The sequence below is a fragment of the Macaca mulatta genome, chromosome 4 (assembly GCF_049350105.2).
Source record: "Macaca mulatta isolate MMU2019108-1 chromosome 4, T2T-MMU8v2.0, whole genome shotgun sequence".
NCBI classification, from domain to species: domain Eukaryota; kingdom Metazoa; phylum Chordata; class Mammalia; order Primates; family Cercopithecidae; genus Macaca; species Macaca mulatta.
In genome coordinates, this window is record NC_133409.1 from 167,421,760 (window position 1) to 167,998,475 (window position 576,716).

Sequence of the window (576,716 nt, forward strand, 5' to 3'; positions counted from 1 at the left end):
AAAAAATCATTAAGACCTTTGGAAATGGGTATCTCATTGTGTCACTGACTCTCAGATGCAAATTTTTTTTTTATATTTTGACATTGTTGAAATCAGGTGCCTGTTACAGTCACTGAGACCAGGCAGCCATCACGATGTAGCTGTCATTGCCTGTGTTTGTTCATCCAAAAGTGCTAAATCGTGTCGGGAACCTGGGGAAGAATTCCAGAGACAAGAGTGGAGCACTGTTTCAAGAACATTCTTGATTTTAAAACATAGACATTGTGAGTCAATGTCAAAAAATGGTTCTGAATAGTTGGATTTGGAATGTGTAGAAGTTTTAGGAATGCTTAACCAGTTTGTTTCATTCATGTTTTACTTTTCATATGTGGGTGTATATGTATACACAAACATGATAGAGAGTAATATCTTTGCTGGCCAGGTGCAGTGGCTCACGCCTGTAATCCCAACACTTTGGGAGGCCAAGGTGGACGGATCTCGAGGTCAGGAGATCGAGACCATCCTGGTTAACATGGCGAAAACCCGTCTCTACTAAAAATACAAAAATAAAATTAGCGGGGGGCAGGGCGTGGTGGCTCACGCCTGTAATCCCAACACTTTGGGAGGCCGAGGTGGGCGGGTCACGAGGTCAGGAGATCGAGACCATCCTGGCTAACACGGTGAAACCCTGTCTCTACTGAAAATACAAAAAATTAGCCAGTCATGGTGGTTGGCACCTGTAGTCCCAGCTATTTGGGAGGCTGAGGCAGGAGAATGGCGTGAACCCAGGAGGCGGAGCTTGTAGTGAGCTGAGCTTGCGCCACCGCACTCCAGCCTGGGCAACAAAGTAAGACTCTGCCTCAAAAAAAAAAAAAAAAAAAAAAAGGCCGGGCGTGGTGGCTCAAGCCTGTAATCCCAGCACTTTGGGAGGCCGAGTCGGGTGGATCACGAGGTCAGGAGATCGAGACCATCCTGGCTAACACGGTGAAACCCCATCTCTACTAAAAAATACAAAAAACTACCCGGGCGAGGTGGCGGGCGCCTGTAGTCCCAGCTACTCGGGAGGCTGAGGCAGGAGAATGGCGTGAACCCGGGAGGGGGAGCTTGCAGTGAGCCGAGATCCGGCCACTGCACTCCAGCCTGGGCGACAGAGCGAGACTCCGTCTCAAAAAAAAAATTAGCCAGGCGTGGTGGCGGGTGCCTGTAGTCCCAGCTACTGGAGAGGCTGACACAGGAGAATGGCATGAACCTGGGAGGCAGAGCTTGTAGTGAGCCGAGATCACGCTACTGCACTCCGCGTGGGCGACGGAGCGAGAATCTGTCTCAAAAAACAAACCAAAGCAAAACAAAAACCAGAGACCCTAGATAAGACTCCATTTGGGGCTCCCCGGTTGTGAGGTGTTCTGTGCATACATCAGTTGTTCCTGATCTGGGAGAGGGCATGTCAAGCACGGCCCTTACAGAGGGAGGATAACTGGAGCTTGCACCTGGCCTTTCTAGACCCCTTGCTGTGGCACAACCCTTGGTTGTGATGCACGCCCCTATTTCAATGCTGCTGCTATATCGTATCCTTTTCCTGTAGTAAACTGTAGATCAGTCAGCACTGTCATTTGGTGTCCTGTAAGTCTTTAACAATGGAACTCTGCTCAACTGCCACCAATAAAGCAGATGCCTGTTAGACATTTGGTAGGCTGATTACAGAAATGGACTCTAAAGCTCCTCCGTCAAAGGTGAAGTAATTTCTCCACCGTTTGAACTAACCAGTGACTCTCTTTTGGTGATAGAATGTGGTGATAGGAACAGTGGCCAGTTCTGGGTGTAAGCCTTGCTAAGTGAAGCCAAATTCCACCTGGGGTTGCCTCCATACTTTGAGTCCCTATGTAACAAACTGCAATCTAACGTAGATTTAAATTAAATGAAAGCAGAACTTATGAGCAGACTTTTGTAACAAATAGCTGAGTCCCAGCCAATCACAGCAGCTGAGCGTCAGTCGGTCACAGGTGGCCAACTGATCAGACCAGGTTCAAATATGGTGTCTGCTGATTGGTTACTGAGCCGTAACCAATCAAGCTGTTTCGGTACCTCACTTCTGTTTTCTGTCTGTAAATGCTGCTTGCCTACCTTGCAAAGTAGGGCGCTCGCGCGCGCGATTTCTCTCTCTCTCTCTCTTCTTCCTTTCTCCCTCCCTCTCTCCTAGGCTATCCCGCTGGAGGATGAGACATGTGCAGCAGAGCGGAATCAGCTCAGTTGTCCCAGCTGAGGCCCCATACATTTGAGAAAGCCCGAAGAAGACTAGTCAAGCCACTCAGCAAACCCACAGCAGACAAGAGATGCAGAAACGAGCTTCTCCAAGCTCAGTTCAAATAATCTGAACTGCTCAGCTGGCCCACAGACTGTAAGCAAATATAATAGTTTGTGATTATATGCACCTAAGGTTTTGTGGTTGTGTGTTATACAACGTTATTGTGACAATAAGTAACTGACACAGATATCCAAGCACAGATGTCAAGTAGGCAGTTGGATGCATGGCTCTGAAATTCAGGTGAAAAGTCCAAGCTGGAGGAAATTTTGAGAGCAGTAAGGACTGGAGTGGACACAGTCAGCTGCTCCACCCGGACTGCCTGAAGTAACTTGTTTTCTTTTTTGAGAGCCCCACTCATGCTTTTGATTCTAACACCCAGCACCTGTGTCTCTTCGGAGCCTTGGCTTGGGCTTTTAGAGCTGCTTTGGCCCCCACAACTAGAGAACAAGATATACCTGCAAATGTACTTCTCTCTAAGACAGTGGTTCCCAGCATTTTTGCCACCGGGGACCGGTTTCATGGAAGACAGTTTTTCCATGGACCGGGTGGTGCAGAGGGATGGTTTTGAGATGATTTAAGCACATTACATTTATTGTGCACTTTATTTCTATTATTATTACATTGAAATATATAATGAAATCATAATACAACTCCCCATAATGTAGAATCAGCAGGAACCCTGAGCTTGTTTTCCTGCAACTAGATGGTCCCATCTGAGGGTGATGGGAGTCAGTGACAGATCATTAGGCACTAGATTCGCATAAGGGGCGTGCAACCTACATCCCTCGAATATGCAGTTCACAATAGGGTTCCTGCTTCTGTGAGAATCTAATGCTGCTCTGACAGGAGGTGCAGCTCAGCTTCACTCTCTTACCCGCCGCTCATCTTCTGGTGTGCAGCCCAGTTCCTAACAGGCCACGGACTGGTACTGGTCCTTGGTCGGGGGGTTGCGGACCCCTGTGTCATATGTCAGGAGGTGAGCTCAGGTGGTAATGCAAGTGGTAATAGGGAGTGACTGTAAATACAGATGAAGCTTTGCTTGCTTGCTCACCTACCACTCACCTCCTGCTGTACAGCTCAGTTCCTAACAGGCCACAGACCAGTACCGGTTCATGGCCTAGGGCCTGGGAACTCCTGTTGTAGGACAATCCTTGACCAGTGACAGACAGGCAAAGGGTGCAGAGCGGAAGGTGTGTGGAAGGCTACTTCTCTTGTCTCTGAAAATCTCTGGGCACACCTTAAGCCCCAGGGTTTCTTTACGCCCAGGATTGGGCTAAAACTACCCTCTCCAAAGACTGCCTGAGAGTATTCCTTTGCTGGGCTTCCTCTCCTCTGTTCGCATCCCCGCTCCCTCACCAGTCTGGGGAGTATTTCCTTAAGAAATCACGTGCTCACAAATCAGGCTCGGCTTCTGGGTCACCCACCCTAAGACAAACACATAAGTAATATTTTGAAGCCATGAGTCTAGATGAGCTATCTGTAAGATTATCAAGGGGCTTGGTATCCATAGTTATTCTCTATATTTAGCATTTTAAGACATTTTGATTTTTTTTTTAATTTTGCATGCCTTTTTAAGTTTTGGAACCATGGCAATTCTGAATGTTTCTAAGTATAAAGTCTGCCCTTGCGCTGATGGATTTATGTAGCAAATATTCAAGATTCTGCCAGAGTAGGATTTTCTAACCAGGTCAACATCCCCTTGATACGTATTTACTTCTGGATGCAAATGTAGAAATAAATAGAGGGATGTGAGTGCGTGAGTGTGTGTGTGTGTCTGTGTGTGCACACACTCCTGTTGAGGCAGGAATAAAGGAGTCCAGCGCATGTTATTGGCCGTCAGGCAAAGTGAGGAACAGCCCCCGTGGAGCTAGAGAATACATTCCAGATTCTGGAATGTTTTGTACAATATCTAAAAGTAATGTGGTGAAGCTCTAAAAAGGAAAAACGGCCACAAATATACATCATTCAAAAATATTTAGGTCATTTACTGTATAACTGGCACGGTGCATGTAAGGTGAACTGATCAGACATGATTCTGCCCTCTCTGTCCTTAAAAGTTTGATGGTTGATGAGGGGAGGAGAGATAGGCATTCAATAATTACTTAGATAATTATTTACTTATAATTATGTGTGTTTGAAAGAAAAAGTACCAGACATTCTTAGAATAAATAACTGAGGACTAACATTGTCTGAACCAACAAGAGAGACTTCCCTGAGTAAGTGACCTCCAAGCCTGAGGGACGAATTGAGTTAAAGGGATATCAAGGGGACACGCTCAGCATTGATATCAGGAAAACAGGTTTTCTTCAAACGATGTTACAGCTATGCTGTAGCCACAAGAGCCATTCAGCAAGATCATGCGTGCTTCGCTCCCTCAAGCCCTTTTTTCCCGTATGTGGACTTTGTCCCTGATTGAAATTCTCTCCAGATTCGGTTAATGCCACTTCCTCTTTTAAGCTTTCGCTGACTCTAAGAAAAGTTAGACACCCCTGCCCTGTGTGCTTGTGTGTTACTGGCACATCAAAGGTACTTGTTAAATATTCATTGCATGTTCAGCAAATAAGTATAACAGCACTTTATTCAGTAACACTCTTTTGCTTGTCCAACCCATCACCAGACTCTGAGCTCCCTGGAGCAGAGGCTGTGTCTTGCTCATCCTCCATCACGATGCCGGATTTGTGGCACTTTAAAAATGTTTGTTGAATGAATGCATGAGGTTAGTAATGAGGATAAGAATAAGGGCTGTGATAAAGGAGACCTATGAGATGAGGTTTCAATGTACCTTGAGGTCAGATCATGGAAGACCTTAAATATCGTTTGAAGGAGTTTGTACTTTGTCATGTGGGGCATGGGGAGCCGCTAAAAGTGTCTGAGCCAGACCGATGTGATTAGAGCTGTGCTTCATGAAGGTAATTCTGGAGAGGCTGGGGGCAGGGGCTAACTGGGAAGTTGCTTAGATTAGTGGTAGTAGAAAGGGACAGGAAGGAGGGAAAAGCTGCCAGGGGATGATCGGCTGCATCAGAACCTGAGAACTCATTTCAAGTGAGAGAATCACTCTGGGGCATTTGCCACCAGAGGCTGCAGTTCACATAAACTCTCTGTAATGTTTCCTAAGAATTCTCCAGAGACACATGAGTTTTCTAGTTAGGTAATTAAGAAATAGTTATGTTCTCAAGAGAATAGCTGAATGCCCTAGATAATTTCTTTAATTTTGATTTAGCAAATGGGTGAGATAACTATGCCATCCTTCCTTTTTGGCTGATGTCCACTTCCTTCAGACTAAATAAACATTTAATCACACTGCAGCAACATCAGTCACCTATGTCATCTTTAGAAGCTTCACTATGTCAGCTTCTGGACTTAGGCTTCCCTCTGCTAACTAGAGTTCCTGATTCATTTTTATTGTTCCATCTCCTAGTAGCTGTAATTACCAATACTGTAGATGATGCTGTGGGTTTGTTTGTTCATTAAAAGTAAGTAAGTTCAAAAGAAAAGGGAGCATACCAAAAATTTACACTGTATTGCAAATTTTATACCAGAAGTCAGGGATTAGAAAATTTACGATTCTCCAGGCACTCAAATGTTAATTTCTCTGCCCTGCATATGTTTCAAAACATGTTCCAAATCTGATCCTGAATCCAAACTAATCATCCATAATGTGGGCAGGTTAGCATTAGCATAATTTATCTTCTGATTTTTTAATTTCAAAAACAAATATTTATACATAACTATTCTGTGCACTCCTGGACATTTATGAGGACCTATTATGTGCCAAACTCTTCTGTATGTTGTATCTTCATGTACCTAAAGCTTTCATCTTCACACAACTCCTGCAAGATGCTATGTTATTATCTCTGTTTTACAGTTGAAGAAACAGGCTCAGAGTGGTTCATTGACTTGCCTGAGGTCACACAGCTCATGGGTGATGGAGCCTGTGGGAAATTCAAGTCACCTTGGCTCCAAGCCCCACTCCACCATGCTGCCTTTCTCTAAGATTGAACCAGAGCTCCACAACTCGGCAGAAAGGTTGAAAGTCTTCCCTAACATAGGTGAATAAAATTAAAGCTGTCTTTCGTGCTGTCCTGTCATCCAAGCAGAGAACAAGCCTCAGTAAGTTTACCAGTTTGAATGAGCAAAAAACCCTGATTCCCAACAGCAAACAGATATGACCACAAAGTGTATGCCCACATGAAAGTCATTTCCTCAATGGGATGATGTGTGCAGCAAACCACCACGGCACATGTTTGTTTACCTGTGTAACAAACCTGCACATCCTGTATATGTACCCCGAACTTGAAATAAAAGTTGGAAATTAAAAGAAAGTCATTTCCTCTTTTTAATGAAACTGTTTTCTCAGAAGGTTGTGGCCTGTGTCAAATGTCACTGGACAATACGATTGTAACAATACTGCAGACCTCAGTGGACTGTTGCAGAAGAAATCTCTCGGCCGGGCACAGTGACTCAAGCCTGTAATCCCTGCACTTTGGGAGGCCGAGGTGGGCAGATCACCTGAGGTCAGGAGTTCGAGATCAGTCTGACCAACAGGGTGAAACCCTGTTCTCTACTAAAAATGCAAAAATGAGCTGGGTATGGTGACGGGCACCTAATCCCAGCTACTCAGGAGGCTGAAGCAGGAGAATCGCTTGAACCCAGGAGAAGAAGGTTGCAGGGAGCCGAGATCACACCACTGCACTCCAGCCTAGGTGACAGAGTAAGACTCCGTCTCAAAAAAGAAAAAAAAAAAAGAAACCTCTCACACCTTATAAGCATTCTTTCTGTATATAATGATAAATGCTTTGTTATTACATGGAACAATTCTTCAAAGCACTTAAAGATCACTGATTGTACATTAATATTTACAACAGCCCTATAAGTACCTTCTTTTTTTTCTTTCTTTCTTTTTTTTTTTTTTTTTTTTTTTTGGAATCTTGCTTTGTTGCCCAGGCTGGAGTACGGTGGTGCAATCTTGGCTCACTGCAACCTCCGCCTCCCAAGTTCAAGGAATTCTCCTGCCTCAGCCTCCTGAGTATCTGGGATTACAGGTACATGCCACAATGCCTGGCTAATTTTTTTTGTATTTTTAGTAGAGATGTTGACCAGGCTAGTCTTGAACTCCTGACCTCAAGTGATCCGCCTGCCTCAGCCTGGGCAAAAGTGCTGGGATTACAGGCATGAGCCACCGCACCTGGCCCTACAACTACTTTCAGGCCGAATATTGCTGTTCATATTTTCTTTCCTGGGGTGACTGATGTCTGGAAAAGTCAATGAGTCCCTAACTGGACCCTGAAATTAAGTGCTGTTCTCTGGTCCTACATCTAGCGGGCTTTTGTGTGCTTGAAGAGGCTTATTTACTAGTAAATTTAAGAAAGTGATAGATATAACCCTTAAGACTGCAGGATGGAATGAATAGCCTCATCTTTCTGCTTCCGATGTTGCAGAGGAAGCAAGCTTTGGATTCTTGTCCTCCTCCTATGTTGCTGGTACCAGACACATAGCATCACCCATTGCGTCATTTGAACACTCACAATAAGCACATTTACCTCCATTTTAGAGGTAGCGAAACAGAACCTCAAAGATATTCAGGAAATGCCCAAAGTCAGTTGTCCAGTAAAAGAGAGATCCAGGGTCAACCAAAGCCCATTTTCTCTTACCGCCTCTGTACTACCTTTCTTCCTGTTATTTTTTTTAAATACTGACATCTGTCTAAAAAGCTTAGAGATGGGGTATAGGGAAAACACAAATAGCTGAGATTCACAAATAACTGCCAATTCTTATTTTAGCATTTCTCCCAAATCTTTAATTAGAAAATCAGAACTGTTATCTAGTCCGATTGGCTGGTGTGAAATTCCCTGCTACTATCTGGCCTGTGTTGCTGGAGGTGAAACTGCCAGAAGGTGACTGTGAGGACACACCAGGTATGCATTTCTGTATAATCATGATTTGCTGTTGTATATATGCTACTGTTTGAGCAGCAAATTTCAGATTTCATAATTTTATATGTTAAATAGGAAATGCATACGATCAGTTAGAAATAAAGTTGTACTTTTTTGTCATGGAAATTCAGGATGAATCTTTTTATGATAACAGACTAAGATATTGCATGTCCTTCCGCGCAGCATACCTGCATTCTGACACAAATGTGCCAGGAGAATGCTAAACAGTTTTGTTCCCTTTTAAACGGAAATAGATAGGAAACTGATGGGAAAAGGTTCGTGAGCAACTGCTGTCACCAAAAAGAGAGAAGGAATCAAAACCCAATCTTTTATTGTCAAGTCTTTTTTTAATCTAGGTTTATAATAAACAGAAGCAGCAGCTCTTATTGTTAAAAGGTATCATTCCAAGATAACCTTAGGATGTTATCTTCTTTGTAGGTGCCATCAAATGAGTTGCTTTAACACTTAATACATCATAATAGAACTGCATATGATAAAGGACGCATAACAGACTTTTAAGAAATTACGTCATCTGACATTCGTATGTGCCATTTTTTAAAACCCGCTTGTAGAAACTTAGAAAATTCAGGGAATGGCACATATAAGATTCATATAGTCCGGGCACAGGGGCTCGCATCTGTAATTTCAGTACTTTGGGAGGCCAAGGTGGGCAGATCGCTTGAGGTCAAAAGTTTGAGACCAGCCTGGCCAACATGGTGAAACCTCATCTCCACTAAAAATACAAAAACTAGCTGGGTGTTGTGGTGGGTGCCTGCAATCCCAGCTACTCAGGAGGCTGAGGCAGAAGAATCACCTTGCGCCTGGGAGGCGGAGGTTTCAATGAGCTGCACTTGGCACCACTGCACTCCAGCCTGGGCAACAGAGCAAAACTCCGTCTCAAAAAAAAAAAAAAATTCATATAAATGGGCCATTGCTGCCCCACTCACCCCTCCTCCAATGACACTGCCTTTATGCGAGATGAAGTGAGTTCAGCAATAGAAGAAAGAATGATACTGTGAACAAAGGTTATAATGTCAGGGAAGTTACTCTGGAATGGTGAAGTGGGAAATCATGGACTTTGGAGTCAACAAACCTAGGTTAAAATTACTGGCTTGGGAGGCCAAGGCAGGCGGATCACGAAGTCAGGAGATGGAGACCATCCTGGTTAACATGGTGAAACCTTGTCTCTACTAAAAAGTACAAAAAATTAGCTGGGCGTGGTGGCGGATGCCGGTAGTCCCAGCTACTCAGGAGGCTGAGGCAGGAGAATGGCGTGAACCCGGGAGGTGGAGCTTGCAGTGAGCCAAGATCGCGCCACTGCACTCCAGCCTGGGTGACAGAGCGAGACTCTGCCTCAAAAAAAAAAAAAAAAAAAAAAAATTGGCCGTACTGCGTGTTACTGTATGACCTTAAACAAGGTACTTAACCTGTCTCAACCTCAGTTTCTGAATCTGTCAAACAAGGGCAAGAAGACATGCTTCGTGATATTATTGAAAGGTTACGTGACATGATAATGCATCTAAGCCTAACTGAAGCCACAACCTGTGTAGTCCAGTCCCAGAGAAACACAGACTTTTCAGGCAACCAATCAGGGGGAAACAATTCCAGTTTTATTCAAGTTTCTCCGCACTGAAGAAAACCCAATTCATAATCAACTGCAATATTCCTCATTGCTGTTTTTTCGTCACCAAGTTCACTCATGTCAGCATGAGTTCCTTATCTACCTTACTATCAGAGAACATTCTCCACCCTTCCTTGCTTTTTCTGCCACTCCCGACCCACTCCCCATCTATCCATTCCATCTCTTTCTTGTCTTTATGACAAAGGTGATTTTTGCCTCTTTAGGGAAGTCCTTTGTCTTCAATTCTAGTCTCTGGGAGTCTGTTTTTTTATGGTCAATCTGCATCCCAAGTATACAGAAACCATTCTGAGAGAGAAAGACCAATGGTTTATTTGGGAGGATAAAGTTTGGCAGAGAAGGGAGTTTTAATTAAACTGGAAATTATGGGGTTTTCCTTGTCAATACAGGAAGGTGATGTGGTAGAAAATGTGCCAACATTTTATGTTCATCATTTTACCCCATGATATATGTAAAGAAAATAGCACCAGATCTGACACAAAGTATAGTCTCAACGTGTGTGTCTGTCTTCCATTCGACAACTGTTCCAGACATCTATTGCTGCATGACAAACTATGCCGAAACTGAATGTCTTAAAATGGCGATGATTATCTCTAGTGGTTTAATGCTTGACTGAGCTCAGCCAACCAGTTCTCACTTGGGTTCTCTCATGTGACTGCAGTAAGATGGCATCTGAGGCTAGAGTCATCTAAAAGCTCAGCTGCAATCTGCCTCAGCTGGGATGGATGGAAGAGCAGATGGTTGGCCACATAACTGTCTCTCTCTCTCTCTCTCTCTCTCTCTCTCTCTCTCGCTCTCTCTCTCTCTCCATGTGATCTTTCTATGTGACTGGTTTAGGCTTCCTCCTAGTATGGTGGTCTCAGACTTCTTCCTCAGAGTGAGCTTTTCAAGAGACTCACATAGAAGCTGCCGGGCTCCTTATAAAGTAGCTTCAGAAGTTACACAGGCATCACTTTGGCAAGTTAAAAGGCAAGCCGTAGGGCCAGCTCAGGTTCAATAGGAGGAGACTGCACCAGGGGGTGAAAACTGGGGTACACAGCTGATTGGGGGACCACCTTTGGACATCACCTATCACATAGCCAACTCAACTCACCCCAAAACATTTTCTCTTTTTTGGAAACTTAGAAATGTTTGGTTATACTTTACAGTTAATTTTGCTGAAGAATCGAGAGCCTGGGTCAAGTGGGTAATCTCCTATTGTAAGCCGACAAAGGTCAGTATGAAAACATCCGTTCCCTTCCTTCTTGGAAAAGCGGTGTAGCACTAACATCAGACTGCTTGATTTTGACTCTTGACTTCACCCTTCAGTCTTCTTGAACATGAGCTGGTTTTGTCATCTCTCTGGTTCCTCAGCTGCGAAATAGGACGGACATTATTCATAGGTCTGCTAAAGACAAAATGAGATGATTTCCATAAAAATGCAGATACTGCCTAGTACATAGTATGTGCTCAATAAATGTTACAATTTTTGAATGTAGATGCTTGGTCTACTCATCAAGAGAATTTTGCCTGTAACCGCAAAAAGATATTCCAGTCAGGAAACACCTTAACCTCACCCAGGGATTCTAGGCAGTTGACACTAGTTTCAAAATACAAAGGTAATGTAATTAGTAATGTGAATATATTGAATAAATGGCAGGCTTCTAGCAAGCATGTTTATGGACAGAGCCTAATGAAACTTGCACTTATTTAGATTTGTAGCATCTCTAAACAATTTTGTCTTCTGCTTCATTGAGAAATGATGCAAAGAAGCATTCTACTTAGCCTGAAGTTTTTCAGTTCATTTTATTACACTGTTAGGAATTCAACCAACAACAGATTTATTTGGGTGAACAAGTATAACCAAAGCTTTGCAGACAAATACAATACAATCTGCTAAGTAAATTCTGGGGAAACATGGCTGGCTAGAAATGAGTGGAATGTGGGGAGAGTGGCTCCTAAGATTGCTGGGAGGAGATGGAAGATTCCAATCTCATCATTCACAGAGAAAAGGCAAACCACACTCCACTGAGGGTCCAACAAACCTTTAGAAATCAAACAAGAAAAACACCAAAGCATTCCGAGGGCTTCCTAGGTTTGGCTTTGGGGTTGGAGTATTGAGATAGAGCTTGGGGTAGGAGTGAGGTCCCTCTGTGGAATATAAAGTATGTCTTTCTTTTTGAGATCTTGTCCCTATGTTCAAGTACAGACAGAGTAACAGAGGAAGCAGAGGACTGTATCAGTTAGTGTTATTTGTATCAAGCAATGGAAACCAATTCTGGCTAACTTCAACAAGAAGGAATTCTTTGGGAAGGACATGGGGCACAGAAGGATCAAAAAAAAAAAAAAAAAGATGGATTCAAAAAGGACAGGCCCAGGCATCTCTGGAAGTTCCCAATGGCAGGAATGACCCAACGGTCTTGTCTGGACATCCCCACTAGATTTTCAGTCTTTGCATCATTCAGTTCAAGGAAGAAAATAGCAATTACCCTAGTGGTTTGCCTGACCATTGGCTACAGAAAGAATGAGCACCATGATTGAAAATTCCACTGGAATATAATCCAATGGGAGAGAGGTAATTCCTCCAAATGAGTGCTTTGCCCTAAGAAAGTTAAAGGGTGATGGACTACTGAAAGCAACATGCATCTGTGACATAAGTTAGTATCAACATGCAAGAACACTAACCGCAGTGGTGAAATGAAGCATCCTGCCTCTGTGGCAGAAATCAGCAGGTATGTGGATGGTAGTATGCTGCTGTATTGCCTGATAAACCAGAATTGAGCTTGCTTTGCCCCAAGAAGCTAAGAGGCAGTTGAGACAGAGGCATAATTATAGTCTGAGACAACACTTGGGAATAATAGATTTATTGTTATCTTGTAGCCCATTTGAATCCTCCAAACCTCTATAGCCAGGTAATATTTCAAACACAGAAGCACCCTTTTACAAAGACCTAAGCACTTATAGAAAGGAAAAGGCTACTAGAAAATCAAATGTTAGTTTGAACTAATTAATTCTGTTTGGTTTCCTGTTGGTCTCAGTGAGGCAACAGGGTTTGAATAAGGAAATGAAGAAAGCTGATGATTTTGGAACTCTAGAGAAGTCAGGGCTGACCCAGGGGAAGTGCAAGAGCTTAGGAGAAATGAAGGTTCAGAGCCCCTGGAGTGGAGGAAAACAATTAAAGCTGACCTTGGCTGTAGTAAAGGGGAGGAGCACTTTCTTCTCAATCTCTCCAGGAAGGACATGGTCCCCAACTTCTAGGCCTAGAACTCAGGCTTCTATGGTCATTCAGCCACATTAGGGGTGAAACAGCCTTCTGTAGAAGAGGCCTTGCTCCTGAATCACCATTTATAACTTTGTTGCTTGGGGGAAAATGCATCTTGGGTCCCTAAACCCTGACAAGAAACTTGGGAGCCCCACTTTCTCATAGATTGTACACTGTGCAAAATGCATCATTTATACTCTGAGATCCTGCTAGTTGGATTGATTCTAAGCAATCTGGCTTGGGCAGTTCCATCATCAAGCCAAGATTCATCTCACACACATGTAATTTGGTTAAGCCCTTAATGATGCCCACTGGCTTTTATCATGTCTGTCTCTGTGTCTTTATTTAGTCTGACTGATTTACTAACTGACTGGCTCCAATCCCGTGTCTCCGTGGGGTACAGATAAACAAGGGTTTCACCAGGGCTCATAAACAAACTCAAGGATACCTTACCCTCTCCTGGGGGCAATGAGCAACTGGCAGCTCCTCTGAGGTATTCCTATCAGAAGGCTGTCTGCTGGTCAAGGGCACCTCAGTAACTAGAGGCTAAGGGGGTAAGAGAGGGGTCAGATTACCTAGGCCAGGAAACTGCAGATGGGAGTGAGAGAGGGAGTCACCTCGGGGCTCTCTGCAGAGGCTACCACACGCCCAGTTAGGCAAAACTTCTTTCTGTTTTCCACAGTGTGTCCTCTCCTTCCCTGCCACACTGAGAGAAGCTAAAACCAGAAGAGGGAAGAAGAACAAAAGTGAAAGCACAGGCCAGTTCTACTGTAGTCCTCCTCTCCATGGAGGGTTGAGAAAGCCTAGGTCAGGCCTGAGCCTCTGAAGGGAAGGAAACCAGGCTGGAGCTTTAAATCAAACTGGACTCCGTGTGTGCATGTGTGTGAGCACATTTGCAAAACTGTAACATGATGACTTTTCAATGTAAAAAATGGAACTGCATGTCCCCTTCCGTGAATGTATCTTATTGCTGTCTCTATTAATATAAAAAGTGAGATTATAGCCTGATGGTATTTTGATCTTAAATCATCTATATGGCTAATCATGAGGTTAAGGACTGTTAGAAAACCAAGATGACTGTTGGAATTTAAACCCAAAATTACTCCAGCTTTGCAGATTGAGTTTTTTGTTTTGTTTTGTTTTGTTTTAAATGCAGCCTCACTCTTGTCTCCCAGACTGGAATGCAATGGCGTGATCTCAGCTCACTACAACCTCTGCCTCCTGGGTTCAAGCCATTATCCTGCCTCAGCCTCCCAAGTAGCTGGGATTACAGGCGCCTGCCACCACGCCTGGCTAATTTTTGTATATTTAGTAGAGGTGAGGTTTTACCATGTTGGCCAGGTTGGCCTCGGACCCCTGACTTCAAATGATACACCCACCTCAGCCTCCCAAAGTGCTGGGATTACAAGAGTGAGCCATCGTGCCCAGCCAGATTGCGAATTTTTTAAATGTCCACTTTATGGCATTAATCTTTCTGTACCTCACTTTTCCTTATTGGCAAACAATGTAGATTTTAAAAACAGAGTAAAAATGAAGAGTTATTTTTGGCAGCTGGCATCTATGCACCCAATGTGCAGAAGCAATAGTCTCAGCTGTGAAATGAGAGGATTAATTCATCTCTACATGGCCTTCTAGCTCTGAACTCTATGAAACTTAATGCCACTAAGAAGCATGGCAGTTTCCCAAATGCCGACCTCCAGGCTAAGAGAGCAAATGTACCATGGGGTCACCATCTGGTATTATAGCGACTTACTTGAGTTTGTGTGTTGCTTAATGACTAATTGGCTACTAACAGTGGAGTTCTCTGGATTCATTTATTCTAGTCAAATGAACACAGAAGCTAAAGTTCACAACTAAGAACTGTGCCATTCATTTACCATCTGGAAATGAAAAGCTTAATTTCACTGCTGGGCAAAATAGAAGACGTAGAACTCAAGTATCAGTAGGTCACAATAAACTAAGTTTAAAAAAATCCACATTGCCATGACCCCATTAAGTTTAAATAAAAAGACGTGAATACCAATGCAGAGAATTCTATTGCAACCCACTTCTTTCTACTTCTTTAAATAATGTGTGGTGTGAATGTGTGTGTCTATGTGTTTAGATTTTGTGAGAAATGAACAAAAGACTTTGGTGTGTTATTTTAAATTGCTAGAACTTAAAGTTTCATTTCATCAGGATATATGTAGCCTAAATCATTGCAGTTTTGCATTTATATTAAGAGTTGGTAAGGCACATTGTATCGGGTTTGTTGACAGGAAGCCTATAATTTTATTTTACAAAAGATTTGTGCAAGGTCAAATTTCCAAAGGAAAATTGACCAATTTTCCAGAAATTTTTAAAGGGTAAGTAGCACTCCACTGAGGTTTTTCTATCTAGTGTTCATTAATGTGGGTGAATCCTGGTTAGGAAGACTGGGGAGGTGTCTGGACGCAGCCCCGCAGGGTGGATGTGAAGGCAAGCAGAAGGAGAGTAAGGGGAATTGACTGGCATTTACCATCAGTGGATTTCTGATACTTGAAACCACAGCTGACACTAATCCTCATTTTGATTCCCATTTCAGCCCCTAGCTATTTTTAGGGCAAAGAACTGGGGACTTTATATGAGAGGTTAAATGTAGTGATGGATGTTAAATAGGGAGTTAATGGAAACTCGCATCCCTCTCAGAATGCATCCTCAGGTTTGGGTGAAATGCATTTGCCTCAAATGCAAAAAGAACATAAAGAAATGACAGTGAGGAGGGAAAGAGGGACCAATTTGAAGGCTGGATCTCTGATCTTTAGCTGAATATCATTTGGTCTGTGGCACAAGCTCCCAGATTTGATTTGATTTAGAGCTGCAATCATGAAAATGCAATAAAGTATTACAAACATTTAGTGGCAATATTCTATATTAAAAGATGAAGACAGGATGGTTTATGGTTCCTTATGAATAGACAAGGCATTTTAAGAAGAGAAAATGGCATGACCCACACTTCCCAGACTACCCTGCTGGAGTATGAGCAAGATGGCATGGGGACAGTAACACATTTCTGACTTGCCACTCCTCCACGGCTAACCTACAAGATGCAATTTATCCTGTTTCAACAGTTGACAGACAGGCAGTGCCTTAGTCCTCTGATTTGAGGAAGTGAGGCTGGGTGAGGATTTGGTGGTGATGTCTATGACTAAATGAGAAGCAGGGTATTCAGATTGGCCAACAGGTACACAGATTTCCCAGCCAGAGCCTGTCTCCTCTTCACATTCAGAGCCAGGGCTGCTCACCCTCCACGCACCCATGTCTTTGATTCCCATGCACCCTGGGAAGCCTCTTGCTCCCATGAAAGGGAGTCCCCTGCCCACCTCCCCCTCAGTCTCCACAGCTGGATTCCAGCCAAGGGCTATGTAACCCTCTCCCAACTCTCTTCCAGGAGGCAGAGCACCTGGCTTAGTTGCCTGGCATGGGCATCGCCCACTCTTGCCTTGCTCTGGTGGACTCTTTGTCTTCTCTGTCTCCCCTTCCTCAGGGTCTTGCCAGTCTGTGAGGGAGGCGATGCCCTGGCTAACCCTCCTAAAGGCTTGAGGGGCTGAACTGGCTCAGCTGCCTTGACTTTCACATAACCAGGTGGCATTAGCTGGCTTTGGAGGCCGGCCCAGATGCCCAAACCTCACCATACCAGTTGCAGGCACCTTCCAGGAGTGTGTGCTGAGATACTTACATTTCTGAAGGCTGTCCCAGCAATGGACTCCCTTTGATGACTCTTTCTTCCAAAGCGAAGACAAGGTGAGTCACTCTTCATCTGGGCAGTCACAGACATATTTATTCATGTTTTTTGAGACAGGGTCTCGCTGTGTTGCCCAGGCTAGATCATGTGTGGCATGATCATGGCTCATTGCAGCCTTGACGTCCCTGGCTCAAGCAATTGTCCCACCTCAGCCTCCCAAGTAGCTAGAACTACAGGCACATGCCACCACACCCAGCTCGTCACAGCCATATTTAAAACACTAATCACCTTGTGGATATTGTCTCACCTCTAGATCAGAAGCTCTTCAGTACCTTATTGGTATGTGTTTTGCAGGACCTTATTTCCTAATCTGTAAAAGGGGATAAATGATATGTGCAGAGTGCTTAGAATCCTGTTTGGCACTATGGAGGTCTCAGTAAATAATAGCCATCATCATTAGTATAATAATAATTTAATACTATATTAATACCATTACTATGTCAGCATCTAGTAGAGTACCCAGCATAGGTGGGGCCTTAACTATGTGGTTTTGTTGAGTAGGTGACACTGTAGAAAACCGTAAGGAGAAAAGCCTTGCCTGACAGAGGGATGAACAATAGGAAGCAATGTGAAATCAGGAGATGGGGTGTGCGCCTGTGTTCTTCCCTTCCCTTTCCCTGTCATGCTCTGCTTAATGGCCTCGTGTTTTCTCTTCACTGCAGCCTCCAGGTGGAACAAGGGGGTAGGAGGAAGGATGAGCATCCTGCTTTTAGATACTGTTTCACCTTTGACATTTCCACTATTTTCAAAAGTTGAGGTTTTATTAAAAGTCCTCCATCGATCAGCTAATTCCCCCTCAATGCCATGCTTCCTCCCTAGGTAGCAGTGGGTGGTGAGTGGTGCTAATTTGGGTTGCACGAGGAAAGTAATCAGACTCATTTCAAGAACAGAATTCTGGTAGCAGAGGACTAGACTATCCAGTATATGCCACAAACTCCTCATTGGCATAAAAAATGGTTTATTAAGACAACAGGTACATCTGTTCACTTCTATTTGTGTATAAACAGAGATAATACATAGAAGCAACGGAACCCAATATTTCTGTACATAAGAACTACTTTACTTCCCTCCTTCCATTGTTGAGATTCTCAGCAGATCACAAAGGCAATGTTTGAAAACTTCCCATTTATTTTGTCTAAACCTCTGAATTGAAGCAACACAAGTGAAAACATTACCAGGTAATACACTGAATACATTATCTCGAATGTATAAACCTAGCCATCATAGGTTTATTCACCCCCTTGCAAGTTTGCAGAAACAGCCCCTCAGAGTCCCCTTCTAAGCGAGAAAAAAGGCCAAAAGCACTTCTTGCCCGTGTTTTGTACGGTTTGACCCTGCAACCCTGGTCACAGTAGACTTGGCCAGGGAGTGGTGCTTGGCATACAGGCAGACATGCACAGCATGAAGGGGCCTGGTACAAGGATTTTGCTTATGTGAGGCATTCTAGGGTAGAAGGGGACTGGGGAAAGCATTCAGAGCCTTCTTCTGATCGCCCAGGGAGGGGCAGAGTCAGTAGCAGTGGCAGAAACCAAGAGACTTGGAGAGAGGAGTTGTTAAGCTGAAGCTATGAGGTGGCCGATGTTATATGGGAAAGCAGAGTAGAAAGAGGAAAAAGTAGAAGCAGGGAGAGTCAGAAAGATAAATGGGACTGGAGGAGTCACTCGGAGAGGAAACAAGACAGCTTCTCTGAATGATAGCTACCAAAGCTCCTGTTAGGATACTAGAGGCTTTGTTGTTTTCCCAATGGTACAGGGGAGAAGAAATGGCTTTCCTTCCCATCTCAGGTTCATGGCTGGGGCCCCTATAACAAAAAGATGAACAAGAGCAAAGCATACAAATTTATTAAGTTTAATGTGACACGGGAGCCTTCATAAGGAAATGAAGACCCAAAGGAACAGGCAATCTTGTGTATTTTTATGCTTAGGTTTGATGAAAAATGGACAGTCATGGAGAGGTTTGCTAGGAAGACACAAAGGTATGGCTTAGTGGTAACAAACAGAGGGAAACTTAGCAAGACTTGTTTGTTCAGACTCTTCTTGGCATCTCTTGGTCTTTGGCTCTTTTCTTCCAAGTATAATGAGGGGTACTTTCACATGGGGTACTAGTGCTCATGTGACCTGCTACAGGGCAAGGACGGGAAATCCTGTCTGGGGTTTTACGACCTACTTCAGGGGAGAAAGGGACGTGTGTCAGACAAAACCTGCTTCTGTGGTTTTCTCAAATGCCCAGGTACCATATTTTGGAGTAGTATGTTCTGAACCCCATCACTGGCAACAAGAGTCTTCCATTTCCAGGAGGCCTGGCTAAGTCTCCAGGCACAGTTGGTCCTTGGATTTCCTCTCTTTGCTGAGTAGGTATTTTTGAAAAAAACCAAACCAAAACAAAACAAAAAAAACAAAGAACAAAACACAACCCCTGGGGAAGCCCGAGCACATCTCAGCTACTGCCTCGCTTATCCAGGCCTAGTTTAGCTTTCTCCTCTGCCCCTGCCTCACACTGTTGCCTTCAGAATCAGCCAGCAGAAGTGGAGGCTGCAGGGGCTTGGGTACAATGAAGTGATGGAGCTAGTGCCTGTTTCAATGAGCTGGGAAAGGTGAGGACAAACTACAGCCTGGACTCCTGAAGTTCACGGATGCTGAAGTCATTGTTGCCTTCCCCCTGCAGGGCAGCTTAAGTCTCTCTGCTTAGCTCCGTGGTTCCCAGCCCTGCCTGCACATTAGAATCACCAGGGAAGCTTTTAAACCATATGAAGGAGACTGGTCACCTCAGACCAGTTAAACCAGATGCTCTGGGGGGAGTTGAGGCCAGGCACTGGTACTTCTAAAATGCTCCCCATGTGATTTGAAGGTGCACCCAGGCTTGAGAACTATCACTTAACTGCAATTATAATCATCAATTATTTTAACCTAATAATGATCAATTATTACAGCTCCCCCACCAGCATGTATTGACCTGAGAGTTAGCTATAGGTAGTCATTGTCTCAAACCTTTTTTTTTTTTTTTGGCCACTAATTCTTACTAAAGAGTTTCAGTTTGTTATTAAGTTTTACCACACAAAGATATTTCTATGGCATAGTGGTTCAGAAGATGTGATTTCTGAAATATATTCTCTCTAGGGGAACCATCTATTTGTAAAAGTGCAGAACCTGGTTGCCTTTACTCATGGAGAGTCCCTACACTTTGATGAATGGAGTCACTTGGTTGTTTATGGATATTTTATAGACCATATAGATCCAACCACAGATTAACAAAAAATAAAAGTTTTCCTCCTCTAATGTATCTTTATAGATCATATAGATCTAAACACATATTAAAAAATAAACGTTTTCCTCCTTTAATGCAATGGTGTAGTGCCTTCTTTTTTCATCTGAGCGAAAAGACAAGGTTAGGTCCTCAGTCATTTTATGACAGTGGGATGCAATTTTGGAACACAAATAGATGCAGCTGAGATCCTTTTACTGCTCTTTCCGCTCAGCTCAGGTGAAATACTCATTTTCAACCTTGCTGTCACTCCCGACAGTGATTGCCGTCTAAATCTATTATTATAGCTTCTGTCTTCCGACCTTGATATCCTCTAACTGCCCACTTTTCTCCTGTTCTTCAGCTGCGTTCTAATCTTTGCTCTCTCGGGTTGGAATTCCCCTCCTTCACCTCCCTGATTTCTGTCTCTGCTTTTCTTTTCAAAATGCCGTGCTGATATCACCTTTCCAGCTTTGTCTAGCTTACCCCATTCTTAGAAATACTCATTGCTTCACAAGAAACATTTACAGCTCTCACGTGGATTCTTCTGTAACCATTAAACTCTTGAAAAGCAAAGATATCAAAAATATTTACATGTTGGCTTTTTTAAAAAATCACAAATGATAACAACACACTGTAAATATCTTTACAAATCTAAATCAGGTTCCTGCAAAGCAATTAACCATAGTGCCTTTCCAATTACTCTAAAAGACCTCTGCCAATGAAACGGTATGCGCTTTTCTGGGTTCTATAGCACCTTCTTTAATAGCATCTTCCTCTGTGGTTCTAATTCCACCAAACCCTCATTTATCACTTTGTGTCTAACAAGAATCTGTTGAGACAGGAAACTTCCTTTCCTCAGGGAGTAGGGCTTCGCAAATGTTAACATGAATAAAAATCACCTGGGGGGGTCTTAATAAAACTCAGATTCTGATTCAGTAGGGTCGGCTGGGGCCTACGATTCTACCTTTGCAAGCAGCTCCCAGATGATGCGGCTGCTGCTGGTCAGGGAAACACTATTTCAGGGAACTTCTTAGCAGCTTTGGTGCTCGCCCCATACGTTGTATCACCAAAGATTTCCTTAGGCTCAACTAATATGGTCTCAAAAAATCAACTCTCGGCTGGGCGTGGTGGCTCATGCCTGTAATCTCAGCATTTTGGGAGGCCGAGGCAGGCAGATCACTTGAGGTCAGGAGTTCGAGACCAGTCTGGCCAACATAGTGAAACCCTGTCTCTACTAAAAATACAAAAATTAGCCAGGCGTGGTGGCGGGAGCCTGTAATCCCAGCTACCCAGGAGGTTGAGGCAGGAGAATCGCTTGAACCCAGGAGGTGGAGGCTGCAGTGAGCCAAGATTGCACCACTGTGCTCCAGCCTGGGTGACAGAGGCAGACTCCGTCTTAAAACAAAACAAACAAACCCCAAACAAACAACAATCAACTCTCAACCAATTCCTGAATTAAGATTAGGTCAATAGCTTCCATATTGATGTTGGTTCTCAAACTGTACTTAAAAGCTTTTCTTTTTCTTTTTCTTTTTTTTTTTCATTTTGCCAATCCATCTTCCTAGTTTCTGACTGAAACTAGGTTACTTATGTAAACACGACATGTCATTTGCTTCAACTCTTGGTCCTTAATCATTCCTCCTGAGCAACTCATTTACAACAGTAGTTATTTTCTAATTTTTTTTAACATTTACTTTTTAAATCATAAATTATCTTTTTATTAGCACTTTTAAAACTTTCACTGTTTTTGAATTTAATAGACATGATGGGATTAAGAATGTTCAGAAAGCACCTCAAACACAAACATGCCACAGACTAATAAACAATGCATTGGTCAAGACAGAAATGATCAGTCACAACCAGTAAAGCTATTTTTTAGTGACAGGCAAGAGTCTTTTTGAGTGGATTTGGTGCTTTGTTGGAATGTATGAAACTTAGTAAATTGAAAGCTTATGTGTAGAGTTTAATTAAATAAAAGAAAAAATACGTTATATTTCCCAGTACTTGTGGTTTTCAAATCTATTAGATAATAACGGACCTGTCTCTGATCATTTGATCACTTGCTTTGTACCAGGCACTGTTTCTGAAAGGTAGAAGAAGGCTCAATAAACAGCACTCCTCTTTCTTATTTGTCTGAGCAAACTGAGAAATAAAACAATAGAGTCACCATAAAGAGGCCAAAACATCACTTTTATTTCTAGGAAGACTGATGGAACACATGGCTTATATTCATGGGCAAGCAGAACTTCTAGTGCCCAGTCACAAAAAGCATGGGGTTGCCCTTCAAGCCTGTCCTTAGGTAGCAGAATGAATGCTCTTTGTTGGAAGTTTTCACTCAACAAAAAGAAAGGACGATGAGACCGAGCTCCTGACTTCCTAGCTCACTAATCATCATAGTCACCTTTTCCCCACCAGGAAAGGCTGGGTACTTCTTTATGTTAGCAGAAGAGCTCCCTTCCCACGGAAGAAAACATCAAGAGTGCGGAAGAGGTAGTTCCCCAGCTACAAGCTAAGTCCTTTATCTTATTTAACTCCTGCAACAAAACAACATTTACTGGGTGTCTGTTATGTGCCATTCACTGTTTTCAATGCTGGGGATGCAAAGCTTAATAAGACAGCAGTTTACATCAGGGCCTGTACTTGTGCTACCCACCTTACTGGCCTCATCCAATCCCAGCCCTAACAGATCCTGTGCATTTAAAATTTTGATATTTTGTTCATCACAGATTTTTTTCATTAATTTTGAAGTTTTAAAATATCGTATTAAAATATTACTTATCTTGATTACTGAGCTTTTTGGCTCCTGTAAATTTTGTACCTGAGGTGAATGCCTTGTCTTGGCTTTAAAATAAATTTGTAAACAACTAAATTAATAACAAATAATTATTGAATAAATTTTCTAATGTGTACTAAGTTGAGAAACAGGCTACATGATAGGAAGTGACTGGGTGTGTAACTTGAATGGTAAGGAAAAATCTATCTAATGTGATGCTATTTAGGATGTGACTCTTATAAGGAGCCAGACAAGGGACAGTTTGGAGAAAAGTTTGTGAAAACACTACAGGTGGAAATAAACCTGGAATTTTCAAAGAACATACCAAAAAAAAAAAAAAGAGGCTATTATGTCTTAATTGTCAAGGACATGATAGGTGACTAGTAATCAATTTGGATAGAGTGCCAGAAAAGGTTCAAATTTTAGGGCTAAGGGGGTAAGGAGTTTGAATTTTATTCCAAGTGCCCGGCAGGCAATTGGAAGATTTTAAGCAGGGGAGCAACGTGATCCAATTGATCTTTTAAATAACTCTCTCGGGCTGCTGTGTCAAGGATGGATTATAGGGGTGTGCACGGCAAAACAGTAGCATCTGGAAGAATTGTCAGTGTTCCTACTGAAAAAGGATGGTGACTTCGACCAGAATAAATATAGTGAAGATATAGAAAGAGGAGCAGGTTCCAGAAATATGTCAGGAGTAGAGTTGATTGGATTTGATGGGTTAATATGGGGAATGAGGAAAAGAGGGGAACCAGAGGTGATTTCAAGTGTCTTACCTTGAGCAACTTGGTGGATGGTGGTGTCATTTCCTGAAATGGAAAATACAGGATGAGCAGATTAAAGGTGAACGTGCAATGAATGAAATTTTCAATTTTGTGTAGGTTGGTCTGAGATGCCTTTTGGATACATGTTGTATACATGCTTACATGAGCAAGCAACTGGTATGAATTGACGGAGAGGGAGGAAGTACAGGGCAGAGAATGGAGATGTGGGAGTCATCGATTCCTTGACAGAAGTTACAGCATGGTAATGGATAGACTCACCTATGGAACAACACATCTGGAAAAGAGCTGGGAGGCTGGGCATGTAGCCTTGGGAGTGGCTATTAAAATAGGAGAAGGGGTGGAGGGGAAGGGAGAGAGGAAGTATGGAGTGCTTAGCAAGAGAAGAATGTGTTTTAAGGATGGGATGATAAACTGCGTTGAGAGCCACTGAGAGGTAGAGAAAAAATCAGGACAGAGAAGTAATAAAAGGCACCAGCAACATGGAAGTCACTGGTGCCTCGCGAAAGACGATCACCTTTGGTGTGTAGAGCACAAAAGCCTGAGGGGGTAAAGAGAGAGTGGAAAGTAAGAATGTCGAGACAGCCGACTATTACTGCCATTTTATGAATGAAGAAACCGAGGCTCAATATTTGACTAACTCATCCAAGGTAAAGCCAGTGGGGTCAGATCCTGGACCTAGAATCCATGCAATGATTTGTGCACATCGCCTATGCAAGAGATAGATCCAATTCTCTTCCAAACCGTAAAAGCCAACACTTCCCTCAAAGGAGGCTTCGAGCTAAAGCATCCTTTCATGATGCCGCTTCCATTTTAAAGAAACAAAACAAAACAAAACAAAACAAAAACGAGAAGGCCTGGTGCGGGCTAGGAAGGAGCGGAGCAGGTACTGGCCCTCTCTGCCGGGGGAAGACCCGCCCCTTTTCCGCAGCCCGAGCCGGGCGCAGTCCACTGCGGCTGCGCGAGCCTGGCGCGCGCGGGGCGGGAACGCGGAAGGGGCTGGGGCTGCGGCGCGGAGGCGAGGAGCAGACCGGGGGCGGGGCCGGCAGTGGGAGTGCGGGGCGCGGGGCGGGCGGCGTGGGACCCAGGGGGGCGACAGAGGCAGCAGGAGCCCGAGGCCTGAGGAGAGGAGACCGGCGGCGGTGGCAATGCTGGAGACCCTGCGTGAGCGGCTGCTGAGCGTGCAGCAGGATTTCACCTCCGGGTGGGTATACGGTGGGCGACGAAAAGGGACCTGAGGGGGCCGGGCCGCGCCTGGGATGCCCCTGCCTCGCTGCCTTCCCCGCGCCTCGGTCCGGGCCCCGCCCCGCCCCGCCGAGGAAAGTAACGAACTTCCCGGCGTTCTTGCGTTGGGCGGCGCAAAGTAACTTAGGTCCCTGCGGGCCGCCTCTGACGCGCACCCCCAGGACCGGGAGGCGCTTGGCGGCGTAGCGGAGCTCCCGGGGGGTGTGGGACCCTGCGGTCCCCTCCTGGCAGCATCAGCCGGGCCCTGGAGGGGAGTCATGTGAGAAGCCAGCGCGCCTCACCGCTTCCGTCCCCGCGGCACAGTGACCTGCGCCCCTTGGCCCAGCTGACACCTGCTCGTGCGCACCTGGAGCTGAGCCCGCTGCCCTCCCTGGATCGGATCGCTCCGCGCAACAGCGCGCACCCTGCGGCCCGAGCCTTCCGCGCCGCGCCGCGTCTCGGCTTTCACGCTCGGCTCCGCGGCCTAACCCTTGGCAAAGCTGGCCGCCCCTCCCCGTTAGCTTTCTTTCTCTACCTTTGCCGTGAGCTCAGCGCCTCGGCGAAGGAACTCTTAAGCAGGAAAAGCAACAGAACTCTAGGAATGCTTTTAATACCCAGCGGTTCCCAAACTTTGCTTAGAATCACCTGGGAAACTTTCAGAGTTCTGATGCCCAGGTCTCACCCCATACCTGTTAACCATAGTGCCTGGAGACGGCGTTTTAAAGATCCCCAGGGGATTCCAATGGGCACCAACGCCTGGGAACCACAGACCGAGACTCCGGCGTCACATTGCCTAGGCATCCTGGCTCAACCACTAAACCAAACGTAGTTACTCAGCTGCCTTGCCTCAGTGTACTGTTTCCGCTACTGCAAAATGGGGATAATGATGGTACTTAAAAGGTTATTACAAGGATTAATGAATTAACATGTAAAACACGAAGTAAGCATTATGTCAGTAGTGTTACTTAGTGCGTAATTCGTTTTAATTTTTTCATTCCTTTAAAATGAAAAGGATCTTTGAAAAAGATCTTTCAACTTTAGCTTACAAATCCTGTTGGAGGATGCACTGAATGTGAGGCATTTTCACTCATACTGTTTTAAATTTCTATCCCCCCACCTCCCCACCCCCCCCCCTTTTTTTTGAGATGGAGCCTTGCTCTGTCTCAAAGTGCAGTGGCCTGATCTCAGCTCACTGCAACCGCTGCCTCCCGGATTCAAGCAATTCTCCTGCCTCCACCTCCCGAGTAGCTGGGACTACAGGCACCCACCCCCACGCCTGGCTAATTTTTTGTATTTTTTTAGTAGAGACGGGTTTCGCAGTGTTGGCCAGGCTGGTCTCGAACTCCTGACCTTGTGATCTGCTTGCCTCGGCCTCCCAAAGTGCTGGGATTACAGGCGTGAGCCAACGTACCCGGCCCACCCCTCCCCCCCCCTTTTTTTTTAAAGTGACAAGGTATCCCCCTGTCGCCCACGCTGGAGTGCAGTGGCGCTATCTATCATAGCTCACTGCAGCCCCCAACTCCTGGGTGCAAGCGATCCTCCCTCCTAGGCTTCCTAAAGTGGTGGGATTATAGGTATCAGTCACTGCTCCCAGCCTTGTTTGGAATTTCTAATGAGAAAGATTGTTAGCCAAAATTTTATCTTATTGGACAAGAATGTTAATACTATTTGCGTATTGGGCGTTGAATAACAGCAAACTGTCAAACGCTTGAGCACTTAACACCCGTCAATCATTTTTGTTATTTTGGTGTTTAGAAAGTTAGTTATGGATGCTCAGAGTCATTCACTGATGGGTGTGCTTGCATGCTTACATTTTGTTCTCCTATTTAGTAAAAGTACCTTCTTTTCAGAGCGTAAATTATTGTATTGAAAACCTTTTGGTGTGATGCTGAAATGGCCCATTTGTAGCATGAGAGTGACCTGTTAGTACTTCATGGAATTGCTTGATGGCATAACAGCCCATCTTGTAGTTACTATAACTCTGTAAGTCACATGGTTGCCTCAGAAGCATTCATGCTCCTGACCTTTGTAAGAAGGCATTTTACCCAGGAATGTAGATTCTGGACTGGGCTCTGGACTGCCGGGGCACAAACCATCCTGGGAGATCAGGGTAACCCTAAACGTTTAGAGTTTAGTTAGGGAGAGACAAGCCAAAGGGATCTGGTTAGAACCCCTTGGAAACTGACTTGACTTCTTCAAGATGCCGTAGTCTGGGGCCATTTTGGAGCTAGACATCCTGAGAGGGCTTCATTAGGTCCTTTGTTGGCTTTCTCCTGTACACGTCACTTTCAGCTGACAAACCACTGGACTGTCTGTGCCATTAGCCTGTCACCTGGTGGAGAAATAACTCATCTCCAAGTGATGTCAGTCTCCCAGTAGACCCGTACCTCTAGTGCCTGATGTTCACTTTCTTCAGGTCCTCGATTTCCTACACCTAATCTGTTCGATTAAACTTTTCCATATTCAGCTTGAGATTGACCTACTTTACATAACTGAATATTTTTGCCATGAGGAGAAACGATGACACTAAACACAGGATTCATGTGTTTATTATATGTTGGTAATGTGGAATTCAAAGATTAAAGAGGCATGACCTGCATCGCTAAAAAAGAAACACATGACATAAATGCAATGCTGATATCACAGCTAATAAAATTAACACTAATTCTTTTATATTATCAATTATGCAGTCCATAATCAGATTTCTTTTGTTTTTAGAAATGACTTTTTGCAGTTGGTTTGTTCAAATCCAAATCAGATAAGTTTCACACATTAATTTTGTTTAAAAACCAATTTTTGAAACAGATGACTGTTAAAGAGCCACATGGGGAAGCTTTATTGAATCTTCTAACAATTTTGTTGTCCCAGCTACTTGGGAGGCTGAGGCAGGAGGATCCCTTAAGCCCAGGAGTTCAAGACAAGCCTGGGCAACACAAAGAAACCCCATCTCTTGTCTGGGCATGGTGACTCACGCCTGTAATCTCAGCACTTTGGGAGGCCGAAGCGGGCAGATCACGAGGTCAGGCGTTCAAGACCAGCCTGGCCAATGTGGTGAAACCCCGTCTCTACTAAAAAATATAAAAATTAGCTGGCCATGGTGGCGCGCGTCTGTAATCCCAGCTACTTGGGAGGCTGAGGCAGGAGAGTGTCTTGAATCCAGGAGGCGGAGATTGCAGTGAGCTGAGATCACACCACTGCACTCCAGACTGGACGACAGAGCAAGACTCCGTCTCAAAAAAAAAAAAAAAAGAAACCCCATCTCTTAAAAAAGAAAGAAAAAAATGACAAAGACATGACCCCGGCCACCCAGAGCTATTTCATTGGACCTGGCGTTTCTGTAGAACACTTGGTGGCAGAGCAAGTGTGTGGAAACCAGAGCAGCTGCCTTCTAAAATAATTGGAAACGCCAGGTGTGCAGGTTGGCCCAGGGACTGAATGGAAGGCCTCAGGCATTTCTGGGCTCCTTCAATGTGGCCAGTGCAGCTCCAGCCGCCCGCTGTCACCCAGAGCAGCATCCTCTCTTCAGAGCTTCTCTGATCATTTTCACTTTCTGAAAACTCATATGAAGGCCCTAACTCTAGACAAACTTACTTTTTTTCATTTTTAGTAAAATAGGACGATTCCTTATCAGTCTCATAAGAGAATGTCACCTTGGTGGTGAAATCATGTCCAATGAGAATGAATTTCTACATTCCGTTCAAACTTAGAAAAAGTACAGCTTAAGGTCATTATTCTTTAAGGGCAGTGTAGAGATTACTGGTGGTTTGGGAGGAACTCTAGGTTGTCCATGGACTTATGGCCTTTTTTGTAAATTTTTATGCATAGTAACAATTATGTCAACATTGAGAACAACTAGTGATTACATCACATTCTTTCTGCCTTAATTGGGTGGTAGGCCAGCTGAAGGCTACAGACTGAAGAAGACTGGTTCTGAGCTTCACTCAAAGATCTTTTCTCCTCACCTAAAGTGAGTTGTAATTTGCTTTAACTGAGTCAGAATTCTTGGAGCTTTTTGGAGAGTTCACATAAAATATCCCTTTTTACAGAGATTGGCTTGAGCTCTCGGGGAGACTTTTGGACATACCGAAGTACATGCTTCGAAGCCACTCTGGTCTTTGACTTTTACCTTTTGAGCTGTTATGACCAAAGGCCTCAGGATTGAGGTATTTGACATGCAAACCCTTCAGGGAACTGAAAATCGGATTTACTGATGGGTTTACAGCTGGCTGTCACAGGCTGGTGTTTCCTGTTTGTGATGCACTGGGTTCCTGTGGTTAGGGATAAAAAACCTGCTACTGTTGCAACTAGACAGTGGGTGTTTCTCCCTCAAAGCCCTCACTGCCCCCGCCCCCCACCTCCGCCCCTGCCCCCCACCTCCACCCTTGCGAGGTGTCCTCATTCTCTCTTCTTCTGTCCTTGTAGTGTCTACCAAAACCTGCACAAAATGGGAGGAGCCAGTCATCTAAACCACCATGTGTTAAATGGTGAAGTGTTGCTTGAAATGTTGACTTTTCCAGGATTAACCATCTTCTTAATAAAATGAAAAGAATCTTAATATTCAACTTGATTTAATAGATTTAATAAAGATCTACTGAGTTCCTATTAAGTGCCAGTGCCAGACACTAGACTGGGCACTCAAAGTGTGCTTTTTCTTAGAAGCTAAAAAAAGATTTGAGAGCCCATATGCTCAGTTTTTCCTAGTCTTTCCTAAGCAGTGTCTATATATTGGGCCAGATCCTGCAGGTACAAAGGTGATTAAAACAGTCTCTGCCCACCAGATGCCCTAGACTGGTGCTGATGTAAAGCAAAGCAGAATGAACAGAATGTTAAATATACAAATAGTGTGGTATGTGAGTCTGAAGGAAGAGTCATTAGTTAGGATACATTTACAGAAGGCTTCAAAGAGGAGGGGGTTTCTAAAACTAGGCCTTGAAGAATGAGGAGAAATTGCAATAGATTTGGATAAGCGCATTTCAGAGATGGAAGCAGTCCTGGGAGATGAAGCTGGAAAGGAAGTTTAGTGCCTGACAATAGAGTATCTTAAATGCTTTGCTTAATTAATTTGTCAAATATTTATTGAGTGCTTACTGTGTAGCAGGCACTATTTCAGGTACTGGGGATATAGCAGAGAACAAACCAGATAGCAAGGAAGATCCTTACTCTCGTTCTAGTAGCAGAAGGTCTAGAATATCTAGAAGGCCGTAAGTTCTGTGGCTAAAAATCAGGCTGAGGAGAAGATGGCCTACCTGTAGTTCTGGAAAAATATTTCTGTATTTCTGGAAGAATAACGTGAGAGGCCTTGTGATAGGAAGATTGGGGATGGGGTAGAGGGAGATTAACGTGAGAGGCCGTGTGATGGGAAGATTGGGGATGGGGTAGAGGGAGATTATTTAGGAGGCTGTAATGAAGGTCCAGGTGAGAGGGTAAGCCAGTGCTGATAGAAGTTTAAAGGAGGGAATGGATGTGTTAGGCACTGGTCGGATTAGACAGCAGTGGGAGATGAAAAAGGTGCAGAAATTGAGAATGTGAATTTGGAGGTATCTTAGATAAATGGTATCATATGCCAACATTAAAGAATTTAAGAATAGGTTTGAGAGAGAAGGAACAGTTAACGGTGAATTTGTGGTGAGCTAAGTGCTTGACAGCTGAGAAGCAGTTGGAAATTTCAGATGCGCTCAGGTGAGAGGTGAGAACTTGAAGCCATGTATTTGGAATTTAGGATAAAGGCATTAGGATGAAGATAGTTTAAATTCATCTTTCTTTCCTGAGTCTGAGCAGCTTTTGTGTGAATTTCTTAGGCTTTGGACCTTAGGTCATTTACAGCTTTAAGTGTGATTGAGGCTTTGTCTTTTCCCCGATCTTGCTTAAGAGAGAGAAAAAATTGATGAACACTGATGTGAAAATGTAATAGATTGGATGTGCCTTATGACAAAATATGCTAATTCATATATTTCTGTGGTGCTTTAAAGCAATCGTCCTTACCTTTCCTAATAGCCAATGATGTAGACAGTTGGAAATTGAGGTACAAATAAATGAAGCGTCGTGCAGGTTCCCCACCCTGTTGGGTCACCGGCAGATCTCATCAGCCGTTGTAGTACTCAATGCATCATTCTGTTTATGTACATCTTTTTCATTTCTTTTTTGCTCCGAGACAGGGTCTCACTCTGTCACCCAGGCTGGAGTGCTGTGGTATGCTCGTGGCTCACTGCAGCCTCAACCTCCTGGGTTCAAGCAATCCTCCCACCTCAGCCTTCCAAGTAGCTGGGACTACAGGCATACACCACCACGCCTGGCTAATTTGTGTATATTTGGTAGAGACAGGATTTTACCATGTTGCCCAGGCTTATCTACATCTTTTTACACTTTTTGTCTAAGCAGTTTTGTGAATCACCCCCCTTTTTCAGTAAGAAGCCTCCATTTTAGTATTTTCTACAAAGATCAAAGACATAAATATGCTGGTGTCAAATTAAGGTGAAGTTGTTGGAGAGATCTAAAAATAAAATTATTGAACATTATGACGAATTTGAGGTTTAGTGCTTTGAACTTGAAAGTTGTCAGTAGAAAATAATTGTCAGATGGCTCACTTAGTCTCTATATTAATATGCTCACACAGCAGTTATGTGTTCGTGGGTGTATGGTACTTGGGAGAAGACCAAGAATAGGGCTGGGCAAGCCTTTTGTAGGCACATTGGGAACCTCTACTTTATTTCACCTTAGCCCAGTAATGTAGTACACTGGTTTCTCAACTTTCTTGATGGGGATCACCTTTATTATAACTTTCATTTGAAGTTAGCTCTATAGTTTCCAGAATGCCACCAACGTCACATTTGGAATGTTGTTGAATTATTTTGGCACATCTTTATGGTTGAATATAATACTACCATTTTACATTTGAGGAAACTGGAATATTCCCCCGGATCGATATTCCCTTCACAGCATGTCATGATATTGTAGGACATTAAACAGACTTTATGAGTGGGTTGTTTCCAGGACAGAATAAGTTCTCCGGAGAAACTGGAGTTAGCCCAAAATAAAAATAGTGGGCTAATTTCAGGTGAATTCTGCGTTTTGAGGATGTTATTTCAGAAAATACCTTTTTGGTTTTTTGTTACTTTCTTAAGTATATCTGATCTTTCATATTTTTCATCTCAATAGTTGGAAACAAGAAAGTTTAGCAGGCAAAAAGATGACTATTTTCAACTTTCCTATAGCTGCTTTTTTTTTTTTACTTTTTTTTTTTTTTTTAACTTTGTTTTACTTTCCTATAGCTACTTTGTTTTTTACTTTGTTTGTTTTTTAGCAGGGAAAAAGATGACTATTTCCAGCTTTCCTACGGCTACTTTGTTTTCTTCAACAGCTTCTTTTCTGCATTTTGGCACATTGGCAATTTATTTGGAGAAGATGTAGTGAGAAAAGATGAATACCTAAAAGATTGTTTTTGTTATTAAAAATGTTTTTTGGCTGGGTATGGTGGTTCATGCTTCTAATCCCAGCACTTGGGGAGGCTGAGGTGGGAGGATAGCTTGAGCCCAAGAGTTCAAGACCAGCCTGGGCAACATAGACCCCTGTCTCTACAAAGGATTTTTAAAAGCTAGCTGAGTGTGGTGGTGTGAGCCTGTAGTCCCAGCTATTCGAGAGGCTAAGGTGGGAGGATCGCTTGAGGCCAGGAGCTTGAGACTGCAGTGAGCTATGATTGCTCCATTGCACTCCAGTCTAGGTGACGCAGCAAGACCCTGTCTCAAAAAAAATTGTTTTTTACAAAGTTTCAAGCACACACAGACACATAGAATAACACAATGAACCACATATATCGGTAACTCAGATTCAATAATTTTCAGATATTCCCATGTTTGCCTTGTCTCTCGCTTTATTTGTAATGTAAATGTCAGACTTGCCTACTATACCTGTGATATGTCAGCTTGCATCACTAAAAGAAACACATTACATAAATGCAATGCCGATATCATAGCTAATAAAATTAACACGAATTCTTTTATATTATCGATTATGCAGTCCATAATCAGATGTTTTCTTCTTAGAAATGACTTTTTACAGTTGGTTTGTTCAAATCCAGATCAGATAAGTTTCACACATTAAATTTGGTTAAAGACCAATTTTTAAAACATGACTGTTAAAGAACCACATGGGAAAGCTTTTATTGAATCTTCCAACAATTTTACTTTCTGTTTCCTGTAACACTCCTTTTTCCCCTTTCATTTCAAACTAGTCTTTTCTTTTTGTGGGTGGTGGGGAGGAGATGGGGGGACAGAGAAGAGAATCCCAAACTTGGCATATTACAATTAAGAAATTAAAAGTTTGTTTTAGAAATAAATAGTTGAAATACCAACTTAGAGATTTGCTAGATCATATAATTAGAGTAGTCCAAAGAGGATCTTAGGAATTCCCTTTCACCCTCAACTGTATAGAATTGTCCTGAATCACTAAAAATAATGCGAGAATCATTTTGAGTATGATGTACTGCTGTATATAACTAGGATAATTTTGCCTGAGATGTTCTAAGTATTTTGATCAAATTTTATAGTGCAAATAGTAGAGCATGGCCATAAAAATTGTTTTCCTTAGCTTTTGCTTAATCTTGATTTAAACCAGATTTACTGGTTTCCAAGATAAGCTTAGAAATTTATGTTAGACTTTTACATAATATCCTAGACTTATCTAGAGAGATATGCAAATTACTTTTGTATTAAAGAGATTGTTTAATCTTTTGAATGTTGCAGAGGAATTGATCTTGTCAATATTTTATTTTTTGAAAAAGATCATAGAGTAATATGAAACTCTTTGTATGACATTGGCATTCTAGTTTTTGGTTTAAAAAAATGCACTTTATCAGAAGTCTGCATATGGTGCTTAATCAGACATTATAGACAGAAAAGATGGAATCCTGTTTCAGAACCAGCATGCTTAGTTGTGCAGGTTGTACACTGTTATTGAGCTGAGTTATTCGTGCAAGAGTCAACTTGTATATTAGGACAGTTTCTGGCTGATGGTAGTAAAGTGTCTGGAGGAAGGAACACCTATAGGGGCTAGCAGTAGTACTATGGCCTATATTTTCAGTTTCTATTTACAAATGAATATTTGTTGAAGTGATTGAGAAGAATGTGTACATGATATCTCATTACATATTACCACATACTATAGCTCTCACTTATTGGCAACCTCAGTTATCTGTTACAGAGCCCACAGCCAAAATAAAGTAAAACTGGACCAGTGAAGTGAAAATAAATTGTATAGTTTATGAACATCATATTTTACATTTAAAAGAGCCTGTTAATTCTATATATGCAGCTCTAGCCCATTTATCTGTTTTCCAGTGCAATAATTTAAAAGCAGCAAGTAGAGGGGAGGAGACTGCTAGAGTTAAATAGCTAGCAGAAGCAGTGAGTGAGAGCTGACAGCCAGGTGGCCAATGGTAGAGAAAGAAAATTTAGGAAAGGTAAACATAAGAGCCCAAACAGACACAAAGCTACCATAGATTGGTTTCAGCTTAATAGACGAAGATGCATTTCTAGCTCAGAAGTATCAGGGGAGAGTACTGTTTTGCTGCAAAATGTAGTCAATGATGTTCTTAATATTGATCCTGAGTTATCCCAAAATGTTAAACGAGATATGCCAAATCCTCTTTAATGAAAGAAGTTTGTGATATATTTTAAAAAGCTTTTTCTCCACTAAAATTTCAAATACTGTGGGCGCTTAAAGAGATTTGAATGCCTGGGTAGCATCTACTTAATGAAGTGTGCTGCTTAGATATCTTTGTTACCTATCGATTTCTCCTATGTGGAACATTACTGTTTCTAAAGATGCCAGATAAATTATGTTTCTGTGGTCTGATCACATTTAGGAATCTTTGTTTCTAAAAAAGGGACTTGAGGTAAGTAAGAATATGAAAATAAGGCCTGGCGTGGTAGTGCACACCTGTAATCCCAGCTCTTTGTGGGGGCTGAGGTGGGAAGATCACTTGAGGACAGGAGTTAAGAGAACAGACTGGGCACCATAGTGAGACCAAAATAAAAGTGAAACAAATAGCTGGGCATGGTGGCACATACCTGTAGTCCTTGTTACCCAGGAGGCTGAGGTGGGAGGATTACTTGAGCCCAAAAGTTTGAGGTTATAGTAAGCTATAATCGCACTGCTATACTCTAGCCTGGGCAACAGAGTGAGACCATCTCTTAAAAAATATATATATATATATGCTACAGATTTTCCATTTGTGGTATCTAACATATAGTAAACACTCAAATATTTGTTGTCTTTTGAGGTACTTAATTCTTGCTTAAAAAAAAAAAAAAAGTAGCTTATCTGACCTAAAATTTTAACGTGTGAAAATTTGTGGTTGAAAAATCTCTGGGCTGGGTGAGGTGGCTCATGCCTGTAATCCCAGCATTTTGAGAGGCTGAGGCAGGAGGATCATTTGAGGCAAGAGGTTTGAGACCAGCTTGGGCAACATAGCAAGACTCTATCTCCACTAAATAAAAAAAGAAATTACCCAGACGTGGTGGCAGGTGACTATAGTCCCAGCTACTCAGGAGGATGAGGTGGGAGGATCACTTGGGCCCAGGAGGTTGAGGCTGCAGTGAGTCATGTACATGTCACTGCACTCCAGCCTGGGCAACAGAGTGAGACCTTGTCTCTAATAATAATAATAATAATAATCATCATCATCATCTCTTGACTTGTAAAAATATTACATTTTATATTGAATTATAGGCTGAAGACTTTAAGTGACAAGTCAAGAGAAGCAAAAGTGAAAAGCAAACCCAGGTAAGCTTGTGCTAAGATTTTAAGTTACTGTGACTTAAATTTCATACGTTTGGTTGTGTTCGTAATTGTGTAATTATATTAATGAACCTTAGATTTGTTGAGTGCATCTGACTACAAAATAATTTATTGGTTCTTTCTAAATTTTGTAATGGAAAATTTTCCAGTAAAATTGTGAAATGGTTGAAAAAATGATAAAGTATAATTGTTTTACTCTGACAATCAGTGATTATTATTTGATGAAAATTAGTCATTTTTAATTTGTGTAAGAGCAAAATTAAAAGTCCTGAATTATTGTAAAGCAAATTAATAATGAAATACTACTTGGCAAATGAGCCTCTTTAGCTGTGTTACCTGTTTTATATGAAAACACCAGGATTGTGCTGTTTGTCCATTTTTTAAATAAAGTAAAGCGTGTGACCAGATTTCATTTTCAGCCTAGAGATGAACTTTGATCTTATGTATTTGTTCTTATCCAACATTATATTAAATCATTTATTGTATTGTATGCTGAAGACAATCTCTGGGGCAAAATGATGGTTGATAGTGTGTTACAGTACATTAACTCTGAAATAAAACACATTTCTCTAAAAGTTTAATAATTGTCATTAGTGATTTTAAAATATATTACAATTGACAATGTCAAAATTCTTGTATGTACCTTTTTTTTTTTTCAGTTGGCTAAATCAAGAACAGTTTTAATAAGTGTTTCTTTTGGGCAGGACTGTTCCATTTTTGCCAAAGTACTCTGCTGGATTAGAATTACTTAGCAGGTAAGTGTTTTCATTTGTAGAGGAAGGTTATACTTCTGACTGTTTTACTGACCAAAAGTATCTTTTACTTTTATAGGTTAAAAACCTTAAAATAGCTAAATTTTACCTTAATGCAGTGATTGGAAATTATTTGTGTATTATTTTCCTTGAAAGCTTTCACTTTTCACTCATTAGTACAAAGTCCATTCAAACTTTGAGCAGACAGATCAGTATGGTATTTACAAGTCAATACTTTACTATGTTTGTTGATAATATGTATCGCTTCTTTGTTACAAGAAAAATGATTCTGGATTTGAGGCCCTGATAATTTTGTTTTTTCACTTTGATTCTTAATGTCATTTCTTTTTCCAGTCCATTCTTTCATTGACGTGGAGGTTAATATTAAAATATGTGGTCTTTTTAGATATAACATCAAAAGCACAAAGAAGATAAAAATTAGACACAATGGACTTGGTCAAAATTAAGTACTTTTGTGCATCAACGCCATCAAGATAGTGAAGTGACAAAACATAGAATGTGAGAAAATATTTGCAGATCATATATATGAGGAACGACCTGTATCCAGAATATATAAAGAACTTTGGTAACTTAACAATAAAAAGACAAATAACCCCATGAAGAAATAGACAAAAATTTGAATAGACATTTCTCAAAAGAAGATATGCAAATGACCAATAAGCACATGGAAAGATGCTCAACGTTGCTAGTCTTCAGGGAAATGCAAATCAAAACTACAATGAGGTCACAGTTGCTCATGCCTGTAATCCCAGCGCTTTGGGAAGTTGAGGCAGGCAGATCACTTGAGGTCAGGAGTTTGAGACCAGCCTGGCCAACATAGTGAAACCCTGTCTCTTACTAAAGATACAAAAATTAGCTGGGCCTGGTGGTGCGTGCCTGTAATCCTAGCTACTCAGGGGGCTGAGGCAGGAGAATCTCTTCTGAGGCAGGAGAATCACTGGAGTGCCATGGCGTCATCTCGGCAGAGGTTGCGGTGAGCTGAGATCGTGCCATTATTCTCCAGCCTGGGCAACAAGAGCGAAACTCCATCTCAATAACTAAATAACTAACTAAATAAATAAATACAGTATATGGTTAAAGTATGTCGTTATACATAGTTCTGTGCTTACTAATGTGCCATTTGACGGATGTGTGTGGTAAAGATGTGTGTGGGAGAGGGTGTACTGCTTTTCCTTATCTGTATTTGTTATGACACAATCTCTAATACCTACATTTTCCTTTCTCCTTTCTGGTTCTTCATTGGGTTTCTTTTTATGGTTGCTAAATCTAGAGATTTTCCTTCTCTGAAGTGAAAAGTACTTAATATGATATTTTCTTCCTTTGTTTTGTTGCGTGAAGAACAGAAATGAACATGAAAGGCAGTGTAGTACAAATTAATCAGTAACATATTGTTTACTATTTACATTTTATCTTTATTTTCTCTCTAGAAACTTAGTTGAAATAGCTTCATTTTACTGAGAAATTTATGTTAGAGCTATCGATTTTTTGTGTGGTATTTTTTTGGGGATGGCGTTGCATTTTGGGAGTCAATGTGGGAAATTTACATCTATAGGAGGGTTTCAATAATGGGTCCGTACATTGCACTGAAACAGTCTTTTCCTGTTGGAACAAAAATTGAATGTGGGAAAGACCATTTTAAATAGCAAATATTTAAATCCTATTAATTTTAAAAATGCAGTATACATAACATAAAATTTGTCTTAACCATTCTTAAATTGAGTAGTGCTGAGTACATTCACATGGTTGTGCATCCAATCCCAAAAACTCTTTCCGTCTTGCAAAATGGAAACTCTGTACCTATTAACCGACAACTCTCATTTCTACTCCCTCCTCTCCATCCCAGGCAACCATCATTCTATTTTCTTTCTCTGTGAATTTGACTATTCTAGGAACATCATATAAAGTACTTTTGTGTGTGACCAGCTTATTTCATTTACCATAATATTTTCAAAGTTTATGTTGTAGCATGTGTCAAAATTTTCTTTCTTTGAAAAGCTGAATGTTCTGTTGTAAGTACGTACCATATTTTGTTTATTCATCTGTTGATGGACACTTGAGTTGCTTCCACTTTTTGGCTGTTCTAAATAATGCTGCTAGGAACACGAGTGACAAGTATCTTTTTGGCACCTTGCTTTCAGTTCCTTTGGGTATATACCCAGCTGTAGAATTATTGGATCATATGGTAATTCTGTGTTTTATTCTTTCTGGAAACACCATACTGTTTTCCATAGTGACTGTATCATTTTACTTTCCCATCAGTATTGTATAAAGGTTCTAATTTCTTCCTATCCTCACCAATGCTCGCTATTTTCTTGTTTTTTATTATAGCTACTCTAATGAGTGTGAGGATTTTCCCCTGTGTTTTCTTCTAAGAGTTTTTCTTGTCAAGATTGTTTTGGCTGTTGAAGGTCATTTGAGATTTCATATGAATTTTAAGATGTATTTTCTGTTGTTTGCAAAGAACGTCATTGGGATTTCGATTGGGATTAAATTGAATCTGTGGTCATTTTGCTTATTACAGATAACAGTGTTAAGTATTCCAATCCATTAACATGGAGTGCTTTTTCTATTTAGTGATGTATTCTTTAATTTCTTTCAATATTGTTTTGTAGTTTTCATTGTGTGAGTCTTTCATCATCTTTGTTAATTCCCAAGTATTTTTTTTTGTTGCTATCACATATGAAATTGTTTTCTTAATTGCTTTTTTGAATTATTTATTGGTAGTACATAGAAACAACTGACTTGTGTGTTGATTTAGTATCGTACTTTGCTGAGTTCCTTTATCCTGATAGTTTTTTGTGTGGAACTTTCAGGGTTTTCTGCATATAAGATCACATCATTTATGAATAGAGATCATTTTACTTCATTCATTCCAATTTGAATGCCTTTTATTTCTTTTCCTTGCCTAATTGCTCTGGCTAGACCGTCCAGTACTGTGTTGAGTCGAAGTGGAAAGAGCAGGCATCCTTGTCTTGTTCCTTCTCTTGATCCTGATCTTACAGGAAAAGCTTTCAGTCCTTCAACATTGAGTATAATGTCAACTATGAATTTTTATTATGTTGATATTGTTCCCTTCTACTTCTAGTTTTAATGTTTTTATCATGAAAGGATGTTGAATTTTTTAAAATAATTTTTCTGCTTGAATTAGGATGACCATGTGTTTTTTTCCTTTCGTTCTACCAATCTGGTATATTATTACATTGACAGATTTTCATATTTTGAGCCATTCTTGCATTCCAGGAATAAATTCCACTTGGAAATTGTGTATAATGTTTTTAACATGCTGCAGAATTTAGTTTGCCAGTATTTTGTTGAGGATTTTTGCGTTAGTATTCTTAAGGAGTATTGGTCTGTAGTTTCCTTTTCTTGTATACCTTTGGCTTTGGTATCAGAGTAATGCTGGCTTATAGAATGAGTTAGGATTTATTCCTTCCTCTTCATTTTCTTTTTTAAAAGAATTTCAGAATGGTTGATGTTGGTTCTTTTTTAAATGTTTGGTAGAATTCACCAGTGAAGCAATCAAGTCCAGGTTTTTTCATCTTAAGGTTTTTTATTACTAATTAAATTTCCCATTTCTTCAGGATTCAGTCTTGGTATGTTTTGTGCTTGTGGGAATTTGTCCACTTCAGCTAGGTTATCCAGTTTGTTAGCATACATTGTTCATAGCACTCTCTTATAATCCTTTTTATTTCTGTAAGATTCGTAGTAATAGTCCCACTTCATTATAGTTTTAGTAACTTGAATCTTTTTTTTTCTTAGTCAATCTAGGTAAGCATTTGTTAATTTTGATAATTTAAATTGTTTTATCTTCAATCATGTTGATTCTTTCTTCTCCTCAAATGTGCTTTGGAACTCCTCCAGTGAATTATTCATTTCAGTTATTAGACTTTTAATCTCCAGAATTTCTTATTGGTTCCTTTCTGTTTTATATCTACCACTGGTAGATATAAATGGTAACGGTATTGATGTTATCATTTTGTTCCTGTATCATTTTTCACCTCTGACTGGCATGAGATTGTGTGTATCTCATTGTGGTTTTAATTTGCATTGCTCTGATTATTAGTGATGTTGAGCATTTTTTTCATCTTTGTTGGCTGCTCGTATGTCTTCATTTGAGAAGAGTCTATTCATATCCTTTGCTCACTTTTTAATGGGGTTTTTTCTTGTTCATTTGTTTTAAGTTCCTTATAGATTCTGGATATTAATCTTTTGTTGGATGCATAGTTTGCAAATACTTTCTCTCATTCTGTAGGTTGTCTGTTTATTGTGTTGTTTCTTTTGCTGTGCAGAAGCTATTTAGTTTAAGTCCCATTTGTCAATTTTTGTCGCAGTTGTTTTTGAGGTCTTAGTCATAAATTCTTTGCTGAGGCCAATGCCCAGAAGGGTTTTTTTCTGGGTTTTCTTCTAGAGTTTTTATACTTTGAGGTCTTGCACGTAAGTCTTTAATCTTGAGCTAATTTTGTAAATGGTAAGAGGTAGGGGTCCAGTTTAGTTTATCCATAAATGGCTAGCCAGTTTTCCTTGCGCCATTTATTGACTAGGATGTCCTTTCCCCATTGTTTATTTTTGTTGACGTTGTTGAAGATCAGTTAGTTGTAGCTGTGTGACTTTATTTCTGGGTTCTCTGTCCTGTTCCATTGATCTGCGTGTCTATTTTTATACTAGTACTATGATGTTTTGGTTACTATAGCCTTGTAGTATGGTTTGAAGTCAGGTAATGTGATGCTTCTAAGTTTGCTCTTTTTGCTTTGGTTTGCTTTGGCTATTCAGGCTCTTTTTTTGGTTCCATATGAATTTTAGATTTTTTATTTCTGATTTTGTGGAAAATGACATTGGTAATTTGATGGGAATTGCATTGAATCTGTAGATTGCTTTGGGTAATGTGGTCATTTTAATGATATCGATTCTTCTAATCCATGAGCATGGAATGTTTTTCCATTTGTATCATCTATGATTTCTTTCATCAGTGTCTTACAGTTCTCTTTGTAGAGATCTTTCACTTCCTTGGTTATATATACTAGGTATTGTATATGTATATGTGTGTGTGTGTGTGTATATATCTGTTGTAAATGAGATTGAGTTCTTGATCTGGTTCTCAGATTGAATGTTGTTGGTGTGTAAAAATGCTGTGATTTTATTTTTATTTATTTTTTAATTTTTATTTTTTAGTTTCTCAAATGAGTTGATGCTATGGATTTTTGTACATTGCTTTTGTATGCTGAAAAGTTACTGAAGTTATTTATCAGGTCTGTGAGTCTTTTGGAGGATTCTTTAGGGTTTTCTCGATATGTAGTCATGTTGTCAGCAAACAGATAATTAATTTGTCTTCGTCTTTTCCTATTTAGATACCTTATATTTCTTTCTCATGCTTGATTGCTCCAGCTAGGACTTCCAGTATTATGTTGAATAGGAGTGGTGGGAGTGGACATCCTTGTCTTGTTCCAGTTCTTAGGGGGAATGCTTTCAACTATTGCCTGTTCAGTATTATGTTGGCTGTGGGTTTGTCATATATGGTTCTTATTATTTTCAGGTATGTTCCTTCGATGCCTTGTTTGTTGAGGATTTTCATTATGAAGGGATTTTGAATTTTATCAAATGCCTTTTCTGTGTCTATTGAGATCATGTTATTTTTGCTTTTAACTCTGTTTATGTGGTAAATCACATTTATTGATTTGTGTTTGTCGAACTATCCTTGCATCCCAGGGATAAAACCCACTTGATCATGGTGAACTGTCTCTTGGATGTGCTGTTGGATTTGGTTTGATAGCATTTTGTTGAGGATTTCTGTGTCTGTGTTTATCAGGGATGTTGACCTGTAGTTTTCCTTCCTCATTGCTAGGTTTTAGAATCAGAATAATACTAGTTGCATAGAATGAGGTGAAGGAGAAATCCCCACTCTTCTGTTTTTTTGGAATAGTTTCACTAAGATCGGTACCAGTTCTTTGCATATCTGGTGGAATTTAGCTGTAAATCCATCTGATCTAGGGCTTTTTTTGGTTGGTAGATTTTTTTTTTATTATTACTGATTGAATTTTGTAACTTGTTATTGGTCTGTTCAGAATTTCAATTTCTTTCTGGTTCATTCTGGAAGGTGATGTGTTTCTGGAATTAATCTGTTTCCTCTAGGTCTTCTAATTTGTGCACATAGAGATGTTATTGGTAGTCTCTCATCTTTTGTCTTTCTGTGGTGTCAGTTATGTCATTTTTGTCATTTCTGATAGTGCTTATTTGAATCTCTTTCCTTTTTTTCTTGGTTAATCTAGCCAGCAGTCTGTCAATCTTGTTTATCTTTTCAAATAATCAACTTTTTGTGTTGTTGATACTTTGTATGGTTTTTTGGTCTCTATTTCATTTAGTTCTGCTCTGATCATAATTATTTCTTCTGCTAGCTTTGGGTTTAATTCTTGTCTTTCTAGTTCTTTTAAGTGTGGTGTTAGGTTGTTAATTTGAGATCTTTGTGTGTTTTGGTGTAGGCATTGAGCACTGTAAATTTTCTTCTTAATACTGCTTTTGCTGTATCTCAGAGGTTTTGGTATGTTGTGTGTTTATTTTCATTTGATTCAATTAATTTTTTTGATCTCTGCCTTAATTTCATTGTTTACCCAGAAGTCATTCAGGAGCCGGTTGTTTAGTTTCCATGTATTTGTGTGGTTCTTAGGGTTCCTCTTGGTATTTATTTTGATTTTATTCCACTGTGGTCTGATAAGATGCTTGATATGATTTTGAGTGTTTTGAATTTATTGGGACCTGCTTATGGTTGAGCATGTGGTCAATTTTACAGACTGTTCAATGCACAGATGAGAAGAATGTATATATTATAGTTGGGTGGAGTATTCTGTAGATGTCCATTAGGTCCATTAGGTTGACAGTCTAATTTATGTCCAAATCTTTGTTAGTTTTGTGCCGTGATCTGTCTAGTGCTGCTGGTAGGGTGTTGAAGTCCCCCACTGTTGTTGTATGGCTATCTCTTTTTTTAGGTTCTAGTAGTAGTTTATAAATCTGGATCCTGCGATGTTGGGTACATATGTATTTAGGATACGATATCTTCATATTGAATCGAGCTCTTTATCATTATGTTGTACCCTTCTTTTTTTTTTTTTTACTGTTCTTGGTTTAAAGTTGTTTTTATCTGATACAAGAGTAGCAACCTCTGCTCTTTTTTGTTTTCCATTTCCATTTTCCATCCCTTTATTCTGAGCCTATGGGTGTCATTACATGTGAGATAAGTGTCTTGAAGGTAGCAGAGGTTGGATCTTGTTTTTTTAATCCAACTTGCCACTATGTATCTTTTAAGTGGGGGATTTAGGCTGTTTCCTTTCAAGGTTAATATTGATATGTGAAGTTTTGTTCCTTTAATAGTGTTGTTAGCTAGTTGCTTTGTAATCTTGATTGTGTGATTGCTTTGTAGGGTCTGAGCTTTGTACTTATGTGTGCTTTTATGGTAGCAGATATCATTCTTTCATTTCCATGTTTAGAACTCCGTTGAGCATTTCCTGTAGGTCCAGTCTGATGGTGATAAATTCCCTTTGTGTTTGCTTGTCTGGGAAAGATTTCATTTCTTCTTTATTTATGAAGCTTAGATGAACAGGATATAAAATTCTTGGCTGGCAATTTTTTTTTTTAAGGAGGCTAAAAATAGGCCCCCAGTCTCTTCTGAGTGTAAAGCTTCAGCTGAGAAGTCCACTGTTAGCCTGATGGGTTTTCCTCTATAGGTAATATGGCCCTTTTGTCTAGCTTTCTTTATGATTTTTGCTTTCATGTTGACCTTAGTCTGATGACTATATGTCTTGGGGATGTCATCTTATGTGATATCTCACAGGAGTCTCTGAATTTCTTAATTCTAGATCTCAACTTCTCTATCAAGATTGGGGAAATTTTCCTGGATTATTCCCTCAAATATGTTTTCCAAGTTACTTACTTTTTCTTCTCTCTCAGGAATGCTAGTAAGTGAAAGGTTTGTTTGCTTTACATGATCCCATATTTCTTGAAGGCTTTGTTCATTTTTTAGAAATTCCATTTTCTTTATTTTTGTCTGACTTGGTTAATTTGAATGACTGGTTACAAGCTCTGTAATTCTTTCTTCTGCTTTGTCTAGCCTATTAACTATATTTTAAAATTCCTTTAGTAAATTTTAGAATTCGAGCAGTTCTATTTGTTTCTCTCTTAATATAGCTATCTTGTCTATCATATGCTGAGTCAGTTTTCTGGTTTCTTTGTATTGGATTTCAACTTTTTTCTTGAATCTTGTTGAGTTTAGTTGCAATACATATTTTTAATTCTTTATCTGCCATCCTATACATTTCAGTCTGGTTAGGATCCATTGCTAGAGAGCTAATGTGATCCTTTGAGGTGCCAGAACACTCTGGCTTTTTGTACTGCCAGACTTCTTACACTGATTCCTTCTCATTTGAGGAAGCTGTCTCTTTTTATTTTGACTTTGCCATCATTTGGATGTGACATTTTTTTTCTTTCCTTAAGGGTATGACTGTGGTATATGTTGTGTATTATCATTTGCCTTTGTTTCCGGGTGCTTCCAGAGAGCCAAAATGCTATATGGGTTCCTTGGTTATGGATAGCTTCTATGCAGTGGCTTTCTCAGATGATGCTTATTGTAGTGATGAATTGGCTCTAAGAGCTGACACCTAACACCTTATCTCCTGTGGAACTGAGGGTGTGGAGATCCCAGGGGGCTCATCTTGTGGACTAGCACTAAGCCCTTTTTGTAGCAGATTTTTATTTGGTGGCGCAGTGCGGGTTGCAGTCCAGTAGATGGCACTTAAGAGTAAGAGCTGGCGTTGGGTGGAAGCACCTGCCCTGAGCGGGCAGGGGATGGTGGCGGGAAGAGGTCCAGTGGGGTGTGCTGACGTCTTGGGGGAGAAGGTGAGTGGGTACACCCACTCCTCATTCTGTGCTGGCAAGAACGTGATCCACTTCCTATCATGCCCCCATCACAAGGCTCCCAACCTTCATTTCATAAAGAGTTTTTCCTTTGGTTCCTGTCTGTGGGTTGCGGGTTCACTCCTCTGAGGGCTGCCACCAAAATGGGCTCAGGGAGAGTCTCTTCCTCCAGATGGGAGCAGGCAGCTCTGTAACTTGTCTTCCCTTGTCGGGATGTTACTGCTCTGTGTAGGGAAGGGGAGTTGGGCCCCACTCTTCCTGAAAGCTTGAGCTGTGCAGGGCTCACTTTCAGTAGAAGTAGAGCCGCCACGAGAAGCATGAAATAATGTTGTGTGTCCAAGTGCATGTACTGGCCCCTGGCAGGGAGAACACTGCTACATCAGCAACAGTGTAGGGGGATGCAGGAGATGACCCCTTCCCCACATCCATTCCTGGGTGATGATACTGCCTCTTGCAGTAGTTGGCACTGTGCCTGCATTTCCTTTGTCCCGTGGGGTGCTTTTGGTGGGCTGCACTCTCTTCCACTTAGGGATGGCCCATGCAGGGGGTTAGATCTCCAGAGATCTCACAGTTACCTGGGGAACTGCTGGTTCCCTGTGCTTGCCAAAGTTAGAGTGGTTTGTGGGGTGTGTTTACAGGGAATCTGGTGGTGTGGTGACTCAAGGGCAGAGAATCCCTGGGCAGGGCAGCATCCCACCGCCAGTGCGCGACGAGTATGGTATCTGGCACCTGAGGGGAGTGTGGACACGCCTGTACACACGAGTTGGCCGCCAGATTCTCCAGCCCCAGGAGGTTTTCACATCGCCACCAGTAGTGTTGCTCTGGGTCACAAGGGCAGAGGAGCACTCTCCAACAGTTTGTTGGTCAGGAGATGGTTGGAGGAGTGAGGGGAGCAGAGAACTACTCCCACCTACCCTTTCCACAGGGCTCAAAGGTCCTTGAGGGTCGATCTCTGCCAGACTCTTGCTGCTTTCCTTTTCTGCACCCCAGCTTCTTCCCATGGGCACTCTGACAGGTCCTGCCTCCCTTCCCTCAGTTTTCTGTCTAGAATTTGTCCACTCACCAGTAACTTTTATCCATTTTTTGAGAAAAACTGGCTTTTGATGTCCCTAGTAAGCCATCTTGGGACAAACAACAACAACAACAACAACAACAACAAAAAAAAACCACAAAACAAAAAACAATTTAGTCTGTTATTGAATGTCCTAGTCTTTAAGTATCTGGCTCTCCAAAAGGGAAAAGAGAACAAAGAAAGGGGACAAAACCAGACGTTGGCCTTTTAAATCCTCTGAAAATTGCTAGCCAGAGCAGGAGGGGTTTTCAACAGTAGCTGCCTCTGTGTCTGCATCTCCCTGATTAGAAGCAGCAATTGTGATCAGAGCACAGACTCCCTGATGTTTGGAGCACAGGGTCCTTATTGGCCCACCTTGACTTTCATAAGCCATGTATAAGCTACTTCAGGAACAAGTGCATGGCTGCCTGTCCAGGGATTGGGGTGGTGGATGAGTAGCTGCCATTGTGCTAAAACCTGAAGTCGACTGAAATGAACCTCAATTTACTCTCTAGACCTTCCCCTGGAAGTTGCAAGCCTTTAATAGATTCTAGAGTCCCAAAATAGTTACATCAGACAGATTCTGCCAATGTGATTGTGGTCTAGGTAGGGTGGTAGATTCTAGATGCTTCTAACTCTGACATCTTCTATTTCCTAAATCATAATGTTTCAAAGAGTGTAGTACAACACAGTCGACAGTTACTTTCCTATGTTCCTATGGCTCTAATGCTATATAATTAGCCCTTTCCTTTGTCTACCAAGTAAGGTAATTATTTACATGTGTGTTCATCTTCCTAACTGTATTGTGAACTCTTCCACTAGTCTTCCCATAGTATACATAGAATATATTCAATAACGATTTGAATGTGAGATTTACACATTATGAATGTGGCTTCTTCATTTCGTCATCATTGACTTGTGATTTTTAAAGATGTTTGAGTTTGAACACAGAAAAATTGAAGTTTACATCCAGTGTCTTTATCTCAGTAAAATGGAGTAAGTTCATATGTCTGTTGAAAGTGATTGGATGGGGTAAGTTTCAAGGCGGCATGAGATGTGTAATACCCGCTGTGTGTACTTCAGGGAACAATCTAATAGCAATAAATTTTCTTTTTTTACATGCTGATTGGCAGCGAAGGCCCATGGGAGGTTGGATAGCATGCATTGTAATGGATTTAATGCATTTATTCAAACTGCTTCATGGCATAAAAGTAGAGCAGAGAACTTGAGTGGTTGGGGTAGTCTAGGTTTAGAGAATGCTGAAAACGGTAGGAAAGTCATGAATGAACTAGTTGCTGAACTAGGAAAGTAGAAATGAGGGAGGGTGTTGTGTAATGGCAAGATGGATGTGAAAAGCATACATAATAATGGGGAGAAAAGGAAATAGTGAGATATTATGAAAAGAATGATCTGGAGTCTAAATTTGGCAAGTAAGGATTAATTTTCTCTTTCCCACTGAGTTAAGAAAATGATAGAAAATTTTACCACGAAGTCCTAAATTTTCATTTTATAATTAGTCTGTTTCTTTACTCAACAGACATTTAATGTGTCTCTTCTGTGTTAGGTTCTGTGCTAAGTACCAGGACAACAAAGATGCAAAAGTAAAATTTATCTCAGCAGTTCTGGTGCCTAACAGTGCTTGGCATTCAGTAAATACTTGTTTATTTTAATTGATACTTACATAATCTTATACATCCAAGAAAATCTAGCTTTCTGTTATTCAACATGAGAGCAGGACTGTATTATTTTTGTGACCTTCCACCTTAATTTTCATCACATGTAGACTCTAGTATCACCTGGATTATTCGGATTGATTTTCCTACTTAAATTCAATAGAAAAATTGTGAATCTGACTATGAGGGGAGGCAATATGAACTCATTAAATACGTATTCCTGTTTGGAGAAATATTGGCTGGATAGCTAGAATTTTAGATTGGGAATTCAGGTTTTACATCAGCAATCAAATGAATTGTAGTTTAGAAGTTTTATTTTTTAACTTCTCATTTTGAAATAATTTCAGGTTTACAAAAAAATTGCAAAAATAGAACAAGCAATTTCAGCTTTCCCAATGTTAACATTTCATATAACCACAGTACAATGATCAAACCAGAAAATTAACATTAGTAAGTACTTTAATCCATAGGCCTTATTCAAATTCCATCAATTATCCCAGCAGTGTCCTTTTTTCTGGACTAGGATCCAATCCAGGATCACACATCATATTTAGTCAAAATGTCTCCGTTGTCTTCTTTAACGTGGAACAATTCTTTAGTCTTTGTCTTTCATGACCTCAATACTTTCGAAGAGTACTTGCCAAGGCTGGGCATAGTGTAGCTCATGTCTGTAATTTCATCACTTTGGGAGACTGAGGTGGGTGGATCACTTGAGTCCAAGAGGTTGAGTCTGCAGTGAGCTCAACCACTCCAGCCTGGGTGATCACACCACTCCAGCCTGGGTGACAGAGTGAGACCCTGTCTCAAAAAAAAAAAAAAAAAAAAAAAAAAAAAAAAAAAAAAAAGTACTGGCCAATTATGTTTCAAAATGTCTATAAATTTGGATTTTTCTATTTCCTTGTAATTAACTGTAAGTTAGTACTGTTTTGGCAAGAATACCAGAGGAGTAATATTATATCCTTCCCAGTGCATCACATCAGGAGTCACATAATGTTGATGTGTCTCATTACTGTTGACGTTGATTTTGATCACTTTATTAAGGATGTGTCTGCCAGGTTTCTCCTCAGTTAACACTGTTTTCTCACTTTTAGTTAATGATTATCCTATGGGGAGATACTTTGAGACTGTGTAAATATCCTATTTCTTTTTGTGCTTTTACCCACTAATTTTATCATCCATTAAAATTCTTTTTAAAACAATTATTACTATTGTGTTTACCAATTAGAGTTTTTTTTTTTTCTCAAAATTTCTTTTAAAATTACTAATTGGGGCTGGGCGCGGTGGCTCACACTTGTAATCCCAGCACTTTGGGAGGCCGAGGCAGGCCGATCACTTGAGGTCAGGAGTTCGAGAGCAGCCTGGCCAATGTGGTGAAATCCTGTCTCTACTAAAAATACAAGAATTAGCCAGGCGTGATGGCATACACCTGTAATCCCAGCTACTCGGGAGGCTGAGACAGGAGAATTGCTTGAACTCGGGAGGTGGAGGTTGCAGTGAGCCGAGATCACACCACTGCACTCCAACCTGGGTGACAGAGTAAAACTCCGTCTCAAAAAAAACAAAAAAAATTACTAATTGTGTTTCTATTATAAGGAAAAGGCTTTCTCTTCTTTCTCATTATTTATTCAATTATTTACATCACCATGGATTCAGGGATATTTGTTTTATTCTTTGAGTTATAATCCATTACTACCATTATGTATTTTGTTGCTCAAATTGTCACAGATTTGGCCACTGGAAGCTCCATCAAGTTGACGTATGTGTCCTTGCAACATGTCCCCATTATTTTTTGAGTGTTTCCTTTCTAGCACCGTAGGATATTCCACATTCATCTTTAGATAGTATTTCCTTTTAATGTGTGGTTTGCATTTCAAATTATTTTTTTGCTTTTTTTTTTAGGTATGAGGATACATGGGCTGCACTTCACAGAAGAGCCAAAGAATGTGCAAGTGCTGGAGAGGTAAAGAATTGGCTAATCTTATACTCGTGACAAACTTTCCTTTTTCAGTGCTAAATGGCATTTTTTAAAAATTGAATTTATAATTGTTTGTGTCAAAATGTTTTGCAGGATATCTGAAATTGAATCTAGTTGTTGATTATGAAACTCCCTGAATAAAGCACCTTTTTATCATTTCTCTGTCAAGTAATTTAGTTTAGTTGAACTAGAGGGTTTACAACTTTTATTCTAAGGACAGGTAAATACACGTTTTATGTAGATATAATGCTCTGAATTTTAGTCTGATGAATTTGCAATATATGTAAATTATAAGACATCTTTTTCTACCCTTTATAAGACATCTCTTTCCACACTATTTAAGAATTCCTTATTATTTGGTCAAAAAAACTTAACTTTGCTCAGTCTATCCAAAATTATTAATTTGCCTAACAAATAAATACAAAAATTTCAGGGGTCATCCTCAGTTCACTTAGAAGAACAAAGTATTTTTAAGCGCTAGTGTCTTGTAATTTAAATGACTTGGTAAACGTACTTAGCCAAGATCAAATACTCTCCTCGGTGGTGTTGATGTCAATCAAACTTCATTTTTTTCTGAAATGATTTCTGTAATTCTGACTTTAAATAAATTTAGACTGATTATCTTTACCATTTACCTAAATTAGTGAAGCTGTAATAATTATATACAACACAGGAATATATATGATGAAATGTAGACACTAGCATTTCTCTTAGAACTTACTGAGAAGAAGAAAATGTAGGTTTCTGATAGTAAGGCAGAATAGACACTTTGAAAAGCCCTACAGCTATAAAACACTTAAATGTTGGATATGTTTTTTAAAAGTTCTTTAATATACATTAAGCTCACAAAAATTAAGGGAAACATAAAGGGCCAACAACACAACAAAACAGAACAGGGAACTTAAATCAGAGTCATTAAAACAACAAAACAAAACATGGCAGTTGGGATCAAAATACTAAAACAAAAGCTTTGGAGATTTGTGGGAGTAGGAGACTTTGTCTGTGGGGATCTGAATCTGAGACTTTTGATAAAGCTCTTCGGACTTTGAGGTGGCTACATCCCCTCGGTGAAAGCTTAAGCTGGGGGAAGAAATGTACCTATTGGCTAAAGAAGTCAACAAGGAAACTTGTCTGTCTTCCTAACAAGTTGGCATAGCCTCCTTTCTTGATTTGTTACCATTGTATTGGCTTCATAGGAGTATGGGGTTCTAAGTTATATTTCCTGCATGATCAAGGAACCTCTAAGTTAAGAAATAAAAAAGTTGGCCGGGCACAGTGGCTCACACCTGTAATCCCAGCACTTTGGGAGGCCGAGGCGGGTGGATCACCTGAGGTCGGGAGTTCGAGACCAGCCTGGCCAACATGGTGAAACCCCATCTCTAATAAAAATACAAAACTTAGCCGGGCATGGTGGCGCATGCCTGTAATCCCAACTACTCAGGAGGTTGAGGCAGAAGAATCGCTTCAACCTGAGAGGCGGAGGTTACTGTGAGCTGAGGTTGCGCCACTGCACTCCAGCCTGGGCGACAGAGTGAAACTCTGTCTTAAAAAAAAAAAAATTTGACACCCAACAAAAACAAATGCAAATTCTCCATGGATGAAACGGTCTAAACGTAGGTCCCTCAGATTTCCACAGATTAAATCAGGCTCCCTGTCCTCAAAATATTAGCAAGCACACAAGTAAAACACCAAAAGTTTGAGTCACCAGAACCAAAGAGCGAGATTTAGACCCACAAAGGACTGTAGGTACTGCACTATTGAACATTGACTGTTAGGTAGTTATATATAAAATCTTTCAAGAGATAGAAAATGGACTTAAATATGAGTAAAGAAGAAGGCACTATCAAATATTTTAAAGTCATTGAAATTACAAACCCAAAAGATGTGCTCAACGGCAATTTGAGGCAGCCGAAGAAAGAAAGAGTGAAGTAGAAGAGAGAGTCAAAGAGTACACAGCAAGGATCTCAGAAAGAAAATGGAAAATATGAAAGAGGAATTGATAGGCAGAGAACACCTATAAAAATGTCTTTAGGTTGAACCAGGTGAGATTGCTAATATTTGATGAATTTTGATCTGTAAAATTGCAGTTTTGTATGAGTTAGCCCAACATATCCAGTAAACCTAGACAGTTCTAGAAAGAGCATGAGGGAAAGACAATGTAGGAAAAGAAAAATGTCTGAGAATTTTCCATAAATGAGATGTGCAAATCCTCAGATCCAGAAAATACAACAAACAACAATATAATAATCCATTCCTAGACACCTCATGCTGAAGCTACAGAACCCAGTTGGGCACAGTGGCTCACACCTGTAATCCCAGCACTTTGGTAGGCCAAGGTGGGTGGATCACCTGAGGTCAGGAGTTTAAGACCAGCCTGGCCAACATGGTGAAACCCTGTCTCTCCTAAAAATACAAAAATTAGCTGAGCATGGTGGCATGTGCCTGTAGTCCCACCTACTCAGGAGGCTGAGGTAGGAGAATATCTTGAGCTGGGGAGGTGGAGGTTACAGTGAGCCAAGATCATGCCCCTGCACTCCAGCCTGGGCAACAGCAAGATTCTGTCTAAAACGACAACAACAACAAAAACTACAGAATCCTAAAGGAGAGGAGAAGATCTTAAAATAACTAGAGAGAAGACAGATCACTTATAAATGAATGAGTTCCACAGCACACTTTTCAAACTGTTGTCAAGAATTAGAGTAAAAACAAGACATACTCAGATAAAAACAGATTTTTCTGTCAGTAATCGTCTAATAAAAGAACTACTAAAGAACGTAATTCAGGAAAAAAGGAAACTAATTTTAGAAGATAGGTCTGAGATGTAGGAAGAAATAGTGAGCAGAGAAAATGGTAAACATAGATAAATCTAAACAAACAGTGGGGACATATATATCAGTTGTCTAATTTGTGGGGTTAAAATGATAGAATAATAATGCTAGATAACAAAGCATATAAGATGGAAGGCAGATTATCAGCGTTCAAGCATTCTAAGACTTTTGTATTATTTGGGGGAAATATATCAATATTGATTAACCTCACTTTTAAAAGTTAAATATGGAGGGCAGAATTTCAAGGGTAACCGCACACACAAAAAATAGAAAGTGGTTGGGTGCGGTGGCTCACGCCTCTAATCCCAGCACTTTGGGAGGCCAAGGCAGGTGGATCGCTTGAGGTCAGGAGTTTGAGACCAGCCTGACCAACATGGTGAAACTCTGTCTCTACTGAAAATATAAAAAATTAGCCTGGCGTGATGGTGGTCACCTGTAATCCCAGCTACTTGGGAGGCTGAGACAGGAGAATCACTTGAACCCGGGAGGCGGAGATTGTAATGAGCTGAGATTGTGCCACTGCACTCTAGCCTGGGTAGCAGAGTGAGACTCCATCTCAAAAAAAGAAAAGAAAAAGAAAATGTTTCTTCTAAACCAGTAGAAAAAAAACTAGAACAATGAGAAAGAATTCAGTCAATGCAAAAGATGACAAGAAACTAGGGGAAAACGCATAACAAGCAGAATAAACAGAATACGATAGTAAATGTGAATATATCTACGATCTCAGTATTTTTAAATGATTAATCTAGACTGCTAGAGGGCATATTTTGAAAGATGAGGAAAAGTCTATTAATAGTTTATAAGGTACTTACAAGGGAACACCTAGAACATTAAGACACAGAAAGATTGAATATATGGGCATACCTCAGAAATATTGTCAATTTGGTTCCAGACCACTGCAGTAAAGTGAATATTGCAAGAAAGCAAGTCTGACAATTTTTTTTGGTTTCTTAGTGCATATAAAAATTATGTCTATACTATACCATTGTCTATTAAGTATGTCTTAAAAAGCAATGTAATACCTTAATTAAAAAATACTTTATTGCTTAAAAAATGCTCACAATCACCTGAGCCTTCAGCGAATCATAACCTTTTTGCTGGTTGAGAGGTTTTTTGTTTTATGCTTATAGTTGCATATTGCACCCTGCAGATCAGGGTGGTGGTTTCTGAAGGTTGGGGTGGCTGTGGCAATTTCTTGAATAAGACAGCAATGAAGTTTGCTGCATCTATTGACTCTTCCTTTCACAAAAGATTTCTCTGTAGCATACAAGGCTGTTTGATAGCATTTTACCCATAGTAGAACTTCTTTCAGAATTGGAGTCGGTCAGCATCTCATCCATTCGTATTTGATCATGAGATTGCGGCAATTCAGTCACATCTTCAAGCTCCACTTCTAGTTCGAGTTCTCTTGCTATTTTTACTGCATTTAGAGTTACTTCTGAAGCCTTGAACCCCTCAAAGCCATTCATGAGGATTGGAATCAATTTCTTCCAAATTCCTGTTAATGTTAGTATTTTGACTTCCTCCCATGAATCATGAAGGTTTCGTAATGGCACCTAGAATAGTGAATTCTTTCCAGGAGGTTTTCAATTTACTTTGCTCAGATCAGTTGAGGGAACGTCTATCTATGGCAGCTGTAGCCTTATAAAATGTATTTCTTAAACAATAATACTTAAAAGTTGATATGACTCCTTAATTCACAGGCTACAGAATGGATGTTGTGTTAGCAGGCATGAAAACAACGTTGATCTTGTATATCTCCATGAGAGCTCTTGGATGACCAGGTGCATTGTCAATGAGTGGTATTATTTGGAAAGGAATATTTTTGTCTGAGCAGTAGGTCCCAACAGTAAGCATAAAGTATTAACATTCACTAAACCATGCTGTCATCGGATGTGCTGTCATCCAGCCTTTGTTGTTACATTTATACAGCACAGGCAGAGTAGATTTAGCGTAATTCTCAAGGGCCCCAGAATTTTCAGAATGGTAAATGAAGTGTTGGCTTCAGCTTAAAGTCCCCAGCTGCATTAGTCCCTGTCAAGATAGTCAGCATGTCCTTTGAAACTTTGAGGCCAGGAATTAACTTCTCCTCTCTAACTATGAAAGTCCTAGATACCATCTTCTTCCAACAGAAGACTGTTTTGTATACTTGAAAATTTGTTGTTCAAGGTAGCCACTTTCATCAATGATCTTAGCTAGATCTGGATAACTTGCTAACACTTCTACATCAGCTCTTGCTCCTTCACCTTGCACTTTTATATTATGAAGACGATGTCTTTCCTTAAATTTGATAAACCAACCTCTGCTGTCATCAGACTTTTGCTGCAGCTTCCTCACCTCTCTGAATCCATTTATAGAATTGAGAGTTAGGGCCTTGTTATAAATTTGGGCTTTGGCTTAAGGGAATATTCTGGCTGGTTTGATCTATCCAGACCAGTCAAACTTCCTCTGTATCAGCAATCAGGCTGTTTTGCTTCTCTTCTTCTCTTCTCTTCTTTTCTCTTCTCTCTCTCTCTCTCTTTTTTTTTTTTTTTTTTAAAGTCTTGCTTTGTCACCCAGGCTGCTGTGCAGTGGTGCCATCATGGCTCACTTGCAGCCTCCAACTCCTGGGCTCAAGCAGATCCTCCTATCCCAGCCTCCCTAGTAGCTGGGACTACAGATGTGAGCCACCATGCCCAGGTAGTTTTTTAACTTTTTGTAGAGATGGAGCTATGTTGCCCAGGCTGGCCTTGAGCTTCTGAGCTCAAGTGATCCTCCTACCTTGGCCTCCCAAAGTGAGATTACAGGGTTGAGCCATTATGTCCAGCCTGTTTTTGCTTTCTTATCATTCATGTGTTCACTGGAGTGGCATTTTTAATTTTCTTCAATAACTGTTTCTTTGCAATCACAATTTGGGTGTTTAGTGCATGATGCTCTTGGCCTGTCTTTGCTTTTGACATTCCTTTCTCACTAAGCTTAAAAATTTCTGATTTTTTATTTCAAGTAAGAAATGTGTGACTCTTTTACTTGAATATGTAGAAGCTATTTGTAGGGAATTATTATCTTAGGGAATAGGGAGTTCTGAGGAGGGAGGTCTGAGAATGGAGAGAGAAATGGCCTGTTGGTGGAATAGTCAGAACACACATAACATGTATTAATTAAATTCACCATCTTACAAATGAGTGCACTTTGTGGTGCCCCAAAACAATGACAATGGTAGCATCAAAGATCACTGATTACAAATCATCATAGCAGATGTAATAATAATGAAAAAGTTTGAAATATTTTCAGAATTACCAAAATGTGACACAGAGACATGAGGTGAGCATGTGCTGTTGGAGAAATGATGCTGATAGACTTGCTTGATGCAGGGTTGCCACAAACCTGCAATTTGTAAAAAATGCAATATCTGCAAAGCACAATATAAATGAAGTGCAGTAAATCAAGATATGCCTGTAATTGAAGGGAAAACATATACCGGACAAGTACTAACCAATGGAAAACTGATGTGTTAATATCGGTGAAATAGACTTAAAATGAAAAATGAAGAGGATCCTTAATAAGATTCAATTCCCTCGGGGGAAAAAAGTCTAAACTGTGTATACCTAATAAAAGTATTAAAATAGATAAAGCACAAATATAATTACAAGGAAAAAAACAGCTAAATCCACAATCAAAATGAGAGAGTTTTAATACATTCCTTTTAAGTGATAGGAAAAAATAAAAACAGATGCAATAAGTATGGATATAGATGATTGGACTAATGTGATTAACAAATTTGGCCTCATGGACAAATGTAGAATGCTACTCCAGCACATAGAGAATATAAATTTTTTTAAAGCATATCTGGAACACTCATAAAAATTGACTACATACAGGGCCACAGCACAAATCTCAGCAAGTTTCATATAAATGAAGTCATGTAGAATATATTCTCTGATTCCAGTGCAAGTAAAGCTGAAAGTTAATATAAGAAACCAATTTTGAAAACTATATTTGAAATTTTAAAATACATGTTATGAATACTTTATGGTTTGAAGTAAAAAATACAAATTTAAAAATAGAAATGAATGATAATTACTATGTATAAACTTGTAGAATTTGCTAAAATCTATCTACAGGGAAACTGTATAAACCAAAAAAAGACTGAAAATCAGTGAGTTAACCTAACTTAAGAATTAGGGAAGAGAATGGAATACATCTGGAAGAAAAAATGAAAGCAGTAATAAAGGTAAGAGAAGTAAATGAAATAGAATACAAAAAATGTAATAGAAACTACATACAGCCAAAAGTTCTTATAAATGACTAATAAAATAATTTAGTTAACAATTAAATCATTAGTTAATAAGTTGCTAGTGACACTGATCAAGAAAAAAACATATATACTTTTAAGAATTAAAGGGACTATATTAATAGCTATAGTTGTAGCAGAGAGTAAAAAGATAAAAGTTAATGAACTCTATGACAAATGTGAAAACTTATCTGGTCACACACCTATAGTCCCAGCTACTTGGGATGCTGAGGCAGGAGGATCTCTTGAGCCCAGAAGCTCTGAGCTGTAGTGTGCTATGCCAATTGGGTGCATACACTAAGTTTAGCATCAACATGGTGATGTTGAGGAGCAAGAGAACACCAGGTTGTCTAAGGAGGGGTGAACTGGCCCAGGTCAGAAATGAAGTAGGTCAAAACTCCTATGCTAATCAGTAGTGGGACTGTGCCTATGAATAGCCACTGTACTCCAGCCTGGACAACATAGTGTGAGACCCTGTTTCTTAAAAAGAAAAAAAAAAAGAGAAAAAATTGAAAACTTAGATGAAATGGCAAAATCTTAGAATTTTTTTTTTATCAATGCCAATACTAGAAGCAATACAAATCTCATGTAGTCTTATAGCCACTAAAGAAATTGTATTGCTGGTTAAAAATATTTCTGCTAAGAAAGGACCAGATCCATAGAATTTTACAGGAGAACTTTCAGGAAATCTTTTTCTTCTTTCTCTTTCCTCTCTGCTCCGCTCTGTTCTGCTCCCCTCCCCTCCCCTCTTTTTTCTTTTCTTTTCTTCCCCTTCCCCTGATTCCTCCTTCTTGCTTCTTTCTTTCTTTCTTTTTCTTTCTTTCTTTCTTTCTTTCTTTCTTTCTTTCTTTCTTTCTTTCTTTCTTTCTTTCTTTCTTTCTTTCTTTCTTTCTTTCTTTCTTTCTTTCTTTTCCTTTCTTTCCTTTCTTTCCTTTCTTTCCTTTCTTTCCTCCTTTCTTTCTTTCTTTCTTTCTTTCTTTCTGTCTGTCTGTCTGTCTGTCTGTCTGTCATTTCTTGTTCAGAACTTTCAGGAGATCCTTTTCTTTTTTTTCTCTCTCTCTTTCTGGAAATCTATCATTTCTTGTTTTGTTTTTGGGGGACAGGGTCTCGTTCTATTGCCCAGGCTGGAATGCTATGGCATGATCATGGCTCAATGTGGCCTCAACCTGCTGGGTTTAAGTGTTCCTCCCACCTCAGCCTCCCAAGTAGCTGGGACTACAGGTGTGCCACCATGCCCATCTAATGTTTTTTTACAAAAATTTTATTTTTGAGATGGAGTTTCACTCTTATTGCCCAAGCTGGAGTCCAATGGCACAATCTTGGCTCACTGCAACCTCTGCCTCCCGGGTTCAAGTGATTCTCCTACTTCTGTCTCCTGAGTAGCTGGGACTATAGGCGCATGTCACCATGCCTGGCTAATTTTTGTATTTTTAGTAGAGATGGAGTTTCACCATGTTGGCCAGGCTGGTCTTAAACTCCTGACTTCAGGTGATTCACCCGCCTCGGCCTCCCAAGTGCTGAGATTACAGGTGTGAGCCGCCACGCCTTGCAAAAATGAATTTTTTTTTTTTAGCGATGGCGGTCTCACTATGTTGCCCAGGCTGATCTTGAACTCCTGAGCTCAAGTGATCCTCCCACCTCAGCCTTCCAAAGTGCTAGAATTACAGGTGTGAGCCGCTGCACCTGTGGTAATGATTTCAACGTTTTACAAGTTCTTGTAGTGAATGAAAAAAGAGGAAACTGCCCAGCATATTTTATGAGGCTGGGATAACTTTGGTACTGAAACCCAACAAGGAAGTATGAAAAAGTGAACCTGGAGTCCATGAATATATATATAAAAATTATAAACACATTAAAGGCATCATCTCTTGCCTAACTTCCATGATCTGTTTCTGAAACTGATATGTTCCGTGTAAACATGCTAGGCAGAAACCTATTTCCCGTATTTTAAATTGGAAAAGTTACAGTGTATTACATATCAACCCCAAACACTCAACCAGGTTCCTTAAATGTACTAAAAACCAGCAAAATTCCTATACATAGGTAGGAAACTTTAGGATATAAAATGCTTAAAACATCATTTTCTGATTATCAAATTTTAGATGTAATTGTTAATTAACAGTTGCTTGTGTGCAGTAACTTGGCGTCTCCATGCTGGACACATACAAGCCATGCATATTCGCTGTTGACACACTATTCATACTGCTTCAGTGTGTAGACAATTTGAATTTCTAACAATTCTGATGTTCTAACAATTGTATTTGAAATGCAATTTGAGAATCTACTCACATGTTGTTTTAAAATGTGTATCAAGCTTAAATATAAAGCTTTAAAATATTAGCCAAAACTTGCTATTGATATTTGCATGTCTTATGAATACTGGATAATAAAAGGAATTCTACCTGGGAGACATTCTTCATTGTATGCCTATAGTGGCAAACCAGATCCAGCAATGTATAAAAAGCAAAATATACAAGTTTATTCCAGGATTAAAAGGTTAATTTGACATTAGAAAATCTTTTACATGCAATTGACTTTGTTAAATATTAAAAGCGAAAATGATCATCAGATGCAGAAAATACATTTCATAAAATTAAATACCTATTCAGGGTAAAAAGTTTTAGCAAATTTTTAATGGAAGACAGCTTCTTTGTCCTGACATCTACCAAAAACCTGCAGTATTTGACTTGTAGTATTTTAATCCCATATTCGGCCATCTTGCTAAATTCTCTTATTCTAATACCTTGTATTTGGGGGTGCGAGTTGTTTTGGGTAGATGGTAGGTTTGTTTCTTTCCTTCTAAGCCATACAACTTTTAATTTTTCCTGTTTCTTATACTGGGTAGAAACTCTAGTTTCTACTAGTTATAGAAATAAAAATAAAAGTAGATGAAGACCTCGTTCACATTTTGACTTCATTAGACTTAAATGTGAAAAGGAAAACTGTACATTTTTTAGAAAATAGTAGAAGAAAGTATGTTTAAGACCTTAGAGTGGGAAAGATTTCTTAAGTAAGATATAAAAAGCACCAGCCATAAATAAGTATATTGATAATTTTTGTCAAAAGTTTTTTATCAAACACCACCATTTACAAGACAGAGGGTAAGTGTTCAGAAAATATGAGTAACCCCTATGAATCAATAAAAAGAAGACTAAAATAACCCAGGAGAAAAGTGAGTAAAATATATCAGCAGGCATATTGCAGAAGAGAAAACATGAATGGCCAATACACAGTAAAATGTGTTCAACCTTGCTTGGTGTCAAGGAAATGCAAATTGAAACCCCAAATTAGATTCGGTAATCATTAGATTACCGAAAATTTAAGAGGCTTTGAGCTTTCTGTGCAGATGGTCATTATTTGCAGATGACAGTTTTGTTTCTTTCCTCAGAAGAAACGTGATGATAAACAACTAGAACTTGGGAGTATAAATTGGAACAATCACATTAGAAAAAATGAGTTGGCATTAAGTAGAAGTTAAAGTTGCACATGCCTTTCAGGCAACAATTCTGCTTCTAGGAATTTTTCCAGAGCATTCATCCAACCTGCAGGGACTGGGGAGGGGTATCTCATTACCCTAGGCCCTGAGAGATGAGGAGATAGATATCTTGGACACATCTGCAATTCATTTGTGAAACCCTTGCACATATGCATCTTGAGATTTGTAACAGAATGTTTGTAGCAAGCTTTGTTTAATCTTTGGACAGTTCCAAAGTCCATCTGCAGGAAAAAGTATGATATTATTCATAAAACAAATATCATATACAGCAGTGAAAATTAGTGAACTACTACACCTATGCATATCAACATGAATGAATCCCATGTTAAATGAAGACTGTGTCCTGTAGAGGAGCTTTAACAAAAATCATTCTTTTGATTATAAGAAGCATTAACAATATATACAGGAGAAAGAATTTCCTGTAAGATCTGTTATTGAATTTATGCTACCTTAGGATCTTAAATTTTTGTATAATTGGTTGTTTTAAAACCCACAGCTCATCCAAAGTACTTCTATTGCTTTCCAGAAACAGTACCCAACCTTAAAAATGAAAGTTTATTTTAAAGCCTTCTGTGATGTTATTGAGATCTATGTAAATATTTAAATGTATATCTTTAATATGCATGGTATTAAACTTGTCACTTTGTACATTTATTTTGTCAGACCTGCTCGTGTGTCTTTGGTGGGCTTTACCTAAACAGCATAACCTCCTGGGGCAAATATACTTTTGGACAATTCTATCTTTTTAACCAATTATTTTATACTCATCTACTTTTAAGCTAATTATTGTAACTATATAGTCTTGGAATTCAGAACGATAGTTTATAAAACAAGCAGCTGTGATCAAAGGTAACTTGGTTGTCTAGGCTTGTTCTTTTTTTCTTTCTTTTTTTTTTTTTTTTGAGACAGAGTCTCGTTCTGTCTCCAGGCTGGAGTGCAGTGGTGCGATCTCGGCTGACTGCAACCTCTGTCTCCCAGATTCAGGCGATTCTCCTGCCTCAGCCTCCCGAGTAGCTGGGACTACAAGTGTGTGCCACCATGCCCAGCTAATTTTTGTATTTTTTAGTAGAGACAGGGTTTCACCATGTTGGCCAGGATGGTCTCGATCTCTTGACCTCATAATCTGCCAGCCTCAGCCTCCAAAAGTGCTGGGATTATAGGCGTGAGCTACCGCTCCCAGCCTGTCTAGGCTTTTTCTAAACAAGGGTTTTGATTTTTTTTTTCTCCTTTAGCAATGTATAAAAAAAAAAATACCATAAATAGTTAATACTTACTTAAGGCTTAGACTCTGAGGGCTGTTTTCTAAAGTCAGACTTTCAGTGTTTTGCCTCTCCTGTTACTGTGAAATATTAGCTTGCCTTCAAATTGAACTTTCAAGATTCATGGTTTTGCTTAACAGTTTGACATTAAGCCAGTTGAATTTGACTGCTTCACTCTCTGCGTTCAGGGTGGATTTCCTCTGCCTGTGGCAGAAAGTGAACTGAATTTAGTGATGGAAATCCTGGTTTCTGCGCCTTGCTGCACGAATACCTGTTGACCTTGGGCAGATAACATGTCCTCTCTTAGTTTTCTCATCTATAACATGGCTTAACACTACTTATTCTGCTTGTCAAACTTGTGTGGAAATCAAATAAAATGATGTCTTCCTTAAAACTCTGAACTACTGAGTTTTATACTAAGATCCTATTCTACATCATTGGTGTACCTTTTCATGATTGGTGTGCTTTTTCTTCCTTCTCCTAACCTCAATAACAGCCAGAAAGAATTTTGGAATAAAGCACTATGGGTTTGTCTTACTCCTTAAACTTGATTTCCTGGTGGTGAATTTGGGTTTATTGCGAGTTACTTTGAGGTGGAAAAATGGAACTTCTGGAGATAACTTTTTTTATCATTAAGAAATTACAATGATAAAATGAATAGGTAACAGTACAGTTTTTCAGAACCCTTTCTTTTGCTAGATTTTTACTTTTCTTTCCTTTATATACCCCTATAGCAGAATCCCTAGTGTGTTAATTAAGAACATAGGCTTACTGTCAAATTCCCTGGGATGGAATCTAAGTCCACTGTGGCCCTTGAGGAAGTAACTTAACTTCCATTACACCTCAATTTAAAAAATCTGTAAAATGGAGATTATAATATTGCTTAGTGTATAGGGTTGCTGTGTGGTTTAAATGAGATAACATATGTAAATTGCTTAGCACAGGGTCTGGTACTTAGAAATGTTCAAAATGTTTTAGTACTGATTTAGTATTGATAATTTCTGAGAATGTGTTTACCCTTCCATTCTTTTAAACTTAAGTGATAATTTCGTGTTTTCTGATACAGTTTTTCTACATATGTTTATATTCTATATTCAGAATTTAGTTTTCAGTTTTATTGCAGGCATGAACTAAACTGTAGATAAATTTTAATGTTTAAATATTGCGCTTTAATTTTCGGTAAGAAATGGTTAATATCTAAGAATTATTTATTCTAGAGTTTTCAAATTATTAACCAAAATAGCATCATAATATAGGAATTTTTTTGTTTAGAGTTTAAAATCTGAAGTTAAGAAAATTTATGAGGCCTGCCACTAAAATATAAACAATAAGAGGGCAGGAATTTCTTTTCTGATTTGTTTGTCATTACATCTTCAGTACCCAAAATAGGGCTTAGCAAATAGTGGGTGGTCAGTGGAAGTTTGTGGAATATTATAAATGAATTTTGTGAGCATAGATCCTTATTTCAGGCTTTGGTTTCCTTATTGCATTGTAGCTGTTTTTTCAGTGTGTTTTAAGCTACTTTTAAAGATCTTTTTAAAGACCAGTTGGCAACAGACATTTTTAAGTACACAAAAATAATGAGAAATGCAGTTTGTGTGAAACTTGGTGTGGCCTCCAAGCTCAGTTGAGGCTTGAATGAAGAGATGATGTGCTTATCCCTCCAGCGTGGGCTGAGAAACCACAAGGAGATGTATCATAGCTTAGTTCCTTATTTCAAATGAGAATTCCTACTATAGTGAAATGTACAAACAAAAACAATCTAGTACCACATACAAATAATTTTGTATCTTTGATATAATCATTCTTCCAAAGTTCTTTCTTAATATTTAAGTGGAACTTGGTAAGAATCAGTTGTATTCAGATTCTAACTCTTAAAGAGCCTTAATCCTGGCTGGGCACAGTGGCTCATGCCTATAATCCTAACACTTTGGGAGGCCAAGGTGAATGGATTGCTTGAGGCCAGGAGTTCAAAACCAGCCTGGCCAACTTGGTGAAACTCTATCTCTACTAAAAATACAAAAAATTAGCCGGGTGTGGTGGCAGGCGCCTGTAGTCCCAGCTACTGGGGGGTCTGAGGCAGGAGAATCACATGAACCTGGGAGGCGGAGGTTGCGGTGAGCCGATATCACCACTTCACTGCAGCCTGGGCAACAAGAGCGAAACTTCGTCTCAAAAAAAAAAGAGAACCTTAATCTTGAGATGTACAAATTGTCTGTTGTGAATATTCAAATTCATTTTCTTCTGTCATATAATGGGTTTTGTCACCTTTATTTTTTATTGTACTGATTATGGAGTTTTTTCCACAGTTCTTGCTTATTCATGTTGATATTTTCAAAAGATTACCTCTTCTTGCTCCTTCTAAATCTTCTGGCTCCTTCTAAACCCTTGTCCCTCCCACTGTGTTAAGACCAAAACAAAATTGTCTGGGAGAAACTAATGTTTATCATTTTCTTTATAGTCTTTAGCAAAAGAAGTTAGAATTATCTTAGGCTACTCTGGAATTTCACAACCTTGCTATTAGGAACCCTTTACATCTGCTGAATTCCTTGTTAACTTAAATCATTTCCTCTTTTTCTGGAATTTTGGAATTGGCCGATTTCCTCAAAATTCCTTTGTATACTTTATTCAATAAGTATTCCTGTTTAAATGTAAATTGAATCACGATATATTCTAAATGTATTAGGGAACTTTTGTTTGAGGACTTCCTTTTGTAAAGCCAGTAATTACCTGTTAATTATGTTTTATGTTTGTTTTCTTTTTGGTTGTTAGTGGTAGTTTTTTGTTTTAATTTTTTTTAGATTTGGATTTTCAAATATATGGTCTGCTTAAAGCAGGGTATACTTAGAAGTGACTTCTAAAGTCATTTTTAAACTTTCTCTTCTCTGGGTTAAGATGCAGTGATACAAGCAGTAATTTGAGGTTTCCTGCGCTGAATATTAAGTTGGTTCTTTTCTAAAAATGAAAACAGCTTCAGTCTCTTTTAGAATGTACCGTAATCTCTACTGAGTAGAGGGGTTGTTAAAGGTAACATTAAATCTCATTACGTTAACTGTACTTTCTTTGTGCCTAAAAGCCGGTTTCACTTTGCCCCCCTTCTTGTGTGCTGCAGCTGGTGGATAGTGAAGTGGTCATGCTTTCTGCGCACTGGGAGAAGAAAAGGACAAGCCTCGTGGAGCTACAGGAGCAGCTCCAGCAGCTCCCAGCTTTAATCGCAGACTTAGAATCCATGACAGCAAATCTGAGTAAGTCCGGTGTTTTCATTCATTACTCTTAGGAATGAAAACAACTTGGGCAGGGTTTGGTGTAATTGCAAAGCTTTTTAGGAACACATGAAATTCTGGGTTAACAGGATTTTTTGGAAAATCATGATTTCTACTTAATTTCATATTTTGATTAGTTGAGCATTTGACAGAAAATGATGTAAAGCGTAGAAATTAGTTCTAACTGTTTCTGCCTCAGGTCAGCTCAGGACACATAATTATAATTATGTTGATCTTAAAGTGACTCGGTTTGTCTTTGTTGACATTTGGTCTCTGTTTGAAAGCATACATGTAGAAAATGGATTAGGTGACTTTGTCCTGACTGTAGAATGTATTCCAGAAATTGTTGCTTTTAAAATTTAGATCTGCTAGAACTTCATGTCTTGTAGTGGTTTTTTTCCTCTTCAAACGGATTAGAGATCAAACAAACCTGGTTAAATGAGGGTACTTGTGCTGGGTGTGGTGGTGTGTGCCTGCAGTTGCAGCTATTCTGGAGACTGAGGCAGGAGAATTGCTTGAGCCCAGAAGTTTGAATCCAGCCTGGGCAGCATAGTGCGACCTTGTCTCAAACAACAGCAACAACAACAACAACAACAACAACAACAACAGTGTAAATCAGGGTACCAGTTTGGCTAAATTTATACTCTGGAAATTTATTTTTTTGGCATTGTTCATTTGGATGGATTATATTGGTATTCTTTTTTTCTTGGGTTTATATTCAGAAAATTGTCTTTTATGTTTGATGATGCCACATCTAAGGATAATACTGTAGCTTACTATTTCCTAATCAAGCTTAAGATCTTAGTAAAGTAGGAGGTAGGAGCTGTCTGTATGAGCTAATAACCTGTTTTAGTCTTTTAGGTGGGAAGCTGAAGATATTCTATTATCTCCTCCTGTTTTTAATATTGCCTTATTCAAAGCAAAACACAACGATATACAAGGCAAGTAATTTGCAAGTCATAAAACAGTTTGTTGTATGTGAACAAAATAGATACATAGTATTTGGAGTGCTGTTGCTGATAGCAGTAGCTATCGTTTGTTTATAGCACCTACTCTATGTCAGAGATTATGAGATGCTTTACGATACTATCTGTAATTCTCACAAGAACCCCACAAAAGTAGCTTTTATTATTCCCGATTTACAGATAAACTAAGGCTTGGAGAGGTTTCAACTTGCTCAGGATCATAAAATTTATAAATGCATCTAGGATCCCAACCACATTGATAATATCCTCCATATCAGTATGAGGCAGTAGGATGAGGTGATGAGGCAGCAGGATGGGGGCTCTCAGTAGGTCTCGATGAACTGTATTCTTCAAGTCCCCTGGCTGTTGCCACGCCTTTCAGGGTCAGTGTTTTGTTATTTCTGAAGGCAGGGCATGGAAAGGAGATTCTGGGTCTTAGAGAAATGTGAAATGGCTGTCGTTGCCCTCTGCATTGGTTTCCTCTTACCGGTATAGTAATGGTCCTTCCCAAGCCTTGGACATAGCCTTTAAGATGTTTGGAACATTCTTCGTAGCCACTTTCTTTCAGCTCATCTTTCTGTATCTCTTTGAGTCACTTGCTTTTCATTGGTTGTATGCTTCTTTGCAGACATGTTCTCTTATGATAACCTCTTTTATTTCCCCAGCTGAGAGTAAATCTGTTTACAGATGGTTGTTGTTTGCTTAATACCACTCTACTGATTAAATGCATCTGCCACAATTCTAATTATTTTCATAGTCAATTCTGTTTAGGAAATGCAGGCTCTATAAATCTTTCATAGAATATAGTGTATGTTCATTCCCAATTAGGATTCTGATATCCTGAAAAAGGTTTGATGTTTAGTGATACATGACCTTATTCTTCAGAAACTGCATTTTGGCTTCTTAAATGGATGAGATAGGCCTTCTAGATGTTCACTTGAATCCTTTCTTTTTTAGTAATCTGAGAACATCTAACACTAAACACAAGTGAAAGCTAAAAGATTATCTGATAACTGTTCTAGTTAGTAACTTCTAAATTAATTTGAATCATTTTTTTCCCTCTCGTCTGTGTCTAACCGATATTGAGCTCTTTTTAGAGAGGTAGTTCAGATTTTTTTAGAAGGTGTGTCTGGATGGTGATTTTTCATATGTTGCCAATCTGAATTATCTGTTAGCCTTTGGAATGCATACTTCCTTTGGGTTTTAATCTATTGCTGTTATTTGCCTGGTATTTATAATTAGTAATGAATGACTGTGGAAGATAGTATATCAAAACTTGGAATTTTAGAGACCTAGTTAGTATTTGTTGGCCTAGAATAAGCCCAGAGAGAGATGTCTTAAAATCATGAGGCTTTTAGCTAAGCAATTTAAGCTTTATAGAATCAGTGCTGATGATATTTTTTTTTTTTTTTTTTGAGATGGAGTCTCTCTGTTGCCCAGGCTGGAGTGCAGTGGCACAATCTCCGCTCACTGCAAGCTCCGCCTCCCAGGTTCACGCCCTTCTCCTGCCTCAGCCTCCCAAGTAGCTGGGACTACAGGCACCTGCCACCACGCCCGGCTAATTTTTTGTATTTTTTTTTTTTAGTAGAGATGGGGTTTCACCATGTTAGCCAGGATGGTCTCGATCTCCTGACCTCGTGATCTTCCCGCCTTCGCCTCCCAAAGTTCTGGGATTACAGGCGTGAGCCACTGTGGCCTGCGATGATATTCTTTACAGTAGGAAAATAAACACTTTGAAGCCAAATTTGATGAAGTTGTGTAAACATATATCTGCACCATTAATGTACTTTGTGAATTCATTTTGATGTATATATGTATCATTCTTAGATTTTGGAAACATTTAGTGTTTTAAATGCTCACTCATTTACTGGGTTTTTTTTTTTTTTTTTTTTTTTGAGCCTCAAAATCTCTCCTATTATCACCCAAATACCTTGACATAATATTACAAGGCTTAAATAGTTAAGCAATAATAAAAAATAAAAACACACTTAGAAGAAAACAGCGATTTTATTTGGTCACATGGTTCCCCTAACTTCTTTGAACTTGTTGCCCTTTCACTGTCAGATGTAACACCATATCCTGTCAGTCCCTCATTTTCCAGGCTGTTTCACTCTTTTGATTTTACTTTGTTCTCTAGAGGGTCTGCTTTTATTGAAGGGTACAGGTTGTATCTTATGTGAGCAATTTGGACTTTCGATGATGCTTTTAGCTGTGTTATCCCATGGCTTCATTAGTATGACTCCTGGTACCTAGCCCCTTGGGAATTGTTAAGTTACAGCAGATGATTCATTCATATTGGTTTCAGTCCAGCTTGCAGAAGCCTATTTAATTGATACTTACTGATAAGGTATGTCATTTTAAAAATAAGTAATAAAGGTATGCTGGGAACTGGAAAACAAGGGCTATGAACTTACAGATCTGAGTTTGGCTTCCAGTCCTACAACTTCCTCACTTTAAGAACTGTGCAGATTTCTCAACGACTCCAAGCTTTAGTCTGCTTGTCTGCAAAATGATGATGAGCATACCTGTCTCGTAGGTATTTGGAGGATTAAATGAGATGATAAACGTAACCACTTAGCACAGTGCCTGGTACATGCTGGGCATCTGCCACGCACTACACACTGTGTACAGACTCTGGACACACAGCAGTGAACAAGGGTGGGTATCTGCCATCAAGATGTCAACATTCTAATGGGGACCTCTCTAGCCTTTGTGAATTTACAAAACCGTTATTCTGTGACAGGAGGGTTTGGATGGAAGTTATGCAATTTAGCTTGTGCTGCAAAACAGTTTAGAATGCAAAACCACAACATTCAATGTGGTGGTATTAGTATTCTGTACATTGAAAGTGTGTAAGCATACAATGGAATGTTTTTATTCTGTGAAAAACCACAGTGCTTTTTAATCATAAAACTGGAAAAATATGTTTGAAAAGTATATACTGAATTCTCTTGAACTTCCACTAGAGGGTAGTATAATCCTATTCCTTTGTTGAAATTCAAAAATGTTAAAGCCTTGTGTTTGAATTCTATTTCTTAGTTTATTTTATATGACCTATTTTAAAAAGACTGTTCCCTTCATCTAGAACAGAAGATTCTGAGTTTTGTTTTTGTTTTGAAATTTTAATTTTTTTTAGAGACAGAGTCTAACTCTGTTGTCCAGGCTGTAGCACGGTGGTGTGATCATAGCTCACTGCAGCCTCAAACTATTCCTGGACTCAAGTGATCTTCCTGCCTCAACCTCCCAAAGCTCTGGCATTACAGGATTGAACCACTGTACCCAGCCAGAAGATTCTGTTAATTCTTAGATAACAATTCTTAGATATAAGAGAATGGCAGCCATATACTGAGTTGTCTTTTTCTTTTGATTTGACCTAGCCTGATATAGTATTACTTTGCTTTCTTCTGTACAGAATTTTAAAGGGCATCTAACAGAGAAATTATCATAGCTCTGTTGGTTTTTCATGAACTAGATTATCGTATGTCCAGGTTCCTTTCTGAGGTTAGACCCTTCGAGAGGCACATTAATTCTCTTAGACATCTTTTAGGCTACTACATAGATCTCATTTGTTCCATAATGGCTTTTGCAAGTTAATGTACCTCTTAAAGTTTCCTTATTCATACCATCGTTACCTTATTACCTTAGTACATAAAAGTGTAACGTAAGCATTTGAAGAGTCTTGTGGTCTTTCAGTACCTGGCCTCTGTGACCTGTGGGTTTGCAGCCAAAGGAGATTTCTTTGTTCCATGAGGCTAATTATTTTGTTAGAAAAGAACTCATTAAGTGGGAAATAATTTTACTGTGCTGCTTCATTCTTTATATATTAGTGGTTACACTACAGATAATATGTATTTGAAACAAATGGCACAAAGAAAAATTCCAAACAGAATTGTTTTTCCTCTGGGACGGCCTTCTCACAAAGATTTGTGAAGCTCTTTTTTGCGCAGCTGTCAGGCATTCCCAAATGGCTTTTCACAATAAAATTCTACCTATCTCTTCCACTGATCACTAAATGAGACATATGCTGTTGTTATAGTGAGCAAAATGGTGAGACTTGAGCTTGTTGTAAAGGTATATTTGTGTCCGTGGAGGCCTGCTAGTATTTTATGTATATGCATCCTAAGTTGGTTACCAAATGTACTCATGTATGCAACTTGTTTTGCAACAGGAAATGAGCAGGCTGTGACAGGAAAATTAAATTTCTGCCGACTTAAATTCAACATAAAATATTCAGAATACACATTATGTATGTACTTGTCATTATTATATGAAGAGCTTTTTTAAGTTTTTAATATAAGAAGGGATGAAAATTTTTTTAATACCAATTCTTTTATATTTTATTACTGATTTCAAGTCTACTAATGTTAGAGTGGAAAATTTTCATCACTTCTTCTGTTTTAAGTCACTGATAATGTGACCTGGTTTAATATACTAAAAGGTATCATCATGTTGTTTAATGTTTTCTAAGTTCCTTGCTTATGTTTATTCTTTTACAAAATTTGGCATAATCTCTTAATATTTAAACTAGATGACCAGGAATAGATTTGCCTTCTTGGTTATTTTACATGTTAGAGTAGTAGAATCATTCTATCACCAGCAATTATTCTTTATTGAATTCAACAGGCAAGTTATTAGGGGATAGCAAAGAAGCAAAAATACAGTCTGCACCTTTAAGGCCCTTACTGATTCCTGAGAGAGATGAGAGGACACAACTAGTTGGATGATACCAGTCAGAATGTGAGTCCTGTGTGAGGCTGAAAGGTCTGGGGAAGCACAGAAGAGGAAGGGAGCCCTGTGGGAGGAGGGCGGGCTGCCACTGGTCTAATCCTGAAAAGATAGGCCGGGGTTAGGGACAGGCAGAGGCAAGGAGGAGGAGGCACCAACGTGCAGGACTCATCTTGTTTTGCTGTAATGTAGAATATGTGAAGGAAAGAAGTGAAGTAAACACAGTTTGTGGCCAGAGAGCAGTAGGTCTCTGAATGATAAGGAGTTTAACTTGAAAGGGTTTGGGAGCCTGTGAAGCTTTTTAAAGGGAAGAACATAAATATGAATTTGGTGTTAGCAGTCAAATGACCACTGACTATTTCAAGCATTTTTAGTCTAAATTTGTCATTCAGCACAAGAGCATGATGCTGTCCTATTCAGAAGTATGTACAGTGTGTTTCTCATTAGGAATTCCAGGTTGATAAACCACTTACATGTTTTCATCTGGTCCCCACGTTATTAACAAAAGAGTGACTGGGGCAGCAAGTACAATTTGTACCTAGAACAGAATTTCTGTCCATGAGAAATTAATTGGCCTGCCTAGAGATCAACCTCATTTAAGTTCCTGGCCTCATTAGCTCTGTAGTCAACCAACAGAGCTAGAATCTAAATGGAAATTGCCATCTGTCCAGATAAAGATTAAAAAGGTAAAAAGAACATACACATTTTCCAGCATAGAATAATTGTTGGCTCCATTACATAGTTTCTTTTCAGAAAAATCATTTGAAATTTCATTCCTTTTACCAGTAGATCTTAAGTCTAAGAATATAGTCTGGAAAATAACTTATAGGTGTGTAAGTTTGTAAGGTGAAAATGAAAATGTTGTTGACATTTTGATCTAATAGATCCATAGATCTTGTTTACATCATAATCATTACTGGTCAATGAAATTATTAGTTTTAAATGACTTTTATTAAATATAAAACTTAGCTAATCTAAAAATTTTCTCTATTTTTTTTATATTCAAACATTAATTATTTACTAACTGTCAAGTATTAAGTTTAGGTACTTTGGCTCATTTAATCCTTTTAACAGCTTTGCAAGATATGTGTTGTTAGCTCTCTCTTCACAGACAAGGATATCACATTGCATCTCATCTGGCAGGAACAGAGCTGGGTTTTTAAGCTTGTGCTTCAAAGCCTAGCTCTTAACCAGTCCCCCATATGCTAAGCATACGTGCATGATACTGAATGCACCAAGTAGCTTAGAGTTAAATGGAGTCTATATTAAATTTAACTATTCTAGTTTTTATCACTAATCAAAGTGAAACAACCTTTTACATAATCCTATTAGCTATGATAGTCTTTTATACATTTTAAGACCCTGTCAGACTAGTTATAATAGAATGAACTGAGTATTGCTTCTTTAGTGCTGGGAGTACTAGTTCCCAAGCTGAATCTCCTAGTCAGTTTTTCATTTAATAAAACAAAAAACAACGTAGGCTGGGTGTGGTGGCTCACACCCGTAATTCCAGCACTTTGGGAGGCCAGCGCAGGAAGATCACTCAAGCCTAGGAGTTCAAGACCAGCCAGGTCATAGCGAGGCCTCGTCTCTACAAAAAAAAATATATATGTAAATGGCAGTACATCGTTTTGCCTGACTCCCCCATATAAACTGTTTATGTACCATTTGTGACATTCTTAAAAATCTTAAGTATAGTTATTGGCTAAAATTTAGATTTTACAAATTGTTTCATTTAAGCATTCCATAATCACATATAGTAGCTGTTTGATGTGGTCCCTGAAGCTAGGTTCAAAACCACCCTGAACTACATTATTATTAGCCGTTTCCAGATTTACCAGTGGTTTACAGTGATATATCAGTATGATAAAAGTCAGTACCTAAAATGTCTGAAGAAAACTGCTAAACTGCTTGTCACCATATTTTCACTTTTAAATAAAATTTATTCCCCCCCACCATATTCATGTTTTTAAGCCTTATACCCTAGCAGAGGGGAGAGGGAGTTTTTATAAGCACAAATATTTCGTAGAATTAAAATTCAGGATATTAGAAAGTGTCAAAAAAAAAAAAAAAAAAGAAGGAATAAGACCTACTATTTGATAGCACAGTAGGGTGACTATTGCCAATAATAACTTAACTGTATATTTTAAAATAAAAAATGTAATTGGATTATTTGTAACTCAAAGGATAAATACTTGAGAGGAGGATAAAAAGACAAAATGTCAACACTTCTGGATTATCTAACAGCTGTTTGGATCAAACAAAGATTAAAAATAAAATCTTCATTAATAAAAATTCATACTTTAAGAAAATTTTTTTAACTTAATAATTCTTTTCAGTTCCAAGATCCCATTCAGGAGACCACATTAAATTTAGTCATCTTGTCTTCTTAGGCTCCTTCTGGCTCTGACAGTTTCTCAAACGTTTTTGTTTTTGATGACCATGACAATTTTTTGAGACATGGTGATCAGATATTTTGTAGACTGTCCCTCAGTTGCAAATTGAGTACTTTGTAATATTTTGGATATCAGTCCTTTATCAGGTATGTTCTACAAAGATTTTCTCCCAGTTTCTGCCTTGTCTTTTCTTTTAAAAATTTTAAAGTTTTTGTGTATTTTTTGCTTTTATTATTATTTTTAATTGACACACAATTGTGTATATTTATAGGGCACAGTGTGATTTTTGATACATGTACACAGTGTGTAATAAATCAAGGTGATCAGCACATCCATCTCAAACACCATTTTTTTTGTGTTGGGGACATTCAAAATCCCCACTTTTGCTATTTGAACATATACAGTAAATTGTTATACTGTCCATACAGTGCTATAGAATACTAGAACTTATTCTTCCTATCTAGCTGTAATTTTGTATCTGTTAACTTTGGCTACTGCCCATCTCCCCAGCAGCATCTAGTAAGCACTATTCTACCCTCTACTTCCCTGGGATCAATGTGTTTAGCTTCCACATATGGGTGAAAACATACAGTATTTATCTTTCTGTGCCTGGGTTATTTCACTTAACATACCTTCCTCGAGGCTCATCCGTGTTGCTGCAAATGATGGTACTTAAATCTTTTTTTACAGCTGAATAGTATTCCATCATTTATATGTAACACATTTTCTTTATCCATTCATCTGTTGATGGATGCTTAGGTTGAATTCATGTCTTGGCTATTGTGTATAGAGCTGCAATGAACATGGGAGTGCAGATAACGCTTCCAGATACTGATTTCCTTTCCCTGGGCTGTATTCCCCATAGTAGTGGGACTGCTGGTCATATGGTAGTTCTACTTTTGATTTTTTAAGGAACTTCCATACTGTTTTCCATAATGGCTATACTAATTTAAATTTCCACCAACAGCATATGAGAACTCCCCTTTCTCTGCATCCTTGCCAGAATTTGTTGTTTTTGGTCTTTTCGGTAATAGCTATTTTTTTTATTATTACTTTTGGGGGTAAGGGGGTACAAGTGCTTGTTTGTTGTTTGGCTGTATTGCATATTGGAAGAGATTGGGCTTGTAGTGTACCCAATACCCAAATAGTGAACATCGTACCCAATAGGTAGTTTTTCAGTCTTTGTCCCTTCCCACCCTTCCCCCTTTTTGGAGTCCCTAGCGCCTGTTATTTCCATCTGGCAATAGCTATTCTAACTAGGGTGAGATGTTATCTCATTGTGGTTTTGATTTGTATTTCCCTTATAATTAGTGATGTTGAAGATTTTTCCATATACCCGTTGGCCATTCATGTACCTTCTTTTGAGAGATGTCTATTCGGTTCATTTGCCCGTTTTTTAATAGGATTTTTTTTTAATTTTTATTTTTTGCTGTTGAATTGTTTGGGTTCCTTGTATAAGAATTTCTTGGGAATTTTAATTAGTAGGGCCCTTATGAAAAACAGTATGGAGGTTCCTCTGAAACAAAACAAAAGGAAAATAGAACTCCATATGGCCAGCAGTCCTATACTAGGGATATATTCAAAGGAAAGGATATTAATCCCTTGTGGGATGAGTCGTTTGCAGGTATTTTCTCCCGTTTTGCTGGTTGTCTTTTCAGTCTTGATTTTTTTTTTTTTTCCAGGCAGAAGCTTTTTAGTTTGATGTAATCTAGTTTGTCTATTTTTGCTTTTGTCACTTGTGTCTTTGAAGTCTTCTCCATAAAGTCTTTATCCAAACCAATGTTCTGAAATGTTTCCCGTATGTTTTCTTCTAGTAGTTTCATGGTTTCAGCTCTTACATTTAAGTCTTTAATCCATTATGAGGTGATTTTTTTCTAGGGTGAAAGTTAGGGGTCTAGTTTCATTCTTCTGCATATGGATATTCACTTAACCCAGCATCGTTTATTGATGAGACCATGTATTTCCCAATGAATGTTCTTTGTGCCTTTGTCAAAAACTGATTGGCTATAAATATGTGGATTTATTTTTGGGTTTTCTGGGTTCTCTGTTCTGTTCTAGCATGTCTGTTTTTATGCTAGCATCATGCTGTTTTGGTTACTATAGCTTTTTGTAGTATATTTTGAAGTCAGACAATCTGATGCTTCCAGCTTTGTTATTTTTGCTCAGGATTACTCTGGCTATTCAGGGTCTTGTGTGATTCCATATGAGTTTTAGAATTTTTTTTTTTTCCTATTTCTGTGAGGAATGTCATTGGTGTTTTGATAGGGATTGCATTTAATCTGTAGATCACTTTTGGCAGTATGATCATTTTCACAATATTCTTCTAATGCTTGAACATGGGGATGTCTTTTCATTTTTGTGTCTTCTTCGACTTCTTTCATAAGTGTTTTATAGTTTGTCATGTAGAGATCTTTCATCCCCTTGGTCTCAAACTCTTAGGCTCAAGGGATCCTCCTGCCTCAGCCTCCCAAAGTGCTGAGATTACAGGTGTGAGCCACCGCACCTGGCTCTTTCCTTCCCTTGGTTAAATTTATTCTTAAGTATTGTAATTTTTTGTAACTATTGTAAATGGGACCGCTTTCTTGATTTCTTGCCCCCTGCAATTTCATCGTTGGTGTATAGAAATGCTACTGATTTTTGTATGTTGATTTTGTATCCTGCAACTTTACTGAATTTATTTATCAAGTTCTAAAAGTTTTTTTGCTGGCACTTTTAGAGTTTTCTCTACATAAGATCATGTCATCTGCAAACGGGCATTTCAACTTCCTCCTTTCCTATTTGGATATCTTTATTTCTTTCTTGTGCCTAATTGCTCTCTCTAGGACTTCCAAAAACAGGCAAACATTTGCATCACAGTAAACCTGTAAGTGTCAGTTGAAATTTGAGGAGTTTGTCTCAAACCTAAATGCTATGAAAGCTGGTTTAGAAAGTCATATGAAAAGCTAGTACGTAAATGAAGGAATTATATTGTAGCCGTTTAAATGAACCCAAGACTGGAAGGCCGCAGAGCCAACTTGTTCCTCCCTTCCCTGCTGGATCACTGTTACTTCCTGGCTTGGGAATCGTTTCTTGCTGAGCTTTCCCTCATCTGTGTTAGATGCCACTCCTTTGAGTTCCTACGGCACCTCACTCTGTCATGCTCTGTTGCTATTGAAATATGTCTCCCCTCTCCTGTAAGCTCCTTGAGCTCCAGGACTGTCTTTTTCATCTTTGTATCCCAGTGGCTGCCATATATATATCAGTGAATAATAGATAACTAGTTATGAGGCTCTGAGTTCTCAAATGTTTGACCTCAAAAGCTTTTCTTTCATATGAGAAAACAACTAATCCTTGCCCCTACAATCTCAGTGTACTTAGCATCCTATCAACTGGAAATCAGTGTAATATGAGAGGGATTCAGTTTGGATTCCTGACTGCCCTTCACTGGCCGTGTGGCCCTTCACTAGCTTGCTTGGGCAAGGCACTGTATTTGTTTTTCTAAGCTTTAGTCTTGAATCTTTTCAGTGAAAGGTTTGAGTGGGTGATCTTCATGTTCCAATAAAGCTGCAAGGCTCTGTGGCCTAGCAGCAGAGTGGAGTGGTGAAAGACTAGTCACCTGACAGGCAGAGCGAAGTCACTTCCTCACCCAACCACTGAGTAGCCTGGTAACCCATGCCTACCAGGTATTTGTGCATATCTACTGTGCCTTGAAGATTTGTGTATGTGATGTGCTGGAGGCAAAACAAATGCTAACGTAATTTAGAAACACAGATATTAAGTTAGTTAAGTATAGGTATAATTAGGTTAGGTTAGGTATAATATATGTTAATTATATTTTGTCATATTCTTATTATGTGAAAATTGGTTATTCACATGTGGTATATGGGATCATTAGGATAGAGCATTACATTAATCAAGATAATGTTTCTCCATGTCTTTGTCTTCGTGGTTAATAAGTATTTAGGAAAGTTATTTCTTGATAATGCTTGAAATGTCAAAAAAGATAATTTGAATTATGTTTTAATGTTGGCCAGTATGTTTTCTTTTGCGTCAAGAAAGTTTAATAAAAAGTACTTAAAAATGCAAAACAATCTCAACAATGTGAACTTTTACCTTTTTGATACTTTTTGTATTCATCATGATCAAGGATTCTGACTTTCGAAGTTTGTTTATTTTTATATACTTTCAGCTCATTTAGAGGCGAGTTTTGAGGAGGTAGAGAACAACCTGCTGCATCTGGAAGACTTATGTGGGCAGTGTGAATTAGAAAGATGCAAACATATGCAATCCCAGCAACTGGAGAATTACAAGAAAAATAAGAGGTGAGTTTGAAAACTTTGCCACCATATTCATTTTCAGTCTCTAAGTTTTCCATGTTACTTTACATGCTACTCTTTAGAAGTCCCGGCAGATAAAAGACAAAGGTTTCAACATAAAACTGATAAATAAGCTTTCCAAAACTTTTTTTAAAAACCATTATCTGTTGCCATCTTTTGGAGATGAGTTATAAAAAGCTCAGGAGAGGGTAAAACATGAATCTCAAATATAAAGATGAAGGAGTGGAGCACAGGGCAAAGTTTTCCAGAAAAATAGGAGCCCTGAGCTAGTTTTCTCCAAGTGGCAAATGACTGGGTTGCTCTTTTCTTTTCTTGCTCTTCTCCTCCATTACTAGAGCAGAAGGGAAGGAACCTGAGCTCAGGCTGTGGAAAGGGGCTGGAGGGCTTCGAATCTCAGCTCAGTCACACACTACTTGTGGGACCTTAGGCAAATTATGTTATCTCTCTTAGCCTCAATGTCACTGGTTTATGATGGGGATAATGATGTACCCCTATCATAGAGTTATGAGGATTAAATGAATTAATTGTTACCTAATTCAGTTAGTGCTTTGTAAATATTAGTTATAATAATAGCTATTATCACTAGGCCAACCTGAACTGGAGATGGAAAAGGAGTCTAAGGGTAATAACCTGCTAGACTAGCTCTGGCATCCCAAGTCCTACAGTGGCATCTCAGAGATGGAAGGTACAGGGTCGGTATTTCTGAAGTCTGTGGGGAGTCAATCTCAGAGGGCATGAGACATACTGTTGTCTGTACTGGGCACCTCCAGAACAGAAGCTGGAGGTGGGCTTTGCTAGTTGGGAGGAGGCAGAAGTCATGGGATTGGGTCTGGCTGTGGCCCAAGAGCAGATTTGGTGGGAGAGGGAGATGGATAGGTTGGACAGAGTACACTCTTGGTGTTAGGAGTGCTGATAAGGGGGTTGTTCTGGGTCTAGAATGTGACAATAACAGGAGTGGGTTGCTATCATGGACAGGAGGAGCTGGTCACTAATATACCCCCCACCCCCAAGGAAGCTAATACATAGGTGAGGTGGATTGCTGTATTGATGTTAAAGTCTTCTAGAATGAGGCCAAGGGATGAGACAGAAATGAATAGAAATGAGTATTTTAGAACACAAGTTCTCAATCAGGGTCATATATACTTAGAGATGGGCACTAAATATTAATGAGCCATAAAAATCTCCTGGGGAGAGTATTTAAAATGGAGTTTCCTGGGCTCCGTCCTTGGGGAGTCCATTCTAAAGTTAATTCCAGTGGAGAAAGTTGAAATGACACCTTATTCCATAAGCCTCTAGAATGGTTTAAATTTAGAATGGTTTTAAACACACCTTCTAGGTGGTTCTGATATGGGTGGCCTGTGGACCATACTTTGAGAGACTGCCGGGCAGAGATGGGAGATGGGTTGTGTGGAGGCTGTAAATGTAAGAGCTTCAGAAGAGTTCCAGGGAGGCCATGGAACAGATTATTTGCAAAAGGTTGTACGTATGTGAATTTTCCAGAGGTGCTTTCTATACATTTCATTTGTCCCACAAAGATTGTAGGAGGGCATATGGCAGCATAAACAATGGAGTTGTTGGCCAGGCGCAGTGGCTCACGCCTGTAACCCCAGCACTTTGGGAGACTGAGGCGTACGGATCACGAGGTCAGGAGATCAAGACCATCCTGGCTGACACAGTGAAATCCCGTCTCTACTGAAGTTACAAAAAATTAGCCGGATGTGGTGGCGGGCGCCTGTAGTCCCAGCTACTCGGGAGGCTGAGGCAGGAGCATGGCGTGAACCCGGTGGGCAGAGCTTGCAGTGAGCCACGATTGCATCACTGCACTCCAGCCAGGGCGACAGAGCAAGACTCCATCTCAAAAAAAAAAAAAAAAGAATGGAGTTCTTGTCAGAGAAGGGAGTTTTTTTTTTTTTTTTTTTTTTTTTTTTTTTGTGGTAGAGTTTCACTGTTGTTGCCCAGGTTGGAGTGCAATGGCGTGATCTCGGCTCACTGCAACCTCTGCTTACTGGGTTCAAGCATTTCTTCTGTCTTCCGAGTAGCTGGGATTACAGGTGCACACCACCATGCCCAGCTAATTTTTGTATTTTTAGTAGACATGGGGTTTCACCACGTTGGCCAGGCTGGTTTCAAACCTCTGACCTCTGGTGATCCATTAGCCTCAGCCTCCCAAAGTGCTGGGATTACAGGCGTGAGCCACCGCGCCCGGCCTGGAGAAGGGACTTTTGAATGAGTGGGTGCACCTTGTGACCCAGGGCATTTCCAGTCTGATATGTGGGCGTGGGAAAAGAGGAACTTTGCTTAAGAGGAAGGTAGCAGAGGTAGAAATGCTCAGGCTAGTCTTCATTGTTAAATGAAAAGTTAGAGAGACATTCTGTTGTAAAGAAGTTAGGCATGGAAATATGTTTGTAATACAACAAGAGTTTCAAGGAACATGGTAGGAAGGCTTAGAATTTTGAGAGGAAATTTTTGCAGGAGGTTGGACAGCTTGGGTACAGGTCATGTGACCCTAGAAGGTGGTTTTCTTGTCTGTGAAATGGGGATAATAACAATACAGTACGTTATAAGGTTTTAGGGAACCAGTAAAGTGCTTGGAATAGTGCTTGGCACCAGCTAAGTGCTCTGTCAGTGGCTGCAAGTTCTGACTAACTTGTATTATTAACTCGTGTAGCTATAAAGAGATGGGTATTCTATATATTTAAATAGCCCATTGCTTTTTAGCTACATAATACAAGAATTATATGACTATTGTAATTTTTCTATCAAGACGTGTTGAAATTTAATTGTTGGAAACCTAGTAATACCTTAAGATATTGCGGATTCTGTTCCAGTCCACTGCATTCTGCAGTAAAGCTAGTTACATGATTTTTTTGCTTTCCTAGTGCATATAAAAGTTATGTTTATACTATACTGTATGTAGTCTATTAAATGTGCACTAGCATTGTGTCTTAAAAAACAATGTACATACCTTAATTAAAAATACCTTATTGCTAATGATCATCAGCCTTCAGTGAGTTGTAGTCTTTTTGATGGTGGAGGGTCTTGCCTCTATGGTAATGGCTGCTGATTTATCAGGTGGTGGTTGCTGAAGGTTAAGATGGCTGTAGCAATATCTTAGTTAAAATAGCTTAACAGTGAAGTTTGCTACATCGATGGACTCTTTCTTCCAGGAAAGATTTCTCTGTAGCATGTGTTGCTGTTTGACAGCATTTCACCCATAGTAGAATTACTTCCAACATTGGAATCAATCCTCTCAAACATTACTGCTGCTTTATCAACTAGTTTATGTAACATTCTATGTCCTTTCTTGTCATTTCAACAATGTTCACAGCATCTTCACCAGGAGTAGATTTCTTCTCAAGAAACCACTTCCTTTGCTCATCCATAGGAAGTAACTCCTCATCTGTTTAAGTTGGATCACGAGATTGCAGTAATTCAAGCATATCTTCAGGCTTCGCTTCTAATTCTAGTTCTCTTGCTATTGCTACCACATCTGTAGTTACTTCCTTCACAGAAATCTTGAACCTCTCAAAGTCATCCATGAGGGTTGGAATCCACTTCTTCAAAATTATTGCTAATGTTTGATATTTTGACCTCCTACCATTAATTATGAACGTTCTTAATGCCATCTGGAATGGTTAACGCTTTCCAGAGGTTTTCAGTTGACCTAGATCCATTGAAGGAATCATTATCTATAGCTGCTATAGCCTTACAAAATGTATTTCTTAAATAATAAGACTTGAAAGTTGAAATGACTCCTTATTCCACAGGCTGCAGAATCAATGTTGTGTTCATAACAATGAAACAACATCGATCTATTTGTTCATCTCCATGAGGGCTCTTGGGTGACCAGGTGCATTGTCAATGAGCAATATTATTTGGAAAGGATTTTTTTTTTTCTGAGCAGTAGGTCTGAACAGTAGGCTTAAAATATTCAGTAAACTATGCCACAAACAGATGTGCTTTCATCCAGGCTTTGTTATTGCATTTATACAGCATAGGAAGAGAAGATTTAGTGTAATTCTATGAATTTTCAGGATGCCTCCCAAGATTTTCAGAGTAGTAAATGAGGCACTGGCTTCAGCTTAAAGTCACCATTAGTCCTTAACAAGAGAATGAGACTGTCCTTTGAAGTTTTGAAGCCAGGCATGGACTTCCCCTCTCTAGCTATGAAAGTCTAGCTATGAAGAAGATGGCATCTTCTTCCAATAAAAGTCTGTTTTGTCTCTTGACAATCTGCTGTTTAGCGTAGCCACCCTTCATCAGTTATCGTAGCTAGGTCTTCTGGATAAGCTGCTGCAGCTTTTACATCAGCACTTCCGGCTTCACCCTGCACTTTGTTGTTATGGAGATGACTTCTTACTTTAAATTTCATGAACCAACCTTTGCTAGCATCAAACTTTTCTTCTCCAGCTTTCTCACCTCTTTTAGCTTTCATAGAACTGAAGAGATTTGGAACCTTGCTCTGGATTAGGTTTTAACTTAAGGAAGGGAATGTTGTGGCTGGTTTAATCTTCTGTCCAGACCACTCAGACTTTCTCCATATATGGTGGGTTTGTTTTCTTACCGTTCATGTGTTCACTGGAGTAGCATTTTTAATTTCCTTTAAGAACCTTTCCTTGGCATTCACAACCTAGCTAACCATTTTGTGCAAAAGGCCTAGCTTTTGGCCTGTCTTGACTTTCGACATGCCTTCCTCAGTAAGCTTGATTATTTCTAGCTTTTGATTTCAAGTGAGAGATGTGAGACTCTTTCTTTCACTTGAATAATTAGAGGCCATTGTAGGGTTATTATTAATAATTGGCCTAATTTCAATATGTTTTGTCTCAGGGAATAGAGAGGTCCAAGGAGAGGGAGAGAAATTGGAGAATGGCTTGTCAGGGGAGCAGTCAGAACACATACAACATTTATGGGGCTTGGGGCACCCCAAAACAATGACAGCATTAATATCAAAGATCACGGATCACCATAATACATAAAACAATGAAAAAGTTTGGAATATTGTGAGGATTCCCAAAATGTGACACAGAGACATAAAGTGAGCACATGCTGTTAGAAAAATGGCACTGGTTTGTGTAACACAGCGTTGCCACAAACCTTCAATTTATTTAGAAAATGCAGTATCTGATAAGTGCAATAAAATGAGGTATGCCCACCCTTTAATACATAAAATTGAATTTCAGGTTTTAACAAGTTAAGATGATTAGACAGAAAAGCAGGCAATAAGATTTGGAGCTATGAAATTTTATTTGCTTTTTTCCCACCCTCACCCAGTGACTTAGATATATTTTAATCAGTGCATTATAATTTATGTGCTATAAAATGATGCCTGGGCATGGTGACTGATGCTTGTAATCCCAGCACTTTGGGAGGCTGAGGTGGGAGGATTGCTTGAGCCCAGGAGTCCAAGACCAGCCTGCACAACGTAGACCCCATCTCTACAAAAAAAAAAAAAATTAAAAATTAGCTGGGCATGGTGGTACATGCCTGTAGTCCCAGTACTCTGGAGGATTGCTTGAGCCCAGGAGGTCTAGTCTGCAGTAAGCCATGATCATGCTGCTGCAGTCCAGCCTGGGTGACAGAGCAAGACCCTATTTCAAAATAAATAAATAAAATAAAAATAAATTTAAAAATAAAGTAACAAAAATTTAGGGTTGGGAAAAAAAGCATCACTTTAAAAACCAAAATCTACTGAGTCTTAGTGTGTTTTATATAATTGAAATGGCAGCATATTTGTCTTTTTGGAGGTAGAATTATGTAGTACAATTAGCATTCTTCTTAAAGTTAAAAGACCCAGGACCTGGCTTCGTTGGTAACGAACTCTGTGCTCTTGGACAGGCCATTCAGTTTCCTTTACACCTTATTCTGTTGTAAAGCTTTGCTTAGTCTGGAACTTTCTTGACTAGCATTTTAAAAACTTCTTTAAAAATTGCATCTTTTAAATAAACTTAGATGTGATAAACAGATTTGTTGATAATGCCTGTTGCTCTGAAATATGTAAGAAAAAGTAGTGTGCCAATTGAGAACTACCAGCTTATAATCAGTAGCTTGAAATCTATAAATAATGGTAAATATTTCATACTCTGATAGGCCAAATTTTCTAAAATTATAAAATTATTTTCTATTTCTCAAGGATACCATGAGAGGGATTAATGTAGAATGTCATAATAGTTTTTAAACCTAAGAGTTTCAGTGAAAAGTTTCAAGGGTGAGAAATTTAAAGTAGTACTTTAACTTTTCAAGATTTAATTTTTAAAAAATTATGTAGACATTTCTTAATACTTATAGCATCTTCATAAAATAGATGTTTATTAATAAATGCTAATTTTGCATCTAATTGTCTCATAAGACATTAGACTTGTGATTTAAAGGCATATTTTAATCCTGATATCATTACTGATTTAATTCAAAGTTATTAAGAGAAATACAATTTGTTTGGATTATTGTGAAAAGTCCTTGAAGATCTCAGCTTGAATTTCTTCTGTGCCACTTGTTACCTGTTTGACCTTTTGCAAATGACCTATCCTCAGCTTTCTTATCTGTAAAATAGAGATAATGATAATTTCTGGCAAGGTTATTGAATATGAGACAGTTTTCTTCTTAAAGGGCCAAATAAGAACCAGTTTATTTAGCTCTCAGAATCACATGTAACTTAGTTCTAGTTAACTTGCTTCTCTAAACACAAATAGTGGAAGTACTGAATATGAAACATTGCTTAAATCTATTTATAAACTATAATGTTCCTGAAACTCTTAGCCTATTTCATTCAGCATACAAAAGGATGAATTATCTAATTAAAAGAAACCCTTTAGAAGTAATTTATTTAGTCTGATTATTTATATGGCTGATTAATAATTGGTCATAGTGTAAATAAATTTTTGGTTAAAAAACAGAGTTGAGCAGTTTCATTTGGCAAATATAGATTAACTAAAATATATTTTAAATAAATCATGCAGAACATTTGCTATTTAGAGATATTTCATTTACATTTTAAACTACTTCTTTGTTACTCTTACTCATTCCTGGGGTATCAGAACTGGAAATGTGATGAAGGCTAGTGTAATTACACCAGAATGGTTTGACTGATGCAGAACTTCCATTTAACACAATGGATTGAACAGTCATCTTTACTGAAAATCCACTAAAATGATAATAAAGAGCTTTTAAAGTTACAGTTCAAAAGAATAAGAAGAATGGAAAAGAAATAACACTAGATGAGAAATGACGTTAACTTTTACGAGATGGAAAGTAGATAAATAAGTGGTAACTGATAAGCAAAGCCAAGAAGGCTGACACCAAGCTAGGATGTGAGTGCCTGGAGAGGGGAACTCAGACAAGAAATATGTGCTGGTGTGTACCGCAGAATTCTAGAAGGGCTCAGGAATTGAAGGCACCAGGATCTTGAAAGAGAAGGTGTGTTGAAAGCAGATACGTGAAGTAAGATCCCTTGATCCTCCACTTAGCCAGGTGATCACCCCATCCCTAGCTCATCAGGCCACGTGGAATTGCACCTGAGGGTCTCCAGACTTGACTCTAACACATTCGAGGACAGGTAGAGGTACAACTGTATTGAAAACAGAGGAACTAAGTGAAAGCCTGCATGGTAAACAATAAGACTGTTTAGGCCCCTTTCCCCAGTAGGTCCCAGAACTCTGGCAGCCAAACTCACATCCCCAATGCAGAAGAATGGATGGTTCATCTGCAAAACTGCACCTGACCAGTCCACAAGAAAAGGCCTGCAGATAGGGATATTTAGGTTGTATGTATGTGGTGAAACAGCTAGGTCTGCTCTTACCACCCTCTCATGCTGAGCTCATGCTCTGTATAACTTTGAATCAACTTTTGGTGCCTCACTCAAATACGAATGGACAGCTGAGAAATCATATTCAATCAAGAAAGCTTCCAAAATGAAAACAACTGAAATACATAGACTGTAAGCTAGTAATCAATATTTTTTAAAACCTGCAGAAGAATGAGAGACTGAGGAGCAGAAGAAAACTTAAAAACAAGGCTGGGCGTGGTGGCTCACGCCTGTACTCCCAGCACTTTGGGAGGCCAAGGTGGGTGGATCACGAGGTCAGGAGATCGAGACCAGTCTGGCTAACATGGTGAAACCCTGTCTCTACTAAAAATACAAAAAAACTAGCTGGGCGAGGCAGGGTGCGCCTGTAATCCCAGCTACTCAGGAGGCTGAGACAGGAGAATGGCGTGAACCCGGGAGGCAGAGCTTGCAGTGAGCCGAGATCGCGCCACTGCACTCCAGCCTGGGCAACAGAGTGAGACTCTGTCTCAAAAAAAAAAAAAAAAAAAGAAAAATTGAAAAATTATAATTAGTAGCTTCAGATATATGGGACCATCTTGTAAGAACCCATTTTGTCTTTATGAGACAAGAAAAGATGCTATAGAAAAGGAACAAGAAAGAGCTTTTAGAAATAAGCTAGCAAAAGTAGGAAACTTCAAGTGAAGCATGGGAAGATAATGTTAAACCTGTAAAAGAACACAAAGTCTGAGGAAAAACTAAGAATGTGAAGATCATTCCTAAGTCCCGTATTTGAGTTCTAGGAGTTTCAGAAATCAAGGAGTGAGAAGGAGGAGAGACATTTATTAAGAAAATAACATAAGGAAATTGTCCAGAATTGAAGGATACGAGTGTTTGAGTTTAAAAGAGCCCATGAAGTGTCTGACAAAATGAGTGGAGAAAGATCTGTTGTCAAATACATATTTTTGTAAATTTCACTACACTAGGAATAAAGATCATAAAAACCTTCAGAAAGGTTTTATATTAAGGATCAGGAATCAAAGGGAACATCAGCTTTTCAGCAACAATGCTGAAAGTAGAAAATGGTTACTAAGAATATTTACTGGGCAAAATTTTCATCAAGCATGAGGAAATAAAGTCATTTCCAGACAGCCAAGGGCTCCAGTGTGGTTGATGTGAACACTTTGTCAGGAAGCTCCTGGAGGATATGCTCCACACACAAGGGAATAACCCAAGAGGAAGAAGAGCCTGCACCAAGCAGAGGTGAGTCACTCCAGGCGGATTCATTCTGTTCAGAAGAGACACAAAGGGAATTTCCAGGGAGGTGGTGAGAAGCTTCAGCAAGCCTAGCGAGCAATTCATATTGGGACAGGAAAGCCTTCTGGAGAATTCTAAGTAGTGTTTCCAAGGGGGAAAAAATGAAGCTAATGCATTGTCTGATAGGCATGGCAATATTGAGAGGAGCTTTATGACTCCTTTCTTTATTTATAACCTTAATTATTAAACCCTGGTGGAGGGTTTAATGAGGAATTACAGATAAGTTTGTTTGTTTTAAAACCAAGCGAACAACAACGAGGTAGATATTAATGCTGAGGGGAAACAGAGTTTTAAAAGAAGAGAAATAATACACTACATGGCTCAGTCACAAACAGTATTTATGTGATATTGGAATAATTAAAAGCAGAATTGTGGTAAAACTTGCTGGGGAGATGGGGGAGAAGAAGCATATTTGTGTTGAAGGGAAGCAGAGGTCTAAAATAGCTAATTCTCATCTTCTCCAGCAGGAAATCAAGAAGTAATATTTAAAATAGAAAAAATAAATATTAATATTTGCAGATTATTTAGAAATAACAGGGGTAAATACCAGGAAAAATAACTGAAAGAATTGAACGTGGCTGCTTGTGAAAAACAGGGCAGAAAGGTGGAGAGAGCTGAGGCAGGGACTACTTGTCTTCACTATAAATACATCTCCTGGGTGCTGTTTGACTTCAGGAATGGATATGTACTATCAACATATAAAAATTGAATTAAACATTTTTTAATAGCTATAACATTCCCTGAATTCTTCTGCGTGGAATACTAGACTGAAAAGGTTACCATTGATAAAACGTTTTGTGATCAGATAAGCTCCAGAAACACTTTGCATTTGCCCATGGAGCTTTGCAGTGTGCACTGGCATGCTAAAGGTTCTGAAAATTCCGGTGGTAAAGAAATGTTTTGCTGGGTGCTGTGGTTCACGCCTGTAATCCCAGGACTTTGGGAGGCCGAGGGACGGGCGGATCACGTGAGATAAGGAGTTCGAGACCAGCCTGGCCAACATGGTGAAACCCTGTCTCTACTAAAACTATAAAAATTAGCTGCGCATGGTGGCACGCACCTGTAATCCTAGCTACTTGGGAGGCTGAGGCAGGAAAATCACTTGAACTCAGGAGGCGGAGGTTGCAGTGAGCCAAGATCATGCCACTGCCCTCCAGTCTGGGCAAAGAGTGAGACTCCGTCTCCAAAAAACAAAGAAATGTTTCGGTCGGGCACAGTGGCTCATGCCTATAATCCCAGCTGAAACAGGCAGATCACCTGAAGTCAGGAGTTCGAGACCAGCCGGGCCAACATGGTGAAACCCTGTCTCCACTAAAAATAGAAAAATTAGCCGGATATGGTGGTAGGTGCCTGTAATTCCAGATACTGAAGAGGCTGAGGCAGGAGAATTGCTTGAACCCAGGATGGGGAGGTTGCAGTGAGCTGAGATCACACCACTGTACTCTAGCCTGGGTTACAGAGTGAGACTCCGTCTCAAAAAAAAAAAAAAAAAAAAAAAAATTTTTTTGACTCAGCATTTCCTAACTTACTTGCTCACAGAATCAATTTGCATGTAACACATATTAAAATTCTGTGACTTAGTATTCTACATAACACCATTTGAGGAATTTTCAAATACTGCTAGTGAAAAACTTTTAATTTTCTGGTTCATAAGAGATGAGTCGCTTAAAAATAAACCTTCTTCCTTTTTAACAAGATGCCATGCATACTACACTAATGACTTTTCTTACTCTGAAGAAAACCATAATATGTGATAGAAAAAGTTGGATATGTGATATGCCTATGTGCATGCATTTTTTAACAATGTTTGCACACCCTGTAGCTTTCCCAAAAATCTGGGCCAGAACACTGGATGAAGGTGGGGAGAGTGGGAGAATGAAGGATAATTTTTCACACTCCTCCAATGCTAATAGTCTCTGCAATAGGTTCCTATGGCTTTTCTCATTCAGCTCCCACCAGAGCCTATAGTGTGGGCAGGGCAGCAATTTTTGGAGTTGAGAAGGAGATTGAGTTGCATTAAGTCATCAGACTATTTAGGGGCCAGCATCAGAACCAGAGTCTTCAGTCCAAGGCTCCCACACCACCACCACACCAACCCAAATGTGTCTTCTTTTTTGACGTTAAGTTGGAACAAACTGATTGAGTCCCAGATGTTTCTACCAGTGCATCTGTAGTTTCAAATGGATATATGATATTTTGTCATTCATTTGACAGACATTCCCAGCAAAGAGAATAGATTCCTGCCCCTACAAAAACAGGAGTATGACCCATTCCTAAATGTGACAGTGGCTTCCTAGTCAGGTGGTTCTCCCAGTGGACAGGGAAATATACAGCCTAGGGATGGTTCTGATAACTCTTACCTACCCTTGAGAAACATTTGAATAGATGGTTTAATCCACTTCATTTGTGAAGTAAAGAAGGACATCTCTCTTCAGCTGATTATCTGAGAAAAGTGCCATCTAAGACACTTGTGTGGTTGTAGGGGGAAGATACCCGTAAATTGCTTTTCTAAATATTTTTCTGCATGTAAAATGATATTACTGTTACCAGTGCCTTTATAGACAGGAATGGACAATGCCTTGATAAACAGCAAAACGTTGTATCGTGGCTAGAATATGGCTATAGGTGAAGACAGGTACTCACACCAGTAGCTAAGTTGTCAGATAGTTCAGAAGATGAGTGCACAGCCTTATGAGTCTAATTCATGGACCCTGGCAGAAGCTTTTGTAACCAATAGGAAATATATTTTTCATAAAGAAAGAAGAGCTGATATTTAGTATATGAGTCAAAATAAAGAACTTAAAAATATTTACATGGAATTGTCTAGCTAACAATTAGAAACGTGGGCTTGAGATTTGAGAGTCAGCTTACATTCTTCTGGGTGTGGAGGAAGATGATAAACGTATAAAGAAAAAAGAAGGATAATTTCAGACAATGATATAAACCTTGAAGGAAATAAAATGGAGTGATGGTATAGTGGTAAGGCAGGAGGGGACTGCTTCAGCTAGGGTGAGCAGGGCAGGCCCTTCTGAGAAGATATGTGAGAAGAGGCTTGAATATAAAGGCAGCCATATGAAGATCTAGGACTGTCCAGCTCCAAACAGAAGGAACAGTGGGAACAAAGACCCCGAGTCATGAACAGTAGGTAGGTTTAGAGCTAGAGCTAAATGAAGGTATAGAATCTCAACCTTCTAGATTTTTAATCTTTCCAGTGCCACCATAATCCTTAGAGTGCTTATTGAAATTCTCTCACAATAATTAGTTATACTTGAAATCATATATAAGTGTGTAATTTAATTAAAATATTTCTTATTTCCAAATTTCTAGATCCCTTATGCATTCCCCTTCAGTACTTATGCATTCCCCTTCAGTACACAGCATACCATCAGAATTTCTCCAAAAATAGCAACATCTTGAAGAACAGTGATTTTAGCAATTCTTGTTAATTATAAGTGACTCATAATTTTAACATAGTCTTCTGTTGGATTCAAAACCTGCTTAGGGGCATACTGACTCCAGAAACATTTTTCACTGATTTATCCAGACTTTGAAATTTGGTTGTCTCCTAGAACCCACCTCCTGGAAGTTGTGGTCGCTGCTGCTTCTGATGACATTTAGTGCTTATGCATATTTTAAGGGTCCTGATTCTTTTTGCTTTATGTTTATGTATCTATTGTAGTTAATGCCAAGGGACTCTGTCCTTCTTTTTGTTTGTGTTTTTTTCTTTTGTTTTTTGGTAACATTTGGACTATGGACTATATTTAGAAAATCTTTAGAATAAAGCATAACAGATTTATTTAAGAGATTATGGCGTATCTGTAGTGGTATTTGACCAGTCTATGTTCCAGAGAATAACCTGCCAAACTCCTGAGCTTCAGGAAATGACTGTTCAAGCTCACCTGCCAAGAGACTGGCGAGTTGGGGAGAAGGGGAGATGTGGCAGGAGTGTGGCCCTCAGGCCTAGCTTTGCTGAGCTGAGAACGGGAGAGAAGAAACCAACAGCATTCTTCAGGGTGAAGATGGCTCTGGAACCAGAAGAGAAGATCCAGAGCACCTTCTCCAAAGGAGCCAAGCAGCAGGGCGGTAACTGGCTTCTGCAGTTCTGCAGCGGAGGTCTGTTTGGACGCTGGATGAAAAGGGGAGCAGGAGAACTTTTCCTCAGGCAATGACTTTACAAAAAGAGAGTGGACTTCTGCATCCACTCAGGATGGAGTAACAGGGACCAGATTTATTCTCCCACCTGATATAATGAAAAACCAGGCAAAATAAACGAGAGAATGTTTTTAAGACACTAGATTTTGGACAAAGGAGAGATGTGATGGTACCTGATAGATAGGAAACAAGTGAGGTGAACCCTGTGATTGCCTCTGCATCCTGCCTAGAGAGAGTTTCCAGGGTGCAGTGCAGGGAAGTGGACCCAGGCAGAGCCTGGCAGACTCAGAGTTGAAGAGTTAAATCTGGGGAGATCAAGGCAGCTGGAGTTTACAGGACACAGTCCCAGAGAGGAGAGAGTTGCTGAGAGGGTGTCCATGAATATTCACCTGATAATACAGTTGAGAAGACTATCCAAGGCAGGAGGGAAAAAAATATCCAAGAGGATGAGCTAACAGTGCCTGGCACTTACACAGTGCCTCTTCCCAATAGTCAGACTGGGAAAACTCATAATTACGGAGGTGTTGGGAAGTGGACTCGGTGAATTCTTGCCTCAGTAGGACGTGTAATTGGCTCTTATCTGAACACTGCTTCAGACATGCTTAGCAAATCATAAAGCAAGCATCAGAAGGATCAAGCTGTTTCCAAGTAAATTAACTGTATTACAAACAAAGCTTGAGAGTATTTATAGGAATATAAAAATACCTAGCACCAAACAAGATAAATCACAATGTCTGGTATCTAATCAAAGATTACTAGGAGAACATATGGAGGAAGATAACCAGTCAATCAAAGCCATTAAAAACTGACACAGATATTAGAATTAGAAGACAAGGACAGTAAAAATTGTTGTTGTAACTATTCTATTCAAAAAGTGAAGTAGAGACATGGAAAATATAAAAAAGGCTGAAACTTGTATCTCTTTTCTCCATTTTCTCCTTTTACTCCCCCTTCCCTATTAGATGCTAGATTTTAGATGGTTCCCAGGTGGTTAATTGAAAGTAAATTGACATTTTTATTTTATTGTATTTATTACAATGTAATTACATATACTAGGCCAATGACCTCTTGAAAACAGACTAAGAGCTATGAATTTGTTGGCTTCATAAATGTGTAATCACACCTTACATTTTCTTTTAAAATTAAACCTAAGCTTATGAGTTGGCAAGGAATTGAACTTAACAAAATTTTTGCTCTAAAGTGTCTGTTAGAGAATAAATCTTGGCAGTTTCAGACTTCATGTGTAGTCACGAGAACAGATGTAGCTGGAATATTTAACAGTTTATTAGATCCTTGGGTTGACAGTAAATATAGTTTAGGACTGATATTTAAGTTCTTAAAGCTTTATTTTGAACAATGAGTATCTGTTTGCCATTTTTAAGTAATAAATGTTTCTCTAACTGGTTTACAAAGTTCTTTTTGTTATCTCTTTCCCTCCGGTTATGTAAATGACACTCTGGGGTTCATAAAGCTTTTTGTTTTTAAGAGGCAAGAAAACCTAAAGTGTATCTTTGAGGTGGAGAGGAGTGGAGACTAAAGATGTAGCAATCTTGAGAAAAGTTTTTCAAAATTAAGCAAAGCAAAATTATTATTATCCTGGGTTGAAAAATAGGTAATCCTTTTTCCAAAGTTAGATTGATTATAGTTTGTACATTATAATTTACAGAGTCTGTAATAACTTTCAGTGTTTTAGAATTCATTTATTACTATTGCGCCCAGCTAATGCTACTGGAGAGGTTTGATCCTAGATTTCAAAGAGAGGGACATTTTCCCCCAAAGATAGCAACATTTTCCTTTCTCTCTGGAAGTTTCCTGTTATGGTCTGTTTAGGCCCAATTTTTTTTCCTTTTCTTTTTCTTTTTTTATTTTGAGATGGAATTTTGCTCTTGTTGTCCAGGCTGGAGTGCAATGGCGTGATCTCGGCTCACCACAACCTCCGCCTCCCAGGTTCAAGTGATTCTCCTGCCTCAGCCTCCCGAGTAGCTGGGATTACAGGCATGTGCCACCACTCCTGGCTAATTTTGTGTGTTTTTTTTTTTTTTTTTTTAGTAGAGATGGGGTTTCTCCATCTTGGTCAGGCTGGTCTGGAACTCCCAATCTCGGGTGATCCGTCTGCCTCGGCCTAGGACCAATTCTTATATCAGAGAAGTGTATTATTATCATATAAAATAACGTGTTACTTTTGAGGAAGAGAAAATAAAAGTTAACAGTTCTTAAGGATTAATTCAGGTAGATTTGAGAATTTATTAGTTGATCCCAATATTCCTGCTGTACATAGGTTTTTAAAAGCTAAAAAGTATCCTTTAAAAATTGTTAACATTGGACTACTTTGGGGAGAGTTAAAACAGGATTTTACCTCATAGTGAACCTTTAAGAATATTTCTTAATTAAAATGAATGGGTAAGTTACATGGCATACCACAGTTAAAATATTGTCGAAAAAGAAAGATTGTATCAACATTGTGTAATATGAAAACGTTGTTAGAGAACAAATCTGTGATTCACTTGAAGTGTTTAACGTATGTTTTTCTTAGCTTTTTAAGTAACTAAGGTCCTTGACAAATCAATCTTTATTTACCTGACTTGATACGGTCCTCTCTTGACTTCAACACCAGTATCCTAAATGTTCTTCTCTTTCTTCTCTGCCTCAGATTCATTTTAGTTTTCTTTGTAGATGCTTTAATGCTGGTGTTCACTTGTGCTGTGGTCTTGGTTGTTGCCTCCTCTTGTTGTGCAGTCCCTCCTTGGGCAAGCTCTTCTGCATCCTTGGCTCATCTGCCGGCCATAAGGTGATCATTATCAAACCACTGTATTCAGTGCAGGTCTCTCTTCTTACCTGCAGAACCAGTTGCCACCTACACAGCTCTTCCTGGACTTCTCAACAGCACCATACCCAAAATGGTCTTCCACAGCAAAACCTGACCTTTTTCTGTTCTAACAAGATTCCATCACTACAGATTTATCCAGGCCACAAATGTGGGAGTCTTCATAATCTCCTCCTTCCTCCTACCGTCTGCTCAGTTCTCAGTCCAGCCCAGTATTTCCTGACTCTGTCCTTGCCTTTCTGTCTTCACTGATCCTTCCCGGAGTTCTAGCCCACATCTTTGTAGCCTGAGTTACACTAATAGCCTCCTAATTAGTCTTCCTGTCTGTAGTCTTGTGTCCCTTCATTTGTATTACTGTTAGAGTGTTCATTTTTTCCCAAAAGCAGATATTAAGATTTCTCATCAAGATAAAAAATGAAATGATGATGGTGATTATAGCTATAGCCTTTATTGAACACTTAATATGTACCAGAGACATTGCTTAAACACTCTAAATTAACTCAGTAGAGGTCTCACAATGACCATTTGAGTAGGTGTACTCTCTTCTCTACCAGTAAGAAAAGAGAGATTAGGGGAGATGAACAACTTGTCAGGAGTTGGAAGTAGTGGTGCTGGGCCAGAACCAAATGTTTCCTGACTTTAAAGTCTCCTCGTATCTTTGATAGTAGACTGCCTCCACACAAAGCTATCTGCACTCTGTGCTTGGGTGTCATGGAGTATGGAAAGGACCTTGCTTCTCTGCATGTATGGACTGGTGTGGGTGATTCAATATAAGGATGGACAAGCAGAGATTTTAGGGCCTGATGTCGCTTGATCAGGAATATATTTGTATGTGGGATGCATGAGTTTTTTAAAAAAAAAAGTCCACCTTTTACCCTATCAGCTATAAATGGCAACAAGCCTGTAAGGATACAGTTTCAGATGGTGGGGCCTGACTGCAGATGGCTGATAAATGACAAGCCATTGATTTGGTGATAATTAATGGCAGCATGGTTCTTTAAGGAATTGGCTAGCCACTAAGAATTTTGAGTAAAAAAATCAGTAACACAGAGTTGATATAAATTTTTAAAATAGTTTTATAATAAAAATTCTTAGCCAATTAGTTGCTGTGGGCTAGTCACTAAACACCAGTACACCAGTGAAAATAAAAGTGTTTTTTGCAGACTTGTTTTTGAAAATCACGAGATGTCTTCAGGGCTATGTTGGGGATTTTACCTCATGCATACATCAATGATCTTGGCTTTCAACATTAGTTTTTATTCATTTCCTAAAAATAATGTACTTTCCCCGAGCTAGGTAGACCCAGATGTTGCCTGGATGTGTTGGAGTGGCTCTGAGTTTCATATATCTGACTCTGGAATTCTATAGATTTAGTGATCTACTTAAGTAACTTTCTGTTAGGGCTAAACTTGACCCTTGAACTATATTCTGGATGCTGAAGATGATACACATGCAAAGTCAGAGAGCTGTGGGTTTTATTCCCAGTTCTGTCACTTATTATCTGTGTGGCCTTCCATCCTCAAGCCCCATTTTCCTCATGTATTTAAGTGAGGGGTGATGATACCTACAGTTAGGTAATTATAAGTGATAGGAGACAGTGTGTGTAAAGTGCCTTGCATAATGTGGGGTATACAGTAGGAACTCAATAAATATCCCTTACCCCTATCTCATCTTTCCTTATCCTACTTGCTTCAACCTCTCTTTCTCCAGGCATGGTTTCTAAATTAAATAGATTTTCATGTAAAACAGGTTTAGGGAAGTGATTCTTGCAAGGTGGGATTGAATGTAATCCACATATAACTTAGTGCTGCCAACCTGCCTAGACCTTCATTATCTTTTTTGGAATCCATTTTTCTTAAATTCCAAGTCTTCTTTGTTACCATATCCTTCAGATCGTTTTCAACTTTAAATTCCAAGATTCTGGGCTGGGCACGGTGGCTCATGCCTGTAATCCCAGCACTTTGGGAGGCCGAGGCGGGCGGATCACCGGAGGGCAGGAGTTCAAGACCAGCCTGGCCAACATGGTGAAACCCTGTCTCTACTAAAAATATAAAAATTAGCCGGGCATGGTGGCAGATGCCTGTAATCCCAGCTACTTGGGAGGCTGAGGCAGGAGAAGTGCTTGAGGCAGGAGAATTGCTTGAACCTGGGAGGCGGAGGTTGGAGTGAGCCGAGATCGTGCCATCGCACTCCAACCGGGGAGACAAGAGCAAGACTTCATCTCCAAAAATAAATAAATAAATAAATAATACAAGATTCTGGAATCTTATCATCCTGTTACTTTCTTGTCTGTATTTGCCCAAAATAGATGTAGACAGTGTATATTAATAGCATAATAAATAAGGATTTAATGCCATTTTTACAGTGAACTAGCTGCTTTTTAAGGTTTTATTTTGTAGATAATGTTGAAAATGTTTTGCTGGTTTTGCATAAGAATAAATGACAAGAGAGACTTTTAAGGTATAGAGAGTCCTGAGAAAATTCATCTCAAGCTGGAAGGAGGCCCCTCCCACCACCCATCCCCAGTCCCCCTCAGACTCTATCACCGGCAGCCCCACCAAGTCTGTAGGGTGGTGCCGCAGGTCTGTGGACTGCTGGGAAACAACAGACCGCTGACTTGGTGATGATGAATGGTAGATGCTTCTTTCTTAAAAGTGGGCTTGTGAGGTCTTTCCCAGGAACAAGCAGTCATAGTAATAGGTTCTGTCCATCAACCATAGCAAAAGAACACGGTTCAGGAGTGTTCTGTAAAAGAACATTGCTGATCATGCTTAAAACAATTTCCCCTAAACATTTCTACATATGAAGAAAAATGGTAGGTGATTTTGCAGTTGGCATTTTGAATGTTGGTATTTTGTGTTAGCCTTTTATCATAGATTTGTCCTAGGGAGGCAGTTGAGTATTTAGAGAGAGAGTTTGCTTTATCTGTGTTTATGGAGGCATTTATCCAGGAGCTTCTGTCTATTAAGTTTTCATCTTGAGTCTGAGCTGGTTGATTTCTACTCATATATAGATTTAATATACTTCTTGTAACATTCCATAGACTTATTTATTAACGTGATTCTTTCATTTTTATTCTCCTTCATAACTCAATCCCTGGAGAGAAAATGATTAAATAATAGCAGTTTCACCCTTTGGAATATGATTAGCTTTTGATCCTGGTGTTATTTCTTGAATGTTTTAGTTTTAGGGTTATGCTAAATTTTGTAAAGGCACTAGCTGAATTGAGTAAAATTTGAAATATGTTAACATTTAAAATGAGACATTTCAATTCTTCTTATTTGGTCTTCTGAAAATACTATTAAACTATGGAAATAAACTCAATTTTTAGAAAATGCAAGCAACAAACAAGTTGCTTCAAATGAGATAATATTTGATCAAACTTTATCAAAAATAAAATATAGTTACAGCAAGGGCCTCTTTGAAGAAGCAGATCTTAGTCATCCTGCAGCCTCAGTACTTTGTAATAATGATTTGCTGACTGTTGGGTCCAACTCTGGGCACGTGTATGATGCAGGATGGAAGAGATGCAGTCTCTGCACTTCAGGAACCCTGTAGTGTAACTGTAGAGACGACACCTGTACAGACAGAACCACATTACAAGGCAGCGTGTGAGATGTATAACATAGATCGCGTTTAGTGCTATAGAATTTTTGATAAAGGAGAGATCTCTGATTGGATGTCAATTAAGTCTTCTTGGAAAAGATGAACTTGAAGGCTGTTTTACACTAATTATTATTATTAGCATTTTTATGCTAATAACACAGTTTGAAGAAGAGTGACTAGAACTTAAAACTCCTGCTTACCCATACTTTTTTTATGTGGTTAACTGAGAGTATAACTTAATGCTTAGGAGTAAAATATCTGCCATGTTCTCGATAAATGTTGCCCATTGTCATCAGTTATACTGTCCTTGAAAACTCATCAGCTCAGTCCTTGCTTCTCCAGGAGGCCTTTCCTACCAAACCTAAGTGTATGAATTGTCCTCTCTTCTTTATTCCTAGAGAATCCTCAGCATGTCATTACCAAAGCACTGTAATCTATGGCACTGATTTCTAATTATTGCTTTATTTCTCTGTCTCTCCCACTAAAGCTCCTTGAAGTTATGGAACGTGTGTATCCCAAACCTAGCATTATTCCTAATGCTATTGCTAAATACATTATCATAGTGTCTAAGGCTTAATACATTTTTGTTGAATGAATAATTGAACTCAACGAAGATTATATTTAGTATAAGAAAATGGATATTTATATAAAGTTGATGGCAGTGATGACGAAGAGAAATGGATCCATTCAGGCTATGTTTTGAGATAGAATTGACAGGATTTATTGATGAATTGGATGGAGAATGAGGGAGATGGATGAGCCAAAACTTGAGAAGCTGGGTAATGCCATTAACTGAGATAAGTTAGGCTGGAGAAGAACAGGCTGTCTTACAGATGTTTGAGTAGCCTACTCCACTTTTGCATAAAGCTATCAAATGGGCACTTGCATGTGAGTCTGGAGCTCAAAGAAGAGAGCAAGACAGGAAATGTAATCAGGAAGTTAGTAGCGTATGGATGGCATTTAAAGCTAAGGGTGAAATTGGCTTGTGAGTGAATGTAAGCTGAGGAGAGAGGAGGGCTCAGAACCAAGCCTGTAGCACTCCAGCATCGGGTGGTCTGGAAGGATGGAGACAATAGCAAAAACAAACAAACAAACAAAAAAACCCAAAACTGAGGAGGTAGGAGAACACTAGAGAGAACTGTTTCAAGAAACCACTAGTTGGCGTCAAATGCTGCTGAAGGATTAGGATGAAAATAGAGAAGTGGTCACTGGATTTGGCAACATAATGATTGTTGGTGGCCTTGATTGCGTAGTGGGGGGTCCAGAAGCCAAATTGGAATGAGTTCAAGAGTGAATGCGAAGCAAGGGACTAGGAATCTGTAGGAGTTAAATCCTCGAGTAGGCTGAAGGGGATGGGAATCCCTTCTGCAGCTTTCGGTCTTCCTGTTTCAGCAATTCCCAAACTGAACTCATGCATTGCCCTCCAAAATCTTTTCCTTCTCATGATGCAGACTAGAACTTCCCCGGTTAGCATGCTTGTCTTCTTCCTCTCCTTACCCCATTTAGTCAGATGCCTTGGGCTGTTGAGTCTTCTTTATGATACTTTTCAAATTGGAATCCTTCATTTCATTGTCATTGCCACTTAACATTGCTCTTTCCAAGTATTAATTAGCTCTTCCCCACGTGCCCCCCATGGTTTCCTGACTACTCACTGCTTTTATTCTCTCCCTTGCCAATATATCCATCCATCACAGCTAGAACGTTCTTCCTAAAATACAGCTTTGCTCATGTTATTCTCCTGCTAAAAATAAAACAAAATATTTTAGCCTGGCACTGAGAACTCTACCTTTTTATCTGAATTACTTTCTCTTCATTCAGCCTGCTGTTCTGAAGTATTTGCTTCAGGACAAGTACTTGCTGAAGTATTGCTGTTCTAAAGTCTGTTTCCTAAATATAACCTGCGTCTTTGGCCTCTGTGACCTCACAGTCACTGCTGCCTGTGACTGACGTGCCTTTCCCTGCCTTCTCTTACATTTTCTGTATTTCCAAATGCTGAGTACCTCTAACAGATGGTGGAGTACACCCTAAAAATTGTGAAATTTCAAGGCTTTCAGTGCTGCTGCTTTACTTCATCAGTTCTTTAAAAGTTCCATAATACTGGTCGGGCACAATGACTCATGCCTCTAATCCCAGCACTTTGGGAGGCCGAGGCGGGCAGATCACCTGAGGTCAGGAGTTTGAGACCAATCTGGCCAACATGGTGAAACCCCATCTCTACTAAAACTACAAAAATTAGCCAGGCGTGGTGGTGGGTGGCTGTAATCCCAGCTACTCGGGAGGCTGAGGCAGGAGAATTGCTTGAACCCGGGAGGCAGAGGTTGCAGTGAGCTGAGACCACACCACTGCACTGCAGCATGGGTGACAGAGCGAGACTCTGTCTCAAAAAAAAAAAAAGAAAAAAAAAAGGGGGTTCCATAATACTGATTTTTTTCTTTAAACCAATTATTTGTACCACCACTACTTCAAGCAGTCATCTTTTTTAGGAATTGGGTACAGGAATGATTTTCTTTCTGAAGGGAAGTTTCTTGGAAATTTCACTGGAAGTTGTGGAGTTGTGGGTCATGACACTGTGTGACAGAGGATACCCAGAAAATGCTGGGCTTGTCCTCTTCACAGCAGCAGCCAGACGGTTACAGGGTGTGCAGGACGTGTCCATAGGAAAAGCACCCTCCTCAATTGCACACTCACTCATTAATGTATTTAGTAGTAGATGCTGGATTCCTTGTTTTTATGGTTGTTAATATTTGGGGGTAGGAGAAGAACAGTGTGTGTGAAATCATTATTCTGAGTTTCAGCTTTTTTTTTTTTTTTTTTTTTAATTCTTTTTTATTTTGAGACGGAGTCTCTCTCTGGAGTTTCAGCTTTTTAAAACAAGAGAGCCCTTTAGAAATTCTGCTCACAGTCACACATTCTAAAAGAAGAAAATTAGAAGCTCTCTAAAGATTGTAATCATAGAAAAAAAAGAATTGCTCATTAGAATATTGAACTGAGTGTTCTGTCAACTTTCCGCACATCAGGGAATTGCTAATGTGAGGACGTCACTAAGAAGTAGATTGAAGATATCTTTTTGAGATCCTCTTATGATACATGTTGCCTTCCCGTTGTATTCTGGTTTTTATTATTGGGGTATAAAGCAGATTTTAGGCATATGTAGCTTGTACCTAGTTAAGCTTTTAAGAATGAAGTTGATTATTTTATTGACTGAAGGGAAACAACCCAGGGTTTGTTTGTTTTTTTTTTGAGACAGCGTCTCGCTCTGTTACCCAGGCTGGAGTGCAGTGGCACCTTCTTGGCCCATTGCAAACTGTGCTTCCTGGGTTCAAGCGATTCTCCTGCCTCAGCCTCCCTAGTAGCTGGGATTACAGGCGCCTGCCACCACGCCTGGCTAATTTTTTTGTATTTTTAGTAGTGATGGGGTTTCACTGTGTTGGCCAGGCTGATCTCGAACTCCTGACCTCAGGTGATCTGCCCATCTCAGCCTCCCAAAGTGCTGGGATTACAGGCGTGAGCCACTGTGCCCGGCCACACAGGTTTTTGAAAAAATGGGATTGAAAATTCTTGCATAGTTTTTGAACCATGGTGCTGGATAATTATTATAAGTAGATATTGTTAGGGAAAAAAGGAGTGGGATGACCATCTGATTTAAGAACCTTCACTTTGGCTGTTGCAACAACATTATCTACTTGGCCTTTCAGTAGGCAGCTTGCCAGTCCTTTCTAGCAGCTGTTGAATGTAGTCAGCTATTTTGGAACATGAGGGGTATTGTAATTAGGTGTGTAGAAAATTGATTTAAGAATTCAAAACATCTCTAGATTTTTAGTAAAACTCTAGAGTGCAAGTAAAAAATAAATGTCTCATATTTTAAGTGGGATAACAGCCTTTATTTCCTCAGAATTACTCATTAGTACTGATAATGAGGAAAAAAATACGTAACTACAAAATTGTGAGGGAAAGCCTCAAAACAACTTGCTTTGCTTTCTTTGTCACAAAATGTTTATTTTAATATATATTTTCCCCACTGTACATTTCCCAGGAACCTTTGTGTTTTGGCATCCTTACTTAACATTAACAGAATAATAAACCAGAAGATTCCTGGAGGCTTGGCCCTTTGTGGCAGAATGAGCTGTGCACCTCCATCCTTTGATATGCGCTTTCCCCCTTTTTTCCTTTGCTGTTGAAAGGGAAAACAACTGCTTCTATTTTGGATAATTTTTAACTAATGATCTCAAAAATCCAGTATGGAATATTTATCTATCAAGGAAAAATTGTGTTAAGTGCATTTTATAAACTGATTCTTATATATATGAGATGGTTCATAGCTGGGATTAAAATGCTGTGTTGTTATAATAGTTTTATTGTTTAGATGAAATTGTTCAGATTATTATTTGGATTCTGGTGGAACTTTTTTGAGCCATTAATAGAAAAGAGCAGAAATAACTGAAAATAGTTGGTTTAGGCTCATTGTACTGGTCATTTCAGTAAAGTATAATTGATATGTGAAGATCCAGAAATACGACTGTGGGCATTTAAAGTACATACATTTTTATTATGATGGAAGAACAGTTTTCATTGGGAAGAGATTTTAAATTTGCATTGTCTTGTCTTTTTTTTTCCCCCTACAGGAAGGAACTTGAAACCTTCAAAGGTAATTTTGTGTTAATTCTTCACTTTAAAATAGTTGAGAGTTAATTGGTGTCAGATGTTCTCTCTTGATAATGATCAGCGAACTCATTTTTTTAAAATCAGTTTACACAAAAAGTAAAACTTGATACTGTTTTTGTAGGTTTTGTTTAATCACAAGCGGTTTTGATATTCTCTTTAGCACATATATCAAGTGAGAGTTTCTGCTAATGACCTTTATAAATGGTATGTTAGGAAGGTGCAGTGCTAACTTTGAGATTGTTGAGAATCATAGTTTAAGAAGATTCTGGTTTCTCTTGTGCAGTCTGGGCCACGTGGAAAGGGAATGGTGACAAAGATCAAGAGGTGCCCCTGCAATTGACCTTGCAGTCACTCAAACCTCCTGAGAGGTCTTCAGTGCTGGGTCCTGCTCTGCTGCTGTCTTGTGACTTTGGATGAGTCTCTTACCTTTTCAGGCACAGTTTCTCTTTCCATCTGTAAAATTAGAGGCTCAGATGAAATATATTCCGAGATTCCAAAAGCACCCAGCATTACTTTTTACGTTTAGGGAATGCCTGAAGGAGGGACACTAGAGAATGATTCTTGGTTATATTGACCGTTACTGGTCATGGAGAAAGGCTAGTGGAAAACAGAAAAAAATACAAACTTTCCAGCAGCTCAAGGTTCTTCCAGTTTGCCATTTTTCAATTAATTACTCATGAGCAATTAAGTACTAGAAATCCTATTCTCGAGAGACTCATTTCAATAACTGAGAAAACTTTTTGAAATCACTTCTGATTTAGTTGTTTTATGCTTATTATACTTCACATATAAACCAGCATTGTCCTTTAGATTTGCTGAATGGTGAAAGATTTCCAAGTATATCGTTTGTGGTTGAATTGTTGATATGTCTGATCTGTTTGAATTTAGAAAAAATGACAAATTCTCAAGATAAAAGGTATAAAGGCATATTCCTCCTATAGTTATTATTGAACAGCCTTGTTTGGCTGGATTTCTGTTTGACCTACTACAGCTGTAGTAAATGATTAAGCTCCTGGCCAGTTTGTTGAAGGTAATGTTAAATGACCATGTGATATAATGTGTTGTCATGGCTGTCATTGTTCTTAATTCAATTTGTAAACCACTACTTGTATACTTTTTTTTTTAAATCAGTGCTTTAAAATAAGATTTGAAATCCTTATAAAATGCCTTTTCCTTCTCATTCTTTTCTTTTGGTTGACTAGTTTAGTATCTTCTTATGTAATGGTAAGAGATGAAAAAAACAATCAAGTTAATATTAATAGACAGGGCAGGGACACAGATTATGTAAAATGTCAGTTTTACTTGCATCTCAGTGCTGAGGCATACTTTTTTTAGTATGACAATATTCAGAGAAAAAGAAGAGAATAGCAGTTTGCAAAAGGTTAGGTAGTGTTGCATATTACCCGATAGAAAAATTCAGTTTAAGCTGAAATATCTTGTTTATACACAAATTCCTAATTATGTACAATTAACAGCACATCAAATCCACCCACAGGCCAATTAAAGATCTCAAATGTGAACAAACCCTAAATTGAATGTTGCATTATATCAAGATTTTTAGTATCAGTGTTCATTCAAAATTGTTTCTTCTTGAGTGTTTTGCTAATATTTTAAAAACGAGGCCTGGGCATGGTGGCTCACGCCTGTAATCCCAGCACTTTGGAAGGGCCTCCTTTGGGAGGCCGAGGGGGTGGATCACCTGAGGTCAGGAGTTCAAGACCAGCCTGGCCAACATGGTGAAACCCCATCTCTACTAAAAATTCAAAAACTAGCCAGGCGTGTTGGTACACTCAGCTACTCAGGAGGCTGAGGCAGGAGAATCACTTGAATTCGGGAGGCGGAGGTTGTAGTGAGCCAAGATCACACCACTGCACTCTAGCCTGAGCCACAGAATGAGACTCCTGTCTCAAAAAAAAAAAAAAAAAAAAAAAACCCTATAACAAGAAAAACAGAAATGTAATAGCTCTTCCAAAGTATTAGTGAAGAAAAAGACATTTAAAAATTTGTTTGAACATACTGTGGCAATTTATTATTTTTTGAATATTGCCTTTTTCCTTTTCAGGTTGCAGGAAAATAAAAGGTATTACTTCCTCCAATTGCTTTATTCAACTTATATTTAGAAGCTCTTTTCTAAATTGGGGGAAAACTAACTTTTGAGAACCAAAATACAAAATTAGTAACCTTCAAAATTAGTAATGTACATTAATATCATCCACCAAGTTCTGGATTCTCCCTTCTATACTCCATAGAGGTTGATGAGTTGTGTTCACCTTACTTCTGCTGCATATGGCCAATCTCTACAAGATTATTAAAGCCAGTTGTTCTTGTCTTAATATTGGCAGTCGGAAATTTTTCTGTGTTCCCCAAATACTGCATTCATTTAAACGTTTTAGTGACAGTCACTCAAATATTAAATAGCAGAAAAAGGAGGTTAGGATCATAAAAGTCCTTATTTTATATTTTTAGTGGGAAGGCATTCCATTATTGTAAGCACATGTAGAGTACGTAAGCTTTCATAGTCTTTAAAGACATAAGACATTGAAGACTTAGCTCTGGAAAACAGAGGCAGTGGAAGAGGCAGAACCAGAGTGGTCAGAGAAACAGGAAGACCAAGGCAATGTAGTGACAAAACAAAAAAAAAACAAACAAAAAACCAAAAAAACCCACAAAACTGCAGAGGAGAGAGTTTAAAGGAGGAAAAGTGGTAATCCGTTATACAAGTAATGCAGAGAAGTTGAGCTGAATGGGGAGAGCCTATTGGATTTGACAATGAACAGGTCATTGGTGACCTGAAAGAGCTGTTTATAAAGGGTAAATCCGAATTGAAAATCAGAAGTGTATGAATAGGCCAGGCATGGTGGCTCACACCTGTAATCCTAGAACTTTGGAAGGCTGAGGCAGGCAGATCACTTGAGGTCAAGCATTCGAGAACGGCCTGGCCAGCATGGTGAAACCCCATGTCTGCTAAAAATACAAAAAAATTAGCCCAGCGTGGTGGCGGGTGCCTATAGTCCCAGCTACTTGGGAGGCTGGGGCATGAGAATTGCTTGAACCTGGGAGGCAGAGGCTGCAGTGAGCCGAGATTGTGCCACTGCACTTCAGCCTTGGCAACAGAGTAAGACTCTGTCTCCAAAAAAAGAAATGTATGAGTAGTTAGGAAATAAAGGTGACATGAACTAATTGTTCAATCATGAATGGATAGAAAAAAATGAAAATGTAACGAGATAGGATCCGGGTCAAAGAGAGGGGAGGTATAGTTGAAGATATTGAAGGAGTCATTATGATATTAAAGAAAATGGAAGGAAATGGTATCCAGATAGGTTATCCTTGGAGGGTGTCCAGGGACATCTCTTTTCCTAAGACCTTAGAGAAGGAAACGATGGCTAATAATATAGGGAAAAGTTGACATGGAAGGATGAAAGAATTTTTTGAGAATTCACATAAGGAATGATAATATGAATTTTCAGGGCTAGGCTCAGAAGCAGAAATAAAAAAGCAAAACAAATATGCTTTGGCTAATACAGAGTTGGAAATGGGAAGACATGTAAGATGGACCAGCAGGCATGGTAACCGTGGATGCTAATGAGACTGTGATTGAAATGATTGGCTGTGGAGTTCACACTGGAGAGGAGAGGCCTGACCAGACCATGAGAATAAGCAGGCTGAATGGTACAGGTGAGGTACCCCATAAAGGGGAAGAACACTTTTAGTGGTTGAGGTGGATCTTGTGGTCAAAGAAGAGATTTCAGTTTGAAATCTTAGAAGGGGAGCAATTCCCAGTGATGATGATGGCTAAATTTGAGTAAGAATAGAAGGCACCAAGTCATCTGACTTGGAGAATTCTGAGTCTTTGAGGAGTTTCACTTGTTTGGATGACTCATGGATGTGGCTTATGCATGTTACTGGCTTGGCAGCCCTTAGCATGTTACAGATAGGGATGATGATGCTAGATGGTAAACTTCAGGAGAGTTTGTTGGTTCACTTAAAGAATTTGCTTAACATGTGAGACAAAACTATTCAGCTGCCATTTAGCAATATTTAAGTGACTCAGGTTGGATGATGTTACTGTCCTCTGTCCTCAGGGAGCTAAAGGACTGTGGCAAAGCTTATAGGTTAGAAAGGCAAACGTATAATTTGAATACAATATAGAAATAATAGAAATAACTACGCTAAGGTGGGAGTAATCAACCAGAGAGCGGTCATTACACTTGATCTGAATGATGACTCACTGGGCTGGAAAGGATAATAAAGACATTTCAGGAAGAAGAAAGAACAATTGTAAAGATGCAGATACGTTTATTTCAAGAATACAAGTTAAAATTTAATTTCTTATTTATTGAAGGAGCCACAAATAATTTGCCTGGCTGAAGCATATGGTGTGTGGGGTGAAGTGATGAGGGATGAAGTTGGACAGAGAGGCAAGGAACAACTGGTACCCAACCTTGAGTGCCGTGCACAGGAACTTGGACATTTCCCTTTAGGCCAGTGGTCTTCAAAGAGGAATGTGGGCTTGCAAAGCATGAGGAGAAGAGAGGAAACTGAAACTTTTGTTTTTTTATGTCATCCTTTTAAATGTCAATTTTCTGTATATTATGTAATAGAACAGGAATTCATGCCTATGTCAGGGGTGCATGATCAAAAAGAGCTCAGAGGTTATTGTTGTAGCTGATGGAGTCTGGGCAGGGAGTGGGTTATCCCCGAGGGTTTCAATCAGGGTAGAAGGATCAGATTTGCATTTTAAAGCAAGTTTTCTGGAATCATATAGGAGATAGGTTAGAGAAGAGCAGGTCTAGATTAAAAGAGATCAGTTGGGAAACTATTAGATTTGAATTAAGGCATTGCTAGAATGGAGAGAAAGACACAGATTCAAGAAACTGAGTAGAATAAAAAATCACTATATTGTTCCTTTTTATTGCTGAATTAATACTTCATTGTATGAATAGACCCCATTTTGTTTATCCACTCACCAGCTGATGGACATTTGGATTGTTTCCAGGTTTTGCCTGTTTTGAATAATGCTGCCATCAACTTTCTTATGCAAGTCTTTGTGTTGACATACATTTTTATTTATCTTGGGTATATAGTTAAGACTAGAATATATGGATTATATGACAACTTTGTGTTTAACTTTTTGAGAAACTGCTGAACTGTTTTCTAGAATGGCTGTACCATTTTACATTCCTGTCAGCAGTGTGTGAGGGCTGCGGTTTCTCCTCATCCCTGACAACACTAGTTAGCTCTTATGTTTAGGTCTATGATCCATTTTCAGTTAAGCCTTGTGTTCGTGTGAGTTGAAAGTCCACCTTCATTTTTTTACACATCGATGTTCAGTTGTCTCAGAACCATTTTTTGGCAGACCTTGGGGCTCAAGGCTGCACAGGCCCCAAGTCTCCCTCACAAGCCTCAGAACTATTTTTTGAAAAGAGCTTCCTTTCCCCATTGAATTGCTTTGGCACCTTTGTGGGAAACCAGTGACCATAATGTAAGAATTTTTTTCTGAACTCTCCACTCTGTTCCTTATTGCCAATGCCACACTGCCTTGACTACTGTAGCTTCGTAGTAAGATGTGAAATTGGGAAGTCTAAGTCCTCCAACCTAGTTCTTTTTAAAATTGGTTTGACTATTTAAGGTCCTTTGTCTTTCCATATAAATTTTAGGATCATTTTGACAATTCTAACAAAGAACAGAGCCTTCTGAGACTTTAATAGGGATGGTTGTGTTGCATGTATAGATCAATTTGGGGAAAGTTGTCATCTTAATGATAGTGAGTCTTTCAATCCATGAACATGGAATGTATCCCTATTTATTTAAGTCATCTTCAGTTTTTCTAAGCAGTTTTGTTGTTTTCAGTATGTAAATCTTAAATTTATTCCTTAATATTTCATTCTTATTGAGTGAATTTCATCAGGAGCATGTTAAATTTGCAGTATCTGTAAGACGTTATAGGTGGAAGTGTCCAGTGGGCAGTTGAATCTCAGGAGAAAGATCTGAGCTAGATTTGAAAGTAGCCAGCATGTAGGTGGGAATGGAAGCCCGGGATTTGAATGACGTTGCCCACAAACAACAGGGCAGAATGAAAAAAAGATGACAATGCATAGAAATCTAGGAAGCACCAACATTCACCAGACAGGCACGAGAAGAGAGCTAGTTGCCGATAGGGGAGGCCAAGAGGTAAAGAGGAAAATGTGATAAGGAGAACATTTCAAGGAGATGTCAAGAAGCAGTGTCGTATTGTTGTGGAGAAGGCAAACTGAAATATAGCCTGAGAAGCTAATGGGTGATCTTAATGAGGACACTTTCAGCAGCATGGTTTTGTGTATATGGGGGCTGGGGTGGAAACCAGATGGCAGAGGATTGGAATGAGTGGACTGTTCTGCCTTGTTCACCATTGTGACTCCGGTGCTTGGCACTTTGGTGCTTATTAAATATTTAAATGAATGAGGAAGTAGAGACAATGCTTTCAAAAGCTAAGGCTAAAGGAAGGAAAGAAGAGTAGTTAGAGGAGAGAGTTAGGTTGAAGGAAGGATTTCTTTTTTTTTTTAATTTTGGGAGGAAGTTGAGTATATTTCTGTGAAAAAGGAACAGAAGCTGTAGAGAGGGAGAGGTTGAAGATACAGTGAGAGTGGCTGATTGATGGAGCTGTGATTCAGAGGGGACCAGCAGGAGTGGGGTTTAGACCATACTATTTTCAAAAAGGAAAAGATTGTGGAGAAGTGTTTGTAACTATTAGAATTGATGATTTAAGATACTTATTAAAAATATACAGCACATTCCAAGCCCCTGGTTAGTGTTGCTGAATTTGAAAAAACCTTTAGGCTAATGCTACATTTAAAATGAGGTGGGGGAAAATTATAGATGCCTTGTGTGTTATGAAATGAACTATATTTTTAGTTTTTATGTTACTACTTTCAAACAGCAAGATTTCATCTCTCTTTTGCTGTGTTACTAAAGCATCTTTGTACCTAGATGATAAATTCATATGGATTTAGTATATTTTCAGCCTTCCCTCCCCTCCATTTTGAGCTGCATTTGGTATGGTCCCAGACCGGTGCATACATCCTTGCACACTAGAGCCCCTGAGAGCTTGCATTTTGCTTTTATAGAGGCAGTAGATTCCAATGTATGTCTGCTTCAGCCATCAGCAAAAAACTAACAGGCTTACAGTTTCTTTGGAAAAACCTGCTTCTGGCTTCAGCCTCACTTCCTTTGTTCTACATCCCAGAAGATGCACGTGAGGGCAGCTGCCTGGTAACTGGAGGCTTCACTTGACCAGCACTGAGCTTCTGTTCACTCATTCAGGTCTCACATCCATGTCATCTCCAGGACTCACCGAAAATAGTCAGAGGGATCCCTGTAGGTGGAACTTTATTTTCTTTTTCCTTTGCTGCTTTCCTTTGAAATGTTTACTTCCATGCTTGGATACATTGCTGTATTTGCATGGTATGCAGATGATATATTATTAAAAAGCAGAAATTAAATTCCAACTTGACTTGAACCTACAAGCAGTGCATTTTTATGAGAGTATTATTAGTTTCTTTCTATTACCAACAAGTAATACTTACTAAATTAATACCTAAAATAAGTTTAAAATGTTGCATGGAAATGTAGGACTTTTTTTTTTTATATAATATGTGTCTTCTCGTGCATCAGGTGAAATTCATCAAACTGACATTTTTTATGAAGCAATCTTTGTATTAAAAGATAAATATAAAATACCAGGAAAATAATGCTAGCTATTTGAATAATAAGTCCGGTGCAGCACCATAAAACTAATTCAGCATCCCTTGCTGCTAGTATGTTCATTTTCCAAGAGGCAGTTAATAGAGTTAAATATGTGAGCCATATCCAAAGATAGTATAAAGTTAAAATTCATTCTATGGTAGTATATGGGTTCATTTAAAATGGCTGATTTTCAATATGAATTTTGAAAAATGTCATAATGCTTCATATAGTTTGAATATATATATATGTATATATATTCTTTTCATAATTTTATAGAACTTCAGTGTATTCCTTATCTGTTAGCCAGAGGCTGTGGTTTTAATGACATCTCTGTGTGGTATTTATATATATATTAATATATATACAAAAATGTTGAAGTTGTGGAACTCACTGCAAAAAATACCTGAAAAAATAACTGTACATTTTTGTTGAGTAATTTATTGTACTATCCATGGGGGTGGTAACTAAGGAATAATTTTTAATAGTTACTGCATTTTTAAAAACTCCCTGTTATTTCTTTAAGTTGATATACGTTATGGCATGTTATATAGATCATGCCTTGTCAGGTGGAAGCCACTTCTCTTTAAATGAAAAAAAAAAAAAAAAAAAGAAAGAAGTACATGTTATCTCTCATCTATCTATCAAAGTTATTCTCTTTTTTAATATTACAAATTTGAATAAGATATATCAAACTTAAATTAAGAGAAAAGTTCCTTCTTTGTGTCCCTCTCTCACGCCTGTATATGTATAACATAGCAAAACCCTGCAAGCTTAGACAGACACAGTAACAGAAGTAAAATAATAGCTCAGGAGTTAATTACAAAATTGGAGCATTAATGGAATCAGATTCTAACCAGAGGTTTTACCACATTCTTATTCATGATTAAGTGTTCAGGAAAAAACTTATCAGTGAGAACTGTGGCATTTATTTTTAAAGTATTTACTTACAGGGAATGTATAATAAATGACATATTTTCTCTCAGTCATTATCTTAAGTAATGGTTCTAAGAGTAAAGATCTGCATATAGGTATAATCTGATATTCAATTTTAATATTTTAGATTATTCATCTAAGAAATTACTCCTTGAAAATCTTGATTTGTTGGTAAATACTCGCAAGATTTTTGAGGTGTCTGCTCATCTTTTTCTCATATATCAATATGTGTAAGTGTATATTCGTTTTTTTAAAAGCTGGTTTATATTTATGTAACAGTGTTTAAATAAAGTTAGTATCTATGTCCTGTAATACCAAAATATTTATATCTTGTCTGTTAATTTTGGCTCTAAGACAGTTTGTTTTTAAGACGTAGCTGATTCTTTATTCTAATACCCTGTCTTAAGTTGTCATACTGGGCATGACCTGAAATTCTCTAAGACGGTGTTCTATATTGAAGGGGAATTGGCACTTTAACAGCTTGTTTAGGTATTAAACTACATAAAAATAGAGCATCGAGATTAGGGTTGTGATGCTTAAATGTTACCTTTCTGGGATTTCTTGTAATGATTATATACCACCATTGTGTGATCAATAATTATAGCAATAGAGTGTTTTAGAAGTGAATCAGGACAACGTTTTGTTGTCTATCATAAATGTTTGGTATCATGAATAAATACAGTTATTCTGTTTCATTACCTTTTTGCTGGAACATGGTATAACTTGACAGCAAAAATTATACCTTTCAGAAAACTAAATTTTAAAACCACAAAAAGAAATCTTTGAAAATTTTAGCTGTCAGCCTTAACAAGAGACTTTGTTGAATTCATATGGAGCTTCATGATTTTGTCTTAACTTTTTAGAGGTGTGTGCTGGAAAATAACCTGTAGGATCTTGTAGCTCTGCTGATTAAACTGTTGAAGGCAACTGTGATGGAGCTTGTACTTTTCTCAGAAGATTGGTAGTTGCCTAATGGTTTTTATAAACTTCTAGAGCAGGGGAGAAGTCAAGTGGCCACCTGAGCTGAGAAACTCTCACTCCTACTTAAATATTCATCTGGCTTTCCCTGTAAAGGTATGCCCATAGCATAAATATAAGTATATGGGTAGGAGCAGTGACTCACACCTGTGATCCAAGCACTTTGGAAGGCCGAGGCAGGAGGATCACTTGAGGCCAGGAGTTTGAGACCAGTCCAGGGTAACATAGTGAGACCCCCTACTCTACAAAAAAATTTAAAAATTAGCCAGGCATGGTGACATGCACCTGTAACCCTACCTACTTGAGAGGCTGAAATGGAAGGATCACTTGAGGCTCAGGCGTTTGAGGCTGCAGTGAGCTGTGATGGCACCACTGCATTCCAGCCTGGGCAACAGAGCCAGACCCTGTCTCTAAAATAAAATAAAATGAATAAGCATTTGAAATTTGGCTAATTTGTTTTTATTTAAGAAAGTAAATGGTGTTTACCCTAAGATAGGGGAAATAACTAAAGAAGCATTGGAATAATATTGAACTATTTAATATCCTTTTGTATTCTTAAGAATCATTTAAAGTATTTGTATAAAAGAGTAGCATAGGATACTTATTAATATGTTATTCACTTTCAAGTCTCTAATTCTGGTTTTGAAAACCTATGAAATAAATACTGCAGTAGATAAAATGGAATTGAACAGTCAGAAACTTACTACATGAAGATGACTCATCAGTTCTAATTATGTTTCTTTTTAACTGAAAATGAAAGTATATGTAATAAGAATTACCATAGTAATTGCAATGATGTGATCAAAAAATAAATAACCACTGGGATTTTTTCTTTCATTTAGTAAAATTAATGTGGCACAGAATATCAGTCATACCATTATAGGTATATAAAGGTATATAAGTATAATTCTGCTTATTTCTATTAAAACTCTAATGAATTAATGAAAAGAAACTACTTATTAAGCATGTGCATGTGTTACTTCTGTACTTTGCATTTCATAGTTAGTACCACAGTATCTCAAATAGTATCAAAACAAACCTTGTGAGATGAGAAAATTGAAACTTAAGTCACCCAGCTAGTAAGCATTTCAGCAGGGATTTAAACCCAGGAACGTCTGCCCTCAAAACCTGTGTTTTTCTCACTTCACCACAGGCATTCCTGGGAAGTGCTAAAACGTAAACAATAGAATTTAGACAAGTATTCACTTTCCATAGTGTTCAGTGTTCTTTATGTATTGCATTTATATCCAGTCCCTTTCCCCTATTCTCTTTCTATACCACAAACTTTGAGTAGCTAAGTAGCATATAGAGATTTCATCTTTAACTGTATTTGAACTGCTTCCTGGTCTTGCTGTGTAGTGCTCCTTTAATACAGGGCTAGTCTAAGAATAAAAACCCAGTGTTTAAAAAAAAGATGCTGATTTATGCTGCAGAACCCTGGAAAGATTCCTCTGAATTTGGAGTGTGGGTTGAAGCTCAGGACAGGATTAGAAGAAAGACTAGTAAGGCCTCTAGTTCCCCTCTCCACACTGTGTCCCCCTTGGACAGGAAATATTTCACCATTCTTAAAGTCAAGTCTTCGCTATTGCAGATGCTGATTTCTGAGTAACAATTTTAAAAGAATTCCTGCCTGGAATTCACACCTGTAATCCCAACACTTTGTGGGGCCAAGGCAGGTGGATCACCTGAGGTCAGGAGTTCAAGAACAGCCTGGCCAACATGGTGAAACCCCGTCTCTACTAAAAATACAAAAATTAGGCGTGGTGTGCTCCTGTAGTCCTAGCTACTCTGGAGGCTGAGACAGGAGAATTGCTTGAATCTGGAAGGCAGAGGTTGCAGTGAGCCAAGATCTCACCACTGCACTCCAGCCTGGGTGACAGAGTGAGACTCCATCTCAAAAAACAAAACAAAACAAAACAAAAAACAGTCGGGCTCGGTGGCTCACACCTGTAATCCCAGCACTTTGAGAGGCTGAGACGGGTGGATCGTGAGGTCAGGAGTTCGAGACCAGCCTGACCAAGATGGTGAAACCCTGTCTCTACTAAAAATACAGAAATCAGCCAAGCTTGGTGGCAGGTGCCTAATCCCAGCTACTTGAGAGGCTGAGACGGGAGAATTGTTTGGACCTGGGTGGCAGAGGTTGCAGAGAGCCAAGATGGTGCCACTGCCCTCCAGCCTAGGCTACAGAGTGAGACTCGATCTAAAAAAAAAAAAACCAGAAAAAGAATTTCTGGCCGTCTCCCCTTTTCTACTTCTTTCTAGCCATTGTATCTTAGAAAAACTTTTGAAGTCCTGTCGTCTAGCACCTCGTCCCATGCAGAGTCCCTTTATGAGCAGTCCTGAAGGTGTTTATCTGGTGTGTTGACAGTTCACACTCTCTACCAGCCTTCTAAGGCTTCAGAGTTGTAGTTCCTTGACCTTTTCTTTTTGTGGTAGCTGATTATAAATGCTTTATTGTCCTGGTCATTCTTGTCTAGACCCTTGCTAGTTTTCCAAAACCCCATATAAAAATGGTGTTTGTACCTGCATAGTCTTCTAGAAATGGTGACTGTGACCATAGCTTTTTAGTCACCTTTTCTGCCGGTCAGCTCATGTTTAACCACAATGCCTAGATCTTTTTAACATGAAAGTGCCCCTAGTCTTTATTTTAAAAATAATTGTAAAAGCAGTGCATCCCCATTGAAGACAGGAAAATTTAAAAAGCTGCTGGGGAAAAAAATTGAATCACTAGTCTGCAATAGCCTCAAGCATTTTGAGGTTTATATACACACACACATATATGGGCATATCATCCAAAATTGGAGTAGCATACAAACAATTTTGTTTCCTGTTTTTTCCCCTTATGAAGTGAGCATTGCCTCATGTCATTAACATACTGTTTTCCTGTTGTTGGAAATCTAGGTAGTTGCCAGTTTTGTGCCAAGCATAACTTGTGCTGTAATAAGCATCTCTATACGTACAAAGATAGGGCCACAAATTTTTACAGCCTAAGGGTATTACATTTTTTAAGGCTCTTGGTGTGTATTCATCATTAGCTTTTTAGAAGGGTTGTGCCAGTTTATACTTTCATTAGCAATGTCTATGACTTTTATCTATTTCATGGACCCTCACCTGAGTATTTTTTTCTTGTCTTTTCTAATATGATAGCAAAAATCAAATTTGATTATTGTTTAAAGTGTGGCGGGAGGTAAAATGTGATTTATCAGCTTTTAATTGTTGTTTTCAACTGCTTTTGCTTCTGGCTGCTTTCAGTTGCAGTTTTAGTGTACTTGTAGATTTGAATGAAGGGGTTACATGTTAAGGGCTTCAAATTGTCATATTTATTGCAGATATTTATCTTCAACTAATTATTTGCCTTTTAATTTTGCATGGTTATTACACATAGAAGTTTAGTATTTTTATTCAAAATAATTGTTTTGCTTTTATTATTTTAATGGACACATAATTGTACATATTTGTGTGGTACAGTGTAATGTTTTGATACATATATATAATGTGTAATGATTAAATCAGGATAATTAGCATATCTATCTCCTCAGATATTTCTTTGCATTGAGAACATTCCAAATTCACTCTTTTTTCTTCCTTTTTTTTTTTTTTTTGAGAGGGAGTCTCACTCTGTCGCCCAGGCTGGAGTAGTGCAGTGGCATGATCTCGGCTCACCGCCGCCTCCGCCTCCTAGGTTCAAGCGATTCTCCTGCCTCAGCCTCCCAAGTAGCTGGGATTACAGGCGCCCGCCACCACGCCCGGCTAATTTTTGTATTTTTAGTAGAGACGGGGTTTCACCATATTGGTCAGGCTGGTCTCAAACTCCTAACCTCAGGTGATCCGCCCACCTTGGCCTCCTAAAGTGCTGGGATTACAGGCATCAGCCACTGCACCCGGCCAAAATCCACTTTTATAGCTATTTGAAAATATACAATAAATTGTTATAATCACCCTGCAGTGCTATAGAACACAGGAACTTATTCTTCCTTTCTGTAATTTTGTATTTGTTAACCAACATCTGGCTAACTCTCCATTCCCAGCCTCTGGTAACCACTCTTCTACTCTACTTCTATGCAGTCAAGTTTTTTAGCTTCCATATATGAGTGAGAATATGCAATACTTGTCTTTCTGTGCCGAGCTTGTTTCACTTAATGTTTTACAGGCTCATCCATGTTGCTGAAAATGATAGGATTTCGTTCGTTCTTATGGCTGAATAATATTCCATTGTGTATACATACCACATTTTCTTTATTCATTCATCTGTCGATAGACGTTTAGTTGATTCCATGTCTTGGCTTTTGTAAACAGTGCTGCAATAAACATGAGAGTGCAAGTATCTCATCAAAATACTGATTTTCTTTTCTTTGGGTAAATATCCAGTAGTGGGATTGCTGAATCATGTGGTAGTTCTGTTTTTAGTTTTTTGGGGGAACCTCCATACTGTTTTCCATAACGACTGAGCTAATTTACAGTCCGACCAACGGTGTCTAAGAGTTTCCCTTTCTCCACATCCTCACCAACACTTATCCTCTGTCTTTTTGATAATAGTCATTCTGACTGGTAGGAGATGATATCTCACTGTGGTTTTCATTTGCATTTCCCTGATGATTAGTGATGTTGAGCATTTTTTTTCATATACCTTTTGGGCATCAAATGAATATTTTTAAATGATATCTTCCATTGCTTTTCTGCATGGAAGATTCTCTCCCAATCCTAAGAAATAAATATTAGCTTGTTATTTCTTCCAGTTTTTATTCTAGTTTACTTATCACTTTACTTAATCTAGAATTTATTTTGATTTATGGCATGAAATGACCACTCAATATTTTGCCATATAAGTAATTAATTTTTCTAGTACCATGCAATAATTCCTTACTTTTCTCTCCCTCTGTTGCTGGAAAAAATGTAATTGGTTAAATTCTGTCCTGCCTGCATGGTGTATGCTCCTGAGCAGCTGAGAGTAGCTAGAAGAAAACATACATCCTTTCTTGAGTTCTCACTTCAGATGTTGTCCACAATTCACTAGAAAGCCTGGAGCCAGGCTGGCAATCCTGGTACATTCTCCTCTGCACACTAGGAGAATGCTCTTTTCTTGAACTGTGATGTCCCCTCCCTGGTCCCATTCCTAATTGCTTTCCTCTGATTTCAGTGAGGAACTACAAGCAGTCAGAAGAGAAGGGCTCTGTGCTCCTCGCACTAACGCCCCCTCCTCCCAGTGTCGGCTTGCTCTGGCTTCCTCCCTGACACTGTGGGGACAGTCCCTGCTTCCATAGCAAGGCCCTCAGTATAGGCGCCGTATTCCTTCTTTCTCTCCTGCCTAAGTGCTTTGCTCTGGCAGCGTTGCCCTCTCTCTCCTGCACCATCAGGCTCATTTCTCTGCAGAATCGTCTAGCAGTTATTCGTACTGTCCACATACTTCACTATTCTTTTCCTTAATCCCTTTTGTCTGTAAAAGTAAACACGTAACTAATAAAACTGACATTATCACCCAAATTATCTTGTCTACAATATCTCAGAAAACTACACTTTCAGGACTAAGTCCAAGCTCTTTACCTTCCCACCGGAGATGTTGAAGTGCCTCTGGGTTTAATGCTTGGGCCTTTTCTCTCCTGCATTCTCATTCAGTTCCAAGACTTTAAATACCACCCAATGCTATTGGCTCCAATCCTGGCCTCACCCCTAAATTCTAGACTGGTTTATTCAACTCTCCGCGCAAGAGTCCTATGATGGTGCTCACAGGCATCTTAAACTCAACCTGTCAAAATCTGCAGTCTTGAGTCTCATCCTCCCTGCTTGTTGGCTCTTCTGTCTTCTCCGTTTCATTAGGTGATAGCACTGTTCATCCCCAGACTTAGGCTGTAAGAGATATCAACAAAAATGCTGCTTGAGTCCGCTCTTGCCTTACACATCCAGTTCATCTGTAAATCCAGCCAGCGCTGCCCACAAACTGCCTCTCACCATTTCTTCCTGTCTCCCCTACTACTGCCTACCCCGGCACTGTTGTTTCTCCTCTGGGCTGCCATGAGGGCCTCCTCCCTGGGCTTCCTGCCTCTGCACTCATCCTCCAGAGACAGCATCACCTTCTTGTGCCAAACTCTCTGTGGCCTCCCATCACATGTGGAATACCGCCAAGTCCTGGCTTGTGAGGCCCTGCAGGGCCCAGCCCTTTGCTCCCTCTCTGGCCTTGGCTCCTCTGCTGCAACCCTCAGCCATCTTACTCCCTCCAGCAGGCCCATAGACCCCACAGGCCTCCAGCTTTTCCCACCTCCTGTCCTGCTCTTCCTGTAGGTCATGGCCTGGCTCATTCCCTTTTGCTGCTTTCTCAAGGCTCTCCACATTTTACGTTGTATATCATTCTCTCTCTTTACCTGGGTTTATTTTATTTGTGACCTGGATCCTCTTTGTTGTCTAAAATGTAAACCTAACATACATTTATCTGGCTTTGCTCTATCTGTTGGGCCTAGAATAGTGATTGGCACAGCACCCAATAAATGTCTGTGTGGATGGAGTTCTATAACAGAGTTGTATCTCTTTGCTTTCTTCCAGTGGCTCTCCATTTCTTACAGCGGTGTCGCCTAAACATCAGTCATTTGAGCCTCACTTTCACAACCTTTTTTTTTTTTTTTTTTCAAAGACAGAGTTGTGCTCTGTCGTTTAGGCTGGAATACAGTGGTGCGATCTCAGCTCACTGCAACTTCCATCTCCTGGGTTCAAGCTATTCTTGTGCCTCAGCCTCCTGAGTAGCTGGAATTACAGGCACACACCTCCATGCCTAGCTAATTTTTAGTACAGACGGGGATTTTGCCACTTTGGCCAGGCTGATCTCGAACTTCTGGCCTTAAGTGATCTGCCCACCTCGGCCTCCCAAAGTGCTGGGATTACAGGCGTGAGCCACCACTACCAGCTGAAAATACATTTATTATTATAAATGGAAAACCAATATCATTTGACATGAGTAGAAATTAATTGCAACCATAAGCCTGGCACGGCAGCTCTTGCCTGTAATCCCAGCACTTTGGCGGATCACCTGAGCTCAGGAGTTCAAGACCAGCCTGGCCAACATGGCAAAACCCCATCTTTACTAAGAAATACAAAAATTAGTTGGACGTGGCGGTACATGCCTGTAATCCCAGCTACTCGGGAGTCTGAGGCAGGAGAATCGCTTTAACCCGGAAGATGGAGGTTGCAGTGAGCCGAGATTGTCCCACTGTACTCCAGCCTGGGCAACAGAGCAAGACTCTGTCTCAAAAAAAAAAAAAAAAAAAAAAGGAAAAAGAAGTTAATAGCAACCATAAACACATAAAACTGCCCTTGCCCACCTAGATTGTCTTGCCTATAATGTTTTAAAAACTATGCTCCAGGATTAAGTCTAAGCTCTTTACCATAGTAGACAGAAGTCGTCCCGAGGGCCATGCTTGTGTCTCCTGCTCCTCTGTGTCTCACGGCTCGTGGGCCAGCGGCACGTAGCACATCTTGCATCAGCTTTTGTGCACGCCGACCCGTCTTCATGGAGTCCATTTCTTTACCCTCTTCCCCTCACAGGGCTATTTCCTGTTTGCCTCTGAAACTGTCCCATCGCTCCCTCTTCTGGGAGGTCCTCTTAAAAGCTCGTGAGGCGCACCTCCCACATCTAGTCATCATACTAAGTTGTGGTTATCTGCACAGTGTTTTTTCCCCTTCCTGAGTATAATTTGCTGAGTATATCTCGGACCAGACAGTATTTTGAAAAGTGTTTTTCTCATAAAACTCAAAAAGAAAACATACGTCACACTGAAAGCTGTTTTGGCCACCAGGTCCCACAGCTCTGGTAGCTACTTCTTTTCCAGGGGTCACTTTTTAGCAGTGACATTTTCACTGCAACTCTTGCTAATTCCATTAATTTGTCCCTTTGTGAGACAAAATGTCAGTTACAACTGGAAATGTTACCATAAAATTAAAGAGAAGTTGTTCTGTGGTCTCTTGCCCATAGCAAGTGATTTTGGAAAATGTTGGCAACATGGTAGGGGATGAGTGGGGTATTTGGTTTTCTTTTTTACTTTTTAGTTTCTCTCATATTCAGTCTGTTCCCAAATTGTCTTGTTTCAGCATTAATAATTACCTTCAGAGGATTTTGTCTTGTATTACACCCTAAATAACACATTTGTTTTGTTTACTCAGACTTGTAGTAAGTAGGTTTATATTATATTACTGTATACCTTTTTTCCTTCAAATTTAACACTGCAATAGCCCAAATAAGTTAAAAAAAAAAAAAAAAAAAAAGGTTTTCTTGAAAGTCACATGCAGCTTTGCTTTCCTGTAGTGGATTTGGTTTGTGTAGAAGGAACAGATTGAAAACATCACTGGTTTCTGTAGTAGGACAGTTTGGGCTAGTATGGCAGTATCATGTGCTCTGTATTCAGAGAACATATAGCAGGAAATTATGTTTATGTTTGTGAAATAAATCTGTTTTCAACTCTCTGTTCAGAAAAAATTAGTACTGATAACTTTGTGGTGGAAAGCATTCGACCGTACTCAGAAACCTGTCACTCTTGTTTTAGGGTTGGATTGAAGAATATTGGGAAAGCTGGGACACTTTGTTTTAATTGAGAGAAATATTAGAGGGTCTTACCGCCAGCTAATAAGTAGGTTTTTTTCATGTCCAAGTACTTCCAGAGAAACTCTTCCTTTGAATGGTTAGACACTTCACTATCCTCCTCTTCCTCCCCCACAAACATTTTTTGAGCATTTGAGCAGAACAGCTTGCTGAGGGCAATGCTCTGTGTGCTGAGGGATGTTTATTTCTGTGCACACTGGAGAGCGTGACAATAGATTCACTTTGAATAATTTTTGGTGAAAACAATATACTCAGTGTGAACTGAAATAAATGAATGCAAGGCATCTAAAATTATATGGATGGTACTGTAAGTGTTTACCTCTAGATGCCAGAACCTTGACAGCTCCCTTGTGTGATAGTGTGCCCTTCCCTGCTTAGCCTCACTTACTCTTCTCTGTCTAGGAGAGCCTCCTTTCCCCCAGGCAACTCCTGTATGTACTGAAATCTGGTGATCCCTCTAGGAGAGACTTGTGTTTACTGTTCTTGCTGTCTACTGTGCCCCGTGCTAAGGATGTGAGATGAGTAAGGATACCTCCACCAGTGTTTGTGTCCTTAGCAGCTTTGTACCACTTTTCACACAGCAGGCCCTCAGTCAGTGCTTGTGGAAACCATCCATTTATGGAGCCTCTGCATTTTCTTTTCTTTTCTTTTTCTTTTTTTTTTTTTGCGGGGACAGAGTCTCGCCCTGTGACCAGGCTGGAGTGCAGTGGCGCGATCTCGGCTCACTGCAAGCTCCACCTCCTGGGTTCACGCCATTCTCCTGCCTCAGCCCCCCCGAGTAGCTGGGACTACAGGCGCCCGCCACCACGCCTGGCTAATTTTTTGTATTTTTAGTAGAGATGGGGTTTCACCGTGTTAGCCAGGATGGTCTCGATCTCTTGACCTCGTGATCTGCCTGGCCTCACGCTCTCAAAGTGCTGGGATTACAGGCATGAGCCACCACGCCTGGCAAGCCTCTGCATTTTCTCCTTGGAACTCTTTGCTTTTTTTGGTGATGCAGAGAATCCACATGGGGTTCTGGTTTGTGTATGTGTTCTGATTCTGAAGATGTAAGCATCTCCCAAGACATGGTCTGTTTGTACCTGTGAAATACTTAACCATCTGGATTTACTGTCTTTTAACAAAGGAGAGTCTGGGTGCAGTGGCTCATGCCTGTAATCCCAGCACTTTGGGATTGAAGTCAGGAGTTGAAGACCAGCCTGGCCAACATGGTGAAACCCTGTCTCTACTAAAAATGCAGCAATTAGCCAGGCGTGGTGACGGGCACCTGTAATCCCAGCTGCTCCGGAGGCTGAGGCAGAGAATTGCTTCAACCAGGGAGGCAGAGGTTGCAGTGAGCCAAGATCGCACAACTGCTCTCCAGTCTGGGCAACAGAGCAAGACTCCTTTTCTCAAAATACAAACAAACGAAAACAAAACAAAACAAAAAAAGCAAAGGAGCAGAGCTTCTCCTTTTTTTTTCTTTTGAGACGGACTTTGTTCTTGTTGCCCAGGCTAAGCTCCTGACCTCAGGTGATCCACCTGCCTCGGGCTCCCAAAGTGCTGGGATTATAGACGTGAGCCACTGCGCCCGTGTCTTTTAAACAAAGGCTGCTCCTTTGTCTTTGAAAGTAGTGCTGGGAGCCTCTGTTCCTGTTGTTAAAGTTAATATTGCTTATAGACTGTACTCTGTTGTTCATTTTTAAGGATTTTCCAATGGACTCTTTACTGTAATTTATATAATCTCTTAATAGAGTTGATTAGCCCCAGAGATGTTATTGATTTGATAAATCAAATTATTGAGTTTAAAATGGTCTTTGCTTGAGTTTTTTTCAATATATATCATGTATCAAAAATTTTCTCTGGTGATAAAGATGGAAAAGAACAATGTCTACTTTAGTACACTAGTGTTGATCATTGTAATTTTCATGATTTTGATGTTGACTATAAAACATACCTGAAAAAACATGTAAGTAAACAGTAACTTTTGGTTACTGTAAAGATTAAACCATGTATTTTAGATTAACCCAAATAAATGTGTACATATTAGGCAGTGTCACAGATGATTAAGAACATGGAATTCTAGGTGTGGTGGCTCATACCTGTAATCCCCATACTTTTGAAGGCCAAGGCAGGAGGATCGCCTGAGCCCAGGAGTTAGAGACCAGCCCGGGCATCAGAGTGAGACCTCATCTCTACAAATAATTTAAAAATTAGCTGGTTGTGGTGGTGCACACCTGTAATCCAAGCTCCTCCAGAGGCTGAGGTGGGAAGATCACTTATGTCAGGGAGGTTGAAGGTGTAGTGAGCCATGATCGCATCACTGCCCTCCAGCCTGGTCAACAGAGCAAGATTCTGTCTCTAGAAAAAGAAAAAAATAAGAACATGGAATCCAGAGCCAGATTGGGAGTGCTGAAATGCCAGTGTGGGTGTTATCTAATCTCTCTGAGCCTCAGTTCCCTCTCCGAAAAATGAAAATGATTAATAAGACCTACATCTTTGAATTGCTGTAAGGACTGCATTGATACACATAAAGGGTTTAGAACTGTGCCTGGTATTTAGTAGAAGTCCTGTATATAAGAGTAAGCTATTATTACTACAGAGACAAGCCGAACAGGTTAACTGACTTGTTTTCCATTGGGTTCTTGTCTTGTAATATATAAAGATAGAGGAACAACAAAAAATCAAGTTGAAACCTCCCCAGGTTACAGAACTGAGTTTTCTGTGCATAATGCATATGTAGGGGAGAAATCCACAACAACCATGAAAGGAAGAGCATCACTCAGGCTGCTGAAAAGCTGTTAGACACCCTGGGTGGGTTTAACTCACCTTTATCACTTATAGCTGTATGTCCTTCGGCAAGTAACCTAACCTCTGAAGTCTGCTTGCTCAGCTATAAAATGGGAACAATAGTGGTTTTTTTCTTATTTGTATGAGAAAAAAACAGTGCTAGCAATACAATCAATAAATTTTAAGGTCTTTGTAATTATGAATTTATGCTAATTATAATTCCTGTTTATGTGACTCCTAAATCTTTGATTAGCCACAGGCTGTCACTTTCTTTAATGAAAACAATAAATTAAGATAATTTATTACCTTATAAATTAAGATAGTTATTCACATGCAAATTGGCTTCAGAACTCAAACTTTGGTTTCAGAAACAGTTTATTAACAAATGTGCAATAGTAGAATTAAAGTAATTTTGGGGAAAATTTGAAAATATTTAGTTTTAGGATGAGCACTAACTTTGAGATTTATAGATTTGTTCTCTTATTCCTCAAAGTTTTATTTTGTACCTAGTAAGTCTAAGTGCAGGATATAAACATTAAGACCAAGTGTCTAGCCCCCAAGAAGTTCACAATGCAGTTGGAAGACAGTCAATAGTGACAGTACTATCAACTGACCCCTGGGGTTTGCTTGGGCTGATACAGGGTTGCAGTGGAGGCCTGCCAGAAGTGAACAGTGCCTAGAGGTAATGCATTGGACATCCTTGCAGTCACTTGTCACTAAACCTGTGGAATTCTGTGCATCTGTCTTGTGAATATGCAAGTATCTTGCAAAAGATCTCACTTGGCTACCGAAACCCCAGAGCAGTGGTTATTATAGTGAAACTAAAAGAAGGCGGGAGAGAGGAACAGAGGGAAGGAAAACTCTTCATGGATCTGTGATTTACGGTCTTTAAAGAGATTAATGTGAGGTTTAATGTGACAGGTGATATACTTGTTCAATCTTTTAATTGAGATTGACAGTTCTTTGAATGAACTTGAACTGTGACAGCCAAAATCTTTTCTTTAATCTATAGGCAGTTAAAAGCTTTATTTTCCCTTTTTGTTACAGGAGTTTCTAAATATGTACAACAATAAAGAGAATAAGTAGTACAATGGACTTCCATGTCCCCATCATCCAGATTCAGCAATCAACAAATGGCCAGCGGAAGGTCTTCTGGACCTCTGCCTGTGCCCTTTCCACCTCGGTATTTTAAAACTGATTCCATGTGCCATGTCATTTCCTCTGCAGATATCTCATGTAGACCTCTAACAAAATAAGACTGTTTTAAACATAACCACAATGCCATTATTATTCCTAAAAATAACATAATTATTATAATTTTTAATGCCATTAACATAGTTTAATGTTAGGTTTGTTCGATTAATGAGTGAAATAGATGTTAAACCATATATTTCTGTAATACCTAGTTTACTAATTTTTGATTTTCTAAGTATGTGGTTTGAATTAGTCTTTATTTTCCTGTTGTCTACTATTTAGTTAACACACCACCTTAGTTTACATTCAAATGTTATTCAAATATTATTTTTTATCAAAAACTTTTACCCCCTTTAAGTGAAAATTTACAAAAAGCTGTGAGTATAATTAGCTTATTTTTAAGCACTCCCAGAAAGAACAGAGTGATGTAAACAAAAATTATCTGAAAAGAAATTTGAAGGAAAGTGACTTTATTGCAGTGAACAGTTTGCAGTACAGGGAGACACAGCCTTTGTTGTAAAACGAAGGTGGGGTTTGGGTTTTATAACAAAAGTTTCACCCTGGTTCCCAGCCAGGTTCATTTATGCAAATGCAGGATTCAGACTTGCTTAGTTACAACTGGTTGATATAGCTGAGTTCTGATGGGTTCGTTCAGGTGAGCTCTGAAAGTTTCAAAGTTGAACAGAGGTGTGGGTTTTTGGAGAACTCAGAGTACATGTGTGACTGCTAGTCAGCAAACGGCCGCTTGACTGTGTATTAAATGTAGGCCCAATTAGGTACTTAGGATCCATCTTGAAGCATTGGCTCTTTCAGGTTCACATTTGTTCACACTAATAACTTTAGAAAGTAAAGATGGCCGGGCGCGGTGGCTCAAGCCTGTAGTCCCAGCACTTTGGGAGGCCGAGACGGGCGGATCACGAGGTCAGGAGATCTAGACCATCCTGGCTAACACGGTGAAACCCCGTCTCTACTAAAAAAATACAAAAAACTAGCCGGGCGAGGTGGCGGGCGCCTGTAGTCCCAGCTACTCAGGAGGCTGAGGTAGGAGAATGGCGTAAACCCGGGAGGCGGAGCTTGCAGTGAGCTGATATCCGGCCACTGCACTCTAGCCTGGGCGACCCAGCGAGACTCCGTCTCAAAAAAAAAAAAAAAAAAAAAAAAAGAAAGTAAAGAGTTTACTCTGCAAACAGAATGGGCATGTCTTATGGATTTGCTGGAAGAGGTAAGATTTATTTATTTATTTGTTTGTTTGTTTGAGACAAAGTCTTCCTCTTGTCCCCCAGGCTGGAGTGCAATGGCACAATCTCGGCTCACTGCAACCTCCGCCTTCCAGGTTCAAGGGGTTCTCCTGCCTCAGCCTCCCAAGTAGCTGGGATTACAGGGACCTACCACCATGCCCGGGTTATTTTTGTGTTTTTAGTAGAGATGGGGTTTCACCATGTTGGCCAGGCTGGTCTCGAACTCCTGACCTCAGGTGATCTGCCTGCCTCAGCCTCCCAAAAGTGCTGGGATTACAGGGGTGAGCCACCACGCTTGGCCAAGGTTTAATTTTTTATCTGCCGGTGAGTTTTCTGTTACAAGGTGGAGTTTTTGGTGCTTGCCCAGAGAGGAAAAGGGAGGCAGGTACAAAAATAGGGGATTATTATAGTAGTTAGTTCATTGCTCTTACAGGAGTTGACAAAACAACACATTTTCAGGTTCCTCTTTTTTATCCCCCTTTGGTTCTCTGGAGCAGCAAGGTTAGGCTAATGAGCAGAACTGTTTTTGGTTATTTTTAAAATTTTTCAAAATCAGGCTATATATGTTACACAAAAATTTCAGTCGTTTCCTATTTGCTATCTCGAATTGCTTTAATATGTTACAGTGTGAAATATCGCTAAACACATTTGCTCCTTGTATAACAGAAATGCTATACCAACTTCACACTGCAAGTTTTCTTTAGGTGGTATCTTAGACACCTCATTCCACTGTTTGAGAATATTTTTTATTAACCTCTATTACTACAAATATGTATAATTGATTTTTAATACATTTGTTTAATTTGTTTCTGCTAATAACATGGTTTTCTGTTTTTTTTAATTTTTAAATTTATTTTGTGTATGGTTTTTGGTACCTGATTTTCTAACTGCAGTGTTCTATTGAGTCTTCCTGTGTTTGAGGATGCAGAATGGAAAAAAAAAGGTTTAATTATCTAAGGCTTTTCAGATTAAGATACCCTTATAACATGTGCAAGAGACGGGAGATACAGCCTCAAATTTAAGTTTACATTTAAAATGGAGGAAAAATTGGGCTGCTGCGCTTGTAATGTAATTAGTTCTGAAAGTTTTACAGTATTATAGTAAACATTTGCATTTTTGTAGCATTGTGCAATAAAATCTGAAACTGCCTTTTTTCTTGTACATCTCTGTTTTCTAGTCAGGGCGTAAAAAATGTTTAAAAACTCTATAATGTTAACAGCATGCCAGTTGATCTAAGAGGAAGGGATATTTTGGTTAATAGTCTATTCAGCACATCCAATAAAAACATGAAAAAGCCCAAAGAAAGCATTCTGTACATCACAATGTATTATTGAATAGAACTGGCTCTTGCAGAAAGTGAATTAAACCCCAGATCTTTTAAGTCTTTATTTGAAAATATGAAGTCTATTTTCTTTTCTTTTTTTTTTTTTTTTTTTTTTTGAGATGAAGTCTTGCTCTGTCGCCCAGGCTGGAGTGTGGAGCGCAGTGGCGTGATCTTGGCTCACTGCAAGCTCCGCCTCCCAGGTTCACACCATTCTCCTGCCTCAGCCTCCTGAGTAGCTGGGACTACAGGCATGCGCCACCAGGTCCAGCTAATTTTTTTTGTATTTTTAGTAGAGACAGAGTTTCACCGTGTGTTAGCCAGGATGGTCTCGATCTCTTGACCTCGTGATCCTCCTGCCTCAGCCTCCCAAAGTGCTGGGATTACAGGCTTGAGCCACCACGCCCGGCTTTCTATGAAGTCTGTTTTCATGAGAGTGTCTTTGGCAGGGTGCGATTGTGTATGGAGGTGGGTGTTCTTTTTGTTGTTCTTTTGTATCAATTTCAGTTTCAATTTTTAGCTTCTTCCAAAAGATTATATTCAGTAAATTAGGAATTGATTTTGTCAATCTCTAGACCAGAGTAGATCACACTGCTAAAATATATTTGCACAAAAATATGGGGAGTATAGTATAGGGATGAAAACTTGTGATAACTTTCCTCACCCTTCATAAGGGTCATGGCCAACAGTCCTATAACAAAAGACAGGTTAGCAAAAGAAAAACATAACAAATATATTTAATCAGAGTTTTCTACAACATGGGAGCTTTCAGAAATGAAGATCCAAAGACCCAGATAAAACTGTCTATTTTTATACTTAGTTTCGATGAAGAATGGACAGCTGTGTAGAAATATGATTGGACAAAATGGTATGATCTAATGGTAGTAACTGAGAGATGAAACCCCACAAGGCCTGTCTGTTCAGATTCTTGGCCTCACGATATAGCAGTCCTTCCTCCCAGGTATAGGGCAGGACCCCTGTGGAATAATGGTCTTGAAGGGAGAAAGAAGAGAGTAGCCTTTCTAGGTTTTATAGCTTCCTTTGGGGGAAGAGGAGTTCTAGTGCCTGTGACCAGCTTTGGGGAAGAGGAATTCTGATTTCTGTGACTTGCTTTGCGGGAGGAAGAAGGGCTGGAGACAGAAGCGCAGGAGAAGGTCATAGATAACTTGCTTCTTAGGCCCTTCCAATGTCCTTCACTGTAAAGTATTCAGCGTGTCAAAGTGCTATGCTTTGGGCCAGGCACGGTGGCTGACGCCTGTAATCCCAACACTTTGGAGGGCCGAGGTGGGTGGATCACGAGGTCAAGAGATTGAGACCATCCTAGCCGACATAGTGAAACCCTGTCTCTACTAAAATTACAAAAATTAGCTGGGCATGGTGGTGGGCACCTGTAATCCCGGCTACTCAGGAGCCTGAGGCAGGAGAATCACTTGAACCTGGGAGGCAGAGGTTGCAGTGAGCCGAGATCACACCACCACACTCCACCTTGGGCAACAGAGTAAGACTAAGTCTCAAAAAAAAAAAAAAAAAAGGAGTGCTATGCTTTGGAGTATTGTTTCTGAGCCTCAACATTAGCCATGTGTGTTTCCTTTTCAGATCTTTAAGCTAAAATTAATTACTTGGATTTACTCGTACGTTGTAAATGTATTTTATAGAAAGTACAGGCTCTTTGGAGATGCTGTGGGTGATACGGTTTTGTATTTCTAATTTCGCTGTATATTTGAAGTGTCAAAGTAAAACCAGATTATTTACATATTGGTGTCTGTAAAGGTTTCCCAAATGAAAATTAGGTTTTTAAAAAATGAATTCTAGCCTGGGCAACATGGTGAAACTCCATCCCTACAAAAAAATAAAAAAACTAGCCAGGCATGGTGGCATGCACCTGTAGTCCCAGCTACCTGGGAGATTGCAGTGGGTGGATGGCCTGAGCCTGGGAGCTGGAAGCTGCAGTGAGCCGACGACAGACCACTGCACTCCAGCCTGGGCGGCAGAGCAAGACCCTGTCTAAAAACAAAAACAAAAAAACAATTTCTGTCTGAGTTACTGTTTGCTGATTCAATAAGGATTTGTGCCTGTTGTGCCTGTTTCCTTTGTTAAGCATTGGGGATTCGCAGTTGGAAAGATTCTTACCCTCAAGAAGCTGGCAGTCTGCAAGGAAGAGACAGAAAAACGGTAAGATAGTTGCTTTAATGAGAGTATATACATGTGCATTTTGGAACAGAAATGAGTCTCTCAGTCCTCTTTGCAGTGTTGGGAAAGGTACTTTGATGAGTGTGGGTAAATGGTCATTTTTTTTTCTGTAAACCTTAACAAAAAGTAAATGATAGAATTTGGTGTTGATTGTCCACTGTATGCCAGGCACTGTGCTGGTTAGCAGGCCTATCCCTGTCTAGTAGGTATACATTTTAACATGTGTACAGACACACATAGATGTATGTACACACAGGTATATATATGCATGCACATACACAGAGAAGGGGTGAGAGGGAGGGAGAAGGGAAGAGTGAGGTGGGCGGACACCTTCATGGAGTTTTGTCTAGTGAGAAGAGGGAGTTTACAAGCAGTAATCAGCATTATCACAGGGACATAATTTACCAAGGAGTATAGAAAGGGCAGGGACTACCTGACGTGGTGACTATTAAGTCTGAAACTGAAGGACAAAAAAAGAGACAACCAATAGGAGTAAGGAGGGGCACGAAATGTCTGTGCAGAAGGAACTGTGTGTTCAGAGGTTCTCAGGAAGCAAAGAACTTGGCAGGTGTGAGACAACTGAAAGAAGGCCTCTGTGGCTGGAATGCGGCGAGGCTGGAGAAGTTAGCAGAAGCCAGTGTGACTGTAACAGGTCTGTTGCTTAAGGCATGGCATGTCACTACACTGACACCAAGGCTTTCAGTGGAGAAGGAATTTAGTAATTATAGGGCAGCTGAAAGAGGAGATGGGAGGAAACCGCACATCGCCTCCCTGAGGAGTTTGGGTCTAGAGATGTTAAGGGGTTTGGAGTGGGCTGTTGTCTGGGCATCATTGATTGGTTGAAGAGTGCAGGGTGAAGTCATAGGATGGGAGATGGAACTGCATGCTTACGCTTTTTTCGTTCCTGTGGGGGGGTCTTAACCAGTTGACTTCAGCTGTACCGCTGTAATTCAGGGTCTGAAGAACATCTTAAGCAATTCTTTAAAAACTTGATCATTCTGATGTCAGCGATCCTGTCTATGGGAAGAGTGGGGATGCAATTGATTCTTAAACAAAAGCCTTATGATTCTAAGGTCAGATATCCTATTTAGAGGAACAGTGGGGAGGCAGATGGTCAGTGTCTAGTGCTGTATGATTTTTGGTTACAAGGAAGTGGGCCAAAGTACAGCCTGATTAAAGTTTAATTATAACGGTATTTCTGTCCAGAACTTGGCACATAATTCTTGTTAGCCTGTGAGGATGGTTTCACTAGATCTCAAAGAGCTTCGTAAGGGGAAAACAGTACAGTTGACTCTTGAACAACACAGGGGTTGAGGGGACTGACCCCATTCCCAAAGGCAAATGGATATGTTCGCATAACTTTTGACTCCCCAAAAACTTAACTACTGATAGCCTACTGTTGAGCAGAAGCCTTACCATTAACATAAACAGCTGATTAACATGTATTTGGTATGTCATAAGTATAATATGCTATATTCTCACAATAAAGCAAGCTAGAGAAAATAAAATGTAACTAAGAAAATTATAAGGACAAAAAAAATTTACTATTAAGCAGAAATGGACCATTATGAAGATCTTCATCCTCATCGTTTTCACATTGAGTAAGAGGAGGAGGAGTTGGTCTTGCTGACTCAGGGGTGGCAAAGGTGGAGGAGGTGGAAGGAGAGGCAGGCACACTTGATGTAACTTTTATTGAAAAAGAAAATTCATGTATAAATGGACCTGCCTAGCTCAAATCCATGTTCAAGGGTCAACGGTAGTATCTTTTCCTTTTCCATGACAAAGTGGCTGAGACTCCTAAAACAAAAGCAGATTAACAAAAGAAAAGCATAGAAATTTATTTAATATAAGTTTTACATGACATGGGAACCTTCAGAAATGAAGATAGAAATAAACAGGGACACCTGTGTATTTTTATGTTAACTTTGATGAAGAGTGGAGATTCACGGAGAAATATGATTGGAGGATGAAAGGATTATCTCTAAAATTCTTTCAGTAATAAATGGAAGTAGGGAGAACTTAGGAAGACCTGTCTAGATTCTTTTCTTCAGGGATAGGAACATTCCTTTATTCCAGGTATACAGAAGATACCTCTCTGAAGAGGGTCTTGGACCTACTTTAGGGGAAAGTTAGAGAATTATTTTATGGACTGCTTCAGAGGGAAAGGGCAGAGAAGGTGAGAGTGGCCTTCCTGATTCTGCTGTTTTCTCAAATGCAAGGTGTACCTTATTTCGGGGCAGCATGTCCTGAACCCCATCAGGGGCTTAATGATAATATTATACATATATTATCATTAATCCTCACAGCAACCTGTACTGTTCTTGTTCCTATTTTACTGAACTGGAGAGATTTTAAGTAACTTTCCAAAATTACCCAGCTAGTAAGTGGTGAAGCAGGAGTTTGAACATTATTGTTTTGTCGGTGAAATAATCCAACTTCATAAAATATTTTAAGAGGTTTGTTCTGAGCCAAATATGAGTGACCATGGCCTGAAACACAGTCTCAAGAGGTCTTGAGGACATGTGCCCAAAGTGGTTGGCTTACAGCTTGATTTTATACATTTTAGGGAAAAATAAGGCATCAATCAATACATGTGAGTACATTGGTTTGATCCAGAAAGATGGGACAACGTGAAGCAAGGGGGCTTACAGGTCATACATGAATTGTACGATTTTCTGGTTGGCAATTGGTTGAAAGAGTTATTATCTAAAGGAGTATCTGGGTTAAGATAAGGGGTTGTGGAGACCAAGGGTTTTTTTTATTTTTATTTTTATTTTTTTTTAAGAGACAGGATCTGGCTGTGTCACCCAGGCTAAAGTGCAGTGGTGTAATCATAGCTCACTGTAGCCTCAAACTCCTGGGCTTAAGCGATCCTCCCACCTCAGCCTCCTGAGTAGCTGGGACTACAGGCACTTGCCACCATACCCATCTAATTTTTTTTTTTTTTTTAGAGACGGGATCTCACTGTGTTGCCCAGGCTTGTTTTGAACTCCTGGCCTCAAGCAGTCCTCTGGCCTAAGCCTCCCAAAGTGTTGAGATTACAGGCATGAGCCCCTGCACTCAGCCCACTCAGCCTAAGGTTCTTAGTGTTTAGATGGAGACTCATAGGTGGCCACCCTTAGAGATGACAATAGATGGCAAAAGTTTCCATTTAGACCTTTAAAAGGTGCTATACTCTCAGTTAATCTCTTCAGGATTGGGAGGGCCTGGAAGGGGAAAGACCTTGTTATGTTAATAGAGATACATTCAGGCTGGGTGTAGTGGCTCACACCTGTACTCCCAGCACTTTGGGAGGCTGAGGTGGGCAAATCACCTGAGGTCAGGAGTTCAACACCAGCCTGGCCAACATGGCGAAACCCCATCTGTACTAAAAATACAAAAGTTAGGCAGGGTGATGGGTGCCTGTAATCCCAGCTACTCAGGAGGCTGAGGCAGGGGAATTGCTTGAATCCAGGAGGTGTAGGTTGCAGTGAGCCGAGATCGCGCCACTGCGCTTAAGCCTGGATGACAGAGAGAGACTTCGTCTCAAAAACAAAAAGATTCATTCCAGATGCAAATTTTCCCCCGCAAAAGGTGGCTTTGCAGGGTCATTTCAAAATACATCAAAGAAACATATTTTAGGGTAAAACATTCTATTTCCTTCTTTGTCTGTCATGTAAGGTTCTGCTAGAGTCAGGTTGGAGTCGGTATCTTATTGCTATAAAGTCTGTTCTGTCCCTCTTAGGATCTGTGTTTTAAAGTTAGTGCTGGTCAGTCTGTCTGAACTCCAGAATGAGGATGGTGCGATGAGGCATGCCTGACCCCCTCTTCCCATGGTGGCCTAAACCAGCCTTTCAGCTTTCTTTGGAATCCCCTTGGCTGAGAAGGTGGATCCATTCAATTATTTGGGGGGCTTAGAATTTTATATATCAGTCTTGGCTTTAGAGCCTGTGATCCTTCTACTACATGAGGCTGCCTGTTATTAAAGAAGCAAAATGCTTGTAGAGGACTCCGTATTTCTCCTCTGAATGTTTAATGTGCCTAACACTTCACAACAAGTGCTAGCAAGTAACTACGTGGTCAGATGAGATTTTTGTTTTCAAACAGTTTTATTGAGATGTAATCTATAAGCCATAAATTTTCCCATTCTAAGTATACCATTCAGTGATTTTTTAGTAAATTTAAGGAGTTGTGCAGTCATCACCACAGTCTGGTTTTAGAATATTGCATCACCCCAAAAAGATTCCTTTCTGCTAAGTTTCAGTCAATCCCAGCTCCCAACCCCAACCCCAGACAAGCATAGCCAACTTTGTCTCTATAGATTTGCCTTTTCTAGACATTTCATATAAATGTCCAGAATCCTATGTTATGTGTAGTCTTTTATATTTGGCTTCTTTCACGTAGCATAATATTTTCTAGATTCATCCATATTATAGACTATATCAGTACTTCATTGTTTTTTTATTGCTGATGGTTTCCATTGTATGAATATATAACATTGTATTTATCCATTCCCCAGTTGATGGACATTTGGATTGTTTTCAGTTTGGGGCTATTAAGAATAGTACTACTGTAAACATTCCTGTGCAAGCCTTTGTGTGGACATGTTTTCATCCTCTTGCGTAGGTTCCTAGGAGTAGAATTGCTGGATTGTATGATAAGTTTATGTTTAACTTTTCAAAGAAATTGACAAACTATTTTCCAGAGTGACTTTGCAATTTTACATTCCTTCCGGCAGTGTATTAGGGTTTCAGTTTCTCCTCATCCTTGCCTACACTTATTGTTTGTCTTTTTTAATATAGCCATTGTAGTGGATGTGACGTGGTATCCCATGTAATTTTGTCTTTTTTATTTGCCTGAGACAGGGTCTTGCTCTGTAACCCGGGCTACGGTGCACTGCGCCGTCTCTGCTCACTGAAGCCTTAACCTCCTGAGCTCAAGTGATCCCCCCACCTCAGCCTCCTGAGTAGCTAGGACTACAGGCACACACAACCATGCCCGACTAATTTTGTTTACTTTTTGTAGAGACGGTGTCTCACTGTATTGCCTAGGCTGGTCTCAAACTCTTGGGCTCAAGAGAGCTGCCCATCTTGGCCTACCAAAGTGCTAGGATTACAGGCATGAGCCACTTTGCCCAGCCATGTGATTTTGATTTGTACTTCTGTGATAACTAATGATGTTGAGCATCTTTTTTCATATGTTTCTTAGTCATTTATGTATCTTCTTTGGTAAAATGACTATTGAAATATTGAAATATTTTGCCTATTTCTTAGGCCGTACACGGTGGCTCATGCTTGTAATCACAGCACTTTGGGAGTCTGAGGCGGGCAGATCACCTGAGGTCAGGAGTTCAAGACCAGCCTGGCCAACCTGGTAAAACCCTGTCTCTACTAAAAATACAAAAATTAGCCAGGAGTGGTAGTGCACGCCTGTAATCCCAGCTACTTGGAAGGCTGAGGCGTGAGAATCGCTTGAACCCATGAGGTAGAGGCTGCAGTGAGCGGAGATCGTGCGACTATACTTTAACCTGGACAACAGAGTGAGAACCTGTGTCAAAAAAACAGAAAAAAAAAAAAAAAAAAGGAAAAAATTTTTTGGTTTGTCTTATTATTGAGTTGAGTTTTTAAAAATTTATTTTGTGTAAGTTCTTTATCAGATATGTGATTTACAGTATTTTCTCCCAACTTGTGCATTTTCCTTTTCTCAATATATTTTGAAGGGCGAAAGTGTAACAGTAGTAGGTTCCTTGCCCGATGTACACGGCAAGTCAATATACCGAGACACCGAGTTACAGCAGAAAATGGTTTACTTGTGAAGCCACTAAATGAGGAGGAAACCTCAAAGGAGTCTCCCTGAGGAGTTTGGGGCTAGGGTTCTTTTTTTTTTTTGAGACTTAGTTTCACTCTTGTTGCCTAGGCTGGAGTGGCACGATCTCAGCTCACTGCAACCTCTACCTCCTGAGTTCAAGTGATTCTCCTGCCCCAACCTCGTGAGTAGCTGGGATTACAGGCATGTGCCAGCACGCCTGGCTAATTTTTGTATTTTTAGAAGAGACGGGGTTTCACCATGTTGGTCAGGCTGGTCTCGAACTCCTGACCTCAGGTATTCCATCCTGGGAACCTCAGCCCAGCCTCGACCTCTCAAAGTGCTGGGATTGCAGGCATGAGCCACCGCGCCCAGCCGGGGCTAGGGTTCTTAAGGGTTTTGGAGTGCACCAAATGTAGAGATCATTGATTAGTCAAAGAGTGCAGAGTGAAGTCATGGGACAGAGAGATGAAGAAACTGTATTCTCATGTTGATTTGGTTCTTCTATGGGGATCTTCAAGCTGGTTGGCCTCTGCTGTTCCACTGGAATTCAGGATTTGCTTAAGGAATTCTTAAACAAAAGCCTTATGATTCTAACCTCAGAGATCCTGTCTATAGGAACAATGGGGATACAGATGGTCAGTATCTAATGTTATGTGACATTAGGTTTTAAGGAAGTGGCTTAAGGTACAGCCTAATTAATGCTTAATTATAACTATATTTCTGTCCAGAATTCTTGTTAACCTTGTGAAGATGGCTTTAAAAATTTTTAATTTTGATGAAGTCCATTTTATTTTCTTTTTTATGAATTATGTTTTTGCTCTCATATTCAAGAACCCTTTGCCTAACCTGAGGACATGAAGATTTTCTCCTGTTTTCTTCAGAACTTTCTTTTTTTTTTTGTTTGTTTTTTTTTTTGTTTTTTTTTTTTTTTTTTGAGACGGAGTCTCACGCTGTCACCCAGGCTGGAGTGCAGTGGCGCGATCTCGGCTCACTGCAAGCTCCACCTCCCAGGTTCCCGCCATTCTCCTGCCTCAGCCTCCTGAGTAGCTGGGACTACAGGCGCCCGCCACCGCGCCCGGCTAATTTTTTGTATTTTTAGTAGAGACGGGGTTTCACTGTGGTCTCGATCTCCTGACCTTGTGATCCGCCCGCCTCGGCCTCCCAAAGTGCTGGGATTACAGGCTTGAGCCACCGCGCCCGGCCCTCAGAACTTTCAAATGAGGTTCTGTAATAGGCTGGGTTTCACTTAATTAGGAAGGTCATAAAATTCTTCTGAGGAAGTGGTACTTCAGCTGAGATCTGAAAGCTGAGTAGGAGGTAAGATGGAAGGGAAGAAATTCCAGCCAGCGGGAAGAGCATGTGTAGGTGGGATTATGGCCAGTATGAAGAGCTAGAAGCAGGTTGTGAAGGCTGCAGTGGAGTGCATCTTCTGGTTCCCAGTGAAACTCAATTATGCCGTGTGAAGCAATCTTGCTACAGTGTAGTCTCAGGGAAGGCTTTTAATAAGCAACGGAAACATGATCAGATGTGCTTTCTAGAAAAGTCACTCTGGCTGCTGTTTGGAAACGGCTTGGAAGGTGGCCAGTATGGATTTGGAGTGACCAGGTAGGAGGCTGTTGGCCAGTTAGTGAGAAACGATGGCAGCTGGGACCCAGGGGAATTACGCAACTAGAGAACATTAGGGACAGTTGAGAGTCTGCCTGCCTTGCATACTGCGTGGTGAGAGATTATGGCCTGCATAATTTAGGAGATTGTAATAAGGGCGATTATGCTAGTTTCTATGGCTTCGACTCCATTCCCCAGCACACTTCTCTCTTTTGTTCTGCTCATTGAGTTTTCCTCACCAGAAAGAGATAGTCTTAATAGCCTAGACACAGCAATTTAAACATTTTCCGTGCTTTCCTCCTCCTCCATAAGACTTTGGGAAAAAATGGAAAGCAAGTTATCCATACATCCATTTGGGATTTCTAAGCTAATGGTGAGAAGTGTCTTGCTCAGAAAACTAAAACATTTATTATGTTTACTAAGTGTTTCCATTCTGTGCATGTGATACCTAGGAACATGTTTTCTTTTTATCAGTTTTCTGAAGTGTACAGAAAGTCAAAGGTTTCTCAGTTTAGATCATAGAGAAACAGATAAATAAATTCTGCTATAAATTGTGAAAAAAGCACAACGTGATATTGTTACCAGAAAGGGGTCCTGAACCAGACCCCAAGAGAGGATACTTGGATCTTGTGCAAGAAAGAATTCAAGGCAAGTTCATAAAGTGAACCCAAGTTTGTTAGAGAAGTAAATAAACAAAGAATGGCTACACCATAGACATAGCAGCTCTGAGGACGGCTGGTTGGCTGTTTTTATGGTTATTTCTTGATCATATGTTAAACAAGGGGTGGATTATTCATGAGTTTTCCAGGAAAGGGGTTGGGATTTCCTGGAACCGAGGCATCCTCCCTTTTTCAGACCATATAGAGTAACTTCTGGACATAGTCCTGGCATTTGTAAAATGTCATGGGACTGCTGGAAGTGTCTTTTAGCATGCTAATGCATTACAATAAATGTATAATGAGGAGTGAGGATGACGAGAGGTCACTTTCATCAACATCCTGGTTTTGATGGGTTTTGACTGGCTTCTTTACTGCATCCTGTTTTATCAATAGAGTCTTTGTGACCTGTGTCTTCTGATACCAGTTTTGCCGACCTCCTGTCTCATGGTATGACTAAGAATGCCTAACCTCCTGAGAATGCAGCCCAGCAGGTCATTTTACCCAGCCCCTATTCAAGATGGAGTTGCTGTGGTTCAAACACCTCTGACATATTTTCTCCTTCCCTTTTACAAGGAAATTTTAATTCTAAGGGTTGTAGAGGGATGAAGATCCATCTTCTGTTCTTTGGGCTGAATAGGGGTGATGATATTCCCGCCCAACTATTAGGGTCTCTTGTATTCATGGTAGAGAGGTGCTTGGTCAGAAAGCATCCGTATGGTGAGGGCCGTTCATAACTCTGAGTTCCGACAAAAGGTGATATTCGGAAGACTAATAAGTGTTCAATTTAAGAAAATATTGAGTAAACTTATCCTGCATTCCTACACAAAGAGCACAGTGACAATATATTCCATAAAAGTAAAGCAAAATAAGTAAAATTATCTCAAGTAAACTAAATAAGAAGGCTTTCCATGAACTGGGCAATTGTTGGAACTAAGCTGACTTGGAGTGGCTAGCTGATCCTAATGTGCCCAGAATTATAATATTGATCCAGATTTTTACATTACCTATCCCTCTTGTTTCTTCTGAGCTGCATCCAGACGTCACTGGTTGGTTCACAGGAATAAGCTGGGTCAGTCTAAATTGCAGGAAACACCTCAAAAACAACAGACAAGACTCGATTCTAGTAACAGGTGTACTATAGTTACTGAAACATAATTTTCCTCTCCCCAGTGTCTCATTTTTACTAAAGACAAAGCATGATAGGTTTGATTTGTTAGCAAAATAAACTTTATACCTGGCCTGATTATTTGTATAAAGTGCAGCGAGAATAATTTTTGCTGTGTAGGCTCTTTTTAAATTGGCTTTGATACAACTTTCTTCCATAAGGAATCTTAGATTAGACTTCTTTTTAAAGGTTTGAGCCCAGCCAGGGGTTTGTGCTTGCAGATACCTGTGTGAGTTGGATAAATTGTTTCCTTCTCTCAGGGTCCCAAGATAACCTGGGCCTTCTGAGCCTGTCAGAAAGTGACATTCTTTACTTACCACAGGTCAGGAACCCTATACAGGGACTGTGTACACAAGGTCTGAGGCCAGTTTTCCAAGGAGCTTTTACTGACTCTGTAAGTCAACTTTGATTCCTTAAAGAAGTCTATTTATATTTGAAAGCATGCCATTTCAGTCAAAGCCTTGGTAAAATAACCAGTTTCTCCTACTGTGCCCTGTTACAAAAGAAAAAAGATTCTTACTGCACTTATGCAAATAATTATATTGCCATAAGTTACAAATACAAATAGTTTCCAAATTCTGGAGAAATCAGGGAGAGAGAAAGAAACATACTTCAAATTTTGTTAACAGGAATACACTTTACCCAATTGGTGCAAAAGTAGTTGCAATTTCAGACCATGAATTTTAAATCATTATAACTAGGCTCAAACACATTTTTATTAATCAAAATAGTAGCAATTACAATCAACACAGTTTGGTCAATGAGAAATAAGTTTATTTATTCCTGTAGCATAAAAATCCATGCTTTGGGATTTGACAAACTTTTGGGAACCATTTTCTGCATCCCGCTGGTTGTGGAAGTGTTTTCCCTGCAAAAAAGTTGTCGAGATGCTTGAAGAAGTGGTAGTCAGTTGGTGAGAGGTCAAGTGGCAATGGCAGATGAGGCAAAACTCTGTAGTCCAAGTCATTCAACTTTTGAAGCATTGTGTGATGTGCAGTTGGGCGTTGTCATGGAGAAGAATTGGGCCCTTTCTATTGACCAATGCCAGCTGCTGGCGTTGCAGTTTTCCCGGCATCTCATTGATTTGCTGAGTATACTTCTCATGTATAATGGTTTTGCTGGGATTCAGAAAGCTGTAGTGCATCAGACCAGCAGCAGACCACCAAACAGTGACCGTAACCTTTTTGTGGCTCACATTTGGCTTTGGGAAGTGCTTTGGAGCTTCTTCTAAGTCTGGCCAATGAGCTGGTTGTCACTGGTTGTTGTATAAAATCTACTTTTCATCACACATCACAATCCGATTGAGAAATGGTTTGTTGTTGTTGTGTAGGATAGGAGAAGATGACACTTCAAAATGACAATTTTTTTGATTTTCACTCAGCTCATGAGGCACCCACTTATTATGCTTTTTTACCTTTCTAATTTGCTTCAAATGCTGAATGACCACAGAATGGTTGATGTTGAGCTCGTTGGCAACTTCTCCTGTAGTTGTAAGAGGATCAGCTTTGATGATTGCTTTCAACTGGTCGTTGTCAACTTCTGATGGCTAGCCACTGTGCTCCTCATCTTCAAGGTTCTTGTCTCCTTTGTAAAACTTCTTGAACCACCACTGCACTGTAAGTTCGTTAGCAGTCCCTGGGCCAAATGCATTCTTGATGTTGCGAGTTGTCTCCACTGCTTTATGACCCATTTCGAACTTGAATAAGAAAATCGCTCAAATTTGCTTTTTGTCTAATGTCATTTCCATAGTCTAAAATAAAGATAAAATAAACAGCAAATAGTAAGTCATTGGCAAAAACACATAAAGCGAGAAATGCCCATTAAAATGACCTATAACATAACCACATTTATTTAAGACATACTGTAATATCAAACAGCAAATTCCAGCGATGCAAAACCGAAATTACTTTTGCATCAACCTAATAAAAACTGTAAACAGCTCAAAAGGAAAGTTTTCTTGACTCTGAAAAACAAAATGGAAAGTATGGGCAACATTTTAAGCAGAAAGTCATAAAAAGATTATTTCAGTCTTTTATTCAGTTTATGCAATTCCTGTTTTGCTCAACATTTACAAGTACATTAGTTTTTCAAGAGAGTGTTGGAAGTCCTTTCCTATTTTATTGGCATACTTTTCAAAGTTATCAGAGACCTGCATTTAAGAGTACTCATCAGAGGCCGGGCATGTTGGCTCATACCTGTAATCCCAGCACTTTGGGAGGCTTAGGTGGGTGGATCACCTGAGGTCAGGAGTTCAAGACCAGCCTAGTCAACATGGTGAAACCCTGCCTCTACTAAAAATACAAAAATTAGCTGAGCGTGGTGGTGAGTGCCTATAGTCCCAGCTACTTGGGAGGCTAAGGCAGGAGAATCACTTGAACCCGGGAGGCAGAGGTTGCAGTGAGCTGAGATTGCACCACTGCACTCCAGCCTGGCGACAGACACTCCATCTTAAAAAAAAAAAAAAAAGAAAAAGTACTCATCAGAATCTTATAGTGGATTATAAACCATCTTTTGAAGAGGATCAAAACAAGACAATTGTCTGTGGATGACAAAATGTCTTTGGGCAGCAGTAATCAAAGATGCAATTGTCAAGGAAATTTGGTTGCTTCTGTGGCGTACAATAATTTAACATAATATAATTACTGATAACGGACACTAAGCCATATCAAAATTATAGATGTTTCCAGTATTTTTGAAACACATACCAATAATATATTTATACAAATACAACCCAAAGAAAGCCAAACACAATTTCATATTTAACAATGCTTCCTGTATGATTTTAATATACCAAATAAGCCAAATATGTCATTTTTTACTTTAGGAGACTGATATCTAAAAGATTAATTAAGAAAAAGATATAATTTATAATTTTACTTTGGAAAGTTTGTCAAATATCAAAGGTTTAAAACATTTGATATTATAAAATAGAATCCTAGGTCATAATAAGTCATTTAGTCAAAATGATGAAGATTTTAAAAAGACAAAAACCTTTACCTGTTAATACAGGAGAACTTAGCTTTCCAAACAGTCTCTTTTTTCCTGCCTCTTTTCTGTAGCTTAGGCAAACAAAAATCTTTCATTATCTTTTAATATTACATGAAAATCTTCAAGAGAGAGAAAGCCAGATTTTACCTTTGTATTAGTGTACCATGAATGTTAAACCCAATTCTTAGTAAAACTCTTAGATAAATTTGTCCAATCTTAGTCAGTTTGACCATAAGGTAAGATTCCCGTAAACCTTTTATAAACTGTTACAATTTTCTGTTAAATAAAAGATTAATATTCTAAGAAAACCCTGTGGTGCTTTTATTTCAAAAATTCAATTTATGTAAAAACTGAATGGTTACCCCTTTAGCTTTAGCCAAATTGTTTACACACAGAATTTCTTTTACAAGATTAGTCTTTCACAAACCTTTCACAACTCGCTCAAACCTTCAGCTTTATCGTATCTACCTTAAAACAATCCTTTAACCTTCTAAACCAGGCCAAAAAAAAAAAAAAAAAAAATTCCCCATCCTCCTGCCTTCTTATAATATTTTACCAAAAACTCATTATACTTTTAACACATCTTACGTGTAAAACTGTTTATTCAGTAGTCTCAGTTACGTATGTTACAGTATTAACTCTTAGCAACTTTTATTTTTGGTAAAAATCCTGGTGAGTACCAGGTGTGAAGCCTAGGACACCAGACAGAAGTACAGACAAGGTCTGATGCTTTCCAGCATACCCAAGGGGCATGGCCAACTCCACAGGTCCCCAGGCCCCCAAGTCTTATCTAGAATGTAATGGCTCCAAAGCAGTCAAGTTGAACAATTTTCAAGTCAAAGAAGCAGTTTATGACCTTAAAGCATTTAATCCATTCAAAGTGGGATGGAATGACCTCTGACTAGGAGTTTCAATGTGTGGTCCCTGGGCAGGATGGAAGAGAGGACAGTCGCCCTGAGTGACAGAAAAGATAGGAAAGGGAAAAGGGTGAGAGAGAGAGAGAGGAAAAAAAAAAAAAAAGAGAGAGAGAGAATGAGAGAGGAGAGGGGAGGGAAAACAGCATTGCCTGAATTGGGGCTGGGCAGGCGAGGAGCTCAGGGAGGCCAGGGAAAGACCCACCCAGTGCAGTAACACTGAATCAAAAGTTCAGGTGGCTGCTTGTCAGTCACAAAAGGATCTTGATCTCCAGCATCTTCATCAGCTCTTATTTTTCTCCTTTGAGAAGAAAAACCTCCCCATGTCCTGTGTGCTTCTGTACATGACTAATTCTGTCACCCACAGCCAACAGCAAAAAGCACAAGGCAGGTTAATCTAAAGATTTTTAGGCCAGGTGCAGTGGCTCATGCCTGTAATCCCAGCTTTGGGAGGTCAAGGCAGGCGGATCACGAGGTCAGGAGTTCGAGACCAGCATAGCCAACATGGTGAAACCCCGTCTCTACTAAAAATCCAAAAATTAGCCAGGCTTGGTGGTGTATGGCTGTAATCCCAGCTACTCAGGAGGCTGAGGCAGGAGAATTGCTTGAACCCAGGAGGCAGAGGTTGCAGTGAGCTGAGACTGTGCCACTGTACTCCAGCCTGGCAACAAGAGCGAAACTCCGTCTCAAAAAACAAAAAAACAAAAAAAAGATTTTTAACTCCCTGTTTCTTAGAAGGGACTCTAACCCTGCTAAATTGGGCATTTCACCTGGGGATTGACCCAAAGACCTTTAACCCCATATTTCTTAGGAGGATTCTAACCCTGCTAAGTTGGGCCTCTAACCCAATTCTGTTCTTTACTCTGGACAAATACCCTCCCACTTCCCCAGAGTTGGCCAGTGAGTGCCGCAGTCTATTCTTTTGAGCCAGGGGATCCTCCAGTGTCGCCTCTTGGCTGTTTGCCAGGAAGATGTTACTGGAAATGGGTCCCAATCCAGACCCCAAGAAAGGGTTCTTGGATCTTGTTCAAGAAATAATTTAAGGCAAATTCGTAAAGTGAATGCAAGTTCATTAGAGGAGAAACAAAAGAAAAGCTACTCCATAGACAGAGCAGCCCCAAGGGCTACTGGTTGGTTGTTTTTATGGTTATTTCTTGGTCATATGCTAAATAAGGGGTAGATTATTCATTAGTTTTTTGGGAAAGGGGTGGGGATTCCTGGAACTGGGGGTTCTTCTGCTTTTTAGACCGTATAGAGTAACTTCTGGACATAGCCATAGCATTTGTAAACTGCCATAGTGTTGGTGGGAGTATCTTTTAGCATGTTAATGCATTATAACTCTGTTATAATGAGCAGTGAGGACAACCAGAGGTCACTTTCATCCCCATCTTGGATTTGGTGAGTTTTGACTGGCTTCTTTACTACATCCGGTTTTATCAGCAGGGTCTTTATTACCTGTATCTTGTGATACCACAGTCCTGCTGACTTCCTGTCTCATCCTGTGACTAAGAATGCCTAACCATCCTGGGAATGCAGCCCAGGAGGCCTGAACCACCTTTTACCCAGCCTCTATTCAAGACGGAGTTGCTCTGGTTCTAATGCCTTTGACAATATTGCTGGATCATTTTAGAGTCTTAACATCTTAAATGGTAAATATAGGAAATATAGGACCTTTTTGACCATCAAAATTAAGGGATTCTAGCAAAGTGGAAAATGTTTTATCTCATGTGCATATTTACATAGCGGAGTAAGAAATAAAGATAAAATCCTAAGCCCTGTAACTGACTGAACAGACCTCCTCTTAGCCAAGGGGACCCAGAGTAACCTTGAAAACTGAGTTCGCAGTCATGATGGGGTAGGAGGTCAGACATGCCTCTTATACTCTCTCCCTGGCTAACCACGATTAGGCTTTCTCACCTAAGGGCTAAGGAGAAAACAGCCCTTTCAAAAGACTCCACCACTGATTTTAGCCAACCACCTGACACTGCTTTTCCCTTTTGCAGTTTTCACACAACTGACCAGCATTTTTTCCCGTAAGAGACCACCAACCACGGAATGGTTCGGGCCAGTCCACACAGACTGCACAGCAAGGGTTTTCTGGTCGTCTTCATCTTTTGACATCACAGGGCAGGAGTCCACCCTTGGATCTTGCTAATGCTACCATTTTTTTGTACATGGGTTCCATGAAGGAGCATGAAGCTCCATTGCACGTGTGCACCTTTCTCCTTTCATAAATATTCATGACTCCTGGGACAGCTTATTGAAAATGTACATTTGGTCACCCTGCTTAGCATCAATTTCTGTTTCCTCTGCCCCTCCCTCAAAGTGTTTGTGTCTGGCTTCTGGCCTGAGGCTGTGCTTCCCAGCTTGTCAGAATGGCCACCCTACAGGCTGCAACCCTTCATGAGAAATAAAGCTCTCTTTTCCGAATTTATGAACCTCATCATTCTTCAGTTGACAGGAAGAAAAATATCTTTCCCTCACCCATCCTAGATTCATGGTTAAGACCCCTATAGCAAAAGACAGATTAATAAGAAAAAAGCCACTGGGCATAGTGGTATGCACCTGTAATTCCAGCTTCTTGGGAGGCAGGGGCTGGAGGATCACTTGAGACCAAGAGTTCAAGACCAGCCTAGGCAACATAGTGAGACTCTATCTCAAATAATAATAATAATAATAAGAAGAAGAAGAAGAAGAAGAAGAAGAAGAAGAAGAAAGAAGGAAGAAGAAGGAGAAGAAGAAGAAGATGATACAAATATAAGTTTTATGTGACATGGGAGCCTTCAGAAATGAAGACCCAAAGAAACAGAAACTTGGTGTATTTTCATGCTAGGCTTGATGAAGAGTGGACAGTTGTGTAGAAATATGACTGGACAAAGAGTATGATGTAATGGCAGTAAACTAGGGGGAACTTAGCAAGTTCTGTTTGTTCAGATTCCTCTCTGTGTCCCTGCATCTTCAGAGATGAGGACGTTCTTTTTCTCTATGTGTAGTGTGGGCGTCTCTCACATGAGGATCTTATGTCCTGCTTCAGGAGAAAATGAGAAGCTCTTTCCCAGGTTTTATGCCTGCCTCAGGGGAGAAGGGCAAGGGGAAGGTGAGAGTGATCCTCCTGTTTCTGCGGTTTTCTCAGATTCTTTCAGCTTCAAGTATCTAATATGTCTCAGTGCCATATTTTGGTATTTTGTCCTGAACCCCGTCACCTGTAATCATAAATGAAAGGAATTAGGCTTAGGAAAGGAAGGAAAAAAGAAAAATGAAAACGACTTAAGAAGTTAACTCTCAGGCTCTGGGTCTGCTTCTGAGGAACCTGCATGTGTTTTTATAAGAAAATTTAAGAAATGGCAAAGCTGTCTGAGGAAAAAAAAAAAAAAAAAAAAGCTCACCTGTTGCCAAGAGCATTGAACTGCTTTGCACATGAAGAATAGAATGAAGTTGTGCCTCTGCATGTGAGGAAAGATAGATAAAGAACTTTGGAAGGCCTAAAACAGTTTATGTCAAAATGCTAATCAAGTCACTTACCACTTATCATCCCTCTGGAATGCTGTGTGGTTCCATCTTAACTGAATTTAAAACAGAATATCTATCTTGTATGGTGCCGTCTTTCATAATATGAAGCTTATGTTTTAAAATGTCTGAAAATCCTGTATTTTCATCCAGGACCTTTTTTATATGCTATTTCTGTTCCCTCTTCCCCTCCCTCAAAGTGTTTGTGTCTGGCTTCTGGCCTGAGGCTGTGCTTCCCAGCCTGTCAGAATGGCCACCCTTCGTGAGAAACAAAGGAAATGCAAATATAACAGGGCAGTATTCCTGATACTTTACAAACCATCTCATAAACTTGTTTTACTTGATTTTCAGGCATACTGCTTTTCTCGTAAGTTGGCAAGAGTTTTTGGATTTTTCTCCCCTCTCCTGTTGGTGATTGTACAGCAAAAAACTAAGCAATGAAATAAAATGATTGAGCTTAAACTTTTTCCTTAAGGAGCTATTTCCTGAATCTTATACCCTCTCACTCTTATTTTTTTAATTAATCATTTTTCACTCATTTCACAATCACTTTTGAGTTCCTACTTTGTGCTTAGAACATAAAAGACCCCAAAGTATTCCATGAAAATAACCTATTTCTGTGTATTGAATTGATGGGCAAATCTTCATCCTAAGGAATATCAACATATGTTATCAGGAAAGTTCATGAAAAGGACATTATCACATCACAATTTTCAAAACAATATGGGTCTTATTTTAGGAATGTTAGCTCAGTTTATAAGTTACACTTTTCTTACAAAATAATAGGCTTCTTGTATATGAATTCCTGTCATATTTTTAAGAAAATAGAGAAAGGGGCTCTCGCTGTGTTGGCCAGGCTAGTCTTGAACCCCTGGCCTCAAGCAGTCCTCCTGCTTTGACCTCCCAAAGTGCTGGGATTACAGGTATGAACCACTGCACCCAGCTGTGCTGTCATACTAATTGGGTACATGTAAGAGAATCCTGTAATATCTTGGATTTGTTGAACCTTTCATTGAATGGATAATATCAGCTTATAGGTTGTGTGCTATTCTAAATAAACCCTCAATATTCCTTCAGATTCTCTACCTACTTTCAGCTGGGGTCAAACCCAAAGAAAGGTTCATGGCATCATTTTGTGAGTATGAATTTGGGGGAAGAGTTCAGAGGGTGTATTTTGTTGATCATTTGGATGTGATTTATTTTGGCATGCTATTTTTAATGCATTACAGATTTCCTGGCCAGCTTTTCCATAGCCCTTGGGTAACGTCACTTTTTATTGAACTGAATCTTAAGTGCAGGTGTTTTTGGATACCTCCTGCACTGATTTCATGGACCAGTCTGATGTCATTGTCCATTGCCTGTTCCTGAGAGCCCCTTGTAGCCACTTCCTGCTCCCACTTTTAGCCATGAGGATCGTACTTGTTTGTTTCCAGCCCATAGAATGTCATGCTGGTGTTTCCCGTCAGCTGTGCCGCTGTTTCCTGAGCTGTGTGCTGTTTGTCTTCTGCATCACTGCACCTCAAACGTCTGGCTTGCTGTGACTGCTGGCTACGGCTTTGCGATCAAGCAGCCAGTTGAAGGCTGCTTCAACTCCTGTGCACTCATGAGGCTGCTCCTGATATCTGGCGTTTACTGTGCAGCCCCCATTTAGTGATTGCTGCCAGTACCTTCATCAGACTGTTGTCGAGTGCCAACTCCATGACGGGCACTAAAGCTTCCATGTTGAAAGGCACAGTGCTTGCTCTCGAGGAACGTGGCATCCAGTGGAACTATAGGGGGCAAGTGTGTGGCAGCAGTGGACATGTACCAGTTATGTGGGAGCATGGAGGAAAGAGAACCTGGGTCTCCCTGGCCTGTCAGAGAAGGGGGCAGTCGAGTTGAGGTGTGGAGGGTGAGTGGAAGTCGGCTGAGTGCAGGCCTCTGAGCAAAGGGTCAGTGCAATTACAAGTCGGGGCATGGCTTCCTTGGAGAACCGTCAGGTGTTGGCTGTGTGGCCTTCTTCCGCAGCTGGAAAAGTGGCTTCCTCGGGATACTTCCTGAATAGTGATTTCGTTGCAAAGCTGTTCTTATACGTCTTTACTGAACGTAAGGTAGTTGTAGCCAGTAGATAACAGGAAGAGCAAGGGGTAAAATCTCTGAACACTATTTTGAATCAGAAGTAGCGCATCTTCAGCGTCTCATACTTGTCTTTTGCACGTCCTTGTCCCCGTTTCTGCTAAAGCATTGATACTTTCAAGTTTGCCAAAAGCTCCTGCTGAGGCCCCCAAGCAGGGCTGTCCTGTCTCCCCACCCACTGCTTTTTTTTTTTTCTCTCAGATGACCTCTCTTTCTGCTCATTTCCCCCCTCATCTACAGAGCAGTTAATCTTAGAGAAGCGGTAAGGGAGAGGTAAGCCTGATAAACTAATTCATGTTAAGCTTTGAAGGTTAGTTTTCTCAGAGCCCCCCAAATATAGTACTCTTCATACTGAAAAGGGACTTATTAAAACATATAATCTCTAATTGGTGAAATCTCAGGAAAGGTGACAAAATTCAGATGACTCAGCATGCTGCCCCCACATTGTCAGCTCCCCTGCTCGGGCCCTCCTCATGCAGCATCTTCCTCAGCTTGTGGACTCAGGAACTTCTCCAGGTCCATCTTCCGTCATCCCTGTGGGCTGCAACACCAGCCTGCCTGGCAGGGGCAGAATCTGCCTCTCAACCCCATCTCGTTAGCTGGCAGTGAAGGACTCCTGGTGGAAGGAGGGAGGGGACCAAGGCATCTTTTCATAATACTGATTTATTCATAAGTCACTTATTCATAAGCCTGCGACAGCTTATAATTGAAAGTGATACGTCCCCATTTCAAAAATATTTTCTGGAAATAATGAGGTTTCCAGCAGATAGGATCAGCTTTCAAGCATGCTGAGATTTGGCTGTCACTGAACCTTTTAGAGGCAGGATATTTCCAACTGGTGGCATGAGGACATTTATAACAAGAGGCCTTTGAACCCAAAAGCATGTTGAGCTTTGGATAAATATTTTGTATTGCAAGTATATGCAGTATTTTATTTGAAATATATGTAAATGTTGTGGGAAACAAAATTCACAGCTAGGTAAAGTGCTACTGAATTCATAATAGATTTTCGTTGTCACATACTTTCTCATAAATTGCCAAAAAAGGACACCCATTCTTAAACTTGAAAAGGTTTGAGACTTGTCCTAGTTTAGAATTTTTGGACTACTTAATTTGAAATCAAGGCAGTATGAGTGGAAACATCTCCAAAGGTGATTGTTTTGAACATTTTTAAGTGTTCTTCAGTGATATTCAAAATCCAAAGAAATCTAGCATCTGAATTCTAATTAATGTTGATAATCATTACTCTAATGGTAAATTTTAAACCCAATTTTAATTTCCTGGAGCTCCACTGGTAGACGGTGGGGAGCTGCAGGTATCAGTAGTCAGTTTCCCTCACCTTTGGACAGGAAGTTCTTGAAGTGGAGGTGGGATTGGCGAAGTCAGGATCTAGCTCTGGCGGTGGGATGGCTTGGGTCAAGGGGCAAGAGCCCTGCCCAGAAAGATTGAAAGTGATTCCTCGCTGTAGCTTAATTCCTTGAGCTTCAAAGGCCTTTCGGATTCTGTAGTGGCCTATGAAAATGCAAATGTCCTGGGGAAACACTAAACCTAAAAATACTGAATCTTGGCTCTGAAGAGTTGAAAGGATCTTCTCTTGTTAAAACTTTTCACAAGGCTTGGGTTTGGTCGACAGCTAGCTAAGTATAAAATGCTAGAAAAAAAGATAATGCAACCTAGCGAGGACAGGAAAATGAGCCTCAAGAGGGGAGGCCCAGCATTGCTGCAGGGTGCCAGAGGTGGCAAGGAGGGCTGACGGAAAGGGCAGCTGCCAGGACACCATGTCCACTGCACCTGCCACCCACATCCAGCCTGTTTCTGCATTGTGATATTTCAGTTCCCTTATTTTTTTTTTTTTTCTTTTTTTGAGATGAAGTCTCGCTCTATTGCCCAGGCTGGAGTGCAATGGCGTGGTCTCGGCTCACTGCAACCTCCGCCTCTTGGGTTCAAGCGATTCTCCTGTCTCAGCCTCCCGAGCAGCTGGGATTACAGGTGCCCGCCGCCACCCTTGGCTAATTTTTGTATTTTTAGTAGAGACAGGGTTTCACCATGTTGGCTAGGCTGGTCTTGAACTGCTGACCTCGTGATCCACCTGCCTCAGCCTCCCAAAGTGCTGGGCTCACAGGTATGAGCCACCGTGCCCGGCCTCGAGTTCCCTTTAAAAAGAAGAAAGTCAGCTTTGTTTTTCTGATTGTAATGCTCAAATTAGAGACCCTCAGATCTTTGGAGTTAAACAAAATTGTAGGTGATATGATTTGCAACTGCATTTTATTTTCAGTCTGGCTTGTGAGAGAACAACTGAAGCTTGTGTATTTCTCCATTCTGGTAATGAGGGGTTACTGCCAAAATTAGTCCACATTTGTCAAGTGGTTGCTTATTCTTGAATGAATAAGATAGAAAAATATACATTTTTAATAATTAATGAAAACTTAAATTTTACATCTGAAGGTTTTTTCTCTCATGATTAAAACAAATAACAAAACCCAGACCATAGATTTTAATATTATGTTGAATCACTATTCAACAGGTTTTTTTTGTTTTTTAAATTAACATTGCCTTGTTTAGATGTGCTGATATATTAACTGCCTTTTTTTCCCTCTATGTCAACCTTTTTTTATATGAGTTTAGTTTTTAGATATTTCTCAAGATTCTTTTGTAAGATCGCAGCCAATTTAAATCACTATTACCGTAGAAATGAGAATTGTCTTACTGAGAAAATTCCATCAACATAATTTATATACTGAAATCAAAATGTTGGAAACAAGGGGATGCTTTTGGTTTTTGTGTTCTTAAGAGTTTTCTGTTGGCAAAAAAATGTCCTTCCTTCCTTCCTTCCAAATGTTGTTATAAATGGGAAGAACTGTGTGTGTGTGTGTGCGTGTGTGTGTGTGTGTGTAAGCTTAGAGATTAAGAATAGCAAATGCTGACCTGAATCCTGGGTGTGATCTATTTTAACACATAGATTGTGTTGAACAGCCGTGAATCCATAGCAGGTAGAACTTTTTAAAACTTTTTAAATGTGTGATTATTTATGTTGAATAACAAACATACCAGGTTATCAAGGTTGGGAAGTTTTTGGTTAATTCAAACCTTTTATCTGTTGATATTTACCAGTCTTTCAAAGATGACCAATTTTCAAAGCAGTTAGAATATACTATAAAATGTTTTAATAATTCAGAAATGTCTTAAAATCTTTGAATACCTTAGGTTATCATTGTGATTAGCTTTGTTATATTGATGGAGTCTGAGAGTTTTGATTCATAGAAATTTATGGTTAACATTGATTTTGCATCTCTGCAGCATTTGTTGCCATATTCTGTTTCTCACATCTCACTTTGCTTGTATGTATTTTTTCTTCTCTAAAATTTTTATTTGCCAGAGTTTTGTCTATTAGCTTTGAATACAAATATAGGCCGGGCACGGTGGCTCAAGCCTGTAATTCCAGCACTTTGGGAGGCCGAGACGGGCGGATCACGAGGTCAGGAGATCGAGACCATCCTGGCTAACACGGTGAAACCCCGTCTCTACTAAAAAATACAAAAAATTAGCCGGGCGAGGTGGCGGGCGCCTGTAGTCCCAGCTACTCGGGAGGCTGAGGCAGGAGAATGGTCTAAACCCGGGAGGCGGAGCTTGCAGTGAGCTGAGATCCGGCCACTGCACCCCAGCCTGGGCGACAGAGCAAGACTCTGTCTCAAAAAAAAATATATATATATATATAATTTTGTATTGTTTATGGGAAAATTAAATGCAGATGGCTTGAAAACTTCTATATGTTGTCTCTGAAAATGGAGAGGATGAGAACCCACTCTTGGTTATATCTGGAGTTCAGGACAAAGCACAGATCTGGTCACAGGGGATCTTGCCTCCTGCTGTGTGGAAGCCACCAAGCACAGGGACTGGTAATGGATTCCATAGAACACACAGAGATGCTAAGGAGGGAAGCCTGTCTTAAGGGGCTTACCCGTTATTGTCACCCATAAGGTTGACAACAGGCAGTTCTTGTCTGTGATTATGCATTTTGGTTGCTGCTGGAGCTTTTCCGTTTTGGATAATTTCACAGATATTTTCAAGAGTTAAGGAGATAACATTTCTGTCATTTCGATGGATTGTACCAGCTGCTTCATCTGTGTTTCCCTTTGTATAAATATTTATACAAAGTCAAAATGTAAATGAAGTAATGCAGTGATTGCACAGATGTAGTTCATCTAGAGCAGTGGTTCTCAAGCAACATCAGCATTACCTGGGGTTTGGTTAGAAATGCAATCTTCGGCCCAAATGGATTACTGAATCGGATTCTGGGCATGGGGTCCAGGAATCTCTGTTCACCAGTACTGGAGATGATTTTGATGCTGCCAAATGTGGAGAACCACTGGTTTTCTGTCTCTACAACCCTTTTGAATGGACTCTTTAATAAATAATTTTCACTCACAGACGCTGGCAGTTGGTTTATACTACTTTTTCTAAAGTCTTTTATGCAGCGTTTTAGAAAAGCCTTTGATTTTGAAAAGATTCCTGTAGTGATCTAAACTTCCATTTTTCCCCTCAAATTGTTAATAAGGAGGTCAATTCCATAGTTAACATTCAGGAACATGTCAGATGTGGCTTAAAAATTCTAGAAATTGGGCTTTTGTCTAAATATCCATAACACAAAGCTTCTAGACTGAAGTTCTTTTGGGTCTTACCAAAAAAAAAAGAAAAAAGAAAAATCAACACTCTTGCTATTTCATGCGGCATTTTAACATACTGTTTCTGTAAAAAGCATCTTTGTCAACACATCACTGAATAGCATTTTCAAATGGCGTTGAACCATTCCTTCGAACTGTGACTCATCCATGTAGGTATTTATCGATTTCCTACAGGAAGCAGCAGTCTTGGTGCTACCTGTACTCATTGCAGAGGCCACCACACCCTACCCTTAACCTCCTAGCCTGAGCCTATGAATTTGAACAAGGGTAGTAATTTATGATTAAGTGCATTTCTCACTGATCCATTTATCTTAAGCTTTCTGGTTCTTAACACTCTTCAATCAATTAATTGGCCAGGAAAATGAATATAAAAATACCTTCAGGATTTTGTTAATAATTAAATCTTATTTTGTTGAAATGCCATTGTCTAACTCAAAAGGTCTTAAATTCCTTAATGCTAATCTGATATTCATATAATATTACTAAAAACAAACTAGGCTTTGGGATCACCGTTTCCTGCTCCAATCAGAAGTAAATAAAAATAGGTTCTTAGCTTTTAAGAACTGGAGGTGGGGTCAGGCGCGGTGGCTCACGCCAGCACTTTGGGAGGTCGAGGCAGGTGGATCAAAAGGTCAGGAGTTTGAGACCAGCCTGACCAATATGGTGAAACCCCGTCTCTACTAAAAATACAAAAAGTAGTCAGGCGTGGTGGTACGCGCCTGTAATCCCAGCTACTCAGGAGTCTGAGGCAGGAGAACTGCTTGAACCCTGGAGATGGAGGTTGCAGTGAGCCAAGATCGTGCCATTGTACTCCAGCCTGGGCCACAGAGCAAGACTCCGACCCCCCCCCAAAAAAAAAAATGGAGGTGACCTTCTGATCCATGTCAGCCAGCTCCACCCTCCTGCCGATGGGAAATCGGAGGCCTCCAGGGTGTGTGGTGAGAGGTGAGTGGTGTGCTGAGACCCGCCCGGCAGTCAGACCCTGGTCTGCTAAACTGCCTTGCCCCTCCCTTAAAAGCTAAGGTACTGTGGAGCGTTCTGTCTTAACTATTTCTGGCAAGCCTCATGCACATCTTGTTCCTGCAGTGTTCATTTTGCTAATACTCTAGATAGTGGTCATTTCCTTCAGGTGATTGATAGGAATTTGAAAAGTGTTCCAGAATACTAGAATAGTGTTTCCTGCAACATGGTTTTAGGAAACAGCACTTCCACTAGCTGTTCCTAAGGACCTAATTTTGTGACCAGCTCAGTAGTTGCCATGAGTTCTTTGTTGTGTAAAAGTTATTTATTCTGACTGTTGGCAAAAAAACTGCCATTATTCCAAACTACCGTGTTTTAGGTAAGGATCACCTTTTCTTAGTTGAATGTAAAAGATAAAAGTATAGTACTTGATTAATGTGTGTAAGGGGTGTGCGTGTGTCTCTTTTGGAGCAAGGGTGAAGAAAAGCTCTGTAAAGTCATTTAACTTCCTTTGAAAACGTGTGTTAACTTTAGCACACACAGAACTATTTTTCCAAATGCCAATTCTGAGGAATAACGTTCTGTAATACTTTAGAACACTCACAGAAATAATGTATGGTATAAAATAATTTTGTCTGTTTTGAAAACTAATTATTGATGAAGGCTGGATGTAAAACTTTTTAAAACTATAGGAACACAGGGCACGGAAGTTGATACTTTAAAAATTCATGTATAAAGAAAACCAGTGCCAGGAAAATACTTTTACAGGTGTTTTTTTAAATCCAGCCTGAGAAAATTTGTATTGATTTGTTAAAGTAGGGGGCAGGAGATTGGGAGACTTTAAAAATTGTTGTGTATACCTTATTTGAAAACTGAGGTAACAAAACATGTAACTGTTAAGTGGTAACAGTACAGGAAAAGTGGTTTTTAAAACTACAAGGAAATCTTGTGTATTTTGTCATTGTCTAACAAGTCCTCAGTTTCTGAACAAAATTTTTCTAAAATATATTTCACTAAGCTCAGGGAACTGAAGTACCTTTGGAAACAGCAATTATTGAAAATATTTAAAAGGAAGCTGAAACTTGTTTCTGACAGACATCCACATTCTGGAGAAAATTGAGAGAGAAAAGGAAACAGTCTGTACAGATTATGTATCCCTTATCTGAAATACTCGGGACTAGAAGTGTTTCAGGTTTTGGATTTTTTCCGATTTTGGAATATTTGCCATATGCACTTACCGGTTGAGCATGGCTAAAACAAAAAACTGAAATCCTAGATGCTCCCATGAGCATTTCCTGTTAGAATCAGGTATGTGCTCAAAAAGCTTCAGATTTCAGCGCAGGGATATTCAACCTGTGTTATAATTAGTAGGTCCCAGCAAATGCTGGCAAAGATGCAGAGAAACTAGCTGGCTCACCCAGTGATGATGGGGATGTAAAATGGAATAGCTACTCTGGAAAAGAGTTTGGCAGTTCCTTTCAAAACCGAAAAATGAACTTACCATATGACCCAGCAGTTGCACTCTTGGGCATTTTGTGAGAGAAATGACTTATTTTCATGTAGGAACTCATACACACATGTTCATGACAGCTTTATTCATAATAGCCAGAAGTTGGAAGCAGTCATTCCATGGGTGAATGGTTACACAAACTGTGGTACATCCATACCATGAAATTCTGCTCAGTAATAAAAGGGAACAGATTATTATGTGCGGTAGCTTGGAGAAACCCCAAGGCAGTTATGCTGAGTGATAAAAGCCAGTCTCGGAAGGATATATAGTGTATGATTCCACTTACATAACATATGAATTAACATAATTATAGATTTGGAGTCCAGCTGAGTGTTTGGGGAGGGACAGCATGGTTATAAAAGGTGTTGGAAGTAAATGCTTGGTGCTGCCAAATGACAATGGCACTGAGGCAAAAGTTTTCTCAGCAAGGCAATTTACTGCTATAGACGGGTGCGTCTTGTGGATGGAACAATGGCGAGAGCATACCAGACAAGGAAGGGGAAAGGGGTCTTATTCCTAATGCCGCTAGCTCCTACTGCTGTGTCTTTCCCCTGTTGGCTAGGGTTGGATTGCACAGTCTAGGCTAATTCCGATTGGCTGTTTTAAAGAGAGCAAGTATATGAGCCAGAGTGGCAGGGTGAGTAATTTTGGTGGAAAGGACAGTTACAGAACAGGTGACTAAGGATGCCTAAGGACAGAACAGGTGACAGAGGCTAGGAGGGGGTTGTTTACTGAAACTAGGAGCAAGGAGAGTAAAGAACGAGGAAGTTAAACTTTAAAATGGAGAACAAAGAACAGGGAAGCTGAACATACTGACATATTGGTTCTTTGAAGAAGAACTCAGAACTTATTGTACTTAACAATTTTTCTCCCTCTTGAATTTTAAAGGAAGTTAACAGGCTAAACTTTGAAGAGGAATTTACCGTATCCTACAAAGGGAACCTGAGGGAGTCTTGTGGTGGTACTATGTTGATGTGGTGCTTACACAGGCTATGCATGGAGCTGTATGCGCATCTGCACGCACGCACAGTGCACGTGTGACTGGTGAAATCTGAATAAGCTTTGTGGATTGTACCCATGTCAATTATTGGGTTTTGACCTTATACCAGAATTATGTAAGATGTTAGCATTGAGGGACATTCAGGATGTACATTTCTAGATAACATCCTGTGAACCTGTAATTATTTCAAAGTAAAAAGCTTTAAAAATTGAGTATTGCAATTTCATATAGTCATCCTAATGGGGGGAGAATCCCATATACACCAAAATGTGCTGGTTGTAGTCATCTATTTATGGGGACTACAAAGGGACTTTCACCCTATTATTTGTGGAATAAATAATTTTTTATGGCCAAAAATTTTCCTCAATGTACATAGTTCATGCATCAAAAATACCCTATTAAATAAATGCAAATAGGCCAGGCACAGTATCTCATGCCTGTAATCCCAGCACTTTGGGAGACTGAGGTGGGCGGATCACCTGAGGTCAGGAGTTCAAGACCAGCCTGGCCAACATGGTGGAACCCTGTCTCCACTAGAAATACAAAAATGAGCCAGGTGCGATTGTGCACATTTGTAATCTCAGCTACTCAGGAGGCTGAGACACAAGAATCGCTTAAACCCAGGAGGTGGAGGTTGCATTGAGCCAAGATCATGCCATTGCACTCCAGCCTGGGCAATACAGTGAGACTCTGTCTCAAAAGAAAAAAATGCAAATAATTAGAAGCATAAAAAAAGTTGGCCAGGTGCGATGGCTCACACCTGTAATCCTAGCATTTTGGGAGGCTGAGGTGGGCAGATCAAAAGGTCAGGAGATCAAGACCATCCTGTCAAACATGGTGAAACCCTGTCTCTACTAAAAATACAAAAATTAGCTGAGTGTGGTGGCATGTGCTTGTAATCCTAGCTACTCAGGAGGCTGAGGCATGAGAATGGCTTGAACCAGGGAGGTGGAGATTGCAGTGAGCTGAGATTGCACTCCAGCCTGGTGACAGAGTGAGACTCCATCTAAAAAAAAAAACAAAAAACAAAACAAAACAAACCATAGGCCCCAATTTTTTAAATCTGTCACATTGACAAAATTTAATGTCTTCTAGTGGTTATGTAATTTGATAGACTGTTGGCAATTGTTTTTATCAAAAAACAGCTTGAAGAGATGTTTTATTTGTATTCAGAAAATTGTTTAGAGATTTACAGAGATTATACAGTTCTCTCTTGATCATGTCACATGTATTTTAATATCACAAATCTCATATTCCCTAACTCAATATAAAACACCTGAATTGTAAATATTGAAGTTAGTTTTTAAAATGTCTTGTTGGTCTTATTTATCTTGAATGAACAATGCTCTTAATCTTTAATATAGAGATTACTAGAATTTTTCTCAGTTCATATTTAGTAAGTGTTACTGTTTCTCTTTTAACATTTTGAACTCTTAACAGAGAGGCTTATCCTAGTTTTCTGTACATGACTCCCAGAGGTTTGGGGGCCTTTTTCGGTCATTAACACCTCACTGTATTTTATTACCTATCTTGGTTAAAAGACTTAGTTGTAGAATATGTTGGATTTGTTCCTGAAATGAACTTGGTTTTGTTTTGTTTTGTTTTTTCATATATCTTGTGCCGCCCTTATGCCCCATTAAAACGTATAATTGAGAATTGATTATTCCATCTTCAGTGGTAATGGAATTTTTTGTTGTTTTGAGTAATTATCCATTTGAAATTGATAGTGGTAGCTAAAGTGGAAGTTGCAGTCAGATAAAACTTGAGCAATGTTCAGGAGTTGAAATAAAAAGACATAGGCCTGAGTTGATAATGGAGTTAAATGATTACTCCCGACTCGACGTAGAAAAACTACTGCATCTTGTTTTGATTTTTTTTTCTTTTAATCTGAAGTCCATTTGTTGAAGTTCTTTACATCTTTGTATTTGTCTGGCTTTCCCCAGTATAATAAATGGCACCTTAATGTGAGCAAGGGGTCATTTTTCCTTGTAGAAAATGTTCTGTAATTTAGATTTTTCAGTCCTCATTCTAAAATTCAGATGCTGTTAAACCTAGATTTGAAAATTTTCCTTCAAATATCCTCGCATCATTTCACTTCTGCCATCTTTGGTGGTTTTCTTGATGCAGGCCCCATTGATGATTTTACACACAGCACAATTAAGAACATCTTCATTCAGTCACGTCGCTGAGGGTAAATCTCTCTTAGCTGCTGGGCAGCAAAGTTATTTTTAAATGCCCGCTTTGTGCTTTTTCATAGTCATCCTGAATAGGGGCTGGTGTGGTGCAACTGTGCTCGGTCCTCGGTGAAGCTGGCTTAGTGCTCAGCCCCGAGATACAAAAAGGGCTCTGAAATGAAGCAGGGAGCTGACGGGGACAGCTGGGGATGTTTCAGATACCTAGTGAGGAACATGTTTTAAAACCTAAAACAGTGATTTTTTTCTCCTATTTTTTTATAAGTCATTTTAAGGCCGGGTACAGTGGCTCACATCTGTAATCCCAGCACTTTGGGAGGCCGAGGCGGGTGGATCACAAAGTCAGGAGATCGAGGCCATCCTGGCTAACATGGTGAAACCCCGTCTCTACTAAAAATACAAAAACATTAGCCAGAAGTGGTGGCGTGCACCTATAGTCCTGGCTACTGGGGAGGCTGAGGCAGGAGAATGGCGTGAACCCGAGAGACAGAGCTTGCAGTGAGCCGAGATTGCGCCACTGCACTCCAGCCTGGGTGACAGAGCAAGACTCCATCTTAAAAAAAAAAAAAAAAAAAAAAAGTCATTTTAAGTTGTCTAACCTAACCCCTCCTCCCTTGTGAAGGTTGAGACATGATTGGATTTCATTCTGGTATAGAAAAAACCGAAGGGCCAATAATTCAGCAACATGAGTATCAAACTTTTAAAGCAGAAATAGTCTTGAGAAAAATGTTTTTATATTATATATCTATAGAAAATCTTAATTCAGTTAAAACAAGATATGCTTTAATTAAAACTCCTTTGATGATTTCTGCATTGATCTTTGGTTTTGAGCTGCCTATTCTGGAATTACTTTTTAAAAGAAGATTAGCTGAACTTTGAAGTACTTGAAGCATACTTAATGTATTTTAGGGTTGACTTACTCTAATGCACTTGGCAGTCATGAAGCATTTGAACAGATATGTTGACAACTGAAGTGAAACAAGTGAAAAGACATCCTCTTCAGTTCAGTTTTTTTTCTTACGAGTACACTCTAAATTCCTTGCAGATTTATTAAGAGTACTGAAAGGTAACTAATTCTTAAGCATCTGAGTGGGGCCCAGAGCAAGTGATTTTCAGTGCATAGTGAATCCTGGTTCTTGGTAATATTTCCTGTTGCTCCCTCTTCAAGAGGCTGTTGTTTAAATAACGCTGGAATTAGCATTAGCTGTCAGCTGTTGGCCAGTACTGTGTGCTTGATTCGTATTTGCTACCTCATTTAATCCTGCCAACAACCTTATGAAGTAGGTATTTTTACCGCACCTGTATGGAGGAGGAAGTTGCGACTCAGGTGAAATCAGTTATGTGGAAAAAGAGCCTGAGACCAGGATTAGCTGCAGGTCCTTTGGGAGGTGATTCCAAGATGCAGGAGCGAGGGACAGGGAGAGTGAGACAGCGTCGAGAAGAAGCTAAAAACAGGAAGCTGCTAAAGCCATTGAGTATGTGCCATCGTACCAGGATCTCTGAGGAGCGTTGAGAACGCTTCCTAGGATCATCCACCCAAAGGATGTTAGACCAGGGTCCTGAGATACTGACCTCCGTCACCTATTGGTTGAGAGCTGCCTTAATTCCACAGAACTTCTGGGCTGTGCTGGCTGGGTTTCCTGAGATTCAGAGAATACTCTGACCAGAAAAACACAGCCACACAGGCGTGGCTGTGAGGTGGGACCCTCTGCATTCCAGTGAATGCACACAACGCTGGTTCCCATAGCTGCAGCTGAATGCAGAGGTAGACCAGAGGGCTGTGCCAAGAGGCGCTAGGAGTGTAGGACCCAAGTTGGGCCCAACCTGAAACCTGTGAGCAGAAGCTCTTCCCGCTGTGGCAGACCGTCTCCACATAAACAATGTGAGACGAGGCTAGCGGGAAATGGAGAGAAGGCACCCAGTAATGGCAACAGTATGAGCAGAATACACAGAGGAAATACACATGTGATTACATGCTAATTAGGAAAATTACTTTTCCTATGTTGCTTTGGTTAGCATTAGTTTGTGTTTCTTGCATGTATGTAGATCAGAATATAAGAAGAAAGCCCACAGTATTCTAAGTATTAGACACTATACCTGATTTGAGATGATAAACTCCATCCCTGGGTTTTAAGATCTGCCATGCATACCAGCTTGCTGGACTCCGGAGTTGAGAATGTGGTGCTGGGAATGTGGGGGTGGGCGGGACTAAGGCAGATAACGGACCTCATTCACCATTGTCCATTGTAAGAGCTGCTGTGTTTGTTTTGTTAATCTTGATAACACCCCCAAGATGTTGACACTCCCAAGAGCTGAACCAGAGGGAGCAATGCCTTGGGTGAAATGGTTTGTGACAGTGTGTCCCAGGACACAGGGCAGCTGAAACATTCTGCACATGTTTTCTGGAATAACAGCACCCAAACCCAGCAGAGCAGGGGCCTGCCACAGACACAGGGGAGGAGTTAGGACATGTTTACGTAAGGGAAGGCACTCAGATTGCCCTTTTTCGAATTTACAGTCAACCAGATTTGATCAGGGACCTGAATTCATACAGACAGCCTGTTTGGAGTAATCCCATATTGCTGTGTAATAGATAACCACAAACATAGTTTAAAACGAAACAAATTTATCAGCTTCCAGTTTGTAGGGCAGAAGTCTAGGCAGGGTGTGACTGGGTTGTCTGCCCAGTGTTCCATGAGGTTGAGTTGCGTTTTTTTCTGGAGGCACTGGAGAAGAATCTATGTGAGGGCCCTTCAGGTCGCTGCCAGAGTTCAGGCTCCTGGTGATTGTAGTGTGGAGGCCCCTTTTCTTTCACCTGCTGTCAGCCCAGAGCTGCTGTTATCAGCCCTTGACCTCTTGATCCATCTGCTTTGACCTCCCAAAGTGCTGGGATTACAGGTGTGAGCACCGTGCCCGGCCTAACCCAGAAGTCTTAAGTCCAAAGTCTCATCTGACACAAGGCAAGTCTCTTTGACCTAGGAGCACATAAAGTCAAAAGCAAGTTAGTTACTTACAAGATACAATGAGAGTACAGGCATTGGATAAATGTTCCCGTTTCAAATGGGAGAAATTGGCCAAAACAAAGGGTGTACAGGCCCCAAGCAAGTCTGAAATCCAGCAGGGCAGTCATTAAATCTTAAAGCTCCAAAATAATCTCCTTTTACTTTGTGTCTTACATCCAGGTCATACAGAGGCAAGGGGTGGCTCCCACGGCCTTGGGCAAGCTCTTTCACAGGTTGGCATTGAGTGCCTGCATCTTTTTCAGGTGCATGGTGCAAGCTGTCAGTGGATCTACCATTCTGGGCTCTGGAGGGCGGTGGCCCTCTTCTCACAGCTCCACTAGGCAGTGCCCCAGTGAGGACTCTGTGTGGGGGCACCAACCCTATATTTACTGTTTGCACTGCCCTAATAGAGATCTCCATGAGGGCTCTGTCCCTGCAGCAGACCTCTGCCTGGACATCCAGGCATTTTCATACATCCTGTGAGATCTAGGCCAAGGTTTCCAAACCTCAATTCTTGACTTCCGTGCACCCACAAGCCTAACACCATGTGGAAGCCGCCAAAGCTTGCGGCTTGCACCCCCTGAAGTAATAGCCCGAGCTGTACCTTGGCCCCTTGTAGCCACAGCTGTAGTTAAGAGTGGCTGGAATGCAGGGTGCCGTGTCCCAAGGCTGCACAGAGCAGCTGGGCCCTGGGTTTGGCCCACAAAACAATTTTTCTTCCTAGGTCTCTGGGCCTGTGATGGGAGGGGCTGCTGCCAAAATCTCTGATATGCCCTGGAGACATTTTCCCCATTGTCTTGGCACTTAACATTCAACTCCTCATTATTTATGCAAATTTTTGCAGCTGGCTTGAATTTCTCCCCAGAAAATGGGTTATTCTTTTCCAGTGTATCATCAGGCTACAGAATTTCCAAATTTTTATGCTCTGCTTCTCTTGTAAACATAAGCTCCAATCTCAAACCATCTCCTTGTGAACGCATAAAATTGAATGCTTTCACAATAATCCAGGTCATGTCTTGAATGCTTTGCTGCTTAGAAATTTCTTCCACCAGATAGCCTTAATTATCTCTCTCAAGTTCAAAGTTCCACAGATCTCTAGGGGAGGGGCAAAATGCTACCAGTCTCTTTGCTAAAGCATAGCATGAGTGAGCTTTACTCCAGTTCCCAATAAATTCCTCGTCTCCATCTGAGACCACCTCAGTCTGGACTTCATTGTTCACATCACTATCAGCATTTTGGTTGAAACCATTCAACAAATCTCTAGGAGGTTCCAAACCTTCCCACATCTTCCTGTCTTTTTCTGAGCCCTCCAGACTGTTCCAACCTCTGCCCATTACCCAGTTCCAAAGTCCCTTCCATGTTTTCAAGTATCTTTATATCAATACCCCACTCTCTCCAGTACCAATTTACTGCATTAGTCACTGTTCACACTGCTATAAAGAAATACCTGAGGCCGGGTGCAGTGGTTCACACCTGTAATTCCAGCACTTTGGGAGGCCGAGGCAGGCAGATCACTTGAGGTAGGAGTTTGAGACCAGCCTGACCAACATTGCAAAACCCCGTCTCTACTAAAAATACAAAAAATTAGCTGGGCATAGTGGCACACACCTGTAATCCCAGCTACTTGGGAGGTCGAGGCATAGTAATTGCTTGAAGCCAGGAGGCAGAGGTTGCAGTGAACTGAGATCGTACCACTGCCCTCCAGCCTGGGGAAGAAAGTGAGACTCCGTCTCAAAAAACAAAACAAAACAACAACAAACCCTGAGACTGGGTAATTTATAAACAAAGGAGGTTTAATAAGCCCACAGTTCTGCGTGGCTGGGAGGCCTCAGGAAACTTACGATCATGGTGGAAGGGGAAGCAGGCTGCTTCACAAGGCGGAGAGTATGAGCATGTGAAGGAGGAACTGTCAGATCCTTATACAACATCAGATCTAGTGAGAACTACTCACTATCACGACAACAGCATGGGGGAGACTGTCCCCATGACCCAATGACTTCCCTCCCCTGACATGTGAGGATTACAATTTGATATGAGATTTGGGCGGGGACACAGAGCTAAACCATATCACATGCCTTGAGGAAAGGTTAAACCACTGGAAAGTGTTTATAGCTGGGAGATTTGGGGTTCTTGCTTGAATGACCAGGTGAAAGTTGATTATGTTAGTGTTCTTGCCTTCTATATTACTGACTCAGGCCTACCTTGAAGGGTCACTGGTCACTTAAGTTATAAAATTATTTCACATCCTTTTATATGTTTCATGTCAATATTGGGTTAATATTTCTATCCCAAATTTTCAGATGAGAAGGTTAACTGATTAGGTTGTGTGGCCAGTAAACACTAAAAAGCCAAGACTAAACACTTTGTAATGTACCATGATGGCTACATATTTACTTTTTTTCCCAACCTTTTTTTTTTTGTTTTTTTTTGTTTTTTTTTGTTTTTGGGATGGAGTCTCGCTCTGTCGCCTAGGGTGGAGTGCAGTGGCGCCATCTCGGCCCACTACAACCTCTGCCTCCTGGGTTCAAGTGATTGTCCTGCCTCAGCCTCCCGAGTAGCTGGGACTATAGGCGCCTGCCACCATGCCCGGCTAATTTTTGTATTTTTAGTAGAGATGGGGTTTCACCATATTGGCCAGGCTGGTCTTGAACTCCTGACCTCAGGTGATCCACCTGCCTCGGCCTCCCAAAGTGCTGGGATTACAGGCGTGAGCCACCACGCCCGGCCCTGTTCCCAACTTTTTACTGTGGTAAAATACACATAAAATTTATCATTTTGTGTATACATATAATTTGTAAGTGTCCAGCTGAGTGGTATTAAATATATTCATGCTGTACATCCATCACCACCATCCATCTCCAGATCTCTTTCATCTTGTAAAATGGAAAGTCTATACCCGTTAACCACTAAGCCCCCACGCCCTCTGCCCCGCCCTGAGAGCACCACTCTTCTTGTCTCCATGAACCTGACTGCGCTAGGCACCTCATATGAGTGGAACCGTACAGCATTTGCCTGTTTGTAACTGGCTTATTCCACTTAGCGTATGTGCTCAAGGTTCATCCATGTTATAGCATGTGTCGGAATTTCTTTTTAAGGGTGAATAGTATTCCACTGTTACATACTTTTAACAAACATGCCTTGAGAACTTACTGTGTGCCAGGCACTGAGCTGAGTGACAGCATGTTGAAATGAGTCATATATGGTCACAGTCGTGCAGGGACTCCAAGTCCTTAGCAATTGCACTGCAATTTGTAAGTCAGCTGCAGAAGTTTAAACACAGGGATGTGGAAACATCTGGATGGAGCAGCAGACTCCACTGGAGTTAGCAGAAGGACAACCTGAGAAGCTAATCTTGGAAGGTGAACAGCTGTTTGTGACTGACTAATGGGCGATGCGGGGGGAGGGGGGAAGGTCGTTCCAGCAAAGGGAACAGCACATGCAAAGGTGTGGCACGAAGGGCCTGAGTGCCCAGGTAGGGGGGAGCAGTGCAGCAGACTGGAGGGGCAAGGAGGCCAGCTGTACAGACGGCTGGGGCACCAGCCCAAGTCTGTCAATGCAGCATGACTCCATCCACTTGGAGGGGGGATGTGAGCAGCTGTTTATACCCATTTCCTCTCTCGGTCCCTTTTCAAACCCTAACCCCAGTTATTCTGTTTCCTCAGCTGAACTAGATGCAGAGCACGCCCAGAAGGTCCTGGAAATGGAGCACACCCAGCAAATGAAGCTGAAGGAGCGGCAGAAGATTTTTGAGGAAGCCTTCCAGCAGGACATGGAGCAGTACCTGTCCACCGGCTACCTGCAGATCGCGGAGCGGCGAGGCGAGTTGGGGCCGGGGCTGCTGGAGCAGGGACTCACTGGCTGTGCGGGGTGGCGATGGGCTCCTCTCCCGGAGCAGGACATGGGGCAGAGTCCTCAGAAGTCCCGTTCTGTTATTAGACTCCAGCAACCAAAATGTGTGCGTCGGGCCACCTATCTCTTGCCCTGATTTTGCCTCTTCTATCAGTCTAGGCTTTAGTTGAAGATATTTTTTTTAATACCTCTAAAGATTACAGATACAGCCAGGCGTGGTGGCTCATGCCTGTAATCCCAGCGCTTTGGCAGGCCAAGACAGGCAGATCACCCGAGGTCAGAAGTTTGAGACCAGCCTGGCCATCATGGTAAAATCCCATCTCTACTAAAATACCAAAAGTGGCCAGGCGTGGTGGCGCATGTCTGTAATCCCAGCTACTCAGGAGGCTGAAGCACGGGAATCGCTGAAACCCAGGAGGCAGAGGTTTCCGTGAGCCGAGATCGCGCCATCGCTCTCCAGCCTGGGTGGCAGAGTGAGACTGTCTCAAAAAAACAAAGATTACAAACACAAATTAGGCTTCTAGAAATTACCAAAATGGACAAAAGGAAAATTGCCCTTAATTCTCCAGGACAGAATAATCCCTGTTACTGCTTTTCATGCGTTCTTTCTAGTCTCTGTCGAGTCTGCTTATTTAATTGCGATCTGACTGGACCGTACACATATATGGCTTTGTCTCTAACTTTTCTTCATGTTATATAGGACTCTTTCCCCCTGTTGTTAAAAATACTTTGAGAGGTTGTGTGTCAAAGGCTGCATCTTTTTGTCATGATGTATCCTAATATATTCCACCAGTTTTCCTAGCTGAACATTTAAAATCTTTCCCTTGGTAAATAGTGCTGTAAGGAACAAGACGATCAGACGTCCAGACACCGAACTCCTTCCCAGCTTTTCCTTTGGAAGAACCCAGTGACTCGGAGGTGCAGCAGGGGTGAGCAGGGCAGTGGCGCCGGGCAGCTCACATTTTCCCACCAGCCTGCGCCGCACAGGCAGGACCAGACCCCAGGCAGCGGGGAGACCCGTCCAAACCTTCCCCTGTTTTCCTGCCCTCCCATTCTCCTGAATTTCTCATCACCTCCTGGACACCTCCCTCACCTCTCAAATCTCAGCCTTCATCCTCTCCCCAGGCTTGCCTGGCCCTGGCCTTTGTTCTCTCTATCCTGCCCCCAACCACATCCTCCAGGAGTGTTTCTTCCTTGTCATCCAGTTCTATGTCCCCTCCAAGGAGAAGTTAAAGAAATCCAAGAATGAGGCCGGGCACGGTGGCGCATGCCTGTAATCTCAGCACTTTGGGAGACCAAGGTGGGTGGATCATAAGGTCAAGAGATGGAGACCAGCCTGGCCAACATGATGAAACCTCGTCTCTACTAAAAATGCAAAAATTAGCCAGGCGTGGTGACACGCGCTTGTAATCCCAGCTACTCAAGAGGCTAAGGCAGGAGAATCGCTTGAACCCGGGAGGCAGAGGTTGCAGTGAGCTGAGATCGCGCCACTGCACTCCAGCCTGGCGACAGTGAGACTCCATCTCAAAAAATAAATAAATAAATGAAAAGAAATCCAAGAATGAGGAAAGAAAATAATGTTGAGAAAAACAGATGAACAGCAGTAGCTGAAGACCTCATAGTGTGCTGGTGAACGCAGTCAGTTGTGAGGAAGATGCTTGTTTACCTTCCAACGCACAGGGTAGGTTTGAAGCTTAACAAGTTCTCTAGAGTCAGCCTTCGCCGTTCTTGTAACCCGTGACCCTGCCTTTGTCCTCTGTGCGTTCCTCCGAGTGGATGTACAGGATTCTGTTACTTCCGTGTTGGCTGCGAGTTGTAGAGAGTGGCTTTCCATGGCTCCTTTGGGAGGAAGCAGAAGGTTTGCTCCAGGGATTTTTATCCCGTTATGGGTAGAAGCAGAGAAGGACACTGTTTTAGCCCCGCTGCCATAACGAAACCATGTGGACTGGGTGGCTTGAACAGTCGACATTTCTTTTCCCTCAGTTCTGGAGGCCTCAGATCCAAGATCAGGGTGCCGGTGTGATCGGTGTCTGATGAGGGCTGTCTTCCTGGCTCGTAGGCGGCCCCCTTCTCCCTATGTGTGCACGTGGCCACCAGCAGGGTGGAGCCCTCTGCTGTCTCTTGGTATTAGGGCTAATCTCAACCACAGGAGCCATGTCCACCTGACCTCATCTAACCTAATCACCTCCCAACGGTCCCAACTCCAGGTATCCTCATCTTGGGGGTTAGGGCTTCAACATACAAATTTTAGGAGGACGCATTCAATCCATACAGATACACCCTGGCCGACCCGCAAATTTGAACATAATGACACATCGCAGCAATGTCTCATGTCATAGAAGAGATGCACTGATGGACAGCCACAGAAACTCTGATTGGTGAACAACTTAACTCTATCTTCCTTCAGTTTAGCACTTGCTGGTGAGCCCAGAGGAAGCACAGAGAAATGAAAGTGCCTCTCAGGAAGCTCCCATTATAGGGAGAGCCACGGACACACGGCTGATGATGATGTAGTAGGTGCGCGGCCGGCTTGGAAGGAGCAGCTTCTGTTGATGACCAGCTCCTGGTGACAGGGACAGGCACGCACTGCACCTCCTCCACAGCTAGCAAGGCACCGGGCTGGCAGAGGGAAGCGTCTAGCAGCTACCTGCCGCAAATACCTGCAAGGAAATACGAAGTGGTTAAATTTTCATGGTTTTGAGTATCTCAAAGATTAAGTTTCAAGAAAATGTTGGGCTCATGTTTTTAAGGTAAAAATCAGGCACATCTTGTCAATATATGGTTTTGAAAGCTTTGAAGAAGAAAATTGGAGGCTCTGGGCTTTTTAGCTTTCTCTTCAGCTAGAGCTGAGGGACAGCCACACACGGGAATGGGACATCCCATTGCACGGCTGTGCAGAGCCGGCTCAGACTTCCCAGCCTGACAAGCCACAGCGCCTTTCTTAGGGAGGAAGCTTCATCTCCACGGATTAGTATTAATTTAGGAGAATCAATCAAAAATTTAAAAACTCTGCAGCAAACATGGTGTTTTGGACTCATTCCACTAAATCAGAAATAGCAGTTGGAATTTCCCTTTCAGAAGCATCGTTTCTTAATTAAGACAAGGCCATGGCAAGTTTTATCCAGAGAATCATCAGAGGAAGGGGTGAAGGCACTTCTGTGCCACTTGGATGGTGCTGAGGCCGGATGGCCCCCCAAGCACAGAGGCTGTCAGGCTTGAGGACTGAAGGCGGTGCCGGGAGGGCTGAGCAGCAGAGGGGGTCTGGGTGCCACCACAGGCCCCGCAGAGCTCTCCGTGCCATTAGGACATCATTAGGTGTTTTGTAAGACCCTAGCCCAGGTTTGATCTTCTGCCTGACATGACTGCCATTTTCTTAGAAAAGCATTTTTATTGCTTTCATTTTATTGCTGAATGTCAGGGTATCCTGCAGTTACTTATTAATAAATCACCTCGGAGATTGTCCTGGTCTGTGCCTGAGTTTTCTGGCTCTGTATTCCCATAGATTTCAGGCTCTTGTGTCTCTGAACCAGTAGTTCAGCAAAATGGCATCCTATGCAGCCAGGGGTGCGCCTGCTTCCAGAAGGATTGACTCAGCTCTGGGATGCTCCAGAGTGGACCCAGTGCCCTGGGAAGAGAACGAGGTTTGGGGCTAGTGATAAAATTACAATAAAGTTAGAAAAGATAGAACTGACAGGCAAAAGTGCACCTAAGTGCTGTGATTTTGAGAATCATCCATACTGATACATTCACCTCTAATTTGATTTCTATTCTTAAATAGTTATTTCCATTGAATAAATGTAATTTGTTCATTGTTGTATTGATGGGTATTTGTTTCCAGTTTTCTTCTTTCATAAAAACAATGCCAGCACGGACTTTTTTTTCTTAGGACGGAGTTTCGCTCTGTCACCCAGGCTGGAGTGCAGTGGCATAATCATAACTCATTGCAGTCTGGCACTCCTGGGCTTAAGTGGTCCTACCACCTCAGACTCCCGAGTGAGTAGCTGGGACTACAGGTGTGCGCCACCATGCCTGGCTAATTTTTTTAATTTTTTAGAGAGATAGGGTCTCACTATGTGGCCCAGGCTGGTCTTGACCCTCCTGGGCCCAAGTGATCCTCCCACCTGGGCCTCCCAAAGTGCTGGGATTACAGGCGTGAGCCACCACACCTGGCCTTGGACATTCTTATAATTTGTGTGTCTGTACACATCCGTAAGTTGCTTTAAGACCAGCTGTTCTCAGACTTGAGCAGCCTCACAGACCCCTGGAGGGTCTGTGGTTCCAACATGGATTTCCTGGGCCCACTGCAGGGTTTGTGACTGTGCAGGTGTGGGTGGGGCCTGAGGATTTGCATTATAACCAAGTTCCCAGGTGATGCTGAGGGGGACCACACTTTGGGAATCACTTCTTTAGGGTATATAACTGGGAGAGGAATTACTGGACATAATGACACGGCTATCTTTGATTTTACTAGATTCTGTCCAATTCCTTGCCAGACATTTGCACGAGTTTATAGTCTCCCCAGCCACGTATGCACGTTCTGATTACATCTTTACTGGCACTTGGTAGCGTCAGATTTTTTAATTTTTGCTAATCTGTTGGAATGAAACGACACCATTCGGGAGTCTTCAAGCCTCTCTTTGGCTGCGTTCTTCTGCTGCCGGTCCCTGAGCCAAAACTACACTGTTGTATACTTAGTCATCTCAAGTGTTGGTTCTCAGCTGGAGACACTTTTGCCCCCGAGGGGACATTTGGCAATGTCTGGAGACCCATTTTGCTTGTTATGCCTGGGGTAAGGGTGTGCTACTGGTATCTAGTGGGCAGAGGCCAGGGACGCAGTTAAGCATCCCACACTACCCAGGACAACCCCACCACCGAGAACGATCTGGTGCAAAGTGTCAGGAGTGCTGGGACTGAGCAAACGTTTTCTAGTGAAGCCTGAGTCTGCTGGAGCCATTACCACTCTGCCCTGCGTGTCGCACGCATTTCCCGCCCTGCCCTGCGTGTCCGCACGCATTTCCTGACCTGCCCTGCGTGTCTGCACGCATTTCCCGACCTGCCCTGCGTGTCTGCACGCATTTATTTTCTTCATAGTTGCCATGACTCTTCTTGGGGTCTTGTCCTTTGGTGTAAATGTCACAGTTTCAAGTTTGTTGAAGAACCTTGTCTACAATTTGAGCAGAATTGCAGTAAGTTTCTGGATGGAGACACAATGGGCCTCTTAGTGGTATTGGATCTTTCTGCAAGCGCACGTGTCTCATGCATTCCTGAATGGCGGGTACAACTTGCCTCCGATGCTGAGACCAGTGACTTTACCTATTCTTTTTTTCTGATGGTTATAGAGATTTCCTATTTCTCGTTAATTTTGGCAAGTTTTCCATGGACTTGTCTTTAGTTGTCCGCTGTGTCAGCATAACGTTGCCCATGGTGCGCGTCTCCCCCTCAACTGTGTTCCTGGGTAGGTTTGCTTTTGCATTCTTAAAATTGTTCATGTGCCTTTTATTCCTTTCATCTCTACTTACGACGAGTCTTACCCCAGAACCTAACCAGCTTCTTTGTTCTTTCTGCTGTTTCATTAACTTCTCTTCAGTTTTGCTTTCTTTGGGCATTTGTTTTTTTCTAACCCAAGTTGATGAATGGCTTGATTTTCAGCGTTCCTCTCTGGTAAGGCATTCAAAGCTATGGATTTCTTGCAGGGGGACCGTTTTAGTTGAATCCTACAAATTTTGGCACTAATAATTCCTGGGTAAATTTTATCATTAGCATTTCATATTTGATTTGTGAACTATTTATAAATGTTTTTTAAAATAATTAGATATGTGAAAGTTTTCCTAGCAGTTACCAATTTCTTTTTTTTTTTTTTGTATTTTTTTTTTTTTTGAGACGGAGTCTTGCTCTGTCGCCCAGGCTGGAGTGCAGTGGCCGGATCTCAGCTCACTGCAAGCTCCACCTCCCGGGTTCACGCCATTCTCCTACCTCAGCCTCCCGAGTAGCTGGGACTACAGGTGCCCGCCACCTCGCCCGGCTAGTTTTTTGTATTTTTTTAGTAGAGACGGGGTTTCACTGTGTTAGCCAGGATGGTCTCGATCTCCTGACCTCGTGATCCGCCCATCTCGGCCTCCCAAAGTGCTGGGATTACAGGCGTGAGCCACCGCGCCCGGCCGCAGTTACCAATTTCTAACTAAATTTCATTGTGATTGGAGAATAGGATTTCGATTTCTCTTACTAACTTTGGGACTGCTGATGTCAGCCATCGAATAGGTATAGTGACACGCGCCCAAGATCACGGATATCATGTTTTCATTGCCATTATGCCATTTTTTAACTTTAAAAACGTAACCCAAAATAGAAGTTTTAGATTATCTTCCTGGTGAATTGAACCATTTAAAAGTCACTAAGTACTACTCTTTATCCCAGTATTACTTTTGTTTCCCATTAAAATCTATTTTGATATTAATATAGCTGTATCAGCTTTCTTCTTTGTTTGCTCATTATATCTTTTCATTTTTTAAGAAACATTTTCATGTTTCTGTGTCTCCATATTTGTCTCCTGTGAACAGAAGGTAGCTGGATTTTACTTCAGTTCAGTCGTATAATCTTTGAACTGGCAAGTTTGGCTCACTGACATTTCCTGTGATCACTGACACACTCATTACCATCTTATTTGGTGCTACAGAATTTTCCTGAAAGCTTTTCCTATGCTTCTTAGTCCAATTTTTTCTCTCCTGTTTTAAGTTATACTCCTGCCCTTTTCAAGAAGATGGCACAGACAAATTTTCAAAACTGAAGTCAGAAGCCAAAATCTAAAAGACAGAAAGGCCTTGGCGAAAGGCTTCCATAGGTCAGAAAGGAAACCCTCAGAAGTGTGCCCCCCAAAAGAACAAGCCTGACCAGGGTGCCATCAAATTCCCCTGACCACTCAGCCCTGAAGATCAAGCCCAGTGAACTGCTGTCCCCGTGTGGCTGAGCTCAACCCTGGCCAAGTCCAAGGCAGAGCAGGCTGGCTCAGCGGTGGGGATGCTGCTGCCAAGCATGGGACCATCTAAACCGTAACACTTTTCCCCAGCTGAAAACAGGAATTACTCTTACCTCTCATTTGAGTGCTGAACTTCAGTGATTTTCTGAGCCTGAAGATAGTGAGACTCACTCTCCTCCCAGATGAAGCCGTAATCTCATGTCTTGTGGCTCTGAGCACCCTCCTCTCCGCCCCGTGTCTTTGTTCAGGAGGGTGATTTGGCCCTGGTGACTCCTTGTTATGACTGTTCCATTCCAGGTTTTACATTAACTCACACACTCACACGTCTCTTTGCTTAACATGCTTTCTTGCACTCGGTCCTTCCTTCGCTGTGCCTCCAGCGAGAGCAGGCTCGTGATGACGTGTTTCTTCTTAGTCTCTGCTTCTCCTCTCCTGGAGCTTAAATGATACCTAATGTTACACCATTTTAGAGATGGCATTTCTCTCTCCTCTTTGAACTGACTCCACAGTCTTCTGGCTTTTATTATTGTTGTTCAGAAGTTGCCTGTCATCCTAATTATTTCCTTCTCTTTCTTAACCTGCCCTCTCTCTCTGGCTGCTTTTTAGAGAGCCTTTGTCTTTGATGTTCTTCAACTTCAAAGCAATTGATGTAGGTGAGGATTGCTTTGATCTCGCTTGGAATGTTTTGCTTTTTAAATCTGGGTCCTGAGGTCTTTCATCGATTTGGGAAAATCATCAGCTTCTTTGAATAGAGTTCTCTTCCCTTCTTGGCTCTGGGGAAACGTGACCAGATGCTACGCTTCTGTGTCTCACATACCTCTTATGCTCGCTCGCATTTCCCTTTGTTCCTCTATGCTGCATTGCAGATTTACTCATCCTGCCATCTAGTTTGTTTATTTTCTGTGGGGCTGTGACTGTGCCCCAAGTTTGGGATTTCAGTCTCTTCTACCTAGTCATTATTTGGCTCTCTTTCAAATGTCTGTCCTTATTTTTGACACCTTGTTTTTGACTCTACCTTTCCTATGACTGCAGTGTGTGAACAGCCATCTCAAGTTCTTTAGCAAGGATCCTGTTTGTTTCTGCTGCCCCTCACTCGGAGTGGCTCATTTCATGTGTGTCACAAATGCCAGATTGGGTTGGGATTGACTTTGTATAAACCAAGGTTAAGGGAGGGTCATTCCAGAAAAAATTTGCATTTGCTTCTGCCAGGCATCCCCACGGCTCGGATAACTTATGTGGCTTGTGGTTTTCTGGGCCACAGAGGTAGTTTGCCTCTGAGGAAAGACCTGTGAGGCGTCCCGTGCTCAGGGCTGGGCTGAGGCTGGCCAGGCTGGGGTCGCCGTCTGCTGGTGGGCTGGGTTTTGTTCTCTCCTAGTCTGTGCTTCCACTGCAGGGAGCTCTGGCACCTTACAGATGTTCAAACCCCTTCAGCCATTAGGCCTGAGAAATGTTCCAAGGGCAGTGGAAACTCCACTTGCAATTAGAGGACTGTGCCCGCCTGGAAGGTTCAGGGCAACTGTAGGCGGGAAGCAGAGCCCTGGCTGGCGGGGAGGAAGGTCGCTAACTGTTGCTGCAGGAATGTTGGCCTCTGAGACAGGCGGAGGGTCCTACTCCAAACAGCCGGAAATCGCTTGATGCGGAGATTGGTCTTCAGCGTCCCATAGGGCTGGGGATGAGCAGATTAAGGAAAGTGTAAAAGGTATAATAGTTGCCAAGGGTGATTTAGGATGCATTTAAAGTGCCAGACTGGCATATGTCATCTACTAATATGTTGCTTCAAATTCCGTTTTGAAGGAAGCTTAGAAAATGCAATGTAGTTAGCCTATTGCCGATGGAAGATCACCTGTTAAAGTAATATTGAAGACGTGTCCTTCCTCGTGTCGCTGATCTCTCCGCAGAGCCCATAGGCAGCATGTCGTCCATGGAAGTGAACGTGGACATGCTGGAGCAGATGGACCTGATGGACATATCTGACCAGGAGGCCCTGGACGTCTTCCTGAACTCGGGAGAAGAGAACACTGTGCTGTCCCCCACCTTAGGTAGGGATGACAAACTTGCATCAGCTGAACCGGGGCTATACCGATGCCACTCCCCTCCAAAGGGAGAAGTGAGAAACCTGCCAGTCACTTACACACAAACCCCCAAGCGCACAGCCAGCTCCTGGCTCCCTACCCCACGGTTCCACACGGCTGCGTGGCAGCTGCAACAGTGGTGTGGTTCCGTCATGAATTCTTCTCAAAGATTTGACATGCTCCACTCTGGTAACTTTGGTGAGCTGAGAGCTTTCTTGTTTTCCCTCCTTTACCACCCAGAAATCCATTTGAGTCTGCTCCTTGTGATTAAAGACCGGCGTTTGCAGGGAGGTGCAGACTTTCCTGCGTGGCTGCCACGGAACTCTTCCCTCTTGATGCGGCAGGCGTTTAGGGGCATGCCTGCTATGGGGCAAAGCCATGGTGTATGTTCAGCTCTTGGCCTGTGTTGTAAAACTTAGTTGGACTTCAGTTCCTTTCATCCCTTCCCAAAATTTTGTTTCACATTCATGCAGCAAATATTGACCGAGGTGCCAGACCTGTACCTGGGCTCGCTGCATTTCAAATTTCAGACCAGTTCTTCTAGCTGGGTCAAGGCAAAGCTCAGTCCTCCTGGCAGCACCTCAGCCATCTCTAGAAGGTTCTACCATTACCACGGTTTCTGCTTCTCACTCACTTCTCCCCCACTTCTCCTGGCAATCTGTCAGAACGGTGTCATCCCAGGGAAGAGAAGGGGCTTGGGTGCATTTGCTGCCATCCTGAGAAGGCCGGAATACTAGAAACCAGAATGAACCCTCACCCAGAGTCAAGGAAAGATTTAGAAACAGTGACACCTGAATATAGAATTTTGATTCCTTGAAGAGCCTATTTAGTTCCATAAAATTGGAGACCTGCTGAAAGGTCAATAATTCCGACAGTCTCAGCAGTGGTGTCTCTGAATTACTGAAAAGGGTAAAAAGAAAGACATCTAGATTATCAAGGTTACAGGGACTGCTCCTCCAAGACACGCAGCACTTGCCCTCGGGCCTCTATTACACACTATTACATAGTCCTAGGAGCTCTTGATCTTTGTCACCGGTGGCTGACTCCTTAGGGGACGGAAGGGTCACTGCAGGGCCTGAGGCTGCCTCTGGCATCACTCAGCTCAGTGTCTTCCAGGGCAGGCCCCAGGTCCCTGGAACAAAAAGCACACACCCCTTTCATGATGGGCACATTCCACAGCTGTTGGCAGCAATTCTAATCCGCAATCTTTTTATGACAGGACTTTTTCTTCCCTACGTTATTTTGCAGGGCCTGAATCCAGTACCTGTCAGAATGAGATTACCCTCCAGGTTCCAAATCCCTCAGAATTACGAGCCAAGCCACCTTCCTCTTCCTCCACCTGCACCGACACGGCCACCCAGGACATCAGTGAGGGTGGGGAGTCCCCCGTGGTTCAGTCTGATGAGGAGGAAGTTCAGGTGGACACTGCCCTGGCCACATCACACACTGACAGAGAGGCCACTCCGGATGGTAGTGACGACAGCGACTCTTAAGTTGGGACGGGACGTGGGCGTTGTCTGGCCACACTGGAATCCGGTTTTGGCTGTATGCGGAATTCCACCTGGAAACCCAGGTTGTTTTATAGAGGGTCTTGGTTTTTACATAATTGCCAATAATGTGTGAGAAACTGAAAGAACAGCTAACAATAAAGCGTGAGGATGGTAAACTGAGAGTGCACGGAGCTAGTTTATACAAAAGGCTTCTAAATACACACGTCCTTGAGGTCGCTATAACTCAGGGTTCCTTAGAGTGAAGGGACGCGCAGGTCACTGGGGGCTGCCCCAGGAGGTTGCATGTGGGCAGGTCTGGGCCAGGCAGGGGAGGCTCCACAGGGCTCGGTTCTGCATGAGGCAGGGAATGACCTGCCATTTCACAGGTGGAAAAGGCCACTCCCTGGAGAAGAGCTGACTGTAGCCAAACCACTCTGGCAAAGCTTGGGGTTTTCCTTTGATCATTACAGAATTACCAGTCCAATGGCCAACCGGTCCAACCCCTACTTTCATACGCTTGGGCCCAAAAGAACAGAAACAAGCCCAAAGCAATCCTCTCTTCTTTATGAAAAGAAACTGGTCCCCTGGAGATATGTTCCTGCCATCACTCCTCCAGCCCAACGAGCGGGCGAGCGAGCTCCCCGCTGAGATGAGGGGGGCTGTCTGCAGCCATACCACCCGGAATGCACCCAGTGTCCGCTCATCCTGAAAGCTCAGGGGGCACGGCTCGATGGGAAATGAGGGGGACAGCCGCAGCCCACGAGCAGCTCTGGCCCAGCCTGCCGGGCCACGTGGAAACCATTAGGTTATGCTGAAGGGGACCCAGCGGCAGGTGGGAGCTGTGGGAGCAGGACTGCCGCGTGGGGGTGGCTCTGCTCCCTGGCTATGGGCGATTCTCTACCCCCTGCCCGTGGATGAGAAAAGAAAGAGCTCATTCCATTCAGTCATCTTCCACAAGACAGACAAATGTCCAAAAAACTTTGTTTTTATTATTAAACCTTGTAGTACAAACCTGAAAAGTAAACAAAAAACTCGCAATAAACCACATGAAGTCTCCCTCCCAAGGGAGGGGTGCAGAGCAGCGCTAATAAATTAAATGTCAAACTGTAAGCCATAGGCAGAAGTTTACTGTCAAAAAGAGGGAAAGTACACAGCAAGGCCATAGAAACCGGACAACCACATTGGAAAACACTTGACTCTGTTTCTGTAATTGTTAAATATTCCAAAACAGTTCAGTCTTCTGCAACAACAACCAACAAAGTGGATCATAGGACGTTCCTGGCAGTCACCACTGGCAAGCTCAGTGCAATATGGGTAGCTACGGGATTGATGAATCCAATTATGAAACAAAGAACAGCTTGTGAAAACAGTTTCCCTTTTTTATTCCACACATACTGTACACACAACCGGAGAAGGGCAACAGCTACTCCATTATTATTTTTTTGTTGTTGTTCAGTGATGTAAGCAGCACTTATAAATGTTACAAGAAAAACCCTGTAAGCATCCAATCCAACCGATGAAGAAACTGAAATGTAAGGCTTTTCTTCATCTTGTCTTCTCACCCCCCTCCCCACCCCCCACCGAGAAAAAGGCTCAAGTATTTAAAACAATTTACAGGCATATGTACAAAAGGGATGGGATTTTTTTTTTCTTTTTTCCTTTTTGTTACAACATGAAGAGAAAAAATAGAGAAGATGAACGCAAATGCATTTTCACATTCAAAAATAACTGCAGGCCTCCTAGTGGCTCTCTATGTGATCATAAACGAAACAAATTTTAAAAGAAAGATTAATGCTGACTTGTGAAGGTGTCAAACAAGAAGCGGTGAGATGGAGATGGAATGTTAGAAAGATTGCACGTCGATGACAAAGAAGCACTTACGGCTTCCATCACTTTTTTCCGGTTTTTTTTTTTTTTCTTTTTTTTTTAAATCTTAAGGATGCTATTGAAGGGTTTTTTGATAAAGTAGCCAACAGCACCAAAAAATAACAGAATGGATTTCCTAATGAAATCAGGCACAGGTCTCCCTCATGTGACCCCTCCGAGGCAGGCAGTCTTTTCCGTCTTCCTCGCTCGCTTTTCTTCTTTCCTTGAACAGATGCATAGTGATGTGCTGGTGGAGAGCCCACTCGCTCCCGTCTCCTCGTTCCGCCTATGGTTAGGAAACAACGTCCGCCTTCAGCTGCCACAACCGCCCAGAGAAACAAAACGGGGGTGCCCCGGCTTCCCAGATCACAAGCTCATCTGGCACACGGCAGAAGACGACAGCCAAAGCAAAGCCATTTCAAGTTTTGTGTGTGTGTGTGTGTGTGTGCGCGCGCGCGTCTCCTATCCCTTCTAAAAAATCTGCTCACGTGACTGATGGTTTTTAAATTTGTTCTCCAAACTTCACCCTCTTCAAAAATGGGTTAAAAAGCCTTTTTTTCCCCAACAGTTACAAAAAAAAAAAAAAAAAAAATCAAAACAACAACAAAAAAAGGCTTTTGTCAGCCATGGGGCAATACAAATTAATACAGCCCCTGCAGGGTTTTTAAAACAGTGACTATACGGCAGTTTCCAAAATCTGACTGCAGTATCTAGGTTTTCTAAGTACAAAAAAAAGTTCAACAGTTTAATGCTAAAACAAAATTAGTTCTCTAAAACCAGAAGAAAATCTTCTTTAGAGCTAGTGCAAAGACAGCTTCAATCCTACAGCAAGTACTCCAAACTAGAATATAATAATTACAAAAAAATATATATAAATCGACCACGGGCGTTGGCATCTTCATGATGAGCTCGAAGCACTTTTGGATGAACCGGAGGCTGACAGCCGGGAGGGGGGCACGTCCACTGTCGCTCTCTTGCGGGGACCTCTTTTTGGTGTGGGTTTACTGAGACAGTTCTCAATGCTGCCGTTTTTACCAGACACTTTGCCGCAGATCTGATTGACCAGACTGATAATCTGTTCCTGTTTGGGGGTGAAAGGAAGGCACAATTAGCATACCATATTAACAATTAACATACCGTATTAACAATTAGCATACCGTATTAACAATTAGCATACCGTATTAACAAGAGCTCTGACCCTGACAGCCACGCAGGGGCAGGTTTAGGGCAGAGGGCAGCGGCGTAGCCGTCCCCTTCACACCAACCAACAGTGTTTACAATGTCCCCAAGAGGCTCAGACGCAGTGAGTCTCCCTTTCCCAGCTCCTCCTGACGCCACAGAGCAGGCACGGCCCTTTCATCCTCATCAATACCCTGGTCCACCATGGTTTGCCTGCTCATAAGGGCAGGGCTGGCAGGGGGAGCCCAGAGCACTGCCTCCACCACGGAGCACGCAGCAGAGAGACCTGGGGGCTTTGTTACGTCCTGGATGGTGACACAAATACCCAAGCTACTTGACTCACTTTAGCTACCAGCCACTGAACCTGGTCATGCAAATAAATGCAAACACTTGTCACCTATAGATATCCTTGTAATTCACCCAAGAGAATCATTTATCTGTCGGCACCAAAACTGCGTGTGTAACTTTCACACAGTACATCCTATAATCATCTCATTTTTAAAAAGAACATGGGGAGGAGTAGCAAACGTGCATCTCACAAGCATCTCTCTGGGCCAGGGGTGGCTGGGAACCACGCTGAGTCCGGCAGGCGAGGAAGCCAGCCATGGAATGAAACATCTGAGGGCCTGATCTCTAGCCCTCTGGAAAGACCCCAAGATAAGGGTAAGGAGTGACAGCTGGCTCCCATCACAAGTTAAAGGCGCCCTTGGAAGGGGGGTGCGCACGGATCTGTAATAACACCATAGTCATGGCGGCCTGAGGCACTGATGATGAACACTGATAAGGAGTAAGTGGCTGAGCTGCCATAACACCCATTTAGGGGACTACAGCTACCTTACCATAAGGACTAGTAAGGAGGAGCCGGCCGCGTGCGGTTACAGGAGGGCACTGTTCCCTCCCCACATGCAGCTCAACAGGCGGACAGCACCTGCCCCAGACCAGTGCCCTCACGCCAGGCTTGGTAGCAGGCAGCCCAGCACCCTGCTTACTGGACCCTGCTCAGCCAGCTTGCAAGGGCCGGAGGCACACATGGCTCCAAACTCCCCAGAGAGCTTCACCATCCATGAGAACCCAAGCCATGAATTCAGGGATTTGCAATCTAGGTGTGTCCCCTACCCCCCAAAAGGTAGGTGTTTAAAGCAGACTGTCCCAGGTCAGCAGGCACAACCATGGGTGATTTGTGTGCTGGGCACACTGGGAGGTTGAGAACAAGATTTTGCAATGGTCTCTGTTTACAAGCTAGAAATTTCCTATTTAAAAGAATGGGTCAGATGTGGTGGCTCACGCCTGTAATCCCAGCACTTTGGGAGGCCAAAGCGAGCAGATCACCTGAGGTCAGGAGTTTGAGACCAGCCTGACCAACATGGTAAAACCCTGTCTCTACTAAAAAGAAAAATTAGCCGGGTGCATGGTGGCACATGCCTGTAATCCTAGCTGAGGCAGGAGAATCACTTGAACCCAGGAGGCAGAGGTTGCAGTGAGCCGAGATCATGCCACTGCACTCCAGTCCGGGCAACAGAGTGAGACTCCGTCTCTAAAACAAAACACAATGCACAGCTCAACAGGGGACAGAGGCACAGACTTGCTTACTGAACTACATCAGCCGCTGCAGAGTATGCAGTTTCTAAATACCTTTGCTCCTCCTAATTCATCAAAACCAACCATTAGGTCTTAGCCCCTGCATGCCATTCTTTTCCCAGGATCTGGTCACGTCAGACATGCAGCTGCAGAAACAGGCTGCTGGTGAGGGGCGCAACGCACGATCCACAGAGCACTTTCCAGGCAGCCAGAGGAAGCCTTCCTGTGCCAGCACCTGCACTGCACAAGGTGCCAGAGCCACACTCATCTCGGCCGCGAAGGCTTCGTTGTTTGTGACTGTGCCTGGACATTTGCTGTTGAGGTGGAGGAGGGACAGCAGGTGCTTACTGCCTTCACCCAGCATGCTCTTTGAAACAAAACAGATGCAAGGAGTTCTTCTTCCAGCTCTCCAATCGTTTAGCTCAAGGCTTATTGAGTGAGACCCACCACTTGGCCCCACCGCTTGGGCCCCCAGACGCACCAGGCCCCGCACAGTCAGACCCGCAGCACCCGCCCCACTCAGTGGCCTCAACTGTGCAATGACCACAGTGTGGTGACCGTCCTCGTAACCAGCCTCATCAGAGTCCCTGGGAAGCACACGCAGGGAAGGCGGGCAGAGCAGGGGAAGCACACGTGGGGCAGAGCAGGGGAGAGGCACTGCTGCCAGGAGTTCCGCCACTCAGGGCAGCCCCCAGCTGCACAGGCTGTGCACTGTTACGACCTCTCCCTCCAGAAGAGCTGGCGCCTGCAGGATGGCACTGAGACTTCCCATCCTGCCCCAGTGTCTGCAGACACTTCCAGCTCTCTCAGCCTGGAGGGGCTGGCGTCGAGTGAGTGGAGATTGGCGAGTCCACTGCCAACCGTCCCACTGTGCCTGGGACAGGTCACCACAAAAAAGGGTCTGGCTCTAAACCACAGTGGTGCAGCCCCTGGGAAAGTCAGTGAGGCTGCAAGAAGAGCCTCAGCCCTGGTGAGAGCCCATCTCTGAAATCCAAATGCACGGCACTCCGGGCCCATGCAGGAGCCCTGCTCCCCTCGGGATCCTAATGTGGGGCCTGAGTGGGTTTAGGGCTTAAGAACAGGACACCTCAGGCCTGCAGAGCCCTGGCTGCCCACCAGGCACAGAACTGCCAGGCCGGAGGGCCTACATCCAGCCAGGACCAGGGAAGGCGCCACGCTGCCACCCCACCCTACCCCGCGGGCAGGGACTGACCTCATCGTAGCGGTACATCAACTTCAGCCCTCGGCAGGACTTCTGTTTCTCCACGTGGCGCAGAGCACACTCCAGACAGAACACGACGTTTTCGTTCTCTTGTACCACCTGCAAGCAAGAGCAGGACACCCGGAGGTCAGGACACAACTCCACAGCACCCTGCGAGGGTAAAGTGGGCGCATGCCCAGCCAGGCAGCCCTCACACCCACGGCCCCAGCCAGAGCAGCCCTGGCACCCACCACCCGGGCCAAGGGCTTTGAGGCCTGGAAACACTGGAGATGGACTCAAACGAAAACCGACAAACCACCTGAAACATGGTCTTCAACTAGGAAAGTGAGGAGCGGACGACCTCTGAGTAAGACCTGGGGTGGCCCTCATGTCCCCTCCAGATTTCTGCTGGAGTTTCCTGGGAGAGGTTCAGTCACCACCAGGCTGGTAAAGACAGTGAGGGGTACATTTTCTAATCTCTTGAGTTCTGAGGGCTGCTGAGACCCTGGGTTCGAAACCACCCTAGTGCTGGCATAGATGTGGAACATGGAGGACTCCAACTCGGGCAGCCACGCAGGGAACACGCCCTGGACTTTCCAGCAGCAAAACTGGTTCTCATGGTGGTCCACGAGCGGCTCAGTCAACAGAGCAAGGGGCGTCCAATGACCCCATGCAAACTCCCCCGACACCCTCAACATCACAGATTCCTGGCCTCTGCAGTGCGGACCAGCTCACCCACCAGCCCCGGCCTCCCTGGGCGGGCTGTCCGCCAGCTGTGGACGCCTTGCTGCCTAAGGCCACAGGAGACTGCTGGGACAGAGACCCTCACTGCGGGCCTGTCCACCTGGCTTCTGTGGGAGGGCTCCCATACTTCACGCTGACTCCAAGTACTATTCTAATTCTGAGTTTGAAAATAAGGAAAAATTCAGTCTCAATACTCAAGAGGCAGAAGGGTCACAGGCCTTTCTCAGAAAGCTTGAGGGGAAGGACTTGTTTTCGTCTGCAGTGTTTCTAAGCGAGAAACAGAGAACATGTTGTAGGAGTGTGGGAATGCCACCTACTGACACAAGACCTTAGAGAGACACTTGGGGCCAAGGACAGGAAGAATAGGAAACACATCTAATTAAAATTTACAAATGTATTAGTAATCCAAGCAATGCAAACTGTCAACACAAGTCAGACCCCAATTTTTGCCCATGGATTTATATATATATATTTTAAGATGAAGTCTCACACTGTCACCTGGGCTGGAGCGCAATAGCGCGATCTTGGCTCACTGCAACCACTGCCTCCAGAGGAGCTGGGACTACAGGTGCGTGCCATCACACCCGGCTAATTTTTTTGTATTTTTAGTAGAGACGGGGTTTCACCATGTTGGCCAGGCTGTGACTGGCCCGCCTCGGCCTCCCAAAGTGCTGGGATTACAAGTGTAAGCCACTGTGCCTGGCCTTTTTTTTTTTTTTTAAATTAAAGAGACAGGTTGTCACTCTGTCACCCAGCCTGCAAAGGCTCACTGTAGCCTTGAACTTCTGGGCTCAAGTGATACCCCCACCACCACACCCAGTTAATTTTTTGTATTTTTTGTAGAAATTGAGTCTCACTATGTTACTCAAGCTGGTCTCGCACTCCAGGCCTTGAGTGATCTGCCCATCTTTGCCTCCCAGAGCACTGGGATTAGCCTACCATGCCCGGCCTCACAATATATTCTTTTGAAAATAACTTTCAGGCTGACAGGAAATGCCACGTGACAACTCTGCAGTTTCTTAAGGATGGCTTGAAAATGAGGCCACCTGGTGCCACCTCACATGGACAGACCAGCTTCACCCCCAGGAGTAACCACCATACAGCCCTCACACACATGGACAATGAATAGAGTGTTCCAGCAAGAGGATGGACAGCTGGGCACAGTGACCCATGCCTGTAATCCCAGGGCTCTGGGAGGCTGAAGTAGGCAGCCTATGGGTAACATAGCGGAACCCCACCTCTACCAAAAATAAAAGTTAGCCGGGCGTGGTGGTACACCTGCTATCCCAGTTACTCCGGAGGCTGAGGCTCCAGTGAGACAGGATCACACCACTGCACTCCAGCCTGGGCAACAGAGCGAGACTGTCTCAAAAAAAAAAAAAAAAAGGAAAAAAGAAAAGAAAGAGCACACCAAGCTATGCAGCTTTTATCAGTGATGTTCATAAGGTACTTTGAAGATCTGGGAAAATGCTTATCATTTTAAGAACAGAATGGCTCTAGGTAATACATTTTGAGAAGTCTGGGGGAAAAACTAGATAGAAGGAAACCTACAGGATGGGAGGCAGGGTGGTCACGGACTGCATTTGTCCCCCATGAAATGCCAGCGTGAACCTCCAGGACCTCAGCTGTGACTGCAGGAGGAGGTGGAGCCTCTAAAGAGGTAAATCGGCTCGAATGAGGCCATGAGGGGGCCTATCGGATACACCGTGAGTTGTGTCCTTAGGTAAGGAGGAGACGAGGACACACAGAGTTTTCAGCTCTTTCAAATGGTACAAAGCCCCGATCTGACTCGTCCGGGAGAGGCCGTGTCCTCCCTCTTCTACAGGGCACGCCAGGACTTGGGGTGAGGCGGCATGACCCAGTCACACTGGGAGGCCAAGGAGAGTCGACCCAGGTCTCAGTCCTGGCCCACCGTGGACAAGCAGAGGGACGCAGAGGCACTGGCCCCTCGGGGAACGTGCAGCTGGAGGGGACACCTGTGGGACACAGGCACCACGGCGTATGGAGCGGGCGCCTCCTAGCTAGGCCTCTGCACTGGAGGAGGGAGGCACTGTGGAAAGGGAAGAGGCCCAGGGAGGCAGGTCAGGCCTGTCGGGCATGCTCTCTGTTCCAGGCTAAGGTGTGTAGTGGCGTGGAGCCATCTGCAGTGCCAGCCGGGCATCCCTGCCCAGAGTGTGTCAGGACAGCTGCCTGCTGAGAGGTCAAGGGAGGACTGGAAGAAGCATGGTGAGGGCCACAGCCGTCCAGTTGCCATGGAAGGGCTTTTCTGAGCCCACCTCTGGTCTAGGACAGGGCAAGCAGGGGAGGAGGCAGTGTTTGTTATTAAGCCCAAAGCTGGGGAAGGCAGGTGGTCACAAGGAGGCCAGCAGGGTACAGTCGAGAAGGCGAGAGGAATGCAGTCTGCTGTAGCCTGGAGTGGCTGTGCCAGAAAAGCAGCTCTGATCCCAGATGGGACAGGGGGAGCATCAGCTTTCACCAAGGACAGATTCCCAAGTCCTTGGGGGCTGAGGCAGATCATGTACCTGAGCAGAACCAGGAAGCCAAGAACAGAGCCAAAGGGCACAGGCCATGGGCCCAAGTCTACCAAGCACAGGTCACTGGGCGGGGGGTGGCAGACGCTGCCCAGCACTGTGGGAAACCCGCCCCTGACCGTCTCAAAAAGTATGAAGAGCAGAGTGCGTGGGGGCTGGGGTGACAAAGTAGGGGGGGGAGGGAGGCCACCTGCTCCGCAAGGAGGAAGGAGGCACCGCGGGACCGAGAGAGGGCCACGTGTGGGCAGAGTAGAGGGACAGCCTCTGTGTGGCCTGGTCACTGCGGGTGAGGCAGCCGCCTCCAGAGGTCAGAAGCTCTGCTGAGGTCCCACAGCCAGCTCCAGAGATGGGAGCACAGCAGGTCTCCTGTGCAGAGAGCACCCTCCCTCTTCTGGGGGCAACCCTGGAGCTCTCAGGGGAAGCACTGCACACAAGGGCGCCGGCCGTGCCAGGTGGGCTCACCATAGACAGGTAGCACAGGTGCTGGCAGATCTGACACCTCCTCTCCGACGTCTCCAACTGCAGCCACTTTCGAGGCTTTTTCTTCCCGTCCGCCACCGTGCTGCTGCCATCATGGCTGCCGTAGCGCGCGGAGGAGTGGAGGCCAGCCTCGAACAGTTGCCTGCGCTGCCGCAGCTCTGTATCCCTGCCAGACACGGGGGACGGCCCACGCCTTTAGTGACAGCCGGCCATGCTCACCAGCAGCAGGACATGCACTTCCCACACCAGCCTCCCTCCAGACACACCCTCCTGTCAGAAGTGAGGCCTGCTCAGGGTTCAGAGCCCAGCTCACCTCCCCGGGTGCCTTAGTCCACAGATCAGTAGCAGCCCTGGCTGATGAGGCTACTCTGTGGCCAGACTTAGTAATGCAGGCGTCACAACGCCTGCAAAACCACGGCCACCTAGTAAGGGCTTCTCCCTGTGTCCCAAGCCCAGGAGAGAGTCAAGATACTATCACCAAAAGTTCAAAATTCATGTGCTCACAACACAACCCAGAGCCTTGCTCCAGGATGGGAGAGGCACCGAGAACTACACGGTAGGGAAGAGAGAAGAGGGTTACACAGGCGCCACTCTGCTCAGCGTCCGCCCTGACCTGCTCCACACACATACACACCCACATCCCCCCCACACACACACCACACACACACCCCACACACACACACCCCACACACACACCACACCCCACACACACACACCCCACACACACACCACACCCCACACACACACCCCCCACACACACACACCCCACACACACACACCCCACACACACACACACACACACCCCCACACACACACCCCACACACACACCACACCCCACACACACACACCCCACACACACGCACCCCCTACACACACACCACACATACGGACACCACACACACACCCCACACACACACCCCACACACACCCCACACACACACACCCCACACCCCCCACACACACCTCCCCACACACACACCCCACACCCCACACACATCCCCCCCACACACACCCACGCACCCCCTACACACACACACCCCACACACATCCCCCCCCACACCCCACACACACCCCACACACACACGCACCCCCTACACACACACCACACACACCACACATACGGACACCACACACACACCCCACACACCCACACCCCCCCACACACACACCACACCCCACACACACACCACACCCCACACACACACCACACCCCACACACACACCCCACACACACCCCACACACACACGCACCCCCTACACACACACCACACACACACCACACATACGGACACCACACACACACCACACACACCCACACCCCCCCACACACACACCACACCCCACACACACACCACACCCCACACACCCCCCACACACACACGCACCCCCTACACACACACCACACACACACCACACATACGGACACCACACACACACCACACACACCCACACCCCCCCCCACACACACCACACCCCACACACACACCACACCCCACACACACACCACACCCCACACACACACCACACACACCCCCCACACACACCCCCCACACACACACACGCACCCCCTACACACACACCACACACACCACACATACGCACACCATACGCACACCACACACACCCCACACACACACGCACCCCCTACACACACACCACACACACCACACATAACGCACACACCACACATAACGCACACCCCACACACCCCCCCACACACACCACCTACACACACCCCACACACACCCCCACACCCCCCCACACACACACACCCCCCACACACACACCACACATACGCACACCCCACACACCCCCCACACCCCACACCCAACCACACATACGCACACCACACACACCCCACACACACACCACACATACGCACCCCACACACACGCACACCACACGCACACCCCACACACATACGCACACCACACACACACCCCACACACACACACACCACATACGCACCCCACACACCCCACACACACGCACACCACACACACACGCACACCACACACACACACCACACACACGCATACCACACACGCACACCACACACACACCCCACACACACACCCCACACACACACCACACAGACGCACACCAAACACCCCCCACAAACCACACACACACCACACACACCCCCCACACATACGCACACACACACCCCCCCCCACACCACACATACGCACACCACACACCCCACACACACACACCACACACACCACACATACGCACACCACACACAGACACACAGCACACACACACACACACCACACACACACCACACACACACCACACACGCACACCACAGACACACGGCACACACACACAAAGGGGTTGGCAAGAAAATGGAGGGTGGAGGACCAGGGGCAGCTATCCACGCCTTCCCCTAACTGGTGCAGAGCCAGGCTCGGACGCAGTGGGTCAGCAAGTACGTGTCAGGGGTCGGGCGCCCCCCTTGCAGTCAATCCCACAAAGAGGAGGAACCTCTTGGTGCTGGAGGTTCGGAGTCCGAACATCAAGGGGAAATTATTTTCTTAAAAAAAACAATGTTAAAATAAAAACCAGCACACCCTGAGCCTCTGCCCATCTGGAAAAGCATCACATGGGCCGTGCAGTGCCAAGGGGCTCTGCGGCTGCAGGCAGGCAGCGCTGTCTGCTCACCCTGGGCGTCTACCCGGCTAAGCCCCCGAAGGGCAGCCAGGTCAAACTCTGACGTGGGCCCTGGGGGTCTCCCAGAACCCCGAGTCCGTTACCTGAGCTCGTCCAGAAGGGCTGAGATGGTACTGAGAGTGGGCCCGTTTTCTTTCTTTGCTTCTGCTTGTGCAATCTGGTAGAGTAACTTCTCCATGGAGAATGGCTTAGCTATATGGCGACGCTTCATTTCCTGAAAGAGGAGTCACATCCCTTTAGCGTGGATTTTCATGACTAGGCAGTTGTCAAGGTTCTTCTTGGTGGCGGGGCAGGCCGGCTGTCCGAATTTCTAAATCTTGAATTGCATTTGGATTAAAAACTCTTCAAAACTTTGCCTCCCTGTGAGAAAGGCACCACATACCAGGAGAAGTCACAGCACTTCGCCACTACCCAGAGGCAGCTGCCACCACCTCACGATGGGTGGAGGTTCTCTGTCCATTCATTCTAAGCAATTACCTTAAGTATCTTCAGTAGTTTTCCAATACTGGAGGGATCTGTCAGTAACGGTATGATCAAAACTCTTTGTGATACAAACAAATCCCTAACTTTTCACTCCTAGAAGACCTTTCAACCACCTCCTAAGAATTTCAAAGACATATTCCAAAAGGAACTATCTACAGATAGACACGCACACGCAGGGCTGCTTCTGTGTGCAATCACGCACGGCGCTCACACGGATGCGGGGGCAGCCAGCGGGAGGAGGCTGGCTCTGCTTACCTTGGCGGTCTCAAAGCCCATACTTGTCCACTGGGTGGTAGCAAAGTGCACGGTTTCAGACACGCTGTACCCACAGCACACTTTGGACACAAAGGATCCCGGGAAGCAGACGACAAACTGGCCACTCTGCTGCACGGTCCTGTGCACCTTGATCCCCTCTTTGCACAGCACCTCCGGGGAGATCTGGGGAGACAGGGCCAGGCTGAGGCACACCCCCTCCCTGTGCGCCGGGACACCTGCAGCCTTCAGGTGAGGCATGAGCACCCTAAGAGGCCTGCTCTCAAGGAGACAAGATTGCTTTATGTGGAAAATAAAAAGATGTCAATCATAACACAAGAAGAAGTTCTAAATTGCACTGGCCCCAGAGTGATGACAGGTTCATGCACAGCTGAGGACATGATGACCACACAGGCCCCTCTGTCCCCACCTGGCAATGCCATGGGCTGGAAACGGGACAAGGTTACACAACCAGGAGGCTGCCGGGCTCATCTCCAGAGCCAAGTAGGCCACAGGCCCACAGGCTGCGCTTACAAAGGAGTCCCCCGTCCATCTCTTCTCTAAGATGGACAGGCTGGACCAGCAGGGTCAGCAGAGGCCAGAGAAGCTGGTCAGAACACAGCCCAAAGCAGCACCTCCCAGGAGCTCACCAGCCCCATGACTTCCTGAAAACAAGTGAAGAAGCCTTTGTGCTCATTCCTCTCATGTGCCCAGAAGGTAGGAGCAGCGGGCACAAGAAAACCCAGAGTCCACAGCAGCCCTCAACATGAACAAGCCCCAAAACAGATGCAAAGGCCGTGCAAAACCCCAGCACCCTGTGCAATCTGATGGATGGTCAGTTTGGCTTTTGTGTCTGAGGACCTTTCCCTTTGCACCCTGGGGATTTGTTTTGCTGTGTTCTCATTGCCTTTGAAAAGCAGGTTCATGGGAAACCATGTTCAAGTGCCTAGGAGGTCCTACAGTTCCTGCTGGAGGCGGCGGCTGAGTGGACGCACCATGACGTTGCTTTCCAGCATCTGCAGCCCTGGGGTGCCATTGGCTTGCAGCAGGGTGTGGACCACGTCTTCCAGCTTGTTCTCCTCCTCAGCAGGAATGCAATACCTGGGTCATTGAGAGACACAAGAGACAAGCAGAGACTTGACAAGGGCCTCCTGCATGTACTGGGCCGCCCCCCGTCACCCTCAGGGACCCGAGCACACGGGAGAGGCTCTGCTCCACGCCAGCAGGGACAGTGCGCTGGCCTGGCCGGGTGCCTGGTCACCACTGGCTCCTATTTCCCACGGCAGCAGCGCCACGTCCACCTAGCACACAGCCAAACCGCAGCGCACCGCGATGCAAGGTGCTCATCTTTTCCGCACATCTGACCCACCTGGTGAGCCAAAAAGCCTTCAAACCAGAAACAGATGTTCACAAACCCCTATAAACCGGAACCAGACACACTGCAGCCTCCACGGGCCTCTTCGGAGGCTCCGGCACTGCACCCTTCTTCTGTTAACAGAGACTGCCGCAGGAGCAGGACATGACAGTGTCCTGACAAGGAATGTGTGGCTCCTTCGGCCCTCCAGCCAGGACAGTAAACCCTGCCTTCTACAAATGCACAGAGTTGGGAAAAAGCCAGGCTCAGGCACATGCACCACCTCAAGGCCAACTCCTTGGCAGACACTGTGGCGAAGTGGGGCTCCGGGGTTACCTAGCGGCCCCCAGCTCTGCTCCCCGCTGGGGAGTTCTGTGTGTCAGGACCCAGCCCACACAGGAGGATCAGGGCACACAGGACTGCGTCAGAGGGTGGCCTGGGGAAGTGGTGGCTCCCAGACCCTCCAGGGTCTAAGCGTGAGGCTGGCAGGGGTCCTCGAGTGTGAGAAAAGGTGGGAGGTACAGGTAGAAAGTGACCTACGCGGCCTCCTCACGGCAATCACAGGGAGGGGAGGGGGTTTTGCCCGTGTCCTCGGTGTCCCAAGGAGCCCACCAGGGCCACACGTCCACTCACAACATGTGACGCCCCTGGTGCCAGGCGCACAGCATGAATGACGGGCATGTGAGGGGAGGCCCATGCAGGGCAGGGGTGCAGGGATGGCTGCCCTGCTCCTGGGCGTCTCAGGCTGTCTGAGGGGCTCCTCCCCGGGCAAGAGGAGGACATCAGTGTGGAGAGGGGCCGGACAGATCTTCAGGATGCTAAACCAGTGAAGCCATCAGCCACCACTAAAAACAAAGACGTGGGCCAGCAGCTCAGGGCAACACCGCCAGCCCCTCCCAACAGCCCCCGCCCCCGGTCCAGGGCCCGCCTTTGCACAGCAGGCAGCGACTGCGGCCCCTAAGTGTCTGTGACGAAAACGTTTCTCTCTGAGGCCAAATCCTGGGTTCAGTTGCTCAGTGCAGGCAACAGCCACATTTAAGAATTTTTTTTAAATGCTCATGTTATTTTCAATGCCAACATATTCTGTTACTGATTGGTAATTTACATACAGGGTTTCCAACCTAAATCACATGTTTTAAGAACAACTACACACCATCATGTCCTCTGATCCTACCCCTGCCTTTTCTTTCTCTCCCTCAATGAGGTTCCAGGGGTAAGTCTTCAAAAAGCCCACACAGGACATCACATTTTGCCATCTGTGACTCAACGTCAAGCCATAAGCAAACCCACACGGAAGAAACTCGGGCCTCAGGTCACCGGTCTGGGGGCGACCCCAGGAACAGCAGGCCATGCACAGCCACAGCCAGTGTTAACTCCCCACAGGGAATGGCCACACTTCTTCCGGAGGCAAAGGCACCTCTCGGGATTGTCCTGGCTGTCCCCTCCCCAGCTGTGGCCGGGCCTGGCTCAGCCCCAAGGCTCCTGTCAGTCCCCACTCCACAGGCAATAGCCTGGGCTTCCCGGGCCCATCACTGTGGACCTGCAGGACGCCGTGCTCACCGTCCACGGTGCAGACCCACGTGGGAAGGGAGGGCTCCCTCAGGTTGACAGCACTACTCACCAGAAAAGCCAAAACCAGGCAGCTGCAGCCAACGCTGGCTCCACGGAGGGAGAACACGAGTCCTAAGACTTTCTTTATTTTAATAAAGAATGCTTAATCACCCCATTAGGGCAATAAACACAGTTAGCATGGCATGGACGGCATGCCGGTAAACGATCAGACGACAAGACATCTGATTATTTCTAGTCATTTCCCATATGCCGCCGTAAACAAAGACACCCAAGAGTCCAGCCTCGATCAGGGATGGGTACAGTGAGAGTCAGGATTACAGGTGGGGACCCAAAACACCTCGCCAGGCAACAGACTTCGCGGGGTACACAACGTGTGCGTCTCCACACGGAAGGAATGAGATTCCCAAGTCAACTCTACTCCCTGCAGAGCCACCGATAGATGAGGAAACACTGGCTCTACAGAGAGGCTGAAAACAACCAATCATGAAATGCCACGGTTCATATTCAGTTCATAGAGGGCTGATGACATAGTCACTACTACTGGTTAACTTTGTGAGGCACTTTTACTACTGTTCCTTAACCCTAAGGTGAAAATAACTCTTGGAAATCCACAAGAAAAAGTGACTAATCCATAACAAAACAAAACAAACAAACAAAAACAGACCTAAGCAGGTAATTCAGAAAAGGGAACTTAAATGGCCACTAAGCATATGAAAAGTTTTGCACATCATCAGAGAGTGTGACAACATTCTCCAGCACCCCAACTCTCCAGCACCTTCCAACAGAGGGAGGCGATCCCAGCCCAAGGCCTCGGCAGGGAACGCAGGACAGGCCTGAACACAGAGAAGCAAGTTCTCAAGCACGTGGAACCACCTGGACAAGAGGTTACCCGCAGGCCCCACTTAATGTGGTAATATGACTTTCTGCAGTCCCTCCCCTCCCACCCGCGGCCGTGTACTTACCAAATGCAGTCAGCACCAGTGTGTAAGTAGTCAATGTATGGAAGGTGATTTTGGTCTCGAGACCAGCATGAGGTAGAAAAGACCATGCCAATATTTAGCCAGGGAATAGTCACTCCTAAAACAGCAAGAGTGAAAAGCGCGTTTTTAAAAGCTAGGCAACAACGTCTCAAAGGAACAATAAGTAAAATTCTCTTTCTTCTCCTAAAACAAGAAGGAAAAGAAATGGGACTCCAAGTCAGACAAAAGACAGTGAGCAGAAGGTACCTGCTCTTTCCTGCTTCCTTTACAGAAGTGGGAGAATATGAACACTGTTTCAAAACAGTAGCAGCACGTCCGCCTCATGAGGTGGCGGCCACAGGAACCTGACCTGGTGAGGAATGCCGAGGAACCAGCAGCCCCAAGCCCCAAGGCTGAGGACCAGAGGCACCAAACCCAAAAGCCCCCATCAGGGCCAGAGGCAGAAAGCAAGAAAGCCCCTTTGCTGGCGAGGCCTCCGAGCAGGGTGAGTAGGGCACAGGGCTCCTTGGCTCAGCTCAGAAATGAGTCAGGTTCCAGGACCTGGACAGGTTCCTAACCGCCTTCCCCAAGGCCTGGGCCTTCACATTCATAGTGACCACAACCTCCATGACCCCCTGGTTTTCCCTAAAGCTTGCAAAGCATCCATCCATCTCTTGCGAGCCTACTGACCATCTTGAGAATTATGATTTCAGCCTGCAGTAGCCTTTAGGAATTGTGACTTCGGCTTTGAAGGCAGCTATTTCAAAGTTCAAAGTTGGCCACTAAGCTTCTCCCAGCTCTAGACTCGGCCATGTGGTTCACCTTTCCACCTTTTCTACTGACTTCACCAACCATCATGCTACTCCTTTCATTTCTAAAAATCTGTTTTCTTTTCTTTCTTTTTTTTCTTTTTTTTTTGTTGAGACGGAGTCTCGCTTTGTCACCCAGGCTGGAGTGCAGTGGCCAGATCTCAGCTCACTGCAAGCTCCGCCTCCCGGGTTCACGCCATTCTCCTGCCTCAGCCTCCCGAGTAGCTGGGACTACAGGTGCCCGCCACCTTGCCCGGCTAGGTTTTTTGTATTTTTTAGTAGAGACGGGGTTTCACCGGGTTAGCCAGGGTGGTCTCGATCTCCTGACCTCGTGATCCGCCCGTCTCGGCCTCCCAAAGTGCTGGGATTACAGGCTTGAGCCACCGCGCCCGGCCTAAAAATCAATTTCAATGTACGTCCTGTCTGCCTGAAGACCCCATCCTCCCTGGCAGTGCTCAGAAGGGATTTCCCAGCCCTGATTCTCAGTGAGTAGGACTCATGGTCACAGCTGCCACAGGCAGGTGGCCACAGTCAGGCTTACCAGGCACAGCACCGAGGTGACGCAGGATGGACCCTGTGTTATTGGGGAGGACGGTGAGGTTCCATCCATGCCTGCAAAGGGGAAGACGAGGGACGTTACAGACTGGCGGGGAAGGATGCAGTCACATCCCCAAGAACACGGACAAGAGAATCCCAGGTTACCTTGAAAAGGGCTCCGATTTTCCCACTGGGAATCCGCTGCCATGAGTGTTGGTGTCCACCTTGCCACAGTGCACTGCCACATGGCAGTCCTTCTCTTCCACTAGCCTCCAGTACTCTTGCTGCAGGGAACAGGAAACGGCTGGTCAGCACCCCTAAGGTGCTGCAGCCACAGAGCACAGCTCAACCCAACAAAACTGGGACATGAATGTCTGGTGCACACGCCCCTCAGAACAGACGCTCTCTTTGCAGAGTGTCTCCAGCAGGACACTAACGCAGAAAGCAATGACAGGTCACCTCCAAGCATATCCTCCAAATGCCAGAAAGCAGTGTCTCACCCATGTTATGCAGTGTTATTCCCAACAGCCAAAAGGTGAAGCCACCACGGTATCCCATCCGCAGATGGATGAACAAAATCTACTCCATACCATGACCTTGTAAAAGGACGTCAGTTCTCACGCGTGCTACAACATGGATGAACCTGGAGGACATTATGCTAAGCACAGTAACTGCGAATTACAAAAAGCTTCCAAAGTGACTTATGTTCCATCTAAACAAATATGGGGACAAAGAATGGGTCAGAACATGCTTTGACTGCAGGCAAGCAGCGGTGCCCAGGCTCCCTTGAGACAAGCTTCCCCGCGCAGTCACCTTCCACTTTGTTCTCAGTGATCACTCCAGAAGCACTAAGTCCTCTTTCCTCATCTCACAAACCTCGGTAAAGCTGGAACCACATTTAGGGAAGAAGCCTAACTTACAAGCACCCAACATCATAGGGTCCAGTTAAGCTCAATGAAGTGCTACTAGCAACGCCGAAACCACTTTCCTCAACACTGCGTTGACTTCCACAAAGAGGGGGTCCACCTGGCGGAGTCAGACCTCCACAAATCAAGAACGAATTCCACATTAAACGACTGGATTCCCTCAACAGACTCCCTGAGTGTCCAATCCTGCCATGCATTTGCTGAAACTGAGGGCAACCAGCTTCTGGTGGGTCCGTAAAGATGTGGGAAGGGAAGGAAGGGACTCCTCCCAGCTGGTGGCCAACTCCAGGGGCTGTCCACTGGCCTTTTTTGGAAGACAGAGTACAAGAAACTAGGCAATCCAGGCCTGAAGTTTAAATTCCAGCGAATCTCTCCTTTGTGTTTAAATATTTACACAACCGCTAGAGCAAAATCCAGACTTTCAGAGGGAATTAATTCCTGAATAAGAGGCTGTAAGATGAGCTAAGCTTTCATGCACATTACGGAGAGTAATAAACTTCTGCACCTCTGGGGAGATGCCCACAGGACACGTGTTGTTTGGCAACAAAGGCCTCTTCCCAGGTCCAATGCTCAGCCCCAGAAAGCAAGTTTCCTCCACCTGACATCTCTACCACAAACACAACGCGTGCTGTGGAAGCAGCTGCGGCAGCCACACGTGTCCTAGACCAGGGTTCAGCTGACATCGTGGCTGGTGATGGGTGAGGCAGTGGCGGCTGCAGCATAGTAATCACAGCCACAGGTCGGGTGTCAGGCCACTGCGTGACGTTCAGTGGCCGCACCCAAGGTACACAGCGTAGGCAGCTCCCGCACCTAAGTAGAGACCTAAGTCCTAAGACAGATAAAGATGGTGCTAAAGGTAAACCTCTAACTCCTCACACTAGGAAAGCAGGGTCAGGCCACAGGGCTGGACATCCTAAGCTCTGACAATTGCTTTCAGGAGGTGGGGCAGCAAGCACCACCCAGGGAGGGTGACCAGCCATCCTGGTCTGAGCAGGTTTGAAGGTCACATGTCCAAAACTTAGGCAAAACAAGATACCTGAACCCCCAGTGGTCAGCATGTATACATGGGGCAAACCGACCCTGGATTTTATTTGAAAGAGGTGGCATTAAAGGAAAAAAAAGAAAAAAAAAAAAAAAAAGGCAGCAAAAGCCTGTCACACACCAAAAGATGAGGCTGTGGTCAACAAATACCTCCTCTTCCCCGGTCGGCAGCTGCCCTGAACCAGTAATCCGGGTTTGGTTTCTTTCCCTTTCCACGACCAAGCGCTGCTGAGAGCCCACCGACGTCAGCAGCTGGAAGTTCACACGGACTCAGCTGGGCACTGGCCGAGGGGAGGTAAATAAACAGATCCGGTCTCTGTCCTGCAGCGCCGCACACAAAAACTCCCCCTAATTGGTCTGGGCACAGAAGTGCTCACTGTCTTTCCAACCTCATACTAACTCAAAGAAGAGAGTTGGCAGAAGCACAAAAATGGCAATCTGCCAATCCCATTAAATAAAAAATAGAAGGGAAGAAAAAGCACAACTGTGGTTTCAAGGGATTCCAAACATTCTCTTGCATAACAGACACACAGAGGATGGGGTGAGAAGCAGCTGGGTGAGCAAGTAGGAGGAGATGGTGACGGGGAGCAGGGGACGTGCCCAGAACCCGCCCCCTGCACTCAGCGACTCCCCACCTTCATTATAGTGTTTTTGGCTTGTGAACAAGTTTAGATCAACCTAAGTTAAAACATTTGGCTGCCCTGGTGCACGCTCAACACAGAGGATGAACTCAGCCCCGTCTGAGTCCTTTCAGTTCACCGGGCTGCAGGGGTCAGGGCAGGACAAGGATGTCCTCCAGCTCGCCGAGTGGTTCCCACATCATGAGAGGCAACGGGAGGGGCCGCTTCTCTCACCTCGATTTCGGCTGGTGCAGGCTCCTTGCTGAAACACATGCTCATGATATTCCTCGCTGTTCGATAAAAAGTTGTTAGAGAAACAGACCTTCCCTGAAACAAAACAAAAAAAGAGTAAAGCTTCAGAAGCAAAGCTGAGCCCTACTGCGAATGAGGCCACACACCTGTCATGGGCCGCTGCCCCTTGGCGTCCCTGCGGCTGTGGGTCACCTTGTATCCTGAGTTAATGACAGGCAGAGAAGGCAGAAATTCTCTAAGAACCCACAGTGCTAAGAGGAGCGGGAAGACTCCACCAAGGATCACCCTCATGAGGGCCAAATTGTTCTGCCAGGAACAGAGGCTGCCACCCAGAGGCCCCGAGTGGACGCAGAGCGGAAACATGGAAGGCCCCTCCAAGGCCCTGCAGAAAAAGCCGCTTGCGCTGGAGGCAGAATCCCTCAGCTGACAAAGGCTGCTGCCGGCCAGTGAGGAAGCTATCAGCAGCTGTGACCTGATGGAACTCATGACCAGGGATCCCACAGGAGAGAAGCTGGAGAGACAGAAACTGGGGTGACATCTACACCCTGAGAGTCCGTGCCATATGAACACCTGCCAGGGCAGCAGCCTTCTCTGAAGTTACAACCTGGTCGCCTTCTTTCCACAGAACCACCTGCTGTCCCCTCCGCACCTCTTCTTCGATGCCCCTGTTCCCAATAACATCCAGAATGATTTGCTTGTTTTGATAAAATAGCTGAGTGTGTCAGTTTGGGAATCCGGAGTCAGCACCTTCTTTTACCCACCACACCAAATGTGGTGCGTTTTTCAGAGGGAAGCCATCTTAAGACCCTTGCTATGGTTTCTTTCTTGACCGGGAAAATGTATTACTTGAGTCCAGAAGTATCTCCTGAGCACCTACTGTGTACTAGGCCAAATCCTAGGGGCTGGAGACAAAGCAGTGCCTGAAAAACACACAACACCTCTGGGCCTCGTGGAGCTTCCATTCAGTCTGGGGAACACACAGGCCTCAACCACACAAATATGGGATGGGAGGTGTCGCCAGGTGTCATGTGGAGTGAGGGAGGGTGGTCAGGGAAGGCCTCCCCGCAGAGCACTGGACACTGCAGCGTTCCTGTAGAAGTGACAGGGCCAGAACAGGGAGCAGCAGGTGCTTTGTGCCGTCAGGTCCACAGTCGCAGTCGGTATGGAGACACTGGCTTGTGCCTTTCTCTCCCACAGCAAAGGAATTAGATGGGGTTCTAACTACAGGAACATACTTCCATGCAAATTCTAAGCCGCTCCCAATGGTTTGCTTCTTGTAACATAAAAAAGGTAACTACAAGGAGGGACTGAATTTTGCACCAAGGCAGAGTGCAATGAGCGAAGGTGAGGATGACACCAGCACACAAAAGTCAGCAGCCAGGACACCAGTGCCACAGAGAGTTGCGCAAGCAGGGTCCCCACCCCGTGGGCACATGGCTGCCTGGGGGCGTCGCCATGGCTACCACGCAGAGCTCCAGTACATTTCCGTGATGAAATCTAGAAATATCCTTGACAGGGTGAGTTTTTAAAAATCCAAACCTCTTTTTCGGATCAAACATAAGCTCACAGAATTGGCCTTCCTCAGTAAAAAGTAAAAACGTTGACAGTTTCTCATTTCACCAGTTGGCTATTCAGAGTCACAGGAGTGAGTGGCTTTACCTGACAAAGGCTTCTCAGTAAAACATTCAGGAAACACCAAATAAAATTCCCCAGAGCTTAAAGTCTCTGGGTCACACTTTCTCTTAAGAACATTTATGAAGTCAAATACAAGGCAGTTGTGTCTTGGCAGGCTGCATCCTGCAACCCCCACACCGCATCGCCACCAGGCAGCCTTAGGCAATGGGAGAGGACACTCAGGTAAAAGGGACCCAAACCCTCTCAGGGTCTCAGGTCAGAAAAACTGAGTATCTCTTTCCAGAGAAGTGTGCAAGTATTTGAGATGCAGCCTGAGGCGGGTCTGCAGGGCCTGGACTTAAAGTGAAGCAGCAACGCCAGGGGTCAAGTCAACTCTTCCTCTGTATTTCTAAGATGTGTGATGGAATCAGAAGCCCGCATTGCCTCAACTACAAGGCCAGGCCAGAGCCTGCAGTCAGGAAGTCATGGGCACCTGAGGGTATGGCAGAGCTTAGCGATAACCAACAGCCAGTTCCCAGTGCAGCAGAAACCCACTAGCCACACGCCCCCACCAGGATCATGAGGGCTGGAGCAGAGAACACTTCCCTCCCAGCGAATCCAGAGCTGGAACCGCAGAGGACACGCACGTGCCAGGCAATTCAGCAGAGACTGCAACTTAGCTGGGCTCGGCCAGCTGGGCCCCAGGTGCTCCGCTACCCACTGGCAGGCTGGAGAAGGGAGGAAGCCCCAAGCCTTGCTTCAGAGCCAGGCCAGCTGGGAGGGCTGCCAAGAGGAGAGCCACGGACTCTGCCTCCCTTGCTTCTTGGAGGGGTGAGTCTCCTCAGGATGACTGTGCTGCAGTGAGACCTGGCGGAGATGGGGAAACGCTGCGCGTTTCAGTTTGCTGGTTTATCCCCAACTCTTCCCTCCACAGCGTGTGAATGGTGAGATTCATTTTGATGGCTTTATCAGGGATAGCCCTCCACAGAGAGGACCTGGCAACGCTGGGCTGGCAGTGAGGTGAGCAGATGGAAATGAGGAGGCAGAGAAAACAAGCGAGCAGTGTCCACTGAGGGTCCAGCCAGTGAAAAGTTCAGCTGGGTTTGGGCAGCTGTCAAGTACCAGGATGAGACAGAACTGGGGATGCAGGGGAAACAAAGCACGCAGCCCAGGTACTTATCCCTGGCATATCCCTGCACGCAACACGCACACGCAAGCCAGTTAATGAAAAGGAAACCCGAGGCCCTGGGCGGGCAGGAAGAGACTCGTGGTGTCTTCGTGGAGTGGACTTCCCCTCCCTCACCGGGTCTCTTGCTGCCCCACCTTGCATCAATGTTCCATCAATGCACCCAGAAGGCCCTCACTAGGTTCCTTGATATTGGACTTCCCAGGCTCTACAACCATGAGCCAATGCATTTCTGTTCATTACAAATTCCCCAGTCTGTAGTAGTTCAGCAGCACAAGTGGACTAAGTCAACACCCTCACCCAGCACAGTGGCCCGCCCCTCCTTCATGACACCAGGGAGTCAGAGAACGCGCCGTCCAGTGCACAGCATGCCCCACTTCCTCTCTCATTCCTCCCGCACTCCTGCAGCTGGGGTTGGCTGCTCTACGGAGGCCCCTACCTTATAGATGCACTTGTGGAAGTCATTGAGGACGCCTTTGTCCTCCTCCTCCTCCTTGACCACTTCTTTTTCCTGAGCGAAGAGTCGCCGCCGGCCGGTCTTCAGCTGGGCCTGGCCCACCTCCTTGAGCTTGCTGCGGAAGCCGTTCCTGGGGGCCACGCCATGGATGAGCCCATTCTTGGGCTCGAAGCGGGGCAGAGGGTGGAACTTGTGGTGGTCATTCTCTGTGTGGCCTTCCAGCGGTCCCTTGCGCTTCTCCAAGATCTCCTTTTCCATCAGCACTTCCTTCTCCAGCCGCCGGTGCTCCTCAGGGGACAGGGAGTCATAGGAGAGCAGGTACTGGCAGTAGGCCTCCTGCAGCTTGGCCAGCCGGTCCTGGGCAGTTCTGGGGATGCGCAGCATGTCTGCTAGTTTGTTCCATTTTTTGAGGTCAGTCACTTGCTGCATTCCGCCCATCTCATTAATCAGCCGGAAAAAGCAGGCCAGGTCGAGCTCGCAGCCCCCTGGGACGGCGAAGGGGATAAAACGGGACAGTCAGTGAAAGGGACACGAACAAGATGTTCCTCATTCAACCTGTAATTCTTGAACTCCTACTATGAGCCAGGACTCTGACAGGCTCTGGGGAGAGAGTGGCGAACAGCAGGCTTCCAGTCTACAGAGACGGGGGCGTTACACAATGATGGGTCACGGCCATATGCTATGGCCACGTGGAAAAAGGGACTACCATTTTAGGTGGGGAGCATCTGAGGAGGCAGCATTTAAGCTGGGGCTTGGCTGAAGAGGAAGCGAGCTAGCCAAACGGACATACAGGGAGGAACATCACAGTGTGCCATGTACTGGTGCATGCCTTCTCACATGGAGGCAGGTGTCATGAGAAGACCAGCTCCCCAGTGAGGAGCGGGCAGGGGTCCTGGCTGCACCCACAGCCCAGTGTCACCTGGAATAGCTTTCACACATACTTGCTACCAACTCCCAAATCCCACCCACCCACTCACTCCACCCATCCACCCACTCACACAAAGTTAGTTTATTTTCAATCCCGCCAGATTTCCAGAGCAAAGAGCAACACCCATGTGAGGACACAGGGCAGTACATCTGTGCCTTAGCCTCATCCCTCACCCATCCAGACAGTGGGCTGCTTCTCAGTGTGTAAGCTGGTGCTCAGTGCCCTTCCTGATCAGGTCACAGACCAGCGCAAATGCGCATCAAACCTGGACAGGTTTTAATGCACGCCCGGTGGCTTTTCTAGATGGGAATGGAAAAAGCAACCTTTGTCGGGCCAAATAAAGAAAGGGGGGCGGGAGGGATTTTCCAAAATAATCATCAACAAAATGCCAAACAGAGTATAAATTAATAACATTTTAAATCTTTAGACTGTGGGGATATGTTGTTTTTAAGTAATATTGTTTTTAAGTAATAAAAGGCAAAGTGTGCATGGATCCAGTCCAGGCAGGGTCCCTGCACACACCAAGCATGGCCGGACCCACCAGGTGAAGCGTCTGAACCACCTCGGCAGACAGAGCACACACAAGAGAGCGAGTTCCCGGCACATCAGCAAGACCAGGGATGGGGACACAGAGCCTGAATTCCACTCACACTAAGTGGCAGGACAGTAGGCTGATGTGGTTGTGGAGAACAGGGGGTGGGGGTAACATCAATGAGGAAACTGTCCCCAACCTTGACAGGAGGGACCTAAGACCAGAGACTCCACAACTCACTCCAGGTCCCACAGACTCCCAGAGTCCCAGGTGGGACTCAAGGTGGGTCTCCGGCTGACAATCGGGAGTTCTTCCCTCCAGGGCAGGTGGGCCCGGTCTCAACTTACAGAGGTAGGCACCAAAACCAGTCCCCAACCAGAACAAGTCCTCCACCGTACGTGTGACTCAGAACACAGGTCAGAGAAGGGAGGAAGGAAATCCACACTTTCATATTTCACTCTAAGTAGATTATAATGCAAGAGCACCCGAAAATCACACAGCGCTTGCAAGAACTCTTCATGGAATCCTCACCCACTGTGATCACTCCCATTCAGGGCCTTGAGGCAGCTACATGGCCAAGCCCCTTCCCCACCCAACTCCCACCAGCGGCACAGCAGCTCCCTGGGGCCTACGGTGGAAGTGAACCTGCACAGAGGCAGAAGGCACATCCGCTGGGGTGGATTTCAGGCTATTACTTCAAAGTTATTAAGTTTCTACCACTGTCAGATGGCTGAGCTCAGACCCCCAGCCCTGAGGTCTTGCTGGGTCGTAAGCAAGTCAGTACCCCTCGGACAGAACGTCAGATGCCTTAGACTTCTGGGAGACGGCAACAAGCACAGCACAGGGAGGCACCGTATGGCTTCTGTCCCAGGGTATGGGAGTCAAGGGTAAAGAAAAACCTACTCTAAACAAAAGGGGCTGTCGCTACAATGTCAAGTGTGCTCTCGAGGCTCCATGATCCACCTAGCAGAGTAGGGAAACTCAGAATGTTTCCCTCCTGTCTGCAGGTCTCCAAAAGCAGGAGGACTCAGTGCGGTTCCATCACTGACTCAGTCACCATGTCCCAAGCAGTCACGGGACGTGGTCAGCAGGCGTGGGTGCACGCGTGTGCAAAGTCTGCTCCCTGCACTGCTGCCTGTCACGTGCCATTCCCAACAGCAGAGCACAAACCAACAACTCCTGCAAGTTAAGGTGACTGTTACTCAGGCATCAGCCCTAGCAGGCACCTGCTGAGGGGAACCACTGAACCTCCATCCTGCCTGGAAGCCTATCTTGCTGCCAAATCCCTGACGCTTAAATGATGGCTACATGTCTCCATGCCTTTGAAAATTCAGGATCTCCAAAATGGAGGTGTGGCCTGTTTCCTCCCATGGGTCTAGACTAATGGGGGTTGCAACCTTACCTGGATGCACCTCACTGCACAGAACCCACTTAGCCTTAACAGGGCAGGTTCATTCTCGCCCTGTGTCCCCAGTGCCAGGACTCAAGAGAGGATGACAGGGAAGGAGAGCTACAGGGGAACCCAAGAGGAGTCTCTGCCTGCAGCCCACCCCGAGGAGCAAGGGTCTACATGACAGCCCAAATATGCATTCGCTAAGGATCCACTGTGACAAGTCTGCAACAGCCCCAGCCAGAGCTGCACCTGGTCTCAGAAAAAATGTCAACAGATCCCCTGACCTGTGGCCTTGACAACATCGCCAGAGAAACTGAAGCTCAAGGAAAAACAAAGAAGAAGAAGAGACAAGGCTGAGCAGGATAAAAAATGTCCTGCAGGACCCTAGAGGGCTATGGGCTGCATGGTGCACCCTCCAAATTCATATGTTGAAGCCCTGACCCCCAGTACCTCAGGACATGAATGAATTTGGAGACAGGGTCTTCAAAGGGGTAATTATGTTAGAATGAGGTCAGTAGGATGGGCCCTAATCCAAAGACACAGACACACACAGAGGTAGGACCCTGTGAGGACACAGGGAGAAAACAGCCATCCACAAGCCAAGGAGGAAGGCCCTGGGAGAAACCAACCCTGCCGGCCCCTAGACCTTGGGCTTCCAGCCTCCAGAACTGTGAGGAAGGTCTGTTGTAAGTTCAACAGTCAGTGGCGCTTTGCAGTGGCAGTCTAGCAGAATCCAGAGGGGCAGCGTTCCCCACTGACCCCCTGGCCCCTGCTCTGACTCCAGCAGTTGTGGGTAGAAGTTGACAGCCCAGGGGATGCAAGGGGCCCACCCCAGATCCAAGCTCAATACCATTCTTGTCCTGCCACCAACGCCCAGGACCTGGGAAGAAGGGCTGCAGGGGGAATGAGCTGAGAAGCCCACTACTCCCGAGACAGGGGAGCCGAACTGGAGCTTCTGCAAGGGAAGAGAACGTGAAGACTGTGAGGGAACTGCAGGGATCTGGGGCAGGCAGGGACACTCCCCCCACCCCCTAGCCCAGACCTACCTATGAGCGGGAGCTCGTCCATGGTGATGCCCTGAGATTTGAGGTGCTTCTTGATGCAGGCCAGCCGCTGCACGTTGGGGCCCCAGCGCCGGCCCAGCTTGTGGATGTGCTGAATCTGCGTGACAAACCGCATCTCATCGTTGAGCTTGCACTCGGGCCGCCAGTCTGGAGGGGGGATCACCCTGCACATCCCGAACTTCTCCACCTGAGCGCGGACCGACTCGATGTAGATGAGCGGGTCGTGGAACTCCTTGGCGGAGGGCCTAAGGACGGGGATCTCGTCCATGGCCGCCCACCCGGCCTTGCCGCCGCCCTTCTCGGCCTTGCCCGAGTCCTGCGGCTTGTGCACGGACTCCGGTTGCGAGGTAGAACGATTTTCACAGGAGGCGCCGTCCGCCTTGCCATGTGCTTGTCTGCCTGGCGTGCTCTTCCCGGCTGTGGCCCGCTTCGGCCGATTCCTCTCCAGACTGCGCTCCGGCACTTCCTTCTTCACGTGTCCATTCAGCAGACCTTTCTCGGCCGGGGCCTTCTTACCAGGGCCTTCTGCGGGGCCAGCCGCCCCTTTCATCTTCTTGGGGGGCGACTGTGGCTTCTCCGCCTGGTGTGCCTCTTCCAGTCTCCTCTTGGAGTTCCGCAGCCCCTCCCGCAGCTGCAGGCCCTCCCGCAGCTGCCGCCCCCCAACCTCCTTAGTGCATGACTTTGGGTTCAACCTGCCACTGACCTTGAGGCCATTGACGGCGGGCCCGGTGGACTTGGACGCCCCCCCGAGGGATAGCACCTGTTTGCGGGTTTTTGCATTGCTACTTTCAGTTTTCCCTGAGATTGTGTGGTTGACAGCGGAACTGGGCTTGTGGTGATTGGGTTTGGTGTCCTTGACCAGTTCTCTCTTGGCTTTGGTGTATGTGACAGCCCCCTTCGTCACCGTGGCAGTGTACTTCACAGTTTTGGATGGTGAAGGTCTGACCTCGCGCATCTTTTTGGCACTGGTTGCACCCGCACCCAGAGATGACATTCGAGTGACTCCATTTACCTTAGAAACCTGTGGAGCAGCAGAAGCAGAGGCGGAAAAAAATGCAGAATTAGTACCTGCCACGAAAACGACGGGCCCACCCGTGAGAAAGGGCCCTGGGTGCTGGGGATGAACAGAACACCAGCAGCCTGTTTGTGATAAGAAGAGATGTGGAAATGCCAGCAAAGAGAAGCAAAATACACATCCAAGAATTAAGCAGCGATGTCCACTTTCGGAATCCACTATACACCTATCCTTCTTCACAAAAGTATGCAGCCTGCCCCAAGCACTTCCTAGCCGGGTTTCCTGTGTGTATTTTCACGTTCTCATGGCTCTTCCAGGAAATCTGGTGTTTCACAATGAAGACCTCCCCACGTGCCAGACAATCACCTGTCCTGAGCTTCTAAGAGTTGATGACAGCAAGATCCTGCTTCCTTGGGGGAAGTGGAGACAGACACACACACACATCCCTGTTCCAAGAAAAGTCATGTCTGCTATTTCTGTGCTCCACATAGCAGCACGACCTGCCCACAGGATTTAGAAATCTATGTGGCTAAAAAAAGAAGGAAAACAAAAATACTATGGAAGGAAAAGAACAGCAGTGCCCATGTGGTTTGGCTCCGGGTGGCAGGCCGGGCCCAGAGGTGTGGCTGCAAACTGTCAGCAGCTGCCGTCTGCTTTCCTTGTGGAGACAAGCCCTGGACAGGAACAGGCTGGATGGAAGAGGGATGCCCCGACCTCACTGGTGAGCAACACATGCCAACCCTCATCTGCACACGTGCTTCCTATATTTTCCCAACCTTTACAAACTTTCCCACATATTTTCCCACCCTGGACAAACTTTCCATTGGGTTCTATGGGACCTGGGCAAACAGAGGCAGTCTTACAGCTTGGACGCCACGGTAATCCTGGGACACACAAATGTCACAGAAAATGGGGAGCGACAATGGCAGACACCATAAATGCACAGGCTTCAAACAAGAATGATGAAGGGACCCCAATGGGCTGCTGCCGGACATGCTGGTTTTGAGGAGATGTCTTCTCCGTGTCACGATGTAGCCACTGACCCACCACTTAACAACTTGGGCATTACTTTCCACCTATGATATGAGTTTAAAGTCAGGGACTTCAGGGTTTTATAACCACCACCATCTCCAAAGGAAGAAGCCTAAAAATCACACAATTACTGAGAAACACGGAACAGAAACATGAGCCCCCTCTTCTCCCCAATAGCCCCTGAGAGGAAGATGCCAGGGTCGGGGGAGTCTGAACCTCCTGGTCAGGAGAGCTGGCCTCACGCAGTGATGGCCAAGAGGGCACTGAAACACCAGTGCCACCACAAGGCTGTGCAGGCTGCCCTCACATGGGGACGAAGGTCCCCAGATGGCAGGTAATGAGTCTTAGTGACCTTTGTACTAAACCTAAGCCTGGCCCAGGAATAAGCAGTTACCTCAAGTGGGGGTGGGGTGTGGGATGAAACTTCCCAAAGGCATCCAAACCAGCGGCTCTCAGCATCCCCTACAGGGCTGATGTAAACAGATCACTGGGCCCTACCCGCACAGCGTCCAAGTCAGAGGGTCTGGGATGGGGCTGAGAATGTGCGTTTCTAACCAGGTCCCAGGTGATGCTGTGCGCTGACCTGGGACCGCGCTTGGAAGCACTGAATGAGGTATCAGTGAAGTTTATAAAAATCGAAAAGGAAAGAAGCCACTAAGACCTGTATTTCTCTATATGCCACCAGTTAAATACAGTCCAATCAAAGCCACAAATTCTTGGTAGGACATCATCTCTTAGAAGCCAGCCCCAGGGAGACCTCATTCTTGGAGCCAGGATCTCAGGCCCCATGAAGAGGCAGAAGGGAAGGCCCAGCAATCACACTCAGGCTCCTAAACCAGGAGTCACCCTATTAAAAAAAAAGTGGGACTGCCAGACAGGGTCTGGAATAAATAATGGGAAACCCTTTTGGAGAGGAAAAAAGCACCTGGCAATGATAAATTTAAAATAGACTTATAAAACCAGGGGTAAGAACAGACAGAAATATTCCCTGGTAAATGCCATTAATCTGCAAGAGGAGGTATAGTGAGGAATGCAAATCTCCTAGTTTTAATTGTTCTTTCAAATGCTTCCACTAAAACCAAAACAAGACAAAACATTTAGAAAAACAAAAGCAAACAGTAAACTCCAGCTGGGGCTGATCTTTATTTCCAGCAACAAAGCCGGGGGCGGGGGTAGGGTCAGGAACCTCAGTGAAGGGCTCTATCTCGGGTTCAGACAGTGGAAGACAACACCTCTACAGTTGGCTCAGTCTCCTGTTAACCTGTAGGCGTGCAGTCTGTTTCACCCCCATTCCCAGCACAAGAGTCTCCTTAAGGAGACTGACTACACGATGCAACTGTGATCATCTCTTCCTACAGATGGGGAATCGCCAGTCAAAATGGCAAACTCCAGACGGTGCCAGACATAACCAACTCCTGTGAGGTTCAGGCGTCAGCCACCACTACTCGCTGAGGTTTAGTTCACTGTTTTCCAAACCTGTCACCCCTAAAACCCTTGGGGGAGCTTCAAAATAATGTAAAGCCCTTCCCTCTAGATTCTGTACTAATTGGTGTTTAAAAGCCCCAGATGGCTGTGTTGCCGCAAATCCATGCACCCTGCCCTTCCCTAACACCCCTGTGCAAATGCCAGAGCGCTATGTCTCTCATATTCTATCTGAAGTAAGAGTGTACGGCCTTTGGTTCCATCCATTCTGGCTTCTCGGGGGCACCTGAGTTCATGGCTAGCAATGCTACAGGGAAGTAAATTTTCTACACAGCTGAATTCTATATATCACTATCTTCAATGGCAAAAGGAACACCTTATTTACATCTTTCTGAAAAACTAAATACTGAATTATTGGCAAGGTGTACATTCAAATAACTTGCTTTATAAGAAAATGAGTTGCACTATTTTCCTTCTTACTATTATAACAGTTATCTTCAACAGTATCCACCCAGATAACACACATGCACGCCCATGTAACAAGCTCAACGACTAGACGGATCTCACCCACAACACAGAACAGCGAAGTTCAAACAAATAAATTACAAAGACTGAAAAGGGCAAGTGTTACTGGCTGTCTTCCCCCTCGACACCCGGAGGGTCCGTGTTCTAGGCCCACCACGAGAGGCCACAGAGGAGCTGACAAGCTAACACGCAAAGCAGTCTGCCCCCTCAAGCTGCTCCATGTGTCCTAAAAGGGAGAAATAAAACAGAACCAACAACTCAGCCAGCACCACCGTTGTGGGGAAACCCAGGACCCACCAATCTAACAAAAAGATACCCCTTTTCTTGGCCTGGACTTGTCTCTAAGGAGCCAACGCTTAATCAGTACAAAAGAAAACAAAAGAATGGAGGAAGGCATTGTCTTACCTTGCTATCGAAGGTCTCCCCCCACCCACCTCTATCTGTATCAATTAAAACCCCAGTTATGCAGCCAGTGCACTACAAGGAAGGTCACTGCTGCCCGTCCTGAGGGATTCCACGTAAGAGCACACACAAGAAGTCATCTGAGCTCGCTGAGGAATTAGCGCCGTGGTGGGCTACAGCAGGGCCCTCCACTGAATGACAATACATTTCAGCTGAGCGGCGCTTGATGCTGCTCCTTCTCTCAGCTCTGTTGTGGATTTCTGGCTTCTCGGCCCATTGCCCCCTACCCCCAACGCAGCTCTGCAGAAAGTGAGGTGTCTGCAGCGTGTGCTCCTTGACCCACAGCCATCCGTCGCTCGTGTCTTTGATCCCAGGCACACGGCCATGAGGTATTAGAGCAACCCCTCCTAGTCATAAAAGAATGGTTTCAATTTAACAGGCAAGGTTGAGAGCATTTTCAAGTTACATTCAGCCAGATGAGTACTTGCAACAATATCTCATTCTTCTTGCACAAGGGATATAAGGTGAGAGATATGAAAGCCTGGGACATCAAACGTTCCTTTGTTTTTAATAATGGAAATTCCATCTTAAAAAACTGTACCCGGTCCACACTCTGTGTGCTTGCTTTAAGAATATAAAATCCCTCCCCTCCACCCTTATTGGTTTTTCTCCACCTCACCATCGACACACACAATATTTAAATCAACTCAATATGATGACAGATGAAAAGGAGAAACATGCAGTTCCAAGGCAGAGCAGAAGATGAGAAATGACTCTGATGTTTTTGGTTAACTAAGCAAAAATGTTGTAGTCGCTCAAGATTACGATGCTGTCCTCAGTTCAACCTCAGATTCACTGGCACGCTCTTCTTTCCCACGAGAGGGAGCCGTTGAGCCGAGGCCTCTGCCAGCCTTTCAAAACAGAGCCAGAGCCCAGAGAGAGAAACAGTTGGTGGCTGGGGATAGTCCATTTGCACTTTCAAACTTGAATCAAAAACAAAGAGCCTGAACAGAAGCAAAATGCACTGGACAGACAGTGAGTTATGGAAGGGGAGGAGCAGCCTGCTCAAACACTGACCGCAGCAGCACGTGGGCAGGAGCCTTCTATCCAAGGCCAAGGGGAACATGCTCTAAAGAGATGCCTGGGTTCTACCAGGAAATCTAGATGTACCTACAACCTCTCCTCCCATTGAAGGCAATGTAAGTGAGTCACAAATACCACACCACCAGCAAGTGCAGTTCAAATGACAAAATGATGTCATGAGAAGAAAACCTTAAACATTTTTAAAAACTAATACGATTTTCTAGGTTTCCTTCTCGACAGTCGTATTTTCCAGAACTTTAAAAGAATATTCTCAATTCCTTGGCCCTCTCTGGATCTTACCAAGGCAGGACTTTTCTGCAACGCCTGTCCATTTTCATATGAAAACCTCTTCAGTGACGGTGGCCTAGCTCAGTGTAAGGTCCTGCAAAACCCGCGGATGAGCCAGTTGATCATTTTCTTCTCACACTCAGCCTCAGCATAAGAAATGAGAATCACATGTGGCCACATCTGGTCCAATATCCTGGCTTATAAACCACACAGATTTCTACACAAGTACAAAACCTGCTCATGACTCTCTTGGAAAACTAATACTTCAAAACCCTTGCTAGGAATAAAGCTCGTTTGTTGCACCATCCCCTAAACTTGTTACTTTCTGTCACCGCATGTAAGCAGATGTACTACTGCAGGAAAGCAACAGAAAAACACCATTTGCTCCTTGGCGAGACCCTTTACCAGACAACCAAATTATTACCCAGGGGCAATCCCAGCCCCGTGACAACTGCAATGTTTTACAGGCACATGCATTCCATGACAAAGACAGCTCATTTGGTATTATCGAGAGTAAACGGTCGGTCAGAGCCCTCTCACCAAGAAAAAGGTGTATGCACTGGTGTGTTCTAACTCTCAGGTTCTAGGGACTCCATAAAGTATGCAGGAGGGGAAGTGGTTTTAGACTCGGCAGACAGGTGTGTGCCCCTACACAGTTCATTAGAGCAAGCAGGGCAAAGGGACTTCTCAGCAGCACTCCCTAAAAATTATATCCCTCCACATTTCATACAGTCTCATTTATGCTTTCTTTTAAGCTGAACAATAACCAAAAAAAACCCCTAAATATCATATTTGAAATGAAAGATCAGAGTATCCTCTGGGCCCACATCTTTCATGCAGTTGAAAAGATGAAAGGTCACAGTCTAATCATTTGCATCAAGCAGTCACAAGGGAATCTACAATTTGCTTTTATTGACCTTATTTTCAGAGTATTTAACTAATAGGATCTGGAGGTTTGAAAATTTTCCTTTTATTTCTCACAATGTCCCTGTGCAAGGAGTTGGTAAGACTGGCTCCAAAAGAATAACAGGGCCCAGGAAGGTTAAATATCACATCTCAAGACTCATTGAAGGTCAGGGTCACAGCCAAATTAGAATCTGGAGCCATGGGTCATCCCATCTGGGCTGGTTAGACTGGAACAGGGAGGCAGGAGGAGAGGGAAGAGGGAGAAAGTGGGGAAAGGGTGACAGGAGAGGATCCCTGCCCTGCATGAGCATATGGCGTTACCTGCAAGGACTCTACCCTGAGCCCTGGAAGCAGCTGAGCTTCCTGCACTAACTCAGAGGACTGCTGTGTGAGAAGCACCCCAGGACCTCTTTCCTGCACCTCAGATCCTGCACAGGGAACAGGTCACACAAACATGCCATGGAGCACGGAGGCAGGCAGGGCCATCCCAGGCTAAGGCGGTACTTGCTGTTCCTCCTCAGCTCTTTACGCTGTCCAACTGTGCTAATTCCTCTCATCCCCTTAACAAAGGGAAACCTTGAACTGAATGAAGGGCAAGTGCTGAGAGTGAGCTCTGACCAGCTGAGACGACAGGCGTATCCCACGCACCCCCGTTCGTGACCGCGCAAGAGGGTGTGTGCACCCATGTCTGTCCATGCATGAGAATGTGAACAGTCACATGTACATGACTCAGGTCCTCTGCCACCCTTCATTCCTGCCTCGCCATCCCGATGATGGGTTCTCAGGGCAGAAAGGCAAGATCTGGAAGCTCACCTGGATATGGCCTTAAGTTCTGATGTGGCCCATTAGAATTTTACCACAAGTAAACTCAAAAAACTCAAAAAAGCAAAGTGGGATGAATAGAAGATAAACAAAAACAAACAATCAACTTAACCCTACTCTAGGATCCTGGGAAAACAGGATGCAGTCACATGGTGTAATCACTGTCTTTCTTTCTCTCTGTGTTGCTTCTAATTCTGTTCTCTTTCATGAGCAAAAACCTTAGGTTGCAGAGTTCTGTACACGTCTCCCTCAGACCAAAAGCATTAGGAACAGGAGTGAAGAATCACAGACCCAGGACCAAAGCTCGGTGCGTCCCTGGGCTTTGTGCCTCCAGTGCTGACAATCGGGGGTCCAACGGTTGACAGACACCAGGTGAGCGCATGATATGGCCCAATTCCACACCATGGCTGTTGCCTCTGGGAAAACTGAGGTCTGTTTTGGCAACAGTGGCCAGTGTTTAATACGTGCTAGGTGTGTGTGGACTGTGAAAACATCAATGTGGTGATGATTCTTGCCATGCCCACCTCCCCACCAACTGCATACTATTTGCTAGGTAAAGGTTCACGTGTGCATGCACACATACCTGTCTGCCTGTGTGTGACTACAGTCACATGTTCACATTCAGAGAGAAATATCCACAACATCACCAAGAATGAGAAAGACCACCTCCACCACAAGATGAAGTCAAGTATGTTCACACCACAATAACCATGTACACAATGACCATGCTAGTCACTCTGCAACACGGCCAGCCAGGAAATCCCTTCTATCCCCTCCATAACTTCCTCTGAAGCTACTTTAAGGATCAGAGCTTCCAGTTTTTCTGGGGAAGATTTTAACACTGTATGTTTAACTCTGTGAGGAAAGCTCATCCATGATCCCATGACTCAGCGGATGTTAAAATGGAGTGGGGAACAGGAGCACGAGGAATCAGTGAAATGCCACCTGTCCGGGGGACAAGCCCTCAGCTGTGTGCATGCAGGAACCTGCCTTTATCCCCACTACTCATCCCTAGGGTTGTGAGAAATCAATATCCAGGAATGGGAACATCTGGAGAGCAATAATGGCCAAGCCCTGAGGGATTCTTCAAAACTGCCTGACCAGGACTGGCATTTATCTGTGGCCCTCTTGGGGGCCAGGGGGCCAAGGGGGGCAGGGCGGGACAGGCAGGGGCAAGGAGGTGGTCAGGGTGGCATCTACCTGCACTCTGTGGATGCTACGGCCTGGGACTCAAATGCCTTCAGTGGAAGAGGTGCCACCCAGCCACACCCAATTCCACAGACTGCTCGGAGTGCACACAGCATGCACATATTCTGCTTCAAAGGCCAGGTGGTGAAATGGTAACTTGTCACATCAAAAAAAATGGAAAAGTAGACCAGGATCATCCACTAACAGAACTATGCCATTTGCAGGCCTATTTCAAAACCTAACCTGAGAAAAACATGTTCCCTGCCACTCTACCGCTCATGTGGAGCCCAGGGTGGGTGGGTGGGAGGGAGAAGGCTTAAGTAAGGAAGTGAGTGCCCTTTCTGGGTGAATGCAGTTGGTGAATGCACTGGCACCCCGGGATGAATGCAAATCCAACTGATGGATCTTCACAGAACAAAAGGTGCAGGCGCCTGCAGCCCGTGCAAACGTGTGCTCTGTCTCTCCCTGTCTTGCTTCTGAGCATCACTTCCTGCTTCTTGAGCCCTCTGAAGATGAATTTTGAGCTTGGTGAAGTGAAGTGGGAAACTGGGGTCTGGCACACATGTGGGCACCCCTGCCGGACTTTACCTGTTTCCGTAAGTCCTGAGCCGACCGATGCAGAGGGGGGTGGTGATGGTTGGCAGCGGGCCCCTTGGCCGAGGAACCCGTGGAGGGGGCCGCTGCGGGGTGGTTCACTGAAGCCTGCTCCCGGCGGCTGTCAGCCCGGTGATCGCTGTGCTTCTCCTTCGCGGGAGTGGCCTCTTTGCTTTTGTGTTTTTGAACAGGTTCCTTCTCCCGTGTTGACCTGCTGGAACCATTGAAAACTAGAAAGGAAGGAGAAAACAAGAAAAAAGTAACTACCTTGACCACTACCACGCAAACTACTGATATGGTTTGGCTCTGTGTCCCCACCCAAATCTCATGTCCAGCTGTAATCCCCATGTGTGAGGGAGGGAGCTGGAAGGAGGTGACTGGATCATGGAGGCAGTTTTCCCCATGCTGTTCTCGCGACAGCAAGTGCATTCTCATGAGATTTGATGGTTTAAAAGTGTTTCCCACCTCACGCTCTATTCATTCCTGCTGCCACGTAAGATGTGCTTTGTTTCCCCTTCGCCGTCCCCAATGACTGTAAGTTTCCTGAGACCTCCCCAGCCTGTGAGTTCCTTTAACCTCTTTCCTTTATAAATTACCCAGTCTCAGGTACTATCTTTATAGCAATACCTATAAATGTACTGCTATAAGGAATGGACTAATACACCTCTACTCCCTGAAGTCAAAAAGAATCAACCATCAAATGTCAGATGTTCTCAAAAAACAGCCAGCACCTGAACGCAGATGATGGGAAGAAGCCTAAACATCAAGAGACAAAATTAAATTTAAAACCCTAACCATTAAGAATTTTGTGCTTTAGCTAAAACAATGGAAAAATCCATTCTTTAAAAACTCCCTACCAGAAAACTCCAGCACCCCTCAAAGTATCAACATCATGCCTGACGAAAAAGAACTTAAACTTTTAACACAGTCTCATTCCAAGAACATGACCGCCTGGAATATAAAGACAGGGGATCCAGAATAAGGAAGTATATTCTCAGCTGGGTACCGTGGCTCACGCCTGTAACCCCAGCACTTTGGGAGGCCAGAGCGGGTGGATCATGAGGTCAGGAGACTGAGACCATCCTGGCTAACATGGTGAAACCCCATCTCTACAAAAATACAAAAAAATATATATATATACACAAATATATATATATATATAGCCGGGCATGGCGGCGGGCACCTGAGGCAGAAGAATGGTGTGAACCCGGGAGACGGAGCTTGCAGTGAGCTTAGATCACGGCACTGCACTCCAGCCTGGGTGACAGAGAGTGACAAAAGGAAGGGAGAGAGGGAAGGGAGAGAGGGAGGGAAGGGAGGAAGGAAGGAAAAGAAAAGAAAGAGAAGAGAAAAAAAAAGAAAAGAAAAGAAAAAAGAAAGTCTATTCTCAGATTTAAAAGAGATGCATTTTTTGAGGCCAGAGAGCTACTGCCATGCGTGGGTTGGGGGCAGAGCTGCTTGATCTGACATATCAGTGACAACAGAGATGAAGAAAGGGGTGATGGAGCCTTGAGCCAGATCCATTTTCTATTCCTAAATTCAACAACAGCAATAAAAGCTAATAGCTAATATTTCTTAAGTGCTTCCTATAAGCCAGGTGAACTATGCTAAAGCCCTGAAGTACACTGAGCCTCTGAATCCTCAGAACAACCCTACTGGACAGGACACTTACAGATGGAGGGGGTAAGTGCCTGGCACAGGCCATGCCACCTATCCCTGGCACATGAAGTCAGCCTGCCTCCCAAGCCCACCCCATCCCTCCCCAAACCCCAGGTGGCTACAAGTGAGAATTTCCAGAGTGCATGGTGCTTCCTACACACGAGGCAGAGACTTCAAAAAGAGAACAGGGATGCTCGGGGTTTCTACAGAAAATCAGAAATACCAATGTTATGGGTTTATCCTTCTGCTTTACCGCCCCTCCCCATGGAATAAACGAGCCTTTCACATCCATTTCTCTGGAACCCACAGGCCTAGACTCCCCACAAACAGTCCAGACAGGGCCTGTTTCTTCAGGGAAGGAGGAAGCAAACCCTGCTCCTGGGTTGCTTTAGGCAGATCAGCAAGGGGAAGCTATAGTGATCTTTTAGCCATCATCCTGCCGGAGGGAGTTTTCAAAAGGTTACTGTGTCCACTCATCCATCCGGCACTCACTGGAGCAACTCCAGGCCATCCCCACCCCAACCAGGACTTGCAGAACTTGAGGCAGAATCCCCCACCCCCACAGCAGCAGATGAAAGGGAAAACTGTTCCTCCTTTGAACTGTAAATCTCTTCCTATTGGCTTGCAGAAGGAGAAATCAAATCTTTCCTCCTCTACACAGCTGAAAAACATCTTACCTATCTGTCCTTTTTGAAGACTCCCTTTTCCCCACCATTCAATCTCACATTGAATTTTAGGAGTCCTTTAAATTACATTAATGCCCTATAAACTGCAAATATCGTTCTGTTGCCATTTACTTTTCCATTTGCTGTGGTGCCAAATCTGCTAACAAATTTCAGTTTCTTACTTTAATGCTTAACGTATCCTTCTGTACATTTTCTCCCAGTTTTATTAAAGTATAACAATTAAAATGGTATGTTTACAGTATATGACCTTTTAATAGAGGTATAAAGTGATTATATCAAGCTAATTACCATATCCAATCTCCTTATACACTTTTGTGCTAAGAATATTTAAGATAAGCAACTGTGGAGTATACACTACATTATTAGTGACCAGTCACAAGGCTGTCCAGATCTACAGATTTTCTTCCTCCCCTCGAACCAACTTTGCACGCACCCTTTCATCAACATTTCTTCATTCCACCACCCATGCTTTCAAATGGTGAAATAATCTTCTAAGTTTCCTTCTAATTGTTTTATAATTAAACTGCTTGGATTTAATTCTTTAGTCCAATTGTCATGGTATAAGATGGAGATTTCACATTTTCCCTGTATGGATTGTCAGTTGCGAACCTTTATCTCAAAGTTTGTTCCAGCACCAGTGATGAATAGATTTTAAAATACTGAAGGAAAGACCAGGCCACGTCAAAATACAGGATACAATCCGATGTTGTACAAGATTCTACTGGATACTCTCAGTTACAGAGAAAATGGAGAGTTTCAAATGGTTGGCATTTATTCTAAGTCTAAGTAACTACCCATTGTCAGAAACCATCAATCATGCCCAAGCTGGCAGTATCTGTGCTAGCTTTCAAGACAAATTAAAAGCAACATCCGTAAGAAGTCATACTTCAATGTGATTAAAAATCAAGCCAAGGGAACATGAATCTAGGCAATTCTTGACTGTTCACCAATTTTCTAAAGCAGTGAACACAGCTTATTAAAATATAGCACAGGAAGTAACTGGTTTTTTTTTTTTTTAAATCTCCAATACTCCTCCATACTTCTCTGTGCTTTCTCCTGCCATTAAGACATGTCTCAAGGTGAGGCCTGCTATGAAGAAGCACCAGTTCTATAATTACTTCTCTTTATTCAGTTAACAAAATATTATTGTATAGGTTTGCCACCCTTCAAAACAGTATCTGCAGCTCATTCCCAGCTCTGTTGTTTGCAGCTGGGCAAGTTATCTAATCCTTAGTTTTCCCATCTACAGACTGGGGATAGCAGATGTTCCTGTAGGTAGAACATGTACCACAATGTCTGGGGTTTAGTAGGCACACAGTATTTGGGAGACATTATTACTGCATGTTTAAAAGCGTCATCTCAGGTTACTGCACAATCAGATTGTGGGCAAATCTCAATTGCTTCATATCCCTCCCTGCAGAGTATAAAGAAGGCCTTCAATGCAGACAAACGCTGGTCTCAGTAAGACCCAATACAACCTCCTACTCCTCTGGGTCATTAACTAGTCCACACTGACCATGCCTGTTACATCTCCGACTCATGCCAGACCATGAATCAGAGTCTGGGGACAAAGTCCAGCGCAGCCAGGTGCCTCCTAACGCTTGCCAGTGTCACTTTCATGGGAAAAAGAGGAGCAGCAAATCACCTGCCTGAGCAAAAAGAAATACAACACGGAACACACCTCCCGGTTTTCCACCGGTGATGCGTGGCCAGATCAGTGGATCTCAAAGGAGAACTCCACCGGTGACGCATGGCCAGATCAGTGGATCTCAAAGGAGAACACTGAACACACCTCCCGGTTTTCCACCGGTGACACGTGGCCAGATCAGTGGATCTCAAAGGAGAACAACACTGAACACACCTCCCGGTTTTCCACCGGTGACACGTGGCCAGATCAGTGGATCTCAAAGAACAACACTGAACACACCTCCGGGTTTTCCACCGGTGACGTGTGGCCAGATCAATGGATCTCAAAGGAGAACAACACTGAACACACCTCCCGGTTTTCCACCAGTGACGCATGGCCAGATCAGTGGATCTCAAAGGAGAACAACACTGAACACACCTCCCGGTTTTCCACCGGTGACACGTGGCCAGATCAGTGGATCTCAAAGGAGAACAACACTGAACACACCTCCCGGTTTTCCACCGGTGACACGTGGCCAGATCAGTGGATCTCAAAGGAGAACACTGAACACACCTCCCAGTTTTCCATCGGTGACACGTGGCCAGATCAGTGGATCTCAAAGGAGAACACTGAACACACCTCCCGGTTTTCCACCGGTGACACGTGGCCAGATCAGTGGATCTCAAAGGAGAACACTGAACACACCTCCCGGTTTTCCACCGGTGACACGTGGCCAGATCAGTGGATTTCAACGGAGATTTCCAGACCCTTTAAGTGGACCTAGAAACCCTTGCAGGAGATCTGCTAGGGTCGAAGCTATTTCATAATAATACAAAGACATTATTTGCCTTTACAGTGGGGAGACATCTTCACTGAAGGCACGAAAAATGGTAGGCTAACTATAACGGACACGCAACTCAAAACTACAATGAGATACACCACTTTGTATCGACTAGGATGATCATCATACCGTAAAGATGGATAATGACGACTGATTGCAAGGATGCAGAGACACTGTAACCCTCACACACTGCTGGCAGAAATGCAAAATGGTTCCTCCTTTTCAGATAGTTCCTCAAAAGGAGAAACATAGGAGTTCCCATATGACCCACCAATTCCATTTCCAGGAATGTACACAAGGGAAATAAAAAATATGTCCACATAAAAACTTGTACACAAATATTCATAGCAGAATTATTACTAATTGTTAAAAATTGGGGGAAATCCCCGAAGATCCACATGATACTTATTTAGATAAGCATAAAGTGGTATATCTAGACAATGAAGTATTAGCCATAAAAAGGAAATGAAGTACTGATACATGCTACAGTACATTTAATGGGTATATTCTATGATGTGTGAATTATATCTCAACAAAATATATTTTTTAAATACAGGTGAAATCACCGGTACCTTAGCATAAACAAAGGCAATGGCACCAAACTACTGTACACTAATCTAATATGCATTTCATCCCTGCTACCATGGATTAGTAGCAGTTAAAAAAGAGAGCCAGTTTCACTTAAGAATGACCTTGATAAAGTCATATAAACAGTGAGTATGACTGAATCATGGCCCCTTAGCACATATACCTTGTGTGACAAAATGCTATTATACATAAAGCACTTCTCCTATATACAGAAATACAATGATCATCTCTAGGGAAAAGCACTTGTGTGACTGTGTAAGTTTTGGGGCTAGCCCCTTTTTTTCATAGGATGTTATTTTTACTTCAAGAAGGACCAACGCAATATAGTTCTTCGGACTTCGTTATTTGTAGTTTTCACTTAGTTACTAGGTTTTTCCAAAAACGAACAAAGCAAGCCTGTCTATTCAAGGCAAGTAACTAATAGTCATTGCTGCCAATGACAGAATTCATGCTTTCAGGCAAAAATTAGAACTTCAGAAAACCAGTATCTGCCATCATGAGTTTGACAGAGATTCTTTGACGATGTACCCTTGTTCATTACCAAAGATGCTAACAAGAACTCAGTGAACCATTATTTTCAAATGAACAACACAGGCTATGCTAGAAAATAGCGCATGGGTTAAAGGTTCATTCAAAGAAAAAGACAAACCAACGGATATTCATCTAACAGTATGAAAAGTTCACTGATAAAGGTACAGATTCCCAGAGGAAATGACCTGTAGGAAACTACCACTTGTAGAGCCTGCTATCCTATCAAGTACTGAAATCATCTATGAAGGCCGTTTCCCATGTACATACATGTCTATCCCAAGCTGATTTTCTTCATATACATCAACCAAACTATGTACTGCAACACTCAAAAGATGAATACAGAAGCAATCATAATATGGCTGTATCCTACTTAGTAAGACATTAACGAGATTAACAAAAAGGTCAAATAATGTAACTCTTAATAAGTGTTTGGTTTTAGACGATGATTATTTTTCATTACAGTGATACATCACTTGGCAGGGCAAGGCCAGTTGCTAAGCTGGGACTTTCACAGACAGTCCCAGAGTGTAACAGTGGTTAGCCAGCAGTATCTTTCTGATCTGAAAAAAACAGATCCTTCTTTGCAGTATCCGTACCTGAAACCAGATGCACAACTCTTTGGTTGTTATTTTGAGGTCACAAAACCTACTGCTCAGGAAAATACTATGGACAGCAAAACAATCCTAAAATACTAGGATTTTAGGAAAGGGGAACCGGAGGGGTGAGGGAAGCAGGTGAAAGTTACATAATGAACCAAACTGGCTGCCCTGAGGACTTCAGCAAGATACTCTACTAAACAATATTTTTATAAGATATCTGGAAACAGAAGAGTTTTCAAACATACAGAAATTAAAAACTGAATCAAATTAACTTTGATTTGCAAACAAAGAGAACGTTTTCAAGTAAACCCACTTTTTGTAACCATCATGCTGTTTTAGAGCAGCGATATGCCCAAATGGCAAACAAAGCCAGAAAGTCAAATCATGTGTTAAACGGGAAGTAAAGGGGGCAGGGGGAGGACTGGGCAACACCGACAGAGCCAAAGACAGGGTATATTTTGTACTCAACAGCTCATTAATTTTAAGTGTCGTGGGAACCTGCCAGTTTTACTCCTCCAAGTAATTATCTTTTGTCTTAATTTGTAAGATTCGAGAAAGGGAGAGAAGAGGAAAGGAAAAAAATATTCACTCTCACAGGGAAAGATTAAACCCTGTGAACATAAGAGAGAAAAAGACAGAAAGTTCGATGTATAGAAGTCCTCCACACACCGTCCCCAATTAAAAGAAATAATTGGACTAGTTTCTTTAAGGAGAGAAAAAAAGCATTCATCACTGTGAACCATATTAGGAAATTGTATTGTGCTCAGATACAAATAGCTTTACATTAATGAACACAGACAAATATATTGATTTGTATACACATACTCTGAAAGTTAAACGGCCTATAGAAAAGTGTTTTCACACCACGGCAGGCAAAATCTTTAAATCCAAAGGCTGTTATTTTGATTTAGGGTCACCTCATCCCTGAGAAGGTAAGATTTGCTCCCAGTGAGGGATGAAAAAGATATGGGCAAAAGAAGTTACTTTAGAAACATATTTAACAGCAATCCTGTAACAATTTGAAAGGTGGAGAGCTACACTTTCCTAGGGGAATTCACATCTATACCTCCAGGGAGCTTGTCCTAAACAACGTTCCCCAAAAGCTTTGTTCGCATATTTAGAAGCTGACACAAGTTTCCTGAAGAGACCCTCACGGAAGGTCTGAAAAACTGATCGTAAGGTTTTTAATACCCTCACTCCATGCACACTCTTGATTTTGATTTCTAGTTCTGCTCACCAACCCCATTTGGGCCTCAATTCCCTGAACTATAGACCAGCTGGCTGCTTCCTCTTATTCGCCCTCCAGGACTTGCTGAAGTATTTTGAATAAAGTATATAAGTGCTTTGCGTTCTTCAGAGAAAGGAGTTATGCAAATATAAGAAGGATGATCTTTTCGAAAGCTCTTGCTGCAATGGCAAAGATCCACACGTGAAAAAAAAAAATTTTTAGAGAAAGCTGACAAAGCTGGCCTTCTACTTTTACCTGTCTGCAAGCGCCACCCAGAACCAGATGCCCCTATCTTGCCAATTACCCATGCTAATAAAGGCACCTCATCCAAACACAAGAGGGAATCCTGATGTGTATTATTAGATTATTAGATGTGTATGAAACAGGAGTCCTTACTTGGCATCCAGCAAAAGTTATAAGATATCCTGGGATTATGCAATGTATGAGCTAAAATAATACAGTTCGGAAGGCCTAACCTCCTTGAAAGAGAAAAATCTAGACAAGGACCATTACAGAAAGTCAGCTGAAACATCTGCTAGCAAGGCAACAAAGGAAAAGAATGAACAGAAGACCCTGAAGATGGGACCGAATTAACCCCCAAATTAAAATACCTTCTTCCTGTCCACACCCCAAAACAAATGAAAGGGGAAAAAAAAAAGAGAGAGAGTCACTGTAAATAAAGAAGAAATGTGTTAAGCAAGGGAAGAGAGATCCACCGCAAGTTTCTGATCTCAAGCCAGATATTTAAATGTACGCTTCATGTCATTACAAGGCATCCCTTACTTGGGCAAGACACAGACTCCATCAATTGGCTGGCATTAAATCCCTGTTACTGTACAAAAGCCACACTTGCTCCCTGGAGCCAGTTCAACTTTGAGTCACTATTGTCTGAAAACAATGGAATGTCTGCCAACCTGTGCCAACAGTTCAAATGGATTTTAATGTAGCATGTGTGAGTGCTGTAACCCGGTTTGCCCTGGGCCAAAACAGCGCACTAACTTAGCTACAGCATCCGCGGAAAACTAGGGAAAGCTGCAAGAACACAGCTTAGGTGAGCAAAAGCCCCATTATCACCTTGCCTCCAGCCAGCAGCTCACTCGCACAGGGAGCAAACGTCAACCTGGGATGCAAGAGACGGAACCTTCAGCTGGCTCTGTACTCCGAAACTCCAGTATCATAAGCAAATTCTACTGGTTTACAGGCTTTGTAAAACCCTTCTGGAACGTTCACACAATGAAATCTCTTTCACTTTGATCACAATTATAACAGAAACCTGGAAATAGAATGTTTAAAGCCAATCACATCTTCTTTTCTACAGAAGAACTTAAATTCTGTAATATTTTTCTCACCAATTACCACTTGGTTGCCACTCTCTTCATGATCTACAAGTGTGAATGCATTATATGCAGTGATAAAACAACAGACTTGGATATAACTGCCCTTTACGCAAATTTCTTACATACATTCCTGCTAACATATGACACTAAAGATTAAAAGGCCGTAAGATCTTTATGAGAATATAAAGGTCAGGACAACAGAAAGACCATAAATCAGGATGAATGGTTTTTGTCATTGAAAAATGGCTTCTTGGCCCTCTTGGCCCCAAAAGGCACTGAGGAAAGGACGGCAGACCTGATGATTACTAGCCTCACGGCCTGTGTGGGCATCAGCCGCTCTAAAATGTTAGTGTTAATGGCAAGGGAGGAACATCTGGACAAATGGCCTTATGGGGCAATGGGAAGTTGGTCTGCAAGGGTCTCATGCTTTATCACTGGCAAGAATCAAGGAAAGAGCACAGAACTGCAGGTTACACTCAGAAAAGGACAGCGTTAACTCCTAAAGAACAAACGAATAAAATGTTTCTGCAGTTTTGGGTTTCATAAAACCCTAAATCCGGCCAGGCACAGTGGCTCATGCCTGTAATCTCAACACTTTGGGAGGCGGAGGCAGGCGGATCACCTGAGCTCGGGAGAGCCACCTGGCCAATGTGGTAAAAATGCCGTCTCTACTAAAAGTACAAAAATTAGCCAGGTGTGGTGGTGGGCACTTGTAATCCCAGCTACTCAGGAGGCTGAGGCAGGAGAATCCCTTGAACCCGGGAGGCGGAGATTGCAATAAGCTGAGATCACACCACTGCACTTCAGCCTGGGTGACAAGAGCCAGACTCCATCTCAAAACAAAAACAAAACACTTAAATTCCAAAAATAAGGATTTATAACAGGCCAACCACATCTGAAGTCAGTGATAAGAATTCTGGCTCACCTTTGGATTTGAGGAAGGAATCTGTGACTGTTTACTACACACTGAGAGAGAAACACCCTTGAATATGCACATGCAGTTAGATCAGAATGCATCCCATTGACACAATTGATTATACAAGTCATAGGCAACTTGGTCGTTTTCAAAGTAAAAACATTAGCACGAAAAAAACACAGTCAGCCCTCTCTATCTGCATCCATGCCTAAGAGTAGTGTCCCCACCCTCACATATCCTCCCCGACAACACCAAGCAGCATTTTGAGTCAGGTATTAATAATATAATTTTACAAAGGAGGAAAACTAAAGCTTAAAGAGGCTAAATAACCAGCCAGACACAAGGCTAGAAAGAGGTATCAGAGCCAGGAGCTTCTCTTCCACCACCAGGTACACCATCTTCTAGCTGCCTGTCACAGAAAGAATTACAAAGGCAGGGCTATGCATCCCCCAACACTGAACTCATGGGGCACGGACCAGCTGTCCCGAAGGGTGTACCTATATCCCCCTAAGGCCCTACGTGGCCAGTGGAACAAATACTTTAGCAAAGCAAGAAGAAACAGAGAAAGAATGATAATCCTGACACAGGAATGATAATCCTGACACAAGACCTTCTACCACACAGAAACAGCTCACAACACAGTTCTGGTGAGGTTGATAAAGTCACAGCACTCAAGGGTAATAGCTGACTCTTTGACAGTCCTTATCGTGTCCCAGGCATATGAGATACATAAACTTTCTCGGGTTTTCTTAGCAATTATAAGGTTGTTCCCGGCACCGGATCTTTTCAATCGCATTACGTTAATAATATGCAACACGGCAGTTTCCAACATTAACTGTTGTAACATATATCAATTCACTTAGTTCTTACCAAAACCTATCATCTCTTCTTTAGAGATAAGAAAACTAAAACAGAAACATTCTAAGGTTGCAGGCACAAGTGTGTCAGTGCTGGAATCATGATGCTCTGAACCATTCTACCAAATGGCCTCTAAGGAACACTGCCCTAAATGTGTAAAGGGGGTGGTTAGAAACATACATTGCATAATTGGTTTCCACATGCATTACTGCTCTAAAAACAAAACAAAACAAAAAAAACTCACATCCCATATTCCAACCTTTTGGAATAGTCACTTGCCTCAACAGGAAAAATGGAGCTACCAGAGGTTAAAAAGAGGTAAAAAGGATATCACATGAGAACTGCGATTGGGGGGGGGAAAGAAAAAAAAAAGCATTTGTCTGTTAGGGAGTTTCTGTCCCCACTGAACATAGCAGGGCTATGGCGAGCTCCTGACCCTGATGTACGACGCCCCCCAAACCACCCCAGACAAAGAGAGGGCTCGATGCCCCTCAAAGGCAACCACAGAGCAGAAATGTGATAAACTCATCCAAATGATTGCTTTTTGGCCCTTACACAACATGCCCCCGGTGTGAATCTAAAAGCAATTAAATCATTCCAGCTGGGAGGCCAATGACATGTTGTTTAAAAAGTCTTCTGAGAAATATCCCTCTTCAGAAAAAGATGTGCACAAAAGAAACAATAGCCACTCTTCTTCCTTCCATTTTTTAAGTAATAAAAAGCATTTAAAAAATATATATGCAGCTGATTTAGCAACAAGCCTTCACCAAGGTCTCCTCCACAAAGGACTGAGAAAAGCCAAGGCAAATTCATTCCAAAGGCATTTATTAATTCTTCTAGTCTACCTCACTTACCCCCTGGAAAAAATAACCAATTATGAGAGCTTAAGAAAAATCTAGGCATTTCAAATATCAACTTGTAATATAAATAGCCACAAAGCAGTGTTTTGATTGTGTTGTTTGGTTTCCAAACAGTCATTACCTAAGGGCTCTATTTTTAGAATCATTTGAGATTCTGTATATGTACGAGTATTTTGAAACTCTGATGTGCTATTGAAATAGAAGTTGCTGGAAGCATTGTTATTGTAACCCTTGAGTGCTAACCCAAGGTTAAAAGCTCATGTGATGCTGTCCAAATCATTTCAGATTATGTATTTTAATAAACAAATCCATTTCCATTAGGATGTTCAGTGGATTATAAATGAGCACATTAGAGTCCTGTGTAATGTTTGCAAAACAAAACATCTGCCTGGGGACAGCAGGCTCTTGCAGGAAACTACTGGCATCAGGACTCCTGCTCCAAGGAAGAGGAGTACGGCCTCAGGCCCATGTGGAAGCTGATGGCAGGACACTATGGATGGTGTGTGTGTCCTCTCCTGCCACCTCTGCCATGAGGCCAGATGTCCTGGCTCCATGCCCGGAGCCACTCTCCTCCTCTGATTGTGGAGAAACAAGATGAAACAGGACACCCCTGGCAGTCTGGGTTCTAGGTTCTTTAGCTAGCAGTTGAAATAAAGCTGTTCTCCTTGAAGTGTGGCCTAATTAAAATTTTGGCCAAATTCGCCTTGGTAGTAAAGCACCAGTTTTCCACACTTTGTTTTCTGTGTGTTTATTTCTCCACATTTCAGCAGGGGTGATCCCTCTGGGGAGGATACAGATGTTGCTAGATTTCCTGACACGCCTCAACAGCTCGAGCATATAGAATAGGGAAAAGCACAAATCTGATAAGAGAAATACCCTGTAATGGAGAATCACAAAAAAACCAGCTTGCTCTCCCCCCTTTCTCTTGTGAAAGATTCAACAATTCTGAGCAGCTGCTTGAATACACAATCGTGATGCCCTCACCCAGGTTCTTCCTGCTAGAAAACCTATTTTCACACCTGCGCCTTCTTCACCCAAGTCAGGAACCAAAAGGACATGAAGATCATCTGCCTCTACATTTTAATGTTTTCTAAAAATGAGGGAGTATAACTGAGGTGTGAGGAAGGAAGACTGAGCTCACCTTCTTAACTATATCTAAACTGTTCTTTCCATGCAGCCAGAGAACTTATTTTCATCTAAAGCACACCTTATGTTGTGCTTCTATTCACCAAGAGCACTCAAAAATCAGGGAACAGGGGTAAGGGCAGAGCATCACAGCTTCCTGAGGTCACAGGTACAGCACAGTCTGGCTCAGGTGCCTTGTCTGGTGGCACAATGTGGGGCTAGTGGGTTTATGTTGAAGAACAGGTGGTAGGCAATTATGCAAGAGAAAATGCTAGTTCCAGGGCTGAGCCAGGATCTGGGCCTCCCTGGCAGTTCCACAGCACCTGATGTGGCCTGAGATGTGGTGCTCTCCAGGACTCTTTCCTCTGTCTGAGTCTCTTTCCTCTGTCTGTTCAGAAGATGCCTTTTTCAGGTTCAGAAAATTGCTAACCTCTTTTCTGACAGCACCTGAAGAGCTCCAAGCTTGATTATATTTGCAAGGCACTGGTGCCTGTTTGCCTTTTTATTGTGAGGAACCCTCTGTAGGAAGATCTGTTTCATTTTATCTTTTTTTTTTTTTTGGACGGAGTCTGGCTCTGTCGCCCGGGCTGGAGTGCAGTGGCCGGATCTCAGCTCACTGCAAGCTCCGCCCCCCGGGTTTATGCCATTCTTCTGCCTCAGCCTCCCGAGTAGCTGGGACTACAGGCGCCCGCTGCCTCGCCCGGCTACTTTTTTGTATTTTTTAGTAGAGACGGGGTTTCACCGTGTTCGCCAGGATGGTCTCGATCTCCTGACCTCGTTATCCGCCCATCTCGGCCTCCCAAAGTGCTGGGATTACAGGCTTGAGCCACCGTGCCCGGCCTATTTTATCTTATGTCACATTTAAATAGATACTCCCTTTGATGACTGACGGATACCCATAATGAAATCTCATTATAAGAAATTTCTAGGAATTCTGCTCTAAACTTAGAGATATGGACCTCAGTGAACTTCTGCAGAAAAGAACTTTTAGCTGCCATGGGAACTGTTGCCAAAATTTGGTCTGTATTTATTAACACATGAAAACAAAGCTCTAGGTGATCCCAGCAGTCTGGACCACTTGGAGGATTCTTGTGTAAACCACTGGTGTCGACTGGGATTGGTACTGACTTTCAACAACTCAACCTCTGATTAGAGGATGCAACAGTACACCAGTTTTCCTAAGGGTTATAAGAGAATGAAGACAAAGTATAGACAGCAATGTGAATGGGGTTGAAGACAGGATGGAATATAAATATTTTAATCTGGACAAGTCACTATTATCTCAGGGAAAGAAGAATGGATTACAGGGACGAAATTTTAGATGGGAACCTTCACCCAGCTGAATAGTGATCTTGGAAATGTCATTTTCCTTGAACATATGACAATGGCTGGCATCCACCATTAGAGATCTGAATGGCTCTACTGTTGCCCATGATACAGCTTCATTGTTTCCTTATGCTGGGATATAAATGAATCAATGAATGGACACATGAATGCTAATCTACTCTATCATGCTGATTTCACAGAAGTAGAAATTAAGAATCAAAGAAGCTAAGTAAATGCCTTGCCCAAGAACACACAGCTAACAAAACAAGTAGCTAAAAACAGGCATGCAACTAAGTTCCTGATGACTGTTCAATGGTGGCAAAGACATTCCTAGGAAATGAACAGACAAAAATAACAACAAATATGCATATTGAGCAACACAGCATTATCTAGAAATGGCTGAGGAAGTAGCAATGTTGGGCATGAGAATATTCCACAGCTGAGAATGTTTAATTTTGAAAGAATGCTACACTTTGGTTTTCATCAATTTTGGATGAGATGATCAATAATTTCCTTCTCTGCTGTTGAAAACAATAACTTCAGAAATACTCTTACGTTCAATTAGTACCTCTTGCCTGAGGGATTACTCCCAACGTCACAAGTGTTTCCTTTAATAAACTGACGTCAGTTTGTTTCCTTGTCATCCATCTTAATATAACAGCGGATGTAAAACAGACTGGGTAGCACAGCTAGCCAGCTACGGAGAGCTCAGTGTTTCTCTACAATACTGCCTGAACCTGAGGCTGACATTAGCTTTCTTCAAAGCTGACTTTGGTTTCATGAAACCAGCATGTTCCCCTGGGTCATCTGAAATCGGAGGAGCATTCCAAGGGGCCTGTATATTACTAAGCTGGCTTTATTCCATTCCCTCCACTGGCGTCAGAAGGAATCACTGACATCCTGTGGATTGTTACTCTTTGCCTTCCAAGGCCATTCAAGCCATGTGGCAACAGCAGGAAGGACTCCGCAGAGACCTATATCCCAGGTAGTGGCTTGTGGGGATTTTTTCTTTTCATATGACTTCACAAAAGACTTGGTACTCAGATGCCTACAAAGGGACAACAAATACACAAAACCCATAAACATACACAGAAACTACAAAATGTCTTTCTTAACGGAGCCCCAACGATCACTGGAGTATCTAAGCTGCTTACAGCCAACAGCCCCTGCCCCACACCACCCCACCTTAAGGACCTTGGTATATGGGTGTGAGTTGGGTGGCAGGACACAAGGGCTGGGGGGGAGCGGCACACACACACCAGAAGACAAGGGATACAAGTCACCCAGGTAGCATCACCAAGTGACAGAGAATGACAAGAATGAGACACCGAAACCTATTTCATCAGGAGAAACACACGGATAGACCTGATTGTCTTCCGACATTTCTGACAGATGTGCCAGGAGACATCATATCCCATTAGCTCCTTGTGGGTAGATCCTATTGCCGTGTTCATCTGTGCTATCTTCCAGAACGCTTAGGTAAGCACAGGGGCTTACATTTTTCTCATTTACACAGAAGTTAATCTTATTTGATTTAGGACAGAAAAGGTAACTCCATAAATGGTTAACATCATTCACCATTGTTAATATGGCAAAGATTCTATGATTATGTTTCAGCACTTATCACAATAAAATGAGTTTGAGCTCTCTCCAAATCCTCTACAAATACAGCAATTTCGAGAACATGTAAACATGAAATCTTTCCTAACACTTACAGGTATTCAGACTTGCTAAAAACTCACAAATTCTGTAGGAAAAATTCTAGCAGGGTTGGTTTCATGCTTGTGTCTCTTTGACTTGCTTGTTCTTTTGAACACCCCATAGGAAATGGAATTTTTCTGACCAGGTTAAGATCTAAAAAATGCCCAGGGGTAGCAATAAAAAGAAAACCTCAGACTAAGATTAAAACTTCCCTACGATGCTGCTGAAGAGCAGTCAACTAAATGGCAGAGGACATGCCAGGAAGTGAGTGCCTGCTCCAGGAACCAGCAGGCCTAACAAGACTGAACAGGGAAATGGCTGGGGACTTCGGACAACAGAATGGGACAGCAGGAAGGACTGCAGTCTGGACAGATCTAAATACAGGTCTCTTGGGCCTATAAGAATTCCCCCATCAAACTTCCCCTGAAGTTTAAATGAAGGCAAACAGATTGCACAGCCTCATGGATTCTCCCAAGATGGTAGTTCCGGGACTCTGCTGGGTTGAAACCAAAGAAAACCCATTCACAACTCAAATACAACATAATCAAAATGGTAGAAGCTTGGAGGTTGGGGACAGGGCTAATCACAGATGATGTCAATCTAACTAAAGCTATAAGCCAGCTGCTCAGGGATGTGAGAAGGGCCTTTCAGTTTGGTTATCTACAAGTCTCAGAAAAGGAAGCACAGAAAGGTTTGTAAGTTTCAGTAGAGTTAGTCCCCTGCCTAAACCCAGCTGGTATGGGTATGCTTCCTGCAGCTCCTCTATCTGATGCTGTGACTCTGTTGTAAAAGAAAGGACGACAGAAGAGACAGGGAGGAAGAGAATCAGGAGGCAGGGCAAGGACACAACTCAGAAAAGGCAGTAGGAGGTGGGTGTGTCAGTGCTTACCCAAGATCACTCATTCCACCTAGTCCTCCCAGCCTGCAGCCAGGATACACACTATCCTACATCAAAATTCATTCGGGGACAAAAACATCCCAACAATGTTTCTGGAAATATCTGAATTAACAAGTATTAAAAAAATTTTTTTTTTTTTTTTTTTTTTTTTTTTTTTGAGACGGAGTCTCGCTCTGTCTCCCAGGCTGGAGTGCAGTGGCCGGATCTCAGCTCACTGCAAGCTCCGCCTCCCGGGTTCCCGCCATTCTCCTGGCTCAGCCTCCCGAGTAGCTGGGACTACAGGCGCCCGCCACCTCGCCCGGCTAGTTTTTTGTATTTTTTTAGTAGATACGGGGTTTCACCGTGTTAGCCAGGATGGTCTCGATCTCCCGACCTCGTGATCCGCCCGTCTCGGCCTCCCAAAGTGCTGGGATTACAGGCTTGAGCCACCGCGCCCGGCCCCCAAAAAATTTTTTTAATAAAAAATGGAAAAGTAGAATCTCCTAAGATTTTTGAAACTCAGAAGTTTATCTGTGTAAACACATACAGATATGTATCTACAGATAGTTACACTTTCCTTGACTCCTAGTGGCAATGACAGTGGTCAACGTAGAATCATTATGCCCTCCTTTAGGTGAGAGCTCAGCCTATCCTGTCACCCTCATTCTATCCCCTTCTTTCATACACTCCATGTAACGTGCTGCCAGATAGTCACTGCCCCTGCACATAACTAAGATCCATGCAGATGATGATGATTAACATTAAAAACTGAATCCATGAGAAAAATCAGCATGTGAATCCCATGTCTCTACATCAAGCCCAAACACTCTGGAAAACAAAGGAGTTAGGGACCCCAGTGCAACTGTACTAGTATACACGGGATTAACTCAACTGATCAAGACGTCAGATAAATTCACCTGGGTCTTTCCAGGTCACCAAAGAGTAGACGTCCACACTAGCGGAACAACAGGCAACAGTCCCAAGTACAGGCATTATTCTGCATCACTCTGTTTGCGGTATTCTTCCTCCTTAGAAATTACATCTTACACTAATACCTGTATTCCAATTTACATATATGCAGGTCTCTTCCAACCATCCCGATGCCCTGATGACTACAGCTGCAAGTAACAACCTTTTCCCACAAGGTTAAAATGTGGTTACATTTTGTATTTACCCCATCTCCCCAATTAAACCTTAAAAAGACGTCGCACCCTCTACTATGCATACGTGTCACCTAAACACAATCAAAAGCAAGAGGCAAGCCAGATGAACAATTGTTAAGTGGACAGAGCGGAAAGGCCCAACAATAATGAAAGCTAGACAGAGATTTCAATCATGTCTAAGCTGTGCTTGTCCTGAGCCTCTACTTCCCAGTGAATCCAGAAGGCAAATGACGGTTCAGTGCACAGGCACCAAGGAGAAAAATGAGCAGCATTCCTTTGCCTCCATCACTTACAGACAGCACTGATTTTCTGCCATTTGTAGGCAAGGCTTCTCTATCTTACAGGGTCTCAGTGGGTCCTAAGTAAAATAAGTCTAGTGGAGTAGCTGACAGAAGGGCAACAGAAAACAGCCATACCTCCTGACTCCCACTCTCTTTGCTTCCCTCCTCTTTCTTTCTTTCCTTTTTTTTTTTTTTTTTTTTTTTTTTGAGACAGAGTCTCTCACTCTGTCGCCCAGGCTGGAGTGCAGTGGCACAATCTCGGTTCACTGCAACCTCCGCCTCCCGGATTCAAGCAGTTCTCCTGCCTCAGCCTCTCAAGTAGCTGGAACTACAGAGGTGCATGCCACCATGCCCAGCTAATTTTTTGTATTTTTACTAGAGATGGGGTTTCACCATATTGGCCAGGATGGTCTTGATCTCTTGACCTCGTGACCCACCTGCCTCGGCCTCCCAAAGTGCTGGCCACCATGCCCAGCTTCTTTCCTCTTTTCTTACACTTATTCCCCAACTCAGTGCAATTCCAATTAGTTCAGGGCTACCACTGTGCTGCCTCTGAAATCACTCATTTTTATACCTATTCTACATCCTCCAATGTCTACTGGACAACCAATGTTTAGTAACCCTTGTTACTTTGGTCAGGGAATTGCCTACAATTACAACCTCACTGTGCATTTCCCCTTCTTCAAGTTATCTCCCTTTAAGAAGTCCTCATCACCGATGCCAGCTTTATGTTTTCGGGGCACAACTCCATTTAGGTCACTTCTCTATTGAAAACCACTAGGCGGCTGGGCACGGTGGCTCACGCCTGTAATCCCAGCACTTTGGGAGGCTGAGGTGGGTGGATCACGAGATCAGGATATTGAGACCATCCTAGCTAACACGGTGAAACCCGTCTCTACTAAAAATACAAAAAATGAGCTGGATGTGGTGGCGGGTGCCTGTAGTCCCAGCTACTCGGGAGGCTGAGGCAGGAGAATGGCATGAACCTGGGAGGTGGAGCTTGCAGTGAGCTGAGATCGTGCCACTGTGCTCCAGCCTGGGCGACAGAGTGAGACTCCATCTCAAAAAAAAAAAAAAAGAAGAAGAAGAAGAAGAAAGAAAGAAAAACCACTAGGAGCTTTCTATAGCCAACTTATTCATATAAGACGAGTTTCCTCGCTGTGATACCCAAGCTTTTGCTCCTGCCTTTTCTCCTCCTCCTCCTCCACACTATACACGCAAGGGCAAAATTAGTCCACTTCAGAATGGATGTGCAATTCCATAGGAGGAATGATAGTTTTCTTCCTACACCATAGCTACCTGCCAAAATCACGTTAGTAATTAAAGGGGGGCACAGGTATTGTTTCACCAAATCTTGACCATCCCCATGTAGATATGGTCTTTTCCTGTTCCGACGCCTGTTCATCTGCAGTTCTTATAGAATTACCATCATCTCCACAACATCAGAGTATCTGCGCTCACCTAGAACACCCTGGACCACACTAAACTATACTAATAATCCCTTTGCCCATGAAGTATCTGGCCCTGGAGAAGCACCCAGAATGAGCTTTGCCTTCATCTCATCTCTTCTCAGCAGAGGCTCTCTTCCAGCTCTCACCAGGCGCTTTAGATTTTTTGTTATCCAAGTTCAACGGTGGACCTACCATGCCCGTTGTGAACATGTTTGTGGGTTTTTCCTTTCCTGGGGGTCGACTGGCATGAAGATGAAGCATTGTTGGTGGCTGTTTTGACGTCTTCTGTCTCATCATCTTCCTCCTCGACTTCCTCCTCATCCTGAGAGCTTCCGAAATACACCATGCTGTTGGGCAGCGCAGGAGAACCTGGTGGAATAAGAAAAATAGCTCATAAACACAGGCCTTGACCCTCACCCTTTCCGGAAGGAATACCACAATGAACACTAAACCTAAAGCCTCAAAACTGAGGAGAAAAAACAAAGCAACTGATCTCTACTGCCATTTTAAATTTATTTTTCAAATACTCCCAAGATCATCTGCGCCTTTTGAACGTATTTCAAGCAAAATCCCCCAGCAGGAAGAAGATGCAAAACAGAACAAATCAGGATTTTTAAAATCGCATCTGAATATCTCTTGAGAAAAAAAAAAAAAACACCTCCAAGGATGGAACAAAAAAATAATAAAATAAAAACACTTACCCACGGTTGAGGAAGGAGATTACTCTAAATTAATAGACTTAAAAAAAAAAAAAAAAATTGGCCGGGCACGGTGGCTCAAACCTGTGTTGGGAGGCCCAGACGGGCGGATCACGAGGTCAGGAGATCGAGACCATCCTGGCTAACACGGTGAAACCCCGTCTCTACTAAAAAATACAAAAAACTAGCCGGGCGCGGTGGTGGGTGCCTGCAGTCCCAGCTACTCCGGAGGCTGAGGCAGGAGAATGGCGTAAACCCGGGAGGCGGAGCTTGCAGTGAGCTGAGATCCAGTCACTGCACTCCAGGTTGGGTGACAGAGCGAGACTCCGTCTCAAAAAAAAAAAAAAAAATCAAAGAAAAGACGATTAGAGAAGCTAGAAGTAAAAATGGAATATAACATTTCATTATATAAAATCACTGTGTTGTATTCATTAGGAATGAATGATACAAGTTCCCCAAACTCCAATGGTTTTTGAAGCTACTTTGATGTCCTGATTAGGTTAACTGGATGCAAAATTACCCAAATAAATTCCTACGCTGCACTAAGTAAAAGTGCTGAATTTGAAATAAAAAATGAAAAAATAAACCTCCCAACATGAAAACCGACCTCCTCACCCTTACACTTTTACATCTTAACCTTGCATCCTCAAAGGTTCTCATTCCCGATTTTAAAGTAACAAAAAAACAAGCTCAATATCATTACTTTTCTAGACAGGGTCTGGCTCTGTTGCCCAAGCTGAGTGCAGTGGTGCAATCACAGCTCACCGCACCCTTTACTGGGGTCAAGCAATCCTGTAGGCTGGAGCTACAGGCGCACCACCACACCTAGTTAATTTTTTATAATTGTTGTAGAGATGGAGTCTTGCTATGTTGCCCAGGTTGGTCTGAAACTTCTGGACTCAAGCGATCCTCCTGCCTTGGCCTCCCAAAGTGCTGGGATTGCAGGCGTGAGCCCCCAATGCCCACGCTTAGGCTCAATATTCTTTAAAAAAAAAAAAAAAAAAAAAAAAAGCACAATATAGTTCTTCTTTATCAAACAAAGGCAATTCAGAGATACAATCAAGTCATTCGTACATTATTTGGAACCAGAGGCTTCTAAAACACAAACAAAATCCCCTTCAGATAATAGTAAAGGAACTAAATAGGAAATTCATGTCTTCTCTTGCCTGCCTGCCTATGAATGAGCTAAAAACACTCTGGTAACATCAATGAAGAGACAAATCACCAATTCACTCTCCTATCTAAATAGAGATCTCAAAGATCGCAAGGTTTAAACACACAGTTAAAACCATTTCTGTCTAGCTTTGGAACTATATGCTCAGTGACAAGGAAATGGAAAATGAGCAGTATCAGGAGCTGAAATGGCAAACCAAGCATCCATCTCCCCAAAATGCAAAGAGTACGTGGGACCTTCAACCCCTTCCTTTTCCTACAGGCATCTTCATGACCTACCAATGTTCAAAATCTCCCCAAATTACGTGAACCACATCACTGACTGGATATGCAACTTCAAAGGGATGCAGTCAGCAGAAAGACCCTCTGTAGACAGAAGATTTCAACTTGGTCTCACAAAAGCCATTTTGATGTTTTATTCCCCTCCCCTTAATTGTCTCCATTTAGAAGTAGATTCTGGACAGAAAGAAGGTTCTTAAACCTGACACAGACTTTGGGGAAAATCAAATAGAAGAGGGAGTAAAATAAAGAGTCAGGAGTTAGAGAAAAAAATATCTACCCCCATTTCCACTGGACCAAAATATACGCTCAATCCAAATGGTTTTACAGTTAGTACAAGACTGACTAGGAAAACAGGAGGCTAATTAGCATGATTTTCAGTACAGTATCACCATTCGTGTGTATAGACAGGTTATCTACATAGTCAAATATAACAACATTGTTGATCCGTCCTCCCTAAATCTACCTTTACACGTATTTATGAAAAAGCAAGAGTAAGTACAGCCCTCAAAAAGTGTTCAAATCATTTTACTATTGATCTAACATATGCTGTCAGTCATACTATTAGGAAAGAACTTGTAGGTTTTAGACTCTGCCATTAAATTTCCCTCTTTTAAAAGGTTAAATAGTTCCTTCCAGATAAAAATAGCTATGCTTAATTTCTTTTAAAGCACAGCCTTCCTATATTGTATCTTGGAGGCAATGACTAGCAGCTGAAATCCAAACGATGGAACGGTATAAAAACAGCAGGTTCTTGTGTAGATCTTTCTTATAGTAACTTCTGCAGCCAATTCAACCATTTGTTAGAGGGAAACAGTAACAGGAGGAGCAGGAGGGACTGAAAAGTTACAGGCATGTATTTCAAGAGGAGAGCCATCACCCCTCCAGCCTTCCTCTCTCCCCTCAGTTGCAAAGGCAATAATACTCCACAAATGAGGCCATGTGGGAGCAATATAAAAATACAGCAATAAGGCCGGGCGCGGTGGCTCATGCCTGTAATCCCAGCACTTTGGGAAGCCGAGGCGGTGGATCACCTGAGGTCAGAAGTTCGAGACCAGCGTGGCCAATATGGAGAAACTCCGTCTCTACTAAAAATACAAAAACTAACAATACAAATGGGGATGCACATTTGTAATCCCAGCTACTCAGGAGGCTGAGACAGGAGAATCACTTGAACCTGGAGGCAAAGGTTGCAGTGAGCTGAGACCACACCACTGTACTCCAGGTTGGGCAAGAGAACAAGACTCTGTCTCAAAAAAGAAGAAAATACAGCAATAAGACCCAATAAAAATATTCTAAGATTCAAACAGAATCAGGTAAAAACCCATGTAAAGCACATTAGAAATAAGGAATTAACTTCCACTTAACAGGATCTGTTGAGGATTTTTTAAAAACTCAAACATTAGAGAAGCAGCATGAAGCAACTATCACATTCCTCACACTCAAGATGCTGAGAAAAAGGGTGAGGATTGAGTTTATGTTGCAAAGAACTAAAACGGAGTAAACATCTAGACGCTCAGTTCAGCATCCAGACTTTGTTGGCATCCACAAAGGATAATATATTGTTTTTGAGACAAGGAATCACTCTGTCACCTAGGCTGGAATGCAGTGGTGTGATCATGACTCACTACAGCCTTGACCTCCTGGCTGCAAGTGATCCTCCCACCTCAGCCTCCTGTAGCTGGGACTACAGGTGCACACCACCAAACCCAGATAATTTTTTCATTTTTTGTAGGAATGGGGTCTCGCTATATTGCCAAGGCTTGTCTCAAACTCCTGACCTCAAATGATCTTCTCATCTGATCTCCCATAGCACTGGGATTACAGGAGTGAGCCACCATGCCCAGCCCATAGATGATAATTTTTTAACAAAAGCAGAAAACAACCAATATTATGAATGGATTTGTTTTAATGGCTCCTCCACAAAAACAAATAGGTGATGTGACCTGCTGAGTACTGGGAAAGAAAGTGAGGGGCTAAAATAGAAGAAATGTAAGATTAGAAATAGAAGACCAGTGAGGAATAAGGGCAATTCTGAGGAACTTGTTCTCAAAGTAAAACCTTCTAACAATATTAAGTCCCTCTGACGGAACTAGTCCTGAAGTCAGAGGTGGGAAAGAACACCATTTCTCCTACATATGGGGACAAGGAAAAACGGATTGTTTTCAACCCAGAAGATGATTCTGCTTCTATTCAGATGATTGGCACGTTGGTCTGGATCTAAAGGTAAAGTATCAACAAAGAAAAATGGGTAATGAAGGATTCGTAAATCAAACGGGGAATCAGGAGGTAATATGTTGGAAGAAAGAAGACTTGGCAAAGGGAAAGTATAGGAAAGGGATTGAAGCAGAATAAAAATGAACTCCAGGAGAGGAGGTCGGTTAACTACCACCAAAGTGCCCTTAGTTCAGAGGTTAAGTTTGTACCCCTTCTTCTCACTGGTGGGTAACCCACAAGGACAACACTGTCGTCCCCCCCCAGCCGCCACCCCCGCCAGCCCCACCAGCCTGCACATGACCTGACTGTCCTCCTAGGCATCATCCACCAAGGGCAACTGCCAATCCATCCCCCATCCACCAGCAGGAGCACTCACGAACAATCGACATCTCCCCTGGAAGGAACAGACATCCAGAATTTGGCCAGGCACCCTCAAACCTGTCCATCTCATTAACCTCATAGACAAACTGAAGTAGGTACAAAAGAATAAAGCCAACAGAGTCTAATACTGCACATGCCAATGCTCTGTCACCACGCGGTTGCTATAAATCCCTCTAAGAATCCTGCTGGCATGTCCACTTGAAAATCGCAGAGGGGTCAAACTGTCATTCCAGACCCAGAGAAGCCACAGAACTGGCAAAAATGAGGCCAAAGTGGGTTCTTTTTTTCTCATTGAGACAAATGCAGTAAGATCATCTCATATTTCATGGGAAAGTAAAAATGATCACAGTGATAGAAAAGGACTGAATGAAGTAACAGCTCAATAACAACCTCAAATGTGTAAGACACAAAGCATCTTAGAAACTACAATTAAGACATTTACATAAAGAGCATTTATTTCTTCTTTACCTAGATACAAGCTTGATTATCTCTTTTAAAAATAAATGCAGAGGAGGAAGAATCTGCTGGATACAAACAGGATGAAGGAAAGGATATTTCAAACCCGTCAAAGACACACAGCAGACCAGGGTGTTTATCACTGGAGAAAACTACTGCATATTCCTCAGTAGGGAATGGGTTAATGGATGAATTACGTAATTACATCGTGCTGAGTCAGTAGAAACTCCGTATCTAGCAGACGTATTTGAAAACAGAACAGGCCGAGCAGGGTGGCTCATGCTTGTAATCCCAGCACTTTGGGAGGTCAAGGCAGGCGGATCACCTGAGGCCAGGAGTTCGAAACTAGCCTGGCCATCTCTACTAAAAAATATAAAAATTAGCTGGGCACAGTGGCAAATGCCTGTAATCCCAGCTACTAGGGAGGATGAGGCAGGAGAATCACTTGAACCCGGGAGGCAGAGGTTGCAGTGAGCTGAAACTGCACCACTGCACTCTAGCCAGGGTGACAAGAATGAGACTCTGTCTGAAAGAAAAAAAAACAAAAAAAACCCCAAAAAACAGAACAGTGTGTTTTTAAATTTTTCATTAAAAATAGCTTGTAACTTAATAGATCTTGGCACATAAGGGGTCAGCTTCATATCTAGACATTTTATTAGGGAAATTTTTATCCTCTAAATGTCAGATGAAGCAATCTTTTGAAAAGCTCATTGTGGGTCCAGGATTCACAAAAATGGGAATGGAGCTAGCTACAAGGTTGAAAACAACAGGAAGAGAGAGATGAAGACAGGCGGTTCACAACTTGAAAATACTTTCTAAAAAGAGGCCTTCCCCTTTCCACAGCAAGGCTCATCTACAACCTGCTGTGAAACACCAGGAAGGATGGTGAGAACAAGGGAGGCTTTCTCAGACAGTGCTCTGCCGGCCAGGCACGGTGGCTCACGCCTGTAATCCCAGCATTTTGGGAGGCCGAGGCGGGTGGATCACCTGAGGTCAGGAGTTCAAGACCAGCCTGGCTAACATGGTGAAACCCCGCTACTAAAAATACAAAAAATTAGCCGGGTGTGGTGGCAGGTGCCTTGTAATCCCAGCTACTCGGGCGGCTGAGGCAGGAGAATCACTTGAATCCGGAAGGCGGAGGTTGTGGTGAGCCGAGATCGCGCCATTGACCTCCAGCCTGGGCAACAACAGTTAACTCCACCTCAAAAAAAAAAAAAAGAAAAGAAAAGAAAAAAGAAAAAGAAAAGAAAGGGCTCCGCAACCTCATACGACCTCTCGGGGGTGGACTCTGCATGGCGAAAACACAAGCCCCATTCACATTATTAGCAAGTGAGAGAGGCTGACTTTTCACATGGAACACCACACTCCTTTACAAACTCTCATTTTAGAAAAGTAACCAACAAAAGGTGTATGATGTTTGAGAGGTTTGGGAATTGTGTGGGATTTTTTTCAGGGGAAGCAGGGGAAGACTTTATGGGTGGTCATTATAAAAGTATAGTCAGTATAGACATTTTCCTATTAAAATTACAGGCAGATTTTCTCTCCCGATTATTCAAGTGCATTAGCAAATGTAAAAAAAATCTGAACTTGGATCAGATAAGAGCAATCAGAGTACGGAATGCATCTGCTCTTTGCCAAAGCCGTATTTCATTACTTTTCAGAATTAGCTGGCAATGTCTCCACAATATTTACTGAAGTGCAAACCAAATGTTTTCATCTGGACAAAAATCAAACTGTGGTATGTTACAACCACAACAGAGATCATTTTAATCCAAAAGCTTGCTTTCTCCAATTTAGGCTGTGGTTTCTATAAAATTGGATTCTTCTCTATGAATCATGTACACAGACAAGCCCTCCTGCCCATTATCTTCCCGCCCTCGACCAGTTCTTGATCTTAAGCAGCCAAACATCACTTGGCTATATTTTGGAAAGACCCTAAAGGGATTCCCTGTGCACTATCATTTAGCTGGAGAGTCAAATTCTACTGCTTGACCCAATTACCATGGGGCTGGCCCACTGAGTTTGTGTTTTATCTTCAGGATACATAAACAGAATGAAAAGTAATCAACCCTACTATCAAATTAAGAAACAAAACTTCAAAGTGAGCTGGCAGGGACTTGGGCAATGGATAGAAGATGAAAGAAGTCACAAAAGAAAGCAGTTGCACCCCAGTACCCTAGTTCAGCAATCTATGTATGTATGTATGTATGTATGTATGTATGTATGTATGTATGTACCAAGCACTATACAAGGCACCAGAGACTCAAACAGGGCAGATGTCTACGTTCAGCTCATACGTTCATGCATGCACAACATGTAAACACAAACTTCCCTAAAAGACTTCGGGACAAACGTAACATGTCCAGTGGCAATCTCTGCCTATTCCTGGTTTGACTTTACAACTTATTAGGGAAGAATTTCCCAACTGGCATTCATTTGCCTACCAGATACTCCATGTGCTCTTATTTTCTATAAGGTGACTTGCATTCATGTCTTAAATAATTTATCTCCATTGTATCAAGACAAAATTACTATCAATTGTCCTAAAGGAAAGGTAATGGTTAAAATTAAAATGAATGTAAAACGTTCACTTAATGTCCTTTCTGGCATGAAGCGGGGTTTGTGTAGCAGAGACAGGGAAGCAGCCCTCAATACCATGAGCAAAACACAAAGGGAATCCCTATTCCTTCCTGAATAAGGAGGTGCCTATCCAATCATGCACATCTTGGGAAGGTACTTCTTTTTAAATAGGTATGTCCAAAAAAAAAAAACAGGATACCAACCACTGAAAGGACTCTACATGGGATCCATAACTCCAGGATGAGGCTAAGGCTTTGGAAACGGCTTACTTGCCATGAGACTCGAGGTTACTCAACTGTACACAGAGCATAGTGTATTCAGTCAAAATATTTTTATGGTCTCAAACACAGGCAAAAGCAAGCTGAGCGACTCACAGTAAGGTGATATCATTTTACTCATAGGTATAAAATCATACTGTCATTCTTTCCATAGGTGACAGCAAATCTTCTTTCCCAAATGGGAAATAAGTAGACTGGTTGGTGACCACGCTCCGGGAGATAGGGGGTGAAAATGCAAAATGAACTCAATGGTTAGAATAAGCTGAACCTTCCGTCTTTGTTAAGGAACAAGGAGGGATGACACAATGACCTCCTGGATGCATGGCCAATCTTTCCTTCAGCAACCCTCCCTCCTCCTCTTCCTGGATTTCAGCGCTCAAGAACTACCCCAATTAAGCACCCAGGTGTGCCTATCTAATCCCACATATAGGAAATTCACGACATTAGGATAGTATTCTATCTGCATGAGCAATTAACATGTGGGACTTCACAAGGAGAATACAATGGGTATCATGCCACCTTCCCTCCCAATCTCCTACTCCCACGCTGATCTAGCATCTATGTCACTGAAAACTGTAACATTCCCCTTACAACCTTTCCTATGTTGTGAGTCTGCACTGGCAATTCAAAACACATTCAAATACACATCCAGTCAAATGCCACAAGGTCTATCCACGGTTCTCTTCATCTCACTGAATACACAAATCATACCACATAGCAGCAGCCATGATGGTGGCTCAAGCCATCACAGTATTATCTCAAGTTGAGAAGAAGAAACCAGTAGGAAAGTGAACATTCTGGCCGGGTGCAGTGGGAGTGGCTCACGCCTGTAATCCTAGCACTTTGGGAGGCCAAGGTGGGTGGATCCCCTGAGGTCAGGAGTTCAAGACCAGTCTGGTCAACATGGTGAAACCCCGTCTCTACTAAAAATACAAAAATTAGCTGGCTGTGGTGGGGCACACCTGTAGTCCCAACTACTCAGGAGGCTGAGGCAGGAGAATAGCTTGAACGTGGGAGGTGGAGGTTGCAGCGAGCGGAGATCACGCCACTGCACTCCAGCCTGGGTGACAGAGCGAGACTCCATCTCAAAAAACAAAACAAAAACCACCACCACCAACAACAACAAAAATGAGCATTCTAACTTACAGCCACTATAGACAAAAGTCTTTGTGCGAATCATGTGAGACCCTCCTCAGTTCCCAATACAGAAGCCGAATACTAAACTTCCCTGTGGGACACAGATCCCAGGGACTTTAGTGCTATCAATGAAACCCCTGCAGTCAGCAAGGTGCTTGGCCAACAAAACAGCACTGCCATACTTAAAGTCTTATTTCCATGTTCTCTAAGTGATTTCAGAAAGACTCAAGGACTCTCTAGAAAATGAGAAGGCTAGATATGACTCTGAGAAGTACTGAATCTGTGCCAGTACTCACTGGCAGGAAAAAGAGAGCCTGGTTTATCTTCAGGGAGGGCACAGCATGGCCAGAGGCCAGCTGGCCTGTAGCAGGGAGAATCCTCACAGCAAAATGACCTACGGTCCTATTAATAACATCTGATCAAGGTCACAGGGCCAATAAAAGGGACCCATCCTTCCCCTCCTCAGACCTCAAAAATTCCAAGGTTTCAGATTTCTTCATTATTAACTGAAAAACTATCCCAACAAATAAACAGGTAGCTCAGCAGAACTGAGCTAAGTAACTGACTCTAGGAGAAAACCAAGCATATGCAGAATGTAAGGCCACTGAAAGCCCCTAGGCAGTGATGACACCATTCTCAAACATACACTTTCACTATTGCTGTTCTCAAAAACTAAGATGCAACACCTCCCAGAGACCCTCAAAAAAAGTTGTGTACCACTGGAGACAGTGTGCTTTCCTCCCCAAAGAGTTTACATAATGTAAAGTATTCCCATTTTGCTCAAGGAAGCTCATTATTAGCACCATAGTGTTTCTTGCAATTGGGGGATTACTTAATTGCTTTCTGGCAGGTTAATCCCCTTTCATTCTGTGACCTCCAAATCACCCCAGGCTTTTGCGTTTGCCCTACTTAGAATTCCTAGTCCTCAATACTCAAGGCTAGGACTACATCAAAACATGTGTTCCTTGCCAACGAGGCCAGCAACGCTCTCTAGAAAAAACACCACAGGTGGACTGTCTCTTCTATTACCTACGGTCTACTCAGCTGATCTTTTAGACAGTTCCACCTGAATCCAAAATCTAACTCTCTTCCTCTCCACTACCTCTGCCTCAATTCACTGGAAAAGTGGAAAATAAATGTACAGTTGGACCTCTGTATCAGAGGCTTCTGCACCCGTGGAATCAACCCACTGTAGATCGAAAACATTCAGGTAAAAAAGGAGACGGTTGCATCTGTGCTGAACACATACAGACCCATTTTTTCCTTGTAATTATTCTCTAAACAATATTGTGAAACAAATTTACAGGGCATTTACATTGTATTAAGTATTATAAGTAATCCAGAGATTATTTAAAGTATACAGGAGGATGTGCATACATGCAAATACCATGTACCATGTTACACAATGGACTTGAGTATCCATGAATTTTGGTATCAAAAGGAGGTCCATAAATCAGTCCCCTGAGTTGTCAAAGGATGACTATATGTGGATGACTGCCTGAAGTATTAATTCTGGGCTAGTTCATACCCATTGGCTTTAGTTCACTTCCGCAGCAACTGTGTGCTGTAGACTCTCGAATATCCATTTCGCAGATGAGGAAGCTCAGGCTGAGAAATATTTAAATCATCTGCCCCAAGACTTGCCAGCCTTCGGCCAATGCCCCTAGGAAGACCTCCCTGCAGCCTCAATCGATTTTCTGCAGAGCTGCCAGTAACATCTTTCTAACCTTGTAGGTGTATAATGATGTCACCCCTGACTTGAAGAACCCAAGGGGCACTCCAGTAACTACCCCAGGGCATGCAGAATCTGAGGCTTATCCTAACTTTCTTGCTTTAACTCCAGGCCCTCCAACATCAATGCATGCCTTGGCAGGTGCTTCTACAGAACCCCTTCCCAGCACTATCCTCTTTCTGCAAAGGTTCCTAATGCACTGTAACTCAAGACCTGCAGCAAATGTCACCCATTCCTTTGCAGCCATCCCAGAGCCTCTCCCTTCCCACTTTTATTGGTACACATCTCTACCCCAGCATTTTCACGCATTTATTGTTATATCCTCAATTTTACCCACCACCGATACTGCTTTCCTGGGCCTAATCTGTTTTCTAGGTGTCTAGCATACAAAAAGAGTTTAATAAAGGTTTGCTGAATTCATTAGCAATTGAATGACAGCTGATCACTAAAGATTCTGTAAGACAGAAGAAACAAAAGGCAGGCAGTTCCAAAACAAGACAGCATTGCTTCACAACGGCTGACAGTAAGGATATTTACGAGGAATTCCCCATAATAACGCTCTCTTCAATGTGCCGAGCTGTGACGCTCAACTGTGAAGCCCACGGTCATAGAAATGAACTGTGTATGTAGGTTTGCATGCTTCAGGAGTCCCCTTTGGGAATCCCCTTGTTTGCAGTGCCCCGTAAAGAGGAAAATGTAAATAAGAGAATCATTTAACCTGCCAGTGCTCTGCTACATTAAGCTCTTTTTAATCTGTTAATAATCATAGTCAGAACAAAGAGGAGACGACAGAACTCATTAAGAATAACGAGAGTGGTGACAGGGAATACGGCGATGGTACGAATCACTGCATGCAGTAAGTGCAAAACCCTCTTCCCCGCGTGTGCCAGTGAAAGATACTAATTATGCCTCTGGCAAAAGACATGTGGACCCCTTCAAAGCAGCTATTTAAAGATAAATACACTGCGGGCAAATACTTCGGGCCGGCTGCACTATTCATCCCACCCTCCTTTCCTTTAGAAATGTTAGGTCACAATATTAAATAGGAAATGAAAGAGCCTTGCAGACTTAGCTGGTAGTGTCTTAAAACAAATTTGTTTTAGATTTCTAAAGCTTTTAACCTCAGAATGACTAGCTGGGTGTTTACATATCTATACTAATCCCAGTATTAATGGCATAGGGTTTTTTCTCCCCATCTCAAAGATTTCTCACTGTCATTAACAGATTACAAACAAGGTTTAAAGAACTCCATTCGCTGTCTTTCCCTTGGCCTCACAATTTATTCTCTTCCAAATTCCCAAGAATTGTCAAGAATATTAAAGGTAATAATTGAGGACTGGAGACAAAAAAAAAAAAAAAAAGACCTGGATCCTTAGCAACAAACATCACTTCCAGGTGTTTGATTTGGCTCCTTCATTATTTCTGCAGCCAGACTTTCTTCCCTATACATAATGAGCATATTAAAGACTGCCTTCTTTACCCCTCACAGTGCCCGCTTGTCACCCAAGGGTGATGGGCTAAATGAGCTCTTTATGGTGAACACTAGAGGCTTGGGGATGTGACAAGTTATGTTTGCTTTGGAATCAGCACCAAAAAAGAACAGAATTAGAATGCAGGTGTAAGAAGGTTAATCGCATTCCCAACTGTCAACTTTGCCTGAAAGGGCTTCAACAAGGTGAAGATTTAACTAAGGATATGCGTCATCAGCACTGGATATCAAAAAGGCGAAATATCTCTAAGTGTGCATCAGGAATTAGATAGATTATGAGACATTCGCCAAATGGAACATAAGCTATTAAAATGAAATGACAGGCATTTTTGTGACAGTGTTAAGTAGGAAATCCAGACTGCAAAAAACAAAAGTATATTGCAGTATCATTTCAGGAAAAATATGTATTATATACGCACACCGAATGCTCAGTAAGATACTCACAAACAAGGTAATTAACAGCAGTCATCTCTGGGAGATGGTGGAGATGCTATTTTGAATGTATTCTTTTGCCTACTTCTTTACCTTTCTTCTGCCAATATTCCCAAGATGAACAGGAACTACTTTTATGATTGTAAAAAAAAAAAAAAAAAAAAAAAGGCCGGGCGCGGTGGCTCAAGCCTGTAATCCCAGCACTTTGGGAGGCCGAGACGGGTGGATCACGAGTTCAGGAGATCGAGACCATCCTGGCTAACACAGTGAAACCCCGTCTCTACTAAAAATACAAAAAAAACTTAGCCGGGCGAGGTGGCAGGCGCCTGTAGTCCCAGCTACTCGGGAGGCTGAGGCAGGAGAATGGCGTGAACCCGGGAGGCGGAGCTTGCAGTGAGCTGAGATCCGGCCACTGCACTCCAGCCTGGGTGACAGAGCGAGACTCCGTCTCAAAAAAAAACAAAAACAAAAAAAACAAAAAAACTTAACATCCTGTTTTTCTTAAATTAAAATGGAAATAGAAGTATTAAAGTACCACAACAACAGGGATCACTATGTAACCTTTGTACACACTGAAATACAGGTTTTAATTAGCTCAAGAAACTACCTATTAAAAGATGCTATCTAAGGCCACCAAATCCATCAGATTTTCAGGGTCATGAAGCTATAATAAGCATCATCTGTCATTTGGAGCTTGTAGAGTCAGATCAGGTAAACACACTTATCCTCTTGGGGGAAAAAAAGGCATTTTAAAGCTGAGATGACTCATTTTTAATACCTCAGATCTAAAAAAAAGTATGAGAAATAGCAAAACAGTACAATATTGTGTGTATACCAACAGAAAAACAAATAACAAAGCCTATTTTTATTGCTTAGCTCATACATGAATTTCATTTCCAAGGTTCAGAGCATTTTTTAAAATTGGTTTTAAACATCTCCTAGGCTTTAATTATTTAAACCTTTTTTTGTATTTGACATCTAAAAGAAGTAAATTTTATCTATGAAAATATGATTCTCTTCTGTCTGGAATCCTGAAACTTCAAAGCCAGGTACTTACTTGGTGACGTTTTCTCTAGATGGCATTTATGTGAACAATAAATAAGCATGCCTCTGCAACTAAGAGACTCTCTGAGTTTCCCAGAACCTCAGAAAACATGTTATAAGATAGTGCACACACAAGTACACGTAGCACAAATACACATACTCCTCTCTATACAGAATCACTGAGACATTCCCTGATGGGTTTCTCTCCTTCTCTACCTTTGGGAACTAAATACAACAGTCACAATTGTTCCATAGTAAAGACTTGCATAACTAAATTCCATAATCAACAGAGCAATCTTTAGACATCCTAATGAAACGGGATTGGTGGATTGGTGGAGGCAGAAACTATTAATTCACGATTTACTAAGCAAAATGCCGAGAGCAATTCTAGACATCAAAATTCCTTTCTCAAAAGTAGCCAAACTAGTTAAGTCATAGTTACTCTTTAAAAAACCTGGCTTTGGCCAGGCGCGGCGGCTCACGCCTGTAATCCCAGGACTTTGGAAGGCCAAGGCGGTCGGATCGCCTGAGGTCTGGAGTTCGGGACCAGCCTGACTAACATAGTGAAATCCCGTCTCTACTAAAAATACAAAAATTAGCCGGGCATAGTGGCGGGCACCTGTAATCCCAGCTACTTGGGAGGCTGAGGCAGGAGAATCACTTGAACTTAGGAGGCGGAGGTTGCTGTGAGCCAAGATCGCGCTACTGCACTCCAGCCTGGGCGACAGAGTAAGACTCTGTCTCAAAAAACACACCTGGCAATTGTGTTTAAAAGCCAATTATGTTTAAAAGCCATGCATATTTAGTAAAGGATACCAAATTATGGTTAGATAGAAGGAGTAAGTTCTAGTGTTCTATACCACCGTAGGATGTCTACAGTTAGCAATATCTAGAAGGAGGATGTGGAATATTCCCAACACCAACAAATTATGAATGTTTGAGATGAGGGATACGCTGATTACCCTGATCTGATCACTTATATGTATCACAAAATCATGTGACCCATAAATATGTACAATTATGTCATTTAAAAAAAAATTTTTGAAGCCATGCAAGACCAAAGTCACAAAGAGTCCCATATCACCGTTTTGGTTTTTTTTGTTTTTTTTTTGTTTTTTTTTTTGGAGACAGAGTGCCGCTTTATTGCTGAGGCGGCAGTGCTGAGGCACAGTCATGTCTCACGGCAGCCTCAAACTCCAGGTGTCAAGGATTCTTCCGTGTCAGCCTCCACGTAGATGGGCTACAGGTGGCACAACCAAGCCCGGCTGGATCCACCTGAATCACCTTGCTGCTGATGGCGCTGTGGAGCCTTCAAAGACTCCTTTAGGGCAAATACATCCTTCTGAGTACACAGCCCACTCGTTCTCCACTCCTGATCGTCACACCACACTCTACCAGTCTCACAGCCTAGTGGCCAGCCCAGCACAAGAGTCTGTCATATGTAGTCCTCACAGCTTCCCTTCCATCTTCATACTCAACATCCAGGATCAGGAGAATCTTTCAGCCAAAATCTATGTAAAAAGTAACAGAGATGTCTGGGCATGGTGGCTCATGCCTGTCATCCCAGCACTTCGGGAGGCTGAGATGGCAGGAGAATTGCATGAGCCCAGGACTTCAAGACCAGCCTGGGAAACACAGCAAGACCCCTTCTCTACCAAACAAAAACAAAAAACAAAAAACAAAAAACAAAAACAAACAAAAAAAAACTAAAAGTAAAAATAAAAAAAATTGCTCAGTGTGGTTGCATGCGCCTGTAGGTCTAGCTATTAGAGAGGTTGAGGCAGAAGGATGGCTTGAGCCCAGAAGGTTGAGGCTGCTTAGAGCCATGACTGTGTCACTGAACTCCAGAAGTGAACAACCTCTCATCATCTTATTTTCATATGAGACAAGAGCCTGTGTCTCCAAAAACAAACCAAAAAGTTAACGGAGATCAACTGGTGGGAATCCCACCTACTTCATCTCCCTGTTTTCAAGGCTCAATGACCGACAAGGGCTACAAAATTTCTAACAAGTACGTAATAACTCTCCTTTCTTATGTATTAAGAATCACCAGCAACTATCATCATATCCTACGTCAAAAATTCCCCCAAACAATTCAGTCCCAAAGCCAATTGGTAAGGCAGGGCAACTGGGCAAAGGGAGGGAGTGAGGAGCAACCACATGGGGTGTCAGGGCTGAGTTTCCCATCGTGGGGGCAGCAGAGATGGGAGGTGGGTTACACTGAAAAGACACGGCAAATAAGTATATTAAGGATTACAGGAGCCAAGGTCCTCGGGGATGAATGCACATGAACCCCTTGGTGTTAAACTGAAACTGGAAGTATGGCTGCTAACTCACAGATTTTAATAAACACAGAACTCCGCATAGACCCCTGTAAACACACAACCTCAGTCTACTAAGAACACCTGGGAGAAATGACATTCCCATAGTTCCCAGCATCCCTTGTGCCCAGATCTTGGCTCGTGAACAGTACTTGTCCCTACAAGAAAGCAGGGCTCCTTGGAGACATGTCCATTTCCAGGGCTGAGGGCGGGAAAATACACCATGAGCCTGGAACATTTTGTTGTGCCAGGAGCAAGGCTGGAAGGATGACAGGGACACATCAAAAGGAATAAAAAGCCAGCCTGAAGAGGGTCCACGGATGAGACGGTGATCTGGGACAACCTGAACATCAGAATACATAATAGGAGTAACAGATCATAACCCTTTGCATAAAATAGGAAGCCCATACATATACAATTACGATAAAGATGATGAGAAGTATGTACTAGTTTCAAAGAATATCCTCTCTTAACACTTATACATTGCAAAGGCTGAGATGGGTGGGTAACTTTGCTCCTGACAGGCCCACCACAGTCAAATGATCAGCATGAACACAGTGTGGAAAGGGAAGGACTGAACTGTGTATCCCTACAGAGGACCCAACAACGAGGAGGAGGAATCACTTCCCTTGTGGCATTCCTGCCAAAAACACAAACCAGAATGTCATCATGAGGAAACACCAGGCAACCAAATCAAGGGACACTCTAAAAAATAATTGACCTGTAATTTTCAAGTGTTGAGGTCAAAGACAAAACAATGATGAACTCTTCCAGATTAAGCAGACTACACACAATTAATGGCACTGCCTAATTCTGAACTAGGTCGTTTTGCTCTAAACTCAGACATTACAAAGCACCTTCAGAACAAATGTGAAACAGAGGTTTGAGGAACTCATGGGGGCCATGTATCACTGTGAACTTCCTAACTTTGACAGTTATAGGAAAATGTATTTACCTGAAGGAAAGACACACTAATGTATCGAGTGAGGGATGATGGGTGGCAACTTTTTAAGGTACTTAAAATCTGTCTGTAATAATAAATTATCAAAATATTAATCAAATAAAAGTGACCCTGAACCCTGAGGCCTTCCCACAGATGTCCAATAGCAAAGGCCCTCTCCTTCTGTTCATTTTCTCTCAAGTAACCACATCCAAGGAACTCTCTGCGTTCAGGACTTCCTATATTTTCTTTCATTCCTCCAGAAAAGGCTCCTTATTCTCTCAGACAATCTTCTGTGTTCTTTTGTCACAGCTATTAGAAAACTTAGTAACAAGGAAACTGCAACAAACACTTTCACAAATAACTCCATTCAGATCCCAAATCCACCTGGACTCTGTTAACTGGTTCAAGTTGAAACGTGGACCAGTATTTGCACAGTCAGACTCTGAAAGTACTAGTATTGTTTCCTTAACATAATACAGGGCTGAGAGAACCATAAGTCCCTCATCACCACGGCTTATTGACAGGCCTTCGGAAGCACATAGAAAGGGGCCTTCATATCCCCAAAGTACTCTATCAAAAAAAATTGCCTTACAAAACAATGTGTGCAAGGCGGTGGTGTGGTGGAGAGAAATCAAATTAGAAGTCAAAGTTAGAAACTGCATAATTGCGTATCGAGAAGCCAGGAAGTGGGGTGTAAGAGTCATATTAAAAAGGAAATAAAACTTAACAGATGTTTAAAAGGCCACACCCAGCACTCTCAAAGGGATTTCTCACTTTCAATTCCCCCTCAACCCAGGTTGGGGGACAGAAAAATGAACATGGCAGAGAGTAGAGCTCAAGTCTATTCCACGTATACCTCAGGCTTACATGTAGATTCCATGTAGACCTCGTCTGATCATTGCAAAGTCTTACCTCGAAGGCAGAGAAAGGTAAGAAAATCTTCTGTCTTAGGCTTCCTTTTAGAGAGGTCTGATATCTGAGTAGCTGGAGGGGGTAGCAATGGCTCCACTATCTTTACTGGAGTTGTGCTGGGACTATTCGGCTGAGATTGAGCAAACTTCCTTTGTGCTTGCAGCCTGGGCCTGTAAAAGCAAAAGAAAATTAAAAATAAATTAAGCAGAGACTGGAGGATATAGGCCTACGTGCAGCAATAAAATCATGATACATAAGGAGAAAAAAGATCCTATTTCAAGCAAACTCTTTCTAATTAAGGTTCTATATCTCTCACACTCTCACAAACCACGGGACTCCTTTCAAGCGCAATAAATTTGGTTAAACGATTGTGTTTCGTACACTGATATACAAGGTGTGTCATGGACATGTGTATACATGTGTGTAGAAGTACATGCCTATGTACACACCGTTTCCCTGAGCATTTAAAAACTACACACGGTATTTGACGTCATCAGCTTAATGGTATTCATTTATTTCAACTGACAGTAAGCAGGAAACCCTGTATCATCCTGCTGCGTTTATACAGCACCCTATAGTTTCACCTAAAGGGGTCACGAATCCATCCCCACCTCTCTTCTGTGTCGTCACATCCAGGTCACCTTTGCCTATTTAGCCATCAGTGTCCCTGTTGCCACTTCTAAATTCAGCCATGAAAAGTTCACTACAACAATTCAAGTTGGTACTGCAGAAAACGGTATGTATCTATGCCCCCTCCAATCCCAAATTCTGGGTTACCCTCTGCCAACAAGGTCAAATTACAACTTTTTTTTTTTTTTTTTTTTTTTAGGCAGAGTCTCGCACTGTTGCCCAGGCTGGAGTGCAGTGGTGCAATCTTGGCTTACTGCAACCTCCACCTCCCAGGTTCAAGCGATTACCCTGCCTCAGTCTCCCAAGTAGCTGGGATTACAGGCGCCCGCCACCACACCCAGCTAATTTTTTTGTATTTTTAGTAGAGACGGGGTTTCATCATGTTGGCCAGGCTGCTCTTGAACTCCTGACCTTGTGATTCGCCTGCCTCGGCCTCCCAAAGTGCTGGGATTACAGGTGTGAGCCACCACACTCAGCCAAATTGCAACTATTTAGGTAGAGATTGAAACAAAAAATAGCCTTCATCTACCCTTCAGGCTTCTTTCCCGTTACAATCCTATGCTAACTCCCTAACTTACCCATTTGGTATCTACAGAGTACATTTCAATTCCTTTCACCTGAAAATCTTAGGTAGAAATTCCTTTCTATCAAAATGAATCCTAATGGATCCTGGAACTGAATTTTGTTTGTTTGTGATGGAGTCTTTCTCTGTTGCCACCTTAGCTCACTGCAACCTCCACCTCCCAGGTTCAAGTGGTTCTCCTCCCTCAGCCTCCTGAGTAGCTGGGATTACAGGCATGCGCCACTACGCCCAGCTAATTTTGGTATTTTTTTGTAGAGGTGGGGTTTCACCATGTTGGCCAGGCTGCTCTTGAACTCCTGACCTCAGGTGATCCACCCATCTTGACCTTCCAAAGCACTGGGATTACACACGTGAGCCACCACACCCAGCCCGGTTTGTTCTTTTTTAACACAATAGCCAATAAGAAATTTCCTTGTCTCTCCATCAATAAATACAATAACGTATTTTTGCTTTATGATCAACTTAATATTTATCATCAATTGCCTAATAGTCACTCTTCCTCTAATTGTAAAGGTCTCCACTCATGGAATAGTAAGCACTCGCAAGGATGAGAACTTGGGTCCTAGTTTAAACTGTTCATCTAGACCTGCTTATAGAGATACTTGAAAAACATTATTTGAGGGCAGGGAAAAAAACAAAAGAATGAAGAATCACAGTACAGGGATCAAAATAGACCCGATCAGAAGCCCAAACACTACGTAGGATGGATAATGCAACCCCACTCAAAACAATTAACTAATAAAACTAAAGTGCCGGGGGCAGGGGTTCACCCCTGTAATCCCAGCACTTTGGGAGGCCGACGTGGGTGGATCATCTGAGGTCAGGAGTTCGAGACCAGCGTGGCCAACATGGTGAAACCCCGTCTCTACTAAAAATACAAAAATTAGCCTGGTGTGGTGACATGCTCCTGCAATCCCAGCTACTTCGGAGGCTGAGGCAGGAGAATCACTGGAACTCGGGAGGCGAAGATTCCAATGAGTTGAGATCGAGTCACTGCACTCCAGCCTGGGCGACAAGAGCGAAACTCTGTCTCAAAAATAATAACGAATAAAAAAACTAAATAAGTAAAAGAGGGCAGATGCATTCCCTTGAAGACATTGTTGGGAGTGGGTTATATAGAATAGTAAGCATGCATCCTAAACTGCTGATGCTCAAAATGCCGTAACATTAAAAAAAAAAAAAAAAAAAAATCACAATATTTAACAAATTCCTACAGCAAAATACACACACACACACACACACACACACACACGACTGCCTACTTCGTCAAAACTAATACCTTTAAATTTAACCTCATAAATCCTCCACACTCACCAAATATAAAGTACCACAATATTATGAAGAATTTCTAATCTCATTTTAACCTTAAATTCCCTTGTATGTCCTAAGCAGTGTTTGCTCTTGCCTCCCCATGACCATCAAAAACACTACTGTCTAATAATATTCCTAATACAAACTGACAATCCATCAAAAAGGACAAAGTGTGACTCCCAACTACTTACTGGGTAATCTAGAGTCCTTAAAAAAAAAAAAAAAAAAATCTACAAACAATGTAGGTCATTACAGACCACTTTTTTTTTTTTTTAAACCTTTTTATTGAAACAGGGTCTCACTCTGTCACCCAGGCTGGAGTGCAGTGACGCTATCACAGCTCACTACAGCCTTAAACTCCTGGGCTCAAGAGATCTTCCCACCTCAGCCTTGCAAAATGCTGGGCCTACAGGTACGTGCCACTGCACTCAGCTGTTTTTGGGTTGTTGTTGTTGCTCGGTTTTTTTTTTTTATAGAGACAGGGTCTCCCCACATGGTGCCCGGGCTGGTTTTGAACTCCCGGCCTCAAGCCTATCTCCTGCCTTGGCCTCCCGAAGTGTTGGGATTACATGCATGAGCCATGACGCCTGGCCCAAAAAGCACTTTAGAACCCAGGAATAACTGATATGAAACAGTCATATTAACAAGGTAACAGGAGGAAGTGAATCAAGTTTAACAAAAATGCCCTAGTGTTGTTTTAAAAAAAAATAAGGGGGAGGGTGGGATCAGGCAATGCCACTATCTCTATGTGATGGGGAACAAAGAGCTTTTTTGCAACCAACTGCCTACCTGTATAGAAGACATGACAGACCAGAAGCCCAGAGGCGGGACCTTCACATGGGACAATGAAGTGGGGGGCGGTTAGGGTGAGGGGGATTTTCAGACAATCAGAGAGCCTCATCTGTCACAGATGAGGAGCAGTTTCTGCTTGGTTGTTTTTCCCCCTTTAAATTTTCTATCTGTTACAAATGACTTTTTTTTTTTTTTAATTACATAAGAAAATAGAACAAAGGGACAAAAGGCAATTTAAAAAGACAAAATACAAGCAAATTTATTGGGACTCAACAGACACAAAATCACTCCATCAAACTTTCTCAAGGCTGGCTCTCAATTTCCACATCAATTCCCAGGCAGCTGGTGATGGCCAGGTCTCGAGGAGGGAAGGCTACTGAGCCCTTGGTCCACACTCCAACCAGCTGCCAGGTGGACTGACACAACACAACCGCCCTCCTTTTCCAGTGAGGCTTTCGTTCCCACCAACTTCCCAGACTGTTTTAAAACAAAGGAAATGTTGTGCCGTATTTAGAAAAATTGCTGGTTTTCATTCTACTGAAAAGTGTTTTTAATTGGCAATTACAAATATATACTTCTTCATTTGAATGGACGCAATTCGCACTCTGAGTATTGCAGGAATTTTATAGAAATATTGCCTGCATGTGAACAGGATGTTAAGTGTTTACAGCTTTTTGAGAAGTCAGGGAAAACAAACGCTACACACGATGAGAAGATTGTGCAGCGACAATGAGAAACAAACAAGTAAACACAGACTAAGCACAGACAACGGAGTGAGACACTGTGAGATATTTTACAATTTCAGGACCTCAAAGATAAACTGCTGCCCACCAATGCTGAAATAAAAGATAAACTGCTGCCCACCAATGCTGAAATAAAAGGTGCTTGGTGCCTGGTGACGTTCCCAGGGAGGCTATGAAAAATAAGGCAATAAGAGATTAAAAAGTGGCAGCAAAATAAATTACCCCTTAGAGGAAGAAGCCAAGCTCCCAAGTGATTAAACAGTTGTGAGACCCAGATGAAGCCAGGAACTGAAGAACAAGACAAACCAATATCTTTTATAAAGAGGCTAGAAGAACCTGTATTGTCTACAAAGGGCAGGTCTGCGGTGTGGCTTTTCAACCTGCAGAGTCCCGCAGGGATTACGAAGGTGTTGACCCTGCTTTTCCTGGCCCCACACAACCAAAGGAATGGTACAGCCAAATCCTGAGTAAGCACTCCAAACAGTACAGACAGGCTTCAGGGACAGGGGTTTCCTTCTAGAATGCTGGATATAGGAAAATGGAAGAAAAGTGATTCGGACGTGCTGAAAACCTACAATATTTGCACCTAGAGATGCTGATGGAAGCAGCAGCAGAACCCTGGGGTAAAGAAGGAAGTCACCTGGCAAGCATGAGGAGCAAGGTGGTGCAGCTTCTGGGGCCTCACCCTCCAGGGGAGGCGGCATACCCGCCCACCACACCATTTACTTCCTCACTCCCTGCCATCAGCTGACTGGCATTTTCAACAGAACACCACCTGTCATTCCATTATTACAGCAAAAATGAAAAGAACTGGGATAAAAGAGGTTCAGAATCATTGTGGGGTTGGGGTGAAGAGAGCACGGGGTTCCTGGGGTTGAAGAAGTAAAAACACAAATGTTTGAGAGAAAAATAAAATGTGTGCCCTCCCAAGCCTTGGGCCTTGCACGTAGTCAGGATGGGCCTTCCTGCCCTGGGTAACACACAGCCCCAGAGAAGGTGTGTGTCCCTCACACACACCATGGAAGTCGCAATCACAGTGTAATTTCCTTCCATGTTTACTTTTTATTAATTCTTCAAGGAGATCCCTTACAGAAGACGCCTTAATTCTAGGAACTCCACACGTATCCTTTATGTCAATGAAACCAATTAAATCAAGCCCTCCAGCAAGCCAAGGTGAAAAGATCAAATCAAGTAAATGTAAACCAGCAGAGGAAGAAGTATGTTGATATATTCAAAGGATAACATTTTATTTTCAATATTGTAAAACACAGGGATGGTGCAGTGGGGGTGAGGGAATAGACGTTTCAGATCAGATCATCACTGGGAGCGTGTATCTGAATTAAAGGACAACGAAGTTCAAGTAAGTTCAGGAGAAGATGGATATGAGCCGCTGTTTGTTTGGTGTTTGGGGAAATGGGAAAGGCTGGTCACTTTGTTATGTTCAAGGATCTTAATAAGATCCCCTTCACTGTACACACGAGTAACTAGGAGAAGGGTGAGACCCACCCCGGGTCACCTAACTTGGATGGCAGAACAAACAGGACCAGGAAACAAACCTATGGGTCCCCACGTGACAGCTTTCTCTGCCATGCCATGTCACGCCACGCGACCTCCACGTGGCAGGTGAAGCAAAGCCTTGTGAGCACAGCCATCCGGTGTGCACCCCCTCACTAAAAGCTGCCAGGCCAAGGAGCTCCATGGCCCCTCATTCATGACCAAAATCAGCCCTGCTGAGTGAACGCCACTGAAGCTGTCTCAAAGTAAGAGAAAGGGTGTTAAAATGAATGACCATTTACGAATTTGATCCCACAGAGTATATGGGAGTGTATGGGAGAATGGGAGTGTATGGGATCCCATAGAGTATATTCTATGTGGCAATAAATGGCCTAAGATAGAGATTGCAGGAATGGTCCAAGGGGATCTTGCTTACTCCAAACAGCTCCTTCCATCTGGAATTCTCTCTCCCTTTATCTTGCCATGGCTGGTGGCTTCTCATCCTCTAGGCCAGACAAGGGAAGAAAACAATCCAGGCCTGTTACTCTGTAATGGAGGTCACTCCCTTCATGTCTCTGGGCAGAAGCCGCCTCCTCAGAGAGAGTGACCATCCTAAAGCAGTACCTCTTGCATAACCAGCCACCTAACCCCAAACCCACTGCTTTGCCCTTCTGGTGGTATACACAGGACTCTCTACTTGCAGTCTCCTCTTTCTGATCCACTTCTATATACAGGCCTTCCCAAGTGTAGAGGAGAAGCCCTCCATAGATGCCGGAAAGGAGAAGGGGAGGAACACTACTCTGTTATAGGAGCTGCGAATTATACAACCCACCACTCATGATTCAGGAATCACAGAATCCAATACAGTCATGGTATCTGAGCAGAGGGGCAGACTGAATGGCAACTCAGAGGAAAAGGGAGATTGGTGGATGTTTGTGAGACAGATCCAACAGCAACAGGAGAGGAGGAGCCTTGGTATTGTTCTGCTCCAGGTCAAGTTAGTAGCCATCCCAGCAGAAGCCTACCTGAAGGTAGACAGGAATTCAGTTTCGTTAAGAATAAAACTGTGTCTTGAATATAGAGGCTGATATTTGAAAAGGAAAACAGAAAAATACCAACCAGGCACCTGCCCATATGGCCCTCCCTTAAGAATTTACCATGCCACTTGCCCATCCTCACCATCATCTCACAGAAGCCAAATCAGGTCTGGCTCTGGCCTGTGACACAAGGTGCTTTTCTACACCTTGGCATTCCTATAACAACTGTTCCCAAGTCACAGTTGCTGGGCCCAAGAGGCGGCTCCTGCCACACCTCATGCAACAAGACCACCACATACACCAGAGAGTACTTGTACTTCTTGATCAAGCTGCACGAGCTCCAAGGGGGAAAGATTCCTATTTCCCTTTCCCCATCCGTCCCCTCCCTAAGTTACATAGAAGGCGACTTTCTTTTTCTGCTAAGCCTCCCACAGCCACCTCTCACTTGCTGTTAGGAATCATCACTTAAAAATTTACCAAAATCAATCTTCACTTTTTGTTGTTAAAATAAAATTTATACAGCATCTTTATGAGAACGAAGGAGCATGGTAATATACACACTAACATTATATGGAAAGTTAACCAATAAATCACGAGACCATGCTTGTAAAAAAAAAAAAAACCCAGGGATGAACTAACAGTACTATGCCAAATATTTCTTTTTCTTTTGTAATACCCTCCCTGTGCCCCTTCCTCCCCAAATGATTGATTTAGAAGCTTCCTGGGCATCCTGCCATTAGAAGCTTCACACAAGGGTGGCACTGTTTCTCCAGGTTTCCTCTGGGGTCAACAGTGTAGAGTTAACCAGCTTATTGCTATCTGTGCACTCAATCTCTAGGGTAGCCCTAACTTCGGCACAACAGCAATTTCCAGGTTAATTAAATCCTATTTCTGTCCAGGATTTCTGATAGTCTGCAAACCCAAGAAGGGCATGGCGTGACACACAAATCAGCTGGAGCAAGCAGGAGCAAGGGGGACCAGGCGGCTTAAAGTGAATGCACAGCTGTTCCCTAGATGAGGGAAGTACATGCCAAAACATCATTTTATTAACTCAATTTTCCAATATTCAAAACGTAAGCTGGTAAATCCAATTATTTAGATTACATCCCAATTTTAAACAAAGGGCAAGGAAAGGGTGGGAGGGAGGGTCTGTTCATTTAAAAACAAAAAACAAAAAAAATCAGACAGTCCGTGTCTGGCAAATGCAAAATGACCGGCACGGCTGCGCTCTTTGTGCCGGTGTGGGAGCTAGTCCTGAAGCTTTGCCAACTTGCTGAAAGGCCTATTCAAAAAAAAAAAAAAAAAAAAAAAATTCCCGTGTTTCCATCCCCAAAATAATTACCCACTCCATTCGACCCCCAGACACACACACTACAAACCTGGCAGCCACTCAAAGAAACAAGAGTGTGCCCGTGTGTGTGCGCACTGGAGGTTGTGGGGGGTCGGGCAAGGGATACCCTCTACCCAGGGCAAGCTGCCCACCAAATTCAAATGCAAGTGCAGTTGCGGGTAAACCACACAGAATGGTTGTAAACATCCTGAATAGTAAAGAGAAAATAAACACATCCTCAAGTGAACCCAGAGGCTAGCAGAGACCAACTCATACCAAACTCTGTAATGAGAGGCACTAGCATAGACCATATTCTCCTGAGCGCATGGTCCACCCAGTTCTCACAGTTTTAAACTGTCAGGGTTTGATTTACCAGAAGGGGAGGGCATCACACAATGACAAAACGGGAGGTCAGCTGGCTCTGTAAGAAGAGTTATCCTACGCAGAATGCCTGCTTTATGGTACTTCCGGAGACAGAGCACTAGTGGTCCACAGGCCTCATTTCTTGCTTTACATATAAACTGATGAAATTGTTTGTTTGTGCAAAAAACCTCAGGATATTAAATATTTGCAGCACTTGTCTTAATTAAGTTACATAGGAAGCTATTTAGAGTAAACATCTGCCATAGCCGGAATTTGCGTAAAGGAACCTTTTGTTAGTTGAATTCCCCTCAAGATGAAACACTATGTTTTGCTTTGTCAGAGTGGTACAAGCGAAAGAGTAGTTGCGTCACAAAACCTGAGTTTAGTTCACCTCACCTGTCACCTAGGGCAAGCTGGGTCTTTTTTTCTGATGTGATTTTTTAAGGACTATTAACAAAGGGAAGCTAAGGCTCTGTTTAGCTCCAAGCTTCTGTGATCTTTGACCTCCTCTTAAAAACACAAGTGGTACCTGAATGTAGTGATTTCTGTAATAAATCCTTTGGATCTATCATTTCCTAAGAGTAGATGAAAAGTCCTGATTATTTTGGAGAAGTAAAATCTAAATCTCCAAACTGACAGTATATTGCTGAAGATTTCTAGCGCCAACTTTCTACCTACCAGTAAAACAGCAAACTATACTGACTTTTTAAAGACTATCACCTAGCACTTCAGCAGGTGGAGGGGGAGGTGAAAAATGCATTCATACGTATTTTAGAAAGATATCACAGTTCCAAAAATCTACTCCCCTACTCCCTTAAAGATTAGTAGCAATACAACCTGTAATCTGCACTTCCTTCCACTCAGCCCTTCCAATGAGGAGTAACTCGTTTAGGCAACACATGAACTTACTTCAGAACTGTGAGTCACCCTTAGGAACGCTAACGTAACTGCCTACAAATATATTCATCAGCTCTATCCATTAAGAAGCCAGCCCAAAGACAAGGCAAGCCTTGCAAATCCAAACATCACCACCACGTCAGAAGACACCATTCTTGCTCGCAGACACTTCACTCCCTTGGAATACTAAAGTGGAAAACAGGCATCAGAGAGAAAGGTGAACCTTTTTTTTTTTTTTTTCTTAAATTCCAGGGAAGGATTAGTGGGGGAGGAAAGAGAGAAAAAAAATTTTTTTAATCAAAGATAATAGCATTAAATATCTACAAGCTATGAACAACTTTTTCCCAAATAAAACATGACTTGGTGCACATAAATCTCAGGCAGCTGGTGACATCCTGCACAAACAGTATGAAAAGTAATATGCAGTACAGTTTTTTATTCAATTAATAAAATTATTCAATTATGTTTCTTGAAATCTTCTATGGCATCCTGAAATGTCAGAGAACCAAGACTGCCTGAAAATCATGACTGTCATGATCAAGGAAACATGTGACATTGAGTTCTTTTGTGTTCTAGAAAGCAACCACGTCAAATTTGAGAGGGATCATCATTAATCAACAATTAAAGTGGCAACAAAGCCCTTTTGTTCTGTCAGTCACAAATGACACAGTTATAGTTTACCACCTATGGAAGGCTGTCTGCGCCGCCATCCCCATGCAGCATAACCCTGTTATGAGGGCTACATCTCCAAGCCCAGGAAGGAAGAGGCACAAATACTCTTCTCGACAAAGACTGCTGGTCTCAGGACAGTCTCAAGCAAAAAGCAGATCTTAAGGCAGCAGGGACTACATAAAGATAGTAAGAGTCAGAGTAACACAAGCAAGTACCTACAGAATCCAGTCAGGATCTGGCCAAAGTAATTTCTAATAGGCTGTTGTAGTTACAAGGTGTGAACAAATTATCTAAAGTACATTCAGTTTTAAAAGCCTAGAAGAGCCAGTTAAAATGTTAATTTGCCTCTCTACTATCTCTCGATGGGATTCCCTATTTAGTTTTTAAAATATCATTTCAACAAAAACCCTAGCAGTCTCCCAATTTTAGATTACTCAACACCCAACTGCAAATTGCCAAAACTCTCCTGGCAGTGGGCATGTTTGGAAAGGCAAACGGAATGACCCTGTGAGGCGAGAATCTTGTTTTACTTCCTTTTGTCCAAAAAGAAAGAGAAATATAAAAAGAAATTGTATTCTACAATGCTATACAGCATATTAAAAAATAAAAATCCAGGCCAGGCATGGTGGATCACCTGAGGTCAAGAGTTCGAGACCATTCTGACTAATATGGTGACACCCCGTCTACTAAAAATACAAAAATTAGCTGGGCGTGGTGGCAGGCATCTGTAATCCCAGATACTAAGGAGGCTGAGGCAGGACAATAACTTGAACCTGGGAGGTGGAGGTTGCGGTGAGCCGAGACCGTGCCATTGCACTCCAGGCTGGGCAACAAGAGCGAAACTCCATCTCAAAAAATAAATAAAATAAAATAATAAAATAAAATAAAATAAAATAAAATCCAGGGGAATGCTTCTAAGATAGCTGCAGAAACTTCCCACCAGAAATATCATACCAGATGGAGCTGTGCGGTAGGTCGGGTCCTAACCATCCATTCGGCATGACAGACCACTAAGTGACCACTAAGTCCCAGAAGGACCGGAGTGGGCTCTGGCATCTTATACGCCCTCACTCTCACGCAGTAAGTTCGCTAACAGAGAGTTTCTTTATTTAAAGGGTAACAAATAGAAAAGGGATGCCAGGCAATTTCCCCACCCACAGCAAATCTCAGGAAGTAGCCAGTATGCACCAATAGATGGCAATAGCGAGTCTTTACACTCCAGCTGTGGGATCACCCCTGAGGGAAAAAAAAAAGGAATGCTAAATTATGACAAGCACTGGTATTAGCCAATTTTTAGAACCTGCACTAAAATCTGGTGCCAGTTAAGAACCCAGCCACTGTTCACAGAAAGTAGGTCTATAAACACTATTAGCAATGCCGTCTCACCCCTCCAACTCATTACACCCCAAAGTTCTTTACTTCTATGGAGAACATCTAGAAATATACAATCCAGCTTTTTTTAGATCCTAAGAAATATGGCTAGAGATAAAACACACAGCATATAGCCTTTTTTGGTGATTTTCAGAAAACCTACATTTTCTGAGTATCAGAAAACCCATAGCATTTAGCCTTTTTTGATGAGTATCAGAAAACCCACATTTTGGGGCTCTGACAAAAATTTTTTTAGTTGCCTGGACCATAATCAGTTGTGATTTTCAAAGTATGGGGCATTAAACTATCACCAACCAAAATGTGGAGTGAAGTCTGCTTTGTAAGAAAAGCATTTGCTACAATTGACACACTGTCTCTTACGACATTTGTTAAAAATGCATAAGATGAAGAAACACAACCATAATTTTAAAATCTGCTAATAGCTAATGAACGTAAAACTAATTCTCCTCCACCTTCTGAGTGTTTGTGCTCTGTGATGCTGAAGCAACGGCACATTCTCCCACTTAAAAACGAGCTCGCAAGTTACTACAGACACAGTGTCTCAGCATCTGTGTCACTGGCACCTGCAGGAGCAGTTCTAGAGGACACATTGGTGGAATAAAAATTTAAATAAAACCCAAAGAAACTGTGCCAATGGAAAGTGGGCAACAGGGCAAGGTGAGCAAATCAACTTCCTCTCTAACAATGCCCAGAATATCCCTCAAGCAGCCTTAAATTTTTCCTAACATTCAACGCCGCACATGGTACCATATTCCAGGCCACGAGACAGAAACCAAATGGCATCACTGAATCAAACCAAAGAGAGGGACCTGAGGGGTTGGGAGGCAGAATGCAAAGCGGTCAGCCCAACCCTTCCAACTCACGAAATTCTACCTTGTTTACAATCTTAATAACCATTCCATGACCTCAGACACCTCGCCCCAGTACAACATGAAAGTCCTCCCAGTTTTTCATCAGCCAAGGACCAGTCTATTGATGCAAGCTGTGAATCCACCTGATGTCATGAATGTGCACTAAATTGAAAGAGGTCACATATGTAGACAGCAGCAGTGGACACCAGATGAGCAGTATCTGCAGGACATACATGTCCATCTAATTGTATACAGCTTATATGAACCCTCAAAAGGGTCGGACAAGAATATCTCCTGACTAGATCTCAAGTCAAAACATTTCCAAGAAGGTAAAGTCATTCTGACTCACAAGGGGCCTTTAGGTCAAGTATGTTATCTGTGTTTCGGGCACTGAACTAGCAACACTCTGCTAAAGGTACAGCATTGCTGGTTTAACACATGAGCCTCACAGTTCCTTTCCAGAGACAACATGTTTGCATTTGCTGTGACATGACAAAAGTAGTCTATGGGTTTTTAAGGCTTTGAGCCAAGCCAGTAGCAGAAACTCCCAGGGGTGAGACTGGGAAGAATGAGGAAATCAAAACAAGTCCTTCTCCTCATCCAATGAAGCTGGCTTGTTTCCCCTCTTCTTCAGCATTTTAACTTCATGACAATTTCTGATCCCCACTCAGTTTCCGGAAACATCCTGAGAAAAGAAGTCCAATCTCTTAAACCGGACTCAAGATAAAAACACCCAAGCTGTGTGTAATTCTGAAGGGCTGAAAGACAAAGACTTCCTGTTCAATTAAGTCCTTCATTAATCCCTCCTGCTTAAGCCCATTTTCCTTGTCTGTAGACAGGAAATGATAAAGCCACAAGGTCAGCCTCCTTCGGTGCAGCTTAAACCCTCCAAAGAAGGCTGCAGCCACATATCCATCGTAGGTTCCTCACAAAGCCTCTCTATCTGCTCGTTTTCTCTGGATGGCACTACAAAACAGAGGGAAGCGTGATCAAAAGTCTAACGAGGAGTGAAAGAAACGGGAGAATAAATTGCACTGGATCCTAATAAAACATAACAGTGGGGTGCAAGTACAGGAGGAGGATAGAGATCCATGCAACAGACTTACAAACCTCCAACAATGAAGGCAGCCAATGATAAGATTTTTGAGCTAAAAACTTTTTAAATGAGTAATGTCCAACATCTTATCTTTTACCCCAGCCTCAAACCTAGCTTCACTGAGTCCTCTTGCACCAGGAGTAATTAATGTTTGTGATGCTTCCTGTGAGAGGCACTGTAGCTGGGTTTACCTCATTCTCCCCTGTTCCACTGCCTGAAACCAGAATAAGCTCCCCCTCTCCCCCTTTTTTTGGAGACAGAGTCTTGCTCTGTCTCTCAGGCTAGAGTACTGTGGCCCGATCTCAGCTCACTGCAACCTCCCCCTTCCGGGTTGAAGCAATTCTCCTGCCTCAGCATCCCGAGCAGCTGGAATTACAGGCAGTCAACACCACGCCCAGCTAATATTTGTATTTTTAGTAGAGACAGAGTTTCATCATGTTACCCAGGCTGGTCTCGAACTCCTGACCTCGGGCAATCCGCCTGCCTCAGCCTCCCAAAGTGCTGGGATTACAGGTGTGAGCCTCGAGCATGGCCACAATAAAGCTATTTCAATGGAATAGTTAGAAGGATACTGTGGAGGAAAACTGTTTCCTAGCTCTTTTCTTTTTTTTTCTTTTTTTTTTTTTGAGACGGAGTCTCGCTCTGTCGCCCAGGCTGGAGTGCAGTGGCCAGATCTCAGCTCACTGCAAGCTCCGCCTCCCGGGTTTACGCCATTCTCCTGCCTCAGCCTCCCGAGTAGCTGGGACTACAGGCGCCCACCACCTCGCCCGGCTAGTTTTTTGTATTTTTTAGTAGAGACGGGGTTTTACCGTGTTAGCCAGGATGGTCTCGATCTCCTGACCTCGTGATCCGCCCGTCTCGGCCTCCCAAAGTGCTGGGATTACAGGCTTGAGCCACGGCGCCTGGCCTCCTAGCTCTTTTCAAGCTACGCTGCACCACCACAGGAAGGCAAGCCACCACTTCAGAGAAAGGGTAACATTTGCCTAAAGGATCTTCTAAAGGGGGGCTGCAAGGGGGAATCACAATAACAAAGGAGTTGGAACTGTAAGAAAAACAATCACATTTTGTCCAAATTGGTCAGAAACAATGATGTGCAAAGGAATCATGGAAATGAACGACATCCTTCTCCACTCTGCAATTCACAGATGAAAAAAGCTACATATGTACATCTCCCTCACTGTTGGCTTCAGCAGAATGTTCTGCCAGCCAACCGGGCAAACGCAGAATCATGTTCATAAAGATGTGGGTGACAGGCACTGGGAGGGGGGGATGCATAACTACTCTCTTTATAATGCAACTCTCCAATTCCGCCAGCCTAAACATGCCCTAATGGTCTCCGTTTGATCAAAGAGGCATCCATCTTTAACTGTGTCAATCCACTGCCAAACTCCACACTCCCAGCCATATATCAGTCCTGGGAAGGGTCGTTGAGGCTCCTCCTCCAGCAATTTGTAAATGAGAACATTTCCAGCTGGACACTTCAAGCTTCTGCCCCATCCCACCCCCGCCCCAACGCATTTCCAAAATACCCTCAGAAAGCAGCTATATTAACCTCATACCCAGAACAGGCCCCAAGACATTAACCCTGTGTGGGTTTGGAAAACAATACTAACAGACACTGACAAAAAAATATTCTATCTTCTATCTATTCTGCTAAGGGCCCACTTATCTTTGCAAAAATTCACCTGTTCTTCCTAAGTGGCCTTTCTCCACCCTCTCCTAAGAATTCATTTGTCCTCCCAGAATCACCCTTTTGCCCCCCACATCCCAGTAGGATGGTAAATTCTTTTTCTTTGAGACAGAGTCTCACTCTGTCGCCAGGCTGGAGTCCAGTGGCATGATCTTGGCTCACTGCAACCTCTGCTACCCGAATTCAAGCAATTCTAGGATGGTAAATTCTAACCTCCTCTTAGAGTCACATTTCTTTGTGAACTCAACTAAATCTGTTTTTTTCCCTCTTGCTAATCTGTCTTTCATCCATTTAATTAGCAGACTCCCCAAAACTGAACTTGAGAGTAGAAAAAAGTTCCTCTTTTTAAAAAATGTTTCTTCTAATTTTTTATGTCATATAACTTTAAAAGCAGAGAATTTTACACAAATTAGCACTGCAGGGAGACAACCCTAGTGCCTAACTAGGTTAAGGGAGGGCTTCCACAATGTAAGCGTAGGAGACAGTGCATGTGAATACGGAGCTGAGGCCAAGGGTTCACGGTATGATTGAGCTGGACAGAAAAAGGGACAGACCATAGGGAATGGACAATGAAGGAGCCACAGGCTCTGCCTTTCAGGTCTGAACAGGAAGGCTTAGGTTTCATGAAGTGTGACATAATCCAGTCACAGCATCACAACATAAACTATGACCTAGACTATACCACAGAGTCAGTGGAGACTGCCATTCCCATTCCCATTGTTCAGTCCCTGAAACAACCTCCCTCTGGGACAGAAATCGGCTTGGGAACTCAATCATTCACCACAAGGGACTTTTCCCGGATGAACAGACGACCACGCACCCCTGGGCTTCCAGGTAGAATCTACGCGGAAGCTGAACAGTAAAACCATGCGGCTGAAGGACAGGGTCGCCCCCTGCAGTTGGGCTCTAAGAAGGACCTGGACATGCTGGGAGGGGTCCATGTAGAGGTCCAGAAGTCCAAGACCTAGGTGACCAGAAGAGCACTCAAATGCTCTCTCAAGGAAGCACAGTCCACTTGAATCTCATTCTCCCCTGAACTGAACTCACTACAACTGAAATAGGAAAACACAGAATATCAACATTATGGGGAAAAAAAAATCGCAAGAAAAGCATTCCAAGCAGGAGTCCACACTACTAGAAACAGAAGACATCACTGGAATTTTTCTAATCCCATGCTTCTCAAACAGGGCCTCCCAGGTGGTAGGCAACTAGTGATACAGGAGTGCTGGGAATGGAAGAGCATGGTCCCTTTAAATGACAGGGAAGGTGGGGAGGGAAGGGCTGGGTAGAGGAAGGGCGTGGCCCCTGGCTAGGCTCTACTCCCAAGACCTAAGGGAGGACAAGCACTTCTGCCTTCCTGCCCAATGTTGCATTTTCCAGGACCACTCTGATCTGACACGCCCCCATCCTGGGCCTATAAAAATCTATAAAAACCCGAGACCTTAGCAAGGCATAGACGACGCAAGCTTCTGGGCGTCCTGAGGAACACATCAGTGGAAGACAACAGAAGCGGCCATCGACCAGCATGCCTCCCGACTCCAGGGGAAAATCAACTCCCTTCTGGCTCCCCGATCTGCTGAGAGGTACTTCTCAATAAAACCCTGCATTCATTCTCCAAGCCCACGTGTGATCCGATTCTTCTGGTACACCAGCAAGAAACCACAGGTTACAGAAATCCCTCTGTCCTCAAGGAAGGGGGTCTAATGGAGCTAAAACAAGCCGCCTATAGGCAGCAAACTAAAGGAACACCCTGTAACACACACCCACTGGGGCTTCAGTTGTAAACATTCACCCCTAGACACTGCCGTGGGGTTGCAGCCCCACAACCCGTCGGTCTGTATGCTCCCCTAGAGGTATGAGCAGCGGGGCACTGAAGAAGTGAGCCACTCCTCCATCGCCCGCCCTGAGAGGGAGACAGGAAAACCTTCCCCATTTCACTAGAAGCCATAAAATGCAGCAAAGCTTTTCTGTGTTTTCTGCTAGCTTTGGGATTGGTTTGCTCTGTACCCCTGAAGTTAAAAGTTTAAAAAAAAATTTTTTTTTTTAATTAATCCTCAAGGCACTGAAACTCCAATGTGCCAACCAGCTTACACTTATACCGCACCTGGCTACTGACAGAATTTCTAAGAACAAAAGCTAGAACCCAGACCTACTCGTGGAGAAATGACTCCACTTTTGTGCTTCTGACACAAACCAACCTGAACTTGATTTCCCTGGCACTGGCACTGGCACTGGCAGGAAGGTGACATCCTACCACCTTCCAAGCCCTAAAATGGGGCTCTAACAGGAGACAACTTTCTTACATTAAGCTGGGATTCCCAAAGGCTGGATATCTTTCCTGAGAAGTTATAAAACTTAGGTGGCCCTCAAGAGGATTTGGAATCCAAAAATAATCTCTCAAGAATTTAGTTTAAATAATGTTGGACTGATGATACCCTAAAGGATGTAGCAAAAACAGTTTTTTCCTCTCAGGTCTCAATGAATTCCCCCCCCAAACAACTTTTCACATTCAGGGGAAATAAAGCACCATGAGGAAAACCCAGCAGATGTCCAACTGGGAAAATGTCAGTCAGTAATTTGAATCATCAGACTATATTAAAACAAATAAAAGCCAAGTTTGAAAATATCTGCATAACAGGAAACTAACACTTGAAACAGTGAACACTGAAACTACCACTGAACAAACACTGAAACTAACATTTGAATGTAACCTAACATGGAAAAGAACCAAACAGAACTTCTAGAAATCAAAAATAAACTAGCCAGAATGAAGGCTTTTACTTGGCGGTAAGAAACTATCTTTCTATTGAAGGAAACGCAAACCTACTTACAAAGTAGAAAGTAAAAATTTCATGAATTATATAGACTGCAAAACTTCAAAGTCCTCTTCCAGCAGAGGTTAAGGCCCAAGATACAGAAAGCTGAGAAACACTGTCCTACAGATGAAAATCTTATCTCCTCCTGATAGATGAGGAAAACAGCAGATCAAGAAGGGTATTCAGTGACTTGAGTAGGATTAAGCAACTATTAAATACTACTGGAGAATACACAGTAACATTCTATCAAAATACTTGAATTAACACTCCATGGAGTTCACATAATGGGATTCTGAGACTCACATTTGGATAAATGAATGGGTTCATTTCCTGTTGTGCCCAGGGGTGTGAAGAGCCTCCGTTGTCATGACAATGAAAAACCAATGCATTCTCTTCCACACTTCACAGTGGTTAAAATAAACAAAGATGACAGCTGACCCTATTTGCCCTTCTAAGAATTTTTTGAAAATCTCTCTCCCCATCAGCTCCTCTAGGGAACTGGCTCCTCGTAATCTATCTATGTGCAATACTCTCTGAAAGATACCACCACCCTAAATAACCCCACAGGCTAAAAATACAACAAATTCCATTTTAAAAGATAAGTCACTGACTGGGGAGTATATGGAATTGTCCATCACAGAAACGTGAATTTTGTGCATCAAGGGACAGCTACAGTGTTACTTAGTGTCATCTCTCATTCTCTGGTCTACAACAAAACTTCATTAAAAAAAAAAAAAAAAAACCTGTTAGGAACATAGTGAAGGGTGGAGACAGACTTATGGAGGTACATGTGTTTTACGAGCAGATTCCCCCACTGGGTACAAATTAAGTCTTGTGCAAGTTGAAACATGTGAAAACAGGGAAAGTAAAGTACACTGGCACATACACAAATATTCTACCCCTGACTCACTCTCACACACTCTCACACACACACACACACACACACACACACACCCTGGAGAGTGAGGGCTATGGGAAAAACCCTAATGGCCTAAAAAAAATAATTAAAAAAACAGGGGTATGATGGATATTGCATTATTGTCCGTCAGAGTATCATTCATAAATGTTAATTATAAGAGAAAAGAACAACTATCAAAGAGAGAGCACTGTCATATTTTCTCCCCATATCACCAAAAGAATGGAGAAAAACATCCCCAGTCCTGTATGATGCAATGATGCGAGTGGGCAGTAGTGGGTGCATCGACCTGGCCCAGGGAAGCACCATGTATTGCAACCCACAGGAAGATGGGAATCATCTTATAAATACAAAATTAAAGCCAGCATATGACTGCCTAATACAAAGCAAATCCAAGATTAAATCACATTGTTTGCTCTAATAAGTTGCTTACCTCAGGAAAAGACTTTCACTTAGATGACATGCCCTTAGGTAGGACGCACACCACCTAAGCGACTGCCTAAACTGAAATTACACACACACACATACAGACAGAGAGAGAGAGACATGGGGGTTGGGGAGGAGGCGTGTAGCCAACAACTAGACTATAAATAATTTCAAATAAACCGCAAGGGAAGGAAAGACATTATTACTTTTCTTTCTCGGCACAAGGCAGATGAACAAGCTGAGGAAGGAAACATTTGGGGACATGCAAAGGAAAAGGTCCCTATAAGGAAATGGGGCTACCTGGCCCTAAAATTTCTTAACCACAGACATAATTACTGTTCGCTTACCCAGCAACTATATGTAGAATGTGTGCTTATTATTTAAGGGTAATAACGTAACGCGTGCTTTAAATCACATACAGCCCTCGGAGTGGTGCTTATCAAAGTGTGGTTCTCCAACCAGCAACAAGAGAATCATTTGGGAGCATATTAGAAATGCAAATTCTCAGGCGCCACCTCAGACTTGCTGAATCAAAAACTCTCAGGGCAGGACCTAGCCAGTCTGTGTTTTAACCAGTCCTCCAGATGATTCTGATGCACGCTTACGTGTGAGAAATACTGGGTTAGAACCAATACTATAAGGTGTAATGGTTGCATTTATCCGACAAGGAAACAGAGAGGCTCAGACACTTTTAAGTAGCTTTTAACAGCTTAGATACAAACCAAACATCTAACTTTATTGGAAAACCTGGGCTTCTGAAGAAGGAGAACCGGGTCTGGAGGGAGGGAGCCTAAGGACTTCCTAGAACTAAATCAGATGGAAAACCACCAACCTTAGAGCACTTCTAGCCCAAGTAAGTAACTCTGTAACGTTCCAAACTTTCCATCTATGGCAGGAAACTTCACCCTCTTCACTTACATGGGGCATACACCAAGTAACCTATGGGAAACCTCTAGAGGGTATTTGAACCCCAGAAAATTCTGCAACCAAGCAGAGATGTTTGCTTGGGCCCACTCCCTCTCTGTAGAGTGTGCTTTTCCTCCTTTTTTTTTTCTGAATCTCAGCTCACTGCAACCTCTGCCTCTTAAGTTCAAGTGATGCCCCAGCCTCAGCCTACCGAGTAGCTGGGATTACAGGCGTGAGCCACCATGCCTGACTAATTTTTGTATTTTTAGTAGAGACGGGGTTACACCATGTTGACCAAGCTGGTCTTGAACCCCTGACCTCAAGAGATCTGCCCACCTCGGCCTCCCAAAATGCTGGGATTACAAACAGGAGCTACCACACCCTGCCTGTAGAGTGTACATTCGTTTCAATAAATCTGCTTTTTTTTCCTCATTGCTTTATGTGTGCGTTTTGTACAATTCTTTGTTCAAAACACCAAGAACCTGGACACCCTCCACCAGTAACACATTGGTAGCAGGTGAACTGTGGGTCCCAGTGGCTTAGCAAAAGTGCAGGAGCACTATTGAGCACTGTGAGCCTGTGTACCTAACCAGGCATTCCCGGGAACAGGCTTCCTGCTGGATTTATTTCACCAGAGACAAGAGTCCTTTCCAGTGGCATACCTTTAGTGACTTGGCTTAAGAGGATTTCAAAAGAAGCCGCAAAACAGACTGCTTCGCAGCTCTGATTCAATGTCCCTGGATAAAGGGATAACACTGGAGACAGAACCTCTCTGGAAAAAATCTATGGGGTCATTATCCAAACTGACACCTGTAAATTTCTTACTTAAATTGTTTACGTAAATTTCTTGCTTAAATTGCTTCATTGAAAGGGAAAAAGATCATAGTCTTCAACACTTTCTTTGGAAACTTAATTTCAATTAACTAATTGCAATTTAAAATTATATCCTGGTCTTCTGAGGCTTGAACCAAGAAATGTGAATAATATGTAAAAGGCTTGTTTACACTAAAAGTAGTGGAGGCCGTGGTAACAGCAACACAGAAAGCGCAAAACACTGTCTTCAAGGCATTTGTCGGAATTATTCCTCATGACCTTCAGAAGGGTAAAGCTGAAGGAGCCATACCCTCCTCTCCTTGGCCTCAAACAATTCCCAAAACCCAAACAGCAGGAGGGCATCGTTTAGGAGATATATGGATTGCAGCTGATGGAAAACATCAGCGTGCATTTGGGTTCCTAAATCATTTCAAAACATCAATCACGAAGACTCACAGCACCCAGTCCTATCTAAGCCATAGATTCCTCATTTAGGGAATGGGATGATCTCACATTCACATGCTCTGTAAGGGCTCTATTTATCCCAGCATAGTTCAATTAGACTAAATTGCAGGAGGCATAAGAAATGATAATCAGGAGAGAAATTATGGCAAAGGCAGTTCAAGTCCCTACAAAGGGGAAAAACTACAAGCTCCAGAAAGGCCAAGTGCCAGTCCACATTACACAATGGCATTTGCCGGAACAACAAGCAGATTACAGCCCTGCACGGTACCAATAGTCTACAGGCTGTCACAATGAATGCAAACATATTTCTTGGGGGCTGAGTAACAGGCTGAACAAATTTGTAACTACGTTCCAGAAAAAGAATGGCTCTGAAAACAACATATATTTAGAAACTGCTAGAATCCCATCCTACACAGTTCCAAGTTGACAGAATAATAAAGTACCCCAAGACTGGTCTGGATCATGTGCAGTTACTCAAAGCAGCCCCTGCAGACCATTCATTCCCCCAAGAGTTAGCAGAAGCTTAAGTGGGCTTGGACTGGAAAGCATGCCCCGAAAGTCCCACAACCCTCACATAAGTAGGCACTGACAAAAGCGATTTTACCACCAGATTATTAATAAGCACTTCACAGACGGACATCTCATTACACCCAACCCAATGCTTGCTTAGTGCACTTTTTAAAATCATATTAGAAAACAATTTACTTAATAAAGCACCTGGCCTATTACACTGTTATATACTCAACAGAACAGTACTTCATATAAGAGAAGCAACATCTCAAAAGGCCTCATGTATTTCAACATATAATTGGCAACCACATATAAACAGCAGGAAAAGAACTCAGGATCAAGCATGGTTCTTGTTTTCTGTTTAAATGTTTTCCTTCTTTCCACATTTTTTAATACAGTAAATGAAATGAATTAACATTAATTGTACATACTTGACATATTCTATAAAGTGGTTATACACGGTATTTTAACGTCACAGAAATTGTCTTGAAAACTAAACTCCAGGAAGATAAATATGCAGAAGTACATCTTGTACCTAAGGAAAAAACAATCTTAGGAAGAACATCAGACACATTTAACGGCATCCTTATAAGACCTTATTTATTATCATGGACATAGATGCTGAGGTTAAATGTTTTTAAATTTGAAAGAGTCCAGAAAGCTGGAGTTAATCTTAAGTTGGCACCAAGGGAAGAACCAGAGAATCTTCATGCAAGAAGATGGAATTGTGCCTTCTCTTGGCATGACTAATTAGAGAGGGCTGCTAGCAATTCAGTGACATTATAATGACGTTTGAGGACTCACAAGCCTGCTGTGATGCTAGAAATATGCACTTCCTTATTACTAATCAGATGTACCAAGGAGTAAAATTTACACGGTACATTTTGGCTTCCTTGTGGTCAGATGTGGAGTTTCTGTACCCAGGTAAAAGAATGTAGAAACAAGTGTGTACATTTCTCTCTCTCTCTCTCTCTCTCATATGTATCACTACCAAAAAACGTGTACTCGGTTCTTTCCTAACACTTCAGAAAATAAATAAATAAAATAAATCCAATGAGTTTTTACTTCAGTCAGACACAGACACACACACACACACACACCCTCTAATATGATAGTGTGCAAAAGACCAGAACAATTCTAAATAGGAGTATTTGCCTCTGAAATGTGATGACCTCGTTAGAAATGTTTCCTTTTCCACTGAGTGCGGTTGCTCATGTCTGTAATCCCAGCACTTTGGGAGGGTGAAGTGCAAAGATCAACTGAGGCCACCAGGAGTTCGTGACCAGCCCAGGCAACACACTGAGACCCAACCTCTACAAAAGATGAAAACGTGTGCCAGGCATGGTGGCATGTGCCTGTGGTCCCAGATACTCAGGAGGCTGAGGCAAGAGGACTGCTTGATCCCAGGAATCCAAGGTTGTAGTGACCTATGATGGATCCATTGCATTCCAGCCTGGGTGACAGAGTAAGACAACTACTACCTCAAAAAAAGAACAAGAAAAAGATTCCTTTTCCTAATAGCTGGTATAGCTACTCCTAGAATTTGTTTACACACTCAAAAACATGCAAATTGTTATTCCACAGCAGATACTCTGCCACCATTGGGCATACAAAAATAAACAAGGACCATCCCTACTCAAGCGGGCATAGCCTAGACAGCAACGACCACCTAATTCCTCGCCCCATCCAAACACATGCAGGACAATCACATATGGATGGTGTTGCTTTCAACCAATTCTGTGAATAGCTTTAAGTATCAGAATAGAGCTATCAAGACAGTTAATGAGGACTATACTCCAGAAGTTTTTTATTTTGTTTTGTTTTGTTTTTAAGACAGAGTCTCACTGTGTCCCCCAGGTTGGACTGCAGGGCGCTATCTCAGCTCACTGCAGCTTCCGCCTCCCGGGTTCCAGCGATTCTCCTGCCTCAGCCTCCCAGGTAGTTGGGATTATAGATGCACGCCACCAGGCCCAGCTAATTTTTGTATTTGAAGTACAGACATGGTTTCACCATGTTGGCCAGGCTGGTCTCGAACTCTTGACCTCAGGTGATTTGCCAGTCTTGGCCTCACAAAGTGCTAGGATTACAGGCGTGAGTGACCATGCCTGGAACTAGAAGATTCTATCATTGAAAATTAAAGCCATTGAACCTAAAGGAAAACATATTCTTGCATGATATTTACTTATTGTGTAGGGGGAAAAACCACTTACCATAAAAACCCCTCCTTAAAATTTCCAAAACCAGAAATGAACCCAACTTTCTTCCAAAACAAGTCACTTTGGTTGCCGCCTTCCATCACCCGCCAAACTCCCATTCTACAATAAAATGGGAGGTAGGCAGTGAGGGAACAGGAAGTGTAAGGCGACAGTAGTAAGAAGAAACATTCAATTCCCACCTTAGTCAAAGCACTGTGCACTGCTTGCAATTGCACTAGGCAGTCAAGTGAGGTATTAACAACAAGCAGCAGTCTATGTTAAAAAGAAAAAAGAAAAAAAAAAAAAAAAAAAGAGGCCTAACAACCCATATAAGCACTCACATGTGAACCACAAGTGACATGAATGGCTGTCACCTCCTTCACAAACCAGGTGACTCCAAGCCCGCACAATTTCAGCATCTAGTGCCTTTCACGTAAGATGTCAGGAACCAGTGTCTACATATTCACACTAAGGAAGATTCAGGAACTGATCAAATGTTTCCAGGTGGGTCACATCTGCTGAAAAAGATCAGGGTGGTGCTTAGATTTGTCCTTTGGGGGTGTGAAAAGGCAAGGAGGGCAAAGGGATGGGACAGAGATGTTAAGTGTTTAAAAGCCTAGCAAGAGCTTAGAGGAGGAAGGAAAGAAACTTGTATCCATCATGGCAACCACAAAGCATGCTAGACCATAATTTACATGGGAGGTGGAAGTGATATCCCTGCAATCTGATCTCCGGGGTAACAGAAAAAGGAAATGGCCACTGCAGTAATAAAAATGCCTCCAATGAAGTTCCAGCCCTTTATTTTTCCCCCTAGAAAATAAATGCGGAAGAAGCTAGTATGTTTGCTAGGAGCCTGAAGCAAATGATGGGGGTGAATATGGAGTCCCACAAGTGTTCGCCAACATCTAAACCTGCATAGGATGCAAACATTCTGCGGCAGGTCCAGGTTTTTCCATTCCTTCCATCACACTACAACTCACATGCACTGAACTCTTAGGATGGAGTATGGTGCGGGTTTATGCAGAAGAACTGAGTATCTAATAAAACCTCTCTAGAGACTGACCCAAGTCTAGCAGGAAAAGGAACTTGTTAAAGAAAGAAGACCCAGGTTTCAAACTCTTAAAACCCAATTCCAGGAAGATGAGCATAAATGGCAAGGTTAAAAATACACTGCACACAACCACAAAGGGTTGCCAGAAAGACACAGCCCTCCTTTACATTCCTGCAAAGTGTACTCCAAATATATCAAGGTGCTGATGTACCCCAAATTACTCAGGCCAGTTATGTAATTCTTTAGTAAACACATACACTTGAACAATGTAAATGTATACTATAAATAAGCCTTTTGATCAAAACTATAAAACGGCACTGATGGCTTTCAAATGGTAAAATCTCCTGACTCCCTTGTAATTATCCAAGAATCTGTTAGGCTTAAGTCACCTCTTCCTTCGGGGGCTGGAAAAAAAGCAAGCAAGCAAGATCGGGATTTGTTTTTCATTTACTAAGGTGAAGACAGGAAACCCTCTTGAAGCTCTTCTACTTACTCCCTACTATAACTGAAGGAAGCTAGTGCGGTCAGTCCACATCCATTCAACAAATATTGATTCAGTGCCTCTGAGCACATCTTGGCTTAGACTGATTTGGGAGCCAACACCTAGGTATAGTAACCTCCTACATAGCGTGGAGATAGGTTATTTCATTTAATTCTACAAACCACCTGGGTTGTTGGTCATTTCCAGTCTGCCTTGCTGGGCCTATCCAAGGTGCAGCCTGCCCAACATCCACGTGTGTCCTTTTGAGTATCAACTAACCGTCTTGCCTCCAGCTCACCATCTTGGTAAAGAAAAGTTTATAATTTAATCCTGCCTTCTCTCTCAGCCAGCTTGCGAAGTCCATCAGTAAAGAGAATGCCCTGAAGCACACAAAGCCTTCTAGAAGCAGGCTGTTAAGACGCACAAAGAACCCTTCACCTGTCAAACCTCGGCCCCACTCAAGGACAATCAAGAGGCACAATCTCGAAAACTCTGGCCCTTCCTGAGTGGCAGGTCTCAAGCAGCCGCTGTCCCCTCCCATGGCAAACTGCCCAGCACTCAAGAAGCTCATCATGTTATTACTATAGCAGCACTGCACCCAGCTACCAGGTTCAGAGAAACAGGTATAGGCCTGTTTCCCTGAATTAGATTGGCTGAGAAACCCACAGCTGGCAGCTCACTTAGGAAGTCAAAAAGGACTGATTTACCCAGAAGAGCACAACAATACTAAAAGGGTCTCCTCCTCTTTTCACTCTTATTACATCTCCCAGAGATGGGAAAATGAAGTGCACACAAATGAAATTGCGGCAGCAATTTCCCTAAACATTTCCCTAGTCACTCTGCTTGTGTTCCACAAACTTCATACATCTTTCTTTTGCAGCACACTTCGCACTCTTAGTCCATTTGAGGCTTCTATTACAGAATACCTGACACGGAATAATGTATAAAGAACAGAAATTTATTTCTCACAATTTTAAAGGCTGATGGACAGGCATATGGTGATGGCCTTCATGCCATTTCCTAACACAGTAGAGTAGAAGGCAACACATGGCAAGAGAGGGACAAAAGGGGACCTATCTTGTCCTTCTATAAGGAATCCACTCCCATGATAAAGGTATGAGTTCACTCAAGAGGGTGGAGCCCTCATGACCCCAACACCTCTACTTGGGGAATAACTTTCTAACACATGAAATGTGGGAGGCACATTCATACCACAGTACACCACAACAAAAATTATTTACTTCTCTACTTTCCCTGGGATGCAGATTTCCTATGGCTCAAAACAGGCTTAAATCAATCATATGTAGCTGCATCTCAGCATCTGAGAAAACTATTAGCATGCATTTTCATTAACAAATTAGCACCCATGCATATGTGCTCCTTGGAGGTCACAATCCTCTGAAGGTTAAAATGGAATCACTTTGCCACACCCCAGAATTCTCAGGCCACTCCAAAAATTTTGAAGGTACAACTATATTATTCTCTCTTTGTCATCAGTACATTATGATGGCTCTTCACTGACTTATTTAAGGTGAGCAGACATCATTTACTGAGTCTGCATTACATACTGGGAGCCTTGTCTCCCAAACAAGTATAATCTTATGTGCCTCAATGTTCTCATCTATAAGATGGGGATGACAATAAAATAACCTATCTTAATGATTTTGCTATGAGAATAAAATGGGCTAACATATGTACGGAATGTAGAACAGTGGAAGTGGACAGCACATCATAAATGCTATGTAAGTGTTTGCTGTTCTTTGCTTTTTTTTTTTTGGCGACAGAGTTTTGCTCCTGTTGCCCAGGCTGGAGTGTAATGGCGCAATCTCAGCTCACTGCAACCTCTGCCTTCTGGGTTCAAGCGATTCTCCTGCCTCAGCCTCCTGAGTAGCTGGGATTACAAGCATGTGCCATCACACCAGGCTAATTCTGTATTTTTCTTAGTGGAGGCAGGGTTTCTCCACATTGGTCAGGCTGGTCTCGAACTCCCAACCTCAGCCTCCCAAAGTGCTGGGATTACAGGCGTAAGCCACCATGTCCAGCCAAGTGTTTGCTGTTATTAACATCAACAGAGTCACTCTGCAAAGTTGCTCTTCTTTCAGATAATTGACTCTCCCAGGGACAGAGTATTATTTAGATTCAAGCTCAGTCTATATGAATCTATAATCACAAATTATTCTCTTTTCTCCTGATTTCTAATTAAAAGGTTAATTATAAGACTGTGCTAGAAAAACATGCTTGACATTAAGCCACAGTATTTGGAGGATTGTGGAGACAGAACTACTCCTGGTGTAAATCAACTCTGAATCAAAACAAGCCAAGAAGGGCTTGAAGATCAAGAGACAGTCAAGGGCCAGGCACAGTGGTTCATGCCTGTAATTCCAGAAATTTGGGAGGCCAAGACAGGAGGATCACTTGAGGCCAGGAGTTTGAGACTAATTAATGTAGGCAACAATGCAAGACCCCATCTCTTAAAAAAAAAAAAAAGAGTCAGCCAGGGATGAATACATACAGGTCTATCCACATCTGTGTGCCTCCAAGAAAGAGTTCAGGAATGTGGGCTCAGATGTCTAAGCAGTAAAAGTAGTAAGTACTGGCCAAACAACGCAGACCAGCGAGGGGATGAAGCCTGACCGCTAGAGAAAGAGACCAGAGGTAACAAAAAGGCTCTCCGGGAGAGGAGTTGTCTTGAGATAACAAAAATGGAGCTACAGACCCAAGGAAGGGGAACCTGCAAAGGCACAGCAGCACCATTAAGGTCATCACAGTTGCAGGAACCCAAAACACTGGTCACCAGACACGTTTTCACACCTCTTCCTTATCATGGCCCCAAGGGAAACAGAGGCCAGCAAGGAGTGCAGATGAGAAGTGACAAGCTTCTCCAGCATCCTGCACACAGATATCCCACACCAAGGATAAAATATGTGCTCGGGCCAGGGTGGGGTCAAGCATACAAAGACACCTCTCAGACTTAATTATCCTGATCTAGGTAGTAACAATTTGAAAGGGAACCTGCAGTCCATCCTGCCACTTAAGCCACACAAATCTCCCCACACATGACCCATAAAAGTGAACTTAAAATACCAGCCTGTCTTTGTCCCATGACTCAGGAACAACTCGCCTCACAGTGTTACACCAACAAACCACATTCCCCATCCAAACTCTTCCTTCTGTGATGTTGAACTCTACCTCCTATTTTAATCTTTCTGAATTTAGTAGTTGCACAATTCTTTCCAAAAGCCAAAACCACCATCCTGTCCCCAACCCCAAAAAACGAGCTGGACCTCAGCTTTCTTTCCAATCACAGATGACTGGGATGCAGGACAGGCATAGTGGCTCACGTCTGTAATCCCAACAATGTGGGAGCCTGAGTCAGGCAGATCAACTGAGCCCAGGAGGTTGAAACCAGCGTGAGCAACATGGTGAAACCCGACTTCTACAAAAAATGCAGATAATTAGCTGGATGTGGTGGCACATGCCTGTAGTCTCACCTAGTCGGAGGCTGAGACGAGGATCACTTGCACCCAGGAGGCAGAGGTTACAGTGTGCTGAGATCATACCACTGCACTCCAGCCTGGGCAACAGAGCCAGACCCTGTCTCAAACAAATAAGGAAGGAAGGAAGGGAGGGAGGGAGGAAGGGAAGGAGGAAGGGAGGGAGGAGGGAAGGAAGGAAGGAAGGAAGGAAGGAAGGAAGGAAGGAAGGAAGGAAGGAAGGAAGGAAGGAAGGAAGGAAGGAAGGAAGGAAGGAGGGGAGGAGGGGAGGAAAGGAGGGGAGGAAGGAAGGAGGGGAGGAAAGGAGGGGAGGAAAGGAGGGGAGGAAAGGAGGGGAGGAAAGGAGGGGAGGAAAGGAGGGGAGGAAAGGAGGGGAGGAAAGGAGGGGAGGAAAGGAGGGGAGGAAAGGAGGGGAGGAAAGGAGGGGAGGAAAGGAGGAGGAAAGAAGGAAAGACAGACAGACAGAGCCGCATCTGTAAGCCTTGACAGCATAGTCAAGTAGGCTTAACCCATGAGAAACACAAGATGGACTCAACAAGAGGCGTCATTAATGAGAAAAAAGGAGCTGCTTCCTGTAAACTGGAACAATACAAAAGATTGTTTTATAATCCCAAAACAGTCATATAAGTAGTACTCTGCCAAGCAGTTAAAATTCCGAGAGAGGGAGGGGGAGAGGGGAAGCACACACAAAACCAGTCAGGTTTCGTGTTTATCTGACCAGCTTCCTCTATTCTGTAGACACCTATGGTGGGGCTCTATTCCATGATGCGGGAAGCAGAAGTGGGGAGACACAACCACTGTCTTGGGTATCCCAGAGCAGAGGTGAGAAACTGTGAGTTAAAGGAGGTCTGAACGAAGAAGGGTTTTTGCCACAGGGAAAGAACCTGACCATGAATGTCGATGAGCAGCATGGGCAGCCTCCAGGAAACTGAGCATGCGTGAACAGCCCAGTGAGAACTGCTGGCACACTCAAAAAACGCTTCCTTAGCTCTGTGCTATCCAACCTCAGACACCGAAACCCAGGAACTCAGGTTCACCTTGCTGACTTCAGATCAAGGTGAAGGTACAGTGCGTGAAATACAAACTTCCTCCCAAACTTGGAAGATTTCCACGGGAAAGGTGAATATCCACAAGCAGGCACTGTGATGTTAACCACCCCCCAAACCTACCAACTCCAGCTCACCACAGGAAAAGTAAAGAAAAAGAGTATTCATCCAGAAAGATAGAGAACCACCCACTAAAATCAACAAGTAATCATAGATCTACTTGGAGCAGCTACCTGAAACAACAGTCAGCTGAACTGGGCCCTCCCGGCTCTCACATTCTGGACGAGCCTCTCTCTGGGGTCCTTACACAAAAGGACGTCTAACATTGGAAGACCCAAGAAAGGATTTCAGGAGCTATAGGTTCTGCTCAAGATAAAGCTAAAATTTTCCCCCTTTGTATCCATGGCTCAGTTTCCAATGAAGAAAGGCATTTCATGTACTTCAGAAAAGAAGGAATATATCCCTTGGCAGAAAAAAGATTTACTAGAAGAGGTGAGCTGAAGAGTAACACTAGGCACAACAGCGAGACATGACCCTCAGCGCAGCTGTGGACCAGGCCAGCCCCCAGCCCAAACTGCACCCCCACCCCCAGTACAGTTCACCAAGCCAACTGCTGTCCAGATGACACACCTGAAAATTCAAACCCACATTTGCTACAACTTACGGAAGGTGATATGGTGCGGTGGGAAAGTCCAGGCATTATAGATACGAAAGCTGAGATCCAAATCCTATTAACTCAGCTGCCAAGTGAGGATGGTAAAACCTTTAAAAAACAGGTATTTCAAAAGAATTAAGGTAAAAATGTTTAGCACAATATTACCTAGGCTAAGGTCAGTTCTTCCTAATGGAAGAGACCAATTCCATAGCTTCAACGAAGGACTTCTAATAGTCACAGGCTTTATTATGGAATGGAGTTTACTATTTTTATGATAGGCTGAATGCTTATGTTTACTAATTTTGAAATTTTTTTCTTGGAGTCCGGGCTTACTTACACTGTTCACCTTTTTCTTTTTTAAAGACTAACAAAACTAAATGAAAAGCTATGACTGTGGCTAGTTCCATTTCCTGATGGTATGTGTCTGTCTCTCACTCTCATTCAACATTCAAAGAACAGAAAGAACTTCCGCTTTTAGCGAAGCTAGACAGGATTTATACCTCTTGCCTGCCTGAAAGAGCTAAAAATCCACACAAAACAATGGCCACCATATAGCAACATACTGTGATGCCCGACAGACGGAAAACAAATGATCCCCCCAGCTCAGTGGCCTGAGAGAATGTCCAGGCTGCAGTGGTTACAGAAAGGGCAAGCAGAGCTGGGGTTGAGAAACACAAGGGGAGGCCAAGGTGACAGAATGTGTAAGGCAGAGCACAGCAGAGGCCAAAGCCACACAGACAACTGTGGAATCTGCCAAGGGCACTCCTCACGTCTTCCGCTGAGTACTAAGAAGCACACTTGTGTTAGGAAGCTACCCAAGAGAAAGTATTTCCAGAAAGGATTAGCGGGAACAGTATCCAAATTGTAAAAGCACCAGGAATAGTGCCCATTCTTACTAGGCTACATGCTAAACATAATCCATAGGACATCAAGTAAAATACTCATAAGCGTTTTTGCTTAACATTGCCTCACAGTAAACACTGCTTTGGCCCTACCTAACAAAGCTTGAAACCAAGATCCAAACAGATCAGACTGTTCCCTAATAATCAGATCTCAGAACAACGCTCAAGAATATGTAAAGAAATACGAACATTTCCCACAGCAAACAGAGAAAAATTTACAATGCCTGTCAACTAATAAAAAGCTACCAGACATGCAAAGGTGGAGGGAAATATGACTGATGAGGAGGAAGATTTAATCAATCAAAACTGTTTTGTAAATACTGGAAGACAAAAATAGCACAGATACTCAAATATCTCTTATAACAGTACTCCACATGTTCAAGAAACACCAAAGAATAAGCATATTACTAGAGACACTGAAGATTATGAAAAGACCAAAATCTTTTTTTTTTTTTTTTTTTTGAGATGGAGTCTTGCTTTGTTACCCAGGCTGGATTGCAGTGGTGCGATCTTGGCTCACTGCAACCTCCGCCTCCCAGGTTCAAGCGATTCTCCTGCCTCAGCCTTCTGAGTAGCTGGGATTACAAACATGCATCACCACGCCCAGCTAATTTTTGTATTTTTAGTAGAAACGCGTTTCACCATGTGGGCCACGAAGGTCTTCAACTCCTGTCCTGGTGATCCACCCACCTCGGCCTCCCAAAGTGCTAGGATTACAGGAGTTAGCCACCGTGCCTGGCTGTAACTTCTAAAATATAATAACAATGTCTAAGGTGAAAGATATATTCAACAGGCTTAACAGCAGATCTAGTGTATAAACTATCTAAAATGCAACATACAGATCAAAAAAGGAACAAAACACATGAGCTATGGGACAACTTCGGAGTGATATATATGCAAATGAAGTCCCCAACGGGGAGACTAATGCACACAAAAATATCTGAAATAATGGCTCCAATTTTTCCATAGTAAAATGAAATCTACAAAACTAATACACTCAATGAATCTCAAGCTCTGGAAATAAAAACTCTGCCAAAACACAAGGAATTCAAAAGAAAATTGTGGTAAATGATTGCTCCTACAAAGCTATGAAAATGACAACAGGATTCTTATCAGAAATGATGCACATCGGGACAGTGAAGCAGTGTCACTGAAGTACTGATGGTGAATGACCATTAACTAAAATTTTATACCCAGCAAAAATATCTATAAGAAATGAAGGTGTATTTTGTATAACTGCATGTAATTCTACAATTATCATAAAAGCATGTTTTTAATGTGGGTGAAATAAGATCTTCCCAGACATACAAAAGCTGAATGATCAACAGCAGACCTAATGTTAGAAATGTTAAAATCCTTCAAGCAAAAGCAAATGAAAATGATACTAGAAGCAAACATGGCAACTAGGTAGATAACTTGAAACAGCAGATAGGCGAGATTCACCCATATTTACTTTATATTTACATCCACATCTTTTGTGTTCAAAATTGCCACATCATAATCTATTACTCAATTTTCTTTACTTTCTGCAGTAGAGAGTACATTTCACCCATGATAACTCTAAAGCTGAAAATTAAAATAGTATTTCTCTCTTATTTATAAAATATATCTCAAGGTTGTAACAACAAAATAAACTCCAAATAATCTGGTCAGTGGAAGCTTCTAAACATAAATCAAGGGTTAAGAGAAATGTTAAGCCTTTTGCTGATTGTTTTTGCTTTCACTTTTTTGCATTTAATAGTAAATTATACTACTAACTTATTTTTGATACAGGAATGAGTAAAAACTAAGCACTTATTTAATATAATTCTAATTCTTAAGGATGCTCACTTTGAATAACACCAATTCATGCATGCTATCAAGCAAGACATACATCTGGGCTTATCTTCCTTTCAAACCTGAAGTAAAAAAAGTATTTTATACCATCAAAGTATCTCAGACCAAAAACAATAAAGAACACAGTAGTGCAGGCAATGTAGCTGTGAATATCATACCTGTTAAAAGCCTGAGAGAATTCTCACCACTTTCAACATGTATTTATATCCAGAGGCATGTCATATCTCAGAGTACACTGAGTTATGAAATCCAAACACTTCCAAAAATTCTTTACATTCAAAATTCAATCTAATAGGACAAACGGTATTTAAACTAAGTCCTGCAGGATCGAAAGCCTAACTAAAATACAGCAGCTCCTTGTTTAACAAAAAAAGTTACATCCCTGCAGAGACTGAGTCTGTACTTCTGTACTAGTTAAATAGAAACTCGCAGAGTTTTTAAAGTGTGTTAGTATACAAAAAGCACTATACTCTTCTAAAGAATATAGTTGACCGGGCGCAGTGGCTCATGTCTGTAATCCCAGCACTTTGAGAGGGCAAGGCGGGCAATCATGAGGTTAGGAGATAGAGACCATCCTGGCCAACATGGTGAAACCCCGTCTCTACTAAAAATACAAAAATTAGCTGGGTGTGATGGCATGCACCTGTAGTCCCAGCTACTCAGGAGGCTGAGGCAGGACAATCACTTGAACCCAGGAGGGCGGAGGGTGCAGTGAGACGAGATCATGCCACTGCACTCCAGTCTGGCGACAGAGCGAGACTCTTTCAAAAAAAAAAAAAAAAGAATGTAGTTAACAAGGGATCTCAACACTAAACACTAGGGGGTCTCTCCCTAAGGTGAAGCTATGACTAATGTATGAACAGCCACAAGGGTATCTGCTCACCCCACCACTCTTGCCTGCTCCATTCAGGCAAACATCAGGTAGCACCAAGCTCAGCAGGGGAAATTTACACCACACACCACAGGGTCCTTCCAGTGACTCAGTAACTTCAAAAGAGGGAGTACCCATACATTTCCATCTGCCTACAGATGGCTGTGGTAGGGCTGACAGAGAGGAAAGATATAAATCATCATTTGTGTATTTCAAAAACCCTCTGAAACACGTCAGAGAAGTCTCGAAAGGATGTGCATACTCACATGTAGCAATTCATGGGTCACACATACTGACAATGGCCACTAACATCTAACACACAGAGTACTGTTTGTACATCAGAATTATTATTTATTTATTTATTTATTTATTTATTCGCTTATTTAATCTTTTTCGAGACAGAGTCTGGCTCTGTCCCCCTGGATGGAGTGTGATGGCGTGATCACAGCTAAGTGCAACCTCCGTCTCCCAGACTCAAACGATCCTGTCATCTCACCCTCCTATAGCTGGGACTACAGGCTCATGCCAACAGGCCCAGCTAATTTTTTTTTTTTTTTTTTTAAGAAATGGAGTTTCACCATATCGCCCACACACGTCTCTCCAACTCCTGGACTCAAGCGACCGGCCCACCTCAGCCTCCCGAAGTGCTGGGGTTATAGGTGTGAGCCACTGCACCTGACCAATACACCAAAATTCTCTTCAAGAATTAATTTCTTCAGGTCACAAAACACCATCAGGCAGTTACTACTGTGATTCAAATATTTCAGATGAGAGAACTAAGGCCCAGACATATTATATTATATAATCTGTATTATGTAAGACCTGTTGATTTACACAACAAGTAAACGTTCAAGATACACTGATAAGTCACACAGCCCGGCCTCAGTCTATATACTCTTTATGCTGCACCATAGTCTCCATAAGACCCACTTAAGAATCACCATTCTCTTGAAATTTTTCTACCCTCTTCCCCCCACTCACGCACAGATAAAATACAAACAGTTAATCTTGCTCTCTATTTTAGTGGCCAACTCAGATGACCTCTTTTTTGAATCATATATTTCAGATCTCGTATTTACTTACATCTAAAAAATGCCATCACCAAATTCATTGCACTTTATCTTTTCATTCCTCAAACAAATCATCCTCATCTCCATAACCATCCTTCCAAAGAGTTTCTGACCACTAGTCCACACCCGAACGACCAAACTCCGTCCATTCCGGTTTCTACACATACTGAGAGACTGATGCGGCAAACACACACTTTACAAGAAGAACTGAGTGGAACAAAAGGGCAACATGAGAGAGATAGGCAGGGCCGCCTTCACATTCAGAACAGGATGAAAGTCTCTGTAATGGTTCCATTCTAAACAATATAAATTATAAACTATGTAAATATAGCATTAAAAAAACAACCTCACCTACCACAATGATCAAAAGAAAAAGAAAAACAACATCCAGAACTAAAAACAAGACTCAGCCTTCAGGGTCCAACCAGCACAGAATCTCTCCGGTCATCTTTTCTTGGGCTGCCCTTTCCACAAACACAGCAGAGAGATTCTGAAGCGGGCTGGCTTTTCCTTTTGTCAACAAGCACCTCAGATGACCTTTCGATGGCTAGGTAAAAATATACCAGTTTTGGTTTTGAGTTTTTTGTTGTTGTTGTTGTTATAGTTGCCTCTATAAAGAAAAACTCTGAGGAAGAGAATCAGAAACGAGAAAACTCCAAAACCCTAAAGAACTCTGGACTCCACTGGTTTCTATCACTAAGAAGATAGATCCCCAGTGTCAAGTAAAGGCACTGGCAGTAAATACAGCAATATCTGACTCGGGGGGTTTTCTGCAGAAAAATAACACTTAGTAAATACACGGATGTTTTAACTGAAGAATTAAAACAAGTTATTAGCATCATCAGAAAAATGTAATTGCTTCAAGGTACAGGTTGGAAAAGCAGACTGGAAAAGGTTGGAACTGAGGCTAGCATCAGTCTTCACCATAGATTTTTATTTTCCGTAAGAAGGAAGTCAAGCACATAAAATCCCTCTCAGTCTTCTCCCCTTTCCCCATCACCCTACTGTAGACAAAAGGCATATATTTTGCTGATGATTCTAAAATCATGCACAAAAAAAGGATGTGTAGAGTAGGAGTAATTAAATGTACAAGAATAGCTAACTAGCAATTCGTATCATTCTAAAAAATAAAAGAGAAAATGCTCTTTCCAAAGCACGTCCATAAATTATGACCCTGTCGTATGATTTGAATGTGGCCCCCCAAAGCTCAAATGTTGGAAACTTAATCTCCAATTCAACAGTGCTAAGAGGGTGAGATCTTAAGAAGTGATTACATCATGAGGGATCTGCCCTCGTGAATGGAATAATGTCACTATCTAGGGAGTGGGTTTGTTATAAATGCAAGCTTAGACAGGCGTGGAGGCATGTGACTGACTGCAGTCCCAGCTACTCAGGAGTCTGGGGCACAAGGATCCCTTCAGCCCAGACATTAGAGAACACAGTAAGTTATGACCACACCACTACATTCCAGCCTGGGTAACAGAGCCAGACCCCATCTCTTTAAAAACTAAACTTTAAAAAAAAAAAAAAAAAAAACACACAAACCAAGCTTAGCACTTTCTTCTGCTCTCTTGCCAAGTTATAATGCAGCAAGAAGGCTCTCACCAGATGCAGTCCCTCAGTCTTTGAATACCAAGCCTCCAGAAACATAAGCCAATAAATTTCTGTATTTTTAAAGTTACCCAATCTCAGCTATTCTGTTATAGCAACACGAAACAAACTACAACAATATGAATTTTTAAGAATCAGTATTTTCTCTTACAAAGTCTAAAGGCCAAAAGAGAATGCAAATGGTCAATCTTAAAAGTTCTTCCCTGCTGGGCACAGTGGCTCACACCTGTAATCCCAACACTTTGGGAGGCCGAGGTGGGTGGGTCACCTGAAGTAAGGAGTTTGAGACCAGCCTGATCAACATGGAGAAACCCTGCATCTACTAAAACTACAAAATTAGCCAGGCATGGTGGCACATGCCTGCAATCCCAGCTACTCGAAGGCTGAAGCAGGAGAATCCCTTGAACCCGGGAGGTGGAGTTTGTGGTGAGATCGCGCCACTGCACTCCAGCCTGGTCAACAAGAGTGAGGGGGAAAAAAAAAAAACTCTTCCCATGTATAATGTTTAGGAAATTTTAAACTCACAAGTAAAAATTAGCATCTGTTCAACAATCCACTAATGCTATTTTAAAATAGCCATTATAGGTAGTTACTTTAGACTCAAGTTCTCATCTTCAGAGTCAGCACATTCCATTACCCTATTAGAAAAGTCATTCTGTATGTGAGTTGAAGACAGGTTATGTATTACAGTTTCAACAGTTTCAACCCAAGCTCTGGAAATTCAGGTCCCAAGTCATTTACTCTGCTTTTGAAGGCAGGGTTCATCCCAATCCACTAAATACTGAAAGATCAAAACAAAGGAGTGCTTTAAGGCCTTAAGTTTTAAGTTACCATTTTATGCTTGCTACATACCCTGCAACACCACAAGAAATGCATGCCCTGCCCGGGTGTGATGGCTCACGCTTATAATCCCAGCACTTTCGGAGGTGAGTGGATCACTTGAGGCCGGGAGTTCAAGGCCAGCCTGGCCAACATGGCAAAACCCCATCTCTACTAAAAATACAAAAATTAGCCAGGTACGGTGGTGTGTGCCTGTAATTCCAGCTACTCAGGAGGCTGAGGCATGAGAATCGCTTGAATCCAAGAGGCAAAGATTGCAGTGAGCTGAGATCGCACCACTGCACTCCAGCCTGGGTGACAGAGCAAGACTCTTATCTCCCTCAACCCCCACAAAAAATAAATGTATACCCTAATGACACTACATATTTGAAGGCTACAAAATCTTTCTCCTATAATCAAGAGTGCCCCAGACCATCCTCAAAATCTACTCAAGCCTATCAAACCTTAATCCACATAAAACCTTCATGAGACCAAAACCAAGTTAGCAGGTTGCAATGAATCCTTAATTCAGTAAGATAATTGACACAAGAATAATTAAAAAGGATTTGCCAGGGCTAAGTTTTCCTTCAGCCAACTCTGAAAAGAGTTTCTCTTTTCTACTACCCTAAAAAATTCCAGTTAAATGACTGCTTTGCACTCAGGTGCCACATGACACTGTGGTCTGATACAAAGAGAAAGCTAGCAGCACTATCTTCTGAGAGAATCACAATGAGTTAGGGACAGAGTCCCTCCTTAAGAATGAAGCCTACAACACACATCACTGCACCTGGATGCTGACCAGCTCTCAGACAGAAGTGAGGGTGATGGCCAGCCACAGAGCTAAAGGGTAGGTGCCCAGACTCAGAGAATTCTGCTCCTCAAATGGAGATGAAAGTTGATGCCAGATGCATGCCAGATGCCCAAGTTGGAGGCATGGATAATATTATCACACATTCCAATATATTTACTGACACAATTTTTTACACATCCTTAAAATCACTCTCTTGTGATAATTCATGTTTTAAACTGGAATGGGGAATGTTTGTTATGGAATATCTGTAATATAACAGGTTCATCACTGAGACACTCTTTTTAAAGGAGTGACATACAAAGCTCAGCACACGGGAAGATCCTAACTATACTAATAACGAATCTTATGACATCTTCTAAGACAAAGTGCTGAGGATGAAGAGAAAATGAGAGAAGCATACAGATTCAATGTAGTTAAAAGGCTATTTAAAAGACGACACCTCGTGATGGAGAAAATAAAGACTTTGAGCTATGCATCTCAAATTTCAGACCTGAAAACAGGAATTTTAAATATCTACACATGGCTAATCTTGTCCTTTTCTCTTAATTTTTCACTCTACTCTGTTCTTCTTTAGATAGACACACGTAGATTGTTTCTGAAAAGTAAATTCTCCAGAATGAGTAGACAGAGACGGGCAGACAAGGGTTTTTTTTTTTTTTCCTTTTCCTTCAATCTCTGAAACTAACAAATTCTAAGAAAAAGTCATGAAGCTAGTCATCCAGGTAAACATAAAGAGAACAAAGGGAAATATAAATTCTAAGAGGGGAAAAAAAGGAAATAACAGGTATGAAGTACGGTAGATACTAGGCAAAGGGTTTCAAAAACACCCAAGTAAAAGCATTATAAAATGTCACTGCCACTGTTTGACCATGAAACCACAAACTCTTATCAAACTACTAAAGCCAACTTCCTTACCAAACTATCTTAAGCTTATTTAGGAAAGCCACATAAAAATAACTGCTGTTCTAAGTTTTAAGCACCAATTCCACAGCTACTAACTTGGAACTTGGTTAAACAGCAAGGGATTAAAAATACACAGTGTAATTTCAGCTTTCCTGACAAGGAAAAAATGTCTCAGAAACACCACATTTACTTCTTCAAATTTTTAGAAAGATCTCTTTTCAGAAGTGGCAAAACATCACCTAATATATATATTCCTCAAGATGACGGCTGCTAAGAATCAATTAAAATGAACAGTTAAGACAAGCATTACAAGCTGGCAACTCTTTGCCTAACTGTGCCAGCAAGAACACGTGTTGTTCAGTCCAGAGTACTTTTTTTTCCCATTTTTAATTATAATTATTAGACAACACTTAGAAAGCAGGACATTTGTTACGAAACCTCGTAATTCTAGCTCCTCTATGAAAATCAAAAGATTGGGTGAGTGCGCTCACATTATCATGTGGCGAGAACTGGCACCTGAGTTTGCAGTCCCTGGTTAAAGGTACCAATATTTGCAGCCTTGGGTACTAACCTTTTCCTCGACGGCCCTTCTTCAAAATCTGAAGAACTAACATCGTTGCTAGTGGAGGACACTTGGGATGCATCGTCCTTTTCATTCTCTGACTGTTCTGATGCTGGTCCTAATCCCTTAGACTGGTCATTACCAAGGAGCCCTACAGGTGAGAAAAGGGGACAAACACTTAAATACATCACATCAGGAGGCAGCACTTTACCACAGTCAACCCTACACAACGCTGGTGAAGACAGACAAGAATGTGGACACAAGAGAACTGAAAAGCACACATCTCTTTTGAATGGGTGGAGAAAAGCAAAACCTCATTCTATGTGACACCTTTAAAGAGAGTGAAATGCCTAAGAGGGAAACAATTTCAGCAGTAAGAAATCCGACCAGAAATTTGGAGTTGTAATGCTATGCTTGAGGATTCGTTTTTAAAGAGTACATAAACATCTTTTGCGGCTAAAGGGTTGAAAGGAAGAAAGGAGTATCTGTTATCAAACTAGTCACTGTTGAAATGGTCAATATTGACTCTACAGATACTGAAATCCTTTCTGGAATTGCCTGCAGGAACCAGTACCTGCCACACAAGAAAAGGCAGCCTTATCTTTGCAGCCACATCTCAGATATTAACTAGAAATCCTACTGCACTTGTTTTCCTTCATAGCCATCTATAAGATTAGATTGTAACCAGATTTGCCTTTGATCATCTCAAAGGATAAGGATTCTCTATGATAGCAGATGCTAAGCAGGGGAGTCTTGGTGCCCATGAATGTGCTTTTAGTAACCAAAATGTGGAAAGAAGCTGCGGGCCCTCGGGGGACTAAAAAGCAGCTATGTAGTAACTGATATGGAAGTATTTTAACCAGCACTAAGGTCACACTATAGGGAAACGGGAGAATAAAATAGCCTCAGAGTCCCTTACATCAATGTAGGTTCTGCCAACAAGAAGCTTCCACTGATACTCATGTCCACAGCGACTAGACCCGCTGTCCACTGTCTAGCCACCACCCTCGAAGGCAACCAGAGCTGGGCAGTAACAGCACTGCTAGCACAGCATCTGCAGTTTTGTGAGGATTGATCTAGAAGCCAAAAATACAGAGTGGCCCCTTGATTTTTGCTCTAGTCCTTCCACCAATTTTATGCACACTTCATTCCTCTGTATTAAGTCTTTGTGACTGAAGTATCTCAGAAAGTGACTTCTGTTAATTGTACTAAACACTATATAGAACACAGTGTTCTATGTATTTGATTAAAAAAATATATAAACACTGTGAATGAACATAGTACACATCAACAAAGCCCTGGGACCTAGCTTGTTTCTGCTTGCATTTCCCCAGTTATCTATTTTTACATCATTTCAGAGTATGAGTGATAACATAAGGTTGAAAATAAAACACATGGTTATTTACTTCAACTAATGAGGCTTTAAGAGTTGTGACTACAATACAGAAATAGAAATGTATAAAAACCCCCAAAGAAAATGCTGGGAGTTTGCACTGTGAGGGCAAAAGGAGACAACTGTATAGAAATCTAAGAATCCAAGGATAAAAGCGTGGCCAGTGTTTCAGAGACTGAAGCCATGTTCTCCATTACAGTAGGCACTAGCCATGTGCAGCTACTGAGCACCTGAAATATGCCTAGTGTGGAAGAGGAAATACATTTTAATTTTACTTAATTGTAATTTAATATCAGAACGTAACATGTCATTGATAATGTTATATGAATTGTGGAAATATTTTGGATTAGATTAAATCAAATATATTAACATTGATTTCACGTACTTTTGAGTGTGACTACAGAAACTAAAATTACATATGTAGTGTAAATCGTATCTTTACTGATGGGCACTAAGTTAGAACACATTACAAGTATCACTGTGCGAGGGGGGATCCCCTCCCCCACCCAATTAGGATACAGGCGACATTTAACCAAGATTAGAGTTGGCCAAGGAAGATATTTATCTTATCTGTAAAAAGAGAAGATGGATAAATTATCACAGAGAAAACGGATAGAAAACTGAAAATAAAAATGCTGGTTAAAGACCCAGATGTAAAATTTAGAAGGAAAAAAAGAGGATGGATATCATACATATGTATCGTCTTAGTTGAGTTCAAATTTTTCTTTTTGCTTTTAAGACAGGGTCTCACTCTGTTGCCCAGGCTGGAGGGCAGTGGCACAATCATAGCTTACTGCAGACTTGACATCCTGGGCTCAAGAAATCCTCCTGCCTCAGCTGAGACTGCAGACACATGTATAACATAATGGAGAATAAAGCACAGAAAGCAAAAAAGGGATCAATTCTGAATTTATCCATCCATTTGCTTAACAAATACCATATGCCAGGGCACTGGGGATACAGGTTAATCAAAATCTAAAATTAAGAGAGACAGACAAACATATGTATGTATCATATGTATCACTCAGTAGTAAGTGAAGAAAAGAAAGTGCTGGAGAGGAGAGTGAGCCAATGGAGCCAGCCGGCAAGCTTGCAATACCAAAACAAGAACAAGAAAGTTGGGATTTGCAGTAAGCCTGAAAACAGGTAGCGGTGATGGACGAAGAGGACAAGGAGGAAGAAGAGCTATACGGGTATCAAAAAGAAACTAAACAAGGACTAGGCGCAGCTCAGGAAGACTGGGAAAGGCTCCTATACCCTTTGGTACATACCAGCAGCTGAAGTCTTAGCTGAATAAGAGGTGAATGTATGAAAGAATGACTGAACAAATGATTTAGCAGTGGACTACTGTAAAAAAGTTAAGCTTTTTGTTGACAGCTTTGCTGTCAAAAGAATCTGGATGACTGTAAAGAGAAGTGCTTCTCAAACTTGAGCATGCATGTGAATCACCCCCCCAAGTGTCTCCTGTTCTAACACATTCCCAGGTGACACTGATGCTGCTTTGGCTGCTCTGGGTTGTTTTTTTTTTTTTTGGGGGGGGGGGGGGGGCAGTGGGGGCGGAGGGACAAGGTCTTGCTCTGTCACCTATGCTAGAGGGTAGTGACATGCTCACAACAGCCTCAGCCTCCTAGGCTCAAGCAGTCCTCCTATCTCAGCCTCCCGACTGGCTGGGACTACAAGTGTGCACCACCACGCCCCACTAATTTTCTTTCTTTCTTTCTTTCTTTCTTTTTAATACATGGGGTCTTGCTTTGTTGCCAAGGCTGGTCTCAAACTCCTGGGTTCAAGTAATCCTCTCCTGTTTCAACCTCCCAAAGTGTTAGAATTACAGGAGTGAAAACCACACATGGCCTCATGTACCTTTTACCAATAATTTTGCAGGAAAAAAAAAAAAAAGACGCTTGCCTGCAAAATGTCACAGAGTTACAAGAATCAGCTAACGTGGCAAACAGAGACTCAAAAAAGGAACAGGTTGGAAAAAATGTGCATGTCTAAGAAGCATAAATGTAAAGAGACGTATAATGCTCTCCCCAACTACCCTCTCACCCTGCAAATCAACTGCCTAAGTAAAAATTAGGGGTAATTTTACGAAGAGATTTTACACATGAAAAATACCTAGGAATATTAAACGATTTTATGTGCACAAAATGCAAAACAGATAAGGCTACTCTGATAAGGCATGACTGAGCAAAAAGAAATCAAAGTACTGACTCCATTGTTCCAGGCCCTCATCAAACTAAATCTTCAGAGAACTCCGAGTTTTCCACCATTCTGAGGATTGCAATGAGTATCTGAACTAGAGAAGACATGGGGTTTCCTGAATCACATTCTCGTTCCAGATTCATAAAATGGGGCCCATACATAAGGAACTGCCTTTATACAAACTAAAGGGCCATAGGTTTTTTTATTGTGTGTTCTGGTTTTGTTGTTGTTGTTTTCCCCTTGAGACAGAGTCTCACTCTGTCACAAGGCTGGAGTGCAGTGTCACAATCTTGGCTCACTACAACCTCCGCCTCCTGGGTTCAAGCGATACTCCTGCCTCAGCCTCTTGAGTAGCTGAGACTACAGGCGTTCGTTACCATGCTCAGCTAATTTTTGTATTTTTAGTAGAGACAGGGTTTCACCATGTCGGCCAGGATGGTCTTGATCTCTTGAACTTGTGATCCGCCTGCCTCAGCCTCCCAAAGTGCTAGGATTACATACATGAGCCACCATGCCTGGCCAGGACCATAGATTTTACTGGCCCTTATGAAGGCGTAAGACTGACTTTGTTCTGCACATGATCAACTTTTGCAATTTGAGTACTTCCATTCTGTATATAGCAGTCCAGAAAACATTTACATTTATTTATAGTCAGACAGCCTACATGGTTGAATAAACCTGGGCTTTTTCTTTATCTAACCCCACCCCCACCCCCCCACCAACCGCCCCAATCAATCTCCACTGTACTGGCTACAACATTTCATTTTGAATGTTCAAAGCCCAGTTATACAGCCTGCCCAATCCAGGAGGGCCAGGTCAGCAAGACGGAATACGATGCCACAGGGCAACAGAGTCATTATTACAACATTAGCCAAGCTAATGTGCTGCCTTTTCTTTCCCCTAACAAAGCCCTGCCACCAATTGTTAAAATTATTATTTTTAGTCAACGAGAAATAATGAAATGGCATCCCCTCCTTCACACACTCAAACCGTTTTTATTTTTCCAACCCCCTCCCCCACCCCGACCAATACAAACCTTTGTTGGGGAGAGGAGGTTAAACAGGGGAAATTGAATGAATGGCCCAAAGATTCAGTCTATCCCATTAGCATTTGTTCTCCTCTATTAATATTCAGTAGGTTGAACTTAAATTAAACCATGTCTATTGTCTTTCACAAAAGCAATAAATATGAGCTGAAAATTATAAATCATTGCAGTAAAGGCGGCTTGGTTACTGTGCCTGCAACCTCAGCTAGTCACCATCAGCTGACGGAAGAAGTGCGTCTGGGATCCAAGACCATTTAGCCACAAGGCAGTGTCCATTTGTGCAGCCGAGAACTCTAAAGAAATTGAACACAACAGAACCCTGCCATCAGCAGCTCTGCACACTCAGGAGCTTTTCACCCCATCTCCCAAATTAGCAAGAAATGAAAAGACCGCAAAAAACAATACAACAAAACAGGCTTCTTTCTGAGTCTGGAACAGCAGCATCAAAATGGAATAGGAATTCCTGTTGTTCTTGGAAACTGGAGATACTAGTGTATGGCCATCTCCCTCTTGCCTTATATGATGGGTGTTGGGAAAACTGAAACACAAATTAGGCCAAAGATTCCTTTAGCTGAAGGAACTTCGAAAGCAACCGAAGAGAACGACAGATTTTGGAACACAAATGTATGGACAGAAGACAATTCTTTTCTAATATCTGAAAAAAAAAGGGGGGGAGGGGCTAGAGCATGTAGCCTCTATCATTTTATGATGTTTTAGACACAAAGAAGTTTTACCGGTCCTCTCTCAATAGCTACACATACATGACAATAGAAAACCAAAGGAAAAGCCAATGGCTCTATTCCACAAAAGCAATGCCAAAAGAAGGGTTAAAAAGAAAGGAAAAACAAGGAGGGCTTTGAGGCTCTTCCAGGGCTTCTAAAACATCTGGAGCACACCAAAGTCATTAGCATATTAGGGTGAGTCAATGTATGTAGCTTTGTTGTAGAAAAGATGCACAAAAGGTAATTCTGTATCATAGAGCCAATGCCGTCTGTCACCCTGTCACTGTGAGACAAGGTTATCACATTACATATCAAACAGTCAAGCATCCAAAGAGCTTTCATTTTCAGCAGTAATTTGTGTGTGTGTGTGTGTGTGTGTGTGTGTGTGTGTGTATTTGCAGCGCTTTAAGTTGATAGAAAAATTATAAAAGCAGCCCCTATGGCTGAGGTAGGGCCCTCTCTGAGGTCATCAGAATGCATGGTTTGCTGCCATTGATAGTGAAAAATAAATGTTATGTTCACTCAGGTTTTGCAAAGAGAAAAAAAAATGAATTGCTTTTTAAGCAGGGTAGGGATTCCGATGCCAGGGCGGATTTGGCTTTGCGCCTGCTTGGCATGGTCAGTATGAACATGGAGTTTGCCCACCACTGTACACATGCAGGTCAGTATGTGAAGCTTCCAGTGGAGCACAGAGCTCCAGGGAGAGGGGCGAGAGGGCACAGGGTCTGCAGAGCACAGCCCAGGCTTGTCCACTGACATGCTCACCAGATCAACACACTGGTGTGGCTGAGAACAAATGCCAGTCACGAGGCAGGATGTCGGTGGCACACTTGTGGTCAACGAGGCGCAAATGAAAGTGGTTTCATACCTCGGCTTATGGAAAATAATTATCCCTTTCCCTCATGAGACCAGCCCCTGAGCCGACTAGGGCTCCCCTTTGTCTACTATCAAATCAGCTATGGAGATTTCCCATTCCAGTCAAGAAAAGACAATCCAAAAACACCCCACCCATCACCCCTTAAAACAGTCCTAAGATTTGGAGGCAGGAATGGGGAGGATGAATGGGTGGACACAGGGGACATATTTGTTACGTTTAACCCCTGCAAAAACAGATGTAAATACTGGTTTGTAAATCAACAATCTCACAGAATCTATACCTGGACACACCTTCAACAATCTATACCTCTCTTGCATGCACAGTATTTTGAGAAAGTGTTAGATACCAAGACCTGACACGGTGGTCATTATTAACATGGAAAAGTTGGGTCACTGGGTAGGTAAGAAAAATGCCTGACTCCATCCTTTTTTTTCCTATTCCAGAACCAAGTAAATGACTGCCTTTGGGAAAGATGGGACCCTGGGCCCCAGAAGGCAATAAATGCCTTGAGCTACAAAGAACAAGCCTAGCAGACATGTCCTATTTGCTCCGAGGAAGAGGTAAGCAGAACACTGCTACTACTAGAATGGGCCCTATTCTGGCTACCTAGACCCCAAACGATTGAGAACCACCAAAAGACAAAAGATCTCCCCTTCGCACATCCTAACCAACAATCCCAGGGGGACAGAAAACACTGCTCACTAAGAGGCTCCAACGAAAATAAATAAAAACAGACAAGGCTGACAGTTTAACTTTATTCAACACAAAACCTCTCACAAAAACAAAGAGCCGCAATCTTCAGGAAAGATTTCCCAACCAGCCCAGAAGCTATTTAAACTCTGATGATCACCACTGTGAACATAATGTACTGCTCATTTTGGCACAACTCCCTTTTAGTTCTTTGGGGCAAGAGCTCATCCTCCCTATTCTCTTCCCCTCTTCACTCCTTCTTCATCCTTAATATGACCTTTATAACAATCAGAACAAGTGCAGAACCTAGAATAATAATAATGACTGAATTATAAACACCCACGATGCTCTACAATCAGCAGTTCTAGTTTTGTGTCCAATGCCATGGCTACTCTATCCCAGGCCGTAACTTCTCTGGGTCCACACTTCATCTCAATGCCCTTTTAATTTTACACTGACAACACAGTCAAACACACACCCACCAGACACCCTAGTTATAAATACCCACCACAACATAAACCCCTGGAATCCCCTAGGATATGCAACTCAAGCTTCCATCAGCTCAAGAAAAGAATTCCACACCACAGAGGGCCCACAACTGACCACCTCCAAGGTCAAAAGCTGCCTACAGAAGGAAACTGACTCAAGGCAACAGTGGACTTAGGCTGGTGTGTAACCATGAGCGGCAGAACAATGGCACCACTGCAGAGCAAGGGAACTCAGTTCCAAGAAGGAGACGGCAATACAAGGGCATTTTTTTTGTTTTTTGAGAATTTTTTCTAAGACAGATAAATGAGCCCAACATGTGGAAAGTCCTGTGTTCAGATAAACTGACAGGCCCAAATCTGATTTCTCATCTCACAGAATTTGCACTCCTCAAAGGGAGATGTCCATGAACACAGCACGTTCACAGATAGCTAATGATACTCTTCTGCCTTCAAGTAATTACAAGTGTGTATGTATTTAGGTCTCTAAAGCTTCCTATCATCTTTATCCCACAAATGTAAGGTACCAAAAGAAACCAGCTATCCAATCTGAGCCAGGCTCTCCAATGACAGGCAAAGCTGCTGCTTTTACTCAATCGACAAGTGCCATAAAGTTATCGGTTTGTGTACTAATCTGTAATGATAAACGGGCAAAGGTCCACAAACTTTGTGTCCTGATTGACACCATAATTTGTACATAAATAAACAGCCACACCCTTTGCCCTGAAACCTCTCTGGGCTGCCTTCATTCCCTAAGATAAAAGGAATCTCTTGGAAGTTCTAAGTTCTGTTTTCTTTGTAGCATGACTAGGAGGGACAGTAGTTACCCAGTTTCCTTATTACCTCACTCACATATCAAGAAATCAACTGCCCTCCCACTTTTCAGATGAATATATTCAGAAAGGATTAAGTAGTCCATTCAAAGTAAAAAAACAAAAAACCTGCTGACAACAAATAACTTTAGAAAGGCCTACTGCCTACCAGAGAAGCATTCTTTCCACTACTGAAATATAATGCATGGAAGCAGTACAGAAAGCATCACTATAGGAATGTGGCTATGGAATCTGCTAAGATTTGAGGCACCAAACATTGAAGGTTCCTCAAAATCATCTGTGTTTACAGACAGTAACACAGACATGAATTAATGCATGAAATTCGGGAGAAGAATCAAGAGCACTAGAAGTTTAAAGCTTTTAGGTCTCAATCTAGAATCACTTCAGATCTCAGGATCTATTTGCATGCCTCAGTTTCCTCCATCTTTCAAGGAAAGAAGATGGAGGTAGAAAAAGAAAGGATTAATGGAAATGAAAGCAAACATGCTGTTTATGAAGGAAACCAGAGCTATGGTGAGGATGAACTAATTAACTTTAATCAAACATTTATTTTTAAATGCTGGGAAATGATCAAATAAATTGGAAATAAAATAAAAGGGACCAGCTATAGCTGGATGGCATTCAGTCTCCAGAGAAATGTCTAAATTCATACAAGCCTGACTGAAACTGCAGATTTGGCCAAAATGGTCAACAGAGCTTAATGCTTTAAGAGCGACATTAATTCTCTCTTGTAAATTTCCACAGTGCCTTTGCAGGAGCCACCATTGCCCCTAGGGAGGATATCAAAGCTAAAAGAATATTAATATTAAGCAAATCGCAACACTTTTTACATAGTCTCTCATATATATATAGCACCTTGCCATCCACAATGGATTTAATCAGGACCCCAGCAGGGAAACCCACAAAGGCCTATTTCTCCAACAAAAGCCATACCAGCCTGAAACAAATCTAGAGCTATTTGGTTTGTCTTTTATTTATAGGAACAGACCTTCTATCCCAGGTTCCTCAAGATAAGCCACCAAAAACTGCACCTGACAGACCCGTGGAGCAGCCATCCTCAGAGCCGGATCATTGCAGAGAGACAGAGAGGAAGAAGGACAGAGGGAGGGAGGGAGGAAGAGCGCAGTGAGGCAGGCTCCGGAGCACTTGTCAACAATCCTCCCCTGTACGTAATAAGCAAGCGGCAGTGCAGATTCCGCGCGGCAATAGGACGGCCAGAACAGCAATGGGGCCGAGGGGGAGGGGAGGCAGCCAGGAGAGAAGGTTATTTATGTGCATGGGAGGGAATCGAACACCAAAGAGGAGGGGTCTCCGGCTGGCTCCCCCTACCCTGATAAATTAAAATGAGAAAAAGGAAAAGAGCCACTAGCTTTTCATCCTGCCATTTCCCCAACCTGCAATGCAGACAAATCCGAAGTACAGAATTTCTGACATATGGGGGGGAGGGGGACATTCACAGTTTAATTGTGCACACTTTTGTGTCCCCAGCCGGTCAGATGCCCCCACCCCATTGCCAAGCACACCCCACCCCCAAGGACAGCGGGCTCCAGGGCGCAGTTTCAATGGCATCCCTTTTTAATATCATAATCTGTGTCATTCAGCACTTGCCTTTTATTTATTTTTATTTGTTTTTTTGGCTGGGAAACCTGGGCAGCTCTCCAGACAGACTGCAGAAATCTCCTTCCACATGCTCCTCCTCCAGCCCGCCTCCCCCCTCCCTCCAATTCCAGCTTCCACGGAGCCTCATTACTTATGAAGTGACCGCATGGGCCACCGCTGCCCCCACCAACAACACAGGGGCACCCCTCCCCCTGCCCTGCGCAGGCCCCTCCCTGAGGCACATAAATTGATCTAATCTAATCAAACAGAAGCTGTTTTCTCTCATTGTTTCTTGAGGATCTTTCACAGAACCGGCTCTGTGGTCTGGCAGCTGCTGGGAGGGGTGAAAAAGGCAGGAATCCAACTGAGGGCTGGCCAGCTCCCTGGCCTCAGACAACTGGAGTACACATCTCCTTTCATATGTTATAGCTTTTTGATTTTTAAAGTCAATTCTCTTGAAGCCTTTGAACTTCAACCAGCAATGATAATGTCCAAAACACATGCTCTCAACACTACCACACGCCTCTCTTCATGCCCTTCCAAGGGGAGGAAGACGGTGGCCAAGCCCACATAGCACTGGAAGTTTTCCTGAGATGCATTCAGAGGAACTGGAAACATGCCTTACTAATACTTCCAGCTTCTTGTTTCCTAGTTGTTGAACCATCTAACTAGGCCCTTCTGGGTTCTCATACTACACACACAGTAACTTATTTATACCTCACAAAAATCCTGAAGGTAGATGTCAACTTTGCTCAGGAGTGAAGTCACCCAGGCTAGCAAGCAATCAAGGCCAATTGGATATTCTCTCCACAATGGCCAACTCTTGTTTTGTAAATCATTAAAGCTCATGTACACGCCAGAACTTCTTACATCAAAAATGTATAAACATCAATATATATACATATACATATACAAACACACACACACACACACACACACACACACAGACATCAGGAAGGTAGAATATGGTCCTCCTTAGTGTCTAGCTGATATCCACCACTTTAAAATCAGAATTACACATAGGGCCTCAGAGATACTCTACTACAATTCCCCCACTTAACAGATGATGAAGCTGTGGCTAAAAACAAGTTTGTCTCTTAGCAAAGGTCACAGAGCTAGCTCCTATGTCTCAACAGACAGGAGGCTATCCGAGAATCCAGTGGCACTGGGGAAGAAGGGGTGGGGTCACCTCAATACACAACTCCCTATAGAACATAGAGGGCTGGAAAAGAGTTGCTCTCCAATGGTTCCCAGGGGAGCCCCCAAGGTGAGTCCCCAGAGCAGACCCTTATTTAGTGCTCTACAGTGCAGCATGTTCCTGTTAACAGTGAACAAGTGTTTGGCATGCATCCCACTGCAGCATAAGTCATACAGAATCAATTAAAGGACATTCAGGGGATGACTATTCGGCCCTTTTCCTCTTCCTTCTACTGGGACACGTCTTTTGGCTCCTTCAGTGATCAACAGCACCCAGAGCAGAGAACTGGAAAGGAGACCTGAGGCAGATATTCTGATGTATGCTAATTCTTAGCAAGGTTAGTAAGAAACGTAGAAACCCTGAGACATAAACAGTTGGCCAGAAATGAAGTTTCAGAATCATGTATGATTAGTGGTTTTCCTGAACACCCCTAGTTCTGTCACTCACACACTGAGAGTGCACACAGGTATCAGCAGTAATAAACGCTATCTGCCCCTTTCCTATCTCCACTGCTTCCTTCTCTTCTAGTCAACTAAAGAGAAACAGGTATTTAAATTTTAAGAAATAAGAAAAGCCTACCCATCATCATTACTTCCCGATCATGCAGGCAATATTTCCTAAAATACAGTACATGCAAGTCAGTTCTGTGTCTGTCTGGCCGGGAAGGAGACTTAACAAAACTCTCCGTTGTGAACACCCGTAAGTTTTAGCCTGTTTAGATGAAATGTTGGTTCCCTAGTAAAGAAGAAACATGCAAACTACCATATTAGACTTACAGCATCCTCTGGAAGGCCAAGAATAACACTAAGAAATAGATTCCATTTAGGCGTAACAACACAACTTGAAATACTTCAAGATAAGAAAGAGGAGAGGGTGGAAAGACTGGGGAAGAACTTTTCTTTGCTCCATCCATGTTCATTAATAGGACGAAGGCACCACCATCTAAGTTTCAATAGTGGAATATCAGAGCAAGTCATAAATCTTCAACGAAAGTCCTCTGGACAATCAGTCCACTTTAATTTTGAAGGATATAAAGAGTATCTGTGAACCCGCAGCCAAACCCAACTACTCAAACATAACCTAAAGCCTTGCCTATGTGCTAACTTTTTAATATTATAACATAAACATATATAAATAGCACTTTGTTTCACTGCATTTGATTATAAACTTTACAAAACAGTTCCAATGGGACTTGGGCTTTTTCCAACTCAACATCAAGTTACTAAGATCTATCCACAACCTTGCTTATATCTCTTATAATCTCATTATTATACAAATGGAGTAGTCATACTACTACACAACCGATGAATGGTGGGTATTCCACCATGATTCTCATGTCCAAGGGCATCTAAGGTGCTTCTAGTTTATTGCTATCATGAACCATACTGCAAGTCCTCTCTGCAAGTCTCCTGGAAATCATGCACTAGAGTTTCTCTTAGATATGTGGGAATGGAAGTGGTAGATATCCTTGGATATGCAAATGTTCAAATTTACAAGATGAATGGCAAATCAGTTTCCAAAGCAGGTGTCAACTTTTGATTTTGCCCCAGTAATGTCACCACTGTAATCTCAAAATGTTTAAAGACCTTCTATAACATGTCACAAGAGAGACCTCTAATTCAGGAGAAGTCAGAATTTTCAGAAGGGATCTCATATTCACAGAAATTCTATGCAGCTAACTAGGTTCATGGCTGCCATCCACCTAATTATCACCTCAACCCCAAGACCAACCCCAGTTGGTGCCTAGGTATTTCAGTACCATACAATTAATAATTTCCCCAAAACTACTAATTACAAAAGAGGGGTAGGGTGGTGTGGACTGTCGTGTGATAGAAGAGAGTACAAGATTATGGTGCCAGATAATTTCACATAATATAGAATTTTAATAGTCACACAGCATTAGCCATGTATTTGTAATGATATTTCTGTATTATTTGGATGAAATTATGTAGTATTGACCATATCACACAGGGTGTGATAGAAGTCAATGCAGAAAGGTGATCTACTGTGCTAATATTTGACTTTCAAAAACATTAAAGTGTGGGCATTCTATGGCAGCAGTATAGTAATAATAAATATTACTTGTTGGAATTTTATTTAAATAAAAGTTAATATGCTGGCACTATACCAACCAGAATTAGGTACACACAGAGTCTGACTTGAACGCTTTCCAAGAAAGCTTGGTAATTCCTGAAACACCAACAGTGCTGAACTCTGTAACGCATGTGGCTGGCCCGATAGCCAACATGACAAGGCCACACTGTACAATTATAAAATAATACCAATAATTACAAGAACATAGTAGGGTGACCTGGACTGGGTGACAGTATGCAAACTTGTGAAACTAACCAGGTTGTTAATACTACAATTAATGTAGTCATTCAAATTCAGACAACACTGTAGCCCTCCTTATCTGCGTTTTACATTTCCAAGGTTTCAGTCAGCCATGGTCAACCAAGGTCTGAGAATATTAAATTTAAAAATCCCCAAAATAAACAATTCATAAGTTTTAAATTGCACACCATTTCGTGTAGCATGCTGAAACCCTGAACTATCCTGCCCAGACGTGAATGATCTGCACTGTACAGTATTTATGTATAGGAAAAAACACAGCATATATAGGGTTTGGTAACAGCGACAGTTTCACGCATCCACTGAGGGTACTGAAATGTATCACCCGTGGATATGGGAGAACTACTGTATTCTCCATGAATTTTTTAAATTAAAAAACATTGACTTATTTGATAAACACCTTGCACTAAAAACCTCAGTGGATCACAGCACACACGGCTATGATTAAGAATGATTACGAAAAATCATAAGACTTCTCTCTGCCTCAGTTTCCTCACCTGTTAAATGGAAATAAGGACAACACTGGTGTTGGGGGCATTAATTACACAAGTAAAAGGGTTTGTGAAACACTAAACATATAGGACTACCTACATGCATTCATAAGCTTCTATGGTAATAAAATACCCAAATTTTGGTTCAATATATATTGTTGGCTTTTTGGTTGGAAAAAGAAACACATAATAAAATGTACTTAACATATTTGAAGGTGATCCAGTTAATGAATTTTAAAAGGTGAACACAGAAATAATGCCAAGTCAAACAAGATGATCAACCTTTTTCAGAATATTTTGAAAACATTACTTAATAGTATAAAGTAAAATTGAACCAGAATCACAAAAAAAGCTGTTTACCTACTTAGGAATAGTGAAGAAAGGAAAACTGTATATATTAAAAGCACTGAAGCCAGGCACAGTGGCTCACGCCTGTAATCCCAACACTTACGGAGGCCAAGGCAGGTGGATCACAAGGTCAGGAGATCAAGACCATCCTGGCCAACATGGTGAAACCCTGTCTCTACTTAAATACAAACAATTAGCCAGGGATGGTGGTGCATGCCTGTAGTCCCAGCTACTCAGGAGGCTGAGGCAGGGCAATCACTTGAAGCCAAGAGGTGGACACTGCAGTGAGCTGAGATCTCGCCACTGCACTCCAGCCTGGCGACAGAGCGAGAATCAGTCTCAAAAAAAGAACTGGGAGCGGTGGCTCACACCTGGAATCCCAGCACTTTGGGAGGTTGATGTGGGCAGATCACTTGAGGTCGGGAGTTAGACACTAGCCCGACCAATATGGAGAAATCCCATCTCTACTAAAAATACAAAATTAGGCCGAGCATGGTGGCTCACACCTGTAATCCCAGCACTTTGGGAGGCCGAGGCAGGCGGATCACATGGTCAGGAGATCGAGACCATGCTGGCTAACATGATGAAACCTCATCTCTACTAAAAATACAAAAAAATTAGCTGGGCAAGGTGGTGTGTGCCTGTAGTCCCAACTACTCAGGACTCCTGGAGGTTGCAGTGAGCCGAGATCGCACCATTGCACTCCAGCCTGGGCAACAAGAGCAAAAATTCCATCCCCTCCGCCCCAAAAAAAAGCACTGAAACAAAAGGCTGATAGGTCAAAACTGAAGAGTAAGTAATCACCTTTTCAAATTTCTGACTCTGACAAAACTAGTACTCTCATGTGCTGCTAGTGTGATTAACTGATAAAAGAGCAACTTGGAAATGGAGGCTAACAAATCTGTAATCCGGTAATTTCTAGAAATTAATACTAACAAACCAATGACAGAAGCAACGATTTGCTTCTAATAGTTTGTTGGTTAATACAACAAATTAACGACAGAAGCGAAAATTTAAATGTAGCTTGTTTTGATTATTTTGTCTTTGACTGGTTTAAATTCTATGTCCATTTCAAAAAAAAAAAAAAGAATTATTCTACATCGGTTTCCTGAGCCATGCAATAGACCAATCAGCAATGCTTTGGTTCTGAATTACTGCATGAAGCCACTGGGGTAGCCGGGTTGAGTCCTGCATGTGCGGCAGCTGACACATTCTCTCTATTACTTGACCCTTGGAGCTTTAAGGCCTTTGCACATGCCCTTTTCTGACTATTCTCTCCTCTGCCTAGACAGCGTCTGCTCCTCTTTCCATTTGACAGGTGCTATTCCAATATAATTTCAAAAGGTACGAAGGTAACATTTACTCAACTGTCAGGTTCCTTCAAGAAGAAGATTTAGTCATGATCATCTTTTGTTTTGTTTTGAGCCAGGGTCTTGCTCTGTGTCCCAGGCTGCAGTCCAGTAGCGCGATCTAGGTTCACTATAGCGTCGACCTTCCGGGCTCAACCAATCCTCCCACCTCAGCCTCCCAAGTAGCTGTACTACATACAGGGAGGCGCCACCACACCCAGCTAATTTTTTATATTTTTTGTGGAGATGGTGTTTCGCTATGTTGCCCAGGCCTGAAGCAATCCTCCCGAGGCACCCCAGCCTCACAAAGTGCTGGGATTACGAGCATGAGCCACTGCATTGGCCTTGCTTATCTCAATAACTCACAATGCTGCAAGGCATTTATGCTGCTGAAGAGTAAGCGGTGTCTCAGGGCCAATCCAGGGCTGCGTAAGCCTGAGGTGCTCTCATCTGGGAAGCCCCACGCTACGTACAACGCACCTAACATTCAACGTTCTCTGGGAAAGGCAAATGTGTCAAAGAACTCTTCATCTCCTTATGTCTGAAATTATTAGACTAGAAATAGCTCATATAATTTACAATGAATTATGATATCTCAACACTCACTGGTTAAAATGAGAAATTCCTAGGAAGTAGAAGACCTCATCTTCAGATTCTGAGATGAAATATAATTTCACGAGCACTGAATATAACACACAGAAATCTACACATATGATGTTTTCTAGATATTTAGGACTTTATTAATTTCAATTTTCCAATTTTTGTTTCTTTGTTTGCAGGCTGATTTTGTTTCTGTAACTAAAGCAGTTTTGTGTCTTTCTCAAAATATGTGCCTTTTATATCCTGCTAACATAACCTCATTCTGTTACTAAACATTTAAATAAATGTCAAAACTACCTAGAATCCTCCTCCTCTTATTTACGCAGTGAAGTCATCCAAGTCCCAATATACCAGTAATCACTGTTAACAATTTCGTGTATATTCTTCCTGGCATTTTCCTTAAAAGCTTCATACATCATGGAGAAGACCAGAAATAACCCAAGTGCTGTGATAAATATGGAACACCATTTATGGTATTCTCTCCAGTGGCAATCTTTACAGTTTTCTGAAATCTTGAATTTTTCCACAATTCAGATGACTTTCTTTAGTAATATGCTGAAAGGAAATTTTAAAATTTACATGGTATCACAGGGAAACTGGCTGTGTCAACAGCACAGAAGTAGAGTCAATCACAAGAGAATTACTCAATGATGGAAATGAGATGGAGCTACCAACATTATTTACATGGAGCTAAGGGAAAACCTAGATAAGGTAAATGACAAAGGTAGACAAAGATAATTTTGAACTCAGCAATAAATTGCTAGGTTGTAGTTTACTATATTCTCAATATAGTGGCATGGATACCATGGGAAAACATATTCTAACATTGCCCAAAAGACTAAAAGGCATTTGAGTGAAATATCAATTGTTTTTAACTTTGTCAGAACTGTCTACATAACACACCATGAGGAGAGTTGAAAGAATACCCAGAAAGACTTCCTGCCAAAAGCCAGAGCAAACAGAGCATAGGGATACACGGGAAGAATTTCACCACCATTTCATGCTTCTCCTGTCTCTATGGTGACATTGACTTGAGAGCCTCTATCCACGCATGCCTTTTTAATTTTACATTAACCAAAACCAAATCAAACGCAAAATTCAGTCTGTTGGCCAGGCATGGTGGCTCACGCCTACAATCCCAGCACTTTGGGAGGCCGAGGTGGGCAGATCACTTGAGGTCAGGAGTTCGAGACCAGTCTGGCCAACATGGTGAAACCGCATCTCTACCACAAATACAAAAATTAGCTGGTCGTGATGGTGGGCGCCTGTAACCCTCGCTACTTGGGAGGCTGAGGCATGAGAATTGCCTGAACCTGGGAGGTGGAGGTTACAATGAGCGAAGATCGAGACCCTGTCTTAAAAGAAAAGTCTCTCAATCACGACAGCAAAGCTCCAAAAGTTCGAGCAGCACAGGCAGCTAGTGGCTACTATATAGGACAACACCGACACAGAATGTTTCCAACATCACACAAAGTTCTGCTGGGTAGCAATGACCTATACTGCTGACCATGCTGACCAACATGTCTGCCGTCATGTCTGCAGCAGACCCTCATCCCTCTGCTGTCCCCTGTTACAAGTTTAGAACCCCCTCCTCACCACCTCCCCCATAAACTGGGCAAGTCAGACAGAAGGTGAATCCTTTTCAGGGGGCAAATGCAGCAGCAGGCTGACAAATCACCTTAAATTCAGCAGCAGATGGCTCGAGGTGGTAATCAGTCCAGCTTGCAGGGGAGGGGAGAAGGGGAAATAGAGACTGGAACTGTTAAAGAGCCACAGGCTTACTCAGAAAACTAAAAACTGTAGGAAAAACTTCGTATACAAACGAATATCCCAAAGGGTGATTTTTATTAGAAATGGTTTTAGGCCACCTTACTGTGGCTTGCCAGTAAAGGAAGGACAGCAATCATCAACTAACACTCTGGACAAAGTGCCACTAAAACCTAGGCCGAGTTGGACTCACATTTTGCCACCTCCAGACACACACACACCACTCTGAGATCACTGTATTGGTGCCTCTACACACCAAAGGAGAGGGTCAGTAGCTATGAAGGGCACATTTCCTCCACAATACTTCTCATTCGCTTCCCTCCAAATTCTGCAAAATCATGCAAATGCTTCCCTGACCCCAAAGCATGAGAGAGTCAGCAAAGTGGGAGAGCAGGAGCATGCCTTCAACTTCCCCATGCCACTCACCACTGAAACAACACCAAATGGGACCAAGAGATCTAGTGTTTTGTTTTACATAAGGAGGATGCCAGTGAAGGCATCATTTGCTCACAGACACCCAGTTACTGGTAGAACTAGAATTACGATCCAATGTCAGTGCCCATTCCAACATATCAAATTTTTGATGCATTCAATATTGCTTGAGATGGCTACAGTCCAGGAATTCTGGTTTAATATGATTTGACAGATTGCAAAGTGAATGGTTGCATAACACAGCCTTTATCATTTCTAAAAAGCTGCCTAAAATAGATAGGCCTTAAGAATTTTCTTTTGTTGACCCTAACTTAGAGCTTGTCCCCATCACATGCTCTCCCACAGTCACTTTCTTCCCTCTGTCTGTCTCAGGCCTCCCCGCTGACCCAGCTGGCACAGATCTAGCCTCCATTACATACCACATGCTGGCTCTGAAACTCTCTGCTAGGACTCCTCAGAGACTTCAGAATCCAATACTCTGTGCCCTGCTAGGGGTGGGGTACCCCTCCTATACAAACCTAACACCAACTATGCCTACAGGGCAGCTTTCACCAATACCACTGAGGATGCCTTGCTGGGCAAAACTAGAGAGGCAATCCTTCCTTCTATGCCTGTCAGAGCCACAGCGCTCTCGGCTCGCTTGCCAAGTCCTAGGGTGAGGCCTAATTACAAGACACTGGGATTCAGAACCTAGGAAGGAGGCAAAGCAACTTGGAAACCGTTCCTTAGGTGTCCTGCTTCATGACAAACCTACAGCACAAATAGGAAGTCATGGGGTAATGTATATCTACAACCTCAGTAATGATCACCGTTTTAAATGTTTACATTCTTCCAGGCACTAAGAACCTGAAATAAATCAACTGCATTAATCGTAAGAATACCATGTCTGGGGAAAAACAAAAAACAAAAAAGTAGTATCCCACTTTCTGAGATGGAAAACAATAAACAAACCAAACAGAATGATGGTATCAAGTTTGATGGGTCTTTGAACCCTTGGTGGGACCCTGGGCTATACTTATCGGGATGACAGTCTGATCCTTCAACAATTTCCACTAGCAGAGCTGGAGGACTGTGGCCTACTGGACCCTAGCCGGCAGGAGGGTAGATGCCCATCCATTCTCTCCAGGAAATCTCTGATGGTCTGTATTCACAGCTCCAGGGACAACCCAGCCTGCCTTCAGTTTTACAGAGCACACACGAGAAGGCCCAGCTTGCGTTCATCTCAGAGATGTCCTGAGCTCTGCCTACCCCGACAAAAGGACAGGCAATCCCTTGCACAGAGGTTCTCACAGAGGGGCTAAGAAATCGGCCAGCAGGGATGTCAACATCCACTACCAAGAACAGCCACTTGATGGCAATCTTAACCTATTCCCTTGGAATTCGTCCATAAAGGGAGACCCCAGAAGGCTAGAAGCACCAAGCATGGGCTGCACAATGTGGACAGAGCTAGGAACGACGTCCCTGCTTGACCTGAGTGTGTGGCAGTGCAGCGATGAAAGGATAAAGAACCCCACACCAACATGCTCTGTTGGGTTCTTCTCCATCTCCAGGCTTCTCTGGGGACTAGGCAGAAGTGGCTACAGGCTCTGCAGTCAGACAGCTCAGGAGCATGGAAACCTCTTGAGCTCCATGGCACATTCACCTTGGGTTTCTCGTCAGACTGAAACGCAAGTGAGACAGATGGCAACAAACATGAGAAGAAATCAATGGCAAGCTCCTCCTCCTTACCGTGGAAACTTGTTCTCTGAAATACGGAAGGGGAGGAGACAGGAGTGAAAAAAGTCGACTTTCCTTAGAAGGTGGGACACCTGTTGAATAAAGCACTCAAGCACTGCCTTCTTCATTTAAGTTGTCAAAGAAGGAAACTAAAAGCCATGTGCATCTCGTGGGGAAAAAAAAGGCTCTCCAGTTAAAAACAGAAATACACTGTAAATTGCTGCCCTACACACTTCTATTTTTGGTAGCAGGAAGATGAACTGAAGGGCTTTCTGAAACATCAACACATCAAAGGGTGGGAGGGGGTCCATACCATCATAGTACCATAAAATAGTCCACTGTCTTAACTAAGATAATGACACGTTTCCGCAGAGGGTTCGACCTCACTTTGTGTGGTGGTTTCCCAACTCCTGGCTTCTCCATTTATAAAAAGAGTTCAGGCAGAGTGGAGAGTTTGCCAACATTTTCCTCAGAGGGATTCAGAAAGTGCCAGCTGAGAGCCTTCCAGCTCACCCTTTAAAACTCTGTAACACTTTCCAACTGAGCAAACTGGAAGGCCCTTTCAAATGACACTAGGAACAAAGTCATCTCAAGGAGGGTACACTGCTGGGGGAGCCCCTAGCGAACAGATCAGTCTAGATTCATTGTTCTAAATTCACTCTAGAAGGGGGCAAGATGCTATTTTTCAGATATGCATTCAAAAGCATGGGTCCCTCGGTGAAAACCCCAATCACATGGGACGGAAGGAGACTATCAAAAATAACAGGGTTCCAGCCTGGGCAATATAGTGGCACCCCATCTCTACCAAAACATTTAAAAATCAGCCAGGCGTGGTGACACGTGCCTGCAGTCCCATCCACTCAGAAGGCTGAGGTGGGAGGATTGCTGGCAGTGGTGCGCGCAAGCTGCAGTGAGCTGAGATCGCGTCACTGCACTACAGCCTGGGCAACAGAAAAAATAAAAACACATAGTTAAATAAATTGATTAACTATAAAAGACAGTTAAATAAATGATTGCAAATGGTAGACCTTGGACTGCCTTCATGTATTAGATGGCAGCATAACTTTGAAAGCCATGGAAAGCTAAAAGGAGACAACCACTTCAGAGACCGTCAGAAGCCAGCCTGGGAGCCTCAGTGCACATGGCCTTTCCCGTCACCAAGATGGCAGTACCAAGCATGACCAAGCACCCACCTATCTGCAAAAAGAAAATAGGGACTCATTTAAGGATTACCCAGATGACAAGGGCAGGGCAGATCACACAGGAAGACAACCTGTATACAGAAAGAGCTGAACCAGCCATTAGCTTCAAAGCATAAATGAGGCAAGAACACTAGTAACAGGTCAGGGAGAGAAGCCATGGGGTCTGAAGGCAGGCAGGGCATGAGTTACCCTGAAACACAAGAGACAGCTCTCCTTGGATGTCAATGGCAGGGTACAGGTTTGGCCTTGCCAATTTATAATCAAAGATGGGATGTCACTGGCAAATGTTCTCCCAATAGGCAGGTCCAAGATTATAAAATAGCTCATGTTTCTCTCCTCATCCCCACACCTCCTTGAAAGGCAGACCTGTACTGTTTTTATGATCCTTGGGAAAGAAATTATGAAGAAGCTAAATCTCGGACTCTACAGAAACATCTTAAAGCCTAAAGAGGAAGCTAGAAGGATAGATGAGATTTGGCAGCAGGTGAGCTTAAAAATCAAATTGTAAATTAAGGGATTTATGGACTGTAGGGTAATTTCCCAAAAGCATATCTAGTAATCACTCTTCTGGCTTTTAAAGATATACCATACAGGACTCTAAACATTTAACGTGGCTCTAGTAATAACAGGTTATTTCCAAAAGCTAAGTAAAGGGCCCTCTAAATTTGAGGGAAATCAGATCTAAGACATTCACAAGCACAGCAAAACTACCCTAGTCCATTACAATAAATCTGATAGTAATTAAAGCTACTTAAATACACATATCACAGAATTCAAAGATTTAGAAAATGCATGAGGTCTTTCTCTAGCAGGGGACAATATCACTTTACAAGAAAGAACATTAATAAATCCTATTCACAAACAAGTCACCTCTGGCTGTAGGAAGCCCTATATGGTGACCCTGCAGGGTCTTTCCTTTCTATTACACGTCAAGAATAAAAAATGGCTGGGAGTCACAATAGGCAGATAAGATGAATTACCATTTAACAAATAGGATTCCCTCAACCTCAAAAGTCCTCAAATAATTCCACAATGCTTCCCCAAATAATCTATGACAACAGAAACATCCTTCCAGGGCCATCACAACCACCATCCCCCTCTCAAAAGCAGTCACTCCAGCCAGCCTTCTCAAAGGTCAAACAACTGTAAGGTTTCCAAATATTCTAGTATCACACAAGCAAAAAAGAAAATACGCTGCAGATTAACATGGAGGTTAACTTCATCTACAGTTAGAATGGAATAAAACTGTCACCATCTCCAAGGCCTGCAGAGACTGTAATATGCTCCCCACAAAGTCTTCTGTTGAACCTCTACCCCTAAGGTCCATGAGGAGGTGACCAAGGTTAAATGAGGTCATGGGGGCACAGGGCTCTGACCTGAGAGGGCTGGTGTCCTCGCATGTGGAGGAAGACTCAGAGGAACCAGCCAAGAAGAGGGCACTCAACAGGAACCCAGCTGGCCAGCACCTTCATCTTGGACTTAAGGGCTCCAGAACTGTGAGAAATCAGACAGCGGGCCCCGTCTAAGGTAACTTATTATGGCAGCCTGAGTTGACTGATCTACAGACTTCCACCACAGCCAAAAAAATATGATTAGTAATCCTATCCCACCACAGGCACTGTCTGTGCATTCTCAAGGGCGACAAGGAGATCATGGGCTCCCCACGGCATTCAATCTAACTAAAGACACTGCACCAGCAAAAGACTATGGATGTCTCTATAGAGTACCCCTGGGGAAAAAAGCCAAGTCTGCGACCCTAGTTCCAGAATTTCTAAGTATTAATTTTATACACACCCAGGCTGAGTATTCCGAATATTCACAGATTAAAAACAGTGGTGGCTAACGTGCCACATGAGAAAGGTGACACTGAAGACAGACAGAATGAAGCCTGCTCCAAAGCCCATCTGCTCCAGCTTTACACAACAGTTCAGGACAAAAACAATGATGCCGGTTTAAGAGAGAGTCTGACTCTGAGAATGTCACCATCTTTCTAATCGCAGGGTTCTTATTCAAACACTGTGCCTACATGAGCCACTTCTGGAGCTGCTAAGGGGACGCACATGGGCCTCTGGCCTTCAGGCAGTTTCAGCCCAACACTTTCAGACACCCAGCACATTCTGGACAAACAGCATAAACCCATCGATAAGCATAACAGCTCTTAAAAATAGAGACAGTGGTGTTGACAAACTCCAAAATGAGCAAATACATTTAAAGAACTCAAGTGGCCAGGCGAAGTGGCTCACGCCTGTAATGCCAGGAGGAGGGAGGATCACCTGAGGCCAGGATCTTGAGGTTATACCACACTTCAGCCTGCGTGGCAGACCAAGACTCTGTCTCTAAATAAACAAACAAACATGTCAACTGTACTGAAGGGAGAAGGAGGAACCGTTTCAGGGTGATAGGAAGGTACTCTACCTACCAGTCAGCTGGAGTGCTGCTCGCTCGGTTATATGTGTACACTTGTCACAAGATACACTCGAGATATGTGGTTTCACAGGCTTTCCTCAGTTTAAACACACACACATACACACACACCCACACACACAGAAATAGAGAGAGGGAGACAGGGGGAGAAGGACAGGGAGAGGGAGAGGGAGAAGGAGGAGGAGAAGGAGAGAAGAAGAGGGAGGGAATAAGGAGAGAAGAAGGGAGGGAGAAGGAGAGAAGAAGGGGGAGGGGAGGGGAGGGGAGAGGGAGAGGGAGAGGGGGAAGGGAGAGGGAGAGGGAGAGGGGGAGGGAAGAGGGAGAGGAAGAGGGAGAGGGAGAGGGAGAGGGAGAGGGAGAGATAGATATATGGAGTCAAAAGTCCACCCTGATTTGACCACTTCTCTACTACGTGGCCTTGTACAAGCTGCTTAACACCTGAGGCCCATTAAATTAACCCCAAAAATATTAGTGAAAGTACAAAAATCAATTGAGAGTTGAGACACAATTTTTTTTAACTTTTTCTTAAAAGCCCAATTCTAATTTAAACTACCAAGCAACATACCTTGTACCTAATTAGGGATGCAACGAATGTGGTTCAGAAAGAAAGGATACAAGGCTGATCCTATTCCAAGAATCTCTATGACTGTGAGACATACTGAGGTGACAACGTGCTAGCAGGCCTCGCTCACTATCGGTGCCTCCTCGGCCTTGGCGTCTGCTCTGGCCACCGAAGAGCCTTTCAGCCCGCCGATGTGCTATGAGGGCCCCTCTCTGGGGCTGGCTGAGGCCAGAGCTGACTCCCTCTGCTCACTTCCTCTGCTCACAGGGAACTGTGAGGAGACAGGCACGGCGGGAGCTGGGGCTGTGCCTGACGCTCACTGGCCAGCTCGGGTTCCTGGTGACCACGGGCCAGCTCCCTCTGGCTGCCAGAGTGCCCAGGCTAGGTGCCGCAAAGTCCTGCAGCGAGTGCCAGTGAGAGAGGTGAAGCCAGCTGGGCTTCTGGGACGGGTGGGGACTTGCAGAACTTTTCTACCTAAAGGATTGTAAACGCACCAATCACTACTCTGTGTCTAGCTAAAGGTTTGTAAATGCACCAATAAGCGCTCTGTGTCTAGCTAATCAGGTGGGGACTTGAAGAACTTTTCTGTCTAAAGGATTGTAAACACACCAATCAGCACTCTGTGTCTAGCTAAAGGATTGTAAACGCACCAATCAGCACTCTGCCAAAACAGCCCAATCAGCTCTCTGTAAAATGGACCAATCAGCAGGATATGGGAGGGGCCAAATAAGGGAATAAAAGCAGGCCACCTGAGCCAGCAGTGGCAACCAGGTCAGGTCCCCTTCCATGCTGTGGAAGCTTTGTTCTTTCACTTCTTGCCGCTGCTCACTCTTTGGGTCTGCACTGCCTTTATGAGCTGTAACACTCACTGCAATGGTCTGCAGCTTCACTCCTGAAGCCGGCGAAACCATGAATCCAGCGGAAGGAATGAACAACTCCAGACGCGCCACCTTTAAGAGCTGTAACACTCAATGCGAAGGTCTGCATCTTCACTCCTGAAGTCAGCGAGACCACGAACCCACCAGAAGGAATAAACTCTGGACACATCTGAACATCTGAAGGAACAAACTCCACACACCATCTTTAAGAACCATAACACTCACCGCGAGGGTCCGCGGCTTCATTCTTGAAGTCAGCGAGACCAAGAACCCACCAATTCTGGACACAACATCACACAATTATGAATGCACATTTCCCTCTGGCAATGGGGAAAATAAGATAAGCTGACATCTGGGAGCCTAGGGTGTCACGGTGTGAGCATTTCTAAAACGAAATCTGGAGTCCCAGTTGGCAGACTCTCAGTCCCCTGAACAGAGAGTGGCACATCCACAGCATGGCAACAAGAGGTGCTGGAAAGGGGACAGTAGAGACGTGGGTGGCGTCCAGGTGGGCCACTGAGCCGTTTGCATGCTCATTCACACAACACAGACTTCGGAGATCCCAGGCACAGGGAACAGACCAGCAGTCGACACAAATAAAATAAGTTTTCCTCTCAAAGAGCTTACAATCGAATGTGGCTAGACAGGAATAAACATATGCACACACCCCTCCCTCACAGCACTACAATGTCAGGCAGTGAGAAACGCTGTACAGACAGACTTCATAAGGTAAAGCGCTAAGGAGTAAGAGAGGCAGGTACCCTTTTTACGATGATTTTCAAGGAACATTCCGGAGTATGGGGGCACTTGAAGGGGAACCTGAAACGTACAGAGAGATCAAGTCACATAGATACCGGAAGGGAGAGAATTCTCAACAGAAGGATCAGCGAGAGCTAAACAGAGTATGCTTCGTCAATTTAAAATACCAGGAAGACTGGAGTGGGTGAGGCAGAGAGACAGACAGAGACAATGAGAACAGAGTGATATGGGGGCCCCATCAAGTGGCCAGCCATGAGGACATTTAGCTTTCACATTAAGAGGATAGGCAGATATGCCAGAATCAGAACACAGCATAGCACAGCCTAATTTACATTTTTAAAGGTTTATGCTGGCTGATGCCTGGAGGAATACAAAGGCAGAAGCTGACAGAGCACAGGGAGGCTGCAACGTAACCTAAGCTAGAAAGTATGACAACGTGGAACAGGAGCAGTAGCGCAAGTTCAGAATCAAAAGGTGCTGTGAGTTTCAAACAGGTTAACTAAGGACTGGTGCAGTGGCTCACACCTGTAATTCTAACACTTTGGGAGGCCAAGGCAGGGAAGAGGATCACTTAAGCCCAGGCGTTCGAGACCAGCCTAGGCAACACAATGTCTATTTGGTGGACATGATGGCACACGCCTGTAGTCCCAGCAACTTGAGTTCGGCGGGAGGACATGTTAAAGGGGGAAGGAGCCCAGGCTGCAGTGAGCTGTGATAACCCCCACTGCACTCCAGCCTAGGCAACAGAGCAAGACGCTGTCTCAAAATAAATAAATAGTAAAACAGGTTAGCTAAAGCTAAATGCAAAACTCTGAAAAAACAAGTAACAGATGACTCCAAGGTTTTGGCCACTGCAACTAGAACCAAGTAACTGCCATTTATTGAAAAAGGGAAGAAGGGGCAAGCAGAGAACAGAAGCAGGTGAGAGACCTCACAGATAGTTGGCTTTGGGACATCTTAACTTCATGCGGCCTATCAAAAAAAAAAAAAAAAAAAATCGAAGTGGGCCAGGCATGGTGAGCTGTAATCTCAGGACTTTGGGAGGATCAACTAAGGTGATCAGGAGTTCAAGATCACCACGGGCAACACAGGGAGACCCCATCTCTACAAATAATTTAAAAATTAGCCAGGCGTGGTGGCACCCACCTGTGGTCCAAGCTACTCAGGGGGCTAAAGCATGAGACGGAGAGTTGAGGCTGCAATGAGCTGTGGTCGAGCCAGCGCACTCAGGCCTGGCCCACAAAAGGAAATCCTATCTCTAAAATATTAAAAAAAAAAAAAAAAAATTGGTCGGGCGCGGTGGCTCACACCTATAATCCCAGCACTTTGGGAGGCCAAGGCGACCAGATCACCTGAGGTCAGGAGTTCTAGACCAGCCTTACCAACACAGAGAAACTCCATCTCTACTAAAAATACAAAATTAGCCGGATGTCATGGCGCATGCCTGCAATCCCAGCTACTCAGGACACTGAGGCAGGAGAATCGCTTGAACCTGAGAGGCAGAGGGTGCAGTGAGCCAAGGTCATGCCATTGCACTCCAGCCTGGACAACAAGAGCAAAACTCCATCTAAAAAAATAAAATAATAAAATCAAAATGCAGCAGTCAAGCAGGCAGGTGGTGTTCACGAGATGTTCAATCATGGTAAATGCCACTGAATGGGCAATTACAGCCCAGAATAATGGAAATGTGGCTTGGGCAATCATTACGGACCTTGACAAGTGGCCCAACGTGAGGGGTTCAAAGGTGAATAGCAAAGGAAGGCTCGAAGATATTAATATGAATATAAATAGAAGGGCATGGAGACAAACTCTTTAGACATTTTCTTATGGGGGATTTTGCTATAAACTAAGAGAAGGATAGAGCAGGCAGGAGATGCAAGAACAAGGGAGGCTTTACTTTATTATGGGAAAAATAAGAACATGTTTCTACAATGGTGGGAAGAAACCAGTAAAGAGAGGTAAATGATGAAGAAAGGAGGGATAATTTCCAGTGTGATGTCATGAACGGGGGGGTGATTAATTTCACCCACAAAGAAACTAGAGAGACTCTTAAAGAAGGAACTTCAGGAGAAAAAAAAAAAAATCCCAAGCTGGGCATGATGATACATGAAGTAGTCCCAGAGTCTCAGAAGGTGAGGTGGGAAGACTGTTTAAGCCCAGGGGTTTGAGGCCAGCCTGGGCAACATGCAAGACCCTCTTTCAAAGGAAGAAAAAAAAAATTCTACACTACAACAAATTTCCATCCATTTGCCTTCCTCACTTCTTTGAAACTGAACTTCTATAAAAGCTGACACAAGCAAAAAGGTTGTAGCAAATAGGCCCAACTCGAGCTCAGATTGCTCTCCCTCCCTTCTATCTCCCTACACACACCACCTCCTCCGCCCTATAGCCCTACACATACAGACTCCACTACCAGGTGACACTACCTGAGTGCTGTGTCTCTCCTAAAGCCGTCCAGGATTTTATGGGAATGATGATGTAATCAGGGAAACAGAGCTCAGCTCACAGAACTGACAAAGGAGGCGGGCTGCAAGAATAAGAGGGGCAGGGGGTGTCAAGCACAAAGTGACCCGAAAGAGGAGCACATTAACCTCCTCAGGCACCTCCATTCTTAACGCTCCAGGAAATGCGTGCAAGCAGCCATGCCTACTAGGAAGCGTGGCGCCTCACTGTCACTTAAATTGGATTTCTGGTTCCAATCAGGCTTCAGCATGATCCATTCCTTCCAGTTAAGCTTCTCATCAAGGCTCAAAATTCCTCATCTGTAAAATGATGAGTTTGACCTATATGCCTCTAAAAAGGCTCTTCCTGCTCTAGCAGTCCTTAATTTTGCACCACTCCTTTGTCGTCAGACCAGTACAAGTGACTTGGCCACAGAAACCGACCATTGCAGCCATTTGTCCCACTAGATTATGACACCAAATAGTCCAGTCAAATATTTGCTGACCCCTGCCCACCCCAAGCTCTTGCTCAGAAAACTCTCGCATCTTTCAAGGCCCCTTTGCAAGGCTCATGGATATGAAACTTTTCCTGTATCTTAGAACTATGCCTCTGACATCATCTGCCTCTCTGCTAGCCTCCTGCACTCACCCATACACCTGTTTTGGTTTTTTTGTTTTTGAGAGAGAAAGTCTCACTCTGCTGCCCAGGCTGGAGTGCAGTGGCCCAACCTTGGCTCACCACAACCTCTGCCTCCCGGGTTCCAGCAATTCTCCTGCTTCAGCCTCTCGAGTAGCTGGGACTACAGGCGTGCGCCACCATGCCTGGCTAATTTTTGTATTTTTAGTGGAGACGGGGTTTCACATGTCGGCCAGGCTCATGATCCGCCCACCTCCGCCTCCCAAAGTGCTAGGATTACAGGCGTGAGCCATGGCACCCAGCCCCATTTGGTTGTTAAAGCATTTATCCTACAGTATTTCATCCTGCTTCACAGATTTTTAAGTTGCACCTATTTTTCTCATGTTAAAACATGCATCTCATAATTAAGATGCCCCACATTCATAATTGGAAGCACTGTTTTGTTCTTGCTTACTGATACATAACATAATGGTGCATCACACTATCACATCTTAGAAGGGATGAAATAAGGTATTAGAACTCGACCAAAATAAGCAACTTGAGCTCAGTTTTTATACCCACAATGCCTCCCACATAACAAAAACTCCAACACTTACAAAATGAAAATCTGAGAAATGCCCCACCCACATCACTACATCAAAAAAAGCAGCTGAAAGACAAAGAGCCCAAGCCTTTGCGCCTTGCCTTTCCACAACAAACGTAGCTTGCTTTGTAAACAAAGTAAGTTCAACAACTTGGAAGTCCTTCATTTCACTCAGCTTTCTTTCACACAGAGTGTGTCCTCACATGAGGGGACAGAAAAGAAGGAAAGAAAAAAGTCTGGAAGCCAAGACACAGGAGTGTTAGAGAAAACTGAAGCTGCAGCTGGTCTCCCTACAGCTTGCAGAGGAGGAGACTAGCACACAGACATCAACACTTCGGTAAAGCTGAAGCATAAGCCACTTTCTTTTTGAGTCGGAGTCTCGATCTGTCGCCGAGGCTGGAGTGCACACACTGCAAGCTCTGCCTCCCGGGTTCATGCTATTCTCCTGCCTCAGCCTCCCGAGTAGCTGGGACTACAGGTGACTGCCACCACGCCCAGCTAAAAATTTTTTTTGGTACTTTTAGTAGAGACGGGGTTTCGCCGTGTTAGCCAGGATGGTCTCGATCTCCTGACCTCGTGTTCTGCCCGCCTCAGCCTCCCAAAGTGCTGGGATTACAGGCGTGAGCCACCACGCCTGGCCCATAAGCCACTTTCTTCAGAAGAAAAGAATAATAATAATAATAAATGATAATGATAACCATCTCTAGGACAGCTAGACCTGAAAGTCTCCAGCAAAAACAGAAGGGACAGGTGTCCCCCTTCGTAGAGCGAAAGTCACTTTATACCCCACTCATTTCAAATATGGCCCATAAATAAACTTACATAAATCAGACCATGTGGCCTGACATTTTTTTATTTTGACTCACAAATACGTTTTTATGACTTGTGTGAAAATATTTTGTGAACAATGAATTCACAGTTGGGCCCACATTTCATTCCACACACATCAAGAATCTTTGGAAATGACTGAAAGATTCTGAAAAGAGCTCAAAATTATATTTCTTGAAGGGGGCCTAGGGGGTGTTGACTACAGAATGTCCTACATCTCTGCCTCCAATACTGGTCCTTGGCTACAAATTGGCAGATGTTGCCAGAACATCCATGCACCATTCCTCCAGTGAGTTCCAGCCAGCCCCAATGACAACAGTATTAAAAACACAGAACTCTAAGCAAGGAAATGGAAACTAATGGATGTATCCGTGTGTCTGACTGAAGAGAGGAGTAAACCAATTTGCCATCTACATTTTTTGATACTCTCTATCAATTCAATTACAAATCATAAATAAAGCCCAGAAAAACGGTTAATAAATACTTACCATGCCTTCCAAGGTTCTTTTTCCCAATAAAAAATTCCACTTACTGACGGCCAGGCATGGTGGCTCATGCCTGTAATCCCAGCACTTTGGGAGACCAAGGCGGACAGATCACCCGAGGTCAGGGGTTTGAGACCAGCCTGGTCAACATGGCAAAACCCTATCTCTACTAAAATACAAAAGTTATCCAGGCATGGTGGCACATCCCTGTAATCCCAGCTACCAAGGAGACTGTGGCGGGAGAATCTCTTGAACCCAGGAGGCCGAGGGTGCAGTGAGATTGCACCATTACACTCCAGCCTGGACAACAGAGCAAGACTCCATCCCCTGCCCAGCCCGCGACAAAAAAATAAAATGAAATAAAAATTCCACGTACCTCCTTCCAAAGAAATAGCTACTTTAAAAAGTAAAGTCTTCCTACAAATTCTTATTTTTGGAATGCTATCTTTATGAAAGGATCCAAAATTACTTCTCCTTATCTAAGGGGTGGCTACAAGCTTGGGAGCTCTAATCCAGAAAGCGTGGGAGCTCTGATCTAAAAAGCCTGGTCTTATATCCTGACGCTTCCACTTAATAGCTGTGTAGGCAAATTGTTAATCCACTCTTAGTATCTAGTTTCCTCATCTATAAAATTACTTGTTCTGAAGATTGTATGAGTAAAATACAGCTAAAGTACTAGAACAATAACTGGTAAGTAGTAAGAATTCAATGTAGGTTAACCATCACAACTACTGCCCAGGGTAAGTTTAAGGAAATGAATCCAGGGTCCCTTAAATCTCATCAAGAGTGTTTTGCTGGCCAAAGGACTTGATCTGAGATGACATTTATAGGAAGCAAATGAAATTCAAATACAGCTAATAGCTCCCCTCTCTGACTGTGTAATTATGTGTACTCATTATTTGTGTAGCATGTTATTATTTAAATGTTCCTAATTTCAGCCCCAGCAGGCCAAGGGCCCTCAAAGAGTGGCCAAGGTCTCAGCCTCTGCCAGTCCTTTCCAAAGCTATTGTCAATTTATTACATCCGTGAAAAGTGGCATTATCTACAACAGAAAGTAGACAGAAGGCTCACAATCAGCACATCTTACCATCTCACGCTTAAGCCCAGCAACAACCAACAAGCTGTAATGATGGCATCAGTTGCTACACAGAAAACTCATGAGGCTGTTCAAAACTCACATATCCTACCAAGAGTAGGGCCCCCCCCCAAAAAAAATTCATTCCTTCTCACTGTAAAACCACAAAAACAAGACTGATAGCAAACATGAATTTTATGACATGAAAAATGAGGTGTCTCCACTATCTTATGTCTGCTTGGGTTATTACTACTCACAGACCTGCAGAACCAGGACGGCTGGGCTCACCTGCTCAGATACAAGCTGCAGTGTTCACACACTGTTCCCAGGCATCAGATACCCGACCCCCTTCACACAAATTAAGGGCAAAGGGCTGCTTGTTCATCACGCCAGGATGCCAATGATTCAAGAGATGTCATGTGTGTTTTATTCTCAAATTAGATAAAAATTCTATAAAATCCATTCTGCTGTTATTTTTAAATATTATGGTAAAAACAAATGATTTTTCCCAGGAAAGCCTCCAATCATCCAATTATATTTTCCAATAATCAAAGATACAGAAACAATGCTGTTTAAAACTGGAAACGGGAAAAAACAAAACATCTTTTCAATATTCCTGTTGCAAAGATCCAATGTAGTTTCCATGCATTCTGTCTTGCAAAAAAGTACTGGATTCAAACTTACAGGACTTGAGCTGCAATTCCAATTCTGCTGCTATGAAGTAAATACCTGTTTGACTTTAAGAAAGTCACTACTACATCTAACAGTCATAAAGGTCCCATAGGTAGATGGGTCTTTCAGTTTATAGATGGAAGCACCAGGGCTCTCAGAAGCATGTCACTGTCCCCAAGCTCAAAAGCATGAAAGAGGACACAGAAGCAGAAGCTCTCACCACCACCCACCCCTCTCTGGGGTTAAGGCACATGTTCTCACACTTGCTTGGACAGCATCATATGTCACCTCCTAGCAATGGCTCTGGACTGCACAATGTGAAACTCTACCACCAGACAAATTTCTGTGACAATTAAAAATGAACGAACCAGTGGACAAATTTTGATATCTGAAAAGCAATCTTACGGGGTGGGAAGTAACCAAATAAAAACAAAAATTAAAAATTGAGGGCCGGACAGGGTGGCTCACCCCTGTAATCCCAGCACTACGGGAGGCTGAGGCGGGTGGATCAAGGGAATGGAGACCCTCCTGGTCAACACAGTGAAACCCCGCCTCTACTAAAAATACAAAAAAAAATTGGTGGCGCATGTCTGTAACCCCAGCTACTCGGGAGGCTGGGGCAGGAAAATCACTTGAACCCGGAGGCAGAGGTTGCAGTGAGCAGAGATAGCACCACTGCACTCCAGCCTGGCAACAGAGTGAGACTCCGTCTCAAAAAAAGAAAGGAGAGGGGAGGGGAGAGGAGAGGACATACATCTTGCATGGACTTATCCATCCTGGCTCAGGAGCGGTGGCTCACGCCTGTAATCCCAACACTTCGGGAGGCCAGAGCAGGCAGATCACAAGGTCAGGAGTTCGAGACTAGCCTGGCCAACATGGTAAAACCCCATCTCTACTAAAGATACAAAAAATTAGCCAGGCATGGTGGTGCATGCCTGTAACCCCAGCTACTTGGGAGGCTGAGGCAGGAGAATCACTTGAACCAGGGAGGTGGAGGTTGCGGTGAGCTGAGATCACACCATTACACTCCAGCCTGGGCGACAGGGAGATTCTGTCTCACAAAAAAACCACCACCATTATAGTTCATCCCCTGTGATACGGTTTGGCTGTGTCCCCACCCAAATCTCAACTTGAATTGTATCTCCCAGAATTCCCACATGTTGTGGGAGGGACCCAGGAGGAGGGAATTGAATCATGACGGCTGGCCTTTCCCGTGCTATTCTCGTGATAGTGAATAAGTCTCACAACCCTGATGGGTTGATCAGGGGTTTCCTCTTTTACCTCTTCCTCATTTTCTCTTGCCGCCGCCATGTAAGAGGTGCCTTTCACCTCCCTCCATGATTCTGAGGCCTCCCCAGTCATGTGGAAGTGTGAGTCCAATTAAACCTCTTTTTCTTCCCAATCTCGAGTATGTCTTTATCAGCAGTATGAAAACAAACTAATACACCCTGCTTCCACTCCCACTAACCTATCCTCTGGTTTCATTTCACATTTAGGAAGTGTTTCTATGGGATAGAACATGAGTGATGGCTGACTATAGATAAAGTATCCATTCAAACTAAAGGGATTTTTCAGCAGAGCATGCATATACATACATGCATATACACACAAAGACACACATGTCCATATATACATATGCACAACACAGCTTGCAGTTACAACAACCCCTACTCCCAACCTCACCAGCCCAAAAGTCTTGGTTGCTCCCTACTATTTGAGCTTTCCCTGGATCATGCTCCCAAAACACCTACAGAAGAGGAGCTCTTCCCATGATACCAATTCTGGTTTCCTGTGATCCCAAGTAGCACCCCAAAATAAGAAAGCACACTCTGTTTAACATGGTGGCTGCCTTCAAAATAATGATTTTGTAAGAGAAAGTCTTGCTCTGTTGCCCAGGCCGGAATACAGTGGTGTGAACATAATTCAATTCAGCCTTGACCTCCTGGGTTCAAGTGATCCTCCTATCTCAGCCTCTTGACTAGCTGGGACTAGAGGCATGTGCCACCATGACAAAAACTAACCTTCCTTTATGAAGGTGGTGCCAGAATAAATAAAAAGACTTCAGTGATTCCAATGGGGGCAACTTTGCCAACTTAGATTTTCTCGCCAGTATCATAAAGCCCTCGACAATGCCAGAGCTAAACGTACATTTGGCCAACTGGCTGACAGCACTGGTTGCTTCTGGAATGACAAATTTTAGTTTTTGTTATTTACTCAAATTCTACCTTTATTAAATCCCGGACATCTGGCTAACCTCTTGTTCTAAAAGCTGGTGTTGCCCAGTTAAGAAAATATGGATGTTTTTATTTCCACTGTTGGCAATTCCAAGAAACACTAGGGCATTACACCACTCCTGAACAGTACTGTGAAAGCATCACAACCATACAATCTAACAGCAGAGCAGTCATTGCTCCAGTCTAAACTCTAGGATTAAGTGATATTCTCTGTCATACCCAACCCCCCACATTTAATCAAGCAAGAAGCTACATTCAACGTGAATCAATGACAATAAACACGAACTCTATATATATATATAACATCTAGTGTTCTCCAACTGGACACAAGGTTTTTAGTTTGCTGTATTACAAGCAACGAATGGCTAGGGTTCCTATCTGCTGAAGACCCACATAACAAGGCAGAGTGTCTTTTAGGAAAGCAGCTATGAGGGTCTAAATTGGATGCTATGGCAATAGATTCCACAACTTATTTTGTTTCTGCAAATGTTAATACTCAAAATAGGCCTTTCCCATACATATTGGCTGAGATTTGTTGAGGGACGCACACATGACTGAGCCACTATGGCCTTAATGGTTGACCTCCAAAGGCAAGTCACCCATAAGAAAGAAAACCCGGGAGGGTGGACAGAGCCTCTTGTTTCAAGTCACGCAACAGTGGAAGGAGACAGCACAACTAGGGTGAATGGTGGAGTTCGTCATCTCAGGAAATTCTGCCATGGCCCCACAGAAACAGAGCAGCAAACAGGTGCTGTTGTGCACTAGTGCCTGTGAGCACTAGTGCCAGACAACTCACCTTACAACTAAAGTGGTGGGGGAAAACTGGAAGCCATGGGGAACCTGTCCTTCTGCACCCTGACAAACTGTCAAATACCCCATGTGTGATGACTCTCCTAAGACCAGAGCCACAGCTCTCAAAAAAGAACAGAACCTGCTCTTTCTCATCTCCCTGCCCCCAAGGAAGCATAAACCAAAACATGGTCAATTCATTCACTTTAACTGTAATCCTGAGAAGTGCACAAGAAGGTTACAGAATGTCACTGCATTCCCTTGAAATAAAATAGTAAACTACAAGCAAATGTTTGTCCGCAGATACTTTTTGTTGGATGACTTCATCTGTACCCTACGAACCCTGTTCAAAACAGACATGAGAACAAACTCAGACAGGAGCAAGTTTCTTTTCAGGAATCAAGGAGTCATGTGATAACCATACAGGAAGAAGCACACTTCTAGAGGTATGCAAAGCTGTCCCACTGCAGGAACCTGCCCAGCAAGGAAGGAAGAAGGGATGAGAAAGCTGTTGAGCCAGAGAGCAGGAAAAGCAGTAGACAGAAAGATTTAGGCTATTTCCTATACAACCCGGGAACAAGAACTAAAGACTCCACATTTCAGCAAGATCATCAAAGAGTTCTGCTCACATACCAGTGTGGAAAGACATATACATATAGAAAAACCAGCAAGACAGGACCTACAGAACAGACTAAGGTATTTCGTCCACTATATAATGCGGAACATAAAAATAAGTCCATAAACCCAACAGTATGTCCGGAGTGCGGATTCACCTAGCCCACAGACTGCCCTTAGGTGCCTAGACTAGGAAGCACAAGCTGCCAGAACACATCCAATTCAGAACCAAGTCCATGTCCAGAGATATCGCACATTCCAACGAGCTATTCCAAGAGTCAACTCACCATTCACAGTTTTCAGGCTCCCAGCAAGGCCTTCCCCATGCTGCCTCTTCTGGGCATTCTTGAACTCCTTCAGAGACAAATAAAGGACTTTACGTACCACCCGTTCTTCTGACCACGGAATCCCATCACTGTCATCCTGGAGAAACATAAGAAAAGAGATGAGTTACTGAATAGAAAGCAAGCCAATATTCAGAGTCAAAATAAACTTTATTGTAAAGGAATTGCCAAACAAGTACTGTGTGACCACGACCCAGTTCTGAAGGTCAGAATTACACCCTTAAGGTAAAGGGACAATGACCTTTCTGAATAGGCCTCGAACAAAAGTGAAACCACAGGCTGTTAAAAAGAATGAAAGCAACACACAACCATCTCACTTCTTTATACGTCCCAAACCCAAATATGTTCATCAACTAGTAATAGTTTTATATTTCTGACAAAGTTCAGAAAAAGGTGTTGTTATACCCACAACTAGAAGGATAATGAATCATTTTACTTGAGTTTTATAAAGTGAGCAATGCCAGAACGTACACTGCAATACAAATATGTACGGAATTCTTAAAAATGTTGCTGTCTCCCTTGGGAGTTCAAAGGATATAGCAGATACAGGTGCCGTGCACTCAAGAAATTTACAGTCCAGTCAGAAGATGTGGAACTGCATCCGCATTGGCCACTTAAGTAAAAGAATCCCAAATAAAAGGAGAGATTAGTGCAGAAGGAGGCAATGTACACATTAATGACAGATCTTGAAGGCCTCATTTCAAACTGGCAACCTCATGTCTGTTGCTCCAGATCAAATACAAGTTCTTAAGAATTAACAGAATGAATGCAGAGATGACCAAAAACGAATAGCTAGCCCAGAGACTATTCCAGCAATTCCAGTCATAAAGATATAAAGAAAGACAGCACTAAAGAGGGAAGAAAAAATTATACAGGGACTTGAGGCAGAGCAAGAGGTGGAAAGACAGACATGGTTGACAACAGTCACTAAAGCAAGGTAAATGGGAAGAGATACATGTTTAAAGAACCAGCAAGATTAAGTCATTACAGTTCTTATTAATAGATGATGATTCACATGGCTAAGGATATTGAGAGGTTCTCTTCTGTAGCTATCCGTACACTGTTAATCTAAGAAGCACTTACATTCACACACCTACATCAAAGACTTAAGCATTTTATAAAAGTTCATTTTAGAAATGAAAGCAGGCCAGGCGCCGTAACTCACGCCTGTAATCCCAGCACTTTTAGGGGTCAGTTCGAGACTAGCCTAACATGGTGAAATCCCATCTCTACTAAAAATACAAAAACTAGCCGGGCGTGTTGGCATGCGCCTGTAATCCCAGCTATTTAGGAGGCTGAGGCAGGAGAACTACTTGAACCTAGACAGAAAGGTGGCAGTGAGCTGAGATCGTGCCACTGCACTCCAGCCTGGGTGACAGAACAAGACTCAGTCTCAAAAAAAAAAAAAAAAAAAAAGGAAAGGAAAGGAAAAGGAAAAGACAAGACAAGGGAAAAGGAAAAGGGAAAGGGAAAGGAAAAGGAAAGGAAAGGAAAGAAAGCATTTGAGCACTGATACTTTCGGCCTTAGAAGAATAAGAAAAACGGTGAGGCGCAGTGGCTGACGCCTGCAATCCCAGCACTTTGGGAGTGCCAAGGCGGACGGAGCACAAGGTCAAGAGATTGAGACCATCCTGGTCAACATGGTGAAACCCTGTCTCTACTAAAAAACTACAAAAATTAGCTGGGAGTGGTGGTGCACACCTGTAGTCCCAGCTACTCGGGAGGCTGAGGCAGGAGAATTGCTTGAACCCAGGAGGCGGAGGTTGCAGTGAGCTGAGATCATGCCACTGCACTCCAGCCTGGGAGACAGAGCAAAACTCTGTCTAAAAATAATAATTATTATTATAATAAAAACATTAATATCCCAGGTAAAATCATGATTTTGGGTATTTTGGATATTCAGGTTCCCTTTGTTCAAGGAGAAGGCCAAATATCTCATGGGCAGTCTGATGCTGTTTTACTGGTTTATACCAAAGAATTGGTTTTTCCTCCCTAACACTGAAGGATCAGGGAAAACTTTCATGGGATTCAATGAGAAGTCTAAATGATCTGAGGTCTCCTCCAGCACTTACATTCCTATACTCTGCATAAATACAAACTTCGTTTTAGAAATCCAACCACATAGAGACTCTAAGCCCTAAATAACTTAAGCTGCACTTTCATTAAGCTTCAAGGATTTCCTAGAATGAGAGTAATTCTCCATCTTCTACAGCAAGAGGAAGAAAGGCCTAAGAGAACTAGGATTTCCACCTTCTCCTTGACATCCTTCACTCACAGATGCCTGCCAGGCTGAGATTTCCGATTGCTGGGCAGTGCCTCTAAAAGAAGGAACTGTTTTCCCCATGACAGCAAGACATCCACAGACCAGGGTAGGGGTCAGAGTTCAGACATGAAGGCTAAGAGAACCCAGTAAACCTTGCCTCAACCTAACAACAGAAACACAATTTCTAACCTGTTACTGAGTGTAGGTCACTGGAGACCCTCCCAATCAAATGCTTAAAAACCAGAAAAATGCAGGAACCCAAATAACCAACCTAAGTAAAACGCCTGGCTTGACACCACAACACATGAAAAGCAAGATGTAGCTGAATTAATCTTTACAGCAACTCCCTTGGGTTTGCAAGAAAGCTCTCCTAATACATTAGCTGCAACTGAATGATAGTGTTAACTGCAGGAGGAGTTAATGCTTATTAGGCTGAAATCTACCTCTTCAACAGCCTCAGTCTATTCATAAAGGCTGTCAGACAGAATTCTCTTCATCACCATCAGGTTCCTACTCTCATTGTTCGAATCTCCACAACAAACAATGACGTGAGATGATAAACTATTATTTCCTACATATACACAGTTTATAAATTACAAGGCCCCAAAATAGCTTTCAATGTAAAACTCTCATGGCGATTTATTGCATCCTGTGCAGGCTGGTGCCTTCACCCTGACTTCAGGCTCCAGTTGAGAGAATTATTCCCCTACAACTAATGTCTAATTAAAACATAAACCATGTGAGATGAAAACTGCAGCAAAGGAAGTGCATTTAAGGTTCAGTTACTGACATAAGCAGCTTCATTACACCTAGAAAGTATTTTAAATACAGGAGAAGCAAATCCATGACACAGATTATGGGGTTTCAAATGCTACACATTAAAATTCAAACTTAAAACACACACAACACACAAGCGTTCTTTTGTAATCTACAGTGCTGGTTGAGACTTGTCACCTGCTCCCTCAATGCTGATGCAAGACACAAATCTAGCAGATGCGTTGACTCTGTGCTGTTCACAAGAGATAGACCAGTAGGTAATAATTCCAAATAGTCCCAATTAAGCTGCCTTTCCCAATTGTAGAGTCATGGGGAATCATCCTAACCTTATACCCCTCTAGCAGAATCCCAGATGCAGACAGCAAAGGTGTGCCTGCACTCAACCTATCCAAGATGCGGGAGAGGAAGGCCAGAAGAAATAGCCTTCCAGTTTAATGCTAACTCTGCTCTGGCTATATCATTCTTCACTCAGGATTCAACCAGTACCCAACGCTCTTAAAAACAGCCCGGATATGGCCAGGCGTGGTTGCTCATGCTTGTAATCCTAACACTGGGAGGCTGAGGTAAGCGGATCACGAGGTCAGGAGATCGAGACCATCCTGGCTAACACGGCGAAACCCCATCCCTACTAAAAACAAACAAACAAACAAACAAACAAAAATACAAAATATTAGCTGGGCGTGGTGGCGGGCACCTATAGTCCCAGCTACTAGGGAGGCTGAGGCAGGAGAATGGCTTGAACCCGGGAGGCCCAGCTTGCAGTGGGCTGAGACAGCGGCACTACACACTCCAGCCTGGGCACTCCAGCAAGTCTCAAAAAAAAAAAAAAAAAAATCTCTATCATCAGAGGTCAAGCAAACTCATACATCCAGTACAGAGCTTCCTTTCCACTTTCTTTCTCAATGGCTGTCTTATTTAATTAGCCATTTAACCATGGGGCAAGGAAATCATTTCTCTTGTTCACCACTGTATCCCAGCTCCCAAAACATGGCTGATATAGTAAGAGCTGAATAAATACTTCTGGAATCAATTAGAAACTCAACAAAGCTCAGTCTCACTGTTCCCACTGACATTTATTTACCCCTACTTGCCCTGCCAGTGTCTAATCTCAGTGTCTAACATCCAGTGCCGGAAGTCACAATGCTATCCTCATAAAACACTCCCCACAGAGACTAATCCCAAGGGGCTCAGCCACACCTCTGATTCTCAGCAGAGGCTGGTGTCCTAGTGGAGACATCCTTCTTCCACAGTGGCTGCTAACACTCCTCCCTCAGCCACTTTGCAGTGTTCCCTGCAAGAAAAAGTGCCATTCCAGATGTCCACATAGTCTTACATACGTAACAACTCTGTCACGCTCCCTTTTGCTAAATGTTGACCAACTATTCCAGCTACTCTTCTCCTACCCTATTTACCACATCTGTTCAGACTCCTTCTCCTATATTTCCAGCAATCTCTCATGATGCTCTTGCCTCACCCTCTAAATCCAATAATTCATTCCCAATCATATGTTTAAGTCAACTAATATCCCATTTGCACCTCACCGTCTGAAAATCCAAATTATCCCCTTCGCCTTCTGTAAACCACTTCAGGCCTCGTGGCTCCCCAGCAGGTGGATTCAGTCAGGGTTTGACAGCGCAGCACAAAAAATAGAGAGACTTCTTCTTGGCCCGCTCTGGAATGGCCCCCAAAAGCAAGCGCCCCATCCATTCTGGTTTGCTGGTCAGCTTAATATAGAGGACACAGGATTACGCCCTTTAGCGGAAAAGTGATGGCTCCTTTTAAACTGCAGGATTATTGCCACTTTTGAAAATAATAGAATTTCTTATCAAAAACAGCAATTGGTGAGGAATCAAACTTGTATATGCTCATAATATTTTTTACAAGAATTAGTAAAAAGCATTATGCCAAGTGGTGAAGATACAGGTGGTCTGTGGGCCAGAACTTGGTGTTGCAAGGATATGGAAGGATACGTTTCTCTCTAAGCTGGACTGTGAATCTTTGTACTAAAAGGCAAAAAGGAGAACAGAATCCCTCACTGCTCCAAGTTCTATAATAGACACATACAATACCAGAGCTCAGAAAGTAAGCGCATGACAGCATCACATGCCTTTTATCAGACAACACCACGGAACAACTCTCCACAGCTGACCGTCCAGGCTAGAGATCCAACATATCCTTCCACAGCCTTGGAACTCCAAGTTGTGGCCCACAGACCACCTGTACCTTAACTGCAGCCTGTTAGAAATGTAGACTCCTGGGTCCCCTCCAGGTCTAGGGGCTCAGAATCTGCACTGATGCCCAGGTGATTCCTATACACACTCAAGTTTCAGAAGCTCTGCTCTGCAAAATGGGACCCCATCCTGTGCCCATATTCCATCAGAAAGAAAAGATGAAACCTCCAAGACGAATGCTTCAAACGTCCATCTTGTGTGGGCAGTATTACTGTCAGAATTCAGGTGTCTATAAAAATACACCCTGAGAAATCTTCCTCTGACTCCTCTTCAGGGATCAAAGAGCACAGGGGAAAACACCCAAAAGGGCATGGCACTAAGTAATGCGAGTTCCTTTCATCACTCCTTATGTGACACTGTCTCTCAAACCCTCCTCCTTTGGTTACTCAACTTGGAATGACTTCTCTTTAAAACCCAACAACCAGAATTAAATATACATTCAGACATGTGAATAATCCTCCAGAAGGAATCCAACACATAAGAAGACAATTCTGTTTCCATGCACAGTCTCATTACACTGCAGGATCTCATGAGCTTGCAGTTAACTATACCCTCCACGATGACTGTTTCTTTGCAGGGATGGGGAGGAAGCAAGTAAAAGTATTGCACCACCGTGAAACAAGAACCAAATGAAGGACCCAATCCAACCAAAAGCACAGCTCCCAGTGATACAATTTTATTTTCCTGTGATGCTCTCCTCTACTCATTTGAAAGACAAAAAACAACAAACATAAAATTAAAACCCTGTACAGGCCACTGACAGAAAGCTATGTGTCCATAATCAAGTTGTATTCAGACCGGGTTAATGAACTGCTTTACAAGACAAGAAGGTACATGATCCACACTTTTAAAAACTAGATTGTTTTGATATAGTATCTAACTACACCAAGAGTTCTTGTAATCTGTCAAGGTTGGTTGGCTCACCCACCAAGGAAAAGCCTTTATAGGCTGCTGTTCTCCAGTGATAGCCAACTCTTCAAACATATGGGCGCTGAAAATCTCAAGAGGACTCAAGTACATTAGGACAATAAAACAGGGACATCCAGGTCAGTAAAGCTCGCAGAATGGGTGCCACCCAGAGGCTGATACTTGGAGTCACCTGGGAAGATTGGAAAGACTTGAAAACTCCATCATGAATGTACTAACAGCAAACTTCTCCTGGGGCTCACTGCTGGGCACTGAGCTCAGCACCACCTGCATTTAATAATCATGATTTCTCTGCTCAGCCTTCCTTGAGTATAAGGTCCACACTGCCGCTTTCTCCCTTTAGATTCAAAGGCATGGGAGAAAGGAAGTAATCATGAAACTTTTAGTTATTTTTTAGAGATGAATTCCAGTGTCTTGACACAAATGTGGCATTGGTAGTCAGTCCATGGCAAATGCCAGATCAGGAAGTAAAATTTCAAAACTCAGAAACGTTTTAGTAGCCAGAAATGTTAAATATGTAACTCATAATGACTCCTAGGTAAAAGCAAAATTAAAATTATTGGTTTTTAGAGGCTTAATGTAAATAATATATGAAAAAATACTATTAGTAGTAGTGGGGATAGAAGTGGGAGTAGGGGTAGGAATTTTCTATTAGTGGCCTAGAATTGGCAAACCGTCGTTATGCAATTTGTTCATACCTTGGTTTTTTATTATGGTTTCAAATTCAGGCCATCTTGATTTGGGAGAAGGAAACAAAGATGAAAAAGCATGGGTTAAAGGAAAACACATTTCTGATCAAATAAAAATCAATTTTCTGACAATTACATCTATTTAAAAATGGAAGATAGTTAATTTCCTATCACTTGCAGGCAAACTACCTAAGACACTTATGCACTCACAGGTAGAGTGGTCAAGTCATTTATTATCCAAATCAAGGGCACTGGTAATAATGACAGGGAAACAGCCCGTGGAAACTGGGTCATGGGTCAACCAACTCCACCAGGCCCCTTCCAGGAGATCTGAATCAATTAAAAACAAACAAAAAAAAGCCTACAATGACACAAAGACTTTTTTTTTAACCATATCACCAAACAGAAATAAAGCTACTACAATAAATATTATAAAACAAATAAATATAACATAGACATAGCAGGACTGGAAGTGTGACACACATCTGTTCTAAAGTTGGAATTCAGATCCGCCACCAATGTTTTAAATAACAACCTGGTGGTAAAGAGGCAGAAGGTGGCAACCTAGGCGCAGTTACGGAAGGTGCTGCAAAAACCAATCCTGCTTCCACGGGGCAGGGGCACAGGACATCAAAAGCTCTTCACAACCTGTAGTACCTAAAACCAACGCTGAAATGCAAAAATCGCCTTCGAATTGACAGGGGCATGGGAGATGCAAGGAAAGGAGCACTCAGGATCACAGGTAGGAAGATCTCCTCACACACAGCCTCTTTATAAAAATTTACAGAAATGCTAAGACAAGGCAATTGGATGAGCTGCCAACCCCAACCCCCTGCATATATCCTATTCCCGGCCACCTTGCCAGAGCAATACAGGTGGAGGGAGGTGGCTACTTTCAAAAAGAAAAAAGTGCTGTTCCTGACTTCAATGCCCAAAGGACCAACGTGGAATGTCGTATCATGGGATTAAGGGTGGTGGATATGAATAACAGCTGTACAGAGCTGAATAGCAAATGAAAAAAACATTCTAAAAAACTAGGCCCATGGACAAGGAAAGGATTGATAGCTATTTCCTCCTCTCAGGGATAAATGACTGGAATCCTGTACATGAATGCCTTTTATTTTCAGAACGTGTTTCTCATATACCTGCTGTTAAATCACCCTACTTGAAACAGCTTGTAGCCGCCTGATATGCCAAACCTGTTCCAGCAACAGTTTGAGAGAAAAATGAAAGCACCATAAAAAATTGGGAGGGAACGTTGATTCTTGCCACAGATTAAGTATAAACAAAAACGGGGTTGGGGGTGATGAAGGAAAATGAGAAAGGTACAAATTCAACTTTGTCTAAAGTAACCTTTTCTTCCCTTTTAACAAAGTAACAGTAGTACTAATAATTTCCAATTAATTCCAGAAAAAAGCAGTGTGTCAATAGTCAAATGAGGTGAAGCCTGGGTAACATTCACAAATGGAAATAAGGGGCCAGGAAACATCCTAAGAGAATAAACTTATTTACTGAACTTGGGAATGATGTTCCCTTGCCTAGGGTTTAAATTAAAAGCACTTCAAGCAGCAAATTTCTTCAGACAGACATGCTTCCCGGGTTAAAGTAAACGGCCTAAAAATGCTTATGCAAGGAGAGTTTTACTTCTTCCAAACTCCTATTAAATAATGTGTACTTATCTTTGATTACCGCCTATTTAAAAAAAAAAAAAAGCTACAGCTGAAATTGGATTAAGAACTTCTGCTGAAAACGATTTATTGCATAACACAACTCTGACAGGCTGAATCTCCGGCCACCAACTGAGCCTTTATAAAAATCTGCTGGGCAGCTGCCAAGTCAGCTCTTTTGCGTCTGAGCATGTCAGACATCCGCCGTCGTCAAGGCAGCAGCATGGCAGCAAGACGTCCACACGTTCATAGTTAAAGGGTGCAGTCAGGGAACAGAGCAGCCAGAACCAAGCAACTCGGCATTAAACCCTCCTGCAGTGCTGGATCTGACAGTTTGCTTTTTCAGCGTAATCAAAAAAGACCCAACATCTACAGCAGGATTATCTTTCAGCATCTAACAGAAACCTGGATTGTCAATTTACCTTCATTGGAGGAGTGGTGGCGGGGAAATCAAATTACAAATAAATGATTGGCCAGTGTCTTCAAAAATCAAATCAAATAAATAGACAGTTCAACATCACCAAGGCCAGTGTGCAACTACATGACTTCATTTTGGGAATTTATGTTACTAGAATTTCCTTGGGAATTTACATTAATTTATTTAAAAAGAAGTTCTAAAATTCGGAACTTTTAATCACTAATGCCTTTTAATGTTCATTATAATACACGCCCAAAAAATCCCCAAATGTCACATTCTAATCTGCACCGTCTAATATAGTAGCCACTAGTCACACGTAAGTACTTATAATTAACTCAATTAAAATTTAAAATTAAGCTCCTTGAGTCATGCTGGTCACACTTCAGTTACTCAATGGCCACAATCCCCCCCAACTGTCAATGGACAGCACAACTACAGAAGACCTCCGTCATCACAAGAAGTTCTTTTGGACAGCACTGACATATCTGTGTTCAACTGGATAGGGGTTTCGATTGACATTGTGTGTTATGCGATAGTGCATTTCACTACATCCCTGAGTCTTCAAAGTATGTGCCTTATGCGTTACTCCATTTAGCAAGAAAACCGTGGGAGACAAGAAACCTTTCACAAGAAAATTCGAGTCTAAAGCAGGCAAGAACTATTCAAAGCGCAGACATCCACTCATACAACTCTCCTGGCTGGAAGTGGTTCCAATCCTGCGGGCCACATCTGGCCTCTAGAGGTTTTGCAGGAAACGTATATGACATTCTGAAGATGAAGTAAAGTCTGTCCGCAAAGCCTTGAAGACACACTGTTTTCCTATGCCTTCAAATCCTTTCCTAAAGAAACCACTACAAAATAAAGCCTCCGGGATTAAGGCCAGACAAAAGCCAGTCCTCTCCACCAGCCAGTCTCCAAGTACCCACAGGGTGGCCCAAACCAGCTTGATCTGATTCACGGCTGCCCCTTACTCACAGAGCTGGTTAGAATTATGGACCTGTGGGCGATGGCTGCTGTTTCTTCCACCAGGACCCAGGGCACTGCTGGGGGATCATTTTATGAGATCAGTGCCTGACTGACTACCCCACCCTAACCCCAGCAAGGAAATAAGCAGAAGTATACGTATATTGTCACAAGACTGGTTATCTCTGGTCATGTTATATTACAAACCACCCATTTATTTTTGTCTATCTTATGCAAATTTCCACACTAACAGAAAGTCTACAAATAAACTCTGTCCTTGGACTTAACATAAACTGACATACTGCCTTATTTTTTCCAGAAACAGGTGAAGTTGTCTCACGCCTTAACCCCTTCCCGTGTCCTCCAGCCCTTCCAATAATTAACAACCACCCTGGGTTTGGCGTCCTTTCATTACAGGTATGGGTCTCCAGAAACCATTCTGATGCCCATTTCCCCTCCAAACAGCATTTCCCACTAATAACGTATGTCCACCAAGCGACAGGCCACACACATTTCCTGTACATATTCTCTTCCACATTTTACAACTAGCATACTTATTACACAAACATTTTTAAATTGTGAAACTGAGGTTCAGAGGTGTGAAGTAGTACAGATCACATCCTGACTAGTCTGTCTTACAAGCCTTTTATGTTCCTGCCACATAGCAATGAGTCCAGCACACAGCAGGCACTTGAAAGCCATTCCAAGACACAACACAGGGAAACAGGTAGCAGGTGGCAAGAGAACAGTGAGCGACAGGTACAAAGAAGCCTGGATTCCAATTCTGAAATTCTGTGAATCTTACAGTGGCTCATGTGTAAAACAAAAATTGTCTAAGGCAATGGTGGCAAACTTGAGCAGACATCAGAAACACAGGGCTTGTGAACAGACACTGTGCGCAGCCTCCTTTCGCTGAGATTCTCTCAGGTGTAGCTCATGCTGCTGGTTCAGGGATTACATGTGAGAAGTGCTGGTGTTCGAACACCAGACATACAAGTGTATTCAACTTTCATCCTAGTCTTCCAGGAAAACTGTTCTCACTGCCATGAGAAACACTGTAATTGCCAAATTGAACGCAAACTTTTTATTGGCAACTGGACTCTCCCCTGGATTTCCTGCCACACTAAAATATCTTTTCTGCTGTTTCATCACCCCCACCACCTTCAAGTTTGATTCTTCTGACCTCCCCTTATCTCCAATCATAATCTAAATACCGATGACTACTAAATCATCTTCTTGACAATCTCCTCACTCCCCACCACAACCCTCTCCACACCACCCTCCTGGCTGCTTTGGTCTAGAAATCTAAACTGGACTTGGCACTTTCTTTCTCATTGTTGACATTTGCCTGTCTCTCAACTCCTTGGATACATATTTAAAACAGAAATCTCATTTCTTTCCAAAGAGAAGAAATCTAAAATGTCTCTACCACCAACTAATCTCAATTTCAACCATGTATCCCACGTTCTTTCTCTACAAACACAGCTACGCTGCAATGACTCCATCCGTGTCACTACTTCCCCTACCGAAGCCTTTCCATGCCTCTCCAGAATCTGCAGAAGAAACCTCTGAATTTCCTTGCAGAGCCATAAAGGCCTATCATCAGTCTAACTTCCCTTACAGGCTTTAATTTCCACACAACTACCAACATCCCTAATTGATAAGGTATGAGAATCTCCTAGGGGCAAAAGCTCTCATCTTCAGACCCCACATCCAAACAAATGCCAGTGTTTACTAACTGCATACTAATCATGACTTCAATAGTAATGCTACAGTAAACAGAGCTGCCTTTCTCAAGAGACAAGAATAAAAGTCCATTCTCAATTCTTTTTCATACCAATGTGTTGGCACCTAGAAATAAACAAGTCTTGATTTACCAGCTATGTCTGTTTCACTTAATGACCTAAGGCTGGCTGTTCATTCTGTATTGCAAAGAATCCATGATCCTATGTAACCCTGGGACAAGACCTCAATAACATTTAAACTGATATATTTTCAACAAGTTAAATTGCTCCTCTTCCAGGCCTGGCACGGCAGCTCATGCCTGTAATCCCAGCACTTTGAGAGGCTGGGGGCGGAGGGGAGAGGGGCAGCGCACACAGATCACCTGAGGTCAAGAGTTCAAGACCAGCCTGGCCAACATGGTGAAACCCACTAAAAATACAAAAACTAGCAGGGCATGCTGGTACATGTGTAGTTGCAGCTACTCCGGAGGCTGGGGCAAGAGAATCACTTGAACTCAGAAGGCAGAGTTTGCAGTGAGCTGAGATCGCGCCACTGCACTCCAGCCTGGGAGACAGATCCAGACTCCGTCTCAAAAAAAAAAAAAAAAATCCTCCCCCTCCAAAGACAAGATTTAACTATCTCTAACAATACTTTGCAACAATCACCATTGTTTCACCTACCTAAACAAAACTGAACCTTTTCTTTGGTCCGTGCATCCCAGCCAGTTCCAACATTTCTTCCTTTATGCAGAATGAGGTTTCTTGCAGTTATGTTTAGCTCTATAACACTGGAATAATGTGGCAGTTTGGGGGTTTCATGAAGAAATTCATGCTTACCCAAAGCCATGAGGACTGATCAACCCCTCCCCCAAAAAAAGGTGGCATGGCATACCTACAACCTCATTTTAAGTTAAAGTTGCTAGGGAATGCAAATATGGCTATCAAGAAGCAAAGTTACAATTCTTCCTATCTTTACAATTTGCAATCATACAAGAAACAAAAGATGTGTTATAAGCAAAGTGGATGTATGTAGAAATTTACCATTTACACTTCGGGTGATGTGTGTGAAAGGACAGAGGAGGAAGTGGGGAAAATAACAAATTTGCTCTACATGGGAAACCACTGGAGACTTGGGAGCAAAGAAGTAGCAGACTTTGAGCACTGACTGCAGTGTTGAGGGTAAATCACGGGGGACGGTGGTGTGGAAAAACAAGGGAGGCTGAGGCAGTTACCTGTACAAGAGATGAGGACCAGGTTGGTGCAAAAGACTGACAACTGGTTATATTCTGGAACAAGACTGGGCCAAGAGAAGGCTGAGAGACTGGATGTGGAGTGTATGAAACAGCAATACATCCAAAGGTTTTCATCTCAGTAAACAGAGTCACCTCCACTGAATTTTTCAATGTGCTGTTACCTGTTACAGACCCTAGAGAAAGTATCAGTTCAGTCTAGAGACATGAATGTAGTTAGGTGGTTTTAATTGAAACTCACAATCTAAATTTAGGTGCCCTAATTTACTGAAGAGCAAAACAACAAAAAACAAAACAAAACAAAAGCCTTTACGTATTGATTTAAAAGTCAAGAGTGAATCCAAGTCAAGGCTGGCGGACCCCGCTGTGCCTTTTTTGGCTAACAAGGTTTTCAGAACCTTTGGGAAAACGACGCTTTAAAATATAAAGACTAGGTTGGGCGCAGTGGCTCATGTCTGTAATTCTCACACATTGGGAGGCTAAGGTAAGAAGACTGCTTGAGCCCAGGAGTCCAAGACAACCCTGGCCAATAGAGCAAGAGACTCTCATCTCTACAACAAAAATTTTAAATTAGCTAAAAATTTAAAATTAGGCATGATGGCACATTCTTGTGGTCCAAGCCACTCCAGAGGCTGAGGTGAGAAGACTGCTTGAGCACAGGAGTTCTGAGGTTACAGTGAGCTATGATCGAGCCACTGCACTCCAGCTTGGGCGACTGAGTGTGACTCTGTCTCACAAAAATACAATAAATAGGCCGGGCACAGTGGCTCACTCCTGTAATCCCTGTACTTTGGGAGGCGGAGGTGGGCAGATCACGAGGTCAGGAGTTGAAGACCAGCCAGGCCAACACGGTGAAACCCTATCTCTATAAAAAAAAAATACAGAAATTAGCTGGGCATGGTGTCATGTGCCTGTAATCCCAGCTACTGAGAGGCTGAGGCAGGAGAACTGCTTGAACCAGGACCCAGGAGGCAGAGGTTGCTGTGAACAGAGATCGTGCCACTGCACTTCAGCCTGGGCTACACAGTGAGACTTAGTCTCAAAAATGAAATAAAAAAATAAAATAAAATAAACACTATAAAGGAATAAAACAGAAATGTATAAAATATAAAGAATGACTAACACAGAAGAGTCTCGGATAGAAAGAGAAATTAAGAGCCATTCTCTGAAAATCTACATTTGACATCACAAGCCCTAACTCATGAGATGAGATTTTGCTAATGTAACAGGGGAGGACGTAGAAATTCATCACGCCTATAATCCCAACACTTTGGGAGGCCGAGGCAGGTAGAGCACCTGAGGTCAAGAGTTCAAGACCAACCTGGCCTGGAAGGTGAAATGCCGTCTCCACTAAAAATACAAAACTTAGCAAGGCGTGGTGGCAGGTGCCTGTAATCCCAGCTCCTCGGGACGCTGCGACAGGAGAACTGCTCGAACCCGGGAGGCAGAGATCGCACCACTGCAATCCAGCCTGGTAGACAGAGTGAGACTCCATCTCAAAGAAAAAAAAAGAAAAAGAAAAAAAGAAATCCATCCATCACTGCTGGTGAGGAAATTCTAATACCCACTGAGGTTATCATCAACCCCACCTGCCTCTCTCTAACACACACCCCCACCCCTACCACAGATAGCCTTATTTATATTTAGGCTTTCAATGCAAATAAGAAAAATGCAGAGGCCAAGTGAGTGAAGTGACACTGGCCTAGGGCCTGCCCACGCGGGTAGCTAAAAATATAGTCATGATACTCTCCTGAGCAACACCAAGACTGTTCAGGTTTCAGGCGGCTGCAAATCAGAAAGATGTGTGTGGCAGTGAAATGAACTTTCTCTCCAGTCAATGAATCCAGAAAGAGCCCAGAAAAGCAACCTCTGGATGTCACATCAGGGCAGGAGGTACAGTCAAAAAAGCTGCCGGGACAGTATACAGCAGCGCAACATCCAAAGGAGTAAACCCTAGGACTTGTAGGGAAACTGCAGAAAATCATTCCCACTCAGAAAAGTTTTTATTTTACTAACCTGTGAGTCACACCCTGCTGCTATACCTACACACTGTGGTTTGAATTTCTTCTTCCATAAACCTTGAGCTCCTGAAGCAAAGATTCTCCCTAAAACATTCTTTATTCTATTTCCTGGAAGGCCACATTCCTATCTTTCTAACAAGTCTTCTTATCGCCACTGCTGGTGGTTTGTGTTCAAGCTTGTGCAGCACTCACTGGGAGCACACTCCTAGAACACTAGTGGTCAGGCATGGCCGCCCTGGAAACCACCTAATGATTTCCTCACCCTCACATTGACTTAACTGGTCCGGGTATGGCCTGTGCCAGAGATCTCAGAAACTCAGAATGGCTGCTCTAGAATTCAGTCCCGCCACCTCCCAAATCAGCCTCATGGCATTAAAATAATGTATATTCCAACAACTGCTTAACATCAAGACTGGTACGTGTTAAAAGCTTAGTAACTAACTCTAGAGAGAAAGAAGGGAAACCTTTGTAACTAAGGAAACCAGCTGTTTAAACAGCACACAGAAGGAATGGCCTGATACACATTTTTCTTGACAGTAATTCTCTGAAAATGAGAATTCACTATTCTCAGAAAAAGTAAAAAGGTTACAGTGGACACAAGTTTTCATTCATTGAAACATAAAATGAGCAGCTATTGGCTTTAAGAAACAGAATCAATCAGCTATCATCCATTCAAAGCTTCTGTTGCTCCAACTCAATGAGGAAAATCTCATTAACCCTGAATCTCTGAGTCAGAGGTAACTCAGTCCTTATCCACCATCAACACAAAAACACTGTGTTAGTACCAGTATCAGGAAACTGTGTTGTGATTCTTCATTTATTTAATAATAGCAGAAAGGAGAGATTGGAAAAACCAGACCATCTTTGATTCAATATATCTCATCACCAGAAACTAATCACTAATTAAAGTCAATATATGAAGATGAGAAACAGTTTCTCTTCCTACTAACATTAAAGTTGATGATAGAAACGCTTATAAGAATAGTAAACAGGTTATAGTACACAAACAACATTTTTTTAAAAGCTAGTTGGGGCTTGACAAACTTTTTAGAACATCTTACAAAAGCCCTGACCTCAAAGAGAACACTTTCCAATTTTAACATACATGCCCACACAAAGAAACACAGTGGACACGCCCCACAGGCCAAAATAAAATGCTCTCTAGTAATTACCATAAATAGAAAAAGGAGATGGGCTTCCTGAGTCAGAATGCAGAGCACAAGAAAAACCACCAGCACAAACACATCATAAACAAAATTACATGGCCAACAGTAAACTCGGAAGACAGTGGAATTGCTTCTCAGTGCGCTACAAAGAAACACATGTGGAAGATGCTTCAACAAGAGAAGGGGGTGTCCGTGGGTCTGCAGAGGGCTGCTGCAAGGATATACAGCATGCCAGTGTCCTCCTAAAATACACAACATAGCATCCAGTAACAACTCACTTTCTGCAGGAAAAGCAAGATTTTTTTTTTTAATTCCAGCATCTACAGTTTAAAGATTTGAGAAAAGATTTCTTATTTTTCTGGATTGTGATTATCTCCCCTAAATTTGATACAGAGCTTCTCCACCAACGGTCTTTCAATTTGTGGGAATTAAAAAAAAAAAAAAAAAATCGATAAATAACATTTGCTTAGACAGACTTTTCCCTTTACAAAGAGCTTCAGAGTCACCAAATACCTCTTAAATGAACATGTAAGACAGCTGTCCATCCAGACTCCACACTAGACCCATTTGAATGTCAGTCTGAAGTTATAATTTATGTTCACTGACATGTAATGTTTAAATCACATCCATAATGAACCTGTGATTAAAGACTAAGAATGAATTCAGAGCATGAAAATTTGCCTCAGAACCAAGTCCGTCTAAATTGTACTGTATTTTATTTGATCCAAAGTTGCACTGTTGTAAAAACTGTGAACTTCATTACTGCAAAATCCCATGTGATGTATGCTTATGGTTGCACTGATTCAGCTTACTTCACTAAGACTTTACATACTCAATGAAAAAATGCACGGCTTTCCTAGGCCACGAAGGACGTCTGGACGCAGCAGCCCCTAGTCTTGGAACACAGTAAGGCTTGGTTTCCTAGAGACGGTCTTTCACTCTGCACTGAGTAAAAGGTACTTAGAACACATAGCCAAATAACGGTGAAACAAACAAAGTTTTTTTTTGTTTTTTGTTTCTTTGTTTTTGAGACGGAGTCTCAATCTGCTGCCCAGGCTGGATGGAGTGCAGTGGTGCACTTTCGGCTCACTGCAACCTCTGCCTCCCGGGCTCAAGTGATACTCCTGACTCAGCCTAAGTAGCTGGGACTACAGGCACGTACCACCAAGACCAGGGAATTTTGTATTTTTAATACAGACGGGGTTTCTCCATGTTGGCCAAGTTGGTCTTGAACTGCTGACCTCAGGTGATCCACCCACCTCGGCCTCCAAAAATGCTGTGATTACAGGCACGAGCCACTGCGTCTGACCCAGAAACAAAGTTTGTAACATAAATAACAAGAATCCCAAATATGAGATAATGAAAACAACTGGGTCACTTGTCTTGTTCCTGTATTTACATTAGGAAAATGTGCACATTAATAAAACTATAATACATTCCTTCCCACTTCAAACTTATATTTATGAATTTGCCTAAAAAATACGCTTTCCCTTACATATGAAACACAATGTACCACGTGACAAATAGGAAGTTAAAATATATGTACTTGTTAAAGATTCCATAGACGTGAAGTTAAGACAAATCCACTAGAATGACTGTAATAAAAACAAGCAGAAAAACAGCAGACGCTGGTGAAGATGAAGAAACGGGAAACCCCATACAGCGATTGTGGGAAAGCTACTTAGGCCAAGTGTGGGTTCCTCAAAACGTTAAACATAGAATTATTCAATTCTCCTCCTAGGCTCTCATGTAAAACGTGAACACAAATGTTCACAGCAGCATTATACATAATAGCCAAAAAGAATAAACAACCCAACTGTCCATCAAATGATGAAAAAATGAACGAAATATGGTATATACTTACAATAGGATATTTAGCCACCTAGAAGATTTCATGGGGCAGCATGGACGAACCTTGAAAACATACCTAGGGAAAGAGGGAGGCACAAAGGCCACATATTGCAGGATTCCATTGCTATGAAGTCTCCAGAACAGGCCAAACCACAAAGACAGAAAATCCACTGCTGGCTGCCAGAGGTTGCTGGGAGAGGAGGCGGGACTACTGCTAATGGGTATGGAGTTTCTTTCTGAGAGTGATGAAAAAGTTCCAGAAATGTACTAAGTGGCTGGGCACGTTGGCTCACGCCTGTAATCCCAGCACCTGAAGAGGCCAAGGTGGGCAGATCACATGAAGTCAGGAGTTCGAGATCAGCCTGGCCAACATGGCAAAACCCCATCTCTACTAACAATACAGAAATTAGCCAGGCGTGGTGGCACACACCTGTGGTCCCACCTCCTCTGGAGGCCAAGGCACAAGAATCGTTTGAACCCAGGAGGCAGAGGTTGCAGTGAGCCAGGATCACACCACTGCACTTCAGCCTGGGTGACATAGTGAGACACTGTCTCAAAAAAAAAAAAAAAAAAAAAGGAAAGAAAGAAATGCACTAAGTACTAAAAGTCTATGAACTGTACTCTTTACAATGGTTAAAACAGTGAATCTTACGTGATTTTTACATAAGCAAAAATAAATCAGCTAACCTCAATTCAAATTTTACTTAAAATTACTTTTGAGATATTGTGTGTGAATAATGAAATCGGTACTTTATTCCCATATGAAAGTTCTAGAATGTATTAACATTAGCTATAAAATCAACTAATACGCAAAACAAAATCATAATCACTTTGAGTAAAAATTTTACAATTTCTACACACATTGCAGCTGTAGTAATCCAAAATATTACCTTGCATTTTTGATGTTATCAAATTCATTGACAATTTCTAACAAAGTATCACTTAAAAAGTAGCTTATCAATACAAAGTACAGGCAGACAATTGCATTATAACTTATGCTAACTACTTTTGAGACCTGTAAGCTTTCTACTCACAAAAGGCAGAATGGGAATGTGTAAGGTTTGCTCCCCTCTTGACCGTTTGCATGACACCCAGTCAGTGACCAAATCCACACAATGGGAGGGAGGGTTCATATAATGCTCTCAATGAACATTCCTCTGGATTTTCAACTATTTCCTTCTTGAACTATCATGGTCAGCAATCCATAGCCTAACCAACGTTTTTGTGCTTGTTCCCTACCTGAAATTCACCTCCCTGGCTCTTCTCTTAAAATATTCAGTTCTCAAATATCACCTTCTCAAAGCCTTCTCTGACCAGCCTATATCCCAGTCTAAGTAACTCCTTTAACATTCTTTACAGCATTTATCAACCACACAATTCTTACTTGTAGGGGTATGTATTCTACGGTTTCCTAACTACATTACCAGCTGAATTTCACCAATCATGTGGCCAAAACCATCAAAGTAGCATTCGATATACTGAACACTTTTAGAGTCCAGGGGTCTGGGTTCAAATCCCAGCTTGCTGCTTACTGGCTCTGTGACCTTGGGGAATGTTAAGTACATGCTCATTTCCTTATCTGTGCTTGAATGCCTGCTGTGTATATAATACACTGAAAGTTTTTAGAAGTGTGCCTGAAAGTGTTGCTTGCTGAAGCAGTAACATCAAATGTCTAACTCCTGTGTTAATAAAGGACAAAGAAAGCATTAAAGTATGTACTAATTTCCTGTTGCTGTTAACAAATTATCACATTTGTGTCTTAAAACACAAATTTTCTTACAGTTCTGGAACTAAGAAGTCCAAAATCAGTTTCACTATGCTGGTGGCGTTACCAAGGCTGGATTTTTCTGCAAGCTCTGAGAGAATCCAATACCGTACCCTTTTCAGCTTCTCATGGCTGCTAATATGCCTTGGCTTATGGCCCCCTCATCCATCCTCAAACTGCACCACTCCCACCTTCGGTCCTGTTTTCTCATCTCACTTTTTGCTCTGACAGTTTTATAAGGATCCTTGTGATTACACTGGGCTCACCTGGATACTCTTCTAATGATCCTTGATCAATCCTATCTGCAAAACCCCTTGTACTTAGATACACCTGTGAACAAGACCGAACTTGCTGCCATTGAAATATACCCCCTGCTGAACTCTGAAAGGCTATACAAGGATGTGCTGGCACAGAGCGAAATGTTATCTTGAACTGTATGCTTTAGGAACATGAATGGCAGATATTTTTTCCCCATTTGTTTTTATTTTACTGTAGTTTTATAAAAGATCAGGTTCTTGAATTTCCTACTAACGAAGTATGAACACCTGAGTGGGTCAAAAATAATTGGTGGCTCCAACTGATGCAAAACTACCATCTCTGTTATGTTTCCCTAGAAATAAAAAAGTAATTGTTTTGACTGAAAAGAATTTTTCTTTCTTTGCATTGAAATCCTGAAGAGGTAGGAGGAGTAGAGAATTGGTTGAAGGGGTTTACAATTGTTCTGAGTTCTCAATAAAGAGAAACATGGAATTCCAATCAGGAATAGGATCATTCTAATGTGATAGGCTCCCTAACTTCTGAGCCTGCAGCTTATTACTAGAACACTTAATTTACCATAATCAATTGGCATTACATTTTGGAATACTATTTTGTTGTTGTTGTTCAGAAAGAGACCTTCCTCAATAATGATATTTATTTTTTCCTAAATAGGTATTTTTGTCCCCAGACTGCTCTTTTTAAAACCACCATTTAAGTGGAAATTTAAATAAGATACAAATGGATCAAAGCTTTCTCATAATAGGTACAATGATATGAATTAAGCTCAAGATTTCTACTGTAATGTATATAAGTGAACAATAAACACATGAAAACATAATCAACACCATTAGTGGGTAAATGCAAATCAAAACAGCAGCAATGAGATACCACTTCACACCTACTACAATAACTATTTTTCTAAAAAGACAGGCAGTAAGTATTGGAAAGGATGCAGAGAAATTGGAACCTCAAACAGCAGTGCGAGTGTAAAATCATACAGTGGCTCTGAAAAATACTCAAAAGGCTATTACTCAAAAGGTTACCATGTGACCCAGAAATTCAATTCCCTGGCATACACCCAAAAGTGAAAACCAGTCCACACCAAAACTTGCTCACAAATGTTCACAGCACCATTATTCATCATGACATAACATGGAAAACACTCAGCCAGGTGTCCATCAACTGACGAATGAATAAAATGGGACATATCCATACAACAGAATATTGTTCAGCAATAAAAGCAAAAGATGTATTGATGTCTCAATAGCCTTAATAAGTAACCTCGCGGCGCTATGCTATGCGGATTTACTTACAAAACTTACTCCACTGCACATATTGACTATTTACCGTGAATTTAGACTTATAGTCACGTCTGAGGGGGGAAAAGCAGAGGTTGCACCCCGCCTTTGAACTGTTCTGCCAGCTGGAAGCACACTACCACTGTCTGCTCCCTACAGCCACGTGAACTACTTAATAGACACTCAGACAACTTCATGTTTCCAGGAGGTTAAAGGAGAGTAAGGTGGAAAGGACTGAAGTGCAGGAAAAGGATCTGCAAGGAAATCCCAAGATGCAGAGCTTCATTTGTATCCCTGACTTAGACCTCCCAGGCCATGCTTTGAGCCTTCCTTTCACTATTTCACTATTCCTGGATCATATGGTCCTCAGAGGATCATGTGGTTCTCTGGGGACTTTTTAGTAACCTACATCTGAGCCGGGGAAAAAATAGTCTTCCTCTCCAATGACAATGCACGCTATCAGGAAATAGCTTACAGACAGAGGACAACGTAACATTAATATTGAGAACGGGGTGGGGAGGCAGGGGGCTACACAGTTTCTTAACAAGAGAGCCTTCCTTGTTAAAATTATAGTCTTTCAGGAATCTCAGCTAAGCATCATGGCTCAGATTTTAGCAGCCTTTAATATTTTCTGTTATAATGAATAACATGCCAATGAATTAATTTGGGTTCAAGAAACTAACATGATTTCAGGAGGGCAACGGGGAAGATAAGCCTGCAATGAAGAGCTGTGTTCCTCCATTACATCGGAGAGAAAAGACGGAGAACTATTACTGAAAAAAATTAAAAAGGAAGAAATATCAATATCTATTTTAAATGCCTCATGGCCTCAGATTCGGCACAGTGATTATCCTTTTGGAAAAGGATATGTACAACAGTAATCACTCCTTTATACCACCATCTCTCAAGCCAAGTCAACACTAGTTTGAAGAGAGAATCTCCTAGTATGTCATCAGCACAGGGAAGCGGGGAGCGGAGAGCACTTGGAAGAAGCAAGAGGGCGAGTGACTCAGGCCGTCGCTCCCTGCCAAGGGAAGCAGCTACAGATGCCAAAACATCCCATTTTATAAGGCTGCACAAAAGTGTGTGCCTCTCTGGACCACACAGCAACTCATCAGAAGCCCAGGATAACTTCCCAGTTGAATCCATACATTGGTCACTTCCCCAAGAAGATTAAATTGAATCCAATGGTGAATGGGAGTGGCTTCCAGAACACAGGTGCAAGTCAGTGGCCTTGTGTGACATAAATGCACCTACTCCTAGCAACAGATGCTACACACACACCAACATTTGCATATGCCACCCCTCCATTTTACATGAGGAAAGTGAGACCCAGAAAGGCCTGCTCATTTGAACCCATTTGGAGCAGAGCAGGGATGAGACCCAGGCCTCCTGCTCCATGAGTCCAATGTCATTCCACGAGGGTCCCAGCTAGAAGGAAGGTTTCCAGTTTGACTATTTAACCCAGCAATCCCTACCTGGTAGCTATTGGTGGGAACAAAAACAAGAGGCTGACCAGAATCCTCCCAGCTGTTCCCCTAACTCACTCATATTCACCTTTCAGCATCTCTTTACCTGGGATAAGTTTTCACCAGACCCTCTCAGAGCATTAGTTACTGTTGGTATTACTCAGAAATGCTTGGCTCCCTGGGGTGACCTCTGTTTTCCTCATACCAAATGAACACAGTAGGTCTTCGGTAACATCCTCTCTGTTAACCAAAAAGGCACCTTCAAATATGAAATTCGCATTTTATTACATACCACTCAAACTGAAAACATGACTGCTATTTAGTAATCCTTAATCCAAGATATCCACTTTTTTTTTTTTTTTTACTTTGAAATCTCTTTTAGGTACAAGGATGTGGCAATTTCTCCTGCCTCCAGCTACCCTGGAATAAGCAAGCAATCCTTGAGGGCCTAACATAACTTTATTTAAGGATCATCTTCCTGTTATTAGGTTGCCAAAAATATTTGGTAGTTGTTTTGCAATCAAAAGTGAAATTTTGGTCATTCCTCCCACACCAAATATTTATTTCACTAAAATCAAATGTACAGCCTTGCTGCCACTCAATTTCTATGCCTTTGTCAATTCAAAAAAAAAAATTAAAATGAAATCAATGTGAATCTTGTTTAAATAGCAATTAAATGCAATCGGTGAAGGGCCAATGATGTGGTGATGAAGTTATTAACAACCTGGACCAAATTAACTCACACTCAGGCGATGTGACTGACGAAACTGGGTTGTTTCTCATTTTAGGCATTTTAAAATGTGAAAACCAAGCACATCTTGGAATCAATGAAGTATGATAATTTATGATCACCACTGGTCAGTAACACCAAAGTTCTTCCCACTAGCTATAGAGTCTCCATGTTACTAATGAAGGTGGACACCTGATTAGATGCACTTCTTGATTAACATCTCCAGCTCAAGACTGAGTGAGCCAGGACAGACCTGCCTTCATCAGAAATACGGCAAAACACAGCCTATTTCCTTTATTTCAGGTGCGTGGTCAACATGCAGCACAAAAATAACAGCATATTGGTCTCCCGGTCCCTTAGACCTTATTGATCATGATTCTGTGACTTTACCCTTAGACCTTACTTATCATGACTGTGTGACTGTACTGATGTATGCCTCAGGTCACACCCTCGAGCTTAATGGAGGAGGCTGTCTCCCCAAATTCCAGCCGTGTGTTGAAACAGATGCTGGGCTTGCAGAGTTCAACAAACAATCCAGCAGACTTACACAACATTAAGATCCAAGACATGATGGACCCAGCTACTTCCACTCAACCAATCTCTGTTAACTTTCCTCATCTAACCAATAACACGTTGCCACAAGAATCGGGAATATCCAGGTTTGACATCCTTGGCAAAAGATGCAGAATCACAGCCTGAGAATAAACTCTGTCATTGTATATACATTTCAACGGTGTCTGTCTCATCTCCAAAACAGAGTACCTGCAAGGATTCTAGCTAGAAGAGATGATGTGTTAAGCTGAAGGCCAGAATAAGGCATTGCCTGCGGGAAGGAGGTAGCATCCCCAGCCTTCATCTTTCCTTCTGTCTTTTGATAGAATGCAGCACTAGCCTAAGGGGCAGTGGGCTGGGGGAGAGGAAATGGGAAGCTCAGTGTTTCTGCCCTGGTTTATACTTCCCTTCATGGAATCCCTTCCTTTTTTCTTCAGTGCTCCTGCAGGAGCTCCTCATGAGTGATGAGCCAAAAGCCATCAGTGATCTTTGGCCAAAACTGCAATTATGCAGCTGCCAATGCCAAAACCCAGTACCACTTCTAAAACAGTGCACTTTAATTTGTACTATTCCTCCAGACTGAACAATCCTGGAAATAGAAGTGAGAATTTTCCAACCTGCAAATAGTTCTTCTGAAGACGTTCAAGTCATTCTCACTGGCTACCCCAGTTGGGCCCTCTTCACACAAATAGCTAATTAGGGCACATAATGTTGCTGTGGTTGTGGATGGAGACACTAAAAATTTACCTGCCCACAAAATTCCATCCAGATGGAACATTTTTGTTTAGTATCTCCCATCTCCAATAAAAAGTTACCATCTTGGATTAGAAAACAAAACTTAATATAGCAATTAGGTCCTTCAAAACTAACCAGGACCTATCTACCACATCACCCCAAAATGAGCTATGACTTCATAGATGGGATCCAGATTTTTCTTTTAGTATTGAAAAGCAGAACAACATAAGCTGCAAGGTCAAGAGGGGAACTCATGTTGCAATATAGTTTAAGGAATCTCAATGAAAACGTTTTTCCATTCCTAATACACACACAATTAACGTGAAAACCCTTTTCAACACTGTCCATCGAGTTCCTTTCATGGTCTTAATTAACAAGTCTTAAACTTCCATCCTATTTGCTTCACATGATATGCTACTGAAATAAATATTTATTTTCCAATTAATTGGCTTAATTCATCCCCCTCCACCTCTCCATCCACAAAGAGGCAGAAAATAGTAACCACTAAACCTAAGCAGCAAAGCCTACTCTGGTCCGAGCTCCCCACACTAGTTCTCCTGTTGCAGCTGCTTCTCATCTAGCTGGGAGCGGGGTCTGCAAAAGCTTGATTGTGGGCTTTTTACCTGTAATGGTTTCAGTGAAGAATAAAGAACAATGTTTGACGTTTTTATACTTGAGAAGAAAGCAGGAGTAATTCTCTCTGCCCTTTCAAGTATAACTGAAGAGAAGAGGAACAGAAAACCCACAAGTTAACTTCTAGAAAAAAATATTAAATCCAGTTCAAACTTTAAACCATTTCTATGAGCTTATGAAGACTGAACCAGTCCCAGTCCATGGAAGTTTATAAAATACAATTTAGAAAACACTGAGAACCACTCCCACAAAGATTATCTACTGTAATGAATATTCATAGAAAAAAACAGAAATAAAAGAAGTAATTGGCCGGGTGCAGTGGCTCACACCTGTAATCCCAGCACTTTGGGAGGCTGAGGCAGGCTGATCACGAGGTCAGGAGTTCCAGACCAGCCTAGCCAACATAGTGAAACCCCGTCTATACTAAAAATATAAAAATTAGCCAGGTGCGGTGGTAGGCACCTGTAATCCCAGTTACTCGGGAGGCTGAGGCAGGAAAACCGCTTGAATCCAAGAGGCGGACGTTGCAGTGAGCCAAGATCACACCACTGCACTCCAGTTTGGGTGACAGAGCAAGACTTCATCACACACACAAAATAATAATAATAATAATAATAATAATAATAATAATAATAATAATAATGAAGGAGGAGGAGGAGGAGGAGGAAGAGGAGAAGGAGGAGGAGGAGGAGAAGAAGAAATTAAAATAAGTAAACTTCCTTGCAGCTGGGTGTGGTGGCTCACACCTATATCCCTGCAGTTTGGATGCTTCCTCTTGAGCCCAGGAGTTCAAGACCAGCCTGGGCAAAATAGGAAGACAGCATCAATACAAAAACATTTTTAAAGTCAGCTGGGCATGGTGGCATGCACCTGTGATCCCAGCTTTTCGCAAGGCTGCGGTGGGAGGATCACTTGAGGCCTGGAGGTCAAGGCTATTGTGAGTCGTGATAGTGCCACTGCACTCCAGCTTGGGTGACAGAGTGAGACCCTGTCTGAAAAATAACAAATACGCTTCCTTGTCTGGTAAAAGGGATTTCTGAGCCATCACCACCAACATACACAAAGTGGAAATGTTTAAACCCCAACAGAATTCTTTTTTTAAAAAGTCATTGGTGTAACCGGTGAAGAATATCTCATATTTTATCTCATTTTCTTTCACAAGCTCAACAATAATACATTAGATAGTATACCCAGGAATCTAAACACATATCATGGAAAACAAAATATTTTTCTCAAATGCTTGCTCACCAACCACGTGAGTAATCAGGGAAGGCAAAATGAATTCTGATGGTGTAAAAGGTTAAAATACTGAGAAGAATGCTTGCTTGCATGAAACAAAATAACCACTTCTCTCATCATCAAGCATGTGTGCTTCTCCCATGCTTCCCACCACCTCCCCACACACATTCTCGTTAAGTCCTGCATTTCATCAACATACTTCCTTTCTAAATACTTTCAAAAGGTTTAGGATAGCATTTCACCACCTACCTGGGTCCTTCTTTTCCCCACACCCTCATTGTGCCCATAAATTATAGCTAAATTCTCAACCCAACTACTTAAATATACAGTAGCTGCTGAATATTTAGTTACTTAACATGTATTCTCATGTTCTTAACCATGAAATGTCTCAGGGATGACACTCAAATACCACTTTAAGAAAACAGTCCACCTGTCTTTTCTTCTGATACAAAATATTACAATTACTGCCGGGCTCAGTGGTTCACACCTGTAATCCCCGCACTTTGGGAGGCGGAGGCAGGTGGATCACGAGGTCAGGAGTTCAAGACAAGCCTGGCCAACCTGGTGAAACCCTGTGTCTACTAAAAATACAAAAATTAGCTGGGTGAATCCCAGGCTACTTGGGAGGCAGAGGGAGAAGAACTGCTTGAACTCAGGAGATGGAGGTTGCAGTAAGCCGAGATCATGCCACTGCACTCCAGCCTGAGTGACAAAGCAAGAATCTGTCTTCCAAAAAAAAATCTACAATTACTTCAATAGGAATAAATGTGACCACTACAAGCTGGTCACTACAAGCATCCAGATGTTGTTGGAGCAGAACAAACAAAATCAAGCAAGGCTCCTGGAGATCAAGTCAAAACGGTTGCTTAAAACGACGGCTCCACATCCCTTCTCCCAGAGAAGCGGGTTAGGTACAGAGGTGCCTCAACCAAATGCGTAAAAGCAGAAAGGAAGAAGGAAAAAAGCCACACCAAAGCCTACTAATCTGCCCTGCAAACCCAGAAAAGCGTAAGCATGTTAATTGAAACCAGAATCTGAGAAAGCCAAGCAAACTTAAAAGGGGTGCAAACATTTATAACAAGACGAGGCGACTCATGGATTTAATTACTTCCACTATATATGACAATTAAGAATAAATGGTGGAAAACCACAAAACAGCAGACAGTAAAGAAAAAACTTAAATGCTGATTGCCATTAGTGTTAACAGGAGTTTCTAACACCTGCTATAAGCTACTGTGTAATAAAAAATGAATTACTCTCCTAGTGAATAAATGAATACCTTAATGAAAGCCAGGATCTTTGGGAAGCACATTTAAACTATTTTATGCCACAAAAGTGATGTTCACCAAATAGATGCTTTAATGCACATTCACCTAGATGAAAGACCCTGAACCTCTAAGCTTCCAATCTACATCTGACAACAAAACAGCAGATTGTTATCAGGAAAATCACTGACTAATAATTCATTATTTCTAATACAGACAGCTGAATGACAACAAAACTATGAACACTTACGGAATGTATATTCCATATATCACCAGTCCATGAAAGAAGGGCTAACTTATCCCAAGTTGCAAACCTGGATAAGCAGCAGAGCAGAGATTCAATTCCAGGCAGTTCCCTTCCCCAGGCTTCATCAAAGTGAGCCTTCTGGTCCACCCAAGGCTCAATGACCCAGTAACAGACTCCTAGCAACCCAAGGGCTGTGCTGAACTACAACCTTGCCCATGTACCTCTAAGAAAACGTAAGAAAATGGAATTCTTCCTCAGAAAATTTCCATCTAAGAGGAATAACGTCAAAATCTGCATTTTAAAGGAGAGCTAACTTACAAAAGCTAGAAAATAATAGGAACTCATGGTCTTATTTCATTCCCAGCCATGTGCTATTAATATATTTAATTATGAAGTGAATTTTGGTTGAAAATTCCAACAGGTTGAATTACTTTCCCATATACTACTTCCTATCAAAAGCTCTTTCTCAATTACATAGGAAAAGATGGGAATACATTAACTACACCAAGATCAATGAGAAAGCTCGACCTCCAGATTTTCAATTAGAGGATAAATAAATTAACAACGGTTCTGTAGCTGAGGTGCAACTCATAAGTGATAGCAGATCACCCCAGTTTTCCAAACCAGAGTTGGGTAGCCAGAGGTACCAACTTGGTGAATTTTTGTATTTCCACAAGAGATTCAGGTACACATTCCTGCTTAACAATATTAGACTATGCTGCATTCCTAAATTTGCTCCAGCACCTCTTGAAAAGACCTTGAAAGACAAGAAACTTATCTACATATACAAATAAGCAGCGTACAATCAGTCTCAAAAGCTTAGAAATGAAGAAACTATACTAGAAGCTTCTGACAAGCATCACAGGAAAGCAGTACGAAAACCGGCCAACTATTATTCCTAAGCCTAGAAACCAGCTGCCGCATTAAAAAAACAAATTACACTGAGAACTGATATTTAACATGCATTATATGATTTTGCAATAGCAGCAAACTTACTTCCCTAATTAAATTAAGCTTGGCAAAAAACTAAAATCTTCAACTATCTACACAAAAGCATGATCATAATCCAAAACAGCAGGTAATGCAATGCCTTCAAAATGTTTTTTGATATTTTTATTACTATTATTAATAGCATTTTTACAGAATAAGCTATTACTAAAATTTCAGTTGATGTTCATAGAATTACAATAGTTAAGTGTTAAAAGTATTATTACAGAAAACCTCATACAAGTAAGAGACAACCTGGGATTAAAATTTTTTTCTGGGCCGGGCACCGTGTCTCAAGCCTGTAATCCCAGCACTTTGGGAGGCCCAGACGGGTAGATCACGAGGTCAGGAGATCGAGACCATCCTGGCTAACACGGTGAAACCCCGTCTCTACTAAAAAATACAAAAAACTAGCCGGGCGAGGCGGCGGGCGCCTGTAGTCCCAGCTACTCGGGAGGCTGAGGCAGGAGAATGGCGTAAACCCGGGAGGCGGAGCTTGCAGTGAGCTGAGATCCGGCCACTGCACTCTAGCCTGGGCAACAGAGCGAGACTCCATCTCAAAAAAAAAAAAAATTTCTGGGGGTAAATCCATAAAGAAGTTAAAATAAAAAGCTGTGTATCAAATAATCTACATACTCATGGTAAGAAATAGTCATAGATAACTTGTTTCTAAAAGCAGACTGAGGAATGGGAATGTTTTGGAATTAAATTGTGGTGATGCTTGCACAAGCTTACAAACAGTTAAAAAAAAAAAAACAATGAATTGTACACTTTAAATGGGTGAACTGTATGGTAAGTGAGACATCGCAATACAGCTGGTTGGTTTTTTTAAAACCAGAGAGCTCAGGCTTTAGTAGGACTCTCAGTCACATTTTTTAATTTCATTTTTCATTACATCATTACATCTGACAAAGCCACACACACTCCACACCCCAAGGTAAGTAAGTAGGGAAATTCCTATATGCCAGTGTGCTTTATCTAAGTTACATGCAACATGACAGAATGTTAGAGAGGAAATTACACCACTCAAGCACCACCCACTGAGTAAAAATAACAGAATTAGTAAACAACTCTCTCTTTCATCTACTTTCCAAAAATGCTTCAAGGGTCCACCACTACCACGAAAGTAAGTTCCACAACCCCACCTCGGAAATTTACAAAAAAAAAAATCACTACTTACTCCCAAGTAGAACAGATTATCATCTACTTCCTTAAAATTCAAGAGAACTTTGCATTTGACGCCCTAGCTGTCCAGAAGGATGGCTCCCACTAACTCTCAGGCCCCGGTCTTCTCAGCAGGATCGGCAGCACAGAGCAGAATAGTCTGGAGCTATTTATCAAGAAAAAGGTTCTCCCAGGTAAATCTAAAAGTAGCATACATCAAAACCAATGTCTTATAATGTAAGTACAGGGCACCGAAGCTATTCTCAAAACAATTGCTTTGTTTTTTCAATCTAACAACTCACCAACAGCACTTGCTTGTCTAGTTGGCTTACAGTCTTGTGATCATTATGCCAAGATCAATGTACATTAGTCTAAACAATCTGATCTTAACCAGACCCTGCTTCTGTCAAAGATAACTGAAGAGCAACATTAACTCAGAAAACATCTGCTCAATGTTGGGGGACAAAGTGACAGGATATCGAGCTGCCCTCAACACCAAATGGAACCACACTTCGCAGAGGCCTCTTTGACTGTACAATAGCCTAATTTTATACCAAAAGATTATCATACTTTCAATACACATCCAACTCTTTAATGTAACTTCAATGTGGTTAGGAGCTAGGGAGGAGTTTTTAATGGGATATTCACCATCGTTGTATTCCACCAGCAATAATAATACACACTATATTTGGTTACATTTGAAGAGAACTTAATGACACCCTTCCATCTGGAATTAAATGGGAAAACCCCAGAAATCACAAAACCAAAATTTGAAGAGCATGCTCATGAGCATTTTTTTTTTTAAATCCTGAACTAGGACTGTAAAGCAAAGAAGCCATTCACTTTTTTTTTTTTTTTTTTTAAGACGGAGTTTCGCTCTTGTCGCCCAGGCTGGAGTCAATGGCATGATCTCGGGTCACTGCAACCTCCGCCTCCTGGGTTCTAGCGATTCTCCTGCCTCAGCCTCCCAAGTAGCTGGGATTACAGGTATGCAACACCACGCCCAGCTAATTTTTGTATTTTTAGTAGAGACGCTGGCCTCACCACATTGGCCAGGCTGGTCTCAAACTCCTGACCTCAGGTAACCCGCCCAAAACACTGGATACCACAAAACGTCTCGGCCTCTCAAAATGCTGGGATTATAGGCGTGAGCCACTGCTCCAGGCCTAACCCTCACTATTTCACTTCCCTAGGACTCAGCAAAGGTGTCTTCAATCAAAGCACCTCAGTAATAACTTCCTAACTTAGTACTAGTACTAAATGCCTAAATTACAGGTAAATAAGGACACAAAATAATGAAGTGAGAAAAGGTCAAGATGCATAATAATGTTCACTTTGAAGAAGAAGCTATTTGAATAATTTTATGGAAAATTTTGCCAGTATAAACCACAAATTTTTCTATAATTTTAACAAACTAGAAAAATAGAATACCTCCCATTAAAAATGTGTATATTCGTTTAACTAAGCAATTCACCTCTTTTTATCATAAGGAGGTAATTATGAAGGTGCACTAAGCTCACTACTTTTGTCACTTTCAACAGCACAGAATTAGATCAAACTTTAAGATACCCCAATGCTAGGTAGGTGCTAATAAATTCTAGCAGGCAATGCAGCACAGTGGCTGGGCTGACAAACCTGGACCACCCTTGTGTCTGCTCTGCCTCAGGTTTCCACCCTTGTCAGGGGTAGTCCCAGAGGCTAAATGGGCACAATGGGTAGGGAGAGGGATCACATTGCATACTGCCTGGGAGACAGTAGATGCTCAATAAATTGCAGAGAGGCCAAATGGAGAGATTGAGGCAATTCAACTCAGCTGCCCAGTGGAACACTCTCCACCCAATTACAAAGAAAGATACAGAAAATTATTTAAAAGCCAGACTTTGAGGACGGCTCTTGTGCAATGCTGCTGCGGGGATTGTTTTTGTTCTATTTCTTGATGTTTCACCCAACTTGGTGAAAAAAAAGAAAAGAAAAATGGATACCACAAAATGTTAATAATTATCACTGAGTGGTACAAATGCTGTTCCCCTCCATTTTTTTTTTTAAATAGCAGAAAGCCCAAATGTTCTAAGATAAAAATATATTGCTCTTGTAAATCAAATACAAAATAGGGTATCAAACTGTACTCAACAGGACTTAAATAGGATTGAAATAATGAAAGAATACTCACTCTTCTTTCTACAGTTCCTGAGTCATGATCAGTATTCACATACACTCCCACAATATTAAACTAGGTCATTTCATTTGTTTAAATATTTATTGAGTCTATCAATGCAGATACTATGTGATCTTGCCCTTAAGCAGGCACTACTCTAAACTCTGCCTTTCATCAATCTGATTGCTCTTTGCCATTTACTAAACAATAAAGACTAATACCACAATAGGTGGCAAACTTACTTGGCACCTCTTCAGCCACTGCTGGATTATAGTATTACCCCACCCAAGACATTTTATATACAAATATCAATTATTCTGATGACAAAATAGAAGGTCCAGTAAATGAAGCGTGGGAGGCCTTGTTGAAGCGTGACTCAATACCTACAATACGGCAGGGTCATGACGGGTAGGCAAGGTTGCTGGCACATGCTTATCGTACCCTGGAGGCTGGGGCCTGCCCTAGACACTGTGTCTACTTTCCTGTGTGTTGCAGACAACGTGAAAGCCCCTCTGCTTCTAGATCTTACACTTGCTGTTTCCAAGTAAAATCATAAGTATACGTAAGAAAACTTTTTAAGTATTTTCCACTCAAATGTGCAAGAGTAAAAAAGAACATATGGGAGGGAAAAACATTTATGTAAACAGTAGGTACATAAAGCAAGAAGAAATGGGCTGGGCAGCGGGCACTATTTCTGCATAAATTTTTTATAATTTTCCATCAACTAGGAAACATCTCAAAACTGCACAGAAGAAACCATCAAAAACTTATGTAACAGTGAAAATAACACTTTTTCTAACATCACATGGACAGGAAGGAGAGCATGGGTATAAAAGAAAAGGCTTCCTTTTGAACACAGTCTCTTTTGTTTCACTTTTTTTAAAAAAGAGATAACTGTCCTTGGATATAGGAAGCATATTAGAACCGCCTCCTGCTTCGAGGTGGTCAGGCCTTTGACCAGGTTCCCTTCCCAAGACACAGCTTGGAGGCAAACAGCGTAATCCCATAGCTGACTTTAGGACTTCTGATAGGTCATAAGGCCATCTGAGTGTTACCTAAAACTATCTTACATTCACACTCACATTTTTCCCACTAAAGAGGAACAAGACACATTTCTGACCAGCAAACGACCAACTAGGATTGAAATAAAGATCATGGCATCGGCTTCAAAAATCTAACTCTACCACCATGGCTATAAATGGGGCACAAGTACAGAACACCAGCAGGGCTCCCAAGTCCTAGAAATGAATAGAAGTCTGTTCCAAATAAATCGACTGTTTCATATATATCACCTTATCGGTTTCTCCAATATTCATCCACTACAAAGACCACCCAAAGCAAGATGAGAATAGCCTTTATAAATCTGGAGGTCGGCATATCTCATCGAGGAACCACAACTACTTTTCATTAGCACCAAACTGGTTGTTCATAACTACTCCCAGGTAGTAAAATACACACCCAACTAATGACAAAGTATCCAAAGTACAATGATGTCGCACAAGTCACAGATCGAGAATTAGGCTCAGAAATCAGCCGGTGATTGTACCTGTTGTGTGACCTTGCTGGACATCAGTTTCCTTCATTTGTAAAGTAAGAACGAAAGAAGGTGCACACAAATTGGAAAGGCCATGCTCAGCACTTCACATGCACCCCAAATTACTTGGCCCTTGTTCTTTAATAACTTTATAGACACAGCCCATTAGAACATGGCATCTGAGGCCAGGTGCAGTGGATAAAAATTCAAACAGTCGGGCATGGTGGCGTGCACCTGTAATCTAAGCTACTGAGCAGGCTGAGGAGGGAGAATCGCTTGAACCCGGGAAGCAAAGGTTGCAGTGAGACAAGATCATGCCACTGCACTGCAGCCTGGGCAGTACAGCAAGACTCCATCTCAATAAATAAATAAATAAATAATAGTGCCAAAGATCATAGAGATAAGAAGTGAAATATACTAACAGCAACATTGTACCCCAAGATTTTTCACCCTGGTCAAAGAAATGAATCCTTGTATGGGAGCAGATAAAACTTCAGAAGAGATAACTGGGCCAGACACAGTGGCCCACGCCTGTAACCCCAGCACTTTGGAAGCACTTTGGAAGGCAGATCACCCGAGGTTGGGAATTCAAGACCAGCCTGACCAACATGGTGAAACCCTGTCTCTACTGAAAATACAAAATTAGCTAGGTGTGAAGGCGCATGCCTGTAATCCCAGCTACTCAGGAGGCTGAGGCAGGAGAATCGCTAGAGCCCAGGAGGCGGAGGTTGCAGTGAGCCGAGATTGCATCCTTTGCACTCCAGCCTGGGTAACAAGAGCGAAACTCCATCTCTTATATATTTAAAAAAAAAAAAAAAAAAAAAAGGCCGGCGTGGGAGATAACTGTTCAGCAGTTAACAGGTGCACCCTGGGAATACCTGCACCTTCTCTCTTTAGCAGGTCTCCCTTTCTCTATTATAAGAGACTGAGGCAGCCACTTTCCAGAGGTCCTCTAATGTACTTTCTGGTCCCAGGGCCAGTTTTTGCAACTTCCTCCTGATATTGGGGGCTGCCTGAGTAATACATTTATCCTTTAGGATTAGCTGTCCCTCGGCTGAATCAGGAGACAGAGAGGTGTGCTTTACCAAGGCCTCTCTTAGCCTTTCCAGAGAGGCAGTGGGATTTTCATCAAATCCCTGGTCAATCATGGACAACTTAGTATAATTGAGAGGCCTGGTCCTAGTTCTGCGTAAGCCTTCTATTATGCACACCTGAAAGTGTCTCCGCTTCCAGTCTTCCGCTTCCAGTCTTCCACCTCGTCACTGGAATCCCATTTAGGGTCATCCATTCATACTGCTCCTCCGGTTGGATAACGTTTTCTCCCTTCCCTGACACTGTATGTGATGTAAAGCTCATCCCCAAATCTCTTTGCTGCTTGCAGAGCAACCTGCATCTCAGTGTTCGTCAGGATCTTGATTCAAAAGTAACATAACTTCTCTCCAGGAGAGTTCAAATATTTTAGTGAAATTCTGAAAAGCCTCTATATATCTATCAGGGTCATCTGAAAACTTGCCAAGATCCCCCTTAATTTGCGTTAAGTCCTGCAGGGAGAAGGGAAAGTGGGCCTTACTGGGCCCAAATTCAAAGGGCATCTGTTGGAGGGGAAAGAGTGAGACAGGGCCTTGTTGACAGTGAGAAGTTTTAGGAGGGGGCAAGTGAGAGGCTGAAGCTAGATAGGGAGGTTGGGGTGGACCCGGAGGGGCAGGGCTAGAGGGAGCTGGCTCCTCTGCAAGGAGTGCCTCTTTCCTTTCCTGGGCTCACCCCTTGCAGCCTTCCCTGAGACAGCAAACAGGAGGGCTGGAACAATCCAGCAAACAGGAGGGCTGGAACAATCCGACATTGTCGGCAAAGGTCTGGGTTGCCTTGCAAGGTATAGAAAGCCTGCACATATGGGGCCTCAGACCATCTGTCCTCACGTCTACAGATAAGTTCCAACTGCCGAATGGTATCAAAATAAATGGTTTCTTTCTGAGGACAAGCCAGTCCTTTCTGTACATCGTAATTTGGCCAAACCTTTGTGCAGAGGGCTAAGAGGCATTTTTCCTCCAGATTCTGAGGGACAAAGCAGTCCCGATGGTTTAGGATACACTCCAGAGGAGTATAAGCTGGAGGTGGTGAAGATAACTGGTTGCCTATTCTGAAAGACAGGGAATAGAGGCGTCCCTCATTCCCTTCCTTCTTTCAGCAAAAACTTAGGCTGTGACAGAGAGAGAAAGCGAGTGGCCTCCTTTCACTCTCCACTTCTTACCCCTGGGCCAGCCATAGGTACCACTGCAGTACATACCAATGAAGCAGGGAAAACCTGGAGAATAGGAATTAACTGCCCTCACCAACGCCTCCATTTCTCCCTGCTGTTGGCAAACTGAGTTCCCAGGGCCTGTTTACACGATGAAGTTTACACGATGAAGTTTACACGATGAAGCATGGCGTCCTTCCGTGAGGTGGACGGTTTGGTTGGCAGGAATCGGTCCTTCCCATTACATTGTGCCTGCTGCCTGGCCTCGGAACCCACAGACCTGGTTTTTCTTTCTAGGGCCTCTGCCTGAAGCTTGGAAGTAAGTCTGGGACTAAAGGCTTTTTAGAGGCTGTTTGTATCTGTTTTGAGTGTCTCAAATGTGCCCTCTCAAATCTGCAGTTCTCGGCCAGCAGGGGCTGTTCCTTCGTTAACTTTCCTATCAGAAACAGAGTTGGGAGGGGGCCCCTCTCGCTTAGAAAAGGAAAAAAAGAGAAAAACAGTTTAAGAGGCAAAAAGGGGAAAATTCGGGGGGTGGGGGGAAGAGAACCCCTTGCTTAGTGCAAGTGGACCCCCCACACACACCCGAATCCTTGTATCTTACCCCGGTTCAGACCGGGCTGCATTCCTTGGCCAGGGTTCCACTGGTGTGGCGGGTGAGAAGCGCCCATCCATTGGCCCTGCAGGGTCTCAGCCACCACCATGGCTTTCTACCCCGCCTTCCCCATCGTGGCTGCTGGACTCAGACCTTGCCTGCTGCAGGCATGCATAGCCGCCCAAGCTGGGAGAGGAAAGATCACAGGAGGTGCCCTGAGCCACGAGTGCCTGCGGCTGTCGAGCTGTGGAGACATACATGGCACCTCAAGGAACAACTGGTCTGATGCGTACCTTTGGCGGCTAAGCCTAATGCTCATTTTACTTGGTAATATTGCTTATTACTTAGTAATTTTAAAATACATTTTAAAAGAACATGAAATGTACAGAACTGTACACTTCCAAATCTATTTAAAAAAAAAAAAAAAAAAAAAAACAGAATCCTGAATTTTACTAGTGAACCAGTGCTAAATTAGAACACTGAAGGGAGTATGTTTTTAACAAGCTCCAGACAGTAGCGTTCAACATTGGGGAACATTCCTTCCCCAGGCAAAATGGTTTCTATAGGAAAACGCTTAACATTATAAGGAAAGAGATAAGAGCCATTCAAAAACCTCTCTCTTGTAAGAGAGAGGAGACAAAGTCTGGGAGTTCTGCTCGGCAGTTACGGTGGTTTCAAACTGCATGGAGGGAAGCAGAACCTCTTAGTCACAGGAAAGAGATGGCAGGGTTTTCCAAGAGGCAGAACCTCAGTTTCGCATTCGTTTACATTCACCCAGAGAAGGGGACAACGGAACCTTTCCCATTACACATTTAAGTGAGGTGATTACAAATAACAAATTGATTTTTACATGTGACTTACTGAACCACACTCTGAATACTAAAAATAAGTTAACCCTTCTCTGGTGAGAACTTGCTAACCAGATCACTGAGTCTCCGATCCTGACTGCACAACAGAATTACACAAAGAGAAGGAAAAAATACATTATCCTGGTGATATGTTAAAATGCACAGAACGTAGGCAGGCATGGTGACTCGTGCAGGTAATCCCAGCACCTTGGGAGGCCAAGGTGGGAGGACTGCTTGAGCCCAGGAGTTGGAGACCAGCCTGGGCAGCATGGTGAGACCTCATCTCTTAATTTTTAAAAATAAACTTCAAAATAACATGAAATGTACAGAACTGTGTACTCCTAAATCTATTTTTAAAAAAACAAAAAACAAAAAACAGAATCCCAAATTTTGCTAGTGAACCAATGCTAAATTAGAACACTGAAGGGGCTATGTTTTTAATAAGCTCCAGACAGTAGTGTTCAACACTGGAGAACATTCTTTCCCTAGACAAAATGGCTTCTCTACCCTACAAGAGCCTTATTGTACACAGGCATTTACAAATAGTGTTTTAAATGTAGAATTAAAATGTATACTCCAGCTCTAACTAGAAGTTAGCAAGCATTACTTATTGAGTTTGACCAAAGTAGTTCATTCCAAAACATGAAAAGCTACAAACATTTAATCTTAGGTTTCTATTTTTAACAACAATATACAGAAATATCTGCAATAGCCAATTTTTACTGAACCACCAGTGTTGTAAAACACACAAATAAATTCGTCTTGATATACTTTTCCTTCCCTCCCTCAGACTCCCCACCTGTTTTTCAGTTTCGGGAAAAGGCAGCCACTGATCTCCATGACACTCACCGGAATCATCTCTTCTGGGATGATAAAGGGGCCATGCCTTCCTTCCTTCCTTTCTCTTTCCCTTTCTTTCTTTCCTTGCCTCCTTTCCCTTCTTTATTTCTCCCCCTCTCTCTTTTCCCTTGGAGACAGGGTCTCGTCACCCAGGCTGGAGTGCAGTGGCACAATCTCAGCTCACTGCAACCTCCAATCCTCAGCTCAAGCAATCCTTCCACCTTAGCCTCTTGAGTAGCTGGGACCCCGAGCACACACCACCATCTCTGGCTATTTTTTTCTGTGTTGTGTATAGAGATGAGGTGTTGCTATGTTGCCCAGGCTGGTCTCAAATTCCTGAGCTCAAGCAATTCGCCCCCTTCAGCCTCCCAAACTGCTGGGATTACAGACGATTACACCACACCAAAGGGGCCATGCTCTGGAGGAGGAATACACAGCCTGCTCCAGCTGTTGGTCCACAGAAACAATGGGCCGCACATAGGAATATTCGCTTAAGGCTTGAGTGGCACAGGCAGAAAATCTGGGAGTCTCCAGCACACTCCTGCAGTGTGAACAGTGGACACTAGGAGGAAAGACACCCCCGGGGACGCCTCAGTGTGGACAGGCAAGCAGACAAAGGAAAACTGCAACAAGACAATGTTCTCACAAGAATGAATGATGGCATCCCAGATGAGAAGGAAGAGGAGAGAACTTCTAAAACAGTCAAACCTGTCAAATGCGAAGTTCTAAACAGCACTACAGGAACCTGACCTGCCAGAAGCAAGGTGACCCTGCCATACCTAACACATGGTCAAGTAAAACATGAGGGGTGTGGGCCAGGCACGGCGGCTTACACCTGCAATCCCAGCACTTTGGGAGGCCGAGGTGGGTGGATCGCTTGAGGCCAGGAGTTCGAGACCAGCCTGGCCAACATGGTGAAACCTTGTCTCTACTAAAAATACAAAAATTAGCCAGGAGTGGTGGCACATGCCTGTAATCCCAGCTACTTGGGAGGCTGAGGCAGGAGAATCTCTTGAATCCATGAGGCGGAAGTTGCAGTGAGCTGAAATCGAGCCACTGTACTCCAGCCTGGGCAAAGGAGTGAGACTCTCCGGAAAGAAGAAGGAGGGGAAAAAATACAAAAAGTGAAAAAAAGAGGGGTGTGGACTGAATATACCCTGGCGGCCCATTCCAGTTCCACAAACTTAAGATCTATGGACTTTCAATTACCATTTATAAAATCAAGACAGAAAAAAAGGCTGGTGAGTGTTTAATAATCTGCATCATGAAGAAATTAAATATACCCCACTGGTTTAATACCACTAATTTTTGAAAATTAAACCAATGAAAATAGCAATACTCATGAGCCTAAGTGGTATGATATGCAGTTATATTCCAGTTCTTTAAATGGCAGTAGTAGTCAGTTTTGAACAGGAACTAGAATTTCCCCAGGCCCACAGTACCCCATGTGTTACTGGGACTTTGTGTAGAATTTCAAAAGGCCTTCTTGTCTACATTTATACACTCTCTCAAATATTACAGTATTGAAGAAACAAACAGAACATGATGGAAGATACCCTTTGGTAACAACAGCCTGTACCTGACTTGGCCCATCTGTCAGTTAGAAAGCTGGTACCCCAAAGCGCAATGGAAAACAGCAAAAGGAGCAAGCACGTGGTAAAACGAGTGTGCAAAAACTGCTGTGAAAATTACACCAAACCTAGACTAGCTTGAAATTAAGAGGGGGTGATCAGAAAAGTAGTGGCAGGGAATGAATGGAAAACCTTATTCTCTTCAAGGTATGTAAAAAGCATCCTCACATTAAAATGCATATCGATATAGAAAAAACATCCTTACAGAAACAGAATTATAAGGAAGCATTCTAAGATCTGACTTCTGCCAAAGTAACTCTAGGGCTCATGTTCCTATTGGTGACATAAGCCACTGCTCCACAGGAACCCCTGTGATTACAAGGTCAAATTTTATTCCATTATGCAGCACACTGACAATGCCTCTTCAGAGACATGATCTGTTAATGTACGATTTATTGTAATTAAGCAACACAGTTTAATGTCATCAAGAGGCTTTAATTAGAGAAGGCTGCCGTGTCTTCACGCTGTCAGATCAATTCCTGTTTGCACAACCGTACAGACTTATACATGCTCTGGGAACACCTCTGCATGTCCTGAGCAAGCCCTCCTCTGGGGTTATGGACTTCCACACACTAAGATGTCATATTTTAAAGGTTTGCCCACTAAATGTATTTTGTGAGTTCATCCAAACAAGTCTCGGGGCGGGGGGAGCACCCATCTCTTCTCCAGAACATCCTAATAGGTGGCTTCTTTGAAAAGATTACCGCCTCAGTGTTAGGTTTCCCTGGCCCCAAGACTCCCTGGTCATTTGTATGTTATGGCACCAACTTTGAATTTCATTTCTGATGATGCATAACGCTATTCTCTTTCACCTATGTATTCCTGAACCAATTTGGCACTCAACTAGCTAGAATATCCGATGGTTGGATAAATAAGATGCAGAGTGTTCATACAATGTAAAGTTTTTCAGCAATAATAAGGAATACATTCCGGAAACGGACAGTGGTGATGGTTACACAACATTGCAAATGTTGTCAATGCCACCGAATTGTACACACAAAAAATGGTTAAAATGATAAATTTGGTGTTATGTGTATTTAACCACTATTTTAAAAACCGAAGGAGGAGGTTAGAAATGAAGTACTGATTCACGGAACATGGAGAAACATAATGCTAAGTGAAAGAAGCCATACACGTATGGTCACATAGCATACGATTCCATTTATATGAAGTGGCCGAAACAGGAATATCCAGTAACAGAAAGGACATTAGTGGTTTCCAGGGCCTGGGAAGAAATAGTAACTGATCAGTACAAGATTTCCTTTTGGATTGATGAAAATAGTCCACAATTACATAGTTGTAATGGCTTGCCCAACTGTGAATATACTAAAAAACACCAAGTTGTATATACTTTAAAAGGGCAAATTTTATGATGTGAGGATTACATTTCTATAAAGCTGTTGTTTCAAAAATAACAGAAGAATACGGGAAGAATCTTAAGGAACAAGGAGTAGACAACGAATGTACGTATTGAAAACTATTTTGGATTATTTATCAGGACAACCCCACACACAAGTAATTGTTCTCTTTCCAGCTCTGCAGGATCTAGACAAGTGAACTGTTCAGGTCTTACGACAACTTAGAGGGCCTATCAGACTGGCAGGAGCTCAAAGGGGACAGCTGGACCTACATAAGTAGCACCCACCACAGCTGCCAGTTAATTTCTTTTTCTAAACACTGTGGTCTCTTCTCCTGGAGCTGCTGTACAGGCTTTTGTCACTATAATAAATATTCCTTCAGAAGTACAGGGAAGTTAGGAGTAATTTGGAACAGAGCTATTAAATACTGCTCTTTCTACATAATAAAGCTGTTTTGATACAATGCTGCTTTCAAATACCTGCCAGGTTAATGAAATGAAAATTAAGATTTGGTGTTAACACTGGGAGTTTTGGATGGTAACACTATTACATGACATATTCTAATTCATTACTAAAAGAACTGTGTGGCATGTTTGAGCTCCAGTTAATATTAAGCTATATATAAAAATTAAATTCCTGAGGTAGATTGCTAATTTGGTTTTTCTCAGATAACCATTTGACATGCCTTGTAAATATTAATAAATTATCAATAGTTGTTTCTGCATAAAATTCTCAATTCTTTGTCGGCATTTTTTCCTAGCCCATTCTAATCCCCCCGCCCTTCCTTCCTCACTCTGACATATGGTGAAGAGCAACTGGTTTCGAGCTTGGCACTGCGACTATTTTCAAGCAGCCTTTCTGAGGGCCTCAGTTCCTGCATCAAGCGTGCAGTTCTAATGGACTGCCTTAGCAGGTGTGCTACCAAATATCAAACAGAAGAATACAGTCCAGAAGTAGGGACAGTAAGTCTAGGATATTTTTTGTTAACTTATGAATTAGAATTTTCCATTTAATATTTTCAGACACTTGTTGATTTTAAGAAACCACGGAAAGGGAAACTGCAGAAGGAGGTCCCACCGTACTTTTTTTGAGATGGAGTTTCATTCTTGTTGCCCAGGCTGGAGTGCAATGGCGCAATCTCGGCTCACTGCAACCTCCGCCTCCTGGGTTCAAGCTATTCTCCCGCCATCATACCCGGCTAATTTTTGTAGAGTTGGGGTTTCTCCATGTTGGTCAGGCTGATCTCGAACTCCCGACCTCAGGTGATCTGCCTGCCTCCCCCTCCCAAAGTGCTGGGATTACAGACGTGAGCCACTGCACCCGGCCCCCCACTGTACTATTAATTGAAGTCACAGCTTACATTAGGATTCACTTGCTCTTTGTGTTCTACATTCCACAGGTTTTGACAAATGCATAATGTCATGGATTCCCCATTCAGTCTGGGGTATTTCTTAAAGCGCTGCTCAAAAAGACAGTTTCCAGTACTATACTTCTGAGGGCACTCTATCTGTCTTCCTTCACCACTTCTGGCCTACAGATTTGTTTTGCTTTTTTTTAAAAAAAAAAAAAAAAAACATGTTTATTTTTGTTTAGTTTTGTTTTGTTTGAGGCACTATCTCACTCTGCCACCCAGGCTAAAGTGCAGTGGTACGATCACGGCTGACTGCAGCCTTGACCTCCTGGCTCAAGCAATCCACCTGCCTCAGACACCCAACTAGCTGGGATTAGAGGGTACGCCATCATGCCCAGCTAATTTTTGTATTTTTTTGTAGACACAGGATTTTACCATATTGCCCAGGCTAGTCTCCTGGGCTCCAGTGATCGAACTGCCTCAGCCTCCCAAAGTGCTAGGATTGCAGGTGTGAGCTATCACACCCAGGCTTTTTGCTTTATTAAATGAGTAGTTAATTCCTGAACTACTGCTCCTTTCACAAGACAATGAAGTCTAGTGAGATGTTCTTGTACTTAAGGACTATCTTAGGAAACAATTACTTAATTACAACATGTAACACTCTTTCCCAGAACCTGAAAAAAGTCACCTTTTAAAAACAGTGACAACTTTGAAGTATTCAGTCTCCCCAAGGCAGGAAAGTGAAGAATGGAAGGAGGACTTAAAACATATATATTTTAAGAAAGCTTTTGATGTGACTTTCCCAGTATTAAACAATACCTCTTAGCAATGATTGCATCTTTTGGCTGATTCACCAAGAATAACGACCGCACAGAGAAGTTTCTGGCTACACTATTTCCATTACACATTCTGGGAAGTGTTCAAAATGTTAAATGTTTTGACTGTTTTCCGAATTTATACTCTATGCTTTTAATATATTAGAACTGATTTTTGAAATATATTGTCCCTTTAATAAACACCAGGCACTAATCTAAGATTGCCAACCTAAGTCATATTTCTGCTGGAAGAAAAAGTACACTGAAACAATTAACATTATTGGAAGAAAAAATGAAAAAAGAAGAGGGCAAAACCCACACACCATACTTCCTCCGGTAATGTGGTCGTGACCACTGTGTTGTATCAAACTCTGGCCACACAAGTGGATCAACTTAACCATTCCAGTGCTGGCGCAGGATGTGGACTCGGTGGTATTAATGAGAGCGCAGGCTTATAATGTAACCTCACCAGACCAAATAACCTCCTGGCCACACAAGTAGAAAATAATTAAAACAAGCACGATTCCAATTTAGCTTTGTAACCAGATGGTGAATGAAAAAGCAGACAAAGACTCGTTTTGTGAATAACCTGGGGAACAGCCCCTATAGTTTCTTTTAAAGTTACAGCCGGACTTGTGAAATCAAAGAGGAAAGGAAAGAATACAAAGGTTCTCACCAGAATTCACTCCTAGAGCACATATATATCCTTTTCCTTAGGTCATGACCAGACATCACAACTCATTCCTTAAATGAATGTTAAGTTTAATCACAGTAAAAACCCAGAAACCCACTGAAAATTAAGTGGTGGCAAGAATCTGCTGAACATCTATTTCAATGTTGAGCTCTGAGCTGTATGTAAAGAAATATACGAGATGTGTTTTTTAAATCATCAGGACTACAAAACAACATGAGTCACCGCCCAGATTCTACAAAGATCTTTCCCCAAAAACAGACAATATTTGCAACCTAACACAGACTCATGCCTTCTTTTTCCTCCCTTCAAGAATAAGGCATTTCACGGATGGGCAAAGGAAGAAAACATTTTAAAACCCAAAGGTTCCTAACTTCGCACAAGAACTCTGTCAGCAGTCTAGAAATGGGAAAATAAAATCCAAATGGCTGCCTGACCTTCACAGACTTAGAGCGCATGCGGTTTAACCTGCTTATTAAAGATAAAAGCTCTCATTCATGAAAGGGAGACATTAACTAATCTGTGCATCCTCCAGTGGGGATAAGGACAGCGAAAGAGGCCATCATACGGTCCAGTACTCCTTGAGATTTACAGTGAGCTTGCCCTGAGTCAAACAGCAAAACTGTGAGCTAGTTTATTTCAGCACAATAATCAAACTTTTCTGTTAGATCCCAGCAGGATGTCAACTTTCCCTATAAACCCTACCCCTGCTCGCTGCTAGCAGCGGCTGACTTCCCCAGGCCCATCCCTCCCCAACCCACTCATTGCAGAATTAATCACAACCACAAAGCAGAAGAATCCCAGGCCAGAGTCCCAAGGGATAGTAAGATGATGACTAAGGAGGGAATTACAGGCCTAGGGTGATACCAAAATAATCCCAAAAAAAAAAAAAAGAAAACCAACAAAAATGTTTCTGCCTCATTCAATTTAAGCATCAACGAAGATTGTTTCTTTGGGTTCCTAAATCCTGTTTTTGACCTACTTTGCTTCCTTGAGACAATGGGTTTACAATAGGTGTACAGACGCTCATGTGGCCCCGAGGAAAAAAGAAGAACCTAGAAAAAAAAGCCCATTATGAGGATATTACATCTGAAGATCTAATGTACTTTTCTGACTTTTAGTGCTGGTCACTGTCCACAGGCTCCTTGAACAAGGGGGGGTGCCATCCCCACACAGGTGGGGCCTCAGCAGCTAGGCATCTAAGGAAGGGCCCTTTGCACTCTACATACTTGACATGTACCCTTCCTGCAGCAAAACAATAGTTCACGCCATATGAACATGTGCTGCACAGGTGTAAATGAAGTCACTGTGAATTTTAAACAGAGGAAGGTGTTTCTTGACCATTTGAATCTCTTACTTGAAGCCAGAGACACGCCGACTGTGTGGATGTTCTGAAGTCCGGAGTAAAGGAGACTTTGGTCCTGACTTTCACACTTACTATATTACACTGGGCAACCTAGATAAACAATTGTATACACCAAATTTTGCTTCTGGAACAAAAGGAGTAAGCAGTCAATAAAATTTAGCAATGTTCTAAGCACCATACATCTAATCACTTAACCCTCCCAATGACACTAAATAATAGTAAGTTTTTCTATTACCTTCTATTTTCAGCATTTCAAGTAACTATAGGTATGAGGCACAGTAACTTGCAACCTGCAACAGCAACCTGCAGACACTGGTGTTATTAGGAATTGCAAGTAATACATGTAAAGCGTATCATCCTGCCCAGTGCCTGGTACACAGTGGGTGCCCAGTAAATAGTAGCTTTACTATGTTTTGGAGAATTTGAAGATCCTGTTCACAAGCTCTATCGCTACCTGAATTCCATGCAGGTGACTTTGTGGGGGTGATCTTTGCTTCTTCGGAGCTCAAAACACTGTAAAGTAAGGGTATTTAGGAGCTGCAAGGCTGGAAAGCCCTACCAGGGGTGTTGCAAGACACTGACCCTTCAAATTCCCCTCCTGGTTCCCTTCATGAACTCTCACACAGGCGAGAGTCTTCCATTGCACCAATATTTATTGAATAGCTACATGTCCCGGGCCTGTAATAACTATTCACTGGCAATTCACTAAGAAGATGAATCAAAGGTGGCTAGGCTGGCGATAGTAGGGTTCTCTGAAAACAAACAAGATACTGTATAATGTGTGTGGAGACAAATACGAACGAGGTACACACCAGAGCTACTCCAACATGGAAAATGCGTCTAAGCGGGGAATGAAAAACGCTTCACAGAAGTAGTAACATTGAGTCTGGAAGGATGAGAATGTGAAAGTAAAGAGGGCAGAGACCGTGTTTCAGTCCAGTTCACAACCAAGCCCATTCATCTGCTGCTTGAATTTATTCTTTTTATAAAGACTGTCCTAGAACCAAATTTCTATAGCTCTGCTGTTTTACCCCAGAGATTGCTACGTGCTCTTCTTTCCAAGGCTTCCTGTGTCCTTTATGACCTCCCTCCCTCATTCCTAGTCCTCTCTACTCCTCCCCACCATCCAATGGCAGCATGCAGGGACGCGCGCACGCACACACACACACACACAAACTTCCAGAATGGAAGGGATGGCAGCCTAATGCAGTATCACTCACATTTACACCTGCCCGAGATGCCACCATCAGATCTCCCCCTCGTGGCCTCACAAAGTAAGGTGAACATTACACATGTTGCAGAGTTATGCCTTGAGACTGATAAGGGACTAAAATATGAAAATGTGCAGGAGTGAGGTGGAGGCTAGTCAAAAGGCGACTATGCAGCGAGCTATGATCGCGCTACTGCACTCCAACCTGTGTGACGGGGCAAGCCCCTGTCTCTTAAAAAAGAAAAAAAAAGGAACCTAGAAGTTATCATTTTTATTTGTCTATTTAAAAAATAAATTTCCAAAAAAGAAACAGCACCAACCCCCAAAAAGGGAAGGAGGAAGGAGCCTCACAGAGTAAGAGAGAAAACGGGAGAAAAAAACATCCCAAAGCAAAACCCATCAGCCGTGTTTCAGGTCGGGCCCAAATGTTGCTGCCAGATTAAATGACCCACCTGCACTCTCAAAAGCTGTGGCCCTTGGAACAAGTGACCTCATTTATCCTCAAGAACAACAAATTAAAGGGAGAGAGAGATTCACGACTAAAAACATGTTTTATCAACCCAACCAGTATCAATGTAGAGCCCTTATTTTAAAACATGAGACTGACAGTAGGGGAAATCTGAACACCTGACTCATGTCATCAGTATCATGGGTATGTTGTCTCTAAATAGAATTCACAGCTTTTAAAAATAATGCGCCGGGTGTGGTGGCTCACGCCTGTAATCCCAGAACTTTGGGAGGCCGAGGAGGGCTGATCACTTTAGGCCAGTAGTTTGAGACCAGTAAGGCCAACATGGTGAAACCATGTCTCTACTAAAAATACAAAAATTAGTCGTGTGCAGTGGCACACACCTGTAGTCCCAGCTACTTGGGAGACTGAGGCATGAGAACTGTCTGAGCTTGGGAGGTGGAAGTCGCAGTGAGCCAAGATTGAGCCACTGCACTCCAGCCTGGGTGACAGAGCCAGAATCTGTCTCCAAAAAAAAATAAAAACATTAATACTGACACGCCAGGCATGGTGGCTCACTCCTGTAATCTCAGCACTTTGGAAGGCTGAGGCATGGGGCCAGGACTTCAAGGCCAGCCTGAACAACACAGCGGGACCCCATCTACAAAAAATAAAAATTAGCTGGGCATGGTGGTGCACACATGCGGTCCTAGCTAGTGAGAAGGCTGAGGAGAGAGGATTGCATAAGCCCAGGAGTTTGAGGTCACAGTGAGCTATGATGGCACCACTGAACTCTACCGTCTCCACCTCCCACCCCCCAAAAAAAGTCTGAGATTTGCTTCACTTAAAGGTGTAAATGAAGCAAAATTCACCATGACTTGATACTTCTGCAATTAGAGGCTGCATAGAAGTGTAGCACATATTTTCAGGACTCAAAAAAGTTATTGTTTACCTGGGTTTCATATACACATTGATATGCACCATACTAGAAATTAAAACAAATGTTATATTAATTCATTTAGAAAATTATACAACCATTACATGTTAACAGAAAGAAAATTTTTATGAAAATTGTATTTTACAAATTGAAAAAGGTGTGAGAAAAGTGGCACTTTCCACTTATTTGCAAATATCTTTAATATCTGGCTTAACAGGAGTCAACACAGTTCTCCTAACTCAATTCAATCTGATGCAATATCATATATCATGTAGTATCTGGAAAGCCCCACTGCACATTTGTGAGAAAATGAAGAAAACAATGTCTCAGTTTTTACCACGGTACCGCTTTTCACCTTGGAAACTCCCAGGAAGGGACTATGATCTAAGGATCCCTAGATGACAGTTTGAGAACCGCTGTGATGGAGCAAAGTCTACGGCGGTAAACGAGAATTTCCTTGACTTAGCAAGAACTCTATGGTCCTCTTTATTCTGAGGTGAAATCAAAGTCCCAAGTTGACAAAAAGAACGTCATGTCACCCCTGAACACCCTCCTGCACCACACATCGTCATGAAGAGAGGGCCTCTGTGTAGCATGGACTGGTCAAAGGACCCTCAGACATTCCCACAGCTAAATTCAGGACACTCTGTGAATGTTCTAGACTGCTGATCCCTAATAGCAAATCAATATGCTGCGTCTCTTGACAAGCAATTTTCTTCCAAATGAAATGGGGGGGGGGGGAAGAAGGATAGATTACAGTATAACACAGAGAGCTAAATTCAGGACACTCTGTGAATGTTCTAGACTGCTGATCCCTAAGAGCAAATCAATATGCTGCGTCTCTTGACAAGCAATTTTCTTCCAAATGAAATGGGGGGGGGGGAAGAAGGATAGATTACAGTGTAACACAGAGAGAGAGGCTAAGCTGAAATTGTTTCAGTTGTGTCTGTGCACACACACAGGCACACAGAAATACTGGGTCTCAATTCAAAAGTTCTTATTGCAAATAAAAGTCAAAATTAACAATAACACAATTCCCTCGGGGACAAGGTATAGATTATCAAAGTTTTTATAAAGAAAGACAATGGGAAGAAAAACCATGTTTGAAGAGAAAGTAAAGGTGGTGACTAAATTACATTTAAAAAAATCAAGTTTTGAAATTGTGTTATGGTCTTCATTTAAAAAAAAAGAAAAAGAAATTATACGCACATACGAATACACAGAAAAACTCAAAAAGCATGTCCTCCAGCAAGGTATTAGGCAGGCTGAGTGCAACTTACTCCTTTATTCCTTTCTGGGCTGTTGAAATTCTTTCACAAAGGTCAGGGGTTGCTTTCAGAGTTTAAAACAACAACAACAAAAGACATTTCATTCTTTTTTTTTTTTTAAATAACAAAACACCTCTGACCCATACTTTGCTCCAAACAAATATTAACTCAAAAAGCAGTTGGTGGGAGTGGTGGCTCACACTTGCAATCCCAGCACTGTGAGAGGCCGAGGCAGGAGGATCACACTTGAACTCAGTTGTTTGCAACGTGCCTGGAAAACACAGCACGGCTACAAAACTACACAAAACACAAAAATTAGCCAGGCACCGTGGTGCATGCCTGTAGTGCCAGCTACTTGGGAGGCCTGAGACAGGAGAATTGCTTGAACCCAGAAGGCGGAGGCAGAGATTGCAGTGAGCCTCCAGCCTGATCAAAGACTGTCTTTAAAAAAAAAAAAAGAAAGGGGGGAGGGATTGCATTGGGAGTTATACCTGATGTAAATGACGAGTTGATGGGTGCTGACGAGTTGATGGGTGCAGCACGCCAACACGGCACAGGTATACATATGTAACAAACCTGCACGTTATCCACATGTACCCTAGAACTTAAAGTATAATAAAAAAAAAAAGAAAAAGAAAAAAAAAAAAAGGAGGGGGGTCATACTGCTCACTTTGGCAGCTCATATATTAAAACTGGAACATTACAGAGAAGATAACATGGCCCCCGTACAAAGATGACATGCAAATTCGTGAAGCTTTTCTTTTTAAAGTTATCACGAGCAAACTGGGGAGAAAAAAATTATAAAACTCCAAGAGGAAACACGAGATAATCCTTCCAATCTTGGGTTATAGAAATATTTCCTAGGACACAAAAAGGATAAATGATAATACCTTGGGCTTCGTAAGTTTTTTTTTTCTTTTGAGATGGAGTCTGTCCCCCAGACTGGATGCAGTCTGTCCCCCAGACTGGATGGAGTTGGGAGTGCAGTGGCAAGATCTTGGCTCACTGCAAGCTCTGCTTCCCAAGTTCATGCCATTATCCTGCGTCAGCCTGAGTAGCTGGGACTACAGGCGCCCGCCAACACGCCTGGCTAATTTTTTGTATTTTTAGTAGAGACGGGGTCTCTCTGTGTTAGCCAGGATGGTCTTGATCTCCTGACCTCGCGATCGGCCTGCCTCGGCCTCCAAAGCGCTGAGATTACAGGCGTGAGCCACCGCACCCCATCTTTTTTATTTTTTGACAGAATCTTGCTCTATCGCCCAGGCTGGAGTGCAGTGGCTCGATCTCGGCTCACTGCATCTTCTGCCTCCAGGGCTCAAGTGATTCTCACGCCTTGGCCTCCTGAGTAGCTGGGATTACAGCGCATACCACCACACCCAACAAAAGGAACGTTCTTTTAAAGGCAATGTTAAGAAATGTTACCAGCTGACTTGTGTCACCTAAAAAGTCTTATGCTTAAGTCCTAACCCCTAGTACCTCGGTATGTGACTGAATTTGAAGATTTGAAGTAAAAGGACATCACTAGGGTGGTCTCTGAGCACTGTAAGTTCAAGACAAAAGATGACAAGCTTGCTGTCAAGGGAAAAGCACCAAAGAGAGATGGCTGAGGTATCTGATTGGAAGCCTTCCCTTGGTTTTACTGCTGGGGCAGTAGGGAGTCGTCCACATATCTCTGAAGAGGGCAGGATTTTCCGGTGCTGTAGCACACCCAGGCAGGGCTAGGGTGAGTCACACACACACACACACACCCAGCTCATTCCTGTGATTGTAAGACAGAAAAGGAAAGAACAAGACACAGCTAATCGTACACAGTTCAGATATGCTTAATGGATACAGAAGCCAACGCAGGAGAAATGCATTTGGGAAACCAGGCTGTGCCTGCCCGCCTGGCAGGCAAAAGCCCACCACCCACACAGATCTAAGAGGTTTCTTACCACAGAGTGGAAAAGAAAAACAGTCAGAATGAATGCGTCAGGAAACCTACAACCAGAATGTTGTGAAGAAAAGTAACCTACAGTCCTGGTGTTTGCTACCTTAGCATTTACTAGAATGAGCCTGCTGCTACGACCAAATTGCATACAGTCCAATCTCAAATGAACCAGATAATTCAGAACAGCTTGGAATTTTTCTCTCTGGTTTAAGAGTATGCTGTTATGTTTATATTATGGTTATGCCTAATATTCTGGAATCTGGAATTCAGGGGGAAAGTACTATTTTGTTTGAAGACATAATTTGGAAGTAGTTTAGGAAATCAACTATCCCCTCTTCTCTATCCTGAAATCTCCCCTACTGCTACCCCCAGGTTTACCAACTCCTCATACAAAACGTCACCCCCAAAATGAGCTGTTGGCTCCCTAATTTGCTGTTTGGCTAAATGACTTAAAGAGAGAAGTTCTGGGTCAGCCAGTGGCTTAGTACAGATATTCCCTGACTCCTGGCTAAAACTATGGCCCAGGTATTTGGGTTTAGACAAATCCCCGAAATCTAAGCATTTCTCATGTCATTAAAATTCATTAAATCCTTGCAGGGTAGGTAGATGCTACCAGTATCTCCCACTTTGAAAAAAACGAATCAGGGAAGAATGTTACTTAAAGCAAACACCTAGCCAGTGTATCCAGCGCTTCCTGTACACAGACAAAACACACTGGGTGATAAAACATTTCATAGGCACTTGAAAATCAATAACTGGTCTAGAGAGCGATGAATAGTGAATATGGCTTCCGTAGCTAGGACTACAGGAGTGTGCCACCATGCCTGGCGAGTGCCCTCTAACCAGGTCTTGGAATCAGAAGCACAGTAGGCTGTGCACCTTTTCCTCACTCTTATTGCTCCTTGAAAACTAAGCTCCAACAAATGATGCTATGATTCTACATGTCTTTTTGGATATTTGAAATTACAATTATGTGTTTTTCATCCTCCCAAACAGGAGCTATGCAGATTTCCCATTCTCCCATCAACCACTAGACACTAAATCTAATCCTTAAAGAATTCTTCCAGGCCAAGTGCAGTGGGTCGGACCTGTAATTCCAGCTCTTTGGGAGGTGGGCAAACAACAAGGTCAGGAGTTCGAGGCAAACCTGGCCAGCAGGGTGAAACCCCATCTCTACGAAAAATACAAAAAATTAGCTGAGTGTAGTGCCAGGCGGTGTAATCCCAGCTACTCGGGAGGCTGAGGCAGGAGAATTGCTTGAACCCGCGAGGTGAAGTTTGCAGTGAGCCGAGATCACACCACTGCACTCCAACCTCGGCGACAAAGTGAGACTCCATCTCAAAAAAAAAAAAAAAAATTCTTCCAATTAGAAAATTAGATGCTTTTCTAACTCACACTCTATTATTGAAGTCTTCAAAGAAAGTATCTGTTGTTTGTACTTGTTAACTTACTTAGCCACTGACCCAAAGAAGAGTCAAGCAATTGGTTTGTAAATACGAGGAGAAGCTGAAGGAAATGTTTTCTAATGAAAAGTTATGAAACAGATAAACCTCTTGACAGTCACAGTCTTTGGTTCTGAATAGAGAACTTGATTTCACTGCCACCCACATTTAAGAAACAGAGCAGGCCGGGCGCGGTGGCTCAAGCCTGTAATCCCAGCACTTTGGGAGGCCGAGACGGGCGGATCACGAGGTCAGGAGATCGAGACCATCCTGGTTAATACAGTGAAACCCCGTCTCTACTAAAAAGCACAAAAAAACTAGCCGGGCGAGGTGGCGGGCGCCTGTAGTCCCAGCTACTTGGGAGGCTGAGGCAGGAGAATGGCGTGAACCAGGGAGGCGGAGCTTGCAGTGAGCTGAGATCTGGCCACTGCACTCCAGCCTGGGCGACAGAGCAAGACTCCGTCTCAAAAAAAAAAAAAAAAAAAAAGAAACAGAGCAGAAGTAATAAAAAGCTACAAACCATGTTTCAAGGCCCAATCAAAAAGGCTTACAAACTTGTTAAATATTTCCTGGTCAAACATAATTCAAATTGCAGGTTTCCATTAATGAAATATGTGCCGTAATTAATATTCCAACCCACTCATGTTAGTTCATAGCCTCACACAGTGGACAACTCACAAACAACTATTAATAATTTCATGATTTTTCTTTGTCATGTAAAAAAATGACATTCCCTTTATCCCCACAAGAAAGTGTATGATTATACTGATATTAAAACTTAATATATCATAACTTGGCACAGGGCCAGGTGTTTTGTAATTGATAACACTAAGTGATCAGACTGCTGAATTCTTGCACAGACCTAGTTATTTTCTTCCTAAAATCCTTTTAAGTTCCTGGCATTTTCAGTCTGCTCACAACATACTAACTACTGCAAAATACTACTTGTAATAATGAAATCGTTCATATGATACCCTGCCTCCCATTCCCAAATTAGAATTCTACCATTTCATAAAACTCCCAAACAAGATGAATAAATGCGCCAATATCACAAAATTACTACAAACTCAAAAACATATTTCACATGCAAGTTTCACGCACACACACAGAGAGAAAAAGAGAGAGAGAGAATGAATCATATTCTTGCATGGCGATGGCTGAAAATACTATAGATTGGTCTCTAATTTACATGTATTGCATACAAAAATGAGTTAGAGACCATATGGTTAACTCCACAAATGAAATATAGTAATTATTTCTTATATTATCCTTTCTGAATAACATCTAATCTAGCTACTAAAGGATTCCTGATTAGATAAGAAGCAAACATTTGGATCATTAGCTATACAGTTTCATCTTCTTTAAGAACTGCATTGTAATGAATACCAGATGAATTTAAAGTACAGTAGGTTTCAAAATAAACTACAAATCACATTTATGTACGCTTTTGATAATGAACAGTCATCATTTCACCTTCTACTTCAACCCACTTACATGACAGAATCCCCCAAAGCTACCAATCCACTCTAATTTGTGTAAAGTACAATCACTGAGTTTCTTAAATATATTTTTCTATTCTCACACTTACATTCTATGAACTACCTAATTAAATGCAAAGTCTTCCTCTTTTCAACTGGTTATGATGGAAAAGAAACAGAGTTAACCCATCTTGAATTACCGGCTTATAACCAACACCTTACCTGTATTGTATCTTAACTGAATACTAAGTCATTGGAATTGTAGAGGACATTAACACTGTAATATATTTTCCATTCTCTTCACCAGCTTCCACAACCACAGTCTCTACTAGTAAGTTTTTGCTGGATACTGATACACACAGATCAGAAGCTATTCGGCTCACCATGGTAAATATTTGAAGCATACTAATAAAACAATGGAAGAAACAGGTGAGATCAAAGTAACCAGGTTCTACTAATATAGCCTTGTCTACTTAAAATTGCTTGCATTTACATAGATACACTCCCTAACAAGGGTGTGACTGAAATATCTCAGTGCTTAGCTCCAGCTCAAATAAGGAAAGAGTCAAGGGGCTGAACTTCTCTGAAATCAAAAGGTAAATGATGCGGTGAAGCAAGAAGCCTTGATGACTGCATCAAATTTGCATAATTTGTACCCACCAACTTTTTTTAATTTACATAATCTGCAACCATTGATTAGGTAGTTTTTCATCATATAAAGTTAAAGGGCCATCCTCAGGTTAAAGTCTTCCTGCTTCTCCCTCAAACACAGATCTCATTTCCTAATTGTGTTCCAGAAACTATGGACAGACCAGATCCAGTGGCTCACACAGGTAAAGGCCTAAGCAGGTGATTCACTTGAGGACAGGACTTCAAGACCAGCCTGGCCAACATGGTGAAACCCTGTCTCTACTAAAAACACATACACAAAAAAATTGGTAGAGCACAGTGGTGCACTTAGGAGACTGAGGCACAAGAATCGCTTGAACACGGGAGGCAGAGGTTGCCATGAGCTGAGATCACACCACTGCACTCCAGCCTGGGCAACTGGCTTGAGGGAGACTCTGTCTCCAAAAAAAAAAAAAAGAAAAAGAAAAAGGAAAAAGAAACACAAATTCCATGTCACTCAGACACAAAATGGCCACTGCAGAACCACAGAGAGGAAAAAGTTATAAAAGATATGCTGACTGTCAGAGCCACTCTTTTAAAATTATTGTTCAAGGCAGCACAACTTCTCATTGGTCCGCCAACTTCAAACCTTGCCATGTTTCAAGACAGAATGAAACATCTGTGCTTGTCTAATGAATCTCTTTGATAATTTATAGCATTCCAAGCATGTTATATACATATGAGAGACAGACAGCATCCTCTCTCCCCCCAAGAAAGTGAATAAGCCATAAAAGCTAGCCATCCTACTCACTTTCTCTGTAACTACAAAGGGCCCAATTTTATTTTTCATCTGCTACCCTAGAAAACTGATTGGACTGAATGTCTAGGCTGCTTCCTTATGTCCTTTTAATAAAGCCAGCCACAGTAAAGAAAACAGAAATTAGCGGGAAGTGCAGAGCTCTTTACCACTGGGATTCACAGCAGCCTTTGGACAAGCCATTATGGTTGTCTGGCTCCAGCCCTCTTCCCAATAACCACCACCCCCTTTCTCGCCTACCCCACACCACCCTCCAAGATCAAAAGCAGCACTTACTGTTTATAACATCCTGAGCAATCCCGGAATCTCAAGAGGCTTTTGTTGCCTTTCCCACCCCTCATTGTTTCTGCTCCAAAAAATGTTTTTTAATGAGACAAGCCAGTCCTGAAACAGTCACACCAGTGAATCCGGCCTGCCTCAAATGACAACCCTCTGTGATGCCTTGTAAGGAAAGGGGAGGGGGGGTGCCTCCAGTGAATGTCAGAACAAGAGCGTGTGGTTCCCAGCCTGCTCACTCCCAGCAACTGCACAGTTGTGGGGCTGCAAAGGCAGCTTTTCTCCAGGTGGTAGCAACCACCATCACCAAAGCATAAACAAAAAAACAACAAAAACCGGAAGTTCTTCCTGGACAAAGACCTGCCCGTTGCATGTAGACAACTATGTGCCTCATCCCCCTGCACCTCACTGCTGTCTCCCTGTCCTTCTCCGATCGCCTACATCTAATATGCTGTCTGGATCCACGTGTCCTCCAGCTGGGCCTTGGAGTTCAGCTTTCTCCTTGAAGTTTAAATACAGATGGAGAAGTCCTATTTGTTTAATCTTTTATTTATTTATTTATTTATTTATTTATTTATTTAGCAGAGTTTTGCTCTTGTAACCCAGGCTGGAGCGCAGTGGCGGGATCTCGACTCACTGCAACCTCCGCCTCCCGGTTTCAAGTGATTCTCCTGCCTCAGCCTCCCCAGCCGCTGGCATTACAGGCATGCGCCACCACGCTTTAATCATTCTTATTCTCACACCTAATATATTCACTAATCTGGAGCAAACTCAAAACCTAGCAACTTCAGTGAACCCCAGTGCCAAGGCAAACAGACTAGCCTCTACCTCCCTGTCCGTCCTCACCTCATCTGCTGGAACTTGCAGGCACTGCTGGCCAGCAACAAGCACAGCAAAAGAGGGCAGGCCTAAATACACCAGTCTTGTGGGAGCAGGTCTGGTAGTAAAGAAACAAACCCTGGAGGGATGGGCTCTCCACACCTCAGCTGTGTGCAACGCCACCCAAGGGTACATCTACCCTGAAGATGAAGGGTGTGGAGCTAAAACAAACACCCAGACAGTCACAGCATTTTCTGACACTCAAAATTCTCAACAAGATAAACTCCAACTAAAACCCAAAAAAGACATTTCAGAACCAGCACCCCCGAGACGCAAGAGGGTACCCTCTGGCGGTGGATTATGGACCCAACAGTTAGTTATGGACACAGTAAGTACTCAGGTACCTTTGGGGAAAACTCACTTTTACTGATTAAGTTCAACCTCACTTTAAGTTCAAGAGGCAAAACTCCAGGTTTACTGAAGTAAAAGGTAAAAATTTCCTAGGGAGTTTTGGGGGAAATTACTCTTACCACAATGTTGGTTGAATACCCCAGATTTCAAACAAAACTGTATTTCTACCTGCAAACCTATGCATCACCTTTAAATGACTCTCAGTTACACAAAACCATAACCATAACCACCTCGGGAAATCAAACTATTATCCTAAATGAGACTTGCATTTTCCTGCAAAACAGAAAAAACTGTCACGTTGATATTCTCTGTTAGGTTTCAGATCGATTATTTTTCAACTGGTCCTCAGAGCTATTTCTTACCCCTTTCTCAAGGGGATTTCACAGAGGGACAGGAAGAAATTATTTCTGATGAAAAAAAGTCTATTGCTAAATAGATAAAATCAAATTAAGTACATGCACCAATGTACCATTTCTGGTTCTGATGGAACGAGAAGCACAAAATCACAACCCATTATACTCAAGACTGTCTACAAGAGATTCATTCTAGACCAAACATATACTAACCCCACAGCAACCCTATAACAAAGGTACTATTATCCATTTTACACCAGCAACTTGAAGCACAGGCTGGCTAAATGACTTGTCCAAGGTCATTCCACAGAGAGAGCTGAGATTCAAATCCAGAGTGTCTGGCCATAGCCATCTATTAACCAAATCATACTGCTTTCAAAGCTGTGTTAAAAACAATAGCTGTGGGCCAGGTGTGGTGGCTCACGCCTGTAATCCCAGCACTTCAGGAGGCTGAGACAGCAGGATCATCTGACGTCAGGGGTTTGAGACCAGCCTGACCAACATGGTGAAACCCCATCTCTACTAAAAATACAAAAATTAGCAGGGCATGGTGGTGGGCACCTGTAATCCCAGCAATTTGGGAGGCAGAGGTTGCAGTGAGCTGAGATCGCACCACTGCACTGTTGCCTGGGCGACAGAGGGGGACTCTGTCTCAAAAAAAAAAAAAAAAAAAAAAAAGGCAAGAACAGTCCAAAATGTCTTCACTTCTAACCAGCACAAGCATGAGGACTACTGTCCTCAGCAACCAACCTCACAATGATTAAAGACATCATCTTCATTATGAAGCACTCCTAACTGGCCACCTCTGTAGGGTAGCAACTAAACCTGAGAAAGCAGCACAGAATCTGGTCAGGTATGTTGGCTCACGTCTGTAATCCCGATACTTTGGGTGGCCGAGGTGGGCAGACCACTTGACTTCAGTTCATAAAACCCTGTCTTTACTAAAAATACGTGTGCCTGTAGTCCCAGCTACTAGGGAGACTGAGGCAGGAGAATCACTTGAACCTGGGAGGCAGACAGAGGTTGCAGTGAGCAGAGATCGTGAAACTGCACTCCAGCCTGGGCAAAGTAAGACCCCATGTCAAAAAAAAAAAAATAGAATCTGTATTTCACATATGTTTTCAAGCTAGCAGACCCCACTTCAGTGGTACTTTTCGTATTCGTTGAGAAAATACTTAAGATAACATTTTTTAAAAAAAGGAAGCAGGACCCGTGTAAACTGTGTTCTAATCTTGGTTCCAGCTTATGTCCTCAGTCACTGGGGAATCAATCTGAAGACAAAGAATTTGGAAGTCATCATTTTCTTGTTTCATAAATTTGAGAGCCATAAGAAACTCATTTCTGAAGTCACTAATGAACGTACTAAATGTATGGACGGCACATTGCGCCCAGTTAGCACACACTACAGGACTTGCTTGCTTCATTAATACACTTTCCCAGTTCTGCTAACAATTTTAACAGACCTCTCAAGTTGAAAAAACGTAAGACAGAATTGGGCGAAACACCACTCATTTATTTTGGTAACTTCAGGACAACCACAATTTCTGAGGATTTGCAGCCTAAAAGTGACTTGAAGCAGCTGAAGATATTTCACTTTTTTGACCGTATCTCATCTCAATTATTAAGGTATTGCAGTCACACTCTAGATACGTGACTACTTCTAAATATGTAAGTTTTCTGAGTTAAAATGGCAGACTGCGCACTTGACCCTATGGTTTACTGACTACATTATGATTCCCACATTAAAGATCAAAGCTATATGAGAGAGACTGGAGTTCTCCAAGACAAGGCAACAGGTCACATAAATCTTGGAAAGCCAGCTGATATAGGTGGGCATAAACCTTGCTAATTCATCCATCATGGGTTCAAACAGCATTCTAAAGGGACACAGCTCTCCTACCTCTCCTGTCTCTCTCTCATCCTCCCTAGTCCTGGCATCTGAAGAAAGTTTGCAATAAAAACATGTCTAAACTCTTCTTTCTGGCAGAATCAATTTACTTATACACAATGAGAATTTTTGGATAAGCATGCTGCTCTATTTCCTTTAGTTCTTTATTAATATAGGTACTACTTATGTAAAAATTATTTCTAAGGCAAAATACTCTTCAAAACATATTGCTGAGGATACTATATTTCTTGATTTTAGAAAATGCATAATCCAAACCTGATTTTCCGATATGTAAAAATATGGAATGCTTCACAAATTTCCATGTCATACTTGCATACGGGCCATGCTAATCTTCTCTGTATCATTCCAATTTTAGTATATGTGCTGCTGAAAGGATCACTCTTCTGTTTCTTCTGAAAGGCTTTTCTACAGTGGCAACCCCGACTAACCACACCAGGCTACGTATGTGTATATTTTTTGAAGTAGTCGGGAAACCAGTAATAAAGGCAATTTATAATAATTTATACTAATTATTGCTGCCCATTCATTTCACAATCCCCAAACCTTCCCTAACCTACAGGGTCTACCTCTGGCATCTGTGTACCATGGATTGTCTGTGACACTGTTCCAATGCAAGTTCCCTCTCTCCTCTAATTCAAGAGACCTCAACTGTATCTCCAGGGTCCTGTCCGCTTCTATACACAAGCACCAAACTGATTAAACTATGTCTAATGTATGATTTATAACTAGCTCCTAATGTCATTTATTAAAACTAAGCCCTGCCTATAAGAACTCTAACACCACAAATCACAATTTGAATGACAGCAAATTTCAAAATGCTATTTACTTATTATTCATTCTTTTAACAAATATTTAAGTACCACACGCCAGGCACTGTTCCAGGTGCTTGAGGTAAATTTATGAGCAAGATTAACCTCAAGAACAAAAAGATTCTTGCTCTTCATTTTTTTAAATTATTATATTATTACTTTATATTCTAGCAGAGATAAGGTATTGGTAGTAGTGGCAAATGTTATAAATGGGTAATTTGACAGAATCGCAGCAGGAGAGCACAGGACTGGGGGAAACAGGAGCCACAGCAACCTGCAGAGTGGATCAAGATTAATATGAATACAGCCTCTGCCATCCACTACCTGAACACCTTAAACCCATCCCCTTGACCTTATCTATGAACAGCAGCACTGTTCACGGCTACCCAGAATTAGAAGGACTCGCATCAGGACACCTTGGGCCTTGGGCCCAGATGTAGTATTTTCTCCCTAAATGAAGAGATAAAAACAAAAGCAGCACCTCCATGAGGGCTTCCGGACAGCCATAGGCCAGCAGAAGGTACAAGGATATTTGGGGAGAGACAGGCCAAAGATAATTACCAATGTCTAACTCTCCTAGGCCCAGGGCAGGGATCATCTGCCACTAGGAGAAGAGGCTTAGACGACAGATGTATTTAAGATCTGAAAAAAATCTCCCCAAGCGAGAAGAAATTCATTTTCTAATAAGTGGTGCTTAAAATGCAGTTAAGTCCACAAGTTTCTATACATCAACCAGAGAGTGTTTCCACCAAGACTTCCTGTTCTTTTCCAGATTTGCAAGTCAAAACACTAATGCCACAAGAAAAATACACCATTTCTGAATCCGTACCGCATGCTGCAAATTCCACAGCGCTCTCAAGGACAGCATGTTGCCGCGGCACCAACATCCTGCCTGCTTAGACGTGAACAGCAACCCTGGCTCAGCTCAGTGTTGGCAGCAGACTTCCCAGAAAAGCTGGCACTCTTCAAAATGGGAAGTCACCAGTGAAGAGGCACAAACGCAAGACCCTGTCCGTACTGCTTGTGCAGTACCTCCTAGGGCCTGGGGAGTTGGGACATGTAGTGACTATAAACCCAGGCTACCCAACCCCAAGCTCCAAACACTGGTTCTCAGCCACAGCGCTTTCTTCATACAACTAAAAACAAGATGTCACAGTGTACATACTCAGGCACACACAGCCAATAGAATGGGACTTTCTCATCCATGAAAACTGAGATTTTCCTGTTTCCTTAGGGTGCCATGGCTCCTTGCTATTCTGAGTCAACATATTCTCTCCCTAACCATCAAAAGGAGATCAGGAAGCAGAGGACAGGTGTCCACTGCCTAACTCTGTAATGTACAGAAAAGCTCCAACGGCAATTCATTAACAGCACTGAATTCTTTTCCAAGAAGATTGTTTAAAAACAAGCAACATAAACGGAAAACTCCCACAGACTTTATGGAAGGCACTATTCTGAAACTGGAGACTGCAGCTCGGTTTGCAGGAAAGATGCTGAACCAAGAGAACCGCAGTGTTTCGTCTGAACAACAAGGCTTGGGTCTGTCAGTATGTTTGCTTGTTCTGTCCCCTAATGGGGTGGTGAGGGGTAAAGGTAAGGGCAGAATCTGGCTGGATCATCTCTCAGATACTAGGTTCTTTTAGCGTGTGTGAAAGATAAGACTGCTCTAATGCCCACTTGAGAAAAAGACTACAGGGAATAACGAAAGGACCAGGCCAGCCTTACAGGGAAATAAAGAAACAGACAATGAGCGAGTCACAGGAAGAGAACAGAAAAACAGAAAGAGAGGAGACTACTGAACCATAACAGGAAGGAACAAACGATACACACAGCCTGGATGAATCTGAAAGCAAAGTGAAGGGATGTAGTAGACACAAAAGTGCTTCCATCTATATGGCATTTACAACAGGCAACGCTAATCTACAGCGCGAGAAAGCAGGTCGGCGTTGGCACAGGGGCACAGGACAGGAGCACAACGGAGCTTTCTTGGGTGGCGGGAGGGGCATATATTGATGGTATATATGGGATGGTAATACCCAGGTGTGTGCAGTTGTCCTAAGTTATCACAGTGTACACCTGAAATGGTTGCATGCGTATATTTTACTTCAATAAGACTGTTTTTTTAAAAATCCAAACTGAGGCCGGGTGCAGTGGCTCATGCCTGTAATTCCAGCACTTTGGGAGGCCATGGCAGGTGGATCACGAGATCAAGAGTTTGAGCCCAGCCTGGCCAAGATAGTGAAACCCCATCTCTACTAAAAGTACAAAAATTAGCCAGGCGTGGTGGCAGACGCCTGTAATCCCAGCTACTCGGGAGGCTGAGGCAGCGAACTGCTTGAACCTGGGAGGTGGAGGTTGCAGTGAGCAGAGATCGCGCCACTGCACTCCAGCCTGGGTGACAGGGCGAGACTCCGTCTCAAAATCAAAACTGACTTACAAGGTTTTGGTTTTTTTTTTTTTTTTTTTTTTTTGAGATGGAGTCTCGCTCTGTCGCCCGGGTTGGAGTGCAGTGGCCGGATCTCAGCTCACTGCAAGCTCCGCCTCCCAGGTTTACGCCATTCTCCTGCCTCAGCCTCCCGAGTAGCTGGGACTACAGGCGCCTGCCACCTCGCCCGGCTAGTTTTTTGTATTTTTTTAGTAGAGACGGGGTTTCACCGTATTAGCCAGGATGGTCTTGATCTCCTGACCTCGTGATCGCCCGTCTCGGCCTCCCAGAGTGCTGGGATTACAGGCTTGAGCCACCGCACCCGGCCTTTGTTTTTGTTTTTTAAATCCAGAACAGTAGGGGTGCGTATGTAGAATGAGTTATGACAATTTGTTAGATTAAATTGATTTCTCTGGAAAGTAGCCATCTAAATTAAGTAAAAGTTAACGCCAAAAGCCACACCTCTAGCAATACAATCCAGGGACCTGGTCCAAATGTGGAAAATCTCCCCAAGTTTCATGTGGTTAAAAGTGACTTATTAAAGAATATTTTACAATACAAACTCCCTTTTGGGGCTTTAGGGTATTAAAAGGAAAAAAAATTTAAGGAAAATATTAAGAAGGGGGAAAAAAAGTTACCTTTTTTGCAAGCCGAATCAGAGTGCCATCTGTGTCTTGTATTAAGGAATTTGCTTTTGTGTTGTGCAGAAAGGTAGATCTAATATTCAATATTCACCTATGGGGGAGAAAGGCTTGCTCACAAGTCTTCAGACTTTTTCTGTGTATGGCCATACAGACACCCAACGTTCACTCTCTTCCCTCTCAGCTCCTTCTCTTAGGAAAGGTTCTACTTTTATTTTTTATTTTTATTTATTTTTCTTTTGAGATGGAGTTTCACTCTTATTGCCCAGGCTAGAGTGTAATGGTGCCACGTCGGCTCACCGCAAAGTCCACCTCCCAGGTTCAAGATTCTCCTGCCTCAGCCTTCCCAAGTAGCTGGGATTACAGGCATGCGCCATCATGCCCGGCTAATTTTTAGTAGAGACAGGGTTTCTCCATGTTGGTCAGGCTGGTCTCAAACTCCCAACCTCAGGTGATCCACCCGCCTCGGCCTCCCAAAGTGCTGGGATTACAGGCGTGAGCCACCACACCCGGCCTCTTCAGACTTTTTCTAATGTAAAAGTGTACCAGAGAGGCTCACCATGCTCATGACTGGCACAAGGAGGTGTGAGGCTGGTGATGGGCACTGCCAGGGATTACTGGATTAGGAGCAAGGGTGATATGAATCCTCTAAGATTCCAACTCCAACTGTCACAAGCCCCATTGATACGCCACGCGGAAGGGTCTCTGAGACCAACAGCTTATTATAGCATCATTATAGCAACTATCTCACTGCAAACGTGCATGTTAGCCCTGGAACTAAAATACCCGCATCCCAAAGGATGTGAAGTCCTCACATTCACTCTCTGAGGGTTCCCATTCCCACAAAGGGACTGGGCAGGCAGCCGTGAGAAGACAACTCAGAGTGAACAGGGCACCGAAATTTAGAATGAATTCCCAGAGTTGAAATCAGCCACCTCCAGCCCACAAACCAAAGTCAGCTCAGTTTCTGGCATGAAATTTTTTACAAGTCATCCTGGCAGGAGTCACATCCAAGATTTATTTTAAGACAATAATCTTGGTCCAAATCTCAACTTCCAGAACTGGGCCACCGAAGAGCTAAGGGGGGATGGGAATTCTCGAGATGGAAATCCATGTCCTGGAAGATCTCAGAATACTTAGGCCCATCCCATCTCTGCACTTGCAGGTGCTTATGTAGGAGGGCATCTCCTTCCCTCCAGAACTACCTAGCAAGAAATCCAGAGGGGAACGTCACCCAAAAACAGGGGAGAGGAGGGGAGGCCAAGGCATTCATAGCCTAGCTTGTGCCATCTTAAGAATCCCTACAGGAGGCCGGGCGCGGGGGTTCACGCCTGTAATCCCAGCACTGCGGGAGGCCGAGGTGGGCGGATCATGAGGTCAGGAGATTGAGACCATCCTGGCTAACACAGTGAAACCCCGTCTCTACTAAAAATACAAAAAATTAGCCGGGTGTGGTGGCGGGCACCTGTAGTCCCAGGTACTCAGGAGGCTGAGGCAGGAGAATGGCGTGAACCCGGGAGGCGGAGGTTGCAGTGAGCAGAGATCGTGCCACTGCACTCCAGCCTGGGCGACAGAGTGAGACTCTGTTTCAAAAAAAAAAAAAAAGATTCCCTACAGTAGAATTCAGGGCCATCCTTGTTTAATTCAGCTGGCATTTTCCTATGTAAATCACTATTTCTGTTATGGTTGGAGTAATGTGGGAGAGGGTGATCTATTAATGCTATCTACAAAGGGTAGGTTCAACAGACCAGTTCCACTGTGACTACTCATTTGTAAAGAATACTGATTTTCTTAATTTCATTCCACAAAGAGGCTATGGCAGGAAACGTCATTTTTTATACTGTTTTTCTTCTGCAGGGTTTTGATAAAAACTAATATTCATGTATTTTTACATAAATCACATGCTTGTTTTCCTCTAACCAGTAGCAGGAGGCAAAGGCATTTGTGCGGCACCTCTGGAAATTACATTACCTATCTGGAATTCATCTGTTTCACCAGAGACACCCAGCCCCAGCCCATCCAGCCAGCCTGGAAAAGCCTCCCTGGCCTTAATCTCATTAAGAGTCCAAACTCCACAGCCTTAAAGCAACAGAGCAATCTGCTTTCCCGCTGCTTCCCTGACTTTCTGGTTTGGAAGAGGAAGCTTTCTAGGGACCATTTTTTTTTGTTTATTACAGAGCAATACAGGTTTCCTGGAGAAAATATAGATAAGCCTTATCTCCTGAGCATCCATCCCTCTTCCTAAACTCTTCCACGCCATCTGTCACCTCCGGGCCTTCCACTTTCACTTTGGAACACACTGTTGGCCAATCCCATCTTCACCTGGCTAATCCCTGTCCTTCCAGTCTTCTTTCATCCCTCAGTGTGGATTAGTTGCCCCTCCCACCTGCGCCTATACCACCACTTCATCTGTCAAAGCATACATATATACACGCGCACACACACACACACACCCCCACACACACACACGTTTATATGTGTATGCTTTATACATTATATGTATACATATTTTACTAAATTTACCAAGATAAAACAAAAAAAATTAAACTGTACATACTGTTTTCTCACTTACTTTTTTCACTTGCTTTTTTCACATACTTTGTCAGTCAACATTCTTGCTACCATATCATTTTAATGACTGCACGGAACAGATGTTCCATAATTTAACCAATCCCCTATTGGTTTCAATTTTTCACTGGGATACACAGTAAAATACTTACTACACATCCTTGTGACCAAATTCCTAGAAGCAGAGTGAAATAGATGCAAAATATCATACTACTTACAGTGCAGACCAGATGCTTAAAACATGGGATGTCAGTTTTTAAGGACACTAACACAGTCTCCACATAGAGAATAATGAGGCACCTGAAACCTTCATAAAAGAAATGACTGAGGTAACACAGGATTGTTAAGCCCAAAGAAGATGAACAATGAGACTGTTGGATGAGAAATAATGTTTAGTTCCTTCTGAGGTCAATAACGGAACATGTTGAAAGAAATGGAAAGAGGTATTCTGTTAGTTAAATTCAAGAGAATGGAATTTTCCCAGAGATATCCAACATCAATCTTGCAGCTACTTAAACTATTCAGGCTGAGACAGGAAGTAATCCTGACAGAGGAAAGACACTGGGCCAGCTTCATAGGAAGGGCAGTCAGTCAACCAAAAAGGTCACTCATGTTCAACTACTACTATTTCCACCCTGCAGGGGACTTCCCCACTGCACTCTTTCAAATTAAACTGGAGAAAAGCCATGATTAAACTTTCCTATATGAGCCTAAGTACTATCCAAGCACATAGCCTATTTACTGTTCACAAAATATAAGAAAACCAATTTCACCAATAAGCAAAAGTCATGCTGGATCAAACTGTAGATTCCATCAGTGACCATGCTACAGTAACATGTTTTTACAAGTCCTGTCTTTTCAAAATAGGGAGTGTCTGGCTTATCCTCACATCTTTTGGCCCTCACAGTTACAAATATATAATAAGATAATAAGAGCAGATGAGGCTAATGACCACATTCGCTGTAATTACCTAATCTCGTTGTTTTTAAGGAAGGAAGGTATTCAGTAGATCAACTGTCACTATTTAACCACAGGGGAGAAAACAGGACTCTCTCTTTCTGAATTTCTATCAATGTTTATATGCAAATGGAGTATGTTTCCAAAAGATACTTAAAGATTTTAAAGGGAAGCAAGGGAATGAAGAAAGCATTACATTTAGGCTTCTGTGAAAAGCCATTATCCTTAGAGAGGCAGAGTTTAGGGAAATGGCAAACAGCACGAACATCAAGTTCTTGGTGACAATAAATGAGGCTCCGGATCCAGATGGCCTTTGAATCTGGCACCTCTGGCTTCTATTTCCACACAGAATCACTTTCAAATCGCCCACCTTCTAAAAGTTCATTTATAAACCTGCAGTTTAAAACCTAGAATGCACTCCATCATAGAAATGATATTTAAAATGGCACTTGTTCCAAACCAGCACAAAGGAATTAAACAAAATTCACTGTATAACAACGAGAAAAGGGGTAAAGGATTAAGAAAGGGGACTCAAAGCTGCTAAGGGGAATTAGGAAGGGGTGAGGGTATTCCCTGCACCCTTTCAGAAAACCAGAAAAATTTAAGGAGGAAGAACCGTTACCAACCATTCTGTGCATCAAGATTAGAATGGAAACTCGAAAGTTTTGAGCAGGACAAAACCATGTCAGGGTCTATAGCTTATCAAGTACTTGTTTTAGTTGACACCTGACTGGCTCCTGTGAAAATAATTAAGTTTTAAGCTACACTGGCTGGGAGTCTGAATTTCTTGGACCCGATGAATTATGCATGATAATGAACTCCACAAATGACATGAAACCAGGCTCTGCTGCCCTAGCAAATCTGGGCAATGAACATATTTCTCATGAGCTCCTAGTAATAAATCTGAAATTAAACTAATCACATAATTAAAGGGAGAACCTAGTAGCTGAAGTACAGAAATATACAAAATTTCTCCCCACAAACTACAAAGTTTTCCATAGAGGTAAGTCATTAAAAAAGAAAAAAAAAAAAAAAAAAAAATACCAAACATGACGCAGCTGAATCATATTTTCTGGTGGGGGAGAAGAACCACAACTCCTTACCGAAAACAAAGATTCAAGGAATTTTAAAGTTTGAATGTAAACATTAATTGCAATGTACTAAAAACAAAACTAGGCCAGGTGTGGTCGCTCACGCCTGTAATCCCAGAACTTTGGGAGTCAGAGGCAGGAGGATCACGTGATGTTGTTTGAGACCAGCCTGGGCAACATGGCAAAACCGCATGTCTACTAAAAATACACAACTTAGCCGAACACAGTGCTGCACACCTGTGATCCCAGCTCCTCGGGATCCCAGCTCCTCGGGAGGCTGAGGCAGGAGCATCACCTGAACCCGGGGAGCGGAGGCTGCAGTGAGCGCCACTGCACTCCAGTCTGGGCGACAGAAAAAAGTTTTCTTTTGCTTTGAGACAGAGTTTTGCTCTGTGGCTCAGACTGGAGTGCAGTGGCGCTATCTCGGCTCACTGCAACCTCCACCTCCTGGGTTCAGGAGATTCCCCTGCCTTGGCCTCCTGAGTAGCTGTTGACTACAGGCGCCTGTCACCATGCCCGGCTAATTTTTTGTGTACCTTTAGTACAGACCGGGTTTCACTATGTTGGCCAGGTTGGTCTCGACCTCCTGACCTTGGGATCCGCCTGCCTTGGCCTCCCAAAGTGCTGGGATTACAGGCATGAGCCACCAGGCCCAGTCTAAATTTTTTAATGTTAAAAATAAATATAATATACATAATATATTATTATAATTAATTATATATAATTAATTTATATATATTAACTTCAAAATACGTGGGTAACGTCAGGAAAAAAATAGGCTGCCTATTTCCCCACCTTCCATTTTCCCCCACCCCACTTGCCCCTTGTGTTTTTATTCCTAGGTTCCTTGTACACTGTTCCCCGCTCTTGTGAAAAGTCTTCCCACGCCTATTTAAAAGTTTAAAAAAAAAAAAATCAAAGCTCATCTATGGGGCTGAACACCATTTCTAGGGAGGGGCTGATAAGGTTCTATTTCTTAATCTAGATGCTATTTCTTAATCTAGATGCTGGTTAAACAGGTGTGCTCCAACGGTGAAAACAAAAGTTCAAAAAACAATTTTAAGTACCTGAAAATAAGTTTAAGGAAGAGGGTATTTTTCCCCTTTCCCCAGAAGGTGGACTAAATAAACAGGATGATCCTTAAGAAATACGACTATGTTGTTAATGAGAAAAGAGGCTGCTGGCTCACTGCTAGGGGGAAGGAATTCCTGAGTAGTTGTTTCTGCGGCTGCGGAAGATGAACTCCACACCAAAGGAGACTGTCCCCCTCAAATCTTAACTGTGAAGCACTAAGGGCGTCTGCCACTTGTGATCTCCAAGTACGAAAAGTTGAAGTTACTTGGCAACAGAAACCCAGGAAAACTGTAAGCCTCGAGGACTGCTGGTAGAGCTTCTAAAAATCTGACGTTTAGAGAGATAGATTTGGTCCCACAAGTGGGCCACCAGAAATGGAGCTGGAATTTGTCTCTGCATTTTAAAAACTGTAACCAAAACCACAAATGAAGAGCAGAAAATTCTTTCCTTACAAAAGTTCAGAATAATGTATTGTGTAATATAATGCATTTAACACAAATACCCCAAAGATATAGTGCACTCCCTTGTAAATTCATAATACACTGTCCAAGGAATTCACAGGACTTTAAATAAACAGTCAATACACAATACATCTCTCACACACAGAATGCTAACAATTAGATATTGAAGGGGTGCTCCAAAGAGACGGGGTGGGGGGGGGAATCAAGTTCAAGAACCCTGAAGACCCCTTGAACTCCATTTATTTTCAGTCAACAATGGCGTCTGCTTCTGCCAAGTACCCAGTGACGAGGCTGTGGTTAGGGGAAAACGAGGTGCTTTACTCACACATCAGAACCACACTCCAGCTTGAATCTAAACTCATCCACTAATGCAAACAAGAAGAGAAAGAAACAGCACTAAAGAATGAAACCGGCCGGGCGCGGTGGCTCAAGCCTGTAATCCCAGCACTTTGGGAGGCCGAGACAGGCGGATCACGAGGTCGAGACCATCCTGGCTAACACGGTGAAACCCCGTCTCTAATAAAAAATACAAAAAAAAACTAGCCGGGCGAGGTGGCGGGTGCCTGTAGTCCCAGCTACTCGGGAGGCTGAGGCAGGAGAATGGCGTGAACCCGGGAGGCGGAGCTTGCAGTGAGCCGAGATCTGGCCATTGCACTCCAGCCTGGGTGACACAGCAAGACTCCGTCTCAAAAAAAAAAAAAAAAAAAAAAAAAAAAAAAAAAAAAAAAAAAAAGAATTAAACCAATTTTAACTCTAAGTTAAGCTATGTTGTAGGCAAAGAGGAGGAAGATGAAGAATGAAATTTAGCGTGCTCACGAGGTTCTCCCCTCTCCAAAGTGGAATGACAGAATTAGCCAGTGCCAGCACTCTCCCTGCACCCTTTCTCCTGGGGTAGGCCCACAGCAGGGCTGCCCTCTGAATAAGAAATCCTGCATTACACTACATAAAGGAAGGACAGTGTGCAGGATGACCAGCCAACATCAATCTTCAATGGCCATTTCTTAAAATCCTTCTTCACGTTTTCTTCAACAATACTAGCTACCATGGCCAACATTTAAAAGATGGAAGGCCTCCGACAACTTCCTCAAGTCCAGGCTCATTTACCAGCTGGAAACTGTAGGCAAGAAACCCTGTCCAACCAAAAAAACCCAGACTTGTGCTGGCTCCCAGTGGGCACCCCTCCTGGCAATCAGTGAGAAGAGAAAACTTGGTTGTGACCCCAAAACCGGTTTTAAATGTTCCATCACAACTGGTTGTGAAAAGCAGTCAGCTGAAAGAGCCAATAAAGAGAGCAAAACACAAGCTGGAAACAGCGGCTCCTCCGTCCCTGCACCTCACCAAGCGTCTCAGACAAGATACACCACCACAACCCTGCAACCTGATCATGCCCCTGCCAGCACTGGACACACCCATGGACTCCGAGGAAAAACAGAAAATGCTCATAATCTACGAAAGCAGATACTAATTTGCCAGAGCTACTGCATTCTTTCTGGATGCAGGGCAGAAATCCTTAAGAGTCACAGAGCAGCCTACGGGTGGATTTTAAAGCCTACAAGGAAACGTTCAATAAATATTTGTTGATTGATTTTTTAAAGAGATGATTAAAGGGTTAGAGGGGGAAAGGCCACGCTACAAAGGTCAAAAGTAAAGCATCACTCATCTGGATATGGGAGTCTGTGAAGGGCCTTCTGATGATGGTCTGGCTGCTTCAGAGAACGACCGTAACCATGAGCTGGCTGCTGTCTGGTGTCTGCATCTTGGATGGACTGGGAGAGGTGGCCTGGAGGCTTGGAATCCTCTGGCTTTAGAGTCCTCTTTAAAAAAAGTGAATAAATTAACACCGCTCCAGATTTCACAAAAAGTGCAGATTTAACTACCCAAGTTACAGTGGGGGATCAGCAAATTATGTCCATTCTCTACCACCAGCTCCAGGAGGGAGGAAAAGCAGCAAAAGGAAGCTGGGACAACTGAGGCAGTGCAGTGAGATGGGCAGCTGATCTCGAGCCTCCTGAGCCCTCTACCCTCAGCTGGTTATCAAGGCTGGTTATTAGGGGGAGTAACCACTACCACCTGCACTTACTCGAGGACTGTTTACAGCAGTTGACATTTATTCCCTCCTTTAATCCCCACAGCAACCAGGATCAAGGTTGGGACTGTGATTATCTCTCAGCTGAAGAAACGGAGGCCCAGAGAACGTAAGCAACGTGCCTAGAGTCACACAGCTTAAACGAATTATCACTGTTACTGAGGTCTCAACCCAGTGCTCTCAACCACTAAATTATGCCCTGGGTTTAGTGCTGATTTACCTATCATTAAACTTGCAGCCAGGATTCGCCCAGGTGAACTAAAAAGAAGGCACCTAACACTAATAATACAAACAGTAACCTCTGCACCTGAAATACCATTATCAAATTGTCGAAAACTTCTATTTCCTTGTTCAACAAGCCTGCTTTGTTTAATGGTGTTTGGGTTTTTTCCTTGGGAGTGAAATGCTAAGGTCAGTATTCAAAGCAGTCCCAAATTGTTTTGTTTTGTTTTGTTTTTTGAGATGGAGTCTCGCTCTGTCGCCCAGGCAGGAGTGCAGTGGCGCACTCACTGCAAGCTCCGCCTCCCGGGTTCACGCCTCAGCCTCCCGTGTAGCTGGGACTACAGAGCCCGCCACCTGGCCCGGCGAATTTTTGTATTTTTACTAGAGACGGGGTTTCACCGTATTAGCCAAGGTGGTCTCCATCTCCTGACCTCGTGATCCGCCCGTCTCGGCCTCCCAAAGTGCTGGGATTACAAGCATGAGCCACCATGCCTGGTCCCCAAATTGTTTTAATCACATTGTTGAAATAATAACAAAGGAGGGGCAACTCTTCCCACATTGGGTATTATTTGGCTGGGCAAAGAGTTGAGAAGCATATTAAATAGTGCTTCCAATAAATGTATAGAAAGCCTATGAACAAAAATATTGGACTTCAAAGAATCAAGCCCTAAGGCTTAAAAAGGAACCCCAAAGAAGGAAGGCCAGGAGTTAAGTGGCTTTGCATGTGAGGCAATGACCCTCTGGCCAGCCACACTGCCTGTGCAGGATTACTGCCCACAGCCTTGCTACTCAAGGCAAAGTATTAGCATACTTCGGCGCTTATTTGAAATATGCACACCCTCAGGCCCTGCCTCACAGACTGAACCCCAGAATGTGCAATAGTTCAACAAGATCCCCAGGTGTGCTGCCTACAGGATGTGTGCCTTACAACTCCGTCACCCGTTCTGCCAGAAAGCTGGTGGAGGTAAAGGAACCAGCTGCTACTAGTTTGTCACAATAAGACCTAAAATTCTGTAGGCTACCTTCATAAATTATCAATTAGGATTATAATTCCTGCCATAACTTTGAATTTACTCAAAATCCTTTGTTGTTTAACTTCATAACCATTGCTCATTTTGAAAAATAACCACCTGGGCCGGGGGCAGTGGCTCATGCCTATAATCCCAGCACTTTGGGAGGCCGAGGCGGGTGGATCACTTGAGGTCAGGAGTTCGAAACCAGCTGAAACCCCGTCTCTACTAAAAAATACAAAAATCAGCTGGGCATGGTGGCGGGTGCCTATAATCCCAGCTACTCGGGAAGCTGAGGCAGGAGAATTGCTTGCACCCAGGAGGTGGAGGTTGCAGTGAGCCAAGATCACGCCATTGCACTCCAGCCTGGGCGACGTAGCAAGATTCCATCTCAAAAAATAAATAAAAAATAAATAACCACCAAATAACCTGTGATCGCAATAAACAGATACAAAATGAGGTTATATGTTATTCTTTGCTTTAAGGTTGGCCATCCTAGGCAATGGAGAGCCCTGATTTAGAAAGAAATTCTCACTTAACTAAAAGTGGGTCACCATAAAAATTAACAAATCTAGCAAAGTCAGGAAACATGTAAAAGAAAGTACAGGACCACAATCAATATAAAGCATAGGAATAAATCTTCCTGATTATCAAGGCAAAAACAGGACTTACACCATTAGGCTTTGAACTACTAAGTCAACAATGGAAAGCTTTCACTTCATTACTCTTAAAGTAACATGTTGGTAATAATGGTAAAATACCTGTAAAATGAAGACTTGAGATCATGAATCATCTTTCACGCAGAAAGATGAAAAGGTATCACCTTGCCCTCCTATGTCCAAAGAGCTATAAACTATTCTTTCTCTTGACATAAACTTTTCCAAAAGTTACCAATGACCAAAAACACGTATCAAGGTACAATTCACAAACACTGATAATCTATATTAATCAAAACTTTTACTGCTCCAGAAAAAGTAAGTAGTTATCTTTCCTTATTACAGTCTTAGTCACTATACCAGGCATTTCCTTCTCAAGCTAATAATAAAACATGTTTACCAACATACCAAACAGGGCAGCCCCATTTGACGATTTGAATTTAATGCTTGAGTATCCACATAATTTTCCTCACGTTTCAAATATACAAGACAACTATTGTTTTTCATTCAGTCTTCCTATCAAATCACTATGGGAAAAGGAAGAGACTCATCCCACAGAAACTACCTTTAAGGACTTACAGACTATTAATTCCACAAGAGAAAATAAAATGTGGTCAACAATACTCATTTCATGCAATACTGGCTTAGTGGGAAAAAAAATGCAATCATCCATCAGTGCACGTTAACCTCCACAGTCAATAAATAAATGGCACTTCTAGTCACTCAGATGAAACCCGGGTGAGAGGGCTAGAAAAAAAATAAAGGTATGAATGAGATGTAGTAAACCTCTAAATATCACACTGATGACTGATTTCAAGCCAAAATGTATAGAACTCATGACAGAAAGTGAAATGCGTATGATTAATATGGTGTCACTTCTAAATGCATTAAAGTTCTGCTAATACTCTCAGCACTCTGTGAAAAAAGAACAAAATTTTGTAGTAAAAAAAGGAGCCCAATTTCCCATTTGCTAACTCAGGTCCCATCCTACCATTTTGCAGCTTTTCCTCTTTATGTGGCACTTGCTGTTCCTTTGGAATTTTTAAAGACCTGGGATTTAAGTAATTGTAGCCATTTCTGAAAGTTATGGAAAACCCAGTTACTTACACGCTGCTTTAAACATTTGTCTTTGAGTATCTGGTTTATAGAGAGACTACATTTGTAATCTTACCTAGTTCTTTTGTATCCAGAACCTTCTTACCCCAATATTATCTGCTTGCTGTCTACCAGCAGTCACTCATTGATAACTATCACTGATAGAGTGTGGGTAACCTTAACCTTTTTCTTCCTGTCACCTTTCCGTCCCAGACCTAAACTTTCCAAGTAAGAATTCAACTTTTGTGCAACACCAGAGTCCTCATGGTTACTGCATCCTGTAACACCTCTAAGAACCATAGATAAAAGCGGGACTGCTTGCTCCCTTTCTACACCCTTCCCCTCCCCCCCACCCCCCCCACACACACACACGAGTCTTTGCAAAAAGGTTCTACTATCCAGTAAGTGGCTAATAAATTTCATTCATAACTCGAAACAGATAGACTCCAAAATGAGCAATCTGTAATTTTAAATGTTGTCATTAGTCTCCTGGCTGCAAGCGGTTAAAGAAGACCTTGCAAGCTCATGAATTACGGTACAGTTTATTACTCCGAATGAGCCCATAACAAGCACAGTATCTAAGGAAGCTGGAGACGGGAGGGGAAGGTTTTGAAGCCCAAAAGCTTACATGGAATGCAGCTTAAATGTCACTTATCCAATTGCAGGGGAATGATCCCTTCTACTCCCAGGCCCTTCTCCGCTTCCCTCCTTGGCCACAGTACACCTTTAAGGTGGAGAAATTTTACACATGTATTATTATACACCGTTCCTTAAAACATATGTCAGATCAGGCTTTGCTTACTGCCTTAGAGGTTTTTCAGTGCTTACGAGAGAAAAGGTCCTACAGTCCAATAATTAAAAACAGGACAGAACACCCATTCAACCTTCACTGCAGAAAATTGTTCCAACAGATATTCAGCCTATCCCAACCCCAGATGCAGGAGATGAAGCAGCACACCCTGAAATCAAAGGTTTCTTCTTACAAACACTGGGCCAATTAGAAATCATATTTTGAACATACATGGCACTCCATGTTGGTCACTCATAGAAGAATGGGGACATTATAACCTTTTGGAGGTTGGGAGGAAACAGGCAGTTCAACAGACACACAGAATCCCTCATCCACAGGGTCTGAGATAGCAACGCTGGCCGGCCAGGACTCCCATTTTCCTAAGTGGGTAAAGTACGAGAAAGGACAAAGCAATCGTCCTCAAAGTAACCAGGTCAAACTACCAGAAAAAAATGACTCACTGCTAAATATCTTATCTCTTTCACCCACAACCAAGCCCACCCCGCCGAAGTGAGGAAACAGAGGCTGCCTGAGTAGCTTCCGGCCAAATGAGGACCGCTCTGAGAACTGCCACAGAGAACCATCTGTGTGGTGCCGAAACTCTGGTGCAGCGGCTGGAGAAAGGGAACTGAGACACAAGCCACAGGTTTTGGCAGTCTTCTTATTTCCCCTTAACTGGTCTAACTGAGCAGGAAACCAGCAGTTCTCAGTGCAGGCCAACTGAGGTTCCAAATCCAACTCCACCTCCTCCAAACTATAAATTCCTTCCCATAGAAAAAGGGATGACACCTATTTCTGACACAAAGCACAGGAGTCCACGATGAAAAGCTGGGACTAAACAAATGTTTTGGCTCCCTCTAAAACTGCCCCACCACCTCAGTATGCAAGACCTTAACTCACGATCCCACTCCCCGATCCAGTCATCCCTTCCTCTACCAAACACACCTCTGTCATACAGACACCTAAAATTTGAGAGCCCAGTGAAGATTACAAGCTACCCTACTATACCCTCTACACTCAACGTTCTTTACATGACTTCGGTATTTCTCAAAGGAGGCTCCAGGGAACCCTACGTCCAAAGGATTGTATTCAAAATTAAGGCTCACTGGTCAATGAAGTTTGAGAAATATCGGGTATAGATAGCCAGGTTTCTTTCCTTCAGATGTGTTCGTGTACACCATGATCCTCTTAGAGTCCAAGTACCCCAAAATTATTTCACCACCAAAGCGTCCTCTCCACTCCCCCACCACCCCTACCCCCGGAAAATAAAATAATTCTCAGGACGCCTTTAAGGATACCCAGCATTAACTTCCCTTGTTCTGTTTTGCTAGTGGATTGATTTGGGTCTTGACTGAGAGGAGGGAGTGTTTTTGTAAGTAATACATGTATAAATGTTCACTTTTAAAAATGTAAACTATACTGAGTATGGAGAGTAAAAATATGAAAGTTTATTTTCAGCAGCTCAGGAAAACTGAAAAGGCAATTATCCTAATCCTCTGAGGTTTCAACTGTACAAATAACAGAAAGTTAACAAAACATAAGAAACTCAAGGAAAATTTTTTTTTTTTTTGAGATGGAGTCTCGCTCTGTTGCCCAGGCTGGAGTGCAGTGGCGTGATCTCAGCTCACTGCAACCTCTGCCTCCTGGGTTCAAGCAATTCTCCTGCCTCAGGCATGCGCCACCACGCCCAGCTAATTTTTGTATTTTTACTAGGGACTTTTCACCACGATGGCCAGGCTGGTCTCCTGACCTCAGATAATCCATCCACCTCTGCCTCCCAAAGTGCTGGGATTACAGGCATGAACCACAGAGCCTGACAAGATACTCATGGAATCTGAGTTCCCACTGTAGTAACGAGTGCTCTTAGGAGCCTTACCAGAACTGTGATGGCACTAACAACTGCTAAGGAAAACTAGTAGTCACTTCTTGCGAAAACATTTTGTTCTCTTTTTACTTTGTTCTCTTTTTACTATTTTGCAAGCATAGGAGAGGGGAATCCAGAGAAGATACTTAATAAAGCAAATTAATCAAATAAAAACAAATGACTTGAACTACAATTTAAACGCAATTTGGATTGCATTCTGACTACACCATTTTCTATTGCTACTATCAAGAAAAAGCTGGGTAAGCTCCCTAAAATGTCTTGGCTACTACGTTTCTGCTAAAGAGCTCCTAAGAAGAGGAAAGGAAAACATATTACATTTTAAATCTGACTCAATTGTCTTAGATCTATTTGTTGCACAGATTTCGGTGAATAAATGTAAGAGGGCATTAAGAATGTTGTAGTTTCCCAGTCTTTTTTTTCTTTTTCCGCTTCCTAAATTTTCTGTACTACATATATGCCGATTTTCAACAGTAAAAATAACATTTTACATTTGTAGAGAAAATATAGTGTATGCTAAATAATCAAGTACTTTTTTCCGCTCTCCGGTTAACTCTGACAGGAACGTTGTGTGAGACAGTCTGAAAAGGATTCAAAGGGGGTAGGATTTGCCACAGATTATATAATGGAAAAGGATGAGGTGAGCTTACCAACCTCACTGAAGAGGGGCCAAACATCCTTAACAAGCTAGTTGCTGGCTAAGCACGGTGGCTCATGTGTGTAAATCCCAGTGCTTTGGGAGGTTGAGGCAGGAGGGCTGCTTGAGGCCCGGAGTTCAAGACTAGCCTGGGTAACACAGCAAGATCCCATCCGTACAAAAAACATTTTGAGTTTTGAAAAAAAAATGAGTGTTGTACATGGAAGGAGAGTCTAGGAAAGGGGCCTGACTTACAAAAACATAACCAGGCCGCGCGAGGTGGCTCATGCCTGTAATCCCAAGCCGAGGTGGGTGGATCATGAGGTCAGGAGTTCAACACCAGCCTGGCCAAGATGACAAAACCCCATCTCTACTAAAAAAATACAAAAATTAGCCAGGCGTGGTGGCAGGCGCCTGTAGTCCCAGCTACTCGGGAGGCTGAGGCAGGAGAATGGCGTAAACCCGGGAGGCGGAGCTTGCAGTGAGCTGAGATCCGGCCACTGCACTCCAGCCTGGGTGACAGAGCAAGACTCCGTCTCAAAAAAAAAAAAAAATACAAAAATTAGCCAGGCATGGTGGCAGGCGCCTGTAATCCCTACTCGGGAGGCTGAGGCAGAGTACTGCTTGAACCCGGGAGGCAGAGGTTGCAGTGAGCCGAGATCGCGCCACTACACTCCAGCCTGGGCAACAGAGCGAGACTCCTCCAAAAAAAAAAAAAATTAAAAAAATAATAACAACCAGATAAGTAGTCAATGAATGACAACTAAAAAGAAATACCTACAAACATCTGGTTGTCACGACACCTATGGAGATGCTTTAGGTGACAAGGACAGACTGCAGGAAAGACAACGAGAGACTGGAGGACTTCTCAGATTCACTGCAGTCACTCAAACTAGGAGAGGACACTCTGAGCATGGAGACGGTCACAGGATGTAAGCAGGAAGCCAAGATAAGGCCACAGGGCCAGCCCTGAGGTGCTATGAATACTGCAGTGGAAACCAAAATGGAAAATGAAATTTCAGAAACAAAACCTTTACAACAGCATCAAAAACCGTAAAACAATCAAGACAGACGGGGGCTGGGAACACCCAAGATGAGCCTAGAACACCTTGATGTGTCTGTCAGGAAGTAAGAGCTCAGAGGATGATGGGGACATGTTACAGGGACACGGGCAGCAGCTTTAAGGCCTCCCAGCATTAGTGTCCTCACTGAAAACTGTACTATGGTTTGGGAACAAAATATCCTTAATTTTAGGAAATATATTATAAGGGAAATATACTTCCCTTAATTTTAGGAAGTATTTGGTGATAAGAGGATATTATATTTGCAACATATTCTCAAATGGTTCAGAATTATAGAAACTATGTGTTGTGGGGAGGATGATGAGGAGGGATAAGGAGAGAGAATACTGTCACACACACAAACATGCTACGGTTAACATCTGGGAAATTCTTTGTACTGGGTTTTGCAACTTTTCATTAAAAAACCACTTGTAAAACATAACCACAAACTAAGTAAGAACCAATAAAAAAGTATGAAGGAAGATAAATGCCACCAGGAGCTCTGAGAGATGCAGAGAATATCGTATTATATTGATTTGCTGCTGCTGTCTTCTCTAGCACAACCTGCAAATACTCCCAAAATGATTCTATTAGAATGCACACTACAAATGCCCAAGTGCAGCAACTTAGGCTAGGAATTATGCCAAGAATAAAAAAAAAAAAATAGCATTTACTTCAAAGGAGTAAAAAAATGTTACTGATCAAGGCACTGGTATTTGTTTTTGACTGTTTAAAAGTTAAAGGGAAACATCTTTTTTGGGTTGAGAAGAAGCAATATCAGAAAATAAAGGAGGTTGAAAAAATTACCGAAATACTTTTGTGCATGAGAGTCTAGCCTTACAAAACGGCTCGACGGATGTGGTCCTTGGTCCTTCTCTGTGTGTGAGGTATAAGATGGTTTTTAAATATAAAACCCTGCCAGGCGCAGTGGCTCACACCTGTAATCTCGGCACTTTGGGAGGCCGAAGAGGGTGGATCATGACGTCAGGAGTTCGAGACCAGCCTGGCCAATATGGTGACACCCCATCTCTACTAAAAATACAAAAATTAGCTGAGCGTGGTGGTGCACACCTGTAGTCCCAGCAACTCAGGAGGCTGAGGCACAAGAATCGCTTGAACTGGGGACGTGGAGGTTGCAGAAAGCCGAGATTATGCCACTACACTGCAGCTTGGGTGACAGAGTGAGACTCCGTCTCAAAAGTAAGTAAGTAAATAAATAAATAAATAACCCTAGTGGCAGTGGGTCCATTCAGTATTGAAATATGTATTTCTGAACCCAGTCTTCATCATACAGCAATCTCCTTCCAATCAAGACTTCCAACAGTAATTGCAGTATTCTTACTATTACATCACAGAGCACCTACGCCAATGCTGAACAATTGTTTTCCGTTGAAATGGTCCTAAAATGCTTTACCCTACAAATCTTATTACCTATATAAATTAACTTCATTACTATTAGAAATGACACATCTGCCGGGCGCAGGGGCTCACGCCTGGAATCCCAGCACTTTTGGGAGGCCGAGGTGGGCATATCATGAGGTCAGGAGATCGAGACTATCCTGGCTAACACAGTGAGACCCCATCTCTACTAAAAATACAAACAATTAGCCAGGTGTGTTGGCGGGCACCTGTAGTCCCAGCTACTCAGGAGGCTGAGGCAGGAGAATGGCATGAACCTGGGAGGCAGAACTTGCAGTTAGCCAAGATTGTGCCATTGCACTCCAGCCTGGACAACAGAACAAGACTCCGTCTCAAAAAAAAAAAAAAAAAAAAAAAGGAGACACATCTGGTCACACAAGTGGTCTGCATAAAGTATTAAGATGGTTCTATACCAGGCAGAGCTTACAAAAGACCTTGCTAGGCAGTTTCTAATCACTCTCAGGTTATCTGAATTCTTGAATTTGGATTTATAGGTTTCTTCTTTCAAGAAATTAGTAATCCACCAAAAAAGAAACAGTTATCTCAATTCATTACACTCTCTTCCTAAAACAGCTTCTGCTCCAGGACACCTGCTCTGTCCCAAGCTCCCAGATGTCTTCCAGAAGACAAATTCCTTCCCCTATATCACTCACCTTATGAGGGTTAAGGCCCTCACACTGAAGTCACATAACATCAGGGATATGCACCACCCCAGCTTTAATTGTACAATTATTGGTTCTACAATTCATCAGTTCTTGACTCCCAACAGAACAAGTTCTACCTCTCCAGCCTCATCTCCCTTCCATGTCCTGCGTCGACCTCCCCGCTCCAGCAAATCTGTATGTGATGCACATGTACACACAACACACTGCACTGGGCCCTGCACTTTCACTCCTCCTCATTTGCCAGGGTAAACAGGTTTTCACTCTGCTTCTCCAACCTTGTGACCCATTACGTAACTCCTTCTCATCCTTTAAAAGGCACTGCTGGCCGGGCGCGGTGGCTCACGCCTGTAATCCCAGCACTTTGGGAGGCTGAGGTGGGCAGATCACAAGGTCAGGAGATCGAGACCATCCTGGCTAACACGGTGAAACCCCATCTCTACTGAAACTACAAAAAATTAGCCAGGCATGGTGGCACACACTTGTAGTCCCAGCTGCTCAGGAGGCTGAGGCAGAAGAATCACTTGAACCCAGGAGGTGGAGGCTGCAGTGAGCCGAGATCACACCATTGCACTCCAGTCAGCCTAGCAACAGCGAGAGACTCCATCTCAAAAAAGAAAAAAAAAAGGCACTGCCTTCCCTCTAGGGTGCACCTAACCTAAAGTGGTTGGCCATCCTTTTCCTGGAAGCTTTCACAAGGGCCTGTGCAAGTCCCTCAGTTCACTGACCATACTATAAGTGGCAGCTGTTTCCTATTATTTGGAAGTAGAAGTCCTGACTACTGCAACGTGGCATAGGAGTCACAAAGGAAAATGGCAAAGTCAAACACTGGATCAAACAATGCTTTACTCACACAGAGAAGAGACAGAGAAAGATCAACTTCTGGAGCAGGCACTGGTCCCCTGTGACCAGCAGGTCCCTCTTGGCAGCCAATGCTGGCTGGGCCACTAGCCTGCACGCAACCCTTTTGTGTTCAGAGGACAAATACAGCAGAGGAGTTGGCCAGATGCTATGACACACCCACTTAAGCAGAACAACAAAAGAGCACAAATTGAGTCTAAAACAGGGAGAGAGATTCCCACATAAAGTGAGAAATCCAGCACGGGCTGTGAGGACTCTTCATCTTCTGGTAAGGCACCATCCAGTCTCAAGGACCGTTCTTAGGAGGTCAAGAGAAGTCAAGTCTGCCTGCACGACACTGCCTAATACCAATAATCAGTGTGTATACCTGTCTCCCTGGCTATGAACAACCTTCCGGAAAATTCTAAGAACTCAATGTTTCCTAAATAAATAGAAATATATTTAACAAGGCCTTATCGCAAACATTTACAACAACCGTTCAAAAGCTCTGCCCACTAATTCCTTCATTTACAAACATCTGCCCCTTCAAAGAGCCAGCGGGTTTCTGGGGGTTTTTTTGTTGGTTTTTGTTTTGTTTTGTTTTGTTTTTTGAGACGGAGTCTTGCTCTGTCACCCAGACTGGAGTGCAGTGGCACCATCTCAGCTCACTGCAACCTCCGCTTCCTGGGTTCAAGCCATTCTCCTGCCTCAGCCTTCCCAGGAGCTGAGATTACAGGCACCCACTACTACGCCCAGCTAATAAGGGCCTGTTCAAATCCCTCAGTTCACTGACCATACTGTAAGTGGCAGCTGTTGCCTATTATTGGAATAGAAGTCCTGACTACTGCAACTTGGCATAAGAGTCACAGAGGAACACAGCAAAGTCAAGAACTGGATCAAACAATGCTTTACTCACCCAGAGAAGAGACAGAGAAAGATCAACTTCCGGAGCAGGCACTGGTGCCCTGTAAAACTTTTTACACTTGCCTTTACACACGAAAAGCCTTTCTAAAGGTGTCCTGCCTTTAGTTCAAACTAAAAACATTACAACTTAGGCTGGGCATGGTGGCTCATGCCTCTCATAATCTCAGCAATTTGGAAGGTGGAGGCAGGAGGATCGCCTGAGGCCAAGAGTTCAATACCAGATTAGGCAACATAGGAAGACCTCGTGTCTACAAAAAATGAAATAAAATTAGCTGGGCATGGTGGCACACACCAATGGTTCCAGCCACTCAGGACACTGAGGTGGGAGGATCACTTAACCCAGGGAAGCAAAGGTTGCAGTGAGCTAAAACTGCACTACTGCACTCCCGCCTGGGTGACAGAGGGAGACTCGTCTCAAAACATAAATAAATAATATTACAACTTAAACTTCCTTAAACTAAAATTGGCTCTGGTTCCAATTTTAATATTTAAATGTTACAATGGGCCCTGGGGTGCTCTCTGAGCCTCGCCAGGACTCAGGAGTGTTACATTTCTGGCAAATCATTTGGCAAAATACAACAGAAGACTTTAAAATGTCTATTTCCATTGACCCAGAGATTCCATATTTGATAATCCATCCTAAGAAAATATAAATCTTTAAACGTTGTGCAATAAAGAAAACTGCAGTTTACATTCACTGTATAGAAAATTACATACCTGTTAAATTGCTATTATGGAAAAAAGGACACAGAAATCAAATAAAAAGCCTCATCACACAGACCTACAACATCCATTAGGAAACGTAAATCGAAGGGAGTTTGTTTCAGAAAAGATGGCAATGAGAGAGGTTTCAAAAAATTTGTTATTATGGAACATATGTAATAACATAAGAAAATGCTATGACAATATCCAGTTAAAAAAAAACTGAAAAAGAAAAATTGTATATACAGTAGGATTACAAAAACATTTGAATGGAAGGAAAAGAACAACTATAAAAAAAATATGGCAAAATATTTACAACATTTGTGTGGGGTAGTAGAACAAGGGATTAACTTCTTTTCTTCATTTCTGTGGTTTCTGTGTTACTATCAGAGAAAACAACATTTTAGAATATGCACATAGGCACCGTGCAAGAGACACTGTCCCACCACTACTGAGCTGGAAGGGTCTGGCTGCCCACTCCATATACTGCTCCCGAATGCAGCGATTCTGGCCTAGCAGGCTCTCTGCAGCATCCCTTCATTGCAGGGCCAAGGCTCCTCCTCTCATCCAACAAACTCCCCTTCTTCATTTAAGTGCTCCTTCAAGCCTGATGCAGGCTGAGAAATCAGATCAGTTAGGTCACTGAGAACAGGAGGGGAAAACAGATTGTGCCTCTAACAACTTCACTTCACTGTAATAGCAAGCTATACCATGTGTGAAAAGTGAAGAATTTTTTTTTGTTAGTAGAATCGTAACTTCAGGAAGATGAGTAAAGGAGCATTTTTAAACTAAGAGGAGACGGATAAACACATTCACCAAGATGGTTTTCATTAGCTACACACTTCTTCTCATGTGAATTTTTATTTTTATATTTTTGAGACAGGGTCTCACTCTATTACCCAGGCTGGAATGAAATGGTGCAATCATGGCTCACAACAGCCTCAAACTCCTGGGCTCAAGCAATCCTCCCACTGCAACCTCCTGAGCAACTGGGACTACAAGCGTGTGCCGCCATGGCTGATTAATTTTGCTGTTTTAAATTTTGGTGGAGACACAGTTGTGCTATGTTGCCCAGGGTGGTCTCAAACTCCTGAGTTCAAATGATCTCGCACTGCCTCAGCCTCCCAAAGGGCTGGGCTTACACACAGCGCCAGGCCTCGTGTGAATTTTCAAAATATTTTTAAACATCCAAAAACTATTCACCAACTCTTTGTCACATGAGCTTGGCTCTAGCCAAATACTAACCCTACAAACCTTGCACAGAAAGCAGTCAGACTGACAATACTAAGCTGTCAAGGATGTGGAGCAACTGGAACACTTGCAAAATGGTTAGAGGACATCGGAGAAGTGTGGCAGTTTCTTATAACCCTCAACACTGACTACTTTATGGCCCAGCAATTACATACCTAAGTATTTACCCACAAGAAAGGAAAACCTATGACTACAAATAGTCTTGAACACTAATGTTCACAGCACCTAACAGCCAAAAGCTGGAAACAATCTAAAGTCTATCAGCCAGCACATCAATAAATTGTGGTATGTCCATACAATGAAGTATTATTCGGCAGTGAAAGGAAATGAACTAATAAATACAACAACATGAATAATTTGAGACCATTATGCTGAAAATAATGGACAATCTATAGTGACAGATACCAAAACACTGGCTGGGGGGGGGGGGCGGTGAGGAAACATGTTTAGAGTAATAAAAATATTCTCTATTTCAACTGGGTGGTGGTTACATAGGTATGTATGATTAACAAAACTGTATGCTTAAAATGGGTGTATGACTGTCAACTGTACAGCAATAGAAGCTCACTAATTTGTCTATGAGAAAAATTTAAAATCTTCTCCCTCCTTCTTTCCATGAAGACAGGTGGTTTAGTGACTTGTACATTCCACGATTTTGCCAAGTGCAATATACATTGTTTCTTGTCCCAATTATATCATGTTTTTTTTTTTTTTTTTTTTGAGACAGTCTCACTCTGTCACCCAGGCTGGAGTGCAGTGGTGCCATCTCAGCTTACTGCAACCTCTGCCTCCTGGGTTCAAGTGATTCTCCTGCCTCAGCCTCCTGAACAGCTGGGATTACAGGAATACACCATCACGCCCATATGTATGTTTAGTAGAGACAGGGTTTCACCTTGTTGGCCAAGCTGGTCTCAAACTCCTGACCTCAAGTGATCCACCTCGGCCTCCCAAAGTGCTGGGATTACAGACGTGACTCACTCACTGCACCCGGCCTTAAAGCATGTTTTTTATTTTTTATTTTTATTTATTTATTTATTTTTTATTTTTTTTTTTTTTTGAGGTGGAGTCTCGCTCTGTCACCCAGGCTGGAGTGCAGTGGCCAGATCTCTGCTCACTGCAAGCTCCACCTCCCAGATTTACGCCATTCTCCTGCCTCAGCCTCCCGAGTAGCTGGGACTACAGGCGCCCGCCACCTCGCCCGGCTAGTTTTTTGTATTTTTTTTTGGTAGAGACGGGGTTTCACTGTGTTAGCCAGGATGGTCTCGATCTCCTGACCTCGTGATCCGCCCGTCTCGGCCTCACAAAGTGCTGGGATTACAGGCTTGAGCCACCGCGCCCGGCCAAAGCATGTTTTTTTTAAAAAAAAAAAAAAAAAAAAAACAATTTAAAGAGTGAGAAGGAGCTGGGCACAGTGGCTCATGCCTGTAATCCCAGCACTTTAGGAGGCTGAGGCGGGAGGACTGCTTGCGCCCAGGAGTTTGAGACCAGCCTGGGCAACACAGCAAGACCCTGTCTCTATTTTAATATAACAGTAACAAACGATTTAAAAAATAGTAGAATTGGCTTTAGGTAATAAAATAAAAGATTTTCTTTTTAGACAGTTCCCCACAAAAGAGGGGCACCAGACTACTACTGACAGTGTTCTGCGTGCACCATTCTTAACTACTTTTCATTATTCTTTTTTATTTATTTATTTTCTTCTCGCCCTGTCTCATGGTGCTGACTCTTCATTATTCTTGTTTCCCTCGATGCTTCCCTTGGACTTACCCTTCTGCTGGAGGAAATCATACTCACTTCTTCAAGCCCCAGCTCAAGTGCCACCTCATTGGATTAACTGTTAATGGGATTTCACCAACGCCAGTCAGGATCACTCATTTGTCTGTGCTGTCCCCAGTGGTGACACTTCTCCTCCCTCCGGAGCTTGGACAACCACCCCTGCTCCTTGCCCGCAGTCCCTCAGCCTGAGCGCCACTATCAACTGCTCCCTAGAGATAAGGAAAGCTCACTTATCTCTGGCTTGGGTCCCAGGGCTTACTAGCTGCTTTCAGGGTGGACCCTTACCTTCTTCACCCCGCCAAAAGGCAAAATCCAAGTAAGATTCACCTTTGTAACCCCACAGGGCCTACTTATGCCCTAGAATAAGATCTCCTTTAACTGTAGAGGGAAGAAAAAGACTTCAATAGAAGCTCAAAGGGGTCTTAGGAGGGAACCCCCTCATTGTTGCAAAGGATCGAGCTAAGGCCTGAAGACAGTACACACTGATATACATGTGAAAGATACTGGCCACTTACTATGTGTGAGCCACTGCGAAACAATCAGACTATGTTCATATAAACTATAAACAGGTAACATATAAAATCCCACCCTTGTGGATCTTATATTCCACTGCAAAGATTCAGACAAACAAGTAACAACGTTGGGCACTCTCTCTTGGCTACTGTTCTACGTCACATGTACTGGCTTGATATAGTTCAGATATTTGTCCCCACCCAAATTTCTTTTTTTTTTTTTTTTTTTTTTTTTTTTTTTTTTTTTTTGAGACAGAGTCTCGCTCTGTCACCCAGGCTGCAGTGCAGTGGCGTGATCTTAGCTCACTGCAACCTCCACCCGCCGGGTTCAAGCAATTCTGCCTCAGCCTCCCAAGTAGCTGGGACTACAGGTGCCTGTCACCACGCCTGGGTAATTTTTGTATTTTTAGTAGAGATGGGGTTTCACCACGTTGGCCAGGCTGGTCTTGAACTCCTGACCTTGTGATCCACCCACCTCGGCCTCCGAAAGTGCTGGGATTACAGGCGTGAGCCACCATGCCCAGCCCCAAATTTCATGTTGAAATGTAATGTCCAGTGTTGGGGGCAGGACCTGGCAGGAAGTGTCTGGGTCATGGGGGTGGATCCCTCATGGCTTGGTGCTGTCCTAGCAATCATGAATGAGAGCTCTCGTGAGATCCGGGTGTTTGAAAAGTGTGTGGCATCTCCCCTTCTTTCCCCCAACTCCCACCTCCTGACCATGTGAGATGCCTGCTCCCACCCCTCCCACCTTCTGCCAAGAGTGAAAACTCCCAGAGGCTTCCCCAGAAGCCAAGCAGCCATGTCTCGTGTACAGCCTGCAAACCAAGAGACAATTAAACCTCTTCTCTTTATAAATTACCCAATCTGAGGTATTCCTTAGAGCAACCCAAGAATGGCCTAAGACACCACTATACCACCCATGTGCCTTCCCCTTGGCCCTGGTGGTCATTCTTCGGGATTGTCACACCTCCTGAGCTCTTCTCACAAGCTTTGTTCCATCTGCCTCAACTGCTATTTGTGTCATCCAAGACACAAGTATTTAAGGGCTGCCTGTGACACTGTGCTAGGTACTGAGGGATCAGCAGTAAATGGGGCAGAAACAGTCACCGCACCCCGAAAGCTCACAGAGCTCACAAATGGGGAAGTGGGTATTACACAACGCTTTTCATAAAGGTCCATGACTCAAAGTGCTGAAATGAGTAGAGGGTGCAGCGATGGGCATGTTTAACTTGGGCTCCTAACTGAGAAATGTCTCCTCGAGGAAATGACACTGAAGCTGAGGCCAAGATAAGACTCCCCTGACAACAGTGGGATAGTTCCAGACAAAGGGAGCAACGGCAGGAAGAAGGAAAAGAGATTCTCAGAGGTTCTTAAGTCTGTGAACTTGAATGTGGACACAGTCCCATACTCACTTTCACCAATCTCTTGCTGAAATAGAACACTCCCTTATATTTTGAATATAGGCCACATACCAAAAATGTAATTCTGTGTGAGTTTTTTTTTTGTATCAACACAAAAAATTGCAAATACTCTTATACTTAATTACAGTGGTTGCAGATTATCTCGAAATAACATCATTATTTTAAAATTACAATAATTAGACCCACTCTGAGGACTTGTTATTTAACAAGGGACAAAGAAACATATTACCGTATCACAAATTCATCCTTTATCATTTTGATGGCTATATTTCAATGTCATGGGTCCCCTCTGTAATCCTGGGTATTTTACTTAAAGGCAGTTGGAAATATTTTAAGAAGGGGTCACACATTTCACCTGATTGCAAAAGCACTTTTAGGAAAAAGAACCTATGATTAGAGTAGAGAACAAGAAAAGAAAGGCTCAGGAGGGTATTTTTGTTTGTTTGTTTTGAGATGCAAGTTTCACTCTTGTTGCCCAGGCTAGAGTTCAATGGCACCCATCTGGGCTCACTGCAACCTCCGCCTCCCAGGTTCAAGTGATTCTCCTGCCTCAGCTGGGATTACAGGCATGTGCCACCACGCTCGGCTAATTTTGTATTTTTAGTAGAGATGGGGTTTTCTCCATGTTGGTCAGGCTGGTCTCGAACTCCCAACCTCAGGTGATCTGCCTGCCCCGGCCTCCCAAAGTGCTGGGATTACAGGTGTGAGCCACCACACCCGGCTGGGTTATCTTCTTCCCCCACCCCAAAAGAAATTGAGACAGGGTCTATGTTGCCCAGGCTGCTCTCAAACTCCCGGGCTCAAGCGATCCTCCTGCCTCGGCCTCCCAAAGTTCTGAGATTATAGATGTGAGCCACCATGCCCAGCATTGTTGGGTATTTTTCCAAATTGGAGGTGGGGAGGGTGATACAGATTCAACAAGACCTGGCAACCCCTAGCCAAAGTGGCGAACTTGTCTAAAGACCCAGGGGAGTCCCCTGTAGGGTTTTAAGGCGGTATCATGATTGCTTTCACTGCTTTCTGGAAAATGGAAAGGACAGACCCAGGGAAGGCAGGAAAGATAGGGTAAATCCAGGAAAATGAGTTAGGCAGCTCATGTGCCCCAATGCGAGGTTGTGGATTAGAAAGACAGCAAAATTTCAACTGAAACACTGCAATGAGCCGGGCGCTGTGCCTCATGCCTGTAATCCCAGCACTTTGGGAGGCTGAGGCGGGTGGATCACGAGGTCAGGAGTTCAAGACCAGCCTGGCCAAGATGGTGAAACCCCATCTCTAGTAAAAATATAAAAATTAGCTGGGCGTGGTCGTGGGCGCCTGTAATCCCAGTTACTCGGGAGGCTGAGGCAGAAAATCGCTTGAACCCAGGAGGCAGAGGTTGCAGTGAGCCGAGATCACGCCACTGCGTGCGCTCCAACTCAGGTGACAAAGTGAGACTCCATCTCAAAAAAAAAAAAAATTTTCTTCAAATTATAAAATTGGATTGCTATTCTAACTCACATTCTATTATTGAAGTTTCGTATCTTCAAAGAAAGCATTTCTGTTGGTTGTACTTGTTAATTTACTTAGCCACTGACCCAAAGGAGAGTCAAGCAATTGGCTTGTAGATGGCGCTACTCTACTCCAGCCTGGGAGACAGAGTGAGACTCAGGAAACACTGCACTGAAAGGAGAAACTTCAAACTTCATATAACCAAGTTACAAAGAATAATCCTGCTGGCTCATAGTTACACATCAGAAATTGCAGGTTGTTGAGTCAACCAGTGTCAATCTGCTGTTCTTTCATCACATGGGTTACAAATGTGATACATAATACATGTTTTATGCCAGCAAAATTCCTTTATACAAGATTCCAAAGGCTCTCCAAATTCTTTTATTGCAAGAAAAAAAATTTTAAAGGGATGCATGGCTAGAAATCATACTTACTATATGCAATGTACAAGGACTTGCAAGATGCTGCCTTCTTTTCTAGAATTGTTATTCTCTAACTTCGTTTATTAGGGAACATGTTAGAGAACTAGAAAAGGTCTCAATAAAAAGCAATTTCAAAGTCCATGCATGAAAGCAATGATACCCTCTATCTGACTTTGTTTAGCTTTACCTCATTTTATATATGTGTGTGTATATTTTTTTCCTTATTTGCTATTTTTAAGTCATTCTATGACCAGATGTTTAACTTTACTTCACAAAGTAACTGACTTCCCATATTATAATTAATCGCATGATGAAAACAAGCGATGAAAACATACTTAAAAATACACTGACAGCCGGGCATGGTGGCTCACACCTGCAATTCCAGCACTTTAGGAGGCCAAGGCAGGCAGATCACTTGAGGTCAGCAGTTCGAGACCAGCCTGGCCAACATGGTGAAACCCCGTCTCTACTATTAAAAAAAAAAAAAAAATTAGCCGGGTGTGGTGGCAGGTGCCTATAATCCCAGCTACTAGGGAGGCTGAGGCAAGAGAATCGCTTGAACCTGGGAGGCAGAGGTTGCAGTGAGCCGAGATTGCACCATCACACTCCAGTCTGGGGGACAAGAGTGAGACTTCGTCTCAAAAAAAAAAAGTACATTGACAGTAGTGGCAAGTGTCAAAAAAAAATAAAATCAGTAAAGACTAATGCAAAAGTTCAATTCAATGCAATTGTTCTGAAATGTTTTCAAAGCAGTTATATCCTTTAAAAGAAACCTCATGAATGTTAAATATGTACAACAGATGAGAGCAAGCACTGACTGCAATCCAGGCGAGGGGCTCAGAGCCAGTTCTTAGGGTAGCTCTCCCAGAGCCAACTAAAGCTGTTTGTTGAAGGGCAAGCTCCTAGCTTTATGTTTGCTGCCTTTCAAATGTAAACACAATAGCAAAATGGATGTTATCTCTTTTTCAACCTCATTTTGTCCTTTCTTATTAAGGATTATAAAACTAAAAGGGAATGTACCTAGATTTTTATGTAAGTGAATCCTGAATCTGGAAAATCTGGTGTGTATCCCAGAGCTGTTTCCTATATATCCACAGGATGTATGAAAACATTATTTAACACAGAATAATGATGGACATAATCAATGTATACCAAGAGTTGAAAAATTACACCATTTGGGACTTCAACAGGAATAAACCCTAAGGTATCCATAATACGTGGCTGAAAGAAATCATTTCTGAGGATTCCAGAGAGGGGAATTCCGTACCAATTTAGCGGGTGGGGTGATGGGACAGTGCAAGCTGGAAGGTGGTGTTTAGCTCAAAGGGAGGTAATAAAAAGAAAGGTAATTTCTCAGAATATTTTTGTATTCTTGGGGTCAGAGAAGCATTTCTAAGCAAAGACATAAAACCCATAAAAGAAAACCAAACTGAACTACAGGAAACTTTAAAACTTCTATGAGAGAAAAAACACTATAAACATACTTCAAGGACAAAGGACAGACTAGGAGCCAATATTTGCAACATATTTACTAAATATCAGGAACATGCACTTTGGGAGGCCGAGGCGGACCGATCACCTAAGGGCAGGAGTTCAAGACCAGCCTGATCAACATGGAGAAACCCCATCTCTACTAAAAATACAAAATTAGCCGGGCATGGTGGCACATGCCTGTAATCTCAGCTACTCAGGAGGCTGAGGCAGGAGAATCGCTTGAACCCAGGAGGTGGAGGTTGTGTTGAGCTGAGGTCTGCCCATTGCCCTCCAGCCTGGGCAACAAGAGCGAAACTGCGTCTCAAAAAAAGAAAGAAAGAAAAAGACTAACAACCCAACATAATAGTGGACAAAGGTTATGAAGAAAAAAAATATGGACAGCTGACAGACCAACGAAAAAGGCTCAGAACAGAGAAATGCAAATTAAGACAACGATGAGTCATATTTATTAGCAAAAACCAAAGAAGCTGTATAACGCTAGGTGTTGGCAAGAAAGAAGGAAAATAAAGACTCTCATATGCTGTTAGTGGGTGTGTAGATTGGCTGAATGTTTTTGGAAGGAAAAAATTTCTTCCTACTCAAAAACAGCACGTGACCAGCGCTGTGGCTCACGCCCGTAATCTCAGCACCTCACTTCGGGAGGCCAGATGGGCAGATCACCTAAGGCCAGGAGTTCGAGACCAGCCTGGGTAACATGGCGAAACCTAGTCTCTACTAAAAATACAGAAATTGGCCGAGCATGACGGTGCACTGCACACCTGTAGTACCAGCTCCTGCACAAGAATGGCTTGAACTCGGGAGGTGAGGGTTGCAGGTCGCTGAGATCATGCCACTGCACTCCAGCTCTGGCGACCAAGCAAGACTCTGTCACACACACACACACACACACACACACACACACACACACTGAGCACATACCCTTGGACCCTGCACTTACAACTCAATCATATGCTAATAATACCATATGTTGGAAAGGTGTATGGACAGAAATGTTATAAAGTGAGCAAAACAGCATGAACAACCTATAGGTCTACTGAGCACCTCCTAAATGCCAAGGACTCTTCTGGAAGAAAGTCATCAGAAGAAAGTGGCTAAATAAACTACAGTACACTAGTCCTATCTGCTACTTGCAGCATGAAAAAGAATGGCATGGAAAGATCTCTGAGATATTGTTACTTGAGAAAACGTTAAATCACAGACCATGACCTTACATTCCATTTATAGAAATAGGCCCAAAGTGAAGTGGGCACCCCCTGCCCCGCGGGGAACCCATCTGTATGTTTACATAAACATGCAAGTATGCAGGTAAATACACGGAAAGACTAGAAGGATGTGCAAACCACTGATGGCTTACTTTTGAGGAAGACAGTACAATGGGAGATATAGGGGACTTCAGATTTTGCTCTGAACATTTCTGAAACCGATCTTGAATGTTGCTTGTGAATTCACACATACCACAACGTATTCACATTCTTTTGCTCTTGGACAAAGTTATTATCTTAATAGCATCACATGAATTAAACTGCAGTAGAGAGTGAGACACAGCCAGTCTGGGTCAAATCCAAAATGACTTCGTAGTTCACCTAGCCAAACCAGTTCCTTATTACAATGAGAAGGTTGCAACCAGCATGTCCTCCAAGTACTATGTGCACACTGACTGGAAGCTGCGTCTCACATGTGTATCGGGCTCTCCCACGCTTATACACACCAAACTGACACTGAAACTTTCTAACATACCAGCAAATCTGTCAAATACCAGCTAATGCATGGTATTAACTCTCAGTTATCACTCATATGACGGCATGATGTGATACCTGCTTGGATTTCCTAGCTAGTAATACATGAGCATATTTTGCAAGCATAAGGCAAAACTCACAAAAAGGCAAAAATCACAAGTTATAAGGGGTTGGCCGGGCACGGTGGCTTATGCCTGTAATCCCAGCACTTTGGGAGGTCAAGGCAGGAGAACAACCTGAGGTCAGGAATTCAAGACCAGCCTGACCAACATGGTGAAACCCCATCTCTAATGAAAATACAAAAATTAGCCGGGGGTGGTGGTGCATTCTTGTAATCCCAGCTACTCAGGAGGTTGAAGCAGAACTGCTTGAACCCGGGAGGCAGAGGCTGCAGTGAGCCAAGATCACACCACTGCACTCCAGCCTGGGCAACAGAGTGAGACTCCATCTCAAAAAAAAAAAAAAAAAAAAAAGGGCGGGGGGGTTGGGAGGCTTCACCTTTATTTAGCATCTTGTGGTCACAAGAAACTGTACTACTGAATTAACTGCCTCAACATGGATTCAAACACCCTATTTTAAGATTACTACCAACAATAACTCCACATAAAGAATGTAAAAGGCTGGGTCTTTGTTCCTTTCACTGACATCTTAGCTGAATCTTTATGATCTTTTTTAATGCAGGAGGAGGAAGTAACAAGGAAGAAAATTATAGGAACAAGAGTATCCAAAACTTAATTTTTTTCTAAATTGGAAGGGAAAAAACCGAGAAACTAATTTCTCAACTTGGCCCTGCTTTAGTTTAACTCAAACGAATTTAGAGAAGCAACATTACTACATCTGAAAGAGAGCCAACATTTACTTTGGCAGAAAAAAACCCAAGTCACTGAAGTTATTTTTTTATTACTACTGAAGTGCTGCAGCAGGAGCAACAGCATGTTTATTTTACCCTTTTTTAATGGGTAACCAAGAGCACTATTTCAAAATTTCCAAAGTCACAGATTTGACAGAAGAAAGTAAGACAACGAGTAATATACATACAGACGACCCGGTGTTCATTTTTTCAGTCTAGGTGGTAAGTGCCCCAGATGTTCATACCGTTCCTTCAACTTCCCTAGACATGAAATTTCCCAAAATATAAAGTCAGCTAGGGAAGGGGATTTAATCAAATTCATTCAGATGATCTGCAAGTTAATATGGAATGTAAAGTTAGGATAACAACCCACACTTACTGATTGCCTCCTAAGTGCCAGTAGATTGATTTAATGAAGGATCTTAGGTAATGCTTAAGGGTTTAGATTTTATCCCATAGACGATAGGGGCTAATGAGAACCTGAGAAGGAAAGTAACTGTTTTTCAAAGAAAGAAAACTATGACAACAGTAGGGAGATTAGAGGGGAGTGCCTTATCAACTCTGACAAATTGACACAAGTGCAAATTAATAATGGTGTACATGAATGAAGTACAAGAAAGTTGTGCTGGGAAAGCTAAGGGAAGTGACAGTAGGATTTTAATGCAAGTGGTGTCAATCAGGCAAGTACTTATGGAAGTAAAGGCTTTTATAAATTAGCAAGGAGGGTGATAAAGAGTAATACACCTGGGCACATACTTCCACGACCCCAGAGGCCAGGAAATCACCGGAAATAGGAAGTAAGCTGTGCCATGGAGCCAAACATGTAAATCCATACACACATGAAAAGTCAGGCTCACAAAACTTAACCACCCCCAACAAAATCAAACCAGCGGGGATATATATCATCTGGGACACAGACACTGCAGATAGGAATGAAGTGTTTCCAACCATTTCAGAAAACATTTAAGTACTTCACTAATGTTGAAAAGACACACAACCAGGCAATTTAAAATCCTAGCTGTGTGTGCTAGGTTGTGACAAAACTAAGGGTCACAACCACACTGCATTTAGTGATGTAAACAAAACAAAAGGCAATTTATTGTCCACATATATGAATATATGTATATATGAATTGTGTTATACAACAGCTGGACAATTTATCTTTTTTTTTATTTTTTTATTTTTTTTTTGAGACACAGTTTCACTCTGCCTCCCAGGCTGGAGTGCAGTGGCGGGATCTGGGCTCACTGCAACCTCCACCTCCCGGGTTCAAGTGATTCTCATGCCTCAACCTCTCGACTAGCTGAGATTACATACAGGCATATGCCACCACACCCAGCTAATTTTTTTTTTTTTTTTTTGGAGCAGCAGCAAAGCTTCCACAGCATGGAAGGGGACCCGAGCATGTCGCCCTAATTTTTTTTTTTTTTTTTTTTTAGTAGAGACGGGGTTTCGCCTTGTTGGCCAGGCTGATCTCATGATCCACCTGCATCAGCCTCCCAAAGTGCTGAGATTACAAGTGTGAGCCACCATGCCCAGCCCGGCTGGACAATTTCCACCCAAACAACTCTGCCAATCAATTCCTCTCACAGCAGGTATGGCAGATAAGATATGAGACTGGCAGGGATGGGGGAGCATGTCCCCCCAGACCCTTCCTCTGCTGAGCTGTACCAGCCAGCTACACTATTATTACAGAGCTCACCTTTCTTTTTTTTTTTTTTTTTTTTTTTTTTTTTTTAACTTTTGAGACAGGTTCTTACTCTGTCGCCCAGACTGGAATGCAGTGGCACAATCTCAGCTCACCACAACCTCCACCCCTGGGGTTCAAGCGATTCTCCTGCTTCAGTCTGGGATTACAGGCATGCGCCATTACGACCCGGCTAATTTTTGGATTTTTAGTACAGACAGGGTTGTACCATGTTGGCTAGGCTGATCTCAAACTCCTGATCTGAAATGATCCACCCACCTTCGGCCTCCCAAAGTGCTGGGATTACAGGCATGAGCCAGTGCACCCAGCCAGAGTTCACCTTTCTCATGGGGTTTTTCCCTTAACACTGTTTACAGCATGCTCCAACAGCGTGTTCTCTCTCTAAAAAGGATTTCTTCTGCTTTCTCTCCATCTATCCATCTTTCTTTGCCAACTTTCTCTTGAACTTGCCATTTGCAACTACATGGAATCCTTGACTGTTCTTTTTCTGCAGACTTGGCTATCTATTAATAAGTTAATGACCAATAGAGAGCTGTTCTCTGTTGTCTTTCATAACTACTTTTAAACACGTAAATCAATCTAATGCTTCAGTAACAGCTACTGAATTAAGAAAAGTCACATTTTATTTAAGTCATTATTTTCAACAGGTACCTTAAAATGCAAAATGAAGACTGTCGACCTTTTTTCCAGTTTTACTACTAGTTCTCTTCGTGACAAAGAGACTGGCCTACAACCGTGATAAACCTTACCCAGGATGATAGTGATACCAGAGCCAAAATCTCTCATCTGTATACCCTGGGGTACAGAGGTATCATCCCATTATTAAAATCAGAACAATTAAGGCCGAGCATGGTGGCTCAGGCCTGTAATCCCAGCACTTTGGGAGGCTGAAGCAGAAGGACTGCTAGAGCCCAAGAGCTTGAAACCAGCCTGGGCAACATAGCAAGACTCTGTTTCTATAAAAAATAAATAAATAAAATCAGAGCAATTAAGAAAACTGGGCTTTAACTCCAGTCCCTGCATATACTCCAGCCGCCCACACTGCATGCTACTTCAGGCCACTTCTTTCTCCAAAGCCCAATCTGTTCATCAGTAAAAATAAAATAATAGATTCAGGTTTCCAAAAGTGTGTGAGAATAGTATGTACTTATGTTACTTAACAACGCACTCAAAACATGGCAGTTACTACCGTGGAAAAAATTCAACAAAGCACTTTTACTAAGAACTCATTCATGAAGAACTGAAAAATTTGAAGGGAGTGTCACCTTCTAACAAACTTCATGGTAACAAGCTTTCGCTTTGTCCAATGTGTTCCCTCGTCCATATGGTATACCCAGAGTCTGAGTGCTGGTGGCCTTGTAACTTGGGAGAAGGTCCAAAAACACAATCAAATTGTACCAGGCCTATTTCTAAGAAACTACCATAGCAATGTAATACTCTATAATAGTCACGGAAATTCTAGGTGCCATGGATACTGAAAGCAACAGCCTGGACCTCTCCTCCAAGGACCAGGCCAACAAGACCCTCTAGTTCATTCCAGAGAAACCCAAGAGAGTTAGTTATTTCCATAACAAAAAGGGGTCCAGTGTCTTTGACGTAATGAAGAAAGATCTCCGACCTAATGTAGAAAGCACTAAACAGACACAACAGGGCTTCAAAGTCATGAGGCTGCCAACAAGATGCACATCCTTTAGGCCACTTCTGAGGAAATGTGGAAACGCAAGTGGCTGAGCTGGAAGGACTATTTTACCTCCAAACAGCCTACCAGCCCTAGAACTCCTTTGGCTCTCCCGGTGCTCAGTATGTGACAATGCCAAATCATATGAGACAGTTATATATGTATAAATCCCTAAATGCACTGGCAGGAATATACTTTCTCTCTCCAGGGACCCTTTTAGGCAAAGATCATGTCTCCCACACCACGCAGAATGCTTAAGCATTTTAACAGGCATGCAGAATCTGATGGATTTGCATTAACCTGGTTTTTCTGCAAGTCAGCTGAAAATGGACTGGACACTCAAGGGGAGGAGAGGCAGTAACACAAAATTAAATTAACTAGGACATTTATCAAGTCGAACTTTAGTCAACTTAGGCAGCTTAAATAGGGAAGGGAGGAAACATTCATTTATCTCCTTTCCTCCAGCATTGCCTCTTTACCTTATTAACATTATGGAGAGAAAAATGCAAAGCAATTTCCCCTCTAACTTTTTTCCCAAAAATCAAGGCAGTCTTTTTTTCCTACAAGCTGTTCGGTGAACATTCTACCCCAATGCAGAAACACTGGACAACAGCCACACCACAGCAATTGTTAACTTTTCTCCCCCTTCCGAGAAAATATCCCCACTGCCCCAAACCCCCACTAGTCATGGCTCAATCTGCAAACCCTACCAGAAAATTGCTTGTCCCACTTCACGCAGTACCTTCCCTGTAGCAGTGACACAATCAATTAGGCTAACACAACTCCGTCTCAAGAGAAGGAAAGGGGACAAAAGTCTCAACTTTCCTAAATAGAATGAAATTTTCCCCCACTACAGAGGCAAGGTTCAGAGGGTGAGAAAAGGGAATTGCAATGCTGTTAAATTCACTATTTAATAATACAATGCCATAATCAACTGCAAGTCCTTGAACTTACATTATGCCTTTCTACTGGGATGCTCATGTAATTTCAAATGTATTACTATAAAAACCCAGTCATTGGAGAAGCAAAAGACTGGGGGGGGTGGTTAAAAATGGACTTTAATTAAAATATGAATAATCCAAGTTCAGCTAATTCAAAGCATCTGACTTGGACACCTAGTCAGCTGGGAAACAGCAGCTGCTTCCAATTACAGGTGATTGTGAATTAACCAGTATCAGTATCTAATGAAGAAGCTGTGTATGTAGGAAATTTTCCAATTTTGAACGTACAGCTGTGCACGTGGCCTTTATAAAAAAGGAAACACCAAAGATCCAAAAGCCTGTCTATGTAACCTCCTTCTAGGTCAGGACAAAGTTTTGCAGCTCGTTCCTGTCTTTGCCACTGACCCCGAGGGCCAACTGTTCCATGTTCAAGAGCGTTTCTCCACTCTTGAACCTGAGCCCAGAGACGTTTTGCAAGGAGAGATCAAACAGCTCTTCCTGCTGCACACACACCTTCTCCACTGGTCCGAGGCTGTCACCCCAAGTCACAGAGACGGAGCAAAATAGAGGTTTTCAATCCTATCACACAAAACGGGAAACCAGAAGGGCTCTTGAAGTTCAATGACCTCCCCCAAAGCTAAAAGCACAACCAAAACCTCCTTTAGTCAGGAGGTGCTCACTAGCCTCCAGTGGAGAAAGAACATTCCAGAAGGCTGACCAGCTTCTTTCTAACTGCAGGTGGAGCTTTAGACCATCAGATTGTCAGTGGCTTTTTAAGGATCCCACTGATATGCATAGGGACTGGAAGGAAGAATCAGGAAAAAAACTGGGAAAGGGGGAGTGGAAACCTCTGAAGTCTCCTTCCCAGGCTGAACCAAAGACTTTTAAAGGTGCCCAGGATCACCACCAACAGAAAAACCCAGAATCAAAAACGGGCCAACACAATATCTTGCCCTGGCTAAGTCACCCCTTCACACATAAAAACTCGAGGTCTGAAATCTCCCGCTCACCTCCTGGGCTGCTATATATAAGAAGCCACTCTGGAAACATCAGTTATTTGCCTGTGTTAAATTATCTGAATGAAGGAAAATAAATTTGGATCTGCAAACGCAACAACATGCCAAACTGCCCTTTTCCCACACATTTCCTGTTTTACAAATAGAGCATGTTTCTTCAGCACAAAATACTAAATAATGCATATAAATGTTTAGTTTTTGTCTCTGTAAAAATTAAAAAGAATCCCACTTCTCTAGCAAATAAAAAAGGACCAGTGTCTTCATACGCCTACCTCTAAAGAACCACAAAAAAAAAACATTAAAGACATACCCCAAAACTATCACAAAATGAAAAGGGACAAATTTCCTTAATGCCCCCAAAAAATCCTTTTTCAAAGATAGAGAAGCGGGCCAGGCACGGTGGCTCACACCTATAATCCCAGCACTTTGGGAGGTGGAGGCAGGAGGATCCCCTGAGGCGAGGAGTTCAAGACCAGCCTGGCCAACAAGGCAAAACCCCATTTGTACTAAAAATACAGAAAAGTGGGTAGGCATGGTGGGGGGAACCTGTAGTCCCATCTACTCAGGAGGCTGAGACAGGAGAATCACTTGAACCCGGAGGCAGAGGCCACAATGAGCCAAGATTGTGCCACTGCACTCCAACCTGGGTGACAGGGCAAGACTCCATCTCAAAAAAAAAAAAAAAAAAAAGATATAGACAGAAAATTTTTCAGAAAAATGCAGAAGGGAAAAGAAAATGGAGCAGTATGTTCTTCAGTGAGTATGCCCAAGAAGGACACCGATTTTTAGGTGTCATTTCATTCCATCTAGGATCCTGACTCAAAGTCAGGGTCCTATGAATTTACAACATTTCTAAAAACCATGCTTCAAGAAAACTACTCTGAAAAACAGTTGTTTTGTTTGTTTGTTTTTTGAGACGGAGTTTTGCTCTTGTTGTGCAGGCTGGAGTGCAATGGCACCATCTTGGCTCTTCGCAACCTACACCTCCCGGGTTCAAGCGATTCTTCTGCCTCAGCCTTCCGAGCAGCTGCGATTACAGGCATGCACCAACACGCCGGGCTAATTTTGTATTTTTAGTAGAGACAGGGTTTCTCCATGTTGGTCTTGAACTCCTGACCTCAGGTGATCCACCTGCCTTGGCCTCCCAAAGTGCTGGGATTACAGGCGTTAGCCACCATGTCTGGCTGAAAAACAGTTTTTTAAAGAACACAACCATTAGCTGAAAATCACTCCCTTGTTTTTATAGTTTGTCAAGGAAGATGATATAGTGGGGACAATTGGAAAAGAGATTGTATGTGCACATCCCAATGTGTACATCATTTGGCTATTAAATTCAGTATATGTTTACAGAGAGCCCCGCTAAGTATATTCAATAGTTCACAAATAAAACTCAAGTATTTTAAAATAAGGGTGGGGGAGACCACGACATGCAGCTGTGATGTTTCCAGGCACAAAGAATCCTCCCCAACCACATGAGGAAACTTGGCAGGTAAAAAAACGAAGACCCACAAAATCTAGTAAAAGCCATATGTTGAACCCCCTAACTGCTTTCTCTGTAAATGACCACTTACTAGGCTTTATTTTGTAGGTTGATAAGAAAACATAAATATAACCTCTTAACCTAACTCCAGAAAGAAAACTCACTAAGATTGCTAATTTAACATTTTAGAGAATGGTTTTTAAAGAACCACTGAGAGGAAGGGGGAGAAAATAAACTTAGTGACTATGGCAAGAATAAGAAATGAAATCATGACAACAAATAAAAGGTACAGCCAGTGCCACGCAAAACCGAGTAGCCCAGGTACTATAATTATCACATCCATTTTACTGATAAGAAAACTGAGGCACAGAGATTGTGACAGAGGCAGGCTTCAAACCCAGGACTATGGCTGCATAAACCTGAGGTAATACCACCTGCCAGGACAGTGAAATCAAACACAGGATCCAAAGTGAAACATCTTGATTTGGGGTCAAGTGGTGGTGGGGGGTCCAACCCTGGCCCACTTTGTTTCCACAGCTGCAATTTGGGGGAAATGGCTAAGTCACAGAGTTGTGGTAAGAAGTGAATATGTAAAATGCTGCCTGTATAAAGCATTTAGGCAGGTATATATTCGATCAATGGTTGCTATTATCCAGTAAGAACTTCTCTCTTTTGAAAACTATATAAGCTTTCAAGGTGAGTTCTGCACAGAAACCAGCAAAACAGTAAGACCTCTACGCAAAAATTCCTGACACTGCTCTTTGTCTACTAAAGCAAGCCATGGAAGCTTTGGGAAATGCATGATAACACTATGCAGGCAACGCATTATAGCTAGCTGTCTTCCTTCCAGAATGAAAACTGAATATTGGTTACAACATAGAGGGCCACTGGGCCAAAAGAGGCTTTTTCAAGCAATGCTCAAGCTTTATAATTAATCGCATCACTGTGTTTTTCTGTTTTCTTGAGACAGAGTCTAACTCTGCTGCCCAGGCTGGAGTGCAACGGCACGATCCTGGCTCGCTGCAACCTCGGCCTCCTGGGTCCAAGTGATTCTCATGCCTCAACCTCTCTTGAGTAGCTGGAATTACAGGCCATAGTCTCATTCTGTTGCCCAGGAAGGAGTGCAGTGGCATGATCTCAGCTCACTGCAACCTCTGCTTCCCAGTTTCAGGCGATTCTCCTGCCTCAGGCCCCCAAGTAGCTGAGATTATAGGCACACACCACCATGCCCAGCTACCTTTTATATTTTTAGTATAGATGGGGTTTCACCATATTGGCCAGGCTTGTCTTGAACTCCTGGCCTCAAGTGATCTGCCAGCCTCGGGCTCCCAAAGTGCTGGGATTACAGGCATAAGCCACTGTGCCTGGCCTGCATCACTGTTTTTAAACAGTTTTTATATTACAGGAGAGTGTCTCTTCAGTCCCTGCTGGTTCAGAAAAGGGTGTATTTTTTTTTTTTTTAAGAGATGAGGTCTCACTATGTTGCCCAGGCTGGTCTCAAACTCCTGGGCTCAAGTGAGCCTCGTGCCATGGCCTCCCAAAGTGCTGGAATTTCAGGCATGAGCTACCACACTAGGTCTGGATCTTCTATAACAACAGTTTTCAAACTTCTGTTGGTGGCAGAGATCTTATTGGGAACCCTACCCTTCAATGCTCAGGTTGGGACAGAGACTACCCTTCAATGCTCAGGTTGGGACAGGTTGGTGAGATTTAAAAAAGAAAAAAGAAGTGAACCACTGCACCAAGAACAAAGTCAGTCCCAAAGTCTTGCTACACAAAGTGCAGGCCCTGAGAGTTTGTTAGAATGCAGAATCCCAGGCCCTTGCATGTTAACAAGATCCTTGTGTAATGAGAACCCACTGGCCTCAAGCCCTCCTGAACCTCCCTTGATCCCAATCCTGCATGACCCCCACACACGTCCCTCCCCACCACCTGAGAAAAGAACCTACAATCGGACAAGTAATACAAAGTAGACAATAAATATTTGTAGAATTAAAATGAAATAAAATGAAAGACTACAAACTTCTGGAAAGATAAAAATCATAGCATTCTGGAGGGGAACTGTGTTCCAATCACACAATACTTGCAGCTAAGGAAAACAACTGTGGGAAAACAAAGTGTGGGACTTGCCCAAGGTCCCACATTTTCTTTCCTCTTTTTTTTTTTTTTAAGACAGAGTCTCACTCTGTCACCCAGGCTGGAGTGCAGTGGCACGATCTCAGCTCACTGCAAGCTCCACCTCCCAGGTTCACGCCATTCTCCTGCCTCAGCCTCCCAAGTACCTGGGATTAGGTGTGCGCCACCATAATTTTTTCTATTTTTAGTAGAGATGGGGTTTCACCATGTGGCCCAGGCTAGTTTCAAACTACTAGGCTCTGGTGATATGCCCACCTTGACCTCCCAAAGTGCTGGCATTACAGGTGAAAGCTACCATGCATGGCCTCTGGCCAGCTTTTTCAAGGCAGAGCAAGAACCTAAAGGAAATGCCAACACCTCAATAACACGGTCGCTGCAAAGTCCAAAGGTAGAGTTTCGAGTTCTGGTAACCTGACATGACTCGCCATCATAACCCTTCCTAAATAAAGTAACCATTCTATGCCTGTAAAATGAGGGCAAGGGATTGCAGCTACCTAACCAATAGGATCAAATACATGAAGACCAAGAAAAACCCTGAGCAGGCCAGGCACAGTGGCTCATCCCTGTAGTCCCAGCACTTTGAGAGACCAAGGTTGTATCACCTGAGGTCAGGAGTTCGGGACCAGCCTGACCAACACAGAGAAACCCTGTCTCTACTAAAAACATCAAATTAGCCAGGCGTGGTGGTGCAGGCCTGTAATCCCAGCTACTCGGCAGGCTGAGGCAGGAGAATCACCTGAACCCAGGCAGAGGTCGCAGTGAGCCAAGATCGTGCCACTGCACTCCAGCCTGGGCAACATGAGTGAAAGTCCGTCAAGGATGGAAGGACGGAAAGACGGAAGGACAGAAGGAAGGAAGGAAGGAAGACCAACCCTGAGGCAAATCATTTCATCAGTTTCAAGTGCTAGGATCTATAGAAAGACTAAGAAATGAATATGTTCCCTTTGTATACATCCTTGTGTTAATACTCTTTATGAAAAAACAAAAAACCTCCACCAATGTCTGCATACAATTAGGAAAGAAATAAAAAGGTTGCAGTGAAGCTAACCAATTTCCCAGCAAAACTCAACTTGAGGCCATGTTTACCAATCTTCGGTCTGTCAAGTAAATTCTAAGTATCTTTCCTGGGGATCCCATCCAAGTCACTTCTGGACACTGTGGTCTACATGGCCAGTAAAAGCACTGCGGACATACATAAACACTGACTGGATATTCTTTGTGAACGTTTGTAAAGGCTCCTAGACAAAGAAACTGGGCCAGGCAAGGTGGCCCACACCTGTCAATCTCAGCACTTTGGGAGGCTGAGGTGGGATGATTGAGGCTAGGAGTTCAAACCCAACCTGGGAAACAATGCTAGACCCTGTCTCTACAAAAAAAAAATTTAAAAAAAAAAATTCATTTAAAAATTTGCCATCTCTACCAAAAAATTTTAAAAATTAGTCAAGTGTGGTGTCATGCACCTGTGGTCCCAAGTACTGGGGGGTGGGGCAGGGAAGGCAGGAGAATCTTTTGAGCCCAAGAGTTCAAGGATGCAGTGGTAAGCTGTGATCACACCACTGCACTCCAGCCTGGGCAACAGACCCTGTCTCTTTAAAAAAAAAAAAAAAAAAGATGAAGTTTCAAATACTACTGAAAGATTAAAAATCCAACTCTAGGAGGCAGTTATCAAGTCAGAAACTTCTATTTTTTTTCTTTCTTTTCCCCACAAGAATGCTCAAAGCCCAGTAGCCTGGTCTAGGGACTAAGGGTGGAGCATGGGGAATGGGGCATTCAGATTAAGAGGTTTTACAGAGGGCTGGGAGGAGAGAGAAAGCTATTTAACGGTTTTCCTCCTTCCTCAAGAAAGGTGCAACCACCTCACAACTGGCAAGCATTTTGAGGCCACCAAAGACATGATGGTTCAGCACATCTTTTGATAAAGTCTAGGACGTTCCCCAAGCACACACCAGACAAGTAGGCCTTTAAATTTCCTAACGAGAAACAGGCGCTGGCATTTCCTACCTTGCCTGCCATGGGCACATGCACACGCCTGACTTTAAGAGGTTTAACAAAAGAGTTATAGCCCCCAACTTCCTTGACTTTAATTAAACTTGGCTTCCACTTCTGAAAAATCCTAAAGTTTTTATTTTGTTCTGTAGTCTCACTAATGCTTTTAAATGAGAGATGCTGTGAAAAGGAAAAGCAAATTCTTTGCAGCTGCGTGTGAGCATTCTGCCAACTGAAGCACAGGAAGAAGCTCTCCCATGTTAAAAATTTCCAACTGGGAGATTTACAAAACAGCAGGGGAGGATGGATGGGGCAGAGGGAGACGTGTGCATGTGAAAGAGCCGCAAAAAGCTCCCTTTTTTGTGATCAAGTCCCAGGGGCCTTAGGAGGCTTGTCATGCTTCAGCGATTGCCACCCCCTCCCATTTTACACCCTTTCTAAAGCCACCGTCCTTTCCGTACAGGCTTTCAGATATAAGTACACATTCTGCAGAACCACTTCTTAGCTGTTCCTTTATTTTACCCCCATCTCCCCAAGCCGCCCCAACACTCATTCTGCCACAACTGGATAATGGAAAGAAGCTTAACAGGGAGGTAGCAACCATTTCCCTCTGACTAAATGAAGTCATGGCGTTAAGCTGCACTCATCAGGAGGAAATGACAAGCATTTTGGCAAATGAACTTTTTTATTTTCTATTAGCAGCAGCAAGATATCCACTGTTGACAACAGCAAAAGTTCACAAAGACGAGCTTTTAGGTTGTGTTTTTAAAGCTCTTCGGAAAATCTAGCTCTACCCTTACAAAAAGCCAATTTGGCCAAAAATGCTGTCAGAAGGGTTTGGAGGTTTGGTTTTAAATTTCCATATTAGGCCGGGCGCGGTGGCTCAAGCCTGTAATCCCAGCACTTTGGGAGGCCGAGACGGGTGGATCACGAGGTCAGGAGATCGAGACCATCCTGGCTAACATGGTGAAACCCCGTCTCTACTAAAAAAATAATACAAAAAAACTAGCCGGGCGATGTGGCGGACGCCTGTAGTCCCAGCTACTCGGGAGGCTGAGGCAGGAGAATGGCGTGAACCCGGGAGGCGAAGCTTGCAGTGAGCTGAGATCCGGCCACTGCACTCTAGCCTGGGAGACAGAGTGAGACTCCGTCTCAAAAAAAAAAAAAAAAAAAAAAAAAATAAATTTCCATATTAAGTGATGGGGTTTGGCATTTTCAGAGAACGAAAGAGTCACCACACTTTATCACCAATTTCTAGGAAGCAGGCATGCACATTAGGTACGGTGTCCCACTGTGGTCCATCACCTATCCCCTGTTCTGGGGTGGGGAGTTGTTCATACTATTAACCGATCCCCTCTGTGATTAAGCCTTAGAAGTTCTAACCCCATAGCATCCTCGGGGTCTGCTGATGTACATTTCATGGAACCAGCTTTCTTCCTACTAAATCCACTGCTGAATGCAGTTTCTTCTCAGGACCCCAAGCAACACAAACACATCCTCAGGAATGTAGGTAAAATACAAACCCTCTGGGGATCAGCATGCACACCGCCCAAAAACCTCCTACTGCCTACCTACAGAAGTGCACAGTAACAAAGCGCTGGCAGGCAGACAGGAAGCACTCCATAAGGTCGTCGGGAATGCAACCATTGAGTTCGTGCATCACACCAGACTTCTGAAGACAGGACAGCCAAAAAATGTCCTTCATAAGGAGTTAACGCCATGGCTTGAAACAATCAACCAGAAAATTCACTAGAACCAGCTTACTCCATTCCCAGAGCACTCAGAGTCTGTCTACATGTTACTATAACTTGAAATCTGATTCTAAGAACATCTTTGTACCTAGGCCATTTCACAACTGACGCCCTTGCAGAAGGTATCGGTTCCCTCCTGGGCACCTACTGCTGTTTATAACCAGCTGCTTAGGATTCAGGATCCTTTCCTGGTGGTTACCAACATGCCTTTTGCTGCCCCTCAAGCAGATCTTTGAGCTATCTCTATGTAGATAAAAGGAAAGGCCTCACTCTGTCTTATGTCAGATATTGATAAGCCGCTTTAAGATTTTCTTTTTCATGGGAGTGGGAGAATAGGTTAGGAGAGTAAGAGAACAACATTCCAGGAAGCCCAGGGTCTCTTTGGACACTGTGTTCAGAGTTTCAGTGCTGAATTCACCTTCTCTCCCCACAGCCAAAGAGGACAACTTAACTAACAGTTTGCCATCCAACAAGTTGCAATACATCAGCATTAACCCAAACCTTCGATCACAGCAGCTAGAAGTAAGCAATACTAATAAACAAGTGAAAGAGAATGCCTACAATGAAGGGGGCCCAGTTGTGCCTATTAGAGCACCTAATCTCCACTCAGGGACGCATATGCACCCCACCTTACAATGGAGAATGCTGAGAATTTAAACCACGGCCTGGTGATCCTCCTGGACATGCAGCTAGTTAAGTGGCTGAGGCACAACCAGTGGTCAGCTGGCGCCCTGACTGTTATTACAACAGTGCATTTTCTAGGAGGCCACTAGGGAGGTCTCCTGGGGTCATGAGATGACTCTGACATGAAATAACAAACACACACAATCAGATATGCTTCCACAAAGCTGTTTCTCACCCTGCCCCCCAAAAATGTTTAAACATTGAGAGTGCAGAACTTTCAAGCTACCAAAAGAAAATGTTTTGCCTTAAATTGACTCAAGAAAGCAGAAGAAACATTGATGAAAGATTCCTAAAACTCAAAATATACTACAAACACCCTGGCCAGGAGAAACAGGTTGGGCAACGGAAGTGCAACCAAGAGCTGCTAGGCTGAGAACAATGACCATGAAACTGCTGTTTCCTTATGAGGCCCTGCAAATTAGCCCTCGCCCCAGCGGGAGAGGATATGGAGCTCACGGTTTGCTATTTTCCTTTTCATTACTACTATTCCAGGGTGCGGGTAAGACAAAGAGAAGGAATTTGGGAAGATGTTAAGAAGTAAAAATCGAAACTATTACCTATGTTGTTTGCTCTCTGTTGGAAGATCACTGTAACTAAGAGTTAACATACTTGGCAGAGATCGTGCTAAAAAGCTCTTTAGGCCGAGCGCGGTGGCTCACGCCTGTAATCCCAGCACTTTGGGAGGCCGAGACGGGCGGATCACGAGGTCAGGAGATCGAGACCATCCTGGCTAACACGGTGAAACCACGTCTCTACTAAAAAATACAAAAAACTAGCCGGGCGAGGCAGCGGGCAGCTACTCAGGAGGCTGAGGCAGGAGAATGGCGTAAACCCGGGAGGCGGAGCTTGCAGTGAGCTGAGATCCGGCCACTGCACTCCAGCCCGGGCGACAGAGCCAGACTCTCAAAAAAAAAAAAAGGCCGGGCGCGGTGGCTCAAGCCTCCTGTAATCCCAGCACTTTGGGAGGCCGAGGCGGGTGGATCACGAGGTCAGGAGATCAAGACCATCCTGGCTAACATGGTGAAACCCCGTCTCTACTAAAAATACAAAAAACTAGCCGGGCGTGGTGGCGGGCGCCTGTAGTCCCAGCTACTCGGAGGCTGAGGCAGGAGAATGGCGTGAACCTGGGAGGCGGAGCTTGCAGTGAGCTTGCAGTGAGCCGAGATCGCGCCACTGCACTCCAGCCTGGGTGACACAGCGCGAGTCTCAAAAAAAAAAAAAAAAAAAAAAAAAAGCTCTTTAAAAGAGGGGCCATCAAGGATCCCCAAACTCTGCTTAATCAGTACCAACACCACAGGAGATTCATCTGACACACTTGTCCTCCTGGGCTCCAGAGGCTTCCTAAGGTAAAACGGGAAGACATAAATGACTCCAGGAGAGCATATGTGACAGTTCTTTGAGAGAAAGCTGATCAGTATTGACCTTTAATTTGGAGACACTAAGCCTCGTGCCATTTCTTTTATGAATATGAGAGAGCACTCTGGGACCTTTTCCAGCTGGGAGGAAGGAAGCACAATTATTCACTCCCGTTGGCTAGGAGACCTGACGAGCTCCACTTTCAAAATGGTAACAGACCAGCCACCACCCATGCCCTCCAGTTTCCAGGAGGCAGAGACCCCTGAGCGGAGAAGGGGTCTGAAAGCAAATGAGGTTAAAATGAAGGAGGGGCTGGGACAATCCCACACACTATCCTGTGAATGACCATGACGCTGGTCCCAGATTCCTGCTTGCCCAGTCCAAAAGCAAATGAACATGCTGCCCGGGCTCATCGGGTCAGTGGGGAAGAGAGTCACCTTACACTGTTAAGACAGCATTCACGGAGAGCCCTGCAGAATACTCCTTAATTGCCTGGAAAGTGACCTGTCCAATGGGGCTTTCCTGGCTTCTTGGCTACCAGCCAAGAAGTAGCCTTAACTTCTGTACCCACGGGGAGAGATGAGGGCAAGTCCCAAAGCAGTATCACTTCACAAAATAAATCTCACAGAGCCAAATCTGGACTGTCACTGCACAGATATCTGAAGTCCCAGCTGACAGTCCTGTACCTATTTGGGGCTGGAACGATGATTAAGGCTTTACATTTCAATTACACTTATGGAACTCTAAATGACTGTGTGTTTGGGTTTTTTTGTTTGTTTTTGTTTTTTTTTAATGCAAACCTAAGTTTGCGATGCAGAACTAGAGACAAGAATTCAGCAAGCACCCCCACTTCCTCCAAAGAGTGGTCAAGTCCCACAGCACAGCCCGGAGCAGTAGCTGTTAAAAGACAAGGGCTGGGCTGGATCCGGCCAACATTACAAGGACAACCAACTGGTCTCATTCCTTAGTCTTGTGCTTTTAAAGGGCAGACGATGTGCCAACTATTTTAAAGCTCCAACACACTAATTCTGTAAACAATAATAGCTACAGCCTGCACACTGCGCACTGGAATGGATTCCTCAACTTGGCCTCATCACTTATGCAGCTGATGAAACAAACACTGACAGCTTTTTTGCATTTGTAAAGGCCCCACAGCAGCTGTGGTGATCCCACCATAGAGCAATGAATTAAGCCTGAAATCCAGCTGGGTCTGAACAGAAGCCTTTTTTGCACAATACAGCAAGACTATCATTGTTAACCTAGGCATTATTGGGAAATATTCTGCATTACATTATAGGGCAGTTCTAACTCAATTCTTAAAATTAGCTCTAATAAGCAATTTTAGTAGGAGGGATGTGGCATTAGCTTTTGAAAGGCACAAGTATGTGTACAGGTTATAGGTACACCACACAAAAGCAGCCCATCAGAACACAGATTTCTAGTTAATGCAAAGTTTAAAATATTAACTCCTCAGATATTCTCTCTCTCTCTCACACACACACACACACACACGCACGCACTCACACCTACCTTCTAAACTGAGGTGGGTGTCTAAACTAGTAAATTCTTGGCTACTCGGCCACTGCAGAGAAAAATATTGAATATAGCTGTCAGGGCTCCTATTAGTAAGCCAAACTAATGACCTGAGCACAGGAGTCAATTTGGAAGAGAAAGCCATACCAGAAAAACTGGAGTGTAAGAAGCATGATTAATACCATTAGTAAAGAATTTTTTGACAATGACCTTGAGCACTATAAAATAAATAAGATTCCAAATAGTGATTAATACCATTAGTAAAGAATTTTTTGACAATGAACCTGAACACTATGTAATAAACAAGATTCCAAATACTGACGGACATGCTGGTGTTTACAGGCTTCTTATCACCAGGAAGTTCTAGGAAGGCAAAGACACTCACACCAAGACATGTGCTCCTACAGAATCGAACACGCACTCTCTGCTTCACAAAATGCTTCTCAACACCACTAGGCCACGTGACATTTGCAGTCCCCACCATCCACTTCTCTTCTGTTGCCTTACAGTTTTTCTAACAATTAAAAACTGCCTTAAATTACCAAGGCGTGGTGAAGCGCAGCTCTAGTCCCACCTACTTGGGAGGCTGAGGTGGGAGGATCACTTGAGTCCAGGGAGGTTGAGGCTGCAGTGAGCTGTGTTCACGTCTGGCACTCCAGTCTGAGTAACAGAGCGAGACCCTGTATCTAAAAAATAAAAATTGCCGGCCGGGCACAGTGGTTCACACCTGTAATCCCAGCATTTTGGGAGACTGAGGCAGGTGGATCACCTGAGGTCAGGAATTCGAGACCAGCCTGGCCAACATGGTGAAACCCCGTCTCTATTAAAACTACAAAAATTAGTGGTGGGGCGGGGCCTGTAATCCTAGCTACTCTGGAGGCTGAGGCAGGAGAATGGCTTGAACCCGGAAGGCAGAGGTTGCAGTGAGGGGAGATCGCGCCACTGCACTCCAGGCAGAGTGACTCCATTTAAAAAAAAGAAAAAAGAAAAAAAAACAAAAAAACATTGCCTGACTCAAGTAAGGCCCAATCTCAACAATTTCACACCAACTTGGTGAAAATAAATCTAGTAAATTCAGAGAAATCAAGAGAATACAGTAACATCCCTCCTCCTTAAAAGAACTCCTATTTCTTAACGGGGTTCATTATGAAGGGTAGTTTTTCAAAGAAAAATAAAAACCATTTTTGGTTCAGCAGGCTTGGAAGGACCAAGAAAATCAGGGAGAATTTCTAGGTCATTCTACTCCCCATAGTCCTCTGCCAAAGAATGTTGACAGAGGTAACCACAAGAAAATCAAAAACTAAGGTAAGGCAGGAAATTCGAAGTTCCACCATCAAGCCACTAGAGCACATGATTCCAGCACAAGCACGTGTGAACAGTTTACGATTTGCAAAGGGCTAGAGGAAATGAGACCACTCTTGGCCACCCAGTGTCACCGAGAGTGACAGGCAGTAAGGAAAATGAGGACCCCCACCACACACACACACACACACACACACACCCCCCAAAGGGCATGCTGAGCCCCAGAAGGGGAGGGCACAGCATAGGACTCTGCTGAACAGAGCACACCAGGACCAGAGGCATGAACTGAAACACAGCTTAATGACAGAAAATAAATTTAGTAGTAATATGTACGTGCATGCTTTTCTAACAAGGTATTCCAAGAGAAATGCAAACAAATCCACACAAAAACCTGCACACGAATGTTCAATGCAGCATTGTTCAAAATAGCCCAACGGGCCGGGCGCGGTGGTCACGCCTGTAAAATCCCAGCACTTTGGGAGGCCGAGGCGGGTAGATCACGAGGTCAGGAATTCAAGACTGCCTGGCCAACATGGTGAAACCCCATCTCTACTAAAAATACAAAAATTAGACAGGCGTGGTGGTGCACACCTGTAATCCCAGCTGCTCCGAAGGCTGAGGCAAGAGAACTGCTTGAATAGGGACCCAGAAGGTGGAGGTTGCATTGAGCCAAGATTGCGCCACTGCACTCCAGCCTGGGCCACAGAGACTCTGTGTTAAAAAAAGAAAAAGAAGGCCGGGCGCGGTGGCTCAAGCCTGTAATCCCAGCACTTTGGGAGGCCAAGACGGGTGGATCACGAGGTCAGGAGATCGAGACCATCCTGGCTGACACAGTGAAACCCCGTCTCTACTAAAAAATACAAAAAAACTAGCCGGGCGAGGTGGCGGGCGCCTGTAGTCCCAGCTACTCGGGAGGCTGAGGCAGGAGAATGGCGTGAACCCGGGAGGCGGAGCTTGCAGTGAGCCAAGATCACGCCACTGCACTCCAGCCTGGGCGGCAGAGACTCCACCTCAAAAAAAAAAAAAAAAAAAAAAATTCCCTGATTTTGTATATAAGGTATACAATATAGGGTAGGACGTAGTAGGGAGTCCAAAAGTAAATTCAGTATTCCTTATCAACTTTAGAAATCTTTTAACAGGCCGGGCATGGTGGCTCATGCCTGTAATCCCAGCACTTTGGGAGGCCAAGGCGGGCGGATCACAAGGTCAGGAGATCAAGACCACAGTAAAACCCCGTCTCTACTAAAAATACAAAAAATTAGCCGGGCGCAGTGGTGGGTGCCTGTAGTCCCAGCTACTCAGGAGGCTGAGTAGCTGGGAGGCCGGCGGATCATGAGGTCAACAGATTGAGACCATCCTGGCCAACCAACACGGTGAAACCCTGTCTCTACAAAAAATACAAAAATTAGCTGGGCATTGTGGCGCATGCCTGTAGTCCCAGCTGCTCGGGAGGCTGAGGCAGGACAACCGCTTGAACCCAAGTGGCGGAGGTTGCAGTGAGCCAATATCGCACCACTGCACTCCAGCCCAGAGACCAAGACTCCGTCTCAAAAAAAAAGAGGAGAGAAAACACCATCCAAGGACTTCATGGACCATATATAATGCCTGTCCTGAAAAACAAGCTGTTAATGCCTGAGCAAAGTGACATAGTCCTTTCTTTATTGGGATGACCTCCATGTACAAAGGGAGTAGTAATAGGACTCCTCTTACCATTAAGGTCTTCATCTGTATTAAAGAACTGTAAGCAAACAATGTTTGGCTGTAAAAGCTTTGCAAGTCAAAGATAATGGCCTTCCTTGGTAAACTGACTGTTCTTTATAATCATCATTATTTATACTCCCAAGAGGCTTTTGCCTAATGCTCCAATAAATTCTGGAAAGAAATAACATGACAATTTCCGCAAGTCTCATGGAAGAAGGCAAGGGAAAAAAAGGCTACTTGAGTAGAAAATGTGTTTCATCCTGGGGTATGTCAGTGTTGGGACAGCGATCGCATCGCTTAATTAGAGCAAGGAGTACATTTAGAAGAAAGAAGAAAAAGCCACCACTGCTTAGCTTCAGATATTTCCAAGTGAAATCTATCCTCCCCACCTTCCAGTGCTTTCCAGCTTACCAGGGCCAAAAGAAAACCCATTTTAATAGCATCATTAGAGTTTTGATTTATCACAAGTACAGAAGAGTATGCAGTATTGTGCTCCTTATCTCATCCAGACAAGAACTGCACTGAACATGAAGCTTTGCAAGTTCTTGTTTGTACCAGGAGTTTCTGCAGAACTAATTGATGGTGTTTATATTGAGCTGATGTTTATATTTGAAACAAGTATTTCCCGACCTCTTCAACTATGAGACTTGGCCCATGGCTTAGATATGCCCAAAGCCCAGACTCTGGGACGGTTAGGCAAGCCAAGTATGTTCTTTATTTAAAGGAGATTTCCTTTCCTTCTGTCAGCCACCTTTTAGATTCCAGCTAAGTTTAAACCACAATGGTTTGGAATCCTAACAGTAGTTTTGAGGATTACAATACAGAATGAGTATTTGAAAACATTTTTAAAGACACAGAACACCGAATTATGCAGTAACACCCACCAGTCGCTCCCCTCAAATAAGTCAAGTTCAGAAGTTCACTATTAAATCCAGACCCTCCCTGGCCCCCTGCACTGTGGAAAAAAGTGATAAACTGCATTGGTATTTAAAGAGAAATCTGATCTCGGCCACTTGAAGATGTAATCATCACTGGGGATTACTTTCATGCATCTTTAAAATTCTTTCAGATTAAAAGTTCTGTCAAAGTGTCAATACCAATACTATTTAGCAAAACCTGCCTTTAATTAAAGTTTTAGGTCAAGACTTCAAACCAAAAGCAAAAAACACTGCCAGGCCCAAACACTGCTGCATTGAAATGAATGAACTACTTACTCTGCTGTCCGTATTTTAATCTGACTGTCCCTTTTTTGCATTTGGAAAGTGAACTTAAGTCATATCTAAGTAAAAATTATTTGCTCCTAGAATGACAGTTCTTCGTGGCTTTAAATCCTTTTTTAGAGTGAGGGGCATAAATACATAAATATATACAATTAACCCCCTTCAAAAAACGTAACCAGCTAGGAGTCCCAGTGAGAAGGCTGAAGAGTGGTTAAAACCGAATGTTAAATAAAACCCCACTAAAATAACATCATTCCCCCGACATACCCATCTAACCCCTGTCCCAAGTGCAGACGAGCGAGCCCTGGCAAACATTTTATGATCTTCAAAAGATTAGGAAGGCAAGTCCACCATTCCTTTGGCATCTCTCAAAGTCAGTGGCATTTGCCACTCCAAATCATCAGTTTGAGAAGGAGACGTGGCATTGTGCATAGGGCCCAGCCTGGTGGTGTCACAGCTCTGAGAAGGCAAGACCACGCAACCAAGCCCTTCAAGGCAGATGAAAACCATGTGCTACCAATTTGACTGGGGCTCCAGACCATGACTCCTTATTAAATGCCTTCTATTCACATCAGCTCTTTCATCCTCCAACATCAAGACATTATTACAAGCTGAAAATAGAACAAACAGAGCTTTAGTGCTCTGGGCAGTGTAAGAATGGAAAAGGAGGCAATTTAGGTAAAACCAAGTGTTAGGTTCCACCTCATCTCTAAGGGTACATCTTGCCTGGAGAATAAAAGGCAGGCAAAGTAGTTCATTCGAAAGTATGCAAAAAAGTAAGGCTGCTGCTTAGTCACCCTGTGAACACTACCCTCATCCTCACAAACCAGGGAAGCAGAGGGAAGATAAAAATCCCATCGATCCAAAAATACGTCTGGGTATGAAGAGACTCACACTGCATTTTTCCATAAGTTAGGAAGAAAAACTAAGCCTTGGTGAGAAGGAAAGGTGCTAAGCACCCTTATTATTTGAATTTCTATCCTCTTCACTGGGATATACCATAATCAGCATAGATGACCCAGAAACAGTTTCCTCTTCAATCTTGCACTTGGAGAATTACAGCCACAACAACCTGTAGGACTTATAATAATATGGTCTAAACAGTCACAGTTGGTGTTTTGTTTTGTTTTGAGATAGGATCTTACTCTGTTGCCCAGGCTGGAGTGCAGTGGCACAATCTCGGCTCACTGCAACCTCTGCCTCCCCGGTTCAAGCAATTCACCTGCCTCAGCTTCCCAAGTAGCCCGGATTACAGGCACTCGCCACCATGCCTGGCTAATTTTTGTATTTTTAGTAGAGACAAGTTTTCACCATGTTAGTCAGGCTGGCCTCAAACTCCTGACCTTGTGATCTACCCGCCTCAGCCTCCCAAAGTGCTAGGATTACAGGTGTGAGCCACCGTGCCCGGTTATAGTCACAGTTTATAAAGCACTTCACACTTAACATCTGATTCAGTCTTCCACAAAATGACCTTGAGAGGCCAATAATGAAGGCACAATTCTCCCCCTTTCAAAGATGAAGAAACTGAGACCTGGAGAGGTGATCTACCCAAGATGACAGAGCAGAGATCCTCAACTTCAGTTTGACTCCAAAGCCAGTGCTCTCCTCCCACTGTTTCACATCCCTGCTGCCAACTAAACTGTAAATGCCCCTCAGACAAAGGCAATGTCATATTTTCAAACTCCCAACACAGTGTCAGAACATGGTAAGCAACCAAAAAATGCCACCTGTATTTTTTGTCTTCCAAGCCACAGCCCAAAGGGATCTTTGTAAATATACAAAGCCCACCTCACAAACAAGGCTGAGATCACATATGAAAACAATGTGACTGTGGGCCATCTTCATTGCTTAAGTATCTCTATGTTCTCACAACAAAAAGCATTTCATACATATAACGAACATCATTGTACAATTACCCAAGGCTCTCCCTTTCCCTTCCCTACTAGAGCTGTTCTGACTAATAATACATTGTGTTCTTAGAGCAATTTTGTTTTACAAAGTGCTTTCACATATCTTATCTCATTTAGTTCTAAATGCCCTGAGAGAGGACACGGGAAGAAAACAGAAACTTAAATAAAACTCAACTGACATCTTTACTACTTGTTACAAATGCTTGTATTGGTTTTTAAAAGCCAACAAACAAACAAACCCGCTGGCCTAACGTGTACTACCTGTGGGACCGTAAATTAGTATAGCCTCTCTCCAAGAAAGCAATGTACTAGGAAAGATCAAAACGTAAACACGGGCACTTCTCAGTAATTTCACAGTGAAGAATTTAGAGATGAGTGCAAACAGACACATGCAAAGCAGGCTGCACGCATCATTTTGTCTAACAGTCCCAAACCCATCGCGAAGAGATGAGTCAAGAAAATGGTGGTATCTATCAACCAACTGCCTTGAAGCCATTAAAAATCATTGTCTTTGATTACCATGACAAGTTATAAATGCAAACAGCAGGTAACAAAAATACAGCACTTAAAGAGTATGGCCCATATAGATAAAACCATCTACAAGTGAAGGAATGTCCAGTATGTGATTTCAATGATTTCTATCTTTTGAGTGCTTGTCTGATTTGAATTACTTCTTATTAAGCAAAAACGGCCATCTGCACAACAGTAAAATGCTGTTGGCTTAATTAGGTATGGGGATTACACGTGGATTTTGTTTTTCCATGAAAATGAACCAATTACTGCAGTTACCATGGATAGCTGAAAATCCCCCTGAAAGGAAGAAGTATTTCCAAAGGCAGAAAGAGAGAGGGCCTTCTACTGTATCAGGGCCTGGATTTCATGCCCCAGCTGTGTCTGATAAAATATGCGACCACAAGCAGGTCACTTAACAACAGTACTAGAAACCTCAGGAATTCTCAACTATAAAATTATAGCGTCCAAAATTGTGATCAGTTAAGTCTATCTTTTTGCACTAGATCCATACCAATTCCCTCCCACTACTAAGTAGTATTCGAAATACTCCACCGAAAACTTGAACTCAAATATTCCTAGAATGTATACTATGTATTAGACATTAACAGTGACCGACAATGACATAAATTCAGCCCCTACTCTTGTGGGGTTAATAGGGTGAGAGACATGTAAGCAAATAACTCCAGCACCTAAAAATAAAGTGTTAGGAGACCAGCCAACCGGGAGAAAGAGCCTGGCTCTGCCAGACCGGGTAAACAGGGTGGCAGGCTTCAGACAGACACAGTGGGTTCCTCAGGCAATCCATTCACCAAGCAAATAGAGGAACAAGATGCTGGGCTCAGCTGAAGCCCAGGATGCGTGAAGTGGATGGGTGGCAGGATAAGCTCGGAGTACATCAAGAAGGGCTTTTTATGCCATGCTGGGAACAAAGTTGGTTTAGATTCGATCCTGAGGACCAGACAGCCACTAAAGGATCGCGATCAGATCATGATCAGACTTTTAATTTCAAGGACTATGTTTTCTTTAAACATCTGTGCACAGATTCAGAGCCACTCCAATATTAATTCTCAATCTATCCCTCTTTCCAATTCACCACCCAGGTGTATCTAGGAGTCAAGTGGTGGCTAATATAGGACAGAGGAAGAAAGTGATTACATCACCTTCTAATCCGTAAAGCCTTGTTCTGTATCCCAAAGTGCATTTGTTACTTGCTATCCGCTTGCTTTATTAAGAATCAAAGTACAGAATTCATTTGATTCATTTATATCTGAGTCAGCTAGGAAGGCCGCTGGCAGGCCTGATGTCTCCAGGTTGGTGATTTCCAACTGGGTAATAATACCTTGAGCATTTGTGCAGCAGTATGCAGTTTACAAAGTGCTTTCACATCAAAAATTCCCCTACCTCTCCCAGCAACAAGCCTGTGAAGTGCATGAAATAAGTTGTCCAGATGAGGAAATAGCTCAGGGAGGTTGTATAGCTTGCCTGGAGTCACACAGCCAGTTTAACACAGGGCCAAATTTGAACTAGGCTCACATTCCCAACTTTGTCCATTACTGCAGAGGTACCCCATATATTCACAAACCTGTCCAAATCTGAGGCATTTCATTACCGAGTTCCATTTAGTAGCAGTAATAAGGCATATATACAAAGCACACAAGTCTGCTGCTTAACAGAATAAGCATTCATTCAGCTCCCTTCTGCAAACCTATAGAAGGACTAAATGCAAGAAACACATGCTCAGTCCTAATCCCTTCTCATTTCCTCCTGGCACCTGTTTCTGCCCCCACAGGCACCAAACACTCTAACAGCTGGCCGAAACCGAGAGAGAACCAAGAGATAATACAATACCACTTCAGACCAAGCTCTCACCAAAATGGTGGTTAGGAAATAATGGAGACAAAACTACCCAGATTTTAAGAGATCAATAAACTGGGCATCAAAATATCTCCCACATTCTCCTGTCCCAGTAAACCAGGTCTCCAGGTAGACAAGAGTCACACAACCCATCCTTTGCACTCCTTCTCCCCACCTCCCCCCAAAAAAACAGTTACTGTTAAGAATTCCTAATTGGGCCGGAGGCGGGGGCTCACACCACTTTGGGAGGCTGAGGCGGGGGGATCACAAAGTCAAGATACAGACCATCCTGGCCAACAGGGTGAAACCCTGTCTCTACTAAACCCCCGTCTCTACTAAAAATACAAAAATTAGCAGGGCATGGTGGTGTGCGCCTGTAGTTCCAGCTACTACATCCCAGAGGATCATCCCAGAGGATGAGGCAGGAAAATCGCTTGAACCCGGGAGGCAGATGTTGCAGTGAGCTGAGATAGTGCCACTGTACTCCAGCCGGGCGACAGGGCGAGACTCCGTCTCAAAAAAAGAATTAAAGAATTCCTAGTTGACAAATGTGTATGAGGGAAGACCCTTACTGGGAGTATGGAGTGGCAAAACTGTGGCTATGCAATTTTTTTTTTTTTGGAGACAGAGTCTCACTCAGCTCACTGCAACCTCCACCCTCCCGAGTTCAAGTGATTCTCCTACCTCAGCCTTCCAAGTAGCTGGGATTACAGGTGCCCACCATCACGCCTGGCTAATTTTTTTGCATTTTTAGTAGAGACGGAGTTTCACCACGTTGGCCAGGCTGGTCTCGAACTCCTGACTTGAAGTGATCCACCTGCCTTGGCCTTCCAAAGTGCTGGGATTATGGGCGTGAGCCACCGTGCCCCGCCCTGTGGCTATGTATTTTGTTAACCTTCTAGGAGCAAACAATGCTGTTGATAATATTTCAGTGTTCACTGGCCTTCCTCTTCATGGGTGGTGGAGCTTGACAGACTTACAAAATTAGAACTTAAAATCCAATTGAGACCTTTTAGGCAGCACCAGCTCTCAAGAATAACTCTCAAGAACTTCTACCAGTAGGGTTCCTCTTTCTCTAACACCCACATCTGTCCTATGATTATGTAAGTCATCACGGATAATGTTGCCATTACTCACACCGCCTCATTAACACATCTGGACAGCCTTTGTTTAATGGATGGCCCAGCCCCTGGTGAGGACTGAGGGCAAATGATTTCCCCAGTGTTCCATGGTCCCCTAAGCCTCAAAGTCAGGGTTAAGAAAGTACAAGTCAAGTACAAGAAAAAGTCAACAGCCCTGGGAAATCAAACCGGTTCTTGCAAGTCTGGAGAACTGCAGCCCACTGCCCGGCCTCAGATACGCCCAAGAATGTGGCGGGGGTACTTGTAAAACTAGAAGAGCACAACCCATCCAGTCCCAAGGGACACGGAATGTCAGTTCTTCCAATGATGACTCAGGGAGACAGCCAGCTGGGGATAAGGGGGTAGCTCCACCAACTGGTGCTTCAAAAAACAACAAATACAAACATGCAGGGGAGACTGACACTCCTGACAAACTGCCCTCACTTCCAACTTTCTCAAGCAAAAAGCCTCTCCAAAGGCTGCCAACAGTCCCTTTTACGACCTTTTCTTCTCCCCTTTTTGGGGTTCCACTGATGGTTCATTTTACTTCTATGTCCTCTGAACTCAAAAGTGGGGAGCGAATCATCTGGCTGGTTTTTCACCTTACTTTTCTCATCTGTAAAATGGACTCAAAAACCCCTTTTCTCAAACTCACAACGTAGGCGGTTATTTCAGAATTGACTGAGTCCTCTCTTCACAATACCGTTAAGAGAAGTGGGTGCTGTGTCGTCATCTGGAGGTGTTTTCCATAATCCAAGCTTTTCTGGGGCAGTTCTTCAAATGGGAAAAAGAGCCCCAGGAGAGGTGGGCAGCACCCTTACAATAGTGAAATCTGTGGCAAGACAAACTGTGGTAAAAGTGTAAAAAAAACCCAGAGACCCAGAGTGGTGTGGTCGAGCTGCCAGTGGCTGCTCACGCAGGAATGACCTAGACTTTGCCCTCTGGGACAATCTGCGTGGGCTCTTTCCTATAGCCTAAGAGAGCAAGAAAGACAAAAGCCACCTGCAAGAAGTGACAGGAACAGAAGTCCTGGAAACAGGAGTCTTCCACCAAGAGCAAAATGACAGGTCAGCTCCACTTTTAATAATTTTATTCTCAATCAGAATTGAATTTTAAAAATTCTTATTTGGTCAGGCACAGTGGCTCACGCCTGTAATCCCAGCACTTTAGGAGGCTGAGATGAGCAGATCACGAGGTCAGGAGTTCAAGACCAGCCTAGCCAACATAGTGAAACCCCGTCTTCACTAAAAATACAAAAGTAAGCCGGGTGTGGTGGTATACACTGGTAGTCCCAGCTACTCGGTAGTCCCAGCTACTCGGGAGGCTGAGACAGGAGAATCGCTTGAACCTGGGAGGTGGAAGTTGCAGTGACCCAAGACCACGCCACTGCACTCTAGCCTAGGTGACAGAGAGACACTCCTCTGTCTCGGGGAAAAAAAAAAAAATTCCTTATTAAAAAAACCTGAAGCTGGCCGGGCGCGGTGGCTCAAGCCTGTAATCCCAGCACTTTGGGAGGCCGAGATGGGCGGATCACGAGGTCAGGAGATCGAGACCATCCTGGCTAACACGGTGAAACCCCGTCTCTACTAAGAAATACAAAAAATAGCCGGGTGAGGTGGCGGGCACCTGTAGTCCCAGCTACTCTGGAGGCTGAGGCCGGAGAATGGCGTGAACCCGGGAGGCGGAGCTTGCAGTGAGCTGAGATCCGGCCACTGCACTCCAGCCTGGGCGACAGAGCGAGACTCCATCTCAAAAAAAAAACAAAAAAAACAAAAAAACCTGAAGCTGGCAGAAGGTTATAAGATTGTCTGAAGTCCCAAGAAAGATTAAAACCTAGAAGGATAATGAGAATAAAATCTCGCTCACTCTTATTCTACAAAACTGTAGACAGATATCACGGAGTTCCCACCTCCCAGAATAAAAGATGCCTGCAAAGGTGAGGCAAGTATGGAAAAGGTTTATGGAAAAAAGGAATCAGAAAAACAAAGACTGGGGGCCTGGAAAAGCAATTGAGGCTTGTCTTAGGGAGTCACAGGAATAAAGATTACAGTTATCTGGAAGACAGAAAAAAAACAAAAGATAATTGAGCACACAGAAAAACAGATTCAATTGGTTTCATTTTTATTAACAGGTAAGTCTTAAGGATTTGAAAGGGAACAGACCTTCGACAATATCTCATAAGTAAAACAATATATAATTAAAGTTGCCGGATTACAAGATACAAGCTTCTAAACTCCATGAATTAGGTGAAAATTACGACTCTTTCTGTTCCCTGCCATTCAGTGAACGGCACAATTACTTTAACTCCAAAAGTAATACAATCACCACAGTAGGACTACTTTAAATTGACCCACACTTTACCTAAGTTACTTGGCATGAAGCAGACAGGGAGTCCAGTTTAGCATTTGGGGATTAAGGTTAAACACAGTTGGAAGCACTCTTAGGAGAGATGACAAGAACCAGAAGTTGGTTAGTTAATGGAAACAAGTTTGTTAGACAAGAAACAATTTTTTTTAAAAGATATTCCTTAACATTTTATATTAACCGACAAAGACAAATCTACTTTTAATTACCTTTTTTTTGAAATGAGGCCATGGGTCTTATTTCTGAGCTTAAGTCTCTGAGTGTTCTGTTGTTCCACATTATGCTGTTTTGCTTGTTGGGGAAGTCTGGGCGTTGAAGTTTGGTTCTTAAAAGGGAATCACTTGCAAAGCAATGCGCGTGGACAGTCCTTACAGATTTTCCCAAAAATCTTGGGAAATGTCTGGCCCACCTTTTTTTTTTTTTCTTTTTTTTTTTTTTGAAACGGAGTCTCACTCTGTTGCCCAGGCTGGAATGCACTGGTATGATCTCAACTCACTACAACCTCTGCCTCCCAGGTACAAGCAGCTCACTGCAACCTCCGCCTCCTGGGTTCAAGTGATTCTCCTGCCTCAGCCTCCTGAGTAGCTGGGATTACAGGCATGTGCCACCACGCCCAGGTAATTTTTGTGCTTTTAGTAGAGATGGGGTTTCACCATGTTGGTCAGGCTGGTCTTGAACTCCTGACTTCATGATCCACCCACCTCAGCCTCCCAAAGTGCTAAGATTACAGGCATGAGCCACCGCGCCCGGCCCCAACTCTTTTTCACACTCGTTTCAAGGTTGACGTAATACTTAACTGTAATTACAATAATAAGCCCAACTGGAATAACCAGATTTGGGAACAAACAATTGACACTTAGCAAGACTTCTGTGTGAAAGCCAAAGGGGACAGAGGTACTTCCCAGAGCTGCCCAGGACCTTTGTCCTAGCATATCAGTCAGGACGTTCTACAGCCAACAGGACAAGTAGGATGGGTAGGTAAAAGGTGGTTAGGAGAGCTGCTACTACTGCAATCCTGGGGGAGGCATGGACCAGTAACATCAGGATGATGACAGCAAAGCAGCCAGAATTCAGACAATGTCAGGAGTGTGAGTCCTCACACCATCATGAGCAAGGGCAAACCACTAGCTTAAAAATGTTCAGTTGTCTGGGCACAGTGGCTCACACCTGTAATCCCAGCACTTTGGGAGGCCGAGGCGGGCAGATCACCTGAGGTCATGAGTTCAAGACCAGCCAGGCCAATACAGTGAAATGAAACTCCGTCTCTACTAAAATACAAAAAATAGCCGGGTATAATGGTGGGTGCCTGTAATCCCAGCTACTCAGGAGGCTGAGACAGGAGAATAGCTTGAACCCTGGTGGTTGTAGTGAGCCACCACTGCACTCCAGTCTGGGCAGCTGAGCAAGACCCTGTCTCAAAAAAAAAGCAAACAAACAAAAATGCTCTCTAGCTTAGCCTTCACCAAGTGTTTTAACAAACTACACTTAATATGACATTCCTGTGTCTTCAATGAAAAAAAAAAGAAAGTTCCATTCTGAAAGTAACAGACACCAATTACATACTCCAAAAGATTTTCTACAGACACCAATTATATACTCCAAAAGATTTTCTTGTTCTGAAGGAGAAAAGTTTAACCTTTGGAGCAAGGTATATATTAACACTGGAGTTATTTCCAAGGCACTTGGAAGTGCATCAATAGCCTTCAGCCCAGCAACAGGGACTGGTTTAACCCACTTACGAGGAAACAGGCATTAGCAAGTACCAAATAATTCTAGTTGTCTATTTGGGCCAGTGGCTACAGGGACACGAGTTGGTTATTATCCAGGTTATTATTTTACTGTAGGTTAATATCTAAGTTGGATTACTTGTCGACATAATCTTTCTCTCAAATTTTAGTGAAACTTTGGACTTCATTGTGTTTTCCTTCCGTATCCCTATACAGTGATAGGAGCCAAACTGCCACTGCCCTGCACTTAAGTAACACAGAGCAAGATTTCCCACTACTAGAAACAAGTAGCTGGAAAGCCATGTAAATATCCCAGGAAAGAAGAAATACAGCAATAAAATAATGTACAAATTTCCCCACCACCCCACCAACTGTAAAATAACGTGACTGAACAATTTGTGATGAATTGAGTTTTAAAACAGAAAACCTCATAAATCCAACCACTATATTTTTTGTTCTTCCTACTTTTTTCTTTACAATTTTATGTAGTTGTAATTATAGTAAATCCTTTTGAAGCTTATAACAAAAACGTTTTCCAATTTTTAAATCATACACTTTTAAATCAGAAAATTAGATACTTAAAACTTACAGCCTAGTGGTACAAATTCTGCTTGAGCTGTCCTAGAAAATCAAACTGGCAATTTGTTTTCATGCTAACTACATGAATTACTATCTTCATATGGCAGAGATTTTCTATTTCAGATACCTGCTATAAAGCAAAGATCAAATAGCGGTGAAGCCCCAATATCCTATCTGTTATTCTTCCTAGGAATAACCAGGCAGTGGAATGATGGAAACAGCAGAAAATATCCATGGTGCAAAACATGCAACTGTTTTTATTGTCCAAGTGGATTGGGGCTTTCAAAGGCAAATGTTTTCAGTTATTTAACGTATTGCAGTGGGAGTCGTGCCCAACACAATTAAGACAGGATTACATTGCAATTTATGAGTTTCTCAAGGACATCATTTATTATGAAACATAACAATCATTTCTCCCAAAGCCTACTATCGACAATCGCACCCCCAACTCTGCTTTGCTAAAGTAATAAACTAAATGGCAACTCAGCAGGCATCCCTGGCTTTTGAGACCAACTGTGGGAAACGTGCTGCCTTCCACCAGCTCAAGTAATAATGTCACCTTACATATAAAGAGGCATACTGTTTTACATCTTTCATGCACATGATCTTTTCAGTGACTTAGTTAAGTGGCAATGGCAGGTATTTTTCCATTTTACAAAAGAGGAAACAGAATGCCAGCCCCTGGTTTCCCTGCTCAGAAGAACTAAGCCAAGAGCACCTTGAGACTTAAAGGAGTCCTATGTCTTCTCAGTACATTTGTCAATGACAAGTATTCCTTTGGTCCAGACCCCCAAAATTACACTCAGTAGGCACAGAGCCGGCACAGCAAAGGAAAGCCCCCCACCCAGAGTACAGCAAAGCTTCCAGAAAGAGCAACAGTTGCTGCTGTGCAGCATCATCATGAAAGCCATCCGGCCACATCCTGCTGAAGCACCCCTAACACGACTTCAAGTGACAAGGTGGCCAAATCCACAACAAAGCAAAGCTTTCCCTCAATACTTTCATTTCTTTACATAAGCACTGGCGAAGGGACATGTACCACGATAGTAATGCAACACCATAAGGAGACCTGGAACAGAGGAAGTGAAAACATTCCTGCAGAAAGGAGGCGCCTCCTCCCCGCTCCCCGCTTCCCGCTTCCCAAGTGGCATCAGAACAGGGTCCAGTGGCACTCCTTTGGGGACCAACAGCTCCCCGGCGCTCACCTGGTGGGAAGCGCGACGCTCCGGAGCGGAAGGCAGAGGCCGAGCGCATCTTCCTCCTCTTCCTCCTCCCACGCCGCAGCCCGGCTCTGCGGCAGCCCCCGCCTCCGCCGCGCTCCCTCCTCCCCCGCCGCCCCGCCGCGCCTGGAACCTCCCGCCCGACTTTTGACGTCACGGAGGAGGAGGGGAAGGTTCCACCCGAGCCCGTCCCTTTGTGACGTCACAATGACAACAGAGCGCGGCCCGGAGCGTCGGGGAACCGAGCGCCGCGGGGGGTGGAGGGAGGGAAGAAGGGCTGGGGCGCCGGCGCGCGGCGGGGGAAGAACCGGGGGGCGGGGAGGGGGCGCGCTGACGTCTAGCCGGCTTAACCTGTTGCTCTCGAGACTGCGTCGGAGCCCGCAGGCAGGGCCGCGGGAAGCCGGCCGGGCCGCCGCCGCCGCCATGCTCGGCCGTGCGCGCGGTGGGGGGCGCCCGCTGCAGCTGTGCGCCGCGCACCCCCACCCCGGCACGCCCACGCCCCCGCCCCGCGCGCTCTACCCTCCCCGCGCCCCGCAGGCCGCACCGCCCCCGCGCCCCACCCGCCCGCCCGCCTCCCCGCCTGCAAGCCGGCCCGGGTAGCCCGGTGCCCGCCTCGCGCGCCCGCCCAGAGCCCGGAGTCTGCCCCCTACAGGCCGCGCGCGCGCGCGCCCCCCCGCCCGCCCAGCCCCAGGCCCAGCCTGCCGCGACCCCCGCGCGCCGTCCCCTTCGCAGCCGGCTCGAGCACGTCGGGAACACCGGCTCTGCTCCCGAAGCATTAACTCGTGCCGTGCCTCCCGCGGCCGCCGCCAGCCACGGGCTTGCAGCCGGACGTCCGGACTCGGAGACACGATCCGCTGACTGCCCGCAATAAAAAAGAAAACCCACCCCACGCTGCTGTCCACCTCAACGAGGTCCGGAATGGGAGGCGGGGTGCGGTTCTCGTCCAAGTTCTACCCCATTTGCTTTGTGGCTGCATCCGAAACGGACGTGCCCCGGGAAGGCGTCTACGCTCCGAGGCAAGGTTGCCTCCGTGCAGTTTCTACAGCCTGAGTTTAAACTAGTCCTTTGCATTCTACCCAGCCCTCTGCAATGCGGATGTATTTTAATTCTTAAATTCTTTATGGAACAGCATTCTAAGTTGGGCTTGATTATTTAACCTTGCATTTCTTTCATAGTTGAAGTTGACGTGTCTAGATAAGGATCAGCTCTCTTGAAGAAGCATTCAGCTTTTCCATTAAATATATTTTTACAAAACCAGTGCCCCGAAGGTCATCTCTCATTACACACACCACAATGATCAAAAAGGGAAAATATTAACACCAATTTGTCTACCCAACTTAAATAAAACTTTCCTCTTACGTTGCATTATCCCTAAGGTATGTTCATTTGGCCTTTTTTGAAAAAAATGAGTTATTTAATTTAAAGCATGCCGCTGATCACAGATCACTCGAGTGCATATTTGGTTAATCGCTCGGTCCCCCCTTCCTCCCTCCCCTCAAACTTAAAAAAAAAAAAAAAAGCCACCACACACAAAACAAAAACACTCCCCATGCCAATCAAAACGTAGCTGTACTATGCACAAAACAAATTTAACTATTCCAAGCCATTTAAATCTGTGAATAATCACCCAATTTCAGAAGCCCAGTTAACAGGGAGAAAATATTTGTAGTTACTTACATATACATTCACGTACACACTTAAAAACATTAGCCATAGTGTGTGTCCTTTTCCCCTACAACTGGAAATCATGAATTTTTTAAACAAAACCAGCCTCATTATTAAAGTCAATCCCAACAAATGCATTCGCTGTAACATGATTCCCAACTGGTTTATGTTGTAAACCAGATAAGCCAAAACGACCACAGACGTTAAATTTGATGTGCCAATGCAAAGAGAAGATCGCCATAATCGGACCCTCCATCGCAACTTAAAGGGCTTCCAACACACATGAGTTACACGATTTTTCCAAATAACATTAATAATAATAACACAGGCTCATTTGCATGCAAAGTGCAATACGGGGCCAAATCCGCTTGAGAATGCAGTTTAGTTACATTACCGCAGCCGCCCCCCCACCTCAAGCTCCACCAAAATCCCTTGCCTTTCATCTAAAACTAGATTATGGTTGTGTCATTCGAGGTCAATTTATTCACTTGAGGTATCTCTACACCAATCTGTTTTTTCAACCAAACTAGGCAGACACCACTTCGCTTGAAAAGCCCTCTTTCAGAAAAGAAAGAAACAGCCTTATCGGACGCTGTGTTTAAAACCCTTCAGCTGCAGAATTATCTATAAACTTGACATTCACAGCCATTGCTTAAAACTGCAAGTCAAAGGATGTGTTGTTAGGAGCACTTACGTATTTCTTCTGAATGATATTCCTCTTCGGTCTTTCCTTGCTCATTCTGAGATCCAAATGCTGATTGCAAAAGGGGACAATTGCTTCATGAATTTAAAGCCGTCAGAAATTTGCAAAAAAATATCCTGGTGGTTTTTATTGTTGTTGGTGGTGGTTGATCTTGTAATCCGACTTTTCTTCCTCTTCCCCCAAAGCCAGATTCGCCTTGAAATAAATCCGAAATTGGGAAGGAAAAAAAAAGAGCCAAAGACGAACGAAGCAAACAAAAAAAAATTCACTTTAGTAAAACACTCATAATGGAAAATTTCCCCCGAAACACATACACACACACACAAAAAAAAACCGACGCCCTTCACTCCCCCCCCTTTTTCCTCCAAAAACTACATCAGCGAAACGTGAAGGTCCTTAGTGTCTGATCCGTAGTTACATCTTGGAAAAGAAAAGGGAAAGATAAATAAAAAATGTTGGAAGTCACGTTTGTGCTGCAGCAGCAGTGCGAGCAGAAGAGTCAACTCCAGCGGCGGCGGCGGCGGCGGCGGCGGCGGCAGCACCACAGCGAGGGCTCGCCGAGTCTCTTTTTTCCAAGCCCCCTAACCAATGAGAGAGAGGCTATCCAGCCCAACTTTAAATGGACTCTGCTTTTATACAAGTTAGGGCTCCTCGGATAATTCCCCGCCGGGCGCCAGCCGAAAACTCCCACCGCTCAGCCGCCAGGCGCCCGCTTAGCCCGGTGCCGACCGCCCCTGGCCCAGTCCAGGGCACCCCCGCAGCCTGGCCAACCAGACACCCGAGCGACCTCGACGAACCCCTCCCAGGCAAGCCCTCGGGCGTCGCTCCCACGCCGAGCCCAGGCGTGGAATTGAGAGAGGCTCCCTAGCTCAATGCATGGCACGCTCCGTCGCTCCACCTCACCCCCTTTCCCCTGCCTGCCGCTCACCCCACGACCGCCCCACGCCAGCCCCCGCCACTGCCTTCGCGTCTACCTGCAGCCGGGCTGCTGGGTAGGAGTGCCCCAGGACGCCCGGCCCCGGGGAGAGCCGCCTATTCCCGGGGCACCTTAGAATGGTCCCCTTGATCTTCTGGAAGTTGTAGTCCCCCGACTACAAAATGGCTATGGCCACGGAAGCTGGGAACTACAATTCCCAGCCTGCCCCGCAAAGCCTGTCACTCAACTCCCCTCCCTCCTCCTCGCCCCCTCCCCCTCACCGGCCGTGCCAACAAACGCTTGGACGTGTCCCGCGTGCGACACTGCTAGAGGCTGGCTCGGGATTGGCCCGCGGAGCGTGTGGTCCGCGAGCGAGGAACTCCCCACGCCGGCCCCCCTCCGTCCCCTGGGCCCCGGCCCCCCTCCCCTGGCGGCCGCCGGCCCCCTCCCCGCGCGCCCCGCCCCCACCCGCGGCGCGAACCGCCTGTGGAATCGAGGAATCGCGCGCGTGCGGCCCGGAGCCGCGGGGGAGGGACGCGAGGCTTCCCCGGGGAAGGCCTCGGAGCGTGGCGGCGAGGGGGGCGGTGTCAGGGAGGGGTTGGAGCCCGTCCTAAGGAAAACTGGGCCACGCACCAAGAGGAATCCTCGGTGCGAACTAGTTGATCGGCGGCGCCTGCTGCTTGTGCCGTGCAGCCGGTGTCACCTCAGGACAGCGCCTCGCGTCTGTGTACAGAGCGTGCTGCGGGCGCCTAGGGTAGTCCGAGGTCACTCCTCTCCGCGCCCCGCAGCCGCGCACGCCCCCACGCGCGGGGTGGGCGGTGGCCAGGGGTCGCCGAGTGTAAGGGCCACGCCCCCCCACGCCCGAGCTCGGCACGCGGCCCCTCGGTCACGAACGCGTTTCCGCCCGACCCGCTTGGGGGACGTTGCTGATGGCCCAGGAGTGAAGCCCTGGCGGCTGCCTCCTGAGAAAAGATAGCCGTGTTTAAAGAAACTGAACGGGATCTTTGCTTTGCCGGGCGTATTTGGTGATAAAATACCACGAAATGTTGAGGCAAAAATGAGTGGAATATGGAGACCAAGCCGCACAGAAACGCAGCTGTAAGGAAGCATCTCGAACACCGAGTGCCAGTAATATCAACTGCCGGGGCCACACGAGAGCCTGCTTTTTACCTGCCTCTAGCCCCCTGACGTGCAGGTTTAATCGCTGAAACAAATGAAGTAGCAGGCCCTGGCATAGCGCTTTGGGCCTTCGCCTTATTAACAACTTTGTCAAGTCTCGCATCGCCATTCTGCCTTGTTAATTTCCTTGTTTTTCGCTGCGGTTTTGGAGAAGCAATGTTTTCCATGATCTCTCAGGCTAGCCTCGGAATAAAACGTGGCAGAAGCGCTCCCTCGAGCACATACCCATATATTTTACTCTACCCATTCCCTAGAGTCTGCTTACTTCAAAAGTCTAGATACTCGAGTAACACAGCTGTTTACTTGCAGCAGTATTTGAAGAGATAACCTTGGTGTCTAGAAAGGTCTCAGAAACTGGAGGTAAGAGACCTGGATTCAAATCGCACCTTGGCCACTTCCCAAAAGGCAACTGAGAGCCACTCTGAGCTGGTCAGTTTCCTCATCTGCAGATTAGTGGTGATCAAACCTGTGGGGAGGCTTGTGTGATAAATAACATTAACGTAGTTTAACACTAGGCACGTTATTGGAAGCTTTCAGTAAACTAAATAAAAATCCTTTTCGAAAGGGTTTTTTTAATTATTTTTACCTTTTCAAAAAATCTGAAATGAAATAATGTCATCTAATGTTCACTTCACAATCGGAAAAATAAATGATCTTTTGTGCCCTGAATACTGCAAAACTTGTTCCCTGGTGCCATTTCCTGGGAAGGATCCAATGGGGCAGACTCCAGTAGGGCCACCCAAGGTGTTTTCTAAAAACTTTCTGATCATTAGGACTGGCATACTGGGAATCTCCACGTCTCCACGTTGTTAAGATTTTAACCAGCTTTCTCTAGGTTTCACGCAGATATCTCATTCCCCAGGCAAATATTAATGAACAAAGGTGGGTTTCTTTTCAGTTCCCCTAACTAGCCCTGGAGCCTGGACTTTTCAGTCCTGGCCTTGCGAACTCCCCTGCCAGGTTACCAGCTCCAGGTCACCTGGTGTGAAAAACCATTGTGTGAAGTTGAGGCCTCAGGGCAGGGGAAAGGAAGGAATTTGCTCATTTCCAAAAGGTTTGAATAATATTAGTGTTGTTTTCCCTGAAAGAGAAAAAAGATTGGCCTTCTTAGTGGTTGCAAGTTTTTCCTGTTGTGAAAGTAACCTACTCCTAATGAACTTCCTTCCCCTACCATCTTGGCAAGGCCATCCAAGGCTTTTCTTGCTTTTTCGTCCTCTTTTTCATTTTCTGTAAGTCAAATGCACCTTTTCTCCTGATGATTTTCACATCTCAAAGCCTTGACCTCTTCAATTGGAGGGGCAGGGATGAGAACATGTCTAGGTACATTGATTCTATTAGACTCTATGCCAGCACTGTCCTCATCCCTGAGGACACAGGAAGCTCACAGCTCAGTAAAAAAAGGAATAGTTTACAATGGATTGTGATACCTCCAAAAAGTACTACATCAGCAAGTAGAAAAGAAGCTAAAAAGAACACATAGCTGAAATGACTAGGTGTTAAGGAGTTTTGAAGTATCTGTAGGGGTTCACATATACACTTGAAGAAAGTGCATATTTCACCCCTTTGCATTGCATCCTATTTACATTCTCCACTTTTAATGTTTCTGGTTCTTCTCTCCAAATAAAAAGGAAATTCCCTAAAGTCAGAGATGATGTTGTCTACTTTTCATACCCTCCAAAGCTCCAAAAACTTCATCAAATTTGAAAGGTGTCCAGTAAATGCTTACTGTTGGATATTTCACCAAAACTATAATGCCCAACTATTTAGACTATTGCCCAACATTTAGTCTCCTACCATCTTCCATTCCATTCTGGAACTCTGCTAGTTTTCCTCTTGCATTATCTAAATCCAACGTAGTGTTATACATTCTTCAAGGCCCCAAATTCAGGCCCATTTCCAGTTCAGCCTGACTGCTTGGCATACTCATTCCTGGATTCTCATTGCCCTTCCTATTTCGGCCATAATTTTTGAGCTTTAAAATTTTATTCTGAGGCCAAGTGTGGTGACTCACATCTGTAATCCCAGCACTTTAGGAGGCCGAGACAAAAGGATCACTTGAGCTCTGGAGTTTGAGACCAGCCTGGGTGACATGGTGAAACCCTGTCTGTACCGAAAAAAAAAAAATACAAAAGTTAGCCCAGCGTGGTGGCCCAGGCATGGTAGTGTGCCCCTGTAGTCCCAGTTACTTGGGAGGCTTAGGTGGGAAGATGGCTTGAGCCCAGGAGGCTGAGGTTGCAGTGAGCTGATATTGCACCATTACACTCCAACCTGGGTGACAGAAAAAGACCCTGTCAAAAAAAAGAAAAAAGTTCTCCATTGTATTTTTTTCTGATTATGTCATGTAAATATCTTGTATCTCTTAAATTGAAAATTTGATGGGGCCATGATTTGTCTCATATTGAGGTAGCCATTGGCAATGAGGGAATCAGATGTTTCTAATATTAACTCTCTGAGTCACCTTATGCCATTCACCTGCCTCATAGAGGCCTTGGGTCCATCGTCTATAAAATGAGCATGTTAGACTGGGTGTGGTGGCTCACACCTCTAATCCTAGCACTTTGGAAAGCCAAGGCAGAAGGATTGCTTGAGCCCACGAGCTTAAGACCAGCCTGGGCAACATAGCAAGACACCATCTCTACAAACATAAAATTAAAAATTAGAGGGTTACATTCAATTATTCCCAAAGACATTTCTACACGCAACATTCTCTAGTCCTACCTTTACCTTTGTACTGTGCTGCTGTTCCCCCTCAGTGCTGGCCCCTAAGTAAACTCAAATCCACAATCATTCAGTAAAAGTTGCTAGGTTAAGGCTCTTTACACTTGTATGTTATTAATTTCCAATATCTGTGCTATCTAATGACAGCTTTCATTTGTATAACTTTAATAGTGTTTAAAGCACACTATCATAATAATTTCGTTTAAACCATAAAACAACTTAGATCAAGACAGGTATTACTGTCCTCACTCTTCCAATGTGAAAATGAAATATTAAAAGGTTGTGATTTGCTCAAAGTCATACAACCAGTTGGGTGGACGAGCCAGGGTTAAACTCAGGACTCCACATACCCAATGCAGGCCACCTCCCTGGTTTTCCAAAATAGGATTCAAGACACACGATTCCATGAAATGTTACTAGGTGGGACTGAAAAGAAAATAATTCTTTGGTGAAATAAATTTGGAGACTGCTACCTTATAATAAAGATAACTCGATTACTTTACTGTAGGGTTTTTAGAAATCCCCAAAGAGGTGTATAGTTTTACAAACTAATTTGATCACAGAAATCTTTTTTTAAAAAAGAGCTGGGCCTGGCTGGGCGCGGTGGTTCACGCCTGTAATCCCAGCAATTTGGGAGGCCGAGGTGGGCGGATCACCTATGGTTGGGAGTTTGAGACCAGCCTGACCAACATGGAGAAACGCTGTCTCTACTAAAAATACAAAATTAGCTGGGCATGGTGGTGCATGCGTGTAATCCCAGCTACTCAGGAGGCTGAGGCATGAGAATCACTTGAACCCGGGAGGCGGAGGTTGTGGTGAGCCAAGATCATGCCATTGCACTCCAGCCTGGGCAACAAGAGCGAAACTCTGTCTCCAAAAAAAAAATAAAAGAAAGCAAGAAAGAGCTGGGCCAGGTGTAGTAATCCCAGCACTTTGGGAGGCCGAGGCAGGCAGATCACGAGGTCAGGAGATCAAGACCATCCTGGCTAACATGGTGAAATCCTGTTTCTACTAAAAATGCAAAAAAATTAGCCGGGCATGCTGATGGGCGCCTGTAGTCCCAGCTACTCAGGAGAGTGGTGTGAACCCGGGAGGCAGAGGTTGCGGTGAGCCGAGATTGCGCCACTGCACTCCAGCCTGGGTGACAGAGTGAGACTCCGTCTCAAAACCAAAAAGAAAAGAAAATGGGCCGGGCGCGGTGGCTCACGCCTGTAATCCCAGCACTTTGGGAGGCCGAGGCGGGCGGATCACAAGGTCAGGAGATCGAGACCACGGTGAAACCCCGTCTCTACTAAAAATACAAAAAATTAGCCGGGCTCGGTTGTGGGCGCCTGTAGTCCCAGCTACTCAGGAGGCTGAGGCAGGAGAATGGCGTGAACCCGGGAGGCGGAGCTTGCAGTGAGCCGAGATCGCGCCACTGCACTCCAGCCTGGGCGACAGAGCGAGACTCCGTCTCAAAAAAAAAAAAAAAAAAAAAGAAAAGAAAAGAAAAGAAAATGGTGCCAAGTAAAATACAAAAAATTAGCTGGGTGTAGTGGTGCACGCCTGTAATCCCAGCTACTTAGGAAGCTCAGGCAGGAGAATCGCTTGAACCTGGGAGGTGGAGGTTGCAGTGAGCCGAGATCATGCACTCCAGCCTGGGCAACAAAGACTCCGTCTCGAAAAATAAAAAAAAAATTTTAAAAACAGACCTTTTAAGTCCAGCCCCCAGCCCCCATTGCTTTTCATAAATTGCCTCAGAACACCAAGAAAAAAAAAAAAAAAAAAAAAGGGAAGAAAGAGCTGGTTACCACGGAACAGTTTTAGAGACATGCTTCACCCAGTATGATGAATTTACGCTTCGTAAATGCTGAGTGACAATAATTTCTACCTAAGTGACTGAATACCTTATGTGAAGTTTCTAATTTTATATAGGTCTATCTTCATATGTGAGGGAGTAAGGAGAGGGATGTAAAAATAATATTTGAGTGACATCAGGTTTTTTTTTTTTTTTTTTTTTTTTTTTTTGAGACGGAGTCTCGCTCTGTAGCCCAGGCTGGAGTGCAGTGGCCGGATCTCAGCTCACTGCAAGCTCCGCCTCCCGGGTTCACGCCATTCTCCGGCCTCAGCCTCCCGAGTAGCTGGGACTACAGGCGCCCGCCACCTCGCCCAGCTAGTTTTGTGTATTTCTTAGTAGAGACGGGGTTTCACCATGTTATCCAGGATGGTCTCGATCTCCTGACCTCGTGATCCACCCGTCTCGGCCTCCCAAAGTGCTGGGATTACAGGCTTGAGCCACCGCGCCCGGCCATCAGGTTTATAAATAACTATGAACCAGTGTACTCAGAGGGTGGGGGCTTCCATTGAAAGAACATAGAACAGCTATTTCGAGCCAACCGAGATTTGCAAGAGTATTTTAAAACACACTAGGAGGTAAACTCAGATGTAAACAGCCCTCTTAAGAGTGAGTGATGTCAAGGAGACATTAGTTCTTTTTGTTATTCGGTGCTTCCTGTCCCTGAATTACAGTCTTATTTGTCAAGCTTCAGTAAAATGCCACAGCACAAACCAAATACAATAAAATGATGCTTTCAACCCTACTGGTTGTCTGTGGCCCTTGTTTATACAAGTCACTGAAAGTCGCTGGTACTTTGGATTGTGTGAAAATTTTGGACTATCATTACTATTCTGCTTAGATTGTGTCTTGTGTTATTAAAAGAGAGCTGGCCCTGATTCAGAAACTCTGCTAAAGCAGCCAAGACGGGAAACCTGCAGTTCCTAAGAATAGAAGTTACTGTTTATAATAAAACTGTATTCTGTGTTTGGGGGGAAAAATCAACTTTATCAGTGATCAGCTAATCCCCAGGGGATCAATATGAGGAAACTGAGGCATAGAGATTTAAGGGGTCCTGTCAGTAGGCAGGGAAAGAGGGGGAGGAGCTGTATGAATCAGGATGCCTTCAGTTGCAAGTGGATGGAGCCCAAATGAAAATGGCTTATGGTAGGCTGGGCGCGGTGGCTCAAGCCTGTAATCCCAGCACTTTGGGAGGCCGAGACGGGCGGATCACGAGGTCAGGAGATCGAGACCATCCTGGCTAACACGGTGAAACCCCGTCTCTATTAAGAAATACAAAAAACTAGCCGGGCGAGGTGGCGGGCGCCTGTAGTCCCAGCTACTCAGGCGGCTGAGGCCGGAGAATAGCGTGAACCCGGGAGGCGGAGCTTGCAGTGAGCTGAGATCCGGCCACTGCACTCCAGCCTGGGTGACAGAGTGAGACTCCGTCTCAAAAAAAAAAAAAAAAAAAAAGAAAATGGCTTATGGTAAAAAAGGAAGAGGGGCTTGGCTCACCTATCTGGAAACCCAGAGTCTGAGTTTCAGGGCTACAAAGGATGTCAGTGTCCTTCCTTCATTCCTTCCTTCTCTTTTTCTCTCCATTCATCTCAGCATTTCCTTCTTTTTTTTTTTTTTTTTTTTTTTTTTTTTGAGACTGAGTCTGGCTCTGTCGCCCAGGCTGGAGTGCAGTGGCCGGATCTCAGCTCACTGCAAGCTCCGCCTCCCGGGTTTACGCCATTCTCCTGCCTCAGCCTCCGAAGTAGCTGGGACCACAGGCGCCCGCCACCGCACCCGGCTAGTTTTTTGTATTTTTTAGTAGAGATGGGGTTTCACCGTGTTAGCCAGGATGGTCTCGATCTCCTGACCTTGTGATCCGCCTGTCTCAGCCTCCCAAAGTGCTGGGATTACAGGCTTGAGCCACCGCGCCCGGCCAGCATTTCCTTCTTCTGTCATCCTCTCCAACCAGCAGAGATGATAGCTCCAAAGAAAACTCCTTTGTGGCCAGGCACGGTGGCTCACGCCTATAATCCCAACACTGGGAGGCTAAGGCGGGCGGATCACTTGAGCCCAGGATTTTGAGACCAGCCTGGTCCACAAGGCAAAACCCCTCTCTACTAAAAATACAAAAATTAGCCTGGCATGGTGGCATGCACCTGTAATCCCAGTTTACTGAGGAGGCTGAGATGGGAGGATCGCTTAGCCCGGGAGACAGAGATTGCTTGGAGCCGAGATCCCGCCACTGCCCTCCAGCCTGGGCAACAGAACGAGACTCTGTTTCAAAAAACAAAAAAAGAAAACTCCTTTCCCACCATGGACATGCAGGGTGGAGCAGATTTTGTTATCCAAAGGGGAGGGAGACAAACACTCCAGGAAGCAAAAAAGAAAAAAAAAAAAAAGTATAGTCTACCACAGAAGCTACTAGTTCTTCCCTCTGTCAGGGCCACAGAAGTGAGCAGGAAAGGAGAAAATAACTTTTTCACCGTCAGAATTCTAGAGATTCATTGGATTATAGACCAGTCCGTCTCAGTCTAGAGCTACTCTCTCATTTACCCCAACTTGCACACTTTGAGGGTTTCCACAGACATGATGCCTGCCAAAATACTGGTTGATCTCCGTATCAAACACCTTTGCCCATCGTTTCTATCTATGAATCTGTAGCATTTTCTAAACAAAAACAGAGCTTCTCTCCTGCCAAATTGGGACATCTGCAATGTATATTCTGTTTTCTGAAATCTCAGTGTTTCCAAAACCCAAGATTCACCCACACCTTACAGAAACCCAATACCATCTCCCTTTCTGATCCTACACACAGACACACAGAGTGAAACAGAAAAGACTCAAACATCGGCAGGTACATTGTGACTGAAACTTAGTGGATTATTAATTTCCTGCTTTTGGTCTTTCTCTCAATTGTCAAACATTCATTTAAAAAAAAAAAAAAAAACATTTTGGCCAGGCACGGTGGCTCACGCCTGGCCAATACTTTGGGAGGCCGAGGCAGGTGGATCACGAGGTAAGGAGCTCGAGATCATCCTGGCCAACATGGTGAAACCCAGTCTCTGCTAAAAATACAAAAATTAGCTGGGTGTGGCAGCGTGTGCCTGTAATCCCAGCTACTCGGGAGGCTGAGGCAGGAGAATCTCTTGAACCCGGGAGGCTGAGGTTGCCTTCAGTCTCGCGACAGAGTGAGAATCCGTCTCGGGGGGGAAAAGAAAAAAAAACTAGGGAAGATACTGAGGGAAGAAGGGATCCTGTGGGCTCCACTCAACTGAACGTTGACCAGGAGCTGCTCTCCCCTTGAGCCTCACAAGTTGCCTAAGAGGCCCTAGTTCTTATAACTTCAACCCCTGTGTATCCATCCCTCAGCTCCAAGACTCACAGATGCAAAGGATCTAGATCATTCTCTCCCCACCCAAGAGAAGGAGGGAAGAAAAAGACTTTTTTTCAGCCCTTGCAGCTCCCCAGTGAGCAATGCAGAACTCTTAACTGCCTTAAGCCCAGAAGTCCTCAGACACCACAGCAACTTGGCCAGGAGAAGGGAAAGAGGGACTGAATCTAAGCCAAGTCCAGGGAACCCAGGACAAAGAAGGGGAACCTGGGTTGTCAGACTCTGGCCTTTATTACTAAAAAATAACAGTGTTTTGGGGCCGGACGCAGTGGCTCATGGCTATAATCCAAACACTTTGGGAGGCCGAGGTGGGTGGATCACAAGGTCAGGAGTTCGAGACCAGCCCGGCCAATATGGTGAAACCCCCATCTCTACTAAAAAATACAAAAATTAGCTGGACATGGTAGCGTATGCCTGTAGTCCTAGCTACTCAGGAGGCTGAGGCAGGAGGATTGCTGGAACTCGGGAGACAGAGGTTACAGTGAGCCGAGATCACACCACTGTACTCCAGCCTGGGCAACAGCGTGAGACTCCATCTCAAAAAAAAATAAAATAAAATAAGACAGTGTTTTGGCCAGACTCGGTGGCTCACGCCTATAATTCCAGCACTTTGGGAAGGCAAGGCGGGTAGATCACCTGAGGTCAGGAGTTTGAGACCATCCTGACCAACATAGAGAAACCCTGTCTCTATTAAAAATACAAAATTAGCCGGGAGTGTTGGCGCATGCCTGTAATCCCAGCTACTCGGGAGGCTGAGGCAGGAGGATAGGTTGAACCCGGGAGGTAGAGGTTTCGGTGAGCCGAGATCGTGCCATTGCACTCCAGCCTGGGCAACAAGAGCGAAACTCCGTCTCAAAAAAAAAAAAAAAAGCAAAAAAAAGACGGTGTTTTTATGTGTCCCTGTGTACACAGTTACGAAGGTGAGGGTTCTCAGTGTATGGTACCTAGAAAACTTTGGGCATTTATGATTCTAGACAAATATAAAGAGGAAAACTATAATATCAATGTGGTTCTTATAATACAGTATGGCTACTGGGAAGATTATACTGGAAATCTAGAGACTTGAGGTTTCAGTTCAGCTTTTTGTGACATCACTATGCCTCATTTTCTTCATTTGTGAAAAAAGGGGATTGACCTAGATGGACTCTAACACTCTTCCAAATCTAATACATTATGACTGTGATATTATTTTATGTGTGTAAATATATATATTAGTCTCCGTCCCCCAGGCTCAAGTGATCCTCCTACCTCAGCCTCCTGAAGAGCTGGGACTAGAGGTGTGCACCATCACACCCAGTTAATTTTTGTATTTTTTGTAGAGGTTTCTACGTGTTGGCCAGCCTGGTCTTGAACTCCTGAACTCGAACTCAAGGGATTCACCGGCCTTGGTCTCCCAAAGTGCTAAGATTACAGGTCTCAGCCACCTTGCCAGGTCTATTCCCATAGCCTTTGTTATAATCTCTTGTTATAATGTTGGGCTTCCTAGGCCTCACGGACAGGCCTGAGGAAACAGTTTCTTTCTGACTTTCTCCTACCCTTCTTTCACCTGCCCTAAGGCAAGACACTAATCTTCTCCTGTTTTTCTTTTTTCTTTTTTAAGACAAGGTCTCACTCTGTTGCCCGGGCTGGAGTGTAGTTGTGTAATCACAGCTCCCTGTGGCCTGAAACTCCTGGGCTCAAGCAATCCTCCCGCCTTGGCCTCCCAAAATGCTAGGATTACTGGCATGAGCCACCACGCCAGGGCTTCCCCCATCCCTCGTCTTTCGGATTCTGGGTCTTAAAAGGGTCCATGACATATACCCTGGGGGAAGGAATGCTGGCTTCATGAAGCTTCCATAAAAATTCAAGAGGGGGCCGGGCGCGGTGGCTGTAATCCCAGCACTTTGGGAGGCAGAGGCGGGTGGATCATGAGGTCAGGAGATGGAGACCATCCTGGTTAACATGGTGAAACCCCGTCTCTACTAAAAATACAAAAAAATTAGCTGGGCCTGGTGGCGGGCGCCTGTAGTCCCAGCTATTCGGGAGGCTGAGGCAGGAGAATGGCGTGAACCTGGGAGGCGGAGCTTGCAGTGAGCCGAGATTGCGCCACTGCACTCCAGCCTGGGCGACAGAGCGAGACTCCGTCTCAAAAAAAAAAAATCCAAGAGGGACCTGGCAAACTGGCTTACACCTATAATCCCAACACTCCGGTAGACCTAGGTGGGAGGATCACTTGAGGCCAGGAGTTTGAAACTAGCCTGGGCAACAGAATAAGACCCAGTCTCTTTAAAAATAAAAATAAGCCGGGCACGGTGGCTCAAGCCTGTAATCCCAGCACTTTGGGAGGCTGAGACGGGCGGATCACAAGGTCAGGAGATCGAGACCATCCTGGCTAACACAGTGAAACCCCGTCTTTACTAAAAAATACAAAAAACTAGCCGGGCGAGGTGGCGGGCGCCTGTGGTCCCAGCTACTCCGGAGGCTGAGGCAGGAGAATGGCGTAAACCCGGGAGGCGGAGCTTGCAGTGAGCTGAGATCCGGCCACTGCACTCCAGCCTGGGCGACAGAGCCAGACTCAGTCTCAAAAATAAATAAATAAATAAATAAAATATAAAAATAAAAATAAAAATAAAAATAAAAAAATTAGGTTGGGTGCAGTGGCTTATGCCTATAATCCTAACACTTTGGGAAGCCGAGGCAGGTGGATCACCTGAGGTCAGGAGTTCAAGACCAGCCTGGCCAACATGACGAATCCTCATCTCTACTAAAAGTACAAAAATTAGCCGGGCATGGTGGCTGGCACTATAATCCCAGCTACTCAGGAAGCTGAGGCAGGAGAATCACTTGAACCTGGGGGACAGAGGTTGCAGGGAGCGGAGATTGCGCCATTGTACTCCAGCCTGGGCGATAGAGCGAAAGTCAGTCTCAAAAAAAAAAAAAAAAAAAAGAAATTAGCTGGGTGTAGTGGCGAGTACCTGTAGTACCAGCTACTTGGGAGGCTGAGGTAGGAGGATCACTTGAACTCAGAAGGTCAAGGCTTCAGTGCACTGTGATAATGTCACTGAACTCCAGCCTGGGGGACAGAGAGAGGAGACCTTATCTCAGAAAATTAAAAAAACAAAACAAGAAGACTGGGTTCCGGGAGCATCCATATAGCTGACCAAGTGGAGGTTTCTGGAGAGTGGCACACTGGAGAGTGCACGGATGCCCCACCCTCTCCGCCATGCCCTGTCCCACACATTTCTTCATCTGCATCATTTGTAGTATCCTTTATAATAAGCTGGTAAATGTAAGTAATTGTTTCCCCGAGTTCTGTGAGCCCCTCTAGAAAATTAATCAAACCCAAGCAGAGCGTCATAGGAACCCCAAATCAAAGCTGGTTGGCCAGAAGTTCCACAGGCCTGGACTTACAAATGGTGTTGGGGATGAGGGGGCAGTCTTGGGGACTGAGCCTTCAACCTGTGGGATCTGAGGCTATCCCCAGGTGGATAGTGTTGAAATTGAATCGAAGGACACTCAGTAGGTGTCTGCTGCTTGCTGTATAGGGAAAACCTCCATGAATTTTGTCCCAGAAACCTTCTGTGTTGATGATTATTGTGGTGGTATGCCAGTAGGGGGAAAACAGTTTCCAAATTTTTCCCCAAATAATGACTATATTCAAAACATTACAGCCTAGCACGGTGGCTCATGCCTGCAGTCCCAGCATTTTGGAAAGCCAAGGCAGGCATATTGCCTGAGGTCAAGAGTTTGAGACCAGCCTGGCCAACATGGTGAAACCTCATCTCTACTAAAAATACAAAAGTTAGTCGGGTATTGTGGAGCACACCTTTAGTCCCAGCTACCTGGGAGGCTGAGGCAGCAGAATTGCTTGAACCCAGAAGGCAGATGTTGCAGTGAGCCGAGATCATACCACTGTACTCTAGCCTGAGCAACAGACAAAAAAAAAAAACAAACCTCCATCTCAAACAAAAACAAAAAATGTTAAACTTAGCCAGGCACAATAGTCCCAGCTACTTGGGAGCTGAGGCAGGAGGATTGATCAACTGAGCCCAGAACTTTGAGGTTACAGTGAGCTATGACTGCACCACTGCACTCCAGCCTGGGCAACAGAGCGAGACCCTAGCTCTAAAAAAACAAAAAAGAAACCTCAAAAGAGACAGCCAGACAGACAGATATAAATAGGACACACATTGGTCACAGTTATGCTTTCGGCACTCTGAGTGTTTGAATTGATATTTTTGAAGATGAGACCAGGGGGCCAGTTGATAGAGTCTGTATCTCCAAATCGTCCTTTGACCCAAAATAGGTCTCCTGGAATTCTCTTATCCTAAAAGGCAAGAAAAACCAGAAGGAAGGAGCCACATTTTTGGAAGTTACTATAGAGCAGATCCTTGGAGATTGGAGATTTCGCAAGTCATGTCAGTATGCCTGGGACTGTCCCAGATTTTCCCAGGCCTCAGATGTAAGGATCAGATTCACATTACTTCTACTCTATATCTCCCCACTTACCCAGCAAAGTACCTGTTCCATAGGAGATAAATGCTCGTTAAATAAGTAAATGGGCCAGACCACATGGCTCATGCCTGTAATCCCAGCGCTTTGGGAGGCCAAGGTGGGAGAATCACTTGAACCCTGGAGTTCAAGACCAGCCTGGGCAATATAGTGAGGCTCCATGTCTTAAAAAAAAAAAAAAAGTCAGGCGCTGTGGCTCACGCCTGTAATTCCAGCACTTTGGGACACCGAGACAGGTTGATCACAAGGTCAGGAGTTCAAGACCAGCCTGCCAAGATGGTGAAACCCCATCTCTACTAAAAATATAAAAATTAGCTGGGTGTGGTGGTAGGCGCCTGTAATCCCAGCTACTCCAGAGGCTGAGGCAGAGAATTGCTTGAACCTGGGAGGAGGAGGTTGCCGTGAGCCTACGTCACACCACTGCACTCCAACACCTGGGCAACAGAGCAAGACTACACCTCAAAAAAAAAAAAAAAAGAAAGAAAGAAAGAAAAAGAAAAGAAAAAAAAAATTAACCAGGCATGGTGGCTCATTTCTGGTCTCAGCTGTTCATGGGGCTAAAGTGGGAGGATCACCTGAGCCTAGAAAGTTAAGGCTGCAGTGAGCCACGATCATGCCATTACACTCCAGCCTGGATGACAGAGCAAGACCCTGTCTCAAAAAATAAATACATACATAGATAAATACATAAACTGACATGTGACATTGTGCCATTACCATTTTGTTCAGAAATCATTCTCTGCATCTGAGGTACCCTTTCAAATAGGCCAACTACCAGCAAAGAGTTGCAATTATTGAGGAAGTGAAAATGTTTAACAAGTGGAATTTAAATATCTCCATTTGGCTTTCCAGCCAGAACTCTTTTTGTGAACTATCCAAAGCAGAGAGGAGGAAATAAAATACTTTTATGTTAGCCAGGCATGGCAGCATGCACCTGTAGTTCTAGCTATTCAGGAGGTTGCACCAGAGGGTCCCTTGAGCTCAAGAATTCGAATCCAGCCTCAGCAACATACCCTAAAAAAACCAAGACTCATTGGCCAGGCTTAGTGGCTCACGCCTGTAATCTCAGCACTTTAGGAGGCCGAGGTGGGCAGATCACGAGGTCAGGAGATCCAGACCATCCTGGCTAACATGGTGAAACCCTGCCACTACTAAAGATACAAAAAATTAGCTGGACATGGTGGCATACACCTGTAGTCCTAGCTACTCAGGAGGCTGAAGCAGGAGAATCCCTTGAACCCAGGAGGCAGAGGTATCAGTGAGCCGAGATTGCGCCACTGCACTCCAGCCTGGGCGACAGAACAAGACTCTGTCCTCCCACCCAAAAAAAATTACATTTTGTAGAAACAGGTCTTGCTATATTGCCCAGGCTGGTCTTGAACCCCTGGGCTCAAACAATCCTCTCACCTTGGCTTCCCAAAGTTGGGGGATGGCAGACCTGAGTCACCATGCCCAGCCTTTCAAACATTTTCAATACAAAATGTGAATCTAAAATTCAAGATGAGGATAGATATATTCAGCTGACAAATGATACCTCTCTTCTGCTGTTGGACTGAATTGTGTACCCCCCCAAAATTTGTATTTTTGAAGTCCTCATCCTCAGTACCTCAGAATATGGCTGACTTGGAAATAGAGTCTGTAAAGAGGTAATTAAGTTAAAATGAGGTCATATGGGTGAGCTTCAATCTGAGATGACTGGTGTCCTTATAAGAAGAATCGATTGAGTGCGGTGGCTCACGACTCTAATCTCAATGCTTTGGGAGGCAGACTGCGGAGGATCGCTTGAGCCCAGCAGTTTGAGACCAACCTAGGCAAATAGTGAGACCCCAATCTGTATAAAAAAATTAAAAATTAGCCCCACATGGCCGGGCGCGGTGGCTCATGCCTGTAATCCCAGCACTTTGGGAGGCTGAGGCAGGTGGATTGCTTGAGCTCAGGAGTTGGAGACCAGCCTGACCAACATGGAGAAACCCTGTCTCTACTAAAAATACAAAATTAGCCAGATGTGGTGGCAGGTGCCTGTAATCCCAGCTACTCCAGAGGCTGAGGCAGGAGAATAGCTTGAACCCAGGAGGCAGAGGCTGCGGTGAGCAGAGATTGTGCCCTTGCACTCCAGCCTGCACAACAAGAGCGCAACTCAGTCTCAAAATAAAAAATTAACCCCACATTCCAGTTGGCACATGCCTGTAATCCCAGCTACTTGGGAGGCTGAGGTGGAAGGATAGCTTGAGCCCAGGAGTGCAAGGCTGTTGTGAGCCATGATCACACCACTACACTCCAGCTTTGCTGTGAGAGTGAGACCCTGTGTCCAAAAAAAAAAAAAAAAAAGCAGCGATTAAGACATAGACACAAAGAGGGAAGAGCTTATAAGGACACAGGGACACAGGGAAAGGACATCTGTCTTTAGCGAAAAGGATAGGCTCCAAGAGAAGCCAATCCTTCTGACACCTTGATCTCAGACTTCCAGCTTCCAAAACTGTGAGGAAATAAATTTCTGTTGTTTAAGTCACCACGTCAGCTAGGCGAAATGGCTCACACCTGAAATGCCAACACTTTGAGAGGCCAAGGTTAGAGGACCACTTCGGCTCAGGAGCTTGAGACCAGCCTGGGCAACATAGCAAAGACCCCATCTCTACAAAAAATGTAAAAGTTATCTAGGCATAGTGGCACCTGTGGTCCCAGCTACTCAGGAGGCTGAGGCAGAAGGATTGCTTGAGCCCCAGAGTTTGAGGCTGCAATGAGCTATGACTATACCACTGCACTCCAGCCTGGGAGACATAGCAAGATCCAAATCTTTTGGGGAAAAAAAAGGTTTTTTTACCCCCACATTTTAAAATAAAGAAGCAGACTAGGTACAGTGGCTCATGCCTGTAATCCCAGCACTTTAGGAGGGTGAGGCGAGTGGATCACTTAAGGTCAAGAGCTCGAGACCAGCCTGGCCAACATGGCAAAACCCCATCTCTACTAAAAATAGAAAAATTAGCGGGGCCTGGTGGCACACGCCTGTAGTCCCAGCTACTCGGGAGGCTGAGGCATGAGAATTGCTTGAACCCAGGAGGCGGAGGTTGCAGTGAGCGGAGATCGCGCCGCTGTACTCCAGCCTGCCAACAGAGCAAGACTCTGTCTAAAAATAATAATAATAATAATAATAATAAGTAAATATAATAAAAATACAAGTAAATATATAAAAATATAATAAGTAAAATAAAGAAGCAGCCAAGATATTTCATTTTGCTGATTTAGTAGATGAGTTTATACTATATTTTAAAAGAACAACTCAAATTTTTTTTTTTTTTTTTTTTTTTTGAGACAGAGTCTGGCTCTGCCGCCCAGGCTGGAGTGCAGTGGCCGGATCTCAGCTCACTGCAAGCTCCGCCTCCCGGGTTCACGCCATTCTCCTGCCTCAGCCTCCCGAGTAGCTGGAACTACAGGCGCCCGCCACCTCGCCCGGCTAATGTTTTGTATTTTTAGTAGAGACGGGGTTTCACCGTGTTAGCCAGGATGGTCTCGATCTCCTGACCTCGTGATCCACCTGTCTCGGCCTCCCAAAGTGCTGGGATTACAGGCTTGGGCCACCGCGCCCGGCCAACTCAAATTTTTATAACACTCGAGAATAATTTGAAAAGCCACATATGAGCCATGCATGGTGGCACATGTCTGCAGTCCCAGGTACTCAGAAGGCTGAGGCAAGATGATTTCTTGAGCCCAGCTTGGACAGTATAGAGAAAGCCTGCCTCTAAAACTTTTTTTTTTTTGAGACAGTATCTCACTCTGTCACCCAACCTAGGGTGCAGTGGTGTGGTCACGGCTCACTGCAGCCTGGAGCTCCTGGGCTCTAGTGCTGGGAATACAGGTGCGTGCCACCATGTGTAGCTAATTTTTTTTTTTTTTTTTTTTTGAGACAGAATCTCACTCTGTCACCCAGGCTGAAGTGCAGTGGCGTGATCTCGGCTCACAGCAACCTCTGCCTCCCGGGTTCAAGCAACTCTCCCTTCCCAGCCTCCTGAGTAACTGGGATTACAGGTGCCTGCCACCACACCTGGTTAATTTTTGTATTTTTAGTACAGACTGGGTCTCTCCATGTTGCCCAGGCTGGTCTCGAACTCCTGACCTCAAGCAGTCCACTAGTCTCACCTTCCCAAAGTGCTGGGATTAAAGTAGCCGGGCATGGTGGTGTGACCCTGTAATCCCAACTACTTGGGAGGCTGAGGCAGAATTGCTTGAACCTGGGAGGTGGAAATTGCAGTGAGCCCAGATTGTAACACTGCACTCCAGCCTGGGTGACAAGACTGAGACTCCGTCTCAAACAAAACAAAACAAAACAAAGTGCTGGGATTACAGACATGAGCCACCATGGCCGTCCTAATGTTTTTTTTTTTTTTTTGAGACGGAGTCTCGCTCTGTCACCCAGGCTGGAGTGCAGTGGCGCGATCTCGGCTCACTGCAAGCTCCGCCTCCTGGGTTTACGCCATTCTCCTGCCTCAGCCTCCTGAGTAGCTGGGACTACAGGCGCCCGCCACCGCGCCCGGCTAATTTTTTGTATTTTTAGTAGAGACGGGGTTTCACCGTGGTCTCGATCTCCTGACCTTGTGATCCGCCCGCCTCGGCCTCCCAAAGTGCTGGGATTACAGGCGTGAGCCACCGCGCCCGGCCTCGTCCTAATGTTTTAATTGTTTTGTAGAGATGGAGTCTTCCCATGTTGACCAGGCTGGTCTCAAACTTCTGGGCTCAAGTGATTCTCCCACATCGACCTCCCAAAGTGCTGGGATTACAGGTGTGAACCACTGTACCAGGCCTGTAAAAAAAATTTTAAAAACAAAGAGCCTACTTTTGGTTTGCTAGGAACTTTCTGGTATTAGCACTGAAAGCCCCATATTACAGAAAGTTCAGTCCTGGGCATACCAGTGAGGTTGGTCACCCTAGCTTGGAAAGCCATTTGATACTGCAAGTCTCATGAAGGCAGAGCCTTTGTTCCTTTTTTTTTTTTTTGAGACAGAGTCTCATTCTGTCGCCCAGGCTAGAGTGCAGTGGCGTGATCTGGGCTCACTGCAACCTCTGCCTCCCAAGTTCAAGCGATTATTTTGCCTCAGCCTCCTGAGTAGCTGGGATTACAGGTGCGCACTACCACGCCCGGCTAACTTTTGTACTTTTAGTAGAAACGGTTTCACCAGGTTGGCCAGGCTGGTCTTGAACTCCTGACCTCAGGTGATTCACCTGCCTCGGCCTCCCAAAGTGCTGGGATTACAGGTGTGAGCCACTGCGCCCGGCCTCTTTGTTCCATTCTTGACTGTGCATCCAATGAAGGGCAGAACAGGCTCTCAATAAATATTTTCAGAATGACTGAATCAATCAATGTCCTCTGAAATAAGGCTGCTGTCTTCATACCCATTTCTCTGAACACTTGGAAGCAAAGGCACAAAAATTACAGGTACCAAGCGCCGTCCCTGCCATGCATTCGGACTCTGATCCAAAGTGGTGAGATTGTAGACATGAGCCACCACACCCGGCCCCTGCATCTGATCTCTGAGCCACCAGGAAGACTTTCTCCACCTGAGTTACCTTTCCAGGACTCCCAGGAAATTCTTTCAATTCTTGGTCAGTCTTAACCAAAAGCCTAACTCCCACTGTAGACCTGGAGGCGAATCCTTAAAAGCTGTGATTTTAAAGCCAGCTGTAGTGGAGAATCAGGGGGGTGGCACAACTTCCAAAATCCAAGGTTAATAGGCTGTGAATTGCCACTTTCTTTGCTCATTGTCTGTGCTTCAACAGTTCCTTTAACCTACTGTCATTCAGCTTGGGGAGGAGAAGAAAGTAGGAATGGCACCAGCTGCAAGGGAGAGGCCTACAACAATGCTCTCCCCTCCCCTCGCCCCCACTCCCACCCCGCTTGTCCCCCGAAAGCACCAGGCATTCAGTTATACAGTAGATATTTATACAGCCTACCCAATGCGAATTCAAATTTATTTCCAAGTCATTAGGGCCAATTACTCACCTTTGGGCCCTGTAATATCGTTTGTTTCCTGCCAAACCGAATGTTTTTCCTGTCGCAAATATGATAAATCCTGCATGGTGACATTCAATCGTGTTTAAACTGATTCAGATTGTGGTATGAATTGGGTTGTATGCATGGATGGACTAAGTCATGAAATGTAGACCTCATGGATGATTATTTTAATTCGAGAATAATTCAGACCTATTGAGGAGAACTGGCTTACTCGGAAGGTCCTGCTATGAAAACCAGTACTATTTATTTCCATTAATCTGGCCACGACTTGAAAGAATGCAAACTTTTTTTGCCTTTATTTTTGCCACTAAGGACTCAATTTGCTTTCTTCTCTAGTTTTCGAAGATATATTGAATTCAGCCGGGCACGGGGGCTCACACCTGTAATCCTAGCACTTTGGGAGGCCGAGGTGGATGGATCATTTGAGGTCAGGAGTTCGAGACCAGCCTGGCCAACATGGTGAAACCCCGTCTCTACTGAAATACAAAAATTAGCTGGGCATGATGGTACACACCTGTAATCCCAGTTACTTGGGAGTCTCAGGCAGGAGAGTAGCTTGAACCTGGGAGGCAGAAGTTGCAGTGAGCCGAGACTGCACCACTGCACTCCAACCTGGGCCACAGCTAGACTCTGTCTCAAAAAAAAAAAAAAAAAAAAAAGACTCAAGCCATCCGCTTAGTCCTCCCAAAGTGTTGGAATTACAGTTATGAGCCACTGCGCCCAGCCTGCGTGTCTGATGTCTGATCTTGATATTGAAGGGAATAAAAAGTCACATAAAAAATGACCCTTGCCTATAAGGAACAAAAGTATATCCTCTATAAAATACTGCCTGCCCTGTGGGAGACTATAGTCAACACGAAAAAAAAAGAAGGGGGGGGCTGGGTGTGGTGGCTCACGCCTGTAATCCCGGCACTTTGGGAGGCTGAGGCGGGTGAATTGCCTGAGCTCAGGAGTTCGAGACCAGTCTGGGCAACACAGTGAAACCCCATCTCTACTAAAATACAAAAAATTAGCCGGGCGTGGTGGCATGCACCTGTAGTTCCAGCTACTCGGGAGGCTGAGGCAGGAGAATGGCTTGAACCTGGGAGGCAGAAGTTGCAGTGAGCCAAGATCACGTCACTGTACTCCAGTCTGGGCGACAGAGCGAGACTCTGTCTCCAAAAAAAAAAAAAAAAAAAAAGAAAAAAAGAAGATATGCACATGGAAGAAAAAGACACACAGAAAATGTACATCAATGCCCATGATGAGTTTCCAAGAAGGTCCAGCCCATAAATTCTCTGGGTTTCTTTCCCAGACCAGAGGTATCAGGGTCACTTATTATTTGTTGTAAATGCAAATTACTGGGTAAATGCAAATTACCCAGCCCTTCTGAATGAGAAACTGGGGCAGGGGGCACCCAGCAATGTGTGTTTTAACAAGCTGGCTAGGGAACTGTGAGGTTCATTCAAGTTTATGTAGATGTTTTAGTTCCCTGCTCCTTGCTCCTTGCAGGAGTGATGTGGAAGGAACCAGCAAGGAAGCTGCGAACCAATTTTGGCCTAGCAGCTCCTTTTTTTTTTTTTTTTTTTTTTAAGATGGAGTCTTGCTCAGCGGCCCAGGCTGGAGTGCAGTGGCTCGACCTCAGCTCACTGCAACAACCGTCTCTCAGGTTCAAGTGATTCTCCTGTCTCAGCCTCCCAAGTAGCTGAGATTATAAGCAACTGCCATCATGTATGGCTAATTTTTGTATTTTAGTAGACAAGGTTTCACCATGTTGGCCAGGCTGGTCTCGAACTCCTGACCTCAGGTGAACCATCCACCTCGGCCTCCCAAAGTACTAGGATTACAGGCTCGAGCCACCGCACCTGACTGGCAACTCCTTCTTAAGATTTTAATTTCCCGGCCGGGTGCGGTGGCTCAAGCCTCTAATCCCAGCACTTTGGGAGGCCGAGACGGGCGGATCACGAGGTCAGGAGATCAAGACCATCCTGGCTAACACGGTGAAACCCCATCTCTACTAAAAAATACAAAAAAAAACTAGCCGGGCGAGGTGGCGGGCGCCTGTAGTCCCAGCTACTCGGGAGGCTGAGGCAAGAGAATGGCGTAAACCCGGGAGGCGGAGCTTGCAGTGAGCTGAGATCCGGCCACTGCACTCCAGCCTGGGCGACAGAGCCAGACACCCTCTCAAAAAAAAAAAAAAAAGATTTTAATTTCCCAAACTACCTAGTAAATTTCGGTATAGATAACACCATCTGCAACTATAGTGGCTTTTTTTGTTGTTGTTTTGCTTTTTGCAGAGTTCCGCTCTGTTGCCAGGCTGGAGTGCAGTGGCCGGATCTCAGCTCACTGCAAGCTCCGCCTCCCGGGTTCAAGCGATTCTCCTGCCTCAGCCTCCCAATTAGCTGGGACTACAGGTGCCCACCACCACGCCCAGCTAATTTTTGTATTTTTAGTAGAGACGGGGTTTCACCATATGGGCCAGGATAGTCTCAATCTCCTGACCTCCTGATCCGCCCTCCTCTGCCTTCTAAAGTGCTGTGATTACAGGGGTGAGCTACCATGCCCAGCCTATAGTGGTTTTTTTTTCAGTCACTTGTGGTAAAGGGTATTTATGTGTGATTGTCTAATTACCTCCTTTCTTTTTTTTTTTTTTTTTTTTTTTTGAGACAGAGTCTGGCTTAGTCGCCCAGGCTGGAGTGCAATGGCGCGATCTCGGCTCACTGCAAGCTCCGCCTCCCGGGTTCACGCCATTCTCCTGCCTCAGCCTCCCGAGTAGCTGGGACTACAGGCGCCCGCCGCCTCGCCCGGCTAATTTTTTGCATTTTTAGTAGAGACGGGGTTTCACCGTGTTAGCCAGGATGGTCTCGATCTCCTGACCTCGTGATCCGCCCGCCTCGGCCTCCCAAAGTGCTGGGATTACAGGCGTGAGCCACCGCGCCCGGCCACCTCCTTTCATTAGACTACAAACCCCAAGAGGGTTCGACTTTGGGTTCTACTTCATTCCCAACTCCTGACAGTTTGCTGAAGTCAAATTTTAATATGTTTCTTGCTGTCCCAAAATTTCATATTTTTCCTAATTTGTTGTAGATATATTAAGGACCTCTTATGTATCTCATCTCTCTTTTAAAAAAAAAAAAGAGAGAGAGAGAGCGATGGGGTTTCACCACGTTGCCCAGGCTGGTCTCAAAGTCCTAGGCTCAAGCCATCCGCTTAGTCCTCCCAGAGTGTTGGGATTACAAGCATGAGCCATGGTGCCCAGCCCCTGTGTCTGATACCTGATCTTGATATTGAAGGGAGTAAAAAGTCATGTAAAAAATGACCCTTGCCTATAAGGAACAAAAGTATATCCTCAAGAGAAATTAAATAACAGCATAAGGTGGCCTATGATTATGTACAAATAAACATTTTAGATTAGATTAAGAAATACCATAGAATTCATAGCCGGGCGTGGTGGCAGGTGCCTGTAATCCCAGCTACTGAACTGGGAAACTGAGGCAGAAGAATGGCATGAACCCAGGAGGCAGAGCTTACAGTGAGTCGAGATCACGCCACTGCACTCCAGCCTGGGCAACAGAGCGAGACTCCATTTGGGAAAGAAAAGAATAAAGAAAGAAATACCATAGAATTCAGAAAAGAGGCAGTGAGAGATCCAGTGGGTTGAGAAAACTTCCTACAAAGGGCAAGGTTTGAGTAGGACTTTCGAATTAAACAGCTACGTTTAAGTCTCCAGAACAATGCAGAAAGAGAGAGGAAGGCGAAACAAAGGGGAGTAGAGGCGTGGAGCAAGATCTGTGCATATTCCAGGAGCCTCATCCTGGAGACAAAGGTGCCCTTGAAATGGGAAAGGTCTGGAGTGGAGTATGGGGTGTCCACTGGAGCCCCGAATGCCAGATTCACTTGGAACTGTTTCCCTTTAGTCTGTGCCTTGGTTTCTGTTCTCTGGGGGGCAGGGCAGATGAAAGGAAGACTGAAGGTCTTATGCACAAGTTATTGGAGGTAGCGAGGAAAAGAAGAAAAGAACCCCCAGAGCTGGGGGCAGTAGCTAACACCTGTAATATCAGGACTTAGGGAGACAGAAGCGGGAGGATGACTTGAGCCCAGGAGTCCAAGACCTGTCTGGGCAACATAGCAAGACCCCATTCTCCACAAAAAGTTAAAAAAAAAAAAGGGAAGGACCAAAACAAACAAACAAACAAATAACCGCCACCCCCAAAAACGTCTCTGGTAGTAGGCTCAATCATTCAGCCTCATTTATAGCGTGATACTCTGGTGTCCTGAGGTGGAGTGGGGGGCTCTTTCCTGAAGAAGCTCACAGCAGACGGGTAGGAGGCCATTGCAGTCCAACCTCGGCAACACGACTGAAACTCTGTCTCAAAAAATAAAAATAAAATAAAAACAAGAGTGAGCTTGGGCAGCTCAGAGAACGCTGTTCCTGTTGAGAGAAACAGGGAAGTTAGGATGGGAAACTGGTTTTTGGAGGGGAAACCAGGCTTGAAAGATGATGATTTAATTTTTGGACACACGTTACATTTTCTCTCTCAAGCTGGTATATTTCGTTTCTATAGTTGTTCCTTCTTCCCTTAAAACTTAGTTTCGGTGCTTAGAGGGGGAAAAACAAAACAAAACCCCAGCCCAGCTGGGCACGGTGGCTCACGCCTGTAATCCCAGCACTTTGGGAGGCCAAGGCAGATCACCTGATTTCAGGAGCTCGAGACCAGCCTGGCCAACATGGTGAAACCCTGTCTCTACAAAAAATAAAAAATTAGCTGGGCGTGGTGGCACATGGCTGTAATTTCAGCTACTTGGGAGGCTGAAGCAGGAGAATCGCTTGAATCCGGGAGGCAGAGGTTGCGGTGAGCCAAGATCTCGCTATTGCACTCCAGCCTGGTCAACAAGACGGAAACTCCATCTCAAAACAAACAAACAACAACAAAAACACCTCAGCCCATTTGTGTGTCTTTCCCAACATCTAGGTGCATCTATTTGTACTACCAGAAATTACCCCAGAGCCTAAGGGATCAATAGAGAGCTGAGTTGTTCCAGATTTTAAAGGGACAAGCATCAGTGGTGAAGAGATGCTCCCCGGGGCTGTCCCACCTAGCCTTCCATTCTTGTGATCACTGACTGCAGGTGAGGGGAGACAGGAACCTCACTTGCTTGGCTACACTTTTGTTTTTCCAAGGAGTTCTTACTCTAAGAATCAGGGCTTCCTGATTGACCTGTCTGACTAGAATCACGGCTCTCTCATCCTGAACCATCCCGGCTCAGCTTCTGAACGAAAAAGCTTTCTAAACAGATGCTGCTCTCTGGGGACAGGCACTAAGGTTTCTGCAGCCTCTTAGTCTTTCAGTCACTTTAAGTCCTACTCCAGCTGGTGGCTGCGGCTACCTGTCAGAGAGAACATAGGTCTGTCTGACTCTCCTGATCTCCGGAGTGGAGACAGCCCTGCAGTGCAGGGTCAAGACAGGGCAGAATAGCCTGGCCTGATTCCTCTCCATGGGACTGGAGTAGAGCAGGTTGGAATGGGGCCAGCTGACCTCTTCAGCTCCCAGCAAACTTTTTAAGCCACAAGCCACATGGCCTCCTTGACCGTGCAGTCTCCCTGACTGATGCAGAGTCTCCCTGACTGACCCTTTTTAAGCACAATAAATTTAACTTGGGCTTCTTGGGGTCAAGCTAACCTCACCTGAGGAACTTGCTTAGCAGGATTGAAGCGTTGCTGAAAAACAACATTCATCTAGGAATAAAAATGACTTTGTTATATAGGGATTTGACAGAACAAAGGGCTGCTGCTCTGAAATAAAGGAGGAACCCTGGGTTGAATTTGGTGGCTCACACTTGTAATCCTAGCACTTGGGGAGGCCAAGACAGGAGGATCGCTTGAGTCCAGGAGTTCGAGACCAGCCTGGACAATTTAGCAAACCCCATCTTTATATAAAATGATAATAATAATGAAAGGAGGAACCCTGGTGTCCCTCTTGACTCTTCCCTCCTCATATTCCCCCTTGCACCAACAGCCAATCAGTCACCTGATTCTTCTTTTTGTAAAGCACCTTTCAAACCCATCCACTTCTCGTTCTTTAACCTAGATCTTCATTAGCCTAGACTTTCAGCTATTACTTGTCCCACTGCAACAGCCTCCAAACTGGTCTTTCTGCCTCCTGCCTGGCTACAATCCATCCTCCCCGGAAAAGATTGGTCTTCCCACCATGCAATCCTAGCTAAGCGCTTCAGTGGATCATCTGCAAGGACAGCCACCAACAAATTACTCTTTCTGTGAACAGGAACAGATGGAAACAGATGGAATCCAGTTCCCCTCCCCCGGCCTTTTTTTGGAGGGGGAGCTCTGGTGCAGGATCCCCTCCTCTTGAGTCTGGGTCTGTAAATTGCTTTTACCAACAGAGTGTGGTGAGAGTAATATTCTGGGACTTCTAAACCCAGGTGTTAAGAGCCCAGCTTCGCCGGGCACGGTGGCTCACACCTGTAATCCCAGCACTTTGGGAGGCTGAGGTGGGTGGATCACTTGAGGTCAGGAGTTTGAAACCAGCCTGGCCAACATGGTGAAACCCTGTCTCTACTAAAAATACAAAAAAATTAGCTGTGCATGGTGGTGGGCACCTGTAATCCCAGTTAGGTGGGAGGCTAAGGCAGGAGAATTGCTTGAACCCAGAAGACGGAGGTTGCAGTGAGCTGGGATGGCGCCACTACATTCCAGCCTGGGCAACAAAGCGAGACTCTGTCTCAAAAAAAAGCAGAAACAAAAACAAAAACCCAGCTTCCTTTTCCTTCTCTTGTCCATCAGCTGCCATGTAAAGTCGTCTGATAGCCAGGTGTACTGTATGCTACTTGGAAGGCTGAGGCAGAAGGATTGCTTGAGCCCAGGAGTTTGAGGCTACAGTGAGCCAAGATCATGCCATTGCACTCTAGCTTGGGTAACAGAGCAAGATCCTGTCTCAAAAAAAAAAAAAAAAAAAAATAGAGGTTCTGAGCCAGATTACTAGATGGTAAGAGACCAGGTGAAGATGCAGGGGACCAGTCAGCCCTCACACATTGCAGCCACTCTAAGGCATCAGAGAAGTGAATGAGGTCATGGTGAACATTCTGCCAGTAACTTCAGATTCTCCAAGGCCTCTCAAGCCACTCCAGCGAGCACCATCTGGAGAAAGGAAGACCCATGTCTGTCAAGTGTTTAAACCACTAGATTTTGGCATGACTTTGACTTGGTTTGTTACATAGCAATAGATAGCTGAAACACACCCTAGTTTTTCCTTTTTTTAATTTAATTTTTTTTTTTTTTTTTTGAGACAGAGTCTCACTTTCCCAGGCTGGAGTACAGTAGTGCAATCTCAGCTCACTGCAACCTCCGCCTCTCAGGTTCAAGTGATTCTCCTGTCTCAGCTTCTTGAGTAACTAGAACTACAGGCATGAGCTACCGCGCCCAGCTGATTTTTTGTATTTTTAGTAGAGACAGGGTTTCTCCATGTTGGTCAGGCTGGTCTTGAACTCCTGACCTCAGGTGACCCACCCACCTCGGTCCCCCAAACTGCTGAGATTACAGGTGTGAGCCGCCACACCCAGCCTAACATGCCCTAGTCTTTTTTTTGTTTTTGTTTTTTGAGACCGAGTTTCGTTCTTGTCGCCCAGGATGGAGTGCAATGGCGCCATCTTGGCTCACTGCAAACTCTGCCTCCTGGGTTCAAGCGATTCTCCAGCTTCGGTCTCCCGAGTAGCTGGGATTACAGGAATGTGCCACCATGCCCGGCTAATTTTGTATTTTTAGTAGAGATTGGGTTTCACCATGTTGGTCAGGCCAGTCTCAGACTCCTGACCTCAAGTGATCCACCCACCTCAGCCTCCCAAAGTGCTGGGATTACAGCCGTGAACCACTGCATCCGGCCAGCATGTGCTATTTAATCTTTGATAAATGAGTGACTAGCCAACTGAATGAAGGTTAGAAATATGGAATAGGCCGGGTGCAGTGGCTCAAGCCTGTAATCCCGCCCCCACCACCTGTGGTTCACCTTGTCTTCAGCAGGCTTCCTTCCTCTGCAACATTGTCGCCTATAGCAACCAGGGCTTACTCTGAAAGGGAAGAAAGCACTGATCTCCATAATCATCCAACAGTTTGTTCTTTCTTTTTTTTTTTTGAGACGGAGTTTCACTCTTGTAGCCCAGGCTGGAGTGCAATGGCTGGATCTCGGCTCACTGCAACCTCTGCTTCCCTGGTTCAAGCAATTCTCCTGCCTCAGCCTCACGAATAGCTGGGATTACAGGCACGTGCCACCACGCCCGGCTAATTTTGTACTTTTAGTACAGAGGGGTTTCTCCATGTCGGTCAGGCTGGTTTTGAATTCCCAACCTCAGGTGATCTGCCCTCCTCGGCCTCCCAAAGTGCTGGGATTACAGGCCTGAGCCACTGCGCCTGGCCAGTTTCCACTTTCTCAGTGACTGGCTCATCCCTGAACTACTCTAAGCAAATACTACGAGTTAATTGGTTTGGGTCTAGACTATTATCCATACATCACCCAATTACTGCGGCAGAGAAGGAGGTAACTTTAAACTGATTGAGGCCGGGCGCGGTGGCTCAAGTCTGTAATCCCAGCACTTTGGGAGGCCGAGACGGGTGGATCACGAGGTCAGGAGATCGAGACCAACCTGGTGAACATGGTGAAACCCCGTCTCTACTAAAAAATACAAAAAAAAAAAACAAAAAACCTAGCCGGGCGAGGTGGCGGCGCCTGTAGTCCCAGCTACTTGGGAGGCTGAGGCAGGAGAATGGCGTGAACCCGGGAGGCGGAGCTTGCAGTGAGCTGAGATCCGGCCACTGCAACTCCAGCCCGGGAGACAGAGCGAGACTCCGTCTCAAAAAAAAAAAAAAAAAAAAAAAAAAAAAAAAACAACTGATTGATATATGCCAATTAAGGTCTATCCCTCAGAGCTGGGATAGGTTTATTCCTACTCAAGGCTTAATGAGGGCCCTGGCACAGTGGCTCACGCCTGTAATCCCAGCACTTTGGGAGGCCCAAGGTGGGTAGATCATTTGAGGTCAGGAGTTCGAGACCAGCCTGGCCAACATGGGGAAACCCTGTCTCTACTAAAAACACGAAACTTAGCCGGGCATGCTGGTGGGTGCCTATAATCCCTGCTACTTGGGAGGCTGAGGCCGGGAGAATTGCTTGAACCCAGGAGGTGGAGGTTGCCGTGAGCCGAGATCCTGCCATTGCATTCCAGCCTGAGCAACAGAACAAGACTATCTCAAAAAAAAAAAAAAAAAAAAAAAAAAAAAAAAAAAAACCAAAAACCTATGGAATTTCTTTTCGGACTTGATCATTTTTAAAAATTTTTACTTATTTTTATCTTTATTTTTTCATGCTTGGACTGTTAAAGACTCATCATTTCTATTCTTCCCTTGTATCATCCCTGATCTTGCCTAGCAGATGTTATCTTCTAAAAGCTTTGTTTCATATGCTCTGAGTCTTTTTTTTTTTTTTGAGACAGAGTCTCGCTCTGTCGCCCAGGCTGGAGTGCAGTGGCCGGATCTCAGCTCACTGCAAGCTCCGCCTCCCGGGTTTAGGCCATTCTCCTGCCTCAGCCTCCCAAGTAGCTGGGACTACAGGCGCCCGCCACCTCGCCCGGCTAGTTTTTTGTATTTTTAGTAGAGACGGGGGTTTCACCATGTTAGCCAGGATGGTCTCGATCTCCTGACCTTGTGATCCGCCCGTCTCGGCCTCCCAAAGTGCTGGGATTACAGGCTTGAGCCACCGCGCCCGGCCTGCTCTGAGTCTTAAATTTCTCCTATCTCAGCTGTCTCCAAAGGGACAATAACTGGTGTTCATGATGTTATGTCTTGGGATAAAATGAAACCTTGAAGTGATACATTGTCTGAGGTCATAGTTTTAATTTTGGAAATTCAGAAACCCAATTTATGACAATCTATATCTGTAACTCTGAATTAACCCATGTGTTAAAAACTCCCAAAGATCCCAAATATTTGTCAATGTGGGCCAGAAAAAAATCCCCTGCTTTTGTATGTGTTTTTACTTTCTGAAAGGGGATTCCATATCTCTTATTCATTCGCGTCTCATCACAGTTCTGGGAGATGAGTAGAAGAGGTGGTGGCACTGTATTTCTGTTTTACAGGTTTTTTTTTGTGTTTTTTTTTTGTTTTTTTTTTTTTTTTTTGAGGCGGAGTCTCGCTCTGTCGCCCAGGCTGGAGTGCAGTGGCGCGATCTCGGCTCACTGCAAGCTCCGCCTCCCGGGTTCCCGCCATTCTCCTGCCTCAGCCTCCTGAGTAGCTGGGACTACAGGCGCCGCCACCACGCCCGGCTAATTTTTTTGTATTTTTAGTGGAGACGGGGTTTCATTGTGTTAGCCAGGATGGTCTCGATCTCCTGACCTCGTGATCCGCCCGTCTCGGCCTCCCAAAGTGCTGGGATTACAGGCTTGAGCCACCGCGCCCGGCCTGTTTTACAGGTTTGAAAGCAAAGATTAGCTGGGTGCGGTGGCTCACGCCTGTAATCCCAGCACTTTGGGAGGCTGAGGCAGGCGGATCACGAGGTCAGGAGATCCAGACCATCCTGGCTAACACGGTGAAACCCCGTCTCTACTAAAAATACAAAAATTAGCCGGGCATGGTGGCGGGCACCTGTAGTCCCAGCTACTCGGGAGGCTGAGGCAGAAGAATGGAGTGAACCTGGGAGGCAGAGCTTGCAGTAAGCTGAAATCGCACCACTGCACTGCAGCCTGGGCGACAGAGTGAGACTTCGTCTCAAAAAGAAAAAAAAAAAAAAAAAAGAAAACAAAGGTTGTATGAGTGTCCAGGGTCATATAGCTGGTTACTGCTATAAGTCAGGTAGGATCCATTCCACTGATGACTGACTAGTCTGCTACTTTTGCCCCATACCGTGGTGATAATAGTAAGAAGGTTCAATTTATTGAATAACTGAAAGTTGTACTTAAGATTGTATGTTTCTTTTTTTTTTTTTTTTTTTTTGAGACCGAGTCTCCCGCTGTCACCCAGGCTGGAGTGCAGTGGCAAGATCTCGGGTCACAAAAACCTCTGCCTCCTGACTCAAGTGTCCCTCCTGTCTCAGCCTCCCGAGTAGCTGGGATTATAGACGCAGGCCGCCATGTCCAGCTAATTTTTGTGTTTTTAGTAGAGACAAGGTTTCACCACGTTGGCCAGGCTGGTCTTGAACTCCTGAGCTCAAGTGATCCACCTGCCTCGCCTCAGCCTCCCAAAGAGCTGGGATTACAGGCATGAGGCACCACGCCAGGCCCTTAATTTTAAAATTATTTTATTTATTTTTTGAGATGGAGTCTCACTCTGTCACCCAGGCTGGAGTGCAGTGGCATGATCTCAGCTCCCTGCAACCTCTGCCTCCCGGGTTCAAAGGATTTTCCAGCCTCAGCCTCCTGAGTAGCTGGGACTACAGGCGTATGCCACCATGCCTGGCTCTTTTTTTTTTTTAATGTAATTTTAGTAGAGAGGTGTTTTACCATGTTGGCCAGGTTGGTCTTGAACTCCTGACCTCAGTTGATCCCCCCTCCTTGGTCTCCCAAAGTGCTAAGATTACAGGCAGGAGCCACCATGCCCGGCCTTTTTAATTTTTTTGTTTTGAGACGGGATCTCACTCTTTCGCCTAGGAGGGAGTACAGTGGTGCAATCAAAGATCACTGCAACCTCAACCTCCCTGGGCTTAGTGAACCTCTAACCTCAGCCTCCTGAGTATTTGGGACTGCAGGTATGTGCCATCACGCCAGGATAATTTTTTTCTTTTTTTCTTTTCTTTCTTCTTTCTTTCTTTTTTTTTTTTTTTTCTTATTTTTTGAGATGGAGTCTTGCACTGTCACCAGGCTGGAGTGCAGTGGTGCCATCTCGGCTCACTGAAACCTTTACCTCCCGGGTTCAAGCTAATCTCCTGCCTCAGCCTCCTGCATAGCTGGGATTACAGGTGCTCGCGACCACGCCCGGCTAATTTTTTTGTATTTTTAGTAGAGACGGGGTGACTATATTGGCCAAACTGGTCTCAAACTCATGACCTCATGATCTGCTCGCCTTGGCCTCCCAAAATGCTGGGATTACAGGCATGAGCCACCATACCCGGCCAATAAGTTTTATATTTTTAGTAGACATGGTGTTTTTCCACATTGTCTAGTCTGGTGAGAAACTCCTAAGTTTAAGTGCTCCTCCTGCCTCAGCATACAAAGTGCCAGCATTAGAGGCATAAGCCACCACGCCCAGCCTGCATTTTTCTTTATAGTATTTAATTATTAAGATTTCCAGACCAGGTACGATGGCTCACACCTGTAATTCCAGCAATTTGAGAGGCCGAGGCAGGAGGATCACCTGAGGTCTAGAGTTCGAGACCAGCCTGACCAACATGGAGAAACTCTGTCTCTACTAAAAATACAAAATTAGCCAGGCATGGTGGCGCATGCCTGTAATCCCAGCTACTCGGAGGGGGCTGAGGCAGGAGAATCTCTTGAACCCGGGAGGCGGAGGTTGCGGTGAGCCAAGATCGCACCATTGCACTCCAGCCTGGGCAACAAGAGCAAAACTCTGTCTCAAAAAGAAAAAAAAATTTCTTCCTCATTTTTTAAATTTAGCTTTTAATTATGGAAATAATTCTCTCTTCTTTTTTTTTCCACTCTGTTGCCCAGGCTAGAGTGCAGTGGCATGATCTCAGCTCACTGCAACCTCCACTTCCCAGGCTTAAGTGATCCTCCCATCTCAGCCTTCCTAGTAGCTGGGACTACAGGCTCCAACATATGCCCAGTTTATTTTGTTTATTTTTGAGGAGACGGGATTTTGCTGTGTTGCTCAGGCTGGTCTCAAACACCTGGGCTCGAGGAATCTGTCTGCCTCGGCCTGCCAACGTGCTGGGATTAGAGGTGTGAGACACCATGCCCAGCTAATTATGAAAAATTTGTAACATATCACTAATAAGCATATATGAGTATGGGGAGCCCTCATATGCCATCTCTCAACTTCAACAGTTACCAATATTTTGCCATTCTTGTTTCATCTATCCTCTCACTTTTTGTTTTCTGGAGTATTTTAAAATAAATCTGGGACATCGTTTTATTTTACCTGTGAATACTTCATTACGTATATCTAATAGATAAGGAGCTTTTTTTCCTCTCTGTCTAAAACACAAACATGGCTGGGCGTGGTGGCTCACCCCTTTAATCCCAGCACTTTGGGAGGCCAAGACTGGTGGGTCACCTGAGGTCAGGAGTTCCAGACCAGCCTGGCCAACATGTTGAAACCATGTCCCCACTAAAAATACAAAAAATTAGCCAGTGTGATGGTGGGTGCCTTTAATCCCAGCTACTTGAGAGGCCAAGACAGGAGAATCACTTGAACCCAGGAGGCATGGGTTACAGTGAGCGGAGATAGCGCCATTGCACTCCAGCCTGGGCGACAAGAGCAAAACTCTGCCTCAAAAAGAAAATAAAACCTGGGTGATGTGGCTCACGCTTGTAATCCTAGCACTTTGGGAGGCTGAGGCCGGCGGATTACCTGAGGTCAAGAGTTCAAGACTAGCCTGGCCAACATGGTGAAACCTTGTCTCTACTGAAAATACAAAAAAATTAGCCGGGTGCAGTGGCACGCACCTGTAATCCCAGCTACAAGGGAGGCTGAGGCAGGAGAATTGCTTGAACCTGGGAGGTGGAGGTTGTGGTTAGCCGAGATTGCATCACTACACTCCAGCCTGGGTGACAGAGCGAGACTTTGTCTCAAAAAAATAATAAATAAATAAATAAACAATAAAATACAAACATAGTACCATTTCACCCCTACGAAAATCAGCAAAATGCTTTCACGTCATTAATATGCTGTCCAAATTAAGTTTTTCCATGACTGTCTTTTCACAGTTAGTTCCTACAAATCAGAATCTATACATGGTTCACAGATCCTTTTTGGTTGATGTGTCTCTTTTAATCTACCTCCTATCTGCCCTCGCCACCCCACCATTATTTGTGGAAGGAACTAGTTTGCTTGCCCTATAGAATATCCCTGGACTTCCCAGCTGCATCCTTATAGACCTAAAATATTATGTTTCTATATCACGAATTACATGTAATTCATTCATACAAATTAAATACACTGGAACACTTTATGAACACTATTACAAATATCAAACACTTCCACACTCAGCAAATATTTATTGAGCATCTATTCTGTACAAACTTCCCTTTCTGATCTCTGGGTTAATGTGTAACGTCTCTTGCACTAGAAGCCTTGGTCGGATCTTTGCCTTCTCATTTCTTCTATGTCTATATCATAGATCTGGCCATAGATCCTCCCTAAAAAACTCAGACTCACCACTTACTCTTAGGTAGATTCTAGCTACTCAGGTAGTTTCTACTATCAGTACTCTAAGACCTCAACTCAATGTGAATCCCCACAGTGGACTTCAAGCTGGATTGTCAGCTTCATGTAAACTGTATGGTACCTTGTCTGTTTAACAAACGGTGAGATGAGGATATCCCAGGTACCTAGCACATTCTCCTATATGCAGCAGGTACTCAGTAAATATTTGTTGACTGTTGACTAAGTACATACAGGGCTTCTTTTTTTTGAGACGGAGTTTTGCTCTTGTCACCAAGGCTGGAGTGCAGTGGCGCAATCTCAGCTCACTGCAGCTTCTACCTCCTGGGTTCAAGTGGTTCTCCTGCCTCAGTCTCCCGAGTAGCTGGGATTACAGGCACACGTCAACATGCCCAGCTAATTCTTGTATTTTTAGTAGAGATGGGTTTTCACCATGTTGACCAGGTTGGTCTCGAACTCCTGACCTCTGGTGATCCGCCCACCTCAGCCTCTCAAAGTGCTAATATTACAGGCGTGATCCACTGCACCTGGCCTGATACAGAGCTTCTTACCTTCAATTGTTATTTCTTATTCAAACTGAACACTTAGACTAGATTCATCTTCCTTAAGTGTCATCATTCATCTCTTTTTGCTGAGTATATTCTAAGTTCAGTGTGAGCTGAAAATAGCTCATATCATTTAAAAGAATCAATTGTTAAATTTTCAGAAATGTTGTGAGCTGGTTTATATCACATTGATAATTTGAAATTGGCTGTAATGGGAGTATTTATACCACACAAACTGGCAAATGCAACAAATCACGGTTTTCTTTTACTTCGTCAGAAAGCATATTGTTAAACAGTCTCAGCCTGTATTGGATACTATACGGAACAAGAACCTATGACTGTCTTCTGTAAATGCAGAAAGTATTCAGTTTGGAGCTCCTCTGTTATTTGGACTCGCGTCGAAAATTTTCTTCTATACCATCTTGAATAATTAGAATGTCTTCACTATCCCGTATTCCAACAATTTGCAACTTGTCATATTCCATTTAATGCTAAGCTCCCTTTTTTTTTTTTTTTTTTTTTTGAGATGGAGTCTCGCTGTGTCACCAGGCTGGAGTGCAGTGGCGCCATCTTGGCTCACAGCAACCTCCGTCTCCTGGGTTCAAGAGATTCCCCTGCCTCAGCCTCCCGAGTAGCTGGGACTACAGGCGCCCACCACCACATCCAGCTAATTTTTTGTATTTTTAGTGGAGACGGGGTTTCACCACATTAGCCAGCATGGACTCTATCTCCTGACCTCATGATCCGCCTGCCTTGGCCTCCCAAAGTGCTGGGATTACAGGCACGAGCCACCGCGTTTGGCCCAGTGCTAAGCTTCTTTAGAGCAGGCATTCAATCTTTTTGTTTTTTTGAGATGGAGTCTTGCTCTGTCAACCAGACTGTAGTGCAGTGGCACGATCTCAGCTCACTGCAACTTCCGCCTCCTGGGTTCAAGGGATTCTCTTGCCTGCCTCAGCCTTCCAAGTAGGTGGGATTACAAATGTGTGCCACCACACCTGACTAATATGTTTTTTTTTTTTTTTTTTTTTTTTTTTTTTTTTTTTTTTTTTTTTGAGACGGAGTCTCGCTGTGTCACCCAGGTGGAGTGCAGTGGCGCGATCTCGGCTCACCGCAAGCTCCGCCTCCCAGGTTCACGCCATTCTCCTGCCTCAGCCTCCGAGTAGCTGGGACTACAGGCGCCCGCCACCACGCCCGGCTAGTTTTTTGTATTTTTTTTTTTTTTTTTTTTTGAGACGGAGTCTCGCTCTGCCGCCCAGGCTGGAGTGCAGTGGCCGGATCTCAGCTCACTGCAAGCTCCGCCTCCCGGGTTCACGCCATTCTCCTGCCTCAGCCTCCCGAGTAGCTGGGACTACAGGCGCCCGCCACCTCGCCCGGCTAGTTTTCTGTATTTTTTAGTAGAGACGGGGTTTCACCGTGTCGGCCAGGATGGTCTCGATCTCCTGACCTCGTGATCCGCCCGTCTCGGCCTCCCAAAGTGCTGGGATTACAGGCTTGAGCCACCGCGCCCGGCCAGTTTTTTGTATTTTTAGTAGAGACGGGGTTTCACCATGTTAGCCAGGATGGTCTCGATCTCCTGACCTCGTGATCCACCTGCCTCGGCCTCCCAAAGTGCTGGGATTACAGGCTTGAGCCACCGCGCCCGGCCTAATATTTATTTATTTATTTATTTTTGTATTTTTAGCAGAGTTGAGGTTTAACCATGTTGGCCAGGCTGGTTTTGAACTCCTGACTTCGAGTGATCTGCCAGCCTTGGCCTCCCAAAGTGTTGGGATTACAGGCATGAACCACCACTCAGCCAAGAGCAGGTATTCAGCTGGGCCTGTAATCCCAGCACTTTGGGAGGCCGAGGCGGGTGGATCACCTGAGGTCAGGGGTTCAAGACAAGCCTGCCCGACACGGTGATACCCCATCTCTACTAAAAATACAAAAATTAGCTGGGCATGGTGGCCCAAGCCTGGAATCCCAGCTACTCGGGAGGCTGAGGCAAGAGAATTGCTTGAAACGTGACCCCGGTGGCAGAGGTTGCAGTGAGCTGAGATCATGCCCTTGCACTCCAGCCTGGACTACAGAGGGAGACTCAGCCTAAAAAAAAAAACAAAAAAACAAAAGGGCATGGTGGCTTATGCTTGTAATCCCAGCACTTTGGGAGGCCAAGGCGGGTGGAACACAAGGTTAGGTGTTCAAGACCAGCCTCCCGTCTCTACTAAAAATACAAAAATTAGCCGGGTGTGGTGGTGGATGCTTGTAATCCCACCTACTCGGGAGGCTGTGGCAGAGAATTGCTTGAACCCGTGAGGTGGAGGTTGCAGTGAGCCAAGATGGCACCACTGCACTCCAGCTTGGGTGACAGAGCGAGACTCTGTGTCAAAAAAAAAAAAAAAAAAAAAGACCAGGTATTTAGTTTTGAAAAGGAGCTCATAGCATAGTGCTTGGCATATAACAATAATAACTAACATTATTTACATTATTTGAGGACATACTATGTGCCAGGCTTTTTATTTTAATTAATCCTGACTATAAACTTATGAGGTAGGTACTACTGTTTCCATTTTACAGATCCGTTAAAGGAAGCACAGATGTTTCCTGTGCGTAAATTTTTTATTCTTTAATCTCCATCTCAATAAATGTCACCATCATCTACCCAATTGCCCAAGACATTCACCTAGGAGTCACCCTTCATTCCTCTTTTTTCTCAGACCCCCAACAGCCAATCCAACATCAGGTCTTGTTGTCAGTACCAACAAGATACACCCTGGATCCCAATTTGCCCACTTCTCTTCATGTCTATTGCTGTCATTCCTTTTTCTTTTCTTTTTTCTTTTCTTTTTTTTTTTTTTTTTGAGACAGAGTCTCTCTATGTCACTGAAGCTGGAGTGCAGTGGCGCGATCTCAGCTCACTGCAACCTCTGCCTTCTGGGTTCAAGCAATTCTCTGCCTCAGCCTCCGGAGTAACTGGGATTACAGGCACCTGCTACCATGCCTGGCTAATTTTTGTTTTGGTTTTTGTGTTTTTGAGACGGAGTCCTGCTCTGCCATCCAAGCTGGAGTGCAGTGGCACAATAATCTTGGCTCACTGCAAGCTCCGCCTCCTGGGTTCACGCCACCCTTCTGCCTCAGCCTCCCTAGTAGCTGAGACTACAGGCGCCTGCCACCACGCCCAACTAATTTTTTTTTGTATTTTTTAGTAGAGACAGGGTTTCACTGTGTTAGCCAGGCTGGTCTTGAACTCCTGACCTCAGGTGATCTGCCTGCCTCAGCCTCCCAAAGTGCTGGGATTACAGGCGTAAGCCACCGCACCCAGCCTACAACCTGTTTTATCAGCAAGGTCTTTACGACCTGTATCTTATGTCGACCTCCTATCTCATCCTGTGACTTACAATGCCTAACTGTCTGGGAATGCAGCCCAGTAGGTCTTAGTCTTATTTTACCCAGCCCCTAGTCAAGATGGAGTTGCTCTAGTTCCAATGTCCCTAACACTACCACTTCCTTCCTAGCTAATAAGGTCCAGGTCACCCAAATCATCTTGCTGCCTATAACAGGTCAACCTCCTGCATTTGCACCCCTTATTCCTTAGAATGGCTCTTCTGATTTTCCCACATCTGAGATATTCCTACAGGTCTCAGCGTGAATGTCATCTTCTCAACAACACCTTCTCTGACTTCTTTTTTTTTTTTTTTTTTTTTTTGAGACGGAGCCTGTGGCCCAGGCTGGAGTGCAGTGGCACGATCTTGGCTCACTGTAAGCTCCACCTCCCGGGTTCACGCCATTCTCCCGCCTCAGCCTCCCATGTAGCTGGGACTACAGGCGCCCGCCACCGCACCCGGCTAATTTTTTGTATTTTTAGTAGAGACGGGGTTTCACCGTGTTAGCCAGGATGGTCTCGATCTCCTGACGTCGTGATCCACCTGTCTCGGCCTCCCAAAGTGCTGGGATTACAGGCGTGAGCCACTGCGCCCGGCACCTTCTCTGACTTCTATCCCAATTCTTATCACATTACTGTGTTCACTTTCTTCACACCAGCCATATCTTATTCATTTGCGTACTGTTGGTCTCCTTTACCAGAGTATAAATTCCCATGAGTGTAGAATCATTGTTGTCATGTAAACTGTTGTAAACCCAGAGTCTAGAATAAGTGCATGTCACAATGCAGGCCAATTACAAACTTTTGTAAGTTAGTAAATCAATGAGGGAAGTAAGTGATCCAAAGCTCCAGTCTAGGCTTCAGAACTGAGCCCTTTGGTTAAGAAGCTCCTCTTTCTGACCAGGCGCAGTGGCTCGCGCCTGTAATCCCAGCACTTTGGGAGGCTGAGGCAGGTGGATCACGAGGTCAGGATATCAAGACCATCCTGGCTAACACGGTGAAACCCCGTCTCTACCAAAATTACAAAACATTAGCCGGGATGTTGGCGGGCACCTGTAGTCCCAGCTACTTGGGAGGCTGAGGCAGGAGAATGGGGTGAACCCGGGAGGCGGGGCTTGCAATGAGCAGAGATGTTGCCACTGCACTCCAGCCTGGGCGACAGAGCAAGACTTCATCTCAAAAAAGAAGCTCTTCCTTCCAGCCGGGTGCGATGGCTCACACCTATAATAATCTCAGCAGTTTGGGAGGCCTAGGTGGGTGGATCGCCTGAGGTCAGGAGTTCAAGACCAGCTTGGCCAACATGGTGAAACCCCTTCTGTAGTAAAAATACAAAAATTAACTGGGCATGGTGGCACACGCCTGTAGTCCCAGCTACTCGGGAGACTGAAGTAGGAGAATCGCTTGAACTTGGGAGGCGGAGGTTGCAGTGAGCCGAAACCACAGCCCAGCACTCCAGCCTGGGTGACAGAATGAGACTCCATCTCAGAAAAAAAAAAGAAAAGAAAAAGAAAATCCTCTTTCCTCTTTTGGAGGAGAAATGGATAGGGAGGTGATGCAGTCTCTATTTCTATGACTACCCAAAGTTTCTAATGTTTCATGCCCTTCCCTTTCACCGTAAGGGTAAACGAAAGGTAAGAAGTACTGGTGTGATGTCCACCAACAGCAGAAACGTTTCAGAGAAGCACACTCCATTGCATCAGTAGAAATAATTCTACTGAGAATTAAAAATATAGCATGGCTGCCGGGTGCAGTGGCTTACGCCTGTAATCCCAGCACTTTGGGAGGCCGAGGTGGGCGGATCACCTGAAGTTGGGAGTTCGAGACCAGCCTGACCAACATGGAGAAATCCTGTCTCTATGAAAAATACCAAAAATTAGCCGGGTGTGGTGACGCATGCCTGTAATTGCAGCTACTCAGGAGGCTGAGGCAGGAGAATCGCTTGAACTCAGGAGGTGGAGGTTGCAGTGAGCCGGGATGGCGCTACTGCAGTCCAGCCTGGGCAACAAGAGCGAAATTCCATCTCAAAAAAAAAAAATATATATATATATATATATGTGTGTGTATATATATATATATAGAGAGAGAGAGAGAGAGAGAGCGCAGGGCTAAAATAAAATGCTTGAGGGTAAGGCTGGGAAGGAGGTAGACGATTTGTCTCGGGAAGGTTTAAGATGAAAGGAATAGTTTAGGAATTAGATAACAGCCATTGTTATTCTGAAAGAAATCTGGATGCTCTGCCTGTGGGTAAAAAGGAGATAACCCACTAAAGAAGCCAAAGGGGAAGAAAGAGAAAAGAGAGATCAGGGATTTTCTCTCTTTTGGATAGTTTATTTTGTTTTGTTTATCATTACCTTTGCTAGTCTTGGAGTCTTTCCCTTTCTTTGGGTTTACATTGTCAGGATATTTAGGAAAGATTTTTAAGAACTTCCTCATTCCAACCCCAACTCTTTGAATTTTTCTTCAAATGCAAATAAAAGCATTTACCATTTGGATATACTGTAATTAAAAAGAGGAAAGGGCAGTTTCTTGAACCTAAAACAACTTCTTTTTTTTTCTGTGTGTGGGCTCAGAGTCATTTAAAGGCTAAAAGAAGATCCGTTGAGAGCTGGGTGGGTAATGGAGGGTACTGATGATGGTGGTGGAGAGGATCCTGAATTCAGTCACAGAAAATAGCTGAAGCTGGATCAAATAATAAGACATCAAATCCCACTTGATTAGACATTAGGCAACTGTTTATGGTAAAATGTTAAGTACTTAATATTTTATTTCCAAGGCAGGTCATCTTGCATCTTACCCCAAAGCTATTTGTTCTCAGAACAAATGTGCATATGCTTATTAGGTTTAACAATCCACTGCTCACAGCTAGTAAAGGGGTCAGGCTAAGCCTGACTCCCTTGAATGAATAAGCCTCATTTGCACTTGTGATGACAAAAACCTTAGTTCTCAAACCAAAAGGAGGAATGAGGGCCAGAGGGATAATAAGTGAAAATGCTGACTCAGTCCTCTTTTTTTCCTTTTTTCTCTTCTTCTTCTTCTTCTTCTTTTTTTGAGACTGAGTATTGTTTTGTAGCCCAGGCTGGAGTGCAGTGGCAAGGTCATAGCTCACTGCAGCCTCAATCTCTCTGGCTCTAGTGATCCTCCCACCTCAGCCTCCTGGGTAGGTGGAACTGTTACTGGACCCCAAGAGTGGGTTCTTGGATCGCACGCAAGAAAGAACTCGGCGAGTCCATAGAGGAAAGTGAAAGCAAGAGGCCCTGTCTCTACTAAAAATACAAAAAAATAAAAAATTAGCCGGGCGTGGTGGCGGGCGCCTGTAGTCCCAGCTACTGGGGAGGCTGAGGCAGAAGAATGGCGTGAACCCGGGAGGCGGAGTTTGCAGTGAGCCAAGATTGCGCCACTGCACTCCAGCCTGGGCCACAGAGCGAGAGACTCTGTCTCAAAAAAAAAAAAAAAAAAGAAAGTAGAGGAATAAAATAGTGGCTCCTCTGTAGACAGAGCAGCCCTGACGGTTGACCATTTTTATGGTTATTTCTTGATTATATGCTAAACAATGGGTGGATTATTTTTGTCTCCCCAATTTAGATCATATAGGGTAACTTCTTGACATTGTCCATGGCATTTGTGAACTGTCATGGAGATGGTGGGAGTGTAGCTGTGGGGACGACCAGAGGTCACTCTCGTGGCCATCTTGGTTTTGGTGGGTTCTAGGAGCTTCATTACTGCAAACTGTTTTTTTTTTTTTTTTTTTTTTTTTTTGAGACGGAGTCTCACGCTGTTGCCCAGGCTGGAGTGCAGTGGCGTGATCTCGGCTCACTGCAAGCTCCGCCTCCCGGGTTCCCGCCATTCTCCTGCCTCAGCCTCCTGAGTAGCTGGGACTACAGGCGCCCGCCACCGCGCCCGGCTAATTTTTTGTATTTTTAGTAGAGACGGGGTTTCACTGTGGTCTCGATCTCCTGACCTTGTGATCCGCCCGCCTCGGCCTCCCAAAGTGCTGGGATTACAGGCTTGAGCCACCGCGCCCGGCCTACTGCAAACTGTTTTATCAGCAAAGTCTTTATGACCTGTATCATGTGTCGACCTCCTATCTCATGTTGTGATAAAGAATGCTTTGACCTCCTAGGAATGCAGCCCAGCAGGTCTCAGCCTTATTTTACCCAGCCCCTACTCAAGATGGAGTTGCTCTGGTTCAAATGCTTCTGACAGAACTAAAGGCATGCACCACCATGCCCCACTAATTTTTGTGTATTTCGTAGAGAAGGGGTCCTACTATTTTGCCCAGGCTGGTCTTGAACTCCTGGTCTCAAGCAATCCTACTTCCTTGGCCTCCTAAAGTGCGGGGGATACAAGCATGAGCCGTCGCACCTGACTTAATCCTTTTTATTTTTTTTAATGTGTTTTATTTTCCTGCAGTTTTGTGAGAGTGAAATATTTCCCCTCATGTTTAGGAGTAATCCAGACAGTTCCAGAACCTGGCCTACTTTCTTTACCCACCTCTTTATAGATGTGGCTTTTGTTGATCATCTGAGTGGATAAACTCGCAGAAAGTGAAATAACTTAGTGGCAAATTAGTGTTCTTTTAGCAATTCTGCTGACTTTCATTTGCTCAGAGGGAATTTGATTCATTTTCCTAAATCAGTACTAACTTTGAATTCTTTCTCTTAGGAATAAAAGAGTTGGTTTTTGTGGGCCAAGAGCTGAATCACTGGTTTAGTAGGAGTTGCACGACGCAGTTGACTAACTGGGCCGCATTTCCTCTGCTCTTCTAACCACATAGTGAGGGCCCTGCTGTGGCGGTGCCAGGTGGAAATTCTGGGGTGAAGGATCTGTTCTAGCTGATGAAATGCTTCGTCATTGCTGTCATCATCGGCTAGGCTGAAGACACATCTTCAGCAATAAGGCATGACTGTAATTCCTCATCCTCTGGCTATTATTAATTATGATTCATTTCATGAAAGAGGGAACAAAAGCCTCTGTAGATCCAAAGCACATCTAAAACGGAAGGATTTCAGATTTGAGCATGTGAGGACTTTCCCTTATACAAGGGGAAATAAGTATGTTCTCTCAGGGGAAAGAGATCTGGCTTCAGTGAAGGAGAAATGCCCAGGTTGGCCTCCTACATGGAGAAGGTCTTATTCATAATCATCAAAAAAAAAAAAAAATCCACTCACCAGGCACGGTGGCTCATATCTGTAATCCCAGCACTTTGGGAGGCCAAGGCAGGCGGATCACCTGAGATCAGGAGTTCAAGACCAGCCTGACTAATGTGGCGAAACGCCATCTCTACTAAAAATACAAAAATTAGACAGGTGTGGTCGTGGGCACCTGTAATTCCAACTACTCTGCAGGTTGAGGCAAGATAATCACTTGAACCTGGGAGATAGAGGTTGCCGTGAGCCGAAATTGTGCCATTGCACTCCAGCCTGGGAGACAGAGAAAGACTCTGGCTCTAAAATCAATCAATCAATCAATCAATCAATCAATCAATCCACTCTTTTCTGACTCTCTATTGACAATCTGGATTGATTTAATAGTCTACAGTGAAAATGAAGACATACCTACCCTTATCTATCCTGCAATTATTTGGTGATGATTCACCCTTGCTAATGGATAACTCTCAGGACTGCATAGCTGGGAGGAGTCTTAGAGGCTAATGGATAACTCTCAGGACTGCATAACTGGGAGGAGTCTTAGAGGACATGTCTCCCATCTCCTCAGTTAAAAGAGAAGGGGCAGGCCGGGTGTGGTGGCTCACGCCTGTAATCCCAGAACATTGGGAAGCCAAGGGGGTGGATCACTTGAGGTCAGGAGTTCACGACCAGCCTGACCAACATGGTGAAACCCCATTTCTACTAAAAATACAAATAAATTACCCAGACATGGCGGTGTGTGCCTGTAATCCCAGCTACTGGAAAGGGTGAGGCAGGAGAAATGCTTGAGCCCAGGAGGCGGAGGTTGCACTGAGTGGAGATTGCGCCACTGCACTCCAGCCTGGGCGATAGAGTGAGACTCCTCCATCTCAAAAAAAAAAAAAAAAAGAGAGAAGGGACAAAAACAAGGCTGATAAGGTTTACAGGGAACTGCTCAAGGACACTGCTACTTGCCTACGACCTCAAAATTGAGGCTAGAGCTCAGACCTTGTGTTCTTTTTACTGCAAGAGACCATGAGCTGGGTGTGGGCTCTGGAGAGTTCAAGCATCACCCTGGAGCTCAGAAAAGAGGTGTGCAACCTGCCACATGGTTAAGATGTTACCTGAGGCCAGGCGCGGTGGCTCAAGCCTGTAATCCCAGCACTTTGGGAGGCCGAAGCGGGCGGATCACGAGGTCAGGAAATCGAGACTATCCTGGCTAGCACGGTGAAACCCCGTCTCTACTAAAAAACAGAAAAAACTAGCCGGGCGAGGTGGCGGGCGCCTGTAGTCCCAGCTACTCGGGAGGCTGAGGCAGGAGAATGGCGTAAACCCGGGAGGCGGAGCTTGCAATGAGCTGAGATAGCGCCACTGCACTCCAGCCTGGGCGACAGAGCGAGACTCCGTCTCAAAAAAAAAAAAATATATATATATATACAAAAAAAATACAAAAAAAACTAGCCGGGCGTGGTGGCGGGCGCCGGTAGTCCCAGCTACTCGAGTGGCTGAGGCAGGAGAATGGCGTGAACCTGCGAGGCGGAGCTTGCAGTGAGACGAGATCGCGTCACTGCACTCCAGCCTGGGCGATAGAGTGAGCTATGTCTCAAGAAAAAAAGGAAAAAAAAAAAAAAAATCAGTGCTTGAGATATTTTGTAGACCCTGCACTTGACGGATCAGCTGGCCCCACCCAGATCGATAAACTGGCTCATCTGATCTTGTGGCCCCCACCCAGGAACTGACTGAGCACAAGAAGACAGCCCCGACCCTGTGATTTCATCTCTGACCAATCAGCACTCTTGGCTCACTGGCTTCCCGCTACCCACCAAGTTATCCTTAAAAACTCTACTCCCCAATTCAGGGAGCCTGATTTGAGTAATAATAAAACTCCAGCCGGACATGGTGGCTCAAGCCTGTAATCCCAGCACTTTGGAAGGCTGAGGCGGGCGAATCACGAGGTCGGGAAATCGAGACCATCCTAGCTAACAGGGTGAAACCCCTTCTCTACTAATAATACAAAAACACTAACCGGACGTCGTGGCGGGCGCCTATAATCCCAGCTATTCCAGAGGCTGAGGCAGGAGAATTGCTTGAACCCAGGAGGCGGAGGTTGCAGTGAGCCAAGATGGGGCCACTGCACTCCAGCCTGGGCGATAGAGCGAGACTCAGTCTCAAAAAAATAAAATAAATTAAACAAAACTCCAATCTCCTGCACAGCCGGCTCGTTGTGAATCACTCTTTTTCTATTGCAGTTCCCCTGTCTTGATGAATCAGCTCTGTCTAGGCAGCAGGCAAGGTGAACCCCTTACCCAGTTACATTACTGCCCTCCTCTCCCCGACCCCTTCTCATTTCTCTTTTCTTCTGGTCCTTTCTCTTCCTTCTCTTTCTTCCTCCTTCTTCTTTCCCTCTTCTGCTTTTTCTTTCTCCTTTCTTTTGTTCTCCCATCTTCTTCCTATCTTCAATTGCTACCACTAATCCAGTACTGGGGATTCTAGAAAACGCTCCAATGTCTTCTTTTTCCTAAGGTTTGTTAAAAATAAATTTTGCGGCCGGGTGCCGTGGCTCAGACCTGCAATTCCAGCACTTTGGGAGGCCAAGGCGTGCGGATCACCTGCGGTCAAGAGTTCAAGACCAGCCTGACTAACATGGAGAAACCCTGTCTCTACTAAAAAAACAATACAAAATTAGTCGGGCGTGGTGGCCCATGCCTGTAATCCCAGCTACTTGGGAAGCTGAGGCAGGAGAATCGCTTGAACCCGGGAGGCGGAGGTTGCACTGAGCCGAGATTGTGCCATTGCACTCCAGCCTGGGCAACAAGAGTGAAACTCCGTCTCAAAATAAATAAATAAATACATAAATAAATGAATATTAAAACATAAATAAATACATAAATAAATTTTATTGGCCAAGCATGGTGACTCATTCCTGTAATCCCAGCACTTTGGAAAGTGCAGGCAAGAGGACTGATTGGGGCCATGAGTTCGAGACCATCCTGGGCAACGTATTAAGATCCCATTCCAGGCCGGGCGCGGTGGCTCAAGCCTGTAATCCCAGCACTTTGGGAGGCTGAGATGGGCGGATCACGAGGTCAGGAGATCGAGACCATCCTGGCTAACACAGTGAAACCCCGTCTCTACTAAAAAATACAAAAAACTAGCCGGGCGAGGTGGCGGCGCCTGTAATCCCAGCTACTCGGGAGGCTGAGGCAGGAGAATGGCGTAAACCCAGGAGGCGGAGCTTGCAGTGAGCTGAGATCCGGCCACTGCACTCCAGCCTGGGCGACAGAGCGAGACTCCGTCTCAAAAAAAAAAAAAAAAAAAAAAAAAGATCCCATTCCTACAAAATTTTTTTTTTTTTAATTAGTCAGCAGTGGTGGTGGTGCCGCATGTCTATAGTTCCAGCTACTCAAGAGACTGAGGTGGGAGGATCACTTGAGCACAGGAGGTCAAGGCTGCAATGAGCTGTGTTTATGTCACTGCACTCCAGCCTGGGCAACAGATCTAGTCCCTGTATCAAAAAAGAAAAAAAAAAGCCACCAAGTCTGTGGTACCTTGTTATGGCAGCCCTAGTAAACTAATAGAGTTGCCTTGTCAATTTAACCTTGACCAGTGGCCAAAAGGGCCTAATGTTGAGTTGTTTTTCTTGTAATGGGGATAGCCTGGGAGGTCAAGGCTGCAGTGAGATGAGATCTCGCTACAGAACTCCAGCCTGGGCAGCAGAGCAAGATCCTGTCTCAAAAACAAAAACAAAAACAAAAAACTCCCTGTGGGGCTGATGGCCTCTAGCTGTCCCCTCTAGGGTCCCCCTCAGCTTGAGGTTATGCTTTACAGGTCACTGCCTATGAATGGCTGAGCAAGAAGGTGGGTCTACAAGGGTTGGGCAGAATGTTTATGCCCAATAAAAATTCCTCTAGTAGGCATCCCTTGCTCCAGGGCTCCCTTGGGTTGGTATAGACGCCATCTTGTCTTCATCTTGGTTTGAAAGCTCCCCCTGTTCCTTCCTTTATAATGAAACTGTGATAGAGATTTTATTATGCCTACTTACTGTTGAAGACAGTAAGGCTCAGAAAAGTTATGAAATTTGCCTGAGATCACCCAGATACTGAGATGTGGAGCCAGGATTTGAACCAAGACAGCCTGACTCCAGTGTTTGTGCCCTCTCGGCTGCTGTGTTCAATTTGCAGTACAGGGTAAGGCACAATGGCCCTGCTCCCTCCTCTGAAGCCCCACAAGCCAGTGGCATCTTCATCAATACTCTAATTTTTTTTTTTTTTTGAGAAGAAGTCTCACTCTGTCACCTAGGCTGGAATGCAGTGGCATGATCTTGGCTCATTGCAACATCCACACCCTGGGTTCAAGTGATTCTCCTGCCTCAGCCTCCCAAGTAGCTGGGATTACAGGCGTCTGACACAGTGCTTAGCTGACTTTTGTATGTTTAGTAGAGATGGGGTTTCACCATCTTGACCAGGCTGGTCTTAAACTTGTGACCTTGAGATCCACCTGCCTTGGACTCCCAAAGTGCTGGGATTACAGGTATGAACCACTGAGCCTGGCCCATCAATACTCTAATTCTTTCAGAGTCAGAAGATCAATCAGTGTGGTGTGCAGGATAGAGAAATTAGAATTCCGTCTTGCTTTTTTTTTTTTTTTTGAGACAGGGTTTTGCTCTTTTAGCCCAGGCTGGAGTACAATGGCTGGATCTTGGCTCACTGCAACTTCTGCCTCTGGAATTCAAGCGTGGTTCTCCTGCTCAGCCTCCTGAGTAGCTGGGATTACACGGGTGTGCCACCACACCCGACCAATTTTGTATATTTAGTAGAGACAGGGTTTCACCATGTTGGCCAGGCTGGTCTCGATCTCCTTACCTCAGGTGATCTGCCTGCCTCAGCCTCCCAAAGTGCTGGGATTACAGGTAAGTGCCACTGCACCTGGCCTAGAATTCCTTCTTTCATCCTACAAACACCTCTCTAATCTCCTACTCTGATTGACCCCTTTCCCTGGTTTTAGACAAAGAGCTAACTTGAATAAAAGTAAGAATCAGAATTATTATAAAGTAGTAATAATATAAACTTAGCTCACACATCATACGAGTGTGCTCATGATACCTACCTTTTCATCTGCATGCATGCACACATTTTCCTGCTTAATATTTGTTCTTACATCTGCCTTGCAAAGAACTGTCTCCCCTTGTGAGTGTTCTTGCGGGTCTGTCCTCCTGCTGACCCTGAATTTCAAGGAGGAGGCAGATGCTCAGCTGCTGCTCAGCCCTCTGGCTATACTTTGAGCCTCAGAGAGACAAGCAGGTACATGATTTTCTGCCGCATTACAAATAGGGAAACATTAAGGAGTAGCTTGAGTTGTGCGTGTTATGCAGCATGGCTATATGGGCTTGATTGTTTTCCCGTGGTTTGGCTCAAAGGAAATTACAAATGTTATTAAGCATTTGCTATATTTGTCTCATGGGACTTTCATTTAGACTCTTGATATATAAATGCTAGTTCTGGCCTGCAAGAATGGTAGTACCATTTATTAATGATTTACTATGTGCCAGGCACCATGATAGGTACTTTGCAGTCATCTATGCTTTCAACAGCTTTCGAGGGAGGCAGGATTGTCCCATTTCACTTAGGAGCAGATGGGAACAGTGGTTAAGCAACTGGCTTAAGTTCACACAACTAGTTAGTGGCAGAATTAGGATTCAAACTTAACTCTTTCTGACTCCAAAGCCTGTTCAATGTGTCTTTCCATACAGCGTTGGGAAGAAATGGGGTTAATGTTTTCAAATGGATATTAAAGCTATTTGTTAACTGTTGCATCCTAACAATCGAGGAGATAGACATCCTCCATCCCAAAACATTCTTCCCTTTTTACTGCCCTTTGTACTCCAACTACCTAAAAAAAAATTGGTCCCCACTTCTGCACATCCTATTCTCTCCTTGGCATATTTCACTTGGGCTCCAATCCCCACCATGTCACGGATCACAGAGCAACGACAATGCTCTTCTCATTGTCACCAATGACCTCCATGTTGTGAAATCTGTTATACTCCTCCACCACCTTCATCTCAGGCTTTTAGGAATATTTGATGCGGTCCATCTATCCCTCCTCTGCTGTTTTTTCTCTTTCTTTTTTTCTTTTTTTTTGAGATGGAGTTTCCCTTTTGTCCCCCCGGCTGGAGTGCAATGGCGTGATCTTGATTTACTGCAACCTCCACCTCCCAGGTTCAAGTATTTCTCCTACCTCAGCCTCCTAAGTAGCTGGGATTACAGGTGTGCACCACCATGCCTAGTATATTATTGTATTTTTAGTAGAGATGGGGTTTCACCATGTTGGCCAGGCTGGTCGGGAACTCCTGACCTCAAGTGATATGCCTGCCTCAGCCTCCCAAAAGTGCTAGGAATCCCTCCTTTTCTTTTTGAAAATTTTTATTTATTTATTTTTCTCAGAAATGGGGGTCTGGCTATATTCCCAGGCTGGTCTTGAACTCCTGGGCGCAAGTGATCCTCCTGCGTCGGTCTCCCAAAGCGCTGGGATTTATAGGCAGGAATCGCTACCCTCGGCCCTCTCCCTTCTTTTAAAAAGAATCTCCTCTGGTTTGGGGGCATCATGTACTCTCTTTTTTCCCTTTTCCTTCTCTGGCCACTCCTCAGTGTCCCTCATGGTGGTGGCACATATTATCAGCTATGCAATAGCCTTTCCCTCTGTGTTCCTTAGAAATAAAACCCCCTTGTGATTCAGGGCAGCAAAGTGCTGCAATACTTTCTTCTCTGCACTCACTTGGAGTCAGGTGCATATGTGTCATAGTTCTGGCCAATCAAGAAGTCAGTTGAATGCAGACTTCTAGTAAAGCTTTTCTTTTCTGGATAAAATGGGGCTGACAGCCACGCAGATTGCTTTAGTTCAGAAGTTTGAGACCAGCCTGGGCAATATGGCAAAACCCTGTCTCCACAAAAAAATACAAAAAACATTAGCCTGGCATGGTGGTGACTCAGTCTCAGTCACCCAGGAGGCTGAGGTGGGAGGATTGCTCGACACAGGAAGGTTGAGGCTGCAGTCAGTTGAGATTGTGCCTGACTGCACAAGAGCCTGAGCAACAGAGTCAGGACCTATCTCAAAAACAAAAACAAAACACAAAAAACAAAGAGGTAGGGGGCAGGGATGATTGGCTCCATGCCCCTTCTTCTTCTGAATTGTGTTCAGGGTACAACTGTCAGAGGCATTTGAACCAGAGCAACTCCATCTTGAATAGGGGATAGGTAAAATGAGGCTGAGACCTACTGGGCTGCATTCCCAGACAGTTAAGGCATTCTAAGTCACAAGATGAGATAGGAGGTCGGCACAAGACACAGGTCATAAAGACCTTGCTGATAAAACAGTTGCAGTAAAGAAGCCAGCTCTAACCCTCCAAAAACCAAGATGGCCATGAGAGTGACCTCTGGTCCTCCTCATTGCCACACTCCCACCAGCGCCATGACAGTTTACAGATGCTAGGGCAAAGTCAAGAAGTTACCCTACGTGGTCTAAAAAGGGGAGGCATGAATAATCCACCCTTTGTTTACCATATCATCAATAAATAACAATAAAAATGGGTAGCCAGCAGCCCTTGGGACTGTTCTGCCTATGGAGTAGCCATTCTTTTATTCCTCTACTTTCTCTCTTTTTTTTTTTTTTTTTTGAGACAGAGTTTCACTCTTGTTGCCCAGGCTGGAGTGCAGTGGTGTGATCTCGGCTTACCGCAACCTCTGCCTCCCAGGTTCAAGTGATTCTCCTGCCTCAGCGTCCTGAGTAGCTGCGATTACAGGCATGCCTGGCTAATTTTTGTATTTTTAGTAGAGACGGGTTTTCCCCATGTTGGTTAGGCTGGTCTCAAACTTGCAACCTCAGGTGATCAGCCTGCCTCAGCCTCCCAAAGTGCTGGGATTACAGGCATGAGCCATGGTGCCCGGCCTCCTCTACTTTCTTAATAAACTTGCTTTCACTTTACACTATGAACTTTCCTGAATTCTTTCTTGTGTGAGATCTGAGAACCCTCTCTTGGGGTCTGGATCGAGACTCCGTTCTTGTAACACAACTACTGTACCATGTTGTGACCATGAAGCCACAAGTATGAGGATTAAGGCCTTCAGGGAAAGATGACAGAAGAGAACGTTGAAAGACCCTGGGTCAGGCCGGGCGCGGTGGCTCACGCCTGTAATCCCAGCACTTTGGGAGGCCGAGACGGGCGGATCACGAGGTCAGGAGATCGAGACCATCCTGGCTAACACGGTGAAACCCCGTCTCTACTAAAAAATATAAAAAAAAAACTAGCCGGGCGAGGTGGCGGGCGCCTGTAGTCCCAGCTACTCGGGAGGCTGAGGCAGGAGAATGGCGTGAACCCAGGAGGCGGACCTTGCAGTGAGCTGAGATCCGGCCACTGCACTCCAGCCTGGGTGACAGAGCGAGACTCCGTCTCAAAAAAAAAAAAAAAAAAAAAAAATAAATAAATAAATAAAATAAAATAAAATAAATAAAAAAATAAAAGACCCTGGTCTCCCAAAGTATACTTGATCAGCCGTACCACCAGCCTTGGGCTGCACAGCTCCAGACTTCTTTTTATGTGACAAGAACACACCGCTGCCGGGTGTGGTGGCTCACGCCTGTGAGGCTGAGGAGGGCCAATCACAAGGTCAGGAGTTTGAGACCAGCCTGGTCAACGTGGTGAAACCCCGTCTCTACTAAAAATACAAAAACTTAGCCAGGCGTGGTGGCACATGCCTGTAGTCCCAGCTACTCAGGAGGCTGAGGTAGAAGAATTGCTTGAACCTGGGAGGCGGAGGTTACAGTGAGCTGAGATTATGTCATTGCACTCCAGGCTTGGTGACAGAGTAAGACTCCATCTCAGGAAAAAAAAAAAAAAAAAAAAAAAAAAGAACACACTCCCGTCTTTTTAAAATACTTTTTTTTTTTTTTTTTTTTGAGACAGGGTCGCACTCTGTCACTCAGGCTGGAGTGCAGCAGCGCGATCACGGCTCACTGCAACCTTGACCTCTCTGGCCCAAGCGATCCTCAACCAAATTGCTTTTATTCACAAATTAATGGAATAATTAAAAGAACTATTGTGCTTTATATGCTTCATCATATTGCAGCTTTAAAAGTACTTTGTTTTTTCTCCCCAAATTCAATTAAGATTACCAAAATTTGTGAGTGGACATTTTTCCTATTTTTCAATTACTGAGTTTGTCTCTTATTTAATAAAATGCAGGTCAGGCATGGTGGCTCACGTCTGTAATCCCAGCACTTTAGGAGGCCGAAGTGGGCAGATCACCTGAGGTCAGGAGTTTAAGACCAGCCCGGCCAACACAGTGAAACCCTGTGTCTACTAAAAATACAAAAAATTAGCCAGGTGTGGTGGTGGGAGCTTGTAATTCCAGCTACTTGGGAGGCTGAGGCAGGAGAATCGCTGGAACTCGGGAGGTGGGGGTGGCGGTGAACTGAGATTGCTCCATGGCACTCCAGCCTGGGTTACAGAGCAAGAGTCCATCTCAAAAAATAAAAATAAATAAAAAAATAAAAGAAAAAAAATGCAATGTCTTCCTTAAGCCTAGAGACTGCCCCATTAGGGTTCTCTTTCATGCATGTATGTGTCTGTGAAGAGAACCATGCTTATGTTTCTGGGCATTTCTAATTGATTTACAACAGAACTCAGTCTTAGAGAACGTGCGCCCAGATGGCGAACATCACAAATTAGTAAGGGGGTTCCACGATTTGTGATCATTATTACAAAGAAACAATTTCTTCTAATATTTCTTGGAAAGTCATTCTTTACAGTGGGGATATCTTATTACAAAATTCCCCACTTTTTCGTCTCTACTCTATCAATAACAGGAGCTAAAACATAAAAGATTAATTTACCCTAACTACTGACAAAAAAGCACCTAAAATCCCTTCTTCCCTAAAATCTATCAATTTCTAGAATATGTTTACCATTCTGTGACTTCAAAAGCTACAGCAGTAAGAATATGTAAAATAAGTACATAGTCTGTGTGCCAAAAATTATTAAAATCCTCTTTTTAATTAACGAATTAATTAATTTTTTGAGGCAGAGTTTTGCTCTTGTTGCCCAGGCTGGGGTGCGATGGCACAATCTTGGCTCACTGCACCCTCAGCCTCCCAGGTTCAAGCGATTCTCCTGCCTCAGCCTCCCAAATAGCTGGGATTACAGACACCTGCCACCATGCCTGACTAATTTTTGTATTTTTAGTAGAGTTGGGATTTCACTATGTTTGTCAGGCTGGTCTTGAACTCCTGACCTCAGGCGATCCACCTGCCTCCCGAAGTGCTGGGATTACAGGCATGAGCCACCGCACTCAGCCTAATTTTAATTAGGTGAGCCGGGCTTGATGGTGGATGCCATCTACTCCCCTCTACTTGGGAAGTTGAGGCAGGAGAATTGCTTGAACCTGGGAGGAAGAGATTGCAGTGGGCCAAGATCGCACCACTGCACTCCAGCCTGGGTGATAGAGCGAGACTCCAACTGAAAAAGAAAAATTAGCCAAGCATGGTGGCGGGTACCTGTAATCCTAACCACTCACTTGGGAGGCTGAGGCTGGAGAAATGCTTGTACTGTAAAGGTGGAAGTTGGAAGTTGTAGTGAGCTGACATCATGCAATTGCACTCCAGCCTGGGTGACAGAAGGAAACTCTGTCTCAAAAATTAAAAAAAAAAAAGAAAAAATGTCAATGGAATGCACAAAGAATAAGAATTAAAAACTAGTAATTATTTTTATACAAATGAGTGAGAAAAATAACTTTCTTTTTTTTTTTTTTGAGATGGAGTCTCACTCTGCTGCCGAGGCTGGAGTGCAGTGGTGCGATCTCGGCTCACTGCAAGCTCTGCCTCCCAGGTTCACGCCATTCTCCTGCCTCAGCCTCTGGAGTAGCTAGGACTACAGGCGCCCACCACAACTCCCAGCTAATTTTTTTTTTGTATTTTTAGTAGAGACGGGGTTTCACTGTGTTAGCCAAGATGGTCTCGATCTCCTGACCTCATGATCCACCAGCCTCGGCCTCCCAAAGTGCTGGGATTATAGGCGTGAGCCACCACACCCGGCCTCTTTTTTTTTTTTTTTTTTTTATTTTGAGACAGAGTCTCACTTTGTCACCCAGGCTGGAGTGCAGTGGCGTAATCTCAGCTCACTGCAACCTCTGCTTCCCAGGTTCATGCCATTCTCCCGCCTCAGCCTCCCAAGTAGCTGGGATTACAGGTGCGTACCACCACGCCTGGCTAACTTTTGTGTTTTTAGTAGAGACGGGGTTTCTCCATGTTGACCAGGCTTGCCTTGAACTCCTGAGCTCAGATGATTCACTGACCTCGGTCTCCCAAAGTGCTAGGATTACAGGTGTGAGCCACTGTGCTTGACCTCTTTTCTGAACTTTTCTATGAACCACTTCAACACAGACTTCCTTTTAATTGTGTACGTCAGCAGCTTGAGGGAGTCTCATAGCAAACACTTGGGGAAATAGTGGGGTATACTAGAACGTGCTGCTGCAGACATTGATCAAATGGACAAGGTTCCTGCGTACTATTGTGGTTCAGAGAGGGGCTGGAGTCCTAGCTCGTCCACTATCCAGCTGGCATGTTACTCACCTCTGAGAGCCTTAGTTTCTTCAGCTGAAAGATGGTGATCACAGCAGTACCTTCATTGCAGAGTGGTTTTATAGTAAAGTGGTTTTATAGTAAGGAATAATGATGAAATAAGTTCTAGTATTCAGCACATAGTAAATACTTATTAAGACTGTTATTTTAATTATTCAATGAGAGTAATTGCAGTAGAAATTTAAGAAGCTAATTTCCTTTTCTTTTTTTGAGACAGTGTCTTGTTATGTTCCCCAGGTTGGAGTGCAGTGGCGCAATCTCGGCTCACTGCAACGTCCGCCTCCCAGGTTCAAATGATTCTCCTGCCTCAGCCTCCTGAGTAGCTGGGATTACAGGCGCGCCACCATGCCTGGGTAATTTTTGTATTTTTAGTACAAATGGGGTTTCGCCACATTGGCCCAGGCTGGTCTGGAACTCCTGACCTCAGGTGATCCGCCTGCCTTGGCCTCCCAACGTTCTGGGATTACAGGCATGAGCCACTGTGCCCAAGCTAAGAGGCTAATTTCCATCCAGAAATGTATTATTTGTTTTTCCTTTAAATTTTTCCTGATTAAGCAATGCATATTCATTGAGAGAAAATTTGGAAAGTACGTTAAGTGTAAAGAAGCAGCAAATAAAATTTTCTAAAATCCCACTATATACAGGCAACTGTAGTTAACCTTTTGTCATACTTTGTACCAGTTATTTTTTTTTTTAATTTTTATTTATTTATTTATTTTTTTTTTGAGACGGAGTCTCGCTCTGTCGCCCAGCCCAGGCTGGAGTGCAGTGGCGCGATCTCTGCTCACTGCAAGCTCCGCCTCCCGGGTTCACGCCATTCTCCTGCCTCAGCCTCCCGAGTAGCTGGGACTACAGGCGCCCACAGCCGCGCCCGGCTAATTTTTTGTATTTTTAGTAGAGACGGGGTTTCACCATGGTCTCGATCTCCTGACCTTGTGATCCGCCCGCCTCGGCCTCCCAAAGTGCTGGGATTACAGGCGTGAGCCACCGCGCCCGGCCTGTACCAGTTATTTTTTTATAAAAACTTTTTTTTTTGTAATTTGCATGATTAAGATTATACTGCTTATAGCCTTTTGAATTTTGCTTTTTTTGTTATTGCTTAACATTATATCATAAACATTTTCCCATATCCTCCAAAAAAAAAACTTTGTTAGCATATTTTTAAATGAAATGGCTTGTTAGTCCACCGTATTGCTATAGGGTGACCAGCCATTCCCGTTTGCCTCAGTCAGAGAAGGTTCTTGGGATAGAGAACTTTTGTTGGAAAGTCCTGCACAAACTAGGATGAATTGGTCACTCTACTTTTATAAAACCTTATAATTGGATAATTAGGTTGTTTCTATTTTTTAACCTGATAAACAGCACTAATATGAATATTTTTTAGCAATAATGGCCTTCAAAATTGTTTTATAATAACTATTCTCCTACAAGTTCTTGAGTGAAGAGACCATATCTTTTGGCCTAGATTTTTCTGTTTAACCCACAGGTTCACAGGTCCTGAAGCTCTTATGTAGATGATCAATTAAATATGGTACCAATCAGCTGGCTGACTGTTTAGTGTTATTGAGGGTTAAATTATGTTCATCCCCAAACCATGTTGATGTCTTAACTCCTGGTGCCTGCCTTAAAATAAAGTATTGGACCTTGTCTTAAAATAAAGTATTTGCAAATGTAGTTAAGGTATGTTCAGGCCAGGCGCCGTCGCTCATGCCTGTAATTCTAGCACTTTGGGAGGCGGATTGCCTGAGTTCAGGAGTTGGAGACCAGACTGGGCAACATGGTGAAACTCTATCTGTACTAAAAATACAAAAATTATCTGGGCATGGTGTGCGCACCTGTAATCCCAGTTACTGGGGAGGTTGAGGCAGGAGAATCACTTGAATCCAGGAGGCAGAGGCTGCAGCGAACTGAGATTGTGGCACTGCACTCCTGCCTGGGCAACAGAGAGAGACTCCCTGCCAAAAAACAAACAAACAAACAAATAGACAAAGGCGTGGTGGCACACACCTGTAGTCCCAGATACTCAGGGGGTGGGGTGGGGTGGGGGGGCGGCTAAGGCATGAGGATGGCTTGAACCTGGGAGGCAGAGGCTGCAATGAGCCGAGATTGTATCACTGCACTCCAGCCTGGGCAACAGAGTGAGACTTGGTCTCAAAAAACAAAAACACAAACAAAAAAACAAGAAAAGGTGTGGTAGTGCGTGCCTGTACTCTCAGCTACTTGTGAGGCTGAGGCACAAGAATCTCTTGAACCTGGGAGGCAGAGGCTGCAGTGAGCCAAGATGGCGCCACTGCATTCTAGCCTGGGCAACACATCGAGACTCTGTCTCCAAAACAAAATAAAATAAAGCTGTGTTGAGATGATTTCGGGTGGACCTCCTAAATCTAATATGTATGGTGTCCTTGTAGGAAGAGGAGAAGACTCATGGAGACAGACACAGAAATAAGAGGGCCATGTGAAGCCACAGACGCAGAGAGCAACGAGGCTGTGTGATGGCGGAAGCAGAGGTTGGAGTAGGTGGCTGTAATACAGGGAAAGTCAAGGATTGCCAGCAACTACCAGAAGCTAGGAGAGTGTGGCCCTGCTGGCACCTCAGTTTGGAACTTTTGGATTCCACAACAGTGGAGAGCAAGTTTCTATTGCTTGAAGCCACCCAGTTTGTGGTAGTTTGTTGTGGCAGTCCCAGGAAAGGTGTCTTTGGTGAAAATGGAAGATAGTCATGCTGTGAACCCAGTGGCATGCACGTGGCTGTGTGTACACAGAATGCTTCCAAATTAGTTGGTATTTTCCATTCCCTCTTTTGCTCCTAGCCTTTGTTTTAAGACGTGCTTCATTTCTGCCCTCATTCTGGAAGTGGCCCTCCTTGAAATGAGGACAAAAACTAATCAAATTCTCTTATCAGGCTTTTTAATATTCTAAAATGATGTATGACTTTTTTTTTTCTTTTGGATGCTTCTTCACAGTGAGTAGGAAGACTCCTTAAATATTGCTAGTCATGTGCTTTTGTAGCTCATGAGTGACCATAAATTGATGGGTCCTGGGGATATTGGTCATATTCCAGAAGCTTTTCTCAAAGTAGTTTTGACAGAATGTATCTATCTAGAGAAATTGTTTTATTTTATTTTGCGATTTTTTTTTTTTGTAGAGGTGTGGTCTCCCTGTGTTGTCCAGGCTGGGCTCTGACTCTTGAGCTCAAAAGATCCTCCCATCTCGGCCTCCCAAGGTGCTGGGTTTATAGGTGTGAACCGCCGTGCCCCCGACTTATCCAGGTCAATTCTATCAGCATCCTCTTGCTTTCCCTGAGAGCATCTGAAGTTCCTCTTGCCTTATCTTATATCCTCTTGGATATAGAACCTTATTTTTAAAAAGTAATATATTGGGTCTGTCTTTAAGACTTTGGTGGAAACAGGCCAGATGCGGTGGCTCACGCCTGTAGGTTGCCAGTGAGCCTGACACAGTGCCATTGCACTCCAGCCTCAATGACCAAGTAAGACTCTGTCTCAAAAAACAAAAACAAAAACAAAAAAACCCAGAAAACAAAAACGAAGACTTTGGTGAAAACATGTTAGAGAAACAGACAAAGGGGACTATTTTCCTTCATGCTTATTCCCCAGATTTTTTTATTTGAGAGAAAGTCTTGCTCTGTTGCCCAGGCTGGAGTGCAGTGGCGCTATCTCAGTTCACTACAACTGGTGCTCCCTGGGTTCAAGCAATTCTCGTGCTGCAGCCTCCCAAATAGCTGGGACTACAGATGTGTGGCACCACGCCTGGCTAATTTTTGTATTTTTAGTCGAGACGGGGTTTGACCCTTTTTTTTTTTTTTTTGGTGATACGGAGTCTCGCTCTTGTCAGGCAGGCTGTAGTGCAATGGCATAATCTCTGCTCACGGCAACCTCCCCTTCCCAGTTCAAGCGATTCTCCTGCCTCAGCCTCCTGAGTAGCTGGGACTACCGGTGCCTGCCACCACACTCCGCTAATTTTTGTATTTTTAGGAGAGATGGGGTTTCACCATATTGGCCAGGCTGGTCTCAAACTCCTGACCTTGTGATCCATCTGCCTTGGCCTCTCAAAGTGCTAGGAGGTGATTACAGGCATGAACCACTGGGCCCTGCCCAGGATGTGCAAAGGGAATTTTTTGTTGTTGTTGTTGAGACAGCCTTGCTCTGTCACCCAGGCTGGAGTGCAGTGGCGTGATCTCAGCTCACTGCAACTTCTGCCTCCTGGATTCGAGAGATTCTCCTGCCTCAGCCTCCTGAGTCGCTGGGATTACAGGCGCATGCCACCACGCCCAGCTAATTTTTGTATTTTTAGTAGAGACGGAGTTTCACCATGTTGATCAGGCTGGTCTCGAACTCCTGACCTCGTGATCCACCCATCTCGGACTCCCAAAGTGCTGGGATTATAAGCATGAGCCACCGCGCCCGGCCTAAGGAGCAGCTTTATTATTACAGTTTATCAGCAAATGGATTGTGTAAAGTCTTTCATTCATTCAGCATTGTGGGGGAAAACGCCTTAGTCCCTGCTGATCAAAATAATAACATTCATCAATAGTAATTTACGGGATGATCAAGGTACCACTACTTCCCTAGGAGGAGCAGGCTCTTAACTTCCTATGTGTAGACCAACACTATCTTCCAAGTTAATCACAAAGGAAAGAGCCTGTTTTATGTGCTACGGACATTACTTAACAACCCCCTTTCCATCCAATACTGCAGCCTGCATCTCTTAGGAAAGGAGATAGTCGACTTAACCACAATTCTATTATCACATCCAAGGAAATAGCAATTATATAATATGCAGTCTGTCTTAGTTTGTTTGGGCTGTTGTAACAAAATACCATAAACAGGGTAGCTTATAAACAACAGAAGTTTCTTTCTTACAGTTCTGCAGGCTGGGAAATTCAAGATGAAGGTGCTGGCAAATTCTGTGTCTGTGGTTCACCTTCTGCTTCATTAATGGAGCCTTCAACTGTGTCCTCACATGGTGGAAGGGCGAAAGGCAGCACTCTGAGCCTCTTTTCTTTTTTTGACACGGAGTCTCACTCTGTCCCCCAGGCTGGATTACAGTGGGGCAATCTCGGCTCACTGCAACCTCCGCCTCCTGGGTTCAAATGATTCCCCTGCCTCAGCCTCCCTAGTAGCTGGGATTACAAATGTACATCACCATGCCCACTAATTTTTGTATTTTTAGTAGAGATGGGTTTCATTATGTTGGCCAGGCTGATCCTGAACTCCCAACCTCAGGTGATCCACCTGCCTTAGCCTCCCAAAGTGCTGGAATTACAGGCGTGAGCCACTGTGCCTTGCCTGGGGCCCCACATTCATGAGGGTTCTAGTCTCATGACCTACTCACCTCCCAACGAGCATTACCTTTTAATATCATGTCCTTGAGGGTTAGGTTTCAACATATGAATTTTGGGGCAGCAAAAACATTCAGACCGCTGGGTGTGGTGGCTCACATCTGTAATCCCAGCACTTTGGGAGGCTGAGGCAGGCAGATCACGAGGTCAAGAGATCAAGACCATCCTGGCCAACATGGCGAAACCCTGTCTCTACTAAAAATACAAAAATTAGCTGGGCATGGTGGCACGAGCCTGCAGTCCAAGCTACTCAGGAGGCTGAGGCAGGAGAATCACTTGAACCTAGGAGGCGGAGGTTGTAGTGAGCCGAGATTGTGCCACTGCACTCCAGACTGGTGACGGAGCGAGACTCCGTCTCAAAAAAAAAAAAGAAAAAGAAAAAGAAAAAGAAAAATTAGCCAGGCGTGGTGGCGGGCACCTGTAATGCCAGCTACTCTGGAGGCTGAGGCAGGAGAATGCCTTGAACCCGGGAGGTGGGGGTTGCAGTGAGCCTAGATCGTGCCACTGCACTCTAACCTGGGTAACAGGGCGAGACTGCGTCTCAAAAAAACAAAACAAAACAAAATTCAGACAATAGCACAGTCTATGCGTGTGTGTGTATATATGTGTGTATATATGTATATATGTGTATATATGTATATATGTGTATATGTATATACACACATATGTGTGTGTATATATATGTGTATATATATATTTTTTGAGACAGAGTCTCCCTCTGTTGCCCAGGCTGGAGTGCAGTGGCACGATCTTGGCCCACTGCAACCTCTGACTCCTGGGTTCAAGCTATTCTTAGCCTCCCGAGTAGCTGGGATTACAGGCGCATGCCATCATGCCTGGCTAATTTTTGTGCTTTTAGTAGAGATGGGGTTTCACCATGTTGGTCAGGCTGGGCTCGAACTCCTGACCTTGTGATCCTCCTGCCTTGGCCTCCCAAAGTGCTGGGATTACATGTGTGAGCCACCACACCCAGCCAGCACAGTCTTTATTTAAATTTCCCCATTTGTCTCCAAAATATCCTTCATACTATTTTCCCCTGATTAGAATCCAGTCAAGGCACATGCATTGCAGATGATGATCTTGGTTTTTTTTGTTTGTTTGTTTTGTTTTCAAGATGGAATCTTGCTGTGTTGCTCAGGCTGGAGTGCAATGGCATGATCTCTGCTTATTGCAATTTCCACCCACCTGGTTCAAGCAAGTCTCCTGCCTCAGCCTCCTGAGTAGCTGGGATTACAGGTGGTAACCACCACGCCCAGCTAATTTTTGTATTTTTAGTAGAGACGGGGTTTCACCATGTTAGCGAGGCTGGTCTCGAACTCCTGACCTCGTGATCCACCTGCCTTGGCCTCCCACAGTTCTGGGATTACAGGCATGAGCCACCATGCCCGGCTTATTTATTTTTAAAATCAAAATGAATTCAAGCAAATTGGTTATGTCCATAATTGAGAATCCTTTTGTGAACACCATAACTCTTTCTTTCCTTCTTTCTTTCTCTCTTCCTTTCTTTCTTTTTCTTTCCTTCTTTCCTTCTTTCCCTTTTTCCCTCTTTCCCTCTTTTCTTTCTTTTCTCTCTTCTTTCTTTCTTTCTTTCTTTCTTTCTTTCTTTCTTTCTTTCTTTCTTTCTTTCTTTCTTTCTCTCTCTCTCTCTCTCTCTCTCTCTCTCTTTTTTTTCTTTCCTTCTTTCCTTCCTCCCTCCTCCCTTTCTTTTTTTTTCAGACAAAGTCTCACTCTGTCTCCTAGGCTGTATAGTGCAGTGGCACGATCCCTACTCACTGCAACCTCCGCCTCCCGGGTTCTTGCCACTCTCCTGCCTCAGAGTAGTTGGGACTGCAGGCGACTGCCACCATGCCCGGCTAATTTTTTGTATCTTTAGTAGAGACGGGGTTTCACTGTGTTAGCCAGGATGGTCTCAATCTCCTGACCTCGTGATCCACCCGCCTTGGCCTCCCAAAGTGCTGGGATTACAGCCATGAGCCCCCGTGCCCGGCTCCTCCCTCCCTCCCTCCCTGCCTTCCTTGATGGAGTTTTGTTCTTGTTGCCCAGGCTGGGGTGCAATGGCATGGTCTCAGCTCACTGCAAACTCTCCCTCCCAGGTTCAAGCGATTTTCCGGCCTCAGCCTCCAAAATATCTGCGATCACAGGCGCATGCTACCACACCTGGCTAATTTTTGTATTTTTAGTAGAGACGTGGTTTCACCATATGGCCAGGCTGGTCTTGGACTCCTGGCCTCAGGTGATCTGCCTGCCTGGGCCTCCCAAAGTGCTGGGATCACAGGTGTGAGCCACCACGCCCGGCAGAGAGATTTGGCTGGAGACTTTGCCAAGGGGCACCTGTGAATCGGGCAGATTCGATACCTGTCCTCACAAAGCTCTGAGCGCGGTTCAGGAGGCAGACATCACACATGTAGTCATAATAGTGAGTCATTCATATCAATGCTGGCAAGTGCTCTGAAGAGAGATGCTATTGACAGAGAATAACAGAGATCTCATCTCAAAGGGGGCCAGAGATGGTGAAAGGAAGAAAGGGGAAAACCCAAGGCAGGGCTCTGAGGAAATGACTTTTAGGTTGAAATGGGGAGGAGGGGGAATCCACCAGGTAAAATGTGTGTGGGGGGGAGGTTTCTCTTTTAGAACTACATTTTCTTTTTCCTTTTTTTTCCTTTTTTAGAAAAAGATAAAACATATTTGCAGAGATTACTAGTCTGCTAATGACTTCTCTGCCCTTTCTCCTTGTCAGGGAACCGCATTGTCACTCATAATGGCTACAGTTCCAGCAATCTTTGCAGCTACTTCTGGCCCCGTGATTAATTGTGGCCATTGGAAGTGCCACTTCCGGGATGCACCCTTAAAGAGAGGCGGTATTCCTCTTTCACCAACCTCCCTCTCCCCTGTACCTTGGAACAGGGACTTGGTGTTGAGCCATCTTCACTCATGTGGCAGGCCAACACCTGTGGGTGACAGAATGGCAACTGGGGGCAACCCCACCACCCTAACTGCCGACAGTCATGCTTATTATCTGAGACTGAAATAAACTACTGTCTCATGTAACCTTTTTTTTTTTTTTTTTTTTGGCAGGGCGGTGGGGAGATGAAGTTCTGTTATATACAATTGAACTTAAATCCTAACCAAATACAGTATGTAATACTTAGCAAAACATTTAAATTAAATAAAAGAGAGTATAATAAAAATGATTTCTTCTTATCACCCATATACCCCAGAGGTGCTTTTAAGACACAAGGAGTGGCCTGGCGCCATGGCTCACGCTTGTAATCCCTGCACTTTGGGAGGCCGAGGTCAGCGAATCGCTTGAGGTCAGGAGTTCCAAACCAGCTGGCCAACAGGGGGAAACCCTGTTTCTACTAAAAATACAAAAATTAGCCGGGTATGCTGGTAGGTGCCTGGGAGGCTGAGGCAGGAGAATCACTTGAACCCAGGAGGCAGAGGTTGCGGTGAGCCGAGATGTTGCCACTGCACTTCAGCTCGGGAGACAGAGGGAGACTCCGTCTCAAAAAAAAAAAAAAAAAAAAAAAGACACAAGGAGGCTGGGCGCGGTGGCTCACGCCTCTAATCCCAGTACTTTGGGAGGCTGAGGTGGAAAGATTACTTGAGGCCAGGAGTTCGAGACCAGCCTGGGCAAAATGGCAAAACTTTGTATCTACAAAAAATACAAAAATTATTTGGGCATAGTGGTGTGCACCTGCAGTCCCAGCTACTCAGGAGGCTGAGGTGAAAGGATTGCTTGAGCCCAGGGGGCAGAAGTTGCAGTGAGCCGAGATCACTCCACTGCACTTTAGCCTGGGTGATAGAGCCAGACCTTGTCTCAAAATAAAATTAAAAAAATAAAAATAAAGGCTGAACTTGGTGGCTCATGCCTGTAATGCCAGCACTTTGTGGGGCCAAGGCTGCACTCCAGCCTGGGAGACAGAGCAAGACTCCATCTCAAAACAAAACAAAACAAACAAACAAACAAAAAAACCAAAAAATTAAAATTAAAAATATTAAATAAAATTAAATCTCTGGATTCCCTAATATAACATTATTCATGGATCCTCTTTTGAGAAGTGCTTGTCCATTTGTGATGCTACAGTGTTCCTTAACATTGTGAGAAATACCCAAATACTACCAGTGTTAAACTATGCTGCACACACACACACACACACACACACACACACACACACACTCAGAACTTGCCATCTATTTCTCCACAATGCAACTGGGTTCACATGGGATTAAGACTAATTATAGAGATAAATAGATAAATAGATTATGGGAGCCTTGGTTGCACTGTCATAAAATCAATTCATATCTGGGTGGGTCCAAGAGTTTACTTGGCACCATTTTCTTTCTTTCTTTCTTTCTTTTGAGATGGAGTCTCAGTCTGTCGCCCAGTCTGGAGTGCAGTGGCGCGATCTCAGCTCACTGTAACCTCTGCCTCCCAGGTTCACACCATTCTCCTGCCTCAGCCTCCTGAGTAGCTGGGACCACAGGTGCCCACCACCACGCCTGGCTAATTTTTTTGTATTTTTAGTAGAAATGGGGTTTCACCGTGTTAGCCAGGATGGTCTCGATCTCCTGACCTCATGATTTGCCTGCCTCGGCCTCCCAAAGTGCCGGATTATAGGCATGAGCCACCGTGCCTGGCCACTTGGCACCATTTTCAACATGACTGAAGGGATTCATCCTGCCTTACAGAGAAAGTCAGCTGGAGAGTTGAATGTAGAATCTCATAATCGGATTTGTGCTCTGGCTTAGTTGATTCTGAAAAGAATTCAGTCAAATAAAAGCTATGCATTTGAGAATACTATTTTGAGCAAAAGATTTTGTGAAATAGCACAGATCCATTGACCATAAATAATTAGTCAATTTAGCATTCCACTACCATTAATTGAACATCTGTAGAGTGAGGGGGACTACTGTGAGGGAAACTTAAGACTGGGGTCACAGCCATGTGTGTACATCTTCTAGTTATCATTTGCATTAGGCCCCAAACTCTTTGCCAGAAAAACATTGTTTTTGAGTAGTTGTTTAAAGATATGTTAAAGTGGTCACTTTAAGAATAGCAGTGAGGCCAGGCACGTCGGCTCATGCCTGTAATCGTAACACTTTGGGAAGCTGAGGTGGGTGAATGGCTTGAGCTCATGAGTTTGAGACCAGCCTGGACAACAAGATGAGAACCTGTCACTATAAAAAATACAAAAAACAGCCAGGTGAGGTAGTAGGATCACTTGAGCCTAGGTTGTCGAGGCTGCAGTGAGCCCAGATGGTACCAGGCACTCCAACCTGCCTGACAAAGTGAGACTCTGTCTTAAAAAAAAAAAAAAAAAAAAACCCAGTGAAGGCCAGATGTGCTGGTTCACACCTGTAATCCCAGCACTTTGGGAGGCTGAGGCAAGAGGATCCCTTAAGGCCATGAGTTTGAGACCAGCCTGGGCAACATAGTGAGATTCAATCTCTACATTTTACAAAATATTAACTTTTTTTTTTTGAGATGAAATTTTGCTCTATTGCCCAGGCTGGAGTGCAGTAGCACAATCTCAGCTCACTGCAGCCTCCACCTCCTGAGTTCAAGCAATTCTCCTGTCTCAGCCTCCCAAGTAGTTGGGACTACAGGCGCATGCCACCATCCCCAGCTACTTTTTGTATTTTTAGTAGAAATGTGGTTTCACCATATTGGTCAGGCTGGTCTCAAACTCCTGACCTTAGGTGATCCACCCGCCTCGGCCTTTCTAAGTGCTGGGATTATAGGCGTGCCCAGCCTAAAATATTTTTTAAAGTTAAAAAGAAAACAACATTGGCAGTATAAACAGGGATTTGACCTGAGGCTGCTTTTAGCCCTCACTGTCCATTCTCATGCAAGGTCCTTCAAGGTCTAGCACCTGCCTTTCTCTGACGTTTCCTGTCTCAGCACGTATCCTCTCTCTCTTTTCTACAGCCAACTGAACTATAACTTCCTGTGCCTTTACACAGGTTACTCACTCTTCTTGGACTGCTTGTTTTTGCCTTTTGACTTAATTCCTTCTCATTCTTCAAGACTTATCATAGTATATACCCAAAAGAACTGATTTTTTTTTTTTTTTTTTTTGAGAGCGAGTCTTGCTCTGTGGCCCAGTCTAGAGTGCAGTGGCACAATCTCGGCTCACTTCAGCCTCCACCACCTGGGTTCAAGCAATTTTCCTGTCTCAGCCTCCTGAGTAACTGGGATTACAGACACGGCTAATTTTTATATTTTTAGTAGAGATGGGGTTTCAGCATGTTGGCCAGGCTGGTCTCAAACTCCTGACCTCAGGTGATCCACCCACCTTGGCTTCCCAAAGTGCTGGGATTACAGGCATGAGCCACTGAGCTTGGACCCCCGTTTTTTTTGTTTTTGTTTTTGTTTTTCTGAAATGGAGTCTCACTGTGTTGCCAGACTGGAGTGCAGTGGTGCAATCTCAGCTCTCTGTAACCTCTGCCTCCCCGGTTCAAGCGATTCCCTGCCTCAGTCTCCTGAGTAGCTGGTACTGCAGGCGCGCATTACCACGCCCAGCTCATTTTTTTGGTGTGTTTTAGTAGAGAAGGGGTTTCACCATGTCGGCCAGGATGGTATCGATCTCCTGACCTCATGATATGCCCCCCTCGGCCTCCTAAAGTGCTGGGATTACAGGTGTGAGCCACCGTGCCCGACCACAAACAGATTTTTATACACTCGTCTTCATAACAGCTTTATTCACAATAGCCAAAAGGTTGAAGCCACCCAAGTGTCCATCAATTAATGAATGGACAAATAAAATGAATATTCATGCAATGGAATATTATTTAGCCTTAAAGAGGAAGGACATTCTGGCACATGTTACAACATAGATGAACCTTGAGGGGATTATGCTAAGTGAAAGAAGCCAGACATAAAAGGACAAATACTGTATAATTGCATTTTACTTATTTATTTATTTTAATTGTTATTTATTCATTTATTTCTTTTGAGACAGAGTCTGTCTGTCGCCCAGGCTGCAGTGGCGCGATCTCGGCTCACTGCAACCTCTGCCTCCCAGTTTCAAGCGATTCTCCTGCCTTAGCCTCCCAAGTAGCTGGGATTACAGATGCCCACTACCATACCCAGCTAATTTTTTTGTATTTTTAGTAGAGACAGGGTTTCCCCATGTTAGCCAGGCTGCTCACAAACTCTTGACCTCAGCTGATCCACCTGCCTCGATCTCCCAAAGTGCTAGGATTACAGGTATGAGCCACTGCGCCTGGCCCATTTTGTTTATTTATTTATTTGAGATGGAGTCTCGCTCTGTTGTCCAGGCTGGAGTACATTGGTGCTATCTCAGCTCACTGCAACCTCCACCTCCTAGATTCAAGCAATTCTTGTGCCTCAGCCTCCCGAGTAACTAGGATTACAGGTGAGTGCCACCATGCCTGGCTAATTTTTGTATTTTCAGTAGAGACAGAGTTTCACCATGTTGGCCAGGTTGGTCTTGAACTCCTGACCTCAGGTGATCCGCCCACCTTGGCCTTCCAAAGTGCTGGGATAACAGGTGTGAGCCACCGCACCCAGGCAACAAGTTTATTTTTAAAAAAAAAAAACTTAACATAGACATTGTCTCCTCTATGAAACCTTCTGACCCCCTCAGTCAGGGATGAGTGTTCCTCTTACAGGACCCCCACCCAGCACCGTGTGGTTCTATCAGTACACCATTGCATCATTTTCTCATATTGTAGGGATGCACACTACATATAAGGTAAAACATTTAGTATCTTTCCTATTTAGTTGTTATAACAGTTATTATAACATTGATCAGTTGTATTACACTCATTTGTCCTAGCTGTCCTTCTAGATAACAAAATCGTTGAAAACAGGAGCTGTCTCTTTTATTTCTATGTCTCCTAAGACGTGCCAGGCATTAGTCACATGGGTTTATCAAATCACGAAATGAACTTAAGTGGATAATTCCTGGATGCCTAGAGAGGGAAAGAAACTTGAAAGACTAAGGAGAACATTGTGCCCATCCTCTTGGTACTTGACAGCGTGTGTATAAAGTGCATCGCAAAATTCCTGCACATAGTAGGCATTCAATAAGCAGTAGTTCTTTTCCCTCTTCCCTTCATTTTACAGAGAAGGGAATTGAGACCCACAAAGGCGAAGTAATTGGCTCAGAGTTAAACAGCCTGACAACAGAAGAGACAAGCACCACATCTTCCGGTCTAGTGAGTCCTTTTTTTCCTATAACATGGGAAACATGGAATGTGGGAATGACCCTTGACCCCAATAGCAATAGGTTTACAAATAACTTTTTATTATGGAAGTTTTAAACATACTCAAAAGTAGGGAGAACAGCATAATGAGCCCTATATACCCATCACTCAGCTTCAACAATTACCAACTCTTTGTCCATCTTTTTTCATCTACATTTTCTCCACCCTTCATCCCCTCCTATGCATTTTAAGGCAAATCCTAAACATTCTACAAGTTCTAACTGTATTTTTCATGAAAAACTTTTATGTGTTTAGTCTCTAGAAAGGATGAACTCAGCTGGAAAAGACTTCAATCAGATAACACCTCAATTCTTCTATTAAAAGATATTAGACATCAGATCCTCAAAACACCCACAATATTTATAGACCTTTAGAATCTTGCCTAAGTGTGCATGCCAAAACATAAGTAACAACTGATTCTTAATCTCTAGAGATCAGTGGGCTTCTTCCAACGCTTATTTCTCTGTTGACTTTTCATTCCCCTATATTATCATTCTCAGCCTGTTTAAATGATCCTCCCTATCTGCCTCCAAATGCCAACCTTTGTGCTTTTCTTTGTATAGTTTTCACTTCCTAGAATGCCTTCTTTCTCCAAAAATCTAGCAATCCTTCAAGATCCATTTCAGGAACTTTATACAACCTAAAACCTTCTTAGATGATCTCACCCTTAGAATGACATAGGGTTTGATAGTCATAGCAGTTTTGCACTTTAATATTATTATTATTTTTTTTATTTTTGAACCAGAGTCTGGCTTTGTTGCCCAGGCTTGAGTGTAGTGGTGCCATCTCGGCTCACTGCCACCTCTGCCTCCTGGGTTCAAGCAATTCTCCTGCCTCCATCTTCCGAGTAGCTGGGATTACAGGCATGTACCACCACAACTGGCTAATTTTTTGTGTGTGTGTACTTTTAGTAGAGACAGCGTTTCACCATGTTGGCCAGGCTGGTCTCCAATTCCTGGCCTGCACTTAATTATTAATTGTTCTGCATGTATCAGTTTTGCCATCTTTTTTTTTTTTCCCATGAGGCATTTTATTTGTAAATGTATGTATTACATCCCTAGAAAAAGAATCCCAGGATTTTCCCTCCTGTGTGTTTTCGTCTTGCTTCTTCATGGTCCATGATGCCAGCTGAGGTTGTCAGTACAATGAAACCAAACTGGCGGGATGGAAGCAGGTTATTCTGCCATTTTTCTAGATCTTTGAGTTGCACATCAAATCTGGGGCTGATCACTCCACACTTGTTTAGCCTGCCTGTAAGGTTCACAACAATTTTCCCAGCTCTGTGATCATCAATGATTTCAAATTCGCCAATGTAACCATGCTTCATCATCACAGTGAGAAACCGGACGATGACTTTGGAGCACGGCCTAATAAGCACCTGGCGTTTGCCTCTCTTTTCGGCATTGTTGATGCTCTTGAGAGCATCAGCCAGGACATTCATGCGCACCATTGTGGCGGCGCGGAAAGATGGCGGAAAGGGAGAGTTTTGCCATCTTAACAAGATTTCAGGTTCCTTGATGACAAAGATTTTGTCTTAAAACTTTTTTTTTTTAATTCTGGGCAATATTGTTAAAAATAAAAGTCTCTATACAAAAAATATAACACAAAAAAATGCAATACTTTTACCTGGTGTGGTGGCACTTACCTGTAGTTCTAGCTACTTGGGAGACTGAAACAGGAGGATCACCTGAGCCCAGGGAGGTTGAGGCTGCAGTGAACCATGATTGCGCCTCTGTATTCCAGCCTGGGCGACAAAGTGAAACCTCGTCTCAAAAAACAAAACAAAAAAAAACCCAGAAACAAATTTTTGTGTGTGTGTGGATATTTTCTCTCATTCCTCCTACCCCTGTTCTAAGACCACTGATGGTGGGAGCATGTAATGAGTTGTTCATCATAGTTTGTTGATGAATATTTGCACATTCACATTTTGGGCCATTCATATACTCTTATAGTGGCATAGTTGGACTTAGGGAGTGGTCTTGCCAAAACCATCAAGCTTGAATCTCATCTGGTCTCCTGATTTAACTTTCAGTATTCAAGAAGACAAAGGTGGGGCACTGTGGCTTATGCTTATAATCCCAGCGCTCTGGGAGGCCAAGGTTGGCAGATTGGTTGAGTCCAGGAGTTTGAAGACAGCCTGGCCAACGTGGTGAAACCCACGTCTGTACTAAAAATACAGGAAAAAAAAAAATTAGCCGGGTGTGTTGGTGCACACCTGTAATCCCAGCTACTCGGGAGGCCAAGGCAGGAGAATCGCTTGAACCCGGGAGTTCCTGGATGACAGAGCTCCAGCCTGGATGACAGAGCAGGACTCAAAAAAAAAAAAAAAAAAAAAGAAAGAGAGAGAAAGAGAGAAGACCCCATAAGGATGTGAGGAACAAAATATTTACTGTGGAAAACTTTACAGGAAAAGTTTTTCCATGGATAAATTGTAATAGGGGAAAAACAGGTGGCTGGAGGGGGAATATGCAGGTTTTTAAAATACCTGCTCACCAGCCACAGTACATGAACCTTATATGGCTTGTGATGCAAGCAAACTGAACACAATTTTTGATATTTGTGAGAAAATTTCAACACTTAGTGAATAGTTTATGATATGAAGGTTTTTTCGTAAAAAAAAAAACAAACCTACCATTAAAAAATTTGTGGCCAAATATAAACACACAACATAAATTTTACCATTTTATCCCTTTTTTGTTTTGTTTTTTTTGGAGACAGTCTTGCTCTGTCGCCCAGGCTGGAGTGCAGTGGTTTGATTTTAGCTCCCTGCAACCTCTGCCTCCCAGACTCAGCCAAGTCTCCTACCTCAGCCTTGTGAGTAGCTGGGATTACAGGCGAGCACTACCATGCCTGCCTATTTATTTTGTTGTTTTTGAGACAGAGTTTTGCTCTTGTCACCCAGGTTGGAGTGCAGTGGCGCGATCTCAGCTCACTGCAACCTCTGCCTCCCGGGTTCAAGCAATTCTCCTGCCTCAGCCTCCTGAGTAGCTGGGATTACAGGTGTGTGCCACCGTGCCCAGATAATTTTTTTGTATTTTTAGTAGAGTGGGGTTTCACCATATTGGCCAGGCTGGTCTCGAACTCCTGACCTTGTGATCTACCCGCCTGAGCCTCCCAAAGTGCTGGTATTTCAGGCGTGAGCCATTGTGCCTGGCCTTTTTTTTTGATCCTGGAGACAAGATCTAACTCTGTTGCCCAGGCTGGAGTGCAGTGGTGGGATCATGGCTCATTGCTGCCTTGACCTCCTGGGCTTCAGTGATCCTCCCACCCCAGTGTCCTGAGTAGCTGAGACTACAGGCACGTGACGCTACATCCAGCTAATTTTCTATTTTTTTGTAGAGATGGGGTCTCACCATGTTGCCCAGGCTGGTCTGAAACTCCTGGCCTCAAGTGTTCCTCCTACCTAGGCCTCCCAAAGTGCTGGGATTACAGGCATGAGCCACTGAGCCTGGCCTGGTTCTTTCTTTCTTTCTTTTCTTTTTCTTTTCTTTTTTTTTTTTTTAGGGGTAGTAATTATTTTGGGTTTGTTTTTTAAAAAAGAGAGAGATCTGATTTTTTAGAAATACACACTAAAATATTTATGGATGAAATTACAAAAGTCTGGGGATTGCTTCAAGATAACATTGTCATGGGGTGAGTGGGTGGGGTTCCAGTTGAAATAAGATGGGCCATAAGTTATTAATTGTTGCAGCTGTGTCACAGGTGCACTGGGGAGTCATTATATGATAGCTATTTTGATCTATGACACTTTTCATAATTAATTATTAAAAAGCACACACACATGTATCTGGAAGGGCATGTGTTATTCATTTAACACTGCTCTCCTGAAACGTGACCCCCTCCCTCCTTTTCATTTGCAATGAGGATGTTTGTGGTCCAGGAGGATGGTGTCTGTTCTCTGCTGAAGCAGGACGGGAGCCTGTCCAGAACTGTTTACACTGGCACTTTGGGCCCAATGAGACACTGCCAAGGTTGCATATAAATCAGGAATCCCTTAGCCACTCTCGCTGATGGATTTATCTGGCTGCGCTGCTTAGAATTTGGGTAGGTGTTTAGAATCCAAACACACAAAGTCTGAGGATTTGTCCTTGTGCCCTTTCCTTGCATGCATGGATTTATTCAGCATTACCCAGGCTGCCCGAGAGGGGCTCATGTGAGTAATGCCAGGTGACCCTCCTGGTACACCCCATCTTTATCTTGGGCTTGACAACCGTCAGGGGAACTTTACCTGAGGGGAGTGGAGGGGAAGGCTGGTAAAAAACAGCCTCATTGTAGTAAACTCCTTAAGAGCCTGGTCCATCCTCAGGAGGAATAGAAAGTAAATTGCTTCCCTTTAGGAGTTGAATTAACTCTTTCAGGCCAATAGAATTAGTTCAGTAATCACTATCCCATTGCCTCAGGATTTCCCCGAATGGTATTTTTAATGAACTATGCCTCCCTATTGCTACCAATGCCACAATTTAACAGAATTGACTGGTAAACTCAGCCAACAACAGGTTTGACTAATTTTTTTAATTCTCGGAATAGACCAGGTGTTCTTGTGAAGGGATCAATTGACTGCTTGTTTCAGAACTGAGAAGGCGCAACCTCATTAGACGCCGCCAGTAGATGAGCCCTGTAATCCTTATTCATTTTCAGAGCAAGAATTGCAGTGTCTTGCACTCCAGCCCGTCAGCTAGCCTTTTGTGTTGCTATCAAGTCTTAGTTCCTTGTTTCCAATTTGCTACATAATTTCTCTTCTGGCTTGTAGCTTCAGAGAAAAGGAGTAACAGTAAGTAAGTTTTAACTGACAGGTTTTGAAACCTGAAAGTTAAACATCTAGACAGGTTAGCAGTTGCGTTTAAAAAGCTTTAAAGAAGATTGCAGTTGAATTGATTTCCAACTTTGCAGGCAGCCGTGTTTATAATTGAACAGCTCTGAAATTCGAAGAAAAGGTCTCTTTTTATTTGCTAAATATCTCATCTCCCCCCGCAGCACAGAAGGTTGGAGAAATGGGAAAAAATAAGGATTCGTATCTTTTTAATTAAAAGTAATCTTGGGAAGTTTTAAGGACTTCTCTCCACGCTCTTTAAAGCAGACAAGTAGAGAACTTGCTTACAACTGTCCTTTTAAAGAGAAGCTGTCTAAGACAGAAGGGTTGCGCTCTGAAGTAGGTTAGTAAATGGCTCCCATTTGAGAGATAAATTTACTCTGAGACCATTGGAGTGTCGTTTAGTACCTTGGAAGAGATAATTAAACCAAATATTAGCCTGGTGTCTTGAAAGGGTTAACTCATCTCTCAAGGCCATGCAGTTGCTTTCCAGACAGCACTTTATTCACCTCGGCCACCTCCCCCAGTCCCAGGATGGAGCCCTTTGTCCCCAGCTCCTCTGAGCCGGGGCTGTGCAGCTGGAATCAAACACGCTGGACTTCCCAAAGAATTAAGCACCTTCAGTATCAGGCTCTGTTCTGCACAGTTCCCCCAAGGAGCCTACAGTCTGTTGGATGTTAGCGCACAAATTTGTCATTTGTGCAGCTGCTGTGTGCTGGTTAGCTCTTAATAAAGCCATACATTCATAAAGGCAGGAAGGCACCGTTCCTCGGTGTGTGGGCTTTGGAATCAGGCACACTCAGGTTTGGATCCTGACCCTGACCGTTACTAGCCGGGTGACCTTGGGCACGTTATTTAGCAACTCTAAAGGTTAGTTTCTTTCTCTACAAAATGGGATGATAGGACCACATCCCTCCCTGGGAGCTAAGACCTCGAGGAGGAAGTCCCAGAGATTGCTTGTTGACTGAAGGCGTGTTTTGTGGCTCAGGGCCTGGTGCTGAATGAATTCTCCATGGGTGTTAGCTACTGCTGTTATTATTATTATTGTTATGAAATCTTCCCTCTCTTCTCTGTGAAGTCTCTATGGGGTTCCCTAGAAAAAGCTAATGACTCCCTACTGTGTTCTCATCACGGTTTGCAGGTGCCACTAGTATAGCTCTTACCACGTTGTATTATAACTGCTTGTTTCCCCCACCTTGAGAGTTGTTGTAGAAATGAAAATAATGTATGTGAAACACTAAGCTCCATGCCTGGCATAGAGGAGGTGATCAATACATGTAACTTCATTTTACTTATTGAGATTCTCACTTAAACACAATTTTTTCCAACAAATGCTCATGGGATATCAACCGTAAGTAGATACTATTGCTTTCCCCATTTCATCATGGAGGAAAAGAAGGTTTGAAGTGGTCAAAGTTACCTAAAGCCAACTAGAAGTAAGGGATAGAGGTAGGATGCAAACCCAAGTGTGTGAGAGCTGGGACAATATGCTATTGATCTTTGCATTCTTATTTTTATTTTTTTATTTTTTCAGAGATGGGGGGTGGTCTCACTACTTTGCCCAGGCTGTTCTCGAATTCTTGGGCTCAAGCATTCCTCCCACTTCAGCCTCCTGAAGTGCTAGGATTATAGGCATGAATCACTTCGCCCTGCCCTTGATCTTTGCATTCTTAGCACCTAGTGCAATTCCAAACACCTGGTGAATGCTCCATATATATGGAATGGAATGGATGCTTTAGAGTTAGTTGTCATTCTTCATCCTGCCAAGCTAGAGAAGACCCAATGCCTCTTGTTTTTTTTTGTTTGTTTGTTTGTTTTTCCTCTTTGAGATGGAGTTTCATTCTTGTTGCCCAGGCTGGAGTGCAGTGGTGCAATCTCAGCTCACTGCAACTTCCACCTCCCAGGTTCAAGCATTTCTCCTGCCTCAGTCTCCTAAATAGCTGGAATTACAGGCACCTGCCACTACGCCCGGCTAAATTTTGTATTTTTAGTAGAGACAAGGTTTCACCATGTTGGCCAGTCTGGTCTCAAACTCCTGACCTCAGGTGATCCGCCGGCCCTCGGCCTCCCAAAGTGTTGGGGTTACAGGCATGAGCCATCGTGCCTGGCCTCCAGTGACTCTTCTTAGTTTTGTCCTTTGTGCTGATCATTTGGCTGTTTCTTCTCAGATCCAGTCCTCACACTGCCCCTGATTTGGTCTGTATCATGTCCAAGGGGTTGATCTGGAAACGGCATTTCCTAGGCTCCCTCATCAACTGGCTCCCAGCTAGGTTCCGCCAATGGGAGCCTGCCCAGCGGGAGGTGTAACCATGGAGGCAATGCAGCCACAGTCAAAGATGCTGCCTAAAGCAGAGAGGAAGGGAAGAACTACTCTGACTTCCTCCTTCTTCCTGTACCCTTCCTCCCTCATCTCCTTCCAGGGCCTCCCATTGACTGACCATAGCTGGATCCCAGTTGGTAACTGTGGCCCAGGGGTGCAAGGAATTCCCCTGTGATGCAGGGGTGCAATGAATGAATTTGAGAGCAGTCAGGCAAATGGTTCCTGCTCTCTAGGTCCAAGTTTCTTCCAATCAGGAGCTTTGTCAGATACAGACGGTCCTGAATTGGGAGGGGCCATCTGGAAAAGCAGATAATGGGGGTGAGGAAGAGGGCAGAAATCCTCTCTTTTGGTACTCTCTGTTATGGGCATCCTTAACTTTTTGCTGGTTGACTGGGGTTTGTGGAGCAAGCCAAAGTGGATTTTTTTTTGGGTTTTTTTTAGACAGGGTCTCACTCTTTCACTCTCTCACTCAAGACTGGAATATAGTGGCGTGATCTCAGCTCACTCTAACCTCTGCCACCCAATCTGGAGAGATCCTCCCTCCTCAGCCTCCCGAGTAGCTGGGACTACAGACGCATGCTACCACGCCCAGCTAATTTTTGTATTTTTTGTAGAGATGGGGTCTCACCATGTTTGCCCAGGCTAGTCTCAAACTCCTGAGCTCAAGGGATTTGCCTGCCTTGGCCTCCCAAAGTGCTGGGATTACAGGCGTGAGCCACCATGTCCAGCCTCAAAGTGGATCTTAAAGCAGAGGCTGATATCTGTTTTTAACTTGCACTTTTTTTTTTTTTTTTTGAGACGGAGTCTTACTCTATTGCCCAGGCTGGAGGTCAGTGGCATGATTTCTGCTCACTGCAACCTCTGCCTCCCAGGTTCAAGTGATTCTCCTGCCTCAGCCTCCTGAATAGCCGGGATTACAGGTGCACACCACCATGCCCAGTTAGTTTTTGTATTTTTTTTTTTTTTTTTTAGTAAAGATGGGGTTTCACCATGTTGGTCAGGCTGGTCTTAAACTCCTGACCTCGTGATCTGCCTGCCTCAGCCTCCCAAAGTGCTGGGATTACAGGCATGAGCCACAGTGCCTGGCCACATTTTGGTATTTAATATACCATTTACCCTGTGAAAAATGGTCACTTATCTCAAAGATCTTGTATTCAGTTAAGACTCCCACTATAGTGGCCACGGGAATATTGTTCATGAATTTGTGGAAGAATGAGACTCATCAATAGCTCGCCTAATAAATATAGATTAAAAGGATATCAAATATCTGCCTTAAACCCACAAAGGAATATAAATTTGCAGCAAGAGATCAAGACTCTAATGAAGGCAGCAGGAGACGGCTTTAAAGACAATTCCCTGTTGCAACTTGATGATGAAAATCAGTCTTAACTGTGCATTTAATTTCTTTTGTGGGTTCAAAGCGGATCCCTAAAGTTTTATTCGAGGAAGGTTAATCATGATAGTCTTTGGAGCCTATAATGCTTCTAATATTGGGTAGAGTGAGTAAAAGATGTTTGTGTGAATAATATTTTGCCTTTTTAAAGTGAGGTGTTATGTAGAAAAAAAGAACCTGCAAAAATACTATCTTTGTAGACATCTTTGAAGAAATAAATGTGGGAAAAGATGTAGAATTCATTAATACCCAGCATTTATTTGTAAAAAATGCCTTCCTAACTTTCCACAAAACCCATATTTCCTAAGCAAAATTCTATATGTTAAATATGGAAAGGAACCTTTTTAAATAAAAAGGAAATAAGGGTGGCCAGGCATGGTGGCTCATACCGGTAATCCTGGCACTTTGGGAGGCCGAGGCGGGCAGATCACATGTAGTCAGGAGTTCAAGACCAGCCTGGCCAACACGGTGAAACCCCATCTCTACAAAAATACAAAAATTAGCTGGGCATGGTGGTGTGTGCCTGTAATCCCAGCTACTTGGGAGGCTAAGGCGGGAGAATTGCTTGAACCCGGGAGGCAGAGGTTGCAGTGAGCTGAGATTGCACCATTGCACGCCAGCCTGGGTGACAGAGAGAGAGACTCCGTCAAAAAAAAAAAAAAAAAAAAAGGGAAATAAAGGAAAGAAGAGCAACAACAAAACTTTTTCCTTCATGAGGTGGTAGAGACCTATTTAATGCAGAACAACATTTTGGAAGTCCATGCCAGGTTCACAAAATTTATGCACTCTTCCTTTCCTTTTTTCTCTTTGATTTCCCTTTTTGGCCTTCTCTGTGCCTTTCAAGAGTGGCTTAAATTGTCAAATACACCATACTTTATGAGTGTTTACCTTTGATTCTACAGCCCCCCACCCCAGTCCCCCATCTTCAGTTCTTTATTTTAGAGACAGAGTCTTGCTCTGTTGCCCGGGCTGGAGTGCAGTGGCATGATCAGGGCTCACTGCAGCCTTGACTTTCCAGGCTTCTGTGATCCTCTCAGCTCAGCTTCCCAAGCAGCTGGGACCACAGGTGCACACCACCATGTCTAGCTAATTTTTATTCATTTTCATTTTTTGTAGAGATGGGGTTTTGCTATGTTGCACAGGCTTCATCTTCTACTCTTGCTTCCTCTTTATTTCTCTCTAGCTCTAAGCCGGAAGTCTTTCCACTTCACTGTGCAAAAGGATCAAATGAGAATTTGAGTTAGAAATTCAGTGATTTCCGGGCCGGGCGCGGTGGCTCATTCCTATAATCCCAGCATTTTGGGAGGCCTAGGCGGATAGATCACTTAAGGTCAGGAGTTTGAGACCAGCCTGGCCAACATGGTGAAACCCCATCTCTGCTAAAATACAAAAATTAGCTGGGCATGGTGGTGCACTCCTGTAATCCCAGCTATTCAGGAGGCTGAGGCTGGAGAATCGCCTGAATCCAGGAGGCGGAAGTTGCAGTGAGCTGAGATCGCGCCACTGCACTCCAGACTGGGTGACAGAGTGAGTCTCCGTCTCAAAAAAATAGCATAAAATAAATAAAAAATAAAAATAAAATAAAATAAATAAAAAATAAAAATAAAATTAAAAAAAGAAATTCAGTGATTTCTGTGTTGACATCCAGGAATCATGAGTTTTGCCAAACACCCTAAGTATTGCTGTTGTAGGTGTTGAGATATACTATTAGGTTTTGGAGTAAGACCTGAACTTTCACCAGGGTATTTTCATTTTATTCAGAGAAGAAGGATTCTTTAATTGTAGAATTGCAGGCATCAGTAATCCTTGAGGCGAGAGGGTTTCTTCCAAGGAGGAGCTTAGCCTCCTGACAGATCCTATTGTAAGTCCTCCAGTTCTCCTTGCTTTCCTTCTGGCTCCCTCTTTACCCCTACTAATTAACAGAAGCAATGGGGGTGCGATGCGGGGTGGGGCCACTGAGGTCTAAGGGGATTATCAGTCTGTGGTTTAGAATTCAAGGGCTTGGAGAGTCAATGCTCATCATTCTTTGGTAGATGACTTTTCAGCTTTGTTAGGTTTTGAAATTTTAACATAAGCTGAAAAGTAATCAAAATCTGTATTCAGCACTTGCCTTACACACAAGTTCCTTCTGTAACCTGAGTTAAAGGGAATTGACTTGGTTTTCAAAAATGGCTCCATCCGTCAACATAGCTGAAATTCTACCATTACAAATGATGGCCTTTGGACCCTGGAAAATTGTTAGGCCTTGAAAGTCTAACAATTAATAATGCATATACTTCTAGGTCAATATCACCTTAAACTGGAGCCAGTGGACATTTTGGTGGTAGTCTAGGATGATTGGAATTGGGACCATAAAAAGTGGGAAAGAACAGGTGAAAGAGGAATTATTTACTCTGAACACATAAAGAAATAAAATATTTAAATTAAAATTGGCTCATACCTGTAATCCCGGCACTTTGGGAGACCGAGGTGGGTGGACCGCTTGAGGTCAGAAGTTCGAGACCAGCCTGGCCAACATGGTGAAACCCCGTCTCTACTAAGAATACAAAAATTAGCTACGCATGGTGGCACATGCCTGTAATTCCAGCTACTCGGGAGGCTGAGGCAGGAGAATCACTTGAACCCAGGAAGCAGAGGTTGCAGTGAGCAGAGATCACACCACTGCACTCCAGCCTGGGCAACAGAGTGAGACTCTGTCTCAAAAAAAGAAAACACAATTAATTAATTAAAGCAAAAAATAAAAATAAAAACGAAAGAGTGGCTTTTTGAATGAATCTCATACAAACTCTGAAAGACTTCTGACCAGGCACAGTGGCTCACGCCTGTAATTCCAGCACTTTGGGAGGCCCAGGTGGGTGGATCACTTGAGCTTAGGAGTTTGAGACCAGCCTGGCCAACATGGTGAAACTCCGTCTCTACCAAAAATACAAAAATTAGCCAGGCATGGGCAAGCGTCTGTGGTCCTAGTTACTTCGGGGGCTGAGGCCGGAAGATCTCCTGAGCTAGGGAGGCAGAGGTTGCAGTGAGCCAAGATCATGCCATCGTACTCCAGCTTGGATGGAAGAGTGAAACTGTCTCAAAAAAGAAATGTATGTTTATTCTACATGTTTTCTTTTTTTCAAGCAAGAGATCAGGTAATCTTTTCTGATATCAATATATAATAAGATAACAGCAGATTTTTTAGTATGATATAATACATATTGAAATCAATTACAAATGTCACTTTTAAATATTAACGTCTATTGTACTAAGTTTGGGATCTCAGGAGAAAGCATTCAATGTAATTTAAAATGCTGAGGCTGGGCTTGGTGGCTCATGTATGCAATCCCATCATTTTGGGAGGCCAAGGTGGGCAGATCACTTGAGTTCAGGAGGGCAAGACCAGCCTGGGAAACATGGTGAAACCCCGTCTTTACAAAAAATACATAAATTAGCTGGGCATCGTGGCACGCATGCCTGTGGTCCTAGCTACTTGGGAGGCTACGGCAGGAGAATCACTTGAGCCAGGGAGGCAGAGGTTGCAGTGAGCCGAGATGGCGCCACTGCACTCCAGCCTGGGTGGCAGGAGTGAAAGAAACCCTGTTTCTTTCTTAAAAACAAAACAAAACAAAACAAAAATATGATATTATTATAGCAAAGGATATTTTCAGGATAGAAGTGTTTTTGAGTCATACAAGTTGTACTAAATTATGCCGAAGCTGTAAAAGACTCCAAAAATGATCTCCTTTTGGACAGTTATAGAAATAACTTCTTTGAGGAGTCACAGATCACCTTTATTTTTCTCACTCTATTCTCTCTTTCTCTCTTACCTAGGTCAGCACATTTTCTACCAAAGTTACTCCTAGGCTGGGCACGGTGGCTCATGAATGTGATCCTAATACTTTGGGAGACCAAGGCAGAAAGATGGCTTGGAGACAAGAGCTTGAAACTAGCCTGGGCAACATAGTGAGACCCCATCTCTACTTAAAAAAACAAACAAAAAGCAAAGTTACTCCTGGTATGTATGCAAACCAAGTTGGCTTCTGAGTTGAGAATGTAAGATGGACTCTAGCATGAAGTTCTAAAAGACACAGCCCAGAGGACCAAGGCAGCACACACCATTATGGCTTTCTGTTTTGGTGTGGCTCTGAGGAATCTGATGACCTTGGCAGGCAAGTTATCGTTGAATATCTTGGTTCCCCATCCGATAAAGTGGAGATAACAATGCCCACTGTTCAAAAAGGATTCATAAGATACCATCTATGAACTTTACTGAAGTTTTTGATAAGAGCATCTTATAACTGCTATTGTTTCTGTTCTCATTAGCATTATTGTAGTTACACATGATGACTTTAATTTGGCTTCAAAGGCTGTAGTCTGTAGCTATTTTATAAGAACTGATTGTTTTTAATGTGTACTCTGAGACAAGGTGAAGAGGAAGGAAATTTCCCCTAAAACCACAGTAGCAATTGTATTATGGTAGATTGAAACTTTCTGTTGAGGCCGGGCATGGTGGCTCACGCCTGTAATCCCAGCACTTTGGGAGGCTGAGGTGGGTGGATCACTTGAGGTCAAGATTTTGAGTCCAGCCTGGACAACACGGTGAAACCACTTCTCTAATGAAAATACAAAAACTAGCCAGTCGTGGTGGCGCATGCCTGTAATCTCAGCTACCTGGGAGGCTGAGGCATGAGAATCGCTTGAACCCAGGAAGCAGAGGTTGCAGTAAGCCGAGATCACACCACTGCATTCCAGCCTGGGCAACAGAGCAAGACTCCATCTCAAAAAAAAAAAAAAAAAAACAAAAAACCGTCACTTTCTAGCACTGGTTTTACAGGGTAGCACAAGTTGCTAAACTGAAGGATTCTAGTAAGATATGTTGTAGACATGGCAAATGAGCAATTCTTATTCAAGGAATTAAGGCTGCAATGATTTGAGCCATGTTTGTTTTGTGAAATCAGATTTTTTTCAAGACAATTTATGGAATTTGTGTTCTTTTTTTTTTTTTTTTTTTTTTTGATGTGGAGTCTTGCTCTGTCTCCCAGGCTGGAGTACAGTGGCATGATCTCGACTTACCACAACCTCCGCCTTCCGGGTTCAAGCAATTCTCCTGCCTCAGCCTCTCAAGTAGCTGGGACTACATGTGCGTACCACCATGCCTAGCTAATTTTTGTATTTTTAGTAGAGATGGGGTTTCACTATGTTGGCCAGGCTGGTCTTGAACTCCTGACTTCGTGATCCACCCCCTGCCTTGGCCTCCCAAAGTGTTGGGATTACAGGCGTGAGCCACCGCGCCCGGTCTTCATTCTTATCGTTTAGGCTCTAAGGTATGGTGATCGTAAGTGTGTTTGCACTTATGTGTTCAACCGTGGATATGATTTTGATATTCTAACCAAGCCACCGAATGTGTGCATTTTGCTGGGAGAGTTGCACACTCTGCAGCAGCCCCTTGCACACTGATACCCGTGCAGGGCTGTAATGGGAAACATTTGAGTCTGGTTGCAAAGATTTGCTCAGTGTGAAATCTGTTCCTCACACAATGGTCAGATCGAAAGGAGTTTCATTACATGGCCGGGCATTTCTTCTTTCTTTGGGGAATATAAAAGGTGAATGCAATACTTTCCAGTTTAAAGTTACCACAAAACTTCATAATCGTAACCTCAAAATCTACTCCAAAAATTATAGAGAACCAGAGGCCTTGAGCTGGCGGCAACTGCCTGTTTGATCTTGGTTAAGTTCCAAAAAGCCAGTGAGAGTTCAAAGCAGGGCCAGGGGTGACTCCACACTTTAATCCCTGCTCCTCTTTCCCTTCCCTCTTCACTCTCACTCTCCATCCTTTGGTATGAACTAGCGGTATATATCCATTTCAATAATGCTGGACACTGTAGATTCTAGAACAATGAGGAAAGCGTCTCCTTATTGATACTGACAGGCCTTTTGGTCAGAAAATGTCCCTCAACAGATGTTAGAAAATGTGGTCATAAACCAGAAAGATATCTGTTACAAATTTTAAGGCCTTTTTATTTCCAGCTTTCTACATTCCATTGGATAAGGTTTAATTTTTCTCTTTCTTTCTTCAGAAATCCCTCTTGAGGGTTCAGGATACAGAAAAAGTAGTTACGCCTGAAGATAAGTTGCTGACTTCGCTTCTACTTTAGTCATCCCTTTCTGATCTTCCCAAGAAGAAACAAAGAATGAACATTAAGGACAATTATGAAGCAATACCCACAATAAAACAAGAATGAGTTCATTTTATTATTCAAGGTACTGTATTTGGAAATTGAATAATGCCTTTTTTTTTTTTTCCTTCAGTCTAACCACTCTGGATGTTATTTCAATCCAATTATTTTGTTGGAAGAAGTTTTTAGATTATTTTAACTCTGGCTAATGAATACATCCCATTGATATTAAAAAGAACTGAGTTGGATGCTGACTTTGAGGGCCTAGGAGTGAATCATTGTCTTAGTACTGACCTAGTCTGAAATTCACTTTCTATCAAATGGGCCACCCAGCATGGAAGAATTCACACTAAAATTCCTAATGATGACACAATCATTCTTCATAAAGGAATAAACCTGGAGTTTTAACACTGTATTATAATGCCTTCTTCTTTCCCAAGAAAATGTATTCTCTATAACGTGAACCAAGTAAGTATGACAAATCAACAATGGAAGAGAGGAGAAAAAAACGAATGCAAATAGTATGCTGATACAGGTGACAGTGATGACACTTGTATGTGGCTGTGCTTCCAAGTCACCCAGAGCCCAAGTGAGTCCTCTACTTGCTGAAGTAAGCATTCCCACCAGGCCTGGTGGCAAAGGCCTATAATCCCAGCACTTTGGGAGGCCAAGCAGGGAGGATTGCTTGAGTCCAAGGGTTCAAGATCAGCCTGGGCAACATAGTGAGACAGTGTCTCTATGAAAAATAAACAAAAATGGCCAGGTACAGTGACTCATGCCTGTAATCCCAGTGCTTTGGGAGGCTGAGGTGGGCAGACCATCTGAGGTCAGGAGTTCAAGAGCAGCCTGGCCAACATGGTGAAACCCCATCTCTACTAAAAATACAAAAAATTGGCCAGGCACAGTGGTTCAAGCCTGTAATCCCAGCATTTTGGGATGCCAAGGTGGGCAGATCACAAGGTCAGGAGTTCAAGACCAGCCTGGCCAACATGATGAAACCCCGTCTGTACTAAAAAAATACAAAAATTAGCTGGGTACAGTCATGCTCATCTGTAATCCCAGCTACTCAAGAGGCTGAGGCAGGAGAATTGCTTGAACCCAGGGAGTGGAGGTTGCAGTGAGCTGAGATCATGCCACTGCACTCCAGTCTGGGCAATAGAGTGAGACTCCATCTCAAAAAAAAAAAAAAAAAAATCAAAATATTAACCAGGTACGGTGGCACGTGCCTGTAGTCCCAGCTACTTGGGAGGCTGAGGCAGGAGAATTACTTGAACCTGGAAGGCAGAGGTTGCAGTGAATCAAGATTGTGTCACTGCACTCCAGCCTGGGTGACAGAGCGAGACTCTATCTCAAAACAACAACAACAAAAACAGCAACAACAACAACAACAACTAAACAAAATTAGCTAAGCATGGTGGCATGCACCTATAGTCCCAACTACTTGGGAGGCTGAGGTGGGAGGACTGCTTAACCCTGGGAGGTTGAGGTTGTAGTGAGCTGAGATCCTGCCACTGCATTCCAGCCTGGGTGACAGAGCAAGCTCCTGTCTCTAAAAACAAAAAGAAATGAAATTCCCAATGTCCCACTTTTCCACTCACTGCAGCCTTGCTCCCTTAATTCTGAGTTTCGGGAACAATAATGAAGAGTGCTGTTTTGTTTGTATTTTCATTGCAAATCTTCTGAATGATGCACAAAGAATGAATGGTTGGCCAGGCGTGGTGGCTCATGCCTGTAATCCCAGGATTTCGGGAGGCCGAGGCGGGCAGATCACTTGAGGTCAGGAGTTCAAGACCAGCCTGGCCAATATGGTGAAACCCCCGTGTCTACTAAAAATACAAAAAAAAAAAAAAAAAAAAAAAAAAAAAAATTAGCTGGGTGTGGTGGCGTGTGCCTGTAGTCCCAGCGACTTGAGAGGCTGAGGCAGGAGAATCACTGGAACCTGGGAGGTGGAGGTTGCAGTGAGTCGAGATCGCGCCACTGCACTCCAGCCTGGGAGACAGAGCGAGACTCCATTTCAAAACAAAACAAAACAAAACAAAACAAAACAAAACAAAGCAACAACAAAAAAGTATGCATGGTTAGAATGGGGAGGCCTGATAACATGACTGCAAGTGAAATATGAGTGTTTGGGTCTTGGTGTCAGGCCACATCACTTTACTCTTAGTCCATATAGTTTTTGGCTGACTCCCCCTCTCCCCGCTCAGGGATGCTCACCTTTGGAATATAGTCACCATGTTTGAGGAAGCCCAGGCCACGTGGAAAAACCACTTGTAGGTGTTCCAATCCATAGCCTTAGCTAAGAAGGGTTGCCTGGGTAGATGGAGGATGGAACAAAGGTGAAGAAATTAAGTCAACATGCTGCTACTCAGGAATTAACCTACTCCACTAATAGTACTGCATTTCTGTATGTATCAGGCACTGTTCTAGAAGTTGGGCCAGGTGTGGTGGTCCCAGCTACTCTGGAGGCTGAGGCAGGAGAATCGGCTGAGCCCAGGTGATAGAGGCTACAGTGAGCTATGATTGTGCCACTGCACTTCAGCCTGAGTGAAGAGCAAGACTTCATCTCCTTTTTTTTTTTTTTTTTGAGGCAAGGTCTGGCTCTAGCACCCAGGCTGGAGTGCAGTTGTGCCATCTTTGCTCACTACAACCTTGTCCCCCCTAGGCCCCCACACCTGACTAATTCTGTTTTTGTTTTTGCTTTTTTTTTGCCATGGAGTTTCACTCTTAGTGAAATAGTCAGTGGGATGTCAGCTCACTGCGACTTCTGCCTCCTGGGTTCAAGTGATTATCCTGCCTTACCCTTCTGAGTAGCTGGGATTACAGGTGCCCGCCACCATGCCTGGCTCATTTTTGTATTTTTAGTAGAGATGGAGTTTCGCTATATTGGCTAAGCTGGTCTCGAGGTCTTGACCTCAAATGATCCCCCTGCCTTGGTCTCCGAAAGTGATGGGATTATAGGCGTGAGCCCCTGTGCCTGGCCTGACATGTGTTGATCCTTAATAAACATCTTATACCCCAGACTTTATCTTAGCATCTGCTTCTGGAGAACCCACCTGCAACAGAGCATTCTCTTGCCTTTGGTTGATTTGTAGGTTTTCTTTTTGTTGTTGTTGTTTGTTTGTTTTGTTTTTGTTTTGTTTTTTGGGGCAGGGTCTTGCTCTGTTGCCCAGGCTGGAGTGCAGTAGTGTCATCATGGCTCATTACAGCCTCAACCTCCTGGGGCTCATGCAATCCTTCCACCTCAGCCTCTGGGTAGCTGAGACTACAGGCACATGCCACCACGCCTGGTTAATTTCTTTTTTCTTTTTTTTTTTTGTATTTTTTGTAGAGATGGAATTTTGTCATGTTGCCCAGGCTGGTTTTCAACTCCTGAGCTCAAGTCATCCACCCATCTCGACCTCCCAAAGTGCTGGGATTACAGACATGAGCCACCATACCAGGCAATTTGTAGGGTTCTTTATCATTGATTACTTAACTATTCACCAAGTTAACTTACAATGTTTATTTTGTTAAGGCTTTAAAATATTCCATTTTGGGCCAGGCACCGTGGCTTATGCCTGTAATCCCAGTACTTTGGGAGGCTGAGGTGAGTGGAACATCTGAGGTCAGGAGTTAGAGATCAGTCTGGCCAACATGGTGAAACCCTGTCTCTACTAAAAAATACAAAAATTAGCCAGGCGTGGTGCTGCATGCCTGTAATCCCAGCTACTCAGGAGGCTGAGGCAGGAGAATTGCTTGAACCTTGGAGGTGGAGGTTGCAGTGAGCCACGATCGTGCCACTGTACTTTAGCCTGGGTGACAAAGCGAGGTGACAGAGACAGGACTCTCTCTCTCTCTGTCTCTCTATTCCATTCTGATTATGATTCAGGAGAAAAGTGACTATTCTGAATGAAGATCAGGCTGAATATCATTGGAGTGCTTATTTGGAAAGGTTGGTAATGCCTTTCTCATTTCTGCTAGCAATATATATTTGGCTGAAATTAGACTTATTTTTATGAAATTACTGCATCAACTGGCCATATACAGACTGCTGATTTTCTATTTTCTCAGCCACCATTCTGCTTTCTTTCTTTTTTTTTCAGTGAAATTATTATTTATTTATTTATTTATTTTGTAGAGCTGGGGGGGGTCTCACTATGTTGTCCAGGATGGCCTTGAACTCCTGGCCTTAAGTGATCTTCTTGCCTTTACCTCCCAAAGTGCTTGGATTACATCTGCTGTTTTCTGATAATTTGATATGAATCATCAAATGGCCTGAAAAGAAAAACTGCAGCCAGGCATGGTGGCTCATGGTTGTAATAATACCAGCACTTTGGGAGGCCGAGGTGGGAGGTTCCCTTGAGGCCAGGAGTCTGTGACCAGCCTGGGCAACATAGTGAGACCCTGTCTCTACAAAAAAATTTAAAAATTAGCTGGATGTGGTGGCGTGTACCTGTAGTTCTACTACTCCAGGGGCACAGGTGGGAGGATTGCCTGAGCTATAGAAGTCAAGGCTGCAGTGAGCCATGATTGCACCACTGCACTCCAGTCTGGGCAACACAAGAGAGACCCTGTCTCCCCCACCTCCCCACAACCCACCCCCCTGCCCCCGCCCCTCCCAAAAAAAAAAAAACAAAACTGCTACCGATGACTAATATCAGGCTCACATCTAAGATTCCCTTCTCTGTGGAATCTTGCCCCTTCAGGTCCTCGATGCCTTGGTACCACTCTGATGACACCCAACAAACGATTTCCCCTGTCTCCGTTTTGTTCATATATTCCTGGAGAGACTGTGTTGGTATGTTACAAATTAATCTGCCATGGCTGGAGGCAGAATTGTCAAGGGTCCCCTTCCCCTCAATTCATTAATTTTAGCCAGTAGAGGTGATTTCAAAGAGTAGATGTTATCTTTCAGTAAAGAAGAAGAGGAACTCAGATTAAAAGGTTAGTAGAAAAAAAAGTTGGCTGTTTTTAATAAGACCGAGCAGGTTCTGGAGAAGTATGCATTGAGTTTTCAATTGCAATTGTATTTCTTAGATTCATCCTTAATTAAAAAAACATGACTTTCACTTATGCACAAACACATTCAAATCTTAGTTCTTCATGTTATTAGTTTTTGTTTCCATTTGTCAGTTTTTTAAATCTCATTACTTTAATTACACTTAATGAAAGGAAAGTTATCATAAATCAAATTTTCAAGAATTTAGGAACTCATTCCTCTATTCGTAAAAAATCTTTAAATTTCTAGTTAACTCTCAATTATTTAGAGTAACAAGTAGGATACCTTTCTTTTCATAATTTAAATCAATGAATAATTTAAAATTATCTTTGGCTTTGGATACAGGTTGTAAATTGCTTGTTAAAGATTTATCTTCCTGATTATATTTTACTGAAACAAATATATTGACTTTTAAATTTACCCGTCTTGGCCAAACTATATTTCCTTTTTTGTTTTGTTTTGTTTTTAGAGATGAGGTCTCGAGGCTGGGCACAGTGGCTCATGCCTGTAATCCCAGCACTTTGGGAGGCTGAAGTGGGCAGATCACCTGAGGTCAGGAGTTTGAGACCAGCCTGACCAACATGGTGAAACCCCATCTCTACTAAAAATACAAAATTAGGTAGGCGTGGTGGCATGTGCCTGTAATCCCAGCTACGCGGGAGGCTGAGGCAGGAGAATCGCTTGAACCAGGGAGGCGGAGGTTGCAGTGAGCCGAGATCCCTCCATTGTACTTCAATCTGGGCAATAAGAGCGAAACCCTCTCTCTCAAAAAAAAAAAACAAAACTAGAGATGAGGTCTCACTTTGTCACCCAGGGTGGAGTGCAGTGATGCAATCATAGCTCATTGCAGCCTCAAACTCCTGGGCTCAAGGGAGCCTCCCACCTCAGCCTCCAAACTGCTGGGATTATAGGTGTGAGACATTGTACTCAATGTAACTTTTCCTTTCTACTGTGTGTGTCAAAGTTTACATGTGCTTTTAAGATTGTACACATTCTTCATCACTGTCTTAGTCCATTTAGTGCTACTATAACACAATACCATAGACTGGGTGATCTATAAGAAACAGAAATTTGGGCCAGGTGCAGTGGCTCATGCCTGTAATGCCAGCACTTTGGGAGGGCAGGTGGATCACTTGAAGCCAGGAGTTCAAGACTAGCCTGGCCAACATGGTGAAACCCTGTCTCTACTAAAAATACAAAAATTGGCCAAGCATGGTGTCATGTGCCTGTAGTCCCAGCTGCTCAGGAGGCTGCGGCATGAGAATTGCTTGAACCCAGGAGGCAGAGGCTGCAGTGAGATTTTGCTACTGCCCTCCAGCCTGGGTGACAGAGCAAGACTCTATCTCAAAAAAAAAAAAAACCAAAAAAAACAAAAACACCCCAAAAAACTAAATTTATGGGCTCACAGTTCTGGAGACTGGGAAGTCCAAGATCGTGAGGCTGGCACCTCATGAGACCTTTCTTGCTGTGTTATTCCATGGTGGAGGGCAGAGGGGCAAATGAGGAGGAGACAGCAAAAGGAGGCTGAATTCATCATTTTATAAGAAACCCACACCTTTGGCTGGCGCGGTGGCTCACACCTGTAACGCCAGCACTTTGGGAGGCTGAGGATGCGGATCACTTGAGGTCAGGAGTCTGAGATGCCTGGGCATCATGGCGAAACCTCTTTTTTACTGAAAATGCAAAAATTAGCCAGGCATGGTAGCACATGCCTGTAATTCCAGCTATTTGGGAGGCTGAGGCAGGAGGATCACTTGAGCCCAGGAGGTGGAGGTTGCAGTGAGCAGATATCACACCACTGTACTCCAGCCTGGGCAACAGAGCGAGACCCTATCTCAAAAAGGAAACTCATCCCATTCCCAAGATAACAGTGTTAATCCATTCATGAGGATGGAGCCTTCATGGCCCAATTACTTCTTTTTTTTTTCATGTCATAAGTTTATTGACAAACATATCTAGTATGTCATGAGTTAGAGTTTGATCCATTTCCAGAGACTGTATCTCTTAAAATGCTCTTCATATCTGTTAAATGGATGAACTGAAATATCCTTATGATTTAAGCAGTCGGTGTCTTACTATAAGGAAGGGTGCAGCAAATGTAGATCCAAAATACAAACACATCTTAACTAGTAACGCCCACTTGTTTTCCACTGAAAATGGCAAATTCTTCCCAGGGCCCTCCTCATAGTGGCTCCTGCGGACCACAGAGGTTGCGAACCTCCGGATGCTCTGGCCCAACATAGTGAGGCTGGAAGCTCTGCGAAAGGCGCAGAGACCGAGGACGGATGAAATGGCGGCACCTCACCAAGACCTTGTTTTCTTTTTTTTTTTTTTTTTTTTTTTTGAGACAGAGTCTCGCTCTGCCTCCCAGGCTGGAGTGCAGTGGCGTGATCTTGGCTCACTGCAAGCTCCACCTCCCGGTTTCACGCCATTCTCCTGCCTCAGCCTCCCGAGTAGCTGGGACTACAGGCGCCCGCCACCTCGCCCGGCTAGTTTTTTTTGTATTTTTTAGTAGAGACGGGGTTTCACTGTGTCAGCCAGGATGGTCTCGATCTCCTGACCTCGTGATCCGCCCGTCTCGGCCTCCCAAAGTGCTGGGATTACAGGCTTGAGCCACCGCGCCCGGCCCAAGACCTTGTTTTCACGGCCCAATTACTTCTGAAAGGTCTTACGTTTTAACACTGTTGTAGAGGGGATTAAGTTTCCAACACATGAATGGGGAACACATTCAAACTGTAATAATGTCTTGTGGCATTCCGTGGTGGTATATAAGACACCCCACAATCATTAATTATGGTGATTTGGAGTCCTCTATAAAATTGATCTTTCAACTGTGCATAGTTACCCTTTCTTTTCCTCCTTTGTATCTCTTTTTTTTTTTTGAGATGGAGTCTTGCTCTGTCGCCAGGCTGGAGTGCAGTGGTGTGATCTCGGCTCACTGCAACCTCCACCTCCTGGGTTCAAGTGATTCTCATGCCTCAGCCTCCTTAGAAGCTGGGACTACAGGTGCGCGCCACCATGCCCAGCTAATTTTTGTATTTTTAGTAAAGAGGATTTCACCATGTTGGCCAGGATGATGTCGATCTCTTGATCTTGCGATCTGCCCGCCTCGGCCTCCCAAAGTGCTGGGATTACAGACGTGAGCCACTGCGCCCAGCCGGTCTATCTTAATAATAACAACAATTTGTGCCTCCATTGTGCTTTGTATTCAAGGAATTTCAGAGACTCTAGAGTCAGCTCACACCTGTAACCCCAGCACTTTGGGAGGTAGAGGAGGGATAATTGCTTGAAGCCTGGAGTTTGAGACCTGCCAGGGTAGCAAAGCAATACCCCCTCTCTAAAAAATAAAATAAAAAATATATACACACACACGCACACGCCTGTTTGTGTAGATTAGAATAGGATACAGATCTATTGACAAATGCTATTAGAAGAATCATCTTCCCCCAGCTGCCTGCTGGGATTCAGTACCTATGAGAAGGCATAGAAACTGCCCAGCAGAGCAAAAGCTATCTATTTCACTAGGAATTTCGATTTTTTTTTTTTTTTTTTTTTTTTTTTGAGACGGAGTCTCACTCTGTAGCCAGGCTGGAGTGCAGTGGCTCGATCTAGGCTCACTGCAACTTCTGCCTCCCAGGTTCAAGCAGTTCTCCTCCCTCAGCCTCTCAAGTAGCTGGGACTACAGGCGCCCACCACTATGCCCGGCTCTTTTTTTTTTTTTTTTTTTTTAGTAGACACGGGGTTTCACCATGTTGCCTAGGCTGGTCTAGAACTCCTGAGCTCAGGCAATCTGCCTGCCTCGGCCTCCCAAAGTGCTAGGATTACAGGCGTGAGCTACCGTGCCCAGTCTTCACTAGGAATTTCTTTTTTTTCTTTTTTTTTTTTTGAGACAGAGTCTCGCTCTGTCGCCCAGGCTGGAGTGCAGTGGCCGGATCTCAGCTCACTGCAAGCTCCGCCTTCCGGGTTCCCGCCATTCTCCTGCCTCAGCTTCCCGAGTAGCTGGGACTACAGGTGCCTGCCACCTCGCCCGGCTAGTTTTTTTGTAATTTTTTAGTAGAGATGGGGTTTCACCATGTTAGCCAGGATGGTCTCGATCTCCTGACCTCGTGATCCGCCCGTCTCGGCCTCCCAAAGTGCTGGGATTACAGGCTTGAGCCACAGCGCCCGGCCTTTCACTAGGAATTTCTTAGACTCTCGTACTGTCGCTGTGACATGCGAACAGCTCACTTCATCAAACAAGATAGCCTTACTCAACTGGGCCTGCTTCTTGCCAAGATCTCTCTCTACTTTTTTTTTTTTTTTTTTTTTTTTTTGAGACAGAGTCTCGCTCTGTCGCCCAGGCTGGAGTGCAGTGGCCGGCTTGAGCCACCCTGCCTGGCTGATCTCTATTTTTAATTCTCAAGGCAGTCACTATGACTTACTGACTTATACTCAATGTACATCCAGTTAGTTTGTTTATTCATGTAGGGATTAATTTCAGACCTCACTTGTGTAGGTAGCATCCGGTTACCAGTCCTCCACTGTTTACAGCATACAAGGTCCTCTTTGTAGAGATTCCCACCTTCCTATTCAAGGGATTCTCCTGCCTCAGCCTCCTGACTAGCTGGGATTACAAGCTTGTGCCACCACGCCCAGCTAATTTTGTATTTTTAGTAGAGACGGTGTTTCTCCATGTTGGTCAGGTTGTCTCCAACTCCTGACCTCAGGTGATCTGCCTGACTCAGCCTCCCAAAGTGCTGGGATTACAGGTGTGAGCCACCGTGTCTGGCATAATATCTAATTTTTCTTTGAAATTTAGTGCATTTTAGCTGGGGTCTTTCACATACCCAGGCTCACCTCTTATATCTGTTTGACCTTGCCATTTCTTATAGAGACAAAACGAATAAAGAGAAGGACATTGGAGAAGAAAACATTTTTGTTCTTCATTCCTCATGACTATGAGCCATAAAGATCTTTAGGAAACTCCTAAGGAAATCTATACTTCAGAGAAAGCGGGGCAGAGGGGAGTTGCTGAAATGTATCTGATTGTGTAGCAGGGCAAGGACGAGAGAGACTTTGGTCGTAAGGAACAGATGGTGATGATGGGATAAGAGGTCTGAGGCCACAGCAGAAGAAAATAGAAAGTCTTCTGGTAAACCATCTGTGCCAGGACCTCTCTCACGCACGGTCTCATTGAGTGTTTCCAAATGTCTTCCTTGGAACTCTAGTCCTATGAGATGTCTCGTAAGAAGAGGAACCTGGGTTTAAATATGTTTGGGAGATGCTACATATCACATTCTTGTCTTGAAAAAGTCCTACAATAAGAAATCCATTTAGAGGCTGGATGCGGTGGCTCACACCTATAATCCCAGCACTTTGGGAGCCCGAGGTGAGCGGATCACGAGGTGAGGAGTTTGAGACCAGCCTGACCAACATGGCAAAACCCCGTCTCTACTAAAAATACAAAAATTAGCCAGCTGTGGTGGCCCATGCCTGTAATCCCAGCTACTTGGGAGGGTGAGGCAGGAGAATCACTTGAACCTGGAAGGCGGAGGTTGCAGTGAGCTGAGATCGCACCACTGTACTCTAACCTGGGCGACAGAGCGAGACTCCACCTCAAAAAAAAAAAAGAAAGAAAGAAAGAAAGAAATTCATTTAGTGTCTCTCCTTCATCTCATTAGCAGGATTGCCATGTCAAAGGAGATGTGCTTTTAAAATGTTGGAAGTTATTGCAAATTTGCATATATTTCTATGTCAACCAATGGTATATGAGACCTCCTTGTGACCTAGAATTTCCTGTTTTTTTTTTTTTTGAGACAGAGTTTTGCTCTTGTCACCCCCAGGCTGGAGTGCAGTGGTGCGATCTCGGCTTACTGCAGCCTCTGCCTCCTGAGTTCAAGCAATTCTTCTGCCTCAGCCTCCCAAGTAGCTGGGATTACAGGCATGTGCCACCATGTCCAGCTAGTTTCGTATTTTTAGTAGAGACGGGTTTCTCCACGTTGGTCAGGCTGGTCTCGAACTCCTGACCTCAAGTGATTCACCCGCCTTGGCCTCCCAAAGTGCTGCGATTATAGGCATGAGCCACCGCACCCGGCCCCCCTTTTTATTTTTTGAAACAGAGTCTCACTCTTTTGCCCAGGCTGGAGTGCACTGGCGTGATCTGGCTCACTGCAACCTGCACCTCCCGGGTTCAATCGATTCTCCTGCCTCATCCTCCTAAATAGCTGGCATTACAGTCACCTGCCACCATGCCTGGCTAATGTTTTTGTATTTTTAGTAGAGACGGGGTTTCTCCATATTGGCCAGGCTGACCTCAAACTCCTAACCTCAGGTGATCCACCCACCTTGGTCTCCCAAAGTGCTGGGATTACAAGAGTGAGCTACTGCGACCGGCCAGCATTTCCCATTTTTATTTGAGTGTGGAAACTTCTTTTTTGGTAACCCCTATTAATATCCCATACAGCTGTTGTTCCAGAAAATAGTTTGGGAATAGGGTCTATCTTATTTTGAATTTTTCAAAATTTTTAATAGTTTTTATACTGGTCTATTTTTAGTCTTCTACAGTCTGTGTACAGTGTGCATTACTATCCTCTTTCTATAAACGAAGAACTGAAACTCAGAAAGAAACTTGACCACTTCTTATGAGGGACACTGTCTCTTAACCCCCAACCTACTGAACCCTACCCTAGGGCACAGATGACAGTGGAGGCTGTACTTGCTGCAACATCCACTTCTGCTAGGGGTTGAAATTCCAGACCCCTTTCCTCTGTAAGCATCGTGCAGTACACAATGGTTAGGTTTCTATGGTCTTTTTAGCACAGTTGTCTATTTTCAGTGCATTGCAGGTTATTAGCTACTGTGGCTTTTCTCTGTAATTCTAACTGCCATATTTTGGAGCCTTTTTTTTTTTTTTGCTTTAATTTTTTATTAAAAAAAAAAATAGAGATGGGATGTCACTATGTTGCCCAGGCTGGTCTTAAACTCCTGGGCTCAAGCGATCCTCCTGCCTTTGGAGGCCGAGGCAGGCGGATCACAAGGTCAAGAGATAGAGGCCAGCCTGGCCAACGTGGTGAAACCCCGTCTCTGCTAAAAATACAAAAATTAGCTGGGTGTGGTCGTGCGCGCCTGTAGTCCTAGCTACTTGGGAGGCTGAGGTAGGAGAATCACTTGAACCTGGGAGGTGGAGGTTGCAGTGAGCCGAGATCACGCCACTGCACTCCAGCCTGGCGTCAGAGCGAGACCCCATCTCAAAAAGAAAAAATAAAAAAATAAAAAAAAAGGAGAGATACACTTCTTGTTTTTTCTTTAATTATTTTTAAATTATTTTTTAAAAGAGAGAGGGTCTCACTCTGTTGCCCGGGCTGGTCTTGAACTCCCGGGTTCAAAGGATCCTCCTGCCTCAGGCTCCCAAAGTGCTGGGATTACAGGCATGAGCCACCATGCCGGGCCAAGATACACTTCTTCTTCTTTTTTTTTTTTTTGAGACGGAGTCTGGCTCTGTCGCCAAGGCTGGAGTGCAGTGGTGTGATCTTGGCTCACTGCAAGCTCCTCCTCCCGGGTTCATGCCATTCTCCTGCCTCAGCCTCCCGAGTAGGTGGGACTACAGACATCTGCCACCACGCCTGGCTAATTTTTTGTATTTTTTAGTAGACACGGGGTTTCACCGTGTTACCCAGGATGGTCTTGATCTCCTGACCTTGTGATCCGCCCACCTTGGCCTCCCAAAGTGCTGGGATTACAGGCATGAGCCACCACACCTGGCCAAGATACACTTCTTACAAGGTATTGTCATCTTTATTTAAGGCTCAGAGAGATTGTTACTTGCCCAAGGTTACACAGAACCAAGATTCACACAGTTTTGTTGGACTTCTTCAAAGGATACTGCCTCTTTTGGAAACATGTTTTGAGCTCCAGGCAACAACCAATGTTTGGAACCCACCTCATTGCATAATTTGGGACTACCCTAATCTTAAACCTCATTGACAATGATTGGCTGCTTTTGACTCTAGAAATGCCTCTCCTGTGTCTCCTGAGTCCTATTTGCCTATCCATTGGTTAAGATCTGCTTTGGTCTAAATAGAGTTAAGGCCAGGCATGGTGGCTTCTGCCTATAATCCCAGGGCTTTGGGAAGCCAAGGCAGAAGGATCGTTTGAGCCCAGGAGTTCAAGACCAGCCTGGGCAGCACTGCTAAATCTGGCCTCTATAAAGAAAGAAAAACATAGCTGGGCATGAGGAGTACCTGTAGTTCAAGCTACTCGGGAGGCTGAGGCAGGAGGAGCCCTTGAATTCATGAGTCTGAGGCTGCAGTGAGGTTTGACTGCACTACTGCACTCCAGCCTGGAAAGCACAGTAAGACCCTGTCTCTAAATAAAATAAAATAAAACAAAATAAAATAAAAAATAGCCAGGCGCAGTGGCTCACGTCTGTAATCCCAGCACTTTGGGAGGCCAAGGTAGGCGGATCATAAGGTCAGGAGTTTGAGACCAGCCTGGCCAATGTGGTGAAACCCTGTCTCTACTAAAAATACAAAAAATTAGCCAGGTGTGGTGGCACATGCCTGTAATCCCAGCTACTCGAGAGTCTGAGGCAGAATTGCTTGAACCAAGGAGGCGGAGGTTGCAGTGAGCTGAGATCATGCCACTGTACTCCTACCTGCAGAGTGAGACTCTGTCTCAAACAACAGCAACAACAACAACAACAAGAGTTAGCTATGATATGATGCATTCTTATCCCCTACCCCTCATGATCTCTTGAATCTTTCCCCCTCTTTCCTCCCGTCTGTCTGTCCTTCTCTTTCTTTCATTTTTTACAAGACTGGTGTGGTTTTGTCTTCTCTCACGATATAACATCTTCATCTTCTGCCCACCTGGGCATCAAACAAATGATTTTATGGAAGAAATCAAGACGAGAGTGGGCTTGGTGGCTCAAGCCTGTAATCCCAGCACTTTGGGAGGCTGAGGTGGGTGGATCACCTGAGGTCAAGAGTTCAAGACCAGCCTGGCCAACATGGGAAAAGCCTGGCTCTACTAAAAATAAAAAAAATTAGCTGAGCATGGTGGCGCACGCCTGTAATCCCAGCTACTTGAGAGGCTGAGGCACAAGAATTGCTTGAACCCAGGAGGCAGAGGTTGCAAGATGGGAGGCAAAGTCGGTGATTCTCAGTGATTTTCCCTGCAGCCCACTTCCCCCACTTCTGTCCTCATTCATCTCATACCCCAATCTTTCCTACCTCTCCCTTCACCTTCTTACTCCCTGCCTCTCCCCAGCTAGGGAGGTTTTCCCATAGCTGGAGATGTTCCCTAAAGGGACGAAGCCTGGGGAAGGAGGATAAAGGCATAGAATAGACCCAGTGTGGAAGAGGCATGAGGGTGAGAGGTACTTGGGCAAGGCGCATGGATGGAAATGAAGGAGAGGAAAGGTCTTCCCATGTACACAGGGCTGAGGACGCACAGCTCCAGGGTGACCATGAGGAAGCCGAGGAAAGAGCAGCGGGGAGGGAAGGAGACAGACATGGAAGGCAGGAGGGGGCCTGCAGAGAGGCAGAGCCACGGAGCACACAACACAAGGCTGAGGCAGGTGACAACACAGACATTCTGGAGAACAGAAGGGCATTCAGGGAGGAGAGCCAAGGCCACATAGGGTTGACTTTTTTTTTTTTTTTTAAGGATTAAGAATGAATCACTGTTTTCATAAGCATCAGTGCACATGCCATATGTTAGGTGTTGCCGGAGTAGAAAACCCCAGGACACGACTTAGAACAGGCCCAGCAGCCTCACGCTCTGCCCTGACGGGGCCCTGTGGGAGAGCTCCTGGGCCTAGCTCTCCCCAGAGATGAGGTAATGCTCCTCAGGCAGCTCTGGGGACGTGATCCTCACCCCCCGCCTCCAAAGTGAAATCCAAACCAATATAAACCCTGTAAACCTTCTTTGACGGCTCCAAGGTTAGAAGAGAAGTGGAAGTTAGCCACATCACTAATGACAGATCCCCTGGTGAAGGCTCAGTAAACACTCGGTAATTAATAACAGAGAAAAGAGGAACAGGATAGTAATTTGGATCATAGACTCCTTTGGAAATCTGATGAAATCTATGGACTCTCTCCCCAGAAAAAAGCACATGTACATATACACACCAGGATTCAATAAACTAGTGTCTGGATGTTTGTTAAAATCCTGAGGCCAAGGCCAAGGCCAAGGCGGGGTCATGGAGCCCTGAATAAGAAGCCCTGACTTAGAGTATATAAAACAGTTTTGTATCTGTGATCTGTTTTGTCCGACCAAGGCCCTGGAGATAGGACAGATGCTGCCTGCACGGGACAAGCAAAGAGACCTGGGCACAGAGGAGGACTGACTTGCCCCTGCCTCTGCAAGGAGGTAGCATGGAGCTAAATTTAGAACTCCTACCTCCACGGCCAGTCTTGTCTTATCACCTACTGTAAATTTGGAACCTGCTGTGAGAAAGACAAACTTTTCATTTTTTCTTACATTTTTAAGTAGTTAATTGGGGTTTTTAGAAAAGGGGAGAAATTAAAGGCCAGGCATGATGGCTCACACATGTAATCTCAGCACTTAGGGAGGCTGAGGAGGAAGGATCGCTCAAGCCCAGAAGTTTGAGACCAGCCTGGGCAACATAGTGAGACCCAGTCTCTACGAAAAAAAAAAAATAATAATAATAATAAATAGCCAGGCATAGTGGTGCGTGCCTGTAGTCCCAGCTACTTGGGAGGCTGAGATGGGAGGATAGCTTGAGCCCAGGAGTTCAAGGCTGCAGTGAGCTGTGATGGTGCCACTGCACTCCAGTCTGGGCAACAGAGCAAGACCCTGTCTCAAAAACAAAACAAAACAAAAAAACAAAAAAAAAAAAGAGGAGAAAAGACTGTATTTTCAGGGTTTCAGGGATCATTTCTACAGTTGCTTACTAGACAAGTTTTTCTGAATGCGCAGAGCACCAAAATCAGGCCTGGTGCAATGGCTCACACCTGTAATCCTAGCACTTTGGGAGGCCTAGGTAGGAGGAACACTTGAGGCCAGGAGTTTCAGACCAGCCTGGGCAACATGGTGAAACCCTCTCTCTACTAAAAATACAAGAATTGGCTGGGCATGATGTCACTCGCCTGTAATCCCAGTTACTTGAGAGGCTGAGGCAGAAGAATCACTTGAACCCAGGAGGCAGAGGTTGCAGTGAGCCGAGATCGAGCCATTGCACTATAGCCTGGGCGACAACAGTGAAACTCCGTCTCACCAAAAAAAAAAAAAAAAAAAGAACTACATTCAGTCGTCACTGGAAGTGAGCTGACTGGAGCTAAACCTCAGAACTGTGTGAGCTGAGCAGTTACAAGACGCTAGGAAGCTAAAAAAAACTGGTGGATGAAGTTATTAAGAGTATGAAACCCCAAATCAACAGCCACCACGTTTTCAAAGCAGATTTGTAAAAATTGTATTTGTTACACTCTACAGAAACTTTTTTTTTTTTTGAGATGGAGTTTCGCTCTTGTTGCCTAGGCTGGAGTGCAGTGGTGTGATCTCAGCTCACTGCAATCTCTACCTCCTGGGTTCAAGCGATACTCCTGCCTCAACCTCATGAGTAGCTGGGAATACAAGTGCCCACCACCACACCCGGCTATTTTTTTTTTTTTTTTTTTTTTGAGATCGAGTTTTGCTCTTGTTACCCAGGCTGGAGTGTAATGACGCCATCTCGGCTCACTGCAACGTCTGCCTCCCGGGTCCAAGCGATTCTCCTGCCTCAGCCTCCCAAGTAGCTGGGATTACAGGCATGTGCCACCACAACTGGCTGATTTTGTATTTTTAGTAGAGATGGGGTTTCACCATGTTGATCAGGCTGGTCTCGAACTCCTGACCTCAGGTGATCTGCCCACCTCTGCCTCCCAAAGTGCTGGGATTACAGGCGTGAGCCCGCGTGCCTGACCAGAGATTTATTATACTAAATAAATATCAAACTACATTCTTAAAAAGGAAAAGAGTGGGGGAGAAATTAGATTGTGCTTCCTCTTTACCCTTTTGTGACATCAACACACATTCTCACAGCTTCTTCTTCCTTCTACACTCAGAATAGAGGATGGGGGGAAATCTACTGGGTTTGAGACCCAGTAAGAAAGAAAGTACCTCCTAATAGAAGGCAATAGGAATAACAGCCATCCATATTACAACCGCTGCCTCTCTCCCACTGTCAGAAAAATGGGGTCCATTTATGACTGGATGACAAATCCTACAGGGCACAGAGTTAACAGAAACCCTGCAATGCAGTCAGGACGTGCTGACTTCTTGTGCAGTCTTTTAACGGGCGCAGGGATCAGGCAACCTTCCAGCCACTTGACAGTCTGAAAACTCTTCTTGCCTAGTAAGCCCTCTGTTTCGTGTAGTGTTTAATAATGGAATAATGTGTGCTCGTAACAGGTAAGTCATGGAAAATGAGTGTGATACTGCATGAGGGGATGAACTGGTGTCAGTTTATGTTTTGTTTTGTTGGGATTTTATTTTGTTGCGATTTTAATAGTTTCTTTCTTTTTATTTTTTTGTCTTTGGAATATCCCCTACTATAATAGTCTGTACAACTCTGAATGCACAATGTGCATGAAAACCATCTAGGGTGCTTGTCCAAAACTCCCAAGCCCCAAATGCTAGACTAAAAGCATGATTCCAGAAGTCTAGCACAGGGCTGGGAGTCTGCAGTTTACAAAGTTCCAGGAGTGACTTTGAAAAAATTCTAAAATGAAGGAGTTTTGATTGTGCGCATTTTAATGCTTATGGTAATTCACTGCTTCCTACTCTCATCTTACTTTCTGGGTATCCCCCTGCTTGAAGTAAGACATTTTTTGCTGTTTTGGACAACAGCAACAGTATGTAAACACATACTTTGAATATGCTAAGTGCTGAGACAGATCAAAGAATAAAGGATTTGGTTCCTGCCCTCTAAGAGATTAGGATAGAAATAGGATGTGCACAACCCATGGATATCTACAAAAGAAGGCATGAGAAGGCCAGTGCTGGGAAGGGGAGGCGGGACTTAGTATCCAGGTTGCCTGTTGGTAGAACGGGCTACAAAAGGATGTTCTAGGTTTGTGTAAAAGCAGGATTGTGAGTTTGTAAACAGTTGTTCACTTTTTGCCATAAGATTGTTTTTCCTTTTAGTGGTAACAGCACCTCATTTCCTCTGTGGAGAACTTCCCACCTTTGCCACATGTTATCTAAGTGGTATTGGCCTCTTTTACGCCAAGGACTGGGCATCTACTTAGACAAAGCCGACTTAGTTTCCCTGGAATTTGGAATTTGAACTCTGACCTACCTTCCTTCCTTCCTTCCTTCCTTCCTCTCTCTTTCTCTCTCCTTCCCTCCCTCTCTCTTTCTCTCTCCTTCCCTCCCTCTCTCTCTTTCTTTTTTTTTTTTTTTTGGAGAAAGGGTTTCATTCTTTCCTCCAGGTTGGAGTGGAATGGTGCAATCATACTTCACTGAGGCTTTGAACTTGGGGCTCAAGCAATCCTGCTGTCTCAGCCTCCCTAGTAGCTGGGACTACAGGTGCATGCCACCATGCCCAGCTAATTGAAAAAAAAAAAATTTGTAGGTACCAAGTCTGGTATCAAACTCGAGCTCAAGCGATCCTCCTGCGTCAGCCTCCCAAAGTGCTGGGATTACTAGTGTGAGCCACTGCACCTGGCCTGAACTCTGAGTTTCTTTTCTTTTTGTTTTTGAGATGGGTTTTACTTTGTCACCCGGGCTGGAGTGTATTGGTGTGGTGATTTCAGCTTGCTGCAACCTCGACCTCCCAGATTCAAGGGATCTTCCCACCTCACCCCTCAAGTAGCTGGGACTACAGTTGTGCACCACCACGCCTGCCTAATTTTTATATGTTTTGTGCAGACGGGGTTTCACCATGTTGCTCAGGCTGGTCTCGAACTCCTCAGCTAAAGCCATCAACCCACCTCGGTCTCCCAAAATGCTGAGATTACAGGCATGAGCTATGGTGCCCAGCCTGAACTCTGACTTTCTTTCCTTCCTTCCTTCCTTCCTTCCTTCCTTCCTTCCTTCCTTCCTTCCTTCCTTCCTTCCTTCCTTCCTTCCTTCCTTCCTTCCTTCTTTCCTTCCTTCCTTCCTTCATCTCTCTCTCTTTCTCTCTCTCGCTCTCTCTCTTTCTCTCTCTCGATCTCTCTCTTTCTTTCTTTCTTCTTTTTTTTTGAGGCGTTGTCTTGCTCTGTCACCAGGTTGGAGTGCAGTGGCATGATGTCAGCTCACTGCAACCTCTGCCTTCCAGGTTCAAGTGATTCTTCTGCCTCAGCCTCCTGAGTAGCTGGGATTACAGACACCTGCCACCATTCCCAGCTAATTTTTATATTTTTTAGTAGAGAAGGGGGTTTCAGCATGTTGGCCAGGTGGGTCCCAAACTCCTGACTGCAAGCGATCCACTTGCCTTGGGCTCCCAAAGTGCTGGAGTTAGAGATGTGAGCCACCACACCCCGCCAAAGTCTAAGTTTCTAAGAGAGAATCACTAGATCCGATTTATCCTGATGGCAGGGGTCTAAATACACTGTTCTTTTTCTCCTGCAGCCTGCATCCAGGTACTTATTTTTCCTAGGACCTGACTCTTCACCTTTTCTTTCAGTTCTTCCCAGTAAATTTCTCCTCACTCTCTCTCTCTTTGTTTTTCCCTCAGTAAATTTCTTAATTGTTTTAGGTAACCACATTTGAAATCTGTTGGTTGAAGCCAATCCCCCCACTTTGTTTTTAAATTTAAATTTTGTTTTTAAGAAACAGGGTCTTGCTATATGGCCAGGCTTGTCTTGAACTCCTGGATTCAAGTGATCCTCCAGCCTTGGCTTCCCAGAATGCTGGGTTTACAGGTGAGCCACGTTGCCTGACCCCCGAAAACCTCAACAGATATAGTGAATGAGGAAGCACGAGTTTTATTCAAGGTACACCAGGAACCCGTGTTTGTTTGAAGAGCAATGTTCTGGTACAAAAAAAGATGGAGATGAGATGAGACATCAGGTACTTAAGTGCTTTGGGAGGTAATTAGTTACTAGAAGGGTTCTTGTCTTGACTGCATGACCACTTGGTAGGATGTTAAAAGGAGATTCAAGCATTAGATGAAATGACCTCAAAGTTCATTTCAACCTAAGATTCTAAAACTCTTGTCAAGGCATTTGTGGTCAGTGTCTGAGCCCAGTAAAGTATTCCTCGGCAACTCGAGACAATCACAGCTCAGAGTGGAGAAGAATACACAGATTTGAGTTGTCACAGGATCGGCTGTAGTTCCTTTCCCAGGCACCTCAGCTGTTACAGAATCTCAACTCTAAACGTGTAAACCAGCCCAGAGGATTTGGGTAAGGCGCATTCTACTTGGAGAAAGATAATTTGTTTTTCCTGCAAGGGGCAATCATTTGTAAGCCATCTGAGTTATGCTTGACTCTTAAAGCAACAGATACTTTAATAAAAAATTCAACTTATGGGAAATTTCAACTACCTCTCTGCATAGTTCTTTCATTCCCAGTGGGATTTAGCTTGGGCCTTAAAAAAGGAGAAAATTTTCGTGGTGCTACTCATTTCAAACCACGCTGCTAGAGTATAGTTGTGAATGATGCTGGGGTGAGAAGCTGAAAAAAAAAGATGAATTTATGATTTATTTCATCCTCTAAATTCTCAAAGTGTTTTTACATTTTTTTTTTTTTTTTCCTGGGGATCGAGCTACCTGCTCCGGGACTGGGAAAGAAAACCATTATGACGGTTTGTTTTGAACCATCTTGGCTCCTAAGGATGGGTTACAAATCAGGCTTCACATTGAGCTCCTGCTATTTACAAGCAGCTGCCAAAGATCATCAGGAGCAGGCCATCTTTTCGCATTTTTTCGTTTCAGCACATCTCTGAGGATATCCTTAATAATATAATGTCTTAGGTTTCCGTGGCAAGGTGGTTTTTTTTTTTTTTTTTTTAGACGGAGTTTCGCTCTTGTAGCCCAGGCTGGAGTGCAATGGCGCGATCTTGGCTCACCGCAACCTCTGCCTCCTGCGTTCAAGTGATTCTCCTGCCCCAGCCTCATGAGTAGCTAGGATTACAGGCATGCGCCACCATGCCTGGCTAATTTTTTATTTTTAATATAGACGGTGTTTCTCCATGTTGGTTACGCTGGTCTTGAACTCCCAACCTCAGGTGATCTGCCTGCCTCGGCTGCCCAAAGTGCTGGGATTACAGGTGTGAGCCACCGCACCCATCCTTTTTTTTTTTTTTTTTAGACGGAGTCTCACTCTGTGGCCCAGGCTGGAGTGCAATGGGGCCATCTCGGCTCACTGCAAACTCCGCCTCCCGCCCCCATTCTCCTGCCTCAGCCTCCAGGCGCCTGCCGCCGGCCACCGCCACCACGCCTGGCTAATTATTTTATTTTATTTGTATTTTTAGTAGAGACGGGGGTTTCACCATGTTAGCCAGGATGGTCTCGATCTCCTGACCTAGTGATCCGCCTGCCTCGGCCTCCCAAAGCGTTGGGATTACAGGCGTGAGCCACCGGCCCAGCCGCAGGATGGCTTTTCATTCAGCAAGCACGTAGGTGTCATAGAAATGACAAAGAGCATACAGTGCCAGTATTCACTGAATGAGCATTTATTGAGCACATATTATGTTCTGGACAATGAAAAAACATAATCTCTTTCCACTGTTGAACAACTCAGACCTACAGAAGAAATACATATATATAGTTTGCTTGTTTTGTTTTTTGACACAAGGCATCACTCCGTTGCCCAGGCTGGAGTGCAGTGGCACAATCACAGCTCACTGTAACCCCCGGGCTCAAGTGGTCCTTCCGCCTCAGGCTCCTGACTAGCTGGGACTGTCAGCATGCACCACTATGCCTGGCTAATTTTCATAATTATTATTTTTTTGTAGAGACAGGGTCTTATAATGTTGCCCAGACTGGTCTTCAACTCCTGTGCTCAAGCAATCCTCCCTCCTCAGCCTCCCAAAGTGCTGGGAGTATAGGTGTGAGCCTGAGGTGGAAGGATCATTTGAGCCTGGGAGGCTTCAGTGAGCCGTGATTGTGCCACTGCCCTCCAGCTTGGGCAACAGAGGGAGACCTTGTTGCTCAAAAATATGTATTTTGAGACAGGGTCTTGCACTGCTGTCTAGGCTAGAGGTAGTGGTGTGACCACAGCTCATTGCAGCCTCCAACTTCAGGGCTCAATCTTTCTCCCCCTCCCCCTCCCCTCCCCTCCCCTCCCCTCCCCTCCCCTCCCCTCCCCTCCCCTCCCCTCCCCTCCCCTCCCCTCCCCTCCCCTCCCCTCCCCTCCCCTCTCCTCCCCTCCCCTCTCCTCTCCTCTCCTCTCCTCTCCTCTCCTCTCCTCTCCTCTCCTCTCCTCTCCTCTCCTCTCCTCTCCTCTCCTCTCCTCTCCACAGCTCATTGCAGCCTCCAACTTCAGGGCTCAGTCTTTCTCCCTCTCCTCTCCTCTCCTCTCCTCTCCTCTCCTCTCCTCTCCTCTCCTCTCCTCTCCTCTCCTCTTCTCCCCTCCCCTCTCCTCCCCTCCCCTCCCTTCCCCTCCCCTCCCCTCCCCTCCCTTCCCCTCCCCTCCCCTCCCCTCCCTTCCCCTCCCCTCTTCTTTTCTTTCAACAGAGTCTCACACTATTGCCAGGCTGCAGTGCACTGGCGTGATCTTGGCTCACTGCAACCTCATCTCCGGGTTCAAGTGATTCTCTGCTTCAGCTTCCCGAGTAGCTGGGACTACAGGTGCCCGCCACCACGCCCAGCTAATTTTTTGTATTTTTAGAAGAGACTGGGTTTCACCATGTTGGCCAGGATGGTCTCGATCTCCTGACCTCATGATCTGTATGCCTCAGCCTTCCAAAGTGCTGGGATTACAGGTGTGAGCCATGGTGCCTGGCTCATACTGGCTAATTTTTAAAATTTTATGTAGAGATGGGGGCTCACTGTGTAGCCCAGGCTCCAGTCCATATTAACAACTACAGTAATTACAATTCGAGGTAATTAGGAATGCTTAGGTAGAGCCCAGGTAAGCAAACTATTCTTTTCATTCAGTGCTAAAATGAGTGCTCTGATGATTTCCATGTAGGAACTGAAATAATGTAGAATTCATGGAGAGAAGATGGGGAAGGATATTGTAAGGAGAAGGAATAGCATGAGCCAAGCTTCGGAGGTGTGACCATGTGTGACCTCTTTAGGTGATGATGGGTAATTTACAGTCTTGCTTCTCAAAGCGTAGTCCCCAGACAAGCAGCAGTCTCATCACCTTGAGATTTTGTTAAGAGGCAGATCCTGATTTAGTAGGTCTGGGGAGGGGCCCAAGATCCTGCATTCCTCACAAGTTCCTGGATAAATGTTGACACTGACAGTTCATGGACCACAGTCATTCCTGCCATTCTAGGAGCATGCAGCCAATCCGATAGGCAATGTCTGTAGGGTAAGTCCACCCCGTCTGGTTTTACCTATGCAATTCTCTCCCCTTATCCATAGACATACTTTCATAGGACTGTTAATCATCGCCACTCATCTTGAATTCCCTGGCTAATAAGTTATTATTGAACGGCTGTAAATATGCTGGGGCTTGGGAGGTTCAGGGGAGGAAGGAGAAATGACCAAAACAAACACTCCGTGGTGTGAAGATACAAAGCAGATGGCCTGTGTCTTAGCACATTTGACATAGTGCCTCAAAACCTGCTGGGACAATTGTTCATGCATTTATTCACTCAATCCTTCAACCCTATGCCTAGTTCTGTATGCTCAGAACTGGGGGCCTGGGGAAGGGGTTGATGTGGGATGGTGAGGAGGGAAAAGGGACTATTTTGACCTGGATTTGAACCCAAACTTGGAAAGCAGTTTTCCTTAGCTAGATAATCCTGAGGCAGAACGAAAGCAAAAGTGGGATCTGCGTTCTCTGTGGGATCTGAATAGCTGTGGGATAGGCGCCCAATATAGAGGACTGATGAGGTGTCACTAAATTGTGGAGAGATGACGTACACGCTTGTGGGATAAACCACAGTCTAAATGCGTACTTTCTGAGTATTTTTCCAAGCACTACAAGAGGTTATCTAGTTAAGATCCAATATGATCAAGAGATGGCCCAGCACTCCATTGTAGAAGAATGACAGAATGTTATTGTGACTCGAACTTGGCCCAATTTACCATCTTAGAAGAATTAATGGTATCTAGGTGAGTAAGGTTTTTAAAAAATTATTATTATTATTTAGCTTTCAGCCTCACTAAAATGGAAAGGACCTGAAAGTTCGCCAGAAAATGGATTGCTAACTGATGGGAAGAGAAGTATAAAAGGGTTTGGGATTCCCTCTACTCATCACTCTACTCAGACAAAGTAAAACTGAGTGTGAAGGGCAATAAAGACAAGCTAGGCTGGGCGTGGTGGCTCATGCCTGCAATCCCAGCACTTTGGGAGGCTGAGGCAGGAGAATCGGTTGAGCCCAGGAATTCGAGATCAGCCTGGGCAATATAGTGAGACCTTGTCTCTACAAAAAATTTTAAAAATTAGCCAGGCATGTGGTTGGCACTTGTCCCAGCTACTCGTGAGGCTGAGGTGGGAAGATCACTTGAGCCCAGGAGGTACAGATTGTTGTCAGTCGAGATGACACCACTGTGCTCCAGCCTGGGTGACAGAGCGAGACCCTGTCTCAAAACGAAACAAAACAAAAATCACTGAAATCATTTACCTCGCAAGAGATATCCTATGCATATATTTATTGAATAGCAACTTTAGGCCAGGTACATTTCATAGGATATTCCACTTAATCCTCTAGCAGTCTTACAGTCATCTACCATTACTAATATCTTACAGTTAAATTGAGACTTAGAAAAGTAAAGTAGCTTGTGGCCGGGCATGGTGGCTCAACCCTGTAATCCCAGAACTTTGGGAGGTCAAGGTAGGTGGATCACTTGAGGCCAGGAGTTCCAGACCAGCCTTGCCAACATAGTGAAACTCCATCTCTACTAAAAATACAAAAATTAGGCCAGGTGCGGTGGCTCACACTTGTAATTCCAACACTTTGGGAGGCCAAGGAGGGTGGATCACTTGAAGTCAGGAGTTCAAGACCAGTCTGGCCAACATGGTGAAACCCTGTCTCTACTAAAAATACAAAAATTAGCCGGTCATGGTGGCCTGTGCCTGTAGTCCAAGCTACTCCGGAGGCTGAGGCAGGAGGATCACTTCAACCTGGGAGGTGGAGGTTGCAGTGAGCCAAGATTCTGCCACTGCACTCTAGCCTGGACAATAGAGTGAGACTCTGTCTCAAAAATATAAATAAACAAAAGAAAGAAACAGTTAAAAAAAATACAGTAAAGTAGCTTGCTTAAGGTATTACAGCTTGTAAGTTGCAGCCCAATATGAACAAGATTTTTCTGGCTACTTGTACTACCTGCCTTATGGTACAATGGCTGTCTGTGCCACAAACACTTCAATTTGTCATGAAAGACATATGACCCAAACCTAATTTAGGAGCAAGTCAAGGTATCCTCTGCTAGTGGACCTAATGAAGCCAACTGTCTCAGGAATGAAGTAAAGCCTTGGTGAATTTCCCAGAAAGTTTTTTTTTTTGGATGGGATCTTGCTTTGTCTGTTGCCCAGGTTGGAGTGCAGTGGCGTGACCATAGCTCAATGTAGCCTTGACCTCCTGGGCTCAAGCGATCTTTCTGTCTCAGCCTCCAGAATAGCTGGGACTACAGGCACGTGCCATGACTTCCGAATAATTTTAAGACTTTTTTTTATAAAGTTGTGGTTTCACTTTGTTGCTCAGGCTGGTCTCAAACTCCTGGGTTCAAGTGATCCTCCTGCCTTGACATCCCAAAGTACTAGAATTACAGGTGTGAGCCACCATGCCCAGCCAAAAAGAGGTCTTTATCCCTCTAGGAAAGAGTGAGGCTTTGCAGTGTCCACAACATCTTAAGCCCTGTTCCTGTCCCTCCAAAAGTTTACATGGTGGGAATTTAATGTTCAGTGCAACAAAGTCTGGAAGTGGGACCAAATAAGCAAGCAGCGACTGCCCTGTGAGCACTCTGCCCTCGTGAACGGAGTAATGTCATCGTAGGAGCTGGTTAGTTATGGCAAGAGTGACTTGTAAAGCAAGTCCAGTCCCTGGCGCCTTTCTCTTTCATCCCCTTCTGCCCTTCTGCCGTGGTGTGATGCAGCAAGAAGGACTTCACCAGATGCCAGCCCTTCATAATGGACTTCCTAGCCTCCAGAACCGTAAGTTAAACCATAAATTTCTTATGAAGTTTATTTAACTTATGGTTCTGGAGGCTAAATTCATGTAAATTACAAGGTATGTGGTTTTCTGCTTTAGCAACAGCAAACAAAGTGAGGCAAACCCCAACGAAGCTATATTCAGCCCTCCAGGAATTCTTTGTTGGAGAAGCTTTTCTTTCCTTTTATTCTTTTTTTTTGAGATGGAGTCTCACTCTGTTGCCCAGGCTGGAGTCCTATGGTGTGATCTTGGCTCACTGCAACCTCCGCCTCCTGGGTTCAAGCGATTGTCCTGCCTCACCCTCCCAAGTAGCTGGGACTACAGGCATGTGCCGCCATGCCTGACTAATTTTTGTATTTTTAGTAGAGATGGGGTTTCACCATGTTGGCCAGGCTGGTCTCGAACTCCTGACCTCAAGTGATCCACCCACCTTGCCCTCCCAAAGTGCTGGGATTACAGGTGTGAGCTACTGTGCCCAACCTTGGAGAAGCTTCTCCAGAAGAATTGGAGATGGCTCATAAACCGACTGTTAGAAATCTGCAAAGTTGGGCCGAGCACAGTGGCTTGCACCTGTAATCCCAGCACTCTGGGAGGCTGAGGCAGGAGGATCACTTGAGCCTGGGAGTTTGAGACCAGCCTTGGCAAGATGGGGAGACCCTTTGTCTAAAAAAAAAAAAAAAAAAAAAAAAAAAAATGTGTAAAATTAAGTTGTGTCAGGATGAGGCATATTCTTGAACTTGGAATACATTAGACTATGGTCTTCCCTGTTTTGGGAATGCTCCAGATGGATATTAAGGGAAGGATAAATTAAGCCCCTGCTGCAGAGGATTCTATTGATTTTGAGGAAGGTATGATGGTTCACTGGGAAGTGGAACCTGAAGTAGGTGGATGAAGTAGGTTATCTGTGGACCTGAGAGAAGACTCAGAAATTGTCTGACCCGGTAGAGACAAACAAATGGTATAATAAAACCAGCCCCTATGGAGCGAATGAGCCTGAGTTGAATTTTTAGTTCAACCACTTTGTACCAAGAGAACTTGAAGAATTTATTTAAACTCATTGAGAATTAATTTCCCCAGCTATAAAATAAGACTAATAATACCTGCCTTTCATGGGGAATAAGTTAGGTGATGTACATGTGAGAAGCCAAGTATGATGGCTAATACATAGTGAATGCTCAGAACATGGTAGTACAGTCAAAGATTATTTATCTGGCCTAGCACCGTGGCTCACACCTGTAATCTCAGCACTTTGGGAGGCTGAGGCGGGCAGATCACGAGGTCAGGAGTTCGAGAACAGCCTGGCCAACATGATGAATCCCTGTCTCTACTAAAGATTCAAAAAGTTGGCCAGGCGCGGTGGCTCATGCCTGTAATCCCAGCACTTTGGGAGGCCGAGGCAGGTGGATCACGAGGTCATGAGATCAAGACCATCCTGGCTAACCCAGTGAAATCCCATCTCTATTGAAAATACAAAAAAATAGCTGGGCACGGTGGCGGGCGCCTGTAGTCCCAGCTACTCCAGAGGCTGAGGCAGGAGAATGGCGTGAACCCGGGAGGCGGAGCTTGCAGTGAGCCGAGATCGCACCACTGCATTCCAGTCTGGGCTACAGAGCGAGACTCCGTCTCAAAAAAAAAAGAGAAAAGATAAAAGGAAGCTTGGATCCAACTCAGACCTACTAAATTAGTATGTGCATTTTAACAAGAGACCCAGGTGATTCATGTACACATTATAGCTGGGAAGCACTGACGTGAGAGGCCTGGAAGCCTACGCACTCCTAAAAACTGACCTACCTCAGACCTTCACAGACTGCTGAAAGACTTACTGTCAAGTCTTTTGAAGTTGGTGAGAAGGCAGGCACTTTCACTTGCTGTGGGCTTGCACTGTCTGTCAGAGGTCTTGCCACCACTGGGAACCTGGGTGGGCAGGTCTCTGCCATTCCTAAAGGACCAGTATCCATTTTTTGCTCCCTGAGACTCAGTCACATCCTGGAACCTTGGAACCAACACTTTCCTCCCCATCACTATTACTGTTCTTTTTCCTCTTCTTTTTTTTTTTGTTTGAGACGGAGTCTTGCTCTGTCGCCAGGCTAGAGGGCAGTGGTGTGATCTTGGCTCACTGCAACCTCCGCCTCCCGGGTTCAAGTGATTCTCCTGCCTCAGCCTCCTGGAGTAGCTGGGACTACAGGCGTGCACCACCACGCCCAGCTAATTTTTGTATTTTTAGTAGAGACGGGGTTTCACTATGTTGGCCAGGATGGTCTTGACCTCTTGACCTCGTGATCCACCAGCCTCGGCCTCCCAAAGTGCTGGGATTACAGGCGTGAGCCACCGTGCCTGGCCCACTATGACTGTTCTTAAGGAGGTAGGGAGGGAGGGCTAGGACAGGAGCTGCACAGGCTCATTCTCCAGCAATCTAGATGCAGGACACACTTTGTTTTCTGCCCAGCTCTCTGAAATGGGGATCAGGTCTGGCTAGCCAGTGACTCCTCTCAAGTGGAAAGACACTAAGTTCCAGAAATGAAGCAGAAGCAATGGCCGGCAGCTTCTTTACAACACGAGGAAATACTAGATGAAGGAAGTCCAGATTCAAGTTCAGGCTGGACCAGAGAGACTAGGGGCTTGGCTGTGTTTTCATCCTGTGAAATAATCCAGGCATGAGTGGGCCACTACGACTCTTTCTCCAGGCCTGAGCAGCGACTGTATTTCCTACACTAACATCAAGACGTGCAAATCTAACACGAGGTTTCAGGGATGCTTAGATTTCACCTCCCAACCCCCTGCCCTGGAAGAAACACAACTAACAATTTCCAGAATATTTCAATTATTTATTATAAAATGGCAACAGAAAATTTAAAATTAGGCCAGGCATGGTAGCTAGTGCGTACAATCCCAGCACTTTGGGAGGCAGATGTGGGTGGATCCCTTGAGCCCAGGAATTCAAGACCAGCCTGGACAACATGGGCAAAACTTCATTGATACAGAAAAAAAAAAAAAAAAATAGCCGGTTGTTGTGGTGCATGCCTGTAGTCCCAGCTCCTCAGGAGGCTGAGGTGGGAGGATCACCTGAGGCCAGGGAGGTTGAGGCTGCAGTGAGCTGTGATCACGCCACTGCACTCCAGCCTAGGGTTTTTTTTTCTGTCTCAGAAAAAGAAAAAAAAAAAAATTTAAATGATTGCAATTAGGGCCGATTCAGGAAATTCAAAATCTGAGCCCATTTTATGGCAGGTAATTGATATTTTGGGAAAAATGATTTGATTAGAACCCTGATCCACTATAATTATAATAGAAAATAACAAAACAGATGCTGTCACTGTAGTGTTTAACTGACTAGACGTTTGAGGATTCATTTAACATTTTAACAGAAAATAAAAAATATCACTACAAAAAACTTACCGTGAAGTAAGTTTCATGATAAATATTCATTAGGTTCTAGGTTTTGTTTTTTGCAAGTAAATGGTGAGTTTTAAATATCAACTTGTGCCAAATCTTAGGTGAATTATGCCCGGATTGCCCTGGTCTAATCTCTACTGACCGTTTGTTCCTATAATCAGAATCACTACCCACATCACTGTAAGTTAAGGAGAGCTAATATTTAGATAAATCTGTTTTAAAATTGCTATTAAATTGAGTGAAATTGAGTTCTCAGGTGAGCCCACAAGTCTTCAGACCCAAGGTGAAGGCTCTGTTTCTCATTTAAACATTGCCAAACTAAGAAGAATGATTTGATTGCTTGTGGATTTTACATATGTCAGCATAGCAGAAGCTTAGTCACACAAATCTCTATTGCTTAGCATGGCCATAACCCGGAAACACAGAGCTGTTTCCATATTTTATCTGTGTTTGTAGTTGAAAGCATGCCTTCTATTGTGCCTTTTTTTTTTTTTTTGACAGAGTCTCACTCTGTTGCCCAGGCTGGAACGCAGTGGTGTGATCTTGGCCCACTGCAACCTCTGCTTCCTGGGTTCAAGCGATTCTCCTGCCTCAGCCTCCCTGGTAGCTGGGACTACAGGCCCATGCCACCACACCCGGCTGATTTTTGTGTTTTTAGTAGAGACGGGGTTTCAGCATGTTGGCCAGGCTGGTTTTGAACTCCTGACCTCAAGTGATCCGCCCACCTCAGCCTCCCAAAGTGCGGGAATTACAGGGGTGAGCCACTGCTCCAGGCCTGTTGTGCTTTTAAATAACAGATGTCAGGACAATGTTTAAAGCACATAACATGAGTATTGAAAAATGTTTTTCTGCTTTTAAAAGAAAAAATAAACCCCTACAATAATGAATTCAGCCTGCCAGTTTGTATTTTCAAGGAATATTTTAACTCTCGAGGGATTTCCAGCACCTACCTTTTAAATATCCCCCTCCTACTGTGAATGAAGGCCAAAGTCATTTTGGACTAACAGTTTCTTGTGTAGACCCACCAAGGCAGCAATATATAAGTCAGTTTTTCAAGGATTGAGACTCCCTTAGAACTGCAGGGCTCTGTGTTAGTTCTCATTTACTGAGCAAACAACACACAAGGGAGGTAACAGATACATTTAGTGTCTGTTTAGGCCTAAGTGTTAGCTTAGGCCTAAGCTCTTGGTTTCAGCTCCAAACATGAGCTTACTGCCTCCATAATGTTCCTCCCAAACCTGACCCCCATTCACTAACCAGATAAATAGGAAAGCAAAGGATGAACCTCACAGAAGAGGATGAACCAGAGGCAAGTTAGTGCTTTGGAAACAATCAGATGTAGGGGCATAGGGGGTTGGAGGAGAGATGAAGGCGGAGGACGCAGCATCTCTCTGGGAGAAATGGCAGGTGAATAGGCAGGAACTGATGGAGTGGTGGGAGGGCCAGATGGTCCAGGGTCAGGAACCAAGTGAGATTCTGGGAGGGTGGTGACGAAGGATACCCCACAAGAGACGTGGTGGAGGACTGCACGAGGCAGGAGTAGGGAGAGAAACCATGGGCGTATTTGCCCATATCTGGCAACCATCTGCAGCATTGGTCTGAACCTAACTCATGGTAAGATTGGAACAGTGAGTCCCCAGCAAGTGGAGGTAGGTTCCTCCCCTTATTTCATAAGGCAGAGTTTATGGTGGGAATGAAGGTAACAGGCAAGGGAGCCGCAGTGAAAAGAATGGAGCTGAAGTAGACTTTTGCAATTGACTAGAACAGTTGCCTCTTTGGGAAGTGAGGCACTAAAGCCTAGTTTGAAAGGTAGGTTATTTAATATCTCAGGGTCTCAGGTTCTCTCGCTTGTAAATTAGAAGGGTTGCCTTAGAAGGTTGTAATACTTCTTCTTAAATTATGATTATAGAATGCCACTTATTTATTTCTTTATCTTAGCTGACAAGTAAAACTTGTATATATTTATAGCATTTAACATGATGCTTCTTTTGCTGTTGTTTTGTTTTTGTTTGTTTTATTGATAGGATCGTTTAAAACATAGGGTCCATGGGAGGAGGGTCAAATTAAAGGGCCTCTTAGGGATTCATTACATGAAATAACCAGAATTTGTTATGTGGGGTAGTTGAAGGCATTAGAAACAAAATCCTGGTTTTCTAATTTGAGAAATTAAAAAATAAATATAGTTTGCAGACCACTACCTTTGTCACCCCCCGGGAATCAGGAAGCCCAGGTGAGGATCCATTGCATTAGGAGAGTGTCACATGATGCTTTGAGATGTGTTTACCTAGTGGAATGGATCCTTTAGGCTATTTAATATATGTAGATTGTCATGTGTCTAATGCAGCGTCAGGATCTGGAGTCACACCGCTCTCCACTATCTACCCCGCATTCCACCATGCCCAGATTTTATCACTCCTAGAACTGCTTTGCAAATTAGCATTCATCCATAATAGAGGCCTGGAAGACAGACAAGACGTCTGATGATGCTGTGAAGAAGTAACATGGGCTGAGCATGGTGGCTCACTGTAATCTCAGCATTTTGGGAGGCGGAGGCAGGAGGGTCACTTGAGCCCAGGAATTTCAGACCAGCTTGGGCAATACAAGGAGACCCCATCTTTTAAAAAAAACTTAAACAAAACAAAACAAAAACAAAACAAAAAAAATTAGCTGGGCGTGGTGGAACGTGTGTGGGAGGCTGAGGCGGGGGCATTGCTTGAGCCCTGGAGGTCAAGGGGGTGCAGTGAGTGGAGATTGCACCACTGCACTCCAGCCTGGGCAATGGAGTGAGATCCTGTCTCAAAACCCCCCACCAAACCAAAAAGCACACAAGCAACATGATGCTATGATGAAACAAGAGGTTAATAATTAAACAAACAAACAAACAAACATACACAGCACTTTGCTTTCGTATTTATCTGGTTAGTGAATGGGGGTCAGGTTTGGAAGGAACATTATGGAGGGAGTAAGCTCACGTTTGGAGCCGAAATCAAGAGCTTAGGCCTAAGCTCTTATTTTTTGACAAGAAACACTGTGGGATGCCCATGAGAATATGATTATGGCATCCTCTCCATAAAAACAAAGTGGCAAGATCTTCAGGTGCTTCTCACTCTTATTCATGAATAGCCCCTTTTTCTTTCTGTTGACATGGAGTCAAGCAAGTGATTTCAGGGACATCTCAATGAATCACTGACCGGGTAGAGACTTGTTTCAGGATCAGGTTTCCTAGGGGAGGATGTGTGCAGGGCGGGTAGCAAATGAATGGGCAATGAGAACTGCATCTGATCAGTGGCACAACCATCTTTTTCTTCTGTTGCTTCTCTTTAGAGTGTTTGCTCACTCAGCAAGAAAGTAGAGAACAACTGCTACATCTTCAGTGCTTCCTGGCTATGCTGCAAAGCGACTGGGGTCATTCAAAATGGGTCCCTGCCCTTAAGAAACTTATGCTCTACACGGAATCCCAGACATGTTTCAAGGACTTGAGAAATAATTACAAGGTAACTCACAATGTCTCTTCCTTTGAGGAAAAGATCAAAAGGGCTGTAGTACAATGAATCATCATGTTGGTGCCTGTTTGGATTGCCTAAGTGCTCCAGGGAGGCATTTGGACTGGAGGTGAACAGGAGCCAGGGCTGGATTTGAGAGGCTCTTGACTTTCCCACTCCCTGCCCTGGATCTGATTCCTCCCCAGCAGCCTGGGAATTACAGTGTTGGTTCTCTGACTCACCAGGATGTCATAAAGATGGTGAGACATTGTCTGTCCTGCTCCTTCCACCCTTTGACAGAAAAGCACCTCTAGAGCTGAACACAGGGTGTTAATGCTGATGATAGCAGTTTCGATTTGCATTTCCATACACTAGACGACCTAATCCACTCTGTCTAAACATGGAAATCCCATAACTCTGCCCAACTCATCACTCCATTAATCCACTTAACCCCAGGCCAATACATAATCTAAATATTTAATCGTGTCTATTTGTTATCTGTGTTTATTCCATGTTCATTCATGGTCTGAGTCTCCTCTCTGTTTATCCATCTCAGTAGAATCTAGTCTAAACCAGGAGAATCCCAAGGAGAGGAGGGAGAGTGTCTTATCCATTTTATTCTTTTCTGGCACCTAGTACTGAACTTGGCACATAGTAGGTGTTTGATGTTAACCGGTAACAATCTCTCAGAGAAATTTTTTTTTTTTTTCATCTTCAGAGAGATATTTTATTATCACTATCAGAGAATCTTACTGTTTCCAATGCCCACCACAATGCCTGGCACATACTGTTTAATGAGAAGTTGGATAATTAATCTGGAGTCATACAATGGTAGCAGGAGAATGTGAAAAAGCAGAACTGGTCTGTAAGGGAGAAGACTTAGAATCTGTTTTTGGTTCTGCAATAAGCTAGCATATGAGGTTGGTCAAGTCTTTTGAAGCCTCTGGGCCCTGGCTTTCCTGTTTGTCGTGTGGATGGATAGGATTAGAACTCCAATCTGCTTTGGTTCCAATATTTTGCCTAGATCTGAGGGCTATGGTATAGAAAAAGGCACAAGGGGGAGGGGGGTCATCAAATGTCAGAATAGCACTTCTTCCCACCATTACCACTGCCACTCAAGGACCAGGAAAATGGGCTGGAAACCAGGGCATCTGTTTCCTTCTATGTCTCCTCTTCACCCTCACTGGCTGTCCCTCACAGCCTGGGGTGGGGGGACTGCAGACATCTGCTCATTCCATCTGCATTAGCTAATATTTATGCAGTGCCCCTGGATGCACGGGCCTGGAGTCACCTGGGGGAGGGCGTGCATGTGTGCAGAGGGCGGGAGGTGGGTCCTGATCTCGCCAAAGCCTCCATATGGACTGTATTTTTCCCCATGCAAAACCCAAGTATGTGGGAGGTAGAAGGAGAGTGAAGGAGATCCTAATTTATTGCTCAGTCATGTTTATTTTCACTCTTGGCTGGTTTAGGGCATTTTTCTTAATGTATTAGGGTCACAATTTTATTGACTTCAAGGATGCCGGAAAGCTCTGTGTGTGTGTGTGTGTGTGTGTGTGTGTGTGTGTGTGTGTGTGTGTGTGTGTGTGAGACAGAGACAGAGAGAGAAAGAGAGATAAGAGACAGAGAGAGAGACTGTGTTAAGATGACTTAGGTTTCTCTTTTTTTGAAAAATTTTCCACTAAACACTGAATTTGAACTTAAAGCATTAGCCATCCCTTCAAAAATATGATTTCCTTCTCACAGACTACTCGCTATATCTATCACCATCCTGTCATGATCACTTTAATTGGCTTAGATAAAAAAATCAAGATTTGACTCAGCTATTCTTTTTCCTTTTTTTCTAAGAGATGATGGTCTCCCTATGTTGCCCAGGCTGGTCTCAAACTCCTGGGCTCAAGTGATCCTCCTACCTTGGCCTCCTAAAGTGCTGGGATTAGAGACATGAGCTATGAGCCATCACACCCAGCCATTTTTTTTTTTTTTTTTTTTTTTTTGAGATGGAGTCTTGCTCTGTCGCCCAGGCTGGAGTGCAGTGGCGTGATCTCAGCTCACTGTAACCTTCACCTCCTGGGTTCAAGCAATCCTCCTGCCTCAGCCTCCCGAGTAGCTGGGACTACAGGCACACAGCAGTACGCTCGCCTCATTTTTGTATTTTTAGTAGAGATGGAATTTCGCCATGTTGACCAGACTGGTCTTGAACTCCTGACCTCAGGCGATCTGCCTGCCTCGGCCTCCCAAAGTGCTGGGATTACAGGCATTAGCCACTGCGCCTGGCCTCCAGCCATTGTTTTTTACTGATGCTTAACAGATGTACATATTTGTGAGGTACATGTGATGTTTTGATACATTTATATAATGTGTAATAATCAAATTAGAGTAATTGGAATACCTATCACCTCATACATTTATCTTTTCTTTATACTGGGCACATTTGAAATATTCTCTGCTAGCTATTTAAAAATATACAATAGATTTATTGTAGTCACTCTACTAATTTATCAAACACTAGGTCTTATTTCTTCTATCTACTGACTTAGCTATTTTTTTTTTTTTTTGAGGAGTCTCACTCTGTTGTCCAGGCTGGAGTGTAGTGGTACCATTTCAGCTCACTGCAACCTCTGCCTCCTGGGTTCAAGAGATTCTCCTGCCAGGCCGGGCGCGGTGGCTCAAGCCTGTAATCCCAGCACTTTGGGAGGCCGAGACGGGTGGATCACGAGGTCAGGAGATCGAGACCATCCTGGCTAACACGGTGAAACCCCGTCTCTACTAAAAAATACAAAAAACTAGCTGGGGGAGGTGGCGGGCGCCTGTAGTCCCAGCTACTCGGGAGGCTGAGGCAGGAGAATGGCATGAACCCAGGAGGCGGAGCTTGCAGTGAGCCGAGATCCGGCCACTGCACTCCAGCCTGGGCAACAGAGCAAGACTCCGTCTCAAAAAAAAAAAAAAAAAAAAAAGAGATTCTCCTGCCGCAGCCTCTTGAGTAGCTGGAATTACAAGCATTCATCACCACACCTGGCTACTTTTTGTATTTTTAGTAGAGATAGGGTTTTATCATGTTGGCCAGGGTGGTCTCGAACTCCTGACCTCAAGTGATCTGCCTGCCTCAAGCCTCCCAAAGTGCTGGGATTACAGGCATGAGCCACCATGCTTGACCTGATTTAGCTATTTCTAAAAGAGGCTTCTTCGACTTCTCTTTTCCTTCACCCATCTGTATTGCTGGGATTCCTTTGTGGTCTTTAATTATAATAGTACTAGCTGCTGCTTATTAAGTACTGTTAGGCCCAATGTCAAGTAGTTTACATAACTTGATGTTGGAAAGAAATATTACCCTCATATGACCGGGCGAGGTGGCTCAAGCCTGTAATCCCAGCACTTTGGGAGGCCGAGATGGGCGGATCACGAGGTCGGGAGATCGAGACCATCCTGGCTAACACGGTGAAACCCCGTCTCTACTAAAAAAATACAAAAAACTAGCCGGGCGAGGTGGCGGGCGCCTGTAGTCCCAGCTACTCGGGAGGCTGAGGCAGGAGAATGGCGTGAACCTGGGAGGCGGAGCTTGCAGTGAGCTGAGATCCGGCCACTGCACTCCAGCCTGGGCGACAGAGCAAGACTCTGTCTCAAAAAAAAAAAAAAAAAAAAAAAAAAGAAATATTACCCTCATTTTACAGATGAGGAAATTATGGTTCAGAGGGGTTAACTGAAATTGAAACACAAGTGTGACTGTATCTGTTCCTTCCCTGCTAATGAAGTTCTGAGAAAACAGGGTTTTGTTTTGGTGAGCAAACGTCACAGTGCAGGCGGGCCTCAGTGGACTCTGCGCCCAACAAGGGGCCCAGGCAAAATTAGGGCTCTGCATTCTTAGGAGGAAAAGCAGCAAAAACGAGGAGGCAGTGTTGAATGCAAAGAAAGGATTCTAATGTTCCAGTGTTTTTCCCAGGGCTAATCCTTCCTGATCGACAGAGGCAAGTTCAGGTCTTGGGAAACAGCTGTGATGGCTATTGTTGTCCTGATAGATCTTTTAGCAGT

General features: G+C 43.5%; 5 protein-coding genes, 3 long non-coding RNA genes and 2 other non-coding genes across 18 annotated transcripts; 4 read left to right on the forward strand and 6 right to left on the reverse strand.

The window, feature by feature from the left end:
• The first annotated feature begins 2,064 nt into the window (after positions 1 to 2,064).
• On the forward strand, positions 2,065 to 6,603 carry LOC144340562 (uncharacterized). Its single transcript, XR_013416814.1, has 2 exons — positions 2,065 to 2,374; positions 6,147 to 6,603. It is a non-coding gene; the product is annotated as an uncharacterized LOC144340562 (long non-coding RNA).
• An 18,027-nt stretch (positions 6,604 to 24,630) lies between these two features.
• Positions 24,631 to 175,447, forward strand: DTNBP1 (dystrobrevin binding protein 1). 3 transcript variants are annotated; one of them, XM_015135592.3, is made up of 11 exons: positions 24,631 to 24,856; positions 35,602 to 35,655; positions 36,375 to 36,425; positions 49,965 to 50,025; positions 65,006 to 65,138; positions 77,411 to 77,543; positions 101,836 to 101,858; positions 103,938 to 103,955; positions 164,550 to 164,705; positions 173,608 to 173,748; positions 175,030 to 175,447. In XM_015135592.3, exons 1-11 carry the CDS (start codon positions 24,801 to 24,803, stop codon positions 175,272 to 175,274), a joined length of 1,071 nt encoding a protein of 356 aa, XP_014991078.1. In that variant the 5' UTR covers positions 24,631 to 24,800; the 3' UTR covers positions 175,275 to 175,447. The 3 variants fall into 3 exon arrangements, with proteins under 3 accessions (XP_014991078.1, XP_014991079.1, XP_077857062.1); XM_015135593.3 differs by lacking the exon at positions 103,938 to 103,955; XM_078000936.1 differs by lacking the exons at positions 24,631 to 24,856; positions 35,602 to 35,655; positions 36,375 to 36,425; positions 49,965 to 50,025; positions 103,938 to 103,955 and adding an exon at positions 64,851 to 64,920.
• LOC114677695 (uncharacterized) lies at positions 97,058 to 119,017 on the reverse strand. Its single transcript, XR_003729117.2, has 4 exons — positions 118,879 to 119,017; positions 117,252 to 117,352; positions 115,735 to 115,806; positions 97,058 to 97,185 (listed from the first exon to the last, which is right to left on the reverse strand). It is a non-coding gene; the product is annotated as an uncharacterized LOC114677695 (long non-coding RNA).
• LOC114677694 (uncharacterized) lies at positions 158,769 to 168,361 on the reverse strand. Its single transcript, XR_003729116.2, has 4 exons — positions 168,186 to 168,361; positions 166,403 to 167,396; positions 164,038 to 165,215; positions 158,769 to 160,860 (listed from the first exon to the last, which is right to left on the reverse strand). It is a non-coding gene; the product is annotated as an uncharacterized LOC114677694 (long non-coding RNA).
• A 793-nt stretch (positions 175,448 to 176,240) lies between the features above and the next one.
• JARID2 (jumonji and AT-rich interaction domain containing 2) lies at positions 176,241 to 457,048 on the reverse strand. Of its 7 annotated transcripts, XM_078000932.1 has the most exons (19): positions 456,874 to 457,048; positions 455,891 to 456,094; positions 327,120 to 327,255; positions 290,559 to 290,700; positions 250,510 to 250,679; positions 232,630 to 232,806; positions 212,778 to 213,013; positions 203,489 to 204,527; positions 199,572 to 200,074; positions 196,315 to 196,407; positions 193,659 to 193,777; positions 193,498 to 193,568; positions 192,151 to 192,265; positions 189,258 to 189,363; positions 188,266 to 188,448; positions 187,611 to 187,741; positions 184,833 to 185,016; positions 181,108 to 181,215; positions 176,241 to 178,218 (listed from the first exon to the last, which is right to left on the reverse strand). In XM_078000932.1, exons 2-19 carry the CDS (start codon positions 455,933 to 455,935, stop codon positions 178,036 to 178,038), a joined length of 3,741 nt encoding a protein of 1,246 aa, XP_077857058.1. In that variant the 5' UTR covers positions 455,936 to 456,094; positions 456,874 to 457,048; the 3' UTR covers positions 176,241 to 178,035. The 7 variants fall into 7 exon arrangements, with proteins under 7 accessions (XP_077857058.1, XP_077857061.1, XP_014991074.2 ...); XM_078000935.1 differs by lacking the exon at positions 290,559 to 290,700 and having other exon boundaries at positions 456,874 to 457,018; XM_015135588.3 differs by lacking the exon at positions 456,874 to 457,048 and having other exon boundaries at positions 455,891 to 456,406.
• Positions 377,408 to 377,513, forward strand: LOC114677827 (U6 spliceosomal RNA). The gene has a single exon (XR_003729266.1). It is a non-coding gene; the product is annotated as a U6 spliceosomal RNA (small nuclear RNA).
• On the reverse strand, positions 387,062 to 387,168 carry LOC114677784 (U6 spliceosomal RNA). Its single transcript, XR_003729230.1, has one exon. It is a non-coding gene; the product is annotated as a U6 spliceosomal RNA (small nuclear RNA).
• Positions 456,772 to 458,659, forward strand: LOC144340631 (uncharacterized). The gene is made up of 2 exons (XM_078001061.1): positions 456,772 to 456,891; positions 456,952 to 458,659. Exons 1-2 carry the CDS (start codon positions 456,772 to 456,774, stop codon positions 457,789 to 457,791), a joined length of 960 nt encoding a protein of 319 aa, XP_077857187.1. The 3' UTR covers positions 457,792 to 458,659.
• Positions 458,660 to 525,987: 67,328 nt separating this feature from the next.
• LOC702174 (small ribosomal subunit protein uS8) lies at positions 525,988 to 526,462 on the reverse strand. Its single transcript, XM_078000937.1, has one exon. The coding sequence runs from the start codon at positions 526,430 to 526,432 to the stop codon at positions 526,040 to 526,042; it is 393 nt and encodes a 130-aa protein (XP_077857063.1). The 5' UTR covers positions 526,433 to 526,462; the 3' UTR covers positions 525,988 to 526,039.
• Positions 526,463 to 546,690: 20,228 nt separating this feature from the next.
• Positions 546,691 to 546,882, reverse strand: LOC114677410 (cytochrome c oxidase subunit 7C, mitochondrial-like). The gene has a single exon (XM_028846932.1). It carries the CDS (start codon positions 546,880 to 546,882, stop codon positions 546,691 to 546,693), a length of 192 nt encoding a protein of 63 aa, XP_028702765.1.
• Between the last annotated feature and the right edge of the window lie 29,834 nt (positions 546,883 to 576,716).

What these genes read in the sequence shown, in the direction of transcription:
- DTNBP1 (XM_015135592.3), top strand. Translation starts at nt 24,801, where the DNA reads ATGCTGGAGACCCTGCGTGAGCGGCTGCTGAGCGTGCAGCAGGATTTC. An exon ending in CAGCAGGATTTCACCTCCGG is followed by an intron (nt 24,857 to 35,601) that starts GTGGGTATACGG and finishes ATTGAATTATAG; the next exon opens with GCTGAAGACTTTAAGTGACA. An exon ending in AATGTGCAAGTGCTGGAGAG is followed by an intron (nt 50,026 to 65,005) that starts GTAAAGAATTGG and finishes TGTGTGCTGCAG; the next exon opens with CTGGTGGATAGTGAAGTGGT.
- LOC702174 (XM_078000937.1), bottom strand. Translation starts at nt 526,432, where the DNA reads ATGGTGCGCATGAATGTCCTGGCTGATGCTCTCAAGAGCATCAACAAT.
- JARID2 (XM_078000932.1), bottom strand. Translation starts at nt 455,935, where the DNA reads ATGAGCAAGGAAAGACCGAAGAGGAATATCATTCAGAAGAAATAC. An exon ending in GAGCCTGAAAACTGTGAATG is followed by an intron (nt 290,701 to 327,119) that starts GTGAGTTGACTC and finishes TCTCACCTGTAG; the next exon opens with GGCTCCTTGGTAATGACCAG. An exon ending in TGATGTACCGCTACGATGAG is followed by an intron (nt 178,219 to 181,107) that starts GTCAGTCCCTGC and finishes ACCCCCAAACAG; the next exon opens with GAACAGATTATCAGTCTGGT.
- LOC114677410 (XM_028846932.1), bottom strand. Translation starts at nt 546,882, where the DNA reads ATGTTGGGCCAGAGCATCCGGAGGTTCGCAACCTCTGTGGTCCGCAGG.
- LOC144340631 (XM_078001061.1), top strand. Translation starts at nt 456,772, where the DNA reads ATGCATGGCACGCTCCGTCGCTCCACCTCACCCCCTTTCCCCTGCCTG. An exon ending in ACCTGCAGCCGGGCTGCTGG is followed by an intron (nt 456,892 to 456,951) that starts GTAGGAGTGCCC and finishes GGGGCACCTTAG; the next exon opens with AATGGTCCCCTTGATCTTCT.